Source organism: Sciurus carolinensis, chromosome 16, assembly GCF_902686445.1.
Source record: "Sciurus carolinensis chromosome 16, mSciCar1.2, whole genome shotgun sequence".
In the NCBI taxonomy this organism is placed as follows: Eukaryota; Metazoa; Chordata; class Mammalia; order Rodentia; family Sciuridae; genus Sciurus; species Sciurus carolinensis.
In genome coordinates, this window is record NC_062228.1 from 16,677,767 (window position 1) to 17,254,482 (window position 576,716).

At 44.0% G+C, this 576,716-nt stretch overlaps 15 protein-coding genes, 1 long non-coding RNA gene, 4 other non-coding genes and 6 pseudogenes across 27 annotated transcripts; 20 read left to right on the top strand and 6 right to left on the bottom strand.

Moving 5' to 3' along the window:
* Nucleotides 1-8,015: 8,015 nt before the first annotated feature.
* On the top strand, nucleotides 8,016-93,122 carry Smpd3 (sphingomyelin phosphodiesterase 3). 2 transcript variants are annotated; one of them, XM_047527904.1, is made up of 9 exons: nucleotides 8,016-8,199; nucleotides 64,064-64,132; nucleotides 78,278-79,804; nucleotides 84,632-84,707; nucleotides 84,802-84,957; nucleotides 87,547-87,636; nucleotides 87,872-87,935; nucleotides 89,742-89,904; nucleotides 90,134-93,122. In XM_047527904.1, exons 3-9 carry the CDS (start codon nucleotides 78,488-78,490, stop codon nucleotides 90,233-90,235), a joined length of 1,968 nt encoding a protein of 655 aa, XP_047383860.1. In that variant the 5' UTR covers nucleotides 8,016-8,199; nucleotides 64,064-64,132; nucleotides 78,278-78,487; the 3' UTR covers nucleotides 90,236-93,122. The 2 variants fall into 2 exon arrangements, with proteins under 2 accessions (XP_047383860.1, XP_047383861.1); XM_047527905.1 differs by lacking the exon at nucleotides 8,016-8,199 and adding an exon at nucleotides 48,551-48,768.
* Nucleotides 92,934-130,961, bottom strand: Prmt7 (protein arginine methyltransferase 7). The gene is given in 19 exon segments (XM_047527903.1): nucleotides 92,934-94,340; nucleotides 94,557-94,653; nucleotides 95,398-95,558; nucleotides 97,852-97,926; nucleotides 98,995-99,156; nucleotides 102,623-102,712; nucleotides 103,613-103,660; nucleotides 104,132-104,215; nucleotides 105,157-105,279; nucleotides 105,281-105,293; nucleotides 105,706-105,833; nucleotides 109,295-109,475; nucleotides 109,672-109,913; nucleotides 111,081-111,193; nucleotides 118,177-118,285; nucleotides 122,677-122,826; nucleotides 125,722-125,758; nucleotides 128,448-128,624; nucleotides 130,611-130,961. Coding segments are annotated over 18 exon segments (2,079 nt in total). The 5' UTR covers nucleotides 128,543-128,624; nucleotides 130,611-130,961; the 3' UTR covers nucleotides 92,934-94,169.
* Nucleotides 130,739-136,676, top strand: Slc7a6os (solute carrier family 7 member 6 opposite strand). Its single transcript, XM_047527915.1, has 5 exons — nucleotides 130,739-130,960; nucleotides 131,079-131,354; nucleotides 133,134-133,337; nucleotides 135,033-135,153; nucleotides 135,929-136,676. The coding sequence occupies exons 1-5, from the start codon at nucleotides 130,769-130,771 to the stop codon at nucleotides 136,057-136,059; spliced, it is 924 nt and encodes a 307-aa protein (XP_047383871.1). The 5' UTR covers nucleotides 130,739-130,768; the 3' UTR covers nucleotides 136,060-136,676.
* A 2,370-nt stretch (nucleotides 136,677-139,046) lies between these two features.
* Slc7a6 (solute carrier family 7 member 6) lies at nucleotides 139,047-170,568 on the bottom strand. 4 transcript variants are annotated; one of them, XM_047527909.1, is made up of 11 exons: nucleotides 170,445-170,568; nucleotides 167,979-168,081; nucleotides 160,494-161,050; nucleotides 149,969-150,094; nucleotides 147,795-147,939; nucleotides 146,981-147,104; nucleotides 146,662-146,765; nucleotides 143,933-144,029; nucleotides 142,086-142,235; nucleotides 141,790-141,973; nucleotides 139,047-141,386 (listed from the first exon to the last, which is right to left on the bottom strand). In XM_047527909.1, exons 3-11 carry the CDS (start codon nucleotides 161,014-161,016, stop codon nucleotides 141,292-141,294), a joined length of 1,548 nt encoding a protein of 515 aa, XP_047383865.1. In that variant the 5' UTR covers nucleotides 161,017-161,050; nucleotides 167,979-168,081; nucleotides 170,445-170,568; the 3' UTR covers nucleotides 139,047-141,291. The 4 variants fall into 4 exon arrangements, with proteins under 4 accessions (XP_047383865.1, XP_047383863.1, XP_047383864.1 ...); XM_047527907.1 differs by lacking the exon at nucleotides 170,445-170,568 and adding an exon at nucleotides 170,032-170,171; XM_047527908.1 differs by lacking the exon at nucleotides 170,445-170,568 and adding an exon at nucleotides 169,840-169,951.
* On the bottom strand, nucleotides 143,452-143,525 carry Trnam-cau (transfer RNA methionine (anticodon CAU)). Its single transcript has one exon. It is a non-coding gene; the product is annotated as a tRNA-Met (tRNA).
* A 2,033-nt stretch (nucleotides 170,569-172,601) lies between the features above and the next one.
* Nucleotides 172,602-193,852, bottom strand: Pla2g15 (phospholipase A2 group XV). 2 transcript variants are annotated; one of them, XM_047527912.1, is made up of 8 exons: nucleotides 191,897-193,848; nucleotides 187,315-187,365; nucleotides 186,800-187,063; nucleotides 183,209-183,365; nucleotides 177,348-177,466; nucleotides 177,016-177,114; nucleotides 176,390-176,614; nucleotides 172,602-174,465 (listed from the first exon to the last, which is right to left on the bottom strand). In XM_047527912.1, exons 3-8 carry the CDS (start codon nucleotides 186,924-186,926, stop codon nucleotides 173,954-173,956), a joined length of 1,239 nt encoding a protein of 412 aa, XP_047383868.1. In that variant the 5' UTR covers nucleotides 186,927-187,063; nucleotides 187,315-187,365; nucleotides 191,897-193,848; the 3' UTR covers nucleotides 172,602-173,953. The 2 variants fall into 2 exon arrangements, with proteins under 2 accessions (XP_047383868.1, XP_047383870.1); XM_047527914.1 differs by having other exon boundaries at nucleotides 174,213-174,465; nucleotides 176,390-176,489; nucleotides 191,897-193,852.
* On the top strand, nucleotides 178,757-178,888 carry LOC124967635 (small nucleolar RNA SNORA51). The gene has a single exon (XR_007105558.1). It is a non-coding gene; the product is annotated as a small nucleolar RNA SNORA51 (small nucleolar RNA).
* On the top strand, nucleotides 187,070-188,235 carry LOC124966566 (uncharacterized). The gene is made up of 3 exons (XR_007105368.1): nucleotides 187,070-187,388; nucleotides 187,696-187,937; nucleotides 188,057-188,235. It is a non-coding gene; the product is annotated as an uncharacterized LOC124966566 (long non-coding RNA).
* Nucleotides 193,268-203,490, top strand: Esrp2 (epithelial splicing regulatory protein 2). Of its 3 annotated transcripts, none has more exons than XM_047527900.1 (15): nucleotides 193,268-193,749; nucleotides 193,839-193,967; nucleotides 195,522-195,635; nucleotides 195,739-195,853; nucleotides 196,203-196,301; nucleotides 196,512-196,566; nucleotides 196,636-196,746; nucleotides 196,819-196,951; nucleotides 197,031-197,073; nucleotides 197,232-197,533; nucleotides 197,645-197,857; nucleotides 197,967-198,165; nucleotides 198,283-198,469; nucleotides 198,787-198,952; nucleotides 199,032-203,482. In XM_047527900.1, exons 1-15 carry the CDS (start codon nucleotides 193,543-193,545, stop codon nucleotides 199,119-199,121), a joined length of 2,163 nt encoding a protein of 720 aa, XP_047383856.1. In that variant the 5' UTR covers nucleotides 193,268-193,542; the 3' UTR covers nucleotides 199,122-203,482. The 3 variants fall into 3 exon arrangements, with proteins under 3 accessions (XP_047383856.1, XP_047383855.1, XP_047383858.1); XM_047527899.1 differs by having other exon boundaries at nucleotides 193,364-193,749; nucleotides 196,639-196,746; nucleotides 199,032-203,486; XM_047527902.1 differs by lacking the exons at nucleotides 193,268-193,749; nucleotides 193,839-193,967 and having other exon boundaries at nucleotides 195,536-195,635; nucleotides 195,786-195,853; nucleotides 199,032-203,490.
* On the bottom strand, nucleotides 200,017-307,171 carry Nfatc3 (nuclear factor of activated T cells 3). The gene is given in 15 exon segments (XM_047527898.1): nucleotides 200,017-202,896; nucleotides 223,716-224,723; nucleotides 230,400-230,436; nucleotides 230,438-230,527; nucleotides 232,016-232,071; nucleotides 234,489-234,498; nucleotides 234,500-234,594; nucleotides 234,597-234,629; nucleotides 235,625-235,663; nucleotides 235,666-235,796; nucleotides 238,995-239,112; nucleotides 239,115-239,193; nucleotides 252,889-253,051; nucleotides 255,911-257,045; nucleotides 306,796-307,171. Coding segments are annotated over 15 exon segments (3,219 nt in total). The 5' UTR covers nucleotides 306,899-307,171; the 3' UTR covers nucleotides 200,017-202,774.
* Nucleotides 274,463-274,535, top strand: Trnaa-ggc (transfer RNA alanine (anticodon GGC)). The gene has a single exon. It is a non-coding gene; the product is annotated as a tRNA-Ala (tRNA).
* LOC124967682 (U6 spliceosomal RNA) lies at nucleotides 278,317-278,421 on the top strand. The gene has a single exon (XR_007105600.1). It is a non-coding gene; the product is annotated as a U6 spliceosomal RNA (small nuclear RNA).
* A 5,089-nt stretch (nucleotides 307,172-312,260) lies between the features above and the next one.
* Nucleotides 312,261-464,077, bottom strand: Dus2 (dihydrouridine synthase 2). Its single transcript, XM_047527911.1, has 19 exons — nucleotides 463,991-464,077; nucleotides 460,293-460,434; nucleotides 420,553-420,694; nucleotides 386,761-386,902; nucleotides 357,819-357,960; nucleotides 353,630-353,675; nucleotides 350,730-350,821; nucleotides 349,616-349,659; nucleotides 348,455-348,515; nucleotides 327,611-327,658; nucleotides 322,898-322,963; nucleotides 322,648-322,718; nucleotides 320,457-320,543; nucleotides 319,120-319,288; nucleotides 316,959-317,080; nucleotides 315,528-315,677; nucleotides 313,960-314,047; nucleotides 313,005-313,078; nucleotides 312,261-312,794 (listed from the first exon to the last, which is right to left on the bottom strand). The coding sequence occupies exons 4-19, from the start codon at nucleotides 386,784-386,786 to the stop codon at nucleotides 312,557-312,559; spliced, it is 1,524 nt and encodes a 507-aa protein (XP_047383867.1). The 5' UTR covers nucleotides 386,787-386,902; nucleotides 420,553-420,694; nucleotides 460,293-460,434; nucleotides 463,991-464,077; the 3' UTR covers nucleotides 312,261-312,556.
* LOC124966967 (DPEP2 neighbor protein-like) lies at nucleotides 332,196-333,999 on the top strand. Its single transcript, XM_047528888.1, has 3 exons — nucleotides 332,196-332,262; nucleotides 333,655-333,835; nucleotides 333,876-333,999. The coding sequence occupies exons 1-3, from the start codon at nucleotides 332,196-332,198 to the stop codon at nucleotides 333,997-333,999; spliced, it is 372 nt and encodes a 123-aa protein (XP_047384844.1).
* LOC124966558 (probable ATP-dependent RNA helicase DDX28) lies at nucleotides 368,446-370,641 on the top strand. Its single transcript, XM_047527916.1, has one exon. The coding sequence runs from the start codon at nucleotides 369,610-369,612 to the stop codon at nucleotides 370,258-370,260; it is 651 nt and encodes a 216-aa protein (XP_047383872.1). The 5' UTR covers nucleotides 368,446-369,609; the 3' UTR covers nucleotides 370,261-370,641.
* On the top strand, nucleotides 387,906-391,858 carry LOC124967051 (probable ATP-dependent RNA helicase DDX28; annotated as a pseudogene).
* Nucleotides 400,072-401,854, top strand: LOC124966562 (DPEP2 neighbor protein-like). The gene is made up of 3 exons (XM_047527920.1): nucleotides 400,072-400,138; nucleotides 401,511-401,688; nucleotides 401,731-401,854. The coding sequence occupies exons 1-3, from the start codon at nucleotides 400,072-400,074 to the stop codon at nucleotides 401,852-401,854; spliced, it is 369 nt and encodes a 122-aa protein (XP_047383876.1).
* Nucleotides 412,765-414,567, top strand: LOC124966563 (DPEP2 neighbor protein-like). Its single transcript, XM_047527921.1, has 3 exons — nucleotides 412,765-412,831; nucleotides 414,224-414,401; nucleotides 414,444-414,567. Exons 1-3 carry the CDS (start codon nucleotides 412,765-412,767, stop codon nucleotides 414,565-414,567), a joined length of 369 nt encoding a protein of 122 aa, XP_047383877.1.
* Nucleotides 423,744-425,548, top strand: LOC124966552 (probable ATP-dependent RNA helicase DDX28; annotated as a pseudogene).
* Nucleotides 452,472-454,272, top strand: LOC124966564 (DPEP2 neighbor protein-like). The gene is made up of 3 exons (XM_047527922.1): nucleotides 452,472-452,538; nucleotides 453,929-454,106; nucleotides 454,149-454,272. Exons 1-3 carry the CDS (start codon nucleotides 452,472-452,474, stop codon nucleotides 454,270-454,272), a joined length of 369 nt encoding a protein of 122 aa, XP_047383878.1.
* A 57-nt stretch (nucleotides 464,078-464,134) lies between the features above and the next one.
* On the top strand, nucleotides 464,135-466,242 carry LOC124966551 (probable ATP-dependent RNA helicase DDX28; annotated as a pseudogene).
* Nucleotides 466,243-474,139: 7,897 nt separating this feature from the next.
* Nucleotides 474,140-475,910, top strand: LOC124966565 (DPEP2 neighbor protein-like). Its single transcript, XM_047527923.1, has 3 exons — nucleotides 474,140-474,206; nucleotides 475,594-475,771; nucleotides 475,814-475,910. Exons 1-3 carry the CDS (start codon nucleotides 474,140-474,142, stop codon nucleotides 475,908-475,910), a joined length of 342 nt encoding a protein of 113 aa, XP_047383879.1.
* A 19,851-nt stretch (nucleotides 475,911-495,761) lies between these two features.
* Nucleotides 495,762-507,957, top strand: LOC124966549 (probable ATP-dependent RNA helicase DDX28; annotated as a pseudogene).
* Nucleotides 507,958-522,980: 15,023 nt separating this feature from the next.
* LOC124967052 (ras-specific guanine nucleotide-releasing factor RalGPS2-like) lies at nucleotides 522,981-524,486 on the top strand. Its single transcript, XM_047529003.1, has 2 exons — nucleotides 522,981-524,173; nucleotides 524,252-524,486. The coding sequence occupies exons 1-2, from the start codon at nucleotides 523,347-523,349 to the stop codon at nucleotides 524,484-524,486; spliced, it is 1,062 nt and encodes a 353-aa protein (XP_047384959.1). The 5' UTR covers nucleotides 522,981-523,346.
* A 21,149-nt stretch (nucleotides 524,487-545,635) lies between these two features.
* LOC124966560 (DPEP2 neighbor protein-like) lies at nucleotides 545,636-547,427 on the top strand (annotated as a pseudogene).
* A 7,014-nt stretch (nucleotides 547,428-554,441) lies between these two features.
* On the top strand, nucleotides 554,442-558,369 carry LOC124967053 (probable ATP-dependent RNA helicase DDX28; annotated as a pseudogene).
* The last annotated feature ends 18,347 nt before the right edge of the window (nucleotides 558,370-576,716 follow it).

The following is a 576,716-nucleotide window of genomic DNA, read 5'->3' on the forward strand; positions in this document are numbered from 1 at the left end:
TAGTTTGGCCACATATTTGCTGAGATGAACAGTTAAGATGGGGAGATTCCATAATATCTGGGGTGAGATCTACTGCTTCAGAGGGCAGAACTGGGACTGCATGACAATCACAGGAGGCAGACATCAACACCTGCAAAGCACTATGAAAACTGTACATTCTGTCCCATGAGGTGGTGAGATCCCCATCGCCATGGGCATGCAAACAGAGGCTGGAAAACCATCTGCATTGAGAATTCAGTCTCTTCCAACTCTAAGATGCTATGGGAAGCCTTCACTATGTGCTAAACACTGAGCACAATCTACAAGGTAGGCCAGTGGCCCTCAGCAAACCACCTGAGGACCTGATGATACCAAATATAAAATAAAAATGTGCACCATTACTAGACATCAATTAAATGTAAAGATGAAAGGAGGGACCATTTTATCCTCTTCATAACTAAGTGTAATACCAATGTCGGGGAGGCTGGTATAAAGCTAGAACATTCATGCTGCTGATTAGGTAAAAGAGGCACCACCCTTTTTGAAAGTAAAGTGGCAGATAGTATCAAAAACCCAAGACATGTTTAATCTTCCAATCCAATAACCATAAGTATATATGCTTGGGCAATTGCTACAAATTTGAAGGTATTCATTACATCATTATTAATTATGCAAGAAGTCTTAAATAAGGGAGAGGTTGTGAATAGTATGGTATACAATGGAATACTGGACCATCACTTCAGATGGTATTTACCAAGTCACTGTTTCTTAAAGGTAAATCTTGCATCCTATTCACCACTGTAGCCCCAGAACTATCTGGAAAACAAGAACATCTATCTCATTGAGTACTTGTTGAATGAACAACTGAGTGAACAAACTAAACACATGAATTCAAATACAGAAAAAATGCTTATTGCATGTTACATAAAAAACAGAATAATTAAGTATGAGCTAATGTTTTCAGAATATGAAAGGTTATACATACTAAATACATGTGTCCTAAATGTGGATGGCAATGTGGAAATTAGGGTCATGTATTGGGATGATGGACTGTTATTCTTATTCATTTGACATGTTTAACTGGATGCCTATTATGTACCAGGTACTTTTCTACATGCTATGAATACAGCAGTAAACCAAATAAAGTCCCTACCCTAATGAAGAGCTTATTCTAGTGGGTCACTGGAGAAGTGAAAATGAGGGACAGACATTAAAAAACAAGAATGCATATATTACATGTTGACAAGAGTTAATGAAAAAAATAAAGCAGAAAATGATAGAGAGGGCCAGGAGAGAACAGAATACCATTTTATAAGGGATGGACATGATATACCTAGTGAGAGAGGTAACAGCAGACAGAACAGCAAGTTCAAAGGTTCTTAGGCCAGAGGACACTTGGTGCAATCAAAGAACAACATGGTCAATGTCCTGGAACAGAGGGGGCTTATATAAGGCAGAGAGACAAAGGGAGTCAGAATATATGGCCCTGTAGGTTATCATAATGACTTCAGGGTTTATTCTCAAGGACACAGAGAAGTAACTAAAGAAATTTGAGCAGAAGTATGACATGATCTGATGTAAGTTTAAAAAGAATCATTCCTCTTATATTTTATGAAAGTTTACAATGATAGAAGAATTTTAAACTATGGACATGTTATCATAACATTCACAAACTGATTCACAAAATATTTTCTGAGTATCCCTTTCAAGGTGCTAGAAGAGAAGGCCTAATTCAAGATTACAGAGACACATCAACCATAAAAAAAAATCTTAAAATAACATTCCCTTTTAAAAGACAGAGATTGCTCTGTCTTTTATGGAGATCTTTTTTTTTTCAATTTAAATTACATGCATGTTTCATATTCTATACCAAGTCCCATAATTGCAAACTGGGATGCTGTTTGAGAAACCCTAAAGTTGGTTGTATATTTGACTTGTCTTAAATATTCCACATACAGCACGTCTGTGGCATCACTTACAATCCAGCAGTACTGATAGGAGACCCTTGTGGGAAGTCTGAATGTGCTGGCAAGATTATTTGAAAAACTAATAAAATCCTTGTAATCCCTTTCAAGGATGCAGAGAGGAAAATGGCTGCATTTCAAATTCATGGCATTTCAAAGGCATGAATTAAGCTCTAAGCTCTACATTTGGGAAAAAAAATCAACACAAGTTCTCTAATTTATGTTCTAAACTGAGAAAACAAATTGTTGCTAAGAAATGAAATTTGCAAAAAAAATACTCAAATTTGTTTCTTAAACACATTTTTCTAGTTGATATGCACATACTTAAAACTACAAACCATACCAAAATATAAATTACAGGAATCACTACTATTGAACTTGGTTGATACAACTTCACCATGAAATCTGGAGTTGCTTTTTGGTTTGGCTAATTTTATTCCTAGACATTCTTCCTTTTAGATGTGTGCAAAACTGAGCATGTGTAGATGATGTTGACACAATAGTTCTGTGAAAGTGTCTGAGAAAGCTCACTGCTTCTCTTCCTCCTTACACCCCAAACCTCAGGCTAGAGGACTTCCTCTTAGTGTCCCAATATCTTGGTTTCTGTGACACTCATGTCAGAGGGCTCTACACCCCAGTCATTGTCCTCGCCATCATCTAAGTTTGCAGTCATTGGAAATGGAGATCCCAGGGTTCCTCTCTCCTTCAAAGCAGCCATCTTTGTAGGAGACTTGCTAGTAACCCATTCAACAAACTTACCTTTCAATCCCACAACCTACTTCATCTACTCCAGTCACCCTGTCCCTGCCTCTGCCCAGAGCTTCTCCAACTCTGACCAGCAATGCCTGCTCTCTCTGGTCTTCCCTGCCACTCAACATATCTGTCCCTTACCCCACTCCATCCTGGCTTCACCTTCTCTTGGTGGACCACCAATTTTATTTCTCTGATTATCACCATCTCCAAATCCCTTATTTCCTTGTCTCCTTTTTCCACCAAAGCCCAGCCCTGAATCATCCTCACCAATAACTTTCTCTATACCTATCACATCCACACAGAATGATGCCCTACAAGTCCATAGTCCCAACCTCTGCAGGCCCTCACCACTTCCCTGCAACCTGTGAGTCACCATTAGCTTTCCCTTCTCTTTTCTGTAGTAGCCATCTTGAATCTTTTCCTCTTTATCAAAATTTTCCATCCCATTCCACCTCCTCCTACTGAGCACATATTCTTGTTTTCAATACCAGAGAAGAATGGCCATAAGGTATGAACTCCCTCAATTTCCTGACTCCTCCTTCCCTCATTCCCTTCCATCTTAGAGAAAAATGGGTTCTCCTCCTGCCTGAGGCTCACTCTAAGCCCTCCCACCTTCCACCGTCTCATAGACTTCATCCTTCAAACCCTCCTTCTCCTTTATCCCTGTCACTCTACCGACGTCTCCCCATCAGCCTTAATGACCTAATCTCTCCCAAAAGACAAATGTGTTCCTCAGCCCTATATCCTTTGTTTTTTTTCCTCTCCTCCTCTTTAAGACCAGTCCAATTCCAAGAGTTGTCCACATTCCCTCTCATTCACTCAGATTTCTGCCTCTACTAGACCACAGAACCTCATCTCTCCAAGGTCACCAGTGACCTCTTTGTTGCTTCATTTGGTTTGTTTTTTTCAAACCTTGGCTTATCTGACCTTGCTGCACCATGTCACCCTACTTCCTCTCTTTGGCATCATTATTACCCTGTTCTCTTCCTGTTTCTTTGACTGTTCTTTTTTGCCTGTCTTTCTGGGCTCCTTTTCCTCCACTTATTCCTTAAATGTTGACATTTCCCAAGGAATTTGGGTCTTTGTCCCTCTCTACTGAATGAGTTGACTCATTCTTATGACTATAATTATGATCCATATGTTGATAATTTGATAATTTATGACTCTACCTCCAGCTCTGGTCTCATAAGTTCCAAACCACCTGCTAGGGCATTTCACCTGGCCTACCACACTCAATTCAAATTCACCTCTTCCACTTTCTGCCTAACCTGGCTCCTTCACTCATTCACATCTCAGGGGAAGAGCACCACAATCCATCCATCTAGTTAACCTAAGGAAGAAGAAACCTGGGCCCCACACCCTCAGCGCATCGCTCACAAAGTCCTCTGAGTATTCACCTTAGGATAGCTCGGCTCTACTTTCCCACACACTCTGCTGGATCACTGCCACAGTTTCCCGGTCCACATCCCAGCCTCTTTTCCTGATCATTCTCCACACAGTCCTAGACCTTTAGAAATACATGTCTCCTTTAAAATCTTCATTAAAAATTGTTATATCCTCAGTCTAGTATGCTAAATTCTTTAGGACCCAGCACTGATCATTGCTCCAACCCCTCAGTATCTGAGATTCAGTATTAATTGCTGAGACCCTTTTGCCCCTCTAAGAAGGTATGAGACTGGCACAATTTTCCCTTGGAATCCTCTGCAACTCTAGCTTCTAAACATCTAGAATTCCATTCCTTTAGAGTTCTGTGGTCTAAATCCCTAAAAATAACAAAAAAGTTGAGCATTTTCTCATTAGTCAGGCACCTATCTCATCTAATCCTCACAACTCTGAGGTACACATTAGCATGGAGAATATCACGCTAAGTGAAATAAGTCAATCCCCAAAAACCAAAGGTCAAATGTTTTCTCTGATAAGTGGATGCTGATACATAATGGGGTTGGGGAGGGGGTAAGGGAAGAATGAAGGAAGGTTGGATTGTGTGGAGGGAAATGAGAGGAGGGGAGGGGTTGGGGGAAGGAAAGAGTGGAATGAGACAAATATCATTACCCTATGTGCATGTATGATTACACAAATGGTGTGACTCTACATCATGTACAACCAGAGAAATCAAAAGTTGTACCCCATTTGTGTACAATGAATCTAAATGCATTCTGCTGTCATGTATAACTAAATAGAACAAACAATAAAAATTTTTAAAAGAAAATGGAGACACACAGGATTAAAGATTAAATAACTTGACTGAAGTCACACACATATTAAGAAAGGGAATAGGGAGTCTGACCCAGATTACCTAGGATATCATCTTCTACATCTATTCATAGTCAAACTAATAGCTAATCATCCAAGATGGAAAATGTGAAAACAGACAAACATTTAAGTCTTAATATTTATGAAGTACTTTACATAAGGTGTCTCATTTATCCCTTACAACATTTTCAAATAAGTAAACTGCAGACCCAAGAAGGTAGTTTGTGCAAGGTCACAGAGCTAGTAAATGCATTTGAATTTCCTCACCTCTACCTTTATTAGCTTCTCCCTAACACCAATAAACAGCATTTACAATGGAAGAAACAAGTCCAACTCAGGGTCATATATCTATCTAATCAGAGGCAAAATCAGTATCAGAACCCAGGCTTCCTGACTCTTTTTGATTGGAAGATGCTATTTTAGTCCCTGCATTCACGGAGAATCAAGGGACCTTGACCTTTTCCTACTTGTAACAATTTCCTGAAAACTTGCACTATTTTTTTTTTTTTGCACTGTTGAGGACTGAACCCAAGTACTCATGCCTGCTAGGCAAGTGCTGTACCATTGAGCTACATCCCCAACCCTAGCACTACTTCTGAATCTCCAGAGGATTTCAGCTCTGGCTCCAGGTGGGCTTCTTTTGCAGCATTTTGCAGATTCTCTGCCAAAGCCCACCTTGGGCCAGAGTCCTCGCACTACCCACTTTTCTAACAGCCTCTGCTCTTATTGCATCCACAAAATTGGACACTAAGCTTCAGCACACATCTCATTTCCCCTGCTCCTTGCAGTGTTCTCATCTTCAGTAATGAGGTCCCATCTGTTCACCCAGCTCCAATTGCCTTCCTTGATGGTTTAGCCAGAATCGAAGCCCCTCTTCCATGCCTCTTAGAAGCTCTCTCAGTTCCTCCCTAAATGCCATCCAGTTTACTCATTCCCCATTCAGTCTTCCCTCCCTGGCTGTCACCAATTCAAGGATAACAAGATTGTTTTCTCTTAGGCTCTGCATCTTTGTTTTGAATTATTCTCAGGGCAAAAGTCTCCCTGGTTACATCCTTTTTGGCCATGACTTAATTATACTCATATATTAAGGCATTCTTCCCAGAAGGCCTCAGTTGATATACACCCAAAACTTCTGAAGGGATGACAAATGAAGCATGTTGGACTAAATTCGACTGTCTAGCCAACATCAGAACCGTGAGTGGGGAAAGATTCAGGTAAGATGCTATCTAGCAAGGTGGGAGGAACATCCTCCTGGTGCCCTATGAAGCTGAGCAGAGGGTTGAAAGAAGAGCAGAGACCTCAGGATGTGTCTACTTCATAACTCACAGGGGCAGAAGATTTTCCCCAGAGCCAGATGTGATGGCACAAGCCTGTAACTCCAACTACTTGGAAGCTTGAGACAGGAGGATCACGTTTGAGCCCAGCCCAGTCAACTTAGTGAGACTGTATCAAATAAAATTTTAAAAAGGATTGGGGTGTAGCTCAGTGGTAGAGCACTTGCCTAATAGAGAAGATCTTCCCCAGAAGGGGAGTGGGAGGTAGGGCACTTAGGCACAGAAAGGAGTAGGGCCAACATCTAGAAATAGAGGAACACGAAGAACTGGTGACATTTAGGGAAAAACTGACAGGAATAACAGGCATGGATCTATAATCCCTAGCATCATAGGATTGGAAGGACCTCAGAGCATTCAGGCAAAATATCCAAGCCCACCATATGGATGACATAAACATTTCTTCAAGGTGTGGCATCCTTCATGTTGAACATCTCCAGCAATGGGAAATGCCCAACCTTAAGAAATCAAGATTTTGGAGATGTTTATGAGTTAAGTTCAGTTAAATTTCTATTCATTTTCAACTCAACAAATATCCATGTATAGCCAATATTTCACTTAAGTACCAACTAAGTGCCAGATGCTATAGGCACTGGACTGTAAGTACAAATAATAGAAATATGGCCCCTGCTCTGTGGATCTCACATTTTAATGAGGAAGATGGGTATTGTAAACATGCACACAGAATAGGGGAAGTAGAGGGTGCTGCTCAAACACAGGGTGGGGCACGTAAAGCAGCGTCCAAGAGGCAGTATCTAGGTTGGGGCTTGAAGGGTGTTGAGGAGTTAGCTGAGGACATGGTGGAGGGGCCCAAGGGAGTGAGAGAAAACGGGTGTTTGAGGGTTCCCAGTTTCCAAAGAAGTCGGTATTGCAAGAAGGTGGAGTTCAGATCTTGAAGGGCCTTTCCAGTCACTCTGAGGAATGCGGTCATAATTCAGAAGACATTGGGGGGCCTGTGCAGAGTTTTAAGTCGAAGTAGCGCCCTCTGTCAGGTTGCAATGGAGGAGATGCTGCGGTATCCTGGGATGGAAAGGAGACAAGATAAGAAGGCCTTGGTGGGTCACCAAGGGATGTGACCAAAAGTTAAGCGTTCCTTTAGGACAAGATAGAGACAAAAATAAAGAGATAAAGTTTAGAGTGCAATGGGAAGGTCTCCTTCCCTCGCTTTTGCTGTCAGGGACCAAAGCGGCTCGCCCTCGGTTTGCCCCAGGACCTCCAAGTGTGGGCGATGGACGTCTCCTCGCCCCTCTTCTCAGATGGGAAAACTGAGGCCCAGGATCCTAAGGTGAGAACTGAAAAAAAGATAGTAGAAACAACCTAAGAAACTGTCCGAGGTCACGCACGATCTTTCGAGATCAAGCTGCCGACCCCATTTCTTCGTCAGGCATCCCCCACAGGCCATCTTTGCTATGGAAACAGTCCTCCCGCCCTCCTCCGCGCCTCGGTTTCTTCGATGCAATCTGGGAAATGCAGTCCATCTCCGATTGCCTGCCCGCGGTATAAGCCCATTCCGCGTCACTAAGGGACTACAAGTTCCAGAAGGCCATACGAAAACTCCGGCGGTCTCTGGGGAATGTGGTCTTGACCGAAGGACCCGGGAACTCGCGGGCGGGGCCAGAGGAATAGGGGACGGCGACCCCCCCAATGGGCAGCCTCCTGGGCGGGGCCTGGGTCGCCATTGGCTACGGCGGCGCGGGAGAGGCGGGGTCAGAGGAATGAGGCGCGGAGCTGTTCGCCGCTCCAGGTGCTGAGTCCAAGGGAGGCTCCGGACGCCAGAGCCGCGGTCGCCACCACCGCAGCTGCCGCAGCAGCCGCGAGATCCGCGGCCGGGAAACCGAAGCAGTAAGGAGCCGGTGGGCGCCGGGTGTTCTGCCGAGCGTGCTGCCGGGCGCTGATCGCTCTCCCGCCCGCTGTCTGAGGTTTGTGCTGCAAGATGCGCTTTTGTTTTATTGGAGGGGGGATGCACTGATCCGTGAGGGGGCCTGGGGAGTTGATCGGATGTGTAATGCCGCTCTTAAGACCGTCTGTCCCGGAAAGCTGCTGACTGACCCCGTGGCCCGGCGCCTGAGGTCGCAGCAGCTTGGGTTAGTTTTTGTTTTATGGTGAAGAGGCTTCTTGAGTGTGAGGGGCGAGGACTGGGGGACCCTCCCCCATCTCTCTTGGGAGAGCGTGGAAGGCTTGGAGTCTCCCTCCCCCTGTGCCTGAAGTCGAGGCTGCTTGGATTATTGAGGCTGGGTGGGAGTGCTCTGGGATAAGAGGTTCAGAGGCAGGGGGATCCTTCCCCACAACACCCCAGCTGCTCGAGGTTACAAAGGGATTGGTTGTGATGAATGAGACCGCGGGACTCCTCCCCTCAATTCAGACCCTCCTGGGTTGCGAGTTGTAAGGGAGACCCTTCCCCGCGCCCTCCCCCTGCAACCTAGGGTTTTATGAAGAGGGAGACTGAGGATGTGGGTAGACCAAGGACTCTTCCCCTCACCATTTCTACTCTCCTAGATTTTTTTTTTTTTGGCGGGGGGGGGGGTGTGTTGAGATGTGAGGGGGAAATGCCAGGAGACCCCCCTCCCCTATTTGCTCAAGTACCCCTTAAACGAAAGCATTGACAGATGCTCATGGGCTTGCGTGCCCGGGCCACTCCAAGATGGGACAGAGTGGCCTGGGTGTGAGAGGTGGATAGGGGGAAGTAAGAGGGTCTGAGGAACCCCTCCCTACCTGGCTCTTCCCTCCCCGACCCTCTCCACCTGGATCCAGGTTCTGGGCCCATTGAATCAAGACGACCCTCCCTTCTCCACCACACCCCGAGAACCAGAGCTTCTGCACCTCAGGCGGGGAGCCAACCCTAGATGGGCATGTGTGGGGCAGGACGGGGCGGGTCCCCTCTCAGGCAACCCGGAGCTTCAGGCGGATGTCCCCTGCGCTGCTCCATTCCGCGTGGGGCGTGCCCCAGATCCGGCCGAGGGTATCTGCTTCCCGGGCGCTCAGCGGCCCCTCCTGGGTGCCTGGCTTTCGCGCACTGCCCAGGCATCCATGGGAGGACAAAGCCGCCGTGGCTGCACTGGCAGGCGTGCGCGGCTGGCTGGGCGAGGGGCGCGGCTGAGTGGGGGGGCCTCGGGCGCGGCACGGGTTGCTTCCGCAGAAACGTGCGAGGAGCCAGGAGGGAGACAAAGCGCGCTCGTTCTTCGCGAACCCGCGCGAGCGTGGATGGAAAATCCCGAGGGAGGAGGCGGCTGCTCCTGGACAAGGCACTTGCCCCACACCCTTTCCTTTCCCAACCCTAGAACCCCCTGCCAGTCGGGTCCCCAGGATAAGGTCGGTATGCACGATGGTGACCAGGGCCAGGACTTGTGACCACGAGGACAGGGATAGGCAGGGCTCCACCTTGCAGAGAGGTATGGGGTGTAGGGGACATGAGTGGGTCAGAGTCTGGAGGGGTATTCTAACTGCCCCCCACCCATCAGCCATATTAGGTCAAATCTCATGGGGGGGGGGGAGAGTTTGTATTAGTGATAATGTGGGTCAGAGCTGAGTTCATGTGTATGTATCATGGTGAGACTGAACCTGGCAGAGAAGAAAAAGAGAAAGAGAGGAGAGAGGAAAGAGAGAGAAGAGCCACTTACTGCTAGCCTTCAATGCCAAAGAACAGGATAGTCAACCACTGAACTCTCAGGTCCCAGTAATGACCTAGGGTCTGCCTTCAGGATGGAGGCAGCTTCAGGCTTCCTTGGGACTATCTTGCAAGCCTGGGTATGGTCCAGTAAGTGGGACTTCACAAAGATGAGAAATTCTCTTCAGCCTTTCTAGAGCCTCAAGGCTTATCCTACATCCTCACCAGTACCCTGCCCTTCCCCTCCCTCAGAGACTTTATCCTGCCATAATGGGCTACCCTGAGGACCAGAGTTCTGCTCCACTACTACCATGGGCTGCCAAGTAAGGTTGGGTTTTTTGTTTGTTTGTTTGTTTTGGAAGTATGTGTGTATGTGTGCTCATCAACAGAGTCCCTTATGATGTGGGTGCAAGATGTGTGGCAAGGCTAGGGTTGCTGGTCAGTTACAGATGGAGTCTCAGAAGTGCCAGGTACATTGACAGAGAGGAAACCAGGATGACACAGGATTCCACTATGAGGTAACACCCCTAGAAGATAACCCAACCCTCCCATTCCTGCTCACCCCTAGCAATTGGCTCCAATTTCATGGTACTTTTACAGCAAAGGTGTTGTGTGTCTTTGAGAAGTCTTCTTCCTATAGGATAAAAGGCTAGACTGTGACCAGTGGAATAGCTGGTACTAGACAGGGGAGTACCAGCCTGCCGGTCCAGTCCCCACAAATGTCTACTGCCAGTATCCACAGCGACCTCTGCTGGGAGAAAATCAAACCAAGGCACAATTTGACAACCAGTACTCGGCCTTACTGTAGAAGCACAGAGGTGAGGAGTGGGCATTGTTAAGTAAAAACCACAAACCTTCCTACTTGGGGGCTCCCTGTCTACCTTTGGAGTCCTGGGTTGATTTTCTTACCTGTGGTTCCTTCAAGAAAGTTCAAGCAGTGGAATTGCTGCTGTCTTCAGGCCTATGGAAGTGTTTAAAGAGGACCTAAAGACCTTTGTGTTTCTGTTCAGTTGAGGATGGGCATCAAGCTCATTCATGAGGACAATGCATGGAAATATTTATCAAGTTTACAAAGCTTTAGACATCTTCCTTGTCTTTCTTCTATCTTTTACTGTTCCCTTCCTTTCTTTTCCTGTTTCTCTTTTATCATCTTCTCTTCCTCATTATTAAATTATTCAATAACATTTTTTGAAGATAAACCTTCTTTTCTTCAATAGTGATGTGGCCCAGAATATGCAGACATATGGAGGCTATCACTAAATGCAAAAAGCTTGCAAATGCTGGCTCTTCCAGACCTAATGATAGGAGTGGGGGAGATGGATAAGACATACTTAGTCCTAAATGCCCACTTGGTGACATGTGTCTCTTCTCCTGGAGTTACCTGAAGGGATTTCATGCTGTCACAAAATCATTAGAGCTCCTCAAAGAAAAGGAGGTATTTAAATACCTGGCATTGTTCTTACTTTGGCATCCATGTGATTTGCATTGAACTATGTGACTCAGTATCATAAAGTAAAAATAGGACTTAATTTCTTCCTCGCCTGTTTGGAAGGTGACTGCATATAGTGTGTTGTGTTCTGCATGGGAGAATGAAAAGCTAAATTACCTCATAAATTGAACCACCTGCTTATCCTGATTAGAGAATGGTGCTTAACATCACCTACAGGCAGTAACATTATTTTATGTTTCTTTTAATTCATCCCTGAATCTCTGTCTTGTAAAACATTTCCTCATGCTCATACATTATTACTTTCACTTGAGGTTAATCAAGAATGTTTAATCCTTGTACTGAAGCCAAACAAATTAAATATCAGCAGATACAGGAAGATGTGGGTGGTGTTTCTGTTCTTTTTGGGCTCAGAAAATTCTTGAAGTTCATAGGAAAGAAGAAAAGGACTCTACAGTTCAGTAAATCTTATGGTAGAGTTATGACTTTCTGAGGAGAAGCCCCTTAGCAATTTCTGGGAGGGCTCGTCATGTTGAAGAATCTGAACATGCATGCCAATGTCAGCATGCATGCTGGGAGTGAGACTGCAGCCCCTGGGATTCCTAAAATTCTGACACTAAACAGCCTTTTGGGGACAATTCCCCCAGGTTCTCCCTGCTCCCTCTCCTCTCCCACAGGCAGAGCACAGAGTTGCTAAGGAGTGGAGCTGTCCAAGGTTCTGGAGAACTGGCCTCACTCCTCCCAGTGGGAAGAAAGTGCATGGAACCAAAGCAAGAACTGAGGGCAATGGCCTCTGGGGGGATTTCCCTATAGCTGATCACAGAATGGAATAGGAGGAAACAGCTGTAGAGGCTTTTACTGCATCACTTTGAATGAATCCATTGGCAATCTCTATTTAAAGAATTACAAGCTAATAATAAGAGGAAACATTTTCTGAGTCAGGCTCTTCACATGAAAGAATGTATTTAATCCTCGCAGTTCTATGAGGTAGGTGGTGGTGTTATTCCCACTTTCAAGATAAGGAAACAAAGCTTTTAGAGAAAAAGGGCCTGCCCAAGGTCACACAGAAGGGCAGAGTTTAGGTTCCATCCTGAATGTCTTAAACTCTGGAATTCCCTCCTTACCACATTTACTCCCTGCTGCTATTAAGGAAGCAAAACTGAAATATTGGACTGTCTTATATAAGGTTCTAACCAAATTTTAGAGAAATGGAATTGAAAACAGCTAGGATTCAGACATAAATCACAGAGTCCTTTCAAGTTCAGCAAGGATATTGCCATTCTTTACGTCTTATCCTCATAAAAGGTTTGTTACCTGAACATTGTTACCAAAGAAGAGAAAAGGACAATGTAATGATCCTCATGACCAGTAGCACAGAGTTTTCTTTCTAGAGTGGAAAAATTTCACAGTAAACCAAACCCAGATGGCAACAAAATGGTTTTGGTCTTACTTCCTTCCTTCTTTCCTTCCTTCCTTTTTTTTTTTTTTTTCCTTCCTTTTTAAGAAAGTAAGGAGAAAAAAATTCCATGAGGAGGCTGTTATTTTTGTCAAAGAGTGCATGTAGAACCAAAGAAACAGGGCTTATCTTTATTTTATAGCATCCTGTTCCAAAGCTAAGGACACCTGGATATTGTTAGAAGACTCCTTCCACCTATTTCCACTCTCAGATTTTCACAGCAAAGCTTCTAACACCTAAATAAAAATCTCCACTGCTGTAAGCCTCAGCAAAACTCAGGGACGGATCACATTCCTGTCCTTATGTCATCACAGCCAATGTTCTACCTTCATATGTGGCTGCAGGACTCCTGAAGCTGGGCAGGTTGGGGTTTGGTGAACTTCACGTCATTTGTCCTTTGGTCCTCCTAGGGTGGCAGTTCCAACTGCTCCAGTCTTGCCACACACACAGGAGCTTGTGCCTGAGAATTCCCCATTTAGTAACTGTAGGTTTGGGTATCTAATGGGGGTAAGAGGAATAAAATAGTACTTTTCCTCCTCTCCCTGGACTTTGGTCTGCACAAACTCAGATAGGCAGCCTTGTCTCTTAAGAAAATGCCTCACATCAAACTGGGTCTCCGCCCCTTTTTGAGTGATTTCCTTTCCCTTCCAGGCTGGGACTTTGCAGAGCTCTGACGCAAGGCTCAAAGACTGCTATTGCATTTCCCTAGGGCACTTGGAGGCCAAGGACCCAGCTCCCCATCTGGGTCTGCTCTGACTCATAGGACCAGAGACAGATTTGATTGTTTTCTTATTTAGAGTCATTAATTAACTCTCCTCAGCACCAGAACAGCATGGAATAAGAGGGAGGCCATTTGTGGGGATCTCTAGGTAGCCATGCCTAGAGCTAAGCACCTCTTCTTTGCTAACAGGATCAGAAAAAATTTTTAATCCTGAATATAACCCTTCAGAAGGCTTAGATTATCAAGACTTTTATCCAGTATAAGAAAGGAAACAGAAATGCATGCAATTGTTAAGACTGCTGTAGTTATTCTGACAATAACTGGAAAGCTCAGGGGTCCCTCAAAGGAGGACTGGATTTATATTCATTCAACAAATATTTTTTGTGCCTGAAATGTGCCAGGCACAGAGGTGGACTCAGGAAAAAAAAATCCCAGCTTGGCATAAGTCTTGTCATATAGAAATATTGAGCAGAATGAGGAGGGAAAGGATGCAGAACACTTGGAAAGGGTATGTGCTATAAGCAGAGGATTTTTAAAAATGAAAAGAACCTTAATAATCATAAACCATCATCTCTTTTTATCATAAGGAAGGAAACTGAAGGAATTGGAGGGTTGCTGTGGCCATAGCCCTATTTGCAAAGATGGCTCTTAGAACCAAGGTTTTATAATATCTAACATATGTTCTTTCTACTGTTCTAAACTGCTGTTCTGTTCATCAAATTATCCAAAGGGCACATTTCCATTAACATAGCCTTTTTTTTATCCAATACTAATGCAACAGCCAAATTTAAAGTTGAAACAGAAACAAATGGTAAAATAGGAAATTCAGAAAGCCCATCTTTATCCATTGTCCAACATGGTAGCCACTAACTAACTACTGAGCACTTGAAATGTGGCCAGGTTGAATAAGATTTTGTATATATATTGAGTTAAATAAAATGTATTTTAAAAATTAATTCCACATGTTTTTTAACTTCTTTAATATAGTTTTAGGTTTATATGAGGTTTGGGGTGCAGCTTAGTAGTAGAGTGCTTGCCTAGCTTGGCTATGGGTTCAATCCCCAATTCCAATATATATCTATATGTACATATATAGATATAGATATAGATAGATATCATATATACATATGAGCATAATTGTATGTGTGGCTTGCTTTTATAGCCATATCTCATATTTCTACTGGATAGTTTTATCCTAGATTGTTCCATTTTGGAGGAAATTTTCTTTATAAACTGATGCATTTAGCAAAGTAGATTTTATAATCCATTGATCTGAGATTGAAACCTGGCTCTACCATTTGGGCTGTGTGACCTTAAACTATCATTTCCTCATCTCTCAAATGAGGATGATAACTGCCTGCCTGAGTCCTAGGTTATGAGTTAAATTACTTAGAACAGTGACTGGTCCATTGTTAACATTTACTTAATAGTAACTGTTGTTAATAAAAGAAGCTGATAGAATCTTAAAGGACAGGGCAATGGGAAGAAGAACTAGCAGGCAATTTTCAAATAAATTAAGCAAAAAATTTACTCCTCATTAAAACATGATTGAAAACACTTGCTAAGTATAAGTCATGAGTTGCTGTGATGTGGCCCCTATTTTCTGGCAGATAATGATGCTGAGGAAAATTTTCAAGCCATTTACATAAGCATACAATGAATAAACAAATCAGCTAACTGCATTAAGCACAGGTCTTGCCTTCTGCTAATGGGTTGAGGAAGAGAATGATTAGAGGGTATTTGTACCAGATGACTCAAGAGCTCCAAGTCTCTTGGACTCCAGGGTTCCTCAGAGAAATGAGAACTGTTATTCCTCTCGGGACAGGAGTCAGACATACCCAAGGTCAAGCTGCTCTGCCACTCCCATTAGCTTTGGTCAAAACACTGATTCTCAGTTTCCTCTTCTGTAAGAACTTACAACTCTCTTGTAAGCTTCAGTAAGGAAGAAATTAGAAAATGCATATAAAATACCTAGTACATAGTAGGCATTCAACAAATGGTAGCTAGTACTAAGTGGCACTTTGGGTGCTCCTTAAAAAAGAACTTTGGGTTCTATAGTAGAGAATTTTCTGTTCAGAATCGCCAGAGCCTTTTCTATAATTCTGTTGTTTTATTCCCCATCCCCACTTGGTCCCTGAGGGCCTGAAAGGACAGTTTCACCTGATTAAGGGTGTCTATAGTGAAATGTAGGGGTTCTGTAGTTTTGAGCACACTACACAATTTTTTCATGTTCTCCTCTATCCAGTTTACACCTGTGGGGTTTTTTCCCTGGAATGATGAGGCAAGCAGCAAAATGGGCATTGTTCTCCAACTCATTTCTCTGACCTTGGTGTTTAGAGTATTTTATATGCAGTTTTATTTTTTAAAGAAAGGACAAACATGGAGAGCAAGCTCTAGAACCATGTTCTTTTGTCTCCCAGGGCAGCCGTGGGTCCATTTGCTGCTCATTGTTTCTGTTCTTGATCATCTCTTCTTCCTCCAAAAGTTTGACTTTGAGCCCAAAGAGATACATGTTAAGCTCAATGAAGATTTATGTTAACAAGCATGTTAGACTATAGAGAAAACACTCAGGTTAGTTCCATAGGAAGGGTGGGATGTGCTTTAGTAGGAGACCAATACAGTCGGATTTCTTGAATCAAGATGGTTGGTGGATTGAGGTCGGAGGGACCCTGGAGGTGGACTCACTTCAGTTCTGTTGAGGGGTGCTGGTTTACAGGGACCAAGTGCCAGTACTAAGTTTTGGGGGATAGTCTATTGACATGCATATTTTCTCGATCTTTTTTGTTCACTTAAAGAAACACTGAAGACTGTGTAGCTGAGGTGTGAGTATTTTGAGAATCCTTTCCCTGGAGGGACCCAGGGTCTGGTGGGGAGAGTAGAGGTTCCCCTGTGCAGAATGAGCCAAAGAGCAAAGGCCGAATTAACCACAGGGAGCTTGGTTTAAAGTGGGTCGGCTATGGCAGTGGGAAAGCTGTGGATCCTTGTTATACCTCAGTCTGAATCTCATTTTTACCATCAAATACATGGCCTTGGGCTGGGATTGTGGCTCAGTGGTAGTGCACTTACCTAGCACTGGGTTCAATCCTCAGCACCACATAAAAATAAAAAAATAAAGGTATTGCGTCCATCTACAACTAAAAAATACTTTTAAAAATATGTGGCCTTAGGCAAGAACTTAAAGCTTTCTGAGTCTCGTTTTCCTCACCTGGGGCAACAAAACCAACTCTTCCTGGGTTGTCAATATATAAACAAATGTTTTAGGATAATACCATCCCTCCTTTATTAAATGGTTACAGTGGATCAAGCGTTGTGCTCCTCACTTTATATGTATAAAAGACAACCATTATTATCCTTGGTTTGTTTATTTTTGTACCAGGGATTGAACAGGGACACTTAACCATGGAGCCATATCGCCAGTCCTTTTTTGTATTTTATTTAGCGACAGGGTCTCACTGAGTTGCTTATGATCTCCCTAAGTTGCTAAGGCTGGTTTTGAACTCACGATCCTCCTGCCTCAGCCTCCCAAGCTGCTGGGATTAAAGGTGTGTGCCATCGCACTGGGCTTATCCCTGTTTTATAGCCAAGGAAAGTAATGGCTTTCAGAAACTTGCCTAAGGTCACACAGACAGTAATAAGCAAGACCAGGACCCCACTAGCAATCTGACTGCAGAACTTATTCTTAACCACTGTCATCACTGCCTCTCTGGTTGAAGGTCAGCAAGCCCAGAAACTATTTGAAGGAGGAGAAGATAATTGTGGTTAGTTCCTGAGGCTGGCTTTGAACTCATGATCCTCCTGCCTCAGTTGTTAGAATTACAGGCGTGAGCCACTGCACATGGCCTTCTGCTTAGTCTTCAGCGTGGGTACAATATGGAAAAACTCTCAGGGGTGAATAGAGTGGGGAGAGAAGCCAGGGAAAATCTGTGAGGAAACGAGTAGGGGCAGGAGTGCCAATGGTGTGTTCCGGAGGCAGTGAAATGGAGAGGAGTTTCTGCAGAAAATAGATGTTTGGAAAGCCTTGAATCTCAGACTACCAAGTGTTAGAGAACCAAACACGTTCATAGGCAAAGAAAGGGATGTGAAATCTGAAATCACCAGTGTGGGGCATCTCACTGCAGGTGGGCATTTTGTTGCAGTGTTGAGCATGCTCACCAAGGTACCCAAAGCCCGGACTTGTGGAGGGCATGGCCAGACAGTGCCACAGTCCAGCATCCCTACCAGGGCTCCCCACTTTTCAAAGAATTTGCATGGCCTTTTCTCTCATTTGGTTTTCACAACACCCTAGGCAGTAGAAGGATGGGCAGTCTGCTGCAAGGACTGCTGCCTGTGTCAAGTGGCAGGCTGCAGAGGCTGCCAGGAAGCACAGATGCCAAGAACAGCTGTGGTGCCCAAATTCAAGCTCGAAGCTTAGGAGAGGCCTTCTCTGCAAGAGAAAAGGCGGAAGATTTGCTCCCTGGGCTCTGGCCCTTTCCCTGTGTTCTAGAAGACAGGCAGTTTTGTCTTTTGGTTTGTGACACCCCGGTGACACCCCAAGTAGCTGCCACCCAGAATGGCTGCTGTGAGAGCTTGAGTCCAGGTTATTACAAATCCCACTTCCTTTCTAGATGCACTACCCACCAGTCAGTGGCCCCCTCCCATGCAGAAAGCTGGTTTTACAAAAGATTTTTGTGGTCTTGCCATCTTACATTAATTCTGCTTATTTCTCAGTAGGCAGCAGGGGCTAGAAACCAAACCCCATCCTCCATAAGCTGGTTTGAAGGAAAATCTATCTTTTCTAATGGCTGCAGTCACAATCTGCACCAGATTTCTCTCCATGGCTACGCTTCTAATAACAATGGAAAACAAAGGCAGGAAGGGAAAGAGGCGAGATCGGCACTTCTTCCAAGAGGCACCTGCCGTTCTGTGGAGGATGTGAGGCAGTGGGGAGGTAACTTTCACAGCTATGAGAAAGTCCCTTGATGAGTAAAAGAGGAGTTTTGATGTGCAAGATGATAGAAGATGAAAGAGATCATGGTGCCTCATTGTGTTCTCTTTGAAAAGTCATGCTAGGATTCCAGACACCCTCCACAGTTCTAGAATAAATACAGAGGTGGGCAAGGCAATGAAGATTTTGCCAAGTTATCCAAGGATAAGTCCCTAGTGTATATAAACATGTCACTAATGAGAAATGACAAACAATGGGTAATGAAATGATAAGGACTCATCCAACCTTTGACCCTAGTATCAATTAACATGTATCTACACATGCTGAATGTGACAGGGTCTAAGAGTGGCTTCTGAAGAACAAAACCAAGCTGGGAAATCAGAATAATAATAAAGACCAGATGTTTGGAATGACTAAATGTCAGAAAATAGGACTGTGTAGTAATTTCAGAGTGACTACTTCAGCCAGTCCCCCTTTGCCTGACTGTTCTGACCCCAATGCTCCAATGTGCCAATTCTTAAGGATTCCTGCACAGGAATCAGCCTCCAGGACAAGGCCTGGTACACAGTAAGTGCTCGGCAGGTGCTCATATCCTGCAGAGACACCTGGCTCCTATTCTGTGATAAGCCCTGTGCCATGCATTTGAGAGATGGAAGTAAAGAGACATGGTCTCTGTTCTCGTGGAGTTAATTCTAAAACAGAACAAGGTGTACAGTGTAGAAAATGTGCAAATGAATACAGCCATCTCATGATGATTCCTTCTAGGTGCTTCCTTGTACCTCTGGAATAATGTAACTCAACAGGTGAGACAAATTGGAAACTTAAAAATACTACCAACCTTCTCTCACATCAGATCTGAGCAGACCCAGCTATGGAGCCTGAGGTAGCAGCATAAAGGCAAAGGAGGCAAGGGCTGAAGTGCTTCAAAAAGTTGTTGCATACATTCAGTGAAAATGATTTTCCTTGGGCTGAGGATATAGCTCAATTGGTAGAGTGCTTGCCTCGGAAACACAAGGCCCTGGGTTCAATCCTCAGCACCACAAAAAAAAAAAAAAAAAAAAAAAAAAAAACAATGGTTTTCCTTTACATGCTTTATTTAAGAGACAGGCTCTTGAGACACTTTGCCTGCAATTAGAACATGCTGCCACAAGGGGCACCATAAAGTATTATAGCCTAAACGATCATTCTTCCTCCATATGTATGGTATGCTAAACAAAGTGTTTTAGTTCTTCACCTTTAGGAAGACAAAATTTTAAATCGACTTTTTAAAATTTACTTACTTTTATTTATTTTAATTGACATAAATATTTACATATTTATGGAGTACAATATGATCATTTAATACATGTATATAATTTGTAAAGTGTAACCAGTATTTCCATCATAAAGGAACTATAGTAATACGCCATAGTTGCCTATATATAGTGATTGGAGGGTTGTGAATTCATCAACATTCATTTAACAAAATCCATTGTGTACCTACTATGTACAAAGCACAGAAAAGCATTTCTGCCTTTTGGTACTCAGCTCTGCAAGGACGACAGACAGAGACAGATAATTACAGTGCAGCAAGATAAGTGGTCTAATGGAGGGATGGGCAGAGAGCACTGGGAGCACAGAGGAGTGACTAATTATGCTAATGGGAACTCGAACCCACACACACACATACACTTATGTGTGTTGGGTTCAGGTGCTAACACCTATGTTATAGAGTTTATACCAACATACATATAAACTATGTGCGTGGGGGTGGGACAAGGAACACTTTGGAATACTTGGAACTGCTGCAAGAACTCTGTCGAGTGGACATATCACCTACATCTCTGGACCTGTTTCCTAATCTAGTGCTCTGAGGGCTTGGCAGTAGTCATCTTGACCATGTTGGCTAGAGCAGCACAGAAGTTAGAATGATGACTTTGATCTCCAGGGACCAGGTCTGGCTTTGTCCCAGCCCCAAGGCCTCCTTGGCACCTGCTTGTCTAGACCCTGGTGATGCTACCTCTTAATTCTGGCTGTAGTGTTTCAAAGGATCCCAGCCAAGGTTCTGGTCCCAGACGAATCTGGTGTTTGTGAGGCATCAGCCTCTGGTTCTGGCAGAAATGGCTAACCCTCCTGAGGTGCTATTTAGCTTCACCACTCTCCCCAGAAACCAGGCTGGCCCTACCATTCCACTAACTACTACTTGGACTGTCCTACTCGCTTCTCTCTGACTTGTCCCTGAGGCCACTCTTAGGAAAACCTTGGAGGATTGCTGGTGGCAAACAAGTCCCAACCCTGTTTCTTAGAGCCCTAGAAGACAAGCGCCTACCTGGCCTGTACCTTCACTCTGGAGACCTTCTTGGACATTGGGCAGGCAGGCTGTCCCCCCATAGCCAGCCCACACCCTGCCTTTCCCAGCCCCAACACGCCCACCCCATCTGTGGGCAATGAAGTACCACCTCTATTAGGGGATTCAGAGGAACAACCACCTTATTTAAAAGAATAGGTATACATACACACACATACACACATATACATATATACACATGTATGTTTAAATATCTATATATCTATCTATATATATATGTATACACACACACACACACACACATATATACCAGAGTATTTAAACAAACCATTTAAAGTTGCTAATTGCACTGTAGAGAGTTTTAATATACAATATATTAGAGCCATACCCTTAAGATAGTAGACAAATGAAGGTACTGAAAAAACCCTCACTGAAAGTCCATTTAAAAATCTTTAAAAGGATCTTTTAAGATAAGTTGTGTGCCCTGGAAATTGCACACCTGAGACTGATATGCCCTGAAACACCAGACCAGAGATATCTCAGGCCCCCTACAGCTTTACTCCAGTCCCTCAGTCCTGGGACCCTCTCTCTGCAAAGAGCTCATCTCTGCCAGCTAGGAACAGATCTGCTCAGTCTGCCTTTCACAATCAAGGACCAGCAGAGCCTAAAAGAGGACCTTTCACAGGCAGGTGGTGATAAGGACACCTCCTGCTTTGTCACCGCCCCCCAACCTTGCCAAACATACGTACCCTCTGGTTGGAGCCTCAATGGTCCCTCTGCTCTCAGGAAGCACTGGGGCAGCTTCCAGGAGGGACCTGACACTCCTCTGCTCCAGGCACACAGGACTCCCTTCCAAGAGTTAGCAAACAAAGAAAAATCAACAGAAGGCCTTTAAACTATTCTGCCAGGATGTTGAGGATGTCGCCTCCACCAAAGGAGATGAGAAGGGCAGGCTGAGATAAGCAGAGGTGCTTAGAAACCAAACACAGAGACAAATTAAAACATTCGTTGGAGGCAAGAGAAGGCAGATCAGTGGCGTGAGAAACAAGATGTCTCCCTTCCAGATCACTATAGAAAAGAAAAGAAGAAATCATCGGTGATGGCTCCAAAGTCAGAAAAGAAAGGAGATGCAGAAAACATAAAACATGATGGCAGGAGGTCCCCCAGAATAATTATCACAATAAATGTAAGCATTTAACATTCCCTTGAGAGAAGACGAAAGTTCCCAGATTGAATTAATACAAGAGACTCACCTAAAATAAAACGGCAAAGCTTTACCAGGTAACCACAATCAAAAGGAAAAGTGTGAGTAGCTATATCAGACAAAGCACAATTTAAGGCAATAAGCAGTGTTGAGCAGGATAAAAAGGGTAATTTTATATTCATAGGAGCAATTGTGAAGGCATAACTGTTCTGAACATTTGTACACTCAGTACTTTAGCATCAAAATACATGAGGCAAAATCTGTTACAAGAAATACAAGAAGCTAGCCAAATGGCAGTTGTGGGCATACATTTATATACTACTCTCAGGAACCTGACATCAAGTAGCCAAAACATATATAAAAATAGAAAGAAGTAATATAATAAAGAATGAATTAAAAGGTGGTTACTGAGCTTGGTATCCATCTGAATGATGTTTGCCATGTTTTAAAAGACTGCCCTAGATGGATGCCTGTGATATAAATGTTAAATTTAGTACAAATTTATACATACACTATAATTATAATTGCAATTTTTAAAACCCTAAACCACTGAAAGAAAATAGACCATATTTTCACATCTGGTGTGTTTAAAAGGTTGGAATTTAGATGTTTTTAAAATTTTTTGTTTCCACTTTTTCTTCCCATGTTCTTCAAAGATCATGTAATACTCTATGACTAAAAATGAGCTAAAAAATGGATGAAATGAGATTCATCCTCATGGAATAGGGTTTTATAATTTCCAAAATTTGAGACAATATATTCATGGAGGATTGGATAAAATGTAACAAATAAGGACAGGAATCCCTGAGAATCCCAGACACTGCACAGCCTGGCCCTTATGGTGCCTCCTAGGTCACTCCCTTCAAGATACCCTGTTTCTTTGCCCTAGGGCACTGCATTCTCTCAACTCAGCTTCCCTGCCTCCTGCTGGGCCTTTTCCACCCTCACATCCTCCACTGGCAGCTCAAATGCCATTGTTCCAAAAAAAGACATGTTGGGATCCCCTCACTTTTCCCCCTCCCTGTGCCCCTGGTGACTTCACCCGCTCTTATACAAGGAGGTACCTTCTCTCTATAGGTTAAGGGCTCCCAAATCCATCTCAAGCTCCCAACTCATCATAGAACTTCAGGGATATACTTCAACCTGTAGATGAGACCTTGCTTCCTGGAGTGTGGCCCAGAAACAGTGGACATGCCTGTGCTCAAAGCCCTCTGAGCACCTGATGGTGGTGCAGAGAGTTGACTGTGAGGCAGGGATGCCCCCAGGGGTGGTAATGAGAGCACTCAGGCATCCCCAGTCAGATGTTGAAGAAGGTTCCCACGAATGAATCAGAATAAATCATCGCCCACTCTATGCCATCCAAAAATAAAACCTATGTGTCTCTCTGACTTATGAGATTATGAACTAAGGTTATTGCAGTAATTAAGAAAAGCAACAAAGGCAAATTTTAAGAGCTGGGACCAAATTGCCCTGGCACTTGGAATGCTCACCCTGAATTCCTCAAGTTTTCTTCTGTCCACCACACATGTCCAGCTGCCAGTTCAAGGGGCAGACTCCACCCTGCCATTGAGATGTGCTGGTCAGTGGTTTCTGGTCTGGCCTCCTGACTTCTCAGGGCAGAACAGAAAGACTGTAAATACCCTAAAGTTTTTAATCTACCAGTAAAATGAGTGAGGATGAGATCAGGTTTTGAGCCCACTGATGTGGTATGTTAATTTAAAGGCTTTTATAACTACAAAGCACACTCTTTTGAAAAGAGCAAAAATAAACTTAAAGTACTAATTCTAAACATATATTCTTATCAATTTCAGCTCAAAGTACATATTCCCATTGGAAAGTAAATTACTTTGAGAGCTTTCTAAAATTATTACATATAATTTCTCTTACTTTCCAAGGTCTGGGTTGCTATCCAGTTCCCATTTTATTTTAAAAGGCAAATGTGCATGAGACCATTCTTTGTGAAAAGTTTTCATGAAATCCTATGCAGATATCTGGCTTTGGAAAAGAGATGTTGCTAAGTAACCTCTAGCAAGTCACTTAACTTTTCTAATTCACAATCTCCTCTTAAAATGAAGAAACATTACCTACCATAAAATGCCATTAAAACAAAAAATCATGTTTCTTAAGTAAAGTGCCTGGTGCGGTGTCTGTCTTGCAGCAGGAGCTCAGTAAACAGCAGTTATTCTTCTCACACCAGACAGTTGTTTTTAGTCTTCCTGCTCCTGCCCCATGTAGGAGCATGATTTAGAATCCAGGTGGGAAAAATCGCCAGGTTCTGTGCAATTCACAGCAAGACATCCCCAACCTCACATCCCTTCTCCTCTTACTCAAGAAGCACAGAAGACACTGATTTTTTTTGTTTTGTTTTGTTTTACAGTGATTGATGTGTTTATTGGAAAAGTTCCTAGGATCTTTACTTATTCATTTTTAAAGTAATTTAACCCCAAACTTTATTACTTTATCATCAGTAACAAATAAATGGGAATGAACTAATGCCTAAAAAACAAGTCCCAATTACTTTAGAGTCTATTTTCACAGAACCAGGCCTACTGTAACTTCCCTGGGAGTCAGCAGCCTGAAAGTCCCTTCATTACGTGAGACCTGGGGGCCTTCCTCCTTGCCTCAGTCAGACTCTCAAGCATTTGGGTACCTAGGGCCCCATTTTCTTACTCCCTCAAATCCCATCCTCTCACTGGTTTGAAGTCTTGCCTTTAGCTGACAGTTAATAAATGTTTCATGAATAAATGCATCTGCTTTCTCCCCCACTTTAGTACCTCCCTGCACTGGGACTGGCAAATGTGCGTTATGAGCCAAAATCAGGTCAGATGACCTGGCTTCCAGCAATAATGTGCACAGAAGGCAAATGATTAAATAATGCATGTCTATCCACTTGACACGACATTCTGCAGCCACTGGAAACGATGCTGTCGAAGACTCAAAGGCCACATGGAGATGCATCTAACATTAATTGAATAAATAGACCATAAAGAGAGTATCCTGGTCCTGCCATTACGCATATGGGCCCAGATTGAAGGGGAAGACCAAACAGAATTGTTGCTATGAGAGGGACATGATTCTGCCTGATGTGTCTTCTATATTGTTTTTATAGTGAACAGTGAGACCACTGGGACAAAAAGCCCCCATGACTGGAAATTAGCCCAGGGCTTCTTGTAGGCACATGGCCAAACAATGTGCTAAAATCAGAATGAAAGCTGAGGAGCTGGACTGGGGAAGGATGGGTAAGCCAGAGTCCATCCAGGAATGAAATGTGGACTTGACCCAAAATAGCTGTCATGCTCAGCCTCGGAGTCTGAATTAATCCTCCTCTTAGTTTATTGACGTCTGTGAAATTGATTCTCACCACAGAATCACAATCCGCAGCCCTGGCATTGCAGTCAATAAAAAGCATGACTGGGAGGCAGCAGAAAACATCTGCACCAAATACTCACAGAGGTGCACTGTGGCATGCTTTGCTGAGACCTGTTGTTCTGGAAAATATTCCTATGTATTACTGGAGAGGAAGAGAGGCTGAGATTGAGGGGGGAATAGAAGGGAGAGGTAGGTAGATGTCTTAGTCCCTTTTCTGTTGCTATAACTAAACACCACAGGCTGAATAATCAATGAAAAATAAAGGTTTATTTGGCTCATGGTTCTATAGACTGGGAAGTTCAAGATCAGATAGTCACATCTGGTGAGATCCTTCTTGCTGGTGGGACTTTCTGCAGAGTCCCAAGGCAGCTCAGGTCATTACATGGCAAGACGGATCATCCTAGCTTAGCTCTTTCCTCTTCTTATAAAGTCACAGTCCCATTGAATTAGAGCCCCACCATTATGACCTCTTGATTGCCTCCCAAAGATTCTATCTCAAAACACCATGGACAGGGGCTGCAGTTGCAGCTCAGTGGTGGAGCGCTCACCTAGCACGTGTGAGGCCCTGGGTTCAGTCTTCAGCACCACATAAAAATAAGGGTATTATGTCCACCTACAACCAGAAAACATATTTTAGAAACCCACCATGGACAGATTAAGTATCTGCCCTCTTCATACTTCACAATGGGGATCAAGTTTCAACATGAATTTTAGTGGAGACATTCAAACCAGAGCAGAGGGTATATGAATGGTGGCAGGAGCTGGGGGAGGTCAGGGCAGCTTCTACTGCTGTCAGGTCAAAGCTGACCTTGTATACCACCTCCTCTACGCTCATGCTGCAAGTCTGGCCTCACATTATGTCCCTTCTCACTGCAGACCTGGACTTAACTGCTCTCTCCTAAAACAGCTTCCTGACTTGGTCCTCAAGCCCTTCAACTAGAAAAGAACAGAGAAGGGTACAGCTCAGAAGTCTTGCAGAGATTCACTGCTGACAAGGATAAGGTAGGCTAGTGCCAGCCCTGGGCCATGCAGTCCTGTTCCTTCCAAGCTGGGCTGGATCATGCCACACCTCAGGCCATGGAGGAAGGACTATGGTGCCCATCACTTGTACCCCAAGCCCTTGCTTAAAGCAGAAACAACAGTTCTCCTGTGATCAAGAATATCAAGGCCTAGTGCCCCTGAACACAGCCAGATTCTTCTTGGTAAAGGCAACCCAGCACCAAAACTTCCAAGGCACCTGGAGTTCTCTGGTCACTGGGCACAGAGGTTTACTAAGTTTTTCAGAACAATCTTGCTCAAGCACAGAGTGCTAAGTAGCCCCCGTGTAGCCCTGACTGGTACCAGCTCTGGTAGCCCCAATTACACTGAGCTTTGCCAGATCTAGCAGGTGGCTTGCCTGGACTGGATCCCACTGAATCCAGCAAGAAGGCTGACAGCCTTGGCTTTGCTCACACTGAAGCCCAGACCACCAGCAGTCCAGCTCGGGGGTTTCCATGCTCCCCACTGCAGGGTACCTGATGGGCAAGGAACGACTCTAGATCCATAACCCTACAGTGAAGTAGACCCTCACCCACTCTACCCTTTCTATGGCACATGGTATGCAGCCATCAAAGAGCTATCATCTCCCCACAGGGCAGCCAACTTCGGTTACATCACTGAGATGTTCCCCTGGTTTGCCCAGGCTAGTCTGCTCTGGCCATAGTCTTTGACTGGTGGAATTGTTTTTTGTAGTTTGTTTGTTTTGTTTGTACTAGGGATTAAACTCAGAGCACTACCTGCTACATGCCCAGTCCTTTTTCACTTTTTATATTGAGACAAGCTCTCACTAAGTTACTTAGGGCCTTGCTAAATTGCTGAGACTGGCCTTGAACTTATGATCCTCCTGCCTCAGCCTCTTGAGTCACTGGGATTATAGCATGTACCACCAAGCCTGGTAACTGCTGGAATTTTTGATGTGATTATAGTTCTCAGACTCAAGAACCAGATCGGTCATATTCCTCTTTGGCCTCTTCGCACACCACTGGGGCATGACCACTGGTATCCAGGTCTGCCTATCTCCTCCATGCCAGGAACCAAGTGACCCTCTTCAGCCCCTAGTCCAGACTAAGCATAGATGGAGGGTTCTATGTGGGGACCTCAGGCATTGCCCTTGTAAACCTCCCAAATTTACTCTTTCTCTTCCTTCCATAGTCAGACATAGAAAAGAAGCATTTAGATGTCCATTTCCCAGCTTGACTTCCTGGGAGGCCCTTTTCTCCTTGTGACCAGTTGTGCTATCCACCTCCTGTCCTCCAGATAGATTCAAAGAAGTATAAAGACGAAAGGGTAACCCCTCACCCCTTTCCTTTGAAAGACCGAGGCAAGAAGTTCCCTCTGGGACAAGCCATCCAAGCCCTTCTGTTGCTGCACCTCCATCCTGCAAATCTTCAGGGTGGGTGAGAACAAAGGGGGGGGGGTGCATTCAATTTGCAAACCAGAGGCCAAGTGACTATTTGAGGCGGCTGCTTGGCTCTTCTGCTCTAAGTGTGGCCCCCAACATGCCTGGACAACCTTTGTCCTAGTCTTTCTGATCATATGCAGTTTATTGTGCTCTGCTTCCTAATATCTTTTTTTCCATGGCCAAATCTTCTCGGATGATGCTCACAGAAGCAAAAGGGCCTTCAAGTTGGAAAATCTTGGTCCATTAGCTGCTATAAGTGGTATCGAGTGAGTTTGTCTCCACAGTGATGTTTATTTCCCTGCTCCCAGGATGAGACATGAGATGTAGGCTGCTCAGAAGCTCCAAAGCAAACAAAGGAATGGACATGGTAAAGGTGGATACGAGCTCACAGGAAGTCTAGGGCTCCTTCCAGAAGGACAGGAAGGTGCTTCCCTTAGGGGTAGACCCATTAACTGTCCTTGAGCCCTTTCCTCTCTGAAGTCTTTGCCTTTACTTTGCATTTCTGGATCTTCAGCCTAGGGAACAAAGGACTGAATCCTCAGGTGAACCCATCTTGTACCTGCCCCCGCTCTCCTAGCCCCTCCTCTCACCTCTGTCCTGCCCACTCCCTCCCTCCTTCCTTTCTGATTTAATGTCTCAGCTCCCACATTTGGAGGTGACTGCTCACAGTGTATTTGCACCCCCCCCAATCATTTTCAATTCCCCATCCTACTCCTGTGACCCAAATGAAAGAAATGTATTATACAGCTCTGGACCCAGCATCGTCCTGTTGATTTCTGCCCATAGCGTTAGGACTGTGCTGTCCAGTATGGTAACCAGTAGCAACATGCAGATATTTAAATTTAAATGTAATTCAAAATTCAGTTTCTCAGTCACACAAGCCACATTTGAAACACTCAATAGCCATGTGCGGCTAGTGGCTACCATACTGGACAGTGCAGTTACAGAACATCATTAGAGAAAGTTCTATTGAACATGCTACATCCCAAGTAGTAATCCCAGCTACTAGGAAGGCTGAGGCAGGAGGATTTTTAACAAAAAATTAAAAGGGCTGGGGTTGTAACTCCATAGTAGAGGACCCCTGGGTACAATTCCTGGTGCTGAAAAAAAAATTTAGGATCCTGATTCTTTCACTAAATGCATTCACTATCCCCAGCCCTAACGTGTTTCCTGCTGTCTGGAAGCTGGACAATACAGAGAAGTAGGAAGACCAACTTTGTGGAATCAGACAGACCTGAACTTAAATCTCTGATTTAAAATTTGGTTGCCAAGCAAACCTAGAATGGCTGAGCCTCCTCGTCTGTAAAATGGGAAGAATTCTATCAACAGATGGGAGGATTAAACAAGAAAATATAAAGTGTTTGACTGAGAGAAGTAGTCCATAACTAGAATTATTATTGTTCTTATTATTGATAAACTATCAAACCTCCCAGGGTGGAGGCCGAGTCTATATGAGAGATTCAAATGTGTGCACACGGTCGGGTTTGGGAAATGAGTGCAGCAACAGAAACAGCAATGAGGAATGTTGATCTGTCCCCTGGCCTCTTGGGGATATTTCTATTTTGGGTGCTATTTCCTCACCGTATTGATTTTTAATCAATTGTCAAGAGCTTTTCATTGTTTCACAGTCTTTTGAAGCAGCTCTCTCTCTCTCTGATATTCAGTAGTTACCACTGGCAACTTCCATCAGTGAGTCACTTGTTTAGGAACCAAGCAGTAGGGGTGAGGTTGTGGCCCAGCGGGAATCAGCTTCAGCCTGCCGTGGGAAGACCTGTGGAAGCTTCTTGGCATGGTCAGGAACTGGTCGTCAATGCGACCCGGGTCAGCCAGCTCACCACTCTGCATGCTCTTCTTGTCCAGTCCCCATAATGACATAATGAATGGGTTTGTCAAAGATCAAATGAGGTTATCAAATCAATACTCATTCCCCTGTGGATGCCCTGCTGTCTGACATCATGTGACCTGGTTCTGCTTCAAACCTTGGGTTATGTTCAGCAAATGTGCTGACCACATGCCTGATCATGTAAAGATCCTATTTAGAAAATAAAATAAAATAACAAAAAAGGGGGATTGTACTCAGAACTCTGCTATGCACTTAGCAAAAATAGAATTGGTTTATTAACTCTGCAATAGATAAGATGGTCTAAAATAAGCCTCTGTTATATCTTCACCCTTATTTTATCTCAAGTCTGAAGTTTATTTTTCCTTGATCTGGCCCATGATCAGCATCAGAGATCCATGCTCCTTTCTGGTCAAAATCCACTCACTCAGCACTTCCTTAGCACCCTTCACATGACTGGCTATGTGGTGGGTGCTGGGGGTAGGTACATCATCAACCTTGGGACACACGTGTGATTGACTTCCCTGCAACCAAATGCTGGCAAACCCAGGTGCTGTCCCTTCTGGGTAGTGTCCCTCTCCCTCTTTCAGTGGCACTGCTTATTCTCCATATCCCCGCCTCTTGTCTTCATGGTATCAAAGGGGTTTTTCTCCCGTAGCCCACACATCCCAGGAGCCAAGAATTCCCTTCAATAGATGAAGACTCTGGGTCATTTGCGCCCATTCCATGTCAAACCCCGCCACTGATGCTTCATGTGGAACCTTGGAACCATGAGGGTGGAGGAGACCCACTTGGCAGGCGGGGCTCTTGACTACTCCACCTGACCCCCAGCAGCCTTTTGAATAGGAGAGCTCTTCCTTCACCAGTTCCAGCCTTGGCTGCAGGTCACCTCCAGGGAGTTCACTTTATATTTCTTATGTGCTGAGAATTAACAACCAAGGATCTGAAGCTAGAGGTTCTGACTCTGGCCCTCCCAAGCACGCTGCTTGGTAAGTGGTGGTGGGTGCCATGAACATCCTCCTATGAGCACCATGCCATCAGCTGAGGCCCAGGCCTTTCTTCCACACCTTCCTGGGAGAAGCCTTCTATGACTTTTATTAGAGACCATTTCCTTAAGAACGTACTTCTGCTTTATGGTAGAGTCATGAGGGCAACAACTTTTGGAACATCACAGCATCTATTGAGCATTCTGGCAGTTGTGCAGTGCTAAAACATTCTATATGGGTTTTTCCTTGTTATCCCTCAACCAGGTTAGGATGTGGCTACTGTGATAACCTCTGTTTTGTGGATGAGGGAATTGGGGTTCAGAAATGAAGCTACTCTACCTGGTCACAGCAGAGTCAAACTCAGCTTGACTGTTAACCATGATGCTATATGACACTGGCACACAGCACCAAAGCTCTTTAGACTGTTCCCAGGAATCACAGGGTCTCTGGAGATGCTAATTCCAGAACTATTGTGGAGGGGCAAATGAAGCAGGCAGAAGGACAGGCTTTATGCCCTTGGGGGAAGGTTTAGGATTCAAAGCCCCAAGAGGATGTCTTTAGTATGATTGCATTCTGTCATGTATGTACAGTGTGTAAGGATATGCAGTGCTCCTGGAATCAGGAGAGGAACCAGGAGAGACTGACTTCCCGACAGTCAGTGGCTGGGACCAGGAGGGCTAGTCAGCCCTGGCTGCCAATCTGCCATGCTTCCATATGTGCTGACCCATATCCCCGACAGCCAGGCCCTGGAGGACTCAGCCAAGAACCCTACTGCTGCTCTCCCTGACAGAAGGGCTAGAGAGAACAGCAAGTTCCAGAAAATGCAGAATCAGCTCCTCTGATGTTGTGCAAGGAGGGACAGGAGGCTACACAGACCAAGCCCTGGGTCACTTTGGGCTGTGTTCACCTCAATGTGGACTGCGCACCCCCAGTGAGGCCTTTAGTCTTCCCTCTCCCCACCACTTCTCTGCTGGGGACAGCACCCCAGCTCCTCCTGAGGTAAACTTGGTTGTTCACCCCAGCCACTGCCAGGCTCCAGAGCCACCACGTCAGCCTTCATGATTAGCTTCACCTGTGCCAGTCTTTCCTCCATGCTCAGAGCGCAGGAGTGCCAAGCTTAGGAACTACCTGTCAGTGGGCAAACAATGGGGCAGCCCAATGGCCCTTGTCTAAACCTAACACAGAGTTCTAGTGAGCAGGGGATAGGAAGAAAGGCCCAACCCAGTTTGCTTGTAATTCCTTGCAGAATCCCAAGAAAAGTCTTCAACCTCATTGAACCAGGACACAGAACAGGGATGATCTTTTTTGCCCTAAAGAAGGTGACATGGAAGACAGAAAACCTGGGTCAGTATCTTGGCTCTGACACTAACTTGAACTTCATATCTCTGAACCTTAGCTATAAATTGGGGTGATTCCAGTACGTGTTTAGAGGTTGTGACGATCAATGAGCTAATAAAATGAAAATGACTGCATAGCCCCTCTGAGGACTAAGTGAATGTTAATGATTCTAACTAAAATCCTATCAACCATACCAGGGCCATATAAATAATGTACAGTGGTTGAGAAAATTAGTCCTAGTCGGGCACAGTGGTACGTAACTCTTATTCCAGTGGCTTGGGAAGCTGAGGCAGGAGGATTGCCAGTTCAAAGCCAGCCTCAACAACTTAGTAAGACCCTAAGAAGCTTAGCGAGACCCTGTCTCACAATAAAAAATTCTAAAAATGGCTGGAGATGTGGCTCAGTGGCTAAGCCCCCTGGGTTCAATTTCCAGTTCCAAAAAAAGGAAAATTAGTCCTTTTCAGGAAGATTCGGACTTTTTAAGCTGAAAGGGACCTCAGAGATCTTCACTTCAACCCTGTCTCTTTAATGAGGGAGCCAGTGTTGCCCAGCCGGCCTCTCTGGCAGGCTCCTCAGCCTCCCTCTCTGTGGTAGGTGTACCTTAAGGGAGCAGAAATGCCCCACTGTTTCCTGGAGGTTAAAACAAGGGAGATTACATAGGAAGCAATTTGCAGCCATCTCAAATCCATGGTCAAGGAGAAAATAATTCCCTACCTTTCTTCCTCAAATCCTCAGTACCATCAAACTACAACAGACCTCTGAGTAGGATAGAGACTTCCTCACCATCAGTTCTCTCCTGACCAGGGTCCTCAGGCAACAGCAGCATCAAATGTCATTTCCCTCCTCTGAGCACTCTCCAGGCCTCTGCTTCCCACACACTTTCCATCCCAATTTCCAGGTCTTGCCGAAGACCTGATCCAGGCTACAGCTCACATGAGGACCAGGCACAACATCTCTGATTTCCCCAGTTCTGAGCAAGGGGAGAAGAAGATTCTGATTCTGTGAAAGTCTCAGAAAAATCAGAATAAATCCCTTCCCTCATTCAAAATAAATTCTACCACTTTTTGAGAATTTCTGCCATAGTTTAATGATACTGAGGAATTCATTATCTTAACATTTTGAAGATCAGAAATCTAAAATCAGTTTCATTGATCTAAAATCAAAGTGTCAGTAAGCTGGCATTCCTTCTGGAATTTCTAAGGAAGAATCCATTTCTTTGCCTTTTTCTAATTTCTAGAAGCTTCCTGTATTTCTTGGCTCATGATTGCTTCTTCCATCTTCAAAGTACATTGCTTCAGCTTCAGCTTCTCTCATCTCCCCTTTATCCTCTTCGGTGTTCTTGCTTCCTCTTGTAAGGACTTTTGTGATTACACTGGACCCTCCTAGATAATCTAGCCCCATCTCAAGAACCTTGACTTAATCACATCTGCCACAAAAATAACATCTTCATAGGTTCTGGGGGTTGGGGCGTGGACTCTTTCAGAGGCCAATATTTAGCCTACCATAGAGGCAGGCCCTCCCCACCACCCCGGCTGTAGTTTCATCAATAACTGTGGAAGAAAACAAATGCCCGCCCCCTCAGATTCAATGTGGGTCAATTCAGCAGTGCCCTGGAATGTCAATGGCCCAGGAATGGAGATTGAAGGATGAGTGTCAGGGCTTAATCCCTGACCACGCCAGAAAGTATGTGCCCAGGAGGTGGTGGGGTTGAGGAAGTAGGGTTTGGACTTGGCTGTTTACTAGGCATGGCTTCCCCAGGACAGCAGGGAGAGCCCTGTACACAAACATTACGAAGCTGGCCGTGAGTTTACTAAGCCCTGTGCCTGACACAGGAGCAGAAATGCCTAGCAGAGTGGGTCAGGAGGTAGCGAGCTCTGTCCAGGGCTCCTCCTTCTCCCTCGTCCTACCTCCATGTAGTCACCAAGTCTTGTCAGTCTCCTTTCTAAATGTCACTCAAACCTTCCTTGCCCTGCCCCCATTGCCACAGCTGAGCTAGAAGCCCCTCCCTGCTCCCCTGACTCATAGCCGTGCCTCTCCAGGCCCCATTGCCTCTGGTCTCCCATCCCTCTCCCCACACCCATACCATCCTGTACTGTCATGCCAGAGCAGACCTATGATCACATCTGTCCCTTTTGTGGCTACCCCCGTCTTTGGGCGGAGGCCTGAGCTTTTTACCCTGACTTATTAGTCTCTGCCCACCTTCCTATAAGCCCCAGGCAGTCAGCCATAGCAAGTAGGTGACAGATGGACAAGGGCAGAGCTGGTGATGTGGGGTGACTTGATTGAAGGAAGGATGGGGGTGCCATATATATGCAGGGACAGACCTGATCCCAGAGGTCCCTGTGGGCAGGTGCTGGTGGGCACAGGTCAGGAGCTATATCTGCCCCAGTTAGGAACCTGCCAGGGTCCAGGCGTCAGGTTGTTGACATTGTCCTGACTCAAATGTGAAATGGCTCTGAGCATTGGTTATAAGTCTAGAAGGACAAGAGACAAGTGTTTACTCTGAAAAGTGATTTTGGTCAAATTTCTTCAGGGATGGGGAACCAGGCCTGGCTGGGTTGAAGGATGTGACTTGATAAGGGAGTGATTTGGTCTCTTTATGTACCAACTAAAGACATATAAAGTGGGGCTCAGGGCCCCCACCTGGCTGAGTCACCACCATGAAGTTTAATTAATGCTTGCAAAGCATTCTGAGGCCTTGACTGAGAGGCCTCATGTGCAGACGGAATATCCTTATTAATCATTGTGACAGCACCAAGTGGGGTGGCCTACAGGGCAGTTGCCTCCATGCACATGACAATGGATGGTTAAATTGTGATTGTGGAAAGTGGTTCTGATCAGATGACTTGAAAATAGCTTAGCTGAAAAAGGCAAGACCACCTAGGAGCCACTTAACTCACCTGGCCCTGTTGCCCCACGCATTAAAGAGAGGCAGTAAAATCTCCCTCCCTGCTGTGCAGGAACAATGAAGGACTGTGGGTACTGGTGAAGAATCCCTTTAATCCTGGGTAACTTGGCTCCATCTTGCCAAGGCATGCCAAGGCATTCCAAGGCTATGCATCCGGCTGGAGGTCTTTGGGCAAATCGCTCTACCTCTTTTAGCCTCAGTTTCCTCATCTGCAAAGTGGAATAATAATAATCATGCCTTTTTCCTTATAGGATTGTGATATTGTGATACATGTACAGGAAAAGGCCTTGGTGCCTATAGTCATGGTATCCATATTAAGAACAGTAATAACAATCAGCAGGGTGCAGTGGCACATGCCTGTAATCCAGAGGCTTGGGAGGCTGAGGCAGGAGGATCACGAGTTCAAAGCCAGCCTCAGCAAAAGCGAGGCACTAAGCAATTCAGTGAGACCCTGTCTCTAAATAAAATAAAAAATAGGGCTAGGAATGTGGCTCAGTGGTCAAGTGCCCCTGAGTTCAATCCCAGGTACCTAAAAAAAAAAAAACAAAAAAACAGTAATAACAATAATGATATCAATAGTACAAAGTAACAGTAATAATGCATCAGTAATAAGGATAGCAATAATAGCACTACCACGTGCCAGGTATTCTGTTAAATGCATTTCAATGATTATCTACTTTGATCTCCATTTGACAGATGAGGGGTCCTGGGAACAAAGTTCCCAAGTTCCCACAGTTATTGAGAGCTGGGACTCCAAATGCTACGTGGGCCAGGCAGTCTGGCTCCAAAGTCTCTTCTCCCCCCACTCTCCAGTGCTGTCTTTATCATTATTGTCATTATACTCATTTGAAGGATCAGGTTTCATTGTGATGGTCATTATTATCATCATTACATAGAGAAAATGGAAGCTGGGCCCTGGGGCATCTATGTTCTCTTGGGTGGGGGAGGGGCCCCTGATCATCTTTGATCCTCCATTGTTCATGAAAGGGAAGAAAGTTATTGTTACCAAGATGGAAGTGAAATATGTGGGTTTTCTCACTCATCAAAACTCTGGAGGCACAAGGAAATGTGTTAACAGGTTTTTAGGAAAAAACTGTCAATAAATGCTGAAAGAGACTATAAGTGTAGCTCCACCCTGCCCCCTCCTTCAGACTATGCATACAGGAAGACATTGTCCCCACATCCGCCTGTGGGTGATGGAGCAGAAGGTCCCTGAACCAGGCACAGACTGATCCTCTTGCACTGGCTGGTCCCCCAAAGGAAGGTTTAATGTGCTTAGTGTGTGTTCTAGAACTTCAGCCAGTCTCTGTGGCAGGATCCCAGCTCAAGGGCCATCAACCTTGAGCCTCTCCCCATTTCGCTGATGGCCCATAGCAGCTCTGGAGAGCTTCCTCCAGACCTACTTCAGACCTCTTCTAAACTAGCTCCAGAAGGGTAGGACCCGGTATCCCTTGCCCGTTCAGAACTAAATGGCCAAAGCCAGGTGTGGCGGTGCACACCTGTGATCCCAAGAAGCTCCAGAAGCTAAGGCAGGAGGTTTCACAAGTTCAAAGCCAGTCTCAGCAACTTAGCAAGACCCTGAGAAACTTAGTAAGACTCTGTCTCAAAAAAAAAAAAAAAAAAAAAAAGGTCAAGCAGGGGATGTGACTCAGTGGCTAAGACCCCTGGATTCAATCCTTGGTACCAAAAAACAAAAACAAAAACACTCAAAGGCCAAACCAGCAAGCAGATATTTGCTCTGTCCTTAGCTATATCCCATTTCTTTGTTCCTCTCACCCCTCCTGAGGCCATTTCTACAAGCAAATCATGCTGGGGCCTGATCTAGATCCATCTTTGTCCTTATGTCACCCTCCCTCCATTCTTCCCTAGTGCTCTTTCTTCCTACCCTTGACCCCCATCATCAGCATCCTGTCCTCATACTATCCCTCTTTCCTCCAAAAAGGATGCACCCAGCAAGCCCTTCTAGACCCAGGATAGGGCTGGTTCCCTGCTCTGGACTCCTCATCCTCCCTAAAGACAAGGACATTCAGTTTCAGATCTATCTTTGAACATGCTCAAGACCATGGTTCATGCCATTCTGGAATTATGAGAGGACAGAGCAAGGGGCAGGCTGACTTTCAAAATGAACATAAGAAAGATCTTTCCAAGCCACCTCCCTTTGAAATGGACTGTTCTGCTCTGCTGTGGGTTCTGAACTGGTTTGCAAGGTATCATGTGGCATACAGGTTGCTAGTGGAGACCACAGAATGCAGGAATCCTCCTAAGTTGCCTGCAGGGGAACGGGATGCTAACATTGTAGTTGTTCTTTGCCTTTCCCATTTGCCTTTTAGGGAACATGTCCCTATCAGGAAAGTGAGTCTCTCACCCATAGAAAGATCTAAGCTTTAAAAAATTTAGTGCAATTCTTTTTATAACAGAGGGTTATATTTAAAGTATTCAAAGGCATAGATTTGCATCATCTTATGCTAAATAACTCATCACCCATCTCTCATCCACAACCCTTTTCTCATCTTATGAAGGTTCAGTTCACATAGAGAGCTTAGGTCTCCTCCAGCCTCTAGTGCTCATTTATCCCATTTATTTGATTGCATATCCACCTGCCTGGATCAGCTCTCAGCAAGAATTCCCACTGCCCTTTCTGCTGCTCCATAAGCCTGTAGCAGGTTGCGGACTCCTGGGTGGGCACAGGGGTCCCTGCCACAATACAGGGAAACCCAGCAGGTCACAAACATCTTGACTGACAGCCAGAACACAACAGGAAGGAAGAAGGGGTAAATCTGATCACATGATAGGGCAGTTTTTTTTGAGAGAAGTATGACTTTATAGGCAATTGTTACGAATGTCTGCCATATTTTGAGCTCTTAGTACTTGATGTGTACTAAGCACATGCTTATTATATTTATCTTCAAAGTAATCCTGTGGTGCATGCATTAGGCCCGCTCCTTGGCTGAATAAACTGTGACTTAGAGAAGTTATGTCTTGGCAAACGTCCGGAGCTGGTTACGGGTGCCTTGGTCTGCGTGATGCCACACCACTCGGCTTCTTGTGTGTGTTTACTCATTCGTACCCAACCTCATTCCACACAGGGGCTGAGAAGCTCAGAGCAACTGTGTGATATAGCAAAACAAGCCAGAAACCACAGTGAGGAAGACAGCTCAGGAAACTCGGTGCCAGGGTCTTTGTCCAGCAACGCACAGACCTCCAAGGCCTGGGCTCCAAGCTTCCGAGCAGCAAAAGCAAAGAAAGCCCGATCTCTTTCTCAATTGTTGGTGTTTGTAGCATAAACCAAACCGAAACCAAAACAGACCAAAGCCAAAAACCACACAGTTTTTCCTAAGTTCAAAAACAAACAAATGCCTCCCAGGTGGCCTCTTAGGGAGCCTCGAATGTAACAAAAGAGTGAAATAGAACAATCGAAGGGGGTTAGTCTCACCTGGTCAGAAAGTTGGAACCATGTGGGCAGCCCCAGCACAGCTTGACCAGGGTGGGTCTGGACAGGGTAAGGGTGGGTCAGCCCAACCTCCGTCAGCTGAGCCCTGGCAGCTGGCCACAGACTAGGGTTCTTGAGTGTGCACAGGTTTGTTGGTGAATGCAAGGAAGAAAAGAAGGTGGGGTTGGGCAAAGGGACAAAAGGAGAAAGGGACCCAGCTCAGAGCCAAGACAACCCCTTGGAGTTTCCCTAAGTGGAAGTCAAGGGACCTGGTGTTAGTATTCTCTCCCCACCAGGCAGGTATTGGCCACAGGTCAGCCCTAGGAGGGGGCTTAACCTTGAGTGAACATGGCTGTGAAATATTCCCAAAGAGCCTTTGGGTACAGCATTCATGACTGAGTGCCCAGCAGCCAGCCACACAGCTCAGGAGAGAACTGGCATCCTCCAATGACCAGGCCTCCTGCAAGACCCTGCGACCGCCAAGTTGCCCCGGAATATACGGCACATTGCCTGTGCTCTGATACTCCACATAGACAGAGCCCGAAGCCCCGAAGCTGTTCCTTTGAGCATGAACAACACTTACTCCAGCCTGAAAACTGTTGAACCCAACCGAGGCACACCTACCTACATACACACAACTTCAGAAATAAAAGCCCATAAGCCGCCTGGCTTTTGCAGTATTATCACTTCCTGGTGAGTCTGCCAAAGTAAACTGTTTGCTGAGCATACAAGGACAAGGCAGAATTAGGGGACAAATGGGGTGGTGCTGTTAACAGGAAACCTGCTGAGGTGAGGAGCAGATGATAATGACCTTAGACTTGGACTTTGTAAAGTTTGCCAGTGTCGGCTGGATGAGAGGGTCAGGAAGGATTAGGGACAAACCTCCCTTGGGGTGGCCGAAATGACCCGAGGAGGGAAGCAGGGTGGGTGCAGTGGAGGCCTGAGTCAGCTCAGAGTCTGAGGCCCCAGGGATGGGGAGGTGGGAAGGGGCTGGCTGAGGACCAGGGAGAATTCAGGGGGCCAATGAGGCAGGGAACAAGGTCTGGTTCTGAGCCATGCCCTGTGACAGTGTTTACTCCTCGTGAGGCACTCTCCCTGACCTGTCCAGCAGGAAGTGGCTGGCACATGCCTGGTCACCAGGCACAGTGGCCACAGCAGCCTGTTACTTTCCTTAATGGAGGTCTGGTCTGAGTCCCACGGAAGGCAGAATCCACAGCTCCACTCAGATTCCTCTTGGTTTTACAGGGTCTCGCCTCGCTGCCCTCGCCGCGCAGTTGTTGGCAGTTTGAATCTGATGTGATGAACTCTTTAAAAAGCTACCCTAATGGATAATCAATCATTTCAGAGATTTAATACTAAATCAGGCTGTTGGACACATTTGGGGACAGAGCCATTTGTAGCTGAGCCAAAACCTGCCCTTTCCCTTTTACATTGTGAAGCTGAGCACGTCACATTAAATATCTAATTGTCTAAGACAGGTCTGTGTGACCACCCGCCCCCCCAAAAAAAAGGTTGAAGAAAAAACGTGTGGAGGTAAGCTCTCTAAGACTCTACAAATTACATGTTAAGTTATAGATCTTTTAAATTAGTCTTTTCATTTGAAGAGTATAAGGATAGTAAGATAGAACCTCGTGTTAACATTTAAAATAAACATCTGCTATGTTTTTTGAAAGTCAAGATTAAAATAATATAAACACAGCAGTCTTGGTTACCCTTTCCAGGTTACTGAGGTCCTGGCAGGAAGAAAATTTAAGACATAAGATAAAGTTCCTGACAGATCTCCTGGAAACCCCCTGGTAGCCCACTTTGGACCTTCTGTCCAAGGAAACGAACCCTGCAAAGATACAGAATTGGCTCAGACCATAGCTAGGGCCTCAGACTGACCAGGCAGGATCACATTCAGTGCCCTGCAGGTTAGCCCAGTGGCCAGTCAATCTCAAAGTCCTCCCTGTTGCCTGGCCCCTGCCGGCTCCTGTCTCAGACCCCCATTCCTTCCTCTCCTAGCAACCCGCTGCTCACCTCTTGGGTTCTCTACAGGATTCACTGTGGGCGATTTCAGGAGCTTCTTCCGGTCCCCTTTGGGTCTCACTCTGCACTCTTCCCGTGTGATTTCATCCATTCTCTAGGTTTCAGTTACTGGCCACTTTTTTTTTCCCCTTTATTGTGGTACTAGCAATTGAACCCAGGGGTGCTTAACCACGGAGCCACATCCGCAGCCCCTTTTACTTTTTATTTTGAGACAGGGTCTTGCTAAGTTGCTTAGGGCCTCACAAGTTGCTAAGGCTGGCCTCAAACTTACACTCCTCCTGCCTCAGCCTCCTGAGCCGCTAGGATTAGAGGCGCACTTCACTGCACCCAGCTACTGGCCACTTCTCACTTTCTGGCTTGACCCTCTCCCTGCTCTGCACTTTAGGCCCCTGCTCTCACGGCCAGGTCCCACCTGGTTGTCTCTCAGGCACCTTAGTAGCTATCTGCCCATCTCTGACACCCAAACGCATACCACCCCTTCCACCTCAGAGTAAGGCCACAGCATCCACCCAACTGCTCAGGACTGAGACCTGAGACCTCCTGGCCCGTCCTCTCTGACCTTCAAAATCACACCAGTCTTTGGTCCATCCCTCCTTCAAATGTGTTATCTACATGCTGCCACTGCATCCCTGGGTGACCAAGGCAACCTTCTACCTGGACCTGCTGACTCTGAGCCCTCCTCTCCTGGCCACCCATGTGACCTTTATAGAACACAGATCAGACAGGGTCACTTGATCTGATGCCTGCAGGATCTGGCTGCTACCAGCTTCCCTCATCTTAGGCCACACCCCTCCCGATGGCCAGGCCCAAAGCCAGTGCTCTCCTCTACAGGTCTTTGCACATGCCATCCCTTTGGTTCCTACCTGGGCACAAATTAGGAGACAAAGACCAACTCCCATCTGTGGGGCTTGGAGGGGCCCCCAGGCCCAGAGACTCCCTACCAGGAAACCAGGTTACCAGACCCAGCATCAGGTCTGACTTCATCTCCCAAACCCCCTCCTCTACCCTCCAGTGGATGCTGGTGTTGGAGAGACCGAGCTGGCCCACGCCACAGGTGTCTGCACCCACCTGAGCATGCGCGAAGCCTGGATTTGCTGAAGTAGAGGGAGCAGAGCCATTCCTTATCTTCCCAAAGGCACTCGGAAAGATTTTCTCCAAGTTCTGAAGTGTTTTCAAAATACTCTCTCGTCCTCCCACCACTTGCTCAGCTTCACAAAAGCAGTTAAATTACCAAGTGCCCTTTTAAAATGTCCTTGTGATGGGGATCTCACAGTGACTTGTTTATCTTCCAACAGCAAGGACTTCACAGGTCACCCAAGTCCATGCACAGCAGAGCCCTATCAGAGTTTGGGAACGTAGTCAGGTGACCAAGGTGCAGAAGGAAGCCAGAGCAGGGACTCTGTCTCTAGGGTGCAGCTGCCTGTGTCCTCCTCAGTCTGTATAGCCAGCAGGCCATGCCAGGCTTCGTCTGTCTACCTTTGAGGTGGAAAGTCATGGGTAGAAAGGTGGGGAAAGTCCACCTGCCTGGACCTTGCCAGGTGGTACACTGGGCCCTTCAGAAGAGCACTGAGATGGGGACTGTGCCCATTTTTCAAATGGGGAAAAGGTGGCTTAGAAGGTGAGGGTACTTGCTCAGAGTTTCACACTTGGTGCATAGCAGCTGGTAAGGATTCTGAGCCAGGGCTCCGGGTCTGTACAGACCGTGCTCTACCCATTAAAAGTCACTTGCTTTGTGTCCTTGAACCCCAAAACAAGAATTTAACACACATGGGGGAAAGTACAGAGGGGATTATTACGAGCTGTTTCCAAAGGAGGATTAAAGCCTTTTTTGGATCCATCCTAATGCACCGCCATGTTCTGCAACCAGCCTGGAGTTCTCTGAGTCCACTTATCTTTTTATAGTTTGACCTTTACACAGGAAAAAACTCAATGATTTTCCACTGTTTTGAATAAACTGAAATGAATGTGTTTCCTGAGTGATTAAAGAATGAAAAACAGCCTGTCACCATCAAGTCCCCCCAAGAGTCATTTCCCTTGGAGGATGCGGTCCACAAAACTACCTTCCCCGTGAGCACACCCCTTCCTCATGATGGCAATATTGCAGGACTAGTCCCCACACCCCTCAGAGTGTCCAAAGGTGTGGAGGCCAGGGAAGGAACAGCAGGCCCCACAGTAAGCTGATGGGACAGTGACCACCATCCCCACTACCGCAAAGAGTATCACCCAAACTCAGGCCCTATGGATCCAACAAAAATCTCGTTCACCTGTTATTAAAGAGCAGGATCACCTGAGCCCAGCAGTTTGAGGCCAGGCTGGGCAACATGGTAAGACCCTACTTCAAAATAAACAAATACATAAAAAGAGCAGGCATTTCTGCATTGCTCACGGGCACTCACCACGGACAGAGGCAAGCCCAGAGTGAAATGAGAAAAGCATTAGCAACATAAACTGATGCTGGGTGCAGCAGCACACGCCTGTAATCCCAATAGCTCGGGAGATTTAGGCAGGAGAATCACAAGTTCAAAGCCAGCCTCGGCAATTTAGAAAGGCCCTAAGCAACTTAGTGAGAACCTGTCTCTAAATAAAATATAAAAAAGGACTGGGAATGTGGCTCAGTGGTTAAGCGCTCCTGGGTTCGATTCCTAGTACCAAAAAAAAAAAAAAAAATAGACAATATAATCTGAGATACACCACTTCAGTTCTCTATTTCCTTTCCTTTGAAATGGTAAAGGTGATGGTCTCTTCTAGGATTGTTAGGAGGTTAATAAGTTTAATATGGTGTGTATATAGTAGGTACTCAATAAATGTGCTTCCATCACCTCTCCAAATGCCTAATTTTTAAAAGTACAAGTTCTTTTTCTTTTTTTCTTCTTTTTTCCTTTTTGGTATCAGGGATAAAACTCAGGGGCATTCAACCACTGAGCCACATCCCCAGCCCTATTTTGTATTTATTTAGAGACAGGGTCTCATTGAGTTGCTTAGCACCTCGCTTTCACTGAGGCTGACTTTGAACTCATGATCCTCCTGCCTTAGCCTCCTGAGCTGCTGGGATTATAGGCGTGTGCCACTGCACTCAGCAAAGCACAAGTTCTTGACCTACTACTCAGAGTGTGCACAGTTCTGCCTTCTAAAGCAGCAGAGATGGGATATTATTTTACAATGTCTTGATGACTCAGGGATCCTCGTTACAAAAATATGGGAATCATGGAATGTCAGTCGAGTGGGAGCTGGGAGTTGTCCAGGTTGATTCCTCACTGGGATGATGGTGCATATTTGAGATTGACAGAGCCCCTTGCCTTGTGGTTTTTCTCTTGGTTTGATTTTTTTAAAAATTGAAACCAGGTAAACAATGACTGTGAGTTAAATAAAGCAAGCCAGCGATGAGTGAGGCCTCTCCTTACAAAGCGAGCGTGCTGGCTAGTCACAGGTGCTGTGGCAGCCATCTTGACTCTTCAGGGATGCTTTCTGCTTTCTCCTAGACACAGCTGTTTGGGGCAGTAGATGTGGCTGGAAATCTGTTGAATTTCCTCTTGGCCTTTTCTACGTTTGGTGTTAGTTGGTTTGGTCACTTAGACTTTCATGCTGGCTGTGGGCTTCCTCCCTGCCACTCCCAAGGAAGGTACCTGGCTACCAGGAGTGGCCATGCATGTCAGCACTGGTCATTGGGCCAGGGTGCACTCATGGCTCCTAACAGGCTGCTGGGGAGTACCTTGATAGTCCCCCCCGGCCACCACTTCCTCATCGCCTGCACTTCATACCCTCCCCTGCCAGTCCTTTCCCAGGAAGCCTCGCAGCTTATCTGACTGGGCACAGATCTGCCCAGCAGCTGCCTCTGTCTCCCTGGCCTCACACACCTCACTTTCCAGCATGTCTCCCCTCCTTCTTTCCAGTCTCTAGATGGTTCCTAGATTCAGGCCCTCCCCTGTGGCACCATCTTTGACTGTTTTTTCTTCTCAGAAAATGCCTTTGGCCACTAACAGACTTACGAATGCTCCGACCCTCCCCAGCCTCCCGCCTCTGTGGCTGTCCTGGTCCAGGCCCACATTTCTGGCTGCCTGCTGCCTTTTCAAACTCTTCATATCACAAAGTGCTTTTGCTTCCCCTGTGTCCTTTCTGCTGTCCTCCCAGCCACCCTGTCTCAGAACAACCCTACCCCAGCCTCTCCCCACTGGCCCAGGGGACGGCCAATTCCTGATGGTCCAAACTTCTGAATTCCTTATGTTCATCATGTCTGGGCCTCCTCCTAGCTCTCGGCATTTTGCGATGGCCTTCCCATTGTCCTGGGATCCCCAGGGTATCGTATCACTTTCCCTTGGTGCCACCAGAGCAAGACAGGAAGGGCGTCAGGAGCTCCATTTGACAGAATAAAACACTGAGGTAGAGCGTGGGACTTGCTTTAGTGACCCGGCTTGACAAGGCTGCTCTTCCTCCACCGCTGCTCTGGGCCTCCCTTTGGCCTCTTCCATCGTTATCCCCGCAACACTCCCACCTCCTGGCCTCCAGTCCATGGCAGCCCAGCTGGCCCGGCTCAAGCCCAGTCCTCCCCTCCCCCTCCCCTTCCAACCCTCGCTCCTCCCTGCTACCTGCACCTGCAGGCCTGCTGGGAGATAGGTCAGACTGTCACCCAGGGTCCTCCCCACCGCCCCACCAAGGCCTAGCCACCACTCACAGGGCCCTTGTGAGACCCCACACAGCCACCTGAGCAGAGCCCATCACACATCAGAAGGGCCACGCTGTGTCCTGCCGAGGCCAACCAACATCACAGTCGCACCCCTGACCCGACACTTCATGACCACCTGACTCTCCTGAGCAGGTCCACTGAGGTACCACCGCGGTAAAAGGGGGGCAGATTTGATTGTGGTCATCAAGAGCTTTTAAAATGCCCCCCTCACGGGTAAATGATGTTTGCTATTTTATGGATGTTCGTCCTGTTCTTGGTTTGTGAGCTGTTATCTTCCAGCACTGAGATGTGCCTAGGACCAGGCGACACCCCGTTCCCGGGGTTCTCAGCCTAGGAGAGACAGAGCTGTGGTTGAGTTCTTTGTTTGCAAAATGTCACAGCCAGTGTCTGAGAAGACCCGAGGAATGGAGCACAGCCTTGCCCGAGGGCAGGCCAGACATGGACAAACGCCTGGGTGGAGGTCAGACCCCGACTCCTCCCACAGCAATAATCCATTCATTCAGCCATAAACCCACAAGCAGAGGCCTTCCCAGCTTCACTCAGATCTTGGTGGGCATGTCTGTCCTCATTGCCCAGGTTTCACCTCTTGTCAAAAATTGCAGGATCAAGTCCGGGGATGTAGCTCAGTTGGTAGAGTGCTTGTCTTGCAAGCACGAAGCCCTGGGTTCAATCCCCTACACTGCAAAGAAAAAAAAAGTCCAAAATTAATCTTTCTTTTATAAATATTTTTAAAAATCTCCCCCAGTTTCCCTAAAGCTGTCCCACCTCTCTTTTATAAATTTACAAATAATTAAATAACAATGAATTAACATACTTTGTCCATGTTAGTAGCTAGAGTTATGTAATTGGTCACGTTTCCCTTTTTGCCTTGAATTCCAGGAAGCTCAAAGATAAATCTGGAGCATGGTCACAGACATAAAATTGCCCATTGTGGTTAGAAAACTTATATTCTCTTTTCTGAAGGGGTTCCAATTTCCCATTTCTATTTTAATAACTTCACTGTCATACCTATTGTTATAAACTTCCACTAATCCTTTATTGATAAGAGGAAGAGAGTAAATGAAGTTGCTTTCAAAAAAGAAATACTTAGTGTTTCAAAAGAGGTTATCGATCATTTAAATTATCCTTTTCCAAAGAAAATAGCTTTAATTTATGCACACAAACAGGGTTGTCTGCCCTCCATGATGCCGTCTCAGACATGAATTTTGTAAATTGATGGGGACAGTTCTTATTGCCTGTGTTTGGTTTTCCCTAAATGCCCTTAGCTACCTACGTATAAATCAATGCATCTCACCAAGCTACACTTATGGTTAAGCAATACTTATAATGTGCCTGGACGGAGACCTCAAATGTTCCTCTCAAGAGATGCGAATCCCCTTTAATATTCTCCTGGTCATGCTTCTGCCCCATTTCTGGACCCCACCCGGCCCCCATCTTACTGGGTAGTAATCTGAAGACCACATTAATGAGCGGCAGCCTGGAACACCCATCTGATTTTAGAAGATTCCCCCAGGCAAGCATTAAGTGCTCGGCCTCCACCACCCCACACCCGCCTGCCCTGATGTGATGCTGAGAGCGACTTTCATTCCTGCCAGCTGATTGTGTTCAGCAAATGTTTGTAAATGTCGGTGGCCGTGTCTCCTCTACGCCACGGTGAGCTTCCGCCCCCTGAAACCGTGTTTTCTGAGTCTTTTGTGTCTCCTAATGGGGCCTGGAACATCTTGCACATGATAAGGAACTCAAATAAAATGAACAATAAACGTCCCCAACCAGCTAGGGCTTTTTACAAGGCTCTGAATGAAAACCCTGAACCGCATCCTCATCTGATAAAGGCGAACATCTGGAGATGCCAGTGGCAGATGCCCAATTATGCTGAGCCTGATGAATGGCCGGGAAGTTATTTGGAGCTGAGAGGCATCACTCGGCTTTGCTGGCTGCTACTGCAGGCGACAGGTTTCCCCTTCCTAAGGCACAGTCCTGGCCTAGAGAGGGCTAGGAGTGATTGCCCATCTCCCCAGCAACCCCAGCCATCCCAACTGGCCACCACCATGAGCCCCGCCCCAAGGATGAGGACCGGGTTGAGTTTATTTTCTCATTCACTCTTCCATTTCACAGAAATATCATACTTTCACAGAAAGTGTTAATTATACCACAGACGCCATCAAATGGTGTCTAGAGATAACTAAATGTTCAGGAGGTTGACATGTATATTGTTTCAAGTAGCTCCATGATTTATTATCTAATTTAGATAAATGGCAAATAGTGATATCATAATAGCCCCCTTTTATTCTGGTTTATGCCTCATTGTCTCTGGGTATAGAATAAGAAATGAATCACCCAACAGGCCCCGTGGGAAGACAGGCAGACTGGTGAAGAGCCTCGGCTCTTAGCATCAGGCCCTGGGGGTTCAAATCCCAGTTGTGCCACTGACCGTGGAAAAAAGCAGTGAATGCTAAAGGGCTTCTCAGACAGGGACAGGGTGGAGGATTAAGTGAGCTAAACTGCTTGGCATTCTGTCCAGCATGATGAATGGGCTCCACCTGTGTTAGTTGTCACTAAGTCTTGGGTTGAGGGCATGCATCTACTCTGGATTTCCTCTCCTGAGTTAGGGACATGTGGCCACATCAGCCTGCAAACCATACTCAGCGAGGAGGCTAACGGAGCAAGGGTTCCCTGTGCATGGGCAGCACCAGTAGCGTGCCATCCTGGGCTAAGCTGGCATTCCCACGGGGCCTATGCCATGACAGCTTCCATTACTGAAAGGGGAGAGGGGCTTTAGGCTGCAAATTTTACCCCAAGAAGTCACCATTCTCACCTGAGTACAGGAGGTTCATGATGGCCTGCCAGCCAAAACCATTCTGTGCATTTTTCTTAATGAAACCTGGCAGGAAAGCCACCAGAGTCCCGGGAACATGGTAATCCAAGCCAGCAGGTCCTGACAGCAGCCACGAGTCCAATGCCTGTGACTCCAAACCCTCATCAAAACACCTTCCTTGGGGAAGAAACTCTGCTGTCTCTACCCAGGAATAGATCTCCACTCGCAGTCCCCAAACCCACAGTACCAGAGGGCAAATTCCACCAGTGATAAATCCCAAAGTTAAAAATGCAGCAGTAGAAGAGGAAAATCCCATTTTCTGAGCGTTACCAAATGTCTGGGTAAGAGCCAGTTTCTACCCCAGCGGGATCCTCGGGGCCAGGCAAGTCTGGGCACGTGTAACTGGGGTTGCCAAGAACAAGGTCCCCACATGGCATTAAAGTCACTGGAGTAGGTCTGCCAGGCACCAGTGATTTTTTTTGTTTTCATTCTGGATCAAAGCTTGCTTCCCACGTTGTACTCTGCAACAGCATTTCAAACCATCACGGTGCCCCCAGGTTTGGCACTGGGCTGGGCTGCACACTGACAGCTCTGGGGGCTAGCGCCTCTAGGGCAGGGGAGCGGGGGCACAGAAGGACCCTGACATATCCTTTCCCTTCTGCTTATAAAGGTTGCTTGCCAGAACCTCCTGTACCCCAGGCCCTGCAGACCTACCCTCGCGGTTATAAGTGGTGGCCACTGAGGATCGCAGGAGTCAGAAGGAAGGCCGGGGGCTGTGATTCTGCCATTACCCCAGCCACGCTGCAGCCTCACAACTTGGTATTCCCTGCCAAATAAAGTGCCGGCACCCTGACAGTTGTTCTCCTCCAGGGCCTTGGCCCTGTGACTCCCGTATGTGTGACCCCCCTCAGTCACGGGCACCGAGGAAGCCTGGAGATCTGCTCCCCTCTCGTACAGGAGGACCGACCCTTCAGCATCTTCTTTAGGGCCTGGATTGTGAAACGAATCGGGTAAAACCATTGTACAAACAACCCAACCTCAGCAAATCCATTCTAATTCACTTCATTTAAAACTTTTGTTTTCCATAAAGGATTAGACTAAGAAAGAATTTAATCGCAGTAAATCCACTTCCAAAATAGTTACAGATCCCATGATCAAGAATAATGATTAGAAGAGACTGAAAAAAGCCCTGGATGTTGAGGACTCATGTTGGGTACTTAATTGATCAAACCAGCCTTCCTGACACCCAGAAGCGGCCTGCTTGTAGGGCAAGACCCCAGGCGTGAATGAAGACAGGGCAGGCAAACAGGCTGCTCTTTACACAGAGGTCGGTTCTGACCTGCAGTGATGTGCTCTGAGCCAGGCACTGTTCTGGGTGTCACGCATCCAACAGGGCAGGAAACAGACAGGAGCCCTACCCTCACGGAGCTTGACGTTCCAATGGAAGAAGACAGACAATAGAGAGATGCATAATGTACTAAGTGATGTTTTGGGAATAAAAATGGATCAGGGAAGGAGATAGAGGGCAACAAAAGGGAGGTTGTTTGTATAGGGTGGTCAGGAAAGGTGATCAGAGACCTGCAAAAAGGAGTGAGCCACATGGATATCTGAGGGCAGAGCATTACAGTAGTAGCAAAGGTGCTGGGGTCAGGGGGCACGGTGCTTTATGTGCTGTGCCCTGACGCAGCATCTATAAATCCACTTTATAGACTCCAGAGACGAGACTAGCTCATCACATTACAGGAACAAAACCTCTCCGGCAAGCCAGCAGAGCCCGTCCCAGTCCCCACAAGCCCTTCTCGCCCCTCAGCATCTTCCCGGAAGCCTCCAAGTCAGCGCACTCTGACTTCCCAGGGGAATGTCATTCCATTTGGGAGCTACATTCCCGACTCTGATGCCAGCATCCAGCCGACGCCTCCAACCCTCAGTCACAGTGATACAACTGCCCTGCGATGCAACCAGTCACGACCTATCCAACCGTTGGAAGGACACCCTGCTCCTTCCACCACTGGAGTAAGGGGTCCCCTGCTCCAGTGGGGCCTGTTCCATGGGACTCCCTCAGCTGGTGCCAATGTGAAAAGTCCGACTCAGTCATGACTCTGGCCTGGAGCTTGTCCTCCCACTATTACTCAAGTACATGTCACAGAACCAATCCAGGTTCATGACGCTTGGTGCCTGGACGCAGTCCCCTTCTGGAACTGTATATCTCACACCATCCCCATTATTAGGGGAAGGCAGAACCACCACAGCAAGAAGAATCAGGAACTTATTCTAGAAAGTAGACTTATCAGTCATAGGAGGAGCTAGAGGAACAAGAAGCCAAAAGGCAGATTTGGCTGATCAGAGAAGGTCACTAGCAGCCCGGGGAGTGAAGGAGCTTGCTGGGAGGTCTGGAAGGCGGCATGTCCCTCTGAGGGAGGCCGGGTAGGAGTCTGTGGAACCTCATTGCTTCTCTGTGGCTCCCAGCTCTGTGAGTTTGCTGGGAAGTGTCTGGTGTGAGCCTGGCTGGCAGTCAGGAAGGAGAGCTGGACACAAAGCCAGGAGAGTGAGGACAGACTGGAAACTCTCAGCATCTCTGGTACATTTGCTTTTCTGGAATTCCAAAGGTCTTTGGGGAGACAGTTTATTTGATTCCAAATTCTGTAAAGAAGTCTTCTAGAACAGCTGGCTTCACAGCCTGCCTTGTAGCTGTGCTGTCTCCCTGTCCTGGCCAGCACACTGCCTCACACTTTGCTTGTGGTACGAGGACTGTGGTTCCTGGCACCAGCCTACTGGGTGGGGTTCCCAGACAATGGCCTTCAAGGTGAGGTCTAAATTCAGGGGGGCAAACAGACAGAGCTGAGAATTCGAAGTGTGGAGCCTGCAGTCCTGGAAGCTGCTTGACCTCTAGCACACTCCCCATAACATCTCATGTACCCCAAGGCCTCGGCTGCCTACTATAGCCTGATCACTTCCAACTCCACTTCCAATCCCAACCACCCAAACTCGGGCCTCGTGTAACCCCCTCCCTGCTGGGCATTCCACCAAGTGTAAGGCACATACCTACCTCAGCCATTGACTAGGAAAACCCCCAGTGGTGACTGACTGCTGGGAACATCCAGTCCAGGAGCATTGAGTCAGCTACATGCTGAAATGCCCCTGCTCCTCACCAGGAATCACCCCTCACCCCCAGCCACCATGTCACCTAGGTGAACTGTGCTGTGAAGGTACCCAGGCTTTGGAGCGTGACAAATCAGAGACCAGTTCTGACACCCACTGGCCTGGGTGGTTCACAAAGCCTCTGAGCTCCTGTGTCACTGTCTGTGAGGTGTCCAGGAGTGTTGCCAGGGTCACAACTCCTGCCGTTCCATGCCCAGCGCTGCCGATGGCATAGAGCAAGGCTCAGAGAACACAGCAGTTAGGGAGTGAGGGAAGCAAGGGACAGAGACCCGGCAACGCCTCTCCAACCCAGCTCTGCTCTGCATACCACAACTCTCCCGGAACCTCCTTGCCCTTCCCCCTCAACACCGCATCCCAGCCGCTTCCCTAGACCCAAGGACTCGCTCCTCCTCCTCTCATCTTCCATCCTGGTAGAGCAGCCACCTAGTGATGGCAGCCCAGGACTGAACCGAGCTTTTGAGGTCTCACAGCACCCCACAGAGAGTGGTACCTGTTGGAGCTCTGAAGGCAGGGACCAGGGGACACAGACGTTCTGTCCAGCGCAACCACAATCTACCCAGCAATCTCATTATTATTTAGCCTCTGTGACACCCCAGTCACCAGTTAGAAGATAAATTCCCTCCCACTCAAAGCTGGCCAGAAGTTCCCCACGTACACGTGCTCAGTTACAATCCTCAGGCACAGAAGGGGCTGATCTCCCAGGTTTGGTTTTGACCAAAGCAGGGTTCCAGGTTTCTAGGCACCTTTGTCAGGTTTCGGGGGGCAGAATAAGGCTGCAGGTGTGCATACGACCAGTCTGCAGGTGTTCATATGCCCCCATCTGGGTCTGGGACATCCGAGTCTGTGTACCTGTAGCATATGGTACTGGAAAAGTTCGTCTCTTCCACCTAACTTTCAGAAGGCTGTCAGAGAGCGCAAGTTGAGTGTTCTCATCTGAGTCCAGTGCCGCCGCCACTGTTGTCTGACCCACAGACTAACTTCAATACCTTGATAAATGTTATGTAGGGCCACTATATTGAATTAGGACCTGATTATATCCGATTTACCCCATAACCAGGTTAGGTCCATTTCCTGGGATATAACAGAAGGGCCTGATGGTCACCAAGCTAATCCATAATTATCTTTAAAAATTATAATCCAAATGAGTCATGCTGACAAGGTCCCCCCAACTAAGGGGGATAAGCCAACAGAGCTGGGCAGGACTTGACCAGAAGTACCATGGCAGTTGTCACCTCCTCAGAGCCTTTGATCCTTACCAGCACCATGTCACCCTTGATGCATGTATTTGAGGGTGGTTCCTTCTAGAGGACATTTGCCAGAGGCAAGAAGTAGAACCAGCAGGCTCTGTGGCAGGGTGGAATGAAAAGCACACTAGTTTTGGAGTCAGATGGATCTGGGTTCAGATCTCAGCTCCTCCAAAGTGATCCTGGGCGGCAGGCTTTACCTCTCTGGGTCTCAGATCCCTCATCGGTGAAATGGTAACTCTAGCAGTAGCCACCCTGCTGTGCTATGGAGTGGGAGGTGTGGTGACACTCACGCTGGTACCCAAGGAGCATGAGGCTGAGGGGAGCAGAGCCTGGGGCCCCTCGGTACGGTACTGATGCACTGCATCTGTAACCAATCACTCCCTCTGGGCGTGGTTACTAGAGAAGACAGTACCTGGCCACCGGGCAGGTCTCCCAGTTGATGAGGAGAGGGCAACCTTGCAATCCAGGTAGACGTGACTGATTGGCCTCTGAGTCATCCAGGGAGAATGGTCAGTTGAGGACACTGACCACCACCCACCACCTTTCATTGCATCGCCTCTTGTGTGTGTAGGGGGATCTGAAGGTCCTTCTGTGCAGGTAGGTGTCTGCCAGATGGGATGGATGGCACTGTTTTCTGGAACACGGGCCTAGAAGGAATCCCTCCAATCCCTATTCCCTCCATCCCAGGTAGCAGTTGGTATTGAGGGTGGGGCAGCAATGTTATTCTGTTTAGATAAAGGCTTATGGGACCAGGGCCTGGCTCATAAATGAAACAAAGAGGTGACCAGATGTGCCTGGGGCATCAGGCAGAGGTATAGTGGGAGTTAGATGGCGGCTCTTCCTGCCCCCACCTCTGTCCACCACCTGGAACCTAGAGAGAAACCTGGGAGTAGGAGAGGCCAGAAACCTCCATCTGGGGAAAGTGGGGCCTCACCCTGTAGCCTCGCCAGGCCTGATTTTGAATCCTGAAGTGACCTTCCCCTCCCCCTCACCCAGAGGGACACTTCTTTGGCTTCAGCATTTAAATTTGAGTCCGAGAACCCAGAGGCCCAGGGAGAAGCTCCCGGAGGAGGCCTGAGAGATTTGCTCTTTGTTCCGAGCCAACAGCTACAGGCCCTGTGTTTTCAAACGTTTGAATCAACAGAGGGACTGTTTATCAATATTTAAAAAAAGAAATGTAATTAGAGGCTGGCGAACCCCCAGAGCTCCTGGCCACAGATGTCAAAGGCTTCCTTGACCTGGACGGGGACAGAATGAAAAGCAACCACAGACACCCTTGGCCACGGTGTAGCTGCCACAAATCCCACTTGACTGGCACTCCCCACTGAGGCGCATAAAAGATTCTGTGGCTAATGGGATGGCATTTCATGTGTGGCCACATTTTTTTGTTCCGAGGTGGTTTTTCTTTCTAAACTTGGAAATATGGAGATTCTATTTTAAGGACATTAATTACTGTTCACTTTTAATGTAACTAATGTGAACAAAGACACAACTTTGAACCGAGGAAAGGAAACAAAAGCCATTTGCCTGAGAACATTTGTCTGATGCATTTATTTCTGGTCAAGAGAAGTGAATAGCCAGCTTTTAGGTGGTTTCTGGAGAAGGAGGCAAGGGCCAGCCACGTGTGCCTTGGAAACACCGGCTCAGGCCACCTTGGGCCAGGATCCCTCATCAGGGCTCAAAGAGGTAGTGTGGCGAGGGTAAAAATAGAGCGAGGGATTCGGCCACAGCCGTGACACATGGCTTTCTCATCCCAGGGACTGCCTTGCAGGGCCCTCCTTTTCTAGCTATTCTAAGTGAAAAAGAAAAAAAGTAAGATTATCTGAGAACTAAATAAAAACAGTGCTACATTTTAGCCACCTTTCCTGAGATCTTCCCCCTTCCCGGGCGCTCTTTTTGGCTCTTCTTTCCTCACCAAGCCAAAAATGGGATGAGCCCCATGGTTCTGTCCTGACGCCCTTTCCTCCCGCTGTGGGCATGGGAACAAGCATCCACAGCTGCTCCTTCAGCAGGGGCCTGCGTGGCCACAGCCCCGGTGTGTTTCAGCGCCCCCGCCCCAGGCCAGTCCCCTCACCCATGAGGGCCCAGCATCCCAGAACCAGACCGAACACCTCCCTTGGGAGGGCCGCATTCAGACATGGTTCTCCCTGGGTCGTTGCCCCCATAGCCTTGCCCGTCTACAGGTGACCAGGATGGCTAGACCTGGGGTGCAGGTCCCAGGCTTCCAGAGCCCACCTCTGGATGGGGCTGGGCACAATGGGCACTCACTGCAGAAGGCTCTGATGCTAAACTGGGGGGGGATCAGGAAGGTGACCCCGGGAAAGAGACTTTCAGCTGAGACCTGTGGTGAGGAGGAACCAACCAGATGAGGCAGGGCAATCCAGGTTGAGGAAAGGCCCCACCAGCAGAGCAGGATCAGGGAGGCTGTGGAAGGACTCAGAGGTGCCAGCAGGTGAGGACAAGGGCACTAAAGAGTGGAATAGGAAAGGAGAGTGGACTTGGGGCATGTGACTTCTGGGAGTAAATAGCCAACTCCAGCTGGAAGGTCACTCAGGTTCACATGTGGAGAGTGGATGGAGGGACAAGGCTGAGGCACCCAGTGAGAGACACAGGGTTTGACCAAGGTGTCCCTTCCCACCTCTTTTGCCCATAGTTATTGCTCTGCCTGGTTCCTGCTGTGCTTATATCCTCTGACACCAACATCCACTCCCCTACCAGCTCTCGGATCAAAGAGATGCCCCAAGACAGCAGCCAATGGATCCGTTCACACTCGGGGTTAAGGACAAACAATGGCATCCACCTCAAATCCCCCTGGGACAGAGGAAGGTGGTAGGAACAAGGGGAGGGTGGTGGCCAGCAAGCCTTCCCACCCCCGAGGCGTTCCTTCCTTGCCTGCACCAGCCTCTTGCACATTAGGTAACCGCACAGCTCAAGATCCTAACCAGGATGGGGCAGTGGATAAGTTTACCCAGAGTCCAGGAGGAATCATTCTATCACTGTATGGTTCTGGAAAGCCACTTAAGCCCACACCTCACCTGAACCTCAGTTTTCCACTCTAAGGATGGGGCGATACTATTCAGCAACCTCCCTAGGTTTTAAACAGCACGTGTGTACCATGCTCTTAGCACATGCATGGCATGCAGTGGGTACCCCCAAATTATTGCTGCTGCTGCTGATCCCAGCAAGCCGTAGGTGCTGACAGCACTCACATGTGAGCTCACACGAGTCTCTTAACTTTCACGGCTCCATTTTTTGCATATCTTCTTTGATGACAAGGTAATCTAATTGATGCACTAGTTCAAACCATTAGAAGCAGTTTCTCACGGCTCCTGCTGTGCCCCTGGTGTGTACAGAGGGAATTGAACCTTTTGGTGATTGACATGGCAGATCGGAGAGAAGCCATTTTTATTAACTCAACCAGTTTCCCAAGTGTTCCTTGGGGCCTGGGCCCTGTGCTTGGTGCTGATGGATCTGGGCTGCCAGTACAAAGCCTGAACTTTTCAGGTGACTGAAAAGGGGTTGGCAGCTTTAGAACTGAGCCTTGGAGGAAGGGTCCAGGTGGATAGCTTAGGGAAGGTATTCTAGACACAGGGAACAACATGTGCAAAGGCTTGGAGGCGTGAAGAGCATGGCATATTCTGGCAAAGGTGAAAGATAGAGGCCGGAGCCACAGAACGAATCAGTGGGAGAAAGGTAGGAAGGGAGGCACAGAAAGGAGGCTGGAGAGGGCAGGGCCTGATCACTAAGCCTCCAGTCAGGCCAGGTGGAGGGCTTTAGCCTGTGGGTGGAGGGAGCTAGGAGCCACTGAATGACCACAGAAAGAACTCAGAACTGATCATGGTGGGGGTCATGGCATGGAGACCCAGTGTGACACTGGGGCCACTGCAAGCAAGAAGTAAGGAGCCTGGGAGGTGACGGTTAGGGGTGAGTGGGGAGCAGGGACTGAGAGCAGTCGGCCTTGACTTTGAACAGGACAGGTTGAGGGTGAGGGAGTGGCCAAGGTCAGGGTGAATGCTGAGGAGGGTCGGCAGCCAGTCCATGTTGGGCACAGAACCCGGGCCTGCTGTGGGACAGGACTCCAGTCCCCACCTTCCCTAGGAGGCTCCCAGTCCTCCCATTTCTCTTCAGCTGCCACAAGGGGAAAACAAATACTCTTTTGTTTGTTTGTTTGCGGTGGGGGGGATTAAATCCAGGGACTTGTGTATGCTAACTCTACCCCTGAGTTACATCTTCAGTCTCAGGAAGTTGAACACTTTTTAATTGTTTAGTATATTTCCTTGTTTTTAATATAAAATATGAGTAAGTGTGATGTTTTCTATTTCCTCCTCAAATAGAGAAAACTAAGTCACCCATACATGGTTTCTTATGTACAAATCCCTAGGTTTTTATTTTCCTTGGTATTAAGAAAGATGAAGACAGTTTGGGCACCAGGATGAGGTTTGGAGATGTCCATTGGTCCCCAGCTGCCCCCTCAGTGCCCCCTACCCAAGGGAGCCCAGGCTGGGGCAGCCAAGGACTGAGCTCACCTGCCTGACCCGCTCATCACTCAAGGGCTCAGCCCGGACTGTGACATGACAGTTCTTTACCTGTGGGACTGAGATCCTCCCTCAGAGCTGGAGGACACGTTGTAAACCCCGAGACGATGACATTTTGATAAGTTTTTTTTTTTTTTTTTTTAATGATTTAACTTTGCAAGACAAACAGCTAATAAAATAGATTCTTTTTTGGTAACCACCCATACAGCAATCAATCTGTCACTCGAGAAACTGGTTCCCAAGAAGTGTGAAATGAGGCCACTCTGGAGTTCTGTGGGAACAGAGAGCCCCAAGAAGCCCTCCTCCCAACCACAACCCACATGCCCCCAAACAGGGAGGAGCTCTGATTCAGAGCTCAGGAAACACACAGCTGATTAGTCAATCAATCAATATGGACTCGGGGCTGCGAGTGAAAGTTACACTGTTTACGTGTAGTCCGCCCCCGCCATCAGCTGTATGTCTCACCTCTGTTTCTATCAATTCCATCCCCAACGGGAAAAAGAAATAAGCACTTCCCACTGAGGGTGCTGGAGAGCGAGTCATGCCCCTGAACGCCATTTAAGCAGAACTTAAAACAATGAGTCATTTTAACACCAACTAAAATCAATAGGACAAGCCTCAGTCATAAGACACATGCCCTCTGTGTCCACCTGAGGCACCATCAGAATAAAGAGGCCCTCACCTCGCTCTCTTGGTATCTCCAACTTTCCTTGACTGACTCTATCTTTATTTTCCCTTAGCAATAACTCTCTCACTGCTTAAGAAAAGAAGGTCCAAAGGTCCATATTGTACATATAATATAGTTTAAGTCATTTTAATTCTTTTTTGGAACAAGATAGAGTCAACAAATTAATCAGAAACTGCCCCAAACAGCTCTAAGACTTCTGAATTCTATTGCACCAAACTTAAAAATTTGAATTTGCTAACTTATGAGTAATATATCTGCACACAGTAGGCACTAAGCAAATGTCTCTAATTTGGCTTTTAAATGATGGAATCTGAAAAGTTTCAGGAATAAGTAAGATGAACTGGATATTAACTACCTTGAAAAAAAATGACAAAAAAAAATTACTAACAGGAACAGATCAGAACCAAAAGTGGCTAAAATTCCATGGCACAAACCCTAAAAGAATTGAGAAACACCTGGAAGGAGTAATTGGCATGACTGAAACAACAGAACAAAGGAATCAGCGATGTTGCGATGTTGAAGATAGAGTAAGACATCAAACCAAAAGTGTAGACAAAGAAATCAGAGGAGCAAAAAACTGATTTGGAAAATGGGAAATGGAGTCACAGCCCTAAAAAAGCATGGGAGAGAGAGGTGAATGGGAAGAGGCATACCACAAGAGACACATTGGGGAAGAAAAAATGGAAGACAAGTGTCTCAAGATGAGAAAACACCTTAGCCTAGAACCAAAGAGCGCACATGAGGCCTTTCAAACTTAACTCTGAGAAAATTCAGAAATGAACATTTGTTGGTTAAAATTTTGAGTTGTAAATTATCCAACAGGCTGAAGTGAAGGGAGAACATGCTCTTCTGAAATTGTATAAGAATAAGAGAACTAACATCACAAATATTGACGACAACATAAGCCTCAGGGGGAAAAAATGTGCAATTCTAACCACACAAGTGGTGTCTAACCCCACATCAGTTATTTTCCCAAACAAGACATGGTCAGTACAAGCAGGAGAAATAGTGATATGCAAACTGCAAACCAATTTTACACAATTATACTTTTTAAAAGCAAGGAGAATGTCTGACTTTTTATAAAACTATAAAAGACAAAAGCTCTCTTATGTAACAAGAAATTAGAATTAGAATGGACCCATTGGAAAAGAAAGAATGAAGTGATCTGACAAAATGTTGTCACTCCCAAACCTTCATCTACATTTTAATGATCCCCAAATCTTGCTCCAGCCCAGACCTCAGCTCTGAGTTCCTTCCACTGTCACCTGCACACATGCGTGCAAATGTCAACGAACACCCACCCCAACCCTGGCCAGTACGCACCTCCGTCATCCATATAGTTGTGGGAACTTCACGGTCTCTGAACTCACTCCTAGTGTTCTTTCATGCTACCCAACTACTCCTTGGTCCTGCCCATTGGTATTACTCTGCTCCAACTGCCATAGCAAAACAACACAGACTGGATAGCTTAAGTGACTGAAATTTATTTTCTTACGGTCCTGGAGGCTAGAAATCTGAGATCAAGATTTTGGCTGATTCTGTTTCTGGTGAGGGCTGTCTTCATGGTAGACAGCAGCTTTCTCATAAGTCCTCATGTGGCCTTTCTTGGGTGCATGTAAGAGTTCTCTGATTTCTTTTTTTTTTTCAGTTGTCAATGGATCTTTATTTTATTTGTTTATATGCTATACTGATGCTTCACACATGCTAGGCAAGTGCTGTACCACTGAGCCACAACCCCAGGTCCTGATTTCTTTTCTTATAGGAACACTAATCTTATCAGATTAGGGCTCCACCCTTATGACCTCTCTTAACCTTAATTACTTCCTTAGAAGCCCTGTCTTCAAATACAGTCACACTAAAAAGTGGGGGGCGAGAATCACTCACACACACACACTGAGTCATCCTTGGGGTTAGGGCTTCAACATGGGAATTTAGAGGGGAGTGACACAAATATTCAATCCATAACAACATTTCACCCTCTAAGATTTCCATGAAATATATGATCCCTTATTTTCAGTATCTTTTTTTTTTTTTTTTTAATTTTTGGTACAAGGGATTGAACCCAGGGGCACCTAACCACTGAGCCACATCCCCAGCCCATTTTATTTTGTATTTTGACACAGTTGCGTAGGGCCTCGATAAATTGCTAAAGCTGGATTTTGAACTTGTGATCTTCCTGCCTCAGCCTCCCAAGTGCTGGCATTTCAGGCCTGTGCCACCATGTCCAGCAATTATTTTCACTATTTGGCCCTGCTGTCTCCCTGCTACTCCTAGCTACTATTCTGACCTTCCTGATTGTCTCCCCTCCTGCTTACCCATGCTCCCTATAGAATTATTCTTCCAAAATGGACAACTTATCATTGAACATCTACTAAGGGTTTCTGCCAACACCACCTCTTATTCTCCCAACAGGCCTGCAAGGTAGTAGAAACCTGAAGGAAGGATCGGAGAGGATAAAACAAGGCCCAGTGTTGCTTGTAATTGGATTTGAACCCAGACTGGACTCTAAAGTGCATGCTCTTTCTTGCACGACTCCATTCATTGAAGTCCAAACCCCTAAAAGAATGCCAGGACCATAACATATGCAGCAATCAATGATTGGCAGATGAACAGGGTTATGTGTAACCATAACCTTGGCTTTTCCTTCATCAGTATTTAATGGCAAAGTTGATTTCCCTCTGATTCCAATTCCAGAGATCCTGGTCCTGTTTGACTGCCTCTTTGGGGGGAAATGAGGAGTTAACATTTTGTTAATCAAACTGAAAATGCATACTTTTCCTATTAAAAGACAGGTTCTTGCATGTGACTCCAATTATTTATTAGATTTACATGCTTTTTTTTTACCTATACTGGGGAATGAACCCAGGGGCACTTAACCACTGACTCACATCCAAAGTGTCCCCCGCCACTTTTTTAAAATTTTATTTTGAGACAGGGTCACTAAGTTGCTGAAGCTGACCTCAAACTTGCAATCCTCCCACTTTAGCCTCCAGAGTTGCAGGGATTATAGGCATGTGCCACCACACCTGGATTTACATGCACTTTTAAGCGTAGAAATTTTACAAGCATGAAATGATATTTAACTACTACTTTGTCTTAATTCCCCACTAGCTGATGTTATAACCTCTGTTCACTGAGATGTGGGCACTACCCAACTCACTGGATGATCAAGTTGAACAAACCAAGTGAGACACTCCTCCGCACAGCCTTCCTTGGAGAACTTTGAGGTTTAAGGTGGCAGCTCCTCTAAGCAGTCATCCCCAGCAGTTACTCTGCACACTCCCCACCATACGTCTCAACCAGAAGCACAGGTTGCTGAGTGCACCTGTCCAGCCCTGCCTCTCCTTTGCCTTGGTTCTGGGGACCTAGGGATGACTCCTTTCCCAAGGCCAGAAGCTACTCCCCACTCTCACCCCAACTGTAGCATGAGGTTGGAAGGATCAGTTCTGCATGAAGTCTGATCCTGACACTCATCTGAAGGCCTGTCTGTGTAACGTTGGGTATTTTACCAAACTTCTCTGTGTTTGAGTCTCAAAGATACCTTGCTCTAGTATCACCAGGTGGATAAATAAATTAGCCTCAGGGCTGGGGATATAGCTCAGTTAGAGTGCTTGCCTTGAAAGCACAAGGCCCTGGGTTCAATCCCCAGCACCACAAAAAAGAAAAAAAAAATTAGCCTCCTAGGTGCCAGGCACTTTATAAACATTATTTCTGAACATAGGAAAATCAATGTTATCCTCATTTCAAGGAAGTAGAAACTGGAACTTGGAGAGGCGCCCTGCCCGAGGCCACTACTGATTCTGGGGAGCAAGTAAATCTATTCAATCCACAGCAGTTCTGTTACTCAGAAAAGGTGGGGGCATCCAGAAACTTAAGCTCGGTGCATGTAGGGATGTGGTCTCATCTGGAGCTGCACGTCCATGAGGGGTCACCCCAGGTGCTGGCCTGCGGTCTACGGGCCTGTGGGTTTTGGGGCCTCTTGGTGGACAGGCAGGCAGACAGGCGCGTGCTTGGGACCACTGCTGGCTTCGCAGACACTGCTGTGCTGTGCTGTGCTGGGTAAACGGTCCACTTTCCATGCCCTTCCCCAGGCACGCCCTCCCCTGCTCCCACTGCCTATTTAAGCCAGAGGCCCCAACTCAGCCCTGACATAGCCAGCTTCCGGAGGCAGGAGAGCAGCGCTGCAGGCTGGGTTCCCCCGGGATGAAAGGTCCTTCTGTTTCACCATTTCTACTGGTGGGTTCGAATGATGCTGAGCGGGGTAGTGGCGGAGCCAATTCTCTGCTCCTGGGATGTAGTGAGATGTGTAGCTAGCAGAGGAAAGCTCTGATTGGGTTTTTCCCATTTCTAATCCCTGACTTGATGTGATCTTATTTTCAAAGAGGGAGAAAGGCTGTAGTTTGTTGAAAGGACAGGGACGGCATATTTCAAAACAAGGTCTGGCTCAGAATATCAATGATCTGACATGTTTATCTTTTCCTTTCTTTCTTTCTTTTCTTTTTTTTTTCCCTAGAAAAGGAAAGGGCCTATAATGTCAAGGTTGTGGAGATTCCATTTCCCTTCAGGAACTCCTCCCTAAACAGTCAGTTCCTGTCATTAATATCACTTCAAAAATACATGCAGGGGATTTTTCAGGAGAATTTGGCAGAAGGGTGGGAGTTATGCAGCTAGTGGGAGACAGTTTGGAAATTGTCAGAGACCAAAGACCCTGACAGATTTCTTATTGAGAAATGAGGAGTGAGCCTCTCCACACTTGAAGAGAGGGGAGTGGAGGCTGGGTGTCGCCCAGGCCCCAGCGGCTCAGAAGGGACTGGCTCCTTTATATCCACTCCAAAGACTTGCTAGCCTGTACTCTAGAGTCAGATCAGCCCAGCGAGAGCGTGAGGGACGGAAATGCACTCAGGTCATCTGTCGACAGAGGTTGAGGAGGCAGGCATTTCAGGGGAAGGAGATGGGATCGCCTGTGGAAGCCAGGACAGCAAAACACTGTCCGACTCCAGGTAGACTGGACTCCCTGGGCTATGGAGTGGGTTAGGGGTGACTGCCAGGTATTTAACTCAGAGGGGAAAAGCCAGATATCCACATGGAAAGTAGGGCTTTTCAGGAAATCCAGGTCACTTTGAATAGTTATGGACCTATGGGTTCTGGTTTCCTTCTTCCCATTCTGATCTGGGAACACCAAGACCCAATTTCAGTTGATGCTTGCTGGCCATGGTCATCCAAGATCCTGTATTAGCCCCCTTTGTTCCAGGGGAGGGGCTACTGGAGACTCAGAGGTTAAGCCACTTGTCCAGGACTTTCAGCTACTAGATGGCAGGCCCACCTGGAACCAGGTCTCACGGGAGCACACATCTTCTCAACACGGATTCCTAATCAGAAGGGAGCCAACTGTATGTGGAAAAGGAGACACTCCTTCCACTGCTTCTGCAATATCTTTGATCAGGGGACAGAGAATGGATTGGGATGCAGATTTTGGATTCTTTTGAACACCTAGTTTGGGTGACTTACAAAATAATTGTGCATGAAGGACCCAGTATGATCTCGAAGGGCCCTGAGGAGTACACTAGCCTTTCTGAGATGGGGTGGTGGTGGTGGTGGTGGTGTGAGGGCTTTGGGCAGGGCAAAGGAACTGGCTTGAGAAGGTGGAGGGCACAAGCAGAGCAGCACCGGTCGCACAAGGCCAGAGCTGAACAGAGCTGAACTGGAAAGCCCAGACGGAGAGCAGGGGCGGGACCCGGAGTCAAACATTCCGCCAGCGAGTCCGGGACCGGGCCTGGAGCTGGAAGGCGGGGCTGCAGAGCCCAGACAGCCCCTGAGGCCAGGGGGCGGAGTCACAAGACCGCACTTGGCGGACGATCAGGGGGGCGGGACCAGTACCTGAGGTCAGGGGCGGGACTAAAGGTGGGGCGGGGCCCGCAGCAGGCACTGGGGCCCACGTGTGGAGGGCAATGTCCCCAGGGCTCAATGCCAAGATCCCTGGGCCGGGTCAGCTGGAGGAGTTCGGAGATCCTGTGGCATCTTGTCCAAAGGCCTCTGGTCACACCAGTGCCCTCCCAACCCTCCGAAGACCCCGCTGGTTCACGAAGTGTCCCTGCTGAAACTTCCCTCCACCGGCCTGCCTACCCTTTCCTTTACCTGTTTTTTCCTGGGACGCCGATTCCTCCCCCAACCCACCCCTGTCCCTGTGGCCACCGTCCTTCCCAGGTTTGGGTTCAGCTCTGCTCCCCTCTGCCCCCAACCCCGATATCTTTGCGAGGCAGAGATTGATTGATTGAAGCTCCTGGGGAGCGCTCTGATTGCTTCACCTATCAGATCAACCAGGCCCGCGCTGGGGCTCCGAGTTTGCCTCTTCCCTGCGCGCCCTCCACCTGCACTCGGCTGGGTGCGGCTGTCCACCGTGGAAGGCTCCTCCATCCGACCCGCGGATCCTCCCTACCTGACAGCCCTCTGCCCCACGCCTGTCACACAACCTTCGCCCCAACCCCCTCCGGCTGCACTTCGTCTGCGGGACAGCGGGGCCCACACCCTCGCCCTGGCGACAGTGAGGGTGTGGCAGCGCCTCCAGCGCAGGTGGAGTTCCTAGGTCTTTGTACCTGGCTCACCTGTTCTGGGCTGCTGTTGGTTGAGTTCCGGAGATTGTTCCGGTCACCTCTGTGAACTGTTCATCTCCTTTCAGGTCCTGACTGCCAAGACTTCCCCACTTCAGAGGTAAAGACAACACAACGTCCAAGAGGCCCCTCCTCAGGTAAGACTGGATCCACCCAGGGCCGGCCAGGCCCACCCTAGGCCTGTCCTCATGGTCTCCTTGTAATGTTTTTGATATAAAGAGGAGCTGTGCGAAATCGATTAAGAAAAAGATGTGCAGTTTGGTTAAAATTTTGAAATCTACAGCTCTGGGTAGCTGTGTGGGGCAAGCCTGCCCACCTGGGAAGTTTGGTGCCTGCAGGAAGAGGGTGTGTCTGCTCTCCCACATCTGCAGAGGCAAAGCCAACTCCTTCAGGACATAGGAAGAGAATCTAGTGAAGGCATACAAGTTAGGCATCCTGGAAAAGGTAACCTGACATCATTGCCCTCTAAACTGTCAGAAAAATATAACACATTCTTGATGCTAAAACCCAGAGTTGGGAAGGGTATTGTGAAACAGCTATTCTCAAACAATCAGTAACTTAGCATGACCTTGGTGGAAAGCAGTTTGGCAATATGTATCAGAAGTTTTAAAGTTTACTAATTCTCTTGAATTCATCCCAAACAAACAATACAAAACTAATAGGCATTCTGAGAAACAAGAGTAGATACTTGCCAGGGATGATGTTACACACCTGTAATCTCAGCAGCTCAGGAGGCTGAGGCAGGATGATCGCCAAGTTCAAGGCCGGTCTCATAATTTAGACCCTGTCTCAAAATAAAAAATTAAAAAACTGGGGATGTAGCTCTGTGGTAAAATACCTCTGGGTTCAATCTCCAGTAGCAACAGAAAAAAAAAAAAAAAAAAAAAAAGAGAGAGAGAGAGAGAAAGAGAGGTGTGTGTGTGGGAGAGAGAGAGAGAGACAGAGAGACAGAGACAGAGAGAGATTAGGAGACTATGTTACCCTTCCCCAAAACCATGGGAGTTTGATGAATGATGCTCATTTACATATTTTGAATATGTTTGCCTATCCTTTATGTTGAATCTTGGTGGGAAAGGTAGAGAAAAGGGGGGAATTAGAGACAGATGATCTGGTTGTACCTCTCAGGAACTGTCATTTATGTCTCTGAGTCTCAGATTCTTTACGAGTACGGTGGTGCCAACCACACCACCTGAGGTGACTTTGCAGTGTCAGTACACCCCCCGTGTGAAGAGCACTTTCTCTGAGGTGTGTGCTGTGTCTCTGCTCAGAGGGCTTCTAGAGGTGGATCCATTATTTCTGCCTTTCTAATGATCATTTCCAGTCTTTCGCATCCGTGTCAAGGACTGGCTCTGTCCTACCTCAGCAGGGAAAGAGAAAGGAAGGGAGGGAAGAAGTGGGTTTGAGGTCCTGAGCGGCTGCAGGTAGCCTCAGATGAGCTGGCTTGCTGAAGCCATTCTGGCTGCAGGGTCAACAGGGGCAGGTCTACCACGTGTCAGTCAGGTGGCAGGTTTCCTACTCTCTGGTAGGAGCTGGCAATGGAATAAAATATTGAGGGTCCGTGGGAGTTAGAGGGGGACAAAGGCCTTGTTCCTTGTCTGGCCTCAGAGTTAGAAAAACAGAACCCTCATTCCCTGGCAGAAATGAAGGTTGGGGTAGGTGGATGAGCACCTCCTTCCCACCCCCAGAATGCCATGTAGACAGGTCCCTGGTCCTGCAGAGACAAGCCACAGGGAACACACAAGTCCCTGTTCCTTTTACTTGGAGGGATGGAATTTGTCAACAGAGCTTGAGCCTCCTGTCTCTTCGTCCTGTTTCTAACTTGATGGATCTGAAGGTGTCATATGTATATGACAGGGGCTAGTCACCTTTCTGGCATACATACTGCAAACTTGTGCAATACCTTCACAGAAGCAACCAGTGCCCAAGACAGAAATGGTCTGTCTGAGGGAGGCCAGAGGGCCTACAGTTTTCCCTTGAGCCCTGGGTGAGGACTGACTGGGGTTTGATAAAGAGACCATTGCTGGGTTAGGGTTGCAGCTGTGGTAGAGCATTCACCTAGCATGTGTGAGGCCCTGGGTTTGATCCTCAACACCACATAAAATAAAGGTATTGTGTCCACCTACAACTAAGACAAAATATTAAAAGAGAGAGAGAGAGAGAGAGAGAGACACCATTGTTGTGGCCCCTGACCCCTGAGCTCCCGGAGCACGAGGAGACAGCAATCAGGGCAAAGGCAAAGCCTGCTCTTCCCTGCCCAGGTGCTCAGGCATCGTTCTGGGGTCAGTGGGGGCCATCACCAAAGGATTAAGGGAGGAGCAGTGTGGTCTACTGTGTAGTTTAAGAAGATACTACCAGCCACCAGCTGAGGTGGGAGGGCCGAGGTCAGGTACAGGCTGTTGCAGATCCGTGCTGGGGCATGGCTGTGGGAAGGGATCCCGGGGACTGGGGAGGCAGAACTGGGGGCTGGTGAGAGGAGGCAAGCCATGAGGGTGGGGGTTTTGGGTCCAGGGGCTACTGGGGAGTCAGAACTGGGGTTGGGGAAGTGGAGGAAGAAAAATGATGAACTTAGAGGAAAAGTTGGAGGTCAATCAAATAGGTCAATCTTGACTTTGTCATCTGGGAATAGATGTCCCATGAGATCAACTGAGAGAAGAGGAAAGAGACAGGGAAAGTGCAGCTCCTATGGGGTGTTTTTTTTTTCTCTTTTGTGATGGGGACACGGAGCCTCATGTATGCTAAGCAAGCGCTCTAACACTGAACCACACACCCAGCCCCAGCCTGTCTGAAAGCAAATCAGGCTGAAACTACATAGACTGCTTTCTCATTGTGCTGACCTCTGTCCTAAACATTTTTTTTCCCTAAAACTTACCAGAAAGCCTGGTAAGATACCCTGCCCACCTTCTCTCTGGAAGGAGGGGTGCAGTCACAAGCCGGGCTGCCAGCCAGAGGGACTGCAGGACAGACGCCGCCCCCACACTCTGAGCTGCCCAGCCGTGTGGCCTGGGGGTGCTGTCCACACAGGCCATCTTGAAGTTAAACAAACCAACTGTGAGTGAGCCTGTCGAGTCCTCCTCGCAGGCCCATGTTCCACAGTCGGTCCTGTGGATCTGGTGGTCCCTCCTGTCATCAAGGGTGTGGTTCTGGCAGGTAGGACTTCCTGAGTCCTGCTTGGAGCCCATTCTGCTCCCTCTCTGTCCTTCCACACGACCTGCCTCTCCTTTGCTCATTGCTTACCTTCCCCAACACCCATAACCTTCCTGTCCCCCCACCCGCTAGAGGACACCTGCACCATACACACCAAGAAGGCAAAGTTTGTTTCCAGAAACTCCTCAGCCCTTGCGGTGAACCCTCTGCAGTCACACCTGACTTGCTAGGAGGCCCCAGCCTCCCTTTTTAACAACTACTGTCCTGGCCCTGCTCCTCACAGCCCTGGGTGCTCCCATCAACCAGCAGGGCTGGTGGTGTCCCATCTGTTTTTTCTGACGTGCAGCACAGGCTGTTGGCGCCACCTCAATCTGTGTCCACCTCAGAGGACCTCCTGCCCCTCTCCTATAGGCTCTGCTCAGCCCTCTGAGAGCAACTCCACACAAGGACCCCTGTCAGGGAAGAATTTTCCAATGGATTTGGTTCTCTATTTCTGTGGGTTTACCTTCTATGTCACCTAAGTAGCTGCCTCTGTGCAAAAACAATCTCCACTAAAAATTAAAGATTAAGGTCCAACTGCCCTAATGCCTCATGGTCCCCAGACACAAAGCAGGAATGAACATTTTTGGTCCTCACACAGAGGAAGTGAGCCTCCTGCCTGACCTGAGTTCAGGGAGGAGGAACATCATTATTGCCATCAAAAGGAAATAGAGAAAGTGATGCCTGGAGGGTAGATCTGGTTGTATTCCTGGAAACTGAAGGTGTCACCTGGAACCCAGGCCTCCCATAGTACCGTATGCAGAGGAAGGCCCTGAGTACAGCCCGGGGTCAGGGGTCTCCAAAAGTGCCCAGTCTAGGGCTTCAACCCACAGTGAGGAGCAAGACCCAGCCTCAGTCTAAAAAGCCAGGCCCTCAGGCCCACTTCCCAGGGCTGTTGGGAGAGTTGGTGACACACTGGTGCCTGGTTTTATTTACTCATTCTCTCATTTGCTTTTTAATCTCTGCACAAATTCTCCTCTAGGACTCGGTTTGTTAAATGTTCTTTGAATAGAAAACTTCAGGCTGAATGTGAAATTATCCCCTTCAGGAGAGTTTTTGCAATTCTGTTCTGTTTGGGGAAGGTCTGTCGTCTCATCCGTGTTCTCTGGTGCCTTGGAAGGCCTCGCCACCGCCCAGGCAGCTGACCCATTCCAGCAGGAAGCGCTGTGCTTGAAACGCATCTGCACTCGGGGTCTGCACGAATCCTAGCATTTGCAGGGGCTGTGTTTAAGATTCTCCTCCATAGAAAACATGTTGTCATTCCTTCTAAAGTGTGTTCTGAGCCTTGCTCATCACATGAACCACTGATGTTAGCATTTGAGTTAGGGAAGCAGGGACTTTGCTGAGACAGAAGCCTCAACTGTGGAGCCTGAGAGAAGTGAGCCTCCTCTGCTCTCCATCCCTGCAGTAGAGATGGCACTGACCAGCTGGGCGCGTGCTGGGAGCCCGTGGGGCTTTCTCCGCACTCAGCCTACTGAACGACCATTCTCACACAGAGGACCCCACAGAGCTCCCTTGAGGCTGGTGATGTGACCTGCTAGAGGATTCCAGGATCCTCTGTGTGTGGCCATTGGTGAGGTCCTGGTCAGGTACGGGCCCCAGCACCCAGGCAGGATAGGGCACTTGAGCTCGGAGGCCCAGGCCCAGGTAGATGCTTGGCTTTGGCTGGGCCTGCTCCAGTCCTGCCCATCGGTGCCCCCTGTGGGGGAGGGCCTGAGAACAGGGTAGAGACCTGAGACCCCATCTTCATCATGGAGGAAGCCTTCACCCTAGATTCCTATCCTGGCTCAGCCTCTCTGAGGGCACAGGACTGGCAGGAGCCCTGTAGCAGACAGATCTGGAACAGAAAGGTCCTTGAATGAAATGTGAGGGTCCATGAGAGTAAGGGAAGTTGTGACTTGGGTTGACTCAGGCATAGAGTTAGGTGCCAGCCACCCCCCAACATTCTCCTTAGTGGTGTCCTTTGTGGTCACCAGTAGATGGATCCAAAATGGTAGGCAGTAGAGGCTGGGGCAGGCAGATTGTCAAATGCAGTTCCCTGCCCCCACATTGTGATGGACCCCCTGTTCTCAGGGCAATGTCTGTGCCACTGTGGCACAAGGACCTGGCCCTGGGGTCCTGCATTTTAAACATCAGGTTGGCTTGGGTACCCTTGCACATGCTCCACCAGCCTGGCTTGAGATTTGCTTTCCGATCATGCATGATCAGCTTTCCAGTGGTGCACGATCAGCTTCATGTGGGCTCTCTGAGTCCTAACATGGAAATGCAGAGGTTGGCTGGTGGAAGGAGCACCCCAGAGCTGCTCTCAGCATGTTCCTATTCTCAGAAACCACATGATGCATTAATAGCTCCAGTGGAAAGTTTCTTTTTGAAAATTTTATGGCCCCTTTGCCTGCACCTGGCTTCTGCAGAGCCCTTTGACTTGGGCTCACACAGGCAGTTCACAACAGAGAGCTCCGATCAGGTCCTGCCAGGAGACAGGCCCTGACACCTCCCACACTGTCCTAGCCTTCACTGGGAGAGGGGTGTGCTTCTTTATAAGATTGAACAGACATATGAGAAAATTTTGAAGGCTCTGGCTATATCACAAAGGTTTGTTTTTTTGTGTGTGCGTATGTATGTTTCTTTTTTTTTTTTTTTTTTTTTTTTTTATGTTCTGGGTTTGATCCCAGGGACTTTGTGAATGCTAAGCAAAACTGAGCAACACCCCCAGCCCTCTCAAGGGCCTTTTCAGGGAACCCCCAGTGGTAGCAGTAACAGTAAGTATGATAGAGAGAAGGCAGGTATTCCCCTGCACCAAGTGTCTGCCTCTGTTACTGGAGTTCTAGGCCAGAGGCCTGACTCTGGGGATCCAACAAATAGGGTCCAGCTGCTTGCCCCAGAAACTAAACAAAAAAGGAAATGATGAAAAGCATGAAAGGAACTTTAATCTGTGCAGCTACACTGGGAAGACAAGAAAATCCACATCCTTAGTCCTGTCTTCAAGGGGCTGACAATGACTTTGAGGTTTATAGAAAGGGGAATGAGGGCAAAGGTTGGGGGGTTTGTATATCTGGGGGTTTTCCCCAGTGGCCAAAGCAGGTGATGGTGATTAGGTTTTATCTGTCCATCTTTATCTCAGGACTGGTTAGGTGGGGTCTTGTCCCCCATGAGAAAATTGCTGTTGGGGGGTAGCTTCAATTCATTACAAGGTGATCAGACCTTGTTCCTGGAATCCAAGGTGACTCAGAGCAAAGAGAAGGATGCAAAATGGTGGCAGAGATGCCAAGTCTTTGATCCCATTTTTAGCCATCCATAGGACATTTGTAGGCAAAAGTGAAGAGTCTAAGTCCTTGTTCCACCTCCTTGTGGCTTGTCTCCACCTAGCCTGAGATGTGATAGCCATGCTTAACACATGAGGAAATGAAGGCTCAGAGCATCTTTTGAGCAACTTGTCCAATATCCAGCAGGAAGGCCTGACTGTGCGTACCTGACACGTACTTTGTGTTTGTAACACCTGCTGGCTCACACTGCTGCCACTGCAGGACTCTGTGAGGGACGCCAGCCCTGCAGGGCCTCGGGGCTCAGAAGGGTGGCTCCACGGGCAGCCCAGAGGAGATAGGAGGTGCACAGGGGAAGGGCTAAAAAGAATTGTTTTAGAATGTATATGAAACAAGATCCCTTTGGTGCAAGTGACAGAAACCTAACTCAAAGTGACAAAAAAAAAGGAGCAAAGAAAGGGAAATTTGCTGACTCATTAATTAGAATGAGTGGAGGTTGTATGGCTTCAGGCACAGGGAGATTCGAGCTCAAATATGTCACTAGAACTTGGCTTCTCTCTTTTTAGCCCTCAGGTCTATTTTCCTCTGAACTGGACTCACTCTCAAGAAAGGTCCCAGAAGCCTCAGGCTCTCAGCACAGCACTTTCATCTCAGAGAAAATATAGGCTTCTTTCCAGAGGGTCTGGCTAGAATTCCAGGGAGATCTCAGATTGTCCAGCTTGGCCACGTGACTGTCCGACTGGGGGAGGCGGCTGTGGTGCTGTTTGGCCAGGCCTGGCTCACTAGCCCCCAGTTCCCACCACAGTGGAGCAGAGCAGTACGTCTGCCACGTCAGAGAAGTGAAGCAAAAAGGGAGGCAGAAGCAGAGTGGTGGGTGCTTTTGATCTAGAAGAATGAATAGGCGTTTACCTGGCACACCTGTGTCCGTGGGAGTCGCTGCTACAGCCCCTATATTTATGCTGGACGCCAGACCCTATTTCATCTGGGGTTTGGCTTTCAGTGATTAGTCTGGGTATGTGCACCCCCCTCCGCATTCAGAAAGGCATCCATCTCTCTTCAGTCTTTCTGTCCTCACAGTGACAAGCTGACTCCAAGTTTCAGCAGCTCAGAGCTCACGTTGCCATGCCAACTCCTCCACGGCAGGCTTCTAGGCAGAATGGGCTGGCTCCATCTCCGTGCTGCTGGCGGATGCAGGCACATTTGGGTAATTGGATTGGAGCAAGCCACTGGGCCTTTCCTGCAGAAACTGGGGGCTTGGCTCAGCCCCTGTTTAGATGTGAGCCTGTGAACACAAGAGGACTCAGAGGAGATCCCTTTGCTCCAGGATTCCGGGCCATGCTGCTGGGAAGAGAGTGTCCAGAAGGCAGGAGGCCAAAGGAAAGGGAGGTGAAAGACAGACAGGTCTCAGCCTCGCCCTCAAATCAACTTTCCAGAAGTTTCCTAAAGCTCAGGAATACCTCATAGATGGTATGGGCCTCCACAGAGGGACCAGGGCTTGTCTTGGCTGGTAGAACTAGTCTAGCTTGCTCACTTTCCCACTGCAGAAGAAATTCAAAGTCAAAGTCAACTTCCACCCAGGAACCTTAGAACTGTTAATACCAACAGGGCCTGTGCCCCCAGCATGCCTTCCAGGTCTGTCTCTTAGGGAGCAGGGGTGGAATGGTGGTCCCGGTCCTGGTAATTTGGCATCCAATAGCAGCAGTCCTGCTCACCGCAGCCGGCCCAGACAGGACCGTTCCTGAGGATGCCCTCCCTGGGATGCCCCTTTGCCCTCATACCAGTGTCTGGGGTGAGGGGTCTTGGCTTAGCTCAGGCCTCTGAGCCGCCCATTCCCCCCTTTCCAGGTCACAGGCTAACAACCAGGTGTGTCACTGTTGACAGATTAACTAGCAGGAGCAGCCACATTGTGGAGTTGCTTGCTGTCAGTGCTCTACGCCAACCCAGAAATAACAAAAAATAAATAAAATAAAATAACAGGCTCTGGCCTCCTGGGTGCTGCCCAGGATTTGTCTCTTCTTCCTCTCCCAGGTGGACTTGGGATTGTCTGCTTCCCAACATCCTAGGAAAGTTCCCCTCCTACCTGGATCAACCTGTGAATCATGTGGCCTGTCCTGGCTGCACTGCCCAGTCCGGTCCTCACTGCAGGGAGAGGAACAAGTTAGGGAAGGCTTTGACTTTGGCCCAAACAGTGCAGATGGCATTTCTGAGAATCTTGAGGCATTTTGGGTCAGTCAGTGTCCTGAAAGTCCCCTGGGTGGGCTGGGCATCACACTGAATCCAGAGATTCAGGAGGCTGAGGCAGGAGGATCACAAGTTCAAAGCCAGCCAGCAACTTAGCAAGGCCCTAAGCAACTTAGTGAGATCCTGCCTCAAAATAAAAAATAAAAAAGGTGGGGGATGTGGCTCAGTGTTTAAGTGCCCCTGGGGTTCAATCCCCAATACCAGGAAAAAAAAGAAAAGAAAGAAAAAGTCCTATGGTTGGGTTCAAGCTAGTCCCCAGAACAGTGCAGAGAGCAAGGGCTAGGGAGAGAAAACAGCATGTGGGGACTGTCCTCAGCGGGGGAGGAGGGGAAGGAAGCAGGGCTGACCAGATCACGAGCTGACTTCCTCTAGTCCTCATGGTGGCCCTGGGAGGTGTGTACTGCAGCCTCCGTGTCATGATCAGTGCCAGGATTTCATTCAAATCAGCCACTCCTGGGCACTGAGCAGTGAAGCCCAGGGAGAGGGTGAATCTAGTCTCCATTTCTAGAATAGAGAGGTCAACCTCCAGGAGTCCTGCCCCCACTTCCAGGGCTCAGGAGTAACCATGGAGTCTGCCAGCATCCCTTAAGATGTGAGGGTATCCAGGACTCTAACTTGGCTCTGGAGACCACGGTGTGGGGACAGAATGTGTGGTTCTGGTAACCCTAGAAGCCACACACCAGGATTTGCAAGGGGACAAACCCAGGGATGGCTATTGGCCTTATCAAAAGGAATCCTAAATGAGCAATCAGGTCTGAGAGGTTGAGCTGCAGAAGCTCAGCACATGTGGACTTAGAGGGTCCTGCCAGCCCCATTAGAGCCCATGGTGGGCTTTGCTTGGCAAAACTGCCAGCCCTCAGACCTGGAAGAGAGAAAGCGGGTCATGAAGGAAAGGAAGGAGCCCTCACCCAGAGACAGAGCCTAGGCCAGGCCCACCCACCACAGCCCAGTGCTGCCAAAGCAGCACAGGCCAGAGAAAGGAGATGTGGGTACAGCTAGGACCGGCCTGGGCCCTGCACCAGCCGGGGAAGCCACAGCCTGCCATGGTCATCCTCTGAGGACTCAAGGTTTCTTTGAGAAGTTTCCAGCCTCTCATGTTTAACTGTAGCGTGCCTCTTTCATGGGGAAAGTGTAGATCAGACTAATTAATGTGTGTTGTTTGTTTACCCTCCTTTCATTTCCCTGAGACGAAATAATTAACCACGGAGCTTTAGAAACCAGCTCATCAGGGGCAGTCCCCCTGCGTCGCCTGCAGCAGCAGCTTCTGTGTGTAGACACGGGGACCTGCACAGGGCAGGGCCAGGGCAGCATCTGGGGTGCTTCTCCTGTCCAGGGCACCACAGGAGGGAGGCCAGTGATTTGCAAAGGGAATAAACCCCTACATGGCAGATGCAGCATAGCTGTGAAGGACCTGGGATGGCATCAGGGGCCACCATCCTCTTAAAGGAGAAGCCCCACCGCCACCAGATCCCACCCACACCCAAATGAGGACCATAAACATGCCCATGACCAGCCCAGGAGAGGCAGGAAGAGCAGGCCTGGCCACTCTGTACCTCTGCAGGCAGAGCTGGGAGAACTTGCTCAGAAGGGTGTCTGGGGTCACAGCAGGAATGAGAGAAACATGGAGTAGCTGAGAGGGAGTCTCTCCCCTCACCCCCAATAGCCTTCTCCTAGCAAATGGCAGGCCCCAACTGACCCGCCAGTGTTGGGGACAAGCCACACGGGAAGATGGAAAGTTCGAGAATTTCCCTCAGGAACCCTCTTATGAAGTGAGGCTGCATCCACCTCTGACCACAACAGAGCTCTGGCCGCCCTGTAGCACACAGGCCTGTGCTGCTTTGAGGGCAGCACGGTGTAACCTGGGCACTCTTTCTTCCCTAGTCCTTCCTCCAACAGTGTCATCCCAGCCAGGGCTCAGCCTGCTCAGCCCATCCTGCTGCTTATGGGGGAAGCCTGACCCTGACACAGGGTGATTTGTGATTTGAGCCCCCCCATGGACAGCCCCACCTGCCCCGCCTGCCCCTTGAGCAGGGTGCACTCAGTCAGCCATTTCTGCCTCTGTTCTTTCCCTCCCTGAACCCGGAGGCTACAACCAGGGCCCAACCATAGACATGGGTCCTGATGAGCTCACGACACAGACAAAATCCCAAGTAATAAATAGTGCTGGCTCTCAGCAAAAGGGCAGCAGTGTGGGGGTGGTTGGGGGTTACTGGCAGCCTTGGATGGGGCCAAGGAAGAACCCCCTGAAGAGGAGGCACATCCGCTGAGCCCGAAGAGTGCAGAGGCACTGACAGGAGACGGAGGGGGAGTTTCAGGCAGGAGCACAGGCCTGGTGCCTGGGCAGGCACGGCTGGGTGCTGGAGCCCTCCTGTTGGTGTGGGGAATTGGGGAGGAAGGAGGAGGGAAGGCCAGTACGGGGGCCTGCAAGTGGACTCGGGGGACCTGTGAAGGACCTGGGATGGCAGCAGGGAGGGCCAGGTGGGTGCAGCAGCACAAGGGGCCTCAGACAGAGATTGGAAGACTGGACTTTATTCCCCAAGACAATGGGGTCATCAAAGGGAGAGAGAGAATAAGATTGTGTTTGGGCACACTGGGGACAGGAGGACAGCGCCCAAGCGAGCCAAGAACTCCGGTGAGGATGGTGCTGACTGGTGACTTCAAGCCAGAAATGAGGAGGACAAGCTGGTCATGGTGGTGCACACATGTAATCTTAGTGGCTCAGGAGGCTGGGGCAGGAGGATTCCAAGTTCAAAGCCAGCCTCAGCAACTTAGTGAGGTCCATAAGCAACTTAGTGAGAACTTGTCTCAAAATAAAAAGGGCTGGGGATGTGGCTCAGTGGTTAAGTGCCCCTGGGTTCAATCCCCAGTAGAGAGAGAGAGAGAGAGAGTTAGAGAGAGAGAGAGATGAGGAGAGAGAGAGAGAGAGAGATAGAGAGAGAGAGAGAGAAAGAAGAAAGAGAAGAAAGAAAGAAAGAAAGAAAAGAAAGAAAGAAGGAAGGAAGGAAGGAAGGAAGGAAGGAAGGAAGGAAGGAAGGAAGGAAGGAAGAAAGAAAGAAGGAAAAAAGAAAAGAGAAAGAAAGAAAGAAGGAAGGAAGAAAAAAGAAAGGAGGGAGGAAAGAAAAAGGGTGAGTCAGGAGCGGGTCTACTCCTATGACTTTGGGTGTGGTGTCCAGGTGGTTCCAAGAGTATGGCCTGGGCCCTCTCTCAGGATCTTGGTGCCAAATGCAGGAATCACTGGTATCTGAAGAGCCTTAGGAGAGCCCCTACCACCCCCTATTGCCCCCACAGAAATAGAACCCACAGGTTCTGCCCCCAGCCCCGTGGATGCAGCAGAGACAGAGGTCCACGCAGGCAGCTCCCTCTCCTCTCCTCACTCCAGCCAGGGCTGCTGATTTGCTGAGCCTACCCCTCTCACAGCCATGAATTACTAGGATATTAAAGAAAGAATGAGTGAGTCGTACTGGAGTTTCCCAAACCAGATGGCAGTGTGGGAAGATTCTGCACACCCACCAGCCCTTCTGAGCACTGAGCCCGGAGCCCAGGTCCCAGATTTCACCAAGGCCCAGCACAGAACTGGCTCTCCACTGTGGTCTGCACTGTAAGTTTCCAGCATTCCCTTCAAACTGATTTCCCCTGGACAAAGTCAAAGCTTTGTGAAATGCGTTCTTCAGAACCAGACAGAGCCAGCAGCTTATAGATATCTGCACCCCACCATCAGCCCTAGGAGTGGTGGCCTTGGGGGTATGCTTGGGCCACTGATGTGCCACATAGATGACCCATCCTCATACCATGGGGCTGGCAGGAAAATGACTACCTCTTCTCTGGCCAGATGCGTTGAGGATCAACCTCCACTCATTTGCCTCCTTCCTGGAGTGCCTGCCCATGCCAACCTGGGGCTCCCTGGTGCCTTTATCAGCCCCTTCTTTCCAGAAACCTCTTGTCTGCTGAGGAGGTGTCCCAAAGCATTTGCGACACAGAACTGCAGAGACTGGGCCACTCTTTTTTTTTTTAATGTATTTTTAGTTGTTGATGGACCTTTAATTAATTTATTTATATGCAGTGCTCAGAATCTAACCCAGTGCCTCACACATGCTAGGCAAGTGCTCTACCACTAAGCTACAACCCCAGCCCTTGGCCACACTTGAGGGGTACAGGAGCCCCCAGTGGAGGTACCTAAGTCCCCTGGGCAAGGGAAAGGCAAAGACTACTCTCTGGGAAGGTGATTTCTAAGCTGTAATCAAGGCAAGAGGCAGAGAGAGGGAATCACAGGGCAAGAACAGGACTTCACTGTCACCGTAAGGGAGATGCAAGCTTCAGAAGGGCACAGGGGTTACAGAGATGGGCACACCTGGAGGTGGCTGAGGAGATGTCCCTCCAGCCATTGTGTGCGGGGACAGTAGAGGCTGATGAAGTTGGTGAAGTGTGACTCAGTCCTGGACCCAGGCAGGGATTCCAGAAGGGACATATGGGACATGGAAACAGAGAGGGTGGAGTCCACATGATACCCAGGTCCCTGACTTGGGTGACCAAAGATGCAGGAGGAGGAGAGGGTGTGGCGAACTGTGGGTCAGGCCCACCAGAGTACTAGGGCAGAAACTGGGTAGGGTCAGTCAGCACTGTCACCCTGGCTGACCTGGTAAGGTCAACTCTGGGTCATGCTCACACAAGTTCCCCTCAGAAGGAACACCCTGGGCCCATGAAGGCTGCTTAAACATGCAGACTCTTGTCCGTATTGATAGGACACTCTGCTCAACAGTGTACCTGTCACCTCTCCTGGGTGGAGTCTCCAGCCTGCTCTGAGACCCACTGCGGCTCTTGTACGGCCTGGGACCTGGACTCAGGGTGGACATATTCAGGTGGCTGAGGGCCTTTTCCAGAGTCGCATCTTGAGGGATTCAGCAAGAGAACGACTAAAGCTTGGGCGAGACCCACATGCCCCAGGGAACTTCTCTGAAAGTTCAGGGTCCCTGTAATTGGGTAACCATCATTCTGGCAGTTGGTAAGGCACAGGCTGTGCCAGGATCCTTGCTGGTGGGACTGAGGGGTTCCTGCTGGGGTCCAGTGGGGGCAGAACCTGTGGCTGATCCACAGGCAGAGCTGGAGCCAGAGTGGGGGTGTTTGTGGGTGGGGCCACCCTCCTCTCAGGCCCTGCCAGCACGCTGCCCTCTGCCCTGACCTAATTGACATTCAGTGACGTGTGGCCATGTCTGCAGCTCCTCTAACCCAGGGTCATTGCCTACCATTTAGAAATGCCCCTGCTTCTGAAGGACTTCATGCTGCTCCTGCCGAGTCAGCCCAGGCATCCTCCAGGATCCCGCTCATGTCCCCTTCGCAACCACAAAGCTGTGCCATCTGAAAACCAGGGCCATTTCTCAAGCAGTTAGGTCACAAGATCAAGACAGTTAAGGACAAAGACAGATAGGGACAGTCATGTGACCAAGCCATTTACTCCAGGCAGACAAAACACATTAGGCAAACTGAGTGAGTGGGACCATCTCCTGACCCCCACACGCCCCTGAGAGCCTGCTGGCTCCAGCCTCAGAACAGTGCTGCTCCCTTAAAGATCAATTAAAGCCCCCTCACTTTCTGTCTCTGCAGGTTCTCCGTAGACCCCGATGTCCCAGCATGGCCCACGGAGGTGATCCATGACCTGCTGGCCAGCACTCGCCACTAACCATCTAGAGTCGAATCTCACAAGGAGGTGACCCCTCCTCCAGCTGCCCCAGCGTGCCCACCCCTTCCCAGGAAAGCGCCAGGCTGCCACGGACACCATGTAGTAGGGCCGGCCGAGGTGCCCAGTGAGCTGCGATGGTTTTGTACACGACCCCCTTTCCTAATAGCTGTCTGTCCGCCCTGCACGCCGTGTCCTGGGCCCTCATCTTCCCATGTTACTGGCTGGTGGACCGGTTGGCGGCCTCCTTCATACCCACCACCTACGAGAAGCGCCAGCGGGCAGACGACCCGTGCTGCCTGCAGCTGCTCTGCACCGCCCTCTTCACGCCCGTCTACCTGGCCCTCCTCGTGGCCGCGCTGCCCTTCGCCTTCCTCGGGTTCCTCTTCTGGTCCCCCCTGCAGTCTGCCCGCCGGCCCTACATCTACTCACGGCTGGAGGACAAGAGCCCAACTGGAGGGGCAGCCCTGCTTGGTGAATGGAAGGGCACAGGGGCTGGCAAAAGCTTCTGCTTCGCCACCGCCAACCTCTGCCTCCTCCCTGACTCGCTTGCCAGGCTCAACAACCTGTTCAACACCCAAGCGCGGGCCAAGGAGATCGGGCAGAGGATCCGCAATGGGGCAGCCCGGCCCCAGATCAAAATCTACATCGATTCGCCCACCAACACCTCCATCAGCGCAGCCAGCTTCAGCAGCCTGGTGTCACCACAGGGCGGCGAGGGCGGGGCCCGGGCCGTCCCTGGGAGCATCAAGAGGACAGCCTCTGTGGAATACAAGGGGGATGGCGGTCGTCACCCAGGTGATGAGGCTGCCAATGGCCCGGCCTCTGGGGACCCAGCCGACGGCAACCTTGAGGACGCCTGCATTGTGCGCATCGGTGGCGAGGAGGGGGGCCGGCCACCTGAAGGCGATGACCCTGCCACTGGGAGCCAAGCCAGGAATGGGGCTGGCGGAGGCTCACGGGGCCAGACGCCCAACCACAATCAGCGGGACGGGGATTCGGGGAGCCTGGGCAGCCCCTCAGCCTCCAGGGAGTCCCTGGTGAAGGCGCGAGCTGGGCCAGATGGCGGTGGCGGCGGGGAGCCGGGTGCCAACAGCAAGCTCCTGTACAAGGCCTCGGTGGTGAAGAAAGCCGCCCGCAGGAGGCGGCACCCGGACGAGGCCTTCGACCACGAGGTCTCAGCCTTCTTCCCCGCCAACCTGGACTTCCTGTGCCTGCAGGAGGTGTTTGACAAGCGGGCAGCCGCCAAGTTGAAAGAGCAGCTGCATGGCTACTTCGAGTACATCCTGTATGACGTCGGGGTCTACGGCTGCCGCGGCTGCTGCAACTTCAAGTGTCTCAACAGCGGCCTCTTCTTTGCCAGCCGCTACCCAGTCATGGACGTGGCCTATCACTGTTACCCCAATGGGTGCAGCTTCGATGCCCTGGCCTCTAAGGGAGCTCTGTTTCTCAAGGTAGGAGTCCTTGGCCAACCTGAGGGCCACGTGCCAGCCATCCCCAAACCACGTGGGGAGGTGGGCTGCAGCAGGGCGTCCTTGCTCTCCTTTGGGAGCTGAAGGGGGAAGCAGACAAAATTTTTCATGCAACTGAACCTTGTCACCAGTGCAGTGACAAGAGAAATACAAACATAGGGACAAAAGCCAGGCAGAACTCTCTGGATGATGTGGGTCAGTTCCTCAGATCTCTGAGCTGCCATTTCCCTGTCTGTAAAATGGGGGCAAGCGTGGGAGTGAACCATCGAGGTGAGGCCTGGGAAGGTTTCAGAGCCTCTCTGTAGTTCATGTGGTGACAATGGCCATGGTGATGATGGTAGTGATCAGAGGAGGAAGAGGAGGAAACAGGGGCCCCATTCACAAGAGGCAGAGACTGGTGCAGATAAAGGGTGCAGGCAGGACCTCACCCAGCTCACCGAGACCACCAGCTTCACCGACTTGAATACCCTCCCTCCTGGCTGTCAGCAGCTGCTGAGCCAGGCTCTCTGCCCACCAACCCATGGCTTTGCTTCCACAGTCACGAATTAAAGTGAATCATAATTATTTCTGCTAATTTGGATGCAATCAGAGTTTTCAGACCATGGTAATTTGGTCATTACGCATTATCTTCCACTGAGCCTGAGATGCACAGAGTGTCGACTTTTTGTTCTCTGTCCAAAAGTCGCTGTACTTCCAGAGTTTCTGAAGCATCACTTGGCCAGCTGAGGTAGAACAGGGCTCTCTGCCCCGCCACTGAGGCAGCAGCTGCCGTGGGTGTGGGTTCTCTCCTTCAAGGTAGATGCTCAGCAGAAGAGCCATGGCTCAGAGCCCCAGAGCAGGTCAGGTCCCCTTACTTCTCCATTCCCATCTCAATGCCATCGCACTCAGCCTGTCCAGGAAAGTGCTGGCGTGTGAGCTGGCGCCTGTGAGGGTGGATTGTCTCCACAGTGCCTGATGGAGCCAGACGGGCACCTGAGGGTGCTGGCCCCCCAACTCCAGATGCTCAATGTCTCTTGTGCAGCTCGACCAGGACAGAGCTGGGTCCCTGGCTCTTCATTCACAGTCAGAGATGCTGAAAACTCCTCTGGCAAATAGATCCAGCCTTCCTATTCTGGCATACGGTTCGTTGGTGTACTGTTCTGTGGGTATATTTTTGTCTCAGCAGCCAGAGTGACTTTCTGGGGAAGAAGGGTATATATTGTCAGACTCAGGATAGGAGGGTGTGCCCCCTCATCCCTGCCCTGTTACAGATGGTTCCGAGGCCAGAGACACCTCCCCACCACCATCCACTTCTGCCCAGGCCAACCCACATGTCCCCTTACCTCCCTCTTTGTCTGGCATCCTGACCACCATTCCCACCAAGGTCAACAATAGTCTCCTTGGGACAGCCCCCTCTGCGGCTCTGTGCTGAATGTTCTTTTTGTCTCTCTCTACCTCCTGGGTCTCAGACTGGTCTACAAGTATGTTTAATTTGGTCCATGCCACTAAAACTATTTTTTAATTGACTAATATTTTAAATTCAAGATATTTCACATAAAACCCAGTTTTGCAACCTCTCTTGACACCGTGGCAGGTCTGGCAGCACCAACCTGCCACATCTTGCACAGCTGCGGGCAACCCAGGTTGGGGGCCAGGACAACCCCACTTAACCAGCTCTCTTCATTTCCCAGCCAATTCTGCACCTTCCCTAGGGAATGTGACTCCACGGCTTCCATTTCTGCCCTTGCTGATGACCCTCAGCTTTGTCTCAGCCCAAATGTCCCTTGGGAGCCCCAGCCCTGCCTCTGACTGCCTCCAGGACACATCCCACTCATTGCTGAACCAAACTCAGCATCTGCCCTGGGCTGCCCTCTCCCAGTTCCACTATCCAGAAGCCAGTTGGGCCACTCCTTGGGCCCACCCTGTCTGTTCCGGGCTCTTCATTTTACTTTCCAACACCCCTGGCACTACTCTGTGCCTCCAACCCCGCCACCTTGGCCTGGGCTCCAGTCTTGTGATGGCCCAGCTGTGGTTGTGGCTGTCTGGCCAGCTCCTGGAGCTGGGTCTCCTCCTCCCTTACAGATCTGACCACCCTCGCCATGTTCCACTGCCTCGGGAAAGTCCACCCTCCCAGCAGCCTGTGCTCTGTCCTCTGTCCCTTCCCCCAGGGGCTCCTATACCCCGTGCTCTGCTGGTCTTGGTCCTGCCCAGCACAAGCAGGCGCTTCCCTTCATGTGCTCCTCAGCTCTGTGCCCGGCTGTGTTGTGGCCTTGAGGGCTCAGATATTGCCCTGGAAAGTGGAGCTTGTGCCTAGCGCATGCAAGGGCTCAGGAGGGGGCTCGGGACACAGGAAGGGTGCTGCCCACAGTCCCTTCCTCTGTCACCTCCCTCCACCAGCCCTGCACACACAGTTTACTCCGGAACTTCAGATCTTTTAGGAAAATGCAACTTCCTGTGAAGGAAGGGAAGGGACTCCCCTCTGTCTCAGTACGACAGACCTTAATTCCGGGCACCTTTTCTATTGACAGTCTTTGCCCACCAGGACTAAAAGGCACAGACTCTCAGTGTGATTGTTTGTTTTTGCAAGAGAAACACAAGACTCTGTGGTTCTCAGGGACACGAGCCAGGAATCAATAAGTCCCAGCAAATAATAAAGTGGGTCCTGGCGAGATCACACTGGGATCAAGAGGGAGAGGTGGAGTGTGTGACAGGTGCTGTGGCGTTGCTGTTGCGCTGGTGTCTTCCCTCTGGGCAGGTTCTCGGCAACCGGACAGAGTCAGATGCCTTTCTGCCTATGTGCCCTGTCCCTGCCTGGGACTCAGCCCAGGGCAAGTGTCACTCAGTACTGAGCAAGGGAGAGGCTGGCACATTAAGACTGACAATGGGTGGCTGGAAAGAAGCTGGGCAAAGGTAGCAGCGGCTCAGAAAGCAGTGAAGAGCTGTGTGGGGCCACCAGATGGTACCCAGACCCACCTTGCCCATCTGAGCCTCGTGACCCCTGGCTTAATTTCTCTGGGCCTCAGTGTGTCCATCTGTAAGAGGAGTAGACATTCAGTGTCATCCTGGCAGCTGGGGCGAGAAGTGGTCAGTGCTCACAGAGTGATCCCTGAGGGGAAGCCTATTCCCTGAGGAACGCGGGGGCGACAGCGCCATCATGTGCCCTGATTGAGTACTGTGGTTTAACAATGAGTTTCAACAGCAGGTGACTTCACAGAGCCATTCTTGGGGCAGGGGATGCTGTGGGGTTGTTTGGATCTGGCGTGCGGGCAAGAGGTAAAGGGCAAACACATGAGTTTAGAAATAGCTCATCCAAGCTGTGGAGCCCATTTGCAAATAGCCAGACACCCATCGAGTGGGTGCTGGGAAGGGAGGTTGGGCATCGGGCTGGGAGATGGGTGAGGAGCTGGAGAAAGGTAGGGTTGTTTGCTGAGGAGAAAGTCCAGGTAGGAGAGAAGATACCCACCCAGCTTCAGAGGTGAAAGGACAGGCAGATGCCAATCGGGGCACTGGAGCAGGTGGTCTGTGCAGTGGCTGCTGTGAACCCCTCAGTCAGCAGCTGGAACAGGGAGCTTGGCATCTATAGTCCACCTCCCTGGAAAGTTCCTGGGCCTGGGTTCCTTACAGAAAATCCCTGGAATGGATCAGCAAAGTCTGGGGAGGGTGGCTCAGGCACAAGAGGGAAGATAAAGAGCAAGAGAGCCTCCAGGGATAGATACCCATGCCAGTCCTTGGGGAGCATCTGGGCAAAGGACTCTTCCCAAGTGGGCACCATCAACTGTAGCATGTTCAGAGGGTCTTGGAGGCCTTCAGACTTGGGGTGGGAAGCATCTCTCTGTGGCTGCCCCTTGCTGCCCCCAACCACAGCAAGGGACCCATCGTGCTGAGGGTTATATGACCTGGGATACTAACATTCTGAGTCATCTTTGTGACATACAATTGAAATGCCCATTTTTATTAAGCCAGGACTTGGAGACAGACTCTCAGGGTCATGTGCAGCTTGGGCAGAGGTGGATGGAGTGGCCTCCTCTGCCCCAGCCCACTTGGAGTTGCTCTGTGCTTGGTAAAGGAGGTGAGCAAAGAGGCCAGGACAGAGGTCCAGGTGGAGCGCAGGTGTGAAGGCATGAAGAGACCGATGTGGAGGAAGGAGCAGCCCAGGGCCTTGGACCCAGAACATGGAAACGTTGGCCAGAACTGACGGTGACTCAGAGCTGTGGTCACACAGGCCAGAGCTCTCATCTAAGACGGAGGGACCTCAGGGAACCTCAGGGAAAGCAGATGAAGCACCTTACCAGGCAGTCAAAGGGGTAGAGAATGAGGACCACAGGAGGCAGGTCTATGGCTCCTCAAAGTGGAGAGTGGGGCAGGCTTTGAGGCCAGGTCTGCTGGGAGGGGTGTCTGGCCTCAGGTTCAGAGGGAAGAAGCACAAAGGTGGGATCAGGTCTGGGGTGTAGCTGAGGGAGAGAGGCAGAGCCACCACACATAAGTGGACAGGCATTGAGGATGGATGCTCTGGTCACCAGGAGATGGCAGGAGTGCGGAGGAACTTGGCTGTGCATTCTGTACTTGCCCCCATAAAGTCTTGCATGGGTCATCATTGGCTGTGCGACACCACGGGTGGATGTTTTCTTTATGCATCTGTCTCCCGCACCCAGCCTTAAGTTCCTAGAAGCAGGACATGTCATGTTCTTCCCTGGACCCCAGAGTACCAGGAGCCTGCCACAGAGCAAGGCTCCAGAGGGTTTGACAAGAGGGGAGTGGACATTGTTCCTTTGTACCTTAAGCAATGGTGACTGGTGGGTATGGCACTGACACCTTGCCCCCCGCCCCCAGGTGCAGGTGGGAAGCACACCTCAGGACCAAAGAATCGTCGGGTACATCGCCTGCACACACCTGCACGCCCCACCAGGTAGGTCACAGGCATGGTTTTCGGTGGGGGGATCCGTGCCTGGGGCCTGGCCAGGGCCCCACACAAGCTTCCTCACGTGGTCTCTGCCCTGCAGAGGACAGTGCCATCCGGTGTGAGCAGCTGGACCTGCTTCAGGACTGGCTGGCTGATTTCCGAAAATCTACCTCCTCGTCCAGCGCAGCCAACCCCGAGGAGCTGGTGGTGTTTGACGTCCTCTGCGGAGATTTGAACTTTGACAACTGCTCCTCTGGTGAGGCCCTCCCCACGCGGTCTGCTTCTCCAGGCACAGCCAGCAAGGCTTGAGCTCGGCAGCTCGGAGAACTTCCTGCTCCTCCTGAAAGCGTGGGTGGGGAACTTAGCCTGACTCTGATGTCCCTGCCCCCACGAAATCCTAGAACAGGAGAGCCCACGCTCTACCTCGAAAGCTCAGAGGCTGCTGGCTAGAGACAAAGCAATGCCCTAAAAACGAACCTGTGACAAGGGAGGCTCGAGGCCTCTGAAACTCGGACTAAAGGCGAGCTAGTGAACAACATGAGCCATACTTTCAGCCCTTGCTCTGAACCAGGCAGGACTACTAATTTCCATTTCTCACGGCCCCTCTCACCCCTATCTCTCCCTTTTTATTTTTTTATTTTGAAACAGGATATTGCTATGTTGCTTAGGGTCTCAGTAAGTTGCTGAGGCTGGCCTTGAACTTATGATCCTCCTGCCTCAGCCTCCTGAGTCGCTGATTACAGGCATGTGCCACCGTGCCCGGCTCTAACTGCCATTTAAGTTTCACAACAACCCTAAGAGGAAGGTGTTGTATTTCTCCACATGGTGTTGAAGAGGAAACTGGGACTCAGAAGTTAAATAACTAGCTCAAGGTCACATAGACAATAAGTGGTTGAATTGGAATTTGAATCCTGGGAATCATGCCTTAAACTTTTAAAAAATCTCTTTTTAGTTGTGGATGGACACAATACCATTATTTTTATTTATTTATTTATTTATTTTTTTATGTGGTGCTGAGAATCGAACCCAGTGCCTCATACGTGCTAGGCAAGTGCTATACCACTGAGCCACAATCCCAGTCCCTCAGGCCTTAAACTTTTAAACTGATTCCAAATTCATCATCTGTGAAATTGTAAATAATTGATTTCAAAATTGATCTTGCTAGTCATGGTAGCATATGCCTGTAATCCCGGCAACTCGGGATCCTGAGGTAGGAGGATAGAAAGTTCAAGACCAGCCTCAGCACTTGGCAAGAACTTCAGCAACTTAGAGAGATCTATCTCAAAATTAAAAATAAAAAATAAACAGGTGGTGGCTCAGTGGTAGATTGCCCCTGGGTTCAATCCTCAGAACCACCAAAAAAATTTTTTTTTAATTATATAAGGACCAACAAAGGATTTGGGCAGCTCTGAGCCTCCCTTGGCCTGGAACCTTACAGACTGTCACCCCTGTACCAGCCACAGCTTCCGAAGCGAGTTGAGGATGGGGTGTAATCACATGGGGTCTGAGTTCTGGCCTAGTCCTCAGGGAGGCAGGAAACCCAAAGGTCTCTCTGGGAAGACAGGATGGTGCCCTCCCCTGGGGCAGCAGATGGTGCCGTTTCGGTCTGCTCTTGTTCTTGGTCAAAGAGGCAGCTCTTGATGACGGTGGGAGCTCCAGGTTGGGCAGGGAGAACAAAGTCCCCACCATAGGACGCACAGCCACCAGCCTGCTGAGAGGAACCGTCTTCTACAGGTGCTGTGTGGGGCAGCGGCGCCCTCATCCCCACACCACAGCTCTGCCCCAGCACCGGGTTCCTGTGGTCCTGACTTAGTCACATGCTTGTGGCCAACTCCAAACTGGAATGCTCCTGCGGTCTTCCTGAGTCACAGTGGAGACCCAGCCAACACGAGAAGAGGCTTTCAAACGGGGTGTGGTTTCACACACCTGTAATCCCAGTGGCTCGGGAGGCTGAGACAGGAGGATCACAAGTTCAAAGCCAGCCTCAGCAACTTAGCGAGGTCCTAAGCAACTCAGTGAGACCCTGACTCTAAATAAAATACAAAAATGGGCTGGGGATGTGGCCCAGTGGTTGAGTGCCCCTGAGTTCAATCCCCAGTACCAAAAGAAAAAAGAAAAGAAAAAGAAAAAGAAGAGGCTTTCTGTTGAGCGCAGTGGCTCATGCCTGCAATCCCAGCTACTCAGCAGGCCAAGGTAGAAGGATAACAAGTTGATGCCAGTCCCAGCTACTTAGTGAGACCCTGCCTCAAAATTTTAAAAAGGGGCTGTGGAGGTAGCTCAGTGGTGTCCCTGGGTTCAATCCCTAGTACCAAAAAAAAAAAAAAAAAAAGGGCTTGGGGGGATCCCTGGCCGAACCCACTCACAGTCTTCCCTCGCAGGGGTTGTGGAAAGGCCTTTCTGGTTCAATGAGTTGGCAGGACAAACGGGAACCCCATGCAAGTCCCTTCTTTTCTGAAACTGTGGAGTCCGCTCCTCCCTCAGGGTCAGGCACTCAGCTCTTTGAAGAGGCCAGGAGTCCTGCCCGGGGCAACATTAGCCAGCCCTCCACAAGGGTTGCCATAGGATCTGGGAAGGCCTTGAGGTCACTGTCTCCTGAATCCCAAGAGGGACAGTGACCTCTGACCTCAGACAGGGAAGTTGAAGTCTAAGGTGAGTGTTGCTGGGTGGCGGATGGGGTAGTTCTCAAGGACATAGAAAACCAGTGACGTGAATCACAGGACCACCTGTGGGGATCACCCAAAGGCAGTTACCTAAAGGACAGCCATCTGGCAGCATCTGGTAACAGCAGGCCCCTCAGAACAGGAGATAACCCCACAGTATTTCCTCCCTGTTCCTCTCCACACAGATGACAAGCTGGAGCAGCAGCACTCCCTGTTTACACGATACAAGGACCCCTGCCGCCTGGGGCCTGGGGAGGAGAAGCCGTGGGCCATCGGTGAGCTGGGCTGGGGGCAGGACTGGCTGAGTGCTGGGCTCCCCACAGGTTTCCTAAGGAAAGATCACCAGGACCCGCCACAAGGCCCTTCTGCTGGGGCTGGGCCCCAGTCTGCTGCCCATGGCCAGCAGGAATTCTGCTGTACCTGGCTTACCTAAACCCACAGAGGCCACCCCATTGGGGCTGACTGGGCCCTGCCTGCAGTGTCAGTGACCACTCTCATCATTGTCTCCAGGTACCTTGCTGGACACAAATGGCCTCTATGATGAGGATGTGTGCACCCCTGACAATCTTCAAAAGTAAGTTCCCATGCTGCTGCGAGCAAGACCCCATCCCAACCATCTCCCAGGTCTCTACAAGACTCTGAGGTCCTGACTTCGGTGGTAGAGAGATAGGGCTGGCAGGAGCTAGGAGAGCCATCTTGGCTCAGACCAGGGAGGGCTTTCCTTCTGCAAGAACATGCCCTCCTCTGCTGTTGACAACCTCAGGGTCTCAGCTGGGAGCTGGCAACAAGTGGAGCTGGTTGCTATCCTCAGACCCTAACCCCCAGGACTAGCCTTGCTGAGAAACTCAGCTGAGTGGAGTCTCTGGAGTGTCCAGGGGATGTTTCCTAAACTGGCAGCCAGAGTCTGGGCTCCTGTTGTAGGGCTCACCCAGCCTGCCTTGGGGCCCTGCTGATACGGGAAAAAGAACCAGCATCTTCCAGGGCCTGGCCATAGACCCACCCCTGTAGCAGAGACACTAGGTAAGGTGTCTGAGAAAGGGAACCAGCAGCTTGTAGCATAAATCAGGCAAATAAAAACACAAGCAGAGAACACAAGCTCGTCACTCTCCAAGTAGACACAAGCTTCATTCTTGAACCCAGTGAAGCTTCCATAAAGGACACGTTGGAGAGGCCAACAGCAGAACTGATTTATAATTCACAGCCTGCGACTGCACAGAGCCATGGCAATGGCTCCTAGCAGCTAATTTGAGCCAATTAATTAGATTATAGACTAAATTTGAAACATCATCCTATGCTGAGAAAATTATCTTTTTATGAGATGATGATTAAAAAATGACTATCAGTAACTCTCAGATCATTGATGCTAGAATTAATTATCAATGGCAAAGGATAGTAATGGATTGTATCCCTGAGCCGAAACAATGTTCTGAATGTCATTAATGTGTTTATCTTAAGGCTGATGAAAACCTGGTAGAAATCCATTAGCCAACCCAGCCTCTCCAGGCACCTTTTCAGTGTGTCCAGGCATTAACCATCTGGCAGCCTGGGCAGTGCTCCTGCCCCAGCCCCTGGCCTGAGCCTGTCTTCTGCAATGGGGAGTCCCAGAGGGATTCTAGGCCACCTGTCCAGGGACACTCAGGCTCCAGGGGAAAGGCTTGCAGGAAGGAGCCAGGCACCCTGCTTTCTAGGGCAAAGGTGCCAGGAAGGGATCAGAAGACCCAGAACCAAGGCTTTAGTGGGTCCCACCCCACTTGCCTGTCCTCCCTATAGAACCCTGGAAGGCACTGAATCATGCAGTGAGTTTCCCCAAGCATCTTGGGACCCACAGCCACATTCTTGTTTCACAGAGGAGGAAACTGAGGCTCATGGGTTTGGGGACATAATCTAGATTGCACTGTTGCTTCACGATGATCCACATGAGTTAAGTCCTGGGTACTCTTCTGGCTCCCTCAGCTCCCTGCCAACCTGAATAGTCATGGTGGGGGGAACAGAAGCTTTCAGGAAAGACAGGTCCCTGAGGCTTGTGGCAAAGACCAGTCCCCAACTGACTCAGAGCAGAAGACCCTTCTGGAGAGCAGGTAGGGGCCCCAACCTGACCAAAGCCAGGAGAGTACCATGACCAACATCTGAGTTCAGACGGGAAAGCAAGGACTGGCCAGCTCGAGGTGGGCACAGGATGGCCTGTGACAGGTCCTAGAGGGTTCCATGCAGCCAGGAACTCACAGGATCTGGTCCGACTTCCCTGCAGCCTATGCCCTTTGTGGAGCCACAGAGAAGAAAGAACTTGAGCCAGACGTTTGGTCTGACCTACTCCTCTTTCACTTTGGAAAGTTCCTGGGGCTGGAGTAGGGGCCTCACTTTGCTTCCTGTCCATCAACAGGGTCCTGGAAAGCGAGGAAGGCCGCAGGGAGTACCTGGCTTTCCCTACTAGCAAGAGTCCAGGGTCTGGTCAGAAGGGGCGGAAGGACCTGCTAAAGGGCAATGGACGGCGCATTGACTACATGCTGCATGCTGAGGAGGGGCTGTGCCCCGACTGGAAGGCCGTGAGTCTGGGGACAGGCCCCACAATCCTCCATAGCACTGAGGCTCTCTTCAGACCCCACCCCCAGTCCATGCTCTTTTAAAATAAGAGCTATTATTCCCTCAGTCCGTTAGGCCCCAGGATTCTCCAGGTTCCATTTCTGAACAACCCCAGTCGGGAGGCCCCACATCTGGGACCCCCAGGCTGCCAGACTAATCAGAATGCTTCCTCTCTCCCTCCCCCCAACCCAGGAGGTGGAAGAATTCAGTTTTATCACCCAACTGTCTGGCCTGACGGACCACCTCCCGGTGGCCATGCGGCTGATGGTGTCTGCAGGGGAGGAGGAGGCGTAGACCAGCATACTTGCCGGCATCTGGAGCAGCAGGGCCTCTGTCAGCCCTTTGAGCCACAGCCCATCCCTGGGCCATGTCCTCTTCATAGAGTGCCCAGTGCTGGGGGGAGGAGGGCAGGGGACAGGGAAGGGGCCCCTGTCAGTCCCTGGGAAGCCTGGAAGCAGCACTGCTCTGTGCCTCTGGGCCTCTCCAAGGACAGAGGACTTAGGCCAGCCAGGAGCCCCTGGCTGCCTAGCCAGTGCCATTCTTTCCACACGCGATTTTCTACAGATCTACAGCACAACCTAGTTTGTAACCCGAGGGTTAGTATGAGGACCGGTTTATGTACTCTTTGTATCTCTTCTCAAGCTTCGTCCAGGGTTCATTACCTTTGTCTGCCGCCCATGTTGTCTCGCATGCCTGCACCCTCGCATGCACGCTGCCCGCATGCCACGTGCCACACTGTAGCCACCCAGACCCCTTGCTCGGGCCTCACCCAAGGCCAAACTCCAAACACAATCAGAACCAGCCAAAGAAGCACTTCCTGGGCACGGCCACCAGCCTTCTGCCGCCGCTGCGGGATATGAGGGCTGTGTCCTTACTAGCCAGCCCAGGGCTCTTCCCAGGGTCCTGCAGTCAAGGGCGATTACATTTTAAAAAGAAAACAGGAAAAGTTAAAAATAAAATCACCCTTCCTTTAAAGGGTCTGCACGTTGCTAGGTAGAACTTTGCTCTTCCCAAGACAGAGTCCCTTCCCCAACCCAGACACACCAGGGTCCAGCTGGCTCCGGCCACCAGGTGCCTCCTCCAGGAGTCTCCAATCTGGATTATGGAGCCATAAGCGGAAATCCAAGAGGGCATCACTTTTTTTTACAGGAAGGGGACTCAAGAGCATAAAGGGGTGGGGGTGGGGGTCTGCTTTTGAAAATGACAGATTTGTAGCTTCTTCTCTTCTATCCAAGCCAACATGTCTTCTTCTTTCTTCTGCCAAGCCTCTTGCTCCCCTCCAGACACCTTTCTGGTTTGGGACCAATCCCTTCCCTGGGGACTTTCCCCATCCACATGTGGCTGAGCTCAGGAACAGCCTGCCCGCCCCCCAGGGGTGGCTGCAGCTCTGACCCCCCAGGCACATCCACTACAGTGCCCCCCCCCCCCCCCAGCTAATGCCATGGCTAGGAGGGCACCCTGGATCAAGGGGCAGGAGGCCAAGATGTGGAGAGCAACCTGTTTCTCATCGGTGTGCGGGCTGGGGTGGCCAGGCCACTGCTTGCCTGGGACAGGGAGTTGTACTGGCTGGCATCCAGGCACACAGAAGCCACTCTGCTGTTGTGCAACCAGGGTCAGCCCCAGGCTTGGCATGGCAGGGATGGCCAGCAGCTCACTGTCCCCCATCTGCCCTGGGTCTGGGGACGAGGCCTGCAGCTGCTCAGGCCCCATAGCTGCACTGCCTCTGGCCACCTGCCTTTGGACAGCAGGGGCTGTTCCCCAGTCACAGAGGAAGGTTACTGTTTCAAGGTGCCAGGCTCCAACCTGAGGGACTGTTTTTGACAATTCCTGCTGGTCTTCTTGAAGTTCCCTGATCTTGTAGCCAGCCTGGTTCAGGGCCAGCTTTGCCTGGCAAGGCTGGGGGCAGCACCAGGACCCTGCTGTCTGGACTGCCTGGTGCTGGTGCACTGAAGCTGTGCCTTGTCACCCACTGAGCAGCAAGAGGGACCTAGAGCAGGCACACAGCCAGCCAGAGGCCAGGTCCTATGCTGGGGAGGAAGATTCCTGCAAAGCCCAGGCAGCTTGGCACTGGGACATACATCCACAGTGACACTTTCATCTGCCTGACCACCTGGTCTGGGAAGCACTTCCTCTACACAGGCCTCCTGTCCCATCCCCCACACCCAGAGCCAGGAAGCAGCTGCTCATGACAAGGGCAGTTCTGCCTGGGCTCTCTGCCCTGCCCCTCCCCTGCAAGAGCCTGGCCTCCCAGGGCCTTGCTGAGGCTTTATGGAGTGGAAGGTCCTCCACTCTTGGGAGCAGGTACACATGCAGGGCTTGACTGGGCAGGGCCAACCCCAGGACCTAAGCTGCTGTGCACACAGGGAGAACAGCCCAGGCTAGGGCTAGGGCCCCTAAACCAGACTTCAGCAGTTTATGTCCCTGAGGGTGAGGGCAGTGTGGAGTCAGGGCCACATGCTTTTCTCCCTCCCAACTCCCAGGGCGGCCTTAGGCAAGTCATACCGCCCTGTGCCTCAGTCATTTTCTGTCATCACAAGGTGGCCTCTGTCTGGTCAGGTCCTGGCATCCAGAGGGACATCCTGCCTCCCAAATCCCCTCACACCTCCCTCAGCACTGAGGCTCAGACCACCTGCCAGTCATTTCATGGCAGAGTGTCTGTGGCCTCCCAGGGCTTTTCCACTTCGTTTTTTAAAAAAGAAAACAAACATTGCCAGGATCTCAAGATTCTGTGGCATCTAAGACCTGGGAGGAGGTGGTCACAGGGGTCACTCAGATCCCAAGGGAAGCCGAGGAAGGTGGGAACAGCTTAGGAAGGAACTTCATTTTCATTTGTCCAAAACCACCTTGAGTTTTAGGTATCAATATTAACCTTGATGCTTTTTAACTATTGTATTAACTTGCTGAGATTTAGAAATACTGTTTTAAAAAAAAAAAAGAAAAAAAACTTTTTTAATTTCTGTATTTTTTTCTGTATTGTATCCTCATGGGACATTAGGGGTTTTATATGGTAAGACACCTAAGGTTTTGGTAAAAACATTATCAAATATATATCCAGACGATTCTTCCCTAGAAGAAAAACAATCTTTACACCTGATAAAATATTTTGAAAAGAGAGGTGGTTTTTTTCCTTTATGGTGCTGAAAGGAAGGATGGAGAACGAGGAGAAAATAAAACTGTGAGGCTCAAGGCTGGTGTCCTGTACTTATTTGAGTGACAAGCTGGGGCAGACCCCGCTGGCTCCACACCTGGGGGTTGGGCAGCCAGGGGAAAGGGGAGATGACTCTGGGGACAAAACTCAAATCTACTTCCAAATGCCAGGACCCCAGGTCATCCCAGTTCTCTTGGTTATCTCCCATTTTCTTTGAGAACTGGGAGGTCAAGAGCTGAAAGGCATGTTGAGTGTGTGGGAATCCAGGCTGTAGCCTCCACAGGCACTGCTGGCTGTCCCTGCTGAAGCAAAGCTCGGGTGGTCTGTACCACACTCCATCTGCTCAACTTTTGAGCACAGGCCTTCCAATGATACAAACAGGCACATGGGAAAGGGCTGCGCTTCCAGGCTCCTCTTCCTGATGGCTGAAGTCCCAGGGCTGCCCCTCAGGAACTGCTATGAGACAGCCTCTTCCCCGTATCAGGCTTGAGGCTTTGCAGGCCATCTGCCAGTGTGTACTGAGGCCAGATGCCCAGATACTTATGGATATGACTTTGTGCAGCTACCCAGTGCAGAAAGGGTCAGAACCCAGTGCTCTCGACCTTGGCTCTACCGGGGTCTTCAAGCCCCAGGAGCCCAGCCACAGCTCAGCATCTTGATCCCCTTGAAGGCCCTCCTAGTGAAGCCAGATGGGCAGGGACCTGGAAGTCCAAGAAAACAGACAAGCTAGGAAGGTTACACTAGGAGCAGTGCCCAGCTAAGAGGGCCCTATGCTTCTAGGCCCTTGTGGACAGGGCAGGAGACATATTACCCCAGAGCTTTCTGAGTGCTCAGAACCACAAGCAGGGCAGTCTCTCTGGCCTTTCCATGGCTTCAAATCAATCACTGGCCCATACTACCTGTCATGCCTGGATCTAGTAGCCAGCAGCGCAAAGCTGCAAAAACAATGTTCCCTCTGTGCTGGGGATATGAAGGTTCCTAGAAGTAGAGAAGCACCTTTGGCCTCCCTTTCTCCAAAAAGTCACAACCCATTCAGAGCCCACAGCCTCCAGACCACTTTATTTCTCAACAAGTGGGGGGTCAATCTGTGGCATCTGTGAGTTTGAACTCCATGGTGATATCTCCGGTGTTAGGGTGAAACTCCACAGCATAGCTGACTGCCTGAGGGCTGCCCAGTGGCACTCTGGGATCTAGTGTGGGGCTGAGGAAGTACACCGCCTGCTTGCAATGGGGGTTCCAGCAACAGTCTCCCTGTAGAAAGAGCATCAAGAGATGGTGAGGGTCCCTGGCACCAGAACCACCTTCCTAGCCAGCCCAGCATCTTGCAGTGGAAAAAAACTGCTTAGAGAGCCAGGTAACCCCTGAGGAGCTATCTGGTCTTAAGAACACAGGACAGCAACACCCAGAGCACAAGGGGGAACCACTTCTGGGGTCAGCACACTCTGGGCTTGGTGCACACTGCTCTACCTTGTCTTCTGTGGGTTCCACAAGACCGGTGCTGACAGTACTGTCTGGTGTCAGGTGGTATTCCATCCATAGGACAGTCCCATGGCTTCTCCCTGGCCTGGGAGTGGTGGGTCAGACAGAATCACATAGAGATGGGTGAGCACAGGCTGGGCTCCCCTCTGCTTTCCTGGTCTTCACCACTCCCATCCCCTCTAGCTGGGCGCTCCTAACTCTCCACACACCATCTAACTAAAGGTCACACATAAAAAGCAGAGCAAGAGCAGCCACAGCTCAGATTCCTCTTTGCACCTTGCAGCCTGGCCAAGCACTCAGAATCACAACTGCAGAGTTGTGCGCTGCAGGGCACAGTCCAGGCAACTGCCCTGCCTGTGCTCTGTCACCTGGTGCACAGAACCCTGGGAGCTCTGGTCTCATGTCTTAAACTAGTGTTAGGAGGCGCTCTTCTCCGTGAAGGAAGCTGGAGTTGTGTGGGGTCTCCCAGGCCTCACGGCAAGCAGCTCTCACCAGTTCTAACCTGCTTTAATCCCAGGTGAGTTCAGGAAAATGGTCCAGTGGGTAACCATAGTAACCAAGCTCCCATTTCTCTGTAGTTGATCCAACAGAGGAGGCACAGATGGGGGGACAAGGAAGGCCCACGTGGTCTCCTCCTCCCCTCACATGCCTTGAAAGGCTGTGGACTAACCATACGTGCAAGGAAGGGCAGGGATGAGATGAGGACATGCTATGGGCCAGAACAAGTGTCCCCCAGGCCAGCTGTGCTTTGCTATATGGGTAGCAGCTGCAAGAGGGAAAGCAGCCCCCACTTCCTCTACTCCCACACCGTCCCAGAGCCTCCACTCACCTCCTCAGCTCCATGGAGCCCTCAGCATGCAAAGGCTTCTGGGGAACGGGTTGCCGAAAATCAAAGGTCAAGAGCCTTTGGGGCTCAGACAGACTGCGGCAGGGGTACTCCCACAGTGGGTGGGGCTCCGCCTCCTTGCTCTCCCGGAAATCCAGGGCACACTGAGAGAAGGGAATTGGGGGGCGGGTGTCTGAGCTGGCAGCCAGAGGAACTCTCCAGGATTCATGCCAGGGACACCCTTGCCTCTACAGCCTAGGTCCCCGAGGGAAACTGCAGTCACATGGGGCAGCATGTTCTCACAGAACAACGCCAGGTACTTGGTCAGTCAGCCTCTCCCTCTCCCTGCCCTGCCCACTCACTGGCTGGCTCACTTCACTTCTCCAAGCCTCACTTTCTTCCCTTTTACCTGGGATGACGATACCTACTCTTGAGCTATTCTGAGGACCAAAGGTCTATGTTGATGAAACATCTGGTGCTTGGACACTCACCTGTTCACTGACACTGACCACTAAAGCTGTGAGATCACTGTGACAGGAGGCTCAGAGGCTGGGGTGGGGAGAAATAAACATGTAAGCAAGCAGGCCCAATGCCTGGGGAAGCACTGGCATCTGGGTGGGGATAGTGCTGGGGTGGGCAAAGTGGGACAGGGAAACTGTCTGGAGGAGGTGACTCAAAGAGGAGCATGGTGAGGGGAGGGGATGGCTGAAAAAGAACCAAGAAGGAGAGGAGGCAGGAGCAGCCTCAGGTTACTTTGGAGGGCTTGGAGACAGGCCTTTCCTGGAGAGGGAACATGGCCAGATTCACGATCTACATGTTTACATGGGCTACTTATAGACGAAGCAGGAGGGGCAGGAGGCTGACAAAGGGACCCTGACAGGATCTGCAGCAGTATGAGGAGAACACTGGATTGGAGGCTCCCTGGGAATCAGACAACCAATGATAAGTTGGGAAGAAAGATGTTCCTGAAGGGATGCTAGGTCTCAGGAGCATGGGAAGGCGCTGGGCAGAGGGCAGAAGGACAGATATATTGGGGCAGTGTGAAAGTCAAGTGGAGATGTCTACCATTCTCAGCTATCTGGTCTACATGCAAGAGAGAGGCAGATACTAGGCTGGGGTTGTGGCTCAGTAGCACAGCGCTTGCCTAGCATGGGTGAAGCATTGGGTTCAATCTTTAGCAGCACATAAAAACCAAATAAATAAAAAATAAAGGTTAAATTCTAAAAAAAAGAGAGAGAGAGAAAGACAGATACTGGCCAGACACCAGAGTGGCATAGCCTTATAAGTTGCAGAGGAGACAGGGGACAGCACAGGTAGGCAGGATCAGGAGCAGGGACCCAAGTGAGGCACAGAATGTGTGACACTTCAGATGATGGGAAGGGTGGCAGGCTCAGGAAGAAACCTGTGGAGTGACCAGAGACAGCAGAGGAACCCAGAGATTGTGCATGTGGTTTCTTGGCACAAAGGAGATTTCTATTTTGTTGTTTTTTTATTTATTGACTGAGGAAATTTCTAGAAGCAGGGGTAGTCAGTGGTCTGCTGTGAAAGGGAAGGTGAGATATAAATGGAAAATACCCACAGGATTTATTACTTAAAATATTTATACAACAATCCATGTTTGGGGCTGGGGAGATAGCTCAGTTGGTAGAGTGCTTGCCTTGCAAGCATAAGGCCCTGGGTTTGAACCCCAGCACCGCAAAAAAAAAAAAAAAATCCATGTTCACATAGGAAAATGTGACCTGAAAGGTAAGCACAAGGGGGGAAAGTTGCCGCTCCAATCACAGAGGTAACATGGCAGCGCCCACTATTTCACCTTCTTTTCTCTGTGTGTATATGTGAATTTTTTTTATTCATAAAAATAGGACCATGACATTTATCCTGTCATCCTCGTGTGGATGTATAAACATGCCATGACTCTCCAGATCAAACTTCACAGAGCCACACAGCACTATGACTGTTATGACTGCCTGGGGCCGTGGGGGACAAAGATCCTGGTCCGATGTTAGACATTCAGGGTGTTGCCAGCATCTACTACACACTGCACCAGAGAAGTGTGAAAGTTCGACATACACGGCACAGGACTACACACCACAAGGCTGCAGGACCTCCTTGCACATCCTCCCCACACTCTAGTACTCCCCCCTAGAAAGTAACCCCCAAATGAAAATGCCACGGGTTACCAAACTGCCTTGCAGGAAGGCTGCCCCAACAGAAACAAGCTGTTGGCACTAGCAGGCACAGATTCAACAGTGTGGTGATGTGCATACAGGCTCTGGCTCAAGATTCTGGATCAGAGGCTACAGTAAGGGCGAGAACAGGCACCACATGATGGCAGTATCTGACCTCACTGCCCCAAACAGAAAAGCTCTCGGCATACTGCCTCTGCCACCCAAGCCAGCACTGGGGCCATGTGGAAAGGATGAGTTGGATAGTGCTCAGAATTATGGCCATGCCTACCTTAATCATGTCATCCATGATGTGCACGTCAAAGCCTTCACAGTCACCACAGGGGCTCCGGATCCGCCACAGGTCCTATGAGCAAAATAGAGACCTTTCTATAGCTACCCAGGGACACAGAGAAGTGTGATGACAAGAACAGAAGGGTCCACAGAACAGAAAACCAGAGGCAAATCTTACTATTCCTGCACACCTGGAACAGATTTCCCAGGCCTAAAGGGACAAAGAGACCAAAGAGTCAGGGCAGTTTCTGTAATACTGGGACTAAGAATCTGCAAACTGACATGATACTACATTCTTTCCTCTAAGGGAACAACTGAGCTACCAGGCTACGGTTTTGTACTTCCTGTCCAGACCACTCCAAACCTTTTTTTTTTTTTTTTTTTAAAAGGGAAACTGTACAGCAATTCTCTAAGGCTCAGTGCCTATAAGCAGAACTTGAGAATGATGGCAAGGAAAAGGCCCACTCTGATACTTTACTTTCTGTCCTCTGTTTCCTGGTACATAAACCTAGGGACAAACATCCGTCTCTACAGCTCCTCTTTGGCCATGAGAACCAAAATTCACCTGGAAATCTGATCAGAAGAAATGCCAGAAATTAAGTGATGGACCACAAAGCTACCAATAGATAAAACTATTCTTATAAAAGAAATATCAAATGCTATTCGTTTTACATTTCAGGTTAAAAGCATTTCAAAATCCTTTTAATAAAAAATGCCTTTCCCAAAATGACTTTGTGACTGTGGTTCTGCTTTGATGAGAAAATTAAAATGAAGCTTTTCAATTTCTTCATGCATAAAGAAGCTGACTCCACATCTCAGAACACTTTAACAACTGAGCCTCCGCTCTTAATGAGAGCAGAGCAAGCCCCACAGCTTGTCTTCTGAAACATTTAATTTATATTTTTTAATTATTCTGATAAGCCACAATTGTAAAATGACAACACATAGCCATTTCCATTTCATATGTCAAATTACTGCTTTCTAAAATGGCAAGCTTCTCCTATTCAGCCCTGTGGTGCACTGATATGAAAAGTCATCAAGGCCCAAGTTGTTCCATCTGCACCCAAGGTCTCTGCAAGAAATCAGGTTCCCCACCCTCCTCCCACTTTTGTTTTTTTGCAAAGCTCTCTGGGTGGCCTACCCTGAACTCCACGACCACAGCATGCAGTGAGGCAGCCTGGGGCATCACCACAGCACCAGGCCCCAGGTGCTGGTCCACAGCAGTCCGGACATACCAGAAGTACAGGTTGTGCCACGGCAGCAGGCTGGTGGTGAAGAAGGGCTCACCCAGAAGGAGGGAGACCTGGGGACCAGAGCAGAAGCAAGACTCTAGTATCAAAAGTGCCTACAAGCAAAGGGCAGGTCACCAGTTTCACAGAAACATGGAAGTAATGGGCCGTTCATTCATTCACTTAGTCAGTCAATAAACAGGCAGACCAGGTCTGTACCCATCCTTGAAGATACAAATATAAGAAAGACACTGGTCCTGCCCTCAGGAGCCCAGAGTACAGAGTGATGGAGACAGGATGGGTACTGTCCTCATCTGACAGAAGCAAGGAAGGGGTAGGTGCCTGCAGGGACTTCAGAGGTAAGAGCACAAGAAAGAGCTTCCAGAATGGCATCCTGCCAATTCCCACTCAATGCTGTACCACAACTGATCAGTGCTGCTTGAACTCTGCTGCCCCCACTAGGTTCAAGTATCACATGAGATCCACAGCACAAGGCCTGGCAGGAGCAGATGTACAGTAAACATTTGCTGAGTAAACAAATAAATGCATGACTGGGAGTCAGAAAACCAAGGAAGGGAAGAGATATTCCAGGCAAAGACAGAGGGAGAGGCAGAGGCCAAGCAAGAACAAGGCCTTTCAGGAGCTCCTCAGGACAGGAGAGAGGGCCGAATGGTAAAGGCCCGGGGAGGGCAGCACCAGAGACATGGACAGGAGCTGGATCACCCAACAGCAGCTAATGACAGGTTAAGGGGGACCAAAGCTTGCCTTAGAGGCATGAGGGATCACCAAAAGCTTTAACCAGGAGAGTTTCAAATAACGACTATATTTTAAAAGATCCTTCTGAGGAGCATGAAGTATTGTGGGGAAAGGTCTGTAGATGGAGCTGAGGACAGGAAGTGACTACGGTGGGTGTTGCAATATCCATGCCAGGAGGCAGGTGTGCAGAAAGGGAGAAGAAGCAAGTGTAGAGGCCAATGAGACTCCCCAGTGTTGGGGCCCCTATGAACAGGCATCAGGTTAGACTCAGTAGGAAACACTGATGCCAGAACAGGGGTGGCCCTGAGTACCTCACTGCCTCTTCCCTCTGCCCCAACAGCAGGAACAAAGCATAAAAGGTTGCTCTTGTCACTTTGACTCAATAAGGACATGCAATCTGGTCAGTGTATTACAGAAATGGCTTACAAATTTAAACCCTCATCTAAGGGGGAAGAAAGTGCTCTTGTATCCAAAATGTTCGTAGCAGCACTATTCACAACAGCCAAAAAAGTACAAACAGGACTGGGGTTGTAGCTCAGTGGTAGAGCGCTTGGCCTCACGTGCATGAGGCACTGGGTTTGATCCTCAGCACCACAAATATAAATAATAAATTTTTTAAAGCATGTTGTGTCCGTCTACAACTAAAAAAACAAAAAAATGTTAAAAAAAAAAAAAAAAAGAAAAAAAGGGGGGCATGATAGAAAATGGGCAAGAGGGGCTGGGATTGCAGCTCATGGCAGAATGCTTGCCTAGCACGTGTGAGGTACCAATCCTCAGCACCACATAAAAATAAATAAAGGCATGTTGTCCATCTACAACTACCAAAAAAATTTAAAAAGAAAAGATAATGGGGGGCTGGGGAGATAGCTCATTCGGTAGAGTGCTTGCCTTGTAAGCACAGGCCCTGGGTTCGATCCCCAGCACCCAAAAAAAAGAAAAAAAAAGAAAAGAGAATGGGCAAGAGACCTGAACAGACATTTCACCGAACAAATATATGAATAGATAATAAACACATGAAAAGATGTTCATTAGTCATCAGGCAGATATAAATTAAAACTGTACTGAGATGTCACTCACTGCACACCTATAAAATGGTTATACTAAAAAAGAGATAATATCAAGTGGTGGTAAAGATACTGAGACACTGGAACTTCACATTATACTGATGCGGATGTATGATATAGCCACTCTGGAAAACAGTTTAGCAGTTTCTTAAAAAATAAAAAATAATTTATAGCTAGGTGTGGTGGCATATGCCTGTAATCCCAGTAACTCGGGAGATTGAGGATATCAAGTGTGAGGCCAGCCTTAGTAACTTAGATACCCTATCTCAACATAAAAAATAAAAAGGACTGGGGATGTAGTTCAGTCAGTGGTGATGCGCCCTGGGTTCAATTCCCAGTACCAAAAAAAAGTAAAAAAATTAAACATAGTTTCCATACAACCGAGGTATCTGCTCAAGCAAATTGAAAACAGAGCTTCACACTTACCAATATTCATAGCAGAATTATTCAAAATAGGTGAACACAGTAACAATCCAGTCCATTTACATAAAATGTACTAGTGACAAATCCAGAGATAGAAAGTAGTTCGTCAATAGATGGACAGATAAACAAAATATTGCACATCCATAAAATGGAATATTATTCCATATGAAAAGGGAACAAAACACTAATACATCTGACAACATGGATAAACCTCAAAGACATTATACTCAGCAACAAAGACTACAAATGCAAAGACTACATAATGTAATATCTCACTTTTGTGAGATGTCCAGAAATGGCAAATGAGTAGAGACAGAAGCCAGAGTAGTGGCTGCCTGGCTCTAGGAGACGAGTACACTGGCTGGCTGCCAAGAGGCTCCAGAGGATTTGGGGGGAAATGTTCTGAAACTGGATTGGTTGATGGCTATATAAACTCTCCACATTTACTAAAAACCATTAAATTGTATACTTCAAAATGGGTTAATTTTATAGTGTGTCAATTACATCTCAATAAAGCTTCTACCAAAAAAAAAAAGGTTGGCAGAAAAGATTAAGGATGATAGGTTATGCTTTGGATGAGTTCAGTTTGTAGGATATTCAAGGAAAGATTGTGGGTTGGTAGTCAGACGTAAGAGATTTGAATCCAAAAAGGTAAAGAGCCTACCCACAGTGAAGACTGACTCTGAGGGTCACTGGGTTCACATATGGGAAAGGATGTGATTACCCGGAGAGGAGACGCAGCAGAAGAGGAAAGGAGGGATATAAAATGGCAGACAAGTATGGAAAACAGCATGAAGGAAGGATCAAGGGAATGGAGAGATAACCATGAAGGAGACTGAGAAGAAGCAACCAGAAGGTAAGAGCAAAAACAAAACCTGGGACATGTGTCTCTTAAAAGTAAAGAGGAGGTCCATCAGGTCACAAGGGTCCAAGGGCCACAGCCTGCATGGAGACCATGCTTAGTAACCCTGAGGCTCTGGTGGGAACAGCTCCAGGAGATGGATGAGCAGCTACAGTGGAAGGACAAGAGCAGGAAGAAGGGAAGAGGAGGTGAAGGAAGAGCAGTGAAGGGAAAGGGAGGGGGCTGTGCTCCTTTAACCTCTGCAGACTGCATTGTTCTCACCTGAGGAGAGCTTATGGGGCCTTGCTACAAATACCCACCACACCCTTCACAGTGGCCAGGTCTCAGCTGAGGCACTACGTGGGCACACCATGTGGCCCAGAGGACAGGGTAAAGCTCAGTGTTGTGCTATCCAACCTCAAGGGCCCCAGTGTGAACATAGCTCCTGTTCCTCACCTTCTTACCCTCCAAGTCTGCAGCTGTTAATAACTCAGGTCGTTTCTCAATGATATTAATTCTATCTTCCAAGTGATTAGCCTTGAAGATCTTAGAAAGAAAACAATATAATTACTATGTTTATAGTAGAGTACTGTTTTGGTTCAGGAAAATAAAAAATTAAAAAACTCAAGTCTGGGGTGTAACTTAGTGGTAGAGGACTTGCTTGGTGTGAGGCCCTTGGTCCAATCTTCAGCACGGCAAAAATTAAATTAAATTTAAAAACAAAAAACAAAAAAAATGACTTCTCAATGTTGTCTTCTCTGCTTTGAGTTTTCTGGCCAAATGGCTCTGGAGGATAACTCTTACCTATTCTGTGAGGTCCTCTCAAGAGGCCTCCTACAGACCAAGGATGAGGTCATGAGCAAGTCAACAACAGACATTTTTCTTATAGGCACACGGCAGGACTAAGCACCAGGCTTGAAGTTCTGGTGGAGGCAGGTTATCCTTCAGAAAGGAAATCAAACCAATCACTGCCAGAGAGAGAAATGGCATCTCTAGTCAGGGTGAAAGCAGTTACTCCCTGAGCACAGGTGTCCCAGGAACAAATCACTCAGTTGTAGAGCTGCAGGGATTTTAGTTTTCTTAGTTGTATGTGAAGTGGGAAGAAAGCTTAAATTTCTTCAACCACAAAAAACCAAAGCAGAGCCCAAATGTTTGCTTCTACTTTGATGGTAGTCCCAGAAGACATCCAGGCCAGCTCTCTGACAGAAAGAAAGCACAGAAAAGAAAGGAAAGGAAGGAAGAAAGGAAGAAAGGAAGAAATAAAGGAAGAAAGGAAGAAAGGAAGGAAGGATGGAAGGAAGAAAGAAAGAAAGAAAGAAAGAATCTCAATTCAGCAACTACTTCTCCCATTTCTTTGGTACCAATGTTGCTGCAAAGACTCATTCAACACTCAGGAAGGAAAGCCTCAAAGGTTCACTCATTAATTCAGCAACAATCATCACTTACTTTTTTCATTAGTTTATGGGAAGCTGCTGAACTCTCAACTGTAAATACCTAGAGAGAACAACTATGAGTTATCGGAGATGCACTTAGCACAGCAGGAAATCCAAGAAGAAAACATGACAAAACCATTCCAGGGCAGAAGACCTCACCCAAACAACTCTGTATTTACCACCTACCTGGGACAGCACCTACTTTGGGTGCTGATCCTGGCAAGGTGCCCAATTCAGAACCCTGAGCTGCAGTTACATGGCAGTGGTTACAGCCTGACTTGCTAGCACAGGCAGGAAAATCCCTCAGCTCCTAAACCAACCACACCCCACACATCTGCACTTACAAAGGGCTTTGATTGCAGAATTGTGTACATGAACCACACAATTCCCTAACTCAATGAACCAACCTTCAAAAAATGAAATACAGCAGAAAAAAAAAAGGGGGGGGGGTAAACAAACATAAATGAGATTAAAAAGAGAAAGATAAAAGAACCAACCTTAGGAAGCCAACAAAAAGACATGTGTCCAGTACCTGCTGTGCCCCAAGGTGATAAGCCAGCACGGAGAGCAGACTGCCATCACTGACACATAGGCAGACTGTGTCTGGGGTTAGCACCTGCAGGAAAAGAACAGACTGAGCACAAGTGTTCTTACTTTGTTAGGATATTCCTATGAGCAAAGTGACAGAAGGGCTTCCCCTCTCCCAATCCCACATACATGGACTCTGATCATGAAACTGATCTCATTCCATATTCCCCACTGCTAGGTTGGATCCTCTTGGGCCCCCATGCTGTCATGTCTGTCTTCAGGACCCATGCAGTAACCACCACCCACTTTTGCTCACATCTCACCATCAGTGCCCACTGCCGGGAAAGATCCTCCTCAACCCACCTAGAAGACCTGGCTGAAGGCCTGTCCCACTTGCAGGAAGCCACCTCCCAGTCTACAATGATAAGTTTCTTCTCTATCTGACCCATGTGTTTCAAGTGACTCCCCAAAGACAGGGGTGCCTTTATAGACCAGATTCCTTGGTGAGGAATTTAGGGCAGCCTGGATCCTTTCTCTCCCTGAAAAAGGGACACATGTACACACATGCACATGTATTTCTGTATATAACTCCAAAGGGTCCAGGAGGGCCCCTCTAAACCTGGGGTCCCCAGTCTAAGTGCCCTGCTATAAGCAGCAGCAGCAAAGGTTTTCAGAATAGGGTTTTCCATGGCCAGATTTGCATTTCAGAAAATCTTAGAAATGAGCAACTGATGAAAAGAGAAGATGGGGGCTAATGTCCCTGGGTTCACCCACACTGATGGCTGGTGGCCACAAAGGCAAAGGTGTTCAGCAGGACAGATGTGGGCTGGGAGAAGGTTCTCAGAAGAGCTCTCAAAGGAGCAGAGAGCAAATCCTTTAGAAGTTCAGAGCAAGTTCTCTGGCCTTCTAGTGCCCACCCCTGATGGAGCCAACAGAAGCCATTCACAGATGAGTGAAAACAGAAAACAAGATTAGTAAATCGTAAGCAGAATGCTGGAGTCCATGGGAACCAAAGAGTTGGACACTCACAGTCCTCAATGCCTGGGCGTAATGATCAGTTCTATCCTGATCATTGATCTCTCCAAATCGAGGCCGGTTCCAGAGAAGGTGAGCCTGGCAGTCACAGACAGGGCGCATTTGGTGGACTCTCCCCATTTTCTTCAGGGCTGGACCAGGAAATGAACAGATATGGTGGTGAACACAACCTACCAGATACCAAAGAGCAGGTAGGCATGGCACAGGAACCTGCCCAGCAGAATATGACCTGGGCCCTAAAAGTCTCCTTAGGGTATGGGTCTGAACTATGGCTCTTGAGTAGGCACTGGAGGTTACAGGGCCCTCTGACTGCAGACATTTTGTATAAAATAGGACTAAATGGACTCTAGCAACCATGAAAGCCTCTTCTGAGTATACACAAATGGTCTCTGACACATCCAGCCACAAACCTTGGTTCTTGTTTTATTCTGTTTGGAAACAAATCTGCACACTTGTACCTCTACAAGATCTGTTCATGGGGAATTTACATCAATGTGCAGTCTCCAAGGCCCAGTCTTCTATCTCCACAACCTGCAGGCCTACCTGGTCTTCTGAAGGCTGTACCATACACAGTAGTCATCGTGGTGGGCTACCAGGCAGTGGGCTGTGCCCCGTACAACAGGTTCCTCTTGTGGCAGGAAGTACACACACTGCATCCAATGGTCCCGCCACTGAAATGGGAAATAGAGTCAGCAGCTGTCACCAAGCTGCAACAAAAGCAATGCTTCTAATCCAGAGGCTAAAAGCAAGGCCAAATATCAGTTTGCAGGGAGACATGGTATAGACTATAGCTGGCTACTGTGGCCAAAGAGATAAAAAAAAAAAAAAAAAAATTCTCAAATCAGGGAAGCCAGTGGCCCAAAAGCTTGTTGGAACCCTGCTAGTTTTAGAAAGACACAATGTGGCCATGGGTAGCAGTCTTCCAGAGTGGCTCAGGAAAAAAGACAAGTACAGACTTCAGTCCCTATCCACAGAGCAGTGCCAATGTTCTCTTTAAACCTGCTGGGCTGTGTCATATTTCATTTGAAGGAAAAATTTCCTGGCTCCCAAACAATGTTTTACCTACTAATATGGAACAGACCCTGCTCTGAAGAGTCCCATGGCATTTCTATTCCACAGGCTTTAACATACTCTCAATTTCCTTTGTCTTCTAAGTGACTTCAAAGCCCAAAAAAGGTTAAATGTATTACATAAAACCTAATTGGATCCTGGATTGGGAAAAACAAAAACTATTAAAGATAATCGGTGACAAATAAGGAAAATTTACTTTGAACCATATGTTAGATGTTACCATGGAATTACTGTTAGTTTTCTTAAGTGTAATAATGGTATTTTGCTTATATTGAAGATTGTTTTATTCTTAGGAGATGTATGTTGAGGTATTTAACAGTGAAGTGTCAGATTCTGCAGCTTAGGACGCTAGGCAGGTACTCTGCCACTGCCTTAGACATTTTTATTTTGAAACAGGTTCTTACAAGTGGCTGGCCTCAGACTTGCAATCCTCCTGTCTAGGTCTCCTGAGTCACTAGAATTATAGGTGTGTACCACTGTGCACGGCTATAACACAGACATTTAACATGATGAAGATGAAGACAAATAAAATGATAAAGACTACGAGACAGCACAAGAAAACAGATTAAGCATCGACAAACACCCACATTTGGAGAGATCAAAAAAGGTAGTTATTTTGGGTGATAGGACCACAAGTGAATTTTTATTTATTTTGATTTTATAAAATTAGGTTTATATCTATTTTCAAACAAGAATGCAGTAGCATTGTTAAAAAAAAAAAAAAAAAAAAAATGAACTTCCTAAAAGATGGATGCCTGGCTCCACTCTGATGACACCTGTTCATTCTGTCATTCTTAGGAATCAGGGAAAACTTGGCCCCGTGAGATTCCTAGGACCTGGCTTAATCATCAGCAAATGAAGCCTGAAGCTTGCCCCATTTCTCAGGGACATAACCTATCCCTAGTTTTGAATTTAACAAAAAGATAGATATCTAAGATGTCTGTCTGATCATAAAGGCTGGAAAATGAAAATCCAACAGATATGTCCTGAAAAAACTACAATAACAAGAAGGAGGAAATATAAAACAAGTTTTCTTAAACCTGTCATTCATTCCTATGCTATGCAAACTTATCTGAAGACAGGAGAAGCCTTCCTGACCCCTCCTGTGCTCCCAGGGTGCTTCCCTGTCACCTGTCCTTCTCACATTCCCCACATAGGGAGCCCCACAGGTCCTAATGCTAAAAAGTTGGTGACAAAACCTATGTCCCAAGGTACAACAGGCTAAATGGGATTAAAGCAGTTCCATGAATTCATGAGGAAAATTAATTAGCAGCTTTCAAATACCTGACAGTTGAAGAGTCATCACTGGTACAGAAAGGACACAAGACCCATAGTCAGAAGAGCCAGGGACCAGACCCACATCACTGCTTCCTGGACACAAGGCTCTCAGCCTGTTCCTGAACTTGTGACATCTATTTGTTGCTGTGTTACCCAGCATGTCTTAAATGTGGATTAAGAAGAAAATACACAATAACAGTCTAAAGATATGCAAATAAAGTTTTAACAGTCTAAGACTGAATTCTGACCACCCCCCACATAAACACACACATTCACAAGCCTGAGCACTTTTATCCCACAGAGGACTAAGGTTGCAAGGAAAGTTGGCACAAAAACCAGTAATAACACCAAAAAAGATGCTTCAAGGTAGAGGGAAGGTTTTGTATCTTGGCACTGAAACACCTTTCCCGGTTTATTTTCTGTTGAATGTGTGGGCAAGGGGTAGATAACTCATACACAAGACAATTCAAATGATACAAGGATATATGATAAAAAACAAATTTCTTTTCCACACCCAACCTCCAGGAGCCACCACTCAGGAGCAACCATTTTTACAAATTTCTGTGAATTCTTCCAAAGATATCCTTATATACACACCACACATACACTCATAACCAATGCTGGCATATCACATAATGTTCTGCATCTTTATTTTTTGCAGTATTGGGGATGGAATCCAGGGGCACTCTACCACTGAGCTACAGTCCAGCCCTTTTTTTACTTTTTATTTTGAGACAGGGTCTCGCTAAGTTGCCCAGGCTGGCCTTGAACTTGGAATCCTCTTGTCTCAGGCTCTTGAGTTGCTGGGATTACAGATATATACTACCAGACTCGGTTCAACATCTTTATTTTTGTTTCACTTAATAATATATCCTGGAGATTGTTCCACATCAGTGCCTAGAGAGCTACCTCATCCACTAAAAGGACATTGGATAATGACCCAGTGAGTTCTTACAGGTGGCCTTTAGGTTGTTCTTCTACTAAGTCAAGGCTTTGATGAGCATTCTGCAAATATGCAAATCTACCAAAGCCCGACTATCTACAAGTGGTATCACTTTCCACCAGGAACAGGTCACACTGTGCTCAATGGGTGTTCTAATGATTCACTTTCCTGCTTTTTCCCCCAACCTACATCAACAAGTGTGTTACCAAACTTCTTGAACTTTATCCACTAATAAACATGGTATCTCACTGTACTTTATTAAGTTTTTATTTTCATTGCTGTTTAAAGCTGCAGTTCTCTTACTATGAGGGTCAACAACTTACCATGTTGATGAGTAATCTATTCCTTTTTGTAGTTCATGTCCTTTGCCCACTTTCCATTGAGCTAGAGAAGGTAGAGCTCAAAGTCACAGAAAGTGAGTCTGTGGTTCTCTTATTATAAGCTGATCTGAGCCACCGGGATTACTTGGGGTAGGGGTGTCCTAAGAATAGCTTTGACAGGATGAAGGACAGCAGCAGAGCTAGCTAAAATTTCTCTGCTGCTCACTGTGACTATTGGTGCTGACCATGAATTCATTCTGAGAGGACTATCTTACCGTAGGTAGTCTGTGCTATAATTTTTTGTAGTGCTGGGGCTAGTACCCAGGGCTGTAAAGTAAGCTAGGCAACTACTCTACCAGAGCTGCACCCTCAGTCCCCTGTGTTTCTTTGTTTTTTGAAAAAAAGGAAAAACTCTTTTGACACTGACAGTTGTATCTCTAAATTCTTATGATCTAAGGCTCAACCAAAGTAGACAAGTTTCCTGAATTACATGCAAATGTGTTCAGCTGGTGCCTCTTACCTGGAGCCCCTTTGGGTCTGAGTGAGCCCAAAAGGGGGCCATTGTGCACTTGATCTTCCCTTCAGGGTCCATTTCAATGTCCCACCAGGAGAGAACCACTTGAGCTTGGCCAGATGCCAGAGGTTCAAACTGCCTGCTATAGCAGGCTGCTGAGCTACTGACTTGTTTGCTGAAGTCCACACTGTGAAAGAATATTCAGGAACTGAAACATAATTTAACATCACACACTGCATTGCTAAGTTTATATGGTGAACTCATCAAAAAGGACAGTTAGTTGCAAAGGACTAGGTATTCCTCCCATGCAAAAATAACTTCCAAAGACCCAAATTTCATCGGGTGTCTCAAAGTGCTGAACACCCAGGGAGGCTCCTTGGTACCTGAACATAGGTAGTACTTCGCTGAGGACAGTGAAATCAGTGAGTGACACCTGGTTCAGCTGTATGTCATAGACGGAAGGTGCACCAGGGCATCTCTCCAGTTCTGAGGGAGGAATGATGATCTGCTCTCCAAGGCTGGTCTGAACACGGACAGGAAACAGCTTGTTCCAGGACCACATCCTTTTGGACTCCACCAGCTGTGCATACACAGTTGCTCTGTGGGGCACTGCCTCACAATTTTCCTAAGTTTATAGTAAAATACAAAACAAAAGAACAAGAACAAATCATACATCTGACCCACAGTAATTCTGATCATTACTGATCATTACTGATCATCAGGCTAATTCAGTAACATCTAACACCTTCCCACTACCAGGATAGTCCACTGTTTTCAGTACCTTGCCCTCAGGAAAGGGAAAAAAAGAACTACATTTCAAAAAGAATACATATTATGCCTAAAATGATTTAAGTTAGTTAAGTTCCTAGCTACCTGGCACTATTAAATACTTTAAAAATAAACCTGAATTGTCACCATACTGATGAACTCCTATATGGAACTGGAAGACAGAGTTTAAATCTTACTGCCAAGCAGTAATTCTGGCCCAGGGCTCAAGGGTATCCTTTCAGTACACTCTTCCCCAGGCACCAGGACCAGAACCTTCTCATTTCAAAGCCTAAAGGACAACCATCCACCCTCAACTGGATGGATTCACCCAGCACTGTTGACCACTACTCCTGCTTGATTGTGGCTCTAGCCTCCTATCTAGTTTTTCTCCTATTTCATCCACCCATCCACCCATCCACCCATCCATCCATCCATCCATTCATTCATTTGTTCTGCATCCTCTACACATGAGGCACTACGGATCAGGCAGTGAAGAGAATACTCACTTGAAAGTACAAAGGATCTCTCCCTTTTTTTTCCTTCCAGTAGGGATTGATCCTAGGGGCATTCTATCACTATGCTTGGATCCCAGTCCACTCCTTTTAAATTTTTTTATTCATTCACTCATTTATTCATTCATTCATTCAGTTAGCAGGGAATTAAACTCAGGGCCTCATGCAGGTCAGGCTCTACCATTGAGCCACATCCCCAGCCCCAACCCTTTTTCACTTTAAGACAAGATCTCCCTAAGTTGCCCAGTCTGGCCTCAAACTTATGATCCTCCTGCTTCAGTCTCCTGAGTTGCTGGGATTACAAGTGTGCACCACTGGACCCAGATACACAGGGTCTCTCTATCTCAGCACAACTGTCCACTTGAGCTAGATGCCTCCCAAGAATTGAGGGGTGTCTCAGAGTGTATGGAGAAGTACTAAGGATTGTGTTAAACAAGATGCAGCAATGAGCACTGTGCATGCAGTGGCTGAAAACAAAGCAACACCCCCAAGGGAGGCCCTGGCCCCACCACCTGTACAAGATGTCTATGTGCATGCTCATAGGAGGGCAGCGCTCCCTCTCCAATCAGTTCTGTGTCAAACAGCTCTGTAACCAGGATATTGGCTCGGCATGGAATGTCACCATCTGGAAAACACAAGGGAATGGTGTCAGAGAACCCAATGGTTCAGCACACAAGCACAAAAAATATATGTATGGCAAAATGGCAACCTGGTAAATCTAGGTTCAAAGAAAATGGGTGCTCTCTGCATTGCTCCTTCAACTCTTCTATATGTTTAAGATTGAGGGAGAGACTTGGAAAAAATAAGAATACTATAAATGCCCAAGAACAATACTAGATAAAAATAAAATAGGGAAGGCTGAGGATGTAGCTCAGTGGTAGAACACTTGCCCAGAATGCATGAGACCCTGATTTTGATTTCTAATACCACAAACAAACAAATAAAGCGGGGGAGCGGGGAGAAAAAAGTTCCAAATTGTCCAAATTGAAAATAAATCAGTCAACTATGTGGAATTTTTTCTATCCTTACTAGCAAAATTATTTGGCAAGCAAAAACTGAATACAAGTACTTCAAATACTTCTAGGTTGCAGGAAAAGGGTAAGAAAATCAAAGCAAGAGAGAGGTTATCTGATGACTTATCACTGGGAGTTTGACTACAGCCACCGAAACTGCAATTCATGATTTAGAAACCCCAGATTCCTTCCATTAAATCCTCTTAAGTTGGTATCTTGCCACCCAAAAATCTCCTAAATAACTGCTGTTTTAGAACACAGTTCCTTTTGTTAACTCTGTTTTCTAAACCTCTGTAATGAAATGCTATTTCTACAATTATACTTTTTAATGAGCCAAGAGGCAAAATAGACTTTGGAAGAGGCCATTCATCATGGAGAAAAAACTGTAAACACTTATAATGACTCATGAATTACAATTTGACAAAACCCACTCATCTTCCCTAGGACAAGTCTCACAGATGATGCTCAAAAAGAGAAGCATGAAATGGTTCAGAAGGTTGTTGTAGAAAAAGTTGTGCCTGACGTCCTGCAGACCTGGCCTGGATCTTACTTTCTAGTCCTGAAACCTCAATTCTCACCATCAGTTGCCTCATTTGTAAATGAGGGGAATACGCTCTGACTCACATGGTGTTGGTTACAACATCAAAGGTAAAAAACCATCCCCTTCCTCTAAAGTACATTTGTGCTCAATGGTAGTACTTAGTAAATGAGGTAAAGAAAAAACTTCCATCTTCTGGCACATAGGCCACCCACTCCAGGGGCCTTGCCCATTTTTCTGTGATGCCAAAACCCAACTGGAATACACTATTCCAAACTGACCCACCCCAATGCCACATACCTGCTCCTCCCTAAGGTGTTTCTGTCCAATCACACTGCCCCCCAAAATGGCATCATTTACCAGCTCCCAAAGAGTAGGAACCCTGCCTTCCCTGTTCACTACTGTACTCTGGTGCCTAGAACAATGGAGCATCCACTAATAGTCAGCGAACATTAGCTGAATTCTTTGTTCCTCTCTGTCACTCTACAGCCAATCAATCACCAAGCCCTGCCAATTCTACCTTCTGAGTAATTTTTAAGCCAATTATGAAACTTAAAATGATGTATCGTCCCAATTTGCTTCATTAAAATAAAAACAAAACTTTATGACCCAGTGAATTTTAACAAATACTTCTTGAGAATCTGACATTTAGTTTAAAAGTGCTAATGTATGAGGGGGAGGTGCAGGGAGGCCCAAAGAGGGGCAGTTACTCCAGGCGCTTCCTAAATCTGCCGAATGAACAGAATGAATGGGTAAGCAACTGTTGCTACACATGACTGCTAAATAATCCATCTCTGGGGAAAATACCACAAACTTATATGCCATTTGTAAAAAGGGCACAGAATAGAACCTAGGGAAACACACATTTGAGAACAGAAAAAAATAACAAAAAAGAACCAAGACTGGGAAATGTTCCTGGGACCCAAGAAGAGAGAATTTTTGAAAGGACTGAATGGAAGAAACACCAATACTGCAGTGATTAGAGAAGGGAAACAGGAAGATACCCAACTTGTCAAAGATGAAGCAACTTGTTGAGATGGGGGATTAAAACAAATCCCATGGATTCAATCCTGGTACCAAAACAAACAAACAAAAAAGTTCCATTTGTAAGGCATTACATACCAAGCAAGATCAACAATCTATTCTAAACAAATTAACTCAGAATTCTTTATGTGCCAGGCCATGTGCAGATAAGAGAATGAAATTATTAATAAAGTACCTGGTCCATGACTTCATGTCTCAGCTGTGGAGGGATATAGAAATTAAGTGGACAACTACATACTCATTCAGTTATCGCAGTGATAAATGCTCCAAAGGAAAAGTATGAACAAAGCACACAAGGGACCCAGCCTAATCCAGAGTGTACGTGAACACAGCCTGGAGGAGGGCATGGGGCAGAGTCACAGGAATAGCATTCCATGCAAAGCTGGTCTCCATGCAGTCAAGAAGAATTTTCAAAAGTGAAGGATCTCCACTTTGGGTCATGATGGAGGATGAGGAATCAGACTTATCTGTCCACCATCATCAACCAAAAAACTGGGCAAAGTAGACCAAAGCAAGTGTTTTAGACAGTGAAAAAGAGGCAACACAGTCTGTTCCCCCAAGAGAGAAACAAACCAAGGACCCCTTCTACTGCTCTGGCTTTTGGCATTTTTCAGACTTTAGAATAGGGGCCAAGAAGTAAATCTGAACACAGCAGTCCTGCTGAGCTACACAGACAGAAAGTCAAGTTCAAGAAAGTAGAGGCAGCTAGAACTGACCAGGGAGGGAGCTAGAGAAAAAATTGCACAGAACAAAGGTTTGCAAACCACAAGTAGGGTTCTCCTCAAGTCTTATACAAAGTGCTAGACTCTGCAAAGCCAAGCAAAGCTGAACAATTTCCAGAACTCTCAGAGGACTGGGAACACTCTAGTTCTGATCAGTCCAGGCTGCAGAATCCTTGTGGAGACCTACTCATACCATATAGTCTGGCCAAAGTAGTCTTAGTGCAGTGGTTCTTCACAGGTAGAACTTTTGCCCTGCCCCAGACCCTAGGACATTTAGAAGTGTCTGAAACATTTTTGGTTGGCACAAATGGTGCGGGGAAGGGAAGTCTTCTTGGCATCAACCGGGTAGAGGCAAGAGACCCAACTGCATGCCAAACAAAGTTTTTAAAAGAAGACAATAGCTCAGCACAGTGATGTATGCTCAGTGGTAAAGCACCCCTGGGCTCAATCCCCAGTATTAAAAAAAAAAAAAAAAAAAAAAAAAAAAAAAAATTACTAAACATATGAAGGAAAATGTGACCCAGGACCAGGATAAAAATGAATCAATTGAACAAACCTAGAAAAGACAGAGATGGCAGAAATAAAACAATGTTAAAACTGCAAAGATAGGGGCTGGGGAGATAGCTCAGTTGATAAAGTGTTTGCCTTGCAAGCACAAGGCCATGGGTTCGATTCCCAGCACCACAAAAACAAAACAAAACAAAAAAAAAAAAAATGCAAAGATAAATAAATGTTTAGCATTTAAAGTAACAGATGAGCATTATGAAAAAAAATCAAATGAACTTTTACAGATTAAATTTAACACAATATTGAAAGTGAAAAGTTCACTAGATATACTTAACAGCAGATTAGACATTACAAAAGAAAAGATTAGTAAACTTAAAGGTCTATATAAGAAACTACTCAGGTCCTTCAACAGGTAAAGGAGAAACAAATTATGGTACACACATGAGTACTGCTCAGTAACAAAAACAGCATGGTATTGGCACCAAAATAGACAGGTACACTAATGGTACAGGATAGAAGACACGGAGACATACCCACATAAGTACAGTTATCTCATACTAGACAAAGTTGCCAAAAACATAATGGAGAAAAGATAACCTCTTCAACAAATGGTGCTGGCAAAACTGGAAATCCATGTGCAGTAAAACTCAAAATGGATCAAGGATCTATGAATTAGACTTGAGATCCTTCACCAAACAGAAGAAAAAGTAGACCCAACTCTCCATCATGTTGCCTTAGGACCAGACTTCCTTAACAAGACCCCCACAGCACAAAAAATAAAAGCAAGAATCAATAAATGGGATAGATTCAAACTAAAAAGTTTTTCTCAGCACAGGAAACAATCAATAATGTGAAAAGAGAGCCTACAGAGTGGGAGAAAATCTTTTTCACACACACTTCAGTCAGAGCACTCATCTCCAAAGTTTATAAAGAACTTAAAAAAACTTTACACCCAAAATACAAAGAACCCAATCAATAAATGGGCTAAGGAAATGGGCAAACGCTTCACAGAAGATATACAGGCGATCAACAAATATATGAAAAAGTGCTCATCATCCGTATAATTAGAGAAATTTAAATTAAAACCACCCTAAGATTTCATCTAACTCCAATTAGAATGGCTATTATCAAGAACACAAGCAATAATAAGTGTTGGCGTGGAAGTGGGGAAAAAGGCACACTCATACATTGCTGGTGGAGTTGCAAATTGGTGCAGCCACTCTGGAAAGTAGTATGGAGATTCCTCAGAAAACTTGGAATGGATCCACCATTCGACCCAACTATCCCACTCCTTGGTTTATACCCAAAGGACTTAAAATCAGCATGCTACAGAGATGCAGCCACATCAATGTTCATAGCAGCTGAATTCACAATAGCTAGATTGTGGAACCAACCTAGATGCCCTTCAATGACGAATGGATAAAAAAACTGTGGTATATATGCACTATGGAATATTCAGACACAAAGAATAAAATTATGGCATTTGCTGGTAAATGGATGAAGTTGGAAAATATCATGCTAAGTGAAATAGGTCAAGCCCAAAAGACCAAAGGCCAAATGTTTTCTCTGATAAGTGCATGACAATATATAACAAGGGGGGATGGCGGGGTGAAGAGAAGAATGAAGGAACTTTGGATGGTATAGAGGAAAATGGGGTGGGAGGAGGTGGAGGACAGAAAGATAGTAGAATGAAACAGATAGTATTACCCTATGTATATGTATGATTACATGAATGGTGTGAATCTACATTGTGTACAACCATAGAAATGAAAAGTTGTACCCCATTTGTGTACAATGAATCAAAATGCAGTCTGTAAAAATAAAAAAAAAATTATTAAAAAAAAGAAAGGGTGCTACTCAGCAATAAAAAGAATGAACTCTGGAGACACAACATGGAGGAGTCTAAAAGTACTATGCTATGTAACACAGCTGTGGGGTGTAGCTCAGTGGAAGAATGATCATCTAGCACACCCAAGACCCTGGGTTCAACCCTCAGCACCAGAAAGAAATAAAAATAAAAAAGCAAACACAAAAGAGTACACACTGACACACTGTTTAAATTCCATTTAAATATTCATTAAAATATCCATTCTAGGAAGGATAGACCTAATCTATACTGAAGAAAGTGTAGCAATGGGTGTAGGGGGACAAGGCTATGTGGGAACTGAGTATAGGGTCATGAGGAAGCTTTGGGGCGTGATGCAGATAGTCTATTATCTTGATTGTGATTACAAATGTGTTTCTGTTTTTCAAACTCACTAAACTATACTCTTAAAATGAGTTCATTTATTTATGTAAATCATACTTTCATAATGTTGATTAAAAATTGGATAACGGAGCTGGGCACAGTGACACATGCCTGTAATCCCAGCGGCATGGGAGGCTGAGGCAGGAGGATCCTGAGTTCAAAGCCAGCCTCAGCAAAAGTGAGGTGCTAAGCAACTCAGTGAGACTCTGTCTCTAAATAAAATACAAAATAGAGTTGGGGATGTGGCTCAGTGGTTGAGTGCCCCTGAGTTCAATCCCTGGTACCACAAAAAAAAAAAAAAAAAAATTGGATAACAGGAATCTAAAACTCCCTTGCTTATAATAAATTTTGTGTGTTCTCTTCCCTGTTTAAAAAAAGAGGTAATGATTTCTGCACTTGTTTGTATGTATGTTATGCTTTAAAAAAAAGAGAGAGAGGAAACTGTTCTTTTATACATTTCAGGTTCTCCATATAATAACATTAGTTTTAATTATCATCATTATTATTATTATTATTTATATTTTTGCAGTGTTGGGGATTGAACCCAAAGCCACTTGTACATGCTAGGCAAGTGCTCTACCACTGAACTATATCCTCAGCCCAGTTTTTTGTTTTTTTGGGTTTTTTTTGCAGGGAGTCAGGGAACCAGGGACACAACCTAGGGGCATTTAACCACTGAACCACATTCCTAGCCCTTTTCATTTTTTATTTGAGACAGGGTCTCACTAAGTTGCTTAGGGCCTCACTAAGTTGCTGAGGTTGGCAACTTAGGTTGAACTTACAATCCTCCTGCCTCAGCCTCACGAGTCACTGGGATTACAGGCATAAGTACTTGGCCCAATATTTTATTAAATGGAAGAAGAACACTTTAGGTAGATCTTCACTCCTAAAATACTGCATTTTTAAAAAACTAGTTATATCCATAACATACCACAGAAACTTTTTGTGTGTGCAAATGTTTCAAGTGTGCCCTCCAAACACAGCATGTGAAAATTTAGAAGTCTGAATCAAATTCCTAGAATATAAAAAATATCCTGGATACTTCAAGAGCCTTGGCCATACAGGAAAATATCACATGCTACATGCTGAGACAGGATTTCAGAACTATATAAGTTTCTTCCTGCTATCTTAGTTTCACTTCTGTCTGACCAAACTTAGGGTGGTCAGCCATATAAGAATTTCAACTTGGGGCTGGGGAGATAGCTCAGTCAGTAGAGTGCAAGGCCCTGGGTTCAATCCCCAGCACCCAAAAAAAAAAAAAAAAAAAAAAAAAAAAGAATTTCAACTTCCTTAAAGTGAAACAGTTTTCAGGGTTTGAAATATAGCTCAGTGGTAAAGCATGTGTAAGGATGAGTTCAATTCCCTGCAAAAAAAAGAAAAAGAAAAGAAAGGAAAAAGAAGCTTTTGTTTGTATGACTGTTGAAGTCAGAGCCACTACACAGAGTACCTGGATTTATTACAAGTAGTTGGAAAAAATCCTTTCCTCTCTCATATAAGAGCAAGTAAAACTTTCAACACAGGCTATGTAGATCTCACCTGGCCCTGCGGTCACCTCAGTGGAATGCTTGTTGATAACCTTAATCTTATCACTGAAGCCATTTTTCTTCACAATTTTCACAGCAGCATCAGCCATAGGCTTGAAAACCTGGAAATTAAGAGTCAAAATCCAAGGAAAAATGAGCAATAAATACATCCTACCATCCAGGGTTAGCGAGATATTCTGATCCTAAGATTTCTAACTTATTCTACAAATGTGTGTCATGCAATGAACATGAAAGGATGATTCAGGATTAACATGCATTCAAGAGCTTCCATTACATACCCAGCAAAGTGGGGATAAGAGGATCCTGCACTACTTAAGAAGGGCAATAGGTGTCACTGCCATGATATAGAGCAGTCTAAGAGACAGGAAGGGACCTTGCCTTTTCAGAGGAAAATGAGGCTGTTATTATGTTAGAATAAGTGTAGACAAATTATAATTATGCTCAGAACTGTCCCCATCCCCATTGCTGGCAGAATACATCCTACATTTCCTTATTGTACTCAAGGTCTTTAATGCAGACCACCTTACCTTCACAGCTATACCCCAAATCCCATCCAATTCTACCCCATGACCAATGCCTTAATTAGCCACACAGATCTCCCCACTGTCCATAGGCAAACCTAAGCCTTCCCAATCCTGGCCCCCACCTGCCAAATCAAACCCAACTTCAAGGGCAGCCCGAATCCTCCCCTCTCCAAACGTTTTCACTGAACCCTTCAAGGCTCCCTAAACATAAGCCTAACTCTTATTTTCCAACCTACCCAGTCTAGATTCACAGCTTCAACCACTTTAGTACATAAAATATACAAAGTCATATGTGGCCATGCACAGAGTAGAAATATAACAAATGATAAAATCTCTAGTCACTATGAAAAGATTTTCATTCTTTCTAAATCTTTTTGGTATTTTCCACATTTTCAACCATGAACACATATTTTGTACTATCATCAAGGGGGAAATTCTATATTTGTGGGGGGAGGGTGTTACTGGAGTTGAACCTGGGGTGCTTTACTACTGATCTATACCCACAGACCATTTTTTGGGGGGAGGGGTACCAGGGACTGAACTCAGGGGCATGTGATCACTAAGCCACATAACCAGCCCTATTTTTGTATTTTATTTAGAGACAGGGTCTCACTGAGTTGCTTAGCACCTCGCTTTTGCTGAGGCTGGCATTGAACTCGTGATTCCCCTGCCTCAGCCTCCCAAGTCACTGGGATTATGGGTGTGTGCCACTGCACCTAGCTAGAAATTCTATATTTACTTGTAAAGAATAAGTATGTTGGGGATGAGAATATAACACAGTCATATGCACTGCAGGCTCTGACCAGCCACAGCCTTGTTCTCCTCAACCCACCAAGAAACTCAAAATCTCACCCAGAACACTATCAGTACTGGATACTGCAGCTGACTTCCCACATCCTCTTTTTCCACCCCTCAGATGAAGTGCCACCATGTATTATGTGGGACTGCCTTTTTTTACAAGTAGTGCATCTGTCTGGTTTAAGGATAACTGAATCCCTCTTGCCAATTATTTTGGACAATGACACCTGAGAAGAGGGCTGCTAGAAATTTTTTGTGGAAGACTTCCTTGCTCTTAAAAAAGAAAGAAAAAAAAAAAAGTGAGCTAGCTAGACTCATGCTTTCCTGCCCAATATGTCTGAGTGGCTCCTATCAACCCTTTTACTGCCAGTAATAGTGTCAGCATTGTGAGGATGATATGTGAACAGCAGAGCAGAGAGAGATCTGGGGTCTTAGATACCCCTCCACTTCTGAAGAAACCAACCTGACAGCCAACACAAGCTGACTTTCTGAGTACATCCTTATCTGAGCCAGTTTGAGGTGGTTTTCAATGCACTTACTGTAAGAATCATTGTAGCTGATACATATTCCCCAAATATTCCCTCATTTTTGAATGTACTAAAAACAGTCTAGAGGCACTGTCTGCAATATATTACATTCCATTCATTCAATCCTACTCTCCTGAAATTATCACCTGAAGAGGTTACTGATGACCTCCTGCCAAACCAACAGCTTTTCCTCTGTCCTCGTTCAACCCAAACTCTACACCTGAACTGTCCAACATGGTCATTAATGATGTATAGCTGGTTAAGTATGAACTGAAAAGGAATGAAATACCCGGGTACAGCAGCACAAGCCTGTAATTCCAGAGGCTCAGGAGGCTGAGGCAGGAGGATCGTGAGTTTGAAGTCAGCCTCAGCAACTTAGCAAGGCCCTAAGCAACTCAGCAAGACCCTATCTCAGAATAAAATTTTAAAAAATAAAATAAAATAAAAAAAAAGGCCTAGGGATGTGTTGAAGCACCCCTGCATTCAATCCACAGTACCAAAAAAAAAAAGGAATGACACTAGGAATTCAGTTCCTCCATTTCACCAAGCCATATTTCAAGGGCTTGGTAACTACATGTGACTGAGGACTATCACACAGGAAGTTCTTATCATGACAGGAAGTTCTATTGGTCAATGCCACTCTCTCCCATCTACACCAGTTGACCACTCACTCTTTTCCATGGTTTCCACAAAGTCTGTCCCTTTGTCTACCTAGCACTTTGCTCAGAGGTCTTTTCTTACTTGTCTGAACTTGACTTTATTGGCCATTCTTCCTCCCTCAGCCCTCTGAAAGCAGGCATGTTTCCAAAGTTTGCAGAAGACCTTGGGTTCAATCCCCAAACACACACACACACAGCCCAAAACAAAATTTACTTTGAAGCTATCAAGTCAACCATCCTAAAACACTGATTTCTTTGTATCTGTTCAAATACCCTTGTGATTCCCTTAAAGCAGAGAAGAGGTTTTTAATCCTTTCTATGAAATTCCATGACAAGTACAGTTTCTCACACATGCACATATAACTCTCAGGCCTTGACCTCATAGAGACTTCAAGTCTGTTATTCTTATCAGTATAAAAACACCTAACTCAAGGGGCTGCAGATGTAGTTCAATGGTACAGTGCTTCCTGACATGTACAAGGCCCTGGGTTCAATTCTTAGCACTACCAGGCCAGGAGCAGTGGTGTACACCTGTAGTTCCAGCCGCTCAGGAGGCTGAGGCAGGACTGAGATCAAAGCCAGTCTCAGCAACCTGGCAAGGCCCCACGCCATTTAGTGAGACCCTGTCTCTAAATAAAATATTTTAAAAAGCTGGGGATGTGGCTCAGTGGTTAAGTACCCTTGTACCCTTGGGTTTAATCCCTGGTACCAAAAAAAAAAAAAAAAAAAAAAAATTTTTTTTTTTTTTAAAATAACTCAAAATTTTATTTAAGGGCAAGGGGTGTAGCTCAATGGTTGAGTGCTTGCCTAGCATGCACAAGGTCCAGGGTTCAATTCCCAGCACCACTCTTTACTGTGGTTAAGTAGGTATGTAGGTCCTAGACAATCTAGCTGCACTCTACCTTCCTGAATTTTTCTACCATATCCTTCACCAAGACATCAAATAAACTGCTTCCCAAACAATATTTCCTTAGCCTAAAATGGTCACCTTTCTAGTACATGAGTGTTAGGGGCCACACTGTAGGGATGACAGGGCAGGGAGCTAGAAAGAGACTGTATAGAAGATGCTGGGCTGCTGACCTCCAAGACTTCATATGAAAGAGCAAAACAATCTATATTAAGTCATTGTTATTTTTGATCTTTATTATTTCCAACTCAATCAATAACTGAATCCAATTCTGTAGAGAAAAATACTTAAATATACACCCCTTCACCCCAAATTTAAACAATGGTTATTTTGTAGTTATCAAATTTCCTGTAATAATATAATTATTTACATATCAGAAAATTACATTTAATGTAAAGTAAGAAATGGCAGACCAGTAAACGTGAGATAGAATGCTCCACAGGGACATTTAACTTTGCTGCACATTCCAAATTCCCAACACCAGGCCACAACCCAGAAAAATGAAATCAAAACCTGTTGGGTGTGGGGGGGACTGGCATCAGCTTTTTTACTTGTTTTTTTATTTATTTTTTAATATTTTCCTATTTGTTGATGGATCTTTATTTATTTTTATGTGGTGCTGAGGATCAAATCCAGTGCGCCTCACACATGCCAGGCCAAGCACTCTACCACTGAGTCACAACCCCAGGCCTTCACTTGTTCTTTTGAGTAGAGGGTCTCACCATGTTGCCCAGGCTGGTTATCAAAATCCTGGGTTTAAGTGATCCTCCCACCTCAGCCTCCCACGTAGCTGGGACTACAGATGCATGCCACCATACCTATCTGGCACTGGTATTCTTTAAAGCTCCTCAGTAAATCTGATGTGCAGCCAAGCCTGAGAGCCAGTGTTTTCAGAGCTGAAAATGAGCTCATGGAGGAAGGAATCACATCTGACTCATCTATGTGCTGAGAATCTGGCCGTGCACAAGGTATGGAGCAAGCACTCTATAAATGTTTATGAACCAACAGGGAAAGTGCAAAGGCATAAGGCACTTCCTATACAAGACACAGGACGCACGCTCAAACAGTGTAGCTTACCTCAATAGCATAGCAGAAGTCAGCACCTGCTGTGACAGCCATCATTGACAGGAGTCCTGTGCCAGTACCAATGTCGAGAACCACAGCTTTCTGTCCTCTGTTCTTTACCCTGCTCACAGCAGCCCGGATACCCTGGTAATATTTTACATTCTAGAAGAAAAATAAAAGACCTGTTACCTCACACCAGTTATTATAAATGAGTAAAAAGGTGCTTTGCAGAGTGAGAGTCATGGTTTGCAGCACTAGTGTAAATCAGGACCCTCTGGCCTTTCTGACCCCTGGAGGAACAACAGTGGCCAGTTGAGTTGGGTGGGGCTTCTAAGACTTCGGGAGCACTGGGTCAGCCTCCAGTCCATTATTAAGTGATCATATTCCTTCCTCATTCACTCTTCTATACTCTGCTTAGGGATGCTGGGACAGGAGCTCTGCAAACTACATTCTCCTTTTTCCAGATGTTAGGTATAGCCAAGGGGGGAATAAGGGGTTGATGGGAGAGGATCAGGGAGAGGAGCAGGGAGGATTTTGCTCCTTCCTACAGGGATGCTGCTCTGGTCAGGGTCCTCTCATAGCAGCAGTTGGTTCTAGACTTGACTTCTCCCAGAACTTCTATAATAAAAGATCGCTCTCAAGAGAAGCAGCAGCACTCAAGTTGTGATCCCTTTCAGATGAGAACATCAGCTCCATGATTCTGTTTAGCCAGCTTCTACGTACCCTAAATTTCTCCTTTTTCTCAGCCCTAAGTGAGACAAGGGCTCCCTGCAAGAACTACTGTAGTAAGCTTGTTGTGTTCTTGCTGCATTATTATTATTATTATTATTATTATTGGTACTGGAGATTGAACCCAGGGGTGCTTAACCACTAAGTCACATCTCCAGCCATTTTTTAAATTTCTGAGACAGGGTCTCACTGTGTTATTTTAGTGTCTAAGTTGCTGCAACTGGCCTTGAACTTGCTACCCTTCTGCCTCTTAAATCTCTTATCTCTTTGCTACCCTTCTGCTTCAGCTTCCTGAGGTGCTGGGATTATAGGAATGCACCAGTTCTTTAGTTATATTCTTTGTGTTTTGTTTTGTTTTTGTTTTTTATACCAGGGATTGAACTCTGGGGTGCTTTACCACTGAGTCATATCCCCCAGCCCTTTTTATTTGTTATTTTGAGAAAAGTTGCTTAGTCTCACTAAGTTGCAGAGGCTAACTCTAAATTTACAATCCTCCTGCCTCAGCCTTCCAAGGTACTGGATTACAGGTGTGTGCCACTATGCCCAGCTATTTTAGCTACTTTCCCATGCATTTTTTTCCCCTGCGTTACTGGAGATCAAACCAAGGGCCTCATAAAAGCTAGGCAAGTGCTATAACACTGAGCTACATTCCTTTTTAATACCTTTTTAGTTATTCTTGTACTGAGATCTCTGAATCGATTGTACTATGGTCAAAGAATGTTGCCCTTTGGATACCAGTCCTGTACTAGGTACTTAGTGCTACATAATAACTTATCCCCAAATCTAATGGGCTCTTAATATTCCTTAATAGCTTTATCAATTTAAAAGATGTACAGGGCTGGGGCTGGGGCTCAGTGGTAGAACACAGCACTTGCAAGGCATATATGAGGCACTGGGTTCAATTCTCAGCACCACATATAAATAAATTAATTACATAAAGGTCCATCGACAACCAAAAATAAAAATTAAAAATAAATAAATAAAAAGATATACAAATATTTTTCCCATCATTTTTGTTGTTTTCAACAGAAAGGTCAGGGTACCTATTCAGCCAAACCAATGCAGATGTAAAATAAGATGTATCTACTTAACTGAGCCTTCAAGCTAAGCCAGTCTCAAGAACTTAGTGAGACCCTGTCTCAAAATAAAAAATAAAAATAAAAAATGGCTGGGGATGTGACTCAATGGTCAAGAACCCCTGAGTACCAAAACAAACAAACAAACAAACAAAAAAAAAAACAAACCCAGTTGGATAGAATGCCTTTTGGCCAATCTCCTGGAGGTCAGGGCAAAAAGAACTCTCTCTGCAGGGCAGACTATGTATCTCCCCATTCAGTTTTGAAAAAGAAGGAAGTCTTGCCATCGGTGACAATACAAATGCACGGTTGGCCTGGGGCCGAGGGATTGGGAGTGGGTGTTAAGTGGAAAGCCAGGTAGAGAGAAATGAATACTCATGATCTGACTTATATGTCAAATATAAAAAAGTTGGAACTCATAGAATCAGAGAATGGTAGTTCCAAGAAGGCAAGGTTTTCTTTACAGGGTATAAAGTTACAGTTATACAGGTAAGTGCTGGAAATCTATTGTACAACATGGTGACTACAGTTAATAATAATATATGGTGGGCTGGGGTTGTGGCTCAGTGGTAGAGTGCTTGCCTAGCATGTTGGGAGGCACTGGGTTCGATTCTCAGCACCACATTTAAATAAATGAATAAACTAAAGGTCTATCAACATCTAAAAAAATATATTTAAAATAATAATAATAATGTGTGGTAAACTTGGTAACTACTAAATTTTAAATATTCTTACCACTACAAAAGAAGATATGTTAATTAGTTTGATAATGAACATTTCATGATGTATATATGCATCAAAACATCATATAGTACAACACAAATATATCCAACTTTTATCTTAATAAAGTTGAGGAGTACAAAAAACAGAGCCAGGGGTAGGATCCAGCCTTCTGACTAATTGCCTGACCATTATACCATACTGCCTCTCAGTATCATTATAACATCATGATTCCTGGGGGAGAGTTTTGTTTTTTGGTTTCTTTTGTAGTACTGGGGACTAAACTCAGGGCTTTGTGCATGCTAAGCAAGCACTTCACCACTTAACTATACTCCCAGCTCTTTTTATATTTTGAGACAGTCTCACCACGATGCCCAGGCTGGCCATGAACTTGTGATCTACATGCCACAGCCTTCCACGTAGCTGGGATTATAGGCATGCATCACTGCATCCATCTTTAGGAGGAGTTTTTAACATCCTCATAATCCAAGATTTCAGACACCACATCAATGTGGTTTCCCTTTACACTTACTCTGTCTTTGTCATGTAGCATATCTGCATAGGATGACCTAAAAGACAAAAAAGACAGGTCAGAAACCTTTGCTCATGATGACACACAAAACCACATGAGAGCATTCACAAATATAAATGCATTCCTCAATCAGATGAAACAAACACATCATCCACTTTAAGTTATTATAATAGAATTAGAAGCTGTTTTTCCCTGGTACTGCAGAAAAAATTCTCAGAGACAGATGTTCTTTCTCAGACCCCAAAATGCTATAGTAGTTAGCCCTGTACCAGTAATCCCATAGCCACCAGTATCCTGATCATGTTATATGTTATACAATTTCCTCCTCTGGGAAGAACTCAAGATTAATATCCCTAATCCTTGACCTAAGCTTGCATACATGTGCACCTTGGCAGGTGATGCTAGGGAGAGGAACTGGGAAAGGGAAAGCACACACCTGCAATGTATACGAGGGCCATCATGCCTGGCACCTTCACTTCTTATCAAGAGTTCAATAACTACAAAATGTTAAAGGAAGGAGAATCATTTATCCGTATCTTCTGCCATAGAAATTTACAAATCTGTGGCCTGCAATTAATTTTGCACTTCATTTTCTCCCATAGTACTATTCTGAGTGGTTTCCAATCTTTTGCTGTGCTGAGAATAAATTCAACCTAGTTGAGAATAAAGAAAATTATATTTACTTGGGGTTATTTAGGATTGCAACCTAGGAAAACACAGATTCATACAATCTTGAAAATGTGTTCCCTGCCCACTCTTTAAGGCATGTTCACTCACCATCTTCCTTGCCTTATCAGCCACTCACTTCCCACCATTCCACTGACATCACTTTCCCTCACCACCACCTGCTCACTCCTGTCATTAACATTAGTCATCAGCATCCAGGACTTCTCAGCAGCCTTGCTGGGCATTTCATCTTTCCTAAAACTCTCTCCCCCTTTCCACTCTGGCCATTCCCTCCTGTTTCTGCAGGATTCCTTCTTCAACCTTTCATGCTCCACATCCACTCTGAGAGATTATAACCTCTCCCTGTTTCAACTCCACTAACTACAGAAAATCCTGTCTCCAGACCCATGTGTCTATCTACCCACTGGCATCTCCATCTTTATATCCAGACCCAAACATATCATCTCCATTACCTTCCCTTCCCCAACACCACCCACTCCTCTTGTATCCCCTCTACCTTAGGGGATAGCTAAGGTAATTCAATCCTCCAGTCACTGTTAATAGAAATCTTGGTGCTTCTTCAATTTTCTCTCTCCTTCCATCACTGCTTTCAAACTCACACTGAGTTACCAAACTCAAGCTCCCTGAAAGCTGTCTCTTCCTCTCTCCACCTCTACTGCCTCAGCTTTAGGACTCCAATATCCACACAAATGATTTCCTGTCTCTCCAACCCATTCCCCACACTATCCCAGCAAGTGTTCCAAAATACAACCTGATCCTCTTTCTCCCATTTAACATTTGAATTACTCAGAAAATGTACAAAGTCTTTAGAAATAAAGTAATATTATTGAGCCATTATTCTGTAGCAGACACATATTTCATGCAATCTTCAAGCACCCTAAAATAAAGGTATTATATGGTGAAATGAATATTTTTAAATGAGGTCTGCAGTATTATAGTATGACTTAGGGAAGTAAAGTACCATGGCCAAGTTAAGAAGCAGTGGAGCCCAGATTTAAGCCCACGTTCCTCTTCCTGTGTTTTATTCCAACACTTTTACAATGTGATCTCCACTGACCTTTTCAGCAGCTTCTCTCACCACAGACTTCAGTGATACTGGGAACTGAACTCAGAGGTACTCTACCACTGAGCTACAATCCGAGCTCTTTTTATTTTGGGGACCACAATCCAGTCATACTGAACTGCTAGCTGCTCCCCAAACTGTCCATCTGGAAATTTACATGTAAACCCCGATGCTCAAACTTCAATTTCCCTGTCTTTAGACCTAAGATATCATTTAAACACCAACCCCTATCCATTCAGTTAGTTTATGATGCATTCATAACCTTTTGTACCACTTCCAGATACTTTTATCTCCTTATATGCACTAGCACATGCTCTCTACTTTTTTTTTTTTTAAGACAGGGTCTTGCCAAGTTGCCCAGCATAATCTTGAACTTGCTATCTTCCTGCCTAAGCCTCCTCTCCTGAGTAGCGGGAATTATAGACATGTACCACCATGCCTGGCCATGCTACAATTTTTTATATGTCTCTCCCATAAAACTGCACATTCCTTGAAGATGGAAAATAAATTTTCTCCATCTTGGTTTCTACAGTGCTGGCAAGTTGAATGTGCTTACTAATTGGTAAATAACTACAACCACATACTTTTAAACATTCCTTCTAAGGGCAAAGAAAAGCATTTTTCATTTTTTTACTCATGAGAATCTGCCTATATAAGTGTGTCACCATTTCAGTGATAGTTAAGAATTTCATCAACTCCACTACCACTGAATCTTGGGTCCTCTTTACACTACTAAACAGATCTTCTGAGACTGGTAAGGCTGCTACAAATGTTTGGCACTCCAAATGGGCATGACTTTACCTAACTCCTACATATGCCCTCCTGGCTAAACAGACCTGCTCATGAATAACATCTGCTCTGATCATTAAGCACTGAGTGACAGCCTAGTCTGCACCCAGCATGGATTACAGGCATCTGCTTTGAGACTGAGTGCCCCATCCAGCTACAGTCCTGACTGTGAACTTGCCCTTGTTACCTGGCAATCTCCTGGTGGTAGTCATAATGCTCATCCTCTTCCAGCCACTCCACAGATCCTGTGGTGGGATTGGCCCGCCCGCAGAAGACCTTCATGGTGCCACCAGCTCCCAAGTGTCTGGATAGAAAAGCAGTCTTGCCAGTTTGCTTCTTAAGAACAGATATGATTGTCAGAAATCTATTCAATCATGATATCCAAAATGAGGAGAGGACAGGACAAGAAAACAAAAAGATGAAAAATAATTAAGAACTTAACAAAGTCAATAAAAGTATTTTAATCTTTCCATCAAAATTTAATTGATCTTGCCAGGCATGGGGGTGCACACCTGTCATCCCAGCAACTGGGGAGACTGAGATAGGAGGATCGCAAGTTCAAAGGCTGCTCAGCAATTTAGCAAGGCCCTAAGCAACTTAGCAAGACCCTGTTTTAAAATAAAAAATAAAGAAAGGGCTGGGAATTAGAAAACATGTCACAGAGGTTCACGTGGGAAATGATCCTGAAACCCTTATCCTGTGGTCCATACAGAATCACTTCTGAAGTCATTTAAAATTCAAGACTGTACTAAAGAACTTTGATCAATGGAATTCCTTTTCTGCCTGTGATATTGCTGTGGATATAACCAGGAGTACAATGTCCTTTCAGAATTGTAGTCACTGGCTTTATATAAGTCTGTGTAACCGTTTCCCTGCAGTGTTGGGGATTGAACCCAGGACATCACGCATGCTAGGCAAGTGGTCTACCACTGAGCTACATCCTCAGTCCTAAACAAATGTTTGAGGATGGGAACCATGTCCTGTGCAAACAATTTTATGAATGACTGAATTTCTGGGTAAACACTTCCATGGATAAATTCCCTCAAATATTAGTATGACCTGTCCTCTTTCAGAAGGAACCCTCACTCCAGATTCAAGAAACATTCTGACCCTTTCCACATTCCGCAAGAGCTATGAACTCACATCTAGCAGGAATGAATGGAAATCACCATGCCAAACCCCTAATTGTATTACTAGTCAGATTTCAGAGCACTGGGATTTCAGTCATTCATTCAAAACTGTGTTAGGGATTGGGGTCACCATAATAAATAAGATAGAGGGAGCTTTGGCCTCTTAGAGTTTAGACTGTAATGAGGGATATAAAAGTCAGGCTATGGGAGTGCAAGAAACTGAAATGCACGGGGCACTTGAAAAATAGAATAGTTATAGGACTCTTTGAGGACGACAGCATTCTAGTTGAGACCCTGCAAGGCTAGCAAGGTTAGCCAGGCTAACAGTTAGGGACATAGTTTTTATATGCCAGGAAAGCTTACCCCAACTTTTCCAAGGGCCATAACCTAAGGCAGAAGGAACAAGATGCTGAAAGAAAATGTGACAAAAGCCTGAATAAGTGAAGCGCTTAGAGCAGAAGAAATGATAGGAGATTAGAAGTGGGCTTCTGTAAATTACACTGGGCCTTTGGTTTCGGAAAGGATTTTTTTTTTTTTTTTTTGTACCAGGGATTGAACTCAGGGGCATTCGGCCACTGAGCCACATCACCAGCCCTATTTTGTATTTTATTTAGAGACAAGGGTCTCACTGAGTTGCCTGGTGTCTCACTTTTGCTTAGGTTAGCTTTGAACTCGTGATCCTCCTGCCTCAGTCTCCCGAGCTGCTGGGACTACAGGCGTGCGCCAACGCGCCTGGCTCCGAAAGAATTTTGTTCTATGTGCAATGGGAATCACCCAAGGATTTTAAGCAGAAGCATGTCTACATCGGGTGTCCACTTTTGCAGGACCAATCCTGGCCACGGTGTTGGGTACACAAAATGGTCAACTACTCAGAACACTGACTAGAAAGGCGAGTCATCAGAGCTCTTGAATCAAAGAACAGTGACCCAGTTCGCGGTGCAAGGCACCAGGTAAGAGTGCTATAACCCAGGCCTCGCGCCCACCGAGGGCATCACTAGCCGGACTGAAGAGCCAGGGCTCGCCTGGAAACCCACTCTCCTGCCGGCCAGGGTGCTTCAAGCAGCCCCACGCGGACTCTGGAAAGGTCCAGAAAAGGGGCGCACCACGGCGTCCGCGTACGCCCACGCCAGGCACCTCCGCCCAAGGCCTGAGGACAGGACGCTAGCTGCAACCGGGACTCCAACCACGACCCCACCTTCCCAGCTCGCCCAGCGTCTCACCCCGCGCTGGAACCACTCGGCTTACCACCGCCGCCACCGCCATCTTGCCGCGGCCAGCGTGCGGGGCGGGACCTTCGAACGTCCGCGGGGCGGGATCCGAAGCCAGGGGCTCCCCCGACGCGCCTCTCGCCTTCCCACAGTGCTTCGCGAACGCCGCTATGGAGGCCGGCAGGACCGCAGTGCTCCGGGTGAAGCGGAAGCGCACGGCAGAGCCAGCCGAGGCCCTTGTGCTTGCTTGTAAGCGCCTCCGGAACAGCGAGGTCGAGTCGGCTGCTCAGAAGACGCCGGAGGGTCTGGAGGGAGCGTCGGAGAATAATGTCTTCCAGTTGGTGGCCACCGTGCGCTCGCAGGTAAGTGGGCTGTGATGGAATTCGTGTGGATCTTAGGTCGCTGCCTTACGAAACCGGATCTCCAACCCCCTTACAAATCCTTGGTGACGCCGCCCTATCCTCCCCTGCTGCTCCCCAGGAGGACCCAGTCCAGCAGCTCGTGCGGGCTGCCCTGCGCCCTTCCCGGGGCAGCCAGCAGCGTATCCGCCGCGATCTCCGCGCCTCAGCTCGCGAAGTCCGGAAAGAGGGTCGCTACCGTGTGGTTTCCAGCCACAGATCCTCAGGGACCTCCGGCAGCCCCAGGTCTGAGTACGCGCCAGGAACCCCAGAAGCTGCTGGGGACGCAGACTTTCAGCTGTTGGACCTAGTCCATGAGGAGGAAGACCCAGAGGCCGCCAACACGGACTCCTGCAAAGTGAGTATGCACGCGGAGGTGGTTGGACGTCTTTGAAGGTAGTAATAGGAAGAGTCTGCGTCGGAGGACAGCACGTAGTTAAAAGGCAGCGCATAGCTTAACCTTAGGAATGGATATTACCAATTTTATTTTTACTCTACAATGTATCTACTGAGTGAGTGCCTGTGTGCCGGGTATTGCTCTTAAATTGTGTGGCTGCAACGGTGAGGATCTAACATTCAGGTAGAGAAGAAAACTATTAAGCAAATTGTCAGGTGGGGGAACAGGAGAAAGAGTGGTGCCGTTTTTGTGAAAAAAAGACTTTCAGTGAAGACTTGAAAGTGAATGGCAAGGTTGGGCGCGGTGGCACACGTCTTTAATCCCAGCGGCTCTGGAGGCAGAGGCAGGAAGATAGTGAGTTCAAAGCTAGCCTCAGCAATTTAGCGAGACCCTGTCTCTAAATAAAATATAAAAAACGACTGAGGTTGTGGCTCAGTAGTTAAGTGCTCTGGGTTCAATTCACAGTTACCCGCCCCCCAAAAAAGAAAGAGAATGGTGCAGGGCATTGGTGATTTGAGGGGTAGGTGGTAGGGTGTGCTTTCTAGGCAGAGAATCTGCAAAGCCAAAGGCCCTAAAGCTGAATTTGTGTGGTATTTACTGGACTGGGGGGTAGGGACCTGTGTTAGAGCTAACACTTTCCCCAAAAAGAGCTTTGAGTTTGCTCAAGAGCCTGCATAAGAACTTGCATCCCTAGTTTCATTATGATTTTGGTGGGAGAATCCTCTGAACTGGAATTGACAGCATCAGTCTCCCTGTGTGCCTTAACTGTGGGACATTCCCCACTCTCTCTTGTGGTGTCAAGTTCGAGCTATGCAGATTCCTATGATGAATCTGTTAAGGGGCATTCTGCAGCACCTTCCCCTTGTTTCCATACCTGCTTGTGCTACAGGGCCCTGGATAAGATGTCTGGACACTGGACTAAATCTTACCTAGACCATTCATATTCTGGGGTATTTCATTTCAAGATATTCTTTGTAGCAGAAAAATAGGTGAATCAGTTTATGATTTTAAAAAATGTCAGTGCTGAGCATGGTAGTGTGCATCTATAATCCCAGTGACTCAGGAAGCTGAGGCAAAAGAATTGCAAGTCACAGGCCAGCCTCAGAGCAACTTACCAAGATCCCATTTCAAAATAAAAATAAAAAGTGCTGGGCATGTAGCCCAGTGGTAAAGTGCCTCTGGGTTCAAGCCCTAGTACCATTTAAAAAAAAAAAAAAGATCAACGGAGCAAGCCAAATGAGCAACAATGGTAGTGGTCACCAGGAATCACTTGTAGGCATCTAAAGGAGATCCCACAAAATGCCAGCCCATTTCACAGTCAGCTGTAGAGGTGCTGTGTGTTGCCTATGAATTCATAAGGGGAAAACATCATACCAAAGGAACTCAGAAAACATCTGGATCTGTAGAAACAGGTTTGACTCAGAGCTTGGGGATAAGACTCAACTTATCTAGCTCCCTTCTCCTCAGGCCATTGTTTCCATGTGTGTGTGTGTGTACCAAGTCCAGAAGAGCAGGAGGCAATTTTAATAGATTTTTATCCAAAAAGAAGGACTACACATTAGTTTTACAGACTTTCTGGATTTCTTTAATTTTGTAGTTAATTAAGAAGAGTTTAGTAGTTCATGAGAATAAGAATTTTAAATATAACAACTATAACAGGGCCACCTTTCACACAATTCTTGGGTTCTTCCTCAAAGATCACGTTTTGAATCATGCCTGTATTATCTGTTTTCTTCTCAGACATCAGACCCAGGTGTGATCCTCTGCAATTCTGTAGAGTTGATCCGTGAGCGGTTGACTATATCTGATGGACCAGGAGTCGGGCAGCAAGAGGAACAAAAGCATGATGACTATGTGTATGACATTTACTACTTGGAGATGGCCACTCCAGGGTGGATTGAGAACATCCTCTCTGTGCAGCCCTACAGCCAGGAGTGGGACCTGGTAAGGGGGTCAATGAAGGGAGGGGGCATGTGGCTGCCTAACCTTTTTCTCTGGTTAGGGTACTTTGCCTCTCTGGGCTTCATGCCTCATCAACATTTTATTAGTATTTCTTCTTACTTAAAATTGGTTTTGTTGTTGTTTGGTTTGTTTTGTTTTTTGTACTGTCGGGGTTTGAACCCTGGCACATGCTAAGCAAGCACTCAGCCACTGTGCTGCATCCCCAACCCTTTTAATTTTACTTTGAGACAGGGTCTCTCCAAGTTGATCAGGCTGGCCTTGAACTGGGATTCTTCTGCCTCAGCCTCCAGAGTAGCTTGGATTACAGGCATGTGCCCCTGTCCCAGCAGGAACTAAACTTTTCACATGGCAGAAACATTTATTCTAAACATCTTTTAGAAACCGGGTTTAGTGTAGGAAATTTTGGGAAACACCCCCAAATTTTCCTTCTCTACCACTGAACAGTATTTCCAAGGGGACTGCTGGGGGCTGATATTTTTTAGAAGCACTGATGATTTTTGCTCATAATCTTTTACAAGGTTTACAACATCATCTTCATTGTTTATGGCTACCTATAGTAAATCCACTTTAGAGGGTAAATATATGTAGGGGCTTAAATAAAATCAAAGTAAAAACAGGCATTTTTTTCTTTTGGTACTGGGAATTGAACCCAGGGGGACTTCACTACTGAGCTACATCCCAGGTCCCTTTTCTTTTTTCTTTTGAGACAGGGTCTCACTAAGTTACCCAGGCTGACCTTGAACTTATAATCCTCTTGCATATGCCTCCCAAGTCGCTAGGATAGGTGTGCATCACTACACCTTGCAAAATCTTAATGCATTCTTAATGAATGAGAACAAAAGCCTTAATTTATTTACTTGTCATTTTATTTTTTGTACTGGGAAATTAACCCAGGGGCACTTAACCACTAAACCACATTCCAGCCCTTTTTAAATTTTTTTTTTTTTTTTGTGGTGCTGAGGATTGAACCCAAGGCCTCATGCATGCTGGGCAAGGATTCTACAACTGAGCCACACCCTTTTTTATTTTTAATTTTGAGACAGGGTCTCCCTAAGTTGCTTAGGGCCTTGCTAAGTTGCTGGAGGCTTCCTTGGAACTTAAAATCCTCCTGCCTCAGCCTTCTGAGTCACTGGGATTATAGGTACACACCAAAGCTTTTATTTTAATTATATCTTAAAGGAGGAGAAAACCTTGGATGATGAAAGCTAACATCCTAACACCATATTCTTAAATTTTAGTAAGATTAATGAGAAAAAGTAATGGTGGCACCTGACTACTCATATTGTGAGAAAAGTACCTTCTCTTGCACCTGCACCACACCCATAGATTAGCTGTCAGGCACCTACCATGAACCACTACGTGGCTCCTACTCCTTCCTTCCTGCACCTTGTAATATTGGGTTTTGGTTCTGATTTTCGGCATCACCCACAATCCATAAAATCCTTCTCTCATCTGGTGGCCCTCCAGGAGTTTGAAGATTGCTATCATGGCCTGTACACTTGAGTGGAAGAGGAGCCTAAGATTATCAGTCCCTGGTGTAGCAGTTAAACTAACTCCTAATCTGCCTTTGTCACATGGCACCTTTACCTGAATCTCCCCAAGTATGGTAATAGCGTCCTCCAAAGAGCATACCCTTAGATGCTTTGACTTAGACTCATGTTGTGTTGAGATGTGCAGGTAAATGATGATCAACAACCAGAAGACATTTATGAAGATGAAGACGATGAGAACAGTGAGAATAATTGGCGCAATGAGTACCCAGAAGAGGAGAGCAGTGATGATGATGAAGATTCCAGAGGTGGGTAGAAGTCTGGATAGGGAGGCACTGATAAGATCCAAGTCCAAGGTAAGACAATTGACAGGTACATCTCACCTGGCTTTCCTTCTCTGCCATTGAGCAGTGTTTCCAGGAGGACTGCTGGGTGTATAATGTCAGTCAGGCCTGGGTTCAGATCCTGAGTTCTGTCGTTGCCTCCTTATGGCTCTAATGCAAGTTACTTCAGTGAGCCTCATTTTCTCCCCCAGAAAATGAGACAGTACTGCACCAACTTCAGTGGTTTGGATTAAGTAAAACATCTAGCTTGATGCCCCTCTCCCTGCTCCCATCTAGGAAGTAATGAAGAAAGAGGGTTGCCAGTAGGGATAGGCCCAGGATTTTCAGAAGTCTGTTATCCAATTTCTCAAGAAATTTCTACATTTTCTCTTTGGGGAAAGATATAACACAGACATAGTACCTAGGGGAAGGAGGAAGAAGGATGCCCTGGCAACTCAGTTTCTTTGGTGACTGCATTCTTCTGAGTGCAGCAAATAAAAATAATTTTTTGATGTCTGATAATAAAGGAAGAATTTTACCAAAGGGGAAAGTGACAAAATACTCCTAGTGTTAAGGGACTTGGTTAGATGGTAAGAATATGATTGCTTTAAAAAATGTTCTACATTCTAAATTTTCTTTATTGAGCAAGTATTATTTATAATGGAGAATAAAAAAACAGACCTTTTTGAGAAGAGAAGGGGCTCTTGCAATACCCTATAAAATCATAGAGTAAGAATCCATTCCTGATGTCTCCATCTAGACTCTGATGAATGTAACAGCTTCAGCGAGGAGGAAAGAGGCAGCAGCAGGCGACAGGTATGGAGCAAGTACCCTCTGGATGTACAGAAGGAGTTTGGCTATGACAATCCCCACGACCTGGATTCAGATTGATGGTCTTGTGATAATCCATGAGGTTCTACCATGGGCCTTTTAGGGCTCTATGAATGGTGTCAACTGTTCTAGTGACATGCTCTTAGGATTCCTAGCTGAACACGTGGGAGGAAAAAGCATACCCAACAGTACCACACCAACACTGAAATTTAAGGGAGTACGTCTTTTCTACTCACAGTAGGCTCCTTGATCTCAATCAAAAGTGACACTACCATCTGAAAAAAATGGAAGTTCCTTTCACTTCCTGGCCCAGGCAGTTTTCCTGGTATTCCAGTTCTCCCATGAAGCAGGAGGAAAGGAGAGGCACCTGTTTCAGTAGCAGTAAGATTCTACTTTCCTCTACCCCCAGGCTGCCTACCTGTAGTAAAGCCTGCTCTCTTGGATAGAAGGATCTAGAAGGGCTACAGTGGGTCCCTTGCAGGGGTACAACCTGATTTTAACAGCTATTAGGGCAGGATATAGAATCTGAACTGTGGGAGGTTTTAGTTAACAGCTCTCTCTCCTCCCTACTTAAGACTTCAATAATGGTTGTAAAGATTGCTGTTATCTTTTGGCAGTGGTGCCAAGGAACAATATATATGAATGTGATATTGTTTAATAAAGACTAACTTTTAACATGGAAGCAAGCAATTTTTCAAAAACATTTTCCCCTGTTTTTGCAGTTCTGGGGATTAACCCCAGATTAACTCTACCACTAAGCAACACCCCCAGCCCCTTTCATTTTCTTGAGACGCGGTATCGCTAAATTGCTAACCTCAAACTTAGCCTTAGCCTTCTAAGTAGCTTGGATTACTGATAAGCACCAACACACTCAACTCTTTAAAACCTGAATATCTTAGGTGTTTTTCCATTGACTTCCCCCCACAAAAAAATGGGGGGTTAGTGAGGTATAAGTTATAGGATTAACCTTAAACGTGAAGATCTCAAGGCAAGGGAGAAAAAAGCATAACCTAAACTTGGCTTTCTTACTATTCACCGCACTCACCAAAACAAACTATAATTGTCTGTCCCTCAGTATCTAGGTGATTGATTTGAAGACCTCTTGGGGCTACCAAAGTCCACAAGTGTTCAAGTCCCTTGTATAGAATGACATAGTATTTGCATATAACCTACACATATCCTTCAAATCCTTTACCATCTCCAGATTGTTTATAAAATCTAATGCAGGCAGGCACTGTGGCTCACACATCCCAACAACTGAGGAGGCTGAGGTAGGAGGATCACGAGTTCAAAGCCAGCCTCATCAACTTATCTAGGCCCTGAGTGGCTCAGTGGTTATGTGCCCCTGGGTTCAATCCCCAGTACCAAAACAAACAAATTCAATGCAATGTAAATAGCTATTACACTGTATTTGGAGAATAATGACAACTATGTTTAGTATGGATAGTTCTTCCAAAATATTTTCTATCTACAATTGGTTGAATCCATGGATGCAAAACTCATGGGTAGGGAAAGCAAACTATATATGAACAGGACAAATTTTGGTACCAAAACTTAGATCTCTTATAACTCTTTTCAGAACCCCAGCTACCTTAACTCTGGCATTGATTCTAGTCAAATAGAACTTTCTGCAGTGATGAAAATGTTTTTATCTATACTGTCCAGTACTAGCCACTGGCCACATATGGCCACTGAGCACTTGCAATCTGATTAGTACAACTGAGAAACTGAATTTTTTTCCTTCCCCCCCCACCCCCTCCAGGGGGTGATATTATGAATTTAAACCCAGGGCCTTACATGCTAGGCAAATGCTCTATCACTGAGTAACACCTCAGCCCTTTTTAAATTTTTTTTTAAATTTTGAGAAAGGGTCTTGCTAAGAGCTGACCTTAGAAGGATTCTTCTTGCCTATTTCCTGAGTAGCTGAGATTATAGGTGGGCACTAACATACCTGGCCATGAATTTTTTACTTTAGCTACATTAGCTAGTAGCTAATGTAGTAAACAGCACAGGTATAGGGAAACACACAGAACCTTCCATTCAAGGTAGCCGTCTTGCCTGGTGTTTCCAACTCACTATCACATAGGAAAGTAAATACAGGGAGAGGCCTTCTTCCCACCTCTTTCAAGATTTTGTTTCTCTACTTGTCCATCCTACCTCCACCCATTCTTTTACCTTATGTCCATTTTGTAAACCATTACCTACATTTGTTCTTACTTACATGGAATTGTTAAATCTGCTGAAGCAACCAGGATCTGTACTCAGACCCTATTATTGCCACTAATTAAACCAAAAAGCAGACTTAATTTTCAAATTCTAAGTATCCATAAAGGTACAGTTCAGTATTAATGCGTAATACTAATCAACTTAGTCTCCTTCTGTAGGCATAGAAATGAAGGATTAAAAACCACTTTGCCACTTTAATGTACTCACTGCTCTTTATGTGTTAAGTTTTGTCAACATTAAAGGGCTGACAGCTTCACAAACTACCAACTGCAAAAAGGGTACAAACTGTACCACTGCAAAAGGGATTAGCACACCACAAGAAGGATTTAAGATCTTAACAAAGACCTGGCAGGAATTAATTCCATTATGAAGCTTGAGTCTGTAGGGAGTCTGGCTTCCCTCTCACAGAAGGGTTCCCAACACAGGGGAAGAATGTTGTCACCATCTAGTAATGAGAGGAGGATGACATGGCTCACTAAGCAATCACTCAGCACCTGAAGTGTGATGCCCCTACTCCTGAGAAGCCACTAGGGGGCAGCATATTCCTGGGAGTTGCTGGTTACTGGGTGAAAAACAATAAAGCCAGAGTCAGGGATCCTCAGATAAGCACACACTACTTAAAGGATTAGCTCCAAAGGAGCCCTGGGAAGGTGCCAGCTCAGCTCAGACAGAAATCATGTTTATATAGTTTAAGCAAGTCGGCCTTTGCACAAGACTCCTTATAATCAGACAGGAATTTGGTATACAAATCCTCAACCCATGACAGTAGGAGTGTCCCTCCATATTCTCAGATACATGCCCTGAAACAAAGGCAACTGTGATCATGCTCCCCTAAAACTTTATTTACCAAGTATATGTCCAGGGTTATTCCCTTGTCTGCAACAGGGGTCAGTTTGGTGAAGAATGGTCAGAAGGGAATTGCCTCATAGTTCTTGTCTTCACTGTTGACCAGTTCCAAAATCTAAGGACAAGATGTTCATGGGATGTGCCAAGCCAACAAGTTCTTCTGGGCCCAAGATGACAGTGTCTGGTGGCATGCCAGAACAGTTTATATAATCCAATGCAGCCATGAAGGAAGATCCAATTAGGCCAAACCTGCTGTTCTGGCCTGGCCTAGTGGCCCAGCTTAAGCACCAAAATTTGTTGCTTTCCACTCTTGAAAGTTAGCTGAGGTGCCAGATTGAGGTTGAAGCAGCTTTTTCCCCAGAGTCTTCACTGATCTCCAGAGGAGAAAATAGAAGTCCCACAAGTACCAAGTGCTTCCTGAGACTGCAGCCCTGCAAGGCCTCAGGGGCAAGGGAAGGTGGGCAGGAGAGGAGTGCACTATCCCTGTGACCCACACCGAGGCAGCCTAGAGTGTAAACAAAGCCTGGTGCCAGGGACAGAAGCCAGGATGTGAGGTTCTCAGAAAAAGAAAATGACTACTTCCAGCACCAGGGTGGGTTTGCTTGGGTCTGCACAGCAGTCCCTCACACCAACCCTTTCTGAGAGAAACAAGTTATTTGATGACTTGGGTCCATAAGATGGTCCCCCAAATTAGTGATAGCTGATAGAATTCAGATGACCCTCCTGAATTCCAGAATATTTCAGCCCTCTTAAACTTTATGCCAGAAACCCAGAGATTAACTTTGTGTCAACTACAATGACCTAAGGTTTTGATAAAATAAAGGATTATCCTTCAAAAATATCAGTTTTACTGGACTTCTGACTCATGAATTTGTTCATCTCTACTTGTTGGACCTGAGCCAGTTGCTAGTAACACATGACTTGTCTATATACTAAAGTATATGTCCATGATTTTAAAAATTATTAAAGTTCACTTTTGCAGGTAAGACTCACTAAAAATTGTGTGAAAGTGAACATAGAATCTATTGTCAGAATCTGACTTTCCACCACATTAAGATATCTCTCAGGGCAGAGAGACTCAATTTGGGGTAATCTGAATTTTTAAACACAGGCCTATTATTTCCTTTACACCAGTGAACATTCTTTTGCTAGAATTGGTATTCTAGGTTAAATATCAATAAATAATGGAATACTGGAATTTGAATTTGGTGGCAGCATTGCCAGTGTCCAATTAGTCACAGAGCTGCTACATTTTAGCTGGAACAATGAGGTCTTCCCCAGTCCTTGTTGTGGGACTGCAGACTTCACCAAAGCATCATGGTTCCAAGTAGGAAGGTACAGGTAGGAAGATACAAGATCAACTCATTACAGAGCCAGAAGCTTGCCTCCTTTCTTAAGGATTTTGACTGTTTAAGTGCACATGTGTTCCAAGGAAATTCAGTCAGACAGGCAGGACCTCCTCAAAGAGCAGGCTAATCTGTACAGTGAAATCCTGTGGCTCCCCAGGCACATGGATACATGAAGAGAAGTCAACCTTGACAGGAGGGAACTTCAATGGGCACTGCTGAGACCCTGAACAGACTTCATCCCATTAAGCTTATTGTTTGAGTGTAAAGTTCCAATACACAGTGGTATTTCTCTTGTGGAATTCAGGAAAGGGAGACACTGTTCCCACATCAGTAAAGTAAAGCTTTGCTGTCTGTGCCTCCAAAAGAGCAAACAAAAAAGGAATATAACCCTATTTCCTGAGAAGAATTCTGAGCCAGGGTAGCATTTTGAGCCTCTAAAGTCAGGAAGTTGAACCTGGTCAAAGGAAACTTCCCTAAAGTAGCCTCACTGTAGAAACTCCTGGTTCAAATTTCAAATAGCTGTGAACCACAATCAGTCATTAACCCAGCACTCCCTCTCCCCCATAGCAACTTACACAGTAAGTATGTCAGGGATGCACCTTCCCACCAGGAGCAAAACTAAACAACCATTCTACTGCTCACCAACCTCCCTGCCACCCTGAGGACCCCACCTTCACGTAGCCCCAACCCTGAGTCTCCTCCTATAGCTTACCAATAAGTGAGCATTGGCCCTGAGTCCCCATACAGAATGTGGCTCAATAGGCTCCTTTAATTCAGGAGGGTTAGGCCCATAGTCTTGTTATCTGGACTTTGGTGGCTATGGCCACAGGTGGCCAGGTTTCCAGGCCTCAGGGGATATCACCTCTGGCCTCTAGTCAGTTTTCCTTTCAACCTTTTTCTCTTCAGCTACATCTAGCTCAGTCAGGACACAAAAGCAGAGTTGCTGGGTGACTCTGGTGATGGTAGCTAAATGAAAACAAAGAAGCACAGGTTTTAGCAACACATTTAGCTGCAGCCCCAACCTGAAAAACTAAAGGCTAAAAACACATTTGTGGCTCCTTCCCCACCTGTCCCTTGGGTACCCTGAGCCAGGCTTCACTCCTCCCCACCAGCCAGCCTCACTGTCCTCATTCCATGCCCTGCCAGTCTGAGGCATGACCCTTTGTTTTCCTTGCACTGTCAAGAGGTAATGCTTTAACCCCCAAATAGGACTCAGAACTAAAGATATCGTGTCAAGATCAAAAAGAGAAGCCTCATGAGCAGCCAGGTCTCGTCCTCCAACAAGTCAGTGGCAAAGGGAGTCGTTAGCTCCTTGTGGGCACTTACACACGTGCACACATCCAATAAATGGTGGGACAAAGAAACTCACCCACGACATTCCGAATAAAGAGTGGCCTCCGGGACTCTGGAAGGTAAACACCCAGGAAGTAGACAGGGACCCCGGAGAGGGCAATCCCAATGCCAACTAGAGAATTGATGGTGTCACTGAAGAGGGGCACAATCACCAGAAACATGGAGCATATGCAGAACACGATGGGAAAAAACAGGCTCAGCTGAAATGGAGTGGGGTGAGACATTAAGTAAGATGGGATGAGGGAATAGGGCATGGGCAAGAAAGCACCCTGGGGAGAGGGCCGGCCTCCTACTCTGCACAGAGCTGCTGACCTTGAGTGGCCGGGGCCGGTCAGGCTCCTTCCAGCGAAGGTACAGCTGTCCAACAACAGACAGGCCCACAAAGAACCAGTAGCTGAAGCTGAAGTAGTTGATGAGCAGGAAAACATTCTCCACGGTAAGGTAGATGAGTGTCATGGTACACTGTGGGGGAAGCAGCAAGGGAGAGGAGGGGAACATCATCGCCACAAGCCGCCCCCAGGAGAGTCCACCATCCAGCAATCTGTCAGATCTGATGGAGCTTCACCAGATTACCTCTGGTTTTCAGTGACCTGGCATTAGATACACCTGTTCTTCACATTAATCTTCAAGGCGGTGCCTCATCTTCTGCTAGGCCCTTCCTACGCAAGTGTCTCCTTTCTTGTTGCAAGCACTTCAATAACAAGGCAAATTCCTCTCCTCTTCTGATTGCAGAAAGGGATGCCTTCAGTGCACCAACCTCAACATAAATCTCACTCTGCCCTAGGAAGATGCTTAGACATGGATCCTTTGGCTTTAGAAATGCAGATTAGCATCAGGTGTGGTGGCACTGGTTTGTAATCCCAGTTACTAGGGAGACTGAGAAGTATCACAAGTTTGAGGCCCACCCGTGTTATCTAGCTATCTATTTTTACAGTACTGGGAATTGAACCCAGGGACTTTTTAAAATTTTTATTTTGAGAGAGGGTCTCACTAAATTTCTAAACTGGTCTCAAATTTATGATCTCCTGCCTCAGCCTCCTGAGCAGCTGAGATTACAGGCATGCACCACTACACCCAGTTCCACCTGAGCAACTTAACAAGACCCTACCTCAAAATAAAATTTAAAAGAAAAGGGCTGGGGATATAGGGTAGAGATAGAATGCTTCTGGGTTCAATCCCCAGTATCGAGGGGAAAAAAAGAAAAAAGTAGATTAGCAAAATTGATCCGTACCTCCTCCAGAGAGAAAGAGAGATAATGACAGAACTTGCCCTCTGGAATAAAAGAATCCTGGAGGACAAGGGTCAGGAACTAGAGTTCTGAGACAGGTTGGATTTGCTTAAACTTCAAGTATGAAAAATTCCCCTTACCTAAAATTACCACAAATTATCAACAAAAGATTTAAACAAAAAAGCCCATTCTGCAGAGCTAAGGGAGGACCTTGTATTAGGGGGGTGTAGCTCAGTAGGAGAGTGTGCTAGTATGCATGAGGCTTTGGGTTTCATCCCCATAACACAAAACATAATGAACTGTTTTTCAAATCTTAAGAGTAATCCTTTCTCTGGGTCCCTGTTTGTTATGGTTGGATAAGAGGTGCTCCTCCCAAGCTCCTTTGTTAATGTAAGAATGTTCAGAGGTAAAGTGTTTGAATTGTAAGAGCTGTAACCTTTTTTTTTTTTTTTGTGGTGCTGGGGATTTGAACCCAGGGCCTTGTGCTTATGAGGCAAGCACTCTACCAACTGAGCCACATCCCAGCCCTAGAGCTGTAACCTAATCAGTTCATCTTAGTATGAATGGACAGGGTGGTGCCTATAGGCAGTTGGGGTGTGACTGGAGGAGGTGGTCACTTGGCTAGGTGTCCTGGAAGGGTGCGTTTTTCTTTCTCTGAGCTTCCTTGCTACCAAGAGGGGAGCAGCTTTGTTCTGCTGGGCCCTTCCCCCATGATATGCTGCCCCACCTTGGGTCCAAATAAGTGGACTGAAATCTCTGAAACTGTGAGCCCCAAACAAAATTTTCCTCCTCTTAAGTTGTTCTTATTGGGTATTTTGGTCTCAAGCTGGGGAAAAAGTGACTAAAACACTCTTCCATATATATAAAACACCTTAGTGAGAATTAAGAGCACAGACGTACCCAAGCCCACACTGTCCCCGACAGAGCTTACATTGAACAACAAAGCAGGGATGGGTGTAAAACGTTCAATGTGGATCATAGACAGAAGGTCTGGGAGGTGGCCCTCACGTGAGCCCACGAAGAATAACCTGGAAGGATAAGAAATGTGTAAACAGGTTTTTTTTTAGTCAGCCACACTTCTCACTTGGACAAATGAGGCTCCAGAGCCCCAGAAAAAGGCAGGGGACAGTCTCCCAGGCTCTATGCATGCCCAACCCATTAATCATAATACCCATAGATGCCTCCACCCTCTTCAGCCATAGGCCCCTCACCACTACCCTGGAACAGTGCCTGTCCCCAACCATTATCCACTGACCACCCCAGGCCCTCAGCAATGGAATTTGTCATCCCCCACAGACACCCACCATTTCTTTCAGCCACAGATACCTCCCCAACATCCCATAGATGCCACACCCTGCCATTACTTATTAGCAGAACAATCCATTCCCCAGGGCTACCCCCATTCTGCCATCCTACAAATTCATAGCTAACCCAATGGCTTTTAGAGAAGAGCAGCCAGATTTCTGTTTGTGCCCTGCACATATCTTCCCCAACCACCTGATATATGATAGGCCAGGGTAGGGATCAAAAAGAGAACCAAGGCCTCCTCTTATACCTAAAGAGCTTTACCAATTGAAAAAAAGACCAGCATAGAAATGAAATGGCACCCAGGGTAGCTAACAGCATCACAGAGTACACAGCACTCGTTCACTAGGCTTGAGGGTTGGCTGAGGAAGCAAAAAGCTTTGCAAAGATGACCACATCTGGGCTAGAGAAAGAACTAGAGTTTGACAGGAGTGGGTAGGTGGGGAACCAGCATGTACAAAGGTAAAAGAGCTCGGAGGTATGAAAGAGCATTGTCTCTTTGAGTGTTGATGCTATAATATTCAAAGACACAGGATGAAGTATACAAGGAGGGGGTGCCTGGAATTACCTGTATAAAAGGTCAAACTATGAAGTCTGAACAAACACTGAGAGCCAGCTGTGACGTTGAAATAAAGGACTTAATGTCCTCTGGTGACCTCTGGTGGCAAGAGGCTAGGGTCTGAAAGGCCAGACCAGAAGGTAATCCATCACAATTGTTCCATAAGAGCAGAGCCCTAGGGCTGGGGATCTAACTCAGTTGGTAGAGGCTTGCTAGAACAGAGCCCTGACTAAGGGTGGATACCCTGGTTAAAGAATGAACAAGACAGATAGCATAATCTCAATCATTTTACTGTGATTGAATGTGTATGTGCAAGTTGGAGCTGGGGGAATGGGGTGTCACTAAGGGAAAGATCAAGATACCAAGTAGCCAAGCAAGAAAAACTAATGGGGGCTGGGGATATAGCTTAGTTGGTACAGTGCTTGCCTCACATGCACAAGGTCCTGGGTTTAACCACAAAAAAAAAAAAAAAAAAACTGATGGGGCATAACGTCACAACTGGAGAGAAATCACATGTGGGGTACATAGTAAGTCTGAGATCCTCAGGCCATCCTCACAGAGCCCCAGGATCAGTGACATCACCTAGAAAGGCATCACAGGGCAAGATGTTGGAATTAGTTCATGAGGCTAATAGTTTGTACTAGATAGAGGAAAAATATGACAAAGGTCATGCTGGAAAGGAAGAGGAGAAAAAGGTGTACGAAGCCTCAGCTGACAAAGCAAAGACAAAGCAAAGAAGATAATACAGGCATAAACAATTGTACGTTACTTTGACATCACTCTCCAGTGTTCTCCACCCCGTAACTGCCAATGCCACAAGATGGCTGAGTGAGGTGAGAAAGCATCCACTATCTGGGTCAACTGGCAGAACCAAGTTAGATGTCTTGGAGCATCAGTAAAGATGAGGCTATGGGGAGTACCATGTTGGGTGGGGCAACCTGTGAAGAGCCACACCAGGCTAACGTGAGGGAGGATGGCACTATGTTCTTTTACAAGGACTTGACTGCTCTCTGGGGCAACTCCAGAGAGGCCACAAGTACATAGACCAGTGTGTGAAACTAGTAAGAAGAATAAATGGGACAAAGCTTTTACTGATGCATCGGTCAATGTGTTCATGTGGCAAATATATATATTAAATGCAGGCTGGGGCTGTAGCTCAGTAGCAAGCACTTGCCTAGCCTGTGAGAGGCACTGGGTTCGATCCTCAGCACCACATAAAAATAAATAAAATAAAGATATCGTGTCCATCTACAATAAAAAATATTTTTAAAATGTGTGTGTGTGTGTGTGTGTGTGTGTGTATTAGTGCTAACCCCTGAGACCAGCTAGTGGAAGGAGACCTACTTCTTTTTCTGCAACAATAGGAAAATCGGTCTTTGCACTGAGAGAAGAGCAGGAGCCTACTTAACAGCCTCAGTGTTCTCTGTGAAGTGAGGGGCAGTCATCCTGTTCACAGCATTAGTACCTGGTACATCCCAAATGCTCAGTTATTAATTTATTGAAGGTATGAATCCTGGCACTGCAGTATAACCCACAAGGAGCCTAAAACTTGGCACCTGCCAGGGTCTCTACTACAAGCTATTTCCTTCCTCCCCTACACCTTTACCAATATGTCCTAATGTCAGACAGAAATGTTTGCACAAAAGCAAGCATGCCTGAGCACACAAACACACACACACACGCGCACACACACACATACTTTCCATGAGAGGGGGAGAAAAAAGATGAGCTCTTAAACCTGAAGCTTCAGAAAATTAAGTGTTATAGAGTATTATTGGTAAAGCTGAGACACATACCTTGATGAAGCAAAGATAGATGCATTGAGGCCCCCAAAGCAGGACAGGGCAACAGCAATAGGGATGGTCCAGCTGAACATGCCAAATGTCTGGTCAGCAAATGTCTGGTGGCAGAGCATAGAAAGGGCGCTCAACACAGGACAGGATTTCATAATCCTGTGCATTGACAACCTCAGGACAAAAGCAGTCACTGCTAAACAGCCTACCCTCTGGCCTAGACCCATTCCCTCATCCTTCAAAACAGAGGAGAGAGACTAGGCCATTTAGGGGAACTGAGTATCATGAGATGACAAGCAAATGAGGTTTCCAAGAGACTCACCACAGCCACTGCATTACTGTTAAGGACATCCGAAATGCTCAGCACTGTATAATAGGCCACGTTGGTCAGGATGTAGATAAGCATCACAATTGGCATAGAAATTCCAATGGCCAAAGGCAAATTTCTGTCAGGACAAGTGAGATAGGAACACCTAGAACCCACCTCTCCTAGGGATCAAAGTTCATCAAGTCTCCAATGGAATTTTCCTAACATTTAATAGTTCACTGGCCTCAAAGTCTTTAAGGCAGTCTTTCCCTATGTGACCTAGAGTGGGTATGCATCCCGTGCCCCCGTGCTCTTTCTACTGAGGAAGAGAGAAAAAAAGAGAACTTTCCACACCTGATCAATAGTTAATCCTTGCCACAGAAGGGCCAATGAGTCCCACAGGGTTCATAATCCTTCTGTATCTATCATCTCAGGACAAATGCAAGGAGCAATGTCCTATGGAGAGTAGAAACCCAGGCTGGGGGACCAGTTGGACATAAGCAGCTCAGGTTTTACAGACTGCAATCTCAGCAGCAGAGTGGAATGTCCTGACACCTCAGCCCCAGCTGGGTCTGCTGCTGCCCACTGAAGACCTCTCCTCTAGGAAGGTCCCTGGGGACCCTCGAGTGCAAACATGAAGGTGAGAGCCAAGGGCTTTCCCACTGTCACTCACTCCCATTCTAACCTCCAACCCCTCCTAGTTGGAGAAGGGGAACAGGGAGAAGAGGGGATGAGAGGCAGAGGGAAGAGTGTGGGAAGAGGGCAACTGGGCCCATATCAGCAGGAGTTCCAGCCAAGTTGGGGAATGAGAGTGTGATCTCGCCTTTACCTTTCTGGGTTTTTGATTTCTTCTGTTACAAAATTAAGGGTGTCCCAACCTGAGTAAGAGAAGAGGGCAGAGTAGAGGGCAAGAGAGAGGTCTCCCACGTCCCAGGAGGAACCCTCAAAGGCGTCCTGAAAGTGCTCAGAGTGTCCTGTGGGGGCAAAGGCAGGTGGGGGTTCAGAGAGAAGAAACAGGTTGAAGGAGAATGGGGAAAGGGAGATGGATGGTGTATGGAGAAGAGGAAGAGTGGGGAGGATAATAAGAAAGAAGAAGGGAAAATGGAAAAAAAGCAGAAATGGAGAGGAAGAAAAGGAGGGACAAGAAAACACAGGGAAAAAAAATAGGACAGGGGAAAGAAAAAAAAAAATCATTTAGCACCAAAAGAACAACACCCACCAGTTCCCTGCATTTTACCACCCAACCCCACATCCTCAGAAAAGCTCATATTCCTTCTGTAAAAGTAGACAATCTCAGAAAAACAAAGGCATTGCCTCGGATGTGACAATATGTTTTCCCAAACCCTAAGGAATTTCCATTTCCCACAAGTGACTCACAGCAGGCCACAGCTCTTCTATTTTTTATAACACCACAAGCCATTTCACATAAAGAACTCATTTTCTATTAACCATTAGACCTCCCTGTGAGGATCTTGGCCCACATCACTGCACAATTTGGTCATGTGGGCTTATCAGTCTCGCGGAGTCTGCCTCTCCACTTGCAGTGGGTGTGGTTGCACAGGGCAGGAAATCACAGGCTATACAGGAAATGAGAGCTGCTTGTCTCTCATTGGGCCACCCCTACTCTTCAGGGAGTCAACCCAGGCACCTGTCATTCTCCTTAGAGACCTCTGGAGACTGAAAATCTGAAAACCCAGGGGACAGCACCCAGCTACCCAGGACAGAGAACTTCTGGGACACACTGAGGTTTTTAACAGAACTCAGATTTCTAGGGAACTTGTTATAACCTGCTGCAGAAAGTCTAGACACAGCTTTCAATATGGCAGAAAGGGCTGGGTGTGCAAGAGAAGGGAAAATAGACTTCCATCCTCCAGGGGTGTCAGTCATTGCACACATCAGTGGCTCCCTGGGGCACACATCATGGGAAGAGAATTACTTAACAACCACTGACACCAAGATGCTCTTGAGACTCCAAGGACACCCAGATGGCTGGCTGCACTTAACATGAGTGCACAAAGGTCCTGGACTGACTCAGCCAGGGTACTTATTAAAAGCACAGTTTTTTAGACTTAAAACCAGCCATAGCTTAAGACAGGTGCAGTGGTACATGCCTGTAATTCCAGCAACTTGGGAGGCTGAGGCAGGATGATTGCAAGCCAGGGCAGCCTCAGCAACATAGTGAGACCCTTTCTCAAAATAAGAAATAAAAATAACTGGGGCTGTAGCTCAGTGATAAAGTACCCCTCCCTTTGTTTCAAACCCCAGTACCAACAAAAACAACCAAAAAAACCCAACCAACCAAAGTAGGATTCAACAGGTCTCAGCTCTCCAGGGGGTTTTAAACACAGCCACATTTAGGGATGGATAATCTAGAGAATGAGGTTGTTAAGTGAGGGAGAAATCCTTGCCTAAAGATCTCTCAAGACTTCTCTAAGGCTCAGAAGATCTTGGGAGGACTGTTATCCTCACTACCAATCTGCTCTGATCCAGGAATGAAAAGCTTTTAAAAGACTACATAAGTAAAAACAGAGCTGACTTTGGGACAGAATGCTGAATGCAAGTTCAGATGAAAAGTAAAGGCTACAAAACAACCACACATTTTCAAACCCCCACACATACTCCCCTCCAGGAAAGTCAAGTTTCCTACCCATTGCCTGGCAGTCACAGACCCAAGCCCAGGAGCCCACTCTATCCTCCCTCCAGTGACTTTTGTGACCCAATTATGACCCACCTTTCAAGACCTCCTAGGCCCTCAACTGGCTTCCTGCAATGGCCCCAGCCTCCACATAATGAAAGCATCCCTAAGGGAGGGCCCAACATACCTAGCCTGGCCTACCAGGCCAAGAAGAGATTCAAGGCCATCTCTTGAACTCACTGAAAAACTCTAGCATGTACACAGAAACAGCTGAGCAGTAAAACTAGCAGAGTCCCCATATCTTCCTCAGGGAACCAGAGGAGTTCCTTGGAACATCCACCCTTCTTCCCACCTCAGGCCCCTCTTACCCTGGCACAGTTTAACAAGGCCCATGACAATGATGGCAATGAGCGCTAGAAGCTTTGCGTAAGTGAACGTGTCCTGTACTCGTGTGCCCCACTTGACATAGGCACAGTTCACAAATGTCAGCAGACCTAGGAGGAAAACCATAAAGTCACTGGCAGGCTTGAGTTGATGGCACAGAGGTCCACCCTCTCTTTACAGAGAGTATCACTTCTGCCCTTCCTGCCTAAATGAGAGGGAACAATAGACCGGTGAGAACCACAAACAGGCAAACAAGGAGATACCCTGCACCTGTCATAGCTGACAGCACCCACAAACATCCCAATGCTGTGTATATTCAAAGATATAAAGGTAGCCAGGCCACAGTAGTGCACGCCTGTAATCCCAGGTACTAGGGAGGCTGAGACAAGAGGATCACAACCTTGAAATCAGCCTCAGCAACTCAGTGAGACTGTCTCAAAGTGAAATAAAAAGGGCTGGGTCTAATTCAGTCCCTGTTCCCTATGAAAACCCTCCCCAAATGTATCAGCTATCCCCTCCCTGTGCACTCTCTCCCCTGAACCCTATGGCATTCCCACTTCATATTCCCACTTCATAGCTAGAGTCCATGGACATCTGTCTCAAACAGATCTTCCTTGGAGTGCTTCTCCAAGGTCACAAATTTTCAGAAGGCAACAAAAGCAAAGCATGTTCTTAAGCTCACTGCCAAGCAGAGGGGAACTAAGGAACCCTTGTTAGAATCAAGTGGTGATGGCTTTCACTTGATAGCCAATTTGCTGGGACAAGGCAATTGTCAGAAAGGTGTCAAAAGGAGAGGAGCACCCATGGCCAGCTGTGAAAATAAACACATGTGGCAAAACAGCCTCCTCCATGGTGCTTCAAGAGCTTCACTCAATACTCTGACAAATTACACAGGTGCTCACTAGTCAATTATATAAGGCACCAATGGGCATGGAGACACATCATAAAGGAATGCATGCTGCTGGAAGGTCTTCCCAGGGACCTACCCTGATGATCAAAGTTGTATGTGTGGGATAAGTCTAAGCAGATAACATACATAGTTAATAGCCGCCAGTAAATCCATAGACCTCTGTGTGATACAATAGAGTCAGCATATTTGAGGTACTTAAAATTGCTCCCCCTCCCCATCATAGTTAACTAAGCCAGACATTGGACCCATGCTGGGCCTTTTAGATTGTCTCTCCCAGGAACATGGGATTAGAATACCAAGAGACCAAATCTAATAGTAGCAGGGTACTCTAAAATGAGTTGGAAACCACAGCAAGTCAAACATACAAGCCCTTGGTAACAGAGGAACAGAAACCACAAACAAGCAGAGGAAGGAAGCAGGACTACAAAAAGAAGCAGAAGTGAGAGAGCATGGAGAAAGACAAAGAAATACAGAGCTGGGTGCAGTGGCACACACCTGTAATCCCAGCAACTGGGGAAGCTGAGGCAGGAAGATTGCAAGTTTGAGGCCACGCTCAGCAATGTAGTGAGACACCAAGCAACTCAGCAAGACCTTATATCAAAATAAGAAATAAAAGGGCTGGGGATGTAGCTCAGCGGTAAGGCACCCTGAGTTCAATCCCTAGCACAAAAGAAAAAACAAAAAAAGAAAGAAAAAAGAACAGAAGAGAGAGAGAGAGAGAGAGAGAGAGGAGAGAGAGAGAGGAGAGAGAGAGAGAGAGAGAGAGAGATAAAGAGCAAAGACAATGAGATAGAGACACAGAGAAGGGAACAAAAAGAGAGAGAAAAAGAGATGGACATCCACAGGGAAAAGAGACTGACAATATCCTGGACGTGCTCACTGAGCTAGTGTGTAGCACCAAAATGTGGAAGGGACTGATATCAAGCAGCCCACACTGCCAGGCACTGCACCTTCTCCTTCCCTCAGCCCTGCTGCAACTTTCCTTCAGGGCTGGTCCTCTCTGCACACAAGTAAATACAGCACACAGTGGAAATTCAATGACAGTGCTAAACTAGTGAATGAAGGCCACTCCCCAAGGAAGTCCCCGCAGGGCCAGTTCCAAAAGACCAGTTGCAAGGATAAAGCACCTGGTCAGTAACACTGCTTCCTGGGAAGAAGACTAAAGATCTGGAGAGGGAGGGAGGCTTTTTCTACACCATTTTACACTTTAACACATTCACTAAGCATGTATGCTTCTTTCTCAATGAAAGTAGTTAAAATGCCACAATGTATGGCCAGAGAGCAGGGCCAGGGTTAGGGTCAAGAGTCAGGTATCTAGGGCACAAAATGTAAAAAAACCCACTTTCAGGGAACCACGTGCAGGAACCTGAGAGTGAGTGTATCCTTACATTCTGGCTCCAGGCTCCTCGCTTGCCTCATTCTACTCTCAGTCCTGCCAGAGAACACGGTCTACCAAGCAGAAGCCAAGTCCCTTGAGTGCTTTCCTGATTCTAATTAAGAAATATAATTTCACCATCCGAACCACACCCCTCCATGCCTCCCAGAGCTCCCATCCCAGCTAGCTCACTAGACTGTATCAGAGCTCAAAGACAAGGCTGAGCCTTGTGGCCAGGTGCACAGGTTCCACTGCCTTCACTTGAACCTCTAAGCTTTCCCTCTTGGTGACATTTCCTTGTTGGATAAGATGGCACCAATGAGCATGGGATCCACATGAGGGTCTTCGAGGCTCTCTGGGAGTATCTCACCAAGAAAGCAGTGCTCAAAGAGAAGATCCAGACCCAACCCTGAAACAAATTCCCAAGTCTCTCTGTGGCAGAGATTGCTAGTCCTCTTCCAGGGTCACTACTTACCAAACTCTCAGGGGAATGGAGTCTCAGCTATGAGACTCCTTAATAGAAATTTGAGTTAGGCTTGGCTTTTCCAAAACAGACATTTCCTAGTCTCTCCTGTAGATAGTTAAAGCCAGGAAACTAGATTTTTTTCCCCCAGATATGTGAGCAGAAGTTTCATATAAGACCTCAAGAAGCGTCTCTAACGGGAAGGGTATTCCTTTGTCCTTCTGGTCACCTACAATGCAAACAAGACATGTGGAGCTTGAGTAATCATTCTGGATCACAGGCTGAGGATGGCAGAGCAGTAAGGACCGAGGAAAGAAACCTGGCTCCCTGAAGCACTTTTAAAGCTGTCTTACCAGCCCACCCTGCCTATTTTTAACAGGTGAGAGAAATAAACTTCAACATTTGAGTCATGCTTCTTGGGTTTTCTGTTGTATGAAACCCAAACTAATCCTGAGTAATACATGCTCTTCCTGACCTGGCTGTGCCTCGCATACTCTTCCTGACAGGTGGCTGGGCAAACTGAAGCTGTAGTCCCAGCTATGCTGAGAGTCACAGCTTCCTTTTCCCACACAGGAGAGAAGGGAAACCTTCCAGTTCTTCTCACAAACAGGCTGGGTGTTACTAAGGGCATCCAAAGACAGAGAAATACGGTCCTACGTGGCAATGACAAAGGTGGAGGAGGGGGAAGAGGGGGCAGTTTTAAGTTTATTAGAGTGTAATGTTCCACAACAGTCCAGGGGAGGTCAATTCTTCCAAACGGAAATCCTGAATCAGGAGCTATCTCCTAGAATGTATAGGAATATATAATGTGTGTGCCTTTTTAGGAAGTATTCCTAAAGCAGGGCCTAGGAGTATGTCCCTATAGTCCCAACTACTGAGGAGGCTGAGGCAGGAGGGTCACTTGAGCCCAGTTCAGGGACAGCCTGATCAACATAGCAAGACATCATAAAAATAAATAAATAAATAAATAAACCAGGTTACAGTAGCACATGCCTATAATCCTAGTGACACAGGAGGCTGAGACAGGAGGATCACAAATTTGAGGTTGGCCTCAGCAACTTAGGAAGATACTCAGCAATTTAGCAAGACTCTGCCTCAAAATGAAAAATAAAAAGGATGGGGATGTAGCTTATGGTAAAGTGGCCAGGTTTGATCCCCAGTACTGCAAAAGAAAAAAAAAAAAAAAAAAGCAAAGAAAAAATTTAGATCCTAATTTCAGAAAAATAACAGAACTCCCGGGGAGAAAGGTACACTCATACATTGCTGGTGGGGTTGCAAATTAGTGCAGCCACTCTGGAAAGCAGTGTGGAGACTCCTTAGAAAACTTGGAATGGAACCACCATTTGACCCAGATATCCCACTCCTTGGCCTATACCCAAAGGACTTAAATCAGCATATTACAGAGATACAGCCACATCAAGGTTCATAGCTGCTCAGTTCACAATAGCCAGATTGTGGAACCAACCTAGATGTCCTTCAATTGATGAATGGATAAAGAAACTGTGGTATATATATACAATGGAATATTACTCAGCCATAAAGAATGATAAAATTATGGCATTTGCAGGCAAATGGATGAAATTGGAAAATATCATGCTAAGTGAGATAAGCCGATCTCAAAAAAACAAAGGACGAATGATATCGCTAATAAGTGGATGATGACACATAATGGAGGGTGGGAGGGGGTTAGTGTTAGGGTTAGAGTTAGGGTTAGGGAGGGGGGCAAGAATGAGGAAGGAAGGACTGTATAGAGGGAAAAGGGGGGGGGAGGGGTGGGGGGGAAGGGAAAAAAATAACTAAATGAATCAAACAGCATTACTCTATGTAAATTTATGATTACACAAATGGTATGCCTTTACGCCATGTACAAACAGAGAAACAACATGTATCCCATTTGTTTACAATAAAAAAAAGATAGCATGAAACCAGCAATGAGCAGAAAAAAAAAAAAAAAAGAAATAACAGAACTCCCAAGTCTATAGGTGCATGCCTATAATACTAGCAATTCAGAAGGCAGAGACCAAAGGATCACAAGCTTGAGGCTTGAGGACCTTGTCTCAAAAAAAAAAAAAAAGGCTGAGAATATAGCTCAGTGGTAAGTACCCCTGGGTTCAATCCATAGTACCAATAAATAGATAGATAGATAAAACCACCTGGGGCTGAGGTATAGCTTAGTAGTAGATCCTGTGTGGGACCCAGGGTTCAATTCCCAGCACCCAAAAAAAAAAATCTTTGTCTTTAATTAGACAAATATATTTAGTCTTATTATCCAAACACTAGAACTACATATAGGGTTAGAGTCTTTGAGCAAGATCAAGACCCAGTCCTTCTAAGCCTCATGTCACTTAGAAATATGAAAGCTGGCTGGGTGCAGTGGCACATGCCATAATCCCAGCAACTGGGGAGGCTGAGGAAGAGGATTGCAATTTTGAGGCCAACCTCAGCCATTTAGTGAGGCCCTAAGCAACTTAGTGAGACCTTGTCTCAAAATAAAAATATGAAGGGCTGGGGATATAACCCTGTGATAAAGCACCATAGGTTCAATATGGGTTCAATCCCTAGTATGAAAAAGAGATAGAGAGAGGGGAGAGAATGCTATCTATCCATAGTAACTGCTGTTCAAAACAGGAGAGAATATCCCCCACCTTTGTTTTTGGTACTGGGAATTGAACACAGGGACACTTTACCCTTTTTATTTTCAGAGAGGGTCTCACTATGTTGCTTAGGGCCCTGCTAAATTTCTGAGGCTGGTCTCAAATTTGCAATCCTCTTGCTTCAGTCTCCCAAGTCACTGGGATTACAGATGTGCACTATGGCACCCAATGAGAATATTCCTTTTATTCAGAAATTTGACCAGGCAAGAGACAAGAGAAAGATATTCAGGGATGATTAGGTGTTTCTTCACTGTACTCTTATCTGTGTCAGTTTCCTTCCCTCCCTTCTCCTCCTCCTTTTCTCACTGCCAGCCTTACCAAATAAACTCAGGGGAAATGGAGTCTCAACTGTGTGGCTCTGGGCTGTGGATGCTACTGTCATTTCTGAACTAGTTCCATGTGGAAACCTTTAAGGCAAACACTCTCCAGTGATGTGTGTGAATCCACATAACAAGCAGGATCCCCAAGTCAAAGCCCATAAAAATAAATGGACTAAGAACACCTAAGCCAGAAATGTCACCCTTCTGCTGTCAGATGAAATGTTCTTAAAATACTGGGTTCCCAGGTTACCAAAAGTACTACTGATCCCACCCAAAGAGAAGACACTATGTACCTCAAGAACCATCTTTCCCTGACTACAGTGCCATAAGAGTCCCTAAGCTTACCAAGTTTACTCTGCAGCCTGAGGTTCCACCCCACCACAGAAACTTTCGAGATCCCTTAAACACATTTGAACAAAGTATACCTTCAGGACACAGTTTCTTAACTATAGTACTATTGAAATTTTGGACCAGAAGTCAAGTCAGTTAAAATTATAGAACACAGTTTTATGACTTGTCTGATTTCTGACAAGTTCCTGCCCTCAGACCTGGATTCTAGAAAAGCCTTGACTTCTGGGATAGGCAGCTTGCAGGAATTCCAATCTTGAGAAATCTGGGTAAAAGTACATGTTAAATGAAATACAACCTGAAATACTATTACTTTGCATTTCTAAAAGGTAAGGCCACTCCTCCAACCACAAGATCAGTTCCTGATATGGGGATGGGCTTCTTTTTTGTGGGGGTGGAGAGGCACCAGGGATTCAACTCAGGGGCACTCAGACACTGAGCCACATCCCCAGCTCTATTTTGTATTTTATTTAGAGACAGGATCTCACTGATGTGCTTAGTGTCTTGCTTTTGCTGAAGCAAGATCCTTCTGTTTCAGCCTCTGGAGCTGCTGGGAATATGGGTGTGCACCACCTCAGGCTTCTTAAGCACAAAAAAAAAAAAAAAAAAAAAAAAAAAAAAAAAGGAAGAAAAAAAGATTTACCAAACAAAAATTAAAATAAAAATCTTGTGGGTATCAAAAATTATATACAACAATGCCCTTTGACTTGGTTGCTTTTTAAATTCACTCTAAAATTCACTCTAAAGCTATCAGAAACCAATGCACAGGCACTTTCAGATGCCCTGTCAGAATGAGGAACTCATAAACACTCTAAAAAGTAACTGGGTAACCCATGAAGAATCCTGCAATGGTTTATTTCCTTAGACACAGTGATTTCTCTTGTCTAATTTTATCCTAAGAAAATATGCAGGAACTCTAAAATGATTTATGTACAAAGGCCATCACAACAGCATTATTTACAACAATACAGAGCACGTACTGTAAGTTAGGCAGAGAAAAGCATTTATACATATATTTGTCTTTTATTCTTTTTTTAATTTTAATTTTTATTTGTTCTAATTAGATATACATGACAGCAGAATGCATTTAGATTCATTGCACACAAATGGAGTAAAACTATTCATTTATCTGGTTGAACTGTCTTTTATTCTTCACAACAATCTTTTCAGCTAGGCACTATTAATAATTTCACTTTCCAAATGAGGAAACTGAGGCAGCAAATAACTAATTCCCTACATCAATGGTAAAGCTAGAAATCAAACCCAGTCTGGCACTGGAGACTCTGATCTTAACCATCATACTACACTGCCTGGAAATTACATATATGTCCCAAATCATGTTTTCTAAGAATATTTGATAAAAGAGATTAGATGTTAAAATTTAAAAACCAGTATAGGAACCCCTAAAACTCAAGAAATAATGCCAAGAGTTAATAAATGGGACAGCATCAAATTAAAAAGCTTTTATATAACAAAGGAAGCAATTAGGAATGTGAAGAGGGAATCTACAGAATCTACAGAATCTACAGAAAATCTTTGCTAGCTACTCTTCAGACAGAGGATTAATATCTAGAATATATAAAGAACTCAAGAACTTTACCAAAAAAATCAAATAACCCAATTAATATGGGCAAATGAATTAAATAGACTCTGCTCAAAAGAAGAAATATACATGGCCAACAAATACATGGAAAAAATGTTCAGGATCATTAGCAATTAGGGAAATGCAAATCAAAACTACAATGAGGGACTGGAGTTGTGGCTCAGAAATACAGCACTTGCCTGGCATGTGTGAGGCACTGGATTTGATTCTCAGCACTGCATATTAAAATAAATAAAATAAAAGATCCATGACAACTAAAAATAAAAAAATAAAAATAAAAAAACTACAATGAGATTTCATCTCCAATTAGAATGTCAGTCATCAAGAATACAAATAATAATGAGTGATAGTGGCCAAATTATATTGTTATGTGGTGTACAGGTATGAATATGTAACAACGAATCCCATCAATATGTATAACTATAATGCACCAATAAAAAAAAAAGTGTGGGGGAAAAACAGTATGTGAGACAAAAAGAGTAAGATCTGGATCTTTTTAATTTTATTTTTAATTTATTTTTTGGTACTAGGGATTGAACCCAGAGGTGCTTTATCACTGAGCCACACCCCCAGTCCTTTTTATTTTTATTTTGAAACAGGGTCTCATGAAGTTGCTTAGGGCCTCATTAAGTCCATGTGGGCCTTGAATTTGTGATCCTCCTGCCTTAGTCTCCTGAGTGGCTGGTATTACAGGTGTACACCACCACACCTGGAAGGATCTTTTTTAAAATGATAAATATGTACAGAAAAAAGTATTGGAAGGTATTTCACTTATAGAACCAATAGTTTTCTGGGAGGTAAAATCATGAATGATTTTAATTTTTTATACTGTTCTGTATCTGCCAATTTGTCTATGAAGTCCATTTATTATCTTTTAATTTTGAAAACACTACTTTAAAAAATGTTGCTTTCATGAAATGGAGGGAAAACGATATACTAAGTTTAAAGCCAGAATATAACCAGGTGCAGTGGCATGCATACACCTGTAATTCCAGTGACTCACAGAAAGCTGAGGCAGCCTGGGCAACTCAGCAAGACCCTGTTTTTTTTTTTTTTTTTTTTTTTTTTTTTTTTTGCTGTGCTGGGGATTTGAACCCAGGGCCTTGTGCTTGCAAGGCAAGCACTCTACCAACTGAGCTATATCCCCAGCCCAAGACCCTGTTTTAAAAAAAAAAAAAAAAGGCTGGGGGAGTAGGGGGAGATGTAGCTCAGGGGTAAAATGCAATTAATTAAGTTAAAAACTAGAATATAAATTTATAAGCAAAATCCAATCCCAATTCTATAAAAAAAATGAAGGCAATATCAAATTATTAAAAGTACTCATCTCTTGGTGGTAGATTATGGGTGATTTGATGATAATTTTAATTTAATTTTCTCCTTAATGCCCATGTTTAGAATCATACACTTATTCCCTTTTTTAGAGCGATCAGTCACACCAGAATCTTCATGGCCAAAGCCTATTAGACATATAGCTGAGTACCAACCACCCCTTCTCCTCCGAGGAATATGTTTTCTCCTCGCTGTCCCATGGGACATCAAGGGAATTCCCTCTATTGTTTGCTTTAAGGAAGTTCTTTAAGTCAGGAGACAGGGTGTACTATACAATCTGTATTGCTAATTCCAAGGTACTCTCAGTCTATTTTTAACATTGTAGACAACCTCTATATACAGCCAAAGCTTTTACAAGCAGAGATAAGGAAAGAACAGGGTATAATTAAGTGCCTTTGGCAGCATAGTGCCAAGGAACACAGAGAATTCTGGGCTAACTGAAGCTCTAACTCTGCGATGTTGAGTACATTTATAATAAGCTGCTCTCCTTTTGGGGACTTCACACAGAATCCCTCTTTACCACCCCATAAGAGAGAAAGGAAAATGCAAAGGATAAAAAGGGATGCATGAAGATCTCTTCCTAAATGTGGGGTAGAAGCTACCTTTTTCTCATGGACTGTAGGCAGAGCTTGTTTACAAAGTCAGTGTAAAGAAATATGAAACACCAATGAGAAAAAGCCATTTTGGTGTGGTGCCTGCTGCTTGGAATGGACCTCAAAGAGTGGCAGTAGCAGGAAGGAGGGGGTCCTGTGGGTTTAGGGATAAGCCCTTGGGACCCCCACAGTCTAGAGAAGCCTATTTCCTCACTGATGCCTTTAAACTGGTTTAAGATAAAAGCTGAGAAGTAAAATAACACTTTTTTTTTTTTTTGAGCAACACAATAAAGGACTCAACACTGACTTTTTTGTTATTTTCTGGGTTAAGTAACAACTAGCTCAGGTAGACACAAACCTATTGAAACTGACAAAAAAAAAAAAAAAAGCAGCACCTGACAAGATAAATATAAGACATGTAATAACCTGTCACACAGAGTAGGGAAAAGACCTCAGAAACAGCCAAGAGTAAGACTGTGAGTCTCCAAAAGCCATGTACAGATTCAAACGTCTCCTGTCCCCATCCTTTAGGTTTACTTATCTCTCAGGATTAATTGACTCTGGTAAAATTACTCCTTCCAAAGATAATGTATCTCCCTCTTCCCCAGAAGCAAACTATGTTTTTTGTTTTTTTTTTAAACTGGGGGTTGAACCCAAGGGCACTCTACCACCGAGTTACATCCCAGACCTTTTTATTTTTTATTTTGAGACAGCATCTCACTAAATTGCCCTGGCCTTGAACTTGTGACCCTCTTACCTCTTAGGATTGCCCCTCTTGCCTTCTGGGATTACAGTTGTGCACCACTACACCCAGCATATTATACTATTCAAATATAAGGCACCCATACCACTATTACAGCCCCCACACCGCCCATGCCCCCACACATTCTCCCACATTCAGCCCCCATACTTACATATGCAAGCAGCAGCAAGAAGACGGCAGGCCAGGTATGGGGGATAACAGGTGGGGAAGGAGGGCTGGATGATGTAGTTGGCGAAGGTAATGGCGATGATGGCCTGACTGGTGGGCTCAATGATTAGCAGTGAGGCCCACAGGCGAATGAAGGCAATAAAGCCCCCAAAGGCCTCAAGAATATAAGCATAGCTGGCCCCTGACTTGGTGATGGTGGTCCCCAGTTCTGCATAACAAAGGGCACCCACAACAGAGAAGAGCCCACCAATGGCCCACACGACCAGTGACAACCCATAGGAGGCAGTGTATTCCAGCACCCCCTTGGGTGAGACAAAAATCCCTGAGCCAATCATGTTGCCCACCACCAGGCTGACCCCATTCAGCAGAGAGATCTCCTTCTTCAGTTGCATAGCTTCTGAGGACACTTGAGGTGGCAAGCTGACATCTTCTTCTACCCTGGGCCGGCTGGCCTCAGGGAGGAGATGGCAATTGGGTGCAGGGTTCCCAAGCTCCCTGGCTTCCATGGCAAATGTTTCTCGCACAACTGTTTACACTAGCCTAGTAAAGAAAACAAGTATGTCAAGTCTTTGGCAGGAGTTGGTGAGGTTCTGGTTTAGACCTGTGAGGCAGGCAAATTTCCCTGCCCACTTCCTGCTTAGGGACAGACAGTATGACATATACAAAATACAATATGCCTATCTCAGTTCCCATAATAGGACACAGGAAAATGGAGGTAGGCAGACATCCATTGCTCCTTATTTGACGGTGGCTTCCAACAAGAGACCTGTATTGTTGCCCAGTGTAGTCTGGCATTGGGTTTGTCCACTGAATGGATTTTCCCTCAGTGTTGGTTTTGTTCTTTTTTTTTACCAACTTAAAAAACACAGACCTACCCTGCAGAGAAGACCAAAGTTCCTGCAGCAGGCACATAGCCCTCATTAGCCTGAAAAGCCTCTCATTGTATACACCAAGTAATCTGCCTACCCAGCTCTCATATAAGAGACAAGAAGAATTTCCACAGTGTCCAGCCTCACACAGAGAGATCTGTAGCTACTCTCAGGACAGCAAAGAACATAAGCGGGTTCAGAGAAGGACTAAATAGATCCTTCGTCAAGAGTATATCACAACTGCAGTGACGGGACCAAGAAGAGGTTGGGGAATACACAGCCATGTTCACTTACCTCACTCCCCACATTGTTGCTTGTTCATTCAACACCTTTCTTTTTCCAAAATACTCAAAAGACAGTGATTACATAAGAAGACAAAATGGAGGAAGGATATCCAAGTAGCACCATAAACTGGGGCTAACCATTGGCCTACCTACCTTCCTCCTCAACACACCCCTCACTTCTATTTGGGGCTGCAATTCTAAGACTTTCCCAGAATATTACCCAGGAGTCTTGATATCCAACCAAAGCCGTAGGCTTCTTTTAGCCACAGATCTGGCACTGGAAAGCATCCCATAGAGAGATGGTACACACATACCCACCACCTTTGGAGTAGAGTTGGGCTAATCCAGAAACCTCAAGGAAGTTGGATTCACATTAAACTACCTATGGAGGACCCAGAATCTGTCAGAGGAAGGCTAGTACTTTCCTGACCCTGTATTTGGCACAGACTTCCCCCTCCCTCGATTCCATCCTTCTGAATGGGTCATGCTTAAGATCCCCTGAACTCACCTCACCTACTGGAAAAAGGAATCTGGTGGGCTATTTGATTCCCATCCAGGAGTCAGTCCTTAAAGGTCAAAGGTGTAAGAATGCAATCAGCACATCATTGTTCCAGGAGCCTCCCCACTGCTCCCCACTACTCAACAAAGATGTACATGCCAGATCCTGGCCTCACTAAGCTCAGAACAAGGGAACCTCAGTCACTCAAGAGTGAGGAAGCCAGGCATAGTAGCACACACCTGTAATCTCAGCTACTTGGGAGGCTAAGGCAAGAGGATCATGAGTTCAAGGCCAGTCTCAGCAACTTAGTGAGCCCCTGTCTCAAAAAATAAAATAAAAAGTGCTGGGAATATAGCTCATTGGTAGAGTGCCCCTGGGTTCAATCCCCAGTAACACACAAACACACACACACACACACACACACACACACACATACACACACACAGGAGCTGTCAGTGAAAATTCTGATCTCCACAGATCCCACCCAAAGCTCCTGCCTTACCTGTCCCAATCTTGTTAAAGAGTCTGGACATGAGCCTTAGTGAACAAGTTTCTCTGGGGCACCAGAAGCCTTCCCCAGGCCCAGAGATGAGCCACCTATCTCTGCTTAGATGAGGCAGGGCTTCCAGGCAGCACCACTTTTCTTTTTCATCTCTGATACCAAGCCATGCAGGTTTCCCTATGCAGGCATGTGGAAACAGATTTGTTTTCACATGTCTGTCAGGTGAGCCCAGGCATCCATGGGAACAAATCCAGTAAACAGCTGGGAACCCATATTCTCATGTGAGAGTCAGGTGCCCAGAGACCTTGCCTTTTCTACCGTATTCAGCAAAAAGCAAAGATGCCTAGTCCCAGTGACTACTCCAGCTTCTTCTATTCCATCAGATCTTAGTTGGAGGTAGGAGGCTGGGGCTGCCAGGTATTCCTTTTGTACTTTTACAGTATGACACTGGTCTCCCTGATGTGGCTATTTTATGTTATTTATGTATTTATTTAGCACTGGGGACTGTACCCAGGGGTGATCTACCCCCCAGTCCTTTCTGTTTTTTTTTTTTTTTTTTGAGATAGGGTCTCACTGAATTGTGCAGGCTGACCTCAAATTTGCAATCCTCCTGCTTTAGCCTCCTGAGTACCTTGGATTATAGACATGTACCACTGCATCCAGCTCTGACATGGCTTTAAGTAGGTCTGACATACTGGTGAAACTACATAGTAGTTTATCTGCAGGGATAAAGAATAGTTACAATTCCACAAGACCATTTCCTAGCATCTCAGTCCTAGCACCTGAATAAGGGACAAGAGTCCTGCTGGAATTCAGGAAGGACTCCTCCTTCAGCCAAGGAGAGTCAGAATCACAGACAACTGAGAGCAGCTGAGGTTTCTTCCTTTTCTTTCAATAACAAAATGTGATTGTCACTAGGCACATGTCCTTGGACAAAAGTAATTAAATTTCCCTTTTCTTTGTTAAATACCCAAAAGCAGACTTGTGATGTAACTCCAGCAAGCTCCCCAAGAACAGGTGGCTAAATCCCAGGCTGGTTTAGGCACACAAACCCAAGGCCATCCCTCCCCTGCCCTCTCTATCTACACCTCGCTTCACATGCCTCCACAAAATCTAAGCGCAGGACTGGAGATGTGGATGAGTGGTAGAGTGTGCTTGCCTAGCATGCCTGAGGCCCTGGGTTCCAGCCCCAGTACCACAAAAAAAGACCCAACAACAAAAATCTAAGCACCTACAAAACAGCGTGAAAAAGACTGTTAGGGACCATACTTTCAAAGAACACAAAGTCAGGCAGTACAGCAACATGGATATGAGAAGGACATCAGATTAGAAGTCCTGTAGTCAGAGACCACAGCTCACCAGATGTACCTCACCCTTCTCTTCTCCACTCTTCTTCCCTACCAGCCTCACTGACCTTTTGTGAGCATCGAATTAGGCAACATGAAACTCTTCAGTAAAATGTGAAGCTTAGCTGGGCGTGGTGGCACATGCCTGTAATCCCAGAGGCTCTGGAGGCTGAAGCAGGAGGATTGAGTTCAAAACCAGCTTCAGTAACAGCCAGGTGCTAAGCCACCTAGCGAGACCCTGTCTCTAAATAAAATATAAAAAGGGCTGGGGATGTGGGGATATGGCTCGGTAGTTAAGCATCCCTGGGTTCAATCTCTGGCACAAAAAAGAAAAAAAAGTGAAGCTTCCTCAGCAGGGTTAATATTGCTGAAAGACAACTTCTAGAAGCAAGGAACAGAGGGGATGGGGTTGTGGCTCAGTGGTAGAGCACTTGCCTCGCGTGCGTGGGGCACTAGGTTCAATCCTCAGCATCACATAAATAAAATAGATAAAATAAAGGTATTGTGTTCATGTACAATTAAAATTTTTTTTAAAAAATGGAAGAGAGGGAAGAAGTGACATAAGGTTATTTCACTAGAAGGAAAAAAACTAGGAAGTTCTTGACTTTTAGCTTCCTCTTAGAAATAGAAAGTATTATTACCACTCTAATGACAAACAAAAGTCATATAAAGCCAGAGAATCTATAAAACCATAATTTCCTTGAAACTGTCAGAAAGCTGAGGTTACAGGGCAACTAACTAGACTGAAACTGAAGGAAAGACAACCACTTTCAATGAGAGAGAACTTTACGCTCCAGTTCAGTGGGGAAAAGATAAGACCACCATATAAGTGGGCAAGAAGAATTAAAGTACAATTTTCAATTAATTACTAAAGGTCAAATATGTTTTATCAAGAGCTGCCCATTCAGAGTTTTTTCTCCACCGACCTCAGAAGGTGCTCACAAGAAATACTGGGCAGGAGACCAGAGAAAGACTCTCTCTCTCTCAGTAATATTGATTTGGAAGAGGAAAAAAGGGAAGGGATGGGTTTGTGGCTCAGTGGTAGAGCACTTGAAGGAGAACCCATGGATAAAGGACAGCAAACTCTATCACTCCCAAGGCAACTGAGGCAGGGTACCAAGAGAACCCTCTATGCCTGGGGGAGGGGCGGGAAATTCTGGCTAAGACCATTACAGGCATCCTACCTCTGGGGGAGGGCAGAATCACCCAGAAAGATCCACCCGCAAGCCTCAAGAAACACCCCCTGAAACTGAGGCTGAACCAGGACAACAGAAAATTTCTGTGCTTCCCACCACCAGATTAGAAAACATCCAGGAACAAGCAACAGTCAGGTATCACTCAGAGTGTGGTAGAGGTGTGTCCTGAGAAAGCTAAGGTGAGAGTAAAGCAGAAACATTGAGAAAAAGCCTGCCCTTTGAGCCCTGAGCACAAGGTAACTCCAGAGAAATTTGGGAAGGTAAGGTTACCTGAGATAACCACAGTAACAACAAAACCCAAACAACTCTTCTAATTGACTCAAACTCCCACATCAACAACCTAGCAAAAGAAGAGGTAATACCCATTTCCTAGAGTAATCCCACCCCATCCCCTCCACTACTAAGGATTGAACCCAGGGGCACTTTACTACTGAGGATTCCCAATCCTTTTTCTTTTTCTTTTATTTTGAGAGAGGGTCTCTCTAAGTTGCAGAGGCAAGCCTTGAATTTGTAATCCTCCTGCTTCAGCCTCCCCTGTGGCTAGGATACAGATGTGTGCCACTAAACCCAGCCAGAATAAATATTATATACCTCAGTTTCTACCATTTAACATACCATGCCTGACAATTAATAACAAATTATGAGGAACACAAAAAAGCAAGAAAAACACTATCAGAGGCAAAGTAGTCAATAGGGCCAGACCTAGAAATGACCCAGGTATTGGAAATATCAAACTAACAATTTAAATTAATTACAATGGGGTTAGGGGTATAGCTCAGGGGTAAAGTGCTTGCCTAGCAGGTACAATGCCCTAGGTTTGATCCCCAGAATCACCAAAAAATAAATATTAAATAATTATGAGTAATACATTGAAGTCTCTAAGGAAAAAGTTAATAGCAAGTGGGGACAAATATAGAATTTATTTTTTTATTTTATTTTGATACTAGGGATTGACCCAAAGGCACTCAACCACGGAGCCACATCACTAGCCCTTTTTATATTTTATTTAGAGACATGGTTTCTCTGAGTTGCTTAGTGCCTTGCTAAGTTGTTGATGCTAGCTTTGAACTCGTGATCCTCCTGCCTTAGCCTCTCAAGCTGCTGGGATGATTACAGGCATGCGCCACTGCGCTCTATTAAATATGGAATTCTAGTAGGAAAATGAAAACCATGAGTCAAAATAGAAAAAAGTAAAACAGACCAGAGCATCTAAGAGCTGTGGCACAATATACAATGGTTTGAGGTAAATATTAAAAAAAAAAATTGTTTGATTATTTTTAGTTGCTTTAGAATGTAACTGATGCCTAAAGCAAAAACAGTAGCAATGTATAGCATACTTAAAAGTATAATGTCTGACAACAATAACACAGAAAAAAGTGGGAAGAATTGGGAAAATACTATTTCTTTCATGTGAAACAGCATAATAATATTTCAAGGTAGAGTGAGCCAGACACAATGGCACACACCTGTAATCCCAGCTATTCAGGAGGCTGAGGCAGGAGGATCACAGGTTCAAGGCTAGAATCAGCAACTTAATGAGGCCCTCAGCAACTTAGTAAGAACCTGTCTCAAAATCAAAAATAAAAATGGCTGGGTATGTGGCTCAGTGGTAGAATATCTCTGGGATTAATCATCAGCACCACACACACACACACACAAAATAAAAGAAAAAGAAGAAGAAAGAAAAAAGAAAACTGTTTTCATTAAATTATTCATTGTACCTGATAAGGTCCAATCTTGAAAAAACAAGAGTAAGCCCTGATTGCAAAGACAAAATACATCCAGGCATGGTGGCACACACCTGTAATTCCAGACACTTGGGAGGCTGAGGCAGAAGGACTGCAAGTTCGAGGGCAGCCTCAGCAACTTAGCAATACTCTGTCTCAAAATAAAAAATAAAAAGAACTGGGGATGTGACTCAGTGGTATAGCACACCTGAGTTCAAGCCAAAAAAATGAAAGATATATGCAGGAGTCCCTGAATTGGATCCCCAGCACTGAAAAAGGGGGGGGGGACAAAACAGTTTTTCTAACAGATTTTCATTTCATTTTAAAGAATCCTGCAGCTAATAAGGTAATTTACCTTATTTACTTAATTTACTTTATTTACTAAAATTTCCTGATGAAAACAACCATGAAACTATCATATGCAATTTTTAAAGGAAAAAACAGACATCAATGTTCAATTACAAAGAAAGTTTTAAACGTATTTATTGTAACTTCTAATCAAGAGACAAAATTCATATGACCCTTATGTTTGTCTTTTTACTTAGAATATCAGGAAACTCAAGATCAAATTCAGTTTCCGATCACAGTGGAGAGGATGCCTTTACTTCAACAGCATTTGCTACCTAGTCTTTCCCATGCTTTGGTTTTCTCCATTGCTTTTTTTTTTTAAATATTTTTTTAGTTGTCTTGGACCTTTACTTTATTCATTTATTTATATGTGGTGCTGAGACTCGAACCCAGTGCCTCACACATGCTAGGCAAGCGCTCTACCACTGAGCCACAACCCCAGTCCTCTATTTCTTTTTAACAACCTAATTAAAAGTATCTTTAATTATAAACCACCATAATTACTTTTTAGAAAGATATATAATGTAACTTACTTGTATAATAAATTAGTGTTAAATAACTCATAATATTAAAAGGAGTTAATGATGTGTAAGTCATTCTCATTAGTAATGCATTCATATTTTATGCAAATAACTAAAACTTTTATAAATCACAAAGATCAAAGAAAGTCAATAGAGAACAGAGCAACATTATTTACCTGTCACAAAATCACACTTTACACATCGCGAAAACTACTGAGAAGAAAATGAAATCTCTACAGCAAGGGCAAATTCCATTTGTCTATTTTGGCCAGTTAATCTCTGCAACAAAGAATATAAGGCAACTTGTCAATAAATGAACCTAGTAAACAGCAGCATACTTCTCTTTGTAAAATCTAGATTTTACATGCCAGGCCAGGCATGGTGGCGCATGTTTGTAATCCCAATGGCTTGGGAGGCTGAAGCAGGAGGATCGAAAATTCAAAGCAGTCTCAGAAACTTAGCAAGGTCCTAAGCAACTTAATAGACCCTGTTTCAAAATTAAAAAATAAGGAGTAGGAATGTGGTTTAGTGGTACCTGGGTTCAATCCCTGGTACCAAAAAAAAAAAAAAGATTTTACATGCTAGTTAGAGGCAACCCTTCATTTCTGAATTCCATCATACCCACATCAGGGTGTGACTGAAGCAACCAGCCCAAACTTCAAAAAAATGATCCTGGTCATCTCAAATCATACATGTCCAGGCAGCTGCTGCTCCAGAATCCCAGCTCCCATGAGCACTGTTTGCATAACTTTTGTAGAAACATCTCTATATCCTAGAGACTTCAGCAGGAAGCAGGAAATTTCCTTTACCAAGAAGTTCCATTTGATCTTCAGCAGAGCAAAAAACATTTAAATCCAGCGTAGATGAATCACATATCTGGTATACACTTTTGGTGTGCAATAAAACATATTCACAGCCAGATAAAGGGAGGAGGTAGAAGTGAACAAGATAAGAGAGAAATCAGGCTTGTGGTTTTCCACATATTTGCCAGGAAAAGAAAAATCAAATACAACAATTCAAATAACAGCCCAAGACTTAAGCCAGGAAGCAAAAGCCATCAGTGTACAACCACAATGGGACCTTAGTAATGCAGGCAGCCTGGGCAGTTTCCTGAAGAGCCTCATCAGGTAAAAAGGGGCAAAAATGACCCCAGGAAGCAGTCACAGGCTTTAAGCCTGTTCTTCCTAGATCTTAAATCAGGGAAGAAGGCACCAGATGGCTGAGCATTCTGCTTCCTTGCTGCTAGATTAGCCGGTCAACTGGGCAGTTTTTTGTTTTTTGTTTTCCCACCATCAAGGACAGAGACTTGAGTTCTTTTTAATTTGTGTCACTAAGTACACAGACCAGTGCCCATGAGAGGTTCTCCAAGACATCTGTGAAATTAGATGTTGATTCCTATTTATACTGACCATTACACAACATGATGACCAGGCTGTTGGCTTAGTACTCAGTGGAGAATTTTCACAAAATGTTTCACCAATATCTCCTGACATTTATGACATGAGACGGTCAAATGAGATGACGGGATATAGAGACTCAAAAGAACCATTAATAACAGGCGCACCCTGTTCCTGGGCAACAAGATCACAGCGCGCCAAGCCCTGACGCCCAGGCAAAGGTTGCAGCAGCCCCAGGAAACGTCGTTCCCGCCTTCGCACAATTCCGTCCTTGCACCCTCCGCCCTTACACACTCAACGTGTCACACATCACAGGCTGTTTCTCACGACCGGGGTCTCACGTGGGGGCAGCTTATTCCTAGTCTCTGACGCTTTAGTCTTTCACCCTCGCACTCTCCCTCGCACACTCAGGAGCCTCTCTCACACCCATGGTTTTTCTCACTTTAACAACACCCTTCCTCAGGGTCTCGCACACTCACAAAGACACAACCAGACCCTGGGTCTCTCTCTCTCTCTCTCTCTCTCACACACACACACACACACACACGTCTTTCTCACACACTCAGTCATACACTCGGGGTCTCCCGAACTCCTGGCGTCACCCTCACGCTCCAGGTCCCTCAGGGTCTCCCGAACTCACAGCGTCACCCTCTCACGCAGCCGCCGCCCGCCCGCCCCGCGCCGTTTCCGGCCCGCATCCAGCGCGGGGCGGAGGCGGCGGCGACGCGGAGCGTTCAGCCCCCAGGAGGCGGCCTCTGCCGCTCGCCGCCGCACGCCCCCGCGGCCCCGCGTCTCTGCACCCCCGCCCCCGGCCCGCGGCCCGGCCCGTTACCTCCCGATGGCCAGGCGCCGCCAGGATGCTCTGCCGCCCTGCCGCACGGCCTCCACGGCCGCTCAGGCCCCGCCCCCGCTCCCGCCACGTCACCCGCCGCCGGATCGCGACAGCGCGCGCTGCGTCGGGACAGGGCTCTTTGCCTGAGCTGCTGGCGGCGTCGCTTCCGGGCCCCAGAGGACGCTGCGACATCCACGATCCCGGGCCCCGGGGCCCGGCCACTGCGTGCAGATTCCTGGGCAGCCCCCAGCTTGCTGAGCCAAGGCCAGTGCGGCCCTTGAGTTGGGCCCAGTCACCCTTGTCTTGGATGGCCACTCCCAGACCCTGCTCGCAGTCACACGGGGCTTGTGGGAAAGGGTACGCTCCACATTCATCGGGATGCTGCAGTGCGGAGCTGTGAAGGGCCCTCTTACCTTGTTCCCATCGGGACCCAGATCCAAAGGGACCTCAAACAGTTCACTCAAAGAGCTCCCGACAGTCTCTACACCCAGGTTACTGCCAAGACACTTCACCTTGGGACCCCAGGAAGACACACCCGGGACTTGTCCTCACACACTTTGGTCAGACTCAGGTCCACTGACGCCCTGACAGACACAGTCACTGCCGGCCTCCGTAGGGCTCTGTTCTCATCCCTCTTTGGGTAGCTGCGTCCTTTTGTCCTTTCCCTCTCCGTTTGGTCCTCCTCCATTTCCTTTTAGGACTTATTTATTTCTGGTAGCTCAGGGGCTCTGTCTAGGACCTCCTGACCTCACTGGCTCCTGGGCCCTCCCCTTCGTTTCCTCTCTACCTCAAGCAATGAATCTTCTGGGCCATTCAGTCATTTCTCCTAGCCATATGTTGACAACTGCACATCCTCTAGCTTCAGGCCACACCCAAACCCTTGCTCCCCTCCACCTAGTGGCCCAGCCAGAGATGGGCAGCACCTGGGCTCTTCCTCCTCCCTGTCCCCAAGGCTACACTCCTTGGTTTTCTCTTGGGCCACAATAGCCTCCCAATCCCTATCCTGCTCTAACCCATCTCTGCAGGGTAGGAAATGATTCTAAAATGCAGATTGGAATAGCTGTGTACCTCCCCTAAAAACTTTTCCATTCCCTATCCCACCCACCTGCCTGACAGTCTGAGGAGCTCTTGATAATGCTTCCTTCCTGTGCCCTCTGCTTGGAACAATTTCCATAAGTATAAATGACTGTATATTCATATTTGGATCAGTAGGTCTGACCCTTTAACTCCAGGACCAACTCTTCCAGCCTCTCTGGCTAAAGGGACTATTCTGGACACTTGTGTTACTTCGTAGCAGCCAGTCCACTTGTCCTTGCAACAATTGCATACAATAACCTGCTGACTTCCAAACCTCTGGCTTTTCTGTCTCACAAGCAATTACAGTAACCCATCAGCTGAAAGTCCACGGCACCAGGTGTTGAATCAGATATTCTCCAACACCATCAGTGCTCCACAGAACCACCCTACATATACATTTATTTAGCCCAGGAAACGGACTCAGGAGGGCCAGTAGCCTCACCAGGCTACCTGACTGGAACTGGAGAGCTGGAATTTGGCATCCTTTTACAGAGGGCAGTTCTGCAGCTGGACCTCTGTTTTCCCAGGCATCCTCAATTCCTCTCTGGGCCACCCCTTTTTTCAAGTTCCACTAACACAGTACTGTAGTTGGTCCCCTGAGAGGGCTTGGAGGGCCCTCTAGTGGCCAACAGTGTATCAAAGTCTGGAGTGTAAGCCGAGGGATTCTGTGGAAGAGACAAGAACTGGGGCTCCTACCAACCCCACTGGTCCCAGGTTTTGCACCACCAAGTTCAGGCTGGGACCTCATCCCTATGCATGTTTCCCTCTCTTTTATCCTTTGTTTGGGCCCATTTTCTTTGCCAATACCAGTCTCAGTCTAACCTCTGCCTCCCTCAGTCTCTGTTCCAAAGGAATACATGTGACAGGCAAATGAGGGGGGGGGGGGGAAGGAACTCTAGTTTCAAAGGATGCTGAGACCTGTAAGCTGAGGGAGAACACAGTCTGGGAAGGAGAGTCCTGCCAGTGACTTGCAAGTCACTTTGACCCCAGCTTTGAGGCAGGATTTGGAGTCTGACCAGACAGGAGCAAGGGGAGGACAGGAGGCCCATTCCAAGAGGAATGTTTCAGGTTCTAGTTTGTTGTTGTTGTTTTGGTTCCAGGGATTGAACCCAGGGGCATTTAACCACTGAGCCACATCCACAGGTCATTTTATATTTTATTAGAGACAGGGTCTTTGCTGAGTTGCTCAGGGCCTCTCTAAGTTGCTGAGGCTAGCTTTGAATTCACAATCCTCCTGCCTCAGCCTCTGGAGTCGCTGGTGTTACAGGCGTGTGCCACTGCACCTGGCCAGGTTTTAGTTCTTGATCTCTGAGATGAACTGGATTTCAAGAAAGGGGGTAGGAGGATAAAGCCCAAGGTAGAGCACAGAAGCCATGCTTTGGTGCTTAGATGCCATCAAGACCCAGTAAAGGTCCAGCCCGATTACCTGCCTTACTGTCCTCTAGACACTTCCACAACCTCCCTCTCCTCATGCTCAGAGTAGTCCAAGACACTTTACAGCATTCAGAATATTTTTATTGCCAGTATCAAGATACAGCCTGCTCAGAGCCCCATACAGGGCTCACCACTCAGGAACAAAGGAAAAGACAGATGCTGGGCATGTGTACAACATGGAAAATCTAGAGTTGCGGAACCCTGTGGGACAGCAACACAGTCCAGCCTGAAGGTGACTTTGGACCTAGGTCTTAGCCTTTAGCCAGGTGCCCATTTGGCACCCACTGCCATTAAGCAGGTCCAGATTCTCCATCCCTACTATTACAGGGAAGTCATTCAGCATCCCTGGGGCAGACAGAAAATCCCTAGATGGGCCCTAGGCTCCTGGCTCTTGAGTCTCTAGGCTACTCCCTGGAAACGAAATACCACTCAGCTGCCTGTGAGGAGGTGCTGGGCAATGGGTCAGAACCCCCCCACCTCTCAGCCCTGTGCCAGCCCAGCTAGGTTCTAAGAGACCCTAGCAGGGTGGCAATGTGGTGTTAGGGTTTGTAAGAAGGCAGCTCAGGGCAGCTCTGTGCAACCATGGTTGTTTCCTTCAGTTCCCTAAAAGGTCATGGCACCGGGCACTGCTCTCCTTGAACCACAGTCCCAGAGTCAAGGGAGCCAGCTTCAATACTAGGACCGACACAGCACAACCAAGTGGATCAGGGCTTCTGGGACACAGCCCCCAAAACTGGGGAACCATCTGCTGCCTGATCCAGACTAGGCTGCTCCTGGAGGTAAGAGAGGTAGGAGTGGAGTATATGCCTCTGGGTCTGGGAACCATGGAGAACAAAACAAATTGCCCCTGCCTGCAGGGGGTATCAGGTTACCCCATGAAGCCATAGTCAGGCCACTGAGTCTACCAGTGAGGCCACAGGGAAGCCAGTAGCTCTAGCCACCCAAGGCCAACAGCAGGCCTACTTGAGGCCAGCAAGTGAAAAGGGTCACGAGGGTTACCCTGGGACCTGTGGGGCAGGGACCATTACTAAGTAATATCTCTCACAGGAAGTCCAAGGCCCAATGGGCATGTGTGAAAAGGTCATAGGGGTAGAAGGAATGTATAACCCCCAAGTTGGAGATGGGGGCCAGGTGCCAACCAGTCCACCCTGCAGAGCCCAGTTCTGAGGTCACAACAAATCCAGCAGCAGTAGCAGCATTCTTTCCATCAAAGGTCCCTTGACTCCATGCTTATTTCCTCCTTCTTCACTACCACAGAGGAAGGATAAGAAACAGTGCTTCCCCAAAGCCCAAGATCCACAACCTTGAACGTTCAGTCACAAACTTTGCTAAACTTATAGCCCAAGACAGCCCCAGAGACTGGGGAAAACCCCATGGCCAAGCCATTCAGCAGCCCTGCCCAGCACAGAAATCAGGGCCCAAGGAGTACACGTTTCAGATAGGCTAGGGTGGTGGCATTGGCCAGCATCTCAATGTGCTCACTGCCTGGCAACTCCTGCAATGACACTTGGTGCTCCTGGAGGCCATGCCAGGCCTGGCACTGCAGGGCACTCTCCAAGTTCACGGTGCCATCACCATCACCAAAGCAGATTTTAGGGTCGCGATCAGGGAAGTTCTCATAGTAGAAGGAGTCTGGTGTGGGGACACCAGTGCCATAGAGGCAGTGTAGCTGCACACCAGGTGGCATCATGGCTTCAACCAGCCCCTCTGTGTCTTGCCGCATGAGCCAGCCATCTTCAAAACCAATGTCCTGGAAGAACCGGTGATAATCCCGCAGTGTGTAGTTGGTTGTAGGTGTGTGTACAAACACCTTCTCAGGTGACCAGGTGTGGTTGTAGGGCAGCAGCCAGCTGGTGGAGACTGCAGACCGCTGCTGCTCCCGGATCTTCAGAGGCCCAATGACAGGGATACGGTTGTTGTCTCCTGCAGGGAGAGGGCTTCAATCAGTTCCATGCCAACAAACACAAATTGGATGGGCAGCAGGTTCACCACCACATCCTCTGCTGGACCCCAGTGGCTGAATCAACACTCTGGAATCTCTACACCGTTAATCATCATACCTACATTAGCTTTTATTATCCCTCCCACCACCACCCCCTTTTATTCCTGGTACTGGGGATTTAACTCAGGGCCTCCCACATGTGTTCCATCACTGAGTTACATCCCCAGTGCACAATCTCTCTCTCTCTCTCTCTGAGACAAAGTCTTGCTAAGTTGCCCAGGCTGCCCTTGAACTTTTGATTCTCCTGCCTCAGCCTCCCTAGTAGCTAAGGTATTGTTTCCTTTTATTTTGCTACATTTATTTGGGAAGCAGACATCCAAGCCTTATTTGGCTTTTGTTTGTTTGTTTCTTTCTTTCTTTTGCATTTCCTCACCAGGGATTTAGGCAGCACACTGTCTCCTCTTACCCCTAGTAATTTATCATGTTTCCTAACTGTAAATGGTTTTCTCCACCAAGCACATTATCACCACACCTGTGGGCATGGCCTTGCCTAAGGTGAAGCAATAAGTCCTCTCTATCACATTGAGCTTTTTCTCTTCTAAGGCTCAGAACAGAATTCAGCCAGCCTGATCTCATCCCATCTACCTGCCTGTGCAATGATCTGTTGGCCACGACTGTTGGAGACAGGGCAGGAGGGGAGACTACAGATGGAGTCAGCCCTTCACATACTGGAATGTGATACCACAAACACACCCATCATCCAGTGAGACCTCCAGGGATGAGCTGAACTTGGGAAAAAGGACCCCAATATCTGAAAACACAGAGATCATAGGACCTTAGCTCTGTCTACAAGATCTCTGAGGAAAGGGATGCTCCAGGGGTCATGGACTTCCACCTTCCCATATCTCACCCCCACTTCTGGACTGCCAGTGCTGAAAACAGTTTTCTAGCATCTGAGGAAAAGGGGAAAGCTCTCAGGAAAAGGGTGAAGCCTAAACTCCATCATGGCTCCCAGTCCAAACTCAAGGGGTGCCCATGTCTGTCCCTCCAAGTCCAGGTGGCTGGGATGTATCTGAATGTCTGAGCCATGACCTCATTATCCAGTCAACTCAGGACACTGAGATGGGTACTGGGCCTGACTCAATCCCAATGATCAGTTGACCAAGCAAGTCAGACAGTGCTAATGACTGGAGGAAGAAAGTTCATGAGATACCTGGTATGGTCCTGGCTCAGCCCTCAAAGTGAGGGTCCTCAGGGCTCCCACCCGGTCCTGGCAAAGGGAAGAAAACTTCTTCCTGAAGCAGGAAGCCCCACCCCATCATTACAAATAGAAAGTTCTGACAGTCATGAAAAGGCAAGTAAGTGGATTGGGGAGGAACCAATAAGGTGGTGACTTTCCCAACTGGCAGACAAGCAGGCCCAGCCAGATCTGCACCTGCTTCCTCCCTGCATTGCCCACACAGGCATCCACAGATGGCAGTACAACTCATAAACAGGAAATGGTGGTCCAGCCTTCCTCCTCTGGGGCAAAGGTGAAGATAAAGAAGAAAGAATGCAGGTGAGAGGGAATGAGGAAAGTACCCCAAAGACCTTTGGGACAAACTAATTTTAGCCAGCCAGGCCTAGCAATGTATGTGCACAAGCAAGTGGTTGTGTGACCAATAGTTATGCCACTCCAAGTACAAAGTGGGAGAAATAGATTACAAGGGCTATCAACTAAAGAAGTGAAATTAGGAGTAGTATTAGATTCTCTTTGGAAAAAATTATATTTGAAAAAGAATGTTACTTCGGAGAAAGAAAGGCATTGCACCAAGGAAGTGACATGAAGGGTATTGGCTTAGCAGGAAGGAGAGAAAGGAAGCCTTCCTGGGACTGGCCAACCACACTGGGTCAGGGAGGTCTTACCTGAGGCCAGGACACGCAGGGTCTTGGCCACGCCCCCCCAGGGAGCTCCCAGTGCCACAAAGGCATGGATATACTTGTCCTTCCAGGCCTGCGGTTGCCGCTGCAGAAAGTAGAGTGTGTACATGTTGCCCATACTGTGGGCAACCAGTACCACAGGGCCCCCATACAGCTGGTACATCTCCTCGATCATCTCTCGGAGGGCCAGGAAGTAAGGCCCGTTTTCATCTGCAGGCCAGAGCCAAGCAGTGGTCAGGTAGGAAGGGTACTGGGGCCTGAATCACTGACCATTCCTTAGGCCAGACCCAGGACTAGAGGGTGGGGAGAGTGCTAAAACCCAAATGGGAGCAGTCTGGTTCCCCACCAGCTTCCAGAAAGGGAGGACAAAGGGGTTCCTTTTCCCATAAGTTTTATCTACCAACCCTCCCCAGGGCTCAGAGGCTCAGAGGTCCTGGGATAAGGAATGGGAAAGAGTAGGACAAGATTGACCAGGGGTGTTGGCTGTGACCACAGGGGCCCAGGGATAGGGGAGGGCTCAGGGCCAAGGGGGAGCTCAACATCTATAGTAGCTATGATTGCTTGTGCCCACCTCCCAGAACCTCAGGGAAGGAATAAGGGTGACTTCTTACTTGGCGCTCGGCGCCAGTCATAGGGGGCCCCTCGAACATCTTCACCCTGTGTGTAGCCCCAGCCCACAAGGCTCTCCACCATGGTATGGAAATAGGAACCTACAGACAGAAATACATAAGATTAGAGAAGGTACAGCTAGTGCCAGACACCCACACCGCCACTGCCACAGAGACTGTGATTTCTCCCAAAAGGATGTCTCTGGAGGAGGGCTGCAGAGATCTGTGCCCACACTGATCAGAAATAGTTCACAGGTTACCCCTTCAAACCAATGGGGCTCCTACACCTCTAGGAGTCCAGCAGAGGCCCCAACTCTAGCTCCTGGACTACATACCCACACTGCTTTTGCTAGGGTCCAGGAACTCCAATGAGAAGGTCTTCCCAAAACCAGGGACACGCACATCCACACCATCAGGAAACTGGGTGGCCCGGGATGTTCTGTTGTAAATCAGTCTGTTAGGAGGGAAGAGTGATCTGGTGATCCAGAGACAACACTAAGCTTGGTGTGTCCCAATTCTGCCCTGTGAGGTAAGAGATATGGCTCAATGGCAGAGCTAAATCCCCAACTACCACAAGAATGCCTGGCTTGCCTAACACACACAAGACCCTGTGTTTGAACCTTGGCATCAAAAAACAAAACAAGGAAACTGATACTGGGATCTGAATCATACTCCCCTCTCATCCCCAGGGTTTAGTTAGATGTATAGAAGAGACTAAAAAGTAATAAAGCATAGATAAGAAGAACTACATCCAAACAAGAACCCTTCACCAAGGCTTACTCCAAAGACTAACCACAGAACCCCTATCAAAGCAAAATTCCCTTCCCTCTAGTGTCATTCACCCCAGAATGAAGTCCTGGACCAATTAGAAGGAAATGCCAGTCCTAGCTCTGCTGCTAGACTCTAGAAGGCAGCCCACGCTTACTGGCTCCCATCACTCCCTCCCTACGGGTCTAGCTCTTGCCACCCAACAAAGCGTCACAGAGAAAAGGAGATGGTGAGTGTAGCACACAATTGAATCGGACAGGGACCCCACCCAGGGCCTGAGGACTGTACCCGCTATGTGGGTAGGAGGATAGGAGGGTAGGCAAAACCCAGAGGAATGTCACGGGAGATGAAGAGACAGAAGAAAAGCCTTATGCAGACCCATATGGGTATAGCTGGGTCCCACTTGCTTTAGGCATTAGACCCAGCAGCCAGCCTCATCCCAACCAAACTAATGACAGAGGACAGGAATGAACCATGTCCAAATGACTTGTTCAGTATCCCAGGGATATGGATGGATGGATATATATATATATATATATATATATATATATATATATATATATGAGAGAGAGAGAAAGAGAGATATTTTGTACATCTGTGTCTATATTTCACCTGCCAGTGACTACAACACACAGCAAATTCCTAAAAGCCATGTATGCCAGTTGCTTGAGATCCCTAACAGCCCTTTATTAATTTTCTATTGATACAGATAATTTCTATAGCTGCAGTGCAAAACAGAAGCAGACAAGAGGGACTCCCACTTCAGGATTTAATACGTGACTGCTCTACCTTCTCCCTTCAGGTAGGGAACTGGCAAGGCCTAGAGGAATGATGGAATTGTGGGGGTGGGGGCAAGATGGAAGAAAAGTCTTGTGCCAGGCTAGGACTTCTATTGTGGCCTTGACTGACACCTTGAAGCACATATGTACAAGAAAATGTGAAGTTATTGCCACCCCCCTTAAAGATCAGCCACAGAGGCTCTCTGGTACTTACCACAGGCTGTGTTCTTATACCGACTGTATACAAAGAGGAGGCAGAGTAAACCTACCCTCTATACACCTCAGCCCAGGCCTTGTGCCTGGCCCATATTATGAATGGGGGGACCAGCCATAAAAAGCTGACAAGAGCAGAATGAACCTAAACCCCTATCTCTCACCCTGCACAAAACTCAACTCAAATGGATCAAGGACCTCAGAATCAGACCAGAGACCCTTCATCTTATAGAAGAAAAAGTAGGTCCAAATCTTCAACATGTCAGCTTAGGATCAGACTTCCTTAACAGGTCTCCCATAGCACAAGAAATAAAAGCAAGAATCAATAACTGGGATAGATTCAAACTAAAAAGCTTTTTCTCAGCAAAGGAAACTATCAGCAATGTGAAGAGAGAACCTACAGAGCGGGAGAAAATCTTTGCCACTCATACTTCAGATAGAGCACTAATTTCCAGAATATATAAAGAACTCAAAAAACTCTACACCAAGAATACAAATAATCCAATCAACAAATGGGCTGAGGAAATGAACAGACACTTCACAGAAGAAGATGTACAAGCAATCAACAGATATATGAAAAAATGTTCAACATCTTTAGTAATAAGAGAAATGCAAATCAAAACCACCCTAAGATTCCATCTCACCCCAATTAGAATGGCGATTATCAAGAATACAAGCAACAACAGGTGTTGGCGAGGATGTGGGGAAAAAGGTACACTCATACATTGCTGGTGGGGTTGCAAATTAGTGCAGCCACTCTGGAAAGCAGTGTGGAGACTCCTTAGAAAACTTGGAATGGAACCACCATTTGACCCAGATATCCCACTCCTTGGCCTATACCCAAAGGACTTAAAATCAGCATACTACAGGGATACAGCCACATCAATGTTCACAGCTGCTCAATTCACAATAGCCAGACTGTGGAACCAACCTAGATGTCCTTCAATTGATGAATGGATAAAGAAACTGTGGTATATATATACAATGGAATATTACTCAGCTATAAAGAATAATAAAATTATGGCATTCACAGGCAAATGGATGAAATTGGAGAATATCATGCTAAGTGAGATAAGCCAATCTCAAAAAACCAAAGGACGAATGATCTCACTGATAAGCCGATGATGACACATAATGGGGGTGGGAGGGGGGCAAGAATGGAGGAAGGAGGGACTGTATAGAGGGAAAAGAGGGTGGGAGGGGTGGGGGGGAAGGAAAAAATAACAGAATGAATTAAATACCATTACTCTATGTGAATGTATGATTACACAAATGGTATGCCTTTACTTCATGTACAAACAGAAACAACATGTATCCCATTTGTTTACAATAAAAATAAATTAAAAAAAAAGAAAAAAAGCTGACAAGATCCCCAGCAATGACCCAAATAATAGGTCCTGAGGGCTCATTCTACTCATTCTATAGATTATCCCGATGGCCACCCAACAAAGTACAGAAAATTGTTCTAGAAAACTAAATCAGGGGCTGAGGTTGTAGCTCAGTGGTAGAGCACTTGCCTAGCATGTGTGAGGCATGGGGTTTGATTCTCAGCACCACATATAAATAAATAATAAAATAAAGGTCTACTGATAACTAAAAATACATTTAAAAACAAAACAAAACAAAAATGAAAAACAAAGCACTTTTGTTCTAGATGAAAATCTTAACAGGTCAGAGGCTCAATGAAGGCAGACAAGCCTCTCAGTCAGTAACAGCCCACACCTCCAGTTGGCAGTACCTAAGGCCATGTCTTCAGCACAAAAATAGAAATACAGATGAATAGTCCAGAAATAACCCTAATCACACAACAGTCAGACACTGAGGAAGAAAGAGTGAACAAAGTAGGCAACATAAACAGGGAAAGCAGGGTGTCTGGAGAATTAGCCAGCAGGTCTCTGGGAAAAAATTTTAATTTATGAAAAATTTTCAGACATAACTGTGTTCTTGCTCCTACTACTATAAAGATAGTTATAATCCCTGCCCTCGGGGAACTCAGTGTGGGAGGGAACTTTAGCCTGGAGTCACAGTTTCTGAGTTTGAATTCTGATTTTGCCACTTATTAGCTGAGTGGAGTCAATTTTGTAAACTGTTTAAAAATTTTTTTTTAGTTGTCAATGGACTTTATTTGTATGCAATGCTGAGAATCAAAGCCAGTGCCTCACACATGCTAGGCAAGTGCTCTATCACTGAGCCACAACCCCAGACCCAATTTTGTAATTTTTTTGAGTTTCCAGATTTCCTTAGTCCAGAACTTAGAAAATCTTAGTTGTTTTTTTTTTTTTTTTTTCTTTTTGCAGTGCTGGGGATCAAACCCAGGGTGTTGTGCTTGCAAGGCAAGCACTCTACCCACTGAGCTATCTCCCCAGCCCAAAAATCTTAGTTTTTGAGGTGCTAAGGATGGAACCCAGGGTCTTGTGCACACCAGGGAAATACTCTACCACTAAGCCATACCTCTAGCCCCTAGAAAGCAAGGTTAAAAACAGTACCTGGGCTGGGGAGACAGCTCAGATGGTAGAGTATTTGCCTCACAAGCACAAGGCCCTGGGTTCAACCCCCAGCACTACAAACAAACAAACAAACAAAAAAACCAGCACCTATTAGCTTGCTGTGGTGGTGCTCACCTGTAATACCAGTGATGGGAGGCTGAGGCAGGAGGATCACAAGTTCAAAGCCAGCCTCAGCAATTTAGTGAGGCCCTAAGCAACTTAGTGAGACCCTGTCTCAAAATAATAAATAAAAAAGGGCTTGGGATATGTCTTAGTGGTTAAGAACCCCTGGGTTCAATCCCCAGTACCAAAATATTCTGAGAAATGGATCATTTGGCAAGTTCATTGTGTGATGTTATGGTTAGAGATGAGGTGTCCCTCCAAAGCTCATGTATAAGACAATGCAAGAAGTTTCAGAGATGAACTGACTAGGCAATGAGCCTTAACCTAATCAGTGTATTAAGCCACTTGAATGGATTTAACTGGGTGGTAACTGTAGGTAGGTAGGGTGTGGCTGAAGAAGGTAAATCATAGGGGTGTGCTTTGAGATATATACTGTTTTTTTTTTTTTTTTAATCTTTTAAAAAATATTTTTAGTTGTAGATGGACACAATATCTTTACTTATTTTTTTATGTGGTGCTGAGAACTGAATCCAGTGTCTTACAAGTGCTAGGCAAGTGCTCTACCACTGAGCCAGAACCCCAGCCCCCAGCTATATATTTTGTCCCTGCTCAGTGGAGCACTCTGCTCTCAATCTCTCAATCTCTGCTTCCTGGTGCCATGCTTCCAGCTGCTTTCCTCCACCATACTCTTCCACCATGATGTTCTGCTTCACCTCGGGCCAAGAGTAATGGAGTCAGCCATCTATGGACTAAGACCTCTGAAACTGTGAAAGCCAAAATAAACTTTTCCTCCTCTAATTGTTCTCAACAGGTCTTTTGGTCACAGCAACAAAAAAAGTTGAGTAAAACAACATCATAGAGTATATTTAAACTCAATGTGGCCTCTTAGTGCAATCAAGAGATTCAGCAAACACAAGATGTATGAGGCTACTTCTGGTGTAACATGACATTATTTCACAGTAAACCATATTTTTTATAAGTATGAGTACACTCCAAAATAACAATAAAAATATCATGTAAGTAAATACATAAACCAGTAATATAGTGATTTACTATTATTATCAAGTATTATATACTGGGTTATTTACACTAGCACTACCATAAAAGTGCATAATACATTTCAAAAGTGCATAATACATTTTATTATTAGGTTAGATGGTTACATCACTAGGTGATAGTACTTTTTTAAGATATAACTTTCTTAGTTCCATTATAATCTTAGGAAACTACCATTATATATGCAGTCGGTATTGAATAAAATGGCATTATGTGGTGTAAGACTGTATACAAAATATACAAAATTAAATATGCCTATATTTAATTTCGGGGAATCATCGTTTTAACATAGTTTGGCACTTGAGGATTAAAGGAAGCATTTATTTGGCCTGGGGAAGGAATGACAGAGAGACTTCATACAGAGACATGGAGACAGCATATCCCAAGAAGAATAAGCAGCTACAGAGGCAGTTGTGACCAAGACCCAGACAAGGGGAGCAGTAGAGCCATGTTGAGGTTATGGATAGGGGCTGGGTAGGGCATAGAAACCATGTGTAGGGTCTGAGGGGCAAGGACTAAACTGGAGATCAGAGGGACAAGAGCAATAGAAAGGGGAAGAAAGTTCTTCCTGGTACAGTGCAGAGGTGGCTGACCAGACCAGACCAGACCAGACCAGACTAAACCAAATCAGAACAGACTGAGGGCCTGGGGAGGGAGAGAGGTCACTGACCTCAAGGTCTCTTGAGGTAGTGATGAGAAGGAAATTGACTCTGAAGGCTTCCCTGGGCCCCACTGATGAGTGGTACCTTGTCTGTGTGCCCCAATCCCCACCTGATATTGTCAATCCAGCAGTCAATGATGACAGGCAGCAGCAGTTCGAGGTTTAACCAGAGAGTGAAGTAGCTGTCGGTCCTCTTGGAACAAAGGTAGTGTACTACCGTCGGCTTATCCAGCTTTGCTTCCAACTGGTTGCCCAAATCACCAGGCACTACAGGGGTACAAAGGACATTTGTGAACCTTGGCAGGCTGGAGACCCCAAGAACCTTGAAGTCTACAGCAGGACTCCCTCCTCCCCACAGAGCCATGGACATAATGGCAGACTCTGCGATACCACTCTGCAAATTCAAGTTCAGGGCAGGAAAATCAGAAAGCAGGGGCCTTGACATAGAAGCCAGGGTATCATCTTCATGCAGATTAGCTTTTACTGCTGTGGGGCACACAGCAGTTCAAATGAAGCCTGTGGGTACATACCCTATGGGGGACTTGGGAGAGACCTGGCATGTTTGTGGGGAGGCCCCTAACACTCTTCCCAACTCCAGATAAAATAAATTCCCTAGATCTACATTGGAACTTCTTCCTAGGCCATTCAGATTATTGGAAGGGGGTTCAGGGTATAGTCACTTCCCCATGCTAGGCTTCAGTTTCCTTATCTGTCAAATGACATCTTAGCCTGAATCACCCCAACATATACATGGTTTCTTTTCTTTTTTTCTTGTGTCTATAGTTAATGACTCCAGCTAAAAGCTCTGACTAGAAGAAGCTTGAAGACCCCTCTGAGTTTTCCCAAACTCCTAGAATTTGGCAAAGACTATGGCCCTGTCATTAGATACAAACCCTTAAGGCTTAAACTTCTGCCGTCTGAGGCTACCAAAAAAAAAAAAAGATAGACAAGGCCTTGTTTATCCTGAGAAAGAAAGCAGGAAACAGGATAGCACAGCACTGGGGCAAATGAACCAGGCAAAACTGAATCTGCCAGACATGATAGTCTAGGACAGGCTCATGGGAGGGAAGTCATCAACAAAAACAGCTGTGAGAAGCTTACACTGGTACCTGTGAGCCTACCAAGGTCCCCAGGCCTTGCTAAAGGTCAAAGTCCAATAGAGTTCCAGAGGATAGATCACCTGGAAAGCCCTAGCAAAGCTGGGAGCTGGCATTTGCGACAGCTACCCTGAAACAGCACACAATTCCAATCACAGCCTACTAAGGATGGGTGTGACCAGTTCCCAAGGGTGATCTGACTACAACCCTGCAACCTGTTCAGTCCACACAGAGCCCTGAACCCCTTGTGACATGCAAGCCCATTACCATTACTTTACTGCCCAGCATTCAATGCCCTTTGTAGTCTATTTACTCCTATTGACCTTTTTAGGCCACATGTGTCCCCATATGCCATGCTCTCAACACTTCCCAAACACAGACCCATTTAGGATCCATGATCACTGATGAACAGCCAGCGCTCAGCCCTCCTAGACATTCATGGGGTACTGACTAAACCCAGCCCAGCACAAGGTATACCCTTCCTATGCACCATTCCAATGTCTTCAGGTGGAAGACACTTCCGTTCATGATGTGGGTGCAAAAGCAAGGAGAGTCTCCAGTATGGAGACGACATGCCTGTGGACTAGGCAGGTCACTGCTTCCAACAAAGGGGAAATGGCTGAAAGAGGAAGTCACCAGATCTGCTTTTCCCAGATACCCTTTGCCCTGGTCAAGCTGCAAGGCCTCTAAAAATAGCAATGGCCACTTCCCAAGACCCCCGGTGCCTGGAACTAGGGCAAGTCATACTTGGGCCTTTTGCCTCAAATAACCTTGGGAGGGGTTATATTTATCCCCACTTAACAGATAAGGAAATGGGCTGAGAAAGGTGGGATCAGTTTGACTAAAAAGTTTCTTCCCACTTCTCTGGCTTCTGCTATCTCTTTCACCAATTTGGTACCCACCCCTAGAGGATTCATCTTCAAGGTCAGAACTTTGCTTGGGGCTAAAAGCAGTTCTATTACTGCCTGCCATGGAGTCTCTGAGTTAACACCAGTATCCTGACTCCCTGAGAAAATGGGCGAGTTAGTATTCTATCTGCTCAGGCTCCTTTTAAGATCTGAGGCTCTTCCACTGACTTAAGATAACCAAGGATTGGACAAATTAATAAGTGTAGTTAGCATCAATTCAGGCAAAACGGGTGCTGTTAGCCACATACTTCTCAAGCCACACCCCTCATTTTCAGAACTCCTTAGCCCACACATGGCTTCCTGTGGCCCCCAGGATAAAGTCCATATGACCTGACAAGTCACAAGCCCTACACAATCCACTCCCCCTTCACAAGCTCTTTTCTAGCCAGCCCAGAGAGCATTCACCTCTCTCCTGATCTGTAGTTCCTCCCCCTGGAAGGAATCTCCCTGTTTGACTGTAGCTCCATCATACTCCAGGAAGACTTCCCCGACACCCACTCATCCAGGTTGGCTTTCCCAGCAGACTCCATCTCTAAGGATCATTTGTTAGTCTCACCCTGGAAGCTTGGGGAGGCAGGGCCAAGACAGCACAAATCCCAAGGTAAATCTGGGCCCAGAATCCCCCTGGAGCATTTCCTGACCTGGAACTTCTACTGGAGCCTCCTGCAACCATGGTGCCTATCAACTCTACTCTTCTGAGATCTGTATCATCCCCATTAAAATACTCCCAGTAGAAGAGCATGGGTGGGCAGTGGGAGCAGGGGTGTTCCAGCAGATTCAGTATGTAAGGTACACCTCAGTGTGCCTCTGCTCTCTGAAGTCCTGGCAGGCCACTGACACACAATCTCGAAATGGGAAATATGGGCTGAAGGAGGCACCTAAGACTGCCCCATGAGAGGTCTGATCCTGGCCCACCAAACACAAGCAAACACTGGCTCCTGTGTAGTTGTCAGGGCTTGAACCAAGGAGGGAGTGAGCAGGGGAGGTCACACAGTCCCAACAGCCTGGTCTAACTAGGTCTGGCAGGGGTAACAGTACATGTGTGCTCCCTGACACCTGTTCATTACAGTTGTCCCAACCCTTTCCGCTGACTTCAATAATCCTGTCTCCCTGAGGCCTCCTCCCTCAGGTTCATTGCCACCCATTTGATAAACTGAGGGTGAGGAAAATGAACTTGGTGACCAGCTAGAATAGCAATCTTTTCCCCAAAGACCTTGCTTCCAGTAGTGCCCTCTGAAACATGTAATGCACCATAGGGCTGGAAGGGTTAAAGGTAACAGCCTCCTAGCCAGATCAAGGCCAGTGAGAGGCCAACTATGAGGCAACCCTGCCCACCCCCACCAGCCCCAGGAGTGGGGCCCAACGGTCTCTTTCCAGTTAAAAAATAGGGATAGGGTGAAGCAAAGCTTGGGACTAAAGTGGACTGATGTAGACTGACGGAGTGGGCAAACGGGTGGTAACTCTCCCACTCACTCCCTTTTTTTTTTTTTTTTAACCAGGGGCAGGTGGTAAGAGACTGACCACACCCTTGCCCAGAATGGCGGGAGGTGGATTGACAGACCCAGGTGACAAGACGGACACCAAGAGGACCCCCGCCCCCGCGCCCATTTCGTGGTTAAAACAGATGCAGATCGGAAAGAGGCCCTATCGTCTCCCAGTCCTGTTGGACCCACCCACCACCAGATGCACGCCTCACCCAGCACTACTGGGGGGTGACGTGGGGCCTGGAGCGCTGGGTCCGCAAGCAGCAGCAACAGCAGCAGTTCAAACAGGAGGCCACTCGGAAGCAGGGCCTTGCGGCAGGGACAGAGGCGGAGGTCCATGGCGTGCGGCGGCGGCGACTGCAGGTCCGAGGTGCGGGTTCAGCGTTCTGAGCTCGTGCCGAGGCCGGGGTGGCTAAGCGCTCAACTCCACCGACCGCGGCCACCCTGCCAATTAGGCCCCGCCTCCTGCAAACGGCCTGCCAATAGAGACTCGTCCTCAGACTCCTCCCTCCTCCCGAGCTCGCGGCCCCGCCCTTTCCCACCCCGGGGCTGCTCCCTCCACCACGCTGCGTGCCGAGAGCATCGATGAGCCCATCTAGGCGCCGCCTGGCTCCCTGCTCTCAACCCGACACTGGGCAGATCCCCCTCACCCGGTGCGTACCCAGCGGACGTGCACGCTGAGCAGCTCTCACTGGCGCCTCCCAAGCCTGGAAGATCGGAAACCTACCTGGCCACCAGAAGGATACCGGGTCCAGAGCTCACAGTGACTTAACTACCCCTGGCAAGGCAATAAGAGGTGAAGTAAGTCCAGGGCAGTTCTTGGGTCCTAGGTGGTCGGCACAATCCCCACACCAAGTCTTCCCAACTTACCCCGAGGGTACCTGGGTTTAGTCACCCGACTCAGGGACCCTCTACCTATATCCCGACCTGGCGGTTAGGGGTGGAAGTCAGCCCGTTTGGTTTCCACGTAAGGGTTTTGGAAAGTGGAGCGTGGAGTAACCTCACTAGATGAGGCAGTTCGGGAGCGAGTTGGGAATGGTCGTGAGCCCGGACCCTGCAGAGGGGGAGGGGCATTAGGAGCTTGTGTTGCCTCCTATTCCACTTCAAGCAAACCTGGGGACCCAGAGAGTACACAGACTCCCTACTCCAGGAATCTGGAGCAAACAGAGTGGACAAAGACTGGACAGCAGCTGGTATATCAACACCCATGCCTCGTTCTGGGATAGAGAGACCAGTATGTTTGGGGAATGGAGGTCATAGTCTTCCACACACACCCTCCCTGGGACCAGCTGCACCCTGTTCATCCCTGCCTGGTCTTAAGACCTCTGTCTCACCACTTACTTCTTCTTGGTAAGCAGCTGACCCTGCGTTGAAGTTGATCTCTATCTTGGCCTGCCCCTGGGTTCATATGTGAAACTTGGTGATCAGGGTAACCTCCTCTTGGAATGTCCAAATATCCCCTACCTCAGGGCCTTGCCTTCCCCTCCTTCACATCTGCCATCAACAGAAGATCATTGAAGACTGCTCTTGAAGGCCTAGTATGGGAGACCATAGAGACCCTTCTGCCAGGGCTAGGGAAAATCAGAAGCCCAGAGCCAACAGTTAAATGGGAGAGAGAAGGGATCAGAGGACCTGCGCAGACTAGAACTCTGGCTACACTAAACTTCTTTTTTTTTTTTTTTTTAATAAAATTTTTTTTTAAGTTGCAGGTGGACACAATACCTTTATTTTATTTATTTATTTTTATGGGGTGCTGAGGATTGAACCCAGTGCCTCACACATGCTAGGCAAGTGCTCTGCCACTGAGCTACAACCCCAGCTCCCACACTAAACTTCTTGACAGGCCAGCAGCCTCAGGTGACCATGGGCCCCTGGAAGGGTTGCCCTGTTCTTAGGAGTTCACTGATATCTCAATTCAGATATTAGGAACCATGACTATTGGATGAGGGATGGCAAAGCCTGGTCAGCAATGACCCTTGCTGGCACTGTGGAGAAGGGTCAGAAAGTGAGGGTCCCCACTTTTACCCAATGACCCTACCATCTACCCATTCCCCCTGTCTGCAATCCTAGGGTCACACTGGACTCTGGATGCCATTCTGCTTCTCAACCCCACAACCTGGGTAATCACCAAGTCTTGCCAGCTCTACCCATCCCATAACCAAATTGCCTTCATCCCCACAGTAGTCTCTTCGCTGTTGTCCCAATTTATGCCCTTATTCTTGTGGATTGCTTTCCACATGCCAGACTGACATCATTAAACATTAAGTCACTGCAAAGGCATAGTGACAAATGCCTGTAATCCCAGCTACTCAGAAGGCTGAGGCATGAAGATGGAAAATTTAAGGCCAACCTCAGTAACTTAAGGAGGCCCTAAGCAACTTAGCAAGACCCTGTCTCAAAAGTTTAAAAAGGGCTGGGAATGAAACTCAATGGTAAAGTGCCCCTGGGTTCAATCTTCAGTACCCTTCCCCCTAAAAAAATTAAGTCAAGTCCCATCACTCTCCTCCTAAGCCCACCCACAAAACTCCTATGGTATGCTTCTCAATCATAGTGAATGAGGATCCTGTAGGGTACTGTGACCCTGTTTCTACAACTTGCACTCTCCCTTCTCCCCAGTTGGCTTATTTCTAGCCTTAATGGCTTCCTTGCTGCCTAGAACAGGATACAGTCCCATTCCTCAGGACTTCTGCACTTGATGCAGTGAAACTACCTTGCATTCCCCAGTTTGGGAGACTCTTCTGAGCTCTACATTCAGGCCTCAGCCATAAATGATCACTGGAATTGAAACACCCCTCACCTGGATCCTATAATACTACAATGGCTGCAAGAGCAAGCTTTTTGCCTGTCTTGTTCCTATCATATCCTTGGATACTAGTTACTACCTGGCAGTTTCTGATACGCAGCAGATGCTTGATACATGTTGAAGGAATGAGTGATACACCTCCACGGCACCCCTCCCCCTTTCCAGGACAGGATCCTGGAGCTTGTCAGACCTGGGGGAGGAGATAAAGGACTGAATGGTCAGCAGGGTTGGATGTGAATTCTGGAAAAGATTGGGAAAGAAGAAGGGTGTGCTTGAAGAGAAGAACACACTGAGCATAGACCAGTAAGTGTAATAAACACAGAGACTGAGGAACCAGGCCATTTGTATTGTGTGAGAACACAGACAACAGCCTATGCTGCTCCTGTTACTGGACCCTGCATTTCCTCTCACCATCCCATGTTCCACATTCCCCTTCATAGACCAGGTGGGTGCTGGGCTTGGGTCATCCAAACCCAAACCAAGGCCTCTAAACTGGTTTGGTGATCATTGGAGGCCAACTGATTCTCCCTCAGCAGCCCTATTCCTTCCTGCCAGAGCCTTCCTGAAGTAGAGAGGTCAGACTGATCTAAGCAGTGGTTCAACACAGAATCCTGGAGACAAGAGGCCCAGACCAGATCATCTGACTGGGTCTAGGCATCAAGGAAGGCTGTCCAGAGGAAGAATCACTAGAGATGGGCCTTGAGAGATAAGTCATTTCCCAGATCAATAAAGGGATATGTCTGTACGTGAGTGCTTCTGCAGCCTATGGATCCAAAGAATCACAATGTGTTTAGGGTACAGATTAGGGCAGAGTGAAATAAAGATTGAGGACCTGAAAAACAAGCTTTAAAACTCGGCCAATGTCCAAGGAGCCAGGAGCTACTAGAAGATTCTAAGCCAGACGGAAGGGCCTAGAAAGTGGATGTCCAGGGCATCTGCATTTTAACCTCAGCCCTAATGTGCTGCATGCCTACAGGTGCACGTTCCTGCCCTTCGATCATCACCATCGGGTTCTGACTACAGAGTCAGCGCGCCCTCTGGTGGTTTCTCAGACGCGATTCTGCAAAGATGCGGTGATGGGAACCTCGGGGGAACCCAGAAAGCTAGTTACTCTGTTGACCCTGGAGATCAGGACCAATAACAGCTGGGAGCCGCTGGTCCACTGAGTGCCCGGACAGGTCTGAGCAAACAACTGTGGATCCTTGCAGTGGCCTCCAGCGTCAAATCTTGTTCCACAGAGGAACCTTTTCTGAACAGGAAGAGTCCCGGGAGGACTCTTTTTCACTACTTAGGAGAAAGCTATCACCCTCCCCGCCGCGACAAACCTCAGCCTATATTGCTCAGGAGTCCCCGCGGCTGGAGCGCCTGAGGGCCTACTGCCTTTAGGACTCCAAGCCAAGAGATCTCAAAGGGCAGTTTAGAAAAGACCTCTGGCCTTGGTTGGGCTGGGTGGGGACCTTTCTTACCCTTCTCTCAGTATTTATTTCCCATTTGTTCATTCATGATTCATGAACCCTAGAAGCAGAAAGCAAGGAAGTTTGGGAAGGGGGATATTTGAAGTTCAGAAATCTCAAATGGTAGAATGGACCCCAGATGTGAAGGGAGGTACCTTAAGAGGCAAAAATTGGGAGGAAAAGCACCAGCGAGCTGGGAAGGAGGGTAAAGACATACAGGATATTTTACTGCAAAGGCCCTGGAATATCCTAAGACAAAAGAAACAAGCTATAGGACAATTCATTCAGTCAGTGCCAGGCTTCATGGTGTATGTGGGAGAAAAGTCTATGTCCTGGAAGATAGGATGTTGGGTGGAGTGGGGGAGACAGTAAATGATTAATAAATCACATTATAAGTTGGTTACATGAGGGAAGCACAGAGTGCTTAGTAAAAATGGGGTGATCCAGAAGGAGGCACATGCAGATAAGGAGAGCTCAACAAAATAAGGGCCCCATGCTATTTGGAAGAATTTGTTTTTTTAAGAAGAGCCCAAGCGTCAGGAATAGTCTTGGGGTGCGAGCAGCTGGGTGGGAGCGTAGGGGTTTGGAGGAGCTGCCCTGTGCTGCTATCCTGGGGCCTGAGGTTCACCACACAGTGGAGACCTGGTCACACATGAGTGCCTCTCTAGTGGGAATGGGTTCAAGACCACCAGGGATGCCACAAACAACTGGTCACCTAGAGAGGGAGACTTTCGGGAGAGTCGGGCATAGTGAAACTCGCAATGACAAAGAGAACAGCTCAGAGTTTGGAGGTTGAACGAATGGGGGTGACAGGAGGGGCCAGACAGTGACAAGCAGAGCAGGGAAAGCCCTGCGGGGACGCCAGGACTGCTCAGTAAGAGCCGACGCCAGACAAGAGGCGGGGAAGACCAGATGCACGCCAGGGAAGTTTTAGAAACGGATATGGAAAGGTAGGGTTGCACAGGTAAAAGGGAGGTGGTTGGAAGGGCACAGCCCAGAGGGCGGAACTCCTGACAAAGGTGTGCTCCGGGATCGGGAAAGGAAGGGCCTACCTCGCGGTTCCGTTCAACCCCAGGAACGAACAAATATTTGAAATTCCAAACTTGGGGGTGGGGCCAAAGAAGCTACGTTCTCCCCTCCCCGCGCGCAAGATTCGCTTAGCTGTTCCGGGAGTGGGGACACGCGGGCAGTCGCCGGGATGGGCGGTCATAAGAGGGGTTGCTGTGCATCACTGCAGTCCTTGGGGAACGTTCTAGTCGTCCCAGGGCCACCTTCCACTCCGTCCGGGTCGCCGGGTTGTGGCGCCAGTCACATCCGGCCCAGAAGCCTCAGTCTCTTCATCTGCCAACTGGGGACACGCTGCAGTGTGGCAAGGCGTAGAAGTCAACCCCTTCATCCTGGGTTCCCCTCTCTCCTTGGGCTGCGTCCCTTCCCTGGACATGCGCTGGGGTTGTGTCCACGTCCTCCGCTCTCTTGTTCACTGGCGCAGACGCAAGGCCCCAGTTTTCTGAACGTGCAAGGTGCGGGTCCAGCGTGGGACGCGGGTCGGGTTTGGCAATTCCACTTCTCTGCCCCTTCCAGACTGCAGCGCTTCCCGCCGGATTGCAAATTTCTCAATCACATAATGGGAATTTAGGGAAGTACTGGGCTATCCGAAAACGTGTGGTAAAGTAGATTCACCAAGCCGCGGGGGACGAAAGGGACTATTTGGAATTGGGCTGTTGACGGGGGATGGAGAAGGGATGAAGTCCGCAGCCCGCTCGCGCACGTACACATCACCGCTAGCCCCTATCGCTAGCACACTCATAATCTCCAGGAAATCCGACTGTCGTCCAACGGAGCGACGAAAACAGGCAGGCGCCCCTACGTGAGGTAGGACCGAAGCTCCAGGTCTGGACCATTCGGCTTAGCCTCGTCTAAAGTGCTGCTCTCGGGGTTTGGGGAAAAAAGGATTCCTCCTACCCCAGCGTTAAGACCGGCCCTCGCATCTATGCGGACAAATCGTTTGCTGTGATCTGTGGTTGACTGCCCACAGCTCTAGGACCCCTGACCTCTGCCGCCCTCGCCATCTCCATTCTCTGGTGATCTCCCCCATAGGCCTCCAAGGGATACCCGGTAACTCTCACCGCCCCCTTGGACCCTTGGTGACTTCCATCAAACCCAGGCGGGCTGTCGTGACCCCCACAGCCCCTGGATTGCCTCCTGGTGACTTCCACAAGTCCAGCGTGACCGTCATGAACCGGAAAAGGACTCAGATCTTGCACGTTCTTTTGCGAAGTCCGAAAGGTTCCAGCGAGAGGGGGAAAGGAGGAAGAATGGGTTCGCTTCAGGAGTTGGGCAAGATCAGACCAGGAAGTAGGGGTCCGGATCCTGAGCGCGCCCCCTGGTCTGGAGTGTGAGTTCTTGCGTCCTGGGCTGGGTTCTGGCCCTCCCCCAAGGTTTCTGGGGCCGCCCCCGGTCACGTGGTCCGCCAGGTCTGCAGGTAACTCTCCAGGAGAGGGCGGAGGCCGGTAGCCGCCCCGCCCCACGGGGTGCCGCGGGCGGATCTCGGCGCGCCCACCGCGCCAGAAGTGCCGCAGGTGCCGCCCCCAACATACGGTGTCCCGCCCAAGCTCAACCGCGTCTGCCGTCGGACGGTGAGTGCGTGCGCCTCGTCTGTCCGCGTGTGTGTGGTCTGGCGCCCCCTTCCTCTGCGGCCATGACTCCGCCGCCGCCGCCGCCACCCCCGCCCCTGTCGCCTGGCCCAGACCCCGCAGTAGACTCCGCAGCAGACCCCAGTTCCGGGTCGGGATCTCTGGTCGTCCTGTTTGGGGCCACTGCCGGTGCGCTCGGACCAGACTTGGGCTCTGATGAGACCGACTTAATCCTTCTAGTCTGGCAAGTGGTGGAACCGCGGAACCGTCAGGTAGGATGGAAAAGAGGTGGCAAGGGGCGCCAGGAAACTTCAGGGCCCAAGGGGCGCGGCGGCTGATTGGATTCCCTTGCCTCTCTCAGGTGGGGACGCTGCACAAGTCTCTGGTTCGAGCCGAGGCAACTGCACTGAGTCCACAGTGCCGCGAGGCGAGCGGGCTGAGCGCGGACAGCCTGGCGCAGGCCGAGTCACTGGACAAGGTGCTGCAGCAGGTGAGCGCCGGAACCGGCAAGGTTGGCAAAGCAGCCGGGCCGCGGGGACGTTTCTACGTGAGAGAGCGGCAGGAGGCAAGGCCTGGCGCGCGGCGACCAATTGGCTGGGTGGTAGGAGAGGGTCTTGTTCTTCGAAACTTTGAGCTACTCCCACGTGAACATTGTGTGTGTTGCCGGCCATTCCCGGGGACCTGACCTTGCTTTTCAACCTATACAGGCATCCACTCCTGCTGGCGGGCGGGGGCGGGGGATGGCGGCTACGGGATCCATCCCGAGTCCTCGACCCGCAGGGGAGCGAGGTTGAGACGCCTCTAAACCTGCCGGGTCAGGTCTTCCAGAGCAGCAGCCGGAATCGAAAGGGTCGAGGGGCCCCGATTTGGCCATAGGTCGCGGGGCTCTGCCGCCCTCGTCCTCTGCTCGCCCGCCGGGTAGCTGCTGGAGCGGGGGCGTAGGGGCGGTGTCTGCCTCTGGGGCAGACGCCGCCAGGTGTAAGTTGCTCGCCCAGGCCTGTCCGGGTCGGCTGGCCAGGCGTGGGCGCTGTCCTTAGGCTGCCTGGGGGCAACTTGCCTGCTGAGTGCTTCCCGAGCCTGGCTGAAGTGGAAGGTATTGCTGTTCTTTTTTCCTCGTTTTTACTGCTGTGCCCACCCTGTGACTGACTTGAGTATAAAAAAGAGTGTGAGTGCCTGTACAGGCACACACTTTCAACTTCCAACAACTCGGTTTTTGATGAGGAAACACAAAAATTCTGAATCTGAGTCTGTTCCAAAAGGATTCCTGGCCTATCCCTCACCTGAGGTGGGTGCCAGAGAAAAGCTGGGTGCTTTGCTCTGCTAGCCTGAGGTTGTAAGGTGTCACAGAATTGGCAGGGGGCATGAGGTGGGTGGGGGGTTGTAAGTCTGTGATTAGCGCTTATACCAGTCTCTAGCAGGGATGGAGCCTGGGGGAGGGGCTGGGCAGCCTCCCGAGTGCACCTCCTCTGTGAGCAAACAGGTTGGTGCCAGCTGGTCAATAGGGTGTGGGTCAAAGCTCATGCTGCCCCTGGTGTTCAAGTGTGGAGCTCTGTCCTTGGAGTTTCTCTGTCCCTCTGGTTGGTCAGACCTGGAGGCGGGGCTGCCATTGACCATGAGCCTTCTGGCCTTCAGGCAGGCCTGGGCCTCCCCCACCTGTCTGAGGGTGGTGCCTATTCAGGGACAGGTTTAACCTGCTTTGCTCCTCCCCTTCCCACTGCTTGTCCCACTCTATCAGGTGTTTGCTCTGGCCCCACTCCAGACTTGAGGAGTGTGTGTGATGGGGGCTTGAGTTATGTGATTGCCCTTATTTGGCCTGGAGGAGGTGTCAGTGGACTGGGACAGGGACAGGGGTTTGGGCAAGGGTCTGGGCCACAGGGACAGGCCCTATAGGCGCGGCCTCCTCCTCCCTGGGCAGGGTAGGGCCCAACATCTGGCTAAACCAGCTTTGCAACCTGTGCTCTCCCTCCTCCTAGCCCTAATTCCTGTCTACCCAGCTGTGAGTCTGTGTCTTAACTGAATCTCTCTCCTCACTCCCTATCCCCAGTTCTCACAGCTGGTGAACAGGGATGTGGCTCTGCTGGGTGGGGGCTCTTACGTGCTCTGCACTGATGGGCAGCAGCTGTTGCGACAGGTTCTGCACCCTGAAGCCTCGAGGAAGGTATGCCACTTAAGGCACAACGTGTGGTAGGGTTCCCTGTTGTCGTGGGGGTGGGCAAGACACCTCAGTTTCCTCATTCATCCCCACTCCCGTGTGCCCCCAGAACCTGGTGCTCCCCGACACTTTCTTCTCCTTCTACGACCTCCGCAGAGAGTTCCATCTGCAACACCCAACTGCCTGCTCTGCCAGGGACCTCACAGTGGCCACCATGGCACAGGGTATCTGTGACCCAACAGGGTTAAGGTGGAGGGACATCTACAGGCTTTTTTATGTATCTGAGCATGTGCATGCTGCTGGTGGGTATTGTGAACACAGGCAAGTCTGCATTATCTGCCGAGTCCTTGAGGGTACCTATTTCTGTGTCTGTTGGGAGGCATCTGGGATGTGGGCACGTCTATCTGTGTCTGGGCTGGGAACCTGTAGTTGTACACATGAACTGGGTGAAAAGAAATGAGATTTCTGCATGGGTCTGGAGGGGACTTGGGCCTAGGTGCAAACATGATTAGTGCTGGGTGCTCCATGGTCTCTTGTGCTGGGATTTCTTCATTGTCACTTCTCTTCCCATAGACTTGGGACTAGAGACAGATGCCACAGAGGACGATTTTGGGGTCTGGGAAGTAAAGACAATGGTGGCCATCATCCTCCACCTGCTTGAAGGGCCCAGCGGTAAGGTTCCCTCATCCTGTCACTTGCTGTCAAGGTTGGGTAAATGCCTATTACTTCCTCCAAGTCCTCTTGCCCACTTATGACCTCCTATGAGAGAATACAAGCCCCTTTGTCAATTCCTCAGCTCTCTCAACTGTCCTCTTTTTATAGAGCTTTGTGGGGAGAACCCCTTCACCATACTCTGCTGACCCCCATGTCATCTCTTCTCAGGTCAATTGTTTTCAAAGCCCCAGGTGGTAAAGCAGAAGTATGAGACAGGGCCTTGGTGAGTATGGGAGTAGGGGTGGGGGTGACAGGAACTGGACAGCTCTGACCCTGTGCCCTGCCCCCACAGCAGCAAGGCTGATGTGGTGGACAGTGAGACTGTGGTACGAGCCCGTGGGTTGCCCTGGCAGTCATCAGACCAGGATGTGGCTCGCTTCTTCAAAGGGCTCAACATTGCCAGGTGGGTATGGCAGGATGGGAGGGCCCAGAGGGGAGGCCTACCCAGGAGGCACTAACAGTGCTGGCTCTGCAGGGGTGGTGTAGCACTCTGCCTCAACGCCCAGGGCCGCAGAAATGGCGAGGCCCTCATCCGTTTTGTGGACAGCGAGCAGCGGGACCTAGCGCTGCAGAGACACAAGCACCATATGGGCATCCGTTATATTGAGGTGGGGCTTTGGCCTGGGAGTGGAGCAGGGTAAAGCTGAATCCAGCTGGAGACCCATGGGCTTTCTCTTGTACCCATAGGTATATAAAGCAACAGGGGAGGAGTTTGTGAAGATTGCAGGAGGTAAGTACCCTCAAGCAGGGCCTACCTCCCCCGCTTCTTGACCTGTATTCCATATATCACTACCACTTACCTCTCTGCTCCCCTGTATGGATGGATATTTGGAAGTACAAGAATGAAGACAGGTGAATCACAAGCTGACTTCCATGCCCTCCACCCAGGAACATCATTAGAGGTGGCTCGTTTCCTTTCACGGGAAGACCAAGTGATTCTGAGGCTGCGAGGACTGCCCTTCTCAGCTGGGCCAACAGACGTGCTAGGTTTCCTGGGGCCGGAGTGCCCAGTGACTGGGGGAGCTGATGGGTTGCTCTTTGTGCGCCACCCTGATGGGAGACCAACTGGTGATGCCTTTGCCCTCTTTGCTTGTGAGGAGTTGGCACAGGCTGCACTGCGCAGGCACAAGGGCATGCTGGGTAAGCGTTATATTGAACTCTTCAGGAGCACTGCAGCTGAAGTGCAGCAGGTGAGTACTCAGGGATCCTCACCCCACAATGTGCTGCTTCCCCAGGGTGCACCTTTACTGCTCTGTACCCCTGCCCTATTTGGTGTGATAAGCTTCTTGCCTTCCTACCAGGTTCTGAACCGCTATGCATCCAGCCCACTCCTTCCCACACTGACTGCTCCACTGCTACCCATCCCATTCCCACTGGCAGCTGGGACTGGGAGGGACTGTGTACGCCTTCGAGGCCTCCCCTACACGGCCACCATTGAAGATATCCTGAGCTTTCTGGGGGAAGCAGCAGCTGACATCCGGCCCCACGGGGTGCACATGGTACTCAACCAGCAGGTGAGGCTGCTGCTGGGAGGGGGACACTTGTGTTTACAGGTAGGAAGAAGTGTTTTAGGGGTAAGGCACTCTTGCACAAGACAGACTGCTTATAAGATGGTGTGTACAGGGCCGGCCATCTGGTGACGCCTTCATTCAGATGATGTCAGTAGAGCGGGCCCTAGCTGCTGCTCAGCGCTGCCACAAGAAGGTGATGAAGGAACGCTACGTGGAGGTGGTCCCCTGCTCCACAGAGGAGATGAGCCGTGTCTTGATGGGTGGCACCCTGGGCCGCAGTGGCATGTCCCCTCCACCTTGCAAACTACCCTGTGAGTGTCCCATGGGCTGGAGAAAGAGGCATGTGAGGGCCAGCCTGTTCTAAGTCCCAATTTCTGTAGTTGTCCCACCCAGGGCAGTATTGGACTCCATTCTCTACTTGTCTCTAGGCCTCTCACCACCCACCTACGCCACCTTCCAGGCCACCCCAACCCTTATGCCCACGGAGACGGCAGCTCTGTATCCCTCTTCAGCACTGCTCCCAGCTGCTAGGGTGCCTGCTGCCCCTACCCCTGTTGCCTACTACCCAGGGCCAGCCACTCAACTCTACATGAACTACACAGCCTACTACCCCAGGTATGCTGCTGCTGAACCGCACAGACCTACGTGTCCTGGTTTGGGGAAGGGTCGTGATCCCTTTCTGGCTCAGATAACCCACGGTCTGGACTTTATTCTGAGATGACAAAGGAATAAAAGGTATGGGTTGGCTAATGCCATCTGTAAAATAGATGGGAGATGATACTGCTAAGGCTAGCCTCAAACTTGCAATCTCCCTGCTTCGGCCCCCCAAGTTGCTGGGATTATAGGCATGTGACACCATGCCTGGCCAGGCAGGGGTTTTAGGAAGAAGGAATAACTGAACTAAGCACAAACACCTGTCTTTCCCACCCTAGCCCTCCAGTCTCTCCCACCACTGTGGGCTACCTCGCCACGCCCCCTGCTGCCCTGGCTTCTACTTCCACCTCAGTGTTGTCCCAGCCAGGAGCCCTGGTGCGCATGCAGGGTGTCCCATACACAGCTGGTATGAAGGATCTGCTCAGTGTCTTCCAGGCCTACCAGGTGAGGTTATGTGGCTTAAGGAATTTAGGGCCTGGCTGAACCTGGAGGTCCCTGCCCTAAATCTGTGTTCCTTCTGCAGCTAGCCCCTGATGACTACACCACTCTGGTGCCTGTTGGTGACCCACCTCGCCCTGTGTTACAAGCCCCCAAGGAGTGGGTGTGTTTGTAGATGAGGAAGCCAGGAAAATAAGCTGTTATCCTCAGATAACAAGAGTACCCTCAATCCAGTGGCTTCTTTCTGGCTTGTCAAAGCTCTCAGAAGGCACCTGGAGAAGACCAAGCCCAGCTCCACCTTTGACTTATTCCTGTGTGTTCACCCCAAAGATGATGGCTACTCGGCATACAGGGCTGGAGGCATAAGGACTTGGTGGGATGACGAACAACTTGAATGGCAACTGGAGACTAGAGAGCCTTTACCTGTTCTGCCTTGGACTAAAGTCCTCAGATTACCATGGGGCTGACAGGTACACTACAGGCTTGCTTTTCTTTTTAAAATGTAAACCCTGGTTCCGTCAATGTATGACTCCTAGGAGAATCAAGGGTCCGTCCATCTGAGCCTTGGAATAGAGATCCCAATGCTCTACTCCCCCTATTCCTCCTGTGGCAGGTAGGGAGGTACAGAGAACCAGCTCCTGACCTCAGGATACTTAAACCTCAGAGAAAACATTGCCAAGGGTGGCTCCACATAAGGATAATAGCCAGCCAGGCACAAATATCAGATGGCAAAACCACAAGCTATTACGGACTGTGCTGCAGCATTCCTTGAGAACGCTAGGGGGCAGAGGACCCCTACACAAAAACTCAGGCTTAAATTTTAAATGGGACTGTCAACTTCTTGCAACACCTTGGAAAGGGCCAGCGGTCCCATACCCAGCAAATGCCATGGAACGTCCTTTGTATCCATTAAAAGGTGCAGAACTAAAGCCTCAAAAGGAATTTGGAACTCTCTTCTCTGTAAAATGAATGAAAGTTCCTAACCAAGTGGACTTTTTAAAAGCCACAGTGCCCTTAACTTTGGCCTCAGTGAAGAGTTCCAACCAGCCTCAGGCGGAGAAAAACTCAAGACCAATTTCAAAGAGACTGTTGATCTGTCACCATTTATTATTTCAGCACTACAACTAAGGAGAAGCCTGAAATGTTGGCTTTTCTTCCCTTTGTATTTGTGTAAGGAGCACTGCACTCCTGTAAAAGGTTTTAAAATATAAACTGTACAAGAAAACACAATCCCAAATGCTGTAAACATAACTGAGAACAAGTTTCTTTACTAAGCATCCATTTTATAAAATACATGGTTTCAATCTGAGCCCATATGGGCCTTAAAGATGACTAAGATATCTTTTCTGAATATCACAAACAGGGCTTCACTGCCAGGCCAAGTAAAGGTCTGGTGACAGTAGCTGGCCCTGGTAGAGTTGGACCTGGGGCAGCAGCACCACATGTGAATCTGAAGACACCTGTTCTTTTTATAAGCTGTTTTCAGCCATGATTCTCTGCATCTCTAGTAAGCAGAAGACTGCTTGTTCCATTCTTCAATCCAAGATCTAGCATAAGTTTAAGAGGGAAGGGGGACATGCTATCACATGCCCAGTTGCTCAGTGCTGCCACTAGAAATTAATTTGCATAGTCCAATGGATGTGTGCTTTAACACCACTATGTTACACAAAAATTTAAGTCTTTACCTACAAAGCCAAAAAATATTGTTGACTCTTACATGAAAGCACTTACAAAGCTGATATAAAACTGCTTACATAGTATACAAAGCTCTAATTTAAAATTTAACTTTTATTTTAAATAGGAAAGCATTTCTAATGCTACAGGCATCAAGGTATTTAAAAGGCATCAAAAATTTGGTGCATAGCAACTCTGGATCATAGAGGCTTTTCTTCTTGAGGGCAGCAAAGCAACCCCCAAAGGGTCTTATAAGACCCCATGTGAGGCAGCTATCCCTGGGGCTAGAGGGTGCAGCAAGTCTGGCCATGTCTCTGAAATTTCACCTGAGAGGCCAACCCCCTTCCCCTCCAAAGGAAGTTATGGACTTCCAACCACAGGCCCTGAAGCAAATCTCACTATCCACATGCTGACACAAAATTTACTTTCAAATAAAATTTGAAAACATCCAGCTCCCAGAGAGGCTAGAGTGATCTGCTAAAGGATAGACACTGTTTCTCTAACTAGTTTTAGGGGAGAAATCCATGATGTTTAAACAGCAACAAAAGAGACCATACTTTCTCATCAGGGTCAGCAGTTCCTACCCTATAGGTGGTAGGCAACAGGCCAGCTCCTTACTCAGGCCTGACTTAGCCTCAGAAGAGTCCTGGCTTCTATGGACTGCAATCCACTGAAATAACAGCGTCAAGTCTTCGATCAGTCCAATACACTGTCTTACATGTAGGCACTCAAAAAATTTGCTTCCTGAATAAATTAAAGTACATCATCTAATTTAAAAACAGACTGAAAACTTCAAGGGCTTTGAAAAAGGCCCAGAAACAATGAACCCCACTGGAGGGAGGGATATGAAGCAGGGTTTGAAAAAGGTACCCACCTTGGGTACCTCCTTTGGTAGACAGCAGGCTGGAGTTTGTACTAGCCCCTGCCTTGGATGCCAGTGTCACCAGCAGCAGCACCAGGGCATCTTTGGTGTGGAGGATCAGGTCTATGATGCCATCTCATTTTTGGGATGTGTCTAAAAGCCTTTTAGAAAAAAGGCTAGTTTTTAGGTCAACTACACAGGACAGGGTAGGTCCAAATCATTTTAGGCTGTTAATAGAATGGGAGATAAACTTATGCCAGTGAGAATCTTAAAGCCTTCCCATATGGAGTCCTGTATTTTTTTGTGTGTGTTCATCCTGATGCATAGGTCAGTTGTGCTCAGCTCCTGACATAGCTGGCTTGGGTTCTAGAAAAGAACTGCAAACCTGCCTGAACCACCAGGAGACTGTTACTTCAGTGGTGACAAGAACAATTAAAGGCAGAAGCTCCCACTTGGAAAAGGTTCTAGGGCCAGGTAACAACCGGGAAGAACACTTTTACAGACTGCTAGTTTTTAGGATGGCAGGAAATGAAAACTACTTAGCTAAAACCTCACCTTTCAGAGTCACCTACAAGTAGTCATCTTACCCATGGTCCTGAGGGAAAAAGGCAGTTTCAACATGGAGTCAGTATGGAGAGACTGCAGGAAGATTACCTAGAAAGTTACAAAAAGACTATGCTCTGGAATGTCTTTATATTCCAACACTGCAATGATGGAATGGTCTCATTTTATCTAACAGCTTACTTTTATAAAGAGTATGAGCTACATTTGGCTTTATTTCCTATGAATCTATGAAAGGCTTCAGGACACATGCCAAGTTTCTGAGGCGTTGGTATGGGCTTAGGATAATTTTTTTTTCTTTTTTTGTTTGCCTCTGGAAGGTTTTATCAAAAGTTCCTATTTTAAAAATATCATCAAAACTAAAGGGCCCTTCAAATGACCAGAAAGCAGTACAAATTACCAATCCTAGTTATGCAACAAGGTCATCTGCAAAAGCAGCACCTCTGAAATGGAGAGCCTGCTGCATTCACACTCAAAGCACCCATCATATAAAAGTATCCTATTTAAATATAAAAAATGCAAAGCTCTCTTCCCCATGGCTCAAACAGCCTATACTGCTCCTGTTCTTTTACAAAATCTACCTGAGGCCTGAGGTGGAGGAATGCTGCTTTTCCCCACAGTGGTGAGTCCAACTCCTGGCACCAGTCCTGAAGGCCAAAGAGTTGGAAACTCAAGGTCCAAGAAAGAAACATGCTGAGAAGTTGGTGGATACAAGGCTGCAGTGAGCACTGTTAGAGCCCATCAGATCTTCCTAAATGCAGGGACTCAGGACCCAGGATGGGAGTGACTCTGCTCACCCCTGAGCCTTGGGAAACAGAAATTTGGGACATGTCTCTCCCAATTATCTCATTCACTGAAAAAGAAGAAAAGAAAAAGTGATTAGTGACCTCTAAGTGATGCCACATGCTTAGTTACACTAATTTCTCCCTCAACTACTTCATTTCTAAGGCTTTCAGTAAAGGTTAAAGGAAGTACTTGAAGCCTATTTGTGAGCTGAGTGACATTAAAGACTGAAAAATCATTCCCCAAGTAGCTTCAGACCCCTTGCTCTCCCTCTCAGTTCTGTTTGGGTTGGGAAAGGGAATGGCTAAGAAAACCTTTTTATTGAATCTCCAAAGGCTTGTGCTCTACAGCATTAAGGATAGGCTATATATGAAGTAAGTGTTCACCTTAATCTAACTTTTTCCTAATTAATTCCTTTGGGAAAAGTTTTCCTTTTCTGATTCCCACAGTTTCATCTAATACAGGAAGTGAACGAAAATTACTGTTTTGTCCAGAGCAAAATCACAAAGGTGCGGGGGGGTTATTTTTGTTATCCTATCTAATACAAGTACCTTTTATTACATGGGACATTGTACTGTTAGTGATCCTTTCCGATTGTAAGCTCTTGTTTTCTTTCTTTTCTGTTTTTAGTACTGGGGAATGAACCCAGGGGCGCTTAACCACTAAGCCACATCCCTACCCTTTTAAAATTTTGAGATAGGGTCTTGCTAAGTTGCTTAGGGCCTCAGTAAGTTGAAGTTGGCTTTGAACTTGAATCCTCCTGCCTCAACCTTTCAAGCGCTGGGATTATAGGCATGTGCCACTGCCATGCAGGCTCTTGTTTTCCATCGGTTTCTCTGATGTGTCAAGTACTTCAGGGAGCACAGTGCTCCATTGAGGCCCAGTGCAAATAATTTACATCTTAACCAATAAAGAAGGGAAAGAAAGTCCCAAATCTTCCAAATAAGCCAGGTATGATGATACATGCCTATAATCTCATTAACTGGTGAGGCCAAGGCAGGAGGATCTCAAGTCTGAGGCCAGCCTCAGCAAATTAGAGACCCTGTCTCAAAATAAAAAATGATAAAGGGCCTGGTATTACTCAGTGAAAAGCATTCCTGGGGTTCAATCCCTAGTATTAAAAGAAAAACTAAATTCCCTAAACAAGATATTTTAGTTCTCATATTGTCTCACTGCATGCAGTTCATCTAAAAATTCTATACTAATTCTACTCCTAGGCATATACTCAAGACAACTAAAAATATATATCCACATAATCTTCACAACAACACTTCATAATAACACATAATAATAACTACTATCCTCCTTTACTGACAAATTAAGGATATGACAGTTCACACAATTTGTCTTAAGGTTACATGCTTATTGAATAGTGCAATCAGTCTTATAAACACCCATCAACACTCTTGAAAGTCAAAGGCATTGTGAGGCAGGAAAATGATTTAGATAAAGAAAATATGAAGGACCTGGGCAAATGTGATTATACTAGAGAGCAAGTATGATAGTTAAGAAGAGGAAAGAAAGATTCATTTACCACCACTAAGGTTCTGAGACTAAAAGAAAATAAAATGGTGTTGTCACTATTGGAAATAAACTTGAAAGAATTTAGAAGAGGAAGGTGGTAGGTTAGGTCTGGAATTGGAGCTGGAAATTGGAACATCCAAATGGAAAAATCTGTGGGCAATGGGCTACAATGAACTGTCAAAGCAAGAAGAGATTTAGACATAGTTACTAGTTACTAGAGATCTGGAAGTGTGGGAAGTTGTGCACTCAAGAATTTTGTTCCACTGAAAAGCAGAAGGCTGAAAATAATGTTAAGAGTAGGTTTGTAGCTGGGCGTGGTGACACACACCTGTACTCCCAGCTACTTAGGAGGCTGAGGCAGGAGGATCACAAGTTCAAAACCAGCCTCAGCAATTTAGTGAGGCCCTAAGCAACTTAGTGAGACCCTGTCTCAAAATAAAAAACAAAGAAAAAGGGTTGGGGATGTGGCTCAGTGGTCAAGTGCCCCTGGGTTCAATCCCCAGTACCTCATCTCCCCCCCCCCCCCCCAAAAAAAAAAAAAAAAAAAAAGAGTAGGTTTTTGCTCTAGTAAGAAAATACTTGGGAAAGCAAGTATGTATGCCGATGAGCGGTCTAGAAATTAGGTTTGGTTTGAATTTAGGCTTTGCCACCAACTTCAAGTATGCTCTTTGACAAGTTACTTCACATATCTAAGACTCTATTTCCTTATCTATACAATGTTGGTACTGGACTAGCAAAATCTCTTTCATGGGATGAGGTGGTACATGCCTGTAATCACAGCTACTTCGGAGGTTGAAGCAGGAAGATCACAAATTCAAGGTCATTTTGGGCAATTTAGGAAAATCCTGTCTCAAAATAAAATTTTAAAAACTGAAGATGCAGCTCAGAGATCAAATGCTTGCCTAGCATGCATTCTCCAGTACTGGGAGGGAGAGCATCTTTCAGCTGTGTAAGTCTGAGCTTTCATGTCAGCAATTTTCATGTGATAGCACTCAGAAGGTGTATAGAGAAATAAAGATTTGGTTGCCAGACATGGTGGCTCACGCTTGTATCCCAGTTACTCAGGAAAGTACAAGTACAAGGTCAGCCTGGGGCAACTTAAGTGAAAACCTGTCTCAAAAACAAAAGTTAAGTGCTGGCGATATAGCCCATCACGTAGAGTGCTTGCCTCTCAAGCTCAAGACCCAGGTTCGAGTCCCCGGCACCGTTGGATTGTGGAAACTCAAAAAACAAAAGTTAAAAGGATAGGAGAGTGGCTGGGGATGTAGTGATAAAGTGATTACCCAACATATGTGAGGTCCTGCATGAATCAACCCCAGTACCAAGAAAAAGAGAGAGAGAGAGAGGAGAGAAAGGGGGGAAGACTTGACTGTGATGAATACCAAATGTGTATTTAAAGAATTAGGGACAAAAAGCCAAAGGGATTTAATTACAAAACAGTTAAAAGATGATTCGGTAGTCAAGAATTGACAGGGTGGTGCAGTGAGGATGGGAAAAAAATAGTTAAAAAAGAATATCATATTTCATTAACAACCTGAAATAGTTTATGGTTGTAATCATCTTTTAATACATGTATATGAATTTTACTTTTGCATGGTCTCATTGCAAAATGGTTCACCTTGTAATAAAAAGAACTGATACTTTTTAAAAGTAATTGGTACAGATTTATAAAGGTCATAATCAGAGGATTTTAAAATAAATTTGCCAGGCTAGGATTTACTGATCATTCATGATGGCTGTTTGCAAAGAATAATAGAATATAACCTCAACTTACTCCTGACTTGAGAGGAAGCTTTGCTTAAGAATATATTTTTCTTTTCAGTTTCCTCATCCATATGTCAGAAAGGGTGAAAAGTTCTTATATAGTATATAAAGTAGAAATATGAAGGTGGCTAAGTAGACATCCATAGTCTCCTGTTATTCCAAGCAACATAAAATTCAAAGAGCAGTATTTTCAGTGTGGATTTTGGGGGTTCTGTGGGCTACTCTGGTGCTAAGACAGAGCATACACTGGCCCACAATCTCTGTATGACCTTTAACCTTCTCCATCACATTAAATTAGCAGAGGGCTGGGGTTGTGGCTCAGTGGTAGAGCGCTTGCCTAGCATGTGTGAGGCACTGCGTTTGATTCTCAGCACCACATATAAATACATAAAATAAAGGTCCACAGATAACTAAAAAAGATATTTAAATAGGTTGTGATCTCCTGAAAGGCAAGGACCTTACCATTGAGGAAACAACTTCTGTACATGGATCCTAATTTAATACAATCCCTCAGAAGCTATTTGGAACCAACACAGTAAAAGTTCATTAGATATTGGGTAGAAAGGAAATCAGAGAGTGTTGTTTTTGGTACTGGATCAAACCCAGGGGCACTTTACAAAGCCAGTCCTTTTTAAATTTTTATTTTAAGATAGGGTCTCACTAAGTTGCCCAGGATGGCTCAAACTTGGGATCCTTCTGTCTCAAGTTTCCTAAATCACTGGGATTATAGGCATTCAGCCAGAAAATGTTATTAATACTAAAACATGACATCTGATTTTGACAGTGTCTATTTCAGGCAAGTCTTACAGCAGTGGCAAAAAGCCCCAAATAAAAGCAAGCACCCAGTTCACATACAAGTCATCTTTGGCTATCACTTATTCCTCCCATGGGCAGTCACTTCAGAGATGTTCCAGACTGCCATGAAATGTAACTTTTTCAATTCTTATTTCATTGTTCAGATTTTAAAACAACAAAGCCAATTTAAAATGGTGCTTTACACACATTCCCACCCAAGATGGAAGAAGGTGCTACTTTGCCTTCTTTTCTCAGTTCTCACAGAGATGAGTGCAAGGCAGAGCTGTAGGGGGGATGCAGGGTAGTACAAAAGAAGCTTGGCACTGGGGCCAGCTGGGTGGGATGAAATCTCAACTCTGGCACCAGTTGGTGGGGTGGCCTCACTCAAGTCACTAAAATACTTCTCAACTTTATTTTTTCTTTTGTAAAAAATAAAAACATAAAAAGCAAACAAAAAAAAACTTAAAAAAAAAAAAGGTGAGCACTTCAAACCACAAGATGTTTTGTTTTCTGGGTCTTTTAAAGGCAATGCTTATATTTTGCTAAGGATGAGGGTCCATATCCAGCACTATTTATTTATTTAGGTACTAGGGATTGAACCCAGGGGCATTTAAACCACTCAGCCACTTCCCCAGCCCTTTTTAATATTTTATTTAGAGACAGGGTCTCACTGAGTTGCTTAGGGCTTCACTAAATTGCCGAGGCTGGCTTTGAACTCATGATCCTCCTGCCTCAGCCTCCCGATGGGCTGGGATTACAGGTGTGCGCCTGGCAGGGGGTACCATTTATAATAAAAGTCTGATTAAGCCAGGCACAATGGCACATGCTTGTAATCCCAGCAATTGGGGCGATTGAGGCAGAAGGATTTCAAGTTTGAGCTCAGTCACAGAAACTGAGTAAAACCCTGACTCAAAATAAAAACTAAAAAGGGCTGTGGTGAAGCAGAATGGTAAAGTGCCCTAAGTTCAATTCCCAGTAAATTCCAATAAAAAGATAAAAGTAAAAGTCTGTTCAATGTTGTGGTATTTCAGTTCTCCTTTACCTGAACCTTTGGTACAATTTGGGGATATGAAAGAATGAAAACAAAAATCTTAGGGATACTGCAACAGAGTATTTTCACAGTCTTTCAACAGTAACTTGACAGCCAGTGGCACATGCCTGTAGTCCCAGAGACTAGGGAGGCTAAAGCAGGAGGATCACAAGTTCAAGGCTGTCTCAAGAACTTAGTGAGGCGCTGAGCAATTTAACAAGATCCTTTCTCAAAATAAAAAATAAAAAGGGCTGAGAATGTCACTCAGTGGTGAAGCACCCCAGGTTTAATTCCCAATACCAAAAACAATAACTTAAGCACAGCTTGTTAATTATGCAAGTCCTCTGCTTTCCTTCTTAACTCACTTTCCTCATTCTGGGAGCTCTAAATTCAGGCTTCTACCTCTGGTTTTCTGAGGCATGACTTCCTGCTGGGACTGGCCAAACTCAGGTGTCAACTGAACCAAATAAAAATATTTCTGGCAAAAAAATCTATGATGTAGAGTTGTATGTATAAATTATTAGCAACTCTGATAAACACGGTACTTAAGTTGTTATTTCTTGTAAATACTAATGGTTGAGCTGGGCATGGTAGTACATGCCTGTAATCCCAGTGACTGGGGAGGCTGAGGCAAGAGCGTCACAAATTTGATGCCAGTCTCAGTAACTTAGCAAATCCCTAAGCAACTTAGACCCTGCCCACCGCCCCTCCCCCCAAAAAAAAATTGTTGGGGAATGAAAGGGTAGGGATGTGCTCATTGGTTACACACCCCTGGGTTCAATCCCTGGTACCAAAAATAAAACAAACAAAAATTAATGCTTACAATTTCATTTCTTACTTCAACCTTAATGTATTTATGCATGAATTTAATGATTTATTTAAACCTAGTCCACTAAGTAGATGAACTGGTAGAAGAGTAAAGAGTTTTTTTTATGCCCCTAATGCATAATTTTATCATTTTCCTTCCTTTAAAAAGTAAAGTGAGTTAAAAGCCTAAAATAAGAGTCAACGGCCCTCAATACCAGTGCTAACAGGTTAAGTAGGTCATAGCATCTGTCCCACTTTTGGCAGTCACCATCCTCAACTCCCTCTACTCCAACACCTGGGTTTGCCTGTGCCACCATAACAAAGGTAGAGTCAAAGTTATCAGCAATGTCTGCTGTTAAAAACAACAACAACAACAACAACAACAAACAAACTTTCAAATCCAAGAAACGTTCAAATTAGCAGTCCACTGAAATGCTATTTCTACACCTAAGAATGAGGTGATTGCATAGCAGCAGTCCTCTCCTTCAGAGCTACTTCTCATGTGTAAGGATTCAAAGTTAGAGCTGACACCGTATAGTATGAAATCTTACAAGCCCTTGGGAAAAGTCAGGGTAACCCAGGGCACTGCCACTTTGGCATAATGCTACATACACAAAACACCAAAGAGACTTTCTAGTAAGCATTTTTGTGAAGGATTCTGAGTACTGTTAGATTCTATATGTTACTTCCTTTGGTGGGGGAGGGTGGGAAGTGATACTAAGGACTGAACCCACGTTAAGAGGCAAGGGCTCTACTGAGCTATACTCCAAGACCTTTTTTTTTTTTTTTAATTTAACCTTTATTTTATTTATTTGTTTTTATGTGGTACTGAGGATTGAACTCAGTGCTTCACCCATGCTAGGCAAGCACTCTACCACTAAGCTATAACCCCTGACTCACTCTAAGACCTTTTTAAGAATTTTATTTTGACAGCCTCTCATGCTTAATTGTTCAGGCTGGCCTTGAATTTGTAGTCCTCCTACCAGTTCCAGCCTCATGAGTACCTGGGATTTATAGGCAAGCACCACCCAGCTCAGCTATTATTTCCCCTTGAGACTACAATGAACATTCACCATAATTTTGTCAAGGTCATCTTTTCATCCTTTCCTAAAACTCCAACATTAAAGGTATAATTTATTCTCTGTGTAAATAAGTTAATGGATATATTATTTTTTATAAAATGAACACTACATACAGGGGCAATTCTCTTCTGAATTTCACTTGAAATGAAGAAACAAGAAATATGGAAGAAAATAAATGACTTTAAGTGGATGAGAAATCTAGTGTTACCTTGTGGTTTACTACCCTGTAGTATGGTTTCACTAAGTTTATTTTTAGGTTATGTTATAATTTATAAGAAGATCATCTAAACTAATATATGAAATACTGAATTCACCTATTTACAGCAAGAATGAATCAATTAATTTGCATTTATCAAAATCTGATTAGCCTTCTTAAGCAAAAAACAGTAATAAGTTCTTAAAAATTCAGCAGGTGCCCAGATGCAGTGGCACATGCCTATAATCCCAGCAATGTGGGAGGAGCAAGAAGGAGAAGGATCACAAGTTTGAGACCAGCCTCAGCAACCTGACAAAACCCTTAGCAACTCATCAAGACCCTGTCTCAACATAAAAAATAAAAAGAAATGGGGATGTAGTTCAGTCAGTTGTAAAATGCCCCTGTACTCAATCCCCAGTACCAAAAAGAAAAATTTAGATGGTATCTATAGTATCCTGCTATCTCAATTTATTCTTTTTTAATAACTGAGATTTAACTAGCCAAATGGCTGCTCAGCTACAGACTACATTTCCTAGATTTCCCTATGTAGCTAGGTATAGACATTGAAATTTCTCCAATGTTGCCAGGTATGGTGGTACACACCTGTAATCCCAGAGGCTTGGGAGGCTAAGGCAGGAGGACTGCAAGTTAAAAGCTAGTCTGACTTAGTAAGGCCCTGCCTCCAAAGAAAAAAATAACAAGGGCTGGGAGCTGGTTCAGTGCTTAAGCGTCCCCAGGTTCAATCCCTGGTACAAAAAACAAAACAAAACCAAAAACAAAAACTCCAATGTACTATAAGCAAAAAATTGATGTTTACATCTTTCTCATTCCTTGCTTGGGTTTCTTTTTCCTCCCTTCCCCCCCGTCTTTGGTTCAGGTTAAGATTCAGTCCTGCAAGTGGTGACTGTGTTTTGAAAAAAGTTAGAAAGAAGAAACAGTAACTCAAAAGGAATTTTGATCTGAGTTACCATAAGGTCTGAGAGAAACTTCCAATGTGATTAAACCATTATACTTTAGGGTTTTCATTATATTAGCTTAGCTTATATTAATGAAAATAAAACAACACCATAATGGAAACACAGAAAGAATATTTATGTATTTTAAGCAAGCAAGACAACCAGCTCAAGGTTTCTCATACCAGGTTTTTAAATGACATGTGATTATTACTATTATTATTCTTTTTCCTTCTGCACCAGGGTGAGGACTGAACTCAAAACTCAGGGCCTTACACAAGCTAGGCAAACAGCCTGCCTCTGAGCTAAATGCCATTATTATTATTATTTTTTTTTTTTGAGATGAGGTATTGCTATGTTGCCCAGGCTACCCTCAAACTCCTAGGCTCAAGCAATCTTCCTGCCTCAGGCCCCTGAGTAGCTGGGACTGTAGGCCTATGCCACTGCCCCCAGCTTTAACTAACTTGATTTTTTTTTTTTTTTTTTTTTTTTTTTTTTTTTTTTTTTTGCTGTGCTGGCAATCAAACCAGGGGTGCTCTGTCACTGAGCTAAATCTCTAGCCTCAAATTTGCAATCCTCCTGCCTCAGTCTCCTCAGTTGCTAGATTTTAGGTGTGCTCCAACCATGACCAGCTAGACTCCTTTCTTTTTAAGAAATCTTTGATGTATGTGATGTCAGATCTTTTTTCTAAAAATGTTTGAAACTAAAAACACCTTACAAACTTATAACTTCAGCCGAGGAAAACAGTACACAGAAACTTGAAAGAACAGTCAAATATTGATGTATACCTCTTTTTTTTTATCAGCAAAAACTGAAATATGAAAAAATAGTTCTTTTCAAGTTGTGTTACTGAGTCTCAGTACCTGCCACCCTGCCACCCACCCTATACTCCCCATGCTGGGGACTGAAATGAGGCCCTCATGCATGCTAGGCATGTACATGTTCTACCACTGTGCTACATCTGCAGTCTCTCAAAAATATTTTAGAATTATCAGAACATCCCTTTATCTTCTCTGAAAAATTCTGTGAACTATTGACTTCCAATTCATTACCTCAAGATGGAGGCCAAACCTGGGTTTCAGAGCCATAAATCTGTAAGATTCATTCTATGACCTGTGCTCTAGGTCCTTTTCATGACCTTGCTCCATCAATTTTCTTCATTTTCTATATCTTTTATCAGTCTCAATCTATCCATCTTCCCTTCTGGATGTTTCTCATCAGTGCTTAACATAGGTAAGTCTCTCCATCTCAAAAAAGCAAGCAAGCAAACAAAACACTAGACCCCACATTCCCCCACCCCCATATGTGATTTTTTCTTTCATGGTTTTAACATCTTTTTCTATTTTTTGGTACTAAGAATTTCGGTACTAAGAATTGACCCCAGAGGTGATTAGCCACTGATCCACATCTCCAGCCCTTTTTAATATTATTTAGACAGGGTCTCACTGAGTTGCTAAGGGCCTTGATATATTGTTGGGCTGACTTTGAACTTGGGATCCTTCTGCCTCAGCTTCCTGAGCTGCTGGGATTACAAGTGTGTGCCAACAATGGCTTTAACACTACTATTTCCATGCTCTCACTTCCTATTCACTACACAGCAATACTTCTTTTTACCAAGATCACTAGTGACCAATGTATTAACTTCACACATGGGAAAAGCACTAAGGTAAACACTGAAAAGAAACTTTAGTCTTGGTTTGGCTATAATGTGACTAGGGTGATTTACCTACTAATTTTTCTGCAAGATTTTCTTACCTATAATATCAGGAAATTCTTTCAAATCCTTCCAGTTATAATTCTCCTTAGAGTCTTATGTATCCCCATATAGTAATCTAGTCACCACTATTATTCCTCTTATGGTCAAATAAGGGTAGGTTCAGCTTCTGGAAGAAGCCAGGGTTCTAGTGCTTTGCCTGATGAGTAATACAGAGGTTTCAAAATCCTAAAGATTTGCAGAGTAGACATACTTTCTAAAGCCCCTTCTAAAACTAAAGTCATTTTAATATGAAATTCAAATGGCACTTGGAGAATTACAATGAATATGCTTACAATTTCCATCATGTACTTTCTTAAGTGTCTCTGAGAGTATTTGAAGAAAAGAGCTGACATGACAGGGAAAGCTGGGTTCCTGGACAACTGTTGAGGTCTAGAGCCTTGGGGTAAGACTTCTTTCTCAAAGACACTGGTTCCACTAATATGGTGACTTCCCTCCAAGTGAAGTCCCAGATGAACTAACAGGAGTGCAAACAAGGGACTCAGTATAGGCCAAGGATAAACATTTAGGGTTGCCTCTGAAAAGTGGATACAACTTTCTGTTTTATTCCATACTGCCTCACACCAAAACTTAACCAGAATGAGTACTTGACCAGAAATAAGCAGGCTAACACACCCGATTAGCAACCAAATTTACTAAGCATCCAAACTACGGAATTCATATATACAGGGCCTCTCTCTGCTTTGGTTTAATAAATCTAATTAAACACTTGCCTTTTGCTCAAACCCAGACTAAAATTATAAGCATAAGTGTGAGTGCCTACATATGGTTAGATTTAAAAACAGTCTTACAGTCAAAGTATAGCTTCAAAGATAACAGTGGGCCTACCAAGAAGGTGCCTGTGCATACCCCCTCCTGTGTAGCACATGCAAATCCAGCCACTGCATGCAAATACCAGACTAGGGCACAAAAACAATGACACATTTCAATCAACACTCACCCTCTAGATTCTCCAGAAAGGAGCTGGACATGAGAGCTCACTGTGGTTAGGCCATTTCTCTGCTGAACCTGACGGCTGGTGTTCCAAGTCAGACATAAACTGGTCTGTGTCAAAGAAGACAAGATCACTACTGAATGGAACAAACCAGAGGGTGAACTTAATCCACTACAGTGCCCAGACTGTTTTCTTCTATAATCAAGAGGAATTTACTTATGAATTATGACTGCATAAAATGGCTCCCCACATTTTATTAGATAAATACTGAAGTCCAAATAATTTAAGTAATGGATGATTTCTAATTTAAAAGACAATAATTTAGCTGGGTGTAGTGGCACATGCCTATAATCCCAGCAGCTCAGAAGGCGGAGGCAGGAGAATCATGAATTCAAGATCAGCCTTATCAACTTAGGTTCTAAGCAACTCGACCAGACCCTATCTCAAAATAAAATATAAAAAGGGCTCGGGAAATGGCTCCATGGTTAAGTGTCTCTGGGTTCAATCCCTGGTACCTTAAAAAAAAAAAGGCAATAATTTAAAAGGGTAAAAATATTGCTTTTCAGTGACCTTGAGGTATAAATTCAGTTTTAAATATAATAGTTTTTAAAAAGTATATCCAGAGCTGGGATTGTGGCTCAGTAGTAAAGTACTTGCCTAGCATGTGTGAGGCACTGGGTTTAATTCTCAGCACCACATACAAATAAATAAAATAAAGGTTCAACAGCTAATAAAAATAAGATAAAAAAGTATATCAGTATATCTATCCCAAAACCTTCCCCTTTGGCCTATAAGGAATTACTTTTGGCCATTGTTGTATAATTTCAAACAAAAGAAACAGGCTTTGGAAAAGAAAAATCTTTATAAACACTAATTAGTATCTTCATCTTAAGTAGACAAAAGGAAAACAAAGGAATTAATCTGTATAAAACTCACCCTTGCTAAAAGAGTAAAAACCAACAAACAAAAACCCAGAAATCCTTTGCTTAGGCAAAATTTTTCTGTCGTAAGCTTTTTTTTTTAATTAAATATGAGAAATCACCTAGTTTCCAGGGGTAATTTAAAGTTTCCAGTATGTGCAAAGTATTCCTAAACTGAATATATATTGTCAAAAATATCCTTTCTGAACATGCCCAATCTCTACAATGGAATCCTGCAAAACAGATTTTAAAAGTGTAAGACATGTGATTCCAGGTAAATCAGCACATAAATTACATGAAGGAAATGCAGGAACAAAGCTAATAGTCTAACAGACACTGGTGCTTTGATGAATTGGCTAATTCAATGTAATTTCAAACTGTACTGTACGGAAATATGCGGTCTTTCAAACATCTTTCTACTTCCTTGAAGCAGCAGTTTCAGGTCCAAAATATAACTCACTCATCTCTTCTGATCACAAAAACTTTGTCCAAACATTTATAGAAGAATTAACACCAATCTTTCAGAAATTTCCAAAAGAATAAAAAGGAGAAAATATTTCCTAACTCATTCCAAAACCAGTATTATCCTGATGTCAAAGGTAGACAAAGATGCTACAGGAGATTCTGGAATGTAGTTCAGTGGTAGAGTATTATGCAAGGTTCTGGATTTGGTCCCCAGCACTGCAAAGGTCAGGGGAGAAAAAAAAAGATAAAAAAAGAAAACAACAACAACAAAAAAAGGACGAGAAAATGAAATTATAGAGTAACCTTAAAAACACAGATGCAAAACTTCTTAACAAAAATTAGTCGAAGAGTTATGCATCATGACCCAATGAGTTTTATTTTCAGAATGCAAGGATGATTTGACATGAAAATCAATTAATGTAATATATCACAAAAAGATGAAAGAAAAAACACAAGATGATCTCAATTAATGCAGGAAAACACCTAACAAAATTCAATGCTCTTTAAGATAAAAACAATCAACAAAGTAGGAACAGAAAAAAATTTCCTCAATATGATAAAGGTCATATTAAAAAAACTTCAGCTAACATATTCAACTATGAAAGATTGAAAGCTTTCCCCCCCAAGATCAGTAACAAGGCAAGGATGCTCACTTTTGCCACTTCCATTCAACCTAGTACTGTTAAGTTCTAGCCAGAGCAATTAGTTAGAAAAATGAATAAAAAGCATTCAAATTGGAAAAGAGGAAAATTTCTCTGTTGATAACTGACATGATTTTGTACATGTGAAACTCTAAAGGATCCCCTCACACAAAATGTTAATGCTAATAAGTGAAATCAGCAAAGTTGTAGGATACAAAATCAACACCCCAAATTCAGTTATATTTCTACATACTTTTAATAAATAATCCAAAAAAGGAAATTAGGCAAATAATTCCATTTATGATAGCATCAAAAGGAACACAATACTAAGGAATTAACCAAGGAGGCACAAGACTTGTAAAATGAAAACTACACAGATTAAAGAAATTAAAGAATGAAATAAATAGAAAATATCTCATGTTCATGGATTCAAAGACTAATATTGTTAAGATGGCAGACAGTATATTCAAAGTGAGGTATGGAGTCAACACAATCCCTATCAAAGTCTATGACATTTTTAGCACACAGAAAAATTCACCCTGAAATTCACAGGGAATCTCAAAAAAAAAAAAAAAAAAAATCTCAAAATGCCAAGCCAAAATGATACTGAAAAAAGATGAGCTAAGTTGGAGAACTAATACTTCCTGATTTTTAAAAAAATTTATCTGTACTGGGGAATGAACCCAGGATGCTCTACTACTGAACTACATTTCTAGTACATTCTATTTTTATTTTGAAACAGGGTCTCACTAAATTGCCCAGGCTGGCCTCAAACTTCCCATCTACCTACCTGTAATCCCAGCTACTCAGGAAGCTGGGTAAGAAAGATTGGAAGTACAAGGCCAGCCTGGACACTTTAGGGAGACCCTTTCTCAAAAAAATAAAAAATAAAAAAAGCTGGGAATGTAGCTCAGTGATAAGAGTGCCTGAGGGTCCATATTTTATGGAATAGTCTATTAACAAAACCTTTCCGAACAGTGGTGTATCTCAACGATAAAACACATGCTTATAGTATATGCGAAGTACTGGGTTCAAAACCCCAGAAACCCCCCAACTACAAATCTTTTAAGGATTCTTTCAAGTTGCAGAGCAATGTATACTACTGAATATACAAGATTCAATATTACATGGAAAAATTAAGGTACAGAATAATGTGTAATATCCTAGTAAAAGTATGGAAAAAACATAATCAGCTGTACAAATACATTAAATAACTCTGGAGTGACAGCCAAGAAATTGGTTGGTTAACTCCAACTGTCCATATAGAGGACAACTGAGTACCTATCAGAGAGATTTTTCACTATGGACCTTGTACCTTTAGTATCTAGAATCATATAAATGATAAATGTATTATTTATTAAAAATAATGATTATATCAGTAACAGATAAAATTTAAAAATTCTCATTCCAGCCAGGCATGGTGGCAGACACCTAAAATTCCAGTGACTTGGGAGGCTGAGGCAGGGGATCACAAGTTCCAAGGCAGTCTGGACAAAACAGCAAGACTCTGTCTCAAAATAAAAATTAAAAAGGGTTGGGGATGCAACTTACTGGTAAAGCACCCCTGGGTTCAATCCCTAGTACCAAAACAAACAACAACAAAAATCCCATCCCAGAAGTATCTATAGATACTTTTAAATAAACAATATGATCATCAGGGAATCAATCTATTTCATATTCTTATAGATATAAAGCTAAAATGCCTGCAACCATGATTGTCAATTCTATCTTATTTTCCACCAGAAATTAAAGTTTCACACTTCTCCTCTTGCCCAGATAAATGGTCCTACACTTGAGAAATGTTTAAGAAAAAACAAAAACAAAAAAAGAATAAAATATCTTCAAACAGAGAAGAATTGGTCTGAATATGTTTATCTAAGTCTATCAAAAGATCCTTGGCAAGAGGTGCCAAGTCAGAGAATTGCCACTGAACCACAAAAACATGTTTAGCTGCTGAGTCTAAAATTATATTATAATTCATTTAAAATATTTTTGTCCCTATGAATAATCCATCTTCAAAGAAACTTGAAAATAGGACATGAATTTTAAAATACAATACATCTTTAAAATACTGGTTTTACCATCTTACATATGACAGACTTTACAAAGTTATTATGTTATTGTGTTTACAGAGGGGAGATTATATGAAGTCATCAACCACAGCTCTTTTAGAAATCACTAAACATTTGAGATAATTTAAATTTCAGATGGAACTGCATTCAAATTCAAGTTTCAGTGTTTGTGGCATTTTAACAATGTGACATGTCTATGAAAATAAGCCTAATAATTCACATTTCAAGAATTATTAGGAATAATGCACTACTAGCAAAGTGCCTAGCATAGTGCTCAGTAAAATGGGAGTTTTATTATAAATAAATAGTAACCATAATTGATAATTTTTAAATACATATTTTGCATACGTGTTATATGTCTGTCCACTCCACATACACACTAAGGATTGAACCCAGGGCTTCTAAGCAAGGAACCCAAGTATTCTAAGCAAGCCCTCAAGCACTGAGCTATAGTCCCATTCTTTTAAATTTTCTTTTCTTTTTTTTTAATCTTATACTGAGCCAGGGTCTCACTACTAAGTTGCCCAGAATGGCCTCAGTCTTGTGATCCTCTTCACTTAACCTCCCAAGCAACTGGGATTACCAGGTGTGTGCCACCACACCTAGTTCATATGCTGTTTATTTAACAGTGGCCTTTCTTGGATTTTTCCCAGCTTATGTATAAATTTTAATATAAAGTTAATTAAAAGAAAAAATTGTTGCTCACACTGAAAACATTTATTTTCAAAAGGGTATAACTAATTGTGTCCATAAAGATACAAAGACACACTTGATATAAATATAAAAGATCTGTCTTCACTGGGCCTGAAAATGAATGTTTCTTATTGTATATCCCAGAGTAGTGTCTAAGGTCTTGAATTCTCTGCATAAGCCAGAATCCAAACTTACATGGTCATTACTCATTGGACTTTTCAGCTTCTGAATTATTCATAATAAATATGTCTAAGGCTGGATGGTACATTTATGCTTCCTGAAAGAGGACCCAGTGTCACAGTTAAAGCAGACAATTCAGTATAACCTACCTTTTCCCAGATTAACTATAATACCTCATTCATGATACTCTCTCCCTATTGGTTGTGCATGGGTTTGTTTTATTTAAATATGATTGTTTCTATAAATATGCAAACACCAGTGAAACCACTATCCAACAGGTGCACCAAAATGCGGACATATTTACCTCTTTGTTCCTCCTCACACCATCTTCCTGCTTCCCCCATTCAATAACCATCTAGATCTTGAGTTTACCATTCCCTTGCTTTAAAACAAAAAACAAAAACAAAAAACAAAAAAGAAAACACCTACTTAAAAGCAGGCTTTTCTGTTTGTCACGTACAGAACTGAAGGAGCTAAGGTTATGCCTAGAGTTCCCGTTTACTATAAAGTTAGCAATTGCCCTACATGTCAGGATGAGTGTGTTGCTATACAGAATCCGCGAGTGGCAGTGTCAGTTTTCACCACAGCAGCAGGTCAGGCTATATTTAACATGCAACCTCCTCTCTGATGAAGAGCTGCAGCTGCAGCTCTGTTAGTTTGTGAACAAAGGAGAACAAGTGTGATGCAAGAAAGGACTCTACTGGAAAGTTGTAACAGGATTCAGTGAGCTCAATCACAAATGAAAAGGGCCTGTATTCAATAGTTTAAGACAATCTAGTTTTACAATAGTGTAATGTTAATTAAAATGTTTAAAACATAACTGTGACAATTTCTACATTTGTTATAAAATGAATGCTTATAATGTATATCTTTGGTCCAAAAAGCAGGGTAAATATATCATAATGCAGAGAGGTTTAAGAAAAAAACTAAAGTTCTAAGCACACCAATTATACCATGACTAGACATTCATTGATAATCTGATGCTACAGAATATACTTTTCAAGGTCGGAGAATGATATATGGAGGTAGCTAAGAAAAAAAAAAGGCACATATCAAAATAATCTTGAATAATGCCTTAATAGGTTGGTAGTATAGACTACAGCCTTCCAAGGGGACTGCCTGAAAGAGAAAACTTGCTTGGTTAAAGGCCAACTGAACAGAAATGCTCTGGGGGCTCTTCTGAGCTTGGAAAGTTGTTTTGAGGGGTCAAAATCACTTCAATGAAAATGAATGAAGATAACTTAAAGTTTAGTCTTTGGTTCAAACAAACATATAAAAGACTCAAAGGGAGGTGAGACTGAAAAGAATTACAAATCACAATTTAAATTAATAGCACAATGAAGCTAAGATAATCCCATGATCTCAGGACATGATGACAGCCTTCTGAAGAAGTAAGATGATGATCGTAAACCTATATTGAACTGACTAGAGTGTGTCTCCTTCTGGATATTGCACTGTGAAAATGAACTTAAAAAACATCAGAGTTTAAGCAGAAGAGAACTTCCATGTTGGTAAGGGTAAAGTTGCTGGGGAGTTTTTAAGACTTAAAGAGCTCAAGGTTTCATACATGTGAAGGAAAGGATTATATTTGTTCTACATGATTCCAGAGGCATCAGAGCCCACATAAAACAAGAAGGGCAGCTGTAACTCAAAAGGCTCTGAGATGTTCCAAAGGAACCCAAAGGAATATAATATCACAAAGAACACTAAAGTGTTCCTCTGGTAGAAGAGGATGAAGAAAACTTCATTTAATACTGAGAATTATGTTAAGATTGTCCTAGCTCTTTTCACAAAACAAGGATCTATGGAGAAAATGACATTTAGGTTTTTGTTTGTTTATTTGCTTTGTGCATCTAGTGATCAAATCCAGGGTCTTTTTTATGCTAAGGCAAGTGCTCTAATACTGAGCTTTGCTCACCAGTCTGAATATGGCATTTTTCCTTCATGTATTCTGTTTGTTTGTTCTATACCCACTCTAATGCCTCAACCCACAGGCTAAAATTACAAACATGATTGATGATACTAGAAAAACTCTTAGAGTCAGGAGGCTTAGATATTAAATCTTTACTCTCTGCCATTAACTCAAGTATATAAACACTGTGTATAAGACTCATTCTTGATCATCCATCAAATAAGAAAGTGTTATTAGAATATTTCCAGGTGCACTAATATCTTCTCAACTAAATGTCACTGATTTTATAATAAAATTAGGATGCTGGCCAGATGTAGTGGTGAATGCCATTCGGGAGGCTGAGGCAGGAGAATCACAATTTTTCAAAGCCAGTCTTGGCAACTTAGCAAGGGGCTGTTAACATAGCTCAGTAGTAGGCCCAAGGGTTCAATTCCCAACACTGGAAAATAAAAAGTGTATATACGTGTGCGTGCAAACACACAAACACACACACACACTCCCAAACATGGACATATAGCAAATAATCCTAGGTGACCAGAGTACAGTTAGTTTTTTCTAATTATTGCTTGGCATGACTGAGTTTGTATCAAGTCCTCTGATGGGGGGCAATGAGAGAATTCAACAGCTAATCCCTGTCCTCTGTGAGGCTACAATCTGAAAACTTTCTTTTCTTTTTTTTTTTTTTTTTGCAGTGCTGGGGATTGAACCCAGGGACTTGTGCTTGCAAGGCAAGCACTCTACCAACTGAGCTATATCCCCAGCCCTGAAAACTTTCTTGATCATGTTACCTATATAAAAAATGGAACAAAAAAAAAATTGCTTTTATAATGCCCTCAGACCTCATCTCTCCAGATCTTCTGTTTTTGCAATACAAGTTCATATATTCGAAAAGTGAAATAAATTTTCATAAAGCCTTTTCTAGAAATTTTAATTTGCTGTGCCCCTCTTTTCATATTACTCAATCTGTAGAAAAGATTCTAGCTTTGGTCTCTTTTTAGTAGGAAAGGTATCTTTGTTTTTAAAAAATGTTGAAATACAATTAGAAACCTGCTCAATAAATCTCATATCTTCAGTTACAAACAAATGAGTGATGAGGGTAAGGTCTTACTCTCCTACTCTCAAGATCTTACCATTTCAAGGTGAAAAGCACTATGAAAAATAAGCCTAAAACTGACTAAAGTAGGTATAGGTAACATTTAAAAAGTCTATGTATATTTGGAAAAGTCTTTTTTTTTTTTTAATTGTAAACAAATGGGATACATGTTGTTTGGAAAAGTCTTTATTTCAAATTTGTTTTGCATAAAAGTGGTAGCCTCTTCTGTGTGTATCTCCAGGCTTCATCACTCAGTAAGCACTAACACTTATGCCAGCTGTGCATCGAGAGCACAGTAAGAGGTTTAATACCAAATCCTGCAAGTATGACATATCAGATGCAGCTGTCAAAATGTGTTTGTGCAGTGAAATTTTGCATACATATTTCTAAGAATGTCCATAACTATCTAGATATTTTTAAAAATTCAGAAACCCCCTTTAGCACAAAGTTCTTATCACCATGGTCTGCTATTGCTGAGCAACAACTTTAGTTCCACAAAAGACAAGACTAAAAAAATCTGAATCCAGTCTGAGCTCTGATGCTTACTAGTGCTGTGACGTTTGGAAAATTCAATTCTGTGAATTTGACTATCTACCTCAGAAGTAGAGGGATGTAAGGACTGGATTAGACAATGAACAGGAAATTGCTATGCTAGTTTTAGGTGTGGTTCTCTTGCCCAGAGATGTTCCATCCTTCGTAACTTTGAAAACCATTCTCTACTGTACCATTCATTCCCAAGTCATAGAATCATGCTTTCCCAGATATATTTCCATTTTTACTTTTAATATCCTGATTTACTGAAAATATACACTTATCTTTAAAGACTCAGCTCAAATATTACCAACTCAGAGAAACCATGTTGAATCCTTCCTATAAAATTTGTCTTATATCTGCTGATCGTCTAATGTGTTTCTTATATACCTGTTGTAGTAACTCAGACCTGCTGAATTGTACAAACTGGTAGTCATATACTGGTCTGACTGGAAGTCTCTAGAAGAAAGGGTGACATATTTTCTTTACCTTGCACATTGTGCTTAAGACTTGAGATTTAATACCAGCTCTGCAACTAATCAGTGAATTCTAAATGATTTTCCTATAGTAGATGAAGAGAGAGAGAGAGAGAGAGAGAGAGAGAGAGAGAGAGAGAAAGAGAGAGAGAGAGAGAGAGAGAACTAAAATTTTTATCTGTTTTAGAATCTTTAAAATCTTCATGTTGGTAGCTTTAAAGGTAGCTTTCACTGAACACATATTTAGACAAAATTTCATTATTATATAAATAATAAAGCCAAGAATAAGCTCTAAAATTATTACCTGAAAATCCTGCCTTTGGGAAATTCTGACTATTGAAATGATTAATATTCCTGAAGTTTCCAACTTAATAATTTCATAAAATCAGAAATTTGTACACTACTTGCATTCATTTTTTAAAAAATTTATTTCTGTGCCAACCAGTTTGTTGTAGCAACAGCAAAACCAGTCCATCACCATTACCTGACTCAGCAAGGTATCATGACCACAGAGGGGCATGAGTATGAGTCTCTACAAGGACAGGAACTCTACCTTAATATATTCCTAGATGTCTCTGAATCTAGCTCCATTTCTTGCAACTAGCTTGCATTTCTAGGTATTATTCAGCAATGTTCACTGAATTAATCCTCTGAATTTCATTCTCTGGACACTGTGATCTCACTGTATGTTCAAAAGAAAAGATGCCCTCTTCAGCAATAAATATTAGAGGTATAACACTTTAAAGCATAGATTTTCCTATCTATGGTCAGTTATATATTAATATGTATTTCCAGTAACGGTTGATTTACTTATTTATGCCAATAAGTAATTCACAGTAACTTTTTCATGACTCTTGGAGAAGGAAGTTTCTGAATTTTCACTCCTTTAAGAAAACATAGATGAGGACTGGGGATATAGCTCAGTGGTGGAATGCTTGTCTAGCATATGTGAAGCCCTGGGTTCAATTCCCAGTATCTACCCCCACCACACACAAACAAAAACAAAAATAAAAAAACAAAAAAAAAATCCCACATAGACAAACTTACCATCATCTAAAGTGATGTCCTGTAGACCAATGGTTGAAAAGTTAGGTTCCTGATCTTCAGGTTCAGGCTTAATGCTCACAATTGTCCCATCAGGTGGAAATGATGCTGGATCACACAAACTGTGACATATTATGGATGACGGTGTAGAAAGACCTCCCTGGCCTGTACTTTGTGCTTGAGTTGAGTGCTGTCCAGAATGTATTCTGGTGGCTGGAGATGGTGATGAGGCAGTTCCTGAGCTAGGAGATTGATAAGGCATAGACTGCAGCTGAGGGGACGGTGGCCCAGAAAGTGGTGAACTAGCCAAGGGACAAGAGGCTGCTGGGGAAGCAGCTGTAGCAGACCCTGAATGTGAAGGACCATATGTAATAGGCTGCAACTGAGGGGAAGGTTGACCAATGACCTGGTCAGCCACTGGAGAAGAAATAGGTCTTTGTCCTATATTTGAACAGTGGTATCCCATTGATTGCAGATGAGGTGAGGTTTGCACAGAATGAGGTGTATGTGCTAAGAGATGCCCTGTTGTTGAGCCTGAATTTGAAGAATGAAATGGTATGGATGACAGCGGTTGACAGCCAAGATTTACTAAACTAGGAAGAGCTGCATCCTGCTGAAATAAAACTGGATCAAATTCTTGACTAGAGGCAGCATTAATAGGAAGACAAGTTGGTCCATTATACACATTAGTTTGCATAGGCTGATAGGAAGACCCCACAGGAGATGTAGGTGTAACTTGAAAAGGCTGGTGTACAACTGAAGAAGGTAGCATATGCTGCTCTTTACCAGCACCCTCCTCCCTACACTGCAACTGTGGTAGATGGGATGAGGTTACCATAGAGGTATACGCTTGCTGAATGGGACAAACCAAGCCTCTTTGTGCTGACAGTACAATGTCACGTGGGTTCCCTGGATCTGAGGAAGGCCTCTGGGTCTGGCCAGGATGAGGCACAGGCAAAGGTGGAACTGAAGACAAATCAATCTCTTCTCTGTGTTCTTGCTTCATCACAACTGAAAAGAAAATGATCAAAACTAATGTTATTATACAATACAGAAAATAATTGTGACAGACCTTCATTTTAGGTTACACAAAGGTAACATGTATCCAAGCTAGGAGCAGCAAACTCAAATACGTTCAAGGAAGGGCAGTTTATGTAAAACACTGTGTGTGTGTGTGTGTGTGTGTGTGTGTGTGTGTGTGTGTGTGTATACACATATACATACATGTATAAATGCTTTTACTTGTGTATGTATGGATATCTATCTCTGAGAAGATGCACAAGAAATTGTTAAGTGTTGTATTTACAGCTGGGAAGAGAAACTAGGTGACAAGGGGACAGAAGCAGGAAGGAGATTTACTTTTTACCATTTTTTTTAACGCCTTTTAATGTTTTTCACTGTATATATATTACCTATCTAAAAAAAAAAAAAAAACCCAAAAACAAAAATAAAATCCTATGACTTAATAAAGCATTGAATTTGGAATCCCCTGATCTGAAACCTATCAATATATCTGAAAAGAGTTTAATATCCAGAATATATGAAGAACCCCAAAACTCAACAAAATTAGACTGGAGATTTGAATGTGACCCCTTAACTCACCTAAATGGAGATATATATGTATATATGTTGTATGTGTGTGTGTATGCACACATTTATGCATACCAGCTCTTTAATCTAGAATTGTTAATTACAAAGATCAGACCCAGAAATGCCATCTGGTGAGAATTTTCCAAAGAATGAGCCAACAAGGGGTGGAGGGGAGAGGACAGTGTTAGAGGAAGAGAAAGCCTGAGTCCAAGACAACACTGAACTGAACCATGACTGAAGCCAGCCTTCCAGTTAACCTAATTACACAAGCCAGTAAGGTCTCTTTAAGAGAGTCTAAACTAGATCTCTATTATGTGCAAATGAAAGATGCTAATTCACTTCAAGACTATCTTTATGAGATTATTTCCTTACCTTATAGGATGAGTATACTAAAAAGGAGATTAAAGATACCAAGACCTTACAGCAGTTAAGTGACATTAAAAATACTTGAAACCCAGGTTTTTCTGCCTCCAAATTTCACACTTTTTATGTAGGACACTGTATTATAAAGATTTCAATTTGCCACTCCATCAAGTAAGCAGAGGCTATGAATGCCAACCATGTCTTTCATCACATCAAGTGGCATATCCATGATTTAGGATGAATCTTCCCAAAGAAAGAACTTCTCACAGCAGAAATTAATGCATTTTGTTTATTTTGTTTAATGTGAATACCCAATCAGCTGTCAAATCAACTATCAGTACAATTGATTTTAAGGTTTCCCTTGACAAGTACTACTAGTCTACTTTTCTGAAAATTACCCGCTTTAAGCCTCCTATTGAAGTGCCAAAATAATTTTCCTGAGCTGGGGTGAGTGGTACATGCCTATAATCCCAGCAACTCAGGAAGCTGAGGTAGGAGGATAGAAAGTTCAAAGACAGTCTCAGCTACTTAGTGAGACTCTGTCTCAAATAATAAAAAGGACTGAGGATGTAGCTCAGTGATACAGCACCCCTGGGTTCAATCACCAGAACCACCAAAATAATAATAATTATTGTAAAAAAATTATTATTTTCATGAACGCTCAACTCATTGCTCCTTTCAGATTGTAATACCAATTAACATAATCAAAATTTTCATAATAATCACAAATAAAATTACTTTATTTAATGTCAAAAGAATATAATGAGACCTGAATCAAACCTCATATGAGTATCCACAAAACTCCTGCCCAATACAAGTCTCTTTACACAAACATGGTCTCAATGTGAGGATGTGAAAGGTTAAGTTTCTATTCAAAGTCATTTAGTTAGTTCAAACATTTGACATCAATTGAGTCTTTTGTTCAGGCTAAAAATTGAGTTATAGCTGATAATACATCTCACTGAAAAAGAAATAATGAAGCACTTGTTTAGAGGTACATTTGAATTCTGTATTTTACTCTGACATTTTAATAAGAACATAATGAGCTCACGATCCACCTGCAGTAAGCTCTAAACCTGGTAAATGGTAAGCAAGGAAAGAAAGAAATGTCATGAACAATCTTGTTGTTTCTGCTCCAGTGTTGGCCTTTATCCTGTTTCTGATTCTTGCTCAGAAGTTTCAAGTTTACCATATCTACTGGTTCCTGACTTTTCTTATGTTCTCATATACTGACTTTTCTTCTGACCTTGGCAGACTTACTGTGTCCCTAAACCAGTAGATTTTTTTTTTTTTTTCCTTTTCTACTATACTACGGTTCCTACTCTGGTCTCAGGAAAGTTACAGTGAATCCTATAACCAGAATTATATTTCTACTTAAGGAGAGAGAATATTAAGAAAGTCTATGCTCATCCCTCAATTCTGATGGAGGAAAACAGATTCCCTGGTTACATAAGTGGTTGCTTACTGTGACTAAAAAGAAGACAAAACTACAGTGAAAACTACAGTGTAACATCCACTTTTCTTTTTTGTACCTGATTCAATCCTTATTCTTGTTTTTAATGGACATCTGCATACTTCAACTAAGAGATCTGCTCTGCTAAATTGAATGTTAGTTCTGCTCGATCAAATCAATTATTCTTTTTGTCAGTCCCTTATAAGGGGCTGACACTCCAACCTGGCCAAACCATGGAAGTTCTCACTGCTGACCCATCCATGATAATTTATTCTTGTTTGAATGAAATATAGTTAAAGGGACTGCTGTTTTAGATCTGGAATATCTCCCAAAAGTTCATATGTTGAAGGCCTGGTCCCCCCAGTGCAGTGATGTCCAGGGCAGGGGTGCTTTGGGGAACTGACTAGATTGTAAGGGATCTGACTTCATCAGTGGGTAAATGATCTGAAGGCATTATTAGGACCCAATTGAAGGAGTGTATCCTTGGAGATGTGCCCTTAGGGATTATATCTTGTCCCCAGCCCCTTCCACTCACTCTCTCTCTTCTTGAGCTTTCCTCTACCACACACTTAACACCATGATGTTATTTTATCTTGCTGTAGGGTCAAAGCAATGAAGCTTTGGACTGACGCCTCTGAAACCATAAGCCAAAATAAATTTTTCTTCCTTTAAGTTGTTTAGGTCAAGTATTTTGGTCAAAGCAACAAAAAGCGAACACAGGGAACTTAACAATATTTAGAATGAGCTGAATTTTGGAAACAAATTAACGCTATCTTTTGTTATATATACTTATTCTCAAATTTAGAATATCAGTGCATGCAGGCATTCAAGAAAACATGAACTTGTCTAGTGGTTTGAAACCACTGGTAGCCTAACACTTTCCCTCAAGTAGTGGATGTGGTAGAGCAGGATTCAGAGACTAGAAGTCCTACATTTGGTCATTCACTAAAAAAGCGTAATCTAGCTTTATTCTTTTTTAATCATAATGAGTTTACATAAAGGCTTATATGAGAAATGGAGCAAACTGAACAATTTGAAAACCATTGGAAATCAATTTAGTTTTATATCAGTGAGTATTATCTGTGGCAGAGTTGATATCTGATCTCAGGACAGAATGCTTTCTCTTGCGATTAGAATCACCACAATATATCACCACAATATAAAAGACAGGTTGTCCAATTAACTACTTAAGAATACAGAATATACTTTCCCAGAGACACAATGTTACACATGAGAGTTGGACTCTAGTGCTGCCCTCCACTGCCCCATTATTATAAATCTAGAGCTCAGATCATACCTTTACTGCAAATAACTTCTACTGGGACTCAAAGGGAGATATGTTACTTTAATAGCTTTCAGGATGAAGTGGAATGGGGACTCTTACATAGGAAGCTCGGAAGTTAGATGTTGAGCAGAAGTCAAATTGGCTAGCAATTTATTTATTTATTTATCTACCTACCTATCAAGTCTTATTTGTCCTACTAGAGGTAAATTCTGTGCAAAAAAGAAATGACAGGTTTTGCCACCTAGCAGGCCCTCCCAAATAATTAATGAATGAATGAAATGACTAACCAAAATATTTAGATTTCAAAGATTTATATTCTATCTTTAAATAATCTGAAATATTATTTTCAACTAATATACTAACATTATCAAATAATAATGATGTTTATATTTGGGAACATAAGTAGCCTTTAGAGACAATAAATGAAATAAAACCAGGCTTTAAAAATATGTACGATAAATAAATAACCATTAATAACAATCAGCACCTTCTCAAATACAAGTGTTTGTTCTTCTCATCACTTACTATAACTAAAAGTTTTTCCAAGAATAAGTTATGGATAGTAAGGTTCATTATGATATTTTGTTTGTTTTCTGTTGTTATTGTCTGTTTGCTTTTGAAACTATCTACTATGCCCTGGTGACTAGCACAGTTCCTAGCACAGAGAAGACCTCTATAAATATTTATTCTCTTAAGTGTGCAATCATCAATATGTATTGTATTAATGCAAATATTTTTGTGTCATAATCACAAACTGGAAAGTTACAATACTTGAACTGCTAAAAAAAGAGGTATGTAAAATCAGAAAATCTGATATCAACGTTATAGCCCCAAATCTAAGAGCTTTTTCTTTTTCTATGGTACTCTGCACATGGTAGTCAAGCACTCTACCTCTGAGCAACATCCCCAGCCCTGAGACTTTTCATCAAGGTAAAGATGAAGACATTATCTAATATGTGGATGCTAACATAATAAGGAGGTGGTGGTGGGTGGGGGAGAACAGAGGTACTTTGGATTAGTCAAAGGAGAATAGAAGAATGAAGGGAAGGAACAGGAAAGACAGTAGAATGAATCAGACATAACTTTCCTATGTTCATATATGAATATACAACCAGTGTAATTCCACATCATGTATAACTGTAAGAATGGGAAATTATACTCTATGTATATGTATGTATGATGTCAAAATACATTCTACTGTCATGTATAATTAAAAAAAACAAATTAAACAATGTAAAAAACTTAAAATGAAAAATGAAGACATTATGAAGTGGGCACACTGCCTTTCTGCAGTGCTATGGCTACAAAGGGAATTCATGACCCAATAGCATAAACATACTCACAAACATCTGCCCCTCCTATAGGGTTAGTGATTTCTTCCCTTCTCTTTCCTCTTTTCCTTCCTTCCTTTCTGGCGCTGGGGATTGGGCCCTGGGGTGCTCACACCACACCCTCAGTCCTTTTATTTTGAGACAAGGTTTCACTAAGTTGTCTAGGCTGACCTCAAGTTAGAATCATCCTGCTTCAGTCTCCTAAGTCATAGGTATTTAGGATTGGTAATTTTTTTTTGACAGGTGAGGGGTAAACCAGGGACTGGACCCTGGGGCACTTAACCACTAAGCCACATCTCTAGTCCTTTTTATTTTTATTTTTATTTTGAGACAGGGCCTCACTAAGTTGCTGAGGCTTGCTTTGAACTTGTGATCTTCCTGCCTCAGGTTCCAAAGCTGTCACACCCAGCTAGGGTTGGTGATTTTTGATACCTTCTGAAATAACTTCAGACTTACATTCCATTATCTGATTTTCTTATAATAAATCACTAAAAAATAACTAATAGCACATCTAATATTTAAAGTCAATATGAACTTTAGGCATATGTTGATATTTTTATTGACTGTAATCATACTACTTGAATATTCTAATATAGTATCCAGTGAATACATTTCTAGTCATTATGAAAGAAAGCTGAATAATAAACCATCACAACTCCTCATACCTGGTGTGTAAGTAAAACGTTGAGACTGGCTTTTTTTTCCTCTTGCCATTACAAAGATAAAAGTGCACCTGCACTGCAGCTGTAACTGCTGGGTTATGATAGGGAGGAACTTCAAGGACAATGTGAGCCTAAGGAGCATGAAAAGCAAGATTATGTTACACTCAGAACTAAAAATGTAATGCATCTGTTAAACTCAGAGTAACTTATGAGTCTTTAAATACATTCACCCATCATACAAAATTACACACATCAACCAGTCACAGAAGTAATCTGGAGATTTACTACATGGATACTTCAGTCTTGACAGAGCAAACCCTTAATCACTAAGGAGAAACTGTCCCCCACCCTGCCTTTTTTTTTTTTTTTCAGATGGGGACTTGTTATGTTGCCCAGGCTAGTCTCAAACTCATGAGCTCAGGTGATCCTCCTGCCTCAGCCTCCCAAGTAAGTGGAACTACAAACATGTACCACCATAACAGGTTAAGAAACTGCTTTTACTCTCCAATTGAGTTTCTAGTTGCAGAATAAAAACATGCTATCACACACTATGCAGTGACATACCTTGTTCTACTGAACATTACAGGTTATTTTATATACACACAGTGGGATTTTTGTGTGTGTGTGTGTGGGGTGGTTACCTGGTATTGAATGCAGGAAAGCTTAACCATGAGCTACACCCCCAACTCTTCTAATTTTAAGACAGGGTCTCACTAAGTTGCTCAAGTTGGCCCTGAATTTGCAATTCTCCTGCCTCAACCTCTCAAGTTGATGGGATTTTAGGTTTGCTCTACTATGTCCAGTGGATACAGTTTAGATTTCTTACCATCAATTTTACATTCATATTTTTCTAAATTGGCAGTAATAAAATCTTATCCATATCAAAAATAATTTTACACTAGCAGGGTGAGTGAGAACCTTTAAACCCAAACAAATGCAATCCTCAACCTTACTGCTCCAAGTTTTTGCAAGGCACTGTGGGAAGTGGTACTTCCTAGCACAGCGGAAATTCTGTCACCACTCCAACTAAGTTGAAGGGAATATAGCTTTCAGTGTGGAGTACTAAAGGTTTAATAAGGTAGCTGAGAAGTTAGAAAAAGTGTGTTAAATCCCTAAGGGTTTGTCCTCCTCTCATTTTTTGCCCACTATATATGTTCTTTATTGAATATATTTTGATTTCTTCACTTAATTCACATAAATAAATTGATAATTTCAGTAAGAACCTTCAACCCATGGGTGCTTAACTGAGACACATCCCAGTCCTTTTCTATTTTGAGACAGGGTCTTCTTAAGTTGATCAGGGCCCTACTAAGTTGCTGAGGTGGGCCTCAACATTTGATCCTCCTGCCTCAGTGTTCTGAGTCACTGGGATTACAGGCATGTGCCAACACATTCAGCTCTAATAACCTTTCATTTCTAATTTCTCTCTTCTTAGGAAAAAAAGACAGAAGATCAATTTTTTTTTTTGTAATTTTAATACTGGGAAAGTATCCATACCCATATTTCTGAAAATCCTAATTTCTATAACTCAATACCTTCATCTATAAGATAAAGCACAATTATTCAATTTTTCATTAACTTTCTTAAATATTTCTTGAGAATTATGGTAAATTACTTACCCCTTGACATTTTTCCCTGATTATTTTCCCTTCTACCTCCCACTGAGGTCGTCCATCTGTTGAAGAAACAATTAACAGTTAAAAGCAATTTAAGTTGGAAAGCATACTAAGAAAATTTTATGTAAGCAGTATCACAGATTTATAAATCTTTTTCTTACTGACTTCCAAGAAAAGAACAGAAAGTATAGTTATGGGAAAAAATGGAGGAGAGTTCATTCTATCCATCAAGTGAAATCCTCAGACAGTGGACTCACAAAGTGGCGGCAAACATTTTGTTCATGTATCTCAAATGATGGAAAACTCATTCCCTCATTAGAAAAACCCACTCCATCTTTAGAAAATAAAGGTTGTTTTGTCACATTTCGCAGGAAGGTGAAAACCCAACAGTGGGAAAAGACGGTACTTCCCTATTTCACTTTGATATTTAGAATATATAAGAATTCCTCTAAGTCAATGAAAATATAAAAAACTAACCCAATGGAAAAAAACAGGCAATGACAAGAATAGGTATTGCACAAAAAGCCAAATGAATTGTCAATAAAACTCTTAATAGATATCAGGAAAATTCAGACCAAAGTTCAAAATACCATTTTACTCCTACTACATTAACAAAATTTAACTCACCAGGTGATAAGAACTAGAAACATTCATAACAACACCGAAAGCTATTGTTTGGCAGTGCCAAAACATGAACACAGTTCAAATATCCACTAAGAAAAAGGATAGTAAACTTTGATACATTCAACAGTGAAAACTGTGTATTAGTGAATGTGGAAAAATTTCAGTCATATGGATCAAAGTAGATCCATCTTATTGTTGATCTTTGGAAAAAAAAAACAATTTTCAGAAAAATATATGTACTATTATGGAATCCAAAAATAGGGAAATAAAATACAACATAGAGGAAAAACAGCATTATTTCAGGCAAGGGATCTATTTCAGACAGCTGCCAAGAACCCATCAGCAGCAAATTGTATTTCTCTTTCTTTTGGTACCAGGGACTAAACCCAGTGGCCCTTAACCACCAAGCCACATCTCTAGCCCTTTTTTATATTTTATTAGAGAAAGGGTCTCGCTGAATTGCTTAGGGCCTCACTAAGTTGCTGAGGCTGGCTTTTGAACTCGTAACTCTCCTGCCTCAACTTCCTAAGCCCCTGGATTACAGGTATACACCACCGTGCCTGACTGCAAGTTGTATTTCTTAAATGGGCAATAAATGTAAGTACTTGTTTAATTATTTTAGAGAGTGGTAATTCATAATTTTTTTAAAGATGAACAGAAACTGATGGCAAAGTGTTTTAAATATTCTTAAGAAGGGATAAAAACAAACACCCCAATGAACATAGGTTTCTACTTTTTCAAAAACTGATATAACCACAAACTATAAAGATAATTTACATCCTGTAAATTTCTTTTTTTATTTCTCTGTGTTTGTGGGAAGGGGGCGGGTACTGGGATGGAAACCAGGGGTGCATTACCACTGAGCTACATTCCCAGCCCTTTTTATTTTTTGAGACTGAGTCTTGATAAATAGCACAGGCTGGCCTTGAACTGGCAAGACAGATCATGAAACTGCATTCCTCCTGCCTCAGTCTCCCAAATCAATGGGATTACAGGTGTGTGCCAGTCTCCAGGCTAATTTCATCCTTTTAAAGTATACAAGTCAGAGGTGGCAAGTACATTCACAGAGCTGTATCAACTATAACCACTAATTTCAGAACATTTTCTTTGCCCCAAAAGAAACCCTGCACATATCAGTACTCGTTCAAATTGACAATTCTGTCCAACCTAATACACAGTTTTCACTGTTTCACTGTTGAACGTATCAAAGTTTACTATCCTTTTTCTTAGTGGATATTTGAACTGTGTTCATGTTTTGGCATTGCCAAAAACAATAAATAGCTTTCATGTTGTTATGAATGTTTCTAGTTCTTATCACCTGGTGAATTAAATATTCACAATTATTTATTGTAGACCTTTTGTATAAATGGAACTACACAGTATATGGTCTTTTGTGTGGGATTCTTTCAAGTAACCATATCATCTTTAAGGTTCATCCATGCTGAATCACTCGTTAGTATCTCATAGATTTATGGCTGAATAATACCACACTGTATGCCACATTCTGATTATCCATTATCAACTAGTGAGCATTTAAGTTCTTTGTTTGGGTTGTTTCTGATTTTTGGTATTATGAATAATGTTTGCTAAAACATCTGGTATCTGAATTTTTTGTTTTGAATTATCTTGAGTGTGTACCTAAAAGTAGAAATGTCAAGGAAATTCTTCTATTTTTAAGATAAGCTTAAGAGAATTTCACATTTATATGAAAATTGAATAAATGTTTGGTTTACAATAAAATCTAGAACATAAATAAAGCTTGTAGATTTAGGACATTATTTGTGATGAATGTTACTGAAATATCTAAATTTATTTCATCCTTTTGCCACTTAAAGTCAATCAGCTTATTTACCTTGTCCTTTTTTCAAGAAAAACGATTTTAGATTCTGGAAGAAAATTAGATCCAGTCACAATCATTTCATGGCCTCCATTTACAGAACAACTGTTGATACTGTACTCTCAATATGAGGAAGTTCTTGAGCAGACCGCTGGGCTGTATTTTTTTTTTTAACAGTGGGAAAAAAACCAAATATTAGTCTAAAGTATTTCATATAAATGAGACAAGCTCAAGCTACAAAATAAAATAAAAGTAAATTTGGGGATTAGTTCATTTAGTATTTTAAAATTCAAGACAATAGTAATAACAATTCACACTGAAAGAACATGGTTGTTTAGAAAAGAAGGAGGATATATTAAATGTTATCTCTAAATTATTTTCTTAGTCTACAAGTATAAAGAAAGAGAAATTAATTAATATCTTCAACTTCATCTTTATTTCCAAACATCTACTTCATTCTTTCTTTTTTCACTTAAAATCTTTAATATATTTCTTCCATACAAGCATCTGTTAAAATTTACAAAACTAATATAATTACACCATAAGCAATATTTGTCCAAAAATGTATAATTGTATTACATACGACTAAGAAGACAAATCTAAAAAAGCTACTAGAGAACAACACTAACTAAAATAACCCTTATATCAAGAGAATACTGAGATCATCATTATAACCGAGATGTACATTTTGTATAGTTTTTCTGAATATTTAATTGAAACACACATGAAGTACACATTTCAAAACTGATTTTTTAGAAGTGTATACAAACGTTACTTTAGTGATAGTACATTTCTCTACCTTTACAGTGTAAATGGAACATAATCTAATTTTTCTTAACGGAGATAGTCATTATTTAAATATATTTTTTTCCTTTATGGGGATTCAACCAAGGGGAGTTTAACCACTGAGCCACATCCCTAGTTTATTTCTTATACTGAGACAGGGTCATTAAGTTGCTTAGGGCCTCACTAAGTTGCTGAGGTTGGCTTTGAACTGCAATACTCCTGCCTCAGCATCCCAAGTCACTGGAATTACAGGCATGCACTACTGCACAGCTTCAGTTTATACTTTAATGTACACATTATATTGAAAGCAAAATAGAAAATAAACTATTTTAAATAAAATCTTAAAACATATCAACCTCACTTACAGCATTCAACAGGTATAGATGCTATCTGCAGAGAAAGGACTTTCCATTGGGCTGTGGGATGTGTACACGAAACACAAGTCGTACTCTAGTATTCTTTCTGCCGATATCAGTTTCTCCTTTTCGAAGCTCTATATCTGAATTGCGAAGTTTCAAAATACCTGCACAGTCAATACTAGGGAAAAAAATACAAAAATTTTGTTTGCTTACTGATAACCAGTGTTTCTGAACAACTCAACTACATAGACATATATTGTCAATTTGTCAGGGAAGAACTATCTACCCAAAATCAGGTCAAAAATAAAGATATGAAGGACTGTCTTAGAACTCTTAAGAAATCACAAAAAAACACAAACTACAAAAATATTCATTTACAGCAATGAAAATATTAAATTCTACTTAAAATTATAATTATCTTTCTTTTAGACCAGAATATAACTTTGCCACAACCGTACTCATCCAGTATATATATATATTTTTTTTTGTACCAGGGATTGAACTCAGGGGCACCTGACCACTGAACCACATCCCCAGACCTATTTTGTATTTTATTTAGAGACAGGGTTTTATTGAGTTGCTTAGCACCTAGCTTTTGCTGAGGCTGGCTTTGAACTCACAATCTTGCCTCACCTTCAGAGCCACTGGATTACAGGCGGGCACCACCATGTCCGGCCTCATCCAGTTTTAAAAACAGAAAGAAGTTATGAGAAGGTAAGGCAATGGATACTGGCATCCTACATTTAAAGTATCTTGTAGGATGGCTCTGTGATCTACAGTTTAGTGCACAATTTAGTCTTATATGTACAAGAGAGATTTAATCTTGAATAACCAAGCTTGTGGATAACTAGGTAAAACTGGGGGAGTATCAACTAATCTTCCCACCTTACTGTCTTCAGAGAACAGTAAGGCATTTAATACACACCTAAGGCTCATTTATAAGTTAATTACTTTGAAAAATGATCTTATCTGTCACTTAGAATTTTATACCTACTACTGCCTGAAACTACAAGGATTGACCATATGATACTGTTATATTCAACAGTTACTAGGATACTAGTTTATCTTAGTTAATAGCTTACCTAATATTTAGTTACTTGGCAAAAAAGGATCATTTGGCATTAGCTCCCCTGCTATTTATACTCCAGGAAAAAGTTTCTTAGGTCTGGGTAACTTTTTAGTTGCCCCTCAACCCTTTTTCTTTTTTTTTTTTTTTTACTACTGGAAATGAACCCAGGGTTACTCTACCACTGGGACTACATCCCCAGTCCTTTTTTATTTAAGACAGGGTCTCATTACATTGCCCATGCTAGCCCCCAACTTGCAATCCTCCTGCCTCAGTCTCACCATTAGCTGGGATTACAGAAGTGTACCACATTTGACTTTATTCAGTCATTTCTTGAATATGCACAATATTGTCACAAGCACTGGATCCTATATAATTATTGTTCCCCAATCTACTAGTGGAGAGCAGACAAAATAAGCAGAGATGCTTCAGGTGTGCATGTGGGAGGATTGGGTGAGAGAAACTATTTGCTTGCTGACTAGTCACAGTAGTGTTGCCTGCAGCTTTGTCTTTACTCTGATCTAGGTAAGCAGTGTATTGTCAGGTCTAGTTAGGGAAAGACAAATCATAACTATCACTCTGTTTGACGTGCTAGTACTTAATAGATGGAGGAGGTGTGTATGTTCTAATTTCACTGCTCTAATTTTTCATACTATTTGGGATTGAAACTTTCCCAATTTCATGAGAGACCGATTTCGTAGAAACTCATGTACTCTTTTTTCTTTCACGGATTGGTTTATATATTGTTTTACAGAGAGGATATAAGGCATTTTATAATACAAATAAGGCCAAGAAAAGAAAAACAAAAATTTTAAAGTAGAAGAATAGGAAATAAATATATCCCAAATTGAAGGTTATATAAATTACTATAATTATTATAACTGAACTTAACTATGAACTCTCTGGAAAGCAAAGCAAAAAGTAAAGGTGATAAAGTTTTTATAGGTTTTCTTTTTGTTGTTGCCTGATAGAGCAAAATCTACCATGTCATTAAGAAACATGAACATTTTCTTTAAGTTCAAAGAAGTGTGTGTGTGTTTAATACTGACCAACCTAAGATAAAATGCTTTTTAACAGTAATTTTCCAGATTTGAATTAAGTACTGGGCATGGTGATGCACACTGGTAGTCTCAGCACTGTAGACTGAGGCAGACAGATCACCTGAGCTCAGAAGTTCAAGACCAGCCTAGGCATTACAATAAGACCCCATCTCAAATATAAATGAATGATAAATAAATAAGAGTATTCACATGGCTATTTCTTACATTGTCCCTCCAGCGAAAGGAGAAAGTACAATAAGCTTCTAGTGATTTTCAATTTAACTTGATTCAAGTATAGTACTTTGACTATTTGTTGGAATGAATGGAAACATTACCTACAAACTGGCCACTACAGAGCAACTTTTTAGCTCTTAGAAAAAGACAGTTCAAGGTTAAGTTTTAATTTCCCTCAGTAGCTGACTAATTGTATACTAATGTGTTTCTGATGCTACATGAAAAGTAAGATCTAGAGCAAAAGAATGATGCTTCCTTGAATTCTCATTCAAAGGTTAGCCCACATTGTTTTGAAGGTGGGGAGGTAGGCAATGAGTCAATGCAATACCTGGGGTAAAGTCAAATGTTCCTTACAGACACTTAAAAGTTTAAAATTATATGCAATGTTTATTTATTGTTCATTCTATTACACTGAATAACTTGATGAAGTCAATATATTTTATTACCTAAGATGATGCCCAGCTAGTAGCGCATGATCCACTAACATATGCCAAATTGAATTTTCTTTTGGAAATATGCACCACCTCAGCAAATGTGCTAACCAATAATATCACTTCAGTTAACTTAGAACAATGACTATTTTATTATATATATACAGACATATATAACGTGTGTTTAATATATATATTGTGTGTGTGTATGGAGGATAGTGGCAACTGACCCAAGGGATGCTTTACCACTGAACTACACCCCTATTTCCTTTCAGTTTTTAGTTTTGAAAACAGGGTCTGCTAATTGCTGAGGCTGGCCTCAAACTTGCTTGTTGTTCTCCTACTGCAGCCTCCCAAATCACTGGGATTACTGGTGTGCACTACCATACCCCAGCTCTATATATGGTCTTTTTGAAAGTTGTTTTAGGGGCTGGGGTTGGGCTCAGTGGTAGAGTGCATTGCCTAGCAGGTGTGAAGCACTGGTTTGATCCTTAGCATCACATATAAATAAATTAAAGGTATTGTGTCCATCTACAACTAAAAACATTTAAAAAAATTGTTTCAGGAAAAGAAAGAAGTGCCCATTTGGGGGTGTTTTCAAATACCTGGCTGACATATTGTTTTCAGGAAGAAGTGGAATTTCTAGAACTTTTGTACTGGCAATTATTATCTCTTGGCTTGCAGTAGCAACTGTTTTTCCAGTGATTCGATGCACCTGGTAAATGCATGAGGTCGTAAGTATCGATCATCTGCTGTTCCAATAAACATCTGTAGATTTATCGGCTTTTCACTATAGCCCAGGAGCTAGTTAGGAAGAATAAAAAGAGAAAAAGCACAAATCATTATTCAAACCATTTTACAATAAGCTCACAAAAGTAAGTCCTAAACTCAGGTCTGCATGCTCTATAAGGCTACAAATCTTTAAATCCTTATATTTGTATCATATGCTGTCAATACATAAAATGCATTTCAAAAAAGACAAGGATAAAAAAAGTAATCAGTGAACAGTCCTCCAAAGAGAGGTATGTTGTTTTTTCTTTTTCCTGATATCTGAATCATCAAAAATTTTCCAAATCCTTTTGACTCCACTGTGAATAACACAAACAAAAGCTGATTCTTTATAATGGACATATTAACTACTTAGTCTAGACCTAATGATTTGGGTGTATAGGAAGGTTCTCCTGCAGAGTACTAAAATCAGAGGCACTTTGCTTTAGTTAAATATTCTGAAAAACTCTGTTACCAACTTAGAATTCAAATGACTTAACAAGATGGGCAACTTTTCTTTCTCTGGTACCCTTTCTTTTACTGAGGTTAAAATGCCTACATATGACTGACCTGGGGGATGATCAGCAGTTGCTTGAAGGCAAAAATAGTGACTACAAGAAAGGATGTAATTAAAAGAAATAGAGTCTTAAGAAGTATACAATAGGAGATCCAAGATGGCGGACTAGAGGGAGGCTGCGTTCCTTGTCGCTCCTTAACTCTGGTTTCAAGCAGAGGATATCTGTTTCTTGATTGCTCACTGTCAGGTGCCTATCATCCACCATTTGCCTGCCTCTCGCCTGTCCATTGCCTGCCTTACACCTATCCATTACCCAACGCACAAGGTTCACCTCCCGATAGCCCGACAACAGTCAGCAAACTGATCACCGACGCCAGTGGAGCACCAGCTGCCTGCTGTTGCCTGGAAGTTCACCGTTACAGTAACTGCAGGTTTGATTACACGTGGCTGCCGCCATTTTGAGACAACACCCAGGCCCTGTAGGACCCCTGGCCAGACTGACTGAGCCCCATCTCCAGGATCCCTCAGCCTGACAGATCACTCCCTGCCTCTGGAGCCCTCACATCAACTGACTGCTCCCTGCTGCCAAGGACCCCCAGACAACTGACTGCGCCCTATCACTGGGACCCCAGATGGACTGATTGCAACTGGCCTCCAGGATCCCACAACCACACCAAACATACCTGACCTCCAGGACCCCTACCTGACCAACCCCATCCCACCTCCAGGACCTCCTGCTGACCACGGCCATACCCTGAGCTGCAGCTCCCCATTTGCCAACACATTTAGAAGTTAGAGTGGCCATCTTCGATAATCCTGGAAGCCGTAGCTCCGATCTTTAGGTGGGGCAAAACCCATCCTGAGACACCTGCTGGAGACTTGAAGCTCATGCATCAGGCTACTGAACTTTGGGAGGTTTCATTACTATACGACTGTATACTGTAGATTTTCTTTTTTCTCCTTATTGAAAAAACTTAAGTTTTTATTCTTTACTTTTCTCGCTTTTTTCCTTTTGTTTACCTGTTCCCTCAGAGTCTCTTTCTCCCTTTTTTGCATGCTAACATCCAATTTCTTTTGATTACATTCTCACCCTTTCTATTATCTAGAACTTCTGTATATTCTTTTCTTATCCCATTAACAGCCACATTCTACATCCGTCTGCATCCTCTTTGTCCTCCATTTGAAACTGCAGACCTTATTGCAAACCTGTTTGTTTAACTGAAAATAATATTTGAACTCATTCTGTTTATTATGACAATTTTGTTATTGTCCTCATAGGGGCTATTTGGTCTAGGATTGCATAGTGTCTGAATTGGGGCAATGCTAATATTGACTCCCCTTAAAGAAAGGGTTTTGGAAACCTATAGGGCCACTATTAGCCTATAGGGGGAAATCTGCAATGCTAGAGGGGAAGATACATGAACAACATGAAAAAACAAGGGAAGAAAATGATCCAAACAAATCTAGATCCTATATTGATAGAATCCAATGACAGTATGTTAAAAGAAATGTCAGAAAAGGACTTTAGATTATACATGATTAAGATGATTCTCAAAGCAAAGGATGAGATAAGACAGCAAATGCAGGCAATGAATGATAATACCAATAAGCTGAAAGAGCAACTGCAGAAAGCAAAAGATCATTTCAACAAGAGATAGAGATTCTCAACAAAAAAAAAAAAAAAAAAAAAAAAAAAAAAAAAAACCAAATGGAAATGAAGGAAACAATAAACTAAATAAAAAATTCCTTGAAATGAAGGAAACAATAAACCAAATAAAAAACTCAATGGAAAGCATCACCAAAATCTAGACCACTTGGAGGACAGAACCTCAGACAATGAAGACAAAATATTTAATCTTGAAAATAAAGTTGCCCAAACAGAGAAGATGATACGAAATCATGGACAGAATCTCCAAGAACTATGGGACATCATGAAAAGACCAAATTTAAGAATTATCGGGATTGAGGAAGGCACAGATATACAAACCAAAGGAATGAACAACCTATTCAATGAAATAATATCAGAAAATTTCCCCAAACCTGAAGAATGAAATGCAGAATCAAATACAAGAAGCTTATGGAACACCAAATGCACAAAATCACAACAGTTCCACACCAAGGCACATTATAATGAAAATGCCAAACATTCAAAATAAAGATAGGATTTTGAAGGCCACGAGAGAAAAGCATCAGATTACATATAAGGGGAGACCCAATACAGATAAGCAGCCGATTTCTCAACCAGACTCTAAAAGCTAGAAGGGCCTGGAACAACGTATTTCAGCTCTGAAAGAACATGGTTGCTAACCAAGACATCCTATACCCAGCAAAACTAACCTTCAGATTTGAAGATGAAATAAAATCCTTCCATGATAAACAAAAGTTGAAAGAATTTACAAATAGAAAGCCTGCACTACAGAATATTCTCAACAAAATATTCCATGAGGAGGAAATGAAAAACAACAATGCAGAACAGCAAAGGGAGGAAATACCTTAAAGGAAAATCCACTCAAAGGAGAAACCAAGCAAAGTTAAAAATCAAAAATAAGCCCAAATGACTGGGAATACAAATCATATCTCAATAATAACCCTGAACATTAATGGCCTAAACTCATCAATCAAAAGACATAGACTGGCAGAATGGATTAAAAAGAAAGACCGAACAATATGCTGCCTGCAAGAGACTCATCTCATAGAAAAAGACATCCACAGACTAAAGGTGAAAGGGTGGGAAAAAAACTACCACGCACATGGACTCAGTAAAAAGCGGGGGTTTCCATCCTTATATCAGATAAAGTGGACTTCAAGCCAAAGTTAGTCAGAAGGGATAAAGAAAAACATTTCATACTGTTTAAGGGAACCATAAATCAGGAAAACATAACAATAGTAAATATTTATGCCCCAAACAACGGTGCATCCCCGTACATCAAACAAATCCTCCTCAATTTCAGGAATCAAATAGACCACAATACAATAATTCTGGGTGACTTTAATGCACCGCTGTCACCACTAGATAGATCTTCCAAACAAAAAACCAACCAAAGAAAACCATAGACCTCAATAACACAATCAATAACCTAGATTAATAGACATATATAGAATATTCCATCCGTCAACGAGTGGATTCACTTTCTTCTCAGCAGCACATGGAACCTTCTCGAAAATAGACCATATGTTATGCCACAAAGCAGCCCTTAGGAAATGCCAAAAAAACAGAGATACTGCCTTGTGTTCTATCAGATCATAATGGACTGAGAATAGAAATCAATGACAAATAAAAACAGAAATTACTCCAACACCTGGAGACTAAACAACATGCTACTGAATGAAACATGGGTAACAAAAAACATCAGGGAGGAGATAAAAAAATTCTTAGAGGTCAATGAGAACAATGATACAACATATCAAAATTTCTGGGACACTATGAAAGCAGTAGTAAGAGGAAAATTCATTGCATGGAGCGCATTCCCAGAAAAGAATGAAAAGTCAACAACTTAATGACCTAACATTACAGCTCAAAGCCCTAGAAAAAGAAGAACAGAATAATAGCAAAAGTAGTAGAAGACAGGAAATAATTAAAATCAGAGCTGAAATCAATGAAATTGAAACAAAAGAAACAGTTCAAAAATTGACAAAACAAAAAGTTGGTTCCTTGAGAAAGGAAACAAACTAGACAAACCCTTAGCCACACTAACAAAGAGAAGGAGAGAGAAAACTCAAATTACTAAAATTCGTGATGAAAAGGAAATATCATGACAGACACCACTGAGATACAGAACATAATGAGAAGCTAGTTTGAAAATCTGTATTCCAACAAAATAGAAACTACCAAAGACATTGACAAATTTCTAGAGACATATGCTCCTCCCAAACTGAACCAGTAGGACATACACAATTTAAACAGATCAATATCAAGCGATGAAATAGAAGAAATAGAAGAAGCCATTAAAAATCTACCATCCAAGAAAAGCCCAGGACCAGACGGATTCTCAGTCGAGTTCTACAAGACCTTCAAAGAAGAACTCATTCCAATACTTCTCAAAGTATTCCAGGAAATAGAAAAGGAGGGTACCCTACCAAACTCATTCTATGAAGCTAATATCACCCTCATACCCAAACCAGGAAAAGACACATCAAGGAAAGAAAATTTTAGACCAATGTCCTTGATGAATATAGATGCAAAGATCCTTAACAAAATATTGGCAAACCGTATCCAAAAACATACTAACGTATGAAAGACGTGAGCAATTATTTCACCAAGGAGGAGGTAAGATGGTGAATAAGCATGTGAAAAATCTTCCAAGTTAAAAGTAGGATTTGTAATCTAGTTAAGAATATTGTACCACTATCAATTTCCTGATTTTGATATTTTACTATACTTCAATACTGCAGGAATGCTGGGTGTGGTGGTGCCCACCTATAATCCTAGCTGCTCAGGAAGCTGAGGCAGCCTCAGCAACTTAGTGAGACCCTGTCTCTAAATAAAATATAAAAAAGGACTGGGGATGTTGCTCAGTGGTTAAGTGCCTAGTACCTGTCCCCTCCACTCTCTCTCTCTCTCTATATATATATATATCGCACATTTTCTTGTGGCTTTTTTCCCCTTGGTGCTGGGGATTAAACCCAGGGCCTCATGCGTGCCAGGCAAGTTGCTCTGTCACTGAGCTACATCTCCAAACCAAGGTATAAATATTTTGAATCTTTTCCCCACTTACTGAAATTTGAAAAATGATGTTTGAAATTGTTTTCATTTTGAGACTGTTTTACCATATTTCAAGATCTATTTCCTAGTGATGATTTTTGTTATTATATGCATATTTCCACTTTTAAGCAATTTATATTGTATAAATTTAATTTTGTATGTTTTAGTATCCCTACAGTATTATATCATATTACTAGTATATCTAGATTCATACTCCCTAACCCCAAGTAATTTAGCAGAACTGGTAATAGAACTACTTTTATTGAAGTTGCTATAGTAGTAACCTTCAGGTTTTAACCCTCCAGCTTTAGTTAAATTAAGCAGACCAGATCTTTGCTATGGAAACAGTACTGAAGCATAACAACTTATACTTACTTTGTTTTACAGAGGGTGGCCTGAAGAGAAGTTAGGTTTAGGGTTTGTTACTGATACTAGATGAAAGTTTTAAGTGAATAGTTTTAACAATAGTAATAATTTGTTTATTGCCTAAAATAAATGCTCCTCTGAAAATGGGATGGGATGATAGCCTAATTAATTTATTTGATCTTCCTTTAAAACCACTGAGATGCAAAGATAGCTACTGCATTTGAAGCAAATGTCTGCTGAAATTTGTGTTAAGAAATATGTGTGTGTACATATATATATATATATTGTGTGTATGTGTATGTATGTGTGTATATATATATTTTTTTTGTCACAGGAAATTATAAATTAAAACTATACTGAGTTATCATTACATTCTTATGAGAATGGTTAAGATTAAAAGACTAGTAATCAATTATTGGTGAGAATATGGAGAAAATAGAACTTTCACATATGGCTGACTGAGAAAAATTGGTAAAGCTACTTTAGAAAAACAGCAATTCCACTCCTGGACATGCACCTCCCAAAAGTGAATGCTTTGCCTAAGTAAGTCATGTTGAAAAACAAAAACAAAATAGTGCATAGCAGCTTTATTCATAATTGTCCAAAACTAGACACAAACCAAGTGTCTTAGAACAGGAAAACAGATAAACTAGTAGGAAATTATAAAATATGAACAAAGAGCAATGGAAAAGAAAACTACAAAAAAAAAAAAAGATAAATCTTACAGTCATAATGTTGATAAAAGGGTAGAAAGAAAAGTGATATACTATGAGCCCATTTATGTGAAACTGAAAAATAAGAAAATTTATCTGGAGCTGAGGATATAGCTTAATGATAGAACACAAGCCTAGCACCCACAAGATCCTAGATTTGATCTTCAGCATTGACAACAAAACAAACAAAATGACAAAAACAAACAAACAAACAAAAAACAAACAACTAATCTATAGTGGTTAAGAGCTCAGAAGTATGATTACCTTTGGTTGGGTAAGAGGGATAGGCATATAAATTGGGAAGGGACACAAGAGAATCTCCTGAAATGCTTAAGTGTTCTATATATTAAGTTGTGTGGTAGTTTCATGGGTGTGTATATTTGAAATTGACTGAGCTGTATGTCTCAAGATTTGTGTACTTTATTGATATACTCCTTTAAATTTATCTTTATTGTAAACAAATGGGATACATGTTGTTTCTGTTTGTACAAGGAGTAACAGCATATCACTTGCGTAATCATACGTTCACATAGGGTAACGATGTTTGATTCATTCTGTTATTTTTTCTTCCCCCCACCCCTCCCACCCCTCTTTTCCCTCTATACAGTCCCTCCTTCCTCCATTCTTGCCACCCCCCCACACCCTAATATGTGTCATCATCCACTTATAAGCGAGATCATTTGTCCTTTGGTTTTTTGAGATTGGCTTATCTCACTTAGCATGATATTCCCCAATTTCATCCATTTGCCTGCAAACGCCATAGTTTTATTATTCTTTATAGCTGAGTAATATTCCATTGTATATATATATACCACAGTTTCTTTACCCATTCATCAATTGAAGGACATCTAGGTTGGTTCCACAGTCTGGCTATTGTGAATTGAGCAGCTATGAATATTGATGTGGCTGTATCTCTGTACTATGCTGATTTTAAGTCCTTTGGGTATAGGCCGAGGAGTGGGATAGCTGGGTCAAATGGTGGGTCCATTCCCAGTTTTCTAAGAAATCTCCACACTGCTTTCCAGAGTAGCTGCACTAATTTGCAGCCCCACCAGCAATGTAGAGTATACCTTTTTCCCAACATCCTCTCCAACACCTATTGTTGCTTGTATTCTTGATGATCGCCATTCTAATTGGGGTGAGATGGAATCTTAGTGTAGTTTTGATTTGCATTTCTCTTATTACTAAAGATGATGAACATTTTTTCATATGTTTGTTGATTGCTTGTAGATCTTCTTCTGTGAAGCGTCTGTTATTGATATATTCTTAGATAACAATAAGAAGTTTTATAAAACAGCTGGGGCTTGGGCTCAGGGGCAGAGTCTTTAGAACCACATAAAAATGAATGAATGAATGAATAAATAAAATAATTATTTTAAAAGTTTTATAAAACAGAAGGGGAAAATAAAAACAAGTTAGCACAAACTGAATACAATCAAGGTATCTTATCCTTAAGAACCAAACCAATTTTATGTGTGAAGGTCAGACGAATGTTTGTTTCTTTCTTTTCCTGCAGTGCTAAGGATGGAACCTTGGGCCTCATGCATGCTAGGTAAGCACTCTACTTCTAAGCTACATCCCTAGCTCATCCCCTTCACCTCCCCAGACTTAAAAATCCTCAGAATAGGGGAGAAATCTCCCAACTACCACATCTGTTAATGGAAAGAATGTGATCTTAGAAATGGGCACACACAGAAAAGTGTCACATACATTGTACAACCCAGCAATTGTGTTGGAATAATGTAGACTCAAGATCAATAAGTTCAGTTTTCTATTTGAAATGACATACTTTCAAATGTATTGCTTATTTTTCTCTTTATGTTAGAAAAATTGAGAACTTTTAAATACAGACCACAGTGGAATAAAGAAGCATCTCCTCTTGCTCCAGTTCCTTACAAAACAGACAGTATGTGTGGGGTGGGGGAAAGATGGGGAAAACAGTCAAAATCTACCAGTAAAATCAAAAAGGCAAACTTTGATCTAAAAACTTCAGAGTGATGGTGGAAGATGGGATGGTTGAGGGTGGAGGGAGGAATGTGAAACAAGATAGTGATAGAGAATAGCATAGCTGCTAACCAACATATACTTTTATTGACCAGAAAGAGTAGTAACAAAGAGTAAGGAGAAAATGCACAGAATGCTTACTGATGCAATTTATAGCAAGAAGGTTTACCTTATAAGTTGGCACCCCTGAGGAAAGTCAAAGAAAAACTCTGAAGATTAAAAAAATATTTTTAAGCCAATTGATTTCTGACAAAGGCATCAAGAACACACAATAGATCGGCCTGGCTTGGTGGCGCATGTCTGTAATCCCAGTGACTCAGGAGGCTCAAAGCGAGCCTCAGCAAAAGAGGCACTAAGCAACTCCATGAGAGCCTGTCTCTAAATAAAACAGAAAAAATAGGGCTGAGGATGTGGCTTAGCAGTTGAGTGTCTCTGGGTTCAATCCTGGCACCCCCAACATTCCCCCAAAAAGAACATACATTAGGATAAGAACAGCACCTTCAATAAAAGATGCTGGGAAAACTGAATAACCACATGCAAAAGAATGAAATCAAACCTACTCCCACTCCACTCCACTACTGAGGATTAAACCCAGGGGCACTTTACTACTGAGCTACATTCCTAGTCCTTTTTCTTTATATTTTAAGAGAGGGTCTTGCTAAGTTGCAGAGGCAAGCCTTGAATTTGCAATCCTCCTGCTTCAGCCTCCCAGTGGCTGGGATACAGTATGTGCCACTAAACCCAGCCAGAATAATATTATATACCTCAGTTTCTACCACTTAACATACAATGCCTGACAATCGATATCAAATTACATGCAACACAAAAAGCAAGAAAAACAGTTCACTATCAGAGGCAAAGTAATCAGTAGGGCCAGACCTAAAAATGACCCAGATGAGGGGTGGGGAGAAGGAAAAATTAACAGAATGAAACAAACATCATTACCTTATGTATATGTATGATTATGCAAATGGTGTGACTCTACTTCATGAACAACCAGAGAAACAACAGTTGTACCCCATTTGTGTAGAGTGAATAAAATAAATAAATAAATAATAAGACCCAGATATTGGAACTATCAAATTAACAATTTAAAATAATTACAATGGGGTTGGGGGTACAGTTCAGTGGGGTTTGATCCCTAGAATCACCAGAAAATAAAGATTAATAATACATTCAAGTCTCAGTGAAAAAGTTAGATAGAAATGGGAACAAAAATGGAATTTTAGTAGAAAAATGAAAACCATGAATCAAAAGGGAATAAAGTAAAACAGACTGGAGCATCAGGGAGCTGTGGGACAATATACAATGGCTTGAAGTAAATATTAAAAAGAAAAATTGCTTGATTACTTTTAGTTGTTTTAGAATACAATTGATACCTAAAGCAAAAACTGTAACGATGTCCTATGAACTTATAGCATACTTAAAATGTCTGACAAAAGTACAAAAATAAGAAGAAAGAATTGGGAGAATACACAAGAACTGGTAAGCAATATGCAGAAATATAAATTATGTTGACTTTATTTCCAAATCCCATGTTTTATTTCATCACAATGCTATCCTTTTAAAAGAGAAAACTGAGACTTAAATCTATTTGCATGTACTATATGGCAAATGTGGAGCAGAGATTTCTGTACTTGAAAGCACCAATTTTGTTCATCTTCATATACTCCTAAGATGAATGCTATACGTAATATTACATGTCAAATTAGGCTTGCCACAGAAATGACTAAGGATTTATTTTCAAAAGGTAACACAAAATTCAAATGAGATAAAAAGTTACTTAGATTAATATATTTCTCTATCCATTTTCTTCAGTGAAGATCTATTATTCATTTGCTATAGATTTGCTTGTTTTCTATGCTGGATTCCCATTTTTTCTCATGAATTTTAACTACTTTTTGAGTATGCAGAATAATAACTATTTACAAAAAAGTGTTATAACAAAATATATCCATTCATTTTTTACTCCAACAAGTATTATAAACAGTCTATAAAACCAAGTCGAAAATGTTTCAGTTGGTCAACTAACTTTTGCTATCTTTATTATCTTCACCAGTATAATTTACTCTTTGGATAACCCTTGTATTCTCACTTCTCCCCAAATATTCTACAGATATTCTTAGCTCCACTTAATGATTCCAAGTATGCTTTTCTGTTTCTTTATTTGAAGCACCGTATGATTCCTACCTCTTCTATGAAAGCTTTTCACAATTACCTTCTGTATTTATTTCTGTCTTCTGAACATGAAGTAGGTAAAATAGGATTAAAACGTGTTAAGAATTATTTTAAGTTTTCTCTTTAAAATTTCTTATTATTATTTTCTTGACATCATAATTGTATGTATATGGAGTACCAGAGTACACTGTAATGTTTTGGTATATGTATATAAATAGATATGGGAATAAATGAATAATTACCCTTAAAAATAATTGGGAAAATATTTTTTCTAACATTTTGAGGTACACTAAGCCAGGTGTAGTGGCACACAACTGTAATCCCAGATACTCACAAGGCTGAGACAGGAAGATTCCAAGTTCAGGGTCAGTCTATCAACTTATAAAGACCCTGTCTCAAAATAAAAAGAGCTGGGAATGTGGTTTAGTGGTAGGTGCTCTTGGTTCAATTCCTACTACAACCAAAAAAAAGGGAGTATATTTTTAAAAAATAATTTTATTTATTTATTTTAATTTTTATTTTTTTGTGGTGCTGGGGATTGAACCCAGGGCCTTGTGCTTGACAGGTAAGCACTCTACAAACTGAGCTATATTTCCAGCCAGGAAAGTATCTTATTCCCTGGGTACACAGGACAAAATGCAGTTTTGGTATTCAGGGTTTTTTTTGTTGTTGTTTTCCTGTTTTGTTTTCATTTTCCTTTTTGTTGTTGTTTTCAGCAATGGAAACTGAACCCAAGGCCTCACACATGCTAGACAAGCACTCCCTCAATCTAGTTTTTTTGATATTTAAAAATAATAGTAATAATAAAGTCTGGGTCTTTTGCCGAAGTAGAAAGGGTCACAGGGAATTACGATCTTCCAGAATGCTTTATCAAACTGAAGGATAAAGCAACACTCATGAAAATATAATACCGGTGAGAATCCTGGGAGTGGATCATCACACATGATATTGTCCACTCTACTGAGTCAAACCCAACAATGACTATTCTAACCTAATTCTCTACCTCTTTGCTCCAATTTCTTCTGGCTATAGACCATGGCTCTCAAACATAATAGGGACAAAAAACATAATTATTAGGCTGTCATAATTAAGTTTTTGTTTTTGCTTAATAAAAAGTAACAAAGTAATCTGATTAACTAAAAGAAAATAAAACCTCTCCCTAAAACACACACACAGCCCAAAAAGTGCTTGTGACCTTTCATTTTAAGAACTGAACACAAATTCAAGAAAGCAAAAGGCCGACTATAATGATAAAATACCAAATGAGTGAAAGGTAGAAACAAGAAATCAAACTAAAATTCAAAACACAAATGCAGATCTAATAAGTAAGTTAGAAATGTTAAGCAACAATCAGGTCACTAACATGGAGGGAAGTTTAAAATAAATCTGAATAAATAAGAAACAACATTAAAGTACCCAGAGAACAGAACACAAATGTTGAGGGTAAACAAAGACAAGTCAATGTCTGAATAATAAATGGAGTTACTGAAGAAAAGGACAAAATAAATGAAACAGGATATGTATAAGCATATATCATATTAACAATTTTTTGAATGAAAGAAGGAGGAACCTCAGATTGAAAGGGGCATCAGGTACTAAGACTGGTAAAGAATATCATCAAGTATTTGGAATACTCTAAGTTCATCATTTCAAATATGAAATAATTATTTAAGCAATAAGTTAGAAAAAGTCAGTTATTCACAAAAGAACGAATATAAAAACCATGATACCAATAGTGTTAATTTTCCCTTACTCAGGGAAACCATTTTTAATCAAAGGAAAATTGTAAAAGTAAATCACAAGGACACCCAAAAGTCTTTTGTTCATTTATGCATTTGTAAAAAATTATTTCCTGACAAGAAATGTCAAAGATATAAGAAACTGCTGGGTACAATGGTGCATGACTATTATCCAGTGATTAGGGACTTGGGAAGCTGAGGCAGGAGAATCCCAACTTTGAGGACAGCTTCAGTGACTTAGCAAGACCCTCAACAACTCTGTGAGACCCTGTCTCAAAAAATAAACAAGGCTGGGGATGTAGCTTAGTAGCAGAGTATAACCCTGGGATCCAATCTCAATACCACAAAAGGATACAGGATCTACATCCTTAATCAAATTTAACTGACTTGAAATAAACTCTGATTTAACATCAAAAAATGACTCTAACAGCAAATGAGAGAAGTTCATTTTTTTCTTTCTTCTATCTCTTTTCTCTCTCTCTCTCTTTTTTTTTTCCTTTTTTCAAGATGGGGTCTTACTAATGTTGCTCAGGCTAACCTGGAACTTCTGGGCACAAGAAATCCTACTGCCTCATTTCCAAAGTAGCTGGGATTACAGGCATGCATCACTGCACCTGGTTAGCTTTCAATATTTTGATAATTTATTTAACTTCTCTCTCTCTCTTTTTTTCCTTGCAATACTACAGACTGAACCCAGGTGTTCTCAATCACTGAGCTATATCCTTGGTCCTTTTTATTTTTTATTCTGAGACAGGGTCTTGCTAAGTTACCAAGGCTGGTCTCAAACTTGCAGTCTTTCAGCCTCAGATTTCTGAGTTACTGGGGTTATTAGTACACTCTACTATGCCTGGTTTAATTTGTTTTTAAACCTTAGATCTTTGAAGAACTCTTGAACAGAAGAACAGCATATAAGAGTCCACAGTTCTGCCAGGGGCCCACCTGACTGTCTGTGGCACTACCAGGAGGTAGTGAATCCTTTAAGAGGTAGGGCCTAGTGAGAAGTTTGGTATCTGGGGGTGTGATCCCACTGAAGGGAATGTTAGGACCCACTCCTTTTTCTCTCTTTACAAGGCAGTCTTCATGAGATTACCTGCTTCCCCTCCTACACACTCTAGCCACAGGCCTAACAGAAACAGTGTCAATCAACCATAGCCTGAATTCTCCAAACCTGTGAGTCAAAATAAAACTTTCTTCTTCATAAGCTGATTATCTCACGTATTTTGTGACAGTTGATCATCTCACGTATTTTGTTTCAGTGATGCAAAGTTGACTAATGCACTGCAATCATCTTTCCCCAGAGTTTCTCCAGTTGGAAAGTCAGTCAGGAAGAATATTTTTTAGGCTATCAAACAAAACTCAATACAGAAATGTAGACAGAGCCACAAGTACAGAAAACGAAGTTTCTCCAGATTTGAGTTTTCTCCTTATGAGCTCTTTAGTACCTAAATGAAAACCCATCTAATCACTAACAGGTGTGTGGTATATGCAAAGGAAGTTCCAAAACTCTCATACCTTCACAACAGGATGCCCTCCAGTAGATGCTTTTACTGCCCCTCGGCTACCTTCTGTTTCATAATGGGCTCGATGATGAGTTTTAGGTTGCACTTCTATTTTCAGTTCATATTGTCCAAAGTGAGTTGGTAAAGGCCAGTCTAGTGGAGGTAATGAAGATGTGCTATAAACAAAACACAAAAATGCACTTCAGCATGCTATTACTGCCAAGCAGTGATTTAAATCACCTCTGTGCCAGTGCTAACATCTTCTCCTGTGATTCGAAACAAAGGACTACAAAATAAAACTTCACATAGTTAAGTTATAACATTAGTTAGGATAGGAGCTTTATTAAAAATATATTTTTAGTTACAGATGAACACAATACTGTTATTGTATTTGTTTATGTGGTGCCGAGGATAGAACCCAGTGCTGCTTGTGTGCTAGGCAAGCACTCTACCACTGAGCCACAACCACAGCCCTGGTAGGTGTTTAATAAATAAATTTTAATCTTTTAATCTGAAGGCTAACGTCTATTTATCTATTTTTTGGTTTCCTGGATTTTTTTTTAAAAGGATAAACTCTTAACACTTTGTAAACCTACAACTGTTTCTCAACCATGTATCAAAAGAACATGAATTGATTTCTTAAAACAAAGATACACATCTTTGTATGTCTACCAATAGCTCTTCACAAACAGAAATCTCTTTTTGTCTCAGAATAAATACATTTCTCCCTCTCAGATGTAAATCTGGGAGGTCAGTCTTTTATGCATATAGATTACCCCATGTCTATTACTTTTTTGGTCATCTCTTTGAAAAATTGTTTATATTCAGTAGTATATTGCAATTTGAGGTCTAATTTTAATTTTGGTACATACTTAGCTAAAAAAAAATTAAGGATCAGCAACATCTTCAAATGTCAATTGTTTTTTTCTTGATCAATAAAACAACTTAAACAACTGAAATGCCCAAAGTTTTATTTATATATATTAACACTAAAAGTATAGAATAGAAAATGACATATGTCTATAAGTCAAATGTTAATGAACCCAAAGCTACAATAATATGTATTAAAAAGTAACATCATCTTAGTGGTTGATGAAATGGAACTTTTAAGGTCCCTTTTAATTTCTAAAATGCTATCACTCTTACTATAAATGTCTAAATTATTTCATTATTTCTCCTTCAATGTCCTCAGCCTACCTTAAGTCCTTCCACTGTGAAGTTCAAAGGAATTCATATTTATTAGTCTGAAACAACTCAACTTCATCAACTCGAAGTTCTATTACTTGCTCTGCAAGCTTGAGAAAATCCACACAGAAAGATTAAGATAAATTTCAGAAGGAGATTGATAGGTTCAAAGATATCATCAATATCACAATTCCAAATTATATTTTTCTGAAGTTAAGAATTGTAAAGATGATCATTCATACTGATGGAAAAGCATAAAAATAAATCCCTTAAACAGATACAGCGTTAAGTGAGAATTTAATATAAAGTATATTTTATAATTAATTATAGATTAGATTCATTCTTGAAATTGTGACAATTGACAAGCTATTTGGAAAGTAAAGTCATCATACTATTCTTCACTCCTTAAACAAAATATATTTCATCTGGATCCAAGATTCAAATATATATCTGATAAAAATATCATGCATGCTATATATAATAGACATAATGATAAACACAAAACTATTATAAATACGTGAAAGCTAGATTTTTAATTTTAATTATTTCAGAGTAGGATAAGATTTTCAATTGTAACACACAAGGTCAAAAAGGAAAAGATAAATACGAATATAAAAAATTTTTAAATTTCTCTACAAAAACAACAAAATCATAAATTTATAAAGCTGAGAGCAAAAAGTAAATTTTTATTAAAGTCAGGTACAATGGTGTATGCCTGTAGTCCCAGCTACTTAGGAGGCCGAGGCAAGAGGATGGTATGTTCAAAGTCAGCCTGGGAAACACAATTAATATAGTAAGATCTTGGTCAATCAGTCAGTTAACAAATAACATTATGAGGGAAAAATGCTTGCCACAAATTTGACAAGGGAAAGCTTTTAAAAATATAGCTAAGGGCTGGGGATATAGCTCAGTTGGTAGAGTGCTTGTCTTGCATGCACAAGGCTCTGGGTTCAATCGCCAGCAGCCAAAAAAAAATATATATATATGTATATGTGTGTTTATATATATATATATATATATAAAAACACACACACACACATATATAGTTAAATTTATCCCCAGTTAGTTTTATTTGTAATATAATTCACACTATAACCCACCTTTTACAAGATTTTCTAGATAAGAAAATTCCTTCGAGGGAATGCTTAAATGTAATTTCTTATTATCTACAATTAATTACCCATATATACTTTTGTGGAGGGGATACTGGGACTTGAACCCAGGACCTCACACATGTAAGCAAGTACTCTACTACTGAGCTATATCCCCAGTCCATTTTTAAATTTTATTTTGAGATAGAGTCTCCAAATTGTCCAAGCTGGCCTTGAGTTTGGGATTCTCCTCTCTCAGTCTCCTGAGGTAGCTGGGATTACAAATACGTGGCACCACACATAATACCTATATACCTTCAAAATTATAACTTTAGCCTATCTACTTTAAAGACATCAAAGAAAATAGAAATGGATTTTTAAGTTACTTATCCAGTAATAAGTTTTAAAAAATAATAATAAAAACGGAGCTGGGCGTGGTGTTACACAACTGTAATCCTAGAAACTAGTGAGGCTGAGGCAGGAGGAGTCCAAGTTTGAGGCCAGTCTCAGCAACTTAGCAAGGCCCTAAGTAATGTAGTGAGATCCTTTCTCAAAACAAAAATTAAAAGGGCTGGGGATGCAGCCCAGCGGTAAAGCACCCCTGGGTTATATCCCAAGTACCAAAAAATTAAATAGATAAATAGGAAGGAATGAAGGAAAATGAGAAGGAAAGGAGGGAAGGAGTGAAGAATGTTCAAAGCACTGCCACCAGTGACCCATACTATGAAAAGTCAGCAGCAGTCATTTCTATCAACTCACCGAAATATAGGCGTGTGGCCAGGCTTTGGTTTGTTCCAGGTAAAGGGTGAAGGAACTGAAAGAAATTGGTCACCAGATGAATCTTTCTTTAAAGGATACTGAGATCCAAGGCCATCATCTATTGAAGTTTCCCGAGATGGTGATAAATTTCCTTGATCATCTGAACAGAGCTCTAGTTTTCCTGGTAGTATGGCAGCTTGATCTTCAGAAGTCTTCCTTGTTTTCAAAGGGATATCAGTCTCTACACAGTACTGAAATGGAAAAAGTGCAGGGCCAAGGCCTGATCCACTATGGACAGAAGCGTTGAGCCAGGTATCTTCTGTTATACTTCCCCTAGGGGAGTGACCAGGAGAAGGAACAGGTGAGTGATGGGGTGACAGGGATCCAGCATAACAAACTTCAGCACTGGAGTGCCGCCGTTTCCCACAGGGTGAAGTGGGCCTCGATGAGGGTCCTGAGGCTGGCCGAGGGCTCAACCAATTCTCATCGGTGATACTGGATCTAGGAGAGTGGCAAGGAGATTGCCTGGGTGACAAGGAGTGTCCATGTCCATACTGTTGATGCCAGGACTCTTCTCCAGGGCAGCCTCCTGGAGAGCCACCTGGAGAAGTCAGAGGGGATCCAAGAGTAAATCGGGCAGCAGCTTCATTCAACTCCGAGTCCACATCATCATAAATGTGTGAAAGAGATTCACAAGAAGAAGCATCTGAGAACCAGCTCCTAGAAGAGATGCTGCTGGCAGGACTAGGACTAAGGGAAGACTCCCGGTAGGATGGCTCAAGAGGAAGATAGAGATGATCTCTAGAAGGCCTATCCAAATATTCCCTTTCTGGGTCATTTATATGTAGGTCATCTTCATGTGTATCTGCTTCTTGTTGACAGTTAGGAGAGATGGAAGTAATCTGAATACTTGGGCACTCAAAGGGTTTGGGACCACCTAATGGGCTGTATTTAGAGTCAGGACCATCACCAGTTCCTTCGTAGTTTTTGTGACCTTGGAGCTGAAACGATGGTGACAAAACAGAAGAGTGAGACGGTAATCCATGATGTGGTAAGCAAAGTGGTGAATTTAAAGTAGATGGAGGTGGATCTACATTAAAGATGTAAATGGATGCACAATCATCTGGCTCAAGATCTATGGGGAGGAAGTAAAAAAAAAAGTCAACAAAACATGATTAGAAAATCCATGTGTATACATTACTAATAATAATAATCTTCAGAGAAAAAAGTGGGAAATTAATTGAATGTCACTAGTTCCACTAAAGAGTTGATTTTTTAAATATATCTAGTTATCTCTGCAGATGTATATAATTACATTTATATATATAATTACATATTTTTATTATCACACTTCTGAAAATGATAATCTTATAATATAATCTGAAGATAAACACATTGAAAAGATACAACTGTAATTTTAAGAAACAGAATTATAGGATAATATAATCAAATAATTGAACCTCATTTGGGATTTGCATGTTACAATGGTGTAAAGGATACAATAGTCTTTGAAAAATGTTGTTGTTGTTGTTGTGGGGGATTGTTTTGTTTGCAGTGCTGGGGATGGAACCCAGAACCCTGTGCACACCAGGAAAGCACTCTACTACTGTGCTACATCATCAGTCCTCTCTTTTGGGGGGTGGGGATTGTACTAGAGATTAAATCTTAGGGCCATGTACATACTAAGCACATGCTCTATCACTAAGCAACATCTCTGACCTAACAGGTTATTTTTAGTGTATGTATACACAATGTTTTTTTTGTTGTTGTTGTTTGGGAGGGGGATACTAGGGATTGAAAACAGGGTTTAATCACTGAGACACGTCCCCATTCCTAGTCCTTTTTTTTTGGTTGAGACAAGGTCTCACTAAGTTGCTGAGGCTGGCTTTGAACTTATGATCCTTCTGCCTCAGCCTCCCCAGCTGCTGGGATTACAGGCGTGTGCCACCACATCCAGCTTACACACTAGGTTTATTAAAACAAAGGGTTATAGACTCAAAACCAGGAGACCTAGAACCTAATATATCTCTTCCATTAACCTGTACTCTTACTCACATCATTTAATCTAAGTCTCAGTTTCTTTGTAGTGAAATTTAAGATTTCTTTCACAAAATGTTTATGATTGACACTGACAACTCCTTCCTCTGCAGTCAAATTATCAAGAATTCCTATCTTTCTTCATAGCAGACTAGGTTACAAGCCATATGATACCTTGGACACTTTACTTCAGTAGAAAATAATTCAGTGGGGCTTTTAACTTAATTATTTATCGGTAAGGTAATCTTCATAAAGACGGAACTTTAAAAACTCACCCCTTGCTGGTATATTTAACACAAAACACGTCCTGTCAAATAACCTACTGAAGGTGTTTGCAATAATATGGGTGTTTTGCAACTTCAGTTTTAGGAAGAAGAGATTATTATTATCCATGTTCACAAAGGTATAAGTTTTAATAAACCCAAATACAAGATGCTAGTAACCACCTTCCTCTAAAAAGATCATCAATGGAAAAACCAAAAAGAAATACACCAAAGAGAATCACAAATCTTTACCCTCTGCTCGAAAGTCAAGATGATTATGGTGTCTCATTACATTATTACACTTGGAAAAAAATGTACTTCTTTAAACTTCAGGTGTTGCTGTCAATAGTAGGGTCCTTTAATAATTACTATAAATGATAGATTCTGGAATATTTTTAGGGGTGGGCAGGAAGCTGTAATGGGAATTAAATCCAGGGTTCCTTTACCACTGAGCCACTTCTGAGGTCCTATTTTAATAATTTTAATTTTGAGACAGACTCACTAAGGTGCAGAGGTTTGCCTGGAACTTGTAATCCTCCTGCCTCAGCCTCTGGAGTTACCAGGATCACAGTAGTTCGTGGCCATACCTGGTCACTGCTCAAATTTGGACAAGTTACTTTGTCTGCTTGAACCTGAATTTTCTGGTCTATCAAACCTGCCAGGAGCTGAGTATGGTATCTAAAACATATAGGACCATTTTAAGATAGGCAATTTAATATAATGATTAATATTTGGTAAAAACATGTTGCTATGGTTTGAGTAACTGTCCCCCAAAGGCCCATATGTTAAAGGACTGGTCACCTGCCTGTGGTACTATTCAGAGGTAGTGGAAACTTTGAGTTGGAGCCTAGGAGGAAACTTGGTCACTGGCAGCATGCTTTGAAGGGGATACTAGAACCCTATTACCTTTATCTCTTAGCTTCCTCCAACATGCCCTCCTGACATGATGTGCTGCCTCACCATAGGCCCAAAGCAACTGAGCCATTAACCATGGACCCCCAACTTCCAAACTGTGAACCAAAATAAACCTTTCCTTCTTTTAAGTTGATCTACTCTAGGTATCTATTACAAGAAAGAAAAATGACTAATACATCAATTACCTTTTCTTTCCCCTTTTTAAATTTAAGATGGGTATATTTTTAAATATGGAACACCTTACATATTTGCACAGAGGCCATGTTAATCTTCATATTATTTGAATTTTATCACATATACTGCTGAAGCACTGCTACACACACACACACACATATTTAATTCTGGAATATTTCTTAATAAACCAAAAAACTTTTTGAAGTACACTATTCTTACTCCTCTACTTAACTGAAATAGAAGTAGAAAGTAGAAAGTTCTGAGAAAGAAAACCCATATGTGGCTGGGAAAAAAAGTTGAAGGAAAAAAGCTATTAAAAATAAAACACCACCTGGGCTGGGGATGTAGCTCAGTAGTAGAGCACTTGAATAGCATGCAAGAGGCCCTGGGTTCAATCCCCAGCACCACCAAAAAAACCCACACATGGACAAAAAGAAAGGGCTTTAGTGAAAATGGAGAGTGACTGCTAATGGATGTTGGGTTTCTTTCAGGAAAATGACTGAGAACACAATCAATGTTCTAAAATTGGCTGTGGTGATGGCTGCACAATTCTGTGAGAATATACTAAAAATCACTTAATGGTACATTTACATGGATTAATTCCCAGCACTGCAGAAAAGCAAAACAAAAACTTCAAGTTGTTATTGCAACAGACAGACTATTAGAAGGGTAGAAAAAGACAAGGTTCAGAAACAGACAAAGTACACAGAAGAGATAGCATAAGCTGATAAAGACAGAATTTCATATAATTGGGATAAAGGACAAACTTTTTTTTTTTTGGGTACTAGGGACTGAAACCAGGAACACTTTCCCACTTTCCATATTCACAGCTTTGTGAGATTACTGCATTTCAACATGATGAATCACATAATACTTTTATGAGGGCTTTATTTTTTATATACCATAAATATACCCTTTAAAAGGGTGCCATCTGAAGGTTTTTAATATACTCATAAAGTTGTAAAACCATCACCATTAACTAACTCTGTTCGTTTGTGTGTGTGTATGTGATGCTGGTGATGGAATCCAGGGCCTTGTGCATGCTAGGCAAGCACTCTACCACTAAGTTATGCCCTGATTCCGTATTTCCATCGCCCCTGCCCCAAAGAAATTCCAAACCTACACAGGTAGGAAAGAAGAAATAAAAAGGAGATAAAAAGACAAGGAAATATAATCTTAGAAGTTCTGCATACCTCTCCTGGCATATCATTCCCCACGCCAGTTTCTCTCCTAGGTCTATCACCCCCAAATTTCTGGAAAAATCTCTAAGTCAAAGTTACCATAATTCACCCACTTATGTAAATTACCCTGGGCACTATTAATGAGCCACCAATAAATAAATAAAATGAAGAAAGATATGATATTTTACAAAACCTATAACTTAGGGTACTTTCCAATGCTCTCTACCAATCAGGTAATGAAGATCACTTCAGCCTAAGGATCCTAAGAACCACCAGACTGATACCCTTACATTCTTTCCCATATCCACCCTTCATCGAGTTTCCTTTAAGAGTCAGGAACTCCAAAAACATCTCTGTCTAGAGATGGTCATCCGAATTCTCCCTTGAATGTGCATTCCTCACTTTGCTAAATAAATCCCTGTACCTCTACTGACATGTGCTGAAATTCTTTTCTGTAACATATGTCAAGGACCCCACTTGTCCTCAGTTAAGTGCCCCACTTCCTTAGTAATTTCTCGGGACCTTCTTCTAGTTATATCACTTTCCAGCAACACCATTAGCAGTTACTTTCCATTCTTCCTCCCCTTAGCTCCCAGAAAACATTGATCTACTTTGTCGATATGAACAGTTAATTTGAATCATGCACATCTTCTTCTGAATCATTACTAAGTGTAATGATTTAATGTAATGATTTAATTGTAATGGAGTAACCACTTAAGACTTGGAGGCAGTTGGGTTTGGTGGTGTACACCTGTAATCCCAGGGACTGGAGAGGCTGAAGCAGGAGGATTGCAAGTTGGAAGTTAGCTTCAGCAATTCAGGAGGCTGTCTCAAACAAAAAGGGCTGAGGTGGAAGCTCAGTGGTAGAGTGCCCTGAGTTCAATACCCAGTACTGCATGTGTGCATGTACATACGCACATTCATGCTGTCATACACACAAGACGTTGAGGCAACAACTCCTCTATCCACCATGGTGTAACAAGAAAACATACACTATATTTTGGTCTTTGTCCCAGATTCCAGGCAAAGAGCTTCTAAACCCCCTTGGAATTTCCTGAGACAGAGGAACAGCTTTTGTTGTCAGTAACAAGCCCCTTTTAACTATACCTGAGCTTATAATAATGAGGTGACTCTTGGGTCCCTAGACAGACTAAGGATAGGGCTAGTCTTCAGAATGACCATGGCATGATTAAAGTCTTAAAACTTTTGGCCCCCACGATACCCACATAATCCAAGGAAGGGAGAATGACTGGAGATTGATTCCAGTCACCAGTGGCAGATGATTAAATCAACTGTGGCTATGTAGTAAGATTGCTAATAAAACTTTTTCAACAATGGGGTTTAGAGGAGCTTCCAGTTGGTAAAGTCATCAAAATGCTGGGAAGGTGATATGCCCAGAGAAGGCAAGGAGGTACACATACCCCTTCCTATGTATTGCCCTATGCATCTCTTCTATTTGGTTGTTCCTAAATAGTACCCTTTATAATAAGCAAATAAAAGTTAATTGTCTACTTGAGTTCTATGAATTCTTCTTGTGAATTACTAAACTTAAAGAGGGGATTGATGGAACCCCCAAAATGTGTAGCCAGTTAACATCTAAAGTGGGGAAGTCTTAGGAAACTGAATCCTTAACTTGTGGGATATAAATCCAAGACTATGCCAAAATTTGAATTCAACTGAATTGAGTTTTTAACAGGAACTTAGGTTGCCTTTGCTAAAAGCTGGATGAAACTTGGCATCTTTACCTTCTTTTTGTAACTGTCTGCTTTATTACCTTAAACTGGGTCAATTTAAGGTCTCTGTTCAGTTCTGCAGGAAGGCATGTTAATCATTAAAGAAGTGTTCATCTAAAATGTAGTAATATGGGGCTGGGGAGATAGCTCAGTCGGTAGTGCTTGCCTTGTAAGCACAAGGCACTGGGTTCGATCCCCAGCACCCAAAAAAAAAAAAAAAAAAAAAAATGTGGTAATATAAGGCTTGATAACTCTAAATTTAACCAACCTATCTTATCCCCCTCAAACCAAGGCAGCATCTTGCTTCAGATCCCTGGAGTGGTGCCTAGAAGTCTTCAGTCATTGTCTTACACCTTCCAGAGACTGCCCCTAACCCAAGCAGTAGCAATCAGCTATCTCATGGAAATTCACTTGCCCCTTCCAAAATCACAGATCTGATAATTAACATTTTGAGCAAGTAGAAATTGTCCCCTTGAGGATAAGAATATCTCCAGAGTCACCTTACAGAACAGGAACAGAGAGAATGATCAACCAGACCACAGAATGACCAAGACTGCTTACTTATACATACATTTCACCCCCTGCCACAATTTTCACTCTATTAATTAAAAAATTCTTTCTTACTTTCCACCAGTACCTTTTCAGTTTGATTTTGGGCAGAACCTGGACTGTTAGGACCCCTGGAGTCAGGCCTCTGGTCTAGGACTCCAGTAATAGATTAAAAGAATCAGAAAATTGCAGATCCACTTAAACAATAACATCCCTATGCTGTCACTCCTCCCCGGTATCTACCAATGACAATATTTTATTCAAATACAATGAGTCAATCTTTCTTTTCTTTGTTTTCTCTCTCTCTCTCTCTCTCTCTCTCTCTCTCTCTCTCTCTCTCTTGTACTGGGGATTGAACAGGGCTTTGTGCATGCAAGGCAAGCACTCTACCAACTGAGCTCCATCCCCAGCCCTAATGAGTCAATCTTTGAAAGTAAATTTAAACAACCTTGTTAAAATTTGTTTATAATGGAAGAATTAAGTCATACAACTTATAGAGAAAAACATAAGGGAAAAAAGTTTCAAGACATTGCATATGGCAATTTTTTGTGGACATTACACCAAAATCACTGGCAACTAAAGTAAAAATAGATGAACTGAAATATCAAAATTGAAAACTTCTGTGCATCAAAGGACACTAACACAATACAAATTCCCTACGGAATGGATGAAAATATTTGCAAATCATATCTCAGGGTAAACATTCAGAATTTATAAAGAACCCCTACAACTCAAAGACCAAAAAAAAAAAAAAAAAAAAAAAAACTCACTAAATAGACATTTCTCCAAAGATATACAAATGGACAAAATGTGCATGAAAAGATAAGCTCATTACTAATCACAAGGGAAATGAGAATCAAACCTACAATGAGACACCAACTCACACCAATTAGGATAGTTACTATTTATTTTTAAAAAACAAGAAGCACAAACAAAATAACATGTTGGAAAAGATGTGGAGAAACTGGAACCCTTATATCCAGTTGATGGGAATGTAAAATGATGTATGTAGGTGCTATGGAAAACAGTCTGGCATTTCCACAAATAACTGAAAACAGGATTACTATATGACCCAATAATTTTACTTCTGGGTATATTCCTGAGAGAATCAAAAGCAAGGTTAGATGTGGTGATTGTACACCTGTAATCCCAGTGGTCTAGAAGGCTCAGGAAGGAGGATCACAAGTTTGAGGCCAGTCTCAGCCACTTAGTGAGACTCTGTCTCAAAAGAAAAACTAAAAAAGGGCTGGGAATGTAGCTCATGGTAGAGCAACTCTAGGTTCAATCTCCAGTATTGAGCACATGCACACACATACACACACACATACCACACACCACACACACACACACACACAGGCTGAAAGCAGAGAAAAGATATTTTATATAATATATTCATAGTTATTAAGAAATATATTATATATATTTATAATATATAAATATATTCAATGTTATTAAGAAACCCAAGTATCCATTATCAGATGAATAAACAAAATGCAGTATACATAAATATTATTCAGTCTTAAAAAGGAAGGAAATTCTGACACATGCAATACCACAAACTTGAAAACATTTTACTAAATAAGTCAGTGACCAAAGGACTAATACTGTATGATTCCATTATATGAGGTACCTAACATAGTCAAATTCATAGTCCTCCTGTCCCAAAGTTTTCTTCACTTTGAGTTATCCTGCCTCTCATACTGATAGCCAATGTAGGTTCAATGTAAGCAGCTTATGCTTTTCTTCCCCTGAGTTTCATTAAAAAATGTTCTTAGCTCTAGGTCCAGCAGACATTTTTCCAACTACTATCTTGTTGCCAAAGGTTACAGGAATTTGTCCCAGGACCTTGTTGTTTTTCTAGCTACTATCTGTAATGGCTTAAAAAACAAAACAAAACAAAACAAAAAAACTTTTTATTTCAGAGATCCCTTGGTCTCAGAAGTTTTGGTTTATCAGACAGTTCCAGAAGTGGTTATCTCATCAGTTCAATGTCTGCAAGAAATCAGTTTGTAGAGGGTAGAGGCAGTGCTCCGTGTCAGAGTACTTGCCAAGCATGTGTAATGCCTTGGGTTTTATATCCAGCAGTGGGAAGGAGAAAGAATGAAAGGAAAGACAAAAAGGAAGGAAAAAAGAAGGGAAGGTTGGTTTTTGTTACATTCCATTTTGACATTTTTTGGGGTACTAACTTTGTGCTGTTCACTTTTTAATCCTACTGAAAAAAGAACAGTAAAACAAAGTCCCTGCCCTCATGGAACTTACATTCTAGTAACAAACGTTAGATGTGATACTGCTATAAGGAAAAATAAAACAAGATAAAGAGGACTGAGAGGAAGCAAGATTATTACTTTAGATAGGGAGGTCTGGAAATGCTTCTCTAATATTTGAGGAGGTACCAAGAGAGTATGAATTTAACACAGTTTTATAGAAATTTGGGAGAATACTGTAAGTCAAAGATAATGGCAAGTAAAAAGGCATGAAGATGAAGTGTTCTCAGAGTTGATGAGAAACTCTAGGAGGACTAGAACTGAGTAAGAAAGGGAGAAGGGTGGAGATGTGAGATAAAGAGAGAGCTAGTCAAGGACCTTGTGAAATGAGTATCCACTAAAAGGTTCTAACAGAGGAGTGCCACAATCTGATATACATGATCTAATAGACATGCAAGAGGCTACTGCAAAAACAAGTAAGAAATAATGGAGCACAGGACCTGTGTGGCAGTGGGTTGTAAAAGTGTAAGCAGCAATAGGAGTTAGATTTTGGATGAAGGCAGTGCTGACAGAACTCCTTACTTGGATGTAAGAATAGTCAGGATGAGACCATGGTTTGAAGTTTGAACTATTATAAAAACAGCACTTCAAATTACAAAGAAATGAAGAAGGAAGAGACAGACTAGGGAGATATGAAACAAAAAATTCTACTATGTATACACTGAATTGAGATTCCAGTAAGTATTCCAATGGAAATATCAAGTAGAAATTTGTACATAAAGGCACAGGCTGGCCATGAAAATTTAGGAGTCATTAATGTACAAATATTTAAATCCACAGACCAGAATATCACCACAGAGTTGAGTACAGGCAGAGAAGAAAGCAGGTAACTGATGCACAGGGGACTCCAAAGCTTAAGGATTAGGGAGAAAAAAAAAAGAATGAATTAAGAAGGGAAAAAAAGCCAGGTTGGTGGCACATGCATGTAATTCCAGCAACTTGGGAGGCTGAGGGAGGAGGACTGCCAAATTCAAGGCCAGTCTGGGAATTCAGTGTGACCCTGCCTCACAACAAGAAATTTGAAAAGGGGCTGGGTATATAGCTCAGTTGATAAGAGTGCTTGCCTTGCATGCACAAGGCCCTGGGTTCAATCCCCAGCACCACCGGAAAAAAACAAAAAAAACAAACAAACAAAAAAAAATGTGGCATCTCAGAAGTCAAGTGAAGAACTATTAATAATGCGGTAATTATTTTAAAGGAAGAATTCTACATGGCTAGTTTACGAACAGTAAATGAGATGTGCATGGTCCTTGTCCTCATGAAGTACAGACTGACAATGAAACTAAGAACTCAAGTACTACTAAGTGGTAAAAAGACTAAAAGAAACTTATTTTAGACAGACTACAGAGATTGTTTTTTTTGACAAGATAACATGTAAAATAAAAACTCAAATAGGAACCAGCAAGCAAAAGAAAGGGAGGCAAGGATAGAGAAGGTGATAATTCTGACATAGAGGAACAACATCAGGAAACATTCTGAGTCAGATAAAATTTTGTTTTCTTTGAGGAAGTTAAAGGCCCAATGTGGCTAGAGCTAACCAATGAAGGAAGAGTGTTAGAAGAAGTAAGACTTAGACAAATGGTAAGGAGTGTGAATTTTATTCAAAGTATTCTGGAAACCATGTAAGACTTTTTAAAAGAATAACATTTTCTATTATATCTGAGAATAACTTCAACTTTTGTATATCCATTACCTATAAAATCCCTAAAATTTATTACACCTATAATACATTATTTGTTAATGTTGTTGAATTACTTCCCTTATAGAATCCATGTTACTCCCTAAGTTATGTTCTGTAAAATCCTCAATTAGGAAATTCTGAACCATGATTTTCTTGGTAATGCTATCAGACTGGGTGAATTAGGATACAACAAGAACTTTCTACAACTTAGCTGAAAATGTCACCTATCCAAAAAGCAGTTACACACATAGAGATAAAACAAGTCTCTGAACACCCAAAATACACATACGCAGTGTAAAAGCTCAGATGTTTAATTCACAGGAATTTTTCTTGGCTCCTCATTCAAGACACTAACTCAATTTCAGATCTCATAATACTGTATGCTCATGTAGTCCACAGATTAGAAGCAGGAAATCAGGCTTGGAGAGAAGATGCTACAAAGGAAAACAAAAATAAAAACAGGCAGTTCAAAGGGCACAGTACCTTAAAAGCATTCAATCTGCTCTGTAAGAATTCCATCTTATCATTCTGTTTATTTACAAAGTACACTTTTCCTTTAAAATGTCAATTATAAGCTGGGCCTGATGGTGCATGCCTCTCTCATTCCAGCTCCTTGGGAGGATGAGGCAGAATAATTATCAAATTTTAGTCCAGCCTAGGTTACAAAACCTTTAATGAAAAGGAAAAAAAAAAATTAAGGACTAAGGATGTAGCTCAGTGACAGAGAGCTCACCCAGCATGACTCAGATCCTGGGTCTGATCCCCAAAACAGAGGTAAAAAAAGTAAATTATAAATTTAGTCCTTGCTCATTATTTCATTAGTATTATAGTTAAACTAGGATTGACTGGAGCAGGTGAATTTCATTTTTGGGACCCTAGTCACAAAATAAGTTAAAAATGTAAGATTCAATAAAGTCACTCCTGTGTTTGCACAACAATATAAATGCACTTCCTGACACTAATCTGTAGACTAAAAAATGGCTAAAATGATAAATTGTTATATATGTTTATCACAATTTTAAAAACTGCTGGTACCCCAGTTCAAAACAGGATAGCAGCATGTAACCATACTAGCAGTCACTATATTCTTTGTCATCATGCACTCACAGTTTAAAAAAAGAATTCACTTTTTACTTGGCATGTAGTTGACCAATGAGGTGTGTGGTGCATGCCTATAACCCCAGTGACTCAGCTTGGAGGGTGAGGTAGGAAGAGCCCACGTTCAAGTGCAGCCTAAGCAACTTAGCAAGTCCCTGTCTCAAACTAAAAAAAGAAAAGAAAAGAAAAGAAAAGAAACAAAAAGAAAAGAAAAGAAAACCAAAAAAACTAAAAGAGGACTAGGGACTGGCTCAGTAGTTAAGCACATTGGGTTAAATCTCTGGTATTAAAAAAAAAAAAGAACATACTTCATCAAGTAGCAAAAATGGATTAAATCTCTTTTGAGTGAAAAAATGGGAAAGTCACCCATGTAAAACTTTATAATGTCATTCAAATGTAATTATTGGATGAAGGTTGTTCTTGTGGTTGACTAATGCCAAAAGCCATACCTTTCCCTAAATAAACTTAGGTAAAGCAAACATATTCTATGTAAGAATGATATCTTAAAGTATCACAAGGACATGAACATTTGTGAAACTACTGCTTCTTTTTCACAAGTGTCATCAAAGTCCAAGCCCTGAAAATGATATGAATATCCACTACAATAAACAGTCCTAGGTTCTGATTACTAAGTCTAGAGTTCTAAAATTTGTGACACTTCAGAAATCTGGTCATCCAAAAAACTTATTTTATGTTGTCTCAGTCACTTGAGGGGCCAAGTCAGCACACAGTAACCTGGTGAATACAGGTTGTCTATAACAATATAAAGCAGGGGTTGATCCAAATCTGATCTACCACCTGTTTTTCTATAACCTACAAGTTAAGAATGGTTTTAGATGGGTTCAAATAGAACTTTTTAACTGTTTTGCAACACAAAACAAGATTCAAACTATGGTGCTCATAAATAAAGTTTTACTGGAACCTAGCCATACTTAATACATATTATGTACTGTCTATGATTACTTTCCCAAAAGGGTAGAGATGAGTAACTGAAAGACACCACATACAGTGGTTGTCATGTTGCTGCTTGGTACATTAGCAAATTACAGTGACACAGTTCTAGCTTGAGTGCATTTCAAGTGCAAAGGATACTGATATACTGAGACTTCATTTTTAAGAACCAGTGCCCAGCTATCATGAATGTGCATGAGTGTGGGTTAGTTTGCTATCAAATCAGAATGTATACTGTATTTGTGTAATTTACAGAAGTAAAATCTTGATGTTCAGACCTTTTTGGTCTAATAGATGTGGATACAGTTTATTTTACTTGAAATTTTGTTGTCTACTTTAAGTATATTTAGTATAAATATTATTAGAGATTTGAATCTTTACATAAAAAAGAAATCTTAAGTAATACAGTTATTGGCAAGGTTGCAATGACTACAGAAAAATGAAAAGCAAATTCTCAATTTAAGCATAGGAAAATATTGTGCATTTAATATTTGATAAAACTGATTTTGTTTACCAGAAAATGTACAGCATTTATTCAGTAATATTTTTGCTATTTCGATGAGTACACATTTACACAATTAATTAGAGAAAAGTTTAAAAGATGAGCAATAGAGTAGAAAGTATCTCTTACCTAGTTGACCCAGACTGGATTATATAATAGCTATTTAAGATGTAACAAACAACAGGAAGACAGAACTTGAAACAAGTAGACTAATGTGTAAAATCCTTGATTTAAACATTGATATTTCAGAATGCAAGTTGAATAGATTAAGATGAAGCACATTAACCCAAAATGTGATAAAGATGGTGACTTAACAAAGGCTATAACAGATTATTAGATTTTATATTCAGAAATTCTTCTCCATGTGTAGGAGTCATAGTAGGTGGCTCTTGCTGGGAAATGTCTTCCCACCCAACCATCACAAGTGTGGAATCATCAATCCATATTTGCAGACATTTTTCTATGGATAAATATACAACCTTCTCAAATGACTCAGAAAAAGTATTTGAGGGCTGTGGTTGTGGCTCAGTGGCTGAGCACTTGCCTTGTATGCATGAAGCACTGAGTTTGATCCCCAGCACCACATAAAAAAACTAAATAAACAAAATAAAATTATTTTTAAAAAAGCATTTGAGAGAATTCAACATCTTTTCTATTTGCATAGCCTCCAAAAGAATAAAATAACTAGGAAAAAATTTAACCAAGGAAATAAAAGACCTGCATACTAAAAACTATAAGTAATTAAACAAATATAAAAATATAAAAACTAAATATGTAAATAAAAGGTATGATTTCCTACATTCATGAATTGGAAGATAATATTGTTAAGGTGGCAATATTCCCCAAAATGATTCAGTGCAACCCCTACCAATACCAATGGTGTTTTTCAATGGTGTTTTCTTCTTTATGGGAGCTAGGGTAGACAGCTTATCTCACTCTTGGTTCTATTCCTAGAACTGCAAAAACCAAAACACAACACACTCATCATCATCATCATCATCTCAGAAAACTAGGAATAGAAAGGAACTTCCTCAGATAGAGCGCTAATTTCCAGAATATACAAAGAACTCAAAAAACTCTACACGAATACAAATAATCCAATCGACAAATGGGCTATAAGGCTATGAACAGACACTTCACAGAAGAAGATCTACAAGCAATCAACAAACATATGAAAAAATGTTCAACATCTCTAGTAATAAGAGAAATGCAAATCAAAACTACCCTAAGATTCCATCTCACCCCAATTAGAATGGCGATTATCAAGAACACAAGCAACAACAGGTGTTGGCCAGGATGTGTGGAGAAAGGTACACTCATACATTGCTGGTGGGGTTGCAAATTAGTGCAGCCACTCTGGAAAGCAGTATGGAGATTCCTCAGAAAGCTTGGAATGGAACCACCATTTGACCCAGCTATCCCACTCCTTGCCCTATACCCAAAGGACTTAAAATCAGCATACTACAGAGAAACAGCCACATCAATGTTCATTGCTGCTCAATTCACCATAGCCAGATTGTGGAACCAACCTAGATGTCCTTCAATTGATGAATGGATAAAGAAACTGTGGCATATATATACAATGGAATATTACTCAGCTATAAAGAATGATAAAATTATGGCATTTGCAGGCAAATGGATGAAATTGGAGAATATCATGCTAAGTGAGATAAGCTAATCCCAAAAAACTAAAGGACGAAAGATCTCGCTGATAAGTGGATAAGGACATATAATGGGGGGTGGGAGGGTTTAGTGTTAGGGTTAGGGTTAGGTTTAGGGTTAGGGTTAAGGAGGGTGGTAAGAATGGAGGAAGGAAGGACTGTGTAGAGGGAAAAGAGGGGTGGGAGAGTTGGGGGGGAAGGAAAAAAAAAACAATGAATCAAACAACATTACCCTATGTAAATTTATGATTATACAAATGGTATGCCTTGACTCCATGTACAAATAGAGAAACGACATGTATCCCATTTGTTTACAATAAAAAAAAAAGGAACTTCCTTAACACAGGGCATTTATATTAAAAAAAAAAAAAAAAAAAGAAAAAAGAAAAACTACAGGTAACATCAAACTTAATAGTGAAAGCAAAGTTTTCCCCCTAAGATTAGGAACAAAACAAGGATGCCTGCTTCTATCATTGCTATTTAACGCTGTATTGGAAGTCCTGGCAAGAGCAATTAAGCAATAAAAAGAAATAAAAGGCAGTCAAATGGGAAAGGAAGAAGTAAAATTATATCTATTTGCAGATGACATGATTTTACATACAGTAAATCCCATAGGATCCACAAAATAACTAAGAAGTAAATTAACTAAGAAGTAAATTCATTAATGTGCAGGGTAGAGGATCAATAAATAAAATTCAGTTGTTCCTATATATCAGCAGTGAACAATCTAAAAGAGAAATTAAGAAAATGTCTATTTACATATCCTCCAAAAGAACTGGAATAAATTTAACCAAGGAAATAAAAGACTTGTATACTAAAAACTACAAAACGTTACTAAAACAAACTAAAGAAGCACCTGGGTACCTTTGTGCATGCATGTAATCCCAGCTAGTTGGGAAGTTGAAGCAGAAGGACAGCAAGCTGGAGACCAGTCTCAGCAACTTAGCAAAGACCATCTTAAAAATAAATAAATAAAAAAGGACCCCGGATGTAGCTTAGAGGTAAAATTCCCCGGGGTTCAATTCCTGGCATCAAAAAAAAAAAAAAAAAAAGGAGGATGAGGAAGAAGAAAAAATTAAAGAAGCAGAAAAAAAAATTTTTTTTTCTAATTCATGAAGTAAATAAACGGTAAGATTTCCTGTGTTCACAGAATGGAAGATGATATAGTTAATTTGGTAATATTCCCCAAAGTGATCTATGTAATGTACAAAGCTGCTCTCCCCGCCCTTTCTGTTGCAGCCATTTCCCCGCCTCCCAACTTCTGTCAGTCTGTGAACATCCTAGCTATTGGTTCATCAGTCAGCTTGCAAGTATCCTTCTCCGTTATTGGTCCCATTAGCCTGGTAGAATTCAAACTGCTTCACGGTAGCTACCCCGCCATCTTTTTCTCTCTTGCTTCTTTCTCCCCCGACTCTCTTTCTCCTCCTCTCTTTTCACACTCTTTCTTGCACGCCCTTTCTCTTTCCCTTTCTTTTCCTCTCATTTTCTCTCTTACCCTGCAGGGAGACACTCTGTTTGCTTAATAAACTCCCTTATGTGATTTCCATGTCCGGCATGGTTTTTGTGGGATTCCTTACAGTGTACTCCCTACCAAAATTTCAATGACTTTTTCTGAAAAATGGAGATGCCTATTCTCAACTTTACATGGAACTGCAGTGGGATCCAAAGAGTTTCCAAACAGCCAAAATAACATTGGAAAATAAAAACAAAGTAGGATTCACACTCTAAAATTTATTACAAAGAAACAGTAATCAAAACAGTGTGGCACTTGCCAGGTGTGATGGTGTGCACTTGTAATCCCAGCAACTCAGGCGGCTGAAGCAGGAGGCTGAAGCAGGAAGATTGAGAGTTCAAAGCCAGCGTCAACAACTTATCAAGGCGCTAAGCAACTTAGCAAGACATTGTCTCAAAATAAAATACAGAAAGGATTGGGGATGTGGCTCCGTGGTTGAGTGCCACTGGTTCAATCCCTCATACCAAGACAACAACAAAACAACAAACAAATGAACAAAAAAGACAGTGTGGCACTGGCATAAGAATAGATGTACTGATCAAGGAATAGAAGCAAAAATAACCCAAATATCTATGGCAAATTGACCTTTTTTGGGGGGGGAGAGATTAAACCTAGGGTTTCACACCTACTAAGCAAGTGTTCTACCAATATGCTAACACTTCCAGTCCCTGGCCAACTGATTTTTGACAAGGGTGCCAAGGTCATTCAAAATGTGGCAAAAACAGTCTTCTCAACGAATGGTGATGGGATGACTAGATCATTAATTGCAAAAGCTGAATCCCTATCTCATACCATATCCAAATTAATTCAAAATGGACCAATAATATAAATATAAGTGCTAAAACTCTTAGAAATAAACTTAAAAATATACCAATATTTATGACCTCAGATTTGACAACAGATTCTAAAATTTAATACTAAAAGCACAAGCAATAAAAGGAATACTAGATAAAATGGACACAGTAAAAGTTTTAAATTTTTGTGCACAAAGGACATAATAAAGTGAAAGACAACCTCTACAAAGGAAAAAAAATCTGCAAATCACTTATCTGATAAAGGACCAGTACCCAGAATATATAAAGAACTCTACTAACAACAACAAAAAGACAAATTACTCAAGTAAAAAATGGGCAAAGATATTTCCCCAAAGAAAATATGTAAGTGGCCAGTTAATACATGTAAAGCTGTTCAAAATCATTGCCCATTAAGGAAATGCAAATCAAAACCAGAATAGAATCTTTTTTTTTTTTCTGTTCCAGGGACTGAACTCAGGGGCGCTTAACCACTGAGCCACATCCCCAGTCCTTTTTGTATTTTATATTTGGAGACAGGGTCTCAATGAGTTGCTTAGGGCAACTAAATTGCTAAGACTGGCTAAATTGCTGAGACTGGCTTTGAACTCAAGATCCTCTTGCCTCGGCCTCCGGAACAATAATACCATTTTATACCTACAAAGATGCCTTTACACCCCCTCCTGCCACTCATACTGGTGACTGAACTCAGGGCCTTGTGTATGCTAGGCAATCACTCTATCACCACCTACGTCCCCAGCCCTTTTGTTGTTGTTGTTATTACTATTTTACTGAGACAGGGTCTCACTAAGTTGCATAAGTTGGCCTCGAACTGCTGGGATTACAGGCATGACCCATGGTACTCAGCTTTAAAATACATACACATACACACACACACACACACACACACACACACACACATACACACATATATATTTTTTTAACCAGAAAATGTTAAGTGTTGATAAGGATCTGAGAAATAGGAATCTTAGTACATTACTGGTGGCAATGTAAAGGGGGTATACATACTGTGCCTCAAAAGGTTAATGACCAAGCGAATCCACTCACAGTTACACATATCCAAGAGAATGAAAACATTTCTATACAGAAACTTGTACACAAATGTTTACAGCAAAATTACTCATTGTAGCCAGAACATGGAAACATAAATAGTTCTCTATAGATGAATCAATAAGCAAACTGTGGTACATTCAGTGGAATATAAAAAGGAACTTGGGCTGGGATTGTGGCTCAGTGGTAGAGCACTTGCCTGGCATGCATGAGGCCCTGAGTTCAATCCTCAGCACCACATAAAAATAAAATAAAGGTTCAAAAAAAAAGGGGAGGGAGACTAAGTACTAATAGATGCTACAACTTGAGTGAACCTTGAAAACATTATGCTAAGTGAAAGTCGTCAAACACAAAAGGCCACATACTATATGATGCCTTCTTACCTGATTTATCCTGAATAGGCAAACTCAGAGACAGAAAGCAGAATAGAGGTCACCAATGGATACAGGAAATAAGGAGTGACTTCTTAATGGGTGTGGGGTATTCTTATGGGCTAATAAAAAAGTTCTGACTCTAGAGAGCTGGGAACAGTAGTGCAGGGACTCAGGAGGCTGAGGCAGGAGGATCACAAGTTCAAAGTCAGTCTCAGTAATTCAGCTGAGACCCTGTTTCAAAACAAAAAATAAAAAGGGATGGGGACAGTTGGGTGCATGGAATGGAAGGTGGTATAGTTAATTTGGTAATATTCCCTGTAATTCTACCAACTCAGGAGGCTGAAGCAGGAGGATTTCAAGTTTGAGACAAGCCTCAGCAACTTGGGAAGGCCCTAAGCAATTTAGCAAGACCCTGTCTCAAAAGGAAAAAATAAAAAGGAGCTAGGGATGTGACTCAGTGGTTAAGCGCCACTGGATTCAATCCCCAGTACCCAGGGGAAAGTTGGGGGATGCTGATGGTTGTACCACATTGTAAATACACTGAATGTCACTTAATTGTATGTTTTCAAATGGTGATTATTATGTGAATTCTAACTCATTAGTAAGAATATAAAGAACTTTCAGTGAAGAAAGAGAACTGAAGACACACATTTACCCATGTCCTTTTCAAACTCAACTAACAAATAAGAAAAGAATTATTTTTAAGGATGTAAAAATCACAAGAACAAAAAGAGCAGGAAATGAAACCATAGCAACAAAATTTTTAGATACTGCAATGTAGGACTCTTGGTAACTGATTTAGGACTTGAAAAAGCTAAAACATAAGTCAACAGTGAGAAAAGCCAAGAAGAAAACTGATTTACACAAAGAACCCCAAACAGAAAATATACTACCAGGTATCCTGGAAGGAAGGTGAAGTCAAAGCTAAAAACTCTTAAGACTGGTATAAAGTTTATTTAAAGAGTAGCTAAACATGTTCCTAAACACCTCCCACTCTATACTACTGAATGACTTCCTTTAGGCAGAAGATGAATGCAAGTTGCAGTGGCGCCTGCCTATAATCCCAGCAGCTCAGGAGGCTGAGACAGGAGGATCGAGAGTTCAAAGCCAGCCTCAGCAAAAGCAAGGTGCCAAGCAACTCAGTGAAACCCTGTTTCTAAATAAAATACAAAACAGGGCTAGGGCTAGGGCTGAGGATCAGTGGTCGAGTGCCCCTGAGTTCAATCCCCGATACCAAAAGAGGAAAAAAGAAAAAAAAAAAGACTTCCTTTAGGCAGAAGATGAAATTTTGTGAAGAGGTAATACAGGATGACTGAAAGTCTGAGCAACCATACTGAATACAATGTGATAAAATAAGAATCTCTAAAATTTGTACACTGAAACTTTAAGTGCTTTTCTACTCCCCAGATTTGGCATAATGGGCTTATTTGTACTCTGCAGTCAATGGACTGGAAGATTTCTCCTTTTGGGAATCTAATTAACCTAAGAGAAAAGAACTACAGATAATGACATCAATGGTAAACTAATAAAAACCCCTACAACAATGCCTGCAATTAGCAAGTGACACTGGTGATTACAAAGTTACCAAAAAGATCTTGGTGGTTCATTTTTCAATAATAAGCAGACAGTGACAATCACCAAGCATGTGAGAAAATCTTTTATTTTAAATCTTCAACATTAGCCAGATGTGGTAGCACACATCTGTAATCCCACCAGTGGCTGCCAAGGCAGGAGGATCACGGGTTCAAAGTCAGCCTCAGCAACTTAGCAAGGCACTAAACAACTCAGTGAGATCCTGTCTCTAAAATACAAAAAAGGGCTCAGTGGTTAAGTGCACAGGGGTTCAATCCCCAGTCCTGTATAAATAAATCAATAAATAAATGGTCAACATTAAAAACAGGGATAAAGGAAAGCAAAAGAAATGCAAAGGGAAAAGCCTTTGTAATAAGCTAAAAACAAAATCTGTACTCAATATCCTCAGAAAGAAAAGATATTGCAACCCTGAAATAAGATTATGTGCTTACTTTAAAAGATTAAATAAGAACCCCTAAAATGTTTATTATGCAAATAATGTAAATACACTATTTTACTTGAGTCTTATAAATGGAGGATTCCAGGACAAACTGAAAGATGAAACTGAAACCTCCCAAAAGAGGTAAGCCAAGAAACAAACCGAAAATAGGATAAAAAATATCAGAATCTATTTCTGAAAATTGGGAGTTACAGAAGACAATAGAAAATGAAAAAGAAATAACGTATCATTCAGTGTCCAGCATAATGGACTAGAACAGATCCATACTGACTGACACATCATCATGAAATTTTAGAACACAAAGGACAGAGAAGAAACTAAAAGACTGGGAGGAAGGAACAGGTTACAAACTAAGCATCAAGAAGTAGGCATCAGAACTGTAATAATTAAAATTAAGAAATAGCATGTTGTAAGAAAAAGAGAGTTAACAAGCTATCAACTGTCTAAACTCAAAGTGCGTCAGAAACTTAGAAAGGAAAATAACGTAACCAAAAAAATGATAGTAACTGAAAATGGGAAAATTATATTTCAACGACTAGATCAACAGAGTCAGAGTACAAAATGCAATAAAGAAGGATGAAGGGGCTGGGAGATAGCTCAGTCGGTAGAGTGCTTGCCTTGTAAGCACAAGGTCCTGGGTTCAATCCCCAGCACCCCCCCCCAAAAAAAAAGGATGAAAAAGATGAACTAATTTATACCCAAATTTCATTAAGCAAAGGAAATTTTTTTCACTCAAGAACATAGCATGCACTAGGCTCCCCTGGGTTAGATCCCTATCCTGAAAAAAGAAGCAAGAGGAGGGGGATGAGCAGAGAGTGGGGAAGAACAACAACATATTGTGACAAGAATGAATGTAGACATTCACAAAAGTACTCATTTCTATTATATCTAGCTTCGGATCACATCTTTTCAAAGAAACAAATCTTAATAATAGCCATAATTACCTGAATCACTAAACCCAATGTAAATTTTTTTCAGCCCTTATTTGTACTAAGTTCACTAAGGCACTAGAGATAAACCACTCTTCCTTGTTTTGGGTACTGGGAATTGAACCCTGAGGTGCTTAACCACTGAGCAACATTCCCAGCCCTTTTTATTTTTATTTTTTTTTAACACTGGTATTTTTTTGACACAATATCTTAATTTTGTTTATTTATTTTCATGTGGTGCTGAGGATCAAAACAGGTGCCTTACTCGTGCTAGACAAACACTCTATCACTGAACTACAATCCCAGTCCCTGAGTCCTTTTCATTTTGAGACAGGATCTCACTAAGTTGCTGAGGACCTAAGTTGCTTGGAGCTTGTGATCCTCCTGCCTCAGCCTCCTGAGCCACTGGAATTACAGGTGTGAACTACCACACATTCTTTCTTCCTTTTTTTTCAGTACTGGGGATTGAACCCAAAAGTGTTCTACCACTGGGTTATATCACCAGCCTTTTTTTTTTTTTTTTTTTTTTTTTTTAAAGCGAGATCTTGCTCAGTTTCTGAGGCCAGCCTTGAACTTATGCTCCTCCAGCCTCAGCCTTCCAAGTGGGAGAGATCACAAGCTACTACCCTTGTTAAAATTCTCTTCTAAGAAAGGCAAAAATGAAGGCCAAAGCAGAAAATAAATGCAGTGCTCATTTCAGCAGCACATGTACTACAAATGAAACAACAGAGACAATCAACATGGCCCCTACGTACGGGTGACGCCCATTTGTAAAAGGTACCATACTTTTCTGGAAGTATTAGATGCAAAAGTAGTAGCTTTAAATTTACAGAATTTACCTAGCTAAAGCAAATTCTGCTGTGACCAATCCAATATATTCAGAACATTATCTGTCTAAAAGCATTTTTTGAATTTCGACTAAGATAACTTTTAGTACCCTCTTAAATATCAAAGCAGTGGTGGTCTGGAAGTCATGTGTGAATGACTCAAGATGAACATGTTTACCAAGTGTTAGGAAATAAAAATTATTTTGATGAATAAAAAAAGAAAAATAATATAAAAAACAAAAGGGAAAAGCATCAGAGAAACTAAAACATGGTTCTATGAGATCAAATGAACTGAAAACTTATGATCACACAAAAACCTGTATGAATTGTTTATAGCAGATTCATTCAAAACTGCCACATATTGAAAAGAAACATGATATCTTTCATCAGTCAGATAAATTAAGTATGGTGCTGGGCATGGTAGGAGGCAGGAGGATAACAAGTTCAAAATCAGACTCAGCAACTTAGAGACTCTGTCTCAAAATAAAATCAGAGTGACAGATAAAAAACTCTATACATTTATCAAAATTAAAAGCTTTGGGAGGGGATGGCTTATGGTAGAATGAGTATTTAGCATGTATAGAGGCCCTGGGTTTGACCCTCAGTAACTAAAGAACAAATTAAAAGTTTCTGTGCATCAAAGGACACCACTAAAAAAGCAAAAAGGGGACTGGGGATGTAGCTCAGTGACAGAGTACTTGTGTAGAATGGGTGAGGCCCTGTGTTCAATCCCCAGCACTATTTAAAAAAAAAAAAAAAAAAAAAAAAAATATATATATATATATATAAAGAAGGGAAGAAGGAAAGAAAGATAAGAAAAGAAGGATAAAAAGACAACTTACAGGATGAAAGAAAACTCTTATGACATATATTCTAGATATATCTGATAAGTGTTTAATGCCTGGAATATAGAAAGAACTCTTACAACTCAATAAAAAAGATACCCAATTTAAAAATGGACAAATGACTTGACTAGATATTTATCCAAGGGAAATATACAAATAACCAATAAGCACAAGAAAATGTTCAGCATCATTAGCTGTTAAGAAAATGCAAACCAATCACAGTACGATACCTACCTGAACTTCAACTTTACTACAAAGCAATAGTAACAAAAACGGCATGGTATTGGTACCAAAATAGACAGGTAGATCAATGGTACAGAATAGAAGACACGGACACAAACCCAAACAAATATAATTTCCTCATACTAGACAAAGGGGCCAAAAATATGCAATGGAGAAAAGATAGCCTCTTCAATAAATGGTGCTGGGAAAATTGGAAATCCATATGCAACAAAATGAAAATAAACCCATATCTCTCACCGTGCACAAAACTAAACTCAAAATGGATTAAGGACCTCGGAATCAGACCAGAGACCCTGCATCTTATAGAAGAAAATGTAGGTCCAGATCTTCAACATGTCGGCTTAGGACCAGACTTTCTCAACAGGACTCCCATAGCACAAGAAATAAAAGTAAGAATCAACAACTGGGATAGATTCAAACTAAAAAGCTTTCTCTCAGCAAAGGAAACTATCAGCAATGTGAAGAAAGAGCCTACAGAGTGGGAGAAAATCTTTGCCAATCATACTTCAGATAGAGCACTAATCTCCAGAATCTATAAAGAACTCAAAAAACTCAACACCAAGACTACAAATAATCCAATCGACAAATGGTCTAAGGAAATGAACAGACACTTCACAGAAGAAGAACTACAAACAATCAACAAACATATGGAAAAATGTTCAACATCTCTAGTAATAAAAGAAATGCAAATCAAAACCACCCTAAGATTCCATCTCACCCCAATCAGAATGGCGATTATCAAGAACACAAGCAACAACAGGTGTTGGCGAGGATGTGGGGAAAAAGGTACACTCATACATTGCTGGTGGGGTTGCAAATTAGTGCAACCACTCTGGAAGGCAGTATGGAGATTCCTTAAAAAACTTGGAATGGAACTACCATTTGACCCAGCTATCCCACTCCTTGGCCTATACCCAAAGGACTTAAAATCAGCATACTACAGAGATACAGCCACATCAATGTTCATTGCTGCTCAATTCACCATAGCCAGATTGTGGAACCAACCTAGATGCCCTTCAGTTGATGAATGGATAAAGAAACTGTGGCATATATATTCAATGGAATATTACTCAGCCATAAAGAATGATAAAATTATTGCATTTGCAAGCAAATGGACGAAATTGGAGAATATCATGCTAAGTGAGATAAGCCAATCTCAAAAAACCAAAGGAAGAATGATCTCGCTGATAAGTGGATGATGATACATAATGGGGTGTGGGAGGGGTTAGTTCTAGGGTTAGAGTGAGGGTTAGGGAGGGGGGCAAGAATGGGGGAAGGAAGGACTGTATAGAGGGAAAAGAGGGATGGGAGGGGTGGGGGGAAGGGGAAAAAAATAACAGAATGAATCAACCAACATCACCCTATGTAAACGTATGATTACACAAATGGTATGCCTTTACTCTATGTACAAACAGTGAAAGAACATGTATCCCATTTGTTCACAATAAAAAAAAAAAAAAAAAAAAAAAAAAAAAAAAAAAAAAGATATATTAGCACCCTAAATCAATGTTAGTTGGAGATGTTTATAGACGTAATCTGAAGGAATTTTTAAATAAAAATGTATTTATGGTTAATCCTTCACAATTGTTAAGTTTTGATTGTTACTATACGTATGCCTATGAAAATATTTTAAATTGAAGTACAGTAACTTGGAGTCAACACTTCAGCATGTAGGCCCAGGCAATGACTTTCTCAACAGAACCCCTAAACCTCAGGAAACAATGTCAAGAATTAATAAATGGGATAGCATCAAATTAACAAGCTTCTGCACAGCAAAGGAAACAACTGGGAATGTGAAGAGAGAACCTACAGAATGGGATAAAAATCTTTGCTAGTTACAGAGAATTAATATCTAGAATACATAAAGAACTCAAAAAACTTAACCCCAAAAATCAAATAATCCAATTAATAAAGGGGCAAATGAATTAAAAAGACACTTCTAAAAAGAAGAAATACAAATGACCAAAAAATACATGAAAAAATGTTCATCATTAGCAATTAGAAAATTACAAAGCAAGGGCTGGGGATATAGCTCAGTTGGTTGAGTGCTTGCCTTGCAAGGCACAAGGCCCTGGGTTCAAATCCCCACTACCGCAAAAAAAAAAAAAAAAAAAAGAAAAAAAAGAAAGAAAAGAAAAATACAAAGCAAAACTACACTGAGATTTCATCTTCTACCAGTCAGAATGGCAGTCATCAAAAATACAAATAAATAAATGCTAGAAAGAATGTGGATAAAAAGAAACACTTTTATACTGTTGGTGGAACTGTAAATTAGTACAACCATTATGAAAATCAGTATGGCGTTTCCTCAAAAGACTAGGCATGGAACTACCATATAACCCAGCTATACCACTTCTCAGTCCCTATCCCGAAGAATTAGTCATCTTACTATAGTGATACATGCATACCCATGTCTACAGCAGCACAATTCACAATGGTCAAACCATGGAACCAGCCTAGATGTCCACTCACAGATGAATGGATAAAGAAAATGTATATATACACAATGGAGCTGTATTCGGCCATAAAGAAAAATCAAACTATGTCATTTGCAGGAAAATGGAGGGAACTTGAGGACATTATGTTAAGTCAAATAAGTTGAACTCAGAAGGTTAAGGGTCATATGTTTTCTCTCATAAGCAGAAGCTAGAAAGGAAAAGGAAAAGAAAAGTGGGGGTGGAGCTCATGAAAATCAAAGGGAGATTAGTAGAGGAAAGGAACCAAAGGGGTGGGTGTTGCGGAGGGAGGGGGAAAGTGTTGGGGAGTGATACAAAGGTAAAAAAATGTACATTTATATGATGATTACCCTAGTATTGTTTAAATGAGTATTTGTAGCTCAGAATAAAATTTCCAGAGTTGAAAAAAAAAAAAAAAAAAAAAAAAAAAAGAAAATGCAAACCAATCACAGTACGATACCAAAAAACAGGTAATAACAAGTAAAGGCAAGGATATGGAAAAACTGGAACCCACATAGGACTGGTGGGACATAAAACTGTTGTGGAAAAGTTTGTAGGATTGTCAACAGTTAAAAATAACTAAAATATGATCCAGCAATTTCATTCTTAGGTACATACCCAAGAGAAATGAAAATGTACATGCCCACACACCAATTTTTACATGAATGCTTACAGTAGTACTTATAATAGCACCAAAAATATTATATAGGGGTAATATTTATTGGGGGTAAATCTGATAAAATATGTATAAAACTTTTACATTTAAAATTTTAAAATGTTTGCTGAAAAAAATTATAGGAAATAATGATTAAATAATAAAAAATGAAGAGGTCTGAGTATATAGCTCAGTGGTAGAGCACCTGCCTAGCTTCTGCAAGGGTTCAACCACCAGCAATAATAATAACAGTAACAACAATAACAATAACAGAGGTCTTACTTATAGGATAGAAGATACAATTATCATTAAGATAGCCACTCTCCCAAAACTTGTCTACAGATTTAACACAATCCCAATCAAAATTCCAGTAGGTTGCCAGACATGGTGGTACATACCTGTAATTCCAGCTACTCAGGAGGCTGAGGCAGGAGGACAACTTTAAGGCCAGCCTCAGCATTTTAACAAGACGTTGTCTCAAAATAAAAAGGGCAGGGGATGTAGCTCAGTAGTAGAGCACCACTGAGCTCAATCACTAGTACAGAGAAAAAAAAAAAAAAAAAAAGAGGGAGGAAGAAGGGGAGAGGGGGAAAAGAGAGAGAGGAAGAGAGGTGTAAGGGGGGAGAATAGCCAAAACAATTTGATAAAGAACAAAGTTGGATGAGTCACATTATCTGTACAGTAATCATGACAGTGTACTATCACTAAAGGAAGAAACACAGCTTAATGGAACAGAACAAATGATCCAAAATTAAACTCAAACATGTACATTCACCTATTTTTTTAAATTATTTTACTATAATTATTATATAATAATTATTTATAAATTATTTTATTATAGACCTTTACTTTTATTCTTTTATTTATATGCAGTGCTGAGAATCAAACCCAGTGCCTCACACAAGCTAGGCAAGTGCTCTACCACTGAGCCACAACCCCAGTCCCATTAACCTAATTTTTAATCAATGGTAAAATTAATGCATTAATTAATTAATGGAGAAAGAATAGTCTTTTCATAAATGGGTCTGAAAAAATTAGGTATCTATGTGTAAAAAGAATAAACCTAGCTCCATCTCTCATATCATACATAAAAATTAACCCCAAACTGATCATAGTCCTAAATGCATATGAATCTCGAAAAGAAAACCTGTGAGTCTGAATTAGGCAAAGAATTCTTAGATAGAATACCAAGTGTATAACCCATAAAAGAACAAATTGATAAATCAAAGTCATCAAAATTTAAAACTTCTACAAAAGATATTAAGAGAATGAAAAGACAAGCCACAGATTGAGAGAAACTCTTTACAAAGAATATATCTGATAAAGCACTTGTGTCTAAAAAGAAAAATTAACTCATAAAACTCAACAATAAGAAAAAAATTTTAATGAGATAAGACAGAATTTTAAAAATTACTCTATTTTTTTATGTGGTGCTGAGGATCGAACCCAGTGCCTCACATGCAGCACTCTACCACTGAGCCACAACCCCAGCCCAAACAACTCAATTTTAGAAAGGGACAAAGACCTGAACAGATACAAGACCAAAATGATATACAGATGGCAAAAATCAAAAATAATGCTCAACAATATTAGTCATTAGAAATATATGAGACCGTGCCTGTGCCCTCTTGGAGTCACCCTATATCCATGCATCTAGCATCCAGTGACACATGCCGCTCAATGGTGTCCAGGCTGTGGCTGGTGCTGCTGCTTCTGGCACTGATCCTACCCACACAGATTTATTCAAGCCAAACATCTTGAATAACTTTCAAGTAACTCCTCAAAGAGTACCTCTGCTGCCCCCAATTCAACTAATGCTACACCCAAGGCAGGTGGCAGGGCCTTGCAGTCAACAGCCAGTCTCCTTGTGATCTCACTTTCTCTTCTACATCTCTTAGAGACTCAGGCTAAGAAATGTCTCTACTTCCCCATCTTCTAAACTCAATCCAAATGGTGACTGGGAGTCCAGTATGTCAAGGAAGAAGCATGTCTACATCAAATCAACCAATTCCACTTGTGATTTTATTAGCAGACAAAACATTGAGAATTCCAAATTGACTGGTGTGAAGGAAATGTGAAGGATTTCACCAGTGATGAATGCTAATATTAAATCTGCTTAAGTTTCACACACAGGATAAAAAGAGATAATGTCCAAAACTGAGACATGATTTCCTTGAATGAGGCATAAGAAATATGGCTATTAAAACTCTACCTTGAAAACAAGAATACATTTTTATGTAGAGATAAAGGATGGAATGTGAAATAGAGATTTCAGTTTTCATTTGGTTCATGAAATACGTAAGGCCAAAAAACAGGTAATATAAAAAGCTTCCATGATTATTCTATTTATATGTACATTAGAAGGAACTTTCAGATGTTACTGTAAGGCTGGGAAAATAGTTCAGTTGGTAGAGTGTTTGCCTAGCATACACAAGGCCCTAAGTTCAATTCCCAGCACCACCCAAAAAAAAAAAAAGTTACTGAAAATCCTCAATGTACTGTTTCAGCAGTACTAATTTAATGCTGATATATTCTAGATAGTTTCACATTGTTAAGCTATTTCTGTTCCCTTGGGAACTGAACTCTTTCCTTTATGGTTTTTGGACTTGACATTATGTTTGAACTTTAATGTGCAAATTGACATGTGGGGATTGGGGATTTAGCGCAGTGGCAGAGCACTTGTTGAACATGTGAAAGGCCCTCAGGGGGAAAAAATTGACATATGTTAGGGCAATGACTGAAATTTACCCCAAATCAGGGCATCATGAGTAAACCTTGCTTATCCTCTCAAAGTCAAATGGTAGGCATCTCCCATCTCTTGCTTTCATTCAATAAGAGTGCCAGATTTCCTTAGTTAAACAGATTCCAAAGAGTAAAACTACATTGACCTCAACTAATTTCAAGATGCTGCTTTTTATTTCTGCATTTGTTGAATTCTTTCCACAATTTAAAATTGGTCAGTTTTGGGGTTGGGGATATAGCTCAGTTGGTAGAGTGCTTGCCTCACAAGTACAAGGCCCTGGGTTCAATCCACAGAACAGCAAAAAAAAAAAAAAAAAAGAAAGAAAAAAAATGGGCCAATTTTTTTGAAGGTAAAATGGCAAATCTTGAAATTAGGAAGGTAACTATGTGAAGAAGCCAAAACTATAAATCAAGCATTTGGGAAGTGAAGACTGGAAGCTACCTTGCATATAAATTCACAAAAACTTTCATTCCCCCCTGCGGTGCTGGGGACTGAACCCAGGGCCTTGTGCTTGCAAAGCAAACACTCTACCAACTGAGCTATATCCCCAGCCCACACAAAAACTTTTATACTTTTTCCGTAAATACTTTTTTTAAAACTATGAATCAGAACAGCCACACTTGGAACACTTTCTGTTATCAGTCAATATTTTTAGATAGTTAGAACTTGATCCTAAGCTTAAAAGCAGTCTTGATCCTCTAAATCTTTTACAACTACCTTGATACACAGAAATCTTTTTAAAAAGACACTCCCTGAAATCTTTTATTCACATGGTCACACACTGATGCTTATGTTCAATATCTAATATGGCCACAGCAGTCTTGGTAACCCAAATCATTTTTTCTCATCTTTAGAAACCTACATGGGAGCTGGGTTGTGGCTCAGTGGTAGAGCGCTTGCCTAGCATGTGTAGGGCACTGAGATTGAGTCTCAGCACCACAAATAAATAAATGAATAAAATAAAGGTCTATCAACATCTAAAAAAATTAAAAAAAAAAAAAGAAACCTATGTGGAAACAACCAGATCGAACATCTAAAGCTACTGTGTGTGAATGAACACAACCCTTTGCTTCAAACCTGAATGCTGTACATCTATTTGGATTGTATATTGTGTTTGAGTATTTATACTTTGATTCATAGTAACTTCTCATGTTATGGAAATGATCTGCATTGAACACAAACTGTAAATAAAAATAAATGGCTGAAAGAGCAAAAACAAAAAAGAAAAATATAAATGAAAGACACAATGAGATACCACTATACATTCATCAGAGTAACTAAAAAAAGTGATCAAATTCCAAATGGTGGATAAGTCATTCACAACTAGTAGGAATGTAAAAGTGTGGCAGTCACTTATAAAATTAAACTCACATATTGGAGGTCAGAAGGCAACTGTACTTTTGATCATTTATAGCAGAAAAATGAGAACTTGTATTCAAACAAAAAAACTGTGCTCAAATATTCACAGCAATTCTATAGTCAATAATTGGAGGGCTGGGGAGACAGCTCAGCTGGTAGAGTGCTTGCCTTGTAAGCACAAGGCCCTGAGTTCGATCCCCAGTACCGCAAAAAAAAAAAAAAAAAAAAAAATTGGAAATAACCCAAAAGCCCTTCAATGGGTAAAGCATTAAGCAAACCGTAGTACATCCGCATCATGGAATGCTACTCAGCAATACAAAAGAACAAACTATTAATAAACTCAACAACTTGGAAGAACTGCCAAAAATGAGTGAAAAAAGTCCAATTTAACATGTTGCATACTCTATGACAATTTATATAATACATTCTTGAAATAAAATTACAGAGGTAGGAATAGCTTAGTGATTGCTAGGAATTCCAGATAAGGATGGGGAGGGAAGGAGTGGGTGCGGCTATAAAGAGGTCAGTGAGATTGAACCTTGTAATAAGAGAGCGGATCCATATCTTGATGGTGGTAATGGTTACATGAATCTATACATGTAACAAAACTGCACAGAACTACAGAGAGAGAGAGAGAGAGAGAGAACGAACATATAACTGGTGACATCTCAGTAAACTGCACCAATGTCAATTTCCTGGTCTTCATACTATCCTATAGTTATGTAAAATGCTAACAATGGGAGAAACAGTACTGAGTACCCAGAACATCCCCATATATATATATATATATATATATATTTTCAATTTCCTGTGGATCTATAATTATTTCAAAATTTAAAGCACTTTTTTTATTTTATAATTTTATTTTATTTTCATAGTGCTGGGAATCAAACCACTGGCCTCATACATGCTAAGCAAGTGTTCTACTACTGAGCCACACCCCAATTCCCAAAACCTTTTTAAAATGGGCAAAAGACTTGAACTGATACTTCACCAAAAAAGATATTCAGATGACAAATAAGCATATGAAAAGATATTCCAAAGCTTTACTCATCAGGAATATATAAATTAAAACCAAAAGGAGATACTACTAAACATCTGTTAGAAGGACTAAACCTACAAAGACAGATCAAACCAAACGTTGGTGAGGATGTGAAAATATGTAATTCTGCAGCTAGCGAAAATGTAAAAGGATATACATTCCTAATATGTGTCCATACAAAGACTTACAGATGAACATTCATAACAGTTTTGTTTGTAACAGTCAAAACCTGAAACAATCCAGAAGCCCAAACAAATTGTAGTATACACACATAATGGAAACTACTCTAATAAAAATAAATTATCTATTTTTATTCTCAATAACAAGTATAAATCTCAAAATAATAATTAATAACAAGTATAAATCTCAAAATAATGATTAAGAAGTCAACCCCCCCCACACACATACACAAAAACACACTATGATCCCATTTACATAACATCTGTGATTAGTAGTTACCTGAAAAAGGGGAAGAAGGGAATGGGAGAAAATGATTACAAAGGAAAACAAGAAATCTTTTGGATATGTTCACTATCTTGAACGTGGTTAGTTTCATGGGTCTATACACACATCAAAACCTATACCTGGGGCTGGGGAGATAGCTCAGTTGGTAGAGTGCTTGCCTCGCAAACACAAGGCCCTGGGTTCAATCCCCAGCAGCGCAGAAACAAAACAAAACAAAAAACCTAAAACTGGGTAGGGGATGTGGCTCAGTGGTAGAGCAAAGCTCTTGGTGCAATTGCCAGCACCACATATACACACACGATTATATAAATACTTGTACTTTATGTCAAATACACTTACATAAAGCTGTTTTAACAATAAATAGCTAAAAACCTCTTCTACCTTGGCTTTTGTTCAGTACAGTATTCAGTTTTCTCTTGGTTGTCTTTTCTTTTTTGTACCAAGGATTGAACCCAGGGGCATTTTACCCCTGAGCTACATCATCCCCACTCTCTATTTTATATTTAATTTTGAGACAGGGCCTCACTAACTGCTGAGGCTAGCCTCAAACTTGTGATCCTTCTGCCTCAGTCTCCTGAGTTATTGGAATTATAGGCATGTGCCACCACGCCAGATTTGGTTGTCTATCTTAACTCTCTGACACTTCCTCAGGGTTCTCTTGTCATCAAATATTGTTGTTTCCAGGACTCTGTTATCAGTCTTCTTTTCCCATTCTAATCTATACCCTCCTGCAATGACTTCACTCATGCCCATGATTTCAAATATCATTTATATCTTCTGTGAAAAATTATCTTCTGAGTCCTAAACTTTTATTTCCAATTGCCTAACAAATCTAAAAACACCTCTAACCAGACATACACATGACTACATGTTCTCCTAGCATTCAATACCTTTATTTTCCTAACACCTGTTTCACAAATAATTACTAGACTGTAAGTTCCATGGAGGGCAAGGGCCATATGTGTCTTGTTCACCTCTATTTTGACAGAATTTTCATGCTGCTTATTAGCACATTTTATTAAACCAAATTCTCTCTTCCACTCCCCAACTTCAAACCTGATTCTTCTACCACAATTGACTCAAGTTAGTAAAAGAAATCATCCTATCCTTCCTCTCCTTATACAATTGATACCATACCCTATTAGTTTATTTCCTCTAAATCTATCTCAGTTCTATTTCCACCTTGGCATCTCTGCTACTCTACCCTTTTTGTTTGTCAGATACATTTGTTCCCACCTCCATTCCTACTTTCCTCAATTCACTCCCCACAGAGCAGCAGCGATCTGAGCTATAAATATGACATTTCTGTCCAGTTTGGAATTCTTCAATGGCTCCCTGATGTCTTCAAACTAAAATCCAAACTCCTCAATATAGCATGATAGGGCTTCCTTCTCCAATCACATCTGGATACTCCAGAATCCTGATCTTCCACTTTTCCAAATGTTCTTTAACCGTGTTCCTTAACCTGTCTCTGGGCATGGTAATTTCCAAATGTTCTTGAACCATGTTCTTTAATCTGTGTCTCTGGGCATGGTAATCAATCAACCTGAAATGCAGGAACTCTTTTATCTCTCTGGTGAACTCACCCTTTTGGATTTGGCTCAAAAGCACCCTCTTGGGGCAGGGGTTGTGGCTCAGTGGCAGAGCACTAGTCCTGAGTGTGTGGGGCACTGGGTTTGATCCTTAGCACCAAATAACAAATAAAATAAAGGCATTCTGTTCATCTACAACTACAAAAAAGAACTAAAAAGAAAAAAACCAACCAAACAAAAAACACTCTTACCTCTCAAAGTTAAGCTCTTTGTCATTATGTTCTCAGAGGACCTTCTCTATACTTACTACATTAATATTGCTATATTTATTTATGTCCATTTCAATAAACTAAATAACATTAAATTTGTTTTCCCAATATTTGTCACATAATAATACTGACACAACAAAATTTTATTAAAGATTGAATAGTTTAGTATATCCACCTAATGGAAGGAATTGTGAGGTCCCTTTCAGCTTAGTTACTCCAAGATATCATCCAGTGCTTCTGTGTCCAATGCATAGTCTTCTATTTTTTCGTTTTAACAAAAGCTAGTTCCTTTCGAACTAGCCAGAGTAACATAAGACATTTTAAAAAGCATTTTCAAAACACTTTAGTAGCTGAGCATGGTGGTGCATGCCTATAATTCATTACTGGGAAGGATAAAGCAGGAAGATCGAAAGTTTGATGCTGGCCTAGGCAACTTAGCATGACCCTATCTCAAAATAAATTTTAAGGAAAAAAAAGTGGAAATGTAGCACTTGCTTAGCATGTGTCAGTTCCTTGGTTCAATCCTAGTACCACTAATCATCACCATCATCATAAATATATAGATTAGTAAAATTAAAAGGTAGAGTGCTTGCCTAGCATGGATGAAGCCCTGGATTCAATCCCTAACCCCACCAGAAAAACGAAAAGCAAAGAGACTGGTTTTTATGAGGTAGCCCTGTAAGATTCTGTACAGCTGTATAACCATCTGATTGCACTCAAATCACACACGAAGAATATGAATCTATTTCCCCACATCTCCGGCCCAGCAGACACCTAGTTCACTGGTCAAAGAAACCTGACAATACATGATCAGTAGTCATGTTTTCCTCTCTTTTTCTGCATCTCTATCATCTCATATCATCTCAAAGCTCATCTCAAGAATGCTGACAAAGCAGGAGAAAAAGCAAGGATCAGAAAAGGTAACGAACAGTAAAAGTCACATATACATTTTTAAAGTTCCTCAGATCCAGCATAATGTAGTTAGTAAGTCAGAAGGTTCTTGGGGTAACCACCTCACTGCATCCATTTTCCCTTTTATCTCCTTAAAAGTTTTTCATCTATGTACTCATTCCTCTTCTATGAAGCAGGTGCTCCATGCGAAGCCAATCACATCAATCAGGTCAAGGGATAGTCCTACTTGGCTAAGAATAATTCCTTCCAACTTTATCAGTGACTAATTTAAGAAAGGGAATATAACCCAATTTTGGTCAATTAAATATAAGGTTAATTTTGCTGAGCCCTTCTGGAAAAATTCTTCCACATTCTTAAAAGCAAAGTGCCATGTGAGGCCAATATCTATGTCTCTTTCCTTCCCTCCCACCACAAATATCAACCCAAAATATAATTATTTTGCATATGTTTAAACTAGAAAATGAAAAGTATTTTCAATTTCTTTTAAGCAGAAATCAGATAATAAAAAGTCAACGAAAGTTCTAAAACAGTGATCAAGCCAACATTTACAAGGTAACCAACCACGCAACAAAAAGTCCTTCTTGCTTTGGGACAGAAAAGGAAAGTTCTGGTGAAGCCAGACAATGGGGTATGTTATGTATAAAACAGAGAAAAGTAGGAAAAGTTCAAAAGATACTACTGATCTTGGGAGATAAGAATAAAAGGCAGGTAGCCCAGTATGGTGGTGCCTGCACTTAATTCAGACTATTACCAGCTACTTGGGAGGCTGAGGTCAGAGCATCAAAAGTTAATGCCAGACTGCACAATTCTGTGAGACCCTGTCTCAAAACAAAAATAAATAAAGATTTGGGGATGTAGCTCAGTGGTACAGCACATGATTACCATGTAGGAGGCTGCAGGTTCAAATCCCAGTATAGTGAAAAAGAATAAATGGCAGAAGATAAATTGATCAAAATATCAAGGAAAAAAATGTGCATCAATGTTGGTGGCTATAAAAGGCAGTACAGTTTTACATGCATTCTAAATTCAAATAAATAGAACTCATTTTTTTAACATGTGAAAGCAAAATATAAACCTTGAAAAAACAAATGACCTACATCCCCCAATAGAGCATTTTTAAAATTCTAAAACTTTTCCTCATTAGGTTCAGCACAACTTTGATGACAAATCTGAAAATGCTTTAAATTTTAGGGCTGGGAGTGTAGCTAAGTGGCAGAGTGCAGGGGAGAGGAGTTATGGCAGGTGGCAGGTATTATAAAGCCTGCAAGTCAGGCATAGTGGCACATGCCTGTAACCCATTGACTCAAGAGCTGAGGCAGGAGGATCACAAGATCCAGGTCAGTATCAGTAACAGTGAGACTTTTACCAACTTAGCAAGACCCTGTCTCAAAATTTAAAAAAATTAAAATAAAAGGGCTGGGGATGTAGTTCAGTAGTAAAGTGCCCCTGGGGTTCAGTCCAACTACCAAAAAGAACTGCAAAGCAGAACATCAGGATAACATGGGAGCTGAAAGGGGTTGCCAAAAAGAACCAAATCCTCCTTATTAGTAATCTCCCCTAAAGCCTAAAATAGGCTGGGAGTGCACTTGAGTCCTGGAAGTGCTAGTTTAGGTTGTAAAAGGTCCTGGGTTCAATGCCCGGCACCCAAAAAACAAACCCTAAAACAATAACACCTCTTAAATCTACAGATACACATGGAAAAAAAGAGAAAAGGACCTAAGAGACAAATTTGGGTCTAACACATATAATGGGTGCAGTACCATTGGATGGTGCAAGTCTATTGGTCTGGCTATATCACTACTACCATTTTAAAATTTTGTAAGCAGCATACCTCAAGTGCCTATTTCGAGACAAAAGCAAAAATCTAGTCACAGGAACACATGTAACTTATAAGTCCTAGCTAAGATATGTTTGATTCCATGTGTTCACCATGAGTCTTGCTTTCCCCAAGGGGAGGGGGATAAATTATATCTATATTTATACTCTCTGCAAAGTCCAGAGGCAAAGCAGGCATAGCAGAGTCCAAGACTTAAGCTAAAAAACCAAGGCCCAAATTCCAACTATTCCACTTTCTAAATGATCAAGTCTTTGTCTATTTGTTTCTTCACATATAAAAATAAAATAATGCCTACCTCTCTAGGTTATCATGAGTCTTAGGGATAATGCATATAAAAATACTTGCACATAATATGTTCTCAATAATACTGGATTTAGTATTTCTCTAACACAACATATGCAAAAAAAGTCACAAAAGTGATCAAAATGATAGGCTTTATAAAAACAACTCCAGAATTTTCAATCATAGATTAAGCAATTTACTGAAGAGCAAAGATTTGAAAGTTAGATGTCCTAGGTCTTCGTTTTGACATTAACTAGTTAAACTGTTCAATTTGGTAAGTCAGTGTGAACTTCAGTTTCTTCCCATGAAATGAAAGGACTAAAATAGTCAGATGCTATTCTGTGCCTTTTTGCAATGTCACACAAATAACAATAGAAATGAATCTAGATGTTGCTCACAGTGACATCAAAATGTCTCTTAATGATCTCTAATAAGGAAAGGCTATAAAACATAAAACATGGATATCCCAGGCAGTTCAAATGAGTATAGAACTCTGGGTCTAGAAAGTGACAAAAATAAAATTAAAGTGATGAGCTTGATGTTAATTTAATGAACCAATGACCATGACCTTTGAGGACAGTCACAGACAAAAAGGAGCAGAAATCGAAGATAACTTTAGAGGTGACTTTCAAAACTATATTTGGTCGAAGCAAGGAGCACATGCTGATAACCCTAACAACTCAAGAGGCATAGGCAGAAGGATTACAAATTTGAGGTCAGCCTGGACAACCTAGCAAAATCCTATTTCAAAATAAAAAATAAAAAGGGCTGGGGACCTAACTCAGTAGTACAGCACCACTAGGTTCAATACTCAGAATCTCCCCCATCAAAAACAAAAAGAAACAAAGCAAAACAAAACAACAAACAACCCTGAATTCAGGTGAATAAAATATAAAGAGAAGTCAAGTGTGGTGGCGCACACCTGTAATCCCAACTGCTGAGGAGGCTGAGACAGGAGGATCAACAAGTTCAAAGTCAGACTCAGCAAAAGCAAGGTGCTAAGCAACTCAGTGAGACACTGTCTCTAAACAGAACACAAAATAGGGCTGGAGATGTGGCTCAGTGGTCAAATGTCCCTGAGTTCAAAGCCCTGTAAACCCCTCCCCCCCCAAAATATAAAAAGAAAACCACACAAATCCAAATGGAAGGTGACCAAGACACTAACTTTGGCCATAGGACAAAAAGAAAGAGGGAGACACAAGTCACTTTTGAGAAGTGACAAAATTTACCAATCAACTCACATAAAAAGACAGCAATAAACTAAATCAACTTTTTAAAAAACCAGGGCACCATAGCAAAAGAAAAAAAATTATGCGTTAGTAGTTTTTACTGGTTTATACATCTTACCCAACTCCATACTAGGAATCAAACCTAAAGCTTTCTACTTCTCGACTATATCTGTAGCACCCTGCCTCCCCCAACCCCCCCTTTTTTTTTTTTAATTGTGAGGCAGGGTCTCACTAAGTTGCCCAGGCTGGCCTCAAACTTGCCATCTTTCTGCCTCAGTCTCCCAAGTAGGTGGGATTAAAGGCATGTGCCACTGCACCTGACTAGTTTATGCATTGTAATGCCCTAACAGGTTTTTTTAAATGTGTTTTTTTTGACCTTTATTTTATTCATTTATTTATATGTGGAGCTGAGAATTGAACCCAGTGCCTCACACGTGCTAGGCAAGCGCTCTACCACTGAGTCACAACCCCAGCCCTAGCCCTAACAGTTTTAATCAGAACTATGAAACTATTTCTTAGAGTTCTGGTTCTGAGGGTATTTTCGTTCATTTATTATTATTATTTTTGTGTGTGTGATGAGCAAGCACTCTACTGCTGAGCTACATACATAGTCTTTTTTCTTTTAATTCAATTTCAGAACAGGATCTCGATAAATTGCCCAGGCTGGACTCAAACTTGCAATCCTGCGCAGGTGGAATTACAGACATGCCACTCCACTCCTGGCAAGGGATCTGTTTATCACACTGAAGGTAGTATGTGATCTATGAAGGTAGTATGTGAGCTATGACAATTTTTAATATAATGAAAATGTCAATGTAATGTCACAGAGTTAAAGTTAAACATCATTTTATGAATATAAAAAAGTACACTGGCTGGATGCAATAACCAACATGCCTGTAATCCCAGCAACCCAGAAGTCCCATGCAGGAGGATCACAAATTCCAGGCTAGTCTGGGCAATTTAGGAAGACTCTGTCTCAAAACAAAAAACAAAAAGGGCTGGGGATGTAATCTGGTGGTAGAACACCCCAAGTTCAATTTCTAGTACTGCCAAAAAAACAAAACAAAACAAAAAAAAGTGTGCTGCATTGAAACAGAAGTATTTTGGGGAGGAATGGAGTGTCACAGGCCTGTGATCCCAGCAGCTTGGGAGGTTGATGCAGGAGGATCTAGAGTTCAAAGCCAGCCTAAGCAACTTAGCAAGGCCCTAAGTAACTCAGTCGGACCCTGTCTCTATATAAAATATAAAAAAGGGTTGGGTATGTGGCTCAGTGGTTCAATCCTTGTCACAAAAAAAGTGTTTCTGGAGTATGGCACAATGGCACATATCTAATATCCCAGCAATTTGGGAGGCTGAGGCAGGATTACAAATTCAAGCAATTCAGCAGGACTGTCTGAAGAAATAAAAAAGAGGGGCCAGGCACTGTGGCACAGGTCTATAATCCTAGTGATTTAGGAGGCTAAGGAAGAATGATTCTGAATTCAAGGCCAGTCTAAGCAATTCAGATCCCCATTTCAAAATAAAAAGGAGCATCCCAGCTTCAATCCCCAGTACTACAGAATGAATGAATAAATGAATGAATGAATGAATAAAATATATAAATAACAAACAGCTAGGGAAATAGGTCAGTGGTTCAACATCCCTGGGATTCAACCACCACTACCACACAGTAAGTATTTTTTTTTCTTTTCCAAATTCTGTTATTTTTTTCCTTTTACATTTATTGGTGCATTACAGTTGTACATAATAATGGGATTTGTTGTTACATATTTACATATGAACACCATGTAACAATATAATTTGGCCAATATCACTCCTCAGCACTTCCCCCATCCCTCCCACCTCCCACCCCTTGGTCCCTTTCCTCTACTAGTCTCCCTTTGATTTCCATGAGATCCACTGCACCTTTCTTTTCCTTTTTCCTCTCTAACTTCCTTATATAACAGAAAACACAGGATCCTTAACCTTCTGGGTTTGACTTATTTTGCTTAACATAAGGTTTTTAGTTCTATCCATTTTCCTGTAAATGCCATAATTTCACTTTTCTTTGTAGCTGAATAAAACTCCATTATATAGATATATATATACCACATTTTTAAAATTCATTCACCCTTTAATAGAAACCTAGGCTGGTTCCATAGTTTGGCTATTGTGAACTGTACTGCTCTAAACATGGGTATGCATGTATCACTGTAGTATGACAACTTTAATTCTTAAGGTTAAATTCCAAGGAATGTTATAGCTGGGTCATATGGGGGTTCCATATCTAGTCTTTTGAATAATCTCCACACTGATTTTCATAGTGATTGTACTAATTTACAATCCCACCAACAGTGTAAAAGTGTTCCTTTTTCTCCATATTCTCTCTGGCATTTATTATTTGTATTCTTGATGATGGTTACAGACTGGTGTGAGTTGAAACCTCAGAGTAAGTTTTGACTTACATTTCCCTAATTGCTAATGATCCTAAACATTTTTTCATGTATTTGTTGGCCATTTGTATTTCTTCTTTTGAGCAGTCTGCTGAATTAACTGGATCAACTGATTTTTTTGGATTATTAATTGGATTATTATTATTTTTTTTTTTTTTGCATAAAGCTTTTTGGGTACTTTATATATTCTAAATACCAATCCTCTGTCCAAATAATAGCTAGGCAAAGATTTTTTTCCCATTTGTAGGTTCTCTTCACATTCCTAATTGTTTCCTTTGCTATGCAGAAGCTTTTTAATTTGACGCCATTCTATTTATTAACTGTTGGCATTATCTCCTGAATTTTAGGAGTCCTATTGAGAAAGTTGTTGCCTGTGCCTATATAGTGGAGTGTTGATCCTACTTTTTCTTCTAGGACTTGTATAGTTCAAAAGAAGTATTTCTTACTTGGATCAGGGCCAAAAAGGATTCAAAACTTTGTATTACAAAAATTTTCAGTGGGTGTGGTGGCATAGGCCTGTTATCCCAGCGGCTGGAGAGGCTGAGGCAGGAGGATTGCCAGTTCAAAGTCAGCCTCAGCAAAAGCAAGGTGCTAAGCAACTCAGTGAGACCCTGTCTCTAAATAAAATACAAAATAGATCTGGAGATGTAGCTCAGCAGCCGAGTGTCCCTGAGTTCAGTCCCCAGTAACCCCCTCCAAAAAAGCTTTCAAACATAACTAAAATATAGTAGAATAATGCCATACACCTGTCATTTAGCTTTAACATTTGTCCTTTTTTTCTTGAATGTTATTTTTACTGACAACCTTTACTGAAAGGAAGTAAAAACTATAAAGAAGTGGAAATACCAAGCAGAGGAAGTATCAAGTTCCTTTAAATCTCTTACAGTGCAATAAAAAAGGTAACATTTAGATGAAACTTTGTATAATTTTCCCCAAAGACTTTCCTTATATAAATGACAGGGTTAAAATTTGTATTCTTTAGTGTTCAATATGATCTTACTAATGGTTGGGGTTTTTCTGTTGCTGTTTGTTTTGTTTTGCAGTATTGGAGCACTCCACCACTGAGCTATATTCCTAGCTGCTTTTTTCTCTTTTTTTAAATTTTATTTTGAGACAGGGTCTCAATAAAGTTGCCCAGGTTGGCTTGGAACTTTTGCAATCCTCCTGTGCTGGCCTCCAGAGAAGCTTAGAATTACAGCTGTGTGATACTGCACCAAGAACAAATGGCAAAAATTTGATATAAATTTCAGACCTTGTTTGCTTTGGCATGTTCACAAATCTGAAGAATTTGTCTATTATCTTTGTAAATACATCTCTATCGATTTTACAGAAGATTAAAAATGTAGTCTTTAAAATTAAGAGGAACCTCTCTAGCTTCATTTCATCATTAATTCAAAAGTGCAAGTGAACTGATAATACTTAAACATCAGACTGATGAATACAAGTGACATGTTCAAACATTTAAATGTTTTAAGTAATCTCTTAAATTGCTAAACAACAAGTAAACTTTTCTGATCCCAAATAGTTAACTAGAAAATAATTTCAAACACAAAATACCTTGCAAAAGTATATCACGGGGGCTAGGAAATGTAGCTCAGAGCCTAGCATACAAGAGGCCCTAGGTTTGAGACCCAGCATAGCAAAAATTGATAAATGGATAAATAAGTCACGTCATAAGATCAATTAACTTTTTATTTATGTACACCATTAACTTCACCATCCCACTGCTAACACTACAAAATCAAGGGGAAAAATGAATTTTGTAAATCAGGCATACCACCAATTTTTCTTAATTTGTTAAATGAGCTTTACTTAGCCAGGCACAGTGGCATGTGCCTGCAATCCCAGCTACTCAGAAGGCTAATGCAGGAGGATCACAAGTTCAAGGCCAGCCTAGACAACTTAGGAAGACCCTCTCTAAACTAAAAAATAAAAAATAAAAAGGGCTGGGGATGTATCTCCAGGGTAGAGTACCCCTGGTTCAATTTCCAGTACAGCAAAAATTTAAGTTTTTAAAATTACATGCAACAGCAAATCCTATTAACTTCAAAGTATTATTTTTAAAAGTGAACAATTTTCCTATCCTAACCTAGCAACCTTAAAGAGCTTGAAGAACTTCTGAGTGTCATTTTAAAGCTTTTTTTATGTAAACCTGAAAACATATACAAAGGACAGAGACTATTATAATTTTCCTCATTTTAATTGATGTACAATTATACATAATAGTGGGATTTGTAATTACATATTCATGGCACATGACACTGATTACAAGTGGATCCCCATATACCCACTGTCTAGCTTCAATTATTTCTAAATAACATATTTTTTCCTGAATGCTATATTTACCAAGCCTAACTGTAAGATTTTCATAAAACAATATTGAAATGTATTTATATTTGAGTACAACTCACACATTCCACTAAAGTGTTCTAGTCAATGATTACTTTGATGGGAAAAATACTTTTAGAAATATTTCTATGTGATAAAAGTCAACATTATTGAAAAAAAAGTTATGAGAAAAGAATCTGATAAGCCAGGCATGGTGGCACACACCTGTAATCCCAGTGACAAGGGAGGCTGAGGCAGGAGAATTGCAAATTCAAAGCTGGCCTCAACAACTTAGTGAGGCCCTAATTAACTTAGCAATACCTTGTTTCAAAATAAAAAAAAAAAGGGCTGGGGATGTAGCTCAGGGGTTAAGTGCCCCTGGGTTCAATCCCCAGTACCCAAAAAAAAAAAAAAAAAAAAAAAAGAATCTGGAATTCACCCAATTTCAGAGTTCACATAATTCTTATTTATTTTTAATTAAACAGTAAAAGCTGATGAAAATTTAACCCAAAATTAAGTAATACAAAATTTTGAGACATTAATATATATATTTTAGATGTTAAAACTCTCATCTGCTGCTAGAACATAAAACATAATGCAAGTATACACTTTGTAGGAAAATGAAACCTTCAAGCTACTTCTCCAGTATATTAGGATTCTAGAACAGTTCAAACAAAATGTCAGCTGTTGGTAAGCAATACTACTCAAATCTTACAGCTCCGACTCTTCCTCTTTACAAAAGTTCGTCAAATTCAAACAGGTGAGAGTCATCCAATATAAATATAGGAAATTACCTGAAATGTTAAAATATATGCAGACCATCTATGTTTGACTTAAAATGATGGCTCCTAAAAAAAGGCTTGCTCCTGCTTGCGATTCTTCTAAGCTTCCCAGAACAAACTCACTCCTCTTAAATTCTGTTATTTGAACCTCATATGGCATGCCTGGGCAAATTTGATGACTTGGATTCAGTTTTAGAAGGCAGGCTTACCGCCAAGTCTGCTGCATCTACTCCCTTGAATCACCAGGACAGCTTCAGACAACACCCCCCTTATTTATGTTACTGTTTGAGCAGTCACAGCACCACTTACTATCAAATGAGCCTCAACCTACTCAGGTTTCCTATCTTGAGAGTAATGTGATTGCCTTTTCTATATCATGGTTTCCTCCACCCTACCACCTATTTAAAATAAAACATTACCATATCAAAACGATCTACTTCTCAACTAGTAATAATGAGAAGGAAATCAGTAATATAACTCACTATCCTCTCTTACAAGGTTTTCATTCTACATATCAGCATTTGACTCCCTGAACAAAAAAGAAACAGTACATTTTCTCACCAAAAATAATCCTTATGATTACACTCCACCAAAAGGATAAATAGAGAGCAGACCTCAAAAGCAAGAGTTTGACTCTGCCATCTATAAAAATACAATTTTAGGGGAAATTTATGATTGCCACCAAATGCAAGTCATAAGAAGAAGGTGATTCTACAATTTACCCCAAATTAATATTTTAAAAGCTCATAAATGGGGCTGTAGCTCAATGGAAGAGTGCTTGCCTCCTGTGTGTGAGGCACTGGGTTCAAGCCTCGGCACCAAATAAAAATAAACAAGTAAAATAAAGGCATGCTGTCCATCTACAACTACAAAATAAATCAAAGCAAAAAAACAACAAAAAGCTCATAAATACTTAAGATACAGGACTTACTGGATACCCACAATTTCTTGGCCATGTATATAATACCCGGTTTAACTTTTACATCATCTAATAAAGCTATAATATAACCTCTACTAATACTTCAGAATACATGCCAAAATATTCCTTCTGTATTGGCAAATGGGAAAACCTAAGAAAGTACAGGAATGGCAAAGTACACATTGGTCAATGTTTTTAAACACAATATGACATCGACTTTTTTTTCCTGGGTTCTTCCTCATACTCACTAAAACTCATTTATTCACTAATCACTATCATGAAATTCTGCTAATACCCCAGGAGCATCCTCCAACCCCTATCAAGAAAACATGTCAATGAAATATTTAATTATTCTTCCAAGTGAAATGGTGAAATGTTATCACTGACTCTACCTAATACATATTCTCACTGCATTCAAGGTCACAGAAAAAGCTGACCTATGATACGAAAATATGGATTAGCAGCAATCAAATCCCCCTTTACAGTAACTAATGAGCTGTACAAATACACCATTAAATTTCTACAGGAAACCACACAAGCAACTTCCCTTTTTTCATCCTGATTTAAATATTCAATAATACTTAGAATGGTTAGCAAATCAACTTTCACACCCTACTAGGTCACTAACAACTTAATTCAAGAAAGAGGAAAAATATAATTAAAAGCAAATGATCAGGCTGGGGTTGTAGAGTGCTTGTGTAGGATGTCTGAGGCACTGTGTTCAATTCTCAGTACCACATATCAATAAATAAAATAAAGGTCCATTGACAACTTAAAAAAAAAAGTGGTGGGGGCTTGGGTTGTGGCTCAGTGGTGGAGCACTTACCCTGCATGTGTGAGACATTGGGTTCGATTCTCAGCATCACATATTACAAAGTAAAATAAAGGTCCAGTAACAATTTTAAAAAATGTTTTTAAAAAGTAAATTATCTTCAGTACTTACACTTACGTGGTAAAATGCAAGAACACTTAAAGAATAAAGGTTTGAATTAAGAGAATAAAAACTGTCTAAAACCAAATTTTTACAACTATGTAAGGTCTCTGCTACTAGATCTCAAACATGCCCTGCTCTCTCACTATAAGAGTTTAGGGAAAAAAGGGGGCAAGGACAGTCTATTAATTATGTGTTGTGTTAAAAAAAAAAAAATGTTAACCACCATTAAAGATCATCACTGAACCAGGACTATGCTAAGAGCTTTAAATACATTATCCTATTCATGCAAAATATAACAAAAATCTTGCTTGGTGTGGTGGCAGAAGCCTATAATCCCAGATACTCTGGAAGCTGAAGCAGGAGGCTCACCAATTCAAAGCCAGCCTAGGCTATGTAGTGAGACTGTCCCAAAATAATAATAATAATTAATAACCAGCTGAGGATGTAGATCAGTGGTACAGTGTTTGCCTGGCTTGTGCGTAGCCCCGGTTTCAAACTCCAATACTGCAGACAAAACAAAACCCTTGAGTAAATATTAAAACTGAAAAATGAGAAAATAATCTAAGAGGCAATAAATTAGAAGGAACTCATAGATCAGATCTCCAAGCACTAGACAAAGTAAAACCACTAAATCACAGTCTAAAACAATCATCCAGAAAAGTTCCTCAACTTCACATATGAAAAACTTGTGTATCAAGGTTAATACCTGATAAAATTATACATTTTTTTTTTTCCCGGGGTAGGTACCAGGGATTGAACTCAGGGGCACTTGATCACTGAGTCACATCTCCAGCCCCCCCCCCCCTTTTTTTAAATTTAGAGACAGGGCCTCACTAAGTTGATGAGGCTGGCTTTGAACTCTCGATCCTCCTACATCAACTTCCTAAGCTGCTGGGATTACAGGCTTGCGCCACTGCACCCAGCAAAATTACACATAATAAATTATCTTACAAAAATACGTATTATATCTAAAACATCACTTCTCTTTTAAGAAAACAGCAGTAAGTTAAGATACTACACATAGTATAGCATACACTCCTCCTGGTGACTCTCATTTAGGATTAGAAAATCAATATTGCACAATGAAACTCTGAATTTGCAAAATAAAGTTTATTACAACATCAAAATTAGAGATATACATTTAGTACACCAAAATAGGCTATCAGAAGCTGGTCTTTACAATGGCAAATAATGGAATATATTAAATATGTACCTATTTTAAATTCCCTAGGTACTATTAAGGGGTATCATCGATTTGAAGCTAGGTACAAGAAGGAAGTCTAATAAAATAGTTGATCCATTTTTAACTGAAGAAAAAATCAGAGGAAGCATTTGGGAGCTAAAACAAAAACAACCAAAAAACAAACAAACAAAAAAAAAAACTAAAGACTCTAGGGTCTTAAATTTTCTTCAATGGGAAAAAAAAATCTCAAAACATGTCAATAAGCAAAACTTTAAAAAGTCAATGACAAATATATTCAATGCTATCAAGTACACCACAAATCATCTACTGTGTAGAAGCTTTGACAAACTTGCTTAGGACACACACTGAATTCAGACCCTTAGCCTGGCTTTACTCTCCATCACCTCTTCCCACCAAACATTTTTCAAAATTATTTTCCCTATATGAAAATGTAAATGCCTCCCCCCCAAAAAAAAGAAAAGAAAAAAAGAAAGACAGGAAAAAGAAGATTTAGATGTGCTGCTAAGTATCCTTAAACCGTGAGAGATGCAAACCCACTGCAAGGCAAAATTACCATGATTTGCTATCTCATGGAATTAAACCAACAATAGCCACAGAACTGAAACATCATTAAGTTCATCTACCCTACCAGAAAAAAAGTGAATGACTCAAATTTTTACATTATTTATTCATTAATTCAACAAATATCAGGTGCCTACTACATAAAAGCACCGTGTTAGCCACAACTAACAACTATGAACAAGATACAACTATGAACAAGATAAAGCCACTAACCCTCCTCTCAAGCAACTTCCATTCCAAAGAGGAAGAGAATCCAAAACCAAGTAAACACACTTATACAACCCAGTACCCATCTCAATTCTCCACTTTTAGTCTCATGGCCTACCTCACCGCATATACCTTCCCAAAAGCATTCAGTTAATCTACTGAATTCCTTTAAATTGCATACTGTACTCATAATTATGCTTATCAGGGGCTGTTCAGCAGCATTATTCACAAGAGCCAAAAGGTGCAACAGCCCAAATGTCCATCAGTGGATGAAGAGATAAATTAATTGTGCTGTGTGTACATATTCAGAATGGAATAATAGCCCTAGAAAGGAATGCAGTATCCATACATGATACAAAGTGAGCGAACCATGAAAACATGCTAAGTGAAAGAAATGAGAGAGGAAAGGTTATATCTTGAATGATTTCACTTATATGAAACATGCAGAATAAATAAATCCATGGAAATACACCAGTCTGTTAGCTGCCAAAGGTTGGGAGAGAAGGGGGAATGAGGTTTAATAGATACAGGTTTTCTTTTGGGGTAATGAAGATAATCTGGAATTAGAAGTGGTAAGGCACAATACTATAAATGTCACTAAATTGTTGATTTTAAGATAGTTTCTTTATTTACAAGTACTTCACCTTAATTTTTACAAATTTTACCAGCGGACTTTGTCATAAATAAAACTACTCAAGTTTACTTTTAGCAATATCCATTATAAATTAAGTTACAAACCTTATTTAATTCCTTCTAGACCCATTTTAATATCAATTTTTTTCTGCAGGGGGTAATTAGTATTCACCTGTAATACTAGGTACTTAGGCTGAGGTAGGAGGATCACACATTTGAAGGCCAGTCTCAGCAATTTAGGGAGACTGTGTCTCAAAATAAACAAGGGTTGGGGATGTGGCTCAGTGGTTAAGTGTTTCTGGGTTCAATACCTGGTACCAAAAAAATAAATAAAAAATAAAAAGCTAGGCATGATGGTGCACATTTGTAATCCCAGCAACTTGGGAGCCTAAGGCAGGAGAATGGCAAGCTCAAGAATAGCCTCAGCAATTTAGCAAGAACTTTTCTCAAAATGAAAATTTAAAAAGGATTGAGGATGAAGCTCAGTGGTAAAAGTGTCCCTGAGTTAAATTCCCAGGATCCTAAAAAATAAAAAATAAAGGTTACCCTAAAAAACAAAACAAAACAAAACAAAAACAGTTGGTAGAGCATCCTGGGCTCAATCCCCACTACCACAAAAGAAAAAAGGTTGTTGTTTGTTTGTTTTTTTGATGTATATACAATCCTACTTACATGATGACATCCTTTTTTAAAAAACATTTTTTTAGTTGTTGATGGACTTTTATTTTATTCATTTATTTATATTCGGTGCTGAGAATTGGACCCAGTGCCTCACACATGCTAGGCAAGCGCTCTACCACTGAGCCACAAGTCCAGCCTGATGACACCCTTTTTAAATTCATGTTTGGTTAACAACTTTATTAATTATATACTTAGTATATAATTGACCCTAATAAAGTTTGTGCCTAAGAAAATTTGGTATCAATTGTTTATCTTCTTGGGGCTAGGATTGTGGCTCAGATGTAAAGCGCTTGCCTAGCATGTTTGAGGCACTGGGTTCGATTCTCAGCACCACATATAAATAAATGATTAAAAGTCCATCGACAACTAAAAAAAGTTTTAAAAAATTGTTTATCTTCGGTATAATATACTCAAACAAGTTGTTTTTATTTTGTTTATTCCCAATAATCTAAGTACAATTCAATCCTCTCCACAAATTCCACTTTTCCTATTTCCTCCTCTGTTACAAAATACATCATAATTCAGTTTGCCTAGTTATTTGGGCTATGTGTTTCCTCCAACTGTTGCCCTAACTCCTGAGGAGCCAGTCCTTTTTGCATCAAAATAACAGGAACTTTAACATAATAGATGCTTAAATGTTTCAGGAATTGAAAAGAAATATAGCCAATAAATGACTACTGTAAATTATTGATTATGTTGAAAAAGACACCTAAACATAAAGAATAAAAAGAACTGATAAAACAAGTATTGAACCGCCCAGAGAATTCTTCCCTATGTCTCACGGTCAGGAAAGTTTCCAATCCAGTTCTAGAGAAACATCTTTTGAACATCAATATGAACATTAAGTAATTCACCTAATACCCAGAAAGAATAAATAGGGATCACTCTTATCCATCCACTTTTTGAGTTTGCCTGCATATGTAATGGGGAAACTGAACTTAATGAACCACAGTATTCCAAAGCAGGTCATAGGAGAACTCTAAATTCCCAGTCATCCTGTTTCTATTTCCTGACTGGACTGACCTACAAGAATTATGGTGCCAGCTTTCCCAATTTACGATCTCCTTTAAAATATCTTCTAAGGAGAGCTTTCTCTGAAAACAAAAATCGACTTTCGGAACTTTCTAGGATAATTATGAAACAAACTTTCAAAAAAGCTTTAAAACAAAGTAAAACAAGACTTCCACTTTCCTGTAACAAGCAGTTTAAAAAAAAAAAAAATCCGTTATAATTACACTCTGAATTAAGTGTAGGCCATAAACTTGCACAATTGAAAGGTATCCCGAAAGCATTACTCTCCTAGCGAAGGAGATTAAAAAAAAAAAAAAAAAAAAAAAAAAAAAAAAAAGTACACGAATTTTAAAGGAATTCTAACCCTTAATCCGCACCTTTTTAATAAAGAATTTTTAAAACAACCTAGTACAGACGAAATTACCAAGTGCACTTACACAGAACACTAGGATAACATTTTCTCTGCACCACGCTGGCAAAGCAGCGACAACCAGACGCCACTTAGGTTGCGGTCCCGACCCTCGACCTCCAAACCCCGGGCGTGCACCGGCCTCTGGCGTCCCGGAGTCAAGTTCCTCACCAGTTCGTTTCCAGGCAAGGCAGCAGCCACTTACACGGTACAGCGACCCACACGCCTCCTCAGCCCTTTAAATGTCTTAACCGACTACACTCACACACACCAGGTTAACAGTGCCCAAACAATCGGGAGAACCGGGCAAAGCGAGCTCGCGCGAGCCAGGAGAGGGACACTCCTCGGTCCCGCCCCGTCGGCACCCACCTGCAGGCCGCGAGCCCGGGGGCGGCGGCGCCGGCGCCCCGTCCTCGCCAAAGACGAGTTTGAAGTCGAGCTCGTCGTGGGAGCCACAGTTTGCAGTAGTCATCGGCGTGGCCCTGAGTGCCGCGGCTCCTCCTCAGGCAGCTGCGGCAGCGGCGGCGGCTCCTCAGCGCCGCTTCATGCCGGGCCGCGCCGGCTAAGAGGTCGTGGCTCTTCGGCAAAGTTTCCGGGCGTGGCCCGCTACACTGAGCGTTTCGTTTTGAACTAGAAAACTGGTCGTGCCTCAAGCAGCCCCAGGAGCTGCTACAGCCGCCAGTCGTGGGTGCCTAAGCCGCCACCGCCGCCTTGGCCAAGATTCCCCGCCCCCCCAAGAGTCTCCGCCACCACCGCCGCTGCTAGAGAGCGCCCGCGCCGTACCGCACACTCTGCCCCGCCCCTACCGCGCGCCCATCCGACCCGGCCACTCATAGGCCAGTGGGGCTGCGGACTAGCCTGAGGCCCCGCCCCCTGGTCAACCTATCGCGTGACTTCCCTGTCAGCGAGAAGGGAGTCACGTGAATATGGAGTCAACGCGCCCTGTTGCCTCACGGGAGTTGTAGTTACGCTCCTTCTCTCTTTTTCCTAAACCAGGCCGGTGTTAGAACCCATAGCCCTCTCCAGTTGGATTGGGGAACCACCACAGGCCAATTAGAGTAGATTCCTTTCCTCATTAGGCAAAGCTCACGTCGACGAAGGGGCACCAGAGCAAGTAGGGTTACGGGTTTGGTAATGGGCCGCCGTTCAGAGTCACTCCTGATGGCCGAGCCCAGCTCGGCAGCACACGCCTGTAATCTCCACGACTCGGAAGGCTGAGGCAAGGTGATCTTAAGTTCGAGGTCAGTCTCAGCAATTTGGCGAGGCCATAAGCAACTTAGCAGGACAGGTCTCAAAATAAAAAAGCCCCAGACGCGGTGGCGCGCGCCTGTAGTCCCAGCGACTCGGGAGGCTGAGGCAGGATGATCGCAAGTTCAACGTCAGCCTCAGCAACTTAGTGAGAACCTGTCTCAAAATAAAAAAAATAACAAGGGCTAGGGATGTAGCTCAATGATTAGGCGCCCCTGGGTTCAATTCCCAGTACCAAAAAAAAAAAAAAAAAAAAAAAGGCATCAGAGTTAGCAAGATTACCTGGACACCACTCATAACTGCATCCCCCCATCCCAGCCTCAATGGCAGAATCTCAAAAAAGCGGGGACAGGGGAGAGCCTCCAGTTAAGGAGTGGTGGAGCTCAAGGAAATGGGTAGCAGCAGACAGACCCTCTGGGGTGGAGTGGGGCCCGCGTCTTTGTCTATCCCCACTATTCTAGAGGAAGATAGAGGGGCAGGGTTTATCTCCGTCTCAAAGTTGAGCAGGCTGTGCAGGGAAACCCCATGTGAGCTTGGGCCACTCACAGTTCTGACCTCTACATCCCCATATACACCCATGAATGCAGGAAGGATCTTGCCACCTAAACTGGTGACTGCTAGTGGGAAATGACACTAAAGAACTGTTTTTGTACTTGATCCCTCCACAGAGGCCTTCCTTCTCCTAGGACAGTCCAAGACATTGCCTCTTGGGTCTGGGAACTCTGAGCCTAGGCTTGTTTACTTAGGACTCATAAATAGGCAGGGAGTTGGGAGAGGCATTAGTGATGGTCTCCCCAGGCTCCATGCCCCTGGCAAAGAGCCCACAGGGCATAGCATCTCCCTAAGAGCGTTACTGGAGGAACCCAGGGCACGGCCTCAAGGGGCTTGGGTGCAGATGGGAGGCGTGAAAAGTGCCACCTCGCAGGGCCCACAGCATATCCACACCACCCACAAAAACCCCTGGGAGAGGAGGTAAGGTGGAGCTCTTTGCATAGATCTCAGTGATTCCTGAGCTACAAGGGAGCCCTAGGGGGAACCTAACTAGGTCAGGAGAGCAAGGAATGTCCTGAGCATGTGAGACATTCATCTTGGACCAGTTCATTCCTGCCCAGTGCTATATGCCTTTACCTATGCTGGATCTGGGTATGCAGAGATAAACTAAGTCTCCCTTCAAGGGGCAGGGGAAAGGGAACAGCAAATGGCTAATTACTGTGCAAAGAGATTAGAGCTGTGCCAGGAGATCTGAAAAGGTTCAAAATCCCCTGGCCACAGGATTTTCACAGGACGAGCAAGAACTGGAGACAAGAGGTAAGAAAGGTTTGTTCCAGGCAAAGAACAGACTTCCAAAGACTTGGAGACCATAAAGTACCTGAAGTAAGCAGAAGCCAAAAGTGGGGCTGGATGTGTGGGCAGAGAGCTGTAGGCCACTGCAAGGTGCCTCTGGATTTATATCCTGAGGACTTTGAAGGTGTTCAGAGCAAAAAACTTACATGGTCAGAATTCTGAATGGAACACTGGATTGGGGAATTGGGTGAGGTTAAAGGCAGGAGATGATAAAGTGACCAACCAGAGGAAGCAAGTGGTTTTAGGTAGAAAGTTCTTCCCAATAAGCAGTCCTGCCTTCAGAAGGTTTCCAACCTGGAGCCCAAATGCCCCTCTAGCTCTGTAGCCCTCTGCCTCAAGTTAATGGCCCACCTATTAGTACCACATGCAACATGATCCTGGTATAGTGAAAGGTGCCAAAAGCTTGGTCAACTCACTTCCTCATCCCCACAAAACTTAAAGCAACTTCAGGATGTATCCCCTTCCTGACCCCTATACATATCTCCCAGGTTGTCATCTGAATTTAGAAAATGGACCCTTATCCAGCTCTTCTTTCCCTCCACAGATGACTTCACCTGAATCAGGAGCTCAGTCAGTCAGGCCAGAGAAGAGGCAAGAGAGAGACCCAGGGCCTGTTGGCTCCCCTACCCCCACCTCATTTGGAAAGGGACACAGACAAAGTAGATGGCTTTAAAAATTCACCCATTATTCAAATGTTCCACATTGTGTTCCCAAGGACTGAGCATCTGGAGAACACTTAGAAGGGATCATGTTGTGGGGAAGTCTTCTGGTCTGTGATAAATTCACAATCTAACAAGAAGGCAAGGAGTGATGAGGCCTGGGGCAGGTGTAGGGCACCAACTGCAGGAAGCAGTCACTTTCTTTGTAAGAAAAGCAACAGTGGCCAGGTTATGAAGGAACCTTCACACATACACACCCCAATATGCATACTCTTTCCACTCCTCTTCCCCAGAGAGGGCCAAGATCTCCCCTCATGACCTCTTTATAAGACCAGTTCCAAAGGTTCTGTAGGTTATATGACCCACACCTCCTGTCCTCTCTAAGAGCCCTGTGAAATGGAGGCACAGAAGCCAGTGCAGTAGACTGCAGGGGTTTCTGAACACCTCTGTCCCTCATGTGTGAATCCTAGCCAGGCCTGAGAATCAGGTGAAGACATTTCTTTTGCCAGTTGCCACAGGCCTGGTCCTAATGTCCCATTTTCAAGGTTCTGTATCCTTAAAGCCACAGGATAATGTTATAGTTTAGCCCAACCCAGCCCCTTGTTTCACTCCAGGGGAAACAGAAGCCTTGAAGGAAACTCATTTAGACAAGTTCCTCATCTGCATGCCATGAATCTCTCATCTCAAGCTTTTGTTTTAGTCTTCTGTGCCTACTCCCCACGACCAGGCCAACAATGGCCATAAAGGACTACCCTTGTGCAGCTCCCAAGCTAGGTGGAAAGGATAAGACCAGCCAACTGCAACCTCAGAAAGTTAGCTGCTGAAGTCAGCAAATCGGCACTTTGTCCTCACTAGGCTGAGGGGTTTGGACTCAGTCCAGAGGGCAGTCTCAGAGAGCCAGGGAGGCCCTATGGGTGCAAAACTGTGGACCTAAGACATTTCCCCCTCACCTTTGCACAAATCCAGTCTTCTTCTTGTACCACTGGAAGCCCTGCCACCTTCTCCAGCCTTGTTCACCTCTCCCTCTCATGCTCATATCAAAACCTTTTGTCCCCAAAATGTGCTGAGCTAAGGGAATGGCCTCAAAGGTGACTAAATGGATGGATAAGTGTGGTAGCTACTAGCCCAGGAAGGGGTCTGGGAGTTTTAAGTGGCCTAATTTAAGGTGGACATGATCACTAATGGTGGATAAAGCCTTTAGGTCTAAGGTTCTTAGGCTTTGGGCAGCTTACCACTGAAGTGCATTGAAGTGAGACCATTTGAGGACCAAAATATTCAACCAGGACCTTTGCTAAACACCCTCAGTCATAGGACATACAGTAACCAGCCCATGCCTATCTGACTCTAGTGAATGAGTCTCTTCCCTGTGCCCTTAGAAGCTTCAAACTCCAGCCTCTTAATAGAACTCCATGATCTTAATTGAACTCTACCCCTGCCTTCCCTTCCCCATGACCCAGCAATGAATGACCCTAATCCTGACAGGGAAGGGGGCATCCCCAGGAAAACCACATCAATAGGAGAAACAACCTGAGATTAATAGCCACTCCCACCAGGGAGGTGGGATTTAGTTCTTCCCCCACTACAGAGGGGGCTCCACCAGGCCTTTCTGTCTGCCCAGTTCCAAGGCTCTGGGAGGCAGCTGGGACTGCTGTATTTTTATCTAAACACAAAAAAGCAAGTGTGGGTGGCAGGGAGGGGTAGCACTGGGACTAGGACAAAGCCTTACCCACCAAACCCGTGACTCAGAGAACCACAGAGACAAGGGCTACTGGCTGGCAAGGAGGCCTGACCCCAGGTTAGGTTGCCACAGAGCCATGAGGCTGACCCAAGGGAGATGTGGGGAAGATAGCCTTGCCCCAGAGGGGAATCCTCTCCTCATAGTGCCTAGCAAGGAGGAGGACACACGGCATGTTTACAGCACAGGAAATGGGGGTGGAGCTGGGCAGAGACCTTTGGTCAGAATGCCCCTCCCAGTAAGTGGGGGAGGTCCCAAGAGATGTGGTGGTAGCTGATGGTTTGCTTCTCACTGCCAAGAGGAAATTAAAGTGAATCTGCCACTTCCTTCCCTCCAAGCTGGAGTGGGGAAGAAAGAGTGGGTGTGACCTGTGAATGCAATAGCCTAACTTCTGTCACCCACAGCTTCCAGTGGCCCCTGCCCAGAGCAGGTATTTCATCAGGTCTGAGCTCCAATCACCTGTCAGGTATAAAGACTGGGGAATCAGATCAACACTCCCCACTCCACTGGACTGGTCACTTAAAGGGGCAGCAGATACTCTAGTCCTTTCCCAGATTCTATAGAATTTACCTTTTTTTTTAGAACTTACCTCTTATCAGGAAACTCAACTAATGCCCAATACCTCATGCTTCCTATCACTAGAATGGGTTTCTTGGGCCATCTTAGCTCAACCCAAGTCTGGTAGGCCTGAAAGTTAGCAGCCCATCCCCCACATCCATCATACCCATAAGGATGGGCAGGGGACATGCTCTGGAAGCTCCAGCTCTTCACAGACGGTGGGAGAATAATCAGACTAGGACACAAGTCCATGTGTAAAGATGCCCAAGGCTGAATCAGTCAGTCATGGGTGATGGTGGAGGGGTGTCTTTATTGCACTGTACCAATGTCAAGTTAGGGAAAAGTCAGTCACCTGAACAGCTCCTGTTTTCCAGTCACTAGGAACTTGGCCCTGCCAGTCATAAGAGATGCGATCCACACCTGGGCACTCCTTGGTCTATGTTCCAGACTGATGACCTAGTCCTGGACCTCAAACTCTTGCCACGCAGGGCCAGCAAATTGACCAATGGCATCTGGTTCATGCTCCAGTATCAAGGCCACCTCAGTGCCAGGCCCATGGAGAGGGTTACCATGGCAGGAACAGTAGTCACCAACCTTCCAGGGTTCTCTTTTCACCACTTTCCAAGGTCACAAAGGGCTTCTTGCATAGCTCCCCAGGCAGGGCTGGCTCCTGAGTTCTGGGGCCTCCAGGGTCTTGGTCAGGAGCCTCCCGCTTGCGTTTGTATAAAGCGGAGCTCTCCTCACCAAGGCGACCCTCAGGGAGGCCCTGGCTCCGCAAACAGACGATGGCCGCAGTCTGCTCTGCCAGTTTCTTGGACTTGTCCCTGGGCAGATGAGTAATAAGGCAATAAGGCAGGTGGGCAAGTTACAGGATGAAAGACTGGGAATTCTGACTCTTACACACCCTTAGCAGAGATCCTGACAACAATGAGTAAAGGGTCATCATGCAGGCACATCCACCCAACCCTCCCAGACCAATGCTGGATTCAGGTCCCCCAACGCCAAGCCTCAGGCCCTCTGATAAGAAAACTCACCACAAGGTGGACTGGTACTTTTGCTCTGCAACAGTGACAACAGAGCAGAACAGGCGATCTAGGGGTCTTTGAACCTGGTACAGAGAAGACAAAGGAAACAGAGCTGATTGCCCTTGAGGCCCACCTGCCCCATCACATCAAAGGCAAGTAAAGGGAAATACTTCCAAACTAATGTAACTGAGGCTGTCTGTTCACATGCTCCTCCCATAAAAAAGGAGGTACATTTTCTAAGGAAAGAAGCCCAATATACAAATTAACAATGACACCATCTGTGTCCAATTTCTGTCATGAACCCAAACAAAGGGCCATCAGAGCCCGTAAGTGCCAAGAATATGAAGCCTCCTCCTACTGAGGAATTTACCAGATGGCAAAGGGGTGAGAGAGGACATGGGTAGGGGAAGAGAAGATACATTTGGCAGATCAGGTGATATGGCTGCAGGGGAAGGCTGAGTGGATGAGACCTGAAGCAGCAAGGCATATGGGAGTCTCGTGCTCCATGCTGAGGGGCTTGGGTTTGATCCTATAGGCACTGGAGAGCTAATAACTTGAGCAAGGGAGACAGAGGTTAAATTTTGTTGCAAAAGTCACTCTTGCAGAAGGGGACACAAGGCCCAGAAGGTACAAGCCTGAGTGGAAGAGGCGGAGTAGACTAAATAAGGAATGGCCAGAGGGACCAAAAGTCTTAAGGTTTCTACACCAGAGGCTCCAAGTCTAGGCACCAGTTCTGTGCCCCACTCCAATCCAAAGATATACCTGCCAAATTGGACAAGGTCAGAGGGGAAGGGCTATCAGCAACTGACCAGCCACCAGCAACTTTTCCACACCTAGAGGGCAAAGCTAGATACTATCCAAATAGTCTAGAATTCAGGGTATGAGCTGTGGGTGTGCTAGATGATAGCACCACTGGAGGGAGCACTGTGGCTGGCTGCAGGGTAGGTCACAGCCAGGAACTCACCGTTTCATACACAGGTTGTGCCAACTTCTCTCTCCGGCACCACTCCAGCAGGCACATCTTAGGGGTGATCTGGGGTGTGTAAGCTCTCCTAGAGAAAGGAGAGGAAGCAGCAGGGACCACTCACCATCTCCACTCCCTCCTTACCAATTGTCCCACTCAGTTCCTGATAGGTACTACAGGAGCTGAGACCTCAAGCTGTTGCCTTAAGGATCCTGTGCCTACTCCTCTGGGCTCCCCTTCCTTTCCTGCCAGTGGTTGATACCTAGGTTCTACCTAAAGGGAAGATGGGCTTTAGCATGCTAGGGAACTGAAGGTGAGGGGAATCCCAAAACTCTGAGCTCCACCCTGGAAAACAGACTCTAACAACCAGGAAGGAAGGCCCAGTTTGCTTCATGACACAAGATTTCTGGGAGTGGATGGAGGTGAGAAACTTAGCTCAGGGATCTAGCTCAGTGCCCACTCTGACTCCATCTTCCAAGTGTCAAAATGATCTGTTGCTGCCATGGACACAATGAACTCTGACATCAGGGTCAGTCTGAGACAGGGTGACAATGTAGGAGGGACATGTTCCAACTTCCCACTGGGTGCTCCTTCTGGTGTGTGACTACCCAAGAGTTTTCTCCTGCCCCCACCACACACCCTTGCCAGAGAAGACTGGATTCCGATCTGGACCTGGAGACAAGAAAGGCTCAGATCAAGTGGCAGAAGACAAGGATGAGGGCACAATTCAAAGCTGAGTCATAAGCCTGGAGTGGTGGCACATGCCTGTAATCCCAATGGCTCAGGAAGCTGAGGCAGAAGGATCTCAAGTTTGAGGTCAGGCTGTATAACTTAGTAAGACCCCCTGACTTAATATAAAAATTAAAAAGGGTTGGGGATGTGTAGTTCAGTGATAGAGCACCCCAGGTTCAATCTCCAGTATTGGGGTTGTGGGGGAGAGCTGAGTCACAATTGAAGTAAAAATAAGCATGAAGCTACTTCTGCCTAAAAAGGGAACACAAGGCTGGTGAAGGCAGTGGATGTGGGCAGGGGGTCCAGAGCCAAATGAGGGTGAAGCTCCTGTAGCTGTTGGGGAGCTTCATGTAGGCAGTTAGCTCCTCAAGGCCAGGGGAAAAGCATACTTTTAGGAACAGGAGACAAGGTCCCCTGCCCCAAGGTGTAAGAGGGGGTGGTCTGGGAAAAAGTAGAGTTCAGTTACTCTTAAAACAACATGCTCTTCCTCAAACAGTGCTACCTGGGCTTTCAGGGACTATCTTAGCTAAAAATACCTTCTCTAGGAACAAGTATCTAACCAAGGATACTTGCAGTATGTCAGCCTTTTTTGTGGTACTAATGATTGAACACAGGGCACTTTACCACGGAGCTACATCCCCAGCCCTTTTTATATTTTGAGACAAGTTCTCACTGTTACTGGTCTCAAACTTATAATCCTGCCTCAGCCTCCCTAGTAGCTGAGATTATAGGCATGTGCCACTATGCCCAGCACATACAGCAAACCAACGTGTTGGCCTAGTCGTACTCTAAAGGTACAAGCCCTGGCCCATGCTGACGCTAAGTTGGAAACCTACCGATCAAACTTGACAGCCATTTTAATGACACCAGAGGTATCTTCAGCTGGTTCCCCCACCTCCTCTGGAGTCTTGGCCAAGAGCTCAGCCCTCCGGGCATCCAGCTCCTGACTAGTCTCTTCATAGAAGGCACTAAGGCCAAAGGCATCACTATGGAGGAAAAAGCAGAACACAGCAGGCACCTTAGTAGAGCAGCACTGAAGGTATTATAGGAACCCAGGGCACCACCACCGAGAATCAAAATGCCATCAAAATGCTGGAACAAGAGCCTCCTGCCCAACCCAGTATCAACCTGGACAGGAAACTAGAGTGAATGTCCATGAGCATGGACATTAAAGGGAAACTGGGCTGGGTGGAAAAGGTCCTAAGGCCATCCCCACTACTTACAGCCACTTCCCCCATGATGACCAGCAGCTGTGCCAGAGATGACCTATACTGATCAAGCGCTTGTGGTGTGCACAGCTTCATCTTCATGTCAGTCCATGGGAGGAAGAAATGGAGGCCTGACCACTGAGTAGTTCCCAACTTCCCATCTGGCCTCAAACAGCTGCCATGGGTCTAGCTGGAACTGAGGTACCACCAGAACGGCTGAGTTATACTGTTTAGAGCTCAAAAAAACCAAGGTCCAGCTACTAAGCTAAATGGAGTAGAGAAAGAATCAATGCCACAAGGTAAGGGCAGGAGAATAATTCTGGCAAAGCTTTTCCCTTGCAGGAGGCATCTTGAGGGCTGGAGGCCCCCGCAAGCAGATGGATTCCTAATGATGAGACTGGTTCAGAAAGGCTTCTTGGAGGATACAGATGAGGGGGGGAGAGACCTTCCAGGCAAAGGACCCAGCAGGAGCATAGGTATGGAGGTATGAAAGCAGATAGGTAGACAGAAGCCATAGGAGCCAGGACTAAGGTACCACCAGAGCTGTTGAGCTATACTGTTTAGAGCTCAAAAAACCAAGGTCTAGCTACTAAGCTAAATGGAGTAGAGCTAAACTGTGGCTAAACTGTGAGGTGCCTCCAGTGTCAACCACCTGAGCTGGAGCTGTACCAAATCTGGAGGACCAAATGGTTACATCTCAGACTGCAATGTGATGGGTGTGGATACAGGCCCAGGCCAGAAGCTCCATTCAGTAGCCCTACCTCTCCTGACTATTGGGTCTTGGTAGCCTGGCATGTTATGGTCTTTTAATGGAAGAAGGAATTTCTAAGCCTACCTTTTGCATTCCTCCAATATACTAGTGCCCTACTTCCCAAACCCTATTGTTGAGATGGGTCTAGGGATGGAACATTCCAAAGCTTTGAAAGTAACCCATTCTGTGGGGCATCACCCTACTCCTACAAATCCATGTCCAGAAGTTGTGTAGCCTGACACCCTGTGGTCATCGTAAACCTGGGAAACATCTGCAAAGACAGATGGATAGTTCATTGCCTTTCTTACCAAATTTCCTGAGAAGACTGGGCAGCATGGAGCAACCTTCCCTGGGGCGACTCCAACTGTTCCCGCAGCATCTGGCACAAGCAATACTTGGTATTGGTGTAGTGGTTGTCATACTGCACCGCCTAAGAGGAGAACTGGCATGAGCCCATCTGCTACCAGCAGATGTCAAAGCCTGAGCTAGGCTTCAGTGGCAGGAAAAAAGGTTCCAAGGGTCATCAAAGGCATCCTTGCCATCAAGGCAATGTGATCCCATAAAAGTCACCTCCACTCTGCCATCTATTCCTCCAGCTGGTGGTACAAAGCTTGAGAATCACAGTCAAGGCCCACAATCAGAAATACCTTCTAAGGTCCAGAAGTGCAGAGATCCCCATCCTGCTTTGGCCACCACAGACTATGATGGAAAACCCACTACAGGGACGGGGGAACACCAAATTCTGGCATAGCAGCTCTAACCCAAGGACAGGGGTGAGAGTTCCTTAGAACCTGGGTGGGTACTTTCTCTTCTGACATCTTGATTAAGTTCTTTCCAACTTCCCCTACATGGGTAGGGCACAGCCCCATTTACCAGGCATATTTGATATATTATCTGTCACTTCATGTCTTTATACAAGTAAAGCTATCATTCCACTCCACAGCCTAAGAAGTGAGTCGCAGGGAGGAAAGATAACTGCCCAGGGGCACTATCAACACCCACATGATCAGGGATAGGGCAGGAGAACAGCGGTGGATAAAGACTTCAGATCCTGCCTCCTTGCTCTCTACAATATTCTAGAATCTCTGCCTGAGAATCATCAGTGCCTAGGAAGGTGCTATGGCACATCAATAACAAAGGGGGAATAAGTGGGTGAGCCCCAACCAGCAAGAGGGCCATGATTCAGCTTATTTGAACCAGAAGGCATCTGGCTGGACCAGAAGCAGCCCTACTGACGCTTAAAGCCACTCTGTTTTCTCTGTGACAACACACATTCTTGAAAGCCACCAAGGGACAGCAGAGCACGAATGATAACATCACCTTTCACCCAGTGAGCAGTCTCAGCACTCCTGAACATGTCTTCTCTACTACACATCTGCCAGCTGGCCAGAAGAGATGGACAGCTGACCTGGACTGAAGCAAAGTCCCTTGCCTCTAGCTGATCGAGACCACTGGACAACTGGTTGTAATCAAACCACCCAACAGTACATCCAGAACCAAGGGGATGAGGGCTGCAGTACTGGAGAAAAGAGGCTCTAGAACAGAGGGTTTCCAGCTCTGGACAAAGGCTCAAGGCCTCCTACCATCCCCAGCTTGCTCAGCCATGGGAACTCTGCATGCTGTTGTCACAGCTTGAAAAGGACACAAGTAGTCCCAAGCAGGTGAGCACTAGAACTAAAGAAGAAGGTGGAAGCCTGCTCTGGGCAAGAGCTATATTCTCTGATCAGGCACAGTTCCCTGAAGAGTTTGAGGACCACTCAGTCTCTGCCTGTAGACATGTAACTGATCAGAGTCCCACAGAGTCCCAGAGTTGTGGAAGAGACAGGACAGGTGAACTCATTAAAATTAAAAAAAAAAAAAAAAAAAATTGCTTTGCAGGGAAATGTCCCTAGTACTACCATTGAGTTCCTCGTGAAAAGAAACTGCTTTAGAAAGAACTATTCACTAAGATAGACTATTCCCTAACTCATAGCAAAGCATCCTGGAAATTAGCAACAGAAATGTTTTAGAAGTCATTTTGACAGATAAGTGAAATAAAGTGAGAAATCTCTATAGAGAAAATCTATCTCAAGCAACAACTACAACAATGGCTCCTCCTGGCTTTGGCTGCACCTGTGCCAATACAGAGGCATGACTGTCTTCAGTGACACAAAACCCCTTTGTCCATGTGCATGGGCTTGTGTACATGTGGAGTGTGAGGGAGAAAGAACACAATATCATATATGTAGGGCCTCAGAAGCACCCTGGATCCAGAAGGTCTTTGCTATAACCTCCACTTCTCTGGAGCTTTAGGAGCACACATCCTAGCATCTTCTCTTCACATGGCAGCTGATGAGACTCAGTGCCATACTCCAAGAACTAAAAAGGAAAAGAGAGGAACAACAGGGGCTGCTGGCTGCTCCCATAAAATGCTCTCTGCAGGATTGTGGCAGACAGAAATTGTGGTTTTGAAAAAGTGCAGAGACGTACATATCTGATATACTTCTGCATGACCTCCTCCAGGGGCCGCAGACCCTCCTTGAGGAAGATAGATGGGTTCCACATGGCCGCACGGGCTACCATCACTGAAGAGGCAGCTGTGGCTTGTCGAAATTCCTCTATGTCCAAATGCTGCTGGATGTGTTCGTGAGATCCTCCACTGAAAAGCAACAGGAGGGTTAGGGGTGTCTCCATTATGGAACCTTCCAGTATTTTCAGAAAACCCCACTACTCATTAATAGTGGGGTTTTGGCCAAGTCACTTCAGCTATTAGAGCTTCAGCAAAGTGGAGATTATAATCTCACTAAGTGAGATAATATGTGTAAAGTAACCCAAACCTGCTTGGTATTTATTAGGTATTCCAGACCTTTTACTTTCCTCCTCCCTCATCCAAAACAGTAGTAAATGCCAGCCCACATCTGAAGACATGAACCTAAAACCCTGAAACTAAGGAGCCACCCATGTACCTTCTAAGCACTAGGTCAAAACCCTGAAGAGGAGGATATAGTTGTGATCGTGAGGGTCAAGAGGAAAGTCCAATTTGGTCACAATTCCCCTCCCTCTACCCTGAGGCTCCAGGATCCTCTCAGAAACTGCTCTATCCTCATCTGTTTCATCAGGAGACAGGTGGAAGTCTCAGCCCAGAGCTAGTCATGTCAGGGGAGGACCCTCAGGTGGTAACAGAAGTGACAGGCTCCCTGGATTCTCCAAGCCACCCCAAAACTTTACTGGGGACACAGTGCCCAGCTATACCCCAACCCTTAGTTCCTCCCTCCCACCTATCAGGCATGCCTTTTGTCAGGCTTCCCTGTTCCCAAGCTCCTAGGCTCCCTTAGGTGCAAGGCTGAACTGAACACAGACCAGCTCCCCACTAGCAACTGGATGTGGTCTCTGGGCTGCTCATCAGTACCTCATACCTGCACATTCCTGGTTCTGTAACTACCCTCTGACCGGTCTTATGTTCCTGGAGCCAAAGCACTCTGAACTCTGCCTTGGGACTCCCCTGAACCGTGCACACCTCACCCTGGGTATGACATTACCTTGCCACCAGTCTGCTTCAGCAGCCACTTTATCGCTCTCCCAAGCCCATGCATCAGAGTGCCCCGTGCTGCCCTGCACACCTGCATCAGCCACTCATCAGAAGGCAAGTGACCTTACGTGGCCTTACATGATAGCCACTTTTCTGCTCATTTCCCACTCTGCTTTTTTCTCTTTTCCTTTATGGTCACTTTTTAATGCTCTCTTATTTCTTTTCTTAAATGCCAGCTCAAGTCTATTCTGAATGAGTTGTGGCAAAAAAAAGTAAATGAAGAAGAAGAGAAGTTTACTTGGCTATGACAGGAATGGAGAGGGTTTCAGCAATGGCTTTGATGACTTCACAGCTAACAGGGTGCTGAGGTCGCTCCTCCCGCTTCCTTGGAGACAAAAAAAAAAAAAAAGGAGAGAGATGGGACTGACGGCTGAGTGCTCACCCAGGTTATCTTACCAAGACCTACTATTGTCCTCCCTACTGGACCTCAGGAAGATTAGGCAGCCATGTGGACATGAAGGACAGGTTGCAGGAGTGGCCTCCCTAACCTCTAGGAAAGAACTTTGTGGTGAGGAACTAACTCAGCTTAGGTCCATGCTGAGAAGGCAAGTCCAACTCTCAAGAGGACAGCAGGCAAGGCATGGCTGCAGGCGGCCAATGTGAGCAGCCTGGTAACCAAGGTCATGCTGCTTTCTCTGACTTCCCCTTGCCCTTCCCAGAGATGAGGGACAGTGCTATAAGAATGCTGCCCCTACTGTTCCAGTCTTTTCCTCCCTAAGGGACTGGGAACAGCTGTCACTGTTCAGACTGGCCACTCCCACACAGCTGCCTGTGCTAAAGCCAAGTTGCACAGCTGATCCTGGGGAAAAGGACCTGATACCGGGTAGGCCCTGTGTCCAGGGCAGCCAGGGCAAGCCACAGACCTTGGCTGTCATGATGAAACACAGGGGAAGCAGGACATGACCCAGGGCACCTCCTTCCAAAGTTGACTATAAAAAGTTCTTGTGCGTGAGTTAGCAATTCTCAGGGACTCTGAGGTAAGGCCTGACCTATGCTCAGAGATAAGCAGGGCAGGTGGTTGACAGGGCTTTTCTAAGTGTGTCCCCTGTGCTACATTCCTGAACTTCTCAGAAGGTCCTGCCAACTAGCTTCCACCTCTATCTTCCTATATACCCAGGAGGAGGGATATAGCTCAGGGGCAAAGGATCCCTGGGTTTAATCTCAGCACCAAAAAAATAATAACATCTTCCTTTATTAAGAGAATTATGCCAGGCTATGGCCAGGTTATGTGCCAAGGTTTTTATTCACAATCTCATAAAAAGTTCACAAGAGAACTATAAAGCAGAAATTATCTTAATTTCTATATTAGGACTGTGGCACTCAGAAGTGATTTCCCTAAGGGATACACAACTAATGAGCTGCAGACATAGGATTTGGCACCAAGCAATTTTAGTCCAAAGCTGCCTAAGAAAGGAAAGCATGTACTTGCAGTTCTCACTTTCCCCTCTGACTTCAATCTGAGCAGCTCTGCTTTTCTGTTGTATATGATGGAGCTCTGGATGCCCTCTGAAAAGGCTGTCAAAATCACAACCAGGAACCTGAACTGTTCCATAAGACCCCTGAGCCCAAAAGGCACATTTCTCAGAGATAAGAAGTCACCAGCCAAAGTCTATTGTCTGGGGTTCCTTGTGAAAGGACATTCTGGGCACAGGGAGCAAATTTGGGAAACCAAGGGCATCCTTCAGAAACACCTCAGGTCTCTTAAACACATTAGCTACAAAGGACTGTTTAAAATAGTCACTAGGATAGCTGGTAGTCCAACAAGAGCAGGCAAAAGTGGTAGGGTCTTCAAAAGAACAGCCATCTTGCTAGGAGTGATGGCGTACCCGTGTAATGCTAATTAATGACTAGGAAGGTTGATGCAGAAAGATCACAAGTTCAAGGTTAGCCCCTGCAACTCAGCAAGGCCCTAAGCAAATTAGTAAGACCCTGTCTCAAAATAAACAATAAAAAGGGCTAGGGAAGTGGCTCAGTGATTGAGCACCCCTGGGTTCAATACCTAGTACCACAATAAATGAATGAATGAACGAATGAATGAATAGCCATCTGCCTGGTGTCATTCAAAGGAGAAGCCATTGCTCAATTAAGTGAAAAAGAAACATTCAGAGTCAGAGTTCTAATTCCACCACTTTCTGTCTGCATGATACGGTTTTGAGCAAATCACTCCATCTCTACCACTTCAACATCATGTGGATGGGGCATTTCTCCTTCTCCTGTGTCTCTCAAGCTTGGAGCAGGGCCTAGCACCAGTAAGGGCTCAATAAAAGAAACAAAGACAAAAGCAAGCCTGTTCAAGGGATCTGAGTACCCTCTGGACTCACAGGTTGTCGAAGAGCTGGACAGAGGCAGGCAAAATAGGTAGGTGAGGGACTGTAAAAATGGTTGAGGAATAGCCCTGCCAGTCAGACCCTAAAAACGCAATCACTCACCTCCCATGAACTGTGATGGCAGCAATGCCAGTCCTTTCTATTCGCTTCACAAGGCTCAAGGTATCTTCTAGCTGAGGAAGATCACATAGGGTGGTTACTGGGGCCCCAGGTTTATAGCTGCTGGCTCTTAAAGTGGGCTCAGCTCCATTCCCTCCACCAAACCTAATTCAGCACCTCATGAGTCATTCACAACCCCAAAATCCAACATCACCTAGAGCACAGACCTTCAGATATACAACATCATCCTTACCGAAGGTAGAATGCGGATCTTGCAGGTCACAGGTTTCCGAGTCCCTTTAACAAGAGTGCTGAGGATCTGCAATGAGGAGCACACAGGAGCACCTACCTCTTCTGGAACAAACTGCCACACTACTTGTAGACTGCTACAGACCTTTGTATTCCAGCGGCACAGACAGTTCATGTATGCACAAGTGTATATATGTATCTGTTACACACATACATATGTAACACTCCATAAGACAAGGAATGTACCTCTGTTCTATGCTGGAGTCCCAACATCAGTGATGCTCTGCCTGGTACAAAATGGTGTATATACATTTGTTAAATACACTGAATGAATTAGGGAGTGAATGGATCTGCATGCATTCCTGTGTGGAATACAGTGATCCTTTGCCAGGATCAAACATCAGAACCACCTAAAAAGCTTAAGAAACACAAATTCTTGTATTCTACGCTGTTATTTCTCTAAGGGCAGGGCTTAGGAATGTATTTTCAAAAGGCTCTAACCAACACACTGTGTTTTCAATATGATTTTGAGGCCTAGCCCTGGTTAAGAACACATGGCGGCAACTTCTCTCCTGGATGAAGGGAAGGAAATGTTCCCCAGTGCCGTCCAAGGCCCTGCAGAGTGAGAAAGCAGGAAGGCCTTTAAAGAACTGTGCTCTGTCCTCATGCACCCATCTTTAGATATGTTAGATATACAGGAATGAAACTAGCAAAAGAAAGGACAACATTTTCAACAAGCTATAAAGTGTTTATTGCATAATAATTGAAAAGGATTTCAAAGAAAGATCAAGAAAGCATACAGGAAATTATCAATGAGGTAGCAAGACCAGACCACACAAATAAGAGATCAAGAGAGATGTAGATGACACTGCATGGCTGTGACATTGATATTTTCTTTCCACATCAAAAATTTCAGGCAAGGCAAGTTGGAAGCAAGATGACCTCAAGGACCTTCCCAGAACTGAACCTCTGTCCAGAAGAGGAGATATACAGGCAACTGTTGCCAGTCTTCTTCTAGACAGGTGGGGGCAGCAGAAAGCAGAAAACCAACAGAGAAGGCCTTTTTCTCAGGGACAGGCTGAGGCAGCCACTCTGGAAGATAACAGACCAAGAGGCTGGGCTGATAAGTGGACAGCTCATGAGCAAGACACAGTCTGCTAGACCAGGTAAAATTGACAAGCAGGAAGGAACAGTTCACAGGTGCTACCTCAGGAGACAGACTGGGCCTGAGGTCCTAAGGTCACCCTGGCAGGTCTTATAGGGGCACCGCCAGGTCCTTCAGGACACAATAAAAATTCTCACTCTCATTCTATCTCTGGCTTACTGCAATGTCTATGAATAGTTCCTTTGTAAGCACTACTTGGGAGTGCTCTGATATTTGGGAATTTAAGGTACACTAGCTGGTCTGATCCAATGTTCTATGTTATGGAACTTTCTTTTAGTGTACTTTAATCAAGTAGAACAGAATTTCTGTTCATTTCATGTTAAGAACCAGGAAGGAGATTAGGTAACCAAAAGCTCTAACCACTTGCAAGATCAGCACTGAGGGGAAACAACTAGAGGCAGTCCTCTAGCTAAGATCTAATATGAAACTTTTCTGGACAAACAACTCTCCAGGTCTACATCACATCACATGTCCTTGTGAAGGTCTCTGGGGATAAAGGACCAGAGTCAAGTCTATATCTGAGTGGAGAAACAGCACATCTACCCAAGACTGGTGCGCCTTACCAGATCAGCCGGCCTCCTGGGAAAAAGCAGTCCTATCTCCCTGGGTTGTTGAGGAGGGAGCAGGTAGGAGGATTGGAGGTCATAGGCTTGGGTATCAGTTGAGATCAGAGTTCAAGTTCTGGGTCTGCTCACTGGTAGCCTGACCTAAGAAACTTCACACACAAGAAGGATGCCCTGGACAGCCGGAAGATGCACAGAAAGCTTGGATAGGGGTGAGACCCTGTATCACTGAGCTGCAGTCTAAAACTGAATGTCTTAATCCAAGGAGGATATACCAGTATTACCTGGTGGAATCTCTTTCAACAGACTGATAGCTCCCCACCCCTATCCATTCCAAGGTTATAGAGAATTCTCATCAGACAGTGTCATTTTTTTTTTCCCCAATTTGGATAAAATTTAAATACGATAAAATTTGCCATCTTGGGTCAGGTATGGTGGCACACACTTGTAATTCCAGCAATTTGGGAGACTGAGCAGGAAGATCACAAGTTTGAGGCCAACCTGGGGAACTTAGTGAGACCCTGTCTCAAAATAAAAGATAAGGGCTGGGGCTGTAGCTCAGTGGCAGAGCGCTTGTGAGGCACTGGGTTCAATCTTCAGCACCACATAAAAATAAATAAATAATAAAAATAAAGACATGCTGTCCATCTACAACTTAAAAAAATAAAAGATAAAAAGGGCTAGTGGTAAAGAATTCCAAAGTTCAATCCCTACTATCACCAAAAAAAAAAAAAAAAAAAATTGCCGTCTTAAACATTTTTAAGTCAGTGGTATAATTCAGTGGTATTAGTTCATTGTATTATTAAGTATTTTCAAAGTTTTTCATGACCTCACATAAACATCTTTATTTTGAGAAAATCTCAGCAGGTGGTCCTGAGATGCTCCCACGATGGAATCAGGGTCCTAAAACACCAAGCCTGAAGGACCCACAAAGCTCACCCACTCACCCAAATTGCCAGTATGGTCTGGGCTTAAATTGAATCCAGTCCCCCATGCAAAAATCACATCTGATTTTGTGGGAAAAACCCGCAACCCTGCAACTTCCCCTCCATGAGGTGAACTCCACTTACCCGACTTATGTGATTCCCCCACCAGAGAAGGAACACTAAGAACTAAACATCTGGAGAGCATCTCTGCTGTCTCATGAGTAAATGTACCTCATTGAAATAGGAACAACAGAAAGGATAGAGCCAGCAACATGAGAAATTAGGTCAGAAAATAATGAAAATGCCTATGTGCTGAGGACCCTCTCTTACACGTGGTAACTGCTTTGACATCCATGGCTGTCCACTTCCACTCCATCCTGCACAGAGGTGCCTCACTGGAAGTTCCAAGCTCCTGTTGCCTATTGAACTGTGGTCAGACACTTAAAAATGATCCGAGGCACCTTTAATCAAGGACATCATTGAGAAGGGGCACTGATGCTGGATTAGGAATCACAAGACTATGATTCTGAAGATGGCTCTGCCTGCCACTTATCTGTAATACGATCTTGAAGAAAATCATTTTTCCTCTATGCTTTAGGTTATTTTCTGTCTTGTTTTTGGAAGATTTTATTGTTGTTTGTTGGTACTAAGGATCGAACCTAAGGGCCCTTAACCACTAAACTATATCCCCAGTCCCCTTTTATTTTTGATTTTAAGACAGGTCGCACTAGATTGCTTATAACCTCACTAAGTTGCTGAGGTTGGCTTCAAACCTCTGATTCTCCTGCCTCAGCCTCCCTAGCTGCTGGGATTACAGGTATGCGCCACCACTCATGGCTAGTTTATTGCTTTTGATCAAAAAGATTGTAAGTGAGCATGGTGGTGCATGCCAATAGTCCCACTTACTTGGAAGACTGAGGTGGAAGGATCTCTTAAGTGCATGAATTGAGACCAGCCTCGGCAACATAGTAAGACACTGTTTTTAAAAAAAAAAAAAAAAAAAAGAGCTAACAAATGCCTACCCTATGTACCTCAAGGGGTTTCAGGGACAAAAAAAATAACATCAGAATAAGCTTTGAAAAGGAAACTACCCTAGAAATGGTAAGGATACATTATGTGCAGATTAGAGGGACATTATATGTGGCTGCATGTGGGAAAAATCAGAAGAAATCCAGTCAACACATACAGTGATCCTTCTATATCCCAAAGACGATTGGAGAGGAAGAACGTACAGAATTAAATGCAACAGCCAGAACAAACCATGGTAGCTCTTACTGGTGGAATCTGAGTCCCAAGTCACACTAGTATGTAGGAAGCACCATGAGGCTCAAGGCCTAGACAGGGAAGTAGGGATGGTGGAAAACTAAGGAGCTGAGATCCTCAGCAGCAGCAGCAACAAGCCGAGAGCTGATGAACCAGGAAAGAAAAGGAAAAGATGTGCATGGTATGATATGGCAGAAATGTTACCCCCACAACCCCTGACAGTCCACAGCACTGGAAAGCAAATGCCAACCTGAACCTGGGGCCCCACTAAGCCTATCTGCAAAACAACCACAGGAAAGGGAATAAAGACTTACTTCAGCTTGCTTCCTATGACCCTGACCTGGCTTGCTCTCAAAGAACTGATGGGACTCCAATGGTATGGAGGACACACCCCCTGCTATTCTCATCCAGGCCCCTTAGAGAGGGCAATCCACCCACCCCTCAACACATACAGACACTAAGCCTACCCTCATCCAAGGTGGTCTGGCCTCTGCTCTCATAATCATCCCAGACAGGAGACAGACAATACAGAATAGTGTCTAGCAGAGTCTTCTAGCTCTTACTTCCCAGGTCCCTAGCTCCAGGCTTTTACAGAATTCAAAGCTGCAGTAGGCAGGATCAAGGGTTTCCAAACCTAGCTGCATGCTGAAATCACTGGGAAGCTTTTTAAAAATCTTCCAGGCAGAAGATGGAGAAGCTAAGTGAACTTCAGTAAATCTAGAATGGGAAGAAAGACATTCCAGGCAACGCTAGCTCATAGCCATGTTTGAGGACCCTACTTTCACCCATGCAAGACTTACCTTCTCAATCTTGTCAGGGTCTGACAGCAGAGCAGCTCCCATTCCTCCCTAAAGAAAAGCCCAAAGAAGGTCAAATATCAGCCAGAGGAGGAAACTCTTTGATCCTAGCCCTTCTGCCCCGCCATGGTATGGCAACCTGGTAACCAAGGGCCATTGGCAATCAGTATTTTCCTAAGCAGGTCGGAAGACAGTTTTTATGCCCATAGTAACAAGGAAAGGAATTTGGTGAATGCTAAACTCACCACACCGATCCCCTTGGCAAAACCCAGGGATCGCTCTAGAATTAGGCACTACAGAATTTCTCTTTCAGACTGGGTATCTTGGTTCATGTCAAAAATCCCAGCAGCTCAGGAGGCTGAAGTAGGAGGATCAGAAGTTCAAGGCTACCCTCAGCAACTTAACCAGTCCCTGAGCTACTTAGTGAGACCCTGACTCAAAATAAAAACAGAAATAAAATAAAATAAAAAGGGCTGGAGATGTGGTTTGGTATTTAAGCGCCCCTGGGTTCAATCCTTGGTACTAAAATCAAAACCAAACCAAACCAAACAAAACAAAACTTTTTTTCCAGGACTTTCCACTCCTTACTCAGGTCTCAATGTCATAATAAACTAAACCCCACCATCTTCCAAGCCCTTAAAAAACAATGGATCCTCCCTAAGGGATGAGATTAAACACTCCTTCTTCCTCTCATACCCAATACTTGCTTTGGTACCAACAACAACAAAATCATTCAGGGGAACAAACCTTGTCCAGGCCCTTCGCTTTGGCCAGCAACAATGTCCCATTCCTGAGGATCCAGATACATGCCAAACTTGAGCAAAAACACCAGCAAACAGAAACCGCCAACTCACAGCCACTTAAAACTCAACCCCAACAATACTGCTTGTCTCATGAAAATAGGATTATCACCAACAATTCTCCTGCCGCTTTCTTCCTTCCCTCTGCAGTACTGGGAATTGAATCCAGTGTGGCTCTACCATTGAGTTCAGCCTCCCAAGGAGTTGTGATCATTGGCACATGGCATCATACCTAGCTCTTTTTACACTTTCCCACATTTCCCATGTTCTACACAATGCGATGAATTAATTACTTTAACAATCGGTGTGTCGGGGGAGAGTAGTGGAGGAGGGGATCTTTAAAACTCTGAATGAAGGGGAGAAAAACAAACCCAATAAATAAAGTATACGCACTACAAACTCATGAATGCTCACAGCGTGTGCTCAGAAGGTTTGAGTTCAGTTGTTACAGTTTAATTTCACCTTTAAAGATGATGACTGAGTCAGAGAGCACATTAATCACTATAGATTGCCAGGTGCAGTGGCACATGCCTGTAATTCCACCAGCTCAGAGGGTAATCAGGAAGAACACAAGTTCAAAGCCAGCCTCAGCAACTTGGTGGGACCCTATCTCAAAATAAAAAATAAAGGGGGCTGGGGATGTGGCACAGTGGTTAAATCTTGCTGGTACCAAACAAACAAACAAAAAAGGTACCATAGAATTGGCAGGGTGGAAGAGCCACTAGCTCTGCATTAGAGGGTCACAGATACAAATTTTAGAGGCCTCAAGGAAGCCGGGGAACTCACCCAGTTCCATCTGTCCTTCACCTCGCACACTCACACCCAGACCTTCCTTATGGAATTACAGGGTCTCAAATTCAAGCTGCCTATACTTTCCACACTAATTTTGCATAATGGAATTTCCTTCTAACTTCTTTTTAATAGATAAAACATTCAACATGTAAGATGTTCAAAAGTTAAAAGAGTAAAGGTTCTTCTTAATAAGTGAGAGACTTATCAATACTTTATTTTTTTTAACTGGGAATACTTTACCAAATTCCACATTCTTTTTTGTTTAATATAATCATTTTTTTAAGTTATAAAAGGACACAATACCTTTATTTTGCTTATTTATTTTAATGTGGTGTTCAGGATCAAACATAATAACTCACACCTGCTAGGCAGGTACTCTACCACTGATTTACAACCCCAGTTGTCCCCCTTTCTTTTTGAGACAAGGTCACCCTAAGGTGCTGAGACTGATACCCAACATGAGATCCAGAAGGTGTGGAGTAAAGTGGGGAGCCCAGGACCTCTCACCACCATCACCACCTCCCAGCTCCACTGTGTCATACCTCATGTCACACAAACATTTCTGAGGCTGAAGGGAGCAGCAGTGGCGGCAGAACTGGTGGAGATCCTCAAGCAGCGAGACAAAGAAGATAAGCCTTCGCCCTCAGGAACTGTCCTGGTGTTCTGTAACAGCCCAGCACTGTCAGCTGTCTGGGACATGTTCTGGATGGCCACAAAATCAAATCCTAAGGCTTCAGGGACAAATGCCAGCCTCAGTGAGGGCAGCTATCGTCCAATGCTTCCACAAGGGATCCCAAGACATACTGCTCTGCACAGACATAGCCTCTGGGGACTACACAGCACCCATGTGGAGCTGGTTGTCAATTATGATTTTCCCCTCACTCTGCAAGATTACATCCACAGAGCAGGGAGGTGGGCCGGCTTGGGAGTCAGGTGCCAGGTGCGCTTGTCGGCTTGTGACCCATCCCTGGGATGTGAGCCTACTGCAGAAGATTGAACTGGCAGCTTGCAGAAGGAAAAGCCTTCCAGGACTGGCATCCTCTGGGAGAGAGCCTTTGCCTCAACAAGCTTGATTTCAGCTCACTCAAATGTGATTCTGGATTAGGGATCTTTCCTGGTGTCCTGCATGGGTGAACACACTTGTCACCTAGGCTGCCCTTAATACCTCTCAGGGCCTGGTGAGCTGCTAGTGGCTTTGAAAAAAGAGCTACTGGCCAGTAATGAAGCACGGGACAGTAGAATAGTCTTTCACATAAAATATGAAGAAAAAAATGGATTTTGGTTTTGTGTCATGTTATGATTTCTAGCAATAAATGAAGTTTTTATGGGCTGCCTCAACAATACTTATCATTGGGGTGGACTTCATTGTATTTAGTGATTCACACTCCAAATTGCCACATGTAGGACAAAGACTCACTTGAGTTTATTTTCTTTCTTTACAGTTCTGGCAGAGTGGCACACTTTCTACCACTGAGCTACATCCCCAGTCCTATTGTTTGTTTTTTACTTGGGGTTTTCTGTTGTTGTTGCAGTACCAATGTAGGGGCACTCTACCTCTGGACTTCATCCCAGCCTTCGACCCTTTTTTTTTTTTAATTATTATTTCTCTGTGGTACTAGGTATTGAACCCAGGGGTGATCTACCACTGACCTATATCCTCAGTCCTTTTTATTTTTATTTTCAAACAGGGGCTTCCTAAATTGCTGAGAGTGGACTCGAGTTGTGGTCCTCCTTCCTAAGCCTCCTGAGTTGTTGGCATTACAGACCTGAATGACCACACACGGTTTGTTTGCCTTTTCTGAAGAAAGGGGGATGAAATGATACTGTAATAATTTTGTAATGTCATTCTGTCATAAACACGATTCAAATTTTACTTTCAAATGAACCTGTATTCCTACTTTTAAAAGTCAATGGAGACTCCTTTTGCCTTGGAACAGCCTTCTCATTGGCCACCATCTTGAAATGTGATACATTTGTCCTATCAGCTATAAATCTGAAGCCCCAAAAAGAACAACATAAAAACCTACTGAGGAGCAAAACACTTGTGAGACCTTGGGTACGTGCCTTAACATCTTTCTGAGACCTCACTTGTAAAGAGGTGAGGATGGGAGGAATTTTTTTTTTCCTTTCTTTGTGGTGCACAGGATCAAACACACAGCCTCATGCATGCTAGGCAAAAACTCTAACAACATTCTACCACTGAAACACACCTCCAACCCATCAAAGGATTCACCTTTGGGGCAGAATGAGGTCAGGAGGAGCCTATCTTTGCTTTTATTCCCAACTGGAATATTTTTCCATATGTAATATATATATATTACATATTATACATATATAATATATATATGAGATTGAACTCAGGGACACTCAAACTGGGCCACATCCGAGCCCTTTTTTTTCAATTTCAGTAGAGACAAGGTCTCACTGAGTTGTTTAGGGCCTCACTATGTTGCTGAGGTCGGCTTTCAACTTGAAAATTTCCTGTCTTAGACTCCTAAACCACTGCAATTGCAGGTGCATATCACTGCACCCAGTCCAAAACTTACATTCAGGCCTACTTCTAAGGAGCATTCCCTAACCCCCTAATCCACTCACATCACTGCCCTCCATCAGTTTAATGCTCATGGTCAGGGGCATGCAACCTACCTGTCTGTGTTTATTCATGACTCTCAGGTCAGTCTCAGAATTTGGGTTTCTCTTGCTCTCCCGGGGTCACGGGCTGTCCCAACACCCAGCTGTGCTCCACAGACAGTGGTTATTTGTCTAGTATATGGGTGGGGAGGCCAGAAGGAAGGCCCAGGCAGAGTTCACCACTTTCATCCTGCTTTCCATAAAACACCAAGGGTCTGACGCCTAACCCTCAAGTCACTCATTCCTTCCGTGACCTCAGTGGGTTGTGATGACATCACAAGCAACAGTTTCCATGGCAGGGTAGCTAGGAAACTTGCCTACCAGTTCTCTACAAGACACCAGTAAGTCTGGCTGCTAGAGAGAGAATGTCTGACCGGATCATTTATACCCAGTCTAACTTGTCTTCCGTGCCCTGGGAGAGCAGTGCGGCAGGTAGGCCTAGGCCAGGCATCTGTAATGGAGCCCTTGGTAAATACACAACCTCACTGGACGGCCACAGGTTCCTTTTGGGCTGGACCATCACTCCTCAGGACTTCCCTGGCCATGAGTGAGACCAAAGGTCTGCTGCTCCCTTAAGAACCCACAGTGCTTGTGCTCACTGCTCAGGGCAAGTGTTCACAAAGGTCCTGATCTCTGTCAACCCAGCCCTCCCCTTCAGACTCCCAAGATGCTTCCTTCAGAGCCCAGTACACTGCTACTCATCTACGGTCCCAGCTACTTGGGGGGCTGAGGTGGGAGGATCACCTGAGCCCAGGAGATGGGCTCAAGGATCTGGGTGGGGAACAGAGTGAAACCTGAACAAAAACATGAGACCCCCATCACCAAATCAGAAAGGAGGCTTTCTCCACATCCTTCCTTCATCAGACACTTACAAAAGCGTGCTGCGCTTTCCTTATCAAATGATGGAGCACTTTGAGGAAGAGCTCTTGGCCTCTCATCAACCTCACCTTCAGACACAGACACCTTTACCACACTGTCAGGAATACACACACTCGGGCCCCTCCCACACGGCCCAGTCTGATCTGCTGAGGGAAAGGGTGGTGCCATGCAGCTGGGAAGAACAGAAGAGCCAAGGGGACAGAGCAAGCGGTAGTCAGACTAGAGGTCTGAGGAAATGATGTCTCAGGAAGTGGAGGGGAGAAGGCTATTGGGCCTGACCTTGGCACCCAGAATCTGCACCTGGATCTCTGGATCCCGTGCCCCAGAATATGGTATGCAGAAAGTGGTAGGGCTGGACACACTGGTGTGCAACCACAGTGCCAGCTACTGAGGAGGCTGAGGCAGGAGGATGGCTTCACTCAAGAGTTCCAGGCCAGTCTCAGGAAACATAGCAAAACACCATCTCAAAACAAGAAAGGCCTTAGAAAAATCCATAAAAACCAGGCTAGAATTCAGTGTGGTTCAAACAGGCTCTATCAATGGGTCCCAACAGAAGATGCCAACGTCACAGGGGTTCTAAAACAATTTATATTAGACTCTGTATTCCAAACCTTCAAAATTATTTCCATTAAAGCCTCAGAAATGACAGACTTACAGAAATTTGTCTCAGTTGTAGAAGGGGAGATTGAGGGAGTACTGTTTGTGATCATTTTGAGGTCTGACTGTTCTCTTGCTGCTTCCACTGGCTCCAAGAACTCACGTACTTTACAGAAAGCATCTCTTGAGGAGACAGAAAACATCCAGGGAAGTGACAGGCAAGGCCATGTTTGGGATGCCAAGTAGATAAGAGGGATTCAGTCAGAACAGGAAGGAGGAGGAGAGGGTGGTGCTGGTGGCAAAGTGCATAAGGCGGAAGTGACTGATGGGTTCTGGGTTTCCTTCCAGCAGCGGTGCCTCCCGTGTCTCCTCCTACACCTGCATGCTACCATGTCCTCTACCAAAGATGTGGAGAAACCCAGGTGGGCTGGCATGGGGAGACATACTACCTGGTTGGTGGCTACCGGCTCTATGGGGACGCTCCCTTGGCCACTTCAGCCAAGGACAAAATAGACAAGCCGGCAGAGAAGCCAGCAGAGAAGCCAGCAGAGAAGCCCATAGAGAGCTAGAGGGGCTCCCAAGAAATGCAGTGCACCATCAGAGGCGGAAAAGACCCTGGGTTGCCCTGGCCCCAAAATTCGGGGCTTAAACTGGAGTGGCAAGAGAGCAATGCCACAGAAGCTTCCTTGCTGAGCCTCTCTTTAGAGAGGACATTTAACAACCTAGAACATCATGCATCCTCTTTTCTTTTTTTAATTAGATTCCTAATTTTTTGATAATAAAAACATTTATTGTTTTTATTGTAATAACTATAAAGTTATTCAAATATACAAAAATAGAGAAGCACTGGGTGTGGTTTCAAATGATGTTCAATGGTATCACAGCAAGGGCCTTGATTGGCTTACCAGGAAGAAATTTTTCGGCTTACGTCTTCAGAGCTTGGCAGAGACTAGATCTGTATTTAAAAGTCATCCTTTAAACTCCTTCTTCTCACTGACTATCACTCTGACTTCTTTGGAAACAGTCTTCCCATAGTCTAAGGGGCTTTTCTTCATCCATTCACTCATGGTTGCCAGTTTGCTAAATACCAGTTGGTGTTTAATATTTAATCCTTGCAAAGTAGGGAAACAGCAGTTGAAATGCCTCCCAGGTCCAGACACGCCCCAGGATAACCCACTGTGGAGCAGAGCCCACCAGATTCTGGCGGGCTTTGCTTCAGCATCTGTAATTTGCTTTGTCACAATATGGACATTCAAATTCATTTTCTCTTGCAAAGATTAACTACAGCTAGGGTTGAGGATCAGTGTTAGAGCACTTGCCTGGCACGTGTGAGGCACTGGGTTCGTTCCTCAGCACCGCATTAAAAAAAAAAAAAAGATTATAAAAAAAGAATATCAATATCTGATTATATATCTAATAAATAAAATTTTTAAATTAGGTAGTCTTCACTAAATGTGTTCAGCTAATGCATCTTCTGAAGTGATCTCCACTACCCCTAGTAGAGACAGAACCTGAGTCAATCTACATGAGCCTTTCTCAGCCAGAGATCCCCTTCCATGTCAATAGGAAACAGACAAGGAATCTCAGAAACTGAGGTTTGACCGAAGGACTTAAAATCAGCATACTACAGAGATACAGCCACAACAATGTTCATAGCTGCTCAATTCACAATAGCCAGACTGTGGAACCAACCTAGAAGGTCCTTCAATTGATGAATGGATAAAGAAACTGTGGTATATATATATATATACACAATGGAATACTATTCAGCTATAAAGAATAATAAAATTATGGCATTTGCAGGCAAATGGATGAAATTGGAGAATATCATGCTAAGTGAGATAAGCCAATCTCAAAAATCCAAAAGGTGAATGATCTCGCTGATAAGCGGATGATGACACATAATGGGGGGTGGGAGGGGGGCAAGAATGGAGGAAGGAGGGACTGTATAGAGGGAAAAGAGGGGTGGGAGGGGTGGGGGGAAGGAAAAAATAACAAAATGAATCAAACATCATTACCCTATGTAAATGTATGATTATGCAAATGGTATGCTGTTACTCCATGTACAATCAGAAACAACATATATCCCATTTGTTTACAATAGAAAATAAAATTAAAAAAAAAAAAAAAAAAAGGAAACTGGGGTTTGAAAGGAGAGGCTGCTTTGAACATGCCAGGGCTGAAGCTGGCCTTCAAGAAGACCTGGCATTCCCCTGCTCAATCCTCTGCAGTCTCTCCTTAGGCTGAATAAAGAACAATCTGCACTCCGCTAGTGCAGGAGGGCCACTGAGACACAGTGGCCTAGCAGGGGCTCTATGCACCAAATAGGTCCAGGCCTGAGTCACTACCAGAAACATCAGCACAGAACAGGAGGAAGAGCGCTTCCTGAAACTAGAAGCAATGTTTACCCAGTGAGCCTCCGGCCTGTGGTCACAGCAGACATAATATCTCCCTGGAACAGAAATGGTGTGGGAAAAGTCAGCAATACCCCCTGACCCTCACTTGCTCCGTTACTCCCAGCTCCTTATGGCCCCAAGACACCCCACACTCCTCAACAAACTCGTCTGTAACAGCGTTTGACTTGAAATTCGGCTTGTCCAAGGTGAGGTTTCAAACCCCCGTTCCCTTGAAGTACATTCCTAAATGGAATACCTGGTCTTTTAAGGCCTTCTGCCTTCAAAAGGGACTCTCAGGTACAGTTTTTAACTGGTAACATATGCAATGATGCCTAGCTGAGCGGCCGCGGTCAAGACCCGGCCACTTCATGAAGAAATGAGAGCCTCAGACTGAGGGTGCAGACCCATGCTAGAGCGCATGCTTTAGTGTGTATGAGGCTAATGGGGTCTACTCCCAGAGCCAAAACAAAAACCTGATGAGTGCTTCCTTATGTATGTGATGTGTGTGTGTGTGTGTGTGTGTGTGTGTGTGTGTGTGAAAAGAGGGGTGGGAATGTGAAGATGCTGGTCCATCTACAGTCCACCCATCTAGCTCTTCATTTACTCACAAGTGTTTACTGAGTACCTGTTATATCCCAGGCACTGGGCTAGCTACTTGGAAGATATTAGTGGGATAAGCCCAGTTCCTCTCATCACGTCAATCACCCACAAAGGATGAAACAAGGATATAATACAATTTCAGGGGTTTGGGTTGTAGCTCAATGACAGAGTACTTGCATAGTGTACACAAGGGCCTGCATTTCACCCCCAGCACTAAACGAAATTTTTTAAAAATTCAAGTAATTAAAATTGCTATAGAGAAATATAAAAATAGAGTGATGAGGAATACTACATTAACACCAGAGAGTCAGAGAAGACTTCTTTAAAGAGAGAGCATTTCAGCAGAGATGCAAGTGAGAGAGTCAGGGGAGGAGTTGAAGAGAGAGCATTCCTGGACCAAAGAGCACAGTTACAGACCCTGAGGTAGAAATGAGACTGACCAACTGCAGGAGCAGGAGAAAGGCTAGTGTGGCCAGGAAGGAAAACTTAAGAAGCAGGAAAGTTGTGGTTGGAGAAGTGGGTATGAGTGGGACCCCAGGGGGCCACATCAGCAATAGTGAGGAGTGTGGCTCTTGTTTTAGGTGTGAGGGGAAATTAGAGGATAGATTTGCACAGGGTGGTGAAGAAATCTGATGAAGATACTAGAAAGATCACTCTGCCTGCTGTGAGCCTTGGCAGTAAGGTGCTGGCGGTTACAAGCGGAATGTCTATCTCAGCAGTTAAGGGGACAGTTGGTCCTGGAGAATGGGGGTGGGGGCACTCCACAGAGAAGGAATAGCACAAGGTTAGGCCTGTGTCCCAGGCCTCCCCACAGAGCAGCCCATAATTTGGAGGCCAGCGTGAGCAACATAACGAGACCCTATCTCTAAATAAATAAAATCTTCTAACAAACACCGGTTTACAGAAAAAATAAGGGGTAGAGAAACATGTTCAATGACACCATGGGATGCAATCAACAAACTCTGAAACAAAAAATTCTTAAGGACTGGGACATGATGTTCTTTCAACAAATGAACTGCAAGAAAGATAAAAGAGGGAAGAGAAACCTACACATTGAGCCATAGTATACATGTAGAAGAATTACTGTAATTCAAATCTATTATTTTAAAATTGGACAAGCAAGGAAATTTACTTTATGATACTTTATGGATAATAAAATATTATTAATCATTTAGAGTCATAATGGTATGGTAGTTGGGGACTTTTTTGTTGTTGTTAATTTTTGTTTTGTTTTGTTTTGTTCCACTATTGGGTACTGAACCCAGGACTTGTGCATGCTAGACACGCACTCTACCTCTTCTACTACTGAGCTACACTCCAAGTCCTTCTATTTTCGTTTTATATGTTTGCCATTTTCTCTTAAAAAAATAAAACAAATATGAGCTTATCAAGTACAGCTGGATGTTCAGTCCCACTTGGAATCAGTGAGGACTCAGATGGTCCCTTCACAGGGTAAGCCAGCTTGTGGCAGCCATGGAAGGGAAGGAGGCAGGCCTTCTGGGGGGGGGTGTGCCAGCCAACTACGTACTATTACAACAGCACCTTGACAACCTCACACCTGAGGTGGCCACACTGAGCCAAAGAGATGGCAAGTCTGAACTTGAGGACAAATGTCAGATCATACATGCTGTGCAGATGTTTCTTTGGTCAGAATGGCTCCCAGGACTGGTGCCCCTGCAACCCATGTTTGCTTATGCCAGTACATGTGACTGCACACTTCTCCCGTCAGCTATCGAATGCCCCAGCATATGAACAGCACCAGTGCTGACCAGCAGAGGATGTCTGAACAAGCAGATGGATGTAAGGAAACTGAGGCTTTCCTGGAGAAAGGAGCAGACGTGGAGGGACTTAAGGGAACCCACCTTTCCTGGCCAGGAGGATATCACTTGTTTCTCTGCCTGCCCACAGCTCACCTTTCCCACCTAGACAATGAGGCTGCTAAAAGTCTACCTTACTGTTTGTAGTGATGCACGCCTGTAGTCCAGCCACGTGGGAGGCTGAGGCAGATGAATTGAGGTGGCCCAACAACTTAGCAAGACATGTCTTGAAATAAAAATTAAACAGTGTTGGGTATAATCATGGCTCCTGTACCCTGGAAGTCACACTGCCTGCTGCTGCTGATATCTCAAGAAGGCAGGACAGTACAGTAACCAATCTGAGGACATAGGCTCCCAGCCTATGTGCTGCACACATCTGGTCTCCAAAATCAGCCCAGTCACATGCTTCAAGCCTATCGGGCACCACATGTGAATGCCCTGCCCTTGAATTGGGATTCTCAAAATTGTTTGAAATCAGGCCATGCACATCTGAAACAGGGTACAGTCGACATATGAGTCAATAGTTACATCTCTCAAAAAGCATCCTAGGACTGTTGGACAGAGAGGCTGGTGAAGATACAGGATACAAAGACTGGGGTTGAGAAGAAGGGTGGGTAGAAGGAAGAAATGAAGATGTGTTCATGCTTATTGTACTTCCAGCAAGATAAATACTGACTGCCTTTTGAGGAAGAAAAATGTGCTGTCACTTCAGCAAGGTGGCCTCAGCTTTGTGATGGAGGATGTATGTCCTCCACTGCCAAGCTGTCTTCTGGTTTGAAAGACTGTTGTTTCTTGGGAATCTGACTGTCAACAATGGGAGCAGATCAAGGGGAATACCAAGGAAGAGGCAGGGGCAGCATGAGACTCCAGGACCAGGACCTGAGTGTCCTCAAATGTTGAAGACCATCATCTGGGCAACACTGGATACACGAAAGCCCCCATTTCCAGACGCATTTGCACCTCAGTGTGTCAGTGTCTGTGCACCTATAATTCCGCCTCAGTTTAACTTCCCAAATATTATTTTATATTCCTTTTGTTTGTTTGTTTACTTACTGTAAATAAGCTACACACACAACCCTTTTTATTTATTTATATATGTTTATTTCTACCAGGGATTTAACCCAAGGGGACATTACACTGAACCATATCCCCAGTCTGTTTTAGTTGCCATTTTTGAGACTCAGTCTCACTAAATTGCCTAGGAACTTGCTCATTTGTTGACACTCAACTGGAGTCTGCAATCCTCCTGCACATGGCCCCCTATCTACCCCTAGTCAGTGGGATTACAGGTGTGCTGCCACCATACCTGGCCTTCCCAGCATATTCTTGCAATATACTACAAAGCAGGAGGGGTTGGTTAGCTCTGCTACAAAAAGAAGTTGAAGAAGAAACCTATTTCAACCACTGCATTATCTGCAGGCCTTGTTTTGTTTTTACACAGCATAGGTGAGCACTTAAGAGAAAATGCACACATCACTTTCTAGTGACAAAATTTCCTATCTTGGACCTGCCTCAGCAGCCCCACCAGTTGGCAACAGGCTGACAGTGTGGCACATACCAAGGCCATGTGGTGGGAGGCAGTATGACTGACAAAGGCAGAGGTCAGAAGCAAAGAATTTGTGCTATTTGCTGAGTGTGGAAATGCCAGTGGTGACTGACTTCCCAGGACTTGAAAGCCAAAGAAAATATTTTGGTATGTTCTAATAGCAATGGGAAAATGCAAAAGAACTTTAGGCAAGAGGATGACCATTTTTTCATTGTTTTCTTCTTTGTTATTGGTGCTGGGATGGAACCCGGGGCTAAGTATGTGCTCTACTACTGAACTACCCTTCCATCCCTTATTACATGTAAAAAACATGGATAGGTAGCAGGTAAAGTGGCCCATGAATGTAACACAGTGGCTTGGGAGGATGAAGTAGGAGGATTGCGAGTTTAAGTAGGAGGATTGCGAGTTTAAGGCCAGGTTCAGTAACTTAGTCAGGCCCTAAGCAACTTACTAAGACCCTGGCTTAAAATAAAAAAAAAAAAAAGAAATAAAATAAAAAGGGCTGGAGATCTAGTTTGGTGTATAAACGTCCCTGGGTGCAATCCCTGATACCAAAAACAAAACAAAAGAAACCTCTTTTTTCCAGGACTTTCCACTCCTTACTCAGGTCTCAATGTCATAATAAACTAAACCCCACCATCTTCCAAGCCCTTAAAAAACAATGGATCCTCCCTAAGGGATGAGATTAAATATTCCTTCTTCCTCTCATATCCAATACTTGCTTTGGTACCAACAACAGCAAAATCATTCAGGGGCATAAACCTTGTCCAGGCCCTTTGCTTTGGCCAGCAACAATGTCCCATTCCTGAGGATCCAGATACATGCCAAACTTGAGCAAAAACACCAGCAAACAGAAACCGCCAACTCAGAGCCACTTAACTCAACCCTAATGATACCGCTTGTCTCATGATAATAGGATTATCACCAACAATTCTCCTGCCCTTTTCTTCTTTCCCTCTGCAGTACTGGGAATTGAAGCCAGTGTGGTTCTACCATTGAGCTCAGCCCCCCAAGGAGCTGTGATCATTGGCACATGGCATCATACCTAGTTCTTTTTACACTTTCCCACATTTCCCATGTTCTACGCAATGCAATGAATTAATTACTTTATCAGTGTGTCAGGGGAGTAGTAGAAGAGAAGATTTTTAAAACTCTGAAAGAAGGGGAGAAAAACAAATCCAATAAATACGGTAAACACACTGCATACTCATGAAAGCTCACAGCGTGTGCTCAGAAGTTTAGAGTTCAGTTCTTAGAGTTTAATTTCACCTTTAAGGATGACAGATTCAGTCAGAGAGCACAATAAATCACCATAGACTGCTGGGTTCAGTGGCATATGCCTATAATCCTACTAGCTTGGAGGGTAATCAGGAGGAACACAAGTTCAAAGCCAGCCTCAGCAACTTGGTGAGACCCTGTCTCACAATAAAAAATAAAAGGGGCTGGAGATGTGGTTTAGTGGTTAAGTCTCCTTGACACCAAACAAACAAACAAAAAAGGCACCACAGACTTGGCCGGGCTTGCATTTTGAGAACTGGCAGGGTGGAAGAGCCACTAGCTCTGCATTAGAAGGCCACAGATACAAACCTTAGAGGTTTCAAGGAAACAGGGGAACTCACCCAGCTCCATCTGTCCTTCACACACTCACACCCAGTCCTTCCTTATGGAATCACAAGATCTGAAATTCAAGTTAACTGCCCCTTCCACAACAATTTTCCATAATGGAATTTCCTTTCTTCCTACCTTTTCTAACTTTTTTCTTTTTTTAAATAGATAACATGTACAAAACGTAACAAATTCAAAAGATAAAACAATAAAGATTTCCCATCCTTAAGAAATAGGAGACTTTTTAGTGGGCTAAGGTTGTAGCTCAGTGATACAGCACATAACTAGCATGTATGAGGCACAGGGTTCAATTCTCACCACTGCATATAAATAAAGGTCCACTAACAACAAAAAGTAATTAAAGAAAAAAAAACCCACTTCAATGTATACGTTTATTTTCTGGTACCAGGTTCCCTTACAAAGTAGCTGGTCCTTGTTATTTTCTTAAATTTTTTTCTTTTTTTTGGTGGTGTAGATAGACACAATGCCCCCCCCGCGCCCCGTGGTACCAAGGATCAAACCTGACGCCACACGCATACTAGGCAAACACTCTATCACACTCTATCATTTAAATACACGTTCAACCATTCAAAGGAATAATCATCGGGGTTGAATCAGGTCAAGAGGAGGGTGTCCTTTACTTTTATTCCCAATTGGAATATTTTTCCACATGTCCTAATTTTTTTATATTATTTTTTAGGTACTGTGGATTGAACTCAGGGGCACTCAAACACTGGGCCACATCCCCAGCCCTTTGCTTCTATTTTAGGTAGAGACAGGGTCTCACTGAGTTCTTGAGCCTCACTAAATTGCTGAGGCTGGCTTTCAATTCAAAAATCTCCTGTCTTAGACTCCTGAACCACTGTGCCCAGCTCAAAACTTAACTTACATTCAGGCCCACTTCCAAGGAGCATTCCCTGCCTCCTAATCCACTCACATCACTGCCCTGCCACAGTTTAATGCTCACAGTCAGGGCCATGCAACCTAGCTGTCTGTGTTCATTCATGACTTTTAGGCCAGTTTCACAATTTGGGTTTCTCTTCCTACCCCGTGGTCATGGGGTGTCCCAACAACCAGCTGTGCTCCACAGACAGTGGTTATTTGTCTACCATACAGGTGTACAGGCCAGAAGGGAAGGCCCAGGCAGAATTCTCTACTTTCACCCTGCTTTCCATGAAACACCAAGGGTCTGACGCCTAACCCTCAAGTCACTCATTCCTTCCGTGACCTCAGTGGGTTGTGATGACATCACAAGATGCAGTTTCTATGGCAGGGTAGCTAGGAAACTTGCCTACCAGTTCTCTACAAGACACCAGCAAGTCTGGCTGCTCAAGAGAGAATGTCTGACCGGATATTTTATATCCAGTCTAACTTGTCTTCCGTCCCCTGGGAGAGCAGTGCGGCAGGTAGGCCTAGGCCAGGCATCTGTAATGGAGCCCTTGGTAAATACACAACCTCACTGGACGGCCACAGGTTCCTTTTGGGCTGGCCCATCACTCCTCAGGACTTCCCTGGCCATGAGTGAGACCAAAGGTCTGCTGCTCCCTCAAGGACCCACAGTGCTTGTGCTCACTGCTCAGGGCAAGTGTTCACAAAGGTCCTGATCTCTGTCAATCCAGCCCACCCCTTCAGACTCCCCAGATGCTTCCTTCAGAGCCCAGTACACTGCTACTCATCTACGGTCCCAGCTACTTGGGGGGCTGAGGTGGGAGGATCACCTGAGCCCAGGAGATGGGCTCAAGGATCTGGGTGGGGAACAGAGTGAAACCTGAACAAAAACATGAGACCCCCATCACCAAATCAGAAAGGAGGCTTTCTCCACATCCTTCCTTCATAAGACGCTTATAAAAGCGTGCTGTGCTTTCCTTCTCAAATGATGGAGCACTTTGAGGAAGAGCTCTTGGCCTCTCATCAACCTCACCTTCAGACACAGACACCTTTACCACACTGTCAGGGATACACACACTCGGACCCCTCCCACACGGCCCAGTCTGATCTGCTGAGGGAAAGGGTGGTGCCATGCAGCTGGGAAGAACAGAAGAGCCAGGGGGACAGAGCAAGTGGTAGTCAGACTGGAGGTCTGAGGAAATGATATCTCAGGAAATGGAGGGGAGAAGGATATTGGGCCTGACCTTGGCACCCAGAATCTGCACCTGGATCTCTGGATCCCGTGCCCCAGAATATGGCCTGCAGAAAGTGGTAGGGCTGGACACACTGGTGTGCAACCACAGTGCCAGCTACTGAGGAGGCTGAGGCAGGAGGATTGCTTCAGCTCAAAGTTCCAGGCCAGTCTGAGGAAACATAGCAAAACACCATCTCAAAACAAGAAAGGCCTTAGAAAAATCCATAAAAACCAGGCTAGAATTCAGTGTGGTTCAAACAGGCTCTATCAATGGGTCCCAACAGAAGCTGCCAATATCACAGGGGTTTTAAAACACTTTATATTAGACCCTGTATTTCAAAATTGAAAATTGTTTCCCTTAAAGCCTCAGAAATGACAGGTCTTAAGAAATTTGTATTCGTTGTAAAATGGTAGATTGAGGGAGTGCTGTTGGTGACCATTTTGAGGTCTGACTGTGCTCTACCTGATTCCATTGGCTCCAAGAACTCACGTACTTTACAGAAAGCATCTCTTGAGGAGACAGAAAACATCCAGGGAGGTGACAGGCAAAGGCTACGTTTGGGATGCCAAGCAGATAAGAGGGCTTCAGTCAGAACAGGAAAGAACAGGAGAGGGAGGTGCTGGTGGCAAAGCGCATAAGGCGGAAGTGACTGATGGGTTCTGGGTTTCCTTCCAGCAGCGGTGCCTCCCGCGTCTCCTACACCTGCATACTACCATGTCCTCTACCAAGGATGTGCAGAAACCCAGGTGGGCTGGCATGGGGAGACATACTGCCTGGTTGGTGGCTACCGGCTCTATGGGGACGCTCCCTTGGCCACTCCAGCCAAGGACAAAATAGACAAGCCGGCAGAGAAACCAGCAGAGAAGCCAGCAGAAACGTCAGCAGAGCTCAATCAGAGAGCTAGAGGGGCTCCCAAGAAACGCAGTGCACCATCAGAGGCGGAAAAGACCTTGGGTTGCCCTATCTCCAAAATTCGAGGCTTAAATCAAACTGGCAAGAGACAAATGCCATGGAAGCTTGCTGGCTGAGTTTCTCTGTACAAAGGAGTATGTAGGAGACTTCATGCATCCTCTTTTTTAGTTTAATTCCTACTCTTTTACAGAAATAAAAAATTTTATCATTGTTGTTAACTATAAAGTTATTCACATGTACAAAAATTTGATAGAAGCACTGCAGCAGGTTTCAAATGATGTTCAGTGGTGTCCCACTAGGGCCTTGGTTTGGCTTGCCATGAAGAACTACTACAGCTTATGCTGGTGTCTGCTGAGCTTGGCAGAGACTGGATCTGTATTTAAAAGCCATCCCTTATATGCCTTCTCATTGGTTGTCACTCTGACTTCTTTGTAAACATAGTCTTCCCATTCTAAAGAAATTATCAACAATTTTCCTGCCCTTTTCTTTATTCCCTCTGCAATACTGGAAATGGATTCCAGTGTTGCTGTATCACTGAGCTACATACCCAGTCCTTTCTATTTTTAATTTGAAAACAAGGTCTCCAAAAGTTGCTGAGTCTGACCTTGAACTTGTGATTCTCCTGCCTCAGCCTCCCAAGGAGCTGAGACTGTTGGTGTGTGCCACCACACGTTTGCTTTATTTACAATTTCCTTATTGGTTTATTTAATTTTTTTTAGTTCTTAATGGACATTTATTTCATTTATTTCTTTGTAAGCAGTGCTGAGAATGGATCAAATGCCCCACAATGCCAGGCAAGCTCTCTACCACCAAGCCACAATCCCAGCCCTCTCTTTAAAATTGTATTTTCCATGTACTAGGCAAGGTAACAAATTACTTTAAATGCATTATGTTAATAATCAGTAGTAGTAGAAGAGAGAATTGTTAAAACTAAATGGAGGGGAGAAAAATCCAATAAATACACTATACACACTACATACTAATGAATGCTCACATCATGTGCTAGAAGTTTTAAGTTCAGTTGTTACAGTTTAGTTTCATGTTTAAGGATGACAAATGCAATCAGAGAGCACATTAAATTACCACAGATTAACAGGTGCAGTGGCACACAACTATAATCTCAGCAGCTCTGGAGGGTAAGTCAGGAGAAACACAAGTTCAAAGTCAGTCTCAGCAACTTGGTGAGACTCTGTCTCAAAATAAAAAATAAAAAATGCTGGAGATATGACACAGTGGTTAAATCTGCCTGGGTTCAATCCCTGGTACCAAACAAAAATAGCACCACAGACTTGGCTGGGCTTGCATTCTGAAAATTCGTAGGGTGGAGGAGCCACTAGCTCTGCAGTAGAGGGTCAGAGATACAAACTTTAGAGGTTTCAAGGAAGCCGGGAACTCACCCAGCTCCATCTGTCCTTCACCTCACACACACATAATCCAGCCCTTCCTTATGGACTCACAGGATCTGAAATTCAAGTTCACTGCCCTTTCCTTAGTAATTTTCTATAATGTAATTTCCTTCCAACTTCTTTTTACTAGATAAAACATTCAACATGTAAGATGTTCGACTTAAAAGAGTAAAGATTTCCCCTGCTTACGAAATGAGAGACCTATAAATCTACATTCTTTTTTTTTTTTTTTCTTTCCTTGCTACTGCAGTCCTTTCCATAACGCTCAGTCCTTTTTCAGGCAGGGTCCACATAAGTTGCTGAGATTGGACTAAACCTTGAGACCGTCCTGCCTTAGCTTCCACAATGGCTGGAATTACAGGTGTGTACCACTGGGCACAGCTCAGTCTGTACTTTTTATCTGCCTTCAATTTTTGAACCATGAGGACAGAGCACATAGTTAGCTGGCATGTGCCAGTATGGCATACTGCTTGGTATTTGTCCTGAATGGCTAGTGCCAGTTGCTAATTATTTTAAGAGTACCCAGGAGTGTAAATTTCCTACCAAATATAAAACCAAATAAAACTCAAGTTTCCTTCCCCAGAAGAACCCAATGCCCCTAGTTTCTTATCTTTCCAAATATAATCTGTAGGTAAAAAGTCAACATACATAAATATTCATTCCCCATTTTCCTGAAGTAAACCGTAGTACACTGTAAGAAATTCTGCTCATTGCTGTTTTTCACGACATCAGGTACATCATTCCAAATCATTTCCACTCTGCTCCTTACATAACTCAGGAACACACTGACATAAACAGAGAAAACACAGTCATAAGTTTTCAACTCTTCATAGTTTCAAATTTCTGAAATTCTTGGAAGCTAAGGTTCACGAGGCCCTCTGGTTTTTTAAGCAGGCAGGCAGGTATGATGCAGCCTCCTGACCTCACGCATTGCTGTCAACCTGGGTGACTCCTCAGAGCAAAGTGGCTGACTCTGGAAGTGAGCCAGGGGGACATCTACGATGTCTGCACTGCTGACCTTCTGCTCACCCTGCCACAAGCTCCCAAGGACAGCACAGCAGGAGTCCCTCTGATGCCTTACACTCAGCAACCTCAAGTCCCTTCATCATCGGATCCAAACCTCTTCTTTCTTCAGCTCCTGATCACAGCTCAAAACCAAGAATCCTGCTTCCTGGCCACTACTCTTTCCTCCCCAAACCCCAACCTCTCTTCCCAACATCCCACAATCAATCACTGCACAGCCAAGACCTAGCATCCCCACCTCTACCCTACTGCCATTCTAATCCACCTGACACTTGGCTTCTTTGCTCAAAAGAAAGGTCAACCATACCTAAAGTCCAAGTCCAGCTCATCTGATTCCAACCAAAGTTTGCCATCTTTTGCTCCTTTGCTTCCTCTTCCTCTTCTACTCCCCCGTCCTTGGGTCAAAATGAGCTATACACAGCTGTCTCCACCTCCTGGTGGCCTCCATATTCCTCTCTCGTCCAGTCCTCAATGTCTTCCTCAAGGACCACATTTCCTCTGAAGAAACAATTTTAAGGGCTGCCTTTCCACTCTCTTCTCAGGCTTACCATAGCCCTCTGCTCTGATCTCTTCTGAGATGACATTTATACTGCAATCTCTATTAACCTAAACATATACCTCACTTTTTCTTTCTTTTGGTGAGGCTTTTTATTCATAAAAAAGGTCTTATGTACAAAACAAGAAGATTTTTATTTCCAAGAATTAAAAGCACTCTTGAAAAAATTAAATAAAAGTCAGAACATGGATTACATGGAGCTGTTTTTCTCATAAGAACTTAAGTGAAAAAATACACCACAAGGAAGCTATCACACACACACACACTGAGATTCTGAGGACCACAGCTTTGCCCACCAGACACTCCATGTGGGCAGGCATCTGCACTTATGCAGAGAAGCAGGTGCCTATGAAGACCCACAGGTGCATGAGGTGTAGAAGACTAACATCCACGTTAGAACCGACAACATCATCTGACTACACAGCAGACTCTGCCTGGAGCTGAACTCAAGTTGCAGAATTTGGGGTGTTGTTTCACACATTTAAAAAATCATTTATATATATACATATATGTATTTCTTTTGAGGTATTGATGAACCTTTACTTTCCTCATTTATTTATATGTGGTGCTAAGAAATGAACCCAGTACCTCACACATGCTAGGCACGTGCTCCACCACTGAGCCACAATCCCAGCCCATGTGTCTCCATTTTATTCATGAAAAGACAATGCCCTGTTTGCCTCTATATCATGTATAAACAGACAAACAAGATATATTCCATTAGTTTACAATAAATTAAAAAAAAAGACAAAGCCCTGCGCATATTATTTTTCTTTCCTTTTTTTTTTTTTTAATTTGTTTAGCAGCACTTGTGGTTGAACCCAGGGCCTTCTACATTGCTAGATAAGTGCTATATCACTGAGTTAATTCCACAGGACTTTCATTATTTTATTTTGAGATAGGGTCCTCCCAAGATGCCTGGGATGGCTTTACATTTGCAATCCTCTTGCATCAGTCTCCCTAATAACTGGGATTATAGGCATGGGCAACTAGGCCAGACCCTGTTCCAGTTTTGCCCATTGATCCACTAACATCCTTTCCAGCATTTTCCCCATCCAGAACAGGATCTAGTCCAGAACTAGATACTGTACCTCTCAGTCACATCTTGTTACCTTCCTTTAATCTCCATACTATACTGGTGAGGAACATAAAGAAATCTTTTACCTTGGTGGAATATTCTTTTGGACAGCCCATGTTGACATCAATACCAGCTACATCATTTTCTCTGGAAAAACATGAAAGAAATAGGGTAATAAACATTCAACTTGACGAAGAAGACAGAGTCAAAAGCATGAACAGGTCTGTGTCTCTTGGTGTATGAAATAAACCACCCTCAATGAAAGACCTCATCTGAGCAGAGTTCCAGACAAAAGACATAATGTGTGTACACATCTGAAAAGAGCTAGGGATTGAGGACACTGCCATACTGCAGTTGTGTCAGATTACTTGAATACCCAGTAACAGTTATGCTAAATCAATTCCAGGGTAGCATTTCTCACTGGGGAAATAAAAACCATTTGTCAATGCAGAGAAGTGACATAAGAACAAGAGCCCTTTACCAGAGCAACTCTTCTGGCAGAGGTTACAGGACTGCCTTCATTTGCTGAGCTGCACAGTTGACTTACTCCAAACAACACTCAAATGCAGAAGGGACCCTGACCTCATTCTCTGGTTTGTACAGTTAACAGTCTGTGATCAACAGCAATTACTGCCTGAGTCCCTTCTTCCTATCACTGTCATCAACAACAAAAGATAACATGTACTAAGCATTCCCAATGTGTGACATGCTCCAAAAAATATGCCTGATTTCCTTTGCCCTGCCCTGTGACAGAGGTGGGTAGTACCAATGGTATCATATCACACAGTAAGGAACTAACTTATCAGCAAGGCTAAGTAACTTCCCAAGCTCATACACTTAGCCAGTAGAAAATCCAGAATTGTAACCCAGCTGTATCTTAACTCTAAAACCCTCTTTGATCATGGTACTCTGCTGCCTTTGTTAACTCAGGAAGCAAGAGGACTTACCAAACCTGAGACTTAAAGCCTCAGAACTCACAGTCAGGAGAATCCCCACAAAGGAAATCCAAGGAATAAACATTCAAATTGGGCCTCACACAGGGTCTTTGGTAGCTGGAAACAGGGGGTACATGTGAGTCCCAGGACAGCCTTTAGATGTCATAAAGAGGAAGGGAAATCACCCTCTGCTCAAAACAGAAAGTAATGGGCCACAAAGCAAAAGGGTGGGTCACCTCCAAGGTCATCAGTGATACTAGGACCTCTTCTCTCACAGGAAAGACAAAGGGAGCTCAGGAGGGAGAAACTTACACAAGCCTGGCCACAGCAAGGGCTCGCTCTGCATCTGAGGTCCCCTGGGAACACAAAAGGCTTCATCAACCAATCAGTGCCCTGATAAAGGCAGATGTACACTTACATGCCCATCTGCCCCGCCAATGTGCCCCCCCCCAAACACATACACATTCATGCCCACAAGCAGTGTGGACCATTTGTCTCCCAAAAACCCAGTCCAATGGATGAGCTCACTGGGAAAGGAAAAAAATGGACTTGGAAGACCTAAACAATGTCCTTAATGCTATTGTTATGTTCAATTATACAAAAACATGAAAATAAGAATCTTCTACAAAACATGCAGATACTCACAACTCAATATTCTATAATTATATGTCTACACATTGTTATCAACTTTTTAAAAACCTGAACATCTTTTGGGAGCTATTTCTAAGAAAGCACCAAGGAATGTCCAGAGCAAGAGAACAGAGCAATGGAGTCTTTGCAACCCTAAAGTAAAAGCATAACCGTCCACGAGCAGCAGCACACACTTGCAATCCCAGCAGCTCGGGAGGCCAACACAGGAAGATAGCAAGTTTGAAGCCAGCTCAGCCATTTAGAGAAGCTCTAAGCAACTCGGTGAGACCCTGTCTCAAAAGAAAAAATACAAAGGGCTGGGGAAGTGGCCCAGGGGTTCAGTGCCCTTGAGTTCAATCCCTACTAACAAAAAGTAGAAACAAACACACAAACAGTAAGAAAGTTTAACTACTCTTGAGGAAATCTAATTCCTCCGACAGGAAATAAATACAGACTACAAAAAAAGAAACACCACAACCTGAATATAATCAATGCTAGGGATTCGAAAAATTAATATACAAGTTATGTTGCCAAGCAAAAGATTCCTGTAATTAAGTAAATTAAATCTGAGACTGGAGGCATGGAACAGACTGTGGCAGCCTGATGTCCACACACTGGCTCCCATAGTGTAAGCACTCATGAACGACCCTTCCAAAAATGTTCAAGTCAAGTCTTCAGGAAGCCAATGCTGTGCCAGGAAGCTCAGGCATTCGATGCTGGCCGGCACAGGACCTAACTTATAAGATCCCAACACACAGGAAGCCTCAGGAGGACACTTGACATTGGGGTCTCCTACCATCTGGAAGACCACTCTGCTCTGTTCTCTTTCACAGGTGCGGAAGACTACTCGGTCATCAGGGGCCACAAAATCCACTGTTCTGAGCACCTCTGCAAAAAAACACAAACACATGGGGTACAAGTTCAGCCTAGCCTAAGCCCTGCAAGTGAACACAGCAAAGCATAACCTTGAACGGAAAAAAGGGATCACAGACGTTTGTGCTTCTGACATGGTGATGATGGTCCATCTTACCACCCAGGTAATGGTTTGTTGACTTTATAATTCATTCTTAAACTGCATGTTTGGGTTGTATGTACTTACTCTGAGTGATTACAAGCATTTTACAATTTTTTGAAATATTGGAAAAAACGTACATACAGTGAACTTTGTGTTTTAATACTGGTCCAATTTGTCCTGGAAGGTGGCACTTTGAAGTGCAAGTGACCATTTCTTAATTACTAAGAGTGTGTCAGGAAACTGGAGTGGACCAGTACTCTTTCAGTCAATCTTCACTATTATTTGCAGTTGCCTATTTTCAAATGCATCTATTCACTAAAATTGAATTATAAACCTAATCAATACATGTGGTGTTTCCAGTCATTCATGGACAGTTGCTAAGTGACAACAAACTGCAGTCACCTGACATGCACATCGCCAGCAGATCAAATAAGGTGCCACTCTTGTATCCTTGTTTCAGTTCTCACACTATAAAAATTTGTCCTTTTTACAGTATATTTAGCCCTTCGACTTTTGTATTTTTGTGCTTTTTGTTAGTGATCTCACTGTTTAAAATGGCTCCAAACATACTGCTAAAGTTCTGTCCAGTGCTCTTAAGCACAAGAAGGCTGTTTTGAACCTGTAGGACAAAACACTTGTGTTTGATAAGCCTTGGTTAGGCATGACAATATAGTGCTATTGGCTCTTGAGTTCACAGTTAGTGAATCAATCACATCTTAGCTGGATCTGCCAGTAGAGCTCCATGGTTGAACACCTGCTTGGCATGCACAAGGCACTGGGTTTGATCCCTAGCACCTAAATAAATAGCACAACTTTGAACCAAAACACATGTAAAACAAGTTTAGGTGCTGATCAGAGGATGAAAATGTGACCAGAGGCTAGCAGGGTCATTGAATTCAGTTTTCCCGAACAGATTTTAGTATTCTCAACAACTTAATAGAACATTAACAAAAATGAAGTATATCTCATCTATTCTTTTTAGTGAAGTTCTACAATCACTACTAACATCATTGACTTTCAAATATGACTACTATAAGGCAAAGATACAATGCAGCAGATGGGTGAATATGTCTATCTTGAAGGTTGTTTCAAGAACTAAGAAATTTAAAGCATGTAAAGCATTTCCATAAATGGAATCTATAATTATCATCCCAGCACTGAACAGATTAGAGTAGTACAAAGACAATGACATGTTGGGAGAGGTAATCTAGGTGATCCCTCACAAAAACAGCTTAACATTGGAAGGCAGAAGTCTGAGAGAACCATGAAAAAACAGGTGTGCTAATAATGAAGTATACTGATAACAGGAATACTGAAACCCCAATAAAGGCACTAGAGAAACCAATTCTAATGTGTCCAACATGAGAAAATGTCCTAGTAGAAAAGTTAGTGGCAAACTAATATGTGAGACAGAATCCCATGGGAAGTGGGCACAGATATAAACACATCACAGTTTTATATATTACATGTAATTCATAAAATACATACAGGAAAATTCACGTTATTCCTCTTTATGCTTAACTATTTATTTTTTTTTTGGGGGGGTTATGTGGAATTGAACCCAGAACCTCACAATTGCTGAGGAATTTCCCACCACTGAGCTACATGGAAAACCCTATTATTAAATCTTTTTTTTTTTTTTTCTTTTTCTTTCTGGGTATTGAAAATTTAACCTAGGGGTAATTTACTACTGAGCTACACTCCCAATGTTTTTTATTTTTATTTTGAGACAGATCTCACTAAGTTGCTCAGGCTGGTCTCAAGCTTGCAATCCTCCTTGCCTCAGTTTCCTGAGTCACTAGGATTACAGGGGTGTGCCAACGTACCCAGTTTGATTAACTCTTTGAGTATAAGATTATGGAGGATTTTCATTTTCTAGGTTAACTGGATTTGCGATATTGAATTTTTCATAATATTCAAAAATGTAAATAAGAGAATTTGACAAAACTGAGTCACAACTTCTTGTGAAATATTAAGATCTAATATATACATGTGTATATGCATATTCATATATATCAGAAACCTCAAAGATTACCACAATTCTAATCAAAGTAGAATGAGCTTCATCAATAAACTATAAGTAAAACCACAGTTCCTCACAGTCACTTCCATTTGCACAGGGCTTAAGGTGTACAAAGTACCACTGTCCCTTCTCTTATTTCATTTTCACTTTAACACTACAATTTCAGTAAAGCAAGGCTTATTTTTTAAAAATTTCTTTGTAGTTGTGTATGAACAAAATGCCTTATTTGTTTATTTTTATGTGTTGCTAAGGATTGAACCCAGTGCCTCACACATGCTAGGCAAGAGCTCTACCATTGAGCCACAACCAAAGTCCTGAAGTAAGGCTCATAATTTTCATTTTACTGATGAGAAATTGTGGTGGAAAGAAATCACATGACTTGCCCAAGTCACTGACCAGGCTCAGCACTGAAGCCATCTTGACTCCAAGGCTCCTAGGGTCCCTTGCATATGTGAAACATGGTCATTTCCATGTCACCAAGGCATTCTTGGCCTGCTTCACATTAGGCTTGAGGTGGAGAGCAATGAATGCTCTCAAGGGAGCACATGATCTACACAATTACATTGTGCAGCCAGGCAGGAACCTGGGCAGCGGCAGTGGTAGTGTCACTTGAGCCAAAAGAGCACACACACAATCCTGGGGCCAGGGTTGCACTCACCATTGACAACTCTCTTGCACTGAAGCATCTTGAGATCGATCAGCTCCTGCAGAGGAATTAGAGAACACTGGTCAGTCCTGGATATGGAGGCCCTGGACTCAGGAGAAGTACCTTCATCACACACCTATGGACACTGCTTGGCCAGTCACCCTACTGCCAACAACAAATCATGATTTGGGGGACATGTGGCACTATCCTCTCCACCCAAGAGTGGCAGGCAGGGCTACCCTCCATCAGTTGCTCTTACCAGGGACCTTGGAGATGACTGAGCTGAGAAAGGATGAGCCACTCACAGGGCAGATAACTACCTAGGAAGCAGACACTGGGACATTCTCCTCATTTATTAGTCTCAGCTCAAGCCCACTCCCCTCAACCGCTCACTTCAATCCCAATGCAGAAGGCGATTAGTGAGGAGCTCTGAGGAAAGGTCTAACCAATGATAAAACTGGGACCAGGGCAGACAAGCACAGAGAGGAAGATTTGAGATGAACACAGGAATGAAAAGTGTATCCAGTGTGGCTTCTACTGGATACAAAAGGGGTGAGCTCCCCCACTCTGGAGACATTCGGCACACTCAGAAAAGAAAAGAGGGGTTCTTTAAATTCAGTATTGTAACCATGGAGGGAGCTGGGCGCCAGGGCACACAACTGTAATACAGCCTCAGATACCTACTAAAACCCTCAGGAACTTAAAGAAACCCTATCTCAAAATAAAAAAAAATAAAAAAAAAATAAAAAAATAAAGGGTTGGGCTGGGGATATAGCTCAGTGGTAACACATCCCTTCCTTCAATCCCCAATAGCACACACACACACACACAAAAAAAAAAGAAAAATTAATATGACATTTCCGGATAAACAATGAAATACACCTCATGCTATCATTAGGATGGGAACTATTTTTTAAAAAATGTGCAGAAACTGGAACATTTGTGCATTGTTGATGAAACTGTGAGAGGTTGCAGTCATTATGGAAAATGCTACAGCCATTCTATCAACTATTAAAAATAGAACTACCAAATGATCCCATAATTTCAATTCTGGGAACATATTCAAAAGAACTGAAAGCAGGGTCTACAAGAACGCTTGTACAAACTTTTTCATAGCAACACTATTCACAAATCACAAAGGTAGAAAGAACTAAAATGACCACTGATGAGTGAATGGATAAACAAATGTGGCAGACACATCTCATGGATTATTACTCAGCCATAAAAGAAGAAAATTCTGTCACAGGTTATAACATGAATGAGCTTTTAGGATATTATGCTAAGTAAAATAAGTCCATCAACATTGACCTAGTGGAATACACCTGTAATCACAGTCAACACGGGAGGCTAAAGCAAGAGGACCACCGATTGAAGGCCAGCCTCAGCAACTTAGTGAGACACAAAGCAACTAAGTGACACACTATCTTAAAATTAAAAAAAAAAAAAAATTAAAGGGTTGTGATATAGCTTAGTGGTAAAGAACTCTGGGTTTCAAAATTCAGTATCCGCAAATTTTTTTAAAATGAGTCCATCAAATGATAAACACTGCAACATTCCATTACTGAACATTTATCTAAATAATTCACTTTCTCAGCTGGAGCTGAGGCTCAGTGGTAGAGTGCTTGTCTGGCATGTGAGAGGCCCTGGTTTGATACTAAGTACCACATATAAACAAATATAATAAAAAATCCATTAATAATTAAAAAATATTAAAACAAACAAAAATAAAAACAAATAAATAGTCTAATTTCTAAACAGATAGCAGAAAGGTGACCAGCAGTTAGGAGGAAAAATAAGGAGTTGCTGTTTAATGGGGATAGAGTTTCAATTTTAAAAGATGAAAAAGTTCTGGTGATTTGTCATCATAAATATACTTAATACTACTGTTCTCTTAAAAATGGTTAAGATTGGGGCTGAGGTTGTGTTAGCTCAATGGTATAGCACTTGCCTAGCATGAGTGAGGAACTGGGTTTGATTCTTAGCACTGCATATAAATATATAAAAAAAAATTTTCATTGACATCTAAAAATACATTTTTAAAAAATGGTTAAGACATAACTTTCCTGGCTTTGTATTTGAATATGAGATCAGGAGTAACTCTGAATCCTATACAACCACAAAAATAGGATTCCTGATGAGCAGGGTGGTGCACGCCTGTAATCCCAGAGGCGTGGGAGGATTCTGAGTTCAAAGTCAGCCTCAGCAATGGTGAGGCACACAGCAACTCAGTGAGACCCTGTCTCTAAATAAAATATAAAATAGGGCTGGGGATGTAGATCAGTGGTCCAGTGCCCCTGAGTTCAATCCCCCGCCCCCCAAAAAAGAATAGGATCCTAATTCGAATAAGTTATACTACAAGGATGTATATTATGCCAAAATACATTCTACTCGCCTGTATAATGAAAAAGAACAATTTTTTTTTCTTTTTTAAAAAGAATCCTGTGGCCTAGGCTGAGGTTACAGTTGTCACAGAATGCCTGCCCAGCATATGCAAGGTCCTGGGTTCCAACCTCAGCACTGCCACAAAATAAATATACAAACCCCTATCCCCTCCAAGAGAAAAGGAAAACAACAAACCGACTCCACTGCACTGCTGACCTGGCCCATCGCCCCTACAGCCCCTCACTTCTACCTCCTTCCTCCCTCTATTCCTCAAACACGCAAGTCTTTTCTAAATAACTCCCTTCACCCTACTTCCTTTACCTCAAGCCACCTGCCTGTACTTGTTCCCCAATTAACCTCTTAAATCCCTGAAGTGGTGGCCGGCAGTCCTTCTTCTCCCTCCTTGTTTGCTGTTCATCCTTAAGCCTTAACTCCGCAGCTGTCCCCACTCACCTTATTCTCACAAATACCACCAACAGCCTTCTTTCACTTGATCTCTCTGCCGTCTCACGTTGTTCACACACATGACTGTGGCATCCCTGACAGTAGACTCTTTAATTTGCCTATTTTCTCACATTTTTTCTTCTCACATTGACACCTATCCTCCAAGAAACACACCTAGGAATTAGGGTGTTTTCCCCAAGTACACTCACAGGCCCTCCCTTCTCTCTACACGGTGGGTTCCTCTCCAATTACACACTTTATCTGAGGGTAACTGGGCTTCACATGCAGTTGTGGAAGGTGAGAGACCCTAAACCTAGGAGGTACCTTCACCCAGGTTCCCCAATGGCCACATCTTAACTGTAACACAATATCACTATCAGGATATTGACACTGACACAGGTAAGACACAGAAGGATCCCGTCAATAAAGACTCCTCCTATTGCCTTTTACAGTCACAGTTATCCCATCCCTATCCCCACCCCCAATGGTTTTCTTAAAATATTTTCTTAGTTGTTGATGGACCTTTATTGTTATTAGTGTATATGTGGTACTCAGAATTGAACCCAGTGCCTCACACATGCCAGGCAAGTGCTCTGCCACTGAGCCACAACCCCACCCCCAGTGGGTTTTAAATGAAAGGATGGGAGATGAGAAGTAGCTCAGCAGTGGAGCCCTAGCGTGCACAGAGCTCTGGGTTCCATCTACAGCACAGGAAAAAAAAAAAAGGTGTTAAGATCGGAATAACTGAATAGCATCTGAAACTTTTCACACTCAGTAGGACAACATATCAGGACTAAGGGAAGCTCTCCAGGTTGACTCTGAAACATGCTCAATGAGAAGCACTGCCTGCGCACATTCCCTCATCACCCAACATCAGCTACTCCTTTAATTCTGTTTTTCTCACAGATCTTTCTGAACCTGGGTCTGAACCCCAGTATTCTCCAGAGGGCTCAGCAAGTGTATCTACTGCCCCACCAGCTAACAGCACCAGAAAATCCGATGGCAACCAAAACCCAACTTCGTCCAGGTTCCTCAGCCTGCTTCTGGTCCTTTCTCTCCTCTTCCTAACCTCTGAGTCCATTCACTGATGAACTGAACATATGCTCCTGTGGGGCTCCTGTGGGGGCCAGGGCAGTGCCCAACTTGATGCTCATCTACCCATCTCAGTAACCCAGACACCTCTGCGCTCCCCGGGCTGCTGGCCTCCACTAGGGCCCACAGAGCTCATTGGTGTTGCCGGTTCATCCCCTGCCACCTTCAGTAAACACCTGTGCGGGGAGTTTCCATTCTGCCTCCCCCACTCCTGAACACTCCCGCATCCAAATGAGGAGGCTCCACTGTGGGAAAGCCCTCCCAGGAAACCAGGAGCACTTACCTCACAGTAAACGATGTCAGCTCCATAATCCAGGGCCAGCAGCCGCATTGGGAGAGTGCCCACCCGAACCATAGGGGCTAAGATGAGTTTGTTGTGGAAGCACAGAGAGACACTATTCACGATCATTCCTCCTCTGCTGCACCTGAAGAAAGGAAAAGAAGGTCATAAATTCAAGTGGAAACAGTCCCTTCTATTATCCAGGGAAACATTTCTTTCTTCCTTCCAACCCATAGTCATTTGCTTTCTTTTTGTCTGATCATGCAAAGTATGCATACTCAGTCATGCCTCTAATCACTATTCATTAAGGGCGTAATCTGTGCCAGCCACTGTCCTAGTCTCTTGGGATACATTACACCACAAAACAACAAAAAATGTCTGCTCAGCACAACTTTCTCACTGCTGGAAGAAAGCAGGCAAAAGTCACCAAGCATAACAAGTAAACAAATAATTACACAGCATATTGGAAAACTGGTAGGGCCTGGAAGAGAAAAAAGCAAAAATCTTATTTTTACTTCTTTAGTTTGTTTCTATATTTGTTGGGAGACAGGGTCTCATTATGTTGCCCAGGCTGGTCTCCAACTACTAACTCAAGTGACCCTCATGCCTTAGCTCCCAAGCAGCAGGGACTGCAATTACTTGCCACCACTCTTGGCTGGGTTGTGGTTTTGTTTTTATTTATTTTTAATTTTTGTACTGGGGTTTGCACCCAGAGATACCTTACACCTTTTAATTTTTCATTTTGAGACAGGGTCTCACTCCTTAAGTTGTTTGGGGCATCATTAAGTTGCTGATGCTGGCTTTGAACTATCGGACCTCCTGCCTACACTCAAAACCAGCTGGGACTGGGTTGCAATTTTAATAGAGAAATCAACACAAGCATGGTGGGGAATGTTGGGGATTGAAACCTGTGCCTCACACATGCAAAGTATGTACTCTACCACTGAGTGACCACCCCTGCCCCAGAAGACAAGATGGAAAGGATTAGAGTTAGCTAAGTTGGATGCTAAGGGAAGAATGCATAGCAGAGGCAACAGTCTGTGCTTCTCCTAAGGCAGGACCTTGTCTGATATGTTGGAGGAATGGCAAGGAAGACATGACTGGGCCACAGAAAAGACAAGGGATAGTAAGGGAAGTAAGATACACGATATAATCGCAGTAAGAAGATAAGAGTGAGTAGGTGAGCCAGTGAAGTGCTCTAAGTGGAGGAGAGGCATCAGCTGACATGTTCTTACCTATCATGTGGACTGCTGTGTTAACAGCAAACTGTGGGGGACAAGGGTGATCACAGGGAATCCAGTTAGAAGGCAATTCAGTAGTCAGCATGAGAGATGATGGAAGTTCAGACCAGGGAGCTACAGTGAAGGTGGTAAGAAGGGCTCATATTCTAGGAACACTCTGAAGAGCCAACAGGAACAACAAGAAAACCAAAATCCTAGAGGATCCAAGATGGCGGACTAGAGGGAGGCTGCATTCCTTGTCGCTCCATATCTCAGGTTTCAAGCAGAGGATATCTGTTTCTTGGTGAGGCAGTTTTTGCTACTTATTGATCCCCTGCTGTTTACCCCATTTGTCTACTGTGATCACCTGCAGTCTGCCAGCATAACGACTACTTTTTGAGTGCAGATTGCTCACTGTCAGGCGCCTATCATCTGCCATTTGCCTACCTCTTGCCTGTCCATCGTCCGCCTTTCACCTATCCATCACCCACCGCCTGAGGTTCACCTCCTGATCATCTGACAGCAGTCAGCAAACTGAGCTCAGACTGCCAGTGGAGCGCCAGTTGCCTGATGCTGCCTGGAATTTCACTCTCACTGTACCTGCAGGTTTGGTTACAAGTGGTTGCTGCCATTTTGAAATAAGAACCAGGGCCCATAAGACCCCTGGCCAGACTGACTGAGCCCCGTCTCCAAGATCCCTCAGCCCAAATGATTACTCCCTGCCTCTGGGGCCCTCACATCGACTGACTGCTCCCCGCCACCAGGACCCCCAGACTGATTGCACCCTAACACTAGGCCCTCCAGATCAACTGATTGCACCCCACCTCCAGGATCCTGCAACCAGACCAACCACACCCCACCTCCAGGACCCCTGAACAACCAACCGCACCCCACCTCCAGGACCTCCAGCCGACCACGCCCACACCCCGAGTTGCAGCTCCCCATTTGCCAACACATTTAGAAGCCACAGCAGCCATCTTGGATAATCCTGGAAGCTGTATCTTCCACCTTTAGGTGAGGCAAATCCCATTCTGAGACACCTGCTGGAGATTGGAAGTTCATTGTAAGGTACCTCTCATACATCAGGTACTGAAGACTGGGAGGTTTGAATATATATGACTGTTGTAGTGTAGATTTTCTTTTTTCTCCTTCTCCTTATTGAAAAATTTTAAGTTTTTATTTCTTTACTTTTGTTGCTGTTTTCCTTTTGTTTACCTATTCCCTTAGAGTCTCTTTCTCCCTTTTCGCATGCTAACAACCAACTTCTTTTGATTACACTCTCACTCTATTATCTAGAACTTCTATATATTCTTTTCTTAACAGCTATATCCTATACCCCTCCACATTCTCTTTGTCCTCCATTAGAAACAGCAGACTTTATTGCAAATATATTTGTTATACTAAAGATAATAATTGAACTCATTCTGTTTATTATGACAATATTGTTAATGTCCTCATAGGGGCTATTTGGTATAGGGTTGCATACTGTCTGAACTGGGCACTGCTAATATCGATCTCCCCCTTAAAGAAAAGGTTTTGGAAACCTATAGGGTCACTATAAGTCTATAGGGGGGAAACTGCAATACCCCAGGTCTCCACTCCTAGAGGGAAAGATACAAGAACAACATGAAAAAAACAAAGGAAGAAAATGATCCAAACAAATCTAGATTCTATATTAATAGAATCCAGTGATAGTATGGTAGAAGAAATGTCAGAAAAGGACTTCAGATTATACATGATTAAGATGATTCGTGAAGCAAAGGATGAGTTAAGAGAGCACATGCAGGCAATGAATGATCATACCAATAAGCAGTTGAAAGAGCAACTAAAGGAAGCAAAAGATTATTTCAACAAAGAGACAGAGATTCTCAAAAAAAAAAAAAAAAAACCAAACGGAAATCCTTGAACTGAAGGTAACTAAACTATAACGCAAATAAAAAAACTCAAAGGAAAGCATCACCAACAGATTAGACCACTTGGAGGACAGAACCTCAGACAATGAAGACAAAATATTTAATCTTGAAAATAAAGTTGCCCAAACAGAGAAGATAGTAAGAAATCATGAACAGAACTCCAAGAACTATGGGACATCATGAAAAGACCGAATTTAAGAATTATTGGAACTGAGGAAGGCACAGAGATACAAACCAAAGGAATGAACAACCTATTCAATGAAATAATATCAGAAAATTCCCCAAGCCTGAAGAATGAAATGGAAAATCAAATACAAGAGTTTACAGAACACCAAATGCAAAAAATCACAACAGATCCACACCAAGGCACATTATAATGAAAATGGCTAACATACCAAATAAAGATAGGATTTTGAAGGTTGTGAAAGAAAAGCATCAAATTACATATAGGGGAAAATCAATATGGATAGCAGCAGATTTCTAAACCCAGACTCTAGAAGCTAGAAGGGCCTGGAACAACATATTTCAAGCTCTGAAAGAACATGGTTGCCAACCAAGAATCCTGTACCCAGCAAAACTAACCTTCAGATTTGAAGATGAAATAAAATCTTTCCATGATAAACAAAAGTTGAAAGAATTTACAAATAGAAAGCCTGTGCTGCAGAATATTCTCAACAAAATATTCCATGAGGAGGAAATGAAAAACAGCAAAGGGAGGAAATACCTTAAAGGAAAATCCACTCAAAGGAGAAACCAAGCAAAGTTAAAAACTAAAAATAAGCCCAAGTGACTGGGAATACAAATCATATCTCAATAATAACCCTGAATGTTAATGGCCTAAACTCATCAATCAAAAGAAACAGACTGGCAGAATGGATTAAAAAGGAAGACCCAACAATATGCTGCCTGCAAGAGACTCATCTCATAGAAAAAGACATCCACAGACTAAAGGTGAAAGGGTGGGAAAAAAACCTACCACGCACATGGACTCAGTAAAAAAGGGGGGTTTCCATCCTTATATCAGATAAAGTGGACTTCAAGCCAAAGTTAGTCAGAAGGGATAAAGAAGGACATGTAATACTGCTTAAGGGAACCATAAATCAGGAAGACATAACAATTGTAAATATTTATGCCATAAATAACGGTGCATCCCTGTAAGTCAAACAAATCCTTCTCAATTCCAGGAATCAAATAGACCACAACACAATAATTCTGGGTGACTTTAACACACCATTGTCACCACTGAATAGATCTTCCAAACAAAAACTAAACAAAGAAACCATAGAGCTCAATAACACAATCAATAACCTAGACTTAACAGGCATATATAGAATATTTCACCCATCAACAAGTGAATACACACTCTTCTCAGCAGCACATGGAACCTTCTCGAAAATAGACCATATGTTATGCCACAAAGCAAAAAACAGAGATTCTGCCTTGTGTTCTATCAGGTCATAATGGAATGAAATTAGAAATCAATGACAAAATAAAAAACAGAAATTACTCCAACACCTGGAGACTAAATAATATGCTATTGAATGATAACATGAAATGGATATGCATGGATAACAGAAAACATCAGGGAGGAGATAAAAAAATTCTTAGAGGTCAATGAGAATGACGATACAACATATCAAAATCTTTGGGACACTATGAAAGCAGCGCATTCAAGAAAATAATAATAATAAAAAGTCAACAACTAAAAGACCTAACATTACAGCTCAAAGCCCTAGAAAAAGAAGAACAGAACAACACCAAAAGTAGTAGAAGACAGGAAATAATTAAAATCAGAGCTGAAATCAATGAAATTGAAACAAAAGAAACAATTCAAAAAATTGACAAAACAAAAAGGTGGTTCTCTGAAAAAGTAAACAAAATAGACAAACCTTTAGCCACACTAACAAAGAGGAGAAAGAAAACTCAAATTACTAAAATCTGTGACGAAAATGGAAATATCATGACAGACAACACTGAAATACATAACATAATGAGAAGCTACTTTAAAAATCTATATTCCAACAAAACAGAAAATACCAAAGACATCGACAAGTTTCTAGAGACATATGCTCCTCTCAAACTGAACCAGGAGGACATACACAATTTAAATAGATCAATATCAAACAATGAAATAGAAGAAGCCATCAAAAGCCTACCATCCAAGAAAAGCTCAAGACAGACGGATTCTCAACCAAGTTCTATAAGACCTTCAAAGAAGAACTCATTCCAATACTTCACAAAGTATTCCAGGAAATAGAAAAAGAGGGAACCCTACCAAACTCATTCTATGAAACTAATATCACTCTCACACCCAAACCAGGCAAAGACACATCAAGGACAGAAAATTTTAGACAGATATCCTTGATGAATAGAGATGCAAAGATCCTTAACAAAACACTGGCAAACCGTATCCAAAAACATATTAAGAAAATTTTGCACTACGATCAAGTGGGGTTCATTCCTGGAATGCAAGGATGGTTTAACATCCATAAATCAATAAACGTAATCCATCATGTCAACAGACTTAAGGATAAGAATCATATAGTCATTTCAATTGACACAGAAAAAGCATTCGACAAAATACAACACCCCTTCATGCTCAAAACACTAGAAAAAATAGGGATAGTAGGAACGTACCTGAACATTGTAAAGGCCATTTATGCTAAGCCCACGGCCAAAATCATTCTTAATGGAGAAAAACTGAAAGCATTCCCTTTAAAAATGGGAACAAGATAGGGATGCCCTCTTTCACCACTTCTATTCAACATCGTACTCGAAATACTAGCCAGAGCAATTAGACAAATTAAAGAAATTAAAGGAATATGAATAGAAAAGAGGAACTTAAGCTGTCACTATTTGCTGATGACATGATTCTCTATTTAGAGGATCCAAAAAACTCCTCCAGAAAACTTCTAGACCTCATCAATGAATTCAGCAAAATAGCAGGTTATACAATCAACATGCATAAATATAAAGCATTTTTATACATAAGCGATGAAACATCTGAAAGGGAAATAAGGAAAACAACTCCATTCTCAATAGCCTCAAAAAAAAAGAAATACTTGGGAATCAATCTAACCAGAGGTAAAAGATCTCTACAATGAAAACTACAAGACATTGAAGAAAGAAATTGAGGAAGACCTTAGAAGATGGAAAGATCTCGCATGTTCTTGGATAGGCAGAATTAATATTATCAAAATGGACATACTTCCAAAGGCGCTATACAGATTTAACACAATTCCATTTAAAATCCCTATGACATTTCTCAGAGAAACAGAAAAAGCAAACATGAAATTCATCTGGAAGAACAAAAGATGCAGAATACCCAAAGCAATCCTGGGCAGGAAGAGTGATGCAGGAGGTATCACTATACCAGAACTTAAACTATACTATAGGGCAACAGGAACAAAAATGGCATGGTACTGGCAACAAAATAGACAGGTAGATCAATGGTACAGGATAGAATACACAGAGACATACCCACATAAGTAACCTCATACTAGACAAGAGTGTCAAAAACTTACAATAAAGAAAAGATAGCCTCTTCAACAAATGGTGCTGGGAAAACTGGAAATCCATATGCAGTAAAATGAAACTAAACCCCTATCACTCACCCTGTACAAAACTCAACTCAAAATGGATGCAGGATCTAGGAATTAGACCTGAGATCCTTCACCAAATAGAAGAAAAAGTGAGCCCGAATCTCCATCATGTTGGCTTAGGATCAGACTTCCTTAATAAGACCCCCATAGTGCAAGAAATAAAAGCAAGAATCAATAAATGGGATAGATTCAAACTAAAAAGTTTTTTCTCAGCACAGGAAACAATCAATAATGTGAAAAGAGAGCCAACAGAGTAGGAGAAAATCTTTTCCACACACACTTCAGATAGAGCACTCATCTCCAAAGATTATAAAGAACTTAAAAAACTTTATACCCAAAATACAAAGAACCCAGTCAATAAATGGGCTAAGGAAATGTTCAGAGACTTCACAGAAGAAGATATACAGGTGATCAACAAATATATGAAAAAGTGCTCATCATCCTTGGTAAGTAAAGAAATGCAAATTAAAACCACTCTAAGATTTCATCTAACTCCAATTAGAATGGTTATTATCAAGAACACAAGCAGTAATAAGTGTTGGTGTGGATGTGGGGAAAAAGGCACACTCATACATTGCTGGTGGAGTTGCAAATTGATGCAGCCACTCTGGAAAGCTATATGGAGATTCCTCAGAAAGCTTGGAATGGACTCACCATTTGACCCAGCCATCCCACTCCTCAGTTTATACCCAAAAGACTTAAAATCAGCATACTACAGTGATGCAGCCACATCAATGTTCATAGCAGCTCAATTCACAATAGCTAGACTGTGGAGCCAACCTAGATGTCCTTCAACTGACGAACGGATAAAGGAACTGTGGTATATATACACAATGGAATATTACTCAGCCATAAATAGTAAAATTATGGTATTTGCTGGTAAATGGATGAAGTTGGAAAGTATCATGCTAAGTGACATAGGCCAAGCCCCAAAAAACCAAAGGCCGAATGTTTTCCCTGATAATTGCCTGACATTATATAATGATGGGGGGTGGCGGGGGAAGAGAAGAATGAAGGAACTTCGATGGTGTAGAGGAAAAAGGGGTGGGAGGGGGTGGGAATAGAAAAACAGTAGAATGAAACAGACAGTATTACCCTATATATATGTATGATTACATGAATGGCGTGAATATACATTGTGTACAACAATAGAAAGGAAAAGCTATACTCCATTTGTATACAATGAATCAAAATGTGTCTGTAAAAATAAAAAATATTTTAATTAAAAAAAAAAAGAAAACCAAAATCCTGTATCTAAGCAGTAACTACTGTTGATACTTCATTCTAACAATCATGGCCTCCTCTAAGAAGTCACAAAGCTTGCCTAGTATGCTCTGCTCACTTACTGATACTGTTCCACTTGCTTTGTACTCCTTGGGCCCCTTCAGCCCAGCTTCTACCTCTGCCACTCTGTCTCACTACACAGACAAAAGCTAATGACCTGAAGGTTGCTCACTCTACTAGACACTTATCTCACATTTTTTCAATACGAGGAAGTGACACCGTATAGCCCTCCCTCTTCCTCGAATTTCTTCCCCTCCTTGGTTTTCCTGACCCAGAACTCCTTGTTTCCCTCACCCTCTTGTCCCCTGCTGAGAAGTCAACTTCACTTATGACGGTTTCTACTTAGTCTTGGGCCCTGTTCCCTTCTCATTCCCAAATTAGCCCATGTAAACTTATTTACTCACATAGCTGAAAATATTAGCTAATTGTAGGTAAGCTGCTAAAAGTACCTCTTCTCTACCTGGACTAGGAGTGTAGCTCAATGGTACAGCACTTGCGTAGCATTTAGCATGCACTAGACCTTGGATTTGATCCTCACAACCAAGAAAGAAAGAAAGAAAAGAAAAGAAAGAAAAACACTTTTCCCCCAGTCAATAATGTAAATGTTGCTTTAATATACAATAATATAAACTCCACAAGACTAGGAATTTTGTTGACAGCTCACTCTTCCAACAGTACCTGCAACATGTGTGGTACTCAGATAATATTTGTTTCTCTTGCTACTAGGAATTGAAACTTGAAAAAAGGGGAACATAACCAATGAGCCACAGTCACATCCCCAGCCCTTTTTATGTTTTATTTTGAGACAAGCACTTACTGAGTAGTTCAGGACCTCCCTAAGTTGCTGAGGCTGGTTTTAAATTTGTGATCCTCCTGTCTCAGCCTCCAGAGCTTCTGGGATTAGGAATGCACACCATTATGCCCAGCAAAAAAACTCTCTAAAATGAATACATGAATGAATGACTAAATCATTATAACCTGAGATTCAAGGAACATACCAAGCTCCTGCTCATAGTTTTCTTTTTTTTATTTCCAATAAAAGAACCTTTCCTGTTTCTGCAGCATAAATATAAATCTACTATTTTAATAACAAATAGAGGTTGCTCAATGTCTGCTACGAACACCATGAAAAGAGAGGGACTTTAGGCAGTGTCTGATGATTTGACAAGAAATTAGAGAAAATGGACAAAAATGGACTCAGACAAAATCCAACCCCTATGAGATTTTAAGGTAATTATAAAGTCTCCAGCATGAGAAAGAAATGCATACTTAAACAGTTAACCCTGCCCTGAATAAATGAACAAAATTTAAATGCACATACACACATACATATGTATTGTTCTTTTCTGATATTCCTTCAATTATCTGATATGATTTGGCGCAAAGCAATTCTTTGTTTAATATCTGAAAAACAGTAGCACATGGATATGGATGAAACTCGTCAGGTCAGACATCCAAAGAGCCATTCAGATAAGAAACAAAACCTCTGAGTTTTTAGAAAGAATAATAAAAGTAGCATTGAAGTTGAGCATGGAGTCACACACCTATAATTCCAGTTATTTGGGAGGTTGAGAAAGAAGGATTGCAAGTTCAAGGCAAGTCTGGAAAACTTAGTAAGACCCTGTCACACCATGAAATTTAAAAAGGGTCGAGGACGTAGCTCGGTAGTAGTAGAGTGCTTGCCTATCATGTGTGAGGTTCTTGGTTCAAGCATTCTCCACCAAAACAAAAGGTCTCTTAATATGCAATACAGACAAATTATGTTTGTTTTCCGTGCTTTTTCTTTTTTTAATGAACCCAGGACATTCTGGTATGCAAGAGCTCTCCCAACTGAGATATCTCCTTAGTCCCAGACATATTTTTCTCCAGAATATTTTCAATTCACAGTTGATTGAATCTACAGAACTGCATCCTGAGGTTAGGAAGGGCCACCTATATTGGTGGCACACGGTTAAGAACCTCCCATGTAATCATTCCATAAACATTTACCTTATCTCCCATCCCAGAACTTCAGACTACAAAAATGTGACACCCATTTTCAGAATTTTCAGGAAGGATGACCAGTGTAGTTCTTTTTTGACAAATTCAATACCTGAATTGAAGTGAGGTAAGTCAAATAGCTGATGACTTCCCCGAAGTGTAACTGGATCTTCACTACTACATTCTGAGAAATTAAGGTATCTGAGAGTGAAGGTGAGTCGGCCGCGGTGCGTTCAGGATGAGAAGTTGGGAAGGGTGACAAGGAAGCAGAGTGAAATTTGGCTTAGCATATTGAAATGCAATGAAGAGATGTCACCGACAGAAAGAAAGCTTTAAGATCTTACCTCCCGCTTCAGAGAAAAACAAGTTTAAGTACACCATCTTGTACTGCGGGTTCTGAGCCAGAGTGGGGCGGGAATTCAGCCTAGATTTACAAATCCACACCCTTGTCTCAGCCCCCTGGCGGACCATTCATTCAACGCTCGCAGAGCACTTATTACCAGTACTTCCGCAGGCTCCACATGCCTGAAAACGACGCGCATCCCTCACCCTCACAGTTTACAAGGGGACCCTGGCACTGAACAAGCCCTCAAGAGGGGCAATGAGGACTACAATCCAGAACCTCAAGGAATGGGCACACACTCTCCAGGAGACACCAGCACATCTGCTCCATAGGACCAGAGCCCCACTGCCGCTTGGTCCCCGCTTCTGGCGACAGCGCTCTCCCCACCCTAAGGTTGGTCTGGGTCTGGATGTCTCCATTCCTGTTCACACCTACACACCTAGCGGTCACTGAATTGCACGGACCTTGCCCACTTCCTGACCACAGTACTGCTCCGCAGGCCTTACTGAACAGCGCCAGCCACCGTACGCGAGGGAGCGGCGCATACGTGACGTCACTGAAGTGCGCCTCTCCAGCGGCAAGGGCAACACAGCTCTGGCACAGCCAACGTTGCTGTTTCCGGCCCCCGACTATGCTCTTTCCGGCCCCACTCGATTGCTGCAGGAGCCCCGCCGAGATATGTCGGTCCGCGATCCCGAGGAACCCCGGGCAGTGGTGTGAATTCCGCGGACATTACACCGGCCGCAGGAACAGCGACGGAGCAGGCGTCAGAGTGCCCACCTACCGGTGTCAATGCGACTGGGACCACTGCTCCTCTCCGCCCGGCAGCCCGAGTTGAACCAGCCAGCGCGCCGCACCCTGGGAGGTTGGGAGTGCGCAACGCTCGCCTCGCGTGGGTGGAGACATCGACGCGCGCATCGGGACTGTTTCTACATCGAGCGCGCACAACTGGACGTGCCACCGCTGCGACACCTCGTCCCAGGACAGCTTCACGGACCTGGGTCTGCAGCCCCGGGTGCTGCGCGCACTGCACGAAGCTGCTCCTGAAGTCGTTCGACTCACCACCGTGCAGTCGGGCACCATACCCCTGCTGCTTCGCGGCCACCACCTCCTTTGTGCCGCGGAAACTGGCAGTGGCAAGACTCTAAGCTATCTACTTCCACTTCCGCAACGGATCCTTGATCGTCTGGCTCTGGACATCCACCTTGTACCTGCTCCCAGGGGTCTGGTCCTTGGGCCTTCCCGAGAATTAGCGGAACAGGTACAGGCTGTGGCCCAATCGCTGGGCAGCTCCTTGGACCTGCAGGTGCAAGAGCTAGGGGGAAGCCCTAGCATTCGAAGAATTAGGCTACAACTGTCCAAACAACCGTCAGCACATGTTATAGTTCCCACACCGGAGGCTCTGTGGAAGGCCCTGAAGAATAAACTGATTACCCTGGAGCAACTCTCCTCATGATGGATGAGGCAGACACGCGGCTGGATGAAAGCTTCCTAGACCTTGTGGACTACATCTTGGAAAAGAACCATATAGCCCAAGACCCAACTGACTTAGAAGACCCCTTTAATCCCGAAGCTCAGTTAGTGCTGGTGGGAGCCACATTTCCTGAAGGGGTGAGCCAGTTGCTGAATAAAGTGGGGAGCCCAGGATCTCTCACCACCATCACCACTTCACAGCTCCACTGCATCATGCCTTATGTCAGACAAACATTTCTGAGGCTGAAGGGAGCACAGAAGGTGGCAGAGTTGCTGCAGATCCTCAAGCAGCGTGACAAAGAGAAGCCTGCAGCCTCAGGAACTGTCCTGGTGTTCTGTAACAGCTCCAGCACTGTCAACTGGCTGGGATATATTCTGGATGACCCCAAATTCAAACACCAAAGGCTTCAGGGACAAATGCCAGCCTCAGTGAGGGCAGGCATCTTCCAGTGCTTCCAGAAGGGATCCCAAGACATACTGCTCTGCACAGACATAGCCTCTCGGGGCCTACACAGCACCCATGTGGAGCTGGTTGTCAATTATAATTTTCCCCTCACCCTGCAAGATTACATTCACAGAGCAGGGAGGGTGGGCCGGCTTGGGAGTCAGGTGCAGTTGTCAGCTTTGTGACCCATCCCTGGAATGTGAACCTGGTGCAGGAGATTGAACTGGTAGATCACAACAGGAAAAGCCTTCCAGCACTTAACATCCTCTGTGAGAGAGCCTTTGCCTTAGGAAGCTTCATTTTGGCTCACTCAAATGTGATTCTTGATTAGGGATCTTTACTGGTGCCCTGGGTGGGTGAACACACTTGTCAACTACGCTGCACTTAATACCTCACAGGGCCTGGTGAGCTGCTAGTGGCTTTGAAAGATGAGCTACTGGCCAGTATTGGAGTAATGGAGCATTGGACCAAAGCAGCATACTCTTTCACATAAAATGTGAAAAATAAAATAGATTTTGGTTTTAGTCATGTTGTCATTTCTAGCAATAAATAAAGCTTTCATGGGCTGCCATCACAATAATCATCATTGTGGCAGACCTCATTGTGTTCCGATAATGCATGCTTCCAACTGCTGCCTGTAGGACAAAGATTTGGTTGAGTTTATTTTCTTTTTTTGCAGTAGTGTGGATGGCAAGCTCCCTACCACTGAGCTACATCCCAAACCTATTATTTTTTGTTCTTATATTTTATTCTGTTTTGTTTACAGTTCCAAAGTTTGAACCCAGGGGCACTCTACATTGGGCTACATCCCTGCCCTCCTTTTTTTATAACTTATTTCTGGTACTGGGGATTGAACCCAGGGGTGCTTCACCACTGAGCTATATGCTCAGCCCTTTTTATTTTTATTTTGAAACAGGGTCTTAATGCGATGATGAGACTGGCCTCAAACTTGTGGTCCTCCTTCCTAGGCCTCCTGAATGGATGGGATTACAGGCCTGCATGACCACACATAGTTGGTTTGCCTTTTTTGATGAAAGGGTAGTAAAATGATAATGTAATTTTGTATTATGTTAGTAGATCATAAACATGTTTTAAATTTTATGCTAAAATATGCCTATCATTTTGCTTTGTAAAATCACTGGAGACCCGCATTCTGCTTTAGAGAACCTCTAACAGCCGGAAGGCTGTCCATCACCTAGAAATGTGACAAATTCATCCTCTCAGCTATACATCTGGACCTCCAACAATGTGAAACCCTACTGTTGAACAGAACACCTCTGCATATCTTGGATAGGTCCCTTAGCCTCCTTTTGAGAACTCACTTGTAAAAAGAGGAGGTGCAAAGAATTTTTTTTCCGTGTGTGTCTGTGTGTGTGTGTGTGTGTGTGTGTGTGTGTGTGTTTTGACCAGAATCAAACCAAGAAATTCATGTATATTAGACAAACACTTATCATTGAGCCACATCTCCATCCCATCAAAGGATTTATCTTTGGAGCAGAAAGAGGTCAAGAATGGCCTCCCTTTCTTTTATTCTGTGCACATGTTCAAATCTAAACTTCAGACCCACTTGCAAGAAGCATTCCCTCAACTAATACATTCATATCTCTGACTTTCTAACAGTTACATGCTTAGGGTCAGGACCATGCAAACTAGCTGTCTCTGTGTTTAATCATGACTGTGTGATCAGTTTCAGAATTTGGGTTTCTCAGAATCTTGGTCCCCTGTGGTCATTGGCTGTCCCAACCCCCAGCTGTGCTCCATAGACAGTGGTTATTTGTCTAGTATATGGTGGGAAGGCCAGAAGTGAGGGCGCAGGCAGAGTTCTCTACTTTCACCCTGCTTTCCATAAAACACCAAGGGTCTGACGCCTACCCCTCAAGTCACCCATTCCTTTCTGTGACCTCTGTCGGTCGTGATGACATCACAAGCCGCAGTATCCATGGCAGGGTAGCTAGGAAACTTCCATACCAGTTCTCTACAAGACACCTGCGCGTCTGGCTGCTAGAGACAGAATGTCTGACCGGATGTTTTATATCTAGTCTAACTTGTCTTCCGTGTCCTGGGAGAGCAATGTGGCAGTTAGGCCTAGGCCAGGAATCTGTAATGGAGCCCTTGGTAAATACACAACCTCACTGGATGGCCACACGTTCCCTTTGGGCTGGCCCATCACACCTCAGGACTTCCCTGTCCATGAGTAAGACCAAAGGTCTGCTGCTCCCTCAAGGACCCACAGTGCTTGTGCTCACTGCTCAGGCAAGTGTTCCATGGCTATCCTGCCATGGAAACTGTGGCTTTGATGTCATCACGACCCACTGAGGTCACAGAAGGGAATGGGTGACTTAAGGGGTAGGCGTCAGACCTTTGGTGTTTTATGGAAAGCAGTGTGAAAGTGGAGAACTCTGCCTGTGCCCTCTCTTCTGGCCTCTCCACCCATATACTAGACAAATAACAACTGTCTGTGGAGCACAGATAGGGGTTGGGACAGCCCATGACCACAGGGGACCAAGATTCTAATCTCTGTCAATCCAGCCCTCCCCTTCAGACTCCCCAGATGCTTCCTTCAGAGCCCAGTACACTGCTACTCATCTACGGTCCCAGCTACTTGGGGCTGAGGTGGGAGGATCACCTGAGCACAGGAGATGGGCTCAAGGATCTGGGTGGGGAACAGAGTGAAACCTGAGCAAAAAGGTGAGACCCCCATCACCAAATCAGAAAGGCGGCTTTCTACACATCCTTCCTTTACAAGACGCTTACAAAAGTGTGCTGTGCTTTCCTTCTCAAATGATGGAGCACTTTGAGGAAGAGCTCTTGGGCCTCTCATCAATCACACCTTCAGACGCAGAAACCTTTACCATATTGTCAGGGATACACACATGGGCTCCCTCACACATATCCCAGCCTGATCTGCTTATGAAAAGGTGTCATGCCCCTGAGAAGAACAGAAAGGCCAGGGGGAGAGACAAAATGTTAAGTGAGTCTTGAGGTATGAGGAAATGGCATCTCAGGAAGGGAATGTGAAAAGACTATTGGGCCTGAAATTGGTACCCAGAATTTGGATCTGGATCTCTGGATCCCTCTGTACCAGAATATGGCCTGCAGAAAGTGGTAGGGTTGGACACAGTGGTATGCAACCACAGTGCCAGCTACTGAGGAGGCTGAGGCAGGAGAATTGCTTCTGCTCGAGTTCCAGGCCAGTCCGGGGCAACATAACAAAACACCATCTTAAAAAAAAAAAAAAAAAGAAAAAGGCATTAGAAAAAATGTATAAACACAGGACTACAACTCAGTGTGGTTGAAACAAGTTGTATCAGTGGGTCCCAACAGCACCTGCTAAGGTCAGAGGGGCTTTACCAATTCATATTAGACTATTTTTTCGAAACCTTGAAAATTATTTCCATTAAAGCCTCAGAAATGACAACCTTAAGACATCTGACTCAAAGTAGAAGGGAGAGACTGAGGTGTGGAGTCCTATATCCGCATTGGTGCAAAATACAAAATCCTCAAATGATTGGTAGGTCTAGGAGACTAAAGGACTGGTGGTTTTGAGTGGTGTGATGCGCTGATTGGATAGGTACTCAATAAAAAAAGCAGCAGCTTCCGCAATAAACGAGTCAGCAGCTCTCCCCTGCCTACCTGGCTCCCAGTGTCTGTGTGGTTATTGACACCACGCCCTTCACCCCCCATTACATGAGCCCCATAGTAAACAATACTGACAGAGTGTTGTTTGTGATCATTTTGGGGTTTGATTGTTCTCTCTGGAATGGGGAACAAATCCTGTTCTCCTGTTGCTTCTATGGGCTCCACAGAACTCAAGTACTTTTACAGAAAGCATCCCTTGAGGAGACAGAAAACATCCAGGGAGGTGACAGGCAAAAGCTGTGTTTCAGATGCCCAGGAGATAAGAAGGCTTCAGTCAGAACATGAAGAAACAGGAGAGGGAAGTGCTGGTGGCAGATTGTAAGAAGTAGAAGTGACTGATGGGTTCTGGTTTTCCTACCAGCAGCAGTGCCTCCCGCGTCTCCTCCTACACCTGCATACTACCATGTCCTCTACCAAGGATGTGGAGAAACCCAGGTGGGCTGGCATGGGGAGACATATTGCCTGGTTGGTGGCTATCGGCTCTATGGGGACGCTCCCTTGGACACTCAAGCAAAGGTCAAAACAGAGAAGCCAGCAGAGAAGCCAAAGGAGAGAGCCAGAAGGGTTCCCAAAAAATACCATGCTCCATCAGATATGGAGAGGGCCCTGGGATGCACTAGCCCCAAAATTCTAAAACCAGAGTGACAAGAGACCGATGACACAGAAGCTTCCTGACTGAGCCTCTCTGTGCAGAGGATATTCAACTATCTGGGATAACTAATGCATCTTTTTTTGTTTTCCACGTAAAATTCCTATACTTATTTTACAGACATAAAAATTGTATTGTTGCTGTTGTGTTAACTATAAAGTCATTCAAACATAACAAAAATTTGAGGGAATCACTGAAGGTGGTTTCAAATGGCTTTCAGTGCTGTCACAGCTGGGACCTTGCTTTAGCTTGCCATGAGCAAATACTGCAGCTTTTACTGGTGTCTTCAGAGCTTGGCGGAGACTGGATCCAAATTTATAAGCCATCCTTTATACTCCTTCTTCTCACTGGCTTCACTCTGATTTCTTTGTAAATGTAGTCTTCCCATTCAAAGGGGCTTTTCTTCATCCATTCACTCATGGTTGCCAGTTGGTGCTTAACATTTAAGCCTCACAAAGGAGGGAAATAGCAGTTGAAATGCCTCCCAGCCCTCCTATTACCCTGCAGGGAGCAGAGCACGCTGGAGCTAGGCAGGCCTCATACTGGAACCTAAAATTCCCTCTGTCACAATACAGTTGCTCAAATCTATTTTCCCTTATACATATTAACTATATCAACCTAGGATTCTGTATGTAATAAATGAATTTTTTAAACTAGTCTTCACTAAATGTGTTCAGCTAATCCATCTTCTGAAGTGATCCCCACTGCCCTACTGGAGACAGACCTGAGTAAATCTGCAGGAGCCTTTCTCAGCCAGGGGGCCCCTTCCTAATCAATAAGACACAGGCAAGGAAGCTCAGAAAACTAGAGTCTGAAAAGAGAGACTCATTGGAACATGCCATGGCTGAAGCTGGCCTTCAAGACCTGGCATTCCCCTGTTCAATCCTCTGCAGTCCCACCTTGCACAGAAAAGAACTGCGCTCTGTAGGCACGTGAAGAGGCAAGTGAAAAGAGAGGGAAAGTGACCTAGCAGGGACCTGATCCACCCATAAGATCCACCCTGAGTCACTGACAGAAACATCAGCACAATCCAGGAGGGGAAGGCTTCCTGAAACTCAAAGCAGTGTTTATCCAGTGAGCCTCCTGCCTGTGGTCTCTGCAGGCACAGTAGCTACCTGCAGCAGGAATGGTGTGGGGAAAGGCAGCAATGCCTCCCTGAGCCCCACATTCTCCTTTACTCCCAGCCCCTTAGGGCCCCAAGACACCCATAGTCCTCAAAAAATTCCTCTGTAACAGTGTTTGACTTGAATTTAAGCTTGTCTAAGGTCAACCTTCAAGCCCCCCATTTCCCTTCAAGTGCATTCCTACATGGAGGCCTGGTCTTCTAAGTCCTTCTGCCTTCAAAAGGGACTCTCGGGTACAGTTTCTAACTGATAACTTCTTCAGTGATGCCTAGGTGAACTAGGTCAGAACCCAGGCCACTTCATCAAGAAATGAGAGCCGCAGACTGAGGGTGTAGCTCTTGGAAAGCATGTGCTTTAGCGTGCATGAGGCTAATGGGGCTCCAATCCCAGAACCAAAATGAACATCTGATGAGTGCTTCCATGTGTAAGTGGAGTACGTGTGTGTGCGAGAAGAGGGGCCAGAATGAGAAGATGACACTGGTCCATCTACGGTCCACCCATCCAGCTATCCATTTATTCAACAACTCTTTATTAAGCACCTCTTACATCCCAAGTACTGTGCTAAGTGTTTGGAAGATATTATTGAGGGAGATGAGCCCAGCTCCTCTTATCAAGCACCACCAACAAAGGGTGAGACAAGGATATGATACAATGTCAGGGGCCTGGGTTGTAGCTCAGTGATAGAGTGCTTGCCTAGTGTGTGCAAGTTCCTGTGTTTCACCCCCAGCAATAAACAAAAATTTTTAAAAATTCAAGTAATCGTAATTGGCATTAAAAAAAAATAAAAAGAGGCCTATGCTGTGGCTCAGTGGTGCAGCATTTTAATGGCATGTGTGGGACACTGGGTTTGATTTTCAGCAGGACATATAAATAGAATAAATGCCCATCAACATCTAAATAATATTTTTTAAAATTCCATTGTCTAAGAAAAGGAAAATAACAGCATGGAGTGATGAATACTACATTATATCAGATAATCAGAGAAGGCTTCTTTAAAGAGAGGGCCTTTCAGCAGAGATGCAAGTGAGAGAGTCGGGGAGGAGCTGAAGAGAGAGCATTCCTGGACCAAAGAGCACAGGTAAAGACGCTGAGGTAGAAATGAGACTGACCGACTGCAGGAGCGGAGAAAGGCTAGTGTGGCCAGGAAGGAAAGCTTGAGAAGCAGGAAAGTTGTGGTTGGAGAAGTGGGTGTGAGTAGGGCACGTCAGCAACAGTGAGGAGTGTGAACTCACAATGGATCAAGGACCTTGAAATCAGACCAGAGACCCTGAATCTTATAGAAGAAAAAGTAGGTCCAAATCTTCACCTTGTTGGCTTAGGATCAGACTTCCTTAACAGGACGCCCATAGCACAAGGAATAAAAGCAACAATCAATAACTGGGACAGATTCAAACTAAATAGCTTTCTCTGCAAAGGAAACTATCAGCAATGTGAAGAGAGAGCCTACAGAGTGGGAGAATATGTTTGCCACTCATACTTCAGATAGAGCACTAATTTCCAGAATATATAAAGAACTCAAAAAACTCTACACCAAGAATACAAATAACCCAATCAACAAATGGGTTAAGGATATGAACAGATGCTTCACAGAAGAAGATCTACAAGTAATCAACAAGCATATGAAAAATGTTCACCATCTTTAGTAATAAGAGAAATGCAAATCAAAACTACACTAAGATTCCATCTCACCCCAATTAGAATGGTGATTATCAAGAATACAAGCAACAATAGGTGTTGGAGAGGATGTGAGGAAAAAAGATACACTCATACATTGCTGGTGAGCCTGCAAATTAGTGCAGCCACTCTGGAAAGCAGTGTGGAGATTCCTTAGAAAACTTGGAATGGACCCACCATTTGACCCAGCTAACCCACTCCTCAGCCTATACCAAAGTACTTAAAATCAGCATACTACAGAGATACAGCCACATCAATGTTCATAGCTGCTCAATTCACAATAGCCAGATTGTGGAGCCAACCTAGATGTCCTTCAATTGATGAATGGATAAAGAAACTGTGGTATGTGCACACACACACACAATGGAATACTACTCAGCTATAAAGAATAAAATTATGGCATTTGCAGGCAAATGGATGAAATTGGAAAATATCATGCTAAGTGAGATAAGCCAATCTCAAAAATCCAAAAGGTGAATGATCTCGCTGATAAGCGGATGATGACACATAATGGGGGGTGGGAGGGAGATAAGAATGGAGGAAGGAGGGACTGTATAGAGGGAAAAGAGGGGTGGGAGGGGTGGGCGGGAGGAAAAAATAACAGAATGAACCAAACATCATTACCCTATGATTACGCAAATGCTGTTACTCCATGTACAAACAGAAACAATTATCCCATTTGTTTACAATAAAAATAAATTTAAAACAAAAAGTGATCACCCTTTTAAAGAATGAAAAGTAATTTGCTGATATTCAGTCTCATTAGGTAGATAAATCAATAAAGTCTGAGTAGCTTGTTGGCACACACACACACAAAAAGTCAGTCTCAGCAGTTTGGCAAGGATCTAAGCAACTTAGTGAGACCCTGTCTCTAAATAAAATATAAAGAAGGGCTGTGGCTCAGTGGTTAAGCGCCCTCAGTTCAATCCCCAGTTTAAAGAGAGAGAGAGAGAGAGAGAGAGAGAGAGAGAGAGAGAGAGAAAAGAAAAAGAAAACAAACAAAAAAAAATACTGCCTAGTTGCATCCTACAAGTTATGCTTCATTTTGGTTTTTGTGGTGCTGGGATGGAACCCCGGGCATTGTGCCTGTTAGGCCAGTGCACCACCACTGAGTCACGCCCCAGCCCCGCCTCCCACAAGTCTTGATGTTATTTTCGTCATTTATGATTGAAGTCTAAATGCTTTGATATTCAGAATTTCAAATATATGATTTAAAAATTATCATTTAAGCTGATGTAGAATTGTTGCATTACATTCAGAGAACTTGATCTGCATTGAATTATTATTTTAAATATTTTATGACATAATTGATGATCTAGTAGAGGCTTATTTTTTTTTTTCAATTTTTGTAAAAGTATACTCTGCATTTGCTGGAAGTACGTTTTATATATAATCAGCTTGATTCAGCTTATGGTGTTTAAATAATCCCTTATTGCTATTTTGATTCCATCAGTTAATGAAAGAAGTAATTTTGTCAATTTGTTTTGTAATTCCATCATTGTTTATATGTTTGAAACTGTTTTATTAGGTATAAAAGAGTTTAGAAGTTTCTATCTGGGAAATGGAAATGATGATTATGTAGTGGTCCATTTATTTTAGTAATATTTTGGTCAAATATTAATATAGCTATACCAGTTTTCATATACTAAGAATACCCCCACCCTTTTTCTTATCTGTGCTGGGGTCTGAACCCAGGGCTTTGCACATTTTTAGTAATTGCTGTATCATTGAGCTACACCCTCAGCCCAACATTGCCATTCTTTAAGATCCACACTTTGTTTGTCTCTGTGTTTTGAGTGTTTATCTTGTAAATAGCAAATAAAGTGGATTTAAAAAAAATAGTGAGGAGTGTGGCTCTTCTTTTAGGTGTGAGGGGAAATTAGAGGACAGATTTGCACAGGTGGTGAAGAAATCTGATGAAGATACTAGAAAGATCACTCTGACTGCTGTGAGCCTTGGCAGTAAGGTGTTGGCAGTTACGAGCGGAATGTCTATCTCAGCAGTTAAGGGAACAGTTGGTCCTGGAGAAGGGGGGTGGGGCAGTCCACACAGAAGGAACACCACAAGGTTAGGCCTGTGTCCCAGGCCTGCCACAGAGCAGCCCATAATTTGGAGGCCAGCGTTAGCAACATAACGAGACCCTATCTCTAAAGAAATAAGTAAAATCTTCTAACAGATACCAGTTTATAAAAATAAAAGAAGGGTAGAGGAACGTGTTCAATGACACCATGGGATGCGTTCAGGAAACTCAGAAACAGAAAAAAATTCAGGGGCAGGGGGTGTGGCTCAGTCACACAGTGTTAGACTAGCATTATGAGGCACTGGGTTCGATTCTCAGCGCTTTCATTATCAAATGATGGAGCACTTTGAGTTGAGCTCTTGGCCTCTCATCAACCTCACCTTCAGACACAGACACCTTTACCACAATGTCAGGGATACACACACTCGGGCCCCTCCCACACGGCCCAGTCTGATCTGCTGAGGGAAAGGGTGGTGCCATGCAGCTGGGAAGAACAGAAGAGCCAGGGGGACAGAGCAAGTGGTAGTCAGACTGGAGGACTGAGGAAATGATGTCTCGGGATGTGGAGGGGAGAAGGCTATTGGGCCTGACCTTGGCATCCAGAATCTGCACCTGGATCTCTGGATCCCTCTGTCCCAGAATACAGCCTGCAGAAAGTGGTAGGGCTGGACACACGGGTGTGCAACCACAGTGCCAGCTACTGAGGAGGCTGAGGCAGGAGGATGGCTTCACTCAAGAGTTCCAGGCCAGTCTGAGGAAACATAGCAAAACACCATCTCAAAATAAAAAAGGTCTTAGAAAAACCCATAAAAACCAGGCTAGAATTCAGTGTGGTTCAAACAGCCTCTATCAATGGGTCCCAACAGAAGCTGCCAACGTCACAGGGGTTCTAAAACAATTTATATTAACCCATGTATTCAAAACCTTCAAAATTATTTCCATTAAATCTCAGAAATACAGACCTACAGAAATTTGCCTCAGTTGTAGAAGGGGAGACTTAGGGAGTGCTGTTTGTGAACATTTTGAGGTCTGACTGTTCTCTTGCTGCTTCCATTGGCTCCAGGAACTCATGTACTTTACAGAAAGCATCTCTTGAGGAGACAGAAAACATCCAGGGAGGTGACAGGAAAAGGCTGTGTTTGGGATGCCAAGCAGATAAGAGGGCTTCAGTCAGAACAGGAAAGAACAGGAGAGGGAGGTGCTGGTGACAAAGTGCATAAGGCGGAAGTGACTGATGGGTTCTGGGTTTCCTTCCAGCAGCGGTGCCTCCCGCGTCTCCTACGCCTGCATACTACCATGTCCTCTACCAAGGATGTGTAGAAACCCAGGTGGGCTGGCATGGGGAGACATACTGCCTGGTTGGTGGCTACCGGCTCTATGGGGACGCTCCCTTGGCCACTCCAGCCAAGAACAAAATAGAGAGGCCAGCAGAGAAGCCAACAGAGAAGCCCAATCATAGACCTAGAGGGGCTCCCAAGAAACGCTGAGCACCATTAGAGGCAGAAAAAACCTTGTGTTTCCCTGGCCCCAAATTTCGTGGGATCAACCTCACTGGAAAGAGACAAAGGCCATGGAAGCTTGCTGGCTGAGCCTCTCTGTGAAGAGAACAAACTTCTGACACATCTTCTCCTTTTCACCCTTATAAATACTATATTTAGTTTAGAGAATTAAAAATGTTTATTGTTGCTGTGTACTGACTGTGAGGTCATTCAAACATACAAAAATTTGAGGGACACACTGGATGAAGTTTCCAACGGCATTCAATGGTGTCGCACCCAGGGCCTTGTTTAAACATGCCGTGAGGAACTGATAGAACTTATAGTAGTGTGTGCCGAGCTTGGCAGAGACTGGGTCTCTATTCAAAGCCATGCTTTGTACTCCTCCTCCTTCTTTCTAAAGGTAATCTTTCTGTTCAAAGGAAATTATCAACAATTTCCCCATCCTTTCCTTTTTCTCTCGACAGTACCGGAAACTGATTCCACGGGTTGTTCTACCTTTGAGCTACATGCCCACTCCTTTCTGGTTTTTTTTTTGGAGACAGGGTCCTCAAATTTGCTGAGGCTGAACCCAAACTCGTGATCCTCCTGCTTCACCCTCCCAAGGATCTGGGATTATTGGTGTTTGCCATCACAAATTTGTTCTCCTTACAATTTTTACCACAATTTATATTTTTAGTTCTCAATGAACCTCCTTTTCATTTATTGTATGGGATCCTGAGAATCGAACCCAGTGCCCCATACACATCAACAGGCAAGTGCCCCACCACTGAGTCACAAGCCCAGACCTCTTCTCTATTTTCTACCCTTCTTGTGTTCTACGCAATGCAATGAATTACTTTAATAATCAGTATATCAGGGGATCTGTTAAAAACACACCGCCTTCTCTCCTGATCCCACTTATTAAAAGGTTTAACTCTAACACCTCTCTCCTCAGGGGGGACATTGGAGTCCCTCTGTTAGTATAAAAAAGAATAGACATGCGACCTCTGGGGCACTCCTGGAAAATTTGCAGGGTGAACCTAGGGAAGAAGGACTGCTGCTCTTTCAACTCTTCTGACAAGATTCATCTTCCAGGTGTTTAGGGCTCAGTGGGCTAAGGAAGAGCCTGCAGCCTGCTCTGCCCCAGGTCCTGTACCAGGTACGTGGCTAATTTCGTTACCTAATCCTACAGCTGGCTCTCTATCTGGGTTCATGAGAACTCACCCACAAAGAACAGGCAAGCAGGAGTTAGCCTTCTTGCAGAGCAACTCTTGGCACCAGCACCACATTATGCCAAGCCCAGGTCTCAAGGCCCCAGTTTCCAGTCAAATATCGAAGCAAGAACATAAATGCCTATTTTCTTCTGTCCCTCGAAGGTAAGACTGCATGGAAGGACTAGGTCATTTTTTGTTGTTGTTGATTTTTGATACCAAAAATTAAACGCAAGGGCCCTTTAACATGGAGCCACTTCCCCACCTCTTTATTATATTTTATTTAGAGACAGGGTCTCCATGAATTGCTTAGGAGTCTTGCTAGGTTTCTGAGGCCCACCTTCAACCTCAACCCTCCTGTCTCAGCCTCCCAAGCCACACCGATTACAGGCATGCGCCACGGTGCCTGGCAAGAGTAGGTCTTCTGTAGCAGAAACCCCTGTTGGTTCAGAGGCTATTCCAACTCTCTCACAGAGAACTACATCAAAAAATACTGAAGTGTTTAAATTACATTTCCTCAGATCCAAACTTGAGTAGAACCCTGGAATAAACACCTAGGCACATTTATTAGGAGAACCAAGCTTTGCCCGATTAGAAAGGCCACATATTGAAGTCATCGCATAAATCCTAAGTGCTTAACCTCTAAAGGGCTTGAAAAGAATCCTAAGAATTCCTAAGGAATTAGCTGATGGAGGATCTGAATCCTCATGACACAGGTCTGTTTCCAGAGGCAGCTCTGCTTTTACTGCCCAGCTTCCCTTCCATGGCCACCACTAGCACAAACTGATGGTCCACGGCTGTCAATGAAGCATGGCTCCCTACAGGCCCTGTGCTGTGGCAGACATGGCTCCCTTCCATCCTCGTATTATACTGTACCTCTCTCCCAGAGAAAACAAGTCCCCTTTTCTTGGAGCTCAAAATAACTAAAAGACAAGGGGATGAATATATTAACGTAGGCTCCACTGCCTTTTCCTCAATTTTATCAACCCTAGAACTTTGCCATGGAACATGCTTAGGCCTCTGTCATCCTGAACTCAGAAACCTTCCTTTCTGCCTCCCACTTGAAACCTCCAGAGAACATGTACTCCATTCCTCCTACTCTCCCTCCCACCTCACTCTGCCAGCACCCTAGAAGTCTCAGCCCCTGCCCTCCCTGCTACGGGTACCAGCATCCCAATCCCCACCAGGCTTCTCAGGTTTCCTTCCCATAAGGCTGCAAGTTAGCACTGCATAGCAAGCATAGCTGCCAGGCAAAGGTCCAGTTTTTAGTGACCATGGAACAAGACCACAGCTTCTCACTTTCCTCAAGTCCCTACTCCCAAACCCTTCTCGCCACCCTCATTTCCAACAAAAGACTGGCTTCCTACAAGTCTCTCAGCACATAACCCCTCAGCTTCCCTCACGACCATCACTCCCCCCTCTCCTCCTGGGCCCATCTCACACAAGGGCAGATCCCACCTCCTTATCAAGAAATCTGTGCCCCAAAATCAGACATGAAGACCAATGGGATAGAAGACACGTTGACACACCCTCATTTACACAGTAACCTCTGAAGAGGCAAAGGCACCATACACATACCCTGCAGAAAAGATAGCCTCTTCAACAAACGGTGCTGGCATAATGGGAAATCATAAGTAATAGAATGAAATTGAACCCCTACCTCTCACGGTGCACAAAACAATCTCAAAACGGCTCAAGGACCTAGGAATTAGACAAGAGACCCTGTACTACTGGAACAAAACCTAGGTCAACCCCCATCATGATCACTTAGGAACCAACTTCCTAAGCAAAACTCCTAAAGTGCAGGAAGTACATGCAAGAATCAAGAAACTGTATGCTATCAAAGTAAAAAGCTTCTTCACTGCAAAGAAAACGATGAAGAACGTGAACAGAGAGCCTCTGCAATGGGAGAAAATCTTTACCCCTGCACCACAGATAGACCATTAATCCCCAGGTTATACAAAGAGCTCAAAAAACTTGAAACCAAAAAAACAAATAACCCAATCAATAAATGGGCAAAGGATCTGAAAAGGCACTTGAGAAAAGAAGAAATACAAAAGGAAGAAATTATATGAAAAAATGTTCAACATCTCTAGCAAAATTGAAAATGCAAATTGAAACTACACTTCCAGTTCTATGTCACTCCAGTCAGAATGGCAACTTGAATACAGGTAACAATCAATGTTGCCCAGGATGTGGGGAGAAAGGTACTCACATATATTGTTGGTGGGACTACAAATTAGTGCAACCACTATGGAAAGTAGTATGGAGATTGCTTATAACACTTAGAATCTAACCACCACTTGACCTAGTTATTCCACTCCTCGGTCTACACCAAAAGGACTTAAAATCAGCATGCTACGGTGATGCAGCTACATCACTCTCTAGAGCACCTCAATTCACAAAAGTTAAACTAGGTGCACTTCAACAAATTAATGGATAAAGAAAATGTGGTATATGCACAGAATGGAATATTACTCAGCCATAAAGAAGAATGAAAATATGGTATTTGCTAGGTAATGCAGAGAACTGGAGATTATCATGCTAAGTGAAATAAGATAACCCCAAACACCTAAGGCCAAATGTTGTTTCTGATATGTGGATGCTAACCCACAACAACATTGGGTGGGGCAGGGAAGATATACAACCCCTGGATCAGACAAAGGAAATCAAAAGAAAGGCAGGGGAAGGAGAATAGGAAGAACAGTACAATGAATCAGACACATACCATTCCTCTCCTCTTATTTGAATATACAAATCAGGGTAACTCCTCATTACGTACAACCACAAGAATAGGATCCTTACCAGATATGAAGGCACAAGCCTGTAGGCCTGTACCTTGGGAGGCTGAGGCAGGAGAACCATGAGTTCAAAGCCAGTCTCAGGAATAGTGAGGCACTAAGCAACTCAGTGAGACCATGTATCTAATAAAATATAAAATAGGGCTGGGGATGTGGCTCAGTGGTCCAATGCCCCTGAGTTCAATCAGGAGTATACACGCCTTGCACCCCAAAACAAGAATAGGATCCTAATTAAGTTATACTACAAGGATGTATTTTATGCCAAAATATATTCTATTCTCCTATATAATGAAAAAGAACAAAATTAAAAAAAAAAAAAAAAAGAATCCTGTGGCCTAGGCTGAGGCTACAGTTCAGTCACAGGGTGCCTGCCCAGCATATGCAAGGTCCTGGGTTCCAACCTCAGCACTGCCACAAAATAAATACACAAACCCCTATCCCCTCCAAGAGAAAAGGAAAACAACAAACCGACTCCACTGCACTGCGGCCTGGCCCATCGCCCCTACAGCCCCTCACTTCTCCTTCTCCCTCTATTCCTCAAACACGCAAGTCTTTTCTAAATAACTCCCTTCACCCTACTTCCTTTACCTCAAGCCACCTGCCTGTACTTGTTCCCCAATTAACCTCTTAAATCCCTGCTGTGGTGGCCGGCAGTCCTTCTTCTCCCTCCTTGTTTGCTGTTCATCCTTAAGCCTTAACTCTGCAGCTGTCCCCACTCACCTTATTCTCGAATATACCACCAAGAGCCTTCTTACAATTGATCTCTCTGCCGTCTCAGGTTGTTCACACACATGACTGTGGCATCCCTGACAGTAGACTCTTTAATTTGCATATTTTCTCACATTTTTCTTCTCACATTGACACCTATCCTCCAACAATCACACCTAGGAATTAGGGTGTTTTCCCCAAGTACACTCACAGGCCCTCCCTTCTCTCTACACAGTGGGTTCCTCTCCAATTACAACCTTTATCTGAGGGTAACTGGGCTTCACATGCAGTTGTGGAAGTTGAGAGACCCTAAACCTAGGAGGTACCTTCACTCAGGTTCCCCAATGGCCACATCTTAACTGTAACACAATATCACTATCAGGATATTGACACTGACACAGGTAAGACACAGAAGGATCCCGTCAAAAAGACTCCTCCTATTGCCTTTCATATCCACAGTTATCCCACCCCTATCCCCACGCCCAAAGGTTTTCTTAAAATATTTTCTTAGTTGTTGTTGGAACTTTATTGTTATTAGTTTACATGTGGTGCTGAGACGTGAACCCAGTGCCTCACACATGCCAGGCAAGTGCTCTGCCACTGAGCCACAACCCCACCCCCAATGGGTTTTAAATGAAAGGATGGGAGATGAGAAGTAGCTCAGCAGTGGAGCCCTAGCGTGCACAGAGCTCTGGGTTCCATCTACAGCATAGGAAAAAAAAAAAAACAAAGATGGTAAGATCAGAATAACTGAATGGCATCTGAAACTTTTCACACTCAGTAGGACAACATATCAGGACTAAGGGAAGCTCTCCAGGTTGACTCTGAAACATGCTCAATGAGAAGCACTGCCTGCGCACATTCCCTCATCACCCAACATCAGCTACTCCTTTAATTCTGTTTTTCTCACAGATCTTTCTGAACCTGGGTCTGAACCCCAGTATTCTCCAGAGGGCTCAGCAAGTGTATCTACTGCCCCACCAGCTAACACCACCAGAAAATCCGATGGCAACCAAAACCCAACTTCGTCCGGGTTCCTCAGCCTGCTTCTGGTCCTTTCTCTCCTCTTCCTAACCTCTGAGTCCATTCACTGATGAACTGAACATATGCTCCTGTGGGGCTCCTGTGGGGGCCAGGGCAGTGCCCAACTTGATGCTCATCTACCCATCTCAGTAACCCAGACACCCCTGCGCTCCCCAGGCTGCTGGCCTCCACTAGGGCCCACAGAGCTCATTGGTGTTGCCGGTTCATCCCCTGCCACCTTCAGTAAACACCTGTACGGGCAGTTTCCATTCTGCCTCCCCCACTCCTGAACACTCCCGCATCCAAATGAGGAGGCTCCACTGTGGGAAAGCCCTCCCAGGAAACCAGGAGCACTTACCTCACAGTAAACGATGTCAGCTCCATAATCCAGGGCCAGCAGCTGCACTGGGAGAGTGCCCACCCGAACCATAGGGGCTAAGATGAGTTTGTGGTGGAAGCACAGAGAGACGCTATTCACGATCATTCCTCCTCTGCTGCACCTGAAGAAAGGAAAAGAAGGTCACAAATTCAAGTGGAAACAGTCCCTTCTGTTATCCAGGGAAACGTTTCTTTCTTCCTTCCAACCCATAGTCATTTGCTTTCCTTTTGTCTGATCATGCAAGTATGCATACTCAGTCATGCCTCTAACCACTATTCATTAAGGGCGTAATCTGTGCCAGTCACTGTCCTAGTCTCTTGGGATACATTAGACCACAAAACAACAAAAAATGTCTACTCAGCACAACTCTCTCACTGCTGGAAGTAAGCAGGCAAAAGTCACCACACATAACAAGAAAACAAATAATTACACAGCATATTGGAAAACTGGTAGGGCCTGGAAGAGAAAAAAGCAAAAATCTTATTTTTACTTCTTTAGTTTGTTTCTATATCTCTTTGGAGACAGGGTCTCATTATGTTGCCCAGGCTGGTCTCCAAATTCTAACTCAAGTGACCCTCATGCCTTAGACTTCCAATCAGCAGGGACTGCAAGCTTGCCACCACTCTTGGCTGGGTTGTGGTTTAATTTCTTTTTATTTATTTTTAATTTTTGTACTGGGGTTTGCACCCAGAGATACCTAACACCTTTTAATTTTTCATTTTGAGACAGGGTCTCGCCCCTTAAGTTGTCTGGGGCATCATTAAGTTGCTGATGCTGGCTTTGAACTATCGGACCTCCTGCCTACACTCAAAACCAGCTGGGACTGAGTTGCAATATTAATAAAGAAATCAACACAAGGATGGTGGGGAATGTTGGGGATTGAAACCTGTGCCTCACACATGCAAAATATATACTCTACCACAGAGTGACCACCCCTGCCCCAGAAGACAAGAAGGAAAGAAAGATTCGAGTTAGCTAAGTTGGACGCTAAGGGAACAATGCATAGCAGAGGTAACAGTGTGTGATTCTCCTAAGGAAGGACCTTATCTGATATGTTGGAGGAATGGCAAGGAAGAGGACATGACTGGGCCACAGAGAAGACAAGGGATAGTAAGGAAAGTAAGATGCACGCTATAACCGCAGTAAGAAGGTAAGAGCGAGTAGGTGAGCCAGGAAGGGCTCTAAGTGGAGGAGAGGCATCAGCTGACATGTTCTTGCCTATCATGCTGACTGCTCTGATAACAGCAAACTGTGGGGGACAAGAGTGATCACAGGGAGTCCAGTTAGAAGGCAATTCAGTAGTCAGTGTGAGAGATGATGGAAGTTTGGACCAGGGAGCCGCAGTGAAGGTGGTGAGACGGGCTCACATTCTAGGAATATTTTGAAGTGCTAACAGGAACAAGAAGAAAACCAAAATCCTATATCTAAGTGGTAACTACTGTTGGTACTTCATTCTAACAATCATGGCCTCCTCTAAAAACTCACAAAGCTTTCCTAGTGTGCTCTGCTCACTTACTGATACTGTTCCACTTGCTTTCTACTCCTTGGGCCCCTTCATCCCAGCTTCCACCTCTGCCACTCTGCCTCACTATGCTGACAAAAGACACCAATGACCTGAAAGTTACTCAATCTACTAGATACTTACCTGACTACATCTTTTATAATCATAGCAAGTGACACAGTGGAGTCCTCCCTCTTCCTTGAATTTCTTCCCCTCTTTGGCTTCCCTGACCTAGCACTCCTGGTTTCCCTCAGCCTCTCTGTCCACTGCTGAGAAGTCAACTTCACTTATGAGGGTTTCTACTTAGTCTTGGGCCCCTTCCTTCTTATTCCCATGTAAACTTATTGACTCACATGGCTTACAATATCAGCTAACTACTGGTGATCTGCAAAAGTACCTCAACTCTACCTGAACTAGGAGAGTGACTCAGGGACACAGCAGTTGCCTACAATTTGGCATGCACAATGCCTCGGGTTGGATCCTCAGCACCGAAAGTTGGTAGGTACATAGGTAGGTAGAAAAATAAAACAAGTTTACTCCAAAATAATAATGTAATCATTACCTTATTAGGCAAGAAGATGAAAAAGAACAGGAATTTTGACAACTCAGTCTTCTAACAGTGCCTGACACATGCATAGCTCTCAGAAAATCATTTTTTTTTTTTTACTTATTTATTTATCTATTTATTTTGGTACTGGAAACTGAACCTTGAACCCAGGGGAACTTAACCACTGACACACATCCCCAGTCCTTTTTATATTTTATTTGAGACGGGGTCTTTCTGAGTTGCTCAGAGCCTTGCTGTGTTGCTAAGGCTGGTGTTGAACTTGTGATCCTCCTACATCCAGCCAAAGCTGATGGGATTACAGATGTGCACCATCACACCCAGGAGAAAATACTTCTAAAATGAATACATGAAAAATGACTGAGATCCAAGGACATACCAAGCTCCTGCTCCTAGGAGTTCACTATTTTTTAAAATAAGTGAAACTTTCATATTTCTGAAGCACTAATTATAAACCATGTATTTCAATGACAATTAGAGGATACTCAATGTATGCTGTGTACTCTAGGAAGAGAGGGACATTAGGCATTGTCTGAGGATGTGACAAGAAATTAGGGACAATGGGCAGGCAAAGACTTAGACAAAATCCAACCCCTATGAGATTTTGAGGTAATTATAAAGGCTCCAGCATAATGAGAAAGCACATGCATACCTAATCAGCTAACCCTACCCTGAAAAGTTGAACACAATTTAAATACACATACAAACATACATAAGTACCACTCTTTTCTGATATTCCTTCAATTATCTCATCTGGTTTGGTGCAAAGCAATTCTTTATTTTATACCTGAGGAACAATGATACATGGAAATGGATGAAACTCGTCAGGTCAGACATCCAAGGAGCTATTCAGATAAGAAACAGTGAGCTCTGAGTTTTTAGAATCATAATAAGTAGTATAGAAGCTGAGCAGGGAGTCACACACCTATAATTCCAGCTATTTGGGAGGTTGAGATAGAAGGATTGCAAGTTGAAGGAAAGTCTGGGAAACGTAATAAAATCCTGTCAGACCATGAAATTTAAAAAGGGTAGAGGATGTAGATTGGTAGTACTAGAGTGCTTGCCTATCATGTGTGAGGTTCTTGGTTCAAGGCTTCCCCACCAAAACAAAAGGTCTCTTATGTGCAATACTAACAAATTATATCTGGTTTTGGTGTTTGTTTTCTTGTTTACTGAACCCAAGGCATCCTGTTATGTAAAAGCTCTCCGAACTGCAATATCTCTCTACTCCCAGATACATTTTTCCCCAGAATATTTTGAATCCACAGTTGATTGAATCTTCAGAAATGCATCCTGAGGTTAGGAAGGGCCCCCTGTATTGCTGGCACTAAATCACATTTTCCAATTGTTAAGAATTTCCCATGTAATCAATCCACAAACATTTACCTTATCTCCCACCCCGGAACTTCAGACTACAAAATCTAACACCCATTTTCAAGAAGTATGACCAGTGTAGTTCTTTTGTTTTACACCTTCAATATCTAAATCTCAGCCAAATATTCTTCCTGACTAGGCCTATATAACATAAGCCACATAGCTGATGACTTCCGAAGTGTAACTTTATCTTTACCACTACACTCTGAGAATTTTAGTGAGACCAGGACCATTGCCCCGCTCCGCCTGGCGGCCAGAGGTGAACCAGCCAGCGTGCCTCACGCTGGGACATTGGGAGTGCTCAATGCCCACCTCGCGTGGTTGGAGATACAGGCGCGCGCATGGGGACTATTTCTCCATAGAGCTCACAAAACTGGACGTGCCAGCGCTGCGACACCTCTCATCCCAGGGCAGCTTGCGGACCTGGGTCTGGAGCCCCGGGTGCTGTGCGCACTGCATGATGCTGCTCCTGAAGTCGTTCGACCCACCACCGTGCAGTTGGGCACTATATCCCCGCTGCTTCGCGGCCGCCACCTCCTTAGCGCTGCGGAAACTGGCAGTGGCAAGACTCTAAGCTATCTACTTCCACTGCTGCAACGGATCCTTGGTCGTCTGGTTCTGGACATCCACCTTGTACCTGCTCCAGGGGTCTGGTCCTTGGGCCTTCCCGAGAATTAGCGGAACAGGTACAGGCTGTGGCCCAATCGCTGGGCAGCTCCTTGGGCCTGCAGGTGCAGGAGCTAGGGGGAGGCCATGGATGCATAAAATTAGGCTGCAACTGTCCAAACAGCCTTCAGCACATATTCTAGTTGCCACTCCGAGGGCTCTGTGGAAGGCCCTGAAGAGTCAACTGATGAGCCTGGAGCAACTCTCTTTCATGGTGTTGGATGAGGCAGACTCGCGTCTGGATGAAAGCTTCCTAGACCTGGTCCACTACATCTTGGAAAAGAGCCATATAGCCCCAGACCCAGCTGACTTAGAATACCCCTTTAATCCCAAAGCTCAGTTAGTGCTGGTGGGAGCCACATTTCCTGAAGGGGTGAGCCAGTTGTTGAGTAAAGTGGGGAGCCCAGGATCTCTCACCACCATCACCACTTCACAGTTCCACTGCATCATGCCTCATGTCAGTCAAACATTTCAGAGGCTGAAGGGAGCAGAGATGGTGGCAGAGTTGCTGCAGATCCTCAAGCAGTGTGACAAAGAAGAGAAGCCTGCAGCCTCAGGAACTGTCCTGGTGTTCTGTAACAGCTCCAGCACTGTCAACTGCCTGGGATATATTCTTGATGACCCCAAAATCAAATCCTAAGGCTTCAGGGACAAATGCCAGCCTCGATGAGGGCAGGCATCTTCCAGTGCTGCCAGAAGGGATCCCAAGACATACTGCTCTGCACAGACATAGCCTCTCGGGGCCTACACAGCACCCATGTGGAGCTGGTTGTCAATTATGATTTTCCCTCACCCTGCAAGATTACATCCACAGAGCAGGGAGGGTGAGCTGGCTTGGGAGACAGGTGCCAGGTGCACTTGTCAGCTTTGTGACCCACCCGTGGGATGTGAGCCTAGTGCAGAAGATTGAACTGGCAGCTTGTAGAAGGAGAAGCCTTCCAGGACTGGAATCCTCTGGGAGACAGCTATAGCCTCAGGAATCTTGATTCTGGCTCAGTCAAATGTGATTCTGAATTAGGGATCTTTCCTGGTGTCCTGGGAGTGTGAACACACTTGTCACCTAGGCTGCCCTTAATACCTCTCAGGGCCTGGTGAGCTGGTAGTGATTTGGAAGATGAGCTACTGGCCAGTATTGGAGTAATGGAGCATTGGACCAAAGCAGCATACTCTTTCACATAAAATGTGAAAAATAAAATAGATTTTGGTTTTAGTCATGTTGTCATTTCTAGCAATAAATAAAGCTTTCATGGGCTGCCATCACAATAATCATCATTGTGGCAGACCTCACTGTGTTCCGATAATGCATACTCCCAACTGCCACCAGTAGGACAAAGATCCCGTTGACTTTATTTTCTTTTTTTGCAGTAATGTGGATAGCAAGCTCCCTACCACTATGCTACATCCCAGACCTATTGTTTTTTGTTGTTTTGTTTTATTCTGTTTTGTTTTGTTTTACAGTTCCAAAGTTTGAACCCAGGGGCACTCTACATTGGGCTACATCCCTGCCCTCTTTTTTTTATAACTTATTTCTGGTAATGGGGATTGAACCCAGGGGTGCGTCACCACTGAGCTACATCCTCTGCCCTTTTATTTTTATTTTGAAACAGGGTCTTGCTGCGATGATGAGACTGGCCTCATACTTGTGGTCCTTCTTTCTAGGCCTCCTGAATGGTTGGGATTACAGGCTAGCATCAAAACACATGGTTGGTTTCCCGTTTTGATGAAAGGGTAGTGAAAGGATAATGTTATTTTGTATTATGTTAGTAGTGCATAAACATGTTTTAAATTTTATGCTAAAATATGCCTATCATTTTTGCTTTGTAAAATCACTGGAGACCTGCATTCTTCTTTGGAGAACCTCTAACAGCCGGAAGGCTGTCCATCACCTAGAAATGTGACAAATTCATTCTCTCAGCTATACATCTGGACCTCCAACAATATGAAACCCTTTTGTTGAACAGAACACCTCTGCATATCTTGGGTAGCTCCTTTAGTCTCCTTTTGAGACCTCACTTGTAAAAACTGCAGGTGCAAAGAATTTTTTTCCTTCTGTGTGTGTGTATGTATGTTTTGACCAGAATCAAACCAAGAACTTCATGTATATTAGGCAAAAACTTGTCGCTGAGCCACATCTCCATCTCATCAAAGGATTTATCTTAGGGGCATATAGAGATCAAGAACGGCCTGTCTTTCTTTTATTCTGTGCACAAGTTCAAATCTAAACTTCAGACCCACTTGCAAGAAGCATTCCCTGACCTAATACATTCAGATCTCTTCCTCTCTAACAGTTAAATGTTTAGGGTCAGGGCCATGCAAACTAGCTGTCTCTGTGTTTAATCATGACTGTGTGATCAGTTTCAGAATTCTGGTTTCTCACAATCTTGGTACCCTGTGGTCATGGGCTGTCCCAACCACCAGCTGTGCTCCACAGACAGTGGTTATTTGTCTAGAATATGGGTGGAGAGGCCAGAAGGGAAGGCCCAGGTAGAGTTCTCTACTTTCACCCTGCTTTCCATAAAACGCTAAGGGTCTGACGCCTATCCCTCAAATCACCCATTCCTTCCATGACCTCAGTGGGTAGTAATGACTTGCCATGGCTGAAGCTGGTCTTCAAGAAGACCTGGCTTTCCCCTGTTCAATCCTCTGCAGTCCTGCCTTGCACAGAAAAGAACTGCACTCTGTAGCACATGAAGAGGCAAGTGAAAAGAGAGGGAAAGTGACCTAGCAGGGACCTGATCCACCCAAAAGATCCACCCTGAGTCACTGACAGAAACATCAGCACAATCCAGGAGGGGAAGGCTTCCTGAAACTCAAAGCAGTGTTTATCCAGTGAGCCTCCTGCCTGTGGTCTCTGCAGGCACAGTAGCTACCTGCAGCAGGAATGGTATGGGGAAAGGCAGCAATGCCTCCCTGAGCCCCACATTCTCCTTTACTCCTAGCCCCTTAGGGCCCCAAGACACCCCATACTCCTCAACAAATTCTTCTGTAACAGTGTTTGACTTGAATTTCAGCTTGTCTAAGGTCAGCCTTCAAGCCCCCCATTTCACTTCAAGTGCATTCCTACATGGAGACCTGGTCTTCTCAGGCCTTCTACCTTCAAAAGGGACTCTCGGGTACAGTTTCTAATTGATAACTTCTTCAGTGATGCCTAGTTCAACTAGGTCAAGACCCAGGTCACTTCATCAACAAATGAGCGCCGCAGACTGAGGGTGTAGCTCTTGGAAAGCATGTGCTTTAGTGTGCATGAAGCTAATGGGGCTCCATTACCAGAACCAAATGAACATCTGATGAGTGCTTCCATGTGTAAGTGGAGTACGTGTGTGTGAGAAGAGGGGCCAGAATGAGAAGATGACACTGGTCCATCTACGGTCCACCCATCCAGCTATCCATTTATTCAACAACTCTTTATTGAGCACCTCTTACATCCCAAGTACGGTGCTAGGTGTTTAGAAGATATTATTGAGGGAGATGAACCTAGCTCCTCTTATCAAGCACCATCAACAAAGGGTGAGACAAGGATATGGTATAATGTCAGGGGCCTGGGGTGTAGCTCAGTGATAAGAGTGCTTGCCTAGTGTGTGCAAGTTCCTCTGTTTCACCCCCAGCAATAAACAAAAATTTTTTAAAATTCAAGTAATCATAATAGTCATAAAACAAATGAAAAGAGGCCTGGTTTGTGGATAAGTGGTACAGCGCTTACCTAGCATGTGTGGGACACTGGGTTTGATTTTCAGCAGGGCATATAAATACAATAAATGCCCATCAACATCTAAATAATATTTTTTGAAGTTCCATTGTCTAAGAAAAGGAAAATAACAGCATGGAGTGATGAATACTACATAAAACCAGATAATCAGAGAAGGCTTCTTTAAGGAGAGAGCATTTCTGCAGAGAGGCAAGTGAGAGAGTCAGGGGAGGAGCTGAAGAGAGAGCATTCCTGGACCAAAGAGCACAGGTAAAGACCCTGAGGTAGAAATGAGACTGACCGACTGCAGGAGCAGAAGAATGGCTAGTGTGGCCAGGAAGGAAAGCTTGAGAAGCAGGAAAGTTGTGGTTGGAGAAGTGGGTGTGAGTGGGACCCCAGTGGGCCACATCAGCAATAGTGAGGAGTGTGGCTCTTGTTTTAGGTGTGAGGGGAAATTAGAGGATAGATTTGCACAGGGTGGTGAAGAAATCTGATGAAGATACTAGAAAGATCACTCTGCCTCCTGTGAGCCTTGGCAGTAAAGTGCTGGCGGTTACCAGCGGAATGTCTATCTCAGCAGTTAAGGTGACAGTTGTTCCTGGAGAAGGGGGGTTGGGGCAGTCCACAGAGAAGGAATAGCACAAGGTTAGGCCTGTGTCCCAGACCTGTCCACAGAGCAGCCCATAATTTGGAGGCCAGCATGAGCAACATAACAAGACCCTATCTCTAAATAAATAAATAAAGTCTTCCAACAGATACCAGTTTATAGGAAAAACAAGGGGTAGAGGAACGTGTTCAATGACACCATGGGATGCAATCAGGAAAGTGAGAAACTGAAAAAAAAACTCAGGGGCTAGGAGTGTGGCTCAGTCACACAGTGCTAGACTAGCATTGGGAGGCACTGGGTTCGAATCTCAGCACCACATATAAACAAATAACAGTACAAATACAACTAAAAATATTTTTTGAAACATATGCTAAAGACATGATTTTTTTTCAAAAAATAAATTATGAGAAAGATAAAAGAGGAAAGAGGAACCTAGAGACTGAACCATAACATACCTATTAAAATTCTAATTCAAATAAATCTATTATTTAAATATTGGACAAGTGGGGATATTTGAACTTCATGATTTATGAAAATAAACACTGTACATTATTTTAGAGTCATAAATGTATGATAGTTGGGTATTTTGTTGTCGTTGTTGCTGGGTTTTCTTTTTCTTTCTTTCTTTCTTTTTTTTTTTTTTTTGTGCGGTTTTCGGTATTCAACCCAGGACCTGCGCATGGTAGACACGCACTCCACCTGTTCTACTACTGAGTTACACTCCAAGCCCTTCTCTCTACTTTCATTTTATATGTTTGCAATTTTCTTTTAAGGAAAAAAAAAAAAAAAAGGGCTTCTCAAGTACAGCTGGATGTTCAGTCCCACTTGGAATCGGTGAGGGCTCAGATGGTCCCTTCACAGGGTAAGCCAGCTTGTGGCAGCCATGGAACGGAAGGAGGCAGGACTTCTGGGGGTGTGTGCCAGCCAACTACGTACTATTACAAAAGCACCTTGACAACCTCACACCTGAGGTGGCCACACTGAGCCAAAGAGATGGCAAGTCTGAACTTGAGGACAAATGTCAGATCATACATGCTGTGCAGATGTTTCCTTGGTCAGAATGGCTCCCAGGACTGGTGCCCCTGCAACCCATGTTTGCTTATGCCAGCACATGTGACTGCACACTTCTCCCGTCAGCTATCGAATGCCCCAGCATATGAACAGCACCAGTGCTGACCAGCAGAGGATGTCTGAACAAACAGATGGATGTGAGGAAACTGAGGCTTTCCTGGAGAAAGGAGCAGACGTGGAGGGACTTAAGGGAACCCACCTTTCCTGCCCAGGAGGGCATCACTTGTTTCTCTGCCTGCCCACAGCTCACCTTTCCCACCTAGAAAATGAGGCTGCTAAAACTCTACCTTACTGTTCGTAGCGGTGCATGCCTGTACTCCCAGCCACATGGAAGGCTGAAGTAGATGAACTGCAAGCCTGAGGTCACCCTAAACAACTTAGCAAGTCGTATCTTCAAATAAAAAAATAAAAAGGGTTGGGGATGGTGGGGCACAGTGGCCCAAACCTGTAGGACCAGAAGACTGGCAAGTTGAGGCAAGGATTATTCAAGGTTCAAAGCCAGCCTCAGCAGTATTGAAGTGCTAGGCAACACAGTGAGTCCCTGTCTCTATCTGATGTATCCTTCTTTTTTTTTTTTTTTTTCCTTTGGGTGCTGGGGATCGAACCCATGGCCTTGTGCATACAAGGCAAGCATTCTACCGACTGAGCTATCTCCCCAGCCCCAGATGTATCCTTCTTAATGCAGCTCAACACTAGCTACTCCCATCATTAACTTTCAAAGATGACTATTATAAGAAGATACGGACTTCAATGGTAGCTCGGTGGGGGAACAGTAGCCTGGCATGTATGAGGCCCTGGATTCAATACTCAGCACCACATATACAAAATAAAACAAGACACATTAACAGCTAAGAATATATTTTACAAAAAAAGAAAATATTCCCCTTCCTTTAGAAACAAGAGATTTTTCAATTTATACTTCTTTTGTTTGTGTTTTAGGGTCCTTTACCAAAACCCCCCATTCTTTTTTGTTTAATATAATCATTTTTTAGTGTTAAATAAACACAATACCTTTATTTTGTTTTTTATTGAATATTATTTTATTTTATTAATTAATTTATTTATATATTGCTTTTTTATTTCAATGTGTTGCTCAGGATCAAACCAAGTAACTCACACTGGCTAGGAAAGTATTCTACTACTGATCTACACCCGAGTTTTCCCCCATTCTTTTTGAGACAAGGTCTCCCTAAAGTGCTGAGACTGGTACCCATCATGAGACTCAGAAATTGTGGAGTAAAGTGTGGAGCCCACGATCTCTCACCACCATCACCACTTCTCACCTCCACTGTGTCATGTGTCATGTCACACAAACATTTATGAGGTTGAAGGGAGAAGCGGTGGCAGTAGAATTGGTGAAGATCCTCAAGCAGCATGACAAAGAAGATGAGTCGGCGACCTCAGGAACTGTCCTGGTGTTCTGTAATAGCCCAGCACTGTCAGCTGGCTGGGACATGTTCTGGATGACCACAAAATCAAACCCCAAGGCTTCAGAGACAAATGCCAGTCTCAGTGAGGGCAGCTATCGTCCAATGCTTCCACAAGGGATCCCAAGACATACTGCTCTGCACAGACATAGCCTCTGGTTCTGAAGTATGATTTTACCCTCACCCTGCAAGATACATCCACAGAACAGGGAGGTGGGCCGGCTTGGGAGCCAGGTGCCAGGTGCCAGGAGCGCTTGTCAGCTTGTGACCCATCCCTGGGATGTGAGCCTGGTGCAGAAGATTGAACTGGCAGCTTGCAGAAGGAAAAGCCTTCCAGGACTGGCATCCTCTGGGAGACAGTCTTTGCCTCAGCAAGCTTGATTTCGCCTCACTCAAATGTGATTCTGGATAAGGGATCTTTCCTGGTGTACTGCATGGGTGAACAAACTTGTCACCTAGGCTGTTCTTAATGCCTTTCAGGGCCTGGTGAGCTGCTTGTGGCTTGAAAGAGCTACTGGCCAGTATTGGAATAATGAAGCATTGGACCAAAGTAGCATATACTGTTGAGAATAAAACAGATTTTTATTTTCTGCCATTTCATTTCTAGCAATAAATAATGTTTTAATGGATTGCCTTAACAAGTATTACCATTGGGCCACACTTTATTTTATTTGATGATTCACATCCCAAAATGCCACATGTAGGACAAAGAGTCAGTTGAGTTTATTTTCTTTTGTTGCAGTGTATGGAGGGCTAGCTCTATACCATTTAATTACATCCCCAATCCAATTGTTTGCCTTCTCTTTCTTTCTTTCTTCCCCTTCAGACCATTCTTCCCTTCCTTCCTTCCTTCCTTCCTTCCTTTCTTTCCCTCTCTCTTTCTCATTGTTTCCTTTCTCTCTCCCTCCCTCTCTCCCTCCATCCATCCTTTCCTTCCTTCCTTCCCATCTTTTATTTCCTTCTTTCCAATTTTCTTTCAGTAATAAAGATTAAACCCCAGGGGCTCTCCACCTCTGAGCTATATCCCAGCTCTCTCCCTCTTTGAACTACTTACTTGTAGTACTGGGAATGGAACCCACAGGAGCATTACCATTGCCCTATATCCTCACTCCATTTTATTTTTATCTAGGGTCTCACTAAGATGCTGAGACTGGCCTCAAACTGTGGTCCTCCTGTCTAAGACTTCTCCAAAGCTGGGACTGCAGGCCTACATACCCACACAGAGCCTCTTAGCCTTTTGTGAAAACAGGGGACTGAAAAGATAATGTACTCATTTTGTAATGTCATATTGACATAACGCATCTCAAATTTTAGGTTAAATTGGACCTGTCGTTCCTACTTTCTACAGTCAGTGGAGAATTCCTTTGGCCTTGGAGCACCTTTAACAGCCTTGCCAGTCTCCACCATTTTGAAATGTGACAAGTCTGTCCTATCAGTTATAAATCTGGAGCCCCAACATGCACAAGAAACCCCACTGTTGAACAGAACACCTCTGACCTACCTGTGCAACCCTGGGTAGGCCCGTAAGCCTCCTTTTCAGAGCTCACTTGTAAAAACATGAGGGTGCTATTCTTTTCTTGTTTTCTTGATGGTTCCCACGATGAAACCCAATGCCTCACATCTCTAACCCATCAAATTATTACTCTCTGGGGCAGGAGGAGGTCAAGATGAGCGTATCTTTCCATATGTGTCCAATTGAAATATTTTTCCCATGTCCAAATTTTTGTTCCCTTCTTTTGTACACTAGGGATTTAAAACAGGGGTACTAAAACAACTGAAGCACATCCTCGGTGCTTTTTTGTATTTTTAAAGAGGCAGGCTCTCACTGACTTGCTTAGGGTCTCACTAAGTTGATGAGGCTGGCTTTAAACTAGAAAAATATCCCACATACGGCTCCTGGGTCAAGAGATCACACCACGCCAAGCCCGAATATTAACCTATGTTCAGGTCCACGACTAAGGAGAGGTCCCTGACCCCCAATCCACTCACATCACTGCCCCTCCACCAGTTTAATGCTTAGGGTCAGGGTCATGCAAACTAGCTGTCTGTGTGTTGATTCATGATGCTCAGGTCAGTCTCAGAATTTAAGTTTCTCTTGGTTCACTGGGGTCATGGGCTGTCCCAACCACCAGTTGTGCTCCACAGACAGTGGTTATATGTCTAGCATATGGGTGGCGAGGCCAGAAGGGAAGGCCCAGGCAGAGTTCTCTACTTTCACCATGCTTTCCATAAAACACCAAGGGTCTGACGCCTACCCCTCAGGTCACCCATTCCTTCCATGACCTCAGTGGGTCGTGATGACATCACAAGCAACAGTTTCCATGGCAGTGTAGCTAGGAATCTTCCCTACCAGTTCTCTACAAGACACCAGCGAGTCTGGCTGCTCAAGAGAGAATGTCTGACCGGATATTTTATACACAGTCCAACTTGTCTTCCGTGTCATGGGGGAGCAGTGCGGCAGGTAGGCCTAGGCCAGGCATCTGTAATGGAGCCCTTGGTAAATACACAACCTCACTAGATGGCCACATGTTCCTTTTGGGCTGGCCCATCACTCCTCAGGACTTCCATGGCCATGAGTGAGACCACAGGTCCGCTGCTCCCTCAAGGACCCACAGTGCTTGTGCTCACTGCTCAGGGCAAGTGTTCACAAAGGTCCTGATCTCTGTCAATCCAGCCTTCCCCTTCAGACTCCCTAGATGCTTCCTTCAGAGCCCAGTACACTGCTACTCATCTACGGTCCCAGTTACTTTCCTGAGCCCAGGAGTTGGGCTCAAGGATCTGGGTGGGGAACAGAGTGAAACCTTAGCCAAAAGGTGAGACTCCCATCACCAAATCAGAAAGGAGGCTTTCTCCACATCCTTCCTTCATAAGACGCTTACAAAAGCGTGCTGCGCTTTCATTATCAAATGATGGAGCACTTTGAGGAAGAGCTCTTGGCCTCTCATCAACCTCACCTTCAGACACAGACACCTTTACCACACTGTCAGGGATACACACACTCGGGCCCCTCCCACACGGCCCAGTCTGATCTGCTGAGGGACAGGGTGGTGCCATGCAGCTGGGAAGAACAGAAGAGCCAGGGGGACAGAGCAAGTGCTAGTCAGACTGGAGGTCTGAGGAAATGATGTCTCAGGAAGTGGAGGGAAGAAGGCTATTGGGCCTGACCTTGGCACCCAGAATGTGGACCTAGATCTCTGGATCCCTCTGTCCCAGAATACGGCCTGCAGAAAGTGGTAGGGCTGGACACACTGGTGTGCAACCATAGTGCCAGCTACTGAGGAGGCTGAGGCAGGAGGATTGCTTCAGCTCAAGAGTTCCAGGACAGTCTGAGGAAACAGAGCAAAACACCATCTCAAAACAAGAAAGGCCTTAGAAAAATCCATAAAAACCAGGCTAGAATTTGGTGCGGTTCAAACTGCCTCTATCAATGGATCCCAACAGAAGCTGCCAATATCACAGGGGTTTTAAAACAGTTTATATTAGACCCTGTATTTCAAAATTGAAAATTGTTTCCCTTAAAGCCTCAGAAATGACAGGTCTTAAGAAATTTGTATTCGTTGTAGAATGGTAGATTGAGGGAGTGCTGTTGGTGATCATTTTGAGGTCTGACTGTGCTCTACCTGATTCCATTGGCTCCAAGAACTCACGTACTTTACAGAAAGCATCTCTGGAGGAGAGAGGAAACATCCAGGGAGGTGACAGGCAAAGGCTGTGTTTTGGATGCCAAGCAGATAAGAGGGCTTCAGTCAGAACAGGAAGAAACTGGAGAGGGAGGTGCTGGTGGCAAAGTGCATAAGGCGGAAGTGACTGATGGGTTGTGGGTTTCCTTCCAGCAGCGGTGCCTCCCGCGTCTCCTACACCTGCATACTACCATGTCCTCTACCAAGGATGTGCAGAAACCCAGGTGGGCTGGCATGGGGAGACATACTGCCTGGTTGGTGGCTATCGGCTCTATGGGGACGCTCCCTTGGCCACTCCAGCCAAGGACAAAATAGAGAGGCCAGCAGAGAAGCCAGCAGAGAAGCCAGCAGAGAAGTCCAATCAGAGAGCTAGAGGGGCTCCCAAGAAACGCCGAGCACCATCAGAGGCAGAAAAAGCGTTGGGTTGCCCTGGCCCGAAAATTGGAGGCTCCAAGCACACTGAAAAGAGACAAAGGCCACGGAAGCTTGCTGGCTGAGCCTCTCTGTGGAGAGTACAAACTTCTGACACAACCTCACTTTTTCACAGTTATATTTACTGTATTTAGTTGAGAGAAATAAAAATGTTTAGTGTTGCCGTGTATTGACTGTGATGTCATTCAAACGTACAAAAATTTGAGGGATGCACTGGAGGATGTTTCACGGGATGTTCGATGGTGTTGCACCCAGGGCTTTGGTTAAACATGCTGTGAGGAACTGCTAGACCTTATAGTAGTGTCTGCAGAGCTCGGCAGAGACTGGGTCTCTATTCAAAGCCATGCTTTGTACTCCTCCTACTTCTTTGTAAAGGTAATATTTCTGTTGAAAGGAAATTATCAACATTTTCCCCATTCTTTTCTTTTTCTATCCGCAGTACCAGAAACTGATTCCAGGGTTACTCTACCTTGGAGCTAGGTGCCCAGTCCTTTCTGTTTTTTAATTTGGAGACAGGGTCTGGAACATTACAGAGGCTGACCTCAAACTTGAGATCCTCCTGCCTCAGCCTCCCAAGGAACTGGAATTATTGGTGTTTGCCATCACACCTTGGTTCTCCTTACAATTTTACCACAATTATTTTTATATTTTAGTTCTCAGTGGACCTTCATTTCATTTATTTATTTCTACGTCATGCTGAGAATCAAACTCAGTGCCCTATACACACCTACAGGCAAGTGCCCCACCACTGAGCCACAACTATAGCCTATTTCTCATTTTCTACATTTCTTGTGTTCTACACAATGCAATGAGTTACTTTAATAATCAGTATATCAGGGAAACATACCAGTGGAGAGAATCCTTAAAATCCTGAAAGAAAGTGAAAAAGCAAATCCAAAAAATGCAGTATACACACTGTTCTAATGAATGCTCATCACATGGGCTCAGAAGGTTTACAGTTGTTACAGTTTAATCTCATGTTCAATGATGACAGATTAAATCAGAACATTAAATCACACAGACTGCCAGCACCTCCAGAAGGGGAGGCAGGGACATCACAAGTACAAATCCAGCCTCAGCAACTTGGTCAGAATCGATCTCAAAACAAAATTAAAAAGGTTGGGGATATGACTCAGTGGATAAACCTCCATGGGTTCAATCCCTGCTACCAAATAACAACAACAACAAAAACACTCTCCACACACTGGCCATGCTGGGCCTCACTTGGGGAATTGGTAGGAGGAGGAGGCACCAGCTCTGCATTAGACACACGAACCTTCCAGGCCTCAGGGAAGCACAGGCACTCACCCAGCTCCATCTGCCCTTCACCTCACACACACACACGCCAGCCCTTCCTCAGCAATCTCAGGACCTCAAATTCATCTCACTGTCCCTTCCCCAGCCGTCTCAGACAATGGAATTTCCTTCTTTCCTTCCTCATTTTTTTCTTTTATGCCAGAGATTATACACTCAAAATGTAAGAAGTTGAAAACTTAAAAGAGTAAAGATTCCCCCTGCTTAAGGAATGGGAGACCTTTCAATCTACATTCTTTTTTCTCGCCTTTCTACTGCAGTCCTTTCCATAACGCTCAGTACTGTTTCAGAGAAGGTCCACATGAGTTGCTGACATTGGACTAAACCTTGAGACCGTCCTGCCGTAGCTTCCACAATGACTGGAATTACATGTGTGTACCACTGGGCACAGCTCAGTCTATACTTTTAAACTGCCTTCAATTTTTGAACCATGAGGACAGAGAACATAGTTAGCTGGCATGTGCCAGTACGGCATACTGCTTGGTATCTGCTGTGAATGGCTAGTGCCAGTCCCTAAGTCTATGAACAGGACACAGAACTATAACTTTCCAACCTATAGAAAACCAAATAAATTTAAAGTTTCCTTGCCAGAAGAGACCATAGCCCCTACTTTCTACTTTGTGTTTCCAAATATAATCTATAAGTAAAAAGTAAACATACATAAATATTCACTCCCCAGTTTCCTGAAATAAACAGTCGTACATTATAAGAAGTTCTGCTCATTGCATTTTTCACTACATCAGGGAGATCATTCCAAATCATTTCCACAATGCTCCTTACGTAACTCAGGAACACACTAACATAATCAGAGAAAACACAGCCATAAGTTTTCAACTCCTCACAGACAGTTTCAAATTGCTGAAATTTCTTGAAGCTGCAGTCTATGTGGCCTTCTGGTTTCCAAGGTGGCAGGCAGGTATGATGCAGCCTCCTGACCTCAGGCATTGCTGTCAACCCGGGTGACTCCTCACAGCAAAGTGGCTGAGTCCGGACAGTGAGCCAGGGGGACATCTACAATGTCTGCACTGCCTACCTTCTGCTCACCCTGCCACAGCGCTCCCAAGGACAGCACAGTAAAAGTCCCTATGATGCCTTACACTCAGCAACCTCACATCCCTTCATCATCGGATCCAAACCTGTTCTTCCATCAGCTCCTGATCACAGCTCAAAACCAAGAATCCTGCTTCCTGGCCACCAGTCTTTCCGCCCCAATTCCAAACACTCTGCCCAACATCACACAACCAATCATTTCAGAGCCACCTCTACCCTACTGCCAGTCTAATCCAAAGTTTGACATCTTTCACTCCTTGGATTCCTCTTCCTCTCCCACTTTCCAATCCTCAGGTCAAAATGAGCTATTCGAAACTGTCTCCACCTCCTGTTGGCCTCAATACTCCTCTCATCGTAAAGTCCTATATGTCTTCCTCAAGGACCACATGTCCTCTGAAGAAACAAGTTGAAGGGCAGCCTTTCCATTCTGTTCTCAGGCTTACCATGACCCTCTGCTCTGACTTCTTTTGAGATGACATTTATACTGCATCATCTATTATTCTAAATGTATGCCTCACTTTTTTCTTTCTGTGATGCTTCATTTTTTCATAAAAAAGTTCTTATGTACAAAACAAGATGATATTTGTTTCCCAGAATCAAAAGGACTCTTTAAATATTAAAAGTCAGAACAAGGATTACATGGAGCTGTTTTTCACATAAGCACTTAATTGAACAAATCGTCACAAGGAAGCTATCAGACATACACTGAGATGCTCAGGACCACAGCTATGCCCACCAGACTCCCGCTGTGGGCACGGATCTGCAATAGGGCAGAGAGGTTCTCTGATGATGAACCTTTACGTTCCTCTTTTAGTGATATGTGGTGCTGAGAAATGAACCCAACACCTCATGCATGCTAGGTACACAATCCACCACTGAGCCACAACTCAGCCTATATATTTCCACTTTATTCATGAAAAGACAAAGACCTCTCCATAGTATTTTTTTTTTTTTTCCCGGTGCTTAGCAGCACCGCGGTTAAACCCAGGGCCTTGTACATTGCCGGGAAAGTGCTATACCACTGAGCTAATTCCACAGGCTTTCATTATTTTATTTGGAGACAGGGTTCTCCTACGGTGCCTAGGATGGCTTCATATTTGCAATTCTCCTGCATCAGTCTCCGAGATAACTGGGATTACAGGCATGGGCCACCAGGCCTGGCCCTGTTCCAGTTTTGCCCATTGATCCACTAACATCCTTTCCAGCATTTTCTCCATCCACAACAGGATCTAGCCTAGACTAGACACTGTACCTCACCCTTACATCTCCTGACCTTCCATTTTTAATCTCCATACTATATTTGGGAGGAACATAAAGAAATCCTTTACCTTGGTGGAATAGTCTTTTCTACAGCCCATGATGACATCAATACCAGCTACATCGTTTTCTCTGGGAAATCATGAAAGAAAAGAGGTAATAAACATCCAACTTGATGAAGAAGAGTCAAAAGCATGAACGGGTCTGTGCTAAAGAACCTCTTGCTGTGTCTCTCACTCTATGAAACACACCACCCTCAATGACAGTCCTCATCTGAGCAGAGTTCCAGACAAAACACATAATGTGGGTATACATCTGAAAAGAGCTAGGAATTGAGGACTTTCCCATACTGCAGTTGTGTCAGATAACTCAAATACCCAGTATCTGTCATGCTACATCAATTCCCAAGTAGCATGTCTCACTGAAGAAATGAAAATCATTTGTCAATGCAGAGAAGTAACATAAGAACAAGAGCCCTTTGTCAGAGAAACTCTTCTGGCACAAGTTATATGTGCCTTCATTTGCTGAGCTGTGCAGTTGACTTACTCCAAAAACTCTCAAATGCAGAAGGGACCCTGACCTCATTCTCTGGTTTGTACAGTGAACAGTTTGTGATCAACAACAATTATTGCCCGAGTCCCTTCTTGCTATCACTGTCATCAACAACAAAAGCTAACACTTACTAAGAACTCCCAATGTGTGACATACTCCAAATAACATGCCTGATTTCCTTTACCCTGCCCTGTAACAGAGGTGGGCAGTACCAAAGGTATAGTTTCACAGAGTAAGGAACTAACTTATCAGCAAGACTAAGTAACTTCCCAAGCTCACACAGTTAGCCAGTAGGAAACCCAGAATTGCAATCCAGCTGTATCTTAACTCTAAAACTCACTCTTTGATCACGGACTCTGCTGCCTTTATTAACTCAGGAAGCAAGACGACTTACCAACACTGAGACTTAAAGCTTCAGGACTCACAGTCAGGAGAATCCCCACAAAGGAAATCCCAGGAATAAACATTCAAATTGGGCCTCACACGAGGGTCTCTGGGAACTGGGAACAGGAGATACATGTGAGTCCCGGGACAGACTTGAGACGTAAGAAAGAGGAATGGAAATCATGCTCAGCTCAAACAGAAAGTAATGGACACAAGGCCTAAGGGTGGATCAGCTCTAAGATCATCAGTGATACTACGACCTCTTCTCTCACAGGAAAGACAAAAGGAGCTGGAGAGGGAGAAACTTAGCCAAGCCTGGCCACAGCCAGGACTCCCTCTGCATCTGAGGTACCCTGGAACACGAAAGCCTTCATCAACCAATCAGTGCCCTGATAAAGGCAGATGTGCACACACATACATGCCCATCTCCCCACCAACATGTCCCACAAACACAAACACATACACATTGATGCCCACAGGTAGTGTGAACCATTTGTCTCCCAATAAGTCAGCCCAATGGATGAGCTCACTGAGAAAGGAAAAAAATGGACCTGGAAGACCTTAACAATGTCCTTAATGCTATTCTTACGTTCATCATACAAAAATATGAACGAAAGAATCTTCTAGAAAACATGCAGATACCTATAACTTAGGATTCCATAATTATATGTCTACATATTGCCATCAATATTTTAAAAACTTATACATTGGGAGATGGGAGGAGGGCAAGAATGGAGGAAGGTGGGACTGTATAGAAGGAAAAGAGGGGTGGGAGGGGTGGGGGGAAGGAAGAAATAACAGAAGGAATCAAACACTATTACCCTATGTAAATGTATGATTACATAAATGGTATGCATTTACTTCATGTACAAACAGAGAAACAACAGGTATCCCATTTGTTTAGAATAAAAATAATTTTAAAAAAAATATAAAATACAAAATTAAAAAAAATAACCTGAACATCTTTTGGGAGCTATTTCTAAGAGAGCATCCAGGAATGTCCAGAGCAAGAGAACAGATCAATGGAGTCTTTGAAACCCTAAGGTAAAAGCATAACCACCCATGAGCAGCAGAACACACTTGCAATCCCAGCAGCTTGGGAGGAAGAAACAGGAGGATCCCAAGTTTGAAGCCGGCCTCAGCCATTTAGAGCAGCTCTAAGCAACTTGGTGTGACCCTGTCTCAAAAGAAAGAATACAAAGGGCTGGAATGGCTCAGGGGTCAGTGCCCTTGATTTCAATCCCTGCTAACAAAAAGCAGAAACAAACAAACAGAGTTTAACCACTCTGGAGTAAATCTAATTGGTCCGAGAGCAAATAAATACAGACTACACAAAAAGAAACACCACAATCTGAATATAATCAAAGCTAGGGATTTGAAAATTAATATACAAGTCATATTGCCAAGCAAAAGATTCCTGTAATTAAGTAAATTAAATCTGAGACTGGAGGCATGGAACTGACTGTGGCAGCCTGATGTCCACACACTGGCTCCCTTAGTGTAAGCACACAGGAACGACCCTTCCAAAAATGCTCAAGTCAAGTCTTCACAAAACCACTGCTGTGCGAGGAAGCTCAGGCATTCGATGCTGGCCGGCACAGGACCTAACTTATGACATCCCAACACACAGGAAGCCTCAGGAGGACACTTGACATTGGGGTCTCCTGCCATCTGGAAGACCACTCTGCTCTGTTCTCTTTCACAGGTGCACAAGACTACTCGGTCATCAGGGACCACGAAATCCACTGTTCTGAGCACCTCTACAAGAAAACACAAACACATGGGGTACAAGTTCAGCCTAGCCTAAGCCCTGCAGGTGAACACAGCAAAGCATGACCTTGAAGGGAGAAAAGGGATCACAGACATTTGCGCTTCTGACGTGCTGATGATGGTCCATCTCACTACACAGGTAACAATTTATTCACTTTATCATTCTTTCTTATACTGCATGTTTGGGTTGTATGCACTTTCTCTGAGTGATTACAAGCATTTTACAATTTTTTGAAATACTGGGAAAAAAGTACATACACTGAACTTTGTGTTTCAATACTGGTCAAAATTGTCCTGCAAGAAGGCACTTTGAGGTGCAAGTGACCATTTCTTAATTACTAAGAGTGTGTCAGGAAATTGGAGTGGACGAGTACTCTTTCAGTCAATCTTCACTATTATTTGCAGTTGCCTATTTTCAAATGCCTCTATTCACTAAAATTGAATTATACACCTAATCAATACATATAGTGTTTCCACTCATTCATGGACAGTCACTAAGTGACAACAAACTGCAACCACCTGACATACGCATCTCCAGCAGATCAAACAAGGTGCTACTCTTGTCTCCTTAATTTAGGTCTGATACTAAATTTGTCCTTTTGATAGTATATTTAGTCCTTCAATTTTTGTACTTTTCTTAACGATGTCACTGTAGAAAATGGCTTCAATCATGGTGCTGAAGTCCTCTTGAGTGACCGGTATTATTTGTATTTCATTCTTTCTTCTTTTTCTTTTTTTTTTCTTTTCATGGTTGGGTACCAAGGCACTGGACCGGTGAGGCACATCCCCAGGGGAATTTGTATTTCATGTAGAGACAGGGTCTCACTGAGATGCTTAACTTTTCACTTTTGCTGAGGTTGGCATTGAACTTGCGATCCCTCTGCCTCTTTTATGCTCTTAAGCACAAGAAGGCTGTCATGAACCTTACTGACAAAACACGTGTGTTCCATAAGCCTTCTTAGGCATGACAGTATAATGCTATTGGTTCCTGAGTTCAAGGATAATGAATCAATGGTATATTGGCTGGAGCTGCCAGTAGAGCTTCATGGTACAGCACAGGCTGAGAATGCACAAGGCACTGAGTTTGATCCCTAGCGCCTAAATAAATAAACAGCAGAGCTTTGAACAGATACACACATAAAATCAGTGTAGGTGCTAATCAAGAGATAAAAATGTGACCAGAGCTAGCAAAACCCTAATCCTGTATTTCCCCTAGCAAAACCCTAATCCTGTATTTCCTGTATTTCACTCGGTTCAGTATTCACATCAGATTTTCCTTTCCTCAGCAAATTCATAGAACTTAACTTCTACAAATAACAAAAATCAACTATATCTCAGGTATCCTTCTTAATGCAGCTCGACACTTGTTACTAACATCATTAACTTTCAAAGATGACTACTATAAAAAGAAGATATGGACTGCAATGGTAGCTTAGTGGGAGAGCACTTGCCTGGCATGTATGAGGCCCTGCCTTCAATATTCAGCCCCACATATACAAAATGAAACAAGATATATTAACAGCTAAATATATATTTTACAAAAAGAGTAAATGTTCCCCTTTCTTTAGAAACAACAGATTTTTTCAATTTTTGCTTTTTGTTTGTTTGTTTGGGGTCCTTTACCAAAACACTCTATCCTGTTTTGTTTCATGTAATCATTTTTTAGTGGGAAATAGACACAATGCCTTTATTTTCCTTATTCATTTATTTATTTTGCGGTGCTGGAGATCGAACCCAGGCCCTTGCGCTTGCAAGGCAAGCACCCCACACACTGAGCTATCGCCCCAGCCTGCTTATTTACTTTAATGTGGTGCTCTCCATCAGGAACCAAGTAACTCACACCTGCTAGGAAAGTATTCTACTACTGATGTAAAACCCCAGTTGTCCCCCTTTTTTTTTTGTGACAAGGTCTCCCTAAGGTGCTGAGACTGATCCCAATCATGAGATCCAGAAGGTGTGGAGTAAAGTGGGGAGCCCAGGACCTCTCACCACCATCACCACCTCCCATTTCCACTGTCTCATGCCTCATGTCACACAAACATTTCTGAGGCTGAAGGGAGCAGCAGTGGCGGAACTGGTGGAGATCCTCAAGCAGCGAGACAAAGAAGATAAGCCTGCGCCCTCAAGAACTGTCCTGGTGTTCTGTAACAGCCCAGCACTGTCAACTGTCTGGGACATGTTCTGGATGGCCACAAAATCAAATCCTAAGGCTTCAGGGACAAATGCCAGCCTCAGTGAGGGCAGCTATCGTCCAATGCTTCCACAAGGGATCCCAAGACATACTGCTCTGCACAGACATAGCATCTGGGGCCTACACAGCACCCATGTGGAGCTGGTTGTCAATTATGATTTTCCCCTCACCCTGCAAGATTACATCCACAGAGCAGGGAGGGTGAGCCGGCCTGGGAGCCAGGTCCCAGCTGCGCTTGTCAGCTTTGTGACCCATCCCTTGGATGTGAGCCCGGTACAGGAGATTGAACTAGCAGCTTGCAAAGGAGAAGCCTTCCAGGACTGGCATCCACTGGGAAAGAGCCTTTGCCTCAGCAATTGATTTCAGCTCACTCAAATGTAATTCTAGATTAGGGATCTTTCCTGGTGTCCTGAATGGGTGAACACACTTATCACCTAGGCTGCCCTTAATACCTCTCAGGGCCTGGAGAGCTGCTAGTGGCTTCAAAGATGAGCTACTGGCCAGTATTGGAGTAGTGGAGCATTGGACCAAAGTAGCATAGTCTTTCACATATACTGTGGAGAATAAAACTGATTTGTATTTTCTGACATGACATGTGGCAATAAATAATGTTTTCGCGGCCAGCTTTAATAAGAATTACCATTAGGCCAGACTTCATTATATTTCACGATTCACACTCCAAATTCCCTCATGTAGTTGAGTTTATTTTTTTTTTCTTTGCCGTGTATGGAGGGCAAGCTCTCTACCACTGAGCTACATCCCCAGGTCTATTCTTTCTCCTTACTCCCTTCCTCATTTCCTTCCTTCCTTCCTTCCATTCTCTCTCTGTTTTTCTACCTCCCTACCTTCCTTCCTTTCCTCCCTCCTTTCTTCCTTCATTCCTCCCCTCTTTTTCTTTATTTTTATCTTCCTCTTCCTTCCTTCCATGCATCCTTCCTTCCTTTCTCTTTCTGTTTCTTTTCTTTTTTACTCTCTCTCTCTTTCTATTGCCTTTCTCTCTTTATCCCGCTCGCTCCCTCCCTTCCTTCCATCCCTCCTTTTCTTTCTTTCTTTCCATATGTCTCCAAGTAAAAAGGATTAAACCCAGGGAAACTCAACCTCTGAGCTACATCCCAGCTCTCTCCCTCTTTAAATTACTTAATGCAGTACTGGGAATGGAACCCACAGGAGATTTAACACTGACCTATATCCTCACCCCGTTTTATTTTATCTAGGATCTCGCAAAGTAGCTGAGACTGGCCTCACATTGTGGTCCTACTGCCTAAGACTCCTACAAAGCTGGGATTGCAGGCCTACACACTCACACAGAGCTGGTTTGCCTTTTGTAAAGAAAGGACACTGAAATGATGATGTGCTCATTTTGTAATGTCATCTTGTCATAAACACATCTCAAAGTAGGTTAAAATTGGACTGTCATACCTACTTTGTAAAGTCACTGGAGAATTCTTTTGGCCTTGGAGCACCTTTAACAGCCTTGCCACTGTGCACCACCTTGAAATGTGACGTTTGTCCTATCACTTATATATCTGGAGCCCCAACATGAACAAGAAACCCCACTGTTGAGCAGAACACCTCTGTCTTACCTGTGTAATCCTGGGTAGGCCCGTAGGTCTCATTTTCAGACCTCACTTGTAAAAAGGTGAGAGTGCAATTCTTTCCTGTTTTCTTGGGGGTTCCCAGGTCAAAACCAATGACTCACATCTACAACCCATCAAAGTATTCATCTCTGGGGCAGAAGAACGTCAACATGAGCCCATCTTTGCAGTTCTTCCTGACTGGAGTGCTTTTATGAATCTCCAATTTTTTGGTTCTTTGATTTCCTACACTGCGGATTGAACTCAGGGTACGAAACAAACTGGGGCATATCCCCAGGACTTTTTTAATTTTAAAAAGAGGCAGACTCTCACTAACTTGCTTAGGGCCTCACTAACTTGATGAGGCCGGCTTTATCTAGAAAAATCTCCTGCATAGTGCTCCTGAGTCAACAAATCACAACACACCAAGGCCAAATAATAACCTATACCCAGGCCCAAGACTAAGGACAGTTTCCTGACCCACAAATTCACTCACATCACTGCCCCTCCAACAGTTTCATGCAACCTAGCTGTCTCTGTGTTTATTCATGACGCTCAGGTCAGTCTCAGAATTTGGGTTTCTCTTGCTCCCCTGGGGTCATGGGCTGTCCCAACCCCCAGCTGGGCTCCACTGACAGTGGCTATATGTCAAGTATATGGGTCTACAGGCCAGAAGGGAAGGCCCAGGCAGAATTCTCTACTTTTACCATGCTTTCCATAAAACACCAAGGGTCTGATGCCTAACCCTCAGGTCACCCATTCCTTCCGTGACCTCAGTGGGTCGTGATGACATCACAAGCAACAGTTTCTATGACAGGGTAGCTAGGAAACTTCCCTACCAGTTCTCTACAACACACCAGTGAGTCTGGCTGCTCAAAAGAGAATGTCTGACCGGATATTTTATACACAGTCCAACTTGTCTTCCGTGTCATGGGGGAGCAGTGCGGCAGGTAGGCCTAGGCCAGGCATCTGTAATGGAGCCCTTGGTAAATACACAACCTCACTGGACGGCCACAGGTTCCTTTTTGGCTGGCCCATCACTCCTCAGGACTTCCCTGGCCATGAGTGAAACCAAAGGTCTGCTGCTCCCTCAAGGACCCACAGTGCTTGTCCTCACTGTTCAGGGCAAGTCTTCACAAAGGTCCTGATCTCTGTCAATCCAGCCCTCCCCTTCAGACTCCCCAGATGCTTCCTTCAGAGCCCAGTACACTGCTACTCATCTACGGTCCCAGCTACTTGGGGCTGAGGTGGGGGGATCACCTGAGAACAGGAGTTGGGCTCAAGGATCTGGGTGGGGAACAGAGTGAAACCTCAGCCAAAAGGTGAGACTCCCAACACCAAATCAGAAAGGAGGCTGTCTCCACATCCTTCCTTCATAAGACGCTTAAAAAAGCGTGCTGTGCTTTCATTATCAAATGATGGAGCACTTTGAGGAAGAGCTCTTGGCCTCTCATCAACCTCACCTTCAGACACAGACACCTTTACCACACTGTCAGGGATACACACACTTGGGACCCTCCGACAGGTCCCAGTCTGATCTGCTGAGGGACAGGGTGGTGCCATGCAGTTGGTAAGAACAGAAGAGCCAGGGGGACAGAGCAAGTGGTAGTCAGACTGGAGGTCTGAGGAAATGATGTCTCAGGAAGTGGAGGGGAGAAGGCTATTGGGCCTGACCTTGGCACCCAGAATGTGGACCTGGATCTCTGGATCCCTCTGTCCCAGAATAAGGCCTGCAGAAAGTGGTAGAACTGGACACACTGGTGTGCAACCACAGTGCCAGCTACTGAGGAGGCTGAGGCAGGAAGATTGCTTCAGCTCAAGAGTTCCAGGCCAGTCTGAGGAAACATAGCAAAACACCATCTCAAAACAAGAAAGGCCTTAGAAAAATCCAAAATAACCAGGCTAGAATTTAGTGTCGTTCAAACAGGCTCTATCAATGGGTCCCAACAGGAGCTGCCAACGTCACAGCGGTTCTAAAATAATTTATATTAGACTCTGTATTCCAAACCTCGAAAATTATTTCCATTAAAGCCTCAGAAATGACAGACTTACAGAAATTTTTCTCAGTTGTAGAAGGGGAGATTGAGGGAGTGCTGTTGGTGAACATTTGAGGTCTGACTGTTCTCTTGCTGCTTCCATTGGCTCCAGGAACTCATGTACTTTACAGAAAGCATCTCTTGAGGAGACAGAAAACATCCAGGGAGGTGACAGGCAAAGGCTGTGTTTGGGATGCCAAGCAGATAAGAGGGCTTCAGTCAGAACAGGAAGGAACAGGAGAGGGAGGTGCTGGTGGCAAAGTGCATAAGGCGGAAGTGACTGATGGGTTCTGGGTTTCCTTCCAGCAGCGGTGCCTCCCGCGTCTCCTACACCTGCATACTACCATGTCCTCTACCAAGGATGTGCAGAAACCCAGGTGGGCTGGCATGGGGAGACATACTGCCTGGTTGGTGGCTACCGGCTCTATGGGGACGCTCCCTTGGCCACTCCAGCCAAGAACAAAATAGAGAGGCCAGCAGAGAAGCCAGCAGAGAAGCCAACAGAGAAGCCCAATCAGACAGCTAGAGGGGCTCCCAAGAAACGCCATGCACCATTGGAGGCAGAAAAAACCTTGGGTTGCCGTGGCCCCAAAATTCGACGCTTCATCAACACTGGAAAGAGACAAAGGCCACGGAAGCTTGCTGGCTGAGCCTCTCTGTGGAGAGAACAAACTTCTGACGCATCTTCTCTTTTTCACAGTTATATTTACTGTATTTAGTTGAGAGAAATAAAAATGTTTAGTGTTGCTGTGTATTGACTGTGATGTCATTCAAACGTACAAAAATTTGAGGGATACACTGGAGGATGTTTCACGGGATGTTCAACAGTGTCGCACCCAGGGCCTTGGTTAAGCATGCCGTGAGGAAATTTTAGACCTTATAATAGTGTCTGCAGAGCTTGGCAGAGACTGGATCTCTATTCAAAGCCATGCTTTGTACTCCTCCTCCTTCTTTCTAAAGGTAATCTTCCTATTCAAAGGAAATAATCAACAATTTCCCCATCCTTTTCTTTTTCTCTCCGCAGTACCGAAAACTGATTCCACAGATGTTCTACCTTTCAGCTACATGCCCACTCCTTTCTGGTTTCTTATTTAGAGACAAGGACTGCAAAGTTGCTGAGGCTGACCCCAAACTTGTGATCCTCCTGCCTCAGCCTCCCAAGGACCTGAGATTATTGGTGTTTGCCATCACAAATTTGTTCTCCTTACAATTTTTACCACAATTTTAAAATATTTTAAGTTCTCAATCAAACTTTTTTCATTTATTGTATGGGATCCTGACAATCGAACCCAGTGCCCCATACACACCTACAGGCAAGTGCCCCACCACTGAGTCACAAGCCCAGACCTCTTCTCTATTTTCTACCCTTCTTGTGTTCTACGCAATGCAATGAATTACTTTAATAATCAGTATATCAGGGGATCTGTTAAAAACACACTGCCTTCTCTCCTGATCCCACTTATTAAAAGGTTTAACTCTAACACCTCTCTCCTCAGGTGGGACATTGGAGTCCCTCTGTTAGTATAAAAAGGAATAGAAATGCGACCTGTGGGGCACTCCTGGAAAATTTACAGGGTGAACCTAGGGAAGAAGGACTGCTGCTCTTTCAACTCTTCTGACAAGATTCATCTTCCAGGTGTTTAGGGCTCAGTGGGCTAAGGAAGAACCTGCAGCCTGCTCTGCCCCTAGGTCCGGCACCAGGTACGTGGCTAATTTCGTTACCTAATCCTACAGCTGGCTCTCCATCTGGGTTCATGAGAACTCACCCACAAAGAACAGGCAAGCAGGAGTTAGCCTTCTTGCAGAGCAACTCTTGCAACCACCAGGAGGCACCAGCACCACATTATGCCAAGCCCAGGTCTCAAGGCCCCAGTTTCCAGCCAAATATTCAAGCAAGAACATAAATGCCTATTTTCTTCTGTCCCTCGAACTTAAGACTACATGGAAGGACTAGATCATTTTTTGTTGTTGTTGATTTTTGATACCAAAAACTAAACGCACGGGCCCTTTAACACTGAGTCACTTCCCCACCTCTTTATTATATTTTATTTAGAGATAGGGTCTCCATGAATTGCTTAGGAGTCTTGCTAAGTTTCTGAGGCCCGCCTTCAACCTCAACCCTCCTGTCTCAGCCTCCTGAGTTACACCGATTACAGGCATGCGCCACGGTGCCTGGCAAGAGTAGGTCTTCTCTAGCAGAAACCCCTTGTTCGTTCAGAGGCTATCCCGACTCTCTCACAGAGAACTACATCACAAAATACTGAAGTGTTTAAATTACATTTCCTCTTCTCCAAACTTGAGTAGAAACCTGGAATGAACACCTAGGCACATTTATTAGGAGAACCAACGTTTGCCCGATTAGAAAGGCCACATATTGAAGTCATCACATAAATCCTAAGTGCTTAACCTCTAAAGGGCTTGAAAACAAACCTAAGAATTCCTAAGGAATTAGCAGATGGAGGATCTGGATCCTCATGACACAGGTCTGTTTCCAGAGGTAGCTCTGCTTTTACTGCCCAGCTTCCCTTCCATGGCCACCACTAGCACAAACTGATGGTCCACGGCTGTCAATGAAGCATGGCTGCCTACAGGCCCTGTGCTCTGACAGACATGGCTCCCTTCCATCCTCGTATTATACTGCACCTCTCTCCCAGAGAAAACAAGTCCCCTTTCTGGGAGCTCAAAAAAACTGAAAGACAAGGGGATGAATATATTAACGCAGGCTCCACTGCCTTTTCCTCGATTTTATCAACCCTAGAACTTTGCCATGGAACATGCTTAGGCCTCTGTCATCCTGAACTCAGAAACCTTCCTTTCTGCCTCCCACTTGAAACCTCCAGAGAACATGTACTCCATTCCTCCTACCCTCGCTCCCACCTCACTTTCCCAGCACCCTAGAAAGCTCAGCCCCTACCCTGCTGAAGGTACCAGCATCCCAATCCCCACAGGCCTCTCAGATTTCCTTCCCATAAGGCTGCAAGTTAGCACTGCATAGCAAGCATAGCTGCCAGGCAAAGGTCCAGTTTTTAGTGACTATGGAACAAGACCACAGCTTCTCACTTTCCTCAAGTCCCTACTCCCAAACCCTTCTCGCCACCCTCATTTCCAACAAAAGACTGGCTTCCTACAAGTCTCTCAGCACATAACCCCTCAGCTTCCCTCACGACCCATCACTCCCCCCTCGCCTCCTGGGCCCATCTCACACAAGGGCAGGTCCCACCTCCTTATCAAGAAATCTGTGCCCCAAAATCAGACATAAAGACCAATGGGACAGAAGACACGTTGACACACCCTCGTACACACAGTAACCTCTGAGGAGGTAAAGGCACCATACACATACCCTGCAGAAAAGATAGCCTCTTCAACAAAAGGTGCTGGCATAATGGGAAGTCCATATGTAGTAGAATGAATTTGAACCCCTACCTCTCACAGTACACAAAAACCATCACAAAATGGATCGACCAGAGACCCTGTACTACTAGAACAAAAACTAGGCCAACCCCCATCATGATCACTTAGGAACCAACTTCCTAAACAAGACTCCTAAAGTGCAGGAAGTACACGCAAGAATCAAGAAACTGTATGGTATCAAACTAAAAACTTCCTCACTGCAAAGGAAACGATGAAGAACGTGAACAGAGAGCCTTTGCAATGGGAGAAAATCTTTACCCCCTGCACCACAGATAGACCATTAATCTCCAGGTGATACAAAGAGCTCAAAAATCTTGAAACCAAAAAAACAAATAACCCAATCAATAATTGGGCAAAGGATCTGAAAAGGCACTTGAGAAAAGAAGAAACACAAAAGGAAGAAATTATATGAAAAAATGTTCAACATCTCTAGCAAAATTGAGAAATGCAAATTAAAACTACACTTCCAGTTCTATGTCACTCCAGTCAGAATGGCAACTTGAATACGGGTAACAATCAATGTTGCCCAGGATGTGGGGAGAAAGGCACTCACATATATTGTTGGTGGGACTACAAATTAGTGCAACCACTATGGAAAGTAGTATGGAGACTGCTTACAACACTTAGAATCTAACCAACACTTGACCTAGTTATTCCACTCCTCGGTCTATACCAAAAGGACTTAAAATCAGCATACTACGGTGCTGAAACTACATCACTGTTTACAGCAGCTCAATTCACAATAGTTATGCTAGGTGCACTTCAACAAACTAATGGATAAAGAAAATGTGGTATATGTACACAAATGGAATATTACTCAGCCATAAAGAAGAATGAAATTACGGCATTTGCTAGGTAATGGAGAGAACTGGAGATTATCATGCTAAGTGATATAAGATAACCCCAAACACCTAAGGCCAAATGTTCTTTCTGATATGTGGATGCTAACCCACAACAACATTGGGTGGGGCGGGGAAGATATAAAACCACTGCATTAGACAAAGGAAATCAAAAGAAAAGCAGGGGAAGGAGAATAGGAAGGACAGTACAATGAATCAGACATACTATTCCTCGCCTCTTATTTGAATATAGAGATCAGGGTAACTCCTCATCATGTATAACCAGGATCCTTACCAGATGTGAGGACACACTCCTGTAGGCCTGCACCTTGGGAGGCAGAGGCAGGAGAACCGTGAGTTCAAAGCCAGTCTCACCAACGGTGAGGCACTAAGCAACTCAGTGAGACCCTGTCTCTAAATAAAATGTAAAATAGGGCTGGGGATGTGGCTCAGTGGTCCAATGCCCCTGAGTTCAATCACCATATCCACGCCTTGCCACCAAAACAAGAATAGGATCCTAATTAGAATAAGTTATACTACAAGGATGTATTTTATGCCAAAATATATTCTATTCTCCTATATAATGAAAAAGAACAAAATTAAAAAAAAAAAAAAAGAATCCTGTGGCCTAGGCTGAAGCTACAGTTCAGTCACAGGGTGCCTGCCCAGCATATGCAAGGTCCTGGGTTCCACCCTCAGCACTGCCACAAAATAAATATACAAACCCCTATCCCCTCCAAGAGAAAAGGAAAACAACAAACCGACTCCACTGCACTGCGGCCTGGCCCATCGCCCCTACAGCCCCTCACTTCTCCTTCTCCCTCTATTCCTCAAACACGCAAGTCTTTTCTAAATAACTCCCTTCACCCTACTTCCTTTACCTCAAGCCACCTGCCTGTACTTGTTCCCCAATTAACCTCTTAAATCCCTGCTGTGGTGGCCAGCAGTCCTTCTTCTCCCTCCTTGTTTGCTGTTCATCCTTAAGCCTTTAACTCCGCAGCTGTCCCCACTCACCTTATTCTCACAAATACCACCAACAGCCTTCTTACAATTGATCTCTCTGCCGTCTCAGGTTGTTCACACACATGACTGTGGCATCCCTGACAGTAGACTCTTTAATTTGCCTATTTTCTCACATTTTTCTTCTCACATTGACACCTACCCTCCAAGAAACACACCTAGGAATTAGGGTGTTTTCCCCAAGTACACTCACAGGCCCTCCCTTCTCTCTACACGGTGGGTTCCTCTCCAATTACACACTTTATCTGAGGGTAACTGGGCTTCACATGCAGTTGTGGAAGATGAGAGGCCCTAGACCTAGGAGGTACCTTCACCCAGGTTCCCCAATGACCACATCTTAACTGTAACACAATATCACTATCAGGATATTGACACTGACACAGGTAAGACACAGAAGGATCCCGTCACGAAAGATTCCTCCAAATGCCTTTTGTAAGCAGTTATCCCATCCCTATCCCCACCCCCAATGGTTTTCTTAAAATATTTTCTTAGTTGTTGATGGACCTTTATTGTTATTCGTTTACATGTGGTGCTGAGACTTGAACCCAGTGCCTCACACATGCCAGGCAAGTGCTCTGCCACTGAGCCACAACCCCACCCCCAATGGGTTTTAAATGAAAGGATGGGAGATGAGAAGTAGCTCAGCAGTGGAGCCCTAGTGTGCACAGAGCTCTGGGTTCCATCTACTGCACAGGGGAAAAAAAAAAAAAACAAAGATGGTAAGATCAGAATACCTGAATAGCATCTGAAACTTTTCACACTCAGTAGGACAACATATCAGGACTAAGGGAAGCTCTCCAGGTTGACTCTGAAACATGCTCAATGAGAAGCACTGCCTGCGCACATTCCCTCATCATCCAACATCAGCTACTCCTTTAATTCTGTTTTTCTCACAGATCTTTCTGAACCTGGGTCTGAACCCCAGTATTCTCCAGAGGGCTCAGCAAGTGTATCTACTGCCCCACCAGCTAACAGCACCAGAAAATCCGATGGCAACCAAAACCCAACCTCGTCCGGGTTCCTCAGCCTGCTTCTGGTCCTTCCTCTCCTCTTCCTAACCTCTGAGTCCATTCACTGATGAACTGAACATATGCTCCTGTGGGGCTCCTGTGGGGGCCAGGGCAGTGCCCAACTTGATGCTCATCTACCCATCTCAGTAACCCAGACACCCCTGCGCTCCCCAGGCTGCTGGCCTCCACTAGGGCCCACAGAGCTCATTGGTGTTGCCGGTTCATCCCCTGCCACCTTCAGTAAACACCTGTGCGGGCAGTTTCCATTCTGCCTCCCCCACTCCTGAACACTCCCGCATCCAAATGAGGAGACTCCACTGTGGGAAAGCCCTCCCAGGAAACCAGGAGCACTTACCTCACAGTAAACGATGTCAGCTCCATAATCCAGGGCCAGCAGCTGCACTGGGAGAGTGCCCACCCGAACCATAGGGGCTAAGATGAGTTTGTGGTGGAAGCACAGAGAGACGCTATTCACGATCATTCTTCCTCTGCTGCACCTGAAGAAAGGAAAAGAAGGTCACAAATTCAAGTGGAAACAGTCCCTTCTGTTATCCAGGGAAACGTTTCTTTCTTCCTTCCAATCCAGAGTCATTTGCTTTCCTTTTGTCTGATCATGCAAAGTATGCATACTCACTCATTTCTCTAACCACTAGTCATTAAGGGCTTAATCTGTGCCAGCCACTGTCCTAGTCTCTTGGGTACATTAGACCACAAAACAACAAAAAATGTCTACTGAGCACGACTTTCTCACTGCTGGAAGAAAGCAGGCAAAAGTCACCACACATAAGAAGAAAACAAATAATTACGCAGCATATTGGAAAACTGGTAGGGCCTGGAAGAGAAAAAAGCAAAAGTCTTATTTTTAGTTCTTTAGTGTGTTTCTATATCTCTTTGGAGACAGGGTCTCATTATGTTGCCCAGGCTGGTCTCCAAATCCTACCTGAAGTAGGCTTCCCAAGCAGCAGGAACTGAAAGTACTTGCCACCACTCTTGGCTGGGTTGTGGTTTTATTTCTTTTTATTTATTTTTAATTTTTGTACTGCGGTTTGCACCCAGAGATACCAAACACCTTTTAATTTTTCATTTTCAGACAGGGTCTCACTCCTTAAGTTGTTTGGGACATCATTAAGTTGCTGATGCTGGCTTTGAACTCTCGGACCTCCTGCCTACACTCAAAACCAGCTGGGACTGGGTTGCAATATTAATAGAGAAATCAACACAAGGATGGTGGGGAATCTTGGGGATTGAAACCTGTGCCTCACACATGCAAAGTATGTACTCTACTACTGAGTAACCACCCCTGCCCTTATTGACTTATTGACTTATTGACTCATTGACTCACATGGCTTATTGACTCACATGGCTTACAGTATCAGCAAAAAGATCTGCAAAAGCACCTCATCTCTACCAGAACAAGGAGAGTGTCTCAAGGGTACAGCACTGGCCTAGAATTTAGCATGCACGATACCTTGGGTTGATTACTCAGCACCAAAAGTGGGTAGGTAGATAAAACAAGTTTTCTCCAAAATAATAATGTAATCATTACTTTATTAGGCAAGAAGATAAACAAGAACAGGAATGTTGTTGAAAACTCACTCTTCTAACAGTGCCTGACACATGCAGAGCGCTCAGAAAATCTTTTTTTTTTAAACTTATTTATCTATTTATTTATTTATTTTGGTACTGGGAACTGAACCTTGAACCCAGGGGCACTTAACCACTGACACACATCCCCAGTCCTTTTTATATTTTATTAGAGACGGGGTCTTTCTGAGTTGCTCAGGGCCTTCCTGTGTTGCTAAGGCTGGTGTTGAACTTGTGATCCTCCTACATCCACCCAAAGCTGATGGGATTACAGCTGTGCACCATCACACCCAGGAGAAAATACTTCTAAAATGAATACATGAATGAATGACTGAGATTCAAGGACATACCAAGCTCTTGCTCCTAGGAGTTTACTAATTTTTAAAATAAGTGAAACTTTCATATTTCTGAAGCACTAATTAGATGCTACTCAATGTCTGCTGTGTACTCCAGGAAAAGAGAGGGACTTTAGGCATTGTCTGAGGATGTGACAAGAAATTAGGGACAATGGGCAGGCAAAGACTTAGACAAAATCCAACCCCTATGAGATTTTGAGGTAATTATAAAGGTTCCAGCATAATGAGAAAGTACATGCATACCTAATCAGCTAACCCTACCCTGAAGAGTTGAACACAATTTAAATACACATACAAACATACATAGGTACCACTCTTTTCTGATATTCCTTCAATTATCTTATCTGGATTGGTGCAAAGCAATTCTTTGTTTTATATCTGAGGAACAATGGTACATGGAAATGAATGAAACTCGTCAGGTCAGATATCCAAGGAGCGATTCAGATAAGAAACAGTGAGCTCTGAGTTTTTAGAATCATAATAGTAGTATAGAAGCTGAGCAGGGAGTCACACACCTATAATTCCAGCTATTTGGGAAGCTGAGATAGGATTGCAAGTTCAAGGCAAGTCTGGGAAATGATGTAAAACCCTGACAGACCATGAAATTTAAAAAGGGTGGAGGATGTAGATTGGTAATACTAGAGTGCTTGCCTATCATGTGTGAGGTTCTTAGTTCAAGGTTTCCAGACCAAAACATAAGGTCTCTTAATGTGCAATACTGACAAATTATCTCTTGGTGTTTTTTGTTTTGTTTTGTTTTGTTTTGTGTTTACTGAACCCAAGGCATCCTGGCATGCAAGAGCTCTCCCAACTGAGATATCTTCCTAGTCCCAGATACATTATTCTCCACAATATTTTGTGTAAGGAATCCGGCCTCCCAACCACCTGTCAATCTGCTTTCCGCCCACCTCTCCCATTACAGGAATCCAGCCTCCCAACCACCTGTCAATCTGAGTTAAGCCGCCTCTCTCCTTACAGGAATTTCGTGCTCATGTTGCCGTAATCCGTTCTAATATGTCATTGGTCCATCAGTCAGTCTGTAATAATTCTCCTCCGTCATGGGTTCCTCCCAGCCCTGGAAATTCCAATATGAGGAGAAACCATGCGCCATGTTACTTTTCCTTCTTCTCTCCCCAGAGCAGACGTGAATCATCAGCATAAAATAAAAGTTCCTCGTGAGACCTGTTTCTGTGGAGCGTATTTCTGGGAGTTATCCACGAACCATCCCTCACCCTCACAGTTTACAAGGGGAGCCTGGCACTGAACAAGCCCTCAAGAGGGGCAATGAGGACTACAAACCAGAACCTCAAGGAATGGGCACACACTCTCCAGGAGACACCAGCACATCTGGTTCATAGGACCAGGGCCCCACTCCCGCCTGGCCCCCGCGCCTGCCTACGGCGCTCTCCCCACAACAAGGTTGGTCTCATTCTGGATGTCTCCATTCCTGTTCACACCTGCACACCTAGCGGTCACTGAATTGCAGACACCTGGTCAATTCCTGATGACCGCCAGCTCCGCATGCCGAACTGAACTGCGCCAGTCACCGTAGGCCAGGGAGCGGCGCATACGTGACGTCACTGAAGTGCGCATCTATAGTCACAAGGGCAACATGGCTCTCACAGGGCCGACGTTGCTGTTGTTGCTTACCGATGGGTGGCTGCAGGCGCCCCGCCGGATCCTGTCAGGCCGCGGTCCCGAGGAACCCCTGCCAGTGGTCCGAATTCCGCGGGCTTTACATCGGCGGCAGGCACAGCCACAGAGCGGGCGTCAAGTGCTAAGCGGCCAGTGTTAGTGAAACCCGGACCACTACTCGTTTCCGCCTGGCGTACTGAGTTGAACCAGCCAGAGCGCCTCACGCTGGGATGTTGGGAGTGCTCAACGCTCACCTCGCGTGGCTGGACATCCCCGCGCGCATGGGGACTATTTCTCAGTCGAGCGCGCACAACTGGACGTGCCACCGCTGCGATACCTCTCGTCCCAGGGCAGCTTCGCGGGTGCTGCGGGCACTGCAAAATGCTGCTCCCGAAGTCTTTTGACCCACCACCTTGCAGTCACGCACCATACGCCCGCTGCTTCGAGGCAACCACCTTTTTGCGCCGCGGAAACTGGCATTGGCAAGACTCTAAGCTATCTACTTCCACGGATCCTTCATCGTCTGGTTCTGAACATCCACCGTGTACCTGCTCCCAAGGGTCTGGTCCTTGTGCCTTACCCAGAATTAGCGAATCAGGTACAGGCTGTGGCCCAATCGCTGGGCAGTTCCTTGGACCAGCAGGTGCAGGAGCTAGGGGGAGGCCTTGGCATGTGTAAAATTAGGAAACTGTCCAAACAGCCTTCACCACATGTTCTAGTTGCCACTCCGAGGGCTCTGTGGAAGGCCCTGAAGAGTCAACTGATGAGCCTGGAGCAACTCTCTTTCATGGTGTTGGATGAGCAGACACGCTGCTGGAGGAAAGCTTCCTAGACCTGGTGGACTACATCTTGGAAGAGAGCCAAAGCCGAAGACCCAGCTCACTTAGAAGACCCCTTTAATCCCAAGGCTCCGTTAGTGCTGGTGGGAGCCACATTTCCTGAAGGTGTGAGCCAGTTGCTGAGTAAAGTGAGGAGACCAGGATTTCTCACCACCATCACTACTTCACAGTTCCACTGCATCATGCCTCATGTCAGACAAACATTTCTGAGGCTGAAGGGAGCAGAGAAGGTGGCAGAGTTGCTGCAGATCCTCAAGCAGCGTGACAAAGAAGAGAAGCCTGCAGCCTCAGGAACTGTCCTGGTGTTCTGTAACAGCTCCAGCACTGTTAACTGGCTGGGATATATTCTTGATGACCCCAAAATCAAATCCTAAGGCTTCAGGGACAAATGCCAGCCTCGATGAGGGCAGGCATCTTCCAGTGCTGCCAGAAGGGATCCCAAGACATACTGCTCTGCACAGACATAGCCTCTCAGGGCCTACACAGCACCCATGTGGAGCTGGTTGTCAATTATGATTTTCCCTCACCCTGCAAGATTACATCCACAGAGCACTGGGGGTGAACTGGCTTGGGAGACAGGTGCCAGGTGCACTTGTCAGCTTTGTGACCCACCCATGGGATGTGAGCCTAGTGCAGAAGATTGAACTGGCAGCTTGCAGAATGAGAAGCCTTCCAGGACTGGAATCCTCTGGGAGACAGCTATAGCCTCAGGAATCTTGATTCTGGCTCAAATGTGATTCTGGATTAGGGATCTTTCCTGGTGTCCTGGGAGTGTGAACACACTTGTCACCTAGCTGCCCTTAATACCTCTCAGGGCCTGGTGAGCTGCTAGTGATTTGGAAGATGAGCTACTGGCCAGTATTGGAGTAATGGAGCATTGGACCAAAGCAGCATACTCTTTCACACAAAATGTGAAAAATAAAATATTTTGGTTTTACTCATGTTGTCATTTCTAGCAATAAATAAAGCTTTCATGGGCTGCCATCACAATAATCATCATTGTGGCAGACCTCATTGTGTTCCGATAATGCATACTCCCAACTGCCATGAGTAGGACAAAGATCCCGTTGACTTTATTTTCCTTTTTTGCAGTAATGTGGATGGCAAGTTCCCTACCACTATGCTACATCCCAGACCTATTGTTTTTTGTTGTTTTGTTTTATTCTGTTTTGTTTTGTTTTACAGTTCCAAAGTTTGAACCCAGGGGCACTCTACATTGGGCTATATCCCTGCCCTCTTTTTTTTATAACTTATTTCTGGTACTGGGGATTGAACCCAGGGGTGCGTCACCACTGAGCTACATCCTCTGCCTTTTTATTTTTATTTTGAAACAGGGTCGTGCTGTGATGATGAGACTGGCTTCAAACTTGTGGTCCTCCTTCCTAGGCCTCCTGAATGGTTGGGATTACAGGCCTGCGTGACCACACATGCTTGGTTTGCCTTTTTTGAAGACAGGATAGTGAAAGGATAATGTACTTTTGCATTATGTTAGTAGTGCATAAACATGTTTTAAATTTTATGCTAAAATATGCCTATCTCTTTTACTTTGTGAAGTCACTGCAGACCTTCATTCTTCTTTGGAGAACCTCCAACAGCCGGAAGGCTGTCCATCACCTAGAAATGTGACAAATTCATTCTCTCAGCTATACATCTGGACCACCAACAATATGAAACCCTTTTGTTGAACAGAACACCTCTGCATACCTTGGGTAGCTCCTTTAGTCTCCTTTTGAGACCTCACTTGTAAAAACTGCAGGTGCAAAGAATTTTTTTCCTTGTGTGTGTATGTATGTGTGTTTTGACCAGAACCAAACTGAGAACTTCATGTATATTAGGCAAAAGCTTCTCGTTGAGCCACATCTCCATCTCATCAAAGGATTTATCTTAGGGGCAGAAAGAGATCAAGAATGGCCTGTCTTTCTTTTATTCTGTGCACAAGTTCAAATCTAAACTTCAGACCCACTTGCAAGAAGCATTCCCTGACCTAATACATTCAGATCTCTTCCTCTCTAACAGTTAAATGTTTAGGGTCAGGGCCATGCAAACTAGCTGTCTCTGTGTTTAATCATGACTGTGTGATCAGTTTCAGAATTTCGGTTTCTCACAATCTTGGTCCCCTGTGGTCATGGGCTGTCCCAATCCCCAGCTGTGCTCCACAGACAGTGGTTTTTTGTCTAGGATATGGGTGGAGAGGCCAGAAGGGAAGGCCCAGGTAGAGTTCTCTACTTTCACCCTGCTTTCCATAAAACGCTAAGGGTCTGATGCCTATCCCTCAAATCACCCATTCCTTCCATGACCTCAGTGGGTAGTAATGACTTGCCATGGCTGAAGCTGGTCTTCAAGAAGACCTGGCTTTCCCCTGTTCAATCCTCTGCATCCTGCCTTGCACAGAAAAGAACTGCGCTCTGTAGCACGTGAAGAGGCAAGTGAAAAGAGAGGGAAAGTGACCTAGCAGGGACCTGATTCACCCGTAAGATCCACCCTGAGTCACTAACAGAAACATCGGCACAATCCAGGAGGGGAAGGCTTCGTGAAACTCAAAGCAGTGTTTATCCAGTGAGCCTCCTGCCTGTGGTCTCTGCAGGCACAGTAGCTACCTGCAGCAGGAATGGTGTGGGGAAAGGAAGCAATGCCTCCCTGAGCCCCACATGCTCCTTTACTCCCAGCCCCTTTAGGCCCCAAGACACCCCATACTCCTCAACAAATTCTTCTGTAACAGTGTTTGACTTGAATTTCAACTTGTCTAAGGTCAACCTTCAAGCCCCCCATTTCACTTCAAGTGCATTCCTACACGGAGACCTGGTCTTCTAAGGCCTTCTGCCTTCAAAAGGGACTCTCAGATACAGTTTCTAACTGATAACTTCTTCAGTGATGCCTAGCTGAACTAGGTCAAGACCCAGGTCACTTCATCAACAAATGAGAGCCGCAGGCTGAGGGTGTAGCTCTTGGAAAGCATGTTCTTTAGCGTGCATGAAGCTAATGGGGCTCCATTCCCAGAACCAAAATGAATATCTGATGAGTGCTTCCATGTGGAGTACGTGTGTGTGCAAGAGGAAGGGCGAGAATGAGAAGATGACATTGGCCCATCTACGGTCCACCCATCTAGCTATCCATTTATTCAACAACTCTTTATTGAGCACCTCTTACATCCCAAGTATGGTGCTAGGTGTTTAGAAGATATTATTGAGGGAGATGAACCCAGCTCCTCTTATCAAGCACCACCAACAAAGGGTGAGACAAGGATATGATACAATGTCAGAGGCCTGGGTTGTAGCTCAGTGATAGAGTGCTTGCCTAGTTGTGCAAGTTCCTGTGTTTCACCCCCAGCAATAAACAAAATTTTTTAAAAATTCAAGTAATCATAATAGGTATAAAAGAAATGAAAAGAGGCCTGGTTTGTGGATAATTGGTTCAGCGCTTGCCTAGTATGTGTGGGACACTGGGTTTGATTTTCAGCAGGGCATATAAATACAATAAATGCCCATCAACATCTAAATAATATTTTTTGAAGTTCCATTCTCTAAGAAAATGAAAATAACACTATGGAGTGATGAATACTACATAAAACCAGATAATCAGAGAAGGCTTCTTTAAGGAGAGAGCATTTCTGCAGAGAGGCAAGTGAGAGAGTCAGGGGAGGAGCTGAAGAGAGAGCATTCCTGGACCAAAGAGCACAGGTAAAGACCCTGAGGTAGAAATGAGACTGACCGACTGCAGGAGCAGGAGAAAGGCTAATGTGGCCAGGAAGGAAAGCTTGAGAAGCAGGAAAGTTGTGGTTGGAGAAGTGGGTGTGAGTGGGACCCCAGTGGGCCACATCAGCAATAGTGAGGAGTGTGGCTCTTGTTTTAGGTGTGAGGGGAAATTAGAGGATAGATTTGCACAGGGTGGTGAAGAAATCTGATGAAGATACTAGAAAGATCACTCTGCCTGCTGTGAGCCTTGGCAGTAAAGTGCTGGCGGTTACCAGCGGAATGTCTATCTCAGCAGTTAAGGGGACAGTTGTTCCTGGAGAAGGGGGGTTGGGGCAGTCCACAGAGAAGGAATAGCACAAGGTTAGGCCTGTATCCCAGACCTGTCCACAGAGCAGCCCATAATTTGGAGGCCAGCCTGAGCAACATAACAAGACCCTATCTCTAAATAAATAAATAAAGTCTTCCAACAGATACCAGTTTATAGGAAAAACAAGGGGTAGAGGAACGTGTTCAATGACACCATGGGATACAATCAGGAAAGTGAGAAACTGAAAAAAATTCAGGGGCTAGGAGTGTGGCTCAGTCACACAGTACTAGCCTAGCATTGGGAGGCACTGGGTTCGATTCTCAGCACCACATATAAACAAATAACGGTCCAAATACAACTAAAAATATTTTTTGAAAAATATGCTAAGGACATGATTTTTTTTCAAAAAATAAATTATGAGAAAGATAAAAGAGGAAAGAGGAACCTAGAGATTGAACCATAACATATCTATTAAAATTCTAATTGAAATAAATCTATTATTTAAATATTGGACAAGCGGGGATATTTGAACTTCATGATTTATGAAAATAAACACTGTACATTATTTTAGAGTCATAAATGTATGATAGTTGGGTTTTTTGTTGTCGTTGTTGCTGGGTTTTCTTTTTCTTTCTTTTTTTTTTTTTTGTGAGGTTTTTGGTATTCAACTCAGGACCTGCGCATGCTAGACTCGCACTCCACCTCTTCTACTACTGAGTTACACTCCAAGCCTTTCTTTCTACTTTCATTTTATATGTTTGCAATTTTCTCTTAAAAAAAAAAAAACAAGGGCTTCTCAAGTACAGCTGGATGTTCATCCAGCTTGTGGCAGCCATGGAAAGGAAGGAGGCAGGCCTTTTGGGTGGGGGGATGTGCCAGCCAACCACATACTATTACAAAAGCACCTCTGACAACCTCACACCTGAGGTTGCCACACTGAGCCAAAGAGATGGCAAGTCTGAACTTGAGGATAAATGTCAGATCATACACACTGTGCAGATGTTTCTTTGGTCAGAATGGCTCCCAGGACTGGTGCCCCTGCAACCTATGTTTGCTTATGCCAGCACATGTGACTGCACACTTCTCCCGTCAGCTATCGAATGCCCCAGCATATGAACAGCACCAGTGCTGACCAGCAGAGGATGTCTGAACAAACAGATGGATGTGAGGAAACAGGCTTTCCTGGAGAAAGGAGCAGAAGTGGAGGGACTTAAGGGAACCCACCTTTCCTGCCCAGGAGGGCATCACTTGTTTCTCTGCCTGCCCACAGCTCACCTTTCCCACCTAGACAATGAGGCTGCTAAAACTCTACCTTACTGTTCGTAGCGGTGCATGCCTGTAGCCCAGCCACATGGAAGGCTGAGGTAGATGAACTGCAAGTCTGAGGTCACCCTAAACAACTTAGCAAGTCATATCTTCAAATAAAAAAATAAAAAGGGTTGGGGACAGTGGGGCACAGTGGCCCAAACCTGTAGGACCAGAAGACTGGCAAGTTGAGGCAAGGATTATTCAAGGTTCAAAGCCAGCCTCAGCAGTATTGAAGTGCTAGGCAACACAGTGAGTCCCTGTCTCTATCTGATGTATCCTTTTTTTGGGGTGCTGGGGATCGAACCCATGGCCTTGTGCATACAAGGCAAGCATTCTACCGACTGAGCTATCTCCCCAGCCCCAGATGTATCCTTCTTAGTGCAGCTCAACACTAGCTACTCCCATCATTAACTTTCAAAGATGACTATTATAAGAACATACGGACTTCAATGGTAGCTCAGTGGGGGATCACTAGCCTGGCATGTATGAGGTCCTGGATTCAATATTCACACCACATATAAAAAATAAAACAAGACTCATAACAGCTAAGAATATATTTTACAAAAAGAGAAAATATTCCCCTTCATTTAGAAACAAGAGATTTTTCAATTTATACTTTTTTTGTGTGTGTTTTAGGGTCCTTTACCAAACCTCTCCATTCTTTTTTGTTTAATATAATTTTTTTAGTGTTAAATAGACACAATACCTTTATTTTGCTTTTTTAGTGAATTTTATTTTATTTAATTAATTTATTTATTTATATTTTGCTTTTTTATTTCAATATGTTGCTCAGGATCAAACCAAGTAACTCACACTGGCTAGGAAAGTATTCTACTGCTGATCTACAACCCGAGTTTTCCCCCATTCTTTTTGAGACAAGGTCTCCCCCTAAAGTGCTGTGACTGGTACCCAACATGAGATTCAGAAATTGTGGAGTAAAGTGGGGAGCCCAGGATCTCTCACCACCATCACCACTTCTCACCTCCACTGTGTCATGTGTCATGTCACACAAACATTTATGAGGTTGAAGGGAGAAGCGGTGGCAGTAGAATTGGTGAAGATCCTCAAGCAGTATGACAAAGAAGATAAGTCTGCGCCCTCAGGAACTGTCCTGGTGTTCTGTAAGAGCCCAGCACTGTCAACTGGCTGGGACATGTTCTCGATGACCACAAAATCAAACCCCAAGGCTTCAGGGACAAATGCCAGCCTCAGTGAGGACAGCTATCGTCCAATGCTTCCACAAGGGATCCCAAGACATACTGCTCTGCACAGACATAGCCTCTGGTTCTGAAGTATGATTTTACCCTCACCCTGCAAGATTACATCCACAGAGCAGGGAGGTGAGCCGGCTTGGGAGCCAGGTGCCAGGTGCGCTTGTCGGCTTGTGACCCATCCGTGGGATGTGAGCCTAGTGCAGAAGATTGAACTGGCAGCATGCAGAAGGAAAAGCCTTCCAGGACTGGCATCCTCTGGGAGACAGTCTTTGCCTCAGCAAGCTTGATTTCGCCTCACTCAAATGTGATTCTGGATAAGGAATCTTTCCTGCTGTCCTGCATGGGTGAACAAACTTGTCACCTAGGCTGTTCTTAATGCCTCTCAGGACCTGGTGAGCTGCTAGTGGCTTGAAAGTTGAGCTACTGGCCAGTATTGAAATAATGGAGCATTGTACCAAAGTAGCATAGTCATTTACATATACTGTTGAGAATAAAAAAGATTTTTATTTTCTGCCATTTCATTTCTAGCAATAAATAATGTTTAATGGATTGCCTTAACAAGTATTACCATTGGGCCACACTTTATTTTATTTGATGATTCACATCCCAAATTGCCACATGTAGGACAAAGAGTCAGTTGAGTTTATTTTCTTTTGTTGCAGTGTATGGACGGCTAGCTCTATACCATTTAACTACATCCCCAGCCCTATTGTTTGCCTTCTCTTTCTTTCTTTCTTCCCCTTCAGACCATTCTTTCTTCCTTCATTCTTTCTTCCCTTCCTTCCTTCCTTCCTTCCTTTCTTTCCCTCTCTCTTTCTCATTCTTTCCTTTCTCTCTCCCTCCTTCTCTCCCTCCCTCCATCCTTTCCTTCCTTCCTTCCCTTCTTTTATTTCCTTCTTTCCAATTTTCTTACAGTAATAAAGATTAAACCCAGGGGCTCTCCACCTCTGAACTACATCCCAGCTCTCTCCCTCTTTAAACTACTTACTTGTAGTACTGGGAATGGAACCCACAGGAGCATTACCATTGACCTATATGCTCACCCCGTTTTATTTTTATCTGGGGTCTCACTAAGATGCTGAGACTGGCCTCACATTGTGGTCCTCCTAAGACTTCTGCAATCCTGGGAAGGCAGGCCTACATACCCACACAGAGCCTCTTAGCCTTTTGTGAAGACAGGGGACTGAAAAGATAATGTGCTCATTTTGTAATGTCATATTGTCATAAACACATCTCAAATTTTAGGTTAAATTGGACGTGTCGTTCCTACTTTGTACATTCAGTGGAGAATTCCTTTGGCCTTGGAGCACCATTAACAGCCTTGCCACTCTCCACCATTTGAAATGTGACAAGTCTGTCCTACCAGTTATAAATCTGGAGCCCCAACATGAACAAGAAACCCCACTGTTGAGCAGAACACCTCTGACCTAATTCTGCCACCTTGGGTAGGCCCCTAAGCCTCCTTTTCAGACCTCACTTGTAAAAACATGAGGGTGCTATTCTTTTCTTCTTTTCTTTGTGGTTCCCAGGATGAAACCCAATGCCTCACTTCTCTAACCCATCAAAGTATTACTCTGTGGGGCAGGAGGAGGTCAAGATGAGCGTATCTTTCCATTTGTGTCCAATTGAAATATTTTTCCCATGTCCAAATTTTCGTTCTTTTCTTTTCTATACTAGGGATTGAAATCAGGAGCACTAAAACAACTGAAGCACATCCTCGGTGCTTTTTTGTATTTTTAAAGAGGCAGGCTCTCACTGACTTGCTTAGGGTCTCACCAAGTTGATGAGGCTAGATTTAAACTAGAAAAATATCCCACATATAGCTCCTGGGTCAAGAAATCACACCACACCAAGCTGGAATATTAACCTATGTTCAGGCCTACGAATAAGGAGAGTTCCCTGACTCCCTAATCCACTCACATCACTGCCCCTCCAACAGTTTAATGCTTAGGATCAGGGTCATGCAAACTAGCTGTCTGTGTGTTGATTCATGACTCTCACGTCAGTCTCAGAATTTAAGTTTCTCCTGGTTCACTGGGGTCATGGGCTGTCCCAACAACCAGCTGTGCTCCACAGACAGTGGTTATATGTCTAGCATATGGGTGGCGAGGCCAGAAGGGAAGACCCACGCAGAGTTCTCTACATTCACCATGCTTTCCATAAAACACCAAGGGTCTGACGCCTACCCCTCAGGTCACCCATTCCTTCCATGACCTCGGTGGGTCGTGATGACATCACAAGCAACAGTTTCCATGGCAGTGTAGCTAGGAATCTTCCCTACCAGTTCTCTACAAGACACCAGCGAGTCTGGCTGCTCAAGAGAGAATGTCTGACCGGATATTTTATACACAGTCCAACTTGTCTTCCGTGTCATGGGGGAGCAGTGCGGCAGGTAGGCCTAGGCCAGGCATCTGAAATGGAGCCCTTGGTAAATACACAACCTCACTGGACGGCCACAGGTTCCTTTTTGGCTGGCCCATCACTCCTCAGGACTTCCCTGGCCATGAGTGAGACCAAAGGTCCGCTGCTCCCTCAAGGACCCACACTGCTCAGGGCAAGTGTTCACAAAGGTCCTGATCTCTGTCAACCCAGCCCTCCCCTTCAGACTCCCCAGATGCTTCCTTCAGAGCCCAGTACACTGCTACTCATCTACGGTCCCAGCTACTTGGGGCTGAGGTGGGAGGATCACCTGAGCACAGGACATGGGCTCAAGGATCTGGTTGGGGAACAGAGTGAAACCTCAGCCAAAAGGTGAGACTCCCATCACCAAATCAGAAAGGAGGCTTTCTCCACATCTTTCCTTCATAAGACACTTACAAAACGTGCTGTGCTTTCATTATCAAATGATGGAGCACTTTGAGGAAGAGCTCTTGGCCTCTCATCAACCTCACCTTCAGACACAGACACCTTTACCACACTGTCAGGGATACACACACTCGGGCCCCTCCCACAGGTCCCAGTCTGATCTGCTGAGGGACAGGGTGATGCCATGCAGCTGGGAAGAACAGAAGAGCCAGGGGGACAGAGCAAGTGGTAGTCAGACTGGAGGTCTGAGGAAATGATGTCTCAGGAAGTGGAGGGAAGAAGGCTATTGGGCCTGACCTTGGCACCCAGAATGTGGACCTGGATCTCTGGATCCCTCTGTCCCAGAATAAGGCCTGCAGAAAGTGGTAGGGTTGGACACACTGGTGTGCAACCACAGTGCCAGCTACTGAGGAGGCTGAGGCAGGAGGATGGCTTCAGTTCAAGAGTTCCAGGCCAGTCTGAGGAAACAGAGAAACACCATCTCAAAACAAGAAAGGCCTTAGAAAAATCCATAAAAACCAGGCTAGAATTTGGTGTGGTTCAAACAGGCTCTATCAATGGATCCCAACAGAAGCTGCCAACATCACAGGGGTTTTAAAACAATTTATATTAGACCCTGTTTTCCAAAATTGACAATTCTTTCCATTAAAGCCTCAGAAATGACAGGTCTTAAGAAATTGTCTCCGTTGTAGAATGGTAGATTGAGGGAGTGCTGTTGGTGATCATTTTGAGGTCTGACTGTGCTCTACCTGATTCCATTGGCTCCAAGAACACACGTACTTTACAGAAAGCATCTCTGGAGGAGACAGGAAACATCCAGGGAGGTGACAGGCAAAGGCTGTGTTTTGGATGCCAAGCAGATAAGAGGGATTCACTCAGAACAGGAAGAAACTGGAGAGGGAGGTGCTGGTGGCAAAGTGCATAAGGCGGAAGTGACTAATGGGTTCTGGGTTTCCTTCCAGCAGCGCTGCCTCCTGAGAATCCTCCTACACCTGCATACTACCATGTCCTCTACCAAGGATGTGCAGAAACCAAGGTGGGCTGGCATGGGGAGACATACTGCCTGGTTGGTGGCTACCGGCTCTATGGGGACGCTCCCTTGGCCACTCCAGCCAAGGACAAAATAGAGAGGCCAGCAGAGAAACCAGCAGAGAAGCCTGCAGAGAAGCCCAATCAGAGAACTAGAGGGGCTCCCAAGAAACGCCGAGCACCATCAGAGGCAGAAAAAGCGTTGGGTTGCCCTGGCCACAAAATTCGAGGCACCAACCACACTGAAAAGAGACAAAGGCCACGGAAGCTTGCTGGCTGAGCCTCTCTGTAGCGAGAACAAACTTCTGACGCATCCTCACTTTTTCACAGTTATATTTACTGTATTTAGTTGAGAGAAATAAAAATGTTTAGTGTTGCTGTGTATTGACTGTGATGTCATTCAAAAGTACAAAAATTTGAGGGATGCACTGGAGGATCTTTCACAGGATGTCCCACGGTGTCACACCCAGGGCCTTGGTTAAGCATGCTGTGAGGAACTGCTAGACCTTATAGTAGTGTCTGCAGAGCTCAGCAGAGACTGGGTCTCTATTCAAAGCAGTGCTTTGTACTCCTCCACCTTCTTTATAAATGTAATCTTTGTGTTCAAAGGAAATTATCAACAATTTCCCCATCCTTTTCTTTTTCTCTCCGCAGTACCGGAAACTGATTCCAGGGTTGCTCTACCTTGGAGCTAGGTGCCCAGTCCTTTCTGTATTTTTATTTGGAGACAGGGTCTGGAATGTTACAGAGGATGACCTCCAACGTGGGATTCTCCTGCTTCTGCTTCCGAAGGATTTGGAATTATTGGTGTTTGCCATCACACCTTGGTTCTCCTTACAACTCTACCACAATTATTTTTACGTTTTTAGTTCTCAGTGGACCTTCATTTCATTTATTTCTACGTCATGCTGAGAATCAAACTCAGTGCCCTATACACACCTACAGGCAAGTGCCCCACCAATGAGCCACAACTATAGCCTATTTCTCATTTTCTACATTTCTTGTGTTCTACACACTGCAATGAATTACTTTAATAATTAGTATATCAGGGAAACATACCAGTGGAGAGAATCCTTAAAATCCTGAAAGAAAGTGAAAAAGCAAATCCAAAAAATGCAATATACACACTGTTCTAATGAATGCTCATCACATGGGCTCAGAAGGTTTACAGTTGTTACAGTTTAATCTCATGTTCAATGATGACAGATTAAATCAGAACATTAAATCACACAGACTGCCAGCACCTCCAGAAGGGGAGGCAGGGACATCACAAGTACAAATCCAGCCTCAGCAACTTGGTCAGAATCGATCTCAAAACAAAATTAAAAAGGTTGGGGATATGACTCAGTGGATAAACCTCCATGGGGTCAATCCCTGCTACCAAATAACAACAACAACAAAAACACTCTCCACACACCGGCCATGCTGGGCCTCACTTTGAGAATTGGTAGGAGAAGGAGGCACTAGCTCTGCATTAGACACACGAACCTTCCAGGCCTCAGGGAAGCACAGGCACTCACCCAGCTCCATCTGCCCTTCACCTCACACACTCACACACCAGCCCTTCCTCAGCAATCTCAGGACCTCAAATTCAGCTCACTGCCCCTTCCCCAGTCGTCTCACACAATAAAATTTCCTTCATGCCTTCCACATTTTTTTCTTTTATGGAAGAGATTATACACTCAAATGTAAGAAGTTGAAAACTTAAAAGAGTAAAGATTTTCCCTGCTTAAGGAATGATGACCTTTCAATCTACATTCTTTTTTCTCTCCTTGCTACTGCAGTCCTTTCCATAACGCTCAGTACTTTTTCAGAGAGGGTTCACATGAGTTGCTGAGATTGGACTAAAATTGAGACCGTCCTGCCGAAGCTTCCACAATGGCTGGAATTACACGTGTGTACCACTGGGCACAGCTCAGTATATACTTTTAAACTGCCTTCAATTTTTGAACCATGAGGACAGAGAACATAGTTAGCTGGCATGTGCCAGTATGGCATACTGCTTGGTATGTGCTCTGAATGTCTAGTGCCAGTCCCTAAATATATGAATAGGACCCCAGGACTGTAAATTTCCTACCTTTAGAAAAACCAAATAAATTTAAATTTTCCTTCCCAGAAGAGACCATAGCCCCTACTTTCTTCTTTGTTTCCAAATATAATCTATAAGTAAAAAGTAAACATACATAAATATTCACTCCCCAGTTTCGTGAAATAAACAGTAGTACATTATAAGAAATTCTGCTCATTGCGTTTTTCACTACATCAGGGAGATCATTCCAAATCATTTCCACAATGCTCCTTACGTAACTCAGGAACACTCTAACATAATCAGAGAAAACACAGCCATAAGTTTTCAACTCCTCACAGACAGTTTCAAATTGCTGAAATTTCTTGAAGCTGCAGTCTATGTGGCCTTCTGGTTTCCAAGGTGGCAGGCAGGTATGATGCAGCCTCCTGACCTCAGGCATTGCTGTCAACCCGGGTGACTCCTCACAGCAAAGTGGCTGAGTCTGGACAGTGAGCCAGGGGGACATCTACAATGTCTGCACTGCCTACCTTCTGCTCACCCTGCCACAGCGCTCCCAAGGACAGCACAGTAAAAGTCCCTATGATGCCTTACACTCAGCAACCTCACATCCCTTCATCATCGGATCCAAACCTGTTCTTCCATCAGCTCCTGATCACAGCTCAAAACCAAGAATCCTGCTTCCTGGCCACCAGTCTTTCCGCCCCAATTCGAAACACTCTGCCCAACATCACACAACCAATCATTTCAGAGCCAAGACCTAGCTTCCCCACCTCTACCCTACTGCCAGTCAAATCCACCAGACACTTGGCTTCTGTGTTGAAGAGAAAGGCGAACCATACTTAAAGTCCAAGTCCAGCTCAACTGATTCCAGCCAAAGTTTGACATCTTTCACTCCTTGGATTCCTCTTCCTCTCCCACTTTCCAATCCTCAGGTCAAAATGAGCTATTCGAAACTGTCTCCACCTCCTGTTGGCCTCAATACTCCTCTCATCGTAAAGTCCTATATGTCTTCCTCAAGGACCACATGTCCTCTGAAGAAACAAGTTGAAGGGCAGCCTTTCCATTCTGTTCTCAGGCTTACCATGACCCTCTGCTCTGACTTCTTTTGAGATGACATTTATACTGCATCATCTATTATTCTAAATGTATGCCTCACTTTTTTCTTTTTGTGATGCTTCATTTTTTCATAAAAAAGTTCTTATGTACAAAACAAGATGATATTTGTTTCCCAGAATTAAAAGGACTCTTTAAATAGTAAAAGTCAGAATAAGGATTACATGGAGCTGTTTTTCACATAAGCACTTAAGTGAACAAATTCTTCACAAGGAAGCTATCAGACATACACTGAGATGCTCAGGACTACACCTATTCCCACCAGACTCCCGCTGTGGGCACAGATCTCCAATAGGGCAGAGAGCAGGTTGATGAACCTTTACGTTCCTCATTTAGTTATATGTGGTGCTGAGAAATGAACCCAGCACCTCATGCATGCTAGGTTCTCAATCCGCCACTGAGCCACAACTCAGCCTATATATTTCCACTTTATTCATGAAAAGACAAAGACCTCTCCATAGTATTTTTCTTTGTTTTTTTGTTTTTTGTTTTTTTTTTTTCCAGTGCTTAGGAACACCGCGGTTGAATCCAGGGCCTTGTTCATTGCCGGGAAAGTGCTATACCACTGAGCTAATTCCACAGGCTTTCATTATTTTATTTGGAGACAGGGTTCTTCTACGGTGCCTAGGATGGCTTCATATTTGCAATCCTCCTGCATCAGTCTCCAAGGTAACTGGGATTACAGGCATGGGCCACCAGGCCTGGCCCTGTTCCAGTTTTGCCCATTGATCCACTAACATCCTTTCCAGCATTTTCCCCATCCACAACAGGATCTAGCCCAGACTAGACACTGTACCTCACCCTCACATCTCCTGACCTTCCATTTTTAATCTCCATACTATATTTGTGAGGAACATAAAGAAATCCTTTACCTTGGTGGAATAGTATTTTCTGTAGCCCATGTTGACATCAATACCAGCTATATCGTTTTCTCTGGGAAATCATGAAAGAAAAGAGGTAATAAACATCCAACTTGATGAAGAAGAGTCAAAAGCATGAACGGGTCTGTGCTAAAGAACCTCTTGCTGTGTCTCTCACTCTATGAAACACACCACCCTCAATGACAGACCTCATCTGAGCAGAGTTCCAGACAAAACACATAATGTGGGTATACATCTGAAAAGAGCTAGGAATTGAGGACTTTCCCATACTGCAGTTGTGTCAGATAACTCAAATACCCAGTATCCGTCATGCTACATCAATTCCCAAGTAGCATGTCTCACTGAAGAAATGAAAACCATTTGTCAATGCAGAGAAGTAACATAAGAACAAGAGCCCTTTGTCAGAGAAACTCTTCCGGCACAAGTTATATGACGACCTTCATCTGCTGAGCTGCACAGTTGACTTACTCCAAAAACTCTCAAATGCAGAAGGACCCTGACCTCATTCTCTGGTTTGTACAGTGAACAGTTTGTGATCAACAACAATTATTGCCTGAGTCCCTTCTTACTATCACTGTCATCAACAACAAAAGCTAACACTTACTAAGAACTCCCAATGTGTGACATACTCCAAATAACATGCCTGATTTCCTTTACCCTGCCCTGTAACAGAGGTGGGTAGTACCAATGGTGTAGTTTCACAGAGTAAGGAACCAACTTATCAGCAAGGCTAAGTAACTCCCCAAGCTCACACAGTTAGCCAGTAGGAAACCCAGAAATGCAATCCAGCTGTATCTTAACTCTAAAACTCACTCTTTGATCACGGACTCTGCTGCCTTTATTAACTCAGGAAGCAAGACGACTTACCAACACTGAGACTTAAAGCCTCAGGACTCACAGTCAGGAGAATCCCCACAAAGGAAATCCCAGGAATAAACATTCAAATTGGGCCTCACACGAGGGTCTCTGGGAACTGGGAACAGGGGATACATGTGAGTCCCGGGACAGACTTGAGACGTAAGAAAGAGGAATGGAAATCACGCTCAGCTCGAAACAGAAAGTAATGGCCACAAGGCATAAGGGTGGATCACCTCCAAGGTTATCAGTGATACTAGGACCTCTTCTCTCACAGGAAAGACAAAAGGAGCTGGAGAGGGAGAAACTTAGCCAAGCCTGGCCACAGCCAGGGCTCCCTCTGCATCTGAGGTACCCTGGAACACGAAAGCCTTCATCAACCAATCAGTGCCCTGATAAAGGCAGATGTGCACACACATACATGCCCATCTCCCCACCAACATGTCCCACAAACACAAACACATACACATTGATGCCCACAGGTAGTGTGAACCATTTGTCTCCCAATAAGCCAGCCCAATGGATGAGCTCACTGAGAAAGGAAAAAAATGGACTTGGAAGACCTTAACAATGTCCTTAATGCTATTCTTCCGTTCAATCATACAAAAATATGAACGAAAGAATCTTCTAGAAAACATGCAGATACCTACAACTTAGGATTCCATAATTATATGTCTACATATTGCCATCAACATTTTAAAAACTTATACATTGGGAGATGGGAGGAGGGCAAGAATGGAGGAAGGTGGGACTGTATAGAAGGAAAAGAGGGGTGGGAGGGGTGGGGGGAAGGAAGAAATAACAGAAGGAATCAAACACTATTACCCTATGTAAATGTATGATTACATAAATGGTATACCTTTACTTCATATACAAACAGAGAAACAACAGGTATCCCATTTGTCTAGAATAAAAATAAATTTAAAAAACATAAAAAAATATAAAATACAAAAATTAAAAAAAATAACCTGAACATCTTTTAGGAGCTATTTCTAAGAGAACATCAAGGAATGTCCAGAGCAAGAGAACAGATCAATGGAGTCTTTGAAACCCTAAGGTAAAAGCATAACCACCCATGAGCAGCAGAACACACTTGCAATCCCAGCGCTTGGGAGGCAGAAATAGGATGATCGCAAGTTTGAAGCCAGCCGCAGCCATTTAGAGAAGCTCTAAGCAACTTGGTGTGACCCTGTTTCAAAAGAAAGAATACAAATGGCTGGATATGGCTCAGGGGTTCAGTGCCCTTGTTTCAATCCCTGCTAACAAAAAGCAGAAACAAACAAACAGAGAGTTTAACCACTCTGGAGTAAATCTAATTGGTCTGAGAGGAAATAAATACAGACTACACAAAAAGAAACACCACAATCTGAATATAATCAATGCTAGGGATTTGAAAATTAATATACAAGGCATGTTGCCAAGCAAAAGATTCCTGTAATTAAGTAAATTCAATCTGAGACTGGAGGCATGGAACTGACTGTGGCAGCCTGATGTCCACACACTGGCTCCCATAGTGTAAGCACTCAGGAACGACCCTTCCAAAAATGCTCAAGTCAAGTCTTCAGGAAGCCAATGCTGTGCCAGGAAGCTCAGGCATTCGATGCTGGCCGGCACAGGACCTAACTTATGACATCCCAACACACAGGAAGCCTCAGGAAGACACTTGACATTGGGGTCTCCTGCCATCTGGAAGACCACTCTGCTCTGTTCTCTTTCACAGGTGCGCAAGACTACTCAGTCATCAGGGACCACGGAATCCACTGTTCTGAGCACCTCTACAAGAAAACACAAATACATGGGGTACAAGTTCAGCCCAGCCTAAGCCCTGCAAGTGAACACAGCAAAGCATAACCTTGAACGGAAAAAAGAGATCACAGACCTCCCAGGCCCAGGAGGTAGGTCCGGGCCCCTGGGAACGTTGCCTGGGAAGGCTGCCTTGCCCAGGCGGCAAGATACCTTTCTCCCCGCTGGAGCAGTGAACACGGAAAGCGGGGAACTTTGCAGAGGAGGCCACGCAGCACAATGCTTGGTTTCGGAGCAACCTGCCAGGACACCGGCGGCTGCCAGAGCATAGCTGGGCAGCGGGTCACTGGGGCTCGGAGCATATGTACGAGGCTCCAGGCAGCTGCTCAGAGGAGGGGTCGCATAACCAGGCGATTAGTTGCAAAGCATGGTCCGTTCCAGGGACCTAGGTGCCCTTTGTTGAAAGTGCTACACAGAGACAAGCTGAGGGGCTGAGCGAAGGTTCCAGGACTGCGGGCAGCTTCTCTGAAGAGGGGCTACCTAAGGAGACTCGTCTCCAAAGGGCAGGGCTTCCAGGCCCAGGAGGTAGGTCTGGGCCCCTGGGAACGTTGCCTGGGAAGGCTGCCCTGCCCAGGCGGTAGTTGTGGACTGAGGGGAACCTCCAGGAGGGGAACTGACCAGCGAGACCTCCCCATCCGGTGAGGCTTCCCCGCCGGGTGAGGTTTTCCCACAAGGACGGTAAAACCAGAGACACAGGCCCAAACAGGCCTTGCCTCAGCCCGCATCCTAGTTCCCCTTTGGATGAACATTGGTCAATAAGTAGAGGCACCTCTGCCCACTAGCAGGGAATGTACCCCACCTGAAGACCACCACCCCTAGAGAGGCAGCTTCCTTGGGGAGCACCGCAGTATCAACTTCCTCTAAGACTTCAGGCTACTGAAGGATAAGAGGGGATACACAAGCCATCTTCAGGGACATTATAAGTCAAAAGAGGAAATCTGCAACATCTCAGCAGTCCACAGATACCTGAACAGCATGAGAAAACAAGGGAAGAAAATGCCTCAAACAAATATGGATGTTACATCAATAAAATCCAATGACAGCATGGCAGAAGAAATGTCAGAAAGGGAGTTCAGAATGTACATAATTAACATGATAAGGGAAGCAAACGATGAAATGAAAGAGCAAATGCAGGCATTGAATGAACGTACCAATCGACAGTTAAAAGAGCAAATACAGGAAGCAAAAGACCATTTCAATAAAGAATTAGAGATACTGAAAAAAAAACCAAACAGAAATCCTTGAAATGAAGGAAACAATAAGCCAAATTGAGAACTCCATAGAAAGCACAACCAATAGAATTGAACACCTGGAAGACAGAACCTCAGATATTGAAGACAAAATATTTAACCTCAAAAACAAAGTTGAACAAACAGAGAAGATGGTAAGAAATCATGAACAGAATCTCCAAGAACTATGGGATATCATGAAAAGGCCAAATTTGAGAATTATTGGGATTGAGGAAGGCTTAGAGAAACAATCCAAAGGAATGAACAATCTATTCAATGAGATAATTTCAGAAAATTTCCCAAATCTGAAGAATGAAATGGAAAATCAAGTTCAAGAGGCTTATAGGACTCCAAATACACAAAATTACAACAGACCCACACCAAGGCACATTATAATGAAAATACCTAACATACAAAATAAAGACAGAATCTTAAAGGCTGTGAGAGAAAACAACCAAATTACATTCAGGGGGAAACCAATACGGATATCAGCAGATTTTTCAATCCAGACCTTAAAAGCTAGAAGGGCCTAGAATAACATTTTTCAAGCCCTAAAAGAAAATGGATGCCAACCAAGAATCTTATACCCAGCAAAACTTACCTTCAGATTTGATGATGAAATAAAATCCTTCCATGATAAACAAAAACTAAGAGAATATACAAAAAGAAAGCCAGCATTACAGAACATTCTCAGCAAAATATTCCATGAAGAAGAGATGAAAAACAAAGAAGCAAATCAGCAAAGGGAGGAGCTATCCTAAAGGAACTCTCAAATAAAGAGGAACCAAGTCATGTCAAAAATAAACAAATAAATGAATAAAATGAGTCAAATGACCGGGAATACAAATCATATCTCAATAATAACCCTGAATATTAATGGCCTGAATTCATCAATCAAAAGACATAGACTGGCAGATTGGATAAAAAAGAAAGATCCAACAGTATGTTGCCTGCAAGAGACTCATCTCATAGAAAGAGATACCCATAGACTAAAGGTGAAAGGATGGGGAAAAACATACCATGCACATGGACCTAGCAAAAAAGCCTGGGGTATCCATCCTCATTTCAGATAATGTGGACTTCAAGCCAAAGTTAGTCAGAAGGGATAAAGAAGGACATTTCATACTGCTTAAGGGAACCATAAATCAGCAAGACATAACAATCATAAATATCTATGCCCCAAACAGTGGCTCACCCATGTATGTCAAACAAATCCTTCTCAATCTCAGAAACCAAATAGACCATAATACAATAATACTAGGTGATTTTAACACGCCTCTCTCACCACTGGACAGATCTTCCAAACAAAAATTGAACAAAGAAACCATAGAACTCAATAACACAATCAATAATTTAGACTTAACAGACATTTATAGAATATACCATCCAACAAAGAGTGAGTACACTTTCTTCTCAGCAGCACATGGATCCTTCTCTAAAATAGACCATATATTATGCCACAAAGCTAATGTTAGCAAATACAAGAAGATAGAGACACTTCCTTGTATTTTATCAGATGATAATGGATTGAAATTAGAAATAAATGAAAGAGTAAAAAACAGAAATTACTCCAACACCTGGAGATTAAACAATATGCTATTATATGATGAATGGATAACAGAAGATATTAGGAAGGAAATTAAAAATTCTTAGAGGTAAATGAGAACAAAGAAAAATCATATCAAAATCTCTGGGACACTATGAAAGCAGTACTTAGAGGAAAATTTATTTCATGGAGCGCATTCAATAAAAGAAGTAAAACTCAACAAATAAACGACCTAACACTACAGCTCAAAGCCCTAGAAAAAGAAGAACAGACCAACACCAAAAGTAGTAGAAGACAGGAAATAGTTAAACTCAGAGCTGAAATCAACGAAATTGAAACAAAAGAAACAATACAAAAAATTGACAAAATAAATAGTTCGTTCTTCGAAAAAATCAACAAAATTGATAAATCTTTAGCCACACTAACAAAGAGAAGACGAGAGAAAACCCAAATCATCAAAATTCGGAATGAACAAGAAAATATCACAACAGACACGATTGAAATACAAAACATAATTAGAAGCTATTTTGAAAATCTATACTCCAACAAAATAGAAAATTTTGAAGATATCAACAAGTTTCTAGAGATGTATGAACTGCCTAAACTAAACGAGGAGGACATACACAATTTAAATAGACCAATTTCAAGTAATGAAATAGAAGAAGTCATCAAAAGCCTACCAACAAAGAAAAGTCCAGGACCTGATGGTTTCTCAGCCGAGTTTTACAAAACCTTTAAAGAAGAGCTCATTCCAATACTTTTCAAACTATTCCATGAAATAGAACAGGAGGGAACTCTCCCAAACTCATTCTACAAAGCCAATATCACCCTGATACCTAAACTAGACAGAGACACATCGAGGAAAGAAAATTTTAGACCAATATCCTTAATGAACATCGACACAAAAATTCTGAACAAAATTTTAGCAAATCGCATACAAAAACATATTCAAAAGATAGTGCACCATGATCAAGTGGGTTTCATCCCAGGGATGCAAGGTTGGTTCAACATCAGGAAATCAATAAATGTAATTCACCATATCAACAGACTTAAAGTCAAGAATCACATGATTATTTCAATAGATGCAGAAAAAGCATTTGATAAAATACAGTACCCCTTCATGCTCAAAACACTAGAAAATATAGGGATAGTGGGAACATTCCTTAACATTGTAAAGGCCGTCTACGCTAAGCCCATGGCTAATATCATTCTTAATGGTGAAAAACTGAAAGCATTCCCCCTAAAATCTGGAACAAGGCAGGGATGCCTCTCTCACCATTCCTATTCAATATCGTCCTTGAAACTCTAGCCAGAGCAATTAGACAGACCAAAGAAATTAAAGGGATACGAATAGGAAAAGAAGAACTCAAACTATCCCTATTTGCTGATGATATGATTATATACTTAGAGGAACCAGGAAATTCCACCAGAAAACTCTTAGAACTCATAAGTGAATTTAGTAAAGTAGCGGGATATAAGATCAATGATCATAAATCTAATGCATTTTTATACATAAGTGATGAATCTTCAGAAAGAGAAGTTAGGAAAACTACCCCATTCACAATAGCCTCAAAAAAATTAAATACTTGGGAATCAATCTCACAAAAGAGGTGAAAGACCTCTACAATGAGAACTACAGAACACTAAAGAAAGAAATTAAAGAACACCTTAGAAGATGGAAAGATCTCCCATGTTCCTGGATAGGCAGAATTAATATTGTCAAAATGGCCATACTACCAAAAGTGCTATACAGATTCAATGCAATTCCAATTAAAATCCCAACGACGTACCTTACAGAAATAGAACAAGCAATCATGAAATTCATCTGGAAGAATAAGATACCCAGAATTGCTAAAGCAATCCTTCGCAGGAAAAATGAAGCAGCGGGTATTGCAATACCAGAACTTCAACTATACTACAAAGCAATAGTAATAAAAACGGCATGGTATTGGTACCAAAATAGACAGGTAGATCAATGGTACAGAATAGAGGACACGGACACAAACCCAAATAAATATAATTTCCTCATACTAGATAAAGGGGCCAAAAATATGCAATGGAGAAAAGATAGCCTCTTCAACAAATGGTGCTGGGAAAATTGGAAATCCATATGCAACAGAATGAAACTAAACCCATATCTCTCACCGTGCACGAAACTAAACTCAAAATGGATTAAGGACCTCGGAATCAGACCAGAGACCCTGCAGCTTATAGAAGAAAAAGTAGGTCCAGATCTTCAACATATCGGCATAGGACCCGACTTCTTCAACAGGACTCCCATAGCACAAGAAATAAAAGCAAGAATCAACAACTGGGATAGATTCAAACTAAAAAGCTATCTCTCACCAAAGGAAACTATCAGCAATGCGAAGAAAGAGCCTACAGAGTGGGAGAAAATCTTTGCCAATCATACTTAAGATAGAGCACTAATCTCCAGAATCTATAAAGAAATCAAAAACTCAACACCAAGACTACAAATAACCCAATCAACAAATGGTCTAAGGAAATGAACAGACACTTCACAGAAGAAGAACTACAAACAATCAACAAACATATGGAAAAATGTTCAACATCTCTAGTAATAAGAGAAATGCAAATCAAAACCACCCTAAGATTCCATCTCACCCCAATCAGAATGGCAATTATCAAGAATACAAACAACAACAACAGGTGTTGGCGAGGATGTGGGGAAAAAGGTACACTCATACATTGCTGGAGGGGTTGCAAATTAGTGCAGCCACTCTGGAAGGCAGTATGGAGATTCCTTAGAAAACTTGGAATGGAACTACCATTTGACCCAGCTATCCCACTCCTTGGCCTATACCCAAAGGACTTACAATCAGCATACTACAGAGATACAGCCACATCAATGTTCATTGCTGCTCAATTCACCATAGCCAGATTGTGGAACCAACCGAGATGCCCTTCAGTTGATGAATGGATAAAGAAACTGTGGCATATATATACAATGGAATATACTCAGTCATAAAGAATGATAAAATAATGGCATTTGCAGGCAAATGGATGAAATTGGAGAATATCATGCTAAGTGAGATAAGCCAATCTCAAAAAACCAAAGGAAGAATGATCTCACGGATAAGTGGATGATGATACATAATGGGGCATGGGAGGGGTTAGTTTTAGGGTTAGAGTGAGGGTTAGGGAGTGGGACAAGAATGGGGGAAGGAAGGACTGTACAGAGGGAAAAGAGGGATAAGAAGGGTGTGGGGAAGGGAAAAGTAACAGAATGAATCAACCAACATCACCCTATGTAAATTTATGATTACAAAAATGGTATGCCTTTACTCTATGTACAAACAGAGAAGCAACATGTATCCCATTTGTTTATAATAAAAAAAAAAAGAGAGATCACAGACGTTTGTGCTTCTGACGTGCTGATGATGGTCCATCTCACCACCCAGGAAACGGTTTGCTCACTTTATCATTCTTTCTTACACTGCATGTTTGGGTTGTATGCACTGTCTGAGTGATTACAAGCATTTTACAATTTTTTGAAATATTGGAAAAAACGTACATACACTGAACTTTGTGTTTCAATACTGGTCAAAATTGTCCTGGAACATGGCACTTTGAGGTGCAAGTGACCATTTCTTAATTACTAAGAGTGTGTCAGGAAACTGGAGTGGACGAGTACTCTTTCAATCTTCACTATTATTTGCAGTTGCCTATTTTCAAATGCCTCTATTCACTAAAATTGAATTATACACCTAATTAATACATGTGGTGTTTCCACTCATTCATGGATAGTCACTAAGTGACAACAAACTGCAGTCACCTGACATACACATCTCCAGCATATCAAACAAGGTGCTACTCATCTCCTTATTTTTAGCTCTGATATGAAATTTGTCCTTCTAACAGTATATGCAGCCCTTCTTTTTTGTACTTTTGTTAATGATCTCACTGTAGAAAAAGGCGCCAAGCATGGTGCTGAAGTCCTCTTGAATGACAGGTTTTTTTTTTCTTTTTCTTTCTTTTTTTTTTTTTTTTGAATGTTGGTTATCAGGTATTAAACTCAGGGCACTGGACCTCTCAGCAACATCCCCAGTGGAATTTGTGTTTCATTTAGAGACAAGGGTCTCACTGAGTTGCTTAGTTCCTCACTTTTGCTGAGGCTGGCTTTGAACTTGCGATCCCTCTGCCTGTTAAATGCTCTTAAGCACAAGAAGGCTGTCATGAACATTACTGACAAAACACGTGTGTTCCATAAGCCTTCTTAGGCATGACAGTATAATGCTATTGGTTCCTGAGTTCAAGGATAATGAATCAATGGTATATTAGCTGGAGCTGCCAGTAGAGCTTCATGGTACAGCACAGGCTGAGAATGCACAAGGCACTGAGTTTGATCCCTAGCGCCTAAATAAATAAACAGCAGAGCTTTGAACAGATACACACATAAAATCAGTGTAGGTGCTAATCCAGAGATAAAAATGTGACCAGAGGCTAGCAAAACCCTAATCCTGTATTTCCCCTACCAAAACCCTAATCCTGTATTTCTTGTATTTCACTCGGTTCAGTATTCACATCAGATTTTCCTTTCCTCAGCAAATTCATAGAACTTAACTTCTACAAATAACAAAAATCAACTATATCTCAGGTATCCTTCTTAATGCAGCTCAAAACTTGCTACTAACATCATTAACTTTCAAAGATGACTACTATAAGAAGAAGATACGGACTGCAATGGTAGCTTAGTGGGAGAGCATTTGCCTGGCATGTATGAGGTCCTGCCTTCAATATTCAGCCCCACATATACAAAATGAAACAAGATATATTAACAGCTAAATATATTTTACAAAAAGAGTAAATGTTCCCCTTTCTTCAGAAACAGCAGATTTTTTCAATTTTTGCTTTTTGTTTGTTTGTTTGGGGTCCTTTACCAAAACACCCTATCCTGTTTTGTTTCATATAATCATTTTTTAGTGGGAAATGGACACAATGCCTTTATTTTCCTTATTCATTTATTTATTTATTATTTATTATTTTTTTTTTTTTGCGGTGCTGGAGATCGAACGCAGGCCTTGGGCTTGCAAGACAAGCACGCTACCGACTGAGCTATCTCCCCAGCCCGCTTATTTACTTTAATGTGGTGCTCTCCATCAGAAACCAAGTAACTCGCACCTGCTAGGAAAGTATTCTACTACTGATGTAAAACCCCAGTTGTCCCCCTTTCTTTTTGTGACAAGGTCCCCCTAAGGTGCTGAGACTGATCCCAAACGAGAGATCCAGAAGGTGTGGAGTAAAGTGGGGAGCCCAGGACCTCTCACCACCATCACCACCTCCCAGCTCCACTGTGTCATTCCTCATGTCACACAAACATTTCTGAGGCTGAAGGGAGCAGCAGTGGCGGAACTGGTGGAGATCCTCAAGCAGCGAGACAAAGAAGATAAGCCTTCGCCCTCAAGAACTGTCCTGGTATTCAGTAACAGCCCAGCACTGTCACCTGTCTGGGACATGTTCTGGATGGCCACAAAATCAAACCCTAAGGTTTCAGGGACAAATGCCAGCCTCAGTGAGGGCAGCTATCGTCCAATGCTTCCACAAGGGATCCCAAGACATACTGCTCTGCACAGAAATAGCCTCTAGGGCCTAGACAGCACCTATGTGGAGTTGGTTGTCAATTATGATTTTCCCCTCACCCTGCAAGATTACATCCACAGAGCAGGGAGGTAAGCCAGCCTGGGAGCCAGGTCCCAGGTGCGCTTGTCAGCTTTGTGACCCATCCCTTGGATGTGAGCCCAGTACAGGAGATTGAACTAGCAGCTTGCAAAGGAGAAGCCTTCCAGGACTGGCATCCTCTGGGAAAGAGCCTTTGCCTCAGCAATTGATTTCAGCTCACTCAAATGTAATTCTAGATTAGGGATCTTTCCTGGTGTCCTGAATGGGTGAACACACTTGTCACCTAGGCTGCCCTTAATACCTCTCAGGGCCTGGTGAGCTGCGAGTGGCTTCAAAGATGAGCTACTGGCCAGTATTGGAGTAGTGGAGCATTGGACCAAAGTAGCACAGTCTTTCACATATATTGTGGAGAATAAAACTGATTTGTATTTTCTGACATGACATCTGGCAATAAATAAAGTTTTCACGGCCAGCTTTAATAAGAATTACCATTAGGCCAGACTTCATTATATTTCACGATTCACACTCCAAATTCCCTCATGTAGTTGAGTTTAGTTTTTTTCTTTGCCGTGTATGGAGGGCAAGCTCTCTACCACTGAGCTACATTCTTTCTCCTTACTCCCTTCGTCCAATGCTTCCACAAGGGATCCCAAGACATACTGCTCTGCACAGAAATAGCCTCTAGGGCCTAGACAGCACCTATTCTTTCTCCTTACTCCCTTCCTCACTTCCCTACTTCCTTCCTTCCATTCTCTCTCTGTTTTTCTACCTCCCTACCTTCCTTCCTTTCCTCCCTCCTTTCTCCTTCATTCCTTCCCTCTTTTTCTTTATTTCATTCTATCTTCCTCTTCCTTCCTTCCATGCATCCTTCCTTCCTTTCTCATACTTTCTGTTTCTTTTCTTTCTTTCTCTCTCTTTCTTTCTATTGCCTTTCTCTCTCTATCCCTTTCTTTCTATTGCCTTTCTCGCTCCCTCCCTTCCTTCCATCCCTCCTTTTCTTTCTTTCTTTCCATATGTCTCCAAGTAAAAAGGATTAAACCCAGGGAAACTCAACCTCTGAGCTACATCCCAGCTCTCTCCCTCTTTAAATTGCTTAATGCAGTACTGGGAATGGAACCCACAGGAGATTTAACACTGACCTATATCCTCACCCCGTTTTATTTTATCCAGGATCTCGCTAAGTAGCTGAGACTGGCCTCACATTGTGGTCCTACTGCCTAAGACTCCTACAAAGCTGGGATTGCAGGCCTACATACCCACACAGAGCTGGTTTGCCTTTTGTAAACAAAGGACACTGAAATGATGGTGTGCTCATTTTGTAATGTCATCTTGTCATAAACACATCTCAAATTAGGTTAAAATTGGACTGTCATTCCTACTTTGTAAAGTCACTGGAGAATTCTTTTGGCCTTGGAGCACCTTTAACAGCCTTGCCACTGTGCACCACCTTGAAATGTGACGTTTGTCCTATCACTTATAAATCTGGAGCCCCAACATGAACAAGAAACCCCACTGTTGAGCAGAACACCTCTGTCTTACCTGTGTAATCCTGGGTAGGCCCATAGGCCTCGTTTTCAGACCTCACTTGTAAAAAGGTGAGAGTGCAATTCTTTTCTTGTTTTCTTGGGGGTTCCCAGGTCAAAACCAATGACTCACATCTACAACCCATCAAAGTATTCATCTCTGGGGCAGAAGAACGTCAACAGGAGCCCATCTTTGCAGTTCTTCCCGACTGGAGTGCTTTTAATCTCCAATTTTTTGGTTCTTTGATTTCCTACACTGCGGATTGAACTCAGGGTACGAAACAAACTGGGGCATATCCCCAGGAATTTTTTAATTTTAAAAAGAGGCAGACTCTCACTAACTTACTTAGGGTCTCACTAACTTGATGAGGCCGGCTTTATCTAGAAAAATCTCCTGCATAGGGCTCCTGAGTCAACAGATCAAAACATACCAAGGCCATATAATAACCTATATCCAGGCCCAAGACTAAGGACAGTTTCCTAACCCGCAAATTCACTCACATCACTGCCCCTCCAACAGTTTAATGCAACCTAGCTGTCTCTGTGTTTATTCATGACGCTCAGGTCAGTCTCAGAATTTGGGTTTCTCTTTCCCCTGGGGTCATGGGCTGTCCCAACCCCCAGCTGGGCTCCACTAACAGTGGCTATATGTCAAGTATATGGGTCTACAGGCCAGAAGGGAAGGCCCAGGTAGAATGCTCTACTTTTACCATGCTTTCCATAAAACACCAAGGGTCTGACGCCTACCCCTCAAGTCACCCATTCTTTTCATGACCTCAGTGGGTAGTGACGACATCACAAGCCGCAGTTTCCATGGCAGGGTAGCTAGGAAACTTACCTACCAGTTCTCTACAAGACACCAGCGAGTCTGGCTGCTCCAGAGAGAATGTCTGACCGGATCATTTATATCCAGTCTAACTTGTCTTCCGTGTCCTGGGGGACCAGTGCGGCAGGTAGGCCTAGGCCAGGCATCTGTAATGGAGCCCTTGGTAAATACACAACCTCACTGGACGGCCACAGGTTCCATTTGGGCTGGCACATCACTCCTCAGGACTTCCCCGGCCATGAGTGAGACCAAAGATCTCCTGCTCCCTCAAGGTCCCACAGTGCTTGTGCTCACTGCTCAGGGCAAGTGTTCACAAAGGTCCTGATCTCTGTCAACCCAGCCCTCCCCTTCAGACTCCCCAGTTGCTTCCTTCGGAGCCCAGTACACTGCTACTCATCTACGGTCCCAGCTACTTGGGGCTGAGGTGGGAGGATCACCTGACCCCGGAGTTGGGCTCAAGGATCTGGGTGGGGAACAGAGTGAAACCTCAGACAAAAGGTGAGACTCCCATCACCAAATCAGAAAGGAGACTTTCTCCACATCCTTCCTTCATAAGACGCTTACAAAAGTGTCATGTGCTTTCATTATCAAATGATGGAGCACTTTGAGGAAGAGCTCTTGGCCTCTCATCAACCTCACCTTCAGACACAGACACCTTTACCACACTGTCAGGGATTCACACACTTGGGCCCCTCCCACACGGCCCAGTCTAATCTGCTGAGGGACAGGGTGGTGCCATGCAGCTGAGAAGAACAGAAGACCCAGGGGGACAGAGCAAGTGGTAGTTACGCTGGAGGTCTGAGGAAATGATGTCTCGGGAAGTGGAGGGTAGAAGGCTATTGGGCCTGACCGTGGCACCCAGAATCAGCACCTGGATCTCTGGATCCCTCTGTCCCAGAATACGGTCCGCAGAAAGTGGTAGGGCTGGACACACTGGTGTGCAACCACAGTGCCAGCTACTGAGGAGGCTGAGGCAGGAAGATTGCTTCAGCTCAAGAGTTCCAGGCCAGTCTGAGGAAACAGAAAAACACCATCTCAAAAGAAGAAAGGCCTTAGAAAAATCCAAAAAAAACCAGGCTAGAATTCAGTGTGGTTCAAACAGCCTCTATCAATGGGTCCCAACAGGAGCTGCCAACGTCACAGAGGTTCTAAAACAATTTATATTAGACTCTTATTCCAAACCTCTAAAATTATTTCCATTAAAGCCTCAGAAATGACAGACTTACAGAAATTTGTCTCAGTTGTAGAAGGGAAGATTGAGGGAGTGCTGTTTGTGTACATTTTGAGGTATGACTGTTCTCTTGCTGCTTCCATTGGCTCCAGGAACTCATGTACTTTATAGAAAGCATCTCTTGAGGAGACAGAAAACATCCAGGGAGGTGACAGGCAAAGGCTGTGTTTGGGATGCCAAGCAGATAAGAGGGCTTCAGTCAGAACAGGAAGGAACAGGAGAGGGAGGTGCTGGTGGCAAAGTGCATAAGGCGGAAGTGACTGATGGGTTCTGGGTTTCCTTCCAGCAGCGGTGCCTCCCGCGTCTCCTACACCTGCATACTACCATGTCCTCTACCAAGGATGTGCAGAAACCCAGGTGGGCTGGCATGGGGAGACATACTGCCTGGTTGGTGGCTACCGGCTCTATGGGGACGCTCCCTTGGCCACTCCAGCCAAGAACAAAATAGAGAGGCCAGCAGAGAAGCCAGCAGAGAAGCCAACAGAGAAGCCCAATCAGACAGCTAGAGGGGCTCCCAAGAAACGCCATGCACCATCAGAGGCAGAAAAAATCTTGGGTTGCCGTGGCCCCAAAATTCGACGCTTCATCAACACTGGAAAGAGACAAAGGCCACGGAAGCTTGCTGGCTGAGCCTCTCTGTAGCGAGAACAAACTTCTGACGCATCCTCACTTTTTCACAGTTATATTTACTGTATTTAGTTGAGAGAAATAAAAATGTTTAGTGTTGCTGTGTATTGACTGTGATGTCATTCAAACGTACAAAAATTTGAGGGATACACTGGAGGATGTTTCACGGGATGTCCTACAGTGTCGCACCCAGGGACTTGGTTAAGCATGCCATCAGGAACTGCTACACCTTATAATAGTGTCTGCAGAGCTTGGTAGAGACTGGATCTCTATTCAAAGCCATGCTTTGTACTCCTCCTCCTCCTTTCTCAAGGTAATCTTCCTGTTCAAAGGAAATTATCCACAATTTCCCCATCCTTTTCTTTTTCTCTCCGCAGTACCGGAAATTGATTCCACAGGTGTTCTACCTTTCAACTACGTGCCCACTCCTTTCTGGTTTTTTATTTAGAGACAGGGACTGCAAAGTTGCTAAGGCTGACCCCAAACTTGTAATCCTCCTGCCTCAGCCTCCCAAGGACCTGGGATTATTGGTGTTTGCCATCACAAATTTGTTCTCCTTACAATTTTTACCACAATTGTTTTATATTTTTAGTTCTCAATCAAACTTTTTTCATTTATTGTATGGGATTCTGAGAATCGAACCCAGTGCCCCATACACACCTACAGGCAAGTGCCCCACCACTGAGTCACAACCCCAGACCTCTTCTCTATTTTCTACCCTTCTTGTGTTCTACGCAATGTAATGAATTACTTTAATAATCAGTACATCAGGGGATCTGTTAAAAACACACTGCCTTCTCTCCTGATCGCACTTATTAAAAGGTTTAACTCTAACACCTCTCTCCTCAGGTGGGACATTGGAGTCCCTCTGTTAGTATAAAAAGGAATAGAAATGCGACCTGTGGGGCACTCCTGGAAAATTTACAGGGTAAACCTAGGGAAGAAGGACTGCTGCTCTTTCAACTCTTCTGACAAGATTCATCTTCCAGGTGTTTAGGGCTCAGTGGGCTAAGGAAGAGCCTGCAGCCTGCTCTGCCCCAGGTCCTGTACCAGGTACGTGGCTAATTTCGCTACCTAATCCTACAGCTGGCTCTCTATCTGGGTTCATGAGAACTCACCCACAAAGAACAGGCAAGTAGGAGTTAGCCTTCTTGCAGAGCAACTCTTGCAACCACCAGGAGGCACCAGCACCACATTATGCCAAGCCCAGGTCTCAAGGCCCCAGTTTCCAGCCAAATATCCAAGCAAGAACATAACTGCCTATTTTCTTCTGTCCCTCGAACTTTAGACTGCATGGAAGGACTAGGTCATTTTTTGTTGTTGTTGATTTTTGATACCAAAAACTAAACGCACGGGCCCTTTAACACTGAGTCACTTCCCCACCTCTTTATTATATTTTGCTTAGAGACAGGGTCTCCATGAATTGCTTAGGAGTCTTGCTAAGTTTCTGAGGCCCGCCTTCAACCTCAATCCTCCTGTCTTAGCGTCCTGAATCACACCGATTACAGGCATGCGCCACGGTGCCTGGCAAGAGTAGGTCTTCTCTAGCAGAAATCCCTTGTTCGTTCAGAGGCTATCCCGACTCTCTCACAGAGAACTACATCACAAAATACTGAAGTGTTTAAATTACATTTCCTCTTCTCCAAACTTGAGTAGAAACCTGGAATGAACACCTAGGCACATTTATTAGGAGAACCAACGTTTGCCCGATTAGAAAGGCCACATATTGAAGTCATCACATAAATCCTAAGTGCTTAACCTCTAAAGGGCTTGAAAACAAACCTAAGAATTCCTAAGGAATTAGCTGATGGAGGATCTGGATCCTCATGACACAGTTCTGTTTCAAGAGGCAGCTCTGCTTTCACTGCCCAGCTTCCCTTCCATGGCCACCACTAGCACAAACTGATGGTCCACGGCTGTCAATGAAGCATGGCTGCCTACAGGCCCTGTGCTCTGACAGACATGGCTCCCTTCCATCCTCGTATTATACTGTACCTCTCTCCCAGAGAAAACAAGTCCCCATTCTGGGAGCTCAAAAAAACTGAAAGACAAGGGTGAAGAATATATTAACGCAGGCTCCACTGCCTTTTCCTCAATTTTATCAACCCTAGAACTTTGCCATGGAACATGCTTAGGCCTCTGTCATCCTGAACTCAGAAACCTTCCTTTCTGCCTCCCACTTGAAACCTCCAGAGAACATGTACGCCATCCTCCTACCCTCGCTCCCACCTCACTTTGCCAGCACCCTAGAAAGCTCAGTCCCTGCCCTGCTACGGGTACCAGCATCCCAATCCCCACCAGGCTTCTCAGATTTCCTTCCCATAAGGCTGCAAGTTAGCACTGCATAGCAAGCATAGCTGCCAGGCAAAGGTCCAGTTTTTAGTGACTATGGAACAAGACCACAGCTTCTCACTTTCCTCAAGTCCCTACTCCCAAACCCTTCTCGCCACCCTCATTTCCAACAAAAGACTGGCTTCCTACAAGTCTCTCAGCACATAACCCCTCAGCTTCCCTCACGACCATCACTCCCCCCTCGCCTCCTGGGTCCATCTCACACAAGGGCAGGTCCCACCTCCTTATCAAGAAATCTGTGCCCCAAAATCAGACATGAAGACCAATGGGACAGAAGACACGTTGACACACCCTCGTACACACAGTAACCTCTGAGGAGGTAAAGGCACCATACACATACCCTGCAGAAAAGATAGCCTCTTCAACAAACGGTGCTGGCATAATGGGAAGTCCATATGTAGTAGAATGAAATTGAACCCCTACTTCTCACGGTGCACAAAAACCATCACAAAATGGATCAAGGACCTAGGAATTAGATCAGAGACCCTGTACTACTAGAACAAAAACTAGGCCAACCCCCATCATGATCACTTAGGAACCAACTTCCTAAACAAGACTCCTAAAGTGCAGGAAGTACACGCAAGAATCAAGAAACTGTATGGTATCAAACTAAAAACTTCCTCACTGCAAAGGAAACGATGAAGAACATGAACAGAGAGCCTTTGCAATGGGAGAAAATCTTTACCCCCTGCACCACAGATAGACCATTAATCTCCAGGTGATACAAAGAGCTCAAAAATCTTGAAACCAAAAAAACAAATAACCCAATCAATAATTGGGCAAAGGATCTGAAAAAGCACTTGAGAAAAGAAGAAACACAAAAGAAAAAAATTATATGAAAAAATGTTCAACATCTCTAGCAAAATTGAGAAATGCAAATTAAAACTACACTTCCTTTCTATGTCACTCAAGCCAGAATGGCAACTTGAATACAGGTAACAATCAATGTTGCCCAGGATGTGGGGAGAAAGGTACTCACATATATTGTTGGTGGGACTACAAATTAGTGCAACCACTATGGAAAGTAGTATGGAGACTGCTTACAACACTTAGAATCTAACCAACACTTGACCTAGTTATTCCACTCCTCGGTCTATACCAAAAGGACTTAAAATCAGCATACTACGGTGCTGAAGCTACATCACTGTTTACAGCAGCTCAATTCACAATAGTTATGCTAGGTGCACTTCAACAAACTAATGGATAAAGAAAATGTGGTATATGTACACAAATGGAATATTACTCAGCCATAAAGAAGAATGAAATTACGGCATTTGCTAGGTAATGGAGAGAACTGGAGATTATCATGCTAAGTGATATAAGATAACCCCAAACACCTAAGGCCAAATGTTCTTTCTGATATGTGGATGCTAACCCACAACAACATTGGGTGGGGCGGGGAAGATATAAAACCACTGCATTAGACAAAGGAAATCAAAAGAAAGGCAGGGGAAGGAGAATAGGAAGGACAGTACAATGAATCAGACATACCATTCCTCACCTCTTATTTGAATATAGAGATCAGGGTAACTCCTCATCATGTACAACCACAAGAACAGGATCCTTACCAGATGTGAGGACACACTCCTGTAGGCCTGCAGCTTGGGAGGCTGAGGCAGGAGAACCGTGAGTTCAAAGTTAGTCCCACCAACGGTGAGACACTAAGCAACTCAGTGAGACCCTGTCTCTAAATAAAATGTAAAATAGGGCTGGGGATGTGGCTCAGTGGTCCAATGCCCCTGAGTTCAATCACCAGTATCCACGCCTTGCACCCCAAAACAAGAATAGGATCCTAATTAGAATAAGTTATACTACAAGGATGTGTTTTATGCCAAAATATATTCTACTCTCCTATATAATGAAAAAGAACAAAATTAAAAAAAAAAAAAAAGAATCCTGTGGCCTAGGCTGAGGCTACAGTTCAGTCACAGGGTGCCTGCCCAGCATATGCAAGGCCCTGGGTTCCACCCTCAGCACTGCCACAAAATAAATACACAAACCCCTATCCCCTCCAAGAGAAAAGGAAAACAACAAACCGACTCCACTGCACTGCTGACCTGGCCCATCGCCCCTACAGCCCCTCACTTCTACCTCCTTCCTCCCTCTATTCCTCAAACACGCAAGTCTTTTCTAAATAACTCCCTTCACCCTACTTCCTTTAACTCAAGCCACCTGCCTGTACTTGTTCCCCAATTAACCTCTTAAATCCCTGCTGTGGTGGCCGGCAGTCCTTCTTCTCCCTCCTTGTTTGCTGTTCATCCTTAAGCCTTTAACTCCGCAGCTGTCCCCACTCACCTTATTCTCACAAATACCACCAACAGCCTTCTTTCACTTGATCTCTCTGCCGTCTCACGTAGTTCACACACATGACTGTGGCATCCCTGACAGTAGACTCTTTAATTTGCATATTTTCTCACATTTTTCTTCTCACATTGACACCTATCCTCCAACAATCACACCTAGGAATTAGGGTGTTTTCCCCAAGTACACTCACAGGTCCTCCCTTCTCTCTACACGGTGGGTTCCTCTCCAATTACACACTTTATCTGAGGGTAACTGGGCTTCACATGCAGTTGTGGAAGATGAGAGGCCCTAGACCTAGGAGGTACCTTCACCCAGCTTCCCCAAGGCCACATCTTAACTGTAACACAATATCACTATCAGGATATTGACACTGACACAGGTAAGACACAGAAGGATCCCGTCAATAAAGATTCCTCCTAATGCCTTTTGTAAGCAGTTATCCCATCCCTATCTCCACCCCCATGGTTTTCTTAAAATATTTTCTTAGTTGTTGATGGACCTTTATTGTTATTCGTTTACATGTGGTGCTGAGAATTGAACCCAGTGCCTCACACATGCCAGGCAAGTGCTCTGCCACTGAGCCACAACCCCACCCCCAATGGGTTTTAAATGAAAGAATGGGAGATGAGAAGTAGCTCAGCAGTGGAGCCCTAGCGTGCACAGAGCTCTGGGTTCCATCTACAGTACAGGAAAAAAAAAAAAAAAAAAAAAAACAAAGATAGTAAGATCAGAATACCTGAATAGCATCTGAAACTTTTCACACTCAGTAGGACAACATATCAGGACTAAGGGAAGCTCTCCAGGTTGACTCTGAAACATGCTCAATGAGAAGCACTGCCTGCGCACATTCCCTCATCATCCAACATCAGCTACTCCTTTAATTCTGTTTTTCTCACAGATCTTTCTGAACCTGGGTCTGAACCCCAGTATTCTCCAGAGGGCTCAGCAAGTGTATCTACTGCCCCACCAGCTAACAGCACCAGAAAATCCGATGGCAACCAAAACCCAACCTCGTCCGGGTTCCTCAGCCTGCTTCTGGTCCTTCCTCTCCTCTTCCTAACCTCTGAGTCCATTCACTGATGAACTGAACATATGCTCCTGTGGGGCTCCTGTGGGGGCCAGGGCAGTGCCCAACTTGATGCTCATCTACCCATCTCAGTAACCCAGACACCTCTGCGCTCCCCGGGCTGCTGGCCTCCACTAGGGCCCACAGAGCTCATTGGTGTTGCCGGTTCATCCCCTGCCACCTTCAGTAAACACCTGTGCGGGCAGTTTCCATTGTGCCTCCCCCACTCCTGAACACTCCCGCATCCAAATGAGGAGGCTCCACTGTGGGAAAGCCCTCCCAGGAAACCAGGAGCACTTACCTCACAGTAAACGATGTCAGCTCCATAATCCAGGGCCAGCAGCTGCACTGGGAGAGTGCCCACCCGAACCATAGGGGCTAAGATGAGTTTGTGGTGGAAGCACAGAGAGACGCTATTCACGATCATTCTTCCTCTGCTGCACCTGAAGAAAGGAAAACAAGGTCACAAATTCAAGTGGAAACAGTCCCTTCTGTTATCCAGGGAAACGTTTCTTTCTTCCTTCCAATCCAGAGTCATTTGCTTTCCTTTTGTCTGATCATGCAAAGTATGCATACTCACTCATTTCTCTAACCACTAGTCATTAAGGGCTTAATCTGTGCCAGCCACTGTCCTAGTCTCTTGGGTACATTAGACCACAAAACAACAAAAAATGTCTACTAAGCACGACTTTCTCACTGCTGGAAGAAAGAACGCAAAAGTCACCACACATAACAAGAAAACAAGTAATTACACAGCATATTAGAAAACTGGTAGGGCCTGGAAGAGAAAAAAGCAAAAATGTTATTTTTACTTCTTTAGTGTGTTTCTATATCTCTTCGGAGACAGGGTCTCATTATGTTGCCCAGGCTGGTCTCCAAATCCTACCATAAGTAGGCTTCCCTAGCAGCAGGAACTGAAAGTACTTGCCACCACTCTTGGCTGGGTTGTGGTTTTATTTCTTTTTAATTTTTATACTGGGGTTTGCACCCATAGATACCAAACACCTTTTAATTTTTCATTTTCAGACAGGGTCTCACTCCTTAAGTTGTTTGGGACATCATTAAGTTGCTGATGCTGGCTTTGAACTCTCGGACCTCCTGCCTACACTCAAAACCAGCTGGGACTGGGTTGCAATATTAATAGAGAAATCAACACAAGGATGGTGGGGAATCTTGGGGATTGAAACCTGTGCCTCACACATGCAAAGTATGTACTCTACTACTGAGTAACCACCCCTGCCCTTATTGACTTATTGACTCATTGACTCACATGGCTTATTGACTCACATGGCTTACAGTATCAGCTAATTTCTGGAGATCTGCAAAAGTACCTCATCTCTACCAGAACGAGGAGAGTGTCTCAAGGGTACAGCACTGGCCTAGAGTTTAGCATGCATGATACCTTGGGTTGATTACTCAGCACCGAAAGCGGGTATGTAGATAAAACAAGTTTTCTCCAAAATAATAATGTAATCATTACTTTATTAGGCAAGAAGATAAACAAGAACATGAATGTTGTTGACAACTCACTCTTCTAACAGTGTCTGACACATGCAGAGCGCTCAGAAAATCTTTTTTTTTTTAAACTTATTTATTTATCTATTTATTTATTTTGGTACTGGGAACTGAACCTTGAACCCAGGGGCACTTAACCACTGACACACATCCCCAGTCCTTTTTATATTTTATTAGAGACGAGGTCTTTCTGAGTTGCTCAGGGATTGCTGTGTTGCTAAGCCTAGTCTTGAACTTGTGATCCTCCTACATCCAGCCAAAGCTGATGGGATACAGATGTGCACCATCACACCCAGGAGAAAATACTTCTAAAATGAATACTTGAATGAATGACTGAGATTCAAGGACATACCAAGCTCTTGCTCCTAGGAGTTTACTAATTTTTAAAATAAGTGAAACTTTCATATTTCTGAAGCACTAATTAGATGCTACTCAATGTCCAGGAAAAGAGAAGGACTTTAGGCATTGTCTGAGGATGTGACAAGAAATTAGGGACAATGGGCAGGCAAAGACTTAGACAAAATCCAACCCCTATGAGATTTTGAGGTAATTATAAAGGTTCCAGCATAATGAGAAAGCACATGCATACCTAATCAGCTAACCCTACCCTGAAGAGTTGAACACAATTTAAATACACATACAAACATACATAGGTACCGCTCTTTTCTGATATTCCTTCAATTATCTCATCTTGATTGGTGCAAAGCAATTCTTTGTTTTATATCTGAGGAACAATGGTACATGGAAATGAATGAAACTCATCAGATCAGATATCCAAGGAGCGATTCAGATAAGAAACAGTGAGCTCTGAGTTTTTAGAATCATAATAGTAGTATAGAAGCTGAGCAGGGAGTCACACACCTATAATTCGAGCTATTTGGGAGGCTGAGATAGAAGGATTGCAAGTTCAAGGCAAGTCTGGGAAATGATGTAAAACCCTGTCAGACCATGAAATTTAAAAAGGGTGGAGGATGTAGATTGGTAATACTAGAGTGCTTGCCTATCATGTGTGAGGTTCTTAGTTCAAGGTTTCCAGACCAAAACATAAGGTCTCTTAATGTGCAATACTGACAAATTATCTCTTGGTGTTTTTTGTTTTGTTTTGTTTTGTTTTTAATGAACCCAAGGCATCCTCGTATGCAAGAGCTCTTCCAACTGAGATATCTTCCTAGTCCCACATACATTTTTCTCCAGAATATTTTGTGTAAGGAATCCGGCCTCCCAACCACCTGTCAATCTGCAAAACGCCCACCTCTCCCATTGGAGGAATTTCCTGCTTATGTTGCCGTAATCTTCCTGCCTCCCACATTACGTTCTAATATGTCATTGGTCCATCAGTCAGTCTGTAATAATTCTCCTCCGCCATTGGTTCCTCCCAGCCCTCGAAATTCCAATATGAGGAGAAACCATGCGCCATGTTTCTTTTCCTTCTTCCCTTCCCAGAGCAGATTTGAATCGTCAGCATAAAATAAAAGTTCCTCCTGAGACCTGTTTCTGTAGAGAGTTTTTCTGGGAGTTATCCCCGAACCATAACTTCCCCTAACATTTTGAATCCACAATTGATTGAATCTTCAGAAATGCATCCTGAGGTTAGGAAGAGCCACCTGTATTGGTGGCACTAAATCACATTTTCCAGTTGTTAAGAACCTACCATGTAATCAATCCACAAACCTTATCTCCCACCCCAGAACTTCAGACTACTAAAAATCTGACACCCATTTTCAGAACTTTTCAGGAAGTATGGCCAGTGTAGTTTTGTTTTACAACTTCAATATCTAAATCTCAGCCAAATATTCTTCCTGACCAGGTCTATATAACATAAGCCACAAAGCTGATGACTTCCGAAGTGTAACTGCATCTTTACCAGTACACTCTGAGAATTTAAGGTATCTGAGAGTGAAGGTGAGTTGGATCCAAGAGTGACTTCAGGATGAGAACTTGGGAAGGGCGACAAGGAATCACAGAGTGCAATTTGGCTTTAATATATTCTGGTTTTTGTTTTTTTTTTTCAAGGTGGATATGTCACCACTTGAAACGGGGACTGAAGACCTAACTTCCCATTTCAGAGAATTAATAAGCGTAAGGACACCATTTTGTACAGCGATTCTGAGTCAGAGTGGGGCGGGAATTGAGCCTAGATTTACAACTCCACACCCTTGTCTCAGCCCCTGGCGGACCATTCATTCAACGCTCGCAAAACACTTATTACCAGTATTTCCGCAGGCTCCACATGTCTGAAAAGGACGCCGCATCCTTCACCTTCACAGTTTACAAGGGGAGCCTGGCACTGAACAAGCCCTCAAGAGGGGCAATGAGGACTACAAACCAGAACCTCAAGGAATGGGCACACACTCTCCAGGAGACACCAGTACATCTGCTTCATAGGACCAAGGGCCCACTGCCGCCTGGTCCCCGCTCCTGCCTATGGCGCTCTCCCCACCCCAAGGTTGGTCTCGTTCTGGATGTCTCCATTCCTGTTCATACCTGCACACCTAGCGGTCACCGAATTGCAATTTGGCCAATTCCTGATGACCGCCAGCTCCGCATGCCGAACTGAACTGCGCCAGCCACCGTACGCCAGAAGCGGCCCATACGTGACGTCACTGAAGTGCGCCTCTCCAGCCGCAAGGGCAACATGGCTCTGACGTGGCCGACGTTGCTGTTGTTGCTTACCGATCGGTTGCTGCAGGCGCCCCGCCGGATCTTGTCGGGCCGCGGTCCGGAGGAACCACTGCCAGTGGTCCGAATTCCGCGGGCTTTACATCGGCGGCAGGCACAGCCACAGAGCGGGCGTCAAGTGCTAAGCGGCCAGTGTTAGTGAGACCGGGAACACTGCTGTCTCCGCCTGGCGAACCGAGTTGAACCAGCCAGAGCGCCTCACGCTGGGATGTTGGGAGTGCTCAACGCTCACCTCGCGTGGCTGGACATCCCCGCGCGCATGGGGACTATTTCTCCGTCGAGCGCGCACAACTGGACGTGCCACCGCTGCGACACAACTCGTCCCAGGGCAGCTTCGCGGACCTGGGTACGAAGCCCCGGGTGCTACGCGCACTGAACAATGCTGCTCCCGAAGTCTTTTGACCCACCACCTTGCAGTCACGCACCATACGCCCGCTGCTTCGAGGCAACCACCTTTTTGCGCTGCGGAAACTGGCATTGGCAAGACTCTAAGCTATCTACTTCCACTGCTGCAACGGATCCTTCATCGTCTGGTTCTGAACATCCACCGTGTACCTGCTCCTAAGGGTCTGGTCCTTGTGCCTTCCCCATAATTAGCGAATCACGTACAGGCTGTGGCCCTATCGCTGGGCAGCTCCTTGGACCAGCAGGTGCAGGAGCTAGGGGGAGGCCTTGGCATGCGTAAAATTAGGCTGAAACTGTCCAAACAGCCTTCAGCATATGTTCTAGTTGCCACTCCGGGGGCTTTCTGGAAGGCCCTGAAGAGTCAACTGATGAGCCTGGAGCAACTCTCTTTCATGGTGTTGGATGAGCAGACACGCTATTGGATGAAAGCTTCCTAGACCTGGTGGACTACATCTTGGAAAAGAGCCAAAGCCCAAGACCCAGCTGACTTAGAAGACCCCTTTAATCCCGAAGCTCAGTTAGTGCTGGTGGGAGCCACATTTCCTGAAGGGGTGAGCCAGTTGCTGAGTAAAGTGTGGAGCCCAGGATCTCTCACCACCATCACCATTTCACAGTTCCACTGCATCATGCCTCATGTCAGACAAACATTTCTGAGGCCGCAGGGAGCAGTAAAGGTGGCAGAGTTGCTGCAGATCCTCAAGCAGTGTGACAAAGAAGAGAAGCCCACATACTTAGGAACTGTCCTGGTGTTCTGTAACAGCTCCAGCACTGTTAACTGGCTGGGATATGTTCTGGATGACCACAAAATAAAATCCTAAGGCTTCAGGGACAAATGCCAGCCTCAGTGAGGGCAGCTATCTTCCAATGCTTCAGAAGGGATCCCAAGACATACAGCTCTGCACAGACATAGCCTCTCGGGGCCTACACAGCACCCATGTGGAGCTGGTTGTCAATTATGATTTTCCCCCACCCTGCAAGATTACATCCACAGAGCAGGGAAGGTGGGCTGGCTTGGGAGCCAGGTGCCAGGTGCACTTGTCAGCTTTGTGACCCACCCCTGGGATGTGAGCCTAGTGCAGAATATTGAACTGGTAGCTTGCAGAATGAGAAGCCTTCCAGGACTGGAAATCTCTGGGAGATAGCCATTGCCTCAGGAAGCTTGATTCTGGCTCAGTCAAATGTGATTCTGGATTAGGGATCTTTCGTGGTGTCCTGGGAGTGTGAATACACTTGTCGCCTAGGCTGCCCTTAATACCTCTCACGGCCTGGTGAGCTGCTAGTGGCTTTGAAAGATGGCCTACTGGCCAGTATTGGAATAATGGAGCATTGGACCAAAGTAGCATAGTCTTTCACATAAAATGTGAAAAATAAAATAGATTTTGGTTTTAGTCATGTTGTCATTTCGAGCAATAAATAAAGCTTTCATGGGCTGCCATCACAATAATCATCATTGTGGCAGAACTCATTGTGTTCTGATAATGCATGCTTCCAACTGCTGCCTGTAGGACAAAGATTTGGTTGAGTTTAGGTGGATCAGTGGCCCCTTACCCAAGAAAAATTAGAGGATGCCTCCATGTTAGTACAGGAACAGTTGACAGCCGGCCATGTGGAACCCTCAACCTCACCCTGGAATACTCCTATTTTTGTTATTAAGAAGAAATCAGGCAAATGGCGCCTTTTACAGAATTTGCGCGCTATCAATAAGGTTATGCGCCCGATGGGGGCATTACAGCCAGGAAGGGGGGAAAGAGGGGTGCTGCTGCTTATTGTAAAGGTCAGAATGTTCTCAGAATGAGAACTTCTTGGTCCCTGACAAGTTTATTTTCTTTTTCTGCAGTAACGTGAATGGCAAGCTGTCTACCACTATGCTACATCTCAGACCTATTGTTTTTTGTTGTTTCGTTTTATTCTATTCTGTTTTGTTTTACAGTTCCAAAGTTTGAACCCAGGGGCACTCTACATTGGGCTACATCCCTACCCTCTTTTTTTTATAACTTATTTCTGGTAATGGGGATTGAACCCAGGGGTGCGTCACCACTGAGCTACATCCTCAGCCCTTTTTATTTTTATTTTGAAACAGGGTCTTGCTGCGATGATGAGACTGGCCTCAAACTTGTGGTCCTCCTTCCTAGGTCTCCTGAGTGGTTGAGATTACAGGCCTGCGTGACCACACATGCTTGGTTTGCCCTTTTTGAAGACAGGGTAGTGAAAGGATAATGTTATTTTGTATTATGTTAGTAGTTCATAAACATGTTTTAAATTTTATGCTAAAATATGCCTATCTATTTTACTTTGTAAAGTCACTGCAGACCTTCATTCTTCTTGGAGAACCTCTAACAGCCGGAAGGCTGTCCATCACCTAGAAATGTGACAAATTCATCCTCTCAGCTATACATCTGGACCACCAACAATATGAAACCCTACTGTTGAACAGAACAGCTCTGCATACCTTGGGTAGCTCCTTTAGTCTCCTTTTGAGACCTCACTTGTAAAAACTGCAGGTGCAAAGAATTTTTTTCCTTGTGTGTGTATGTATGTGTGTTTTGACCAGAATCAAACTGAGAACTTCATGTATATTAGGCAAAAGCTTCTCGTTGAGCCACATCTCCATCTCATCAAAGGATTTATCTTAGGGGCAGAAAGAGATCAAGAATGGCCTGTCTTTCTTTTATTCTGTGCACAAGTTCAAATCTAAACTTCAGACCCACTTGCAAGAAGCATTCCCTGACCTAATACATTCAGATCTCTTCCTCTCTAACAGTTAAATGTTTAGGGTCAGGGCCATGCAAACTAGCTGTCTCTGTGTTTAATCATGACTGTGTGATCAGTTTCAGAATTTCGGTTTCTCACAATCTTGGTCGCCTGTGGTCATGGGCTGTCCCAACCCCCAACTCTACTCCACAGACAGTGGTTATTTGTCTAGGATATGGGTGGAGAGGCCAGAAGGGAAGGCCCAGGTAGAGTTCTCTACTTTCACCCTGCTTTCCATAAAACACTAAGGGTCTGACACCTATCCCTCAAATCACCCATTCCTTCCATGACCTCAGTGGGTAGTAATGACTTGCCATGGCTGAAGCTGGTCTTCAAGAAGACCTGACTTTCCCCTGTTCAATCCTCTGTAGTCCTGCCTTGCACAGAAAACAACTGCACTCTGTAGCACGTGAAGAGGCAAGTGAAAAGAGAGGGAAAGTGACCTAGCAGGGACCTGATCCACCCATAAGATCCACCCTGAGTCACTGACAGAAACATCAGCACAATCCAGGAGGGGAAGGCTTCCTGAAACTCAAAGCAGTGTTTATCCAGTGAGCCTCCTGCCTGTGGTCTCTGCAGGCACAGTAGCTACCTGCAGCAGGAATGGTGTGGGGAAAGGCAGCAATGCCTCCTTGAGGCCCACATGCTCCTTTACTCCCAGCCCCTTAGGGCCCCAAGACACCCATAGTCCTCAAAAAATTCTTCTGTAACAGTGTTTGACTTGAATTTCAGTTTGTCCAAGATCAACTTCAAGCCCCCCATTTCCCTTCCAGTGCATTCCTACATGGAGACCTGGTCTTCTCAGGCTTTCTGCCTTCAAAAGGGACTCTCGGGTACAGTTTCTAACTGATAACTTCTTCAGTGATGCCTAGCTGAACTAGGTCAAGACCCAGGACACTCTATCAAAAAATAAGAGCCACAGGCTGAGGGTGTAGCTTTTGGAAAGCATGTGCTTTAGTGTGCATGAGGCTAATGGGGCTCCATTCCCAGAACCAAAATGAACATCTGATGAGTGCTTCCATGTGTAAGTGGTGTACGTGTGTGTGTGAGAAGGGCCAGAATGAGAAGATGACACTGACCCATCTACGGTCCACCCATCCAGCTATCCATTTATTCAACAACCTTTTATTGAGCACATCTTACATCCCAAGTACTGTGCTAGGTGTTTAGAAGATATTATTGAGGGAGATGAAGCCAGCTCCTCTTATCAAGCACGACCAAAAAAGGGTGAGACAAGGATATGGTACAATGTCAGGGGTCTGGGTTGTAGCTCAGTGATAAGAGTGCTTGCCTAGTGTGTGCAAGTTCCTGTGTTTCACCCCCAGCAATAAAAAAAAATTTTTAAATTTCAAGTAATCATAATGGGCATAAAAAAATAATAAGAGGCCTGGTTTGTGGCTCAGTGGTACAGCACTTGTCTAGCATGTCGGGTCACCGGGTTTGATTTTCAGCAGGGCATATAAATACAATAAATGCCCATCAACATCTAAATAATATTTTTTGAAGTTCCATTGTCTAAGAAATGAAAATAACACTATGGAGTGATGAATACTATATGAAACCAGATAATCAGGGAAGGCTTCTTTAAAGAGAGAGCATTTCTGCAGAGATGCAAGTGAGTCAGGGGAGGAGCTGAAGAGAGAGCATTCCTGGACCAAAGAGCACAGGTAAAGACGCTGAGGTAGAAATGAGACTGACCGACTGCAGGAGCAGAAGAATGGCTAGTGTGGCCAGGAAGGAAAGCTTGAGAAGCAGGAAAGTTGTGGTTGGAGAAGTGGGTGTGAGTGGGACCCCAGTGGGCCACATCAGCAATAGTGAGGAGTGTGGCTCTTGTTTTAGGTGTGAGGGGAAATTAGAGGATAGATTTGCACAGGGTGGTGAAGAAATCTGATGAAGATAGTAGAAAGATCACTCTGCCTCCTGTGAGCCTTGGCAGTAAAGTGCTGGCGGTTACCAGCGGAATGTCTATCTCAGCAGTTAAGGGGACAGTTGTTCCTGGAGAAGGGGGGTTGGGGCAGTCCACAGAGAAGGAATAGCACAAGGTTAGGCCTGTGTCCCAGACCTGCCCACAGAGCAGGCCATAATTTGGAGGCCAGCATGAGCAACATAACAAGACACTATCTCTAAATAAATAAATAAAGTCTTCCAACAGATACCAGTTTACAGGAAAAACAAGGGGTAGAGGAACATGTTCAATGACATCATGGGATGCAATCAGGAAAGTGAGAAACTGAAAAAAAAACTCAGGGGCTAGGAGTGTGGCTCAGTCACACAGTGCTAGACTAGCGTTGTGAGGCACTGGGTTCGATTCTCAGCACCACATGTAAACAAATAACGGCACAAATACAACTAAAAATAATTTTTGAAAAATATGCTAAGGACATGATTATTTTCAAAAAATATACTATGAGAAAGATAAAAGAGGAAAGAGGAACCTAGAGATTGAACCATAACATACCTATTAAAATTCTAATTCAAATAAATCTATTATTTAAATATTGGACAAGCGGGGATATTTGAACTTGATGATTTATGAAAATAAACCTATTGTTCCTTTTTTTAGAGTCATAAATGTATAATAGTTGGGTTTTTTGTTGTCGTTGTTGCTGGTTTTTCTTTTTCTTTTTTTTTTTTTTTGCAGTTTTCGGTATTCAACCCAGGACCTGCGCATGCTACACACACACTCCGCCTCTTCTACTACTGAGTTACACTCCAAGCCCTACTCTCTACTTGCATAATATATGTTTCCCATTTTCTCTTAAAAAAAAAAAAACCCAAGGGTTTATCAAGTACAGCTGGATGTTCAGTCCCAATTGGAACTGGTGAGGGCTCAGATGGTCCCTACACAGGGTAAGCCAGCTTGTGGCAGCCATGGAACGGAAGGAGGCAGGATTCCTACGGGGGTGGTCTGTGCTAGCCGACTACGTACTATTACAAAAGCACCTCTGACAACCTCACACCTGAGGTGGCCACACTGAGCCAAAGAGATGGCAAGTCTGAACTTGAGGATAAATGTCAGATCATACATGCTGTGCAGATGTTTCCTTGGTCAGAATGGCTCCCAGGACTGGTGCCCCTGCAACCCATGTTTGCTTATGCCAGCACATGTGACTGCACACTTCTCCCGTCAGCTATCGAATGCCCCAGCATATGAACAGCACCAGTGCTGACCAGCAGAGGATGTCTGAACAAACAGATGGATGTGAGGAAACTGAGGCTTTCCTGGAGAAAGGAGCAGAAGTGGAGGGACTTAAGGGAACCCACCTTTCCTGGCCAGGAGGGCATCACTTGTTTCTCTGCCTGCCCACAGCTTACCTTTCCCACCTAGACAATGAGGCTGCTAAAACTCTACCTTACTGTTCGTAGCGGTGCATGCCTGTAGCCCAGCCACGTGGAAGGCTGAGGCAGATGAACTGCAAGTTTGAGGTCACCCTAAACAACTTAAAGTCCTGTCTTCAAATAAAAAAATAAAAAGGGTTGGGGATGGTGGGGCCAAACCTGTAGTGGCCCAAACCTGTAGGACCAGAAGACTGGCAAGTTGAGGCAAGGATTATTCAAGGTTCAAAGCCAGCCTCAGCAATATTGAAGTGCTAGGCAACACAGTGAGTCTCTGTCTCCATCTGATGTATCCTTCTTAATGCAGCTCAACACTAGCTACTCCCATCATTAACGTTTGAAGATGACTATTATAAGAAGATACAGACTTCAATGGTAGCTCCGTGGGGGATCACTAGCCTGGCATGTATGAGGCCCTGGATTCAATACTCAGCACCACATATACAAAATAAAACAAGACACATTAACAGCTAAGAATATATTTTACAAAAAGAGTAAATATTCCCTTTCCATTAGAAACAAGAGATTTTTCAATTTATACTTTTATTTTTTGTGTTTTCAGGTCCTTCACCAAAACCCCCCATTCTTTTTTGTTTAATATAATCATTTTTTTAGTGTTAAATGGACGCAATACCTTTATTTTGCTTTTTTATTTATTTTATTTTTATTTTATTTATTTATTTTTTCCTTTTTTATTTCAATGTGTTGCTCACGATCATACCAAGTAACTCACACTGGTTAAGAAAGTATTCTACTACTGATATACAACCCCAGTTTTCCCCCATTCCTTTGGAGACAAGGACTCCCTAAGGTGCTGAGACTGGTACCCAACATGTGATTCAGAACTTGTGGAGTAAAGTGGGAAACCCAGGATCTCTCACCACCATCACCACTTCTCACCTCCACTGTGTCATGTGTCATGTCACACAAACATTTATGAGGTTGAAAGGAGAAACGGTGGCAGTAGAATTGGTGCAGATCCTCAAGCAGCATGACAAAGAAGATAAGTCTGCGCCCTCAGGAACTGTCCTGGTGTTCTGTAACAGTCCCAGCACTGTCAACTGGCTGGGACATGTTCTGGATGACCACAAAATCAAACCCTAAGGTTTCAGGGACAAATGCCAGCCTCAGTGAGGACAGCTATCGTCCAATGTTTCCACAAGGGATCCCACGACATACTGCTCTGCACAGACATAGCCTCTGGTTTGAAGTATGATTTTACCCTCACCCTGCAAGATTACATCCACAGAGCAGGGAAGTGGCCGGTTTGGGAGCCAGGTGCCAGGTGCGCTTATCGGCTTGTGACCCATCCCTGGGATGTGAGCCTGGTGCAGAAGATTGAACTGGCAGCTTGCAGAAGGAAAAGCCTTCCAGGACTGGCATCCTCTGGGAGACAGTCTTTGCCTCAGCAAGCTTGATTTCAGCTCACTCAAATGTGATTCTGGATAAGGGATCTTTCCTGGTGTCCTGCATGGGTGAACAAACTTGTCACCTAGGCTGTTCTTAATGCCTCTCAGGGCCTGGTGAGCTGCTTGTGGCTTGAAAGTTGAGCTACTGGCCAGTATTGGAATAATGGAGCATTGAGCCAAAGTAGCATAGTCTTTCACATATACTGTTGAGAATAAAACAGATTTTTATTTTCTGCCATTTCATTTCTAGCAATAAATAATGTTTTAATGGATTGCCTTAACAAGTATTACCATTGGGCCACACTTCATTTTATTTGATGATTCACATCCCAAATTGCCACATGTAGGACAAAGAGTCAGTTGAATTTATTTTATTTTCTTGCAGTGTATGGAGGGCTTGCTCTATACCCTTTAACTCCATCCCCAGCTATATTGTTTGCCTTCTCTTTCTTTCTTTATTTCTTTCTTCCCCCTCAACCATTCTTTCTTCCTTCATTTTTCCTTTCGTCCTTCCTTCCTTTTGTTCCCTCTCTCTTTCTCATTCTTTCCTTTCTCTCTCCCTCCCTCCCTCTCTCCCTCCCTCCATCCTTTCCTTCCTTCCTTCCCTTCTTTTATTTCCTTCTTCCCAATTTTCTTTCAGTAATAAGGATGAAACCCAGGGGCACTCCACCTCTGAGTTACATCCCAGCTCTCTCCCTCTTTAAACTACTTACTTGTGGTACTGGGAATGGAACCCACAGGAGCATTACCATTGACCTACATCCTCACCCCGTTTGATTTTTATCTAGGGTCTCGCTAAGTTGCTGAGACTGCCCTCACATTGTGGTCCTCCTGCCTAAGACTCCTGCAAAGCTGGGAATGCAGGCCTACATACCCACACAGAGCCTCTTAGCCTTTTGTGAAGAAAGGGGACTGAAAAGATAATGTGTTCATTTTGTAATGTCATATTGTCATAAACAAAACTCAAATTTTAGATTAAAATGGACCTGTCGTTTCTAATTCATATAGTCACTGGAGAATTCCTTTGGCCTTGGAGCACCTTTAACAGCCTTGCCACTGTCCACCACCTTGAAATGTGACAAGTCTGTCCTATCAGTTATAAATCTGGAGCCCCAACATGAACAAGAAACCCCACTATTAAGCAGAACACCTCTGTCCTACCTGTGCAACCCTGGGTAGGCCCATAAGCCTCCTTTTCAGAGCTCACTTGTAAAAACATGAGGGTGCTATTCTTTTCTTCTTTTCTTAGTGGTTCCCAGGATCAAACCCAATGCCTCACAACTCTAACCCATCAAAGTATTACTGTCTGGGGCAGAGGGGGTCAAGATGAGCGTATCTTTCCATGTGTGCCCAGTTGAAATCTATTCCCAAAGTCCAAATTTTTGTTCTTTTCTTTTCTATACTAGGGATTGAAATCAGGGGTACTAAAACAACTGAATCATATCCTCCATGCTTTTTGTAGTTTTAAAAGAGGCAGGATCTCACTGACTTGCTTAGGGTCTCACTAAGTTGATGAGGCTGGCTTTAAACTAGAAAAATATCCCGCATATGGCTCCTGAGTCAAGAGATCACACCACGCCAAGCCCGAATACTAACCTATGTTCAGGCCCACGACTAAGGAGAGTTCCCTGACACCCAATCCACTCACATCACTGCCCCTCCAACAGGTTAATGCTTAGGGTCAGGGTCATGCAAACTAGCTGTCTGTGTGTTGATTCATGACTCTCAGGTCAGTCTCAGAATTTGGGTTTCTCTTGGTCCACTGGGGTCATGGGCTGTCCCAACCCATAGCTGTGCTCCACTGACAGTGGTTATATATCTAGGATATGGGTGTACAGGTCAGAAGGGTAGGCCCAGGCAAAATTCTCTACTTTCACCATGCTTTCCATAAAACGCCAGGGGTATGATGCCTAACCCTTCAAGTCACCCATTCCTTCCATGACCTCAGAGGGTCGTGATGACATCACCGCCACAGTTTCCATGGCAGGGTAGCTAGGAAACTTCCCTACCAGTTCTCTACAAGACACCAGCGAGTCTGGTTGCTCAAGAGAGAATGTCTGACCGGATATTTTATACCCAGTCCAACTTGTCTTCCGTGTCATGGGGGAGCAGTGCGGCAGGTAGGCCTAGGCCAGGCATCTGTAATGGAGCCCTTGGTAAATACACAACCTCACTGGACGGCCACACGTTCCTTTTTGGCTGGCCCATCACTCCTCAGGACTTCCCTGGCCATGAGTGAGACCAAAGGTCCACTGCTCCCTCAAGGACCCACAGTGCTTGTGCTCACTGCTCAGGGCAAGTGTTCACAAAGGTCCTGATCTCTGTCAACCCAGCCCACCCCTTCAGACTCCCCAGATGCTTCCTTCAGAGCCCAGTACACTGCTACTCATCTATGGTCCCAGCTACTTGGGGCTGAGGTGGGAGGATCACCTGAACCCTGGAGATGGGCTCAAGGATCTGGGTGGAGAACACAGTGAAAACTCAGAAAAAAGGTGAGACTCCCATCACCAAATCAGAAAGGAGGCTTTCTCCACATCCTTCCTTCATAAGACGCTTACAAAGCGTGTTGTGCTTTCATTATCAAATGATGGAGCACTTTGAGGTGAGATCTTGGCCTCTCCTCAACCTCACCTTCAGACACAGACACCTTTACCACACTGTCAGGGATACACACACTCGGGCCCCTCCCACACGGCCCAGTCTGATCTGCTGAGGGAAAGGGTGGTGCCATGCAGCTGGGAAGAACAGAAGAGCCGGGGGACAGAGCAAGTTCTAGTCAGACTGGAGGTCTGAGGAAATGATGTCTCGGGAAGTTCAGGGGAGAAGGCTATTGGGACTGACCTTGGCACCCAGAATCTGGACCTGGACCTCTGGATCCCTCTGTCCCAGAATACGGCCTGCAGAAAATGGTAGGGCTGGACACACTGGTGTGCAACCATAGTGCCAGCTACTGAGGAGGCTGAGGCAGGAAGATTGCTTCAGGTCAAGAGTTCCAGGCCAGTCCAAGGAAACATAGCAAAATACCATCTCAAAACAAGAAAGGCCTTAGAAAACTCCATAAAAACCATACTAGAATTTGGTGCGGCTCAAACAGCCTCTATCAATGGATCCCAACAGAAGCTGCCAACATCACAGGGGTTTTAAAACAATTAATATTAGACCCTGTATTCCAAAATTGAAAATTATTTCCCTTAAAGTCTCAGAAATGACAGGTCTTAAGAAATTTGTCTCCGTTGTAGAATGGTAGATGAGGCAGTGCTGTTGGTGACCATTTTGAGGTCTGACTGTGCACTACCTGATTCCATTGACTACAGGAACTCATGTACTTTACAGAAAGCATCTCTTGAAGAGACAGAAAACATCCAGGGAGGTGACAGGCAAAGGCTGTGTTTGGATGCTAAGCAGATAAGAGGGTTTCAGTCACAACAGGAAGAAACAGGAGAGGGAGGTGCTGGTGGCAAAGTGAATAAGGCAGAAGTGACTGATGGGTTCTGGGTTTCCTTCCAGCAGCGGTGCCTCCCGCGTCTCCTACACCTGCATACTACCATGTCCTCTACCAAGGATGTGCAGAAACCCAGGTGGGCTGGCATGGGGAGACATACTGCCTGGTTGGTGGCTACCGGCTCTATGGGGACGCTCCCTTGGCCACTCCAGCCAAGGACAAAATAGAGAGGCCAGCAGAGAAGCCAGCAGAGAAGCCAACAGAGAAGCCCAATCAGAGAGCTAGAGGGGCTCCCAAGAAACGCCGAGCACCATCAGAGGCAGAAAAAATCTTGGGTTGCCGTGGCCCCAAAATTCGACGCTTGGTCCACACTGAAAAGTGACAAGGGCCACGGAAGCTTGCTGGCTGAGCCTCTCTGTGGAGAGAACAAACTTCTGATGCAGCCTCACTTTTTCATAGCTATATTTACTGTATTTAGTTGAGAGAAATAAAAATGTTTAGTGTTGCTGTGTATTGACTGTGATGTCATTCAAACGTACAAAATTTGAGGGATGCACTGGAGGATCTTTCACAGGATGTTCGACAGTATTCCACCCAGGGCCTTGGTTAAGCAAGCTGTGAGGAACTGCTAGACCTGATAGTAGTGTCTGCAGAGCTTGGTAGAGACTGGGTCTCTATTAAAGTCATCCTTTATACTCCTCTTCCGTCTTTGTAAAGGTAATCTTTCTGTTGAAAGAAAATTATCAACAATTTCCCCATCCTTTTCTTTTTCTCTCCGCAGTACGGGAAACTGATTCCAGGGTTGCTCTACCTTGGAGCTGGGTGCCCAGTCCTTTCTGTTTTTTTATTTGGAGACAGGGTCTGGAACGTTACAGAGGCTGACCTCAAACTTGAGATCCTCCTGCCTCAGCTTCCCAAGGATCTGGAATTATTGGTGTTTGCCATCACACCTTGGTTCTCCTTACAATTCTACCACAATTATTTTTATAGTTTTAGTTCTCAATGGACCTTCATTTCATTTATTTATTTCTACGTCATGCTGAGAATCAAAATCAGTGCCCTATACACACCTACAGGCAAGTGCCCCACCACTGAGCCACAACTCCAGCCTACTTCTCATTTTCTACATTTCTTGTGTTCTACACAATGCAAAGAATTACTTTAATAATTAGTATATCAGGGAAACATACCAGTGGAGAGAATCCTTAAAATCCTGAAAGAAAGTGAAAAAGCAAATCCAAGAAATGCAGTATACACACCGTACTAATGAATGCTCATGACATGTGCTCAGAAGGTTTACAGTTGTTACAGTTTAATCTCATGTTCAATGATGACAGATTAAATCAGAATATTAAATCACACAGACTGCCAGGACCTCCAGAAGTGGAGCCAGGGACATCACAAGTACAAATCCAGCCTCAGCAACTTGGTCAGACTCGATCTCAAAATAAAATTTAAAAGGTTGGGGATATGACTCAGTGGATAAACCTCCTTGGGTTCAATCCTTGCTACCAAATGACAACAACAACAAAAACAGTCTCCACACACTGGCCATGCTGGGCCTCACTTTGAGAATTGGTAGGAGGAGGAGGCACTAGCTCTGCATTAGACACACGAACCTTCCAGGCCTCAGGGAAGCACAGGCACTCACCCAGCTCCATCTGCCCTTCACCTCACACACTCACACGCCAGCCCTTCCTCAGCAATCTCAGGACCTCAAATTCAGCTCACTGCCCCTTCCCCAGTAGTCTCACACAATGGAATTTCCTTCTTTCCTTCCTCATTTTTTTCTTTTATGCCAGAGATTATACACTCAAAATATAAGAAGTTGAAAACTTAAAAGAGTAAAGATTCCCCCTGCATAAGGAATGAAAGATCTTTCAATCTACATTTTTTTCTCTCCTTGCTACTGCAGTCCTTTCCATAATGCTCAGTACTTTTTCAGAGAGGGTCGACATGAGTTGCTGAGATTGGACTAAACCTTGAGACCGTCCTGCTGTAGCTTCCACAATGGCTGGAATTACACGTGTGTACCACTGGGCACAGCTCAGTCTATACTTTTTAACTACCTTCAATTTTTGAACCATGAAGACAGAGAACATAGTTAGCTGGCATGTGCCAGTATGGCATACTGCTTGGTATCTGCTCTGAATGACTTGTGTCAGTCCCTAATTATATTAACAGGACCCCAGGACTGTAAATTTCCTACCTATAGAAAACCAAATAAATTTAAAGTTTCCATCCCAGAAGAGACCATAGCCCCTAATTTCTTCTTTGTCTCTCCAAATATAATCTATAAGTAAAACATAAACATACATAAATATTCACTCCCCAGTTTCGTGAAATAAACAGTAGTATATTATAAGAAATTCTGCTCATTGCTGTTTTTCACTACATCATGGAGATCATTCCAAATCATTTCCACAATACTCCTTACATAACTCAGGAACACACTGACATAATCAGAGAAAACACAGCCATAAGTTTTCAACACCTCACAGACTGAAATTTCTTGAAGCTGCAGTCTATGTGGCCTTCTGGTTTCCAAAAAGGCAGGCAGGTATGATGCAGCCTCCTGACCTCAAGCATTGCTGTCAACCCGGGTGACTCCTCACAGCAAAGTGGCTGAGTCCGGACAGTGAGCCAGGGGGACATCTACAATGTCTGCACTGCATACCTTCTGCTCACCCTGCCACAATGCTCCCAAGGACAGCAGAGTAATTGTCCCTATGATGCCTTACACTCAGCAACCTCACGTTCCCTTCATCATCGGATCCAAACCTCTTCTTTCTTCAGCTCCTGATCACAGCTCAAAACCAAGAATCCTGCTTCCTGGCCACCAGTCTTTCCGCCCCAATTCCAAACACTCTTCCCAACATCCCACAACCAATCATTTCAGAGCCAAGACCTAGCTTCCCCATCTCTACCCTACTGCCAGTCTAATCCACCAGACACTTGGCTTCTGTGTTGAAGAGAAAGGCGAACCATACTTAAAGTCCAAATCCAGCTCAAATGATTCCAACCAAAGTTTGACATCTTTCCCTCCTTGGATTCCTCTTCCTCTCCCACTTGCCAATCCTTGGATCAAAATGAGCTATTAGAAGCTGTCTCCACCTCCTGGTGGCCTCAATACTCCTCTCATCATCGAGTCCTATATGTCTTCCTCAAGGACCACATTTCCTCTGAAGAAACAAGTTGAAGGGCAGCCTTTCCATTCTGTTCTCAGGCTTACCATGACCCTCTGCTCTGACTTCATTTGAGATTACATTTATACTGCATCCTCTATTATTCTAAATGTATGCCTCACTTTTTTCTTTTCGTGATGCTTCATTTATTCAAAAAAAGTTTTATGTACAAAACAAGATGATATTTGTTTCCCAGAATCAAAAGGACTCTTTAAATATTAAAAGTCAGAACAAGGATTATATGGAGCTGTTTTTCACATAAGCACTTAATTGAACAAATTCTTCAAAAGGAAGCTATCAGACATACACTGAGATGCTCAGGACTACAGCTATGCCCACCAGACTCTCCCTGTGGGCATGGATCTGTAACAGGGCAGAGAGCAGGTTGATGAACCTTTGCGTTCCTCATTTAGTGATATGTGGTGCTGAGAAATGAACCCAGCACCTCATGCATGCTAGGTACACAATCCACCACTGAGCCACAACTCAGCCTATATGTTTCCACTTTATTCATGAAAAGACAAACACCTGTTCATAGTATTTTTCTCTCCTTTTTTTTTTTTCCAGTTTTTAAAAAACTGCGGTTGAATCCAGGGCCTTGTTCAGCCAGGAAAGTGCTATACCACTGAGCTAATTCCACAGGCTTTCATTATTTTATTTGGAGACAGGGTTCTCCTATGGTGCCTAGGATGGCTTCATATTTGCAATCCTCCTGCATCAGTCTCCAAGATAACTAGTATTACAGGCATGGGCTACCAGGCCTGGCCCTGTTCCAGTTTTGCCCATTGATCCACTAACATCCTTTCCAGCATTTTCTCCATCCACAACAGGATCTAGCCTAGACTAGACACTGTACCTCACCCTCACATCTCCTTACCTTCCATTTTAAATCTCCATACTATATTTGTGAGGAACATAAAGAAATCCTTTACCTTGGTGGAATAGTCTTTTCTACAGCCCATGATGACATCAATACCAGCTACATCGTTTTCTCTGGGAAATCATGAAAGAAAAGAGGTAATAAACATAAAACTTGATGAAGAAGAGTCAAAAGCATGAACGGGTCTATGCTAAAGAACCTCTGGCTGTGTCTCTCACTCTATGAAACACACCACCCTCAATGACAGTCCTCATCTGAGTAGAGTTCCAGACAAAACACAAATGTGTGTACACATCTGAAAAAGCTAGGAATTGAGAACTTTCCCATACTGCGGTTGTGTCAGAAAACTCGAATACCCAGTAACAGTCATGCTAAATCAATTCCAAAGTAGCATGTCTCACTGAGGAAATGAAAACCATTTGTCAATGCAGAGAAGTGACATAAGAACAAGAGCACTTTGTCAGAGAAACTCTTCTGGCACAAGTTACATTATGACCTTCATTTGCTGAGCTGTGCGGTTGACTTACTCCAAAACTCTCAAATGCATAAGGGACCCTGACCTCATTCTCTGGTTTGTACAGTTAACAGTCTGTGATCAACAACAATTATTGTCCGAGTCCCTTCTTGCTATCACTGTCATCAACAACAAAAGCTAACATGTACTAAGCACTCCCAATGTTTGACATGCTCCAAATAACATGCCTGATTTCCTTTACCCTGCCCTGTAACAGAGGTGGGTAGTACTAATGGTACAGTTTTACAGAGTAAGGAACCAACTTATCAGCAAGGCTAAGTAACTTCCCAAGCTCACACAGTTAACCAGCAGAAAACCCAGAAATGCAATCCAGCTATATCTTAACTCTAAAACTCACTCTTTGATCATGGTACTCTTCTGACTTTCTTAACTCAGGAAGCAAGAGGACTAACCAACACTGAGAATTAAAGCCTCAGGACTTACAGTCAGGAAAATCCCCACAAAGGGAATCCCAGGAATAAACATTCAAATTGGGCTTCACATGAGGGTCTCTGGGAACTGGGAACAGGGGGTACATGTGAGTCCCGGGACAGACTTGAGATGTCATTAGAGAAAAGGAAATCACACTCAGCTCAAAACAGAAAGTAATCGGTTACAAGGCACAAGGGTGGATGACCTCCATGGTCATCAGTGACACTAAGACCTCTTCTCTCACAGGAAAGACAAAGGGAGCTCAGGAGGGAGAAACTTATACAAGCCTGGCCACAGCCAGGGCTCCCTCTGCATCTCAGGTCCCCTGGGAACACGAAAGCCTTCATCAACCAATCAGTGCCCTGATAAAGGCAGATGTGCACACACATACATGCCCAACTCCACGCCAACATGTCCCACAAACACAAACACATACACATTCATGCCCACAGGTAGTGTGAACCATTTGTCTCCCAATAAGCCAGCCCAATGGATGAGCTCACTGGGAAAGGAAAAAAATGGACTTGGAAGACCTAAACAATGTCCTTAATGCTATTCTTACGTTCAATCATACAAAATCATGAACAAAAGAATCTTCTAGAAAACATGCAGATACCTACAACTTAGGATTCCATAATTATATGTCTACATATTGCATTCAACATTTTAAAATCCTATACATTGGGAGGTGGGAGGAGGGCAAGAATGGAGGAAGGAGGGACTGCATAGAGGGTAAAGAGGGGTGGGAGGTGTGGGGGGAAGGAAGATATAACAGAATGAATCAATCATTATTACCCTATGTAAATGTATGATTATATAAATGGTATTCCTTTACTTCATGTACAGAGAAACAACAGGTATCCCATTAGTTTAGAATCAAAATAAATTTAGAAAACATAAAAAATATAAAATACACAAATTTAAAAAAATAACCTGAACATATTTTGGGAGCTATTTCTAAGAAAGCACCAAGGAATGTCCAGAGCAAGAGAACAGAGCAATGGAGTTTTTGGAACCCTAACGTAAAAGCATAACCACCCATGAGCAGCAGAACACACTTGCAATCCCAGCAGCTCGGGAGGCCAACACAGGAAGACTACAAGTTTGAAGCCAGCCTCAGCCATTTAGAGGAGCTCTAAGCAACTCCATCAGATCCTGTTTCAAAAGAAAGAATACAAAGGGCTGAATATGGCTCAGGGGTTCAGTGTCCTTGATTTCAATCCCTGCTAACAAAAACCAGAAACAAACAAACAGAGAGTTTAACTACTCTGGAGGAAATCTCATTTGTCCGAGAGGAAATAAATACAGACTACACAAAAAGAACCACCACAACCTGAATATAATCAATGATAGGGATTCAAAAATTAATATACAACTCATGTTGCCAAGCAAAAGATTCCTGTAATTAAGTAAATTAAATCTGAGACTGGAGGCATGGAACAGACTGTGGCAGCCTGATGTCCACACGCTGGCTCCCATATGTAAGCACTCACGAACGACCCTTCCAAAAATGCTCAAGTCAAGTCTTCACGAAGCCACTGCTGAGCGAGGAAGCTCAGGCATTCGAGGCTGGCTGGCACAGGACCTAACTTATGACATCCCAACACACAGGAAGCCTCAGGAGGACACTTGACATTGGGGTCTCCTACCACCTGGAAGACCACTCTGCTCTGTTCTCTTTCACAGGTACACAAGACTACTCGGCCATCAGGGGCCACGAAATCCACTGTTCTGAGCACCTCTACAAGAAAACATAAACACATGGGGTACAAGTTCAGCCTAGCCTAAGCCCTGCAGGTGAACACAGCAAAGCACAAACTTGAACAGAAAAAAGGGATCACAGACGTGTGTGCTTCTGACGTGCTGATGATTGTCCATCTCACCACCCAGGTAACGATTTGTTCACTTTATCATTCTTTCTTAAACTGCATGTTTGGGTTGTATGCACCTACTCTGAGTGATTACAAGAATTTTACAACTTTTTGAAATATTGAAAAAATTTACATACACTGAACTTTGTGTTCCAATACTGGTCAAAATTGTCCTGCAAGATGGCACTTTGAGGTGCAAGTGACCATTTCTTAATTACTAACAGTGTTTCAGGAAACTGGAGTGGACGAGTACTCTTTCAGTCAATCTTCACTATTATTTGCAGTTGCCTATTTTCAAATTCATCTATTCACTAAAATTGAATTATACACCTAACCAATACATGTGATATTTCCACTCATTCATGGAAAGTCACTAAGTGACAACAAACTACAGTCACCTGACATGCACATCTCCAGAAGATCAAAGAAGGTGCTACTCTTGTCTCCTTATTTTAGCTCTGATACGAAATTTGTCCTTTTGACAGTATATTCAGGCCTTCTCTTTTGTACTTTTGTTAATGATCTCACTGTAGAAAATGGCACCAAGCATGGTGCTGAAGGCCTCTTGAGTGACAGGATTTTTTTCTTTTAGTCACATTCCCAGTGGAATTTGTGTTTCATTTAGAGACAAGGGTCTCACTGAGTTGCTTAGTTCCTCACTTTTGCTGAGGCTGGCTTTGAACTTGCGATCCCTCTGTCTGTTAAGTGCTCTTAAGCACAAGAAGGCTGTCATGAACCTTACTGACAAAACACGTGTGTTCCATAAGCCTTCTTAGGCATGACAGTATAATGCTATTGGTTCCTGAGTTCAAGGTTAATGAATCAATGGTATATTAGCTGGAGCTGCCAGTAGAGCTTCGGGGTAAAGCACAGGCTGAGAATCCACTGCACTGAGTTTGATCCCTAGTGACTAAATAAACAGCAGAGCCTTGAAAACATACACACATAAAATCAGTTTAAGTGCTAATCAGGAGATAAAAATGTGACCAGACGCTAGCAAAACCCTAATCATGTATTTCCCCTAGAGTCACTCACTCGGTTCAGTATTCACATCCAATTTTCCTTTGCTCAGCAACTTCATAGAACTTAACTTCTACAAATAACAAAAATCTACTATATCTCAGGTATCCTTCTTAATGCAGCTCGACACTTGCTACTAACATCATTAACTTTCAAAGATGACTACTATAAGAAGAAGATACGGACTACAATGGTACTTCAGTGGGAGAGCACTTGTCTGGCATATAATGAGGCCCTGTTTTCAACACTCAGCACCACATATACAAAATAAAACGAGGCACATTAACAGCTAAAAATATATTTTACAAAAAGAGTAAATGTTCCCCAACCTTTAGAAACAAAAGATTATCCAATTTGTACTTTTTGTGTGTTTGTTTTGGCATACTTTACCAAAATCCCTCAACCTTTTTCTTTAATATTAGCATTTTTTAGTAGTAAATGTACACAATACTTTTATTTTGCTTTTTTATTTTAATACGGTGCTCTCCATCAAACCAAGTAACTCACACCTGCTAGGAAAGTACTCTACTTCTGATCTACAACCCCAGTTGTCCCCCTTTTTTTTTTTGAGACAAGGTCTCCCTAAGAACAGAAGAGCCAGGGGGACAGAGCAAGTGATAGACTGGAGGTCTGAGGAAATGATGTCTCAGGAAGTGGAGGGGAGAAGGCTATTGGGCCTGACCTTGGCACCCAGAATCTGGACCTGGATCTCTGGATCCCTCTGTCCCAGAATACGGTCCACAGAAAGTGGTAGGGCTGGACACACTGGTGTGCAACCACAGTGCCAGCTACTGAGGAGGCTGAGGCAGGAGGATGGCTTCACTCAAGAGTTCCAGGCCAGTCTCAGGAAACAGAAAAACACCATCTCAAAACAAGAAAGGCCTTAGAAAAATCCATAAAAACCAGGCTAGAATTCAGTGTGGTTCAAACAGGCTCTATCAATGGGTCCCAACAGAAGCTGCTAACGTCACAGGGGTTCTAAAACAATTTATATTAGACTCTATATTCCAAACCTCTAAAATTATTTCCATTAAAGCCTCAGAAATGACAGACATACAGAAATTTGCCTCAGTTGTAGAAGGGAGATTGAGGGAGTGCTGTTTGTGAACATTTTGAGGTCTGACTGTTCTCTTATTGGCTCCAGGAACTCACATACTTTACAGAAAGCATCTCCTGAGGAGACAGAAAACATCCAGGGAGGTGACAGGCAAAGGCTGTGTTTGGGATGTCAAGCAGATAACAGGGATTCACTCAGAACAGGAAGGAACAGGAGAGGGAGGTGCTGGTGGCAAAGTGCATAAGGCAGAAGTGACTGATGGGTTCTGGGTTTCCTTCCAGCAGCGGTGCCTCCCGCGTCTCCTACACCTGCATACTACCATGTCCTCTACCAAGGATGTGGAGAAACCCAGGTGGGCTGGCATGGGGAGACATACTGCCTGGTGGTGGCTACCAGCTCTATGGGGACGCTCCCTTGGCCACTCCAGCCAAGGACAAAATAGAGAGGCCAGCAGAGAAGCCTGCAGAGAAGCCCAAACATAGACCTAGAGGGGCTCCCAAGAAACGCCGTGAACCATCAGAGGCGGAAAAAACTTTGTGTTTCCCTGCCCCCAAATTTCGTGGGATCAACCTCACTGGAAAGAGACAAAGGCCACGGAAGCTTGCTGGCTGAGCCTCTCTGTGGAGAGAACAAACTTCTGACACATCTTCTCCTTTTCACCCTTATAAATACTATATTTAGTTTAGAGAATTAAAAATGTTTATTGTTGCTGTGTACTGACTGTGAGGTCATTCAAACATACAAATTTTGAGGGACACACTGGACGAAGTTTCAAACGGTGTTCAATGGTGTCGCACCGAGGCCCTTGTTTAAATATGCCGTGAGGAACTGCTAGACCTTATAGTAGTGTGTGCAGAGCTTGGCAGAGACTGGGTCTCTATTCGAAGCCATGCTTTGTACTCCTCCTCCTTCTTTCTAAAGGTAATCTTTCTGTTGAAAGGAAATTATCAACAATTTCCCCATCCTTTTCTTTTTCTCTCGACAGTACCGGAAACTGATTCCACGGTTGTTCTACCTTTGAGCTACATGCCCACTCATTTCTGCTTTTTTATTTACAGATAGGGTCTGCAGTGTTGCTGAGGCTGACCCCAAACTTGTGATCCTCCTGCCTCAGCATCCCAAGGATCTGAGATTATTGGTGTTTGCCATCACAAATTTGTTCTCCTTATAATTTTTACCACATTTTATATTTTTAGTTCTCAATGAACCTCCTTTTCATTTATTGTATGGGATCCTGAGAATCAAACCCAGTGCCCCATACAAACCTACAGGCAAGTGCCACACCAGTGAGTCACAAGCCCAGACTTTTTCTCTATTTTCTACCCTTCTTGTGTTCTACGCAATGCAATGAATTACTTTAATAATCAGTATATCAGGGGATCTGTTAAAAACACACTGCCTTCTCTCCTGATCCCACTTATTAAAAGGTTTAACTCTAACACCTGTCTCCTCAGGTGGGACATTGAAGTCCCTCAGTTAGTATAAAAAGGAATAGAAATGCGACCTCTGGGGCACTCCTGGAAAATTTACAGGGTGAACCTAGGGAAGAAGGACTGCTGCTCTTTCAACTCTTCTGACAAGATTCATCTTCCAGGTGTTCAGGGCTCAGTGGGCTAAGGAAGAGCCTGCAGCCTGCTCTGCCCCTAGGTCCTGTACCAGGTACGTGGCTAATTTCGTTACCTAATCCTACAGCTGGCTCTCTATCTGGGTTCATGAGAACTCACCCACAAAGAACAGGCAAGTAGGAGTTAGCCTTCTTGCAGACCAACTCCTGCAACCACCAGGAGGCACCAGCACCACATTATGCCAAGCCCAGGTCTCAAGGCCCCAGTTTCCAGCCAAATATCCAAGCAAGAACATAACTGCCTATTTTCTTCTGTCCCTCGAATTTAAGACTGCATGGAAGGACTAGGTCATTTTTTGTTGTTGTTGATTTTTGATACCAAAACCTAAACCCACGAGCCCTTTAACACTGAGCCACTTCCCCACCTCTTTATTATATTTTATTTAGAGACAGGGTCTCCATGAATTGCTTAGGAGTCTTGCTAAGTTTCTGAGGCCCGCCTTCAACCTCGATCCTCCTGTCTCAGCCTCCTGAGTCACATGCGCCACGGTGCCTGGCAAGAGTAGGTCTTCTCTAGCAGAAATCCCTTGTTCGTTCAGAGGCTATCCCGACTCTCTCACAGAGAAGTACATCACAAAATACTGAAGTGTTTAAATTACATTTCCTCTGATCCAAAATTGACTAGAAACCTGGAATAAACACCTAGGCACATTCATTAGGAGAACCAAGCTTTGCCCGATTAGAAAGGCCACATATTGAAGTCATCACATAAATCCTAAGTGCTTAACTTCTAAAGGGCTTAAAAACAAACCTAAGAATTCCTAAGGAATTAGTTGATGGAGGATCTGGATCCTCATGACACAGTTCTGTTTCAAGAGGCAGCTCTGCTTTCACTGCCCAGCTTCCCTTCCATGGCCACCACTAGCACAAACTGATGGTCCACGGCTGTCAATGAAGCATGGCTGCCTACAGGCCCTGTGCTCTGACAGACATGGCTCCCTTCCATCCTCGTATTATACTGTACCTCTCTCCCAGAGAAAACAAGTCCCCTTTCTGGGAGCTCAAAAAAACTGAAAGACAAGGGGATGAATATATTAACGCAGGCTCCACTGCCTTTTCCTCGATTTTATCAACCCTAGAACTTTGCCATGGAACATGCTTAGGCCTCTGTCATCCTGAACTCAGAAACCTTCCTTTCTGCCTCCCACTTGAAACCTCCAGAGAACAAGTACTCCATTCCTTCTACCCTCCCTCCCACCTCACTTTGCCAGCACCCTAGAAAGCTCAGCCCCTGCCCTGCTGCAGGTACCAGCATCCCAATCCCCACAGGCTTCTCAGATTTCCTTCCCATAAGGCTGCAAGTTAGCACTGCATAGCAAGCATAGCTGCCAGGCAAAGGTCCAGTTTTTAGTGACTATGGAACAAGACCACAGCTTCTCACTTTCCTCAAGTCCCTACTCCCAAACCCTTCTCGCCACTCTCATTTCCAACAAAAGACTGGCTTCCTACAAGTCTCTCAGCACATAACCCCTCAGCTTCCCTCACGACCCATCACTCCCCCCTCGCCTCCTGGGCCCATCTCACACAAGGGCAGGTCCCACCTCCTTATCAAGAAATCTGTGCCCCAAAATCAGACATGAAGATCAATGGGATAGAAGACACGTTGACACACCCTCGTACACACAGTAACCTCTGAGGAGGTAAAGGCACCATACACATACCCTGCAGAAAAGATAGCCTCTTCAACAAACGGTGCTGGCATAATGGGAAGTCCATATGTAGTAGAATGAAATTGAACCCCTACCTCTCACGGTACACAAAACCATCTCAAAATGGATCATGGACCTAGGAATTAGACCAGAGACCCTGTACTACTAGAACAAAAACTAGGCCAACCCCCATCATGATCACTTAGGAACCAACTTCCTAAACAAGACTCCTAAAGTGCAGGAAGTACACGCAAGAATCAAGAAACTGTATGGTATCAAACTAAAAACTTCCTCACTGCAAAGGAAACGATGAAGAACATGAACAGAGAGCCTTTGCAATGGGAGAAAATCTTTACCCCCTGCACCACAGATAGATCATTAATCTCCAGGTGATACAAAGAGCTCAAAAATCTTGAAACCAAAAAAACAAATAACCCAATCAGTAAATGGGCAAAGGACCTGAAAAGGCACTTGAGAAAAGAAGAAACACAAAAGGAAAAAATTATATGAAAAAATGTTCAACATCTCTAGCAAAATTGAGAAATGCAAATTAAAACTACACTTCCAGTTCTATGTCACTCAAGTCAGAATGGCAACTTGAATACAGGTAACAATCAATGTTGCCCAGGATGTGGGGAGAAAGGTACTCACATATATTGTTGGTGGGACTACAAATTAGTGCAACCACTATGGAAAGTAGTATGGAGACTGCTTACAACACTTAGTATCTAACCACCACATGACCTAGTTATTCCACTCCTCGGTCTATACCAAACGAACTTAAAATCAGCATGCTATGATGATGCAACTACATCACTCTCTAGAGCACCTCAATTCACAAAAGTTAAGCTAGGTGCACTTCAACAAAAAAAACGATAAAGAAAATGTGGTATATGTACACAAATGGAATATTACTCAGCCAAAAAGAAGAATGAAATTATGGCATTTGCTAGGTAATGAAGAGAACTGGAGATTATCATGCTAGTGAAATAAGATAACTGAAAAGAACTAAGGCCAAATGTTGTTTCTGATATGTGGATGCTAACCCACAACAACATTGGGTGGAGCAGGGAAGATATAAAACCACTGGATCAAACAAAGGAAATATAAAGAAAGGCTGGGGAAAGAGAATAGGAAGGACAGTACCATGAATCAGACATACCATTCCTCACCTCTTATTTGAATATAGAGATCAGGGTAACTCCTCATCATGTACAACCACAAGAAAAGGATCCTTACCAGATGTGAAAACACACTCCTGCAGGCCTGCAGCTTGGGAGGCTAAGGCAGGAGAACCGTGAGTTCAAAGCCAGTTTCAGCAATGGTGAGGCACTAAGCAACTCAGTGAGACCCTGTCTCTAAATAAAATGTAAAATAGGGCTGGGGATGTGGCTCAGTGGTCCAATGCCCCTGAGTTTAATCACCAGTATCCACGCCTTGCCCACCAAAACAAGAATAGGATCCTAATTAGAATAAGTGATACTACAAGGATGCATTTTATGCCAAAATATATTCTACTCTCCTATATAAGGAAAAAGAACAAAATTTTAAAAAAAATCCTGTGGCCTAGGCTGAGGCTACAGTTCAGTCACAGGGTGCCTGTCCAGCATATGCAAGGTCCTGGGTTCCACCCTCAGCACTGCCACAAAATAAATATACAAACCCCTATCCCCTCCAAGAGAAAAGGAAAACAACAAACCGACTCCACTGCACTGCTGACCTGGCCCATCGCCCCTACAGCCCCTCACTTCTCCTTCTCCCTCTATTCCTCAAACACGCAAGTCTTTTCTAAATAACTCCCTTCACCCTACTTCCTTTACCTCAAGCCACCTGCCTGTACTTGCTCCCCAATTAACCTCTTAAATCCCTGCTGTGGTGGCCGGCAGTCCTTCTTCTCCCTCCTTGTTTGCTGTTCATCCTTAAGCCTTTAACTCCAAAGCTGTCCCCACTCACCTTATTCTCACAAATACCACCAACAGCCTTCTTACAATTGATCTCTCTGCTGTTTCACATAGTTCACACACATGACTGTGGCATCCCTGACAGTAGACTCTTTAATTTGCATATTTTCTCACATTTTTCTTCTCACATTGACACCTATCCTCCAAGAAACACACCTAGGAATTAGGGTGTTTTCCCCAAGTATACCACAGGCCCTCCCTTCTCTCTACACGGTGGGTTCCTCTCCAATTACACACTTTATCTGAGGGTAACTGGGCTTCACATGCAGTTGTGGAAGATGAGAGGCCCTAGACCTAGGAGGTACCTTCACCCAGGTTCCCCAATGGCCACATCTTAACTGTAACACAATATCACTATCAGGATATTGACACTGACACAGGTAAGACACAGAAGGATTCCGTCAATAAAGATTCCTCCTATTGCCTTTTATAACCACAGTTAACCTATCCCTATCCCCACCCCAATGGTTTTCTTAAAATATTTTCTTAGTTGTTGATGGAACTTTATTGTTAGTAGTTTACATGTGGTGCTGAGAATTGAACCCAGTGCCTCACACATGCCAGGCAAGTGCTCTGCCACTGAGCCACAACCCCACCCCCAATGGGTTTTAAATGAAAGAATGGGAGATGAGAAGTAGCTCAGCAGTGGAGCCCTAGCGTGCACAGAGCTCTGGGTCCCATCTACAGCATAGGAAAAAAAAAAAAAAAACAAAGATGGTAAGATCAGAATAACTGAATAGCATCTGAAACTTTTCACACTCAGTAGGACAACATATCAGGACTAAGGGAAGCTCTCCAGGTTGACTCTGAAACATGCTCAATGAGAAGCACTGCCTGTGCACATTCCCTCATCACCCAACATCAGCTACTCCTTTAATTCTGTTTTTCCTCACAGATCTTTCTGAACCTGGGTCTGAACCCCAGTATTCTCCAGAGGGCTCAGCAAGTGTATCTACTGCCCCACCAGCTAACAGCACCAGAAAATCCGATGGCAACCAAAACCCAACCTCGTCCGGGTTCCTCAGCCTGCTTCTGGTCCTTTCTCTCCTCTTCCTAACCTCTGAGTCCATTCACTGATGAACTGAACATATGCTCCTGTGGGGCTCCTGTGGGGGCCAGGGCAGTGCCCAACTTGATGCTCATCTACCCATCTCAGTAACCCAGACACCTCTGCGCTCCCCAGGCTGCTGGCCTCCACTAGGGCCCACAGAGCTCATTGGTGTTGCCGGTTCATCCCCTGCCACCTTCAGTAAACACCTGTGCGGGCAGTTTCCATTGTGCCTCCCCCACTCCTGAACACTCCCGCATCCAAATGAGGAGGCTCCACTGTGGGAAAGCCCTCCCAGGAAACCAGGAGCACTTACCTCACAGTAAACGATGTCAGCTCCATAATCCAGGGCCAGCAGCTGCACTGGGAGAGTGCCCACCCGAACCATAGGGGCTAAGATGAGTTTGTGGTGGAAGCACAGAGAGACGCTATTCACGATCATTCTTCCTCTGCTGCACCTGAAGAAAGGAAAAGAAGGTCACAAATTCAAGTGGAAACAGTCCCTTCTGTTATCCAGGGAAACGTTTCTTTCTTCCTTCCAATCCAGAGTCATTTGCTTTCCTTTTGTCTGATCATGCAAAGTATGCATACTCAGTCATGCCTCTAATCACTATTCATTAAGGGCGTAATCTGTGCCAGCCACTGTCCTAGTCTCTTGGGTACATTAGACCACAAAACAACAAAAAATGTCTACTAAGCACGACTTTCTCACTGCTGGAAGAAAGCAGGCAAAAGTCACCACACATAAGAAGAAAACAAATAATTACACAGCATATTAGAAAACTGGTAGGGCCTGGAAGAGAAAAAAGCAAAAGTCTTATTTTTACTTCTTTAGTTTGTTTCTATATCTCTTTGGAGACAGGGTCTCATTATGTTGCCCAGGCTGGTCTCCAAATCCTACCTGAAGTAGGCTTCCCAAGCAGCAGGAACTGAAAGTACTTGCCACCACAATTGGCTGGGTTGTGGTTTTATTTCTTTTTATTTATTTTTAATTTTTGTACTATGATTTGCACCCAGAGATACCTAACACCTTTTAATTTTTCATTTTGAGATGGGGTCTCGCCCCTTAACTTGTTTGGGGCATCATTAAGTTGCTGATGCTGGCTTTGAACTATCGGACCTCCTGCCTACACTCAAAACCAGCTGGGACTGGGTTGCAATATTAATAGAGAAATCAACACAAGCATGGTGGGAAATGTTGGGGATTGAAACCTGTGCCTCACACATGCAAAGTATGTACTCTAGCACTGAGTGACCACCCCAGCCCAAGAAGACAAGAAGGAAAGATAGATTCAAGTTAGCTAAGTTGGATGCTAAGGGCACAATGCATAGCAGAGGTAAGAGTCTGTGCTTCTCCTAAGGCAAGACCTTATCTGATATGTTGGAGGTATGGCAAGGAAGACGACATGACTGGGACACAGAAAAGACGGGATAGTAAGGAAAGTAAGATACACGATATAATCGCAGTAAGAAGATAAGAGCGAGTAGGTGAGCCAGGGAAGGGCTCTAAGTGGAGGAGAGGCATCAGCTGACATGTTCTTACCTATCATGCTGACTGCTCTGATAACAGCAAACTGTGGGGGACAAGAGTGATCACAGGGAGTCCAGTTAGAAGGCAATCAGTAGTCAGTGTGAGAGATGATGGAAGTTCAGAACAGGGAGCTGCAGTGAAGGTGGTAAGACGGGCTCACATTCTAGGAATACTCTGAAGAGCCAACAGAAACAAGAAGAAAACCAAAATCCTATATGTAAGTGGTAACTACTGTTGATACTTCATTCTAACAATCACGGTCTCCTCTAAAAACTCACAAAGCTTTCCTAGTGTGCTCTGCTCACTTACTGATACTGTTCCACTTGCTTTCTACTCCTGGGCCCCTTCATCCCAGCTTCCACCTCTGCCACCCTGCCTCACTATGCTGACAAAAGACACCAATGACCTGAAAGTTACTCAATCTACTTGATACTTACCTGACTACATCTTTTTTAATCATAGCAAGTGACACAGTGGAGTCCTCCCTCTTCCTTGAATTTCTTCCCCTCTTTGGCTTCCCTGACCTAGCACTCCTGGTTTCCCTCAGCCTCTCTGTCCACTGCTGAGAAGTCAACTTCACTTATGAGGGTTTCTACTTAGTCTTGGGCCCCCTTCCCTTCTTATTCCCTTGTAAACTTATTGACTCACATCGCTTACAGTATCAGCTAACTACTGGTGATCTGCAAAAGTACCTCATCTCTACCAGAACGAGGAGAGTGTCTCAAGGGTACAGCACTGGCCTAGAATTTAGCATGCACGATACCTTGGGTTGATTACTCAGCACCGAAAGTGGGTAGGTAGATAAAACAAGTTTTCTCCAAAATAATAATGTAAACATTACTTTATTAGGCAAGAAGATAAACAAGAACAGGAATGTTGTTGACAACTCACTCTTCTAACAGTGCCTGACACATGCATAGCACTCAGAAAATCTTTTTATTTCCTTTACTTCTTTATTTATCTATTTATTTATTTTGGTACTGGGAACTGAACCTTGAACCCAGGGGCACTTAACCACTGACACACATCCCCAGTCCTTTTTATATTTTAATAGAGACGAGGTCTTTCTGAGTTGCTCAGGGATTGCTGTGTTGCTAAGCCTAGTCTTGAACTTGTGATCCTCCTACATCCAACCAAAGCTGATGGGATTACAGCTGTGCACCATCACACCCAGGAGAAAATACTACTAAAATGAATATATGAATGAATGACTGAGATTCAAGGACATACCAAGCTCTTGCTCCTAGAAGTTCACTAATTTTTAAAATAAGTGAAACTTTCATATTTCTGAAGCACTCATTAGATGCTACTCAATGTCTGCTGTGTACTGCAGAAAAAGAGAGGGACTTTAGGCATTGTCTGAGAATGTGACAAGAAATTAGGGACAATGGGCAGGCACAGACTTAGACAAAATCCAACCCCTATGAGATTTTGAGGTAATTATAAAGACTCCAGCATAATGAGAAAGCACATGCATACCTAATCAGCTAACCCTACCCTGAATAGTTGAACACAATTTAAATACACATACAAACATACATAGGTACCGCTCTTTTCTGATATTCCTTCAATTAACTCATCTGGTTTGGTGCAAAGCAATTCTTTGTTTTATATCTGAGAAACAATGGTACACAGAAATGAATAAAACTCGTCAGGTCAGACATCCAAGGAGCGATTCAGATAAGAAACAGTGAGCTCTGAGTTTTTAGAATCATAATAGTAGTATAGAAGCTGAGCAGGGAGTCACACACCTATAATTCCAGCTATTTGGGAGGCTGAGATAGAAGGATTGCAAGTTCAAGGCGAGTCTGGGAAACGAAGTAAAACCCTGTCAGACCATGAAATTTAAAAAGGGTGGAGGATGTAGATTGGTAGTACTAGAGTGCTTGCCTATCATGTGTGAGGTTCTTAGTTCAAGGTTTCCAGACCAAAACATAAGATCTCTTAATGTGCAATACTGACAAATTATCTCTTCTTTTGGTGTTTTTTGTTTTGTTTTGTTTTGTTTTGTGTTACTGAACCCAAGGCATCCTGGTATGCAAGAGCTCTCCCAACTGAGATATCTTCCTAGTCCCAGATACATTATTCTCCAGAATATTTTGTGTAAGGAATCCGGCCTCCCAACCACCTGTCAATCTGAGTTAAGCCCCCTCTCCTGTTACAGGAATTTTGGGCTTATGTTGCCATAATCTTCCTGCCTCCCACATTAACTTCTAATATGTCATTGGTCCATCAGTCAGTCTGTAATAATTCTCCTCCGCCATTGGTTCCTCCCAGCCCTTGAAATTCCAATATGAGGAGAAACCATGTGCCATGTTTCTTCTTTTCCTTCTTCCATTCACAGAGCGGATGTGAATCATCCGCATAAAAAAAAGTGTCTCGTGTGAGACCTGTGTCTGCGGAGCGTTTTTCTGGGAGTTATCCACGAACCATAACTGCCCCTAACATTTTGAATCCACACTTGATTGAATCTTCAGAAATGCATCCTGAGGGTAGGAAGAGCCACCTGTATTGGTGGCACTAAATCACATTTTCCAGTTGTTAAGAACCTACCATGTAATCAATCCACAAACCTTATTTCCCACCCCAGAACTTCAGACTACTAAAAATCTGACACCCATTTTCAGAAATTTTCAGGAAGTATGACCAGTGTAGTTTTTTTTTTTAACAACTTCAATATCTAAATCTCAGCCAAATATTCTTCCTGACCAGGACTATATAACATAAGCCACAAAGCTGATGACTTCCGAAGTGTAACTGCATCTTTACCACTACACTCTGAGAATTTAAGGTATCTGAGAGTGAAGGTGAGTCGGATCCAAGAGTGAAATCAGGATGAAAATTTGGGAACTGCGACAAGGAATCACAGAGTGCAATATGGCTTTAACGATATTCTTTGTTGTCTTTTTTTTTTTTTCTTTTTTTTTGTTTTTGTTTTTTTTTTTTTTTTTTTTTCCAAGGTGGAGATGTCACCCCTTGAAACGGGGACTGAAGACCTAACTTCCCATTTCAGAGAATTAATAAGCGTAAGGACACCATTTTTTACGGCGATTCTCAGTCAGAGTGGGGCGGGAATTGAGCCTAGATTTACAACTCCACACCCTTGTCTCAGCCCCCTGGCGGACCATTCATTCAACGCTTGCAAAACACTTTGTACAAGTATTTCCGCAGGCTCCACATGTCTGAAAAGGACGCCGCATCCCTCACCCTCACAGTTTACAAGGGGAGCCTGGCACTGAACAAGCCGTCAAGAGGGGCAATGAGGACTATAAACCAGAACCTCAAGGAATGGGCACACTCTCCAGAAGACACCAGCACATCTGGTCCATAGGACCAGGGCCCCACTGCCGCCTGGTCCCCGCGCATGCCTACAGCGCTCTCCCCACCCCAAGATTGGTCTTGTTTGGATGTCTCCATTCCTGTTCACACCTGCACACCTAGCGGTCACTGAATTGCAGAGACTGGGCCAATTTCTGATGCACGCCAGCTTCGCATGCCGATCTGAACTGCGCCAGCCACCGTATGCCAGAGAGCGGCGCATACGTGACGTCACTGAAGTGCGCCTCTCCAGCCGCAAGGGCAACATGTCTCTGGCACGGACGACGTTGCTGTTGTTGCTTACCGATCCGTTGCTGCAGGCGCCCCGCCGGATCCTGTTGGTCCGCGGTCCCGAGGAACCCCTGCCAGTGGTCCGAATTCCGCGGGCTTTACAACGGCGGCAGGCACAACCACAGAGCGGGCGTCAAGTGCTAAGCGGCCAGTGTTAGTGAAACTGGGACCACTGCTCGTCACCGCCTGGCGAACCGAGTTGAACCAGCCAGCGCGCCTCACGCTGGGATGTTGGGAGTGCTCAACGCTCATCTCGCGTGGCTGGAGACATCCCCGCGTGCATGGGGACTATTTCTCCGTGGAGCGCCCACAACTGGACGTGCCACCGCTGCGACACCTCTCGTCCCAGGGCAGCTTCGCGGACCTGGGTCCAGAACCCCGGTGCTGCGCGCACGGCACGATGCTGCTCCTGAAGTCGTTCTACCCACCACCGTGCAGTCACGCACCATACGCCCCGTGCTTCGTGGCCACCACCTTTTTGCGCCGCGGAAACTGGCATTGGTAAGACTCTTAGCTATCTACTTCCACTGCTGCAACGGATCCTTCATCGTCTGGTTCTGGACATCCACCGTGCACCTGCTCCCAAGGGTCTGGTCCTTGAACATTCCCCAGAATTAGCGGAACAGGTACAGGCTGTGGCCCAATCGTTGGGCAGCTCCTTGGGCCTGCAGGTGCAGGAGTAGGGGGAGGCCATGGCATGCGTAAAATTTGGCTGAAACTGTCCAAACAGCCTTCAGCACATGTTCTAGTTGCCACTCCGGAGGCTCTGTGGAAGGCCCTGAAGAGTCAACTGATGAGCCTGGAGCAACTCTCTTTCATCGTGTTGGATGAGGCAGACACGCTGCTGGAATAAAGCTTCCTAGACCTGGTGGACTACATCTTGTAAAAGAGCCAAATGGCCCAAGTTCCAGCTGACTTAGAAGACCCCTTTAATCCCGAGGCTGAGTTAGTGCTGGTTGGAGCCACATTTCCTGAAGGTGTGAGCCACTAGTCCAGGATCTCTCACCACCATCACATTTCACAGCGCCACTGCATCATGCCTCATGTCAGACAAACATTTCTGAGGCTGAAGGGAGAGAAGGTGGCAGAGTTGCTGCAGATCCTCAAGCAGTGTGACAAAGAAGAGAAGCCTGCAGCCTCAGGAACTGTCCTGGTGTTCTGTAACAGCTCCAGCACTGTTAACTGGCTGGGATATATTCTGGATAACCACAAAATCAAATCCTAAGGCTTCAGGGACAAATGCCAGCCTCGATGAGGGCAGGCATCTTCCAGTGCTGCCAGAAGGGATCCCAAGACATACTGCTCTGCACAGACATAGCCTCTCGGGGCCTACACAGTACCCATGTGGAGCTGGTTGTCAATTATGATTTTCCCCACACCCTGCAAAATTACATCCACAGAGCAGGGAGGGTGGGCTGGCTTGGTAGTCAGGTGCCAGGTGCACTTGTCAGCTTTGTGACCCACCCGTGGGATGTGAGCCTAGTGCAGAAGATTGCACTGGCAGCTTGCAGAACGAGAAGCCTTCCAGGACTGGAAATCTCTGGGAGACAGCCATTGCCTCAGGAAGCTTGATTCTGGCTCAGTCAAATGTGATTCTGGATTAGGGATCTTTCCTGGTGTCCTGGGAGTGTGAACACACTTGTCGCCTAGGCTGCCCTTAATACCTCTCAGGGCCTGGTGAGCTGCTAGTGGCTTTGAAAGATGGCCTACTGGTCAGTATTGGAGTAATGGAGCATTGGACCAAAGTAGCATACTCTTTCACATAAAATGTGAAAAATAATATAGATTTTGGTTTTAGTCATGTTGTCATTTCTAGCAATAAATAAAGCTTTCATGGGCTGCCATCACAATAATCATCATTGCGGCAGACCTCATTGTGTTCCAGTAATGCATACTCCAAACTGCCAGGAGTAGGACAAAGATCCCGTTGACTTTATTTTCTTTTTTTGCAGTAATGTGGATGGCAAGTTCCCTACCACTATGCTACATCCCAGACCTATTGTTTTTTGTTGTTTTGTTTTATTCTGTTTTGTTTTGTTTTACAGTTCCAAAGTTTGAACCCAGGGGCACTCTACATTGGGCTACATCCCTACCCTCTTTTTTTTATAACTTATTTCTGGTACTGGGGATTGAACCCAGGGGTGTGTCACCACTGAGCTATATCCTCAGCCCTTTTTATTTTTATTTTGAAACAGGGTCTTGCTGCGATGATGAGACTGGCCTCAAACTTGTGGTCCTCCTTCCTAGGCCTCCTGAATGGTTGAGATTACAGGCCTGCGTGACCACACATGCTTGGTTTGCCTTTTTTGAAGACAGGGTAGTGAAAGGATAATGTAATTTTGTATTATGTTAGTAGTTCATAAACATGTTTTAAATTTTATGCTAAAATATGCCTATCTTTTTTTACTTTGTAAAATCACTGGAGACCCGCATTCTTCTTTGGAGAACCTCTAACAGCCGGAACGCTGTCAATCACCAGAAATGTGACAAATTCATCCTCTCAGCTATACATCTGGACCTCCAACAATCTGAAACCCTACTGTTGACAGAACACCTCTGAATATCTTCGGTAGGTCCTTTAGTCTCCTTTTGAGACCTCAGTTGTAAAAACTGAAGGTGCAAAGAATTTTTTTTCTTGTGTGTGTATGTATGTGTGTTTTGACCAGAATCAAACCGAGAACTTCATGTATATTAGGCAAAAGCTTCTCGTTGAGCCACATCTCCATCTTGTCAGGGACCAAGAAGTTCTCATTCTGAGAACATTCTGACCTTTACAATAAGCAGCAGCGCCCCTCCCTCCCTCCTGGCTGATAATTCTGACAGTATGGCGCCTATGGCACCCACGGCTTCTCTTCCGGGACTACACTTTCCTGCCGGCGCGAACTTCACCTTCCCGCCGGCGCGAACTTGCAGCCTATCAGGAGCCCAATAGAAGAACACAGCCAACCAGGCTGCACCTCGTCATACCCCTCATTCCCTCAGCATAAATACCCGTGAGAACAACAAAAATTTGCAGCTTGATCAGAATTCCTGTCTTGCTATCTCTCCCTGCTTCTCTTGTCCCTTCATTCCTTCTCTCTTAGGTTTGCCGTCCTGCGTTGATGTCCCGCGGGTCGGGACACCATCTCATCAAAGGATTTATCTTTGGGGCAGAAAGAGATCAAGAATGGCCTGTCTTTGCTTTTATTCTGTGCACAAGTTCAAATCTAAACTTCAGACCCACTTGCAAGAAGCATTCCCTGAACTAATACATTCAGATCTCTTCCTCTCTAACAGTTAAATGCTTAGGGTCAGGGCCATGCAAACTAGCTGTCTCTGTGTTTAATCATGACTGTGTGATCAGTTTCAGAATTTCGGTTTCTCACAACCTTGGTCCCCTGTGGTCATGGGCTGTCCCAACCCCCAACTCTACTCCACAGACAGTGGTTATTTGTCTAGGATATGGGTGGAGAGGCCAGAAGGGAAGGCCCAGGTAGAGTTCTCTACTTTCACCCTGCTTTCCATAAAACACTAAGGGTCTGACGCCTTTCCCTCAAATCACCCATTCCTTCCATGACCTCAGTGGGTAGTGATGACTTGCCATGGCTGAAGCTGTCGTTCAAGAAGACCTGGCATTCCCCTGTTCAATCCTCTGTAGTCCTGCCTTGCACAGAAAACAACTGCGCTCTGTAGGCACGTGAAGAGGCAAGTGAAAAGAGAGGGAAAGTGACCTAGCAGGGACCTGATCCACCCATAAGATCCACCCTGAGTCACTGACAGAAACAGCACAATCCAGGAGGGGAAGGCTTCCTGAAACTCAAAGCACTATTTATCCAGTGAGCCTCCTGCCTGTGGTCTCTGCAGGCACAGTATCTACCTACAGCAAAAATGGTGTGGGGAAAGGCAGCAATACCTCCCTGAGGCCCACATGCTCCTTTACTCCCAGCCCCTTAGGGCCCCAAGACACCCCACACTCCTTAACAAATTCCTCTGTAAGAGTGTTTGACTTGAATTTCAGTTTGTCCAAGATCAAACTTCAAGCCCCCCATTTCCCTTCAAGTGCATTCCTACATGGAGACCTGGTCTTCTCAGGCCTTCTGCCTTCAAAAGGGACTCTCGGGTACAGTTTCTAACTGATAACTTCTTCAGTGATGCCTAGCTGAACTAGGTCAAGACCCAGGACACTCTATCAAAAAATGAGAGCCGCAGGCTGAGGGTGTAGCTCTTGGAAAGCATGTGCTTTAGCGTGCATGAGGCTAATGGAGCTCCATTCCCAGAACCAAAATGAACATCTGATGAGTGCTTCCATGTGTAAGTGGAGTACGTGTGTGTGCGAGAAGAGGGGCCAGAATGAGAAGATGACAGTGTCCCATCTACGGTCCACCCATCCAGCTATCCATTTATTCAACAACATTTTATTGAGCACATCTTATATCCCAAGTACTATGCTAGGTGTTTAGAAGATATTATTGAGGGAGATGAGCCCAGCTCCTCTTATCAAGCACCACCAACAAAGGGTGAGACAAGGAAATGGTACAATGTCAAGGGCCTGGGTTGTAGCTCAGTGATTGAGTGCTTGCCTACTGTGTGCAAGTTCCTGTGTTTCACCCACAGCAATAAACAAAATTTTAAAAAATTCAAGTAGTCATAATTGGCATAAAAAAAATAAAAAGAGGCCTGGTTTGTGGATAAGTGGTACCCGGCTTGTCTAGCATGTGTGGGTCACCAGGTTTGATTTTCAGCAGGGCATATAAATACAATAAATGCCCATCAACATCTAAATAGTATTTTTTGAAGTTCCATTGTCTAAGAAATGAAAATAACACTATGGAGTGATGAATACTACATGAAACCAGATAATCAGAGAAGGCTTCTTTAAAGAGAGAGCATTTCTGCAGAGATGCAAGTGAGAGAGTCAGGGGAGGAGCTGAAGAGAGAGCATTCCTGAACCAAAGAGCACAGTTACAGACCCTGAGGTAGAAATGAGAATGACCAACTGCAGGAGCAGGAGAAAGGCTAGTGTGGCCAGGAAGGAAAGCTTGAGAAGCAGGAAAGTTGTGGTTGGAGAAGTGAGTGTGAGTGGGACCCCAGTGGGCCATGTCAGCAATAGTGAGGAGCATGGCTCTTGTTTTAGGTGTGAGGGGAAATTAGAGGATAGATTTGCACAGGGTGGTGAAGAAATCTGATGAAGATACTAGAAAGATCACTCTGCCTGCTGTGAGCCTTGGCAGTAAAGTGCTGGCGGTTACCAGCGGAATGTCTATCTCAGCAGTTAAGGGGACAGTTGTTCCTGGAGAAAGGGGGTGGGGCAGTCCACAGAGAAGGAATAGCACGAGGTTAGGCCTGTGTCCCAGGCCTGCCCACAGGGCAGCCCATAATTTGGAGGCCAGCCTGAGCAACATAACAAGACCCTATCTCTAAATAAATAAATAAAGTCTTCCAACAGATACCAGTTTATAGGAAAAACAAGAGGTAGAGGAACATGTTCAATGACACCATAGGATGCAATCAGGAAAGTGACAAACGGAAAAAATCTCAGGGGCTAGGAGTGTGGCTCAGTGACACAGTGCTAGACTAGCGTTGTGAGGCACTGGGTTCGATTCTCAGGAACACATATAAACAAGTAAAGGTCCAAATACAACTAAAAATATTTTTTGAAAAATATGCTAAGGACATGATTTTTTTCCAAAAAGAATTATGAGAAAGATAAAAGAGGAAAGAGGAACCTAGACATTGAACCATAACATACCTATTAAAATTCTAATTGAAATTAATCTATTATTTAAATATTGGACAAGCGGGGATATTTGAACTTGATGATTTATGAAAATAAACCTATTGTTCCTTTTTTTAGAGTCATAAATGTATGATAGTTGGGTTTTTTGTTGTCGTTGTTGCTGGTTTTTTTTTCTTCTTCTTTTTTTTTTGTGCGGTTTTCGGTATTCAACCCAGGACCTGCGCATGCTACACACGCACTCCGCCTCTTCTACTACTGAGCTACACTCCAAGCCCTTCTCTCTACTTGCATAATATATGTTTCCCATTTTCTCTTACAAAAAAAAAAAAAAAAAAAGGACTTCTCAAGTACAGCTGGTTGTTCAGTCCCACATGGAATCTGTGAGGGCTCCGATGGTCCCTACACAGGGTAAGCCAGCTTGTGGCAGCCATGGAACGGAAGGAGGCAGGATTCCTACGGGGGTGGTCTGTGCTAGCCGACTACGTACTATTACAAAAGCACCTCTGACAACCTCACACCTGAGGTGGCCACACTTAGCCAAAGAGATGGCAAGTTGAACTTGAGGATAAATGTCAGATCATACAGGCTGTGCAGATGTTTCTTTGGTCAGAATGGCTCCCAGGACTGGTGCCCCTGCAACCCATGTTTGCTTATGCCAGCACATGTGACTGCACACTTCTCCCGTCAGCTATCGAATGCCCCAGCATATGAACAGCACCAGTGCTGACCAGCAGAGGATGTCTGAACAAACAGATGGATGCAAGGAAACTCAGGCTTTCCTGCTGAAAGGAGCAGAAGTGGAGGGACTTAAGGGAACCCACCTTTCCTGGCCAGGAGGGCATCACTTGTTTCTCTGCCTGCCCACAGCTCACCTTTCCCACCTAGACAATGAGGCTGCTAAAACTCTACCTTACTGTTCGTAGCGGTGCATGCCTGTACTCCCAGCCAAATGGAAGGCTGAGGCAGATGAACTGCAAGTTTGAGGTCACCCAAACAACTTAGCAAGTCCTGTCTTCAAATAAAAAAATAAAAAGGGTTGGGATGGTGGGGCCAAACTTGTAGTGGCCCAAACCTGTAGGACCAGAAGACTGGCAAGTTGAGGCAAGGATTATTCAAGGTTCAAAGCCAGCCTCAGCAATATTGAAGTGCTAGGCAACACAGCGAGTCTCTGTCTCTATCTGATGTATCCTTCTTAATGCAGCTCAACACTAGCTACTCCCATCATTAACGTTCAAAGATGACTATTACTAGAAGATACAGACTTCAATGGTAGCTCAGTGGGGGATCACTAGCCTGGCATGTATGAGGCCCTGGATTCAATACTAAGCACCACATATACAAAATAAAACAAGACACATTAACAGCTAAGAATATATTTTACAAAAAGAGTAAATATTCCCTTTCCTTTAGAAACGAGATTTTTCAATTTATACTTTTATTTCTTGTGTTTTGGGGTCCTTTACCAAAACCCCCCATTCTTTTTTCTTTAATATAATCATTATTTTAGTGTTAAATGGACACAATAGCTTTATTTTGCTTTTTTAATTGGATTTTATTTTTATTTTATTTTATTTATTTATTTATTTATATTTTGCTTTTTTATTTCAATTTGTTGCTCAGGATCAAACCAAGTAACTCACACCGGCTAGGAAAGTATTCTACTACTGATATACAACCCCAGTTTTCCCCCATTCTTTCTGAGACTAGGTCTCCCTAAAGTACTGAGACTGGTACCCATCATGAGATTCAGAAATTGTGGAGTAAAGTGGGGAGCCCAGGATCTCTCACCACCATCACCACTTCTCACCTCCACTGTGTCATGTGTCATGTCACACAAACATTTATCAGGTTGAAGGGAGAAGCAGTGGCAGTAGAATTGGTGAAGATCCTCAAGCAGCATGACAAAGAAGATAAGTCGGCGCCCTCAGGAACTGTCCTGGTGTTCTGTAACAGTCCAGCACTGTCAGCTGGCTGGGACATGTTCTAGATGACCAATAAATCAAACCCTAAGGCTTCAGGGACAAATGCCAGCCTCAGTGAGGGCAGCTATCGTCCAGTGGTTCCACAAGGGATCCCAAGACATACTGCTCTGCACAGACATAGCCTCTGGTTCTGAAGTATGATTTTACCCTCACCCTGCAAGATTACATCCACAGAGCAGGGAGGTGGGCCGGCTTGGGAGCCAGGTGACAGGTGCGCTTGTCGGCTTGTGACCATCCCTGGGATGTGAGCCTGGTGCAGAAGATTGAACTGGCAGCTTGCAGAAGGAAAAGCCTTCCAGGACTGGCATCCTCTGGGAGACAGTCTTTGCCTCAGCAAGCTTGATTTCAGCTCACTCAAATGTGATTCTGGATAAGGGATCTTTCCTGGTGTCCTGCATGGGTGAACACACTTGTCACCTAGGCTGTTCTTAATGCCTCTCAGGGCCTGGTGAGCTGCTAGTGGCTTGAAAGAGCTACTGGCCAGTATTGGAATAATGGAGCATTGGACCAAAGTAGCATAGTCTTTCACATATACCGTTGAGAATAAAACAGATTTTTATTTTCTGCCATTTCATTTCTAGCAATAAATAATGTTTTAATGGATTGCCTTAACAAGTATTACCATTGGGCCACACTTCATTAATTTGATGATTTATATCCCAAATTGCCACATGTAGGACAAAGAGTCAGTTGAGTTTATTTTCTTTTGTTGCAGTGTATGGAGGGCTTGCTCTATACCCTTTAACTACATCCCCAGCCCTATTGTTTGTCTTCTCTTTCTTTCTTCCTTTCTTCCCCCTCAGACCATTCTTTCGTCCTTCATTTATCCTTCCTTCCTTCCTTTCGCTCCCTCTCTTTCTCATTCTTTCCTTTCTCCCTCCCTCCCTTTCTCCCTCCCTCCATCCTTTCCTTCCTTCCTTCCCTTCTTTTATTTCCTTCTTTCCAATTTTCTTTCAATAATAAGGATGAAACCCAGGGGCTCTCCACCTCTGAGCTCCATCCAAACTCTCTCCCTCTTTAAATTACTTAATTGTGGTACTGGGAATGAAACCCACAGGAGCATTCCCATTGACCTACATCCTCACCCCGTTTGATTGTTATCTTGGGTCTCGCTAAGTTGCTGAGACTGGCCTCACATTGTGGTCCTACTGCCTAAGGCTCCTGCAAAGCTGGGAATGCAGGCCTACATACCCACACAGAGACTCTTAGCCTTTTGTGAAAAAAGTTGACTGAAAAGATAATGTTCTCATTTTGTAATGTCATATTGTCATGAACACAACTCAAATTTTAGGTTAAAATGGTCCTGTCATTCCTATTTCGAACAGTCAGTGGAGAATTCCTTTGGCCTTGGAGCACCTTTAATAGCCTTGCCACTGGTCACCACCTTGAAATGTGACAAGTTTGTCCTACAGTTATAAATCTGGAGCCCCAACATGAACAAGAAACCCCATTGTTGAGCAGAACACCTCTGTCCTACCTGTGCAACCCTGGGTAGGCCCGTAAGTCTCTTTTTCAGAGCTCACTTGTAAAAACATGAGGGTGCTATTCTTTTCTTCTTTTCTTGGTGGTTCCCAGGATCAAACCCAATGCCGCACATCTCTAACCCATCAAAGTATTACTCTCTGGGACAGGAGGAGGTCACGATGAGCGTATCTTTCCAAGTGTGCCCAATTGAAATATTTTTCCCAATGTCCAAATTTTTGTTCTTTTCTTTTGTACACTCGGGATTGAAATCAGGGGCACTAAAACAACTGAAGCACATCCTCGGTGCTTTTTGTATTTTTAAAAGAGGTAGGATCTTACTGACTTGCTTAGGGTCTCACTAAGTTGATTAGGCTGGCTTTAAACTAGAAAAATATCCCGCATATGGCTCCTGAGGCAAGAGATCACACCACGTCAAGCCCGAATACTAACCTATGTTCAGGCCCACGACTAAGGAGAGTTCCCTGACCCCCAATCCACTCACATCACTGCACCTCCAACAGTTTAATGCTTAGGCTCAGCGTCATGCAAACTAGCTGTGTGTTGATTCATGACTCTCAGGTCAGTCTCAGAATTTGGGTTTCTCTTGGTCCACTGGGGTCATTGGATGTCCCAACCACCAGCTGTGCTCCACAGACAGTGGTTATATGTCTAGGATATGGGTGGGGAGGCCAGAAGGGAAGGCCCAGGCAGACTTCTCTACTTTCACCATGCTTTCCATAAAACACCAAGGGTCTGACGCCTACCCCTCAGGTCACCCATTCCTTCCGTGACCTCAGTGGGTTGTGATGACATCACAAGCAACAGTTTCCATGGCTGGGTAGCTAGGAATCTTCCCTAACAGTTCTCTACAAGACACCAGTGAGTCTGGCTGCTCAAGAGAGAATGTCTGACCGGATATTTTATACCCAGTCCAACTTGTCTTCCGTGTCCTGGGGGAGCCGTGCGGCAGGTAGGCCTAGGGCAGGCATCTGAAAAGGACTGCCACAGTTTCCCTTTGGGCTGGCCCATCACTCCTCAGGACTTCCCCAGCCATGAGTGAGACCAAAGGTCTGCTGCTCCCTCAAGGACCCACAGTGCTTGTGCTCACTGCTCAGGACAAGTGTTCACAAGGGTGCTGATCTCTTTCAACCCAGCCCTCCCCTTCAGACTCCCCAGATGCTTCCTTCAGAGCCCAGTACACTGCTACTCATCTACGGTCCCAGCTACTTGGGGCTGAGGTGGGAGGATCACCTGAGCCCAGAAGATGGGTTCAAGGATCTGGGTGGGGAACAGAGTGAAACCTCAGAAAAAAGGTGAGACTCCCATCACCAAATAAGAAAGGAGGCTTTCTCCACATCCTTCCTTCATAAGACGCTTATAAAAGCGTGCTGTGCTTTCATTATCAAATGATGGAGCACTTTGAGGTGAGATCTTGGCCTCTCATCAACCTCACCTTTCAGACACAGACACCTTTACCACACTGTCAGGGATACACACACTCGGGCCCCTCCCACATGGCCCAGTCTGATCTGCTGAGGGAAAGGGTGGTGCCATACAGCTGGGAAGAACAGAAGAGCCAGGGGGACAGAGCAAGTGGTAGTCAGACTGGAGGTCTGAGGAAATGATGTCTCGGGAAGTGGAGGGGAGAAGGTTATTGGGTCTGACCTTGGCGCCTAGAATCTGGACCTGGAACTCTGGATCCCTCTGTCGCAGAATACGGCCTGAAGGAATGGTAGGGCTGGACACACTGGTGTGCAACCATAGTGCCAGCTACTGAGGAGGCTGAGGCAGGAGGATGGCTTCAGCTAAAGAGTTCCAGGCCAGTCTGAGGAAACATAGCAAAATACCATCTCAAAACAAGAAAGGCCTTAGAAAAATTCCATAAAAACCATGCTAGAATTTGGTGCGGTTCAAACAGCCTCTATCAATGGATCCCAACTGAAGCTGCCAACATCACAGGGGTTTTAAAACAATTTATATTAGACCCTGTATTCCAAAATTGAAAATTGTTTCCCTTAAAGCCTCAGAAATGACAGGTCTTAAGAAATTTGTATTCGTTGTAGAATGGTAGATTGAGGCAGTGCTGTTGGTGACCATTTTGAGGTCTGACTGTGCACTACCTGATTCCATTGACTCCAGGAACTCATGTACTTTACAGAAAGCATCTCTTGAAGAGACAGAAAACATCCAGGGAGGTGACAGGCAAAGGCTGTGTTTGGGTGCCAAGCAGATAAGAGGGATTCACTCAGAACAGGAAGAAACTGGAGAGGGAGGTGCTGGTGGCAAAGTGCATAAGGCGGAAGTGACTGATGGTTTCTGCGTTTCCTTGCAGCAGCGGTGCCTCCCGCGTCTCCTACAGCTGCATACTACCATGTCCTCTACCAAGGATGTGCAGAAACCCAGATGGGCTGGCATGGGGAGACATACTGCCTGGTTGGTGGCTACCGGCTCTATGGGGACGCTCCCTTGGCCACTCCAGCCAAGGACAAAATAGAGAGGCCAGCAGAGAAGCCAGCAGAGAAGCCTGCAGAGAAGCCCAATCAGAGAGCTAGAGGGGCTCCCAAGAAACGCCGAGCACCATCAGAGGCAGAAAAAACCTTGGGTTGCCGTGGCCCCAAAATTCGACGCTTGATCCACACTGAAAAGTGACAAGGGCCACGGAAGCTTGCTGGCTGAGCCTCTCTGTGGAGAGAACAAACTTCTGATGCAGCCTCACTTTTTCATAGTTATATTTACTGTATTTAGTTGAAATAAAAATGTTTAGTGTTGCTGTGTATTGACAGTGATGTCATTCAAACGTACAAAAATTTGAGGGATGCACTGGACGATCGTTCACAGGATGTTCGACGGTGTTGCACCCAGGGCCTTGCTTAAGCATGCTGTGAGGAACTGCTAGACCTGATAGCAGTGTCTGCAGAGCTTGGTAAAGACTGGGTCTCTATTAAAGTCATCCTTTATACTCCTCTTCCGTCTTTGTAAAGATAATCTTTCTATTAAAAGGAAATTATCAACAATTTCCCCATCCTTTTCTCTCCATAGTACCGGAAACTGATTCCAGGGTTGCTCTACCTTGGAGCTAGGTGCCCAGTCCTTTCTGTTTTTTTATTTGGAGACAGGGTCTGGAATGTTACAGAGGCTGACCTCAAACTTCAGATCCTCCTGCCTCAGACTCCCAAGGATCTGGAATTATTGGTGTTTGCCATCACACCTTGGTTCTCCTTACAATTTTACCACAATTATTTTTATGTTTTTAGTTCTCAATGGACCTTCATTTCATTTATTTATTTCTATGTCATACTGAGAATCAAACTCAGTGCCCTATACACACCTACAGGCAAGTGCTCCACCACTGAGCCACAACTCCAGGCTACTTCTCATTTTCTACATTTCTTGTATTCTACACACTGCAATGAATTACTTTAATAATCAGTATATCAGGGAAACATACCAGTGGAGAGAATCCTTAAAATCCTGAAAGAAAGTAAAAAAGCAAATCCAAGAAATGCAGTATACACACGGTACTAATGAATGCTCATGACATGTGCTCAGAAGGTTTACAGTTGTTACAGATTAATCTCATGTTCAATGATGACAGATTAAATCTGAACATTAAATCACACAGACTGCCAGCTCCTCCAGAAGGGTAGCAAGAGACATCACAAGTACAAATCCAACCTCAGCGACTTGGTCAGACTCGATCTCAAAATAAAACTAAAAAGGTTGGGGATATGACTCAGTGGATTAACTTCCTTGGGTTCAATCCCTGCTACCAAATGACAACAACAACAAAAACAGTCTCCACACACTGGCCATGCTGGGCCTCACTTTGAGAACTGGTAGGAGGAGGAGGCACTAGCTCTGCATTAGACACACGAACCTTCCAGGCCTCAGGGAAGCACAGGCACTCACCCAGCTCCATCTTCCCTTCACCTCACACACTCACTCGCCAGCCCTTCCTCAGCAATCTCAGGACCTCAAATTCATCTCACTGTCCCTTCCCCAGCAGTCTGACACAATGGAATTTCCTTTATTCCTTCCTCATTTTTTTTCTTTTATGCCAGAGTTTATACGGTCAAAATGTAAGAAGTTGAAAACTTAAAAGACTAAAGATTCCCCCTGCTTAGGAATGGGAGACCTTTCAATCTACATTCTTTTTTCTCTCCTTGCTACTGCAGTCCTTTCCATAATGCTCAGTACTTTTTCAGAGAGGGTCCACATGAGTTGCTGAGATTGGACTAAACCTTGAGACCGTCCTGCTGAAGCTTCCACAATGGCTGGAATTACACGTGTGTACCACTGGGCACAGCTCAGTCTATACTTTTTAACTGCCTTCAATTTTTGAACCATGAAGACAGAGAACATAGTTAGCTGGCATGTGCCAGTATGGCATACTGCTTGGTATCTGCTCTGAATGGCTAGTGTCAGTTCCTAATTATATTAACAGGACCCCAGGACTGTAAATTTCCTACCTATAGAAAACCAAATAAATTTAAAGTTTCCTTTCCAGAAAAGACCATAGCCCCGACTTTCTTCTTTGTCTTTCCAAATATAATCTATAAGTAAAACATAAACATACATAAATATTCATTCCCCAGTTTCCTGAAATAAACAGTAGTACATTATAAGAAATTCTGCTCATTGCTGTTTTTCACTACATCATGGAGATCATTCCAAATCATTTCCACAATACTCCTTACATAACTCAGGAACACACTGACATAATCAGAGAAAACACAGCCATAAGTTTTCAACTCCTCACAGACTGAAATTTCTTGAAGCTGCAGTCTATGAGGCCTTCTGGTTTCCAAAAAGGCAGGCAGGTATGATGCAGCCTCCTGACCTCAAGCATTGCTGTCAACCTGGGTGACTCCTCAGAGCAAAGTGGCTGACTCCGGACGTGAGCCAGGGGGACATCTATGATGTCTGCACTGCCTACCTTCTGCTCACCCTGCCACAACGCTCCCAAGGACAGCACAGTAATTGTCCCTATGATGCCTTACACTCAGCAACCTCACGTTCCCTTCTTCATCGGATCCAAACCTCTTCTTTCTTCAGCTCCTGATCACAGCTCAAAACCAAGAATCCTGCTTCCTGGCCACCAGTCTTTCTGCCCCAATTCCAAACACTCTGCCCAACATCCCACAACCAATCATTTCAGAGCCTAGACCTAGCTTCCCCACCTCTACCCTACTGCCAGTCTAATCCACCAGACACTTGTCTTCTGCGTTGAAGAGAAAGGCGAACCATATTTAAAGTCGAAGTTCAGCTCAACCGATTCCAACCAAAGTTTGACATCTTTCGCTCCTTCCATTCCTCTTCCTCTCTGTAGGGGATGCACCCTAATGGCTGTTGCACCCTCGTGACAACCTCTTCCTCATATATGGCACTGCCTGATCCATCAACAGCTTACCCTGACTTCTTTGTACTGCCACTCTACCCCGGAAACTGAAAAATGTGTTCTTACCCAGTAACTCCCTGATTGGCCTGCTAATCTCCACCCCCTACTGTCTGGGATTGGTTAGCAGCAGTTCCGTGAATGTGATCAGCTCATGCTTGCCATTTAGTCCTTTGGGACTCTCTCCCTCCTGAATTCCCTGTGCCTTGCTGACCTTTAAGCTGATTGGTTCCCACCTAGCCCCCACCCTACATAAAAGCTGTGTAACTCCCTCAATAAACGAGTTCCTGCTGTGCTTTGTGCGCTGACAGACCTCCCGGCTCTGGTGGGTTTCCATTGTTGCGGACACTCATCATCCTGCTCGGCCCTGGCCCGTATTCTCCTCAGGCGGGCCCTGAGGAGATACATCGGACCTTGTTGCTCGACAGGAAGCACACCTCTCCCACTTCCCAATCCTCCAGTCAAAATGAGCTATTCGAAGCTGTCTCCACCTCCTGGTGGCCTCAATACTCCTCTCATCGTCGAGTCCTATATGTCTTCCTCAAGGACCACATTTCCTCTGAAGAAACAGGTTGAAGGGCAGCCTTTCCATTCTGTTCTCAGGCTTACCATGACCCTCAGCTCTGACTTCTTTTGAGATGACATTTATACTGCATCATCTATTATTCTAAATGTATCCTCACTTTTTTCTTTTCGTGATGCTTCATTTATTCATAAAAATGTTCTTATGTACAAAACAAGATGATATTTGTTTCCCAGAATTAAGAGGACTCTTTAAATAGTAAAAGTCAGAACAAGGATTACATGGAGCTGTTTTTCACATAAGCACTTAAGTGAACAAATTCTTCACAAGGAAGCTATCAGACATACACTGAGATGCTCAGGACCACAGCTATGCCCACCAAACTCCCCCTGTGGGCACGGATCTGCAATAGGGCAGAAAGCAGCTTGATGAACCTTTACGTTCCTCATTTAGTTATATGTGGTGCTGAGAAATGAACCCAGCACCTCATGCATGCTAGGTACACAATCCACTACTGAGCCACAACTCAGCCTATATGTTTCCACTTTATTCATGAAAAGACAAAGACCTCTCCATAGTATTTTTCTTTGTTTGTTTGTTTGTTTTTTTTCCAGTGCTTAGCAACACCACGGTTGAATCCAGGGCCTTGTTCATTGCCAGGAAAGTGCTATACCACAGAGCTAATTCCACAGGCTTTCATTATTTTATTTGGAGACAGGGTTCTCCGGATGGCTTCATATTTGCAATCCTCCTGCATCAGTCTCCAAGATAACTGGGATTACAGGCATGGGCCACCAGGCCTGGCCCTGTTCCAGTTTTGCCCATTGATCCACTAACATCCTTTCCAGCATTTTCTCCATCCACAACAGGATCTAGCCTAGACTAGACACTGTACCTCACCCTCACATCTCCTTACCTTCCATTTTTAATCTCCATAGTATATTTAGAAGGAACATAAACAAATCCTTTACCTTGGTGGAATAGTCTTTTCTATAGCCCATGATGACATCAATACCAGCTACATCGTTTTCTCTGGGAAATCATGAAAGAAAAGAGGTAATAAACATAAAACTTGATGAAGAAGAGTCAAAAGCATGAACGGGTCTGTGCTAAAGAACCTCTTGCTGTGTCTCTCACTCTATGTTACACACCACCCTCAATGTCAGACCTCATCTGAGCAGAGTTCCAGACAAAACACAAATGTGTGTACACATCTGAAAAAGCTAGGAATTGAGGACTTTCCCATATGCGGTTGTGTCAGAAAACTCGAATACCCAGTAAGTCACACTAAATCAATTCCAAAGTAGCATGTCTCACTGGGGTAATGAAAACCATTTGTCAATGCAGAGAAGTGACATAAGAACAAGAGCCCTTTGACAGAGCAACTCTTCTGGCACAAGTTATATGATGACCTTCATTTGCTGAGCTGCGCGGTTGACTTACTCCAAAAACTCTCAAATGCAGAAGGGACCCTAACCTCATTTTCTGGTTTGTACAGTGAACAGTTTGTGATCAACAACAATTATTGCCCGAGTCCCTTCTTGCTATCACTGTCATCAACAACAAAAGCCAACACGTACCAAGCACTCCGAATGTGTGACATGCTCCAAATAACATGCCTGATTTCCGTTGCCCTGCCCTGTACAGAGGTGGGTAGTACTAATGGTATAGTTTCACAGAGTAAGGAACCAACTTATCAGCAAAGCTAAGTAACTTCCAAGGCTCACACAGTTAGCCAGTAGGAAACCCAGAATTGCAACCCAGCTGTATCTTAACTCTAAAACTCACTCTTTGATCATGGTACTCTGCTGCCTTTATTAACTCAGGAAGCAAGAGGACTTACCAACACTGAGAATTAAAGCCTCAGAACTCAGTCAGGAGAATCACCACATAGGGAATCCCAGGAAAACATTCAAATTGGGCCCTCACACGAGGGACTCTGGGAACTGGGAACAGGGGGTACATGTGAGTCCCGGGACAGACTTGAGATGTCATTAGAGAAAAGGAAATCACGCTCAGCTCAGAAGAGAAAGAAATGGGCCACAAGGCACAAGGATGGATCACCTCCATGGTCATCAGTGACACTAGGACCTCTTCTCTCACAGGAAAGACAAAGGGAGCTCAGGAGGGAGAAACCTTCCTAAGCCTGGCCACAGCCAGGGCTCCCTCTGCATCTCAGGTCCCCTGGGAACACGAAAGCCTTCATCAACCAATCAGTGCCCTGATAAAGGCAGATGTGCACACACATAAATGCCCATCTCCCCACCAACATGTTCCACAAACACAAACACATACACATTCATGCCCACAGGTAGTGTGAACCATTTCTCTCCCAATAAGCCAGCCCAATGGATGAGCTCACTGAGAAAGGAAAAAAATGGACTTGGAAGATCTTAAAATGTCCTTAATGCTATTCTTACGTTCAATCATACAAAAACATGAACGAAAGAATCTTCTAGAAAACATGCAGATACCTACAACTTAGGATTCCAAAATTATATGTCTAAATATTGCCATCAACGTATTAAAAACCTATACATGGGAGGTGGAAGGAAAGGGAAGAATGGAGGAAGGAGGGACTGCATAGAGGGAAAATAGGGGTGGGAGGGGTGGGGGGAAGGAAGAAATAACAGAATGAATCAAACACTATTACCCTATGTAAATGTATGATTACATAAATGGTATGCCTTTATTCATGTACAAGCAGAGAAACAACATGTATCCCATTTGTTTAGAATAAAATAAACTTTAAAAATATAAAAAAATATAAAATACAAAAATCTAAAAAAATAACCTGAACATCTTTTGGGAGCTATTTCTAAGAAAGCACCAAGGAATGTCCAGAGCAAGAGAACAGAGCAATGAAGTCTTTGCAACCCTAACGTAAAAGCATAACCACCCATGAGCAGCAGAACACACTTGCAATCCCAGCAGCTCGGGAGGCTAACACAGGAAGATTGCAAGTTTGAAGCCAGCCTCAGCCATTTAGAGGAGCTCTAAGCAACTCCGTCAGATCCTGTCGAAAAGAAAGAATACAAAGGGCTGGATATGGCTCAGGGTTTCAGTGCCCTTGATTTCAATCCCTACTAACAAAAAGCAGAAACGAACAAACAGAGTTTAACTACTCTGGAGGAAATCTCATTCGTCCGAGAGGAAATAAATACAGACTACACAAAAAGAACCACCACAACCGAAATATAATCAAAGCTAGGGATTCAAAAATTAATATACAAGTCATGTTGCCAAGCAAATGATTCCTGTAATTAAGTAAATTAAATCTGAGACTGGAGGCATGGAACAGACTGTGGCAGCCTGATGTCCACACACTGGCTCCCATAGTGTAAGCACTCACGAGTGACCCTTCCAAAAATGCTCAAGTCAAGTCTTCATGAAGCCAATGCTGTGCGAGGAAGCTCAGGCATTCGATGCTGGCCAGCACAGGACCTAACTTATGACATCCCAACACACAGGAAGCCTCAGGAGGACACTTGACATTGGGGTCTCCTGTCATCTGGAAGACCACTCTGCTCTGTTCTCTTTCACAGGTGCGCAAGACTACTCGGTCATCAGGGGCCACGGAATCCACTGTTCTGAGCACCTCTACAAGAAAACACAAACACACGGGGTACAAGTTCAGCCCAGCCTAAGCCCTGCAAGTGAACACAGCAAAGCATAACATTGAATGGAAAAAAGGGATCACAAATGTTTGTGCTTCTGACGTGCTGATGATGGTCCATCTCACCACCCAGGTAATGGTTTGTTCACTTTATCATTCTTTCAAACACTGCATGTTTGGGTTTTATGCATTTTCTCTGTGTGATTAGAAGCATTTTACAATTTTTTGAAATATTGGAAAAAACATACATACACTGAACTTTGTGTTCCAATACTGGTCAAAATTGTCCTGGAACATGGCACTTTGAGGTGCAAGTGACCATTTCTTAATTACTAACAGTGTGTCAGGAAACTGGAGTGGACGAGTACTCTTACAGTCAATCTTCACTATTATTTGCAGTTGCCTATTTTCAAATGCCTCTATTCACTAAAATTGAATTATACACCTAATCAATACATGTGGTGTTTCCACTCATTCATGGACAGTCACTAAGTGACAACAAACTGCAGTCACCTGACATACACATCTCCAGCAGATCAAACAAGTTGCCACTCTTGTCTCCTTATTTTTAGCTCTGATATGAAATTTGTCCTTTTAACAGTGTACGCAGCCCTTCTTTTTTGTACTTTTGTTAATGAACTCACTGTAGAATATGGCGCCAAGCATGGTGCTGAAGTCCTCTTGAGTGACAAATTTCGTTTTTTTTTTTTTTTTTTTTTTGAATGTTGGGTATCAGGTATTTAACTCTGGGCACTGGACCTCTCAGTCACATCCCTAGTAGAATTTGTGTTTCATTTAGAGACAGGGTCTCACTGAGTTGCTTACTTCCTCACTTTTGCTGAGGCTGGCTTTGAACTTGCGATCCCTCTGCCTGTTAAGAGCTCTTAAGCACAAGAAGGCTGTCATGAACCTTACTGACAAAACACGTGTGTTCCATAAGACTTCTCAGGCATGACAGTATAATGCTACTGGTTCCTGAGTTCAAGGTTAATAAATCAATGATATATTAGCTGCAGCTGCCAGTAGAGCTTCATGGTACAGCACAGGCTGAGAATGCACAAGGCACTGAGTTTGATCCCTATTGCCTAAATAAATAAACAGCAGAGCTTTGAACAGATACACATATAAAATCAGTTTAGGTTCTACTCAGGAGATAAAAATGTGACCAGAGGCTAGCAAAACCCTAATCCTGTATTTTCCCTAGGTTCACTCCGATCACTATTCACAAACCAATTTTCCTTTGCTCAGCAACTTCATAGAACATAACTTCTACAAATAACAAAAATCAACTATATCTCAGGTATCCTTCTTAATGCAGCTCGACACTTGCTACTAACATCATTAACTTTCAAAGATGACTACTATAAGAAGAACATACGGACTGCAATGGTAGTTCAGTGGGAGAGCACTTGCCTGGCATGTATGAGGCCCTGTTTTCAATACTCAGCACCACATATACAAAATAAAACAAGATACATTAACAGGTAAATATATATTTTATAAAAAGAGTAAATGTCCCCCTTTGTTTAGCAACAAGAGAGTTTTTCAATTTTTGCTTTCTGTTTTGTTTGTTTGGGGTCCTTTTCCAAAACACCCCATCCTGTTTTGTTTAATATAATCATTTTTTCAAGGTAAATGGACACAATACCTTTATTTTGCTTATTTATTTTAATGTGGTGCTCAGGATTAAACCAAGTAACTCACACCTGCTAGGAAAGTACTCTACTTCTGATCTACAACCCCAGTTGTCCCCCTTTCTTTTTGAGACAAGGTCTCCCTAAGGTGCTGAGACTGATCCCAAACGTGAGATCCAGAGGTGTGGAGTAAAGTGGGGAGCCCAGGACCTCTCACCACCATCACCACCTCCCAGCTCCACTGTGTCATTCCTCATGTCACACAAACATTTCTGAGGCTGAAGGGAGCAGCAGTGGCGGCACAACTGGTGCAGATCCTCAAGCAGCGAGACAAAGAAGATAAGCCTTCGCCCTCAGGAACTGTCCTGGTGTTCTGTAACAGTCCCAGCACTGTCAGCTGGCTGGGACATGTTCTGGATGGCCACAAAATCAAATCCTAAGGCTTCAGGGACAAATGCCAGCCTCAGTGAGGGCAGCTATCGTCCAGTGCTTCCACAAGGGATCCCAAGACATACTGCTCTGCACAGACATAGCCTCTCAGAGCCTACACAGCACCCATGTGGAGCTGGTTGTCCATTATGATTTTCCCCTCACCCTGCAAGATTACATCCACAGAACAGGGGGTGAGCCGGCCTGGGAGCCAGGTGCCAGGTGCACTTGTCAGCTTTGTGACCCATTCCTTGGATGTGAGCCCGGTACAGGAGATTAAACTTGCAGCTTGCAGAAGGAGAATCCTTCCAGGCCTGGCATCCTCTGGGAAAGAGCCTTTGCCTCAGCAATTGATTTCAGCTCACTCAAATGTAATTCTAGATTAGGGATCTTTCCTGGTGTCCTGAATGGGTGAACACACTTGTCACCTAGGCTGCGCTTAATACCTCTCAGGGCCTGGTGAGCTGCTAGTGGCTTCAAAGATGAGCTACTGGCCAGTATTGCAGTAGTGGAGCATTGGACCAAAGTAGCATAGTCTTTCACATATATTGTGGAGAATAAAACTGATTTGTATTTTCTGACATGACATCTGGCAATAAATAATGTTTTCACGGCCAGCTTTAATAAAAATTACCATTAGGCCAGACTTCATTATATTTCACGATTCACACTCCAAATTCCCTCATGTAGTTGAGTTTAGTTTTTTTCTTTGCCGTGTATGGAGGGCAAGCTCTCTACCACTGAGCTACATCCCCAGCTCTATTCTTTCTCCTCACTCCCTTCCTCACTTCCTTACTTCCTTCCATTCTCTCTCTTTCTGTTTTTCTACCTCCCTACCTTCTTTCCTTTCCTCCCTCCTTTCTTCCTTCATTCCTTCCCTCTTTTTCTTTATTTCTTTCTATCTTCCTCTTCCTTCCTTCCATGCATCCTTCCTTCCTTTCTCATACTTTCTGTTTTACTTTCTTTCTCTCTTTCTTTCTATTGCCTTTCTCTCTCTATCCCACTCGCTCCCTCCCTTCCTTCCTTCCCTCCTTTTCTTTCTTTCTTTCCATATGTCTCCAAGTAAAAATAATTAAACCCAGGGGAACTCAAACTCTGAGCTACATCCCAGCTCTCTCCCTCTTTAAATTACTTAATGCAGTACTGGGAATGGAACCCACAGGAGATTTAACACTGACCTATATCCTCACCCCGTTTTATTTTATCTAGGATCTCGCTAAGTAGCTGAGACTGGCCTCACATTGTGGTCCTACTGCCTAAGACTCCTACAAAGCTGGGATTGCAGGCCTACACACCCACATAGAGCTGGTTTGCCTTTTGTAAAGAAAGGACACTGAAATGATGATGTGCTCATTTTGTAATGTCATCTTGTCATAAACACATCTCAAATTAGGTTAAAATTGGACTGTCATTCCTACTTTGTAAAGTCACTGGAGAATTCCTTTGGCCTTGGAGCACCTTTAACAGCCTTGCCACTGTGCACCACCTTGAAATGTGACGTTTGTCCTATCACTTATAAATCTGGAGCCCCAACATGAACAAGAAACCCCACTGTTGAGCAGAACACCTCTGTCTTACCTGTGTAATCCTGGGTAGGCCCATAGGCCTCGTTTTCAGACCTCACTTGTAAAAAGGTGAGAGTGCAATTCTTTCCTGTTTTCTTGGGGGTTCCCAGGTCTAAACCAATGACTCACATCTACAACCCATCAAAGTATTAATCTCTGGGGCAGAAGAACGTCAACAGGAGCCCATCTTTGCAGTTCTTCCCGACTGGAGTGCTTTTATGAATCTCCAAATTTTTGGTTCTTTGATTTCCTACACTGCGGATTGAACTCAGGGTACTAAACAAACTGGGGCATATCCAAAGGACATTTTAATTTTAAAAAGAGGCAGACTCTCACTAACTTGCTTAGGGTCTCACTAACTTGATGAGGCCAGCTTTATCTAGGAAAATCTCCTGCATAGTGCTCCTGAGTCAACAGATCACAACACACCAAGGCCAAATAATAACCTATATTCAGTCCCAAGACTAAGGACAGTTTCCTGACCCCCAAATTCACTCACATCACTGCCCCTCCAACAGTTTAATGCAACCTAGCTGTCTCTGTGTTGATTCATGACGCTCAGGTCAGTCTCAGAATTAGGGTTTCTCTTGCTCCCCTGGGGTCATGGGCTGTCCCAACCCCCAGCTGGGCTCCACTGACAGTGGCTATATGTCAAGTATATGGGTCTACAGGCCAGAAGGGAAGGCCCAGGCAGAATTCTCTACTTTTACCATGCTTTCCATAAAACACCAAGGGTCTGATGTCTACCCCTCAAGTCACCCATTCTTTTCGTGACCTCAGTGGGTCGTGATGACATCACAAGCCGCAGTTTCCATGGCAGGGTTGCTAGGAAACTTCCCTACCAGTTCTCTACAAGACACCGGCAAGTCTGGCTGCTCAAGAGAGAATGTCTGACCAGATATTTTATATCCAGCCTAACTTGTCTTCCGTGCCCTGGGAGAGCACTGCGGCAGGTAGGCCTAGGGCGGGCATCTGAAATGGAGCCCTTGGTAAATACACAACCTCACTGGACGGCCACAGGTTCCTTTTGGGCTGGCCCATCACTCCTCAGAACTTCCCTGGCCATGAGTGAGACCAAAGGTCTGCTGCTCCCTCAAGGACCCACAGTGCTTGTGCTCACTGCTCAGGGCAAGTGTTCACAAAGGTCCTGATCTCTGTCAACCCAGCCCTCCCCTTCAGACTCCCCAGATGCTTCCTTCAGAGCCCAGTACACTGCTACTCATCTACGGTCCCAGCTACTTGGGGCTGAGGTGGGAGGATCACCTGAGCACAGGAGATGGGCTCAAGGATCTGGGTGGGGAACAGAGTGAAACCTCAGAAAAAAGGTGAGACTCCCATCACCAAATCAGAAAGGAGGCTTTCTCCACATCCTTCCTTCATAAGACGCTTACAAAAGCGTGCTGTGCTTTCATTATCAAATGATGGAGCACTTTGAGGTGAGATCTTGGCCTCTCATCAACCTCACCTTCAGACACAGACACCTTTACCACACTGTCAGGGATACACACACTCGGGCCCCTCCCACATGGCCCAGTCTGATCTGCTGAGGGAAAGGGTGGTGCCATGCAGCTGGGAAGAACAGAAGAGCCGGGGGACAGAGCAAGTTCTAGTCAGACTGGAGGTCTGAGGAAATGATGTCTCAGGAAGTGGAAGGGAGAAGGCTATTGGGCCTGACCTTGGCACCCAGAATCTGAACCTGAACCTCTGGATTCCTCTGTCCCAGAATATGGCCTGCAGATAGTGGTAGGGCTGGAGACACTGGTGTCCAACCATAGTGCCAGCTACTGAGGAGGCTGAGGCAGGAGGATGGCTTCAGCTAAAGAGTTCCAGGCCAGTCTGAGGAAACATAGCAAAACACCATCTCAAAACAAGAAAGGCCATAGAAAACTCCATAAAAACCATACTAGAATTTGGTGCGGCTCAAACAGTCCTTTTCCAGAGAGGGTCCACATGAGTTGCTGACATTGGACTAAACCTTGAGACCGTCCTGCCGTAGCTTCCACAATGGCTGGAATTACACGTGTGTACCACTGGGCACAGCTCAGTCTATACTTTTTAACTGCCTTCAATTTTTGCACCATGAAGACAGAGAACATAGTTAGCTGGCATGTGCCAGTACGGCATACTGCTTGGTATCTGCTCTGAATGGCTAGTGCCAGTCCCTAATTATATTAACAGGACCCCAGGACTGTAAATTTCCTACCTATAGAAAACCAAATAAATTTAAAGTTTCCTTCCCAGAAGAGACCATAGCCCCTACTTTCTTCTTTGTCTTTCCAAATATAATCTATAAGTAAAACATAAACATACATAAATATTCATTCCCCAGTTTCCTGAAATAAACAGTAGTACATTATAAGAAATTCTGCTCATTGCTGTTTTTCATTACATCAGGGAGATCATTCCAAATCATTTCCACAATGCTCCTTACATAACTCAGGAACACACAGAGAAAACACAGTCATAAGTTTTCAACTCCTCACAGACAGTTTCAAATTGCTGAAATTTCTTTTTTTTTTCTCATTCACAATATTTTTTAAAAAGCACATACACTGTTAAAAATGTTATTTCTCAAGAAAAAAAAACAAATTAAGCAGTTTTTAAATAATGCAAAACAAAAGTAAGATGTGCAAGGTCTACTGAGTAATACTGCTGGCTATGCAGATGGTTCTTTCTACGTACCCAACACGGGTTAAGTTTAGACCATTAACTGAAAAATCATTTGGCACAGGCAACACTCTGCCCTCTCCAGCCTGTGTCACTAAAACCTAGAAACAATGCATTTCCAATTGTTATACGAGAAACCTATTTGAACTGTTAACATCTTTTCCAAACACAAAATTAAATTTTAAAAAACTCATAAAAAGTTCATTAACTTTCCTTTGGATGCATTTTAAGCTATTATTGTATACACAACATTTTCTGTTTGTTTTATGGACTTGAGGGTGAAACTTCCAATAAAATTTATACAGTTCTGTAAGAAAATAAATGTGAGAAATTTTATGAGGTCCAAGTAATCAGTCTATAGGAGGTATCAGTCACAAAACATTTCTTACTCTGGACCACTGCTGAAATTTATGATGCCTCATAAGTTTGTAATATCTGACATAGAGTCCTTGTTCAAGTGCAACTTTTTTGTTAAAATTCTAAGGTATCACACCTTTTAACTTCTAAGTTTGACATTTAGTTTAGAAAGTGAATGCACTGTTACACAAAACTCTCAAAATTGCTTGGTTAACTACTGACAATATGGGTTCATGTTAGGACTTACAGTAAGTTCTTGGAAAAATGTTTTGGTTTGTTTATTTTAAAAGGAAGAAGGGTTTGATATTTAAAATTCCTAGAGCCTCAAACTCTTTATCTTTATCCCTCTTAAAATTACTGTCTTATGATAAAATACATACATATTTATGGGGAATCTTTTAAACAAATGTGATCTTGAGTATTATATTAAACAAAAACAAAATAAACAATAAAAAAATAACTGGCATTATGCACATTAAACACTGTAAAAGAAAATATCCTGGCAAAATATCAATATTATCACCCTTGATGACTCCCTGTGGTTGGGAGAGAAATAATCTAATTAACTTGAAAAAAAAAATTTAATCATTGTAAAATCTTCTCAGGAAAGTTTAGCTTGAGATTATAGTTCTCTACTAAGCAGATGTATGGTTCCACAATGAATTCATAGAGAAAGCTAAACCTGAACCCCAGCTAGAAACAACCATGTTTTCTGGAACCTATTTTAAAAAAACTGGTATACGAACACTCGGCCTTTGTGCCTCCCGCAGGAAATAATGTTCCCCATACAGTACTCAATTCAGAAGTTTAGTGTTTAAAAAGATGTGCCCTCAACCAAAACAAACCCTTCCTCCCCATCCCAAACAGACCCCCACAACTTACATTATCAACATGTCTAATCCTACGTTCTTGCTGTGAGAAAACCAGTGAGGCTATGGACGACTGGAGGCAGGACAAACCTCTCAGGAGGGCTGCTGGTAAATCCCTGCTGAAGGAAAGGATCTGCTCACCACAGTTCAAAACCAGCTCCTGATACAATCCGTAAGAAATATGTCTATCCTTTTCAAAGTGTATCTAAAAAAAGGTGATTCCCCCCTCCAAAATTAGTACAAAGTTAAAAGAAATGGAAATTAGCTATGATCTATTCCAAGCACAGCACCGCCAGAAGATTCACACACACTATTTGGTGTTTCATGTTGGTTTTCCTTTCATTCTTTAAGGCAGTGGTTTCCACAGGTCAGTTCAGAGATAAGAAGCATGGTTCATGGCAGTTTGTTTTGCAACTCCAATTTGTTCTCTGGGAATATCTCACTTGATTCCCTGAAATGAGTGCTTTTTGGTTCAGAATTCCAAAGGCTGGGCTGGAGCCTGTGGGCTCTTCCTGGCACAGGATGGTTTGCCGCTGGCATCTTCTGTCAGGTCCCTGCTCTCACCCAGGAGCAGAGCTTCACCTCTTCCTCTTCAGGCTTTTACTCAAAAGTCATCAAGTTTGTAGGAACCTGTTGTTTGTTACTTTGGCAGGCTGCACTCAAATGCTTAAACCACAGCATTGCATTCATTCTACTGCCAGCTTGAAACTTGTATGAATTCCCTTTCTCAGAGTCAGTCAGCAGGAAGAGGTCTGGATGTTCTGGGTCATCAGCCATCATCACCATCCACCCCACCACAGAGACAGTCTTATTTGATGTTGATTTGAAATGTTAATATCGCAGCTACTGCTTCTGAGAAAAGTAGCAGCTCTGAATCATTAAGTGACAAAGGCTCCGAATTGAAGAAAAGCTTCGATGCTGTTGTGTTTGATGTTCTTAAGGTTACACCAGAAGAATACGCGGGTCAGATAACGCTAATGGATGTCCCAGTATTTAAAGCTATTCAACCAGATGAGCTTTCAAGTTGTGGATGGAATAAAAAAGAAAAATATAGTTCTGCACCAAATGCAGTTGCCTTCACAAGAAGATTTAATCACGTAAGCTTTTAGGTTGTAAGAGAGATTCTTCATGCTCAAACATTAAAAATTAGAGCAGAAGTTTTGAGCCACTATATTAAAACTGCTAAGAAACTATATGAGCTGAATAACCTTCATGCACTCATGGCAGTGGTTTCTGGCTTACAGAGTGTCCCAATTTTCAGATTGACAAAAACATGGGCATTATTAAGTCGAAAAGACAGAACTACCTTTGAAAAATTAGAATATGTAATGAGTAAAGAAGATAACTACAAAAGACTCAGAGACGATATAAGTAGCTTAAAGATGACACCTTGCATTCCCTATTTAGGTATCTATCTGTCAGATTTAACATACATTGATTCAGCATACCCATCAACTGGCAGCATTCTAGAAAACGAGCAAAGATCAAATTTAATGAATAACATCCTTCGAATAATTTCTGATTTACAGCAGTCCTGTGAATATGATATTCCCATATTGCCTCATGTCCAAAAATACCTGAACTCTGTTCAATATATAGAGGAACTACAAAAGTTTGTGGAAGACGATAATTACAAGCTGTCACTGAAGATAGAACCAGGGACAAGCACGCCTCGTTCTGCTGCTTCCAGGGAAGACTTGGTCGGTCCTGAAGTAGGAGCATCGCCCCAGAGTGGGAGAAAAAGTATAGCTGCTGAAGGAGCCTTGCTGCCACAGACACCCCCTTCCCCCCGGAACCTGATTCCACACGGACACAGGAAGAGCCACAGCTTGGGTTATAATTTCATTCAGAAAATGAATACAGCAGAATTTAAGAGTGCAACGTTCCCAAATGCAGGGCCAAGACATCTGTTAGATGATAGTGTCATGGAGCCCCATGCACCATCTCGAGGCCAAGCTGAAAGTTCTACTCTTTCTAGTGGAATATCAATAGGTAGTAGTGATGGTTCTGAACTAAGTGAAGAGACCTCATGGCCTGCTTTTGAAAGGAACAGATTATACCATTCTCTCGGCCCAGTGACAAGAGTGGCACGAAATGGCTATCAAAGCCATGTGAAGGCCAGCAGTTCTGCAGAGTCAGAAGATTTGGCAGTACATTTATATCCAGGAGCTGTTACTATTCAAGGTGTTCTCAGGAGAAAAACTTTGTTAAAAGAAGGCAAAAAGCCTATGGTAACATCTTGGACAAAATATTGGGCAGCCTTGTGTGGAACACAACTTTTTTACTATGCTGCCAAATCTCTGAAGGCTACAGAAAGAAAACATTTCAAATCAACATCAAATAAGACTGAAATTTCTTGAAGCTGCAGTCTATGAGGCCTTCTGGTTTCCAAGGTGGCAGGCAGGTATGATGCAGCCTCCTGACCTCAAGCATTGCTGTCAACCTGGGTGACTCCTCAGAGCAAAGTGGCTGACTCCAGAAAGTGAGCCAGGGGGACATCTACGATGTCTGCACTGCCTACCTTCTGCTCACCCTGCCACAACGCTCCCAAGGACAGCACAGTAATTGTCCCTATGATGCCTTACACTCAGCAACCTCACATTCCCTTCATTATCGGATTCAAACCTCTTCTTTCTTCATCTCCTGATCACAGCTCAAAACCAAGAATCCTGCTTCCTGGCCACCAGTCTTTCCACCCCAATTCCAAACACTCTGCCCAACTTCACACAACCAATCATTTCAGAGCCAAGACCTAGCTTCCCCACCTCTACCCTACTGCCAGTCTAATCCACCATACACTTGTCTTCTGCGTTGAAGAGAAAGGAGAACCATACTTAAATCCAAGTCTAGCTCAACTGATTCCAACCAAAATTTCACATCTTTCGCTCCTTGGATTCCTCTTCCACTCCCACTTCCCAATCCTCGGGTCAAAATGAGCTATTCGAAGCTGTCTCCACCTCCTGGTGGCCTCAATACTCCTCTCATCGTCGAGTCCTATATGTCTTCCTCAAAAAACACATTTCCTCTGAAGAAACAAGTTGAAGGGCATCCTTTCCATTCTGTTCTCAGGCTTACCATGACCCTCTGCTCTGACTTCTTTTGAGATGACATTTATACTGCATCATCTATTATTCTAAATGCATGCCTCACTTTTTTCTTTTCGTGATGCTTCATTTATTCATAAAAAGTTCTTATGTACAAAACAAGATGATATTTGTTTCCCAGAACTAAAAGGACTCTTTAAATAGTAAAAGTCACAACAAGGATTACATGGAGCTGTTTTTCACATAAGCACTTAAGTGAACAAATTCTTCACAAGGAAGCTATCAGACATACACTGAGATGCTCAGAACCACAGCTATGCCCACCAGACTCCCCCTGTGGGCACGGATCTGCAATAGGGCAGAAAGCAGCTTGATGAACCTTTACGTTCCTCATTTAGTTATATGTGGTGCTGAGAAATGAACCCAGCACCTCATGCATGCTAGGTACACAATCCACCACTGAGCCACAACTCAGCCTACATGTTTCCACTTTATTCATGAAAAGACAAACACCTGTTCATAGTATTTTTCTCTCCTTTTTTTTTTCCAGTTTTTAAAAAACTGCGGTTAAACCCAGGGCCTTGTACATTGCCGGGAAAGTGCTGGAGCACTGAGCTAATTCCACAGGCCTTTCATTATTTTATTTGGACACAGGGTTCTCCTTCGGTGCCTAGGATGGCTTCATATTTGCAATCCTCCTGCATCAGTCTCCGAGATAACTGGGATTACAGGCATGGGTCACCAGGCCTGGCCCTGTTCCAGTTTTGCCCATTGATCCACTAACATCCTTTCCAGCATTTTCTCCATCCACAACAGGATCTAGCCCAGACTAGACACTGTACCTCACCCTCACATCTTCTTACCTTCCATTTTTAATCTCCATACTATATTTGTGAGGAACATAAAGAAATCCTTTACCTTGGTGGAACAGTCTTTTCTACAGCCCATGATGACATCAATGCCAGCTACATCGTTTTCTCTGGGAAATCATGAAAGAAAAGAGGTAATAAACATAAAACTTGATGAAGAAGAGTCAAAAGCATGAACGGGTCTGTGCTAAAGAACCTCTTGCTGTGTCTCTCACTCTATGAAACACACCACCCTCAATGACACACTTCATCTGAACAGAGTTCCAGACAAAACACAAATGTTTGTACACATCTGAAACAGCTAGGAATTGAGGACTTTGCCACACTGCAGTTGTGTCAGAGAACTCGAATACCCAGTAACAGTAATGCTAAATCAATTCCAAAGTAGCATGTCTCACTGAGGAAATGAAAACCATTTGTCAATGCAGAGAAGTGACATAAGAACAAGAGCACTTTGTCAGAGAAACTCTTCTGGCACAAGTTATATGACGACCTTCATTTGCTGAGCTGCACAGTTGACTTACTCCAAAAACTCTCAAATGCAGAAGGGACCCTAACCTCATTCTCTGGTTTGTACAGTGAACAGTTTGTGGTCAACAACAATTATTGCCCGAGTCCCTTCTTGCTATCACTGTCATCAACAACAAAAGCCAACACATACCAAGCACTCCGAATGTGTGACATGCTCCAAATAACATGTCTGATTTCCTTTACCCTGCCATGTAAACAGAGGTGGGTAGTACTAATGGTATAGTTTCACAGAGTAAGGAACCAAGTTATCAGCAAGGCTAAGTAACTTCCAAGGCTCACACAGTTAGCCAGTAGGAAACCCAGAATTGCAACCCAGCTATATCTTAACTCTAAAACTCACTCTTTGATCACGGACTCTGCTGCCTTTCTTAACTCAGGAAGCAAGAGGACTTACCAACACTGAGAATTAAAGCCTCAGGACTCACAGTCAGGAGAATCCCGAATCCCCACAAAGGGAATCCCAGGAATAAACATTCGATATGGGCCCTCACACGAGGGTCTCTGGGAACTGGGAACAGGGGGTACATGTGAGTCCCGGGACAGACTTGAGATGTCATTAGAGAAAAGGAAATCACGCTCAGCTCAGAAGAGAAAGAAATGGGCCACAAGGCACAAGGATGGATCACCTCCATGGTCATCAGTGACACTAGGACCTCTTCTCTCACAGGAAAGACAAAGGGAGCTCAGGAGGGAGAAACCTTCCTAAGCCTGGCCACAGCCAGGGCTCCCTCTGCATCTGAGGTCCCCTGGGAACACGAAAGCCTTCATCAACCAATCAGTGCCCTGATAAAGGCAGATGTGCACACACATACATGCCCATCTCCCCACCAACATGTCCCACAAACACAAACACATACACATTCATGCCCACAGGTAGTGTGAACCATTTCTCTCCCAATAAACCAGCCCAATGGATGAGCTCACTGAGAAAGGAAAAAAATGGACTTGGAAGACCTTAACAATGTCCTTAATGCTATTCTTACGTTCAATCATACAAAAACATGAAGGAAAGAATCTTCTAGAAAACATGCAGATACCTACATGTTAAGTTCTAAGTTGTAGATACCTACAACTTAGGATACCATAATTGTATATCTACATATTGCCATCAACGTTTTAAAATCCTATACATTGGGAGGTGGAAGGAGGGCAAGAATGGAGGAAGGAGGGACTGCATAGAGGGAAAAGATGGGTTAAAGGGGTGGGGGGAAGGAAGAAATAACAGTATGAATCAAACACTATTACCCTATGTAAATGTATGATTACATAAATGGTATGCCTTTACTTCATGTACAGAGAAACAACATGTATCCCATTTGTTTAGAATAAAAATAAATTTAAAAAACATAAAAAAAATATAAAATAAAAAATTTAAAATAATAACCTGAACATCTTTTGGGAGCTATTTCTAAGAAAGCACCAAGGAATGTCCAGAGCAAGAGAACAGAGCAATGAAGTCTTTGCAACCCTAACTTAAAAGCATAACCGCCCACGAGCAGCAAGAACACACTTGCAATCACAGGAGCTCGGGAGGCCAACACAGGAATACTGCAAGTTTGAAGCCAGCCTCAGCCATTTAGAGGAGCTTAAGCAACTCCGTCAGATCCTGTCGAAAAGAAAGAATACAAAGGGCTGGATATGGCTCAGGGTTTCAGTGCCCTTGATTTCAATCCCTGCTAACAAAAAGCAGAAACAAACAGAGAGTTTAACTACTCTGGAGGAAATCTAATTCGTCCCACAGGAAATAAATACAGACTACACAAAAAGAAACACCAAAACCTGAATATAATCAATGTTAGGGATTCAAAAATTAATATACAAGTCATGTTGCCAAGCAAAAGATTCCTGTAATTAAGTAAATTAAATCTGAGACTGGAGGTATGGAACAGACTGTGGCAGCCTGATGTCCACACACTGGCTCCCATAGTGTAAGCACTCAGGAACGACACTTCCAAAAATGCTCAAGTCAAGTCTTCACGAAGCCACTGCTGTGCGAGGAAGCTCAGGCATTCGATGCTGGCCAACACAGGACCTAACTTATGACATCCAAATACACAGGAAGCCTCAGGAGGACACTTGACATTGGGGTCTCCTGTCATCTGGAAGACCACTCTGCTCTGTTCTCTTTCACAGGTGCGCAAGACTACTCGGTCATCAGGGGCCACGAAATCCACTGTTCTGAGCACCTCTACAAGAAAACACAAACACACGGGGTGCAAGTTCAGCCTAGCCTAAGCCCTGTAGGTGAACACAGCAAAGCATAACCTGGAATGGAAAAAAAGGATCACAGACGTTTGTGCTTCTGACGTGCTGATGATGGTCCATCTCACTACTCAGGTAACAATTTATTCACTTTATCATTCTTTCTTAAACTGCATGTTTGGGTTGTATGCACTGTCTGAGTGATTAGAAGCATTTTACAATTTTTTGAAATACTGGGAAAAACGTACATACACTGAACTTTGTGTTTCAATACTGGTCAAAATTGTCCTGGAACGTGGCACTTTAAGGTGCAAGTGACCATTTCTCAATTACTAAGAGTGTGTCAGGAAACTGGAGTAGACGAGTACTCTTTCAGTCAATCTTCACTATTATTGGCCGTTGCCTATTTTCAAATGCCTCTATTCACTAAAATTGAATTATACAGCTAATCAATACATGTGGTGTTTCCACTCATTCATGGACAGTCACTAAGTGACAACAAACTGCAGTCACCTGACATATACATCTCCAGAAGATCAAACAAGGTGCCACTCTTGACTCCTTATTTTTAGCTCTGATATGAAATTTGTCCTTTTAACAGTATATGCAGCTCTTCAATTTTTGTACTTTTCTTAACGATGTCACTGTAGAAAATGGCTTCAATCATGGTGCTGAAGTCCTCATGAGTGACCGGTATTATTTTGTATTTCATTCTTTCTTCTTTTTCTTTTTTTTTTTATTTTCTTGGTTGGGTACCAAGGCACTGGACCTGTCAGGCACATCCGCAGGGGAATTTGTATTTCATGTAGAGACAGGGTCTCACTCAGATGCTTAGCTGTTCACTTTCGCTGAGGTTGGCATTGAACTTGCGATCCCTCTGCCTCTTTTATGCTCTTAAGCACAAGAAGGCTGCATGAACCGTACTGTGTGTTCCAAAAGCCAGGGTTAGGCATGACAATGTAATGCTATTGGTTCCTGAGTTCAAGGTTAATGAATCAATGGTGTATTGGCTGGAGCTGCCAGTAGAGTTTCGTGGTACAACACAGGCTTAGAATGCACAAGGCACTGAGTTTGATCCCTAGCGCCAAAATAAATAAACAGCAGAGCTTTGAACACATACACACATAAAATCAGTTTAGGTGCTAATCAGGAGATAAAAATGTGACCAGAGGCTAGCAAAACCCCCTAATCCTGTATTTCCCCTAGGGTCACTCGGTTCACTATTCACAAACCAATTTTCCTTTCCTCAGCAACTTCATAGAACATAAATTCTACAAATAAGAAAAATCAACTATATTTCATGTATCCTTCTTAATGCAGCTCGACACTTGCTACTAACATCATTAACTTTCAAAGATGACTACTATAAGAAGAAGATGCGGACTGTAATTGTGGCTCAGTGGGAGAGCACTTGCCTGGTATGTATGAGGCCCTGTTTTCAATACTCAGCACCACATATACAAAATAAAACAAGAAACACTAACAGCTAAAAATATAATTTACACAAAGAGTAAATGTTCCCCTTTCTTTAGAAATGAGAGAGTTTTTCAATTTTTGCTTTTTCTTTGTTTGTTTGGGGTCCTTTACCAAAACACCCCATCCTGTTTTGTTTAATATAATCATTTTTTCAAGGTAAATGGACACAATACCTTTATTTTGCTTATTTATTTTAATGTGGTGCTTTCCATCAAAATCCAAGTAACTCACACCTGCTAGGAAAGTACTCTACTTCTGATCTACAACCCCAGTTGTCCCCTTTTCTTTTTGAGACAAGGTCTCCCTAAGGTGCTGAGACTGATCCCAAACATGAGATCCAGAAGGTGTGGAGTAAAGTGGGGAGCCCAGGACCTCTCACCACCATCACCACCTCCGACTTTCACTGCATCATGCCTCATGTCACACAAACATTTCTGAGGCTGAAGGGAGCAGCAGTGGTGGCAAACTGTGCAGATCCTCAAGCAGCGAGACAAAGAAGATAAGCCTTCGCCCTCAGGAACTGTCCTGGTGTTCTGTAACAGCCCAGCACTGTCAACTGTCTGGGACATGTTCTGGATGGCCACAAAATCAAATCCTAAGGCTTCAGGGACAAATGCCAGCCTCAGTGAAGGCAGCTATCGTCCAATGCTTCCACAAGGGATCCCACGACATACTGCTCTGCACAGACATAGCCTCTTGGGGCCTAAACAGCACCCATGTGGAGCTGGTTGTCCATTATGATTTTCCCCTCACCCTGCAAGATTACATTCACAGAGCAGGGAGGGTGAGCCGGCCTGGAAGCCAGGTGCCAGGTGCACTTGTCAGCTTGGGACCCATTCCTTGGATGTGAGCCCGGTACAGGAGATTGAACTTGCAGCTTGCAGGAGGAGAATCCTTCCAGGCCTGGCATCCTCTGGGAAAGAGCCTTTGCCTCAGCAATTGATTTCAGCCACTCAAATGTAATTCTAGATTAGGGATCTTTCCTGGTGTCCTGAAGGGGTGAACACACTTGTCACCTAGGCTGCCCTTAATACCTCTCAGGGCCTGGTGAGCTGCTAGTGGCTTCAAAGATGAGCTACTGGCCAGTATTGGAATAGTGGAGCATTGGACCAAAGTAGCATAGTCTTTCACATATATTGTGGAGAATAAAACTGGCTTTTATTTTCTGACATGACATTTATGGCAATAAATAATGTTTTCATGGACTACCTTAACAAGAATTACCATTAGGCCAGACTTCATTATATTTGACGATTCACACTCCAAATTGACTCATGTAGGACAGAGACTTAGTTGACTTTATTTTTTTTCTTTGCCGTATATGGAGGGAAAGCTCTCTACCTCTGAGCTATATCCCCAGCTCTATTCTTTCACCTCCCTCCCTCACTTCCTTTCCTCCTTCCTTCCTTTCTTCTCTTTCTGTTTTTCTCCCTCCCTCCATTCCTTCCTTTCCTCCCTCCTTCCTTCAATTCTTCCCTCTCTTTCATTCTTTCTTTCTTCCTCTTCCTTCCTTCCATTCTTCCTTCCTTCCTTTCATATTCTTTCTTTTCTTTCTTTCTCTCTTTCCTTTTATTGACTTTCTCTCTCTCTCCGACTTGCTCCCTTCCTTCCCCCCATTCCTTTCTTTGTTTCCATATGTCTCCCAGTGAAAAGGATTAAACCCAGAAAAACTCAACCTCTGAGCTACATCCCAGCTCTCTCCCTCTTTAAATTACTTAATGCGGTACTAGGAATGGAACCCACAGGAGATTTAACACTGACCTACATCCTCACACCGTTTTATTTTATCCAGGGTCTCGCTAAGTAGCTGAGACTGGCCTCACATTGTGGTCCTCCTGCCTAAGACTCCTACAAAGCTGGGATTGCAGGCTTACATACCCACACAGAGTTGCTTAGCCTTTTGTGAGAAAGGAAACTGAAATGATAATGTTCTCATTTTGTAATGTCATATTGTCATGAACACATCTCAAATTAGGTTAAAATGGGCCTGTCATTCCTACTTTGTAAACTCAATGGACAATTCCATTGGTCTTGGAGCACCTTGAACAGCCTTGCCACTGTCCACCACCTTGAAATGAGACAAGTTTGTCCTATCAGTTATAAATCTGGAGCCCCAACATGAACAACAAGAAACCCCATTGTTGAGCAGAACACCTCTGTCCTACATGTGCAACACTGTAGGCCCGTAACCTCCTTTTCAGACCTCACTTGTAAAAAGGTGAGAGTGCAATTCTTTTCCTGTTTTCTTCGTGGTTCCCAGGATCAAACCCAATGCCTCACATCTCCGAACCATCAAAGTATTAATCTCTGGGGCAGAAGGAGGTCAACTTCTTTGCAGTTCTTCCCAATTGGAGTGCTTTTATGAATCTCCAATTTTTTGGTTTCTGATTTCATACACTGGGGATTGAACTCAGGGTATTAAACCAGCTGGGGCACATCACCAGAACTTTTTTAATTTTAAAAAGAGGCAGCCTCTCACTGACTTTCTGAGGGTCTCACTAAGTTGATGACGTTGGCTTTAAACTAGAAAAATCTCTTGCACAGGGCTCCTGAGTCAACAGATCACAACACACCAAGCCCAAATATTATCCTATGTTCAGGTCCACAACTAAGAAGAGTTCCCTGACCCCCTAATCCACTCACATCACTGCCCCTCCAACAGTTTAATGCTTAGGATGAAGGATATGCAACCTGGCTGTCTCTGTGTTCATTCATGACGCTCAAGTCAGTCTCAGAATTTGGGTTTCTCTTGCTCCCCTGGGGTCATGGGCTGTCCCAATCCCCAGCTGTGCTACACTGACAGTTGTTATATGTCTAGTATATGGGTGGGGAGGCTAGAAGGGTAGGCCCAGGCAAAATTCTCTACTTTCACCATGTTTTCCATAAACGCCAGGGGTATGATGCCTAACGCTTCAAGTCACCCATTCCTTCCTTGACCTCAGTGGGTCGTGATGACATCACAAGCAACAGTTTCCATGGCAGGGTAGCTAGGAAACTTCCCTACCAGTTCTCTATGAGACACCAGAGATCTGGCTGCTACAGACAGAATGTCTGACCCGATATTTTATATTCAGTCTAACTTGTCTTCCGAGCCCTGGGAGAGCACTGCGGCAGGTAGGCCTAGGCCAGCCATCTGTAATGGAGCCCTTGGTAAATACACAACCTCACTGGACTGCCACAGGTTCATTTTGGGCTGGTCCATCACACCTCAGGACTTCCCCGGCCATGAGTGAGACCAAAGGTCTGCTGCTCCCTCAAGGACCCACAGTGCTTGTGCTCACTGCTCAGGACAAGTGTTCACAAAGGTCCTGATCTCTGTCAATCCAGCCCTCCCCTTCAGACTCCCAAGATGCTTCCTTCAGAGCCCAGTACACTGCTACTCATCTACGGTCCCAGCTACTTGGGGCTGAGGTGGGAGGATCACCTGAGCCCAGGAAATGGGCTCAAGGATCTGGGTGGGGAACAGAGTGAAACCTCAGCCAAAAGGTGAGACTCCCATCACCAAATCAGAAAGGAGGCTTTCTCCACATCCTTCCTTCATAAGACGCTTACAAAAGTGTGCTGTGCTTTCATTATCAAATGATGGAGCACTTTGAGGTGAGATCTTGGCCTCTCATCAACCTCACCTTCAGACACAGACACCTTTACCACACTGTCAGGGATACACACACTCGGGCCCCTCCCACAGGTCCCAGTCTGATCTGCTGAGGGAAAGGGTGGTGCCATGCAGCTGGGAAGAACAGAAGAGCCAGGGGGACAGAGCAAGTGGTAGTCAGACTAGAGGTCTGAGGAAATGATGTCTCAGGAAGTGGAGGGGAGAAGGCTATTGGGCCTGAGCTTGGCACCCTGAATCTGCACCTGGATCTCTGGATTCCTCTGTCCCAGAATAAGGCCTGCAGAAAGTGGTAGAACTGGACACACTGGTGTGCAACCATAGTGCCAGCTACTGAGGAGGCTGAGGCAGGAGGATGGCTTCACTCAAAGGTTCCAGGACAGTCTGAGGAAACATAGCAAAACACCATCTCAAAACAAGAAAGGCCTTAGAAAAATCCATAAAAACCAGGCTAGAATTCAGTGTGGTTCAAACAGGCTCTATCAATGGGTCCCAACAGAAGCTGCCAACGTCACAGGGGTTCTAAAACAATTTATATTAGACCCTGTATTCCAAACCTTGAAATTTATTTCCATTATTCTCAGAAATACAGACCTACAGAAATTTGCCTCAGTTGTAGAAGGGGAGATTAAGGAAGTGCTGTTTGTGATCATTTTGAGGTCTGACTGTTCTCTTGTTGCTTCCATTGGTTCCAAGAACTCAAGTACTTTACAGAAAGCACTCTTGAGGAGACAGAAAACATCCAGGGAGGTGACAGGCAAAGGCTGTGTTTGGGATGCCAAGCAGATAAGAGGGATTCAGTCAGAACAGGAAGAAACAGGAGAGGGAGGTGCTGGCAGAAAAGTGTATAAGGCGGAAGTGACTGATGGGTTCTGGGTTTCCTTCCAGCAGCGGTGCCTCCCGCGTCTCCTCCTACACCTGCATACTACCATGTTCTGTACCAAGGATGTGGAGAAACCCAGGTGGGCTGGCATGGGGAGACATACTGCCTGGTTGGTGGCTACCGGCTCTATGGGGACGCTCCCTTGGCCACTTCAGCCAAGGACAAAATAGACAAGTCAGCAGAGAAACCAGCAGAGAAGCCAGCTGAAAAGTCAACAGAGAAGCCCAATCAGAGAGCCTGAGGGGCTCCCAAGAAACGCCTGGCACCATCAGAGGTGGAAAATTCCTTGGGTTGCCCTGGCCCCAAAATTTGAGGCTTCAACCACACTGGAAAGAGACAAAGGCCACGGAAGCTTGCTGGCTCACCCTCTCTGTGGAGAGAAAAATCTTCTGATGCATCTTCTCTTTTTCACACTTCAAATTTCTATATTTATGAGAAATAAAAATGTTTATTATTGCTGTCTATTGACTGTGATGTTATTCAAACACACAAAAATTTGAGGAACACACTAGAGGAAGTTTCAAACAGTGTTCAATGTGTTGTACCCAGAGCCTGGGTTAAGCATGCCGTGAGGAACTGCTAGACCTTATAGTAGTGTCTGCAGAGCTTGGCAGAGACTGGGTCTCTATTAAAAGCCATGCTTTATTTTCCTCCTCCTTCTTTCTAAAGGTAATCTTTGTGTTCAAAGGAAATTATCAACAATTTCCCTACCCTTTCTTCTTCTCTCCACAGTACTGGAAAACGATTCCAGGGTTGCTCTACCATGAAGCTATGTACCCAGTCCTTTCTGGTTTTTTATTTGGGACAGCATCTTCAAAGTTGCTGAGGCTGACCTCAAACTTGTGATTTTCCTGCCTCAGCCTCCCATAAATCTGGGATTATTGGTGTTTGCCATCACACCTTTGTTCTCCTTACAATTTTTACCACAAATTTTTTTTATACTTTTAGTTCTCAATGAACCTTTTCTTCATTTATTGTATAGGATCCTGATAATCGAACCCAATGCCCCATACACACTAACAGGCAAGTGGCCCACCACTGAGCCACAACCCCAGAACCCTTCTCAATTTTCTACATGTCTTGTGTTCTACACAAGGCAATGAATTACTTTCATAATCAGTATACCAGGGGAGTGTAGCAGAGGAGAGAATCCTTGAAAGCCTGAAAGAAAGTGAAAAAGCAATTCCAAGAAATACAGTATGCACACTGTACTAATGAATGCTCACCACATGGGCTCAGAAGGATGACAGTTGTTACAGTTTAATCTCATGTTCAGTGGTGACAGATTAAATCACACAGAGTGCAGCCCCCCCGGAAGTGGAGCCAGGGACATCACAAGTACAAATCCAGCCTCAGCAACTTAATCTCAAAATAAAATTAAAAAGGTTGGGGATATGACTCAGTGGATAAACCTCCTTGGATTCAATCCCTGCTACCAAATAACAACAACAACAAAAACACTCTCCACACACTGGCCATGCTGGGCCTCACTTTGAGAACTGGTAGGAGGAGGAGGCACTAGCTCTGCATTAGACACACGAACCTTCCAGGCCTCAGGGAAGCACAGGCACTCACCCAGCTCCATCTTCCCTTCACCTCACACACTCACACACCAGCCCTTCCTCAGCAATCTCAGGACCTCAAATTCAAGCTCACTGCCCCTTCCCCAGCAGTCTGACACAATGGAATTTCCTTCATTCCTTCCTCATTTTGTTCTTTTATTGAAGAGATTAAACACTCAAATTTAAGAAAACTTAAAAGAGTAAAGATTCCCCCTGCTTAAGTAATGGGAGATCTTTCAATCTACATTCTTTTTTTCTCTCCTTGTTACTGCAGTCCTTTCCATAATGCTCAGTCCTTTTTCAGAGAGGGTCCACATGAGTTCCTTGAGACCGTCTTGCCGAAGCTTCCACAATGGCTGGAATTACAGGTGTGTACCACTGGGCACAGCTCAGTCTATACTTTTTATCTGCCTTCAATTTTTGAACCATGAGAATAGAGCACATAGTTGGCTGGCATGTGCCAGTACGGCATACCGGTTGGTATCTCTTCTAAATGGCTAGTGCCAGTCACTATTTTAACGCTACCCCAGGACTGTAATTTTCCTACTTAGAGAAAAACAAATAAAATCCATGCTTCCTTCCCCAGAGGAGGCCAATGCCCCTACTTTCTTCTTTGTCTTCCCAAATATATTCTGTAGATAAAAAGTCAACATATATAAATATTCATTCCCCATTTTCCTGAAGTAAACAGTAGTACACTGGAAGAAATTCTGCTCATTGTTCTTTTTCACTGCATGAGGTACATCATTCCAAATGATTTCTGCTCTGCTCCTTACATAACTGAGGAACACACTGACATAATCAGAGAAAACACAGCCATACGTTTTCAACTCCTCATACACAGTTTCAAATTTCTGAAATTCTTGGAAGCTACCATCCACGAGGTCCTCTGGTTTTTTAAGCAGGCAGGCAGGTATGATGCAGCCTCCTGACCTCAAGTATTGCTGTCAACCCAGGTGACTCCTCAGAGCAAAGTGGCTGACTCTGGAAGTGAGCCAGGGGGACATCTACGATGTCTACACTGCCCATCCTCTGCTCACCCTGCCACAGGCTCCCAAGGGCAGCACAGTAGGAGTCCCTCTGATGCCTTACACTCAGCAACCTCAATTTCCTTCATCATTGGATCCAAACCTCTTCTTTCATCAGCTCCTGATCACAGCGAAAAACCAAGAATCCTGCTTCCTGGCCACCAGTGTTTCCTCCCCAATCCCATCCACTCTTCCCAACATCCCACATCCAATCATTTCAGAGCCAAGACCTAGCTTCCCCACCTCTACCCTACTGCCAATCTAATCCACTAGACACTTGGCGTCTCTGCTCAAAAGAAAAACCAACCATACCTAAAGTCTAAGTCCAGCTCATCTGATGCCAACCAATGTTTGCCATCTTTTGCTCCTTGTCTTCCTCTTTCTCACGTCCCCAGTCTTTCGGTCAAAATGAGCTATTCACAGTTGTCTCCACCTCTTGGTGGCGTCCACACTCCTCTCATCGTGGAGTCCTCGATGTCTTCCTCCAGGACCAAGTTTCCTCTGAAGAAACAAGTTGAAGGGCGGCCTTTCCACTCTGTTCTTAGGCTTACCATAGCCCTCGGCTCTGATCTCTTCTGAGATGACATTTAGGCTGCATCCTCTACTATTGTAAATGTATGCCTCACTTTTCCTTTTTTGGGGGATGCTTGATTTATTCATAAAAAAAGTTCTTATGTACAAAACAAGATCCTTTTTGTTTCCAAGAATTAAAAGGACTCTTTAAAATATTTAAAAAGTCAGAACGAGGATTACATGGAGCTGTTTTTCTCATAAGCAATTAAGTGAACAAATTCGCCACAAGAAAGCTATCAAACACACATTGAGATGCTCAGGACCATAGCTTTACACACCAGACTCCCGCCGTGGGCAGGGATCTGCACTTGTGTAGAGAAGCAGGTTGATAGACCTGTACTTTCCTCATTTAGTAATATGTGGTGCTGAGAAATGAACCCAGTACCTCATGCATGCTAGGCACACACTCCACCACTGAGCCACAACCCAGCCCATATGTTTGGATTTTATTCATGAAAAGACAAAGACCTGTTCATGGTATTTTTCTTTGCTTTTTTTTCCCTATGCTTAGCAACACTTGTACATTGCCTTGTACAGGTCCTTGTACATTGCCAGGAAAGTGCTATACCAGTGAGCTAATTCCACAGGCCTTTCATATTTTATTTGGAGACAGGGTTCTCCTAAGGTGCCTAGGATGGCTTCATATTTGCAATCCTCCTTCACCAGTCTCCAGGATAACAGGGATTACAGGTATGGGCCACCAGGCCTAGCCCTGTTCCAGTTTTGCCCATTGACCCACTAACATCCTTTCTAGCATTTCCCCCATATACAACAGGATCCAGTCAAGAAGGAGACACTGTACCTTGTTGTCACATCTGATTACCTTCCTTTAATCTCCATACTATACTTGTGAGGAACATAAAGAAATCCTTTACCTTGGTGGAATATTCTTTTGTACAGCCCATATTGACATCAATGCCATCTACATCACTTTCTCTGGGAAATCATAAAGAAAAAGGTAACAAACATTCAACTTGAGGAAGAAGGTAGAGTCAAAATCTGAATGGGTCTGGGCTCATAAACCTCTTGCTGTGTCTCTCACTCTATGAAACACACCACCCTCAATGACAGACCTCATCTGAGCAGAGTTCCAGACAAAAGACATAATGTGTATACACATCTGAAAAGAGCTAGGGATTGAGAACTTTGCCATACTGCAGTTGTGTCAGATTACTCGAATACCCAGTAACAATCATGCTAAATCAATTCCAGGGCAGGATTTCTCACTGGGGTAATGAAAACCATTTATCAATGCAGAGAAGTGACATAAGCACAAAAGCCCTTTTCCAGAACAACTCTTCTGGCAGAAGTTACACGACTACCTTCATAAGTTGAGCTGCATGGTTGACTTACTCCAAAAACTCTCAAATGCAGAAGAGACAATGACCTCATTCTCTGCTTTCTACAGTTAACAGTCTATGATCAAGAGCAATTACTGCCCGAGTCCCTTCTTGCTATCACTGTCATCAACAACAAAAGCTAACATGTACCAAGCGTTCCCAATGTGTGACATGCTCCAAATAACATGCCTGATTTCCTTTGCCCTGCCCTGTGACAGAGGTGGATAGTACCAATGGTATCATTTCACACAGTGAGGAACTAACTTATCAGCAAGGCTAAGTAACGTCCCAACGTCACACACTTAGCCAGTAGGAAACCCAAATTCCTACTCAGGTGTATCTTAACTCTAAAACCCACTCTTTGATCATGGTACTCTGCTGACCTTCTTAACTCAGGAAGCAAGAGGACTTACCAACACTGAGAATTAAAGCCTCAGGACTTACAGTCCGGAGAATCCCCACAAAGGGAATCCCAGGAATAAACATTCAAATTGGGCCCTCAGAAGAAGGTCTCTAGCAGCTGGGAACAGGGAGTACCCATGAGTTCCAGGATAGCCTTCAGATGTCATAGAGAGGAAAGAAAATAACTCTCAGCTCAAAAAAGAAAGTAATGGGCCACAAAGCACAAGGGTGGGTTACCTCCAAGGTCATCAGTGACACTAAGACCTCTTCTCTCACAGGAAAGACAAAAGGAGCTGGAGAGGGAGAAACTTAGCCAAGCCTGGCCACAGCCAGGACTCCCTCTGCATCTGAGGTCCTTGGGAACACAAAAGGCTTCATCATCCAATCAATGCTCTGATGAAGGCAGATGTGCACACACATACATGCTCATCTCCCCGCCAACGTGCCCCGCACACACAAACACATACACATTCATGCTCACAAGCAGGGTGGACCATTTGTCTCCCAATAAGCCAGCCCAATGGATGAGCTCACTGAGAAAGGAAAAAAATGGACTTGGAAGACCTAAACAATGTCCTTAATGCTATTATTATGTTCAATCATACAAAAACATGAACGAAAGAATCTTCTAGAAAACATGCAGATACCCACAAAATAAGATTCTATCATTATATATCGATCCATTCTCATCAACGTATTCAAGACCTGAACATCTTTTGGGAGTTATTTCTACGAAAGCACCAAGGAATGTCCAGCGCAAGAGAACAGAGCCATGGAGTCTTTGCACCCTAACGTAAAAGCTTAACTGCCCATGTGCAGTACCACCCACTGGCAATCCCAGCAGCTCAGGAGGCCAACACAGGAAGATCCCAAGTTTGAAGCCAGCCTCAGCCATTTAGAGAAGCTCTAAGCAACTCAGTAAGACCCTGTCTCAAAAGAAAAAATACAAAGGGCTGGGGATGTGGCGTAGGGATTCAGTGCCTTTGATTTCAATCCTTAAAACCAAAAAGCAGACACAAACAAACAGAGAGTTTAACCACTCTGGAGGAAATCTAATTCGTCTGAGAGGAAATAAATACAGACTACACAAAAAGAAACACCACAACCTGAATAATCAATGCTAGGGATTTGAAAATTTAATATACAAGTCATGTTGCCAAGCAAAAGATTCCTGTAATTAAGTAAATTAAATCTGCGACTGGAGGCATGGAACAGACTGTGCCAGCCTGATGTCCACACACTGGCTCCCATAGTGTAAGCACTCACGAGTGACCCTTCCAAAAATGCTCAAGTCAAGTCTTCACGAAGCCACTGCTGAGCGAGGAAGCTCAGGCATTTGATGCTGGCCGGCACAGGACCTAACTTATGACATCCCAACACACAGGAAGCCTCAGGAGGACACTTGACATTGGGGTCTCCTACCATCTGGAAGACCACTCTGCTCTGTTCTCTTTCACATCTGTGGAAGACTACTCGGTCATCAGGGACCACAAAATTCAATGTTCTGAGCACCTCTACGAGAAAACACAAACACATGGGGTACAAGTTCAGCCTAGCCTAAGCCCTGCAGGTGAACACAGCAAAGCATGACCTTGAAGGGAGAAAAGGGATCACAGACGTTTGTGCTTCTGACGTGCTGATGATGGTCCATCTCACTACACAGGTAACAATTTATTCACTTTATCGTTCTTTCTTAAACTGCATGTTTGGGTTGTATGCACCTACTCTGAGTGATTACAAGAATTTTACAACTTTTTGAAATATTGAAAAAATTTACATACACTGAACTTTGTGTTTCAATACTGGTCAAAATTGTCCTGCAAGATGGCACTTTGAGGTACAAGTGACCATTTCTTAATTACAAAGAGTGTGTCAGGAAATTGGAGTGGACGAGTACTCTTTCAGTCAATCTTCACTACTATTTGCAGTTGCCTATTTTCAAATGCATCTATTCACTAAAATTGAATTATACACCTAATCAATACATGTTGTGTTTCCACTCATTCATGGACAGTCACTAAGTGACAACAAACTGCAGTCACCTGACATACACATCTCCAGAAGATCAAACAAGGTGCCACTCTTGTCTCCTTATTTTAGCTCTGATACTAAATTTATCCTTTTGATAGTATATTTAGCCCTTCAATTTTTGTACTTTTCTTAACGATGTCACTGTAGAAAATGGCTTCAATCATGGTGCTGAAGTCCTCATGAGTGACCGGTATTATTTTGTACTTCATTCTTTCTTGTTTTTCTTTTCTTTTTTTTTTTTTTTTCATGGTTGGGTACCAAGGCACTGGACCTGTCAGGCACATCCCCAGGGGAATTTGTATTTCATGTAGAGACAGGGTCTCACTCAGATGCTTAGCTTTTCACTTTTGCTGAGGCTGGCTTTGAACTTGCGATCCCTCTGTCTCTAAAGTGCTCTTAAACACAAGAAGGCTGTCATGAACCGTACTGACAAAACATGTGTGTTCCATAAGCCAGGGTTAGGCATGACAATATAGTGCTTTTGGTTCCTGAGTTGAAGGTTAATGAATCAACGGTGTATTGGCTGGAGCTGCCAGTAGAGCTTCATGGTACAGCACAGACTGAGAATGCACAAGGCACTGAGTTTGATCCCTAGTGACTAAATAAATAAACAGCAGAGCTTTGAACACATACACGCATAAAATCAGTTTAGGTGCTAATCAGGAGATAAAAGAGTGACTAGAAGCTAGCAAAACCCTAATCCTGTATTTCCCCTAGGGTCACTCAGTTCACTATTCACAAACCAATTTTCCTTTGCTCAGCAACTTCATAGAACATAACTTCTACGAATAACAAAAATCAACTATATCTCATGTATCCTTCTTAATGAAGCTCGACACTTCCTACTACCATCATTATCTTTCAAAAATGACTACTATAAGAAGAAGATACGGACTGCAATTGTGGCTCAGTGGGAGAGCACTTGCCTGGCATGTATGAGGCCCTGGATTCAATACTCAGCACCACATATACAAAATAAAACGAGGTACATTAACAGCTAAAACTATATTTAACAAAAAGAGTAAATGTTCCCCGACCTTTAGAAACAAAAGATTATTCAATTTGTACTTTTTGTTTGTTTGTTTTGGCGTACTTTACCAAAATCCCTCAAACTTTTTGTTTAATATTAGCATTTTTTTAGGGTAAATGGACACAATACCTCTGTTTTGCTTTTTTATTTTAATATGGTGCTCTCCATCAAACCAAGTAACACACACCTGCTAGGAAAGTACTCTACTACTGATGTAAAACCCCAGTTTTCCCCCTTTTGTTTTGTGACAAGGTCTCCCTAAGGTGCTGAGACTGATACCCAACGTGAGATCCAGAAGGTGTGGAGTAAAGTTGGGAGCCCAGGATCTCTCACCACCATCAGCACTTCACAGCTCCACTGCATCATGCCTCATGTCACACAAACATTTCTGAGGCTGAAGGGAGCAGAGAAGGTGGCAGATTTGCTGCAGATCCTCAAGCAGCGTGACAAAGAAGAGAAGCCTGCACCCTCAGGAACTGTCCGGGTGTTCTATAACAGCTCCAGCACTGTCAACTGGCTGGGATATATTCTGGATGACCCCAATTTCAAACACCTAAGTCTTCAAGGGACAAATGCCAGCCTCAGTCAGGGCAGATATCTTCTAATGCTTCACAAGGGATCCCAAGACATACTGCTCTGCATAGACATAGCCTCTCAGAGCCTACACAGCACCCATGTGGAGCTGCTTGTCAACTATGATTTTCCCCTCACCCTGCAAGATTACATCCACAGAGCAGGGAGGGTGGGTCGGCTTGGGAGCCAGGTGTCAGGTGCGCTTGTCAGCTTTGTGACTCATCCCCGGGATATGAGCCTGATGGTGGAGATTGAACGGGCAGCTTGCAGAAGGAGAAGCCTTCCAGGACTGGCATCCTCGGTAGATGGCCGTTGCCTCAGCAAGCTTGAGTCTGGTTCACTCAAATGTGAATCTGGATTAGGAATCTTCACTGGTGTCCTGCATGGGTGAACACACTTGTCACCTAGGCTGTCCTTAATGCCTCTCAGGGCCTGGTGAGCTGCTAGTGGCTTGAAAGATGAGGTACTAGCCAGTATTGGAGTAGTGGAGCATTGGACCAAAGTAGCATAGTCATTCACATATAATGTGCAGAATAAAACAGAATTGTATTTTCTGCCATTTCATTTCTAGCAATAAATAATGTTTTCATAGACTGACTTAACAAGAATTACCATTGGGCCAGACTTCATTTTATTTGATGACTCACAATCCAGATTGCCACATGGAGGACAAAGATTCAGTTGAGTTTATTTTCTTTCTTTACAGTGAATGGATGGCAAGCTCTCTACCTCTGAGTTACATTCCCAGCCCTATTCTTTGACTTTTCCTTCTTTCTTCCTTTCTTTATTTCCTTCCTTCCTTCTTTCTTTCTTTGCTTCTTCCTTTCTTACTTCCTATATTTCTCTCTCTCTTTCTCTCCCTCTCCTTCTTTCTTTCCTTTCTCTGTCTCTCCGTTCTTTCCTTCCTTCCCTCCTTCTCTTTCTTTCTTTCCAATTTTCTTTCAGTAAAAATCCCAGGGGCACTCAACCTCTGAGCTACATCCCAGCTCTCTCCCTCTTTAAATCACTTACTTGTGGTACTGGGAATGCAAACCACAGGAGCAATGCTACTGACCTACATCCTCAGCCCATTTTATTTTTATCTAGGGTCCCACTAATGTGCTGAGACTGACTTCACATTGTGGTCCTCCTGCTTACGACTCCTGCAAAGCTGGGATTGCAGGCCTACATACCCACACAGAGCCTCTTAACCTCTTGTGAAGAAAGGGAACTGAAATGATAATGTGCTCATTTTGTAATGTCATAGTGTCATAAACACATCTCAAATTTTAGGTTAAAATGGGCCTGTATGCCTATTTTGTAAAGTCACTAGAGAATTCCTTTGGCCTTGGAGCACCTTTAACAGCCTTGCCACTGTCCACCACCTTGAAATGTGACAGTTTGTCCTACAGTTATAAATCTGGAGCCCCAACATGAACAAGAAATCCCACTGTTGAGCAGAACACCTCTGTACTACCTGGATTACCCTAGCTAGGCCCCTTAGGCTCCATTTCAGACCTCACTTGTGAAAACGTGAGGGTGTAATTCTTTTCTTGTTTTATCTCTGTTGCCCAGGATCAAACCCAATGCCTCACATCTCCATTCCATCAAAGTATTAATCTCTGGAGCAGAAGGAGGTCAACATGAGCCCATCTTTGCATTTCTTCCCAATTGGAATGCTTTCAAACATCTCCAATTTTTTGGTTCTTTTCTTTCATACACTGGGGATTGAACTGAGGGGTACTAAACCAACTAGGGCACATCCCCAGGACTTCTTTAATTTTAAAAAGAGGCAGGCTCTCACTGACTTGCTTAGGGTCTCACTAAGTTGAAGAGGCTGGCTTTAAACTAAAAAAATCTCCCTCATAGGGCTCCTGAGTCAAGAGATCACAACATGCCAAGCTCGAATATTAACCTATGTTCAGGCCCACAACTAAGAAGAGTTCCCTGACCCCCTAATCCACTCACATCACTGCCCCTCCAACAGTTTAATGCTCAGGGACAGGGCGATGCAACCTAGCTGTCTCTGTGTTGATTCATGACTCTCAGGTTAGTCTCAGAATTTGGGTTTCTATTGATCCCCGGAGGTCATAAGCTGTCCCAACCCCCAGCTGGGCTCCACAGACAGTGGATATTTGTCTAGGATATGAGCGGAGAGGCCAGAAGGGAAGGCCCAGGCAGTATTTTCTACTTTCAACCATATTTTCCATAAAACACCAAGGGTCTGACACCACTCCTCAAGTCACCCATTCCTTCCGTGACCTCAGTGGGTCGTGATGACATCACAAGCAACAGTTTCCATGGCAGTGTAGCTAGGAAACTTCCCTACCAGTTCTCTACAAGACACCAGTGAGTCTGGCTGCTCAAGAGAGAATGTCTGACCGGATATTTTATACCCAGTCTAACTTGTCTTCCGTGTCCTGGGAGAGCAGTGCGGCAGGTAGGCCCAGGCCAGGAATCAGTAATGGAGCCCTTGGTAAATACACAACCTCACTGGACGGCCACAGGTTCTTTTGGGGCTGGCCCATCACCTCAGGACTTCCCCGGCATGAGTGAGACCAAAGGTCTGCTGCTCGCTCAAGGACCCACAGTGCTTGTGCTCACTGCTCAGGGCAAGTCTTCACAAAGGTCCTGATCTCTGTCAACCCAGCCTTCCCTTCAGACTCCCCAGATGCTTCCTTCAGAGCCCAGTACACTGCTACTCATCTACGGTCCCAGCTACTTGGGACTGAGGTGGGAGGATCACCTGAGCACAGGAGATGGGTTCAAGGATCTGGGTGGGGAACAGAGTGAAACCTCAGAAAAAAGGTGAGACTCCCATCACCAAAACAGAAAGGAGGCTTTCTCCACATCTTTCCTTCATAAGACACTTACAAATGTGTGCTGCGCTTTCATTATCAAATGATGGAGCACTTTGAGGTGAGATCTTGGCCTCTCATCAACCTCACCTTCAGACACAGACACCTTTACCACACTGTCAGGGATACACACACTCGGGCCCCTCCCACAGGTCCCAGTCTGATCTGCTGAGGGAAAGGGTGGTGCCATGCAGCTGGGAAGAACAGAAGACCCAGGGGGACAGAGCAAGTGGTAGTCAGACTGGAGGTCTGAGGAAATGATGTCTCGATAAGTGGAGGGGAGAAGGCTATTGGGCCTGATCTTGGCACCCAGAATCTGGACCTGGATCTCTGGATTCCTCTGTCCCAGAATATGGACTACAGACACCCTATGGTAGGGCTGGACACACTGGTGTGCAACCACAGTGCCAGCTACTGAGGAGGCTGAGGCAGGAGGATGGCTTCAGCTCAAGAGTTCCAGGACAATCTGAGGAAACATAGCAAAATACCATCTCAAAAGAAGAAAGGCCTTAGAAAAATCCATAAAAACCAGGCTAGAATTCAGTGTGGTTCAAACAGGCTCTATCAATGGGTCCCAACAGAAGCTGCCAACGTCACAGGGGTACTAAAACAATTTATATTAGACCCTGTATTCCAAAATTGAAAATTATTTCAACTAAAGCCTCAGAAATGACAGACCTACAGAAATTTGTCTCAGTTCTAGAAGGGGAGATTGAGGAAATGCTGTTTATGAACATTTTGAGATCTGACTATTCTCTTGCTGCTTCCATTGGCTCCAGGAACTCATGTACTTTATAGAAAGCATCTCTTGAGGAGACAGAAAACATCCAGGGAAGTGACAGGCAAAGGCTGTGTTTGGGATGCCAAGCAGATAAGAGGGCTTCAGTCAGAACAGGAAGGAACAGGAGAGGGAGGTGCTGGTGGCAAAGTGCATAAGGCAGAAGTGACTGATGGGTTGTGGGTTTCCTTCCAGCAGCGCTGCCTCTCGAGTCTCCTCCTACACCTGCATACTACCATGTCCTATACCAAGGATGTGCAGAAACCAAGGTGGGCTGGCATGGGGGACATACTGCCTGGTTGGTGGCTATTGGCTCTATGGGGACGCTCCCTTGGCCACTCCAGCCAAGGACAAAATAGAGAGGCCAGCAGAGAAGCCAGCAGAGAAGCCCAATCAGAGAGCTAGAGGGGCTCCCAAGAAATGCCGAGCACCATCAGAGGCAGAAAAGACCTTGGGTTGCCGTGGGCCCAAAATTCGAGGCTTGATCCACACTGGAAAGAGACAAAGGCCACGGAAGCTTGCTGGCTGAGCCTCTCTGGGGAAAGAACAACTTCTGATGCACCTTCTGTTTTTCACAGTTATATTTACTGTATTTAGTTGAGAGAATTAAAAATGTTTATTGTTGCCGTGTATTGACTGTGATGTCATTCAAACATACAAAAATTTGAGGGACACATGAGGAGGTTTCACAGGATGTCCAATGGTGTCGCACCCAGGGCCATGGTTAAGCATGCCATGAGGAACTGCTAGACCTTATAGTAGTGACTGCAGAGCTTGGCACAGAATGGGTCTCTTTTAAAATCCATGCTTTATACTCCTCCTACTTCTTTGTAAAGGTAATCTTTCTGTTGAAAGTAAATAATCAAAAATTTCCCCATTCTTTTCTTTTTCTCTCCGCAGTACCGGAAACTGATTCCAGGGTTGCTCTGCTTTTGAGCTACATGCCCACTCCTTTCTGTATTTTTATTTGGAGGGAGGGTCTGGAGAGTTGCTGAGGCTGACCCCAAACTTGTGATCTTCCTGCCTCAGCCTCCCAAGGACCTGGAATTATTGGTGTTTGCCATCACAAATTTGTTCTCCTTATAATTTTTACCACAACTTTTTTTATATTTTTAGTTCTCAATCAAACTTTTTTTCATTTATTTTATGTGATCTGAGATTCGAACCCAGTGCCCCATACACACTTACAGGCAAGTGCCCCACCACTGAGTCACAACCCCAGACCTCTTCTCTATTTTCTACACCTCTTGTGTTCTACGCAATGCAATAAATTACTTTAATAATCAGTATATCAGGGGATCTGTTAAAAACACACTGCCTTCTCTCCTGATCCCACTTATTAAAACATTTAACTCTAACACCTGTCTCCTCAGGTAGGACATTAGAGTCCCTCAGTTAGTATAAAAAGAAATAGAAATGCGACCTGTGGGGCACTCCTGGAAAATTTGCAGGGTGAACCTAGGGAAGAAGGACTGCTGCTCTTTCAACTCTTCTGACAAGATTCATCTTCCAGGTGTTTAGGGCTCAGTGGGCTAAGGAAGAGCCTGCAGCCTGCTCTACCCCAGGTCCTGTACCAGGTACGTGGCTAATTTCGTTACCTAATCCTACAGCTGGCTCTCTATCTGGGTTCATGAGAACTCACCCACAAAGAACAGGCAAGCAGGAGTTAGCCTTCTTGCAGAGCAACTCTTGCAACCACCAGGAGGCACCAGCACCACATTATGCCAAGCCCAGGTCTCAAGGCCCCAGTTTCCAGCCAAATATCCAAGCAAGAACATAACTGCCTATTTTCTTCTGTCCCTCGAAGGTAAGACTGCATGGAAGGACTAAGTCATTTTTTTATGTTGTTAATTTTTGATACCAAAACCTAAACCCACGGGCCCTTTCACACTGAGTCACTTCCCCAGCCCTTTATTATATTTTATTTAGAGACAGGGTCTCCATGAGTTGCTTAGGAGCCTTGCTAAGATTCTGAGGCTCGCTTTGAACCTCAACCCTCCTGTCTCAGCCTCCCGAGCCACACCGATTACAGGCATGCGCCACGGTGCCTGGCAAGAGTAGGTCTTCTCTAGCAGAAACCCCTTGTTCGTTCAGAGGCTATCCCGACTCTCTCACAGAGAAGAACATCAAAAAATACTGAAGTGTTTAAATTACATTTCCTCTGCTCCAAACTTGAGTAGAACCCTGGGATAAACACCTAGGCACATTTATTAGGAGAACCAACGTTTGCCCGATTAGAAAGGCCACATATTGAAGTCATCACATAAATCCTAAGTGTTTATCTTCTAAAGGGCTTGAAAACAAACCTAAGAATTCCTAAGGAATTAGCTGATGGAGGATCTGGATCCTCATGACACAGTTTTGTTTCCAGAGGCAGCTCTGCTTTCACTGCCCAGCTTCCCTTCCATGGCCACCACTAGCACAAACTGATGGTCCATGGCTGTCAATGAAGCATGGTTGCCTACAGGCCCTGTGCTCTGACAGACATGGCTCCCTTCCATCCTCGTATTATACTGTACCTCTCTCCCAGAGAAAACAGGTCCCCTTTCTGGGAGTTCAAAAAAACTGAAAGACAAGGGGATGAATATATTAACGCAGGCTCCACTGCCTTTTCCTCGATTTTATCAGCCCTAGAACTTTGCCATGGAACATGCTTAGGCCTCTGTCATCCTGAACTCAGAAACCTTCCTTTCTGCCTCCCACTTGAAACCTCCAGAGAACAAGTACTCCATTCCTCCTACCCTCCCTCCCATCTCACTTTGCCAGCACCCTAGAAAGCTCAGCCCCTGCCCTGCTGCAGGTACCAGCATCCCAATCCCCACAGGCTTCTCAGATTTCCTTCCCATAAGGCTGCAAGTTAGCACTGCATAGCAAGCATAGCTGCCAGGCAAAGGTCCAGTTTTTAGTGACTATGGAACAAGACCACAGCTTCTCACTTTCCTCAAGTCCCTACTCCCAAACCCTTCTCGCCACCCTCATTTCCAACAAAAGACTGGCTTCCTACAAGTCTCTCAGCACATAACCCCTCAGCTTCCCTCACGACCCATCACTCCCCCCAAGCCTCCTTGGCCCACCTCACACAAGGGCAGATCCCACCTCCTTATCAAGAAATCTGTGCCCCAAAATCAGACATCAAGACCAATGGGATAGAAGACACATTGACACACCCTCGTATACCCAGTAACCTCTGAGGAGGCAAAGGCCCCATACACAAACGCTGCAGAAAAGATAGCCTCTTCAACAAATGGTGCTGGCATAATGGGAAGTCCATATGTAGTAGAATGAAATTGAACCCCTACTTCTACGGTGCACAAAAACCATCTCAAAATGGATCAAGGACCTAGGAATTAGACCAGAGACCCTGTACTACTAACAAAAACTAGGCCAATCCCCATCATGATCACTTAGGAACCAACTTCCTAAACAAGACTCCTAAAGTGCAAGAAGTACATGCAAGAATCAAGAAACTGTATGCTATCAAACTAAAAAGCTTCTTCACTGCAAAGGAAACGATGAAGAACGTGAACAAAGAGCCTTTACAATGGGAGAAAATCTTTACCCCCTGCACCATAGATAGACCATTAATCTCCAGGTTATACAAAGAGCTCAAAAACCTTGAAACCAAAAAAACAAATAACACAATCAATAATTGGGCAAAGGATCTGAAAACGCACTTGAGAAAAGAAGAAATACAAAAGGAAAAATTATATGAAAAAATGTTCAACATGTCTAGCAAAATTCAGAAATGTAAATTAAAACTACACTTCCAGTTCTATGTCACTCCAGTCAGAATGGCAACTTGAATACAGGTAACAATCAATGTTGCCCAGGATGTGGGGAGAAAGGTACTCACATATATTGTTGGTGGGACTACAAATTAGTGTAACCACTATGGAAAGTAGTATGGAGATTGCTTACAACACTTAGAATCTAACCACCACTTGACCTAGTTATTCCACTCCTCGGTCTATACCAAAAGGACTTAAAATCAGCATGCTACGGTGATGCAGCTACATCACTCTCTAGAGCACCTCAATTCACAATAGTTAAGCTAGGTGCACTTCAACAAATTAATGGATAAAGAAAATGTGGTATATGTACACAAATGGAACATTACTCAGACATAAAGAAGAATGAAATTATGGCATTTGCTAGGTAATGGAGAGAACTGGAGCTTATCATGCTAAGTGAAATAAGATAACCCCAAACACCTAAGACCAAATGTTGTATTTGATATGTGGATGCTAAACCACAACAAGATTGGGCGGGGCTGGGAAGATATAAAACCCCTGGATCAGACAAAGGAAATCAAAAGAAAGGCAGGGGAATGAGAATAGGAAGGACAGTACAATGAATCAGACATATACCATTCCTCGTCTCTTATTTGAATATAGAGATCAGGGTAACTCTTCATCACATACAACCACAAGAATAGGATCCTTACCAGATGTGAAGGCACACTCCTGTAGGCCTGCACCTTGGGAGGCTGAGGCAGGAGAACCGTGAGTCCAAAGCCAGTCTCACCAACGGTGAGGCACTAAGCCACTCAGTGAGACCCTGTATCTAATAAAATACAAAATAGGGCTGAGGATGTGTCTCAGTGGTCCAATGCCCCTGAGTTCAATCACCAGTATCCATGCCTTGCACCCCAATTCAAGAATACGATCCTAATTAGAATAAGTTATACTATAAGGATGTATTTTATGCCAAAATATATTCTACACTCCTATATAAGGAAAAAGAACAAAATAATAAAAAAAAAAAGAACCTGTGGCCTAGGCTGAGGCTACAGTTCAGTCACAGGGTGCCTGCCCAGCATATGCAAGGCCCTGGGTTCCAACCTCAGCACTGCCACAAAATAAATATACAAACCCCTATCCCCTCCAAGAGAAAAGGAAAACAACAAACCGACTCCACTGCACTGCTGACCTGGCCCATCGCCCCTACAGCCCCTCACTTCTCCTTCTCCCTCTATTCCTCAAACACGCAAGTCTTTTCTAAATAACTCCCTTCACCCTACTTCCTTTAACTCAAGCCACCTGCCTGTACTTGCTCCCGAATTAACCTCTTAAATCCCTGCTGTGGCGGCCGGCAGTCCTTCTTCTCCCTCCTTGTTTGCTGTTCATCCTTAAGCCTTAACTCTGCAGCTGTCCCCACTCACCTTATTCCCGAATATACCACCAAGAGCCTTCTTACAATTGATCTCTCTGCCGTCTCAGGTTGTTCACACACATGACTGTGGCATCCCTGACAGTAGACTCTTTAATTTGCCTATTTTCTCACATTTTTCTTCTCACATTGACACCTACCCTCCAACAATCACACCTAGAAATTAGGGTGTTTTCCCCAAGTACACTCACAGGCCCTCCCTTCTCTCTACACGGTGGGTTCCTCTCCAATTACACACTTTATCTGAGGGTAACTGGTCTTCGCACGCAGTTGTGGAAGGTGAGAGACCCTAAACCTAGGAGGTACCTTCACGCAGGTTCCCCAATGGCCAAATCTTAACTGTAACACAATATCACTATCAGGATATTGACACTGACACAGGTAAGACACAGAAGGATCCCGTCACTAAAGACTCCTCCTATTGCCTTTCATAACCACAGTTATCCCTTCCCTATCCCCACCCCCAATGGTTTTCTTAAAATATTTTCTTAGTTGTTGATGGAACTTTATTGTTAGTAGTTTACATGTGGTGCTGAGACTTGAACCCAGTGCCTCACACATGCCAGGCAAGTGCTCTGCCACTGAGCCACAACCCCACTCCCAATGGGTTTTAAATGAAAGAATGGGAGATGAGAAGTAGCTCAGCAGTGGAGCCCTAGCGTGCACAGAGCTCTGGGTTCCATCTACAGCATAGGAAAAAAAAAGATGGTAAGATCAGAATAACTGAATGGCATCTGAAACTTTTCACACTCAGTAGGACAACATATCAGGACTAAGGGAAGCTCTCCAGGTTGACTCTGAAACATGCTCAATGAGAAGCACTGCCTGCGCACATTCCCTCATCATCCAACATCAGCTACTCCTTTAATTCTGTTTTTCTCACAGATCTTTCTGAACCTGGGTCTGAACCCCAGTATTCTCCAGAGGGCTCAGCAAGTGTATCTACTGCCCCACCAGCTAACACCACCAGAAAATCCGATGGCAACCAAAACTCAACCTCGTCCGGGTTCCTCAGCCTGCTTCTGGTCCTTTCTCTCCTCTTCCTAACCTCTGAGTCCATTCACTGATGAACTGAACATATGCTCCTGTGGGGCTCCTGTGGGGGCCAGGGCAGTGCCCAACTTGATGCTCATCTACCCATCTCAGTAACCCAGACACCTCTGCGGCTGCTGGCCTCTCCCTGGGCTGCTGGCCTCCACTAGGGCCCACAGAGCTCATTGGTGTTGCCGGTTCATCCCCTGCCACCTTCAGTAAACACCTGTGCGGGCAGTTTCCATTGTGCCTCCCCCACTCCTGAACACTTCCGCATCCAAATGAGGAGGCTCCACTGTGGGAAAGCCCTCCCAGGAAACCAGGAGCACTTACCTCACAGTAAACGATGTCAGCTCCATAATCCAGGGCCAGCAGCCGCATTGGGAGAGTGCCCACCCGAAACATAGGGGCTAAGATGAGTTTGTGGTGGAAGCACAGAGAGATGCTATTCACGATCATTCCTCCTCTGCTGCACCTGAAGAAAGGAAAAGAAGGTCACAAATTCAAGTGGAAACAGTCCCTTCTGTTATCCAGGGAAACTTTTCTTTCTTCCTTCCAATCCAGAGTCATTTGCTTTCCTTTCGTCTGATCATGCAAAGTATGCATACTCACTCATTTCTCTAACCACTAGTCATTAAGGGCTTAATCTGTGCCAGCCACTGTCCCAGTCTCTTGGGTACATTAGACCACAAAACAACAAAAAATGTCTGCTCGGCACAACTTTCTCACTGCTGGAAGTAAGCAGGCAAAAGTCACCACACATAAGAAGAAAACAAATAATTACACAGCATATTGGAAAACTGGTAGGGCCTGGAAGAGAAAAAAGCAAAAATCTTATTTATACTTCTTTAGTTTGTTTCTGTATCTCTTTGGAGATAGGGTCTCATTTTGTTGCCCAGGCTGGTCTCCTAATTCTAACTCAAGTGACCCTCATGCCTTAGACTCCCAAGCAGCAGGGACTGCAAGCTTGCCACCACTCTTGGCTGGGTTGTGCTTTTATTTCTTTTTAATTTTTGTACTGGGGTTTGCACCCAGAGATACCTAACACCTTTTAATTTTTCATTTTGAGACGGGGTCTCGCCCCTTAAGTTGTTTGGGGCATCATTAAGTTGCTGATGCTGGCTTTGAACTATCGGACCTCCTGCCTACACTCAAAACCAGCTGGGACTAGGTTGCAATATTAATAGAGAAATCAACACAAGGATGGTGGGGAATCTTGGGGATTGAAACCTGTGCCTCACACATGCAAAGTATGTACTCTACCACTGAGTGACCACCCCTGCCCCAGTGGACAAGAAGGAAAGAAAGATTCGAGTTAGCTAAGTTGGACGCTAAGGGAACAATGCATAGCAGAGGTAACAGTGTGTGATTCTCCTAAGGGAGGACCTTATCTGATATGTTGGAGGAATGGCAAGGAAGAGGACATGACTGGGAGCAAACTGTGGGGGACAAGAGTGATCACAGGGAGTCCAGTTAGAAGGCAATTCAGTAGTCAGTGTGAGAGATGATGGAAGTTTGGACCAGGGAGCCGCAGTGAAGGTGGTGAAACGGGCTCACATTCTAGGAATATTTTGAAGTGCTAACAGGAACAAGAAGAAAACCAAAATCCTATATCTAAGTGGTAACTACTGTTGGTACTTCATTCTAACAATCATGACTTCCTCTAAAAACTCACAAAGCTTGCCTAGTATGCTCTGCTCACTTACTGATATTGTTCCACTTGCTTTCTACTCCTTGGGCCCCTTCATCCCAGTTTCCACCTCTGCCACTGTGCCTCACTATGCTGACAAAAGACACCAATGACCTGAAAGTACTCAATCTACTAGATACTTACCTGACTACATCTTTTTTAATCATAGTAAGTGACACAGTGGAGTCCTCCCTCTTCCTTGAATTTCTTCCCCTCTTTGGCTTCCCTGACCTAGCACTCCTGGTTTCCCTCAGCCTCTCTGTCCACTGCTGAGAAGTCAACTTCACTTATGAGGGTTTCTACTTAGTCTTGGGCCCCTTCCTTCTTATTCCTTTGTAAACTTATTGATTCACATGGCTTACAATATCAGCTAACTACTGGTGATCTGCAAAAGTACCTCAACTCTACCTGAACTAGGAGAGTGACTCAGGGACACAGCAGTTGCCTACAATTTGGCATGCACAATGCCTCGGGTTGGATCCTCAGCACCGAAAGTTGGTAGGTACATAGGTAGGTAGAAAAATAAAACAAGTTTACTCCAAAATAATAATGTAATCATTACCTTATTAGGCAAGAAGATGAAAAAGAACAGGAATTTTGACAACTCAGTCTTCTAACAGTGCCTGACACATGCATAGCGCTCAGAAAATCATTTTTTTTTTCTTACTTATTTATCTATTTATTTTGGTACTGGAAACTTGTACCTTGAACCTTGAACCCAGGGGAACTTAACCACTGACACACATCCCCAGTCCTTTTTATATTTTATTAGAGACGGGGTCTTTCTGAGTTGCTCAGAGCCTTGCTGTGTTGCTAAGGCTGGTGTTGAACTTGTGATCCTCCTACATCCAGCCAAAGCTGATGGGATTACAGATGTGCACCATCACACCCAGGAGAAAATACTTCTAAAATGAATACATGAAAAATGACTGAGATCCAAGGACATACCAAGCTCCTGCTCCTAGGAGTTCACTATTTTTTAAAATAAGTGAAACTTTCATATTTCTGAAGCACTAAGTATAAACCATGTATTTCAATGACAATTAGAGGATACTCAATGTATGCTGTGTACTCCAGGAAGAGAGGGACATTAGGCATTGTCTGAGGATGTGACAAGAAATTAGGGACAATGGGCAGGCAAAGACTTAGACAAAATCCAACCCCTATGAGATTTTGAGGTAATTTTAAAGGCTCCAGCATAATGAGAAAGCACATGCATACCTAATCAGCTAACCCTACCCTGAAAAGTTGAACACAATTTAAATACACATACAAACATACATAGGTACCACTCTTTTCTGATATTCCTTCAATTATCTCATCTGGTTTGGTGCAAAGCAATTCTTTATTTTATACCTGAGGAACAATGATACATGGAAATGGATGAAACTCGTCAGGTCAGACATCCAAGGAGCTATTCAGATAAGAAACAGTGAGCTCTGAGTTTTTAGAATCATAATAAGAAGTATAGAAGCTGAGCAGGGAGTCACACATCTATAATTCCAGCTGTTTGGGAGGTTGAGATAGAAGGATTGCAAGATGAAGGAAAGTCTGGGAAACGTAATAAAACCCTGTCAGACCATGAAATTTAAAAAGAGTAGAGGATATAGATTGGTAGTACTAGAGTGCTTGCCAATCATGTGTGAGGTTCTTGGTTCAAGGCTTCCCCACCAAAACAAAAGGTCTCTTATGTGCAATACTAACAAATTATATCTGGTTGTGGTGTTTGTTTTCTTGTTTACTGAACCCAAGGCATCCTGTTATGTAAAAGCTCTCCGAACTGCAATATCTCTCTACTCCCAGATACATTTTTCCCCAGAATATTTTGAATCCACAGTTGATTGAATCTTCAGAAATGCATCCTGAGGTTAGGAAGGGCCCCCTGTATTGCTGGCACTAAATCACATTTTCCAATTGTTAAGAACATCCCATGTAATCAATCCACAAACATTTACCTTATCTCCCACCCCGGAACTTCAGACTACAAAAATCTGACACCCATTTTCAGGAAGTATGACCAGTGTAGTTCTTTTGTTTTACACCTTCAATATCTAAATCTCAGCCAAATATTCTTCCTGACTAGGCCTATATAACATAAGCCACATAGCTGATGACTTCCGAAGTGTAACTGCATCTTTACCACTACACTCTGAGAAATTTTAGTGAGAGCGGGACCATTGCCCCGCTCCGCCTGGCGGCCAGAGGTGAACCAGCCAGCGTGCCTCACGCTGGGACATTGGGAGTGCTCAATGCCCGCCTCGCGTGGTGGAGATACAGGCGCACGCATGGGGACTATTTCTCCATAGAGCGCACACAACTGGACGTGCCAGCGCTGCGACACCTCTCGTCCCAGGGCAGCTTCGTGGACCTGGGTCTGGAGCCCCGGGTGCTGCGCGCACTGCATGATACTGTTCCTGAAGTCGTTCGACCCACCACCGTGCAGTTGGGCACTATATCCCCGCTGCTTCGCGGTCGCCACCTCCTTAGCGCTGCGGAAACTGGCAGTGGCAAGACTCTAAGCTATCTACTTCCACTGCTGCAACGGATCCTTGGTCGTCTGGTTCTGGACATCCACCTTGTACCTGCTCCCAGGGGTCTGGTCCTTGGGCCTTCCTCAGAATTAGCGGATCAGGTACAGGCTGTGGCCCAATTGCTGGGCAGCTCCTTGGGCCTGCAGGTGCAGGAGTAGGGGGAGGCCATGGCATGCGTAAAATTAGGCTGCAACTGTCCAAACAGCCTTCAGCACATATTCTAGTTGCCACTCCGGGGGCTCTGTGGAAGGCCCTGAAGAGTCAACTGATGAGCCTGGAGCAACTCTCTTTTGTGGTGTTGGATGAGGCAGACTCGCGTCTGGATGAAAGCTTCCTAGACCTGGTCCACTACATCTTGGAAAAGAGCCATATAGCCCCAGACCCAGCTGACTTAGAATACCCCTTTAATCCCAAAGCTCAGTTAGTGCTGGTGGAAGCCACATTTCCTGAAGGTGTGAGCCAGTTGCTGAGTAAAGTGGGGAGCCCAGGATCTCTCACCACCATCACCACTTCACAGTTCCACTGCATCATGCCTCATGTCAGACAAACATTTCAGAGGCTGAAGGGAGCAGAGAAGGTGGCAGAGTGGCTGCAGATCCTCAAGCAGCGTGACGAAGAGAAGCCTGCAGCCTCAGGAACTGTCCTGGTGTTCTGTAACAGCTCCAGCACTGTCAACTGCCTGGAATATATTCTTGATGACCCCAAAATCAAATCCTAAGGCTTCAGGGACAAATGCCAGCCTCGATGAGGGCAGGCATCTTCCAGTGCTGCCAGAAGGGATCCCAAGATATACCGCTCTGCACAGACATAGCCTCTCGGGGCCTACGCAGCACCCATATGGAGCTGGTTGTCAATTATGATTTTCCCTCACCCTGCAAGGTTACATCCACAGAGCAGGGAAGGTGGGCTGGCTTGGGAGCTAGGTGCCAGGCGCACTTGTCAGCTTTGTGACCCACCCGTGGGATGTGAGCCTAGTGCAGAAGATTGAACTGGCAGCTTGTAGAAGGAGAAGCCTTCCAGGACTGGAATCCTCTGGGAGACAGCTGTAGCCTCAGGAATCTTGATTCTGGCTCAGTCAAATGTGATTCTGAATTAGGGATCTTTCCTGGTGTCCTGGGAGTGTGAACACACTTGTCACCTAGGCTGCTCTTAATACCTCTCAGGGTCTGGTGAGCTGGTAGAGTGATTTGGAAGATGAGCTACTGGCCAGTATTGGAGTAATGGAGCATTGGACCAAAGCAGCACAGTCTTTCACATAAAATGTGAAAAATAATATAGATTTTGGTTTTAGTCATGTTGTCATTTCTAGCAATAAATAAAGCTTTCATGGGCTGCCATCACAATAATCATCATTGCGGCAGACCTCACTGTGTTCCAGTAATGCATACTCCAAACTGCCAGGAGTAGGACAAAGATCCCGTTGAGTTTCTTTTCTTTTTCTGCTGTAACGTGAATGGCAAGCTTTCTACCACTATGCTACATCCCAGACCTATTGTTTCTTGTTGTTTTGTTTTATTCTGTTTTGTTTTGTTTTACAGTTCCAAAGTTTGAACCCAGGGGCACTCTACATTGGGCTACATCCCTACCCTCTTTTTTTTATAACTTATTTCTGGTAATGGGGATTGAACCCAGGGGTGCGTCACCACTGAGCTACATCCTCAGCCCTTTTTATTTTTATTTTGAAACAGGGTCTTGCTGCGATGATGAGACTGGCCTCAAACTTGTGGTCCTCCTTCCTAGGCCTCCTGAGTGGTTGAGATTACAGGCCTGCGTGACCACACATGCTTGGTTTGCCCTTTTTGAAGACAGGGTAGTGAAAGGATAATGTTATTTTGTATTATGTTAGTAGTGCATAAACATGTTTTAAATTTTATGCTAAAATATGCCTATCTCTTTTACTTTGTAAAGTCACTGCAGACCCGCATTCTTCTTTGGAGAACCTCTAACAGCCGGAAGGCTGTCCATCACCTAGAAATGTGACAAATTCATCCTCTCAGCTATACATCTGGACCACCAACAATATGAAACCCTACTGTTGAAGAGAACAGCTCTGCATACCTTGGGTAGCTCCTTTAGTCTCCTTTTGAGACCTCACTTGTAAAAACTGCAGGTGCAAAGAATTTTTTTCCTTGTGTGTGTATGTATGTGTGTTTTGACCAGAATCAAACTGAGAACTTCATGTATATTAGGCAAAAGCTTCTCGTTGAGCCACATCTCCATCTCATCAAAGGATTTATCTTAGGGGCAGAAAGAGATCAAGAATGGCCTGTCTTTCTTTTATTCTGTGCACAAGTTCAAATCTAAACTTCAGACCCACTTGCAAGAAGCATTCCCTGACCTAATACATTCAGATCTCTTCCTCTCTAACAGTTAAATGTTTAGGGTCAGGGCCATGCAAACTAGCTGTCTCTGTGTTTAATCATGACTGTGTGATCAGTTTCAGAATTTCGGTTTCTCACAATCTTGGTCCCCTGTGGTCATGGGCTGTCCCAACCCCCAACTCTACTCCACAGACAGTGGTTATTTGTCTAGGATATGGGTGGAGAGGCCAGAAGGGAAGGCCCAGGTAGAGTTCTCTACTTTCACCCTGCTTTCCATAAAACACTAAGGGTCTGACAACTATCCCTCAAATCACCCATTCCTTCCATGACCTCAGTGGGTAGTAATGACTTGCCATGGCTGAAGCTGGTCTTCAAGAAGACCTGACTTTCCCCTGTTCAATCCTCTGTAGTCCTGCCTTGCACAGAAAACAACTGCACTCTGTAGCACGTGAAGAGGCAAGTGAAAAGAGAGGGAAAGTGACCTAGCAGGGACCTGATCCACCCATAAGATCCACCCTGAGTCACTGACAGAAACATCAGCACAATCCAGGAGGGGAAGGCTTCCTGAAACTCAAAGCAGTGTTTATCCAGTGAGCCTCCTGCCTGTGGTCTCTGCAGGCACAGTAGCTACCTGCAGCAGGAATGGTGTGGGGAAAGGCAGCAATGCCTCCTTGAGGCCCACATGCTCCTTTACTCCCAGCCCCTTAGGACCCCAAGACACCCATAGTCCTCAAAAAATTCTTCTGTAACAGTGTTTGACTTGAATTTCAGCTTGTCTAAGATCAGCCTTCAAGCCCCCCATTTCACTTCAAGTGCATTCCTACATGGAGACCTGGTCTTCTCAGGCCTCCTGCCTTCAAAAGGGACTCTCGGATACAGTTTCTAACTGATAACTTCTTCAGTGATGCCTAGCTGAACTAGGTCAAGACCCAGGACACTTCATCAACAAATGAGAGCCACAGACTGAGGGTGTAGCTCTTGGAAAGCATGTGCTTTAGCGTGCATGAAGCTAATGGGGCTCCATTCCCAGAACCAAAATGAACATCTGATGAGTGCTTCCATGTGTAAGTGGAGTACGTGTGTGTGCGAGAGGAAGGGCCAGAATGAGAAGATGACATTGGCCCATCTACGGTCCACCCATCCAGCTATCCATTTATTCAACAACTCTTTATTGAGCACCTCTTACATCCCAAGTACTGTGCTAGGTGTTTAGAAGATATTATTGAGGGAGATGAACCCAGCTCCTCTTATCAAGCACCACCAACAAAGGGTGAGACAAGGATATGGAATAATGTCAGGGGTCTGGGTTGTAGCTCAGTGATAGAGTGCTTGCCTAGTGTGTGCAAGTTCCTGTGTTTCACGCCCAGCAATAAACAAAAATTTTTAAAAATTCAAGTAATCATAATAGGCATAAAAGAAATGAAAAGAGGCCTGGTTTGTGGATAATTGGTACAGCGCTTGCCTAGCATGTGTGGGACACTGGGTTTGATTTTCAACATGGCATATAAATACAACATCTAAAAATATTTTTTGAGGTTCCATTGTCTAAGAAAATGAAAATAACACTATGGAGTGATGAATACTATATGAAACCAGATAATCAGAGAAGGCTTCTTTAAGGAGAGAGCATTTCTGCAGAGATGCAAGTGAGAGAGTCAGGGGAGGAGCTGAAGAGAGAGTATTCCTGGACCAAAGAGCACAGGTAAAGACCCTGAGGTAGAAATGAGAATGACCGACTGCAGGAGCAGGAGAAAGGCTAGTGTGGCCAGGAAGGAAAGCTTGAGAAGCAGGAAAGTTGTGGTTGGAGAAGTGAGTGTGAGTGGGACCCCAGTGGGCCATGTCAGCAATAGTGAGGAGTGTGGATCTTGTTTTAAGTGTGAGGGGAAATTAGAGGATAGATTTGCACAGGGTGGTGAAGAAATCTGATGAAGATACTAGAAAGATCACTCTGCCTGCTGTGAGCCTTGGCAGTAAGGTGCTGGCTGTTACCAGCGGAATGTCTATCTCAGCAGTTAAGGGGACAGTTGTTCCTGGAGAAGGGGCGTGGGGGCAGTCCACAGAGAAGGAATAGCACGAGGTTAGGCCTGTGTCCCAGACCTGCCCACAGAGCAGCCCATAATTTGGAGGCCAGCATGAGCAACATAACAAGACCCTATCTCTAAATAAATAAATAAAATCTTCCAACAGATACCAGTTTATAGGAAAAACAAGGGGTAGAGGAACGTGTTCAATGACACCATAGGATACAATCAGGAAAGTGAGAAACTGAAAAAACTCAGGGGCTAGGAGTGTGGCTCAGTCACACAGTGCTAGACTAGCATTGTGAGGCACTGGGTTCGATTCTGAGCACCACATATAAACAAATAACGGAACAAATACAACTAAAAATATTTTTTGAAAAATATGCTAAGGACATGATTTTTTTTCAAAAAATAAATTATGAGAAAGATAAAAGAGGAACCTAGAGATTGAACCATAACATACCTATTAAAATTCCAATTGAAATAAATCTATTATTTAAATATTGGACAAGCGGGGATATTTGAACTTCATGATTTATGAAAATAAACACTGTACATTATTTTAGAGTCATAAATGTATGATAGTTGGGTTTTTTTGTTTTCATTGTTGCTGGGTTTTCTTTTTCTTTTTCTTTCTTTCTTTTTTTTTTTTTTTTGTGCAGTTTTTGGTATTCAACCCAGGACCTGCGCATGCTAGACACGCACTCCACCTCTTCTACTACTAAGTTACACTCCAAGCCCTTCTTTCTACTTTCATTTTATATGTTTGCAATTTTCTCTTAAAAAAAAAAAAAGGGCTTCTCAAGTACAGCTGGATGTTCAACCAGCTTGTGGCAGCCATGGAAGGGAAGGAGGCAGGACTTCTGGGGTATGTGTGCCAGCCAACCACGTACTATTATAAAAGCACCTCTGACAACCTCACACCTGAGGTGGCCACACTGAGCCAAAGAGATGGCAAGTCTGAACTTGAGGATAAATGTCAGATCATACACACTGTGCAGATGTTTCTTTGGTCAGAATGGCTCCCAGGACTGGTGCCCCTGCAACCCATGTTTGCTTATGCCAGCACATGTGACTGCACACTTCTCCCGTCAGCTATCGAATGCCCTAGCATATGAACAGCACCAGTGCTGACCAGCAGAGGATGTCTGAACAAACAGATGGATGTGAGGAAACTGAGGCTTTCCTGGAGAAAGGAGTAGAAGTGGAGGGACTTAAGGGAACCCACCTTTCCTGGCCAGGAGGGCATCACTTGTTTCTCTGCCTGCCCACAGCTCACCTTTCCCACCTAGACAATGAGGCTGCTAAAACTCTACCTTACTGTTCGTAGTGATGCAGCCTGTAGCCCAGCCACATGGGAGGCTGAGGTAGATGAACTGCAAGTCTGAGGTCACCCTAAACAACTTAGCAAGTCGTATCTTCAAATAAAAAAATAAAAAGGGTTGGGGATGGTGGGGCACAGTGGCCCAAACCTGTAGGACCAGAAGACTGGCAAGTTGAGGCAAGGATTATTCAAGGTTCAAAGCCAGCCTCAGCAGTATTGAAGTGCTAGGCAACACAGTGAGTCCCTGTCTCTATCAGATGTATCCTTCTTTTTTTTTTTTTTGGGTGCTGGGGATCGAACCCAGGGCCTTGTGCTTAGAAGGCAAGCATTCTACCGACTGAGCTATCTCCCCAGCCCCAGATGTATCCTTCTTAATGCAGCTCAACACTAGCTACTCCCATCATTAACTTCTCACCTCCACTGTGTCATGTGTCATGTCACACAAACATTTATGAGGTTGAAGAGAGAAGCGGTGGCAGTAGAATTGGTGAAGATCCTCAAGCAGCATGACAAAGAAGATAAGTCTGCACCCTCGGGAACTGTCCTGGTGTTCTGTAATAGTCCAGCACTGTCAGCTGGCTGGGACATGTTCTAGATGACCACAAAATCAAACCCCAAGGCTTCAGGGACAAATGCCAGCCTCAGTGAGGGCAGCTATGGTCCAATGCTTCCACAAGGGATCCCAAGACATACTGCTCTGCACAGACATAGCCTCTGGTTTGAAGTATGATTTTACCCTCACCCTGCAAAACTACATCCACAGAGCAGACAGGTGGGCCGGCTTGGGAGCCAGGTGCCAGGGGCGCTTGTTGGCTTGTGACCCATCCGTGGGATGTGAGCCTGGTGCAGAAGATTGAACTGGCCGCTTGCAGAAGGAAAAGCCTTCCAGGACTGGCATCCTCTGGGAGACAGTCTTTGCCTCACTCAAATGTGATTCTGGATAAGGAATCTTTCCTGCTGTCCTGCATGGGTGAACAAACTTGTCACCTAGGCTGTCCTTAATGCCTCTCAGGACCTGGTGAGCTGCTAGTGGCTTGAAAGTTGAGCTACTGGCCAGTATTGGAATAATGGAGCATTGTACCAAAGTAGCATAGTCATTTACATATACTGTTGAGAATAAAACAGATTTTTATTTTCTGCCATTTCATTTCTAGCAATAAATAATGTTTTAATGGATTGCCTTAACAAGTATTACCATTGGGCCAGACTTCATTTTATTTGATGATTCACATCCCAAATTGCCACATGTAGGACAAAGAGTCAGTTGAATTTATTTTCTTTTGTTGCAGTGTATGGACGGCTAGCTCTATACCATTTAACTCCATCCCCAGCCATATTGTTTGCCTTCTCTTTCTTTCTTTCTTCCCCTTCAGACCATTCTTTCTTCCTTCTTTCCTTCCTTCCTTCCTTTATTCCTTGCTTCCTTCCTTTCCCTCTCTCTTTCTCATTCTTTCCTTTCTCTCTCCGTCCCTCTCTCCCTCCCTCCATCCTTTCCTTCCTTCCTTCCCTTCTTTTATTTCCTTCTTTCCAATTTTCTTTCAGTAATAAAGATTAAACCCAGGGGCTCTCCACCTCTGACCTACATCCCAGCTCTCTCCCTCTTTAAACTACTTACTTGTAGTACTGGGAATGGAACCCACAGGAGCAATACCATTGACCTATATCCTCACCCCGTTTTATTTTTATCTAGGGTCTCACTAAGATGCTGAGACAGGCCTCACATTGTGGTCCTCCTAAGACTTCTGCAATCCTGGGAAGGCAGGCCTACATACCCACACAGAGCCTCTTAGCCTTTTGTGAAAACAGGGGACTGAAAAGATAATGTGCTCATTTTGTAATGTCATATTGTCATAAACACATCTCAAATTTTAGGTTAAATTGGACGTGTCGTTCCTACTTTGTACATTCAGTGGAGAATTCCTTTGGCCTTGGAGCACCATTAACAGCCTTGCCACTCTCCACCATTTTGAAATGTGACAAGTCTGTCCTATCAGTTATAAATCTGGAGCCCCAACATGAACAAGAAACCCCACTGTTGAGCAGAACACCTCTGACCTACCTGTGCGAACCTGGATAGGCCCGCAGGCCTCCTTTTCAGAGCTCACTTGTAAAAACATGAGGGTACTATTCTTTTCTTGTTTTCTTGGTGGTTCCCAGGATGAAACCCATTGCCTCACATCTCTAACCCATCAAAGTATTACTCTCTGGGGCAGGAGGAGGTCAAGATGAGCGTATCTTTCCATTTGTGCCCAATTGAAATATTTTTCCCAATGTGCAAATTTTTGTTCTTTTCGTTTCTATACTAGGGATTGAAATCAGGGGCACTAAAACAACTGAAGCACATCCTCGGTGCTTTTTTGTATTTTTAAAGAGGCAGGCTCTCAGTGACTTGCTTACGGTCTCACTAAGTTGATGAGGCTGGATTTAAACTAGAAAAATGTCCCGCATATGGCTCCTGTGTCAAGGGATCACACCACACCAAGCCGGAATATTAACCTATGTTCAGGCCCACAACTAAGTAGAGTTTCCTGACCCCCTAATCCACTCACATCACTGCCCCTCAACACTTTACTGCTTAGGGTCAGGGTCATGCAAACTAGCTGTCTGTGTGTTGATTCATAACATTCAGGTCAGTCCCAGAATTTGGGTTTCTCTTGGTCCACTGGGGTCATGGGCTATCCCAACCACCAGCTGTGCTCCACAGACAGTGGTTATATGTCTAGCATATGGGTGGCAAGGCCAGAAGAAAAGACCCAGGCAGAGTTCTCTACTTTCACCATGCTTTCCATAAAACATCAAGGGTCTGATGCCTAACCCTCAGGTCACCCATTCCTTCCGTGACCTCAGTGGGTCGTGATGACATCACAAGCAACAGTTTCCATGGCAGGGTAGCTAGGAAACTTCCCTACCAGTTCTCTACAAGACACCAGCGAGTCTGGCTGCTCAAGAGAGAATGTCTGACCGGATATTTTATACCCAGTCTAACTTGTCTTCCGTGTCCTGGGGGAGCAGTGCGGCAGGTAGGCCTAGGCCAGGCATCTGTAATGGAGCCCTTGGTAAATACACAACCTCACTGGACGGCCACAGGTTCCTTTTGGGCTGGCCCATCACACCACAGGACTTCCATGGCCATGAGTGAGACCAAAGGTCCGCTGCTCCCTCAAGGACCCACAGTGCTTGTGCTCACTGCTCAGGGCAAGTGTTCACAAAGGTCCTGATCTCTATCAACCCAGCCCTCCCCTTCAGACTCCCCAGATGCTTCCTTCAGAGCCCAGTACACTGCTACTCATCTACAGTCCCAGCTACTTGGGGCTGAGGTGGGAGGATCACCTGAGCACAGGAGATGGGCTCAAGGATCTGGGTGGGGAACAGAGTGAAACCTCAGAAAAAAGGTGAGACTCCCATCACCAAATCAGAAAGGAGGCTTTCTCCACATCCTTCCTTCATAAGACGCTTACAAAAGCGTGCTGTGCTCATTATCAAATGATGGAGCACTTTGAGGAAGAGCTCTTGGCCTCTCATCAACCTCACCTTCAGACACAGACACCTTTACCACACTGTCAGGGATACACACACTCGGGCCCCTCCCACACGGCCCAGTCTGATCTGCTGAGGGACAGGGTGGTGCCATGCAGCTGGGAAGAACAGAAGAGCCAGGGGGACAGAGCAAGTGGTAGTCAGACTGGAGGTCTGAGGAAATGATGTCTCAGGAAGTGGAGGGGAGAAGGCTATTGGGCCTGACCTTGGCACCCAGAATCTGGACCTGGATCTCTGGATCCCTCTGTCCCAAAATACGGCCTGCAGAAAGTGGTAGGGCTGGACACACTGGTGTGCAACCATAGTGCCAGCTACTGAGGAGGCTGAGGCAGGAGGATGGCTTCAGCTCAAGAGTTCCAGGCCAGTCTGAGGAAACAGAAAAACATCATCTCAAAAGAAGAAAGGCCTTAGAAAAATTCATAAAAACCAGGCTAGAATTTGGTGTGGTTCAAACAGGCTCTATCAATGGATCCCAACAGAAGCTGCCAACATCACAGGTGTCTTAAAACAATTTATATTAGACCCTGTTTTCCAAAATTGACAATTCTTTCCATAAAAGCCTCAGAAATGACAGGTCTTAAGAAATTTGTCTTCATTGTAGAATGGTAGATTGAGGCAGTGCTGTTGGTGATCATTTTGAGGTCTGACTGTGCTCTACCTGATTCCATTGGCTCCAAGAACTCACGTACTTTACAGAAAGCATCTCTGGAGGAGAGAGGAAACATCCAGGGAGGTGACAGGCAAAGGCTGGGTTTGGGATGCCAAGCAGATAAGAGGGATTCACTCAGAACAGGAAGAAACAGGAGAGGGAGGTGCTGGTGGCAAAGTGCATAAGGTGGAAGTGACTAATGGGTTCTGGGTTTCCTTCCAGCAGCGCTGCCTCCTGAGTCTCCTCCTACACCTGCTTGCTACCATGTCCTCTACCAAGGATGTGGAGAAACCAAGGTGGGCTGGCATGGGGAGACATACTGCCTGGTTGGTGGCTACCGGCTCTATGGGGACGCTCCCTTGGCCACTCCAGCCAAGGACAAAATAGAGAGGCCAACAGAGAAGCCAGCAGAGAAGCCTGCAGAGAAGCCCAATCAGAGAGCTAGAGGGGCTCCCAAGAAACGCCGAGCACCATCAGAGGCAGAAAAAGCGTTGGGTTGCCCTGGCCACAAAATTCGAGGCTCCAACCACACTGAAAAGAGACAAAGGCCACGGAAGCTTGCTGGCTGAGCATCCCTGGGAAAGAACAAACGTCTGATGCATCCTCACTTTTTCACAGTTATATTTACTGTATTTAGTTGAGAGAAATAAAAATGTTTAGTGTTGCTGTGTATTGACTGTGATGTCATTCAAAAGTACAAAAATTTGAGGGATGCACTGGAGGATCTTTCACAGGATGTCCCACAGTGTCGCACCCAGGGCCGAGGTTAAGCATGCTGTGAGGAACTGCTAGACCTTATAGTAGTGTCTGCAGAGCTCAGCAGAGACTGGGTCTCTATTCAAAGCCATGCTTTGTACTCCTCCTCCTTCTTTCTAAAGGTAATCTTTGTGTTCAAAGGAAATTATCAACAATTTCCCCATCCTTTTCTTTTTCTCTCCGCAGTACCGGAAACTGATTCCAGGGTTGCTCTACCTTGGAGCTAGGTGCCCAGTCCTTTCTGTATTTTTATTTGGAGACAGGGTCTGGAACATTACAGAGGCTGACCTCCAACGTGGGATTCTCCTGCCTCTGCTTCCGAAGGATCTGGAATTATTGGTGTTTGCCATCACACCTTGGTTCTCCTTACAATTTTACCACAATTATTTTTATAGTTTTAGTTCTCAGTGAACCTTCATTTCATTTATTTATTTCTACGTCATGCTGAGAATCAAACTCAGTGCCCTATACACACCTACAGGCAAATGGCCCACCACTGAGCCACAACTCCAGCCTACTTCTCATTTTCTACATTTCTTGTATTCTACACACTACAATGAATTACTTTAATAATCAGTATATCAGGGAAACATACCAGTGGAGAGAATCCTTAAAATCCTGAAAGAAAGTGAAAAAGCAAATCCAAAAAATGCAGTATACACACCGTACTAATGAATGCACATCAATCACATGGGCTCAGAAGGTTTACAGTTGTTACAGTTTAATCTCATGTTCAATGATGACAGATTAAATCAGAACATTAAATCACACAGACTGCCAGGACCTCCAGAAGGGGAGGCAGGGACATCACAAGTACAAATCCAGCCTCAACAACTTGGTCAGACTCGATCTCAAAATAAAATTAAAAAGGTTGGGGATATGACTCAGTGGATAAACCTCCTTGGGTTCAATCCCTGCTACCAAATGACAACAACAACAAAAACACTCTCCACACACTGGCCATGCTGGGCCTCACTTTGAGAACTGGTAGGAGGAGGAGGCACTAGCTCTGCATTAGACACACGAACCTTCCAGGCCTCAGGAAAGCACAGGCACTCACCCAGCTCCATCTGCCCTTCACCTCACACACACACACGCCAGCCCTTCCTCAGCAATCTCAGGACCTCAAATTCAGCTCACTGCCCCTTCCCCAGTCGTCTCACACAATGGAATTTCCTTCTTTCCTTCCTCATTTTTTTCTTTTATGCCAGAGATTATACACTCAAAATATAAGAAGTTGAAAACTTAAAAGAGTAAAGATTCCCCCTGCATAAGGAATGAAAGATCTTTCAATCTACATTTTTTTTCTCTCCTTGCTACTGCAGTCCTTTCCATAATGCTCAGTCCTTTTTCAGACAGGGTCCACATGAGTTGCTGAGATTGGACTAAAATTGAGACCGTCCTGCCGTAGCTTCCACAATGGCTGGAATTACACGTGTGTACCACTGGGCACAGCTCAGTCTATACTTTTAAACTGCCTTCAATTTTTGAACCATGAGGACAGAGAGCTCAGTCTATACTTTTAAACTGCCTTCAATTTTTGAACCATGAGGACAGAGAACATAGTTAGCTGGCATGTGCCAGTACGGCATACTGCTTGGTATGTGCTCTAAATGGCTAGTGCCAGTCCCTAAATATATGAACAGGACCCCAGGACTGTAAATTTCCTACCTATAGAAAACCAAATAAATTTAAAGTTTCCTTGCCAGAAGAGACCATAGACCCTACTTTGTTCTTTGTGTTTCCAAATATAATCTATAAGTAAACAGTAAACATACATAAATATTCACTCCCCAGTTTCCTGAAATAAACAGTAGTACATTATAAGAAATTCTGCTCATTGCGTTTTTCACTACATCAGGGAGATCATTCCAAATCATTTCCACAATGCCCCTTACATAACTCAGGAACACACTGACATAATCAGAGAAAACACAGTCATAAGTTTTCAACTCCTCACAGACAGTTTCAAATTGCTGAAATTTCTTGAAGCTGCAGTCTATGAGGCCTTCTGGTTCCAAGGTGGCAGACAGGTATGATGCAGCCTCCTGACCTCAGGCATTGCTGTCAACCTGGGTGACTCCTCACAGCAAAGTGGCTGACTCCGGAAAGTGAGCCAGGGGGACATCTACGATGTCTGCACTGCCTACCTTCTGCTCACCCTGCCACAGCGCTCCCAAGGACAGCACAGTAATTGTCCCTATGATGCCTTACACTCAGCAACCTCACATCCCTTCATCATCGGATCCAAACCTGTTCTTCCATCAGCTCCTGATCACAGCTCAAAACCAAGAATCCTGCTTCCTGGCCACCAGTCTTTCCACCCCAATTCCAAACACTCTGCCCAACTTCACACAACCAATCATTTCAGAGCCAAGACCTAGCTTCCCCACCTCTACCCTACTGCCAGTCTAATCCACCAGACACTTGGCTTCTGCGTTGAAGGGAAAGGCGAACCATACTTAAAGTCCAAGTCCAGCTCAACTGATTCCAGTCAAAGTTTGACATCTTTCGCTCCTTGGATTCCACTTCCTCTCCCACTTTACAATCCTCTGGTCAAAATGAGCTATTCGAAGCTGTCTCCACCTCCTGGTGGCCTCAATACTCCTCTCATCGTCAAGTCCTATATGTCTTCCTCAAGGACCGCATTTCCTCTGAAGAAACAAGTTGAAGGGCAGCCTTTCCATTTTGTTCTCAGGCTTACCATTACCCTCTGCTCTGACTTCTTTTGAGATGACATTTATACTGCATCATCTATTATTCTAAATGTATCCTCACTTTTTTCTTTTCGTGATGCTTCATTTATTCATAAAAATGTTCTTATGTACAAAACAAGATGATATTTGTTTCCCAGAATTAAGAGGACTCTTTAAATAGTAAAAGTCAGAACAAGGATTACATGGAGCTGTTTTTCACATAAGCACTTAAGTGAACAAATTCATCACAAGGAAGCTATCAGACACACACTGAGATGCTCAGGACCACAGCTATGCCCACCAGACTCCCCCTGTGGGCACGGATCTGCAATAGGGCAGAGAGCAGGTTGATGAATCTTTAAGTTCCTCTTTTAGTTATATGTGGTGCTGAGAAATGAACCCAGCACCTCATGCATGCTAGGTACACAATCCACCACTGAGCCACAACTCAGCCTATATGTTTCCACTTTATTCATGAAAAGAAAAAGACCTGTTCATAGTATTTTTCTTTGTTTTTTTTTTTTTTTTTTCCAGTGCTTAGCAACACTGCGGTTGAATCCAGGGCCTTGTTCATTGCCGGGAAAATGCTATACCACTGAGTTAATTCCACAGGCTTTCATTATTTTATTTGGAGACAGGGTTCTCCTATGGTGCCTAGGATGGCTTCATATTTGCAATCCTCCTGCATCAGTCTCCAAGATAACTGGGATTACAGGCCCTGTTCCAGTTTTGCCCATTGATCCACTAACATCCTTTCCAGCATTTTCTCCATCCACAACAGGATCTAGCCCAGACTAGACACTGTACCTCACCTTCACATCTCCTGACCTTCCATTTTTAATCTCCATACTATATTTGTGAGGAACATAAAGAAATCCTTTACCTTGGTGGAATAGTCTTTTCTACATCCGATGATGACATCAATACCAGCTACATCGTTTTCTCTGGGAAATCATGAAAGAAAAGAGGTAATAAACATCCAACTTGATGAAGAAGAGTCAAAAGCATGAACGGGACTGTGCTAAAGAACCTCTTGCTGTGTCTCTCACTCTATGAAACACACCACCCTCAATGACAGACCTCACCTGAGCAGAGTTCCAGACAAAACACATAATGTGGGTATACATCTGAAAAGAGCTAGGAATTGAGGACTTTCCCATACTGCAGTTGTGTCAGATAACTCAAATACCCAGTATCCGTCATGCTACATCAATTCCCAAGTAGCATGTCTCACTGAAGAAATGAAAACCATTTGTCAATGCAGAGAAGTAACATAAGAACAAAAGCACTTTGTCAGAGAAACTCTTCTGACACAAGTTATATGACAACCTTCATTCGCTGATCTGTGCAGTTGACTTACTCCAAAAACTCTCAAATGCAGAAGGACCCTGACCTCATTCTCTGGTTTGTACAGTGAACAGTTTGTGATCAACAACAATTATTGACCGAGTCCCTTCTTGCTATCACTGTCATCAACAACAAAAGCTAACACTTACTAAGAACTCCCAATGTGTGACATACTCCAAATAACATGCCTGATTTCCTTTACCCTGCCCTGTAACAGAGGTGGGTAGTACCAGTGGCGTAGTTTCACAGAGTAAGGAACCAACTTATCAGCAAGGCTAAGTAACTTCCCAAGCTCACACAGTTAGCCAGTAGGAAACCCAGAAATGCAATCCAGCTGTATCTTAACTCTAAAACTCACTCTTTGATCACGGACTCTGCTGCCTTTATTAACTCAGGAAGCAAGACGACTTACCAACACTGAGACTTAAAGCCTCAGGACTCACAGTCAGGAGAATCCCCACAAAGGGAATCCCAGGAATAAACATTCAAATTGGGCCTCACACGAGGGTCTCTGGGAACTGGGAACAGGGGATACATGTGAGTCCCGGGACAGACTTGAGACGTAAGAAAGAGGAATGGAAATCATGCTCAGCTCAAAACAGAAAGTAATGGCCACAAGGCATAAGGGTGGATCACCTCCAAGGTTATCAGTGATACTACGACCTCTTCTCTCACAGGAAAGACAAAAGGAGCTGGAGAGGGAGAAACTTAGCCAAGCCTGGCCACAGCCAGGACTCTCTCTGCATCTGAGGTACCCTGGAACACAAAAGCCTTCATCAACCAATCAGTGCCCTGATAAAGGCAGATGTGCACACACATACATGCCCATCTCCCCAACAACATGTCCCAAAAACACAAACACATACACATTCATGCCCACAGGTAGTATGAACCATTTCTCTCCCAATAAGCCAGCCGAATGGATGAGCTCACTGACAAAGGAAAAAAATGGACTTGGAAGACCTTAACAATGTCCTTAATGCTATTCTTACGTTCAATCATACAAAAACATGAATGAAAGAATCTTCTAGAAAACAAGCAGATACCTACAACTTAGGATTCCATAATTATATGTCTACATATTGCCATCAACATTTTAAAAACTTATACATTGGGAGGTGGGAGGAGGGCAGGAATGGAGGAAGGAGGGACTGTATAGAGGGAAAAGAGGGGTGGGAAGGGTGGGGGGAAGGAAGAAATAACAGAATGAATCAAACACTATTACCCTATGTAAATGTATGATTACATAAATGGTATGCCTTTATTTCATGTACAAACAGAAACAACAGGTATCCCATTTGTTTAGAATAAAAATAATTTTAAAAAACATAAAAAAAATATAAAATACAAAAATTTTAAAAAATAACCTGAACATCTTTTGGGAGCTATTTCTAAGAGAGCATCAAGGAATGTCCAGAGCAAGAGAACAGGTCAATGGAGTCTTTGAAACCCTAACGTAAAAGCATAACCACCCATGAGCAGCAGAACACACTTGCAATCCAGCAGCTTGGGAGGCAGAAATAGGACGATCGCAAGTTTGAAGCCAGCCTCAGCCATTTAGAGAAGCTCTAAGCTACTTGGTGTGACCCTGTCTCAAAAGAAAGAATACAAAGGGCTGAATATGGCTCAGGGGTTCAGTGCCCTTGATTTCAATCCCTGCTAACAAAAAGCAGAAACAAACAAACAGAGAGTTTAACCACTCTGGAAGAAATCTAATTGGTCCAAGAGCAAATAAATACAGACTACAGAAAAAGAAACACCACAATCTGAATATAATCAATGCTAGGGATTTGAAAATTAATATACAACTCATGTTGCCAAGCAAAAGATTCCTGTAATTAAGTAAATTAAATCTGAGACTGGAGGCATGGAACAGACTATGACAGCCTGATGTCCACACACTGGCTCCCTTAGTGTAAGCACTCACGAATGACCCTTCCAAAAATGCTCAAGTCAAGTCTTCACGAAGCCACTGCTGTGCGAGGAAGCTCAGGCATTCGATGCTGGCCGGCACAGGACCTAACTTATGACATCCCAACACACAGGAAGCCTCAGGAGGACACTTGACATTGGGGTCTCCTGCCATCTGGAAGATCACTCTGCTCTGTTCTCTTTCACAGGTGTGCAAGACTACTCGGTCATCAGGGGCCACGAAATCCACTGTTCTGAGCACCTCTACGAGAAAACACAAACACATGGGGTACAAGTTCAGCCTAGCCTAAGCCCTGCAGGTGAGCACAGCAAAGCACAAACTTGAACGGAAAAAAGAGATCACAGACCTCCCAGGCCCAGGAGGTAGGTCCGGGCCCCTGAAACGTTGCCTGGGAAGGCTGCCTTGCCCAGGCGGCAAGATACCCTTCTCCCCGATATTGCAGTGAACACAGAAAGTGGGGAACTTTGCAGAGGAGGCCACGCAGCACAATGCTTGGTTTCGGAGCAACCTGCCAGGGCACCGGCGGCTGCCAGAGCATAGCTGGGTGGCGGGTCACTGGGGCTCGGAGCATATGTACGAGGCTCCAGGCGGCTGCTCAGAGGAGGGGTCACATAGCCAGGCGGATTAGGTGCAAAGCACGGTCCGGTCCAGGGACCTAGGCGCCCTTTGTTGAAAGTGCTACACAGAGACAAGCTGAGGGGCTGAGCGAAGGTTCCAGGACTGCGGGCAGCTTCTCTGAGGAGGGGCTACCTAAGGAGACTCGTCTGCAAAGGGCAGGGCTTCCAGGCCCAGGAGGTAGGTCTGGGCCCCTGGGAACGTTGCCTGGGAAGGCTGCCCTGCCCAGGCGGTAGTTGTGGACTGAGGGGAACCTCCAGGAGGGGAACTGACCAGCGAGACCTCCCCATCCGGTGAGGCTTCCCCGCCGGGTGAGGTTTTCCCACAAGGACGGTAAAACCAGAGACACAGGCCCAAACAGGCCTTGCCTCAGCCCGCTTCCTAGTTCCCCTTTGGATGAACATTGGTCAACAAGTAGAGGCACCTCTGCCCACTAGCAGGGAATGTACCCCACCTGAAGACCACCACCCCTAGAGAGGCAGCCTCTTTGGGGAGCACCGCAGTATCAACTTCCTCTAAGACTTCAGGCTACTGAAGGATAAGAGGGGATACACTAGCCATCTTCAGGGACATTATAAGTCAAAAGAGGAAATCTGCAACATCTCAGCAGTCCACAGATACCTGAACAGCATGAGAAAACAAGGGAAGAAAATGCCTCAAACAAATCTGGATGTTACATCAATAAAATCCAATGACAGCATGGCAGAAGAAATGTCAGAAAGGGAGTTCAGAATGTACATAATTAACATGATAAAGGAAGCAAACGATGAAATGAAAGAGCAAATGCAGGCATTGAATGAACGCACCAATCGACAGTTAAAAGAGCAAATACAGGAAGCAAAAGACCATTTCAATAAAGAATTAGAGATATTGAAAAAAAACCAAACAGAAATCCTTGAAATGAAGAAAACAATAAACCAAATTGAGAACTCCATAGAAAGCACAACCAATAGGATAAAACACCTGGAAGACAGAACCTCAGATATTGAAGACAAAATATTTAACCTCGAAAACAAATTCGAACAAACAGAGAAGATGGTAAGAAATCATGAACAGAATCTCCAAGAACTATGGGATATCATGAAAAGGCCAAATTTGAGAATTATTGGGATTGAGGAAGGCTTAGAGAAACAATCCAAAGGAATGAACAATCTATTCAATGAGATAATTTCAGAAAATTTCCCAAATCTGAAGAATGAAATGGAAAATCAAGTTCAAGAGGCTTATAGGACTCCAAATACACAAAATTACAACAGACCCACACCAAGGCACATTATAATGAAAATACCTAACATACAAAATAAAGACAGAATCTTAAAGGCTGTGAGAGAAAACAACCAAATTACATTCAGGGGGAAACCAATACGGATATCAGCAGATTTTTCAATCCAGACCTTAAAAGCTAGAAAGGCCTGGAATAACATTTTTCAAGCCCTAAAAGAAAATGGATGCCAACCAAGAATCTTATACCCAGCAAAACTTACCTTCAGATTTGACGATGAAATAAAATCCTTCCATGATAAACAAAAGCTAAAAGAATATACAAAAAGAAAGCCAGCATTACAGAACATTCTCAGCAAAATATTCCATGAAGAAGAGATGAAAAACAAAGAAGCAAATCAGCAAAGGGAGGAGCTATCCTAAAGGAACTCTCAAATAAAGAGGAACCAAGTCATGTCAAAAATAAACAAATAAATGAATAAAATGAGTCAAATGACCGGGAATATAAATCATATCTCAATAATAACCCTGAATATTAATGGCCTGAATTCATCAATCAAAAGACATAGACTGGCAGATTGGATAAAAAAGAAAGATCCAACAGTATGTTGCCTGCAAGAGACTCATCTCATAGAAAGAGATACCCATAGACTAAAGGTGAAAGTATGGGGAAAAACATACCATGCACATGGACCTAGCAAAAAAGCCTGGGGTATCCATCCTCATTTCAGATAATGTGGACTTCAAGCCAAAGTTAGTCAGAAGGGATAAAGAAGGACATTTCATACTGCTTAAGGGAACCATAAATCAGCAAGACATAACAATCATAAATATCTATGCCCCAAACAGTGGCTCACCCATGTATGTCAAACAAATCCTTCTCAATCTCAGAAACCAAATAGACCATAATACAATAATACTAGGTGATTTTAACACGCCTCTCTCACCACTGGACAGATCTTCCAAACAAAAATTG

Excerpts from the sequence above, each read along its gene's own strand:
- Smpd3 (XM_047527904.1), top strand. The coding sequence starts at position 78,488 with ATGGTTTTGTACACGACCCCCTTTCCTAATAGCTGTCTGTCCGCCCTG. Across the intron at positions 87,936-89,741 it reads ACCCCTGACAATCTTCAAAA|GGTCCTGGAAAGCGAGGAAG; the intron begins GTAAGTTCCCAT and ends GTCCATCAACAG. Across the intron at positions 89,905-90,133 it reads TGTGCCCCGACTGGAAGGCC|GAGGTGGAAGAATTCAGTTT; the intron begins GTGAGTCTGGGG and ends CCCCCAACCCAG.
- Slc7a6os (XM_047527915.1), top strand. The coding sequence starts at position 130,769 with ATGGAGGCCGGCAGGACCGCAGTGCTCCGGGTGAAGCGGAAGCGCACG. Across the intron at positions 130,961-131,078 it reads TGGCCACCGTGCGCTCGCAG|GAGGACCCAGTCCAGCAGCT; the intron begins GTAAGTGGGCTG and ends GCTGCTCCCCAG. Across the intron at positions 135,154-135,928 it reads TGATGATGAAGATTCCAGAG|ACTCTGATGAATGTAACAGC; the intron begins GTGGGTAGAAGT and ends GTCTCCATCTAG.
- Slc7a6 (XM_047527909.1), bottom strand. The coding sequence starts at position 161,016 with ATGGAAGCCAGGGAGCTTGGGAACCCTGCACCCAATTGCCATCTCCTC. Across the intron at positions 146,766-146,980 it reads ACAGTAATGCAGTGGCTGTG|ACATTTGCTGACCAGACATT; the intron begins GTGAGTCTCTTG and ends CTCTGCCACCAG. Across the intron at positions 142,236-143,932 it reads TCCCTGCTTTGTTGTTCAAT|TGTACCATGACACTCATCTA; the intron begins GTAAGCTCTGTC and ends CTTCCCCCACAG.
- Pla2g15 (XM_047527912.1), bottom strand. The coding sequence starts at position 186,926 with ATGGACCTCCGCCTCTGTCCCTGCCGCAAGGCCCTGCTTCCGAGTGGC. Across the intron at positions 176,615-177,015 it reads TGACTGGCGCCGAGCGCCAA|ATGAAAACGGGCCTTACTTC; the intron begins GTAAGAAGTCAC and ends TCTGGCCTGCAG. Across the intron at positions 174,466-176,389 it reads CCTGCGTGTCCTGGCCTCAG|GAGACAACAACCGTATCCCT; the intron begins GTAAGACCTCCC and ends CTCTCCCTGCAG.
- Esrp2 (XM_047527900.1), top strand. The coding sequence starts at position 193,543 with ATGACTCCGCCGCCGCCGCCGCCACCCCCGCCCCTGTCGCCTGGCCCA. Across the intron at positions 193,750-193,838 it reads TGGAACCGCGGAACCGTCAG|GTGGGGACGCTGCACAAGTC; the intron begins GTAGGATGGAAA and ends TGCCTCTCTCAG. Across the intron at positions 198,470-198,786 it reads TACACAGCCTACTACCCCAG|CCCTCCAGTCTCTCCCACCA; the intron begins GTATGCTGCTGC and ends TTCCCACCCTAG.
- LOC124966967 (XM_047528888.1), top strand. The coding sequence starts at position 332,196 with ATGTCTGACCGGATCATTTATACCCAGTCTAACTTGTCTTCCGTGCCC. Across the intron at positions 332,263-333,654 it reads CTGGGAGAGCAGTGCGGCAG|CAGCGGTGCCTCCCGTGTCT; the intron begins GTAGGCCTAGGC and ends GTTTCCTTCCAG. Across the intron at positions 333,836-333,875 it reads ATAGACAAGCCGGCAGAGAA|AGGGGCTCCCAAGAAATGCA; the intron begins GCCAGCAGAGAA and ends ATAGAGAGCTAG.
- LOC124966558 (XM_047527916.1), top strand. The coding sequence starts at position 369,610 with ATGATGGATGAGGCAGACACGCGGCTGGATGAAAGCTTCCTAGACCTT.
- Dus2 (XM_047527911.1), bottom strand. The coding sequence starts at position 386,786 with ATGGAGCTGACATCGTTTACTGTGAG. Across the intron at positions 319,289-320,456 it reads TCCATTCCTGTCATAGCCAA|TGGAGGATCTCACGAACACA; the intron begins GTAAACTTCTCT and ends GTTGCTTTTCAG. Across the intron at positions 313,079-313,959 it reads CACAACCTGTGTATGAAACG|GTTCAAAGACCCCTAGATCG; the intron begins GTGAGTTCCTGG and ends TCTCTGTACCAG.
- LOC124966562 (XM_047527920.1), top strand. The coding sequence starts at position 400,072 with ATGTCTGACCGGATATTTTATACACAGTCCAACTTGTCTTCCGTGTCA. Across the intron at positions 400,139-401,510 it reads ATGGGGGAGCAGTGCGGCAG|CAGCGGTGCCTCCCGCGTCT; the intron begins GTAGGCCTAGGC and ends GTTTCCTTCCAG. Across the intron at positions 401,689-401,730 it reads ATAGAGAGGCCAGCAGAGAA|AGGGGCTCCCAAGAAACGCC; the intron begins GCCAGCAGAGAA and ends TCAGAGAGCTAG.
- LOC124966563 (XM_047527921.1), top strand. The coding sequence starts at position 412,765 with ATGTCTGACCGGATATTTTATACACAGTCCAACTTGTCTTCCGTGTCA. Across the intron at positions 412,832-414,223 it reads ATGGGGGAGCAGTGCGGCAG|CAGCGGTGCCTCCCGCGTCT; the intron begins GTAGGCCTAGGC and ends GTTTCCTTCCAG. Across the intron at positions 414,402-414,443 it reads ATAGAGAGGCCAGCAGAGAA|AGGGGCTCCCAAGAAACGCC; the intron begins GCCAGCAGAGAA and ends TCAGACAGCTAG.
- LOC124966564 (XM_047527922.1), top strand. The coding sequence starts at position 452,472 with ATGTCTGACCGGATCATTTATATCCAGTCTAACTTGTCTTCCGTGTCC. Across the intron at positions 452,539-453,928 it reads CTGGGGGACCAGTGCGGCAG|CAGCGGTGCCTCCCGCGTCT; the intron begins GTAGGCCTAGGC and ends GTTTCCTTCCAG. Across the intron at positions 454,107-454,148 it reads ATAGAGAGGCCAGCAGAGAA|AGGGGCTCCCAAGAAACGCC; the intron begins GCCAGCAGAGAA and ends TCAGACAGCTAG.
- LOC124966565 (XM_047527923.1), top strand. The coding sequence starts at position 474,140 with ATGTCTGACCGGATATTTTATACCCAGTCCAACTTGTCTTCCGTGTCA. Across the intron at positions 474,207-475,593 it reads ATGGGGGAGCAGTGCGGCAG|CAGCGGTGCCTCCCGCGTCT; the intron begins GTAGGCCTAGGC and ends GTTTCCTTCCAG. Across the intron at positions 475,772-475,813 it reads ATAGAGAGGCCAGCAGAGAA|AGGGGCTCCCAAGAAACGCC; the intron begins GCCAGCAGAGAA and ends TCAGAGAGCTAG.
- LOC124967052 (XM_047529003.1), top strand. The coding sequence starts at position 523,347 with ATGGCAGTGGTTTCTGGCTTACAGAGTGTCCCAATTTTCAGATTGACA. Across the intron at positions 524,174-524,251 it reads TCATGGCCTGCTTTTGAAAG|TTCTGCAGAGTCAGAAGATT; the intron begins GAACAGATTATA and ends GAAGGCCAGCAG.